At 39.9% G+C, this 414,020-nt stretch overlaps 2 protein-coding genes and 1 long non-coding RNA gene across 12 annotated transcripts in view; 2 read left to right on the forward strand and 1 right to left on the reverse strand.

The window, feature by feature from the left end:
• TFB2M (transcription factor B2, mitochondrial) overlaps positions 1-8,216 on the forward strand; it is an 11,583-nt gene extending 3,367 nt beyond the window's left edge. The window contains exons 4-9 of the mRNA XM_072141194.1: positions 386-539; positions 2,500-2,648; positions 3,072-3,161; positions 5,122-5,184; positions 6,914-7,065; positions 7,299-8,216. Of these exons, the coding sequence (XP_071997295.1) occupies positions 386-539; positions 2,500-2,648; positions 3,072-3,161; positions 5,122-5,184; positions 6,914-7,065; positions 7,299-7,485 (795 nt within the window). The 3' untranslated portion in view covers positions 7,486-8,216. The remainder of the gene's footprint in view (positions 1-385; positions 540-2,499; positions 2,649-3,071; positions 3,162-5,121; positions 5,185-6,913; positions 7,066-7,298) is intronic.
• A 4,483-nt stretch (positions 8,217-12,699) lies between these two features.
• SMYD3 (SET and MYND domain containing 3) lies at positions 12,700-412,818 on the forward strand. 9 transcript variants are annotated; one of them, XR_011854117.1, is made up of 13 exons: positions 12,700-13,196; positions 68,816-68,879; positions 86,618-86,725; positions 88,189-88,246; positions 89,723-89,859; positions 284,354-284,421; positions 285,938-286,040; positions 298,486-298,596; positions 348,145-348,232; positions 349,064-349,232; positions 351,168-351,318; positions 395,954-396,122; positions 397,788-397,891. XR_011854117.1 is itself a non-coding variant. In XM_072141191.1 (12 exons), exons 1-11 carry the CDS (start codon positions 13,030-13,032, stop codon positions 354,120-354,122), a joined length of 1,098 nt encoding a protein of 365 aa, XP_071997292.1. In that variant the 5' UTR covers positions 12,701-13,029; the 3' UTR covers positions 354,123-354,159; positions 404,029-404,086. The 9 variants fall into 9 exon arrangements, 5 of the variants coding, with proteins under 5 accessions (XP_071997292.1, XP_071997293.1, XP_071997291.1 ...); XR_011854116.1 differs by lacking the exons at positions 395,954-396,122; positions 397,788-397,891 and adding an exon at positions 404,029-404,121; XR_011854118.1 differs by lacking the exons at positions 395,954-396,122; positions 397,788-397,891 and adding an exon at positions 354,098-354,151.
• LOC140121511 (uncharacterized) lies at positions 126,487-159,412 on the reverse strand. 2 transcript variants are annotated; one of them, XR_011854120.1, is made up of 5 exons: positions 159,100-159,412; positions 152,459-152,728; positions 151,779-151,912; positions 151,650-151,693; positions 126,487-126,923 (listed from the first exon to the last, which is right to left on the reverse strand). It is a non-coding gene; the product is annotated as an uncharacterized lncRNA (long non-coding RNA). The 2 variants fall into 2 exon arrangements; XR_011854121.1 differs by lacking the exon at positions 152,459-152,728.
• Positions 412,819-414,020: the final 1,202 nt, after the last annotated feature.

Here is a 414,020-nt window from a genome sequence, read left to right on the forward strand (position 1 = left end):
TATAGTGTGAACATCAATGAGACTATCACTTATTTGCTTCAGATCAAAAATCTGCAATGGAAACGCCTTTTTTGACAATGTGTGTAATGTAGCAAATCTGCATGTAATACATCATATGCAGTTCCCATTTTGTGATGCACTCCTAATAGGAAGTCAGTTCCCAATCCTTGCCATTGGTTTTGCTTTTGTTGTGGGCCTTAATTAATATTTTTATTACAGTCCCAGATTCGGTGTACACAAGGTCTATCATACTCCTATGCCAATTCTATCATGTCTTTGTGATGCCAGAATATTTGTACATTACAACACTGATTGAAATGAAAATAAGCTACTAAACTTTAAAAAGAATGATATTTTTTCCCTTTTTTTTTTTTTTTTTTTTTAGACAATTGAAAGAAATGCAGATGGAAAACTTAAAGTGGTTCACTGTGACTTCTTCAGGATCGATCCTTGGTCTGAAGGACTTGTTCAGCCTCCTTCTATGTACTCCAGCACTCTTATGAAAACATTGGACATGAATGAGGTTTCATGGGCTTCAGGTTAGTTTTTATGTTTTAATGTTTTTTTCTGCATTTCTCCGACAATAACATCTTATTTAGGAACTGACATTGTAAATCACTTCAGAAGCCCCTATCTTTTTGGTTCTATAGCACCTAGAAGCATGCTTTTGGTGTCATATTAAAAATAATAATCTCAGCTTAGAACTGACATCAGGATTGTTGACTGTATCTCCAATTCTGTAGCTGACAGAACCACAAGGCTGATCCGATTTGATCTATGTCAGAGATTCTGGAGAAAAGGATATCCAGACAATGTTCTAAGGGGGGGTGTTTTAGCACACCTTACATAGCGATCAAAGTGAATTACTTATTAAACGAAAAGTACTGCTAAAAGAAGATAAAATAAGACTCATTACTACTTACAATAATGGCGCAGAGATTCTGGCCCACATTGTGATAGCTTAATTCCAGATTTAAGCAATGTGATTAGCAAGAAACCCACTGTTGCATACAGAAAGGGGCATTCATTATAAGATGGGCTAGTCCATAGCCAATTCAGGCTAGCCCCAAAGGATACAGTAGCAGAATCTCAGGCAGATACAGATATTGTGGTTGTGTGGTTTGCCCCTATATGCTAAGATGTAAATCATTCATTTCAAATGTTGCCGGCAAAACCTTTCCAATAAAACAGTTCATAAACTACAAATTGGAGGGAGTGATTTACAGGTTTGGAGTGTAAGATTGAATGTGTTGGCAAAAGCAGCATCGGAAGAGTTAATATGAGGGGTCAACCACAGGTATCAGTGGTGGGGGTTTGCTGTATTATGCAGCAAACCCCACTTCTGTATGAAGAGGACCCTGTAGTCTGCAGGAGTGTGGTGATTCCATTGATGGGGAGATCAATGGAGCTTCTAATTACTCCTTACATATTGTGATTCTGATACTTTTTTTGTATGTGGTGTATAGCATTTATTTATTTTTACCACATGTATATTTTATGAGGTAGAAATAATTGTTGCGTTTTAATTATTTCTTTACATCCTGCTATTTTGATCTGATTTGAAAAATGAGTTTGTTATATTTAATATGTTATAAAAACAAGTACTAGGTACTATAAAGCCCAAGATATGGCCAGCTCAAAAAATACTCCTCCTTCAGCCTCTCCGCATGATATATCGGAGACCCTCTCCAGATTTATTCCCATTCTTGCAGAACGCATAAAATGCTTTGAAATTGCAAGTATTTTAATTGTGATGGTCTATTACATAACCCTGTAGTCTGCAGGAGTGTGGCATACAACAAGTGATGGTCTCTTACCACATGTATAGCGCCTAACTCAAGGAGATCATCCTGGATATATATATAATTTTTTTTTTTTTTGCAGTGTTAGTGTAAACTTTTGAAGTATATGGCCATCCTAAGCCTTTAAGAGCAATAACTGGAGTTCATAGAGAAGTACTCCAAGCTGCAGACCTTATTTATAACATTGATCAGTTGTCATTATTAAACGTGCCCATTAAACCCAATTGCTTTTGTAAGGCCAATATATATGATGGACATATACAAAAAGAACTTGGGTATGGATTCCCGCTCTGTTACACCTGTAACAATGAAACGTTTGTTGACATGAAACCTGGATTATGCATTTCAGGAACGTACCATTACCATATACAGGGAAGCTCGCAGCTCACTCTGGCAGGGAAATTGCAGCATCACCACTTCTAGTCTTGGAGGAAGGAGGATCACTGTGTGTTAGTCCAGGTTTTATGTCAATAAACACTTTATTTTTACACCTTTTAACTTCACCTTGAGCATCGTGTCAATCCATATCTGAGCTTTTACTACCTGTCCATGGCACCTATCCATCCCAAATGGTTGGATACCAGTAGATGCTGCAGCTCTGCGACACCTTGGTGAACTAATCCTTTAACTATCACGTTGACTGTAATCTGTGGGGTGTTGTCATAGTAAACAGTTGGTTATAATTTTCTAATTTCAGATGTTCCTCTGAAAGTTTTTTTGATGCTTGACCATAAAAAAGAACGAATTTTACTTTGGCGGCAAATTTATTCTCTCTATGAGCGGCTTTCGGTTTATGTATACGGGAGAATAGAATTGAATGTATTCATGACAGAACAACAATATGAGGTATGTTGTATTTTTTAAGATTTTTACAGAATATTTCCTGAATCTTAGACAGGTGCTGCACATTCACCAAATGTTTCCTACATCAATAGTACAAGTGAATGTAATAAAGTTATTCTTCAGGCTTCTTTACCCTGTATCCTGCAAACTGCACCTATGGCAGATTCTGCATCTACAGTAGATTCTCTGCATGGACTTGCATGTTGTAAACCCGCTGCAGATTACTGTATCTTTTTGTAATGGAGATCACGAGTTGAGCTCTGATTGGTCCCCATCAGCAACTAGAATAGACACTCTTCATAAATCTACCCCAGTGACTTATCTGCGTATATGGATGCACATTGGATGAGGACTCTCCTGTTGCTTAGTACCATAGTTATTATTTTGTAGTACACTAAACTAATCTTCATATTATTTTTCTCTTAGAAACTGATTTCTAGACCTGGAGACTTTATAAAGTATCAGGCATTGAGTGTACTGTTTCAGGTTGCCTGTGATATAGAACTATTGCACAAGGTAAGTGATACTGCAATAACACAGCACTACTATGTTGGAAAAATATAACAATAATGTAAAATAAAAAGATGGATTTAACCATAAATAGGGCTGATGGTGTTTATGGTCCATGCAAAACATACATGTAATATACATTATTGACCCCTTGTGACAAACCAAAGTAATAGTAAGTCTGCACGTGGCAAGGGGTGTATGGAGAGGGATCACAGGCTGAGCCCACTCCATACAGATCAGGTATTTGCTGCATATTGCAGCAATTTTTTGATTTTTGAAAGATAAGTTAAAATAAAACCCAAAAGTTCAAATCACCAGCCCCCCTTTCCCTAGAACTGATATAAAAATAAACAATAAAGATCTTGGGTATCGCCGTGTCCTAAAAGTCCGGATCTATCAATATATCAAAACTGTTGTCTCCGGTGGTGAACCCTGTAATGGAAAATTGCACCCTGCAAGTCCGGAACACCACTTTGCTTGTCATTTTGCAATGCATAAAAATTTTAATAAACAGTGATCAAAAGGTTGTACAGTCCCACAAATGGTATTAATGTAAACGTCATCACGTCCTGCAAAAAAAATGACTCCTTACAGCTACATCGCCAAAGTATGAAAGTTATTAGTGTCCAAATATTGCAAAAAATGTTTTCGTACAAAAGCTTTTAATTTTTTTTAAAAAAAACTTACTGTATATACTCGAGTATATGTCTACCCGAGTAAAATCCAAGGCCCCTAATTTTGTCACAAGTAACTGGGGAAACGTATTGACTCGAGTATAAGCCAAGGATGGGAAATGCATCGGTCACAGCCTCCCCGAGTAATGAAATTCCCAGCAGCCTCCCCAGTAACTAAATGCCCTGCCGACATCCGTCCCCTATTGATATTGGGTGTAAAAAAAAAAAAAAACTACTATGCTCACCTTCCGGCGCTGCCCGATTCTCCCCGCCCCTCCTCATCCATTCAGCTCTTCATCTGTAACAAAGTGGGCAGAGGCGCGTCCATGTGCTCTGACCACTGGCGCACACTGTCGTCAGCAGTGGTGACACCGCCGTAGCATAGTGTGCCCGGTTTGTTACAGAAGAGGAGCCACCAAGGAGAGCATTGGGCAGCGCCGGAAGGTGAGAATGGGTTTTTTTTTTCCCCCCTCATACACTTGTGTGTAAGCCGAGGTGGAGTATTTCAGCACAGTTTTCGTGCTGAGAAACTCTGCTTATTCACGGGTATGAACGGTATGGCATCTCTGTAATCGCACCAACCCAAAAAATGATGGGGAGGTGTTCTTTGGAGCTTACAGCAAAAGCTGTAAAAACAGAGCCTACAAGTGTTTTTCCGTCAAGCTTACTGCATTGGGATTTTTTTTCCGCTTCTCCGCACACGGCATGGAAAATATAGAAAATACAATTTGTCACACAGAAAACAAGCCCTTATACAGCACCGTACACTGAAAAATAAAAATGCTATAGATTTTTAAAGGGAGTAAAAAATGGAAATGAAAAAGGGCATTGGACAGAATGAGTTAAAGAAATAGATTCTTCTGGGGGGTTTTTTTTCCCTTTTTGTCTTTCTTCTTTATTGAATCATTATCTGTAAATCGGAATTCTTTGTACACACTGAGATAGTGATTAGGAACTTGATAATGTTTCCAATTACTTAACTCTTAACAAAAAAGACCATGAGCAAAAGAAAAAACTCTCTAGTTATGGAAAGAGTTAATCATTAGGCTGCTTATGGCTTGAGGTGGAGGGAAAAATTGCTCACTACAGGAGAAAGGAGCAGAAAAAAGATGGAGAAGCTGTTTTCCATAATGAAGTACATTTATCAGAGAGCTAGACTATTGCAGTGTGCATAGTCTTCTCACTCAGGAGTATAGACTATGCTGTCCACAGGTGCCGTATGCTGCAGGAAGTGGCTAGTTTTTGTTTGTATTGAAAATACTAATTTCTTTTTTTATTCCTCTTATAACCAGGAACCTGTGTCCTCTTTTATGATACCTTCGAAATTTAGGAATTCTGCAGTAACCCAGACTGGGGTAAGTGATGCTTTAATGAGATTATGGCCAGCATAAAGTGTCACATGATGAAAGTAAGGTCTCATGCACACAAATGTATAATGTGGCCATATGCCAGCTAACACAAGGCTCTTTTACTTTCTGCATGCCCTGTGCTGTGGGAATGGCAAAAGCCTACACAACAACTGCAAGTCCTACACCTAGGTATTTTTGGCCAATTTTTAGTTCTCACTCGCCAATGTCAGACAAACCACAAACAAGGGAATTGTTTTCTCTTGTTTATGGCCAGCAAAATTAGGCCTTGGAAAACCCCTTCAACAAAGTTGGAGGCAGGTAGAGATGGCAAGCTCCCGCATTTGAAAAAAAGCAACAGAATATGGCTGAAGCACAAATAAATTTGCTCAATCTTTGCTTCATCCGAGTAACTCTGCTTGATTCACTAATTTCCCCATGCCTCATGCACATAACCGCATGTGCAATACGGGCTGCAACTGGAAAATGAGCATGACTTACATAATAATACATTACAACCTGTGCTGGCTGGGGGAACATACAGCTGGCCACGTCATATTTTCAGTCTTGTGCCTCTAGCATTAGGCCCCTTTCACACAAACACATTATTTTTTATTATTATTTTAAATTTTATTTTGTCATGTATTTCAGTTCCATTTTTAGCCATAATTCTGGGATGTATGACGCGTGTGAGTGAGCCATATCTGTATAAAATAGGGTGGGCTATGATGACACTAAGGATATGTGGGGCCCTGGGAATGCATGCGGTGGAGTTCAGCACTGTCTGTTAAGTTGACATTATAACATGTATACAATAATCTATTCCAAAATGTGATCTTTCTTGGACCAATCGGCTTAGTTGTCCAGCCTCTTGGCCCATAAAATGGGTTTCTCCTGCACAAGAGCTACTAGGCACCCCATCTGTATAAAAACCACATAACGCTCCTCACAGAACAAAGCACCAAAAAAATCTCTAGAGCTACTCTGCAGTACAAAACCTGTAAACATGTGGCACTGTATGCTGCACGTATTTTAGACGTTTTAACTTCTAGTTGGGAAACAGGGCGGAAATACAGGCAAAAATAGGACATACTCTATATTTTATGTCCTATATTTCCATCCATTTTGAAAACAGTGGACGGTATGGCCATTAAAATGGATGACGGCATTGCCTATTAAAGTGAATATGGCCGTATTTTAACTGTATAATTACGGTACTGCTTCAGAACAGCTAAAACAATAGATCTGTGTGTAAGGGGCCTGATCACGGCCATAATAGAGGGCTATGGCACTGGGTCAAGGTACAGTGATCACACATTGTCTCACCGCATCATGACCAAGCAGCTGCATCCCAAAGTATAGAGCATGTCCTATATTTTGCCTAAGTTTCTGGCCGCCCGTGCGGCTTCAAATTCTCACTCCCCTTCCCTTCTCCATCCGGTTGTGTGCTGCACCCAGGATCTGGTCCATGCGAGCACACAGCCATGTGAATGAGGCCTTTGAGGGTTAAAGTCAATCAAACTGTTTGATAGGAAGATGGAATCTGTCTCGCTGACTATTCTATATGCGCAGCTCTTCAGAACTCTTTACCATTTTAATGAGGGATCATCTCACTTCACAAGGGGTGAAAAAAAGTGTCTGTTTTCCTTCAATACCATTTATCCTAACTGTGCATGCTATGCCAGTAAAATTTGAGGATATCATTCTGTGAAGTCATCTTTCCTTCTTTTGTTTGAAGGTTTTACCCAATGAAGACTTGTGTTTAGTACGTATAACGCCAAGAAGAAACCTATTTTCAGAAAATTTTACACCTGCAGATGGGGCGATATTTGTTCACATGATAAAACAATTTCTGGCAAAACGCAAGTCAAAGCTGATTGAGAAGCTTGAGTAAGTTCAGATAAGTCTTTTATTTTTAACCTACAGATTTATGTTCATGATGAAATAATATGTTCCAGAATATAATATACCCCAGTCAAGAATTGACTGTAAACATGAAAGCCAAACAGTGGCCATCATAAATCTCTCTCCCAGAAAAGTGAACATTGCCTTTATGTGTTATTTTAGGTCATTTACGGTATTATGTTGTTATATTACATTAATTTCCTTTTTATTTCTCGTAGCAACCTGGCTCCTGGCAATGGAAAAAAATTGTTACAAAGTTTAGCATTGCCTATGGACATTGCAACTGGCTGCATCTATCCAGAGGAATATAAACTCCTTTTTGATCTCATGTCTCGCTCCGAGGAGTTCAATCGATGTTTTGTATTAGATGAAATCTGTGAGGATATAGCAGCTACAAGCTACTGATATGACCATTACAGCACCTCCAATATGAGCAAGTCATTCTCACATCTTTACTAGTATTTCATTGCAGAGATTCTATCAGTTTAATAGCCCATCGTCATACGGATTACTAGAAAACAATTCAACATCTCTTATTGTGGTCCTGGTGGTCAAATATCTAATAGCCAACCTAGTGGCTTTATCAGCGCTTGGGGTCAGCCTATAAGTCTATGCATATTCTCCAAGAGCAGCTTGCATATTGTCACATGTATTGGAGTATGTTATATCTACATTTATTTTCCCATAATGGAACCAGAAGCCACTTTACTTTGATGTATTGTGTACATTTCAAATCCAAATGATCTGGCTCACCATGGAGATGTGGTTCTGCTGGAGATCCACCACTTGGTGCTACAATGTAAGCATAACACGCCACATAACAGCCACAAGTGCAGCGTTATTTCTTTTTGACAGATATCGAATTCGATAAATAGGAGTTCTAAAATAATTCTCCTGTACAGTTCTCATTCTGTGATTTGTTGTGGCCAGCACTTGACGATTGCAGCCAGAGTTATCACATGCCGTACATAGGCAGTATGTAGCTTGGACTGTACACAGCGCATATACGGCCAAAAGTGTTTCTTCCGCTTAAGAGACTAGATGACAACTGCAATTTTCAGAGCCACCGTTTGTTTATGTATATTTGCAACTTGTAAAATAAATACATGACAATAAATTAAAAGATAAAGATGAAACCTACTTGCATCCTGTTATTTCTGACTTAATATTAAAGAGTAATGAAATCTTTGCTCTTTAAAGCAACAGAACCTGGAACTAGGGCTGGGAGAAAGCATTTTGGTAACCTAGTTTTGCAGCTTAACAATACTAAAAGACGGCCCTGTTTCGTCTTGGGCAGTTGGCTCATACATGGGGCTGTGGAATCCATGGGTGTGGAATGGGGATGTCTGCTGGCAAACACAATAAAACAAACACTTGCCCAGCTCCGAGTCCGATAAGGCCACTGGACTGGTTCACCTGTTGAAAATGCCATTAAAGTACATGCCCCACTTTAAGGCCCCTTCCACACTCGCGAGTGTGATGCGATGAACTTGCATCACATTCGCAACACGTGTTGCTCGGTTTGCACGGCCCTTCGGGCCATTCGATCCGAGCAGCACGCGTTGTGAGTGTGATGCGAGTTCATTGCATCACACTCGCGACTGTGGAAGGGGCCTAAGGGTTGGAGTGTCGCCCTGCACTCATCTTGGCTCTGCCCTATACAGGCGGTCCCCTACTTAAGAACACTCGACTTACATACGACCCCTAGCTACAAACGGACCTCTGGATATTGGTAATTTATTGTACTTTAGTCATAGGCTACAATAAACAGCTGTAACAGTTATCAAATGTGTCTGTAATGAAGCTTTAGTGTTAATATTGATTCTTATGACAACCCAACATTTTTAAAATCCAATTGTCACAGAGACCAAAAAAGTTCTGTCTGGGATTACAATGATAAAATATACAGTTTCGACTTACATACAAATTCAACTTAAGAACAAACCTACAGAACCTATCTTGTATGTAACCCGGAGACTGAATTTGAGCCTTGGTTGAATAGTGTCCAATAATTCTTTACAGGTTTTTATCCTTGGGTCTCTGAGCTAAGCTGGCGATGCAATGCAGAGAAATCTTGCACATGTTGTGGAGTTGTTCCAAACCGAGACAACTTTGAGGTGCCATCTCTTAACGACCAGACCCTTTTTTTTGTTTTTTTCACTTCCATTTTTTGCTTCCCGCTTTCAGAAATCTATAACTTGTTTATTTTTCTACTTAAAGAGCTCTGTGATGGTTTGTTTTCTGCGTAACAAATTGTACTTCATAGTGTTTTGTGTTTAATTTTCCATGTCGTGTACTGGGAAGCGGAAAAAATTCCAAATGCTGGGAAAATGGTGAAAAAAAACGCATTTGCGCCGTTTTCTTGTGCGTTTGCATTCTACAACTTCACAATGCGCCCCAAATGACATGTCTACTTTATTCTTTGGGTCGGCGTGATCACGGGGATACCAAATTTATGAGTTTTAGAATGTTTTCATACATTTACAAAAATTAAAACCTTTTTTATTTAGGGGGGGGGGGGGATTTTTGCCATCTTCTGGTGCTAATAACGTTTTCATACTTTGTACGGAGCAACAATTGATGATGTTTTCAATGCTGCCGTTTTTTGGACTGTAAGACCTTTCGATCACTTTATACAATTTTTTAAAAAATGGCAAAAAAGTGCCATTTTTACTTTTGCCGCTATTTTCCGTTACAGGGTTAAACACTGTGAAAACCCATTATTGTATTTTGATCGGGCTTTTTAGGACGCGGCAATACAGAATGTGTTTTTTTTACTGTTTATATTTATATCAGTTCTAGGGGGGTGATTTGAATATTTAGTGTTTTTTCTTTTTTTTTTTAATTTTTACTATTTTTCAGACTCCTTAAGGTACTTTTAACCCTAGGTTGTTTTATCGATCCTATCATATACTGCCATAATACAGTATGGCAGTATATGGGGATTTTTCTCCTCGTTCATTACAATGTGCTGATAGCGCATTGTAATGAAAGGGTTAAAACGAGACAGCCTCGGAAGAGCCGAGGTTGTCAGGGCGACGGATTGCCGCTCTCCGACGACATCACGGGGAGCGACTTTCCAGTTGCTAGCACGGATCGCGCTTTACTACTACACCGCACGTTGGTAAGGGGTTAAAATGTATGAGCAAGTCTTGGATGCTCGCTGCCGGAAAACCCTCAAGTCTCTGCTCTTCATACTACCTGCTCGTCTTAAAACTATCAATACAGATCTCTTAGAGCAGCCTAGACTCTAATACTGAGACAATGGAAGATTGCATATCCCCCTACATGACACTAGAGACAACTGCCAGAGTATTAAAGAAGTGACAAGTTTCAGACAGGGGTGTACCAGCCATGAGGCATGTTGAGCCTCTTGCCTCAGACAGCACTATCTGCAGCAAGATGGGGGGCAGCATGAGGTGAGCGGCCACCTGTTTAAAAATGTTTCTTTACACGTAAAGGGATGGGGAAAAACACACATAAAAACTGGCCGTATTGGATGTGGATTTTCCGCATGACAATCTGCAACATGTGCAAATAGCCTGAATGGGGTGCATCTAATTCGCAGTGCAGTTAAAATTTATATCATAACTACCTATGGAGTTTGGTGCTTTTTTCTTTTAATTGCGCAGTTAGAATCCCATGCATGCTGATGTTACACATAGCTCAAAACCCCATCCTAGTTTTTCAGCGCTGTCCCGCCTTCCTGGGTGGTTGGGTGAATGCCCTGCTGTATCCCGTTATGTCCTGCCTCTTGGTCCCAATCCCGACACACTAGAGCTGCAGAGCCAAGACCAGGAGGCTGGATCAGCTCCTGCTGCCTCCAAATGTCCAATTCTGCTCTTTAGTAGAGATGTGAAGTGGTAGCTCCACCCCTGACTGGCCCCAGCCCCTCCTCCAAGTCACCCCAAAGCCATGGGAGAAGAGAAGCAGGAATACGGGGGAACAAGGGAAAGATGAGCAACAAAGTGTTTTATTTTTGTTTAATACACAGGAACAGGAGATGACATGGGACCCCAACAAGAGAGGATGAAAGATTTCCCATGGTATATTCTCCCTCCCTGCAACAGCTGCATCCCATATGCAGATTAATTTAAAACGCTACCGGGGGCATGGAGTAGCCTTAAGCCCCTTCCACACTGGCGTTTTTCACGCGCGAGTTCTGCGCGTGCATTTGACGCGCAGAACTTGCATTGCACTTTGTCCCATTGTATTCAATGGGTCTTTCTTCATTAGCGTTGGTTTTCACGCGCGTCAAAATCGCAGCGTGCTCTACTTTTGCGTGTCACGCGCGTTTTTCACGCCCCATTCAAGTCTATGGAGATGCATCAAGAACGCATTGCACTCGCAATCATTGCGAGTGCAATGCGTTTTAAACGTAAGGGTTGCTAGGTGACCAGAATAACAGTATTTCCCCTGCTCGCGAACGATCATTTAATTAAAAAAACACAATGAAGAACAGTGAAGAATAGAATAAAACCAGTGAACACAGTGAAAACAGTGACCACAGGATCATTTAAGAGAAAAACACAGTGCAGAACACAGTGCAGAATAGATTACAGATGTTCGGCACATCTGCTTACTTGTCGGGAGATACGCGCGGAACGGTGCGGCCAAAATAGCATGTGAAGAACAATATATATGTGTGAAGAACACATTGCAGATGTATTTAAACATCTGCAATTTGTTCTTCACACACATATATATTGTTCTTCACATGCTATTTAGGGCGCACCGTTCCGCGCGTATCTCCCGACAAGTAAGCAGATGTGCCGAACATCTGTAATCTATTCTGCACTGTGTTCTGCACTGTGTTTTTCTCTTAAATGATCCTGTGTTCACTGTTTTTATTCTATTCTTCACATCTGCTAACTTGTCGGGAGATAATATACACGGGGAACAGTGAAGAATAGATCGCAGATGTTTGCAACTTATCAGAAGACATTATTTTTCAATTAAATAACACATTTTTATCCCAAACCATGGTCCCTTTGAAAAATGCTCGAGTCTCCCATTGACTCGCGCGTGAAAAATGTGCCAAAAACGCTAACAACACGCGCGTGAAAAACGCAAAAACGCTAATTACTCCAAGGAAAAATGGAACAAAAACGCAGCCAAAAACGTCAGTTTTTCACGCATTGCACTCTGACGTGAAATGCAACGCTAGTGTGGAAGGGGCCTCAGACAGCTCCGGGGGCGAAGGCTACTGCATACCTGCTGCATGATGCGTCCTCTTCACTGCATATCTCCGGCAGTAGGTGAGCTCTGCGCAAGTGCATTAGTACCTGTTCTGTTGCCCGCCTGCTGAAGGAAACAGAGCAGCGAAGAGGACGTGACACGCCCCGGAGCTGTCTCGGGCTACTTCATGATCCCAGTAGCCTCTCAATTTTAAGCTCTGGATATGCAAACAGATTTAAGAGGCTACTGGGGGCGCGTCACATCCTCTTGGCTGTGTGTCTCCAGCAGCAGGCAGATATCTGGCAGCGAGGCAGGTGCTAATGCGCAGAGCTCACCTGCTGGATATGCTCAGCAAAGAGGACGTGACACGCCCCCAGTAGCCTCTTAAATAATTTGCATATCCAAGGATTGAAGAATTTCTGCAGCAGCTACATCCCAGAATTAGGGAAAAACAGGACGCAGCTGCTGCATGGGAGAAGAGTATACCATGGGGAATCTTTCAGAAAGTAGATTTCCTTTAAGCACAGGTTTTCTTCTTCTATCTGACAGATGTGGTTAGTTGGATTCAAAAAGAAGCCTCTTATTACAGCAACATCGTGAACGGGATCTTACACCGCAGCTCTCGCATCCCTAGCTGGGTGTTACACGTGATTCGCAGTGGATCACGTGTGACATGTGCCTGGATCTGGCCACGCCCCTTCAAAAATGCTTCCGAATACGCAAGCGCGAAGACCAGCGCGCCCTCAAGAGCTTTGACAGCTACTGTGGACAATGGCGGGAAATGTTGAGAAATACCAAAGCCCCGGGAAGGGGAACGGTTTGCGAGCCGCTAGAGACTTTGCTATTGGCGAATTGGTGACAAGCGCCGAGCCCCTGGTGTACACCACGTGCAGAGGAAAGAACAGCGCAGCTTCAGTGTGTGACCACTGCGTGTGCAGGTACTGTCTGATGTCTACACAGCCGGCCAATCAGAGCTGGGGGCGGAGCTATGGGCAGGCGACACGCCCTGTCTTGTTATTGAATAGTGACAGATCCTCTTCGCGACCTGTAGTGAGGAAGTATACTAGAGATTCTATAGTCTACATAATTATATATACCCGGTATATGACTTCTCATCTGCAGGTAGAGGAATACGGCGAGGCATTGATTAACAAATTATATGTCTATGTTCATATCCCACAGCACCCCCCACTCAATACCACACTTCCCAAATTTCCCTCCCCCTTTTTCCTAAACCACGCCTATTGCACCACATGCAAGCATCGTAAAATGGTGATGTCACACGTGGCGTTTTTAGTCCGTTTTGAAGCATGCATTTTCAATCCGTTAAAAAACGCATGCTTAAAAACGCCACATGTGACATCACCCTTATATCAACCTTGATGGGATTTGCCCATAAAAGTTTATAAAATAAACTTCATTTTTAACCCCTTATTTTACAATTATACTATTTTATTGCTACTTGGGTCAGGGACCCAAAGAATAGACATGTAATTTGGGGAGCATAGTGAAAGCCGTAAAATCCAAGCCAACAAGAAAACTGCGCAAATGCGTTTTTTCACCATTTCTTTCCTGCTTCCCAGTACATGGCATGGAATATTAAATACCGACACTATAAGTGCAATCTGTTATTGAATAGTGACAGATCATGTTCGTGACCTGTAGTGAGGAAGTATACTGGAGATTCTATAGTTTACATAATTATATATACATATGACTTGTCATCTGCGTCATCAAAGAGCCTTTTACGTGTAAAAATAAAAAAGTTATAGTTTTTTGAAGGTGGGGAGTGAAAAATAGAAATCACAAAACAAAAAAGGGCCAGGTGGTTAAGGGGTTAATCAGTCCATTGATTTTTGCCCCTGTAGATTAGGACACAGGAGAAAGATGTTTACTGATCACATGTCCTACACATGCCTGGGTAGGTCATGTGACCATCACACTGTTTTGATGTAGTCGGTTTCTTGCAGTGGGTTTGCTGTCGCTGAGAGGACAAGGTTCATCGCGATTTGCAGAGAAGCCCCAGATATCTGTGCAGAGGGGGGAGAAAAGTGAACCTGGCTGAGGCAGGAATGGACAATAGTGTTTTGTCCAAAGCAAACCAAAGCATCATGACACTCATTCATAATCTCATCCCAAGAGGTTAAGCCCCCTCCCCCCATCCCAACCCAAACATGGTTCATCATAAGATATTAACTCATTTATGTGTTTTTTTTTTTTTTTTTTTAATGGAACAGATTTATTGAAAAGTGGCCAATTCCTTTAACATGAGGGGAAATGGCAATTACCTCATCCCTACTTCTGGCATCTGCGTTATGGTTTTGCTACCTAAACATGAAGCCGGAGCTAATGTTGCCAACAACTTAAAGGAAACCTACCAATCCCGATGGTAGGCAGGAGATGCAAACACCGGGCACCAGCCCAGGGCGAGCCGGCGCCGGAGCCCACCCCAGCGAGTGCCCCAAACCGCCACATCGCGGCCCAAACACACCTTGACCCACCTCTCCGAGGCAGCGATCGTTCCTGATCTCATTTTAGTTAAGTTCTATAGGGGCATCTCCCACATGCTGTCGCTCCTGGTACCATACTGTATTTACAAAGCAATTTCTAATATCTCGCCTCATCTCTGATGACGGCACACTGATAAAACTTTCCCAAATGGTGAAGAAAGATTGTACACACTTTTCTCTACACAAGGAGGCTTCTATCCAGTCCATACACATTATGTACATGAGCTTATCTAAAAACAATCGGAAAGGGGGCGCTGTGGGGCTGAGCCAGGTTTGGAGGATGCTTTTGCAGCTCGCTGCCTCCACTACTGTCAATAATCTCTGGCACCCTTTGGTGCAGCGATTGACCTCTCTATCTGTAAACCCAAAGATAGCCCATAACAGAACTCTAGTGACATTTGTAAGATATAATTGTAAAGGCCATAATTATGTGCCAGAAGGGCTGGATAACCAGACATGCCCACATGCAATGATAAAAGCCGTCTCCCTCATCGTGACATCTCCAACACACAGAGACTAAAAAAAAGTTGTGCTTTAGTACTGTATCACACTCACAACACAGTGGATAGGACCATAAACTGTAGTAGTCTTGATAGAGGGAGCTGCAGGCCGATGAGTGATGGTTAGAGATGGGCGAATCGATTCGAACGAAGTGGAATTCGACACGAATTTCTCGGAAAATTCAATTCGTCACGAATCTGAAGTTTATGCTGATTCGTGGGAACAAAGTTTTTTTTTTTTTTTTTTGCTGAATGGGCACAAGCACAGCGTGTTACATGGGGCAGAGAACTCTGGGAAGGAGAAAGGAACATCCTCGATGACATCTGCAGACCTGTAAGCCAATCTGCAACCGGCAGGCTTATGTGATGTCACACAGCCCTATAAAAACTGTCAGCCATTTGTAATCTTGGCATTTCACACTGCATGTGCTGTCTGCAGCGTCTAGCTGCTTTTACTGTACTGTAGTGATTTCTGCTCCTCTCTCAGGTTGTGTGTCAAGGGAGATCTATATATCCCAAATAGCAGTTCTTTTTTGTTACTGAAGCGACTAGGAAGAAATCTGTTTCATATCCACACAGCTGCTGTAGTGATTTCTGGACCTCTCCCAGGGTGTGCGTTATGGGGTATCTGTATTACGCAAATTCTAATACTTTTTTTGTTGCTAAAGTTGAGAGCAACAAATACATGTCATATCCACGTAGGCAGAGGTCGCAGCACAGTAAGGGGACGTTGCAGCAGGGGTGACTCCATGAGGCCAGAACTGCCATTGTCATCTAGCGGCAGTGTGTTGATCAACAACCCAAAGGTTGTTGATTGGTTGACTAGGTCATCCAATTCCTCAAATATAACATCTGACAACCCCAGCCAAGAGTCCGTGGGTTCGTCAGATACAACAATTAATTGGCATGGACCAGGAGCAGGTCAGCGGCCCTCACCTGTCCTCAATCAGACTCTGTCCTGTTCATTTTCCTCAGCCAGAGAGCTACTATGTGGTCTGGGCTCAGCGCCACTATACAGCGAGGACAAAGTGTTTGAGGACAGTCAGCAGCTGCTTGGCAGTGAGGGCAGACATCCGCTGCTTCGTGCAGTAAGCAGGCTATTCATACTGACACCTTTGAGGAGAATAGCAGTGACAGGGAAATGCAAATTGACGATGATGTAGCCGATTGCACTTGGGAGCCGGGTGTAGCAAGGGATTCATTATGGTCGGGCGAAGAGAGTGTCTGCTTGCGCGTCAGGCTGCGGAGCAGGCAGCAAGTCGGTACCGTGGCCGTGAGTCAGCAGGGTGGCAGCAATGTGATTATGGGAGCCAAACGGCTGCAGGGTACTAATCCGGATTCGCAGGTCCAAGTAAGCAGTGGCACAGGGGCTCAGTGAGGCAGTGGTGGTAGTAGTCACTCAATGCAGAGTGTTGGCGGTATACTCACCATCTCGGCGGTGTGGCAGTTGTTTGTTAAGACACCAGAGGAGCCAAACGTGTGTATATTTCGAATCTGCGGGCAGAAAGTGAATCATGGCCAGGGTGCTAACGTTGGCACCATGGCCCTGCGTCAACACATGCAGCATCACCATCCACTGGCCTGAGAGAAGCGGATCCCAGATGTGGTCCATCCTGCCGGCGCAGCAACAGCAGCAGCACCTAGTGGCACACATGCCATTTCAGCCAGTCAAGGCTCCAGCACCTCGGCTGAAGGGAGCTGTTTGTCGTTGACATTATCTTCCGGTCCAGATGCTCCTGCTTCTCGCTAAGCATGGTCCCTGCATGGCGCACGTGTTTAATCAGGTTGTCAACCGGTTCCCTGAAGTCTTCCACCCATCTGCAAGACATTCTAAAAATGGCCAGGCAGCTGTGCATGCACTTCAGCTATTCTTACAAAGCCAAGCACATCCTCCTTGAGTTGCAGCGGCAGAACGGCCTCTCCGAGCATAGGCTGATATCAGGTGTTTCCACCCGTTGGAATACCAGCCTCCATATGTTAGGCCCTCTGTATGAACAGAGAAAAACCATTAATGACTGGCACTCATGCGTGACACCATTTGCTCAGGCCCTTTGAAGAGGCCAAGTTATCGCCAGGAAGAATAACGTCATTCCACTGCTTCATGTCCTGGAACAGATGCTGCAAAATGTGTCTGGTCAGGGCACTGGAGAAGTGGTGACTACATCTCATGGCCACATGAGTCCGGTGGGGGCTGAGCTGGAGGAGGAGGAGGACACTGGATCACAAGCAGAGTCTGGTGAAATTTAGTGTTTTTTTCTACTTATGTGACAGGAGAGGAGGAGCAGGAGCATCCGGAGGAGGAGGTAGAAGATGAAGCAGATGACCCAGAAGCACCGTGGCAGTATACAGTGGAGATGGAGGCCAGGAGTCCCTCAGTCACTTGCACAGATGCCCCGCAGCATGCTGCTTTGCCTAACTAGTGACAGCCGAATAGTCAACATCCAGCATATGGACGAGTTTTGGCTCTCCACCCTCTAAGACCCTCGCTACCAGTCAAAAATGGGTGCCTTTTTTCCAGCTGCTGAGACGAATGAAAAACTGGCATACTATAGAGATGCGTGGATCAGCCAGGATTTCAACACACCAATGCCTAATGCATCATATTAGATCAGCCATGACACCTCCCCCAAACGTTGCAAAATGAGCCTGGATTGTAACTACCTGCCTCAGCCACTATTTTGATGCTGCCACCCGCCTGATGCCACACATCTGCTGCCAGTTGCTCCATCTGCTTCCCACCATCTTTGCCAGGGACTGGACTTGTCGCCCACCTCTACACTCATTGTACCACTTTCTGACCTCCTGCTGCTGCTGGCACCTCCACGCTCTAACATTATGCCACACTGTGGCCTACCATGTTGCTGCCACCTCCCGAATTTTTCATTGTGCCACTCTCTGACATCATGCTGCTGCCACTGCCGCCTCCACACTCTAACATTGTACCAACCTATGGCCTACCATGTTGCTGCCACCTAAAGAATTTGTTATCGTTCCACTCTCTGACCTCCTGCCGCTGCTGCCACTGCCACCTTTTGAAGTTCTTTTTTGGCAAAGACATAATATTTTCAGGGAAATTGTAACAGATGATGCACGTGGCGTCTCTAATCTTCAAATTTGAATTAAAAATGTAAACTTCAAATTCATTTCAAACTTCAAATTCATTGTGCTACTCTGTGGCCTATGATGTTGCTGCCACCTCCATAAATTGTCAGTGTACTATTTTTCGGCCTACTCGTGCTGCTGCCAACTGACCGCTGTCTCCCTGGAACACCCTGTGATTTTCATTAATGCTGTTTTACCCTCCACCACTCTGATGTTGCCACTATGTTTGGTTTTCCCCTTCATTTCATCTGTCAGAAGGAATAAAAAGCCTCAAGATTGATAGCCAAAAGCAGGAGTGGATACAGAACACAGAGGACATGCAAATAGCGCATTTACTGTCATCTCTATTCTGGATCCACTCCTGTTTGTTTTTGGCTTTAGCAATACTGATGGATTAATGACCGATTGAAAGCGGACACTGATGGATGAAAAGAAGGGCAAAATCTTCAATGACGTTGGTGCAAAATTACTGTCGACACCCTCTCCACTCTTTTGGTGGGTTTCTACATGTATCCGCGTTTAACTGAACAGGTTCTGTCGTAATTTATGGAATCATCTGATGTCCGTGTAAAAAGAGTGCACTCTTTGATGTTATAGTGGGATCTTGGCCCTATGCGGATGTATTTGTGTCTACCATGTGGCATTAGGGAATGTATCTAGGATGAAACAGTTGGAGTGTAAAGCCATAGGATATTGTTACAAATCAGATGGCTTGGGCAGGCAGTTTTCGGGTGTGCAAGCCTTTAAAAAGTCGGAATCCATGGAGCATGGCCGGAAATGGCACCTCCTCCTGCAGACACAGCAACTCCATTCCGAGTGGGTCGGGAACATTCCAGTCCTGTAAATATTGCTTGTTTAGGTTATAACTCAATTCAACACCAGGCTGGACGTTGCGATGTACCAGCTCTTGATAATTCCTCGGTCAGTTCTCTACAATATCTTAATGATAAATCGCATTGTGAAAGGAGGAAAAAGAGGGCAGTGTCTTATCATGTATGCCTCAAGGTGCATGACCACCTTCTCATTACATAAAGTCATATAAGATTGGTTATGTGCAAATTGTTGATCCTTTGCTTTTGAAGTCTAGTACAATGCAACAAAAATTCCACAAGGTTGCGGTAAAGTACTGTTATTAATCCACATACATGAAACCTAGTCATACACAAAAAAATTATGCTACCAATCTTCAAGAATGGTGGATGCGTAAATGTTCACATGTGCATCATATATAATAAAACCTATGACGTGGTGCCTGGGCATATCCATCCAAAGACCAACAGACTGACATCTTTTTGGGTTCCTCTAAGGTTTCCTTTGCTTTACTAGCAGTACATTATTTGATCACATTCCACTCTGCCTTTGTGTATGCCTCTAATGATACAGTATGGTTTCATAGATTTCTATGGCTAATATGTTACTAATCCATATTTTAGACTTGCATAATAGCTCCATATAAGACTTAGATCCAAGAAGATAACAACTAGTTTTTATAGGAAAGAAGCCTGTAAGATGATTATATCATTATTATAATATGTTTTCCCATGTTCACAGATGTGCAATCTGATATCATTACGTTCATCAGCAGAAATCCAAACATTGATTCTGGTCTAATTAAACATTCTGCCTGGAAGTGGGGCAGTGCTTCTCCTCATCCCGATACAATCATTATTCTGTTGTCACGTCTCATGTTTAATAGATTTACTGTTGTTTTAAACTGATAAGTACTGCTTGGTTTTTGGAATTTGCTAGATCTTTTAATTTTTTTTCATAAATATAAACTCTATAACACCGTTTTACATCTCTTTTGTACTATTTATTACTTAATGGTAACCTACCATTTGATTTGATGCATTATGAAGCAAACATACCTTGAGAATGCTGTAGCTACACTTATGCAGGATTATCTGTGGTTAATCCCTGTGCTGAGTGGTTTTGCTGATAAAACAGATATAACATTATGATAATGAAGCTCTACCCCTTCTATGGCTCCTTCAGCGCTTGCTTCCACGCTTCTCCTAGCCTGTGAGTTTTGCTCTGGAGGAGATGATGATGCAATCACTTTTCTCCCTGCCAGACAGAATATCAATTGCTGTACCATTCCCCAGCTGCTGTGTAAGAGTGATCCAGCTCAGGTTAATTAGTCATGCTTGACTAACCTCCATTTGTAATTCCAAGCTCCCAAGGCAGCTTCCAAGGCAGCCATGCTTACCCAGCTTTCCCAAGGTCCTGAATGTTATAATTTTGTTTTTCAGCAAAACCACTCAGCTCAGGGATTTTGCCAAGATATGATCCTGCATCAGTGTAGCTACAGCATGCTCAAGGTATGTTAGCTTCATAGTGCATCAAATCAAATGGTAGGTTTCCTTTAAGTCATAATACATTATGTGATTTTTCATCAGCTTAAGATATGATCCTTCACTCTTAGCCTATACTGGAAGCAGACAGGAGCTCAGGCTGGATTGCTGTTATCGCTTCGGACATTCAGACTATTTTTTTAAATCTGTTGTAAGACCAAGCATCTGGCAGATCCATTGTCTGTGCAGTAGGGTTTGTTGGAATCCCTCTATAGTTGCATGCCTTAAGGGTGGTGCCCTATGCATTATCTGCTTTTTATCCCCCTTCAACAATCTCAAGAATAATGGATATACAAAGGGAACCTTTACATTATGACAAGTTCTGGGGGAAGGGAAGGGCAGTTTAAACGAGAATTGCTTGCAGCAGGGAGATGGAGGGGGAGGTCAATGAGTGAGTATGAAGAAAGGAGGAATTGAGGAGAAGACAACTTGTGCTGCTAGTACTAATTCCCCCCAAGAACTCACCACACACTGCTGACAGGGAGCCAGATAATATTAAAGAGGAGTGGAATTATTCAGATGCACAACAAAGGCATTTTTGAAATCTGTCATCATGTAAAAATAACCCTCCTGGTGGCATATTCCCTTTTAAGCACTGTTCCCAAGCCACCAGTCCTAGAACCATGCATTTAATGCAGAAGAGAAGTGAAGGAAGAGAAGACTGCTGCAGGGGAAAGTTCGGCTGGGAAAGGGGAACCCAGGGACTGCCTGTATTTCTGAATTTGCAGATGCAGCAAGAAGAATAGAGGGTCCAGGGGATTGCTTCCTTGGATGCCGCTTAGGCATGCAACAGTGTTTATTGGCCTTTTCTCTGGGCCTTCATGTGCAAAATAACATTCTAACCCAAATAGCTAAAATGGGTACAGAAGTTTTGCCTTAGCCATAGAGTGGTTAGGGTGCTTGGTACGGTCCTCCACAGATATACAAGGCTTCAGGAATATTTGTCTCGAAGATTGTATTGCACTATAGCAGACGGTGGGGGACATGTATCACTCGTATTGCTTCCTTTTTTCTCTTTTTTGTGCAACTTTTATGAGACTTTTCACAAAGTTAGCTGCCTCAAGGATATAATGCAGTGTGCTGTATTTATCTTTGTAGCCCAGATGTTTGTTCAACTTGTGCAACTTTTGGGCTCTGAAATTGTCCATTATTTTGCCTAATATGTCCCAAAACAGAGCATGCTAAAGTAGAAAAACCAATTGCATTAAAGAAAAAAAGTTCTCTCGATGCAAAAGAAAAAAGTCACTGCTCACCAATCAGATGCATGTATTGATCTCCATGATCGCCGTGTAGTGTGAACGGTGCCCGGAACAACAAAAGATTCCTGTGCCGATACAGGTGGTAACCAACGTGGAAAAAGAAAAGGCGATGATCCGGCACTCGTTTAAAAGCGTAAGTAGAAAAAACTTCATTCCTTATTTAAAATGGTAGATAGAAACATAGAGGTGAAAAAATCTTGGGGCACAAATGCTCCTGGTCTAGAAAATGGAGTGCCGGATCATCGCCTTTTCTTTTTCCACAAAGCATGCTAGACCCGTACTTTCTTTTAGTACACCATTATGACCTCCAGTGAAGCTCTTTGGATGCTTTACTTTACTCCCAGGCTGTAATGATAAGCTGTAAGGTGTCTGTAATGAAGTTATATTGATAATCCTTGTTTCCATGACAAAATTTTGAAATCCAATTGTCACTTGGACAATAAAATGTTGCCTGGTGTAATAATCAAAGATACCTGTTCCGACTTACATACAAGTTCAACATCAGAACAAACCTAAGGAACCTATATTTTTCTAACCCGGGGACTGCCTGTACTCAGAGCTGACATCATAAATCTGTGCTGATGATATGCGCTCCATAGTGTAACAAATCCAGATAGTCCCTACATTTAAACATCTCGGTATTTGGAGATCACCTAGGGCAGTGGTGGCGAACCTATGGCACTGGTGCCAGAGGTGGCACTCGGAGCCCTTTCTGTGGGAACCCAGCAAAGAATTTATCAGATAGGATTCAGGGCTTCTTCCTGCGGTCCTAGACAGCCCAGGACGTGCCACGCTCAGTGCTATTTTAAAGTGACACCTACTTGGCTACCAGGACTACAAGAGGAGCCAGAAGGTGAGACAGAGATGGATTATCATTGGAGCTCCTGCTTCCTCTTCAGGGGACCATGGGGGGAGGGGGGGGGGGGAAGTTTTAATCCAAATGTCCCCTGCTTTCTATTGTATTGGTGTCCTCAATACGATAAAAACTTGTCATACATCAGAGATCAATAGGTTACTGCTCAAATTGGCATGTTGGCACATTGCGACATGAAAGTGAGTTTTGGTTGTAGTTTGGGCATTCTGTATCTAAAAGGATCGCCATCATTTACCTAGGCTATAACACTATGGGGGACATGTATCTTTATTTGTGCTAGGTAAATTGTCTAATTTTTGCAACTTTTCACTGCGACTTTTGCTGTTGTTTTGCAAGTACACCTTAGTCTTGTGCAGTGTGCCTTTATGTATCTTTATTTTCCGAATGTTCTGTGCGACTTTTTACTTATGTATCACTTTTTAGGCGCAAATCAGCACTTGGTCCAGGGTAGGTGCAAAAGAAGGATTTTTTTTCATGGACCCTGTTTGAACATGTAAATTGGAATTATTTCACATACTTTAAATGTTTAAAATCACAAGAAAAAATACATAATCATTCACAATAATACATAATCAGGCGCAAAAAAGAGCTGCCAAATGTCTCAAAAAATCACCAAAGAAAGAAAAAACTATGATACATGTCCCTCTGTGTCTCTCAATATCCAACTTCTGCTGGATTGGTCAGTGTCTTAAGTAGATGCTTCCTCTGCATATAATAAATAGAACAAATGTGACTAAAATTATGCTCATGACCGAATTTTTCTACATTCTTCACAACTTTCCGATATGGGTCCTGGTTGATGTCTTCTATATGATGCAAAAGTTGTTCTGGTCTCCGATATTAAGGAAAAAACATACTAGAATTAATTTAGAAACTCTACAGGAGGCAAAAGATCGTGCGGGGGCTGTGATGGTTGCCAGTACCCAACCCTAGGTTCTATTTTTTTACCGACTCAATTGCAGAATCTGAAGGGATTGGGATTTTATTTATTTCAGAAAGACTGTTTTAAACCACTAAGTAGGAATAAGATTTGAAGAGGATTCCCCATAATAACTTCTGGATATGTGATATATAGAGTCACACCAGAGGCTGACATCTGTTTGCATGTAGTAGTGCTAATTCATGCATGTCTATTGTGATTGGTGAAAGTCGATCCTCCTTGATCATATATTTATTCCCTTACTTGTCAAAAACCCCTTTAACTACAGTGAGATGATAAAATTGTAGTTACTCAGTTTTAAGGCAACATTTTATCGTCCATTTACACCATGCTTTCCAGTGAAGTGTCTGACTTATCAGGAGATATGTGTTGTATCTGCATTTCTAAAACTGTACACTAGAGGTCACTCTTGGACCACTTCTTTCATATTCTGTACATTTACCTTGGACCACATCATATTCTTTGTTGTCCAAATGTTTCCTTTCCACCTCATTTCAGGTTCAGATGTTCAAATGTGTAACTTGTTCCTAAATTTGAGAGATCATTTTCAAGCAACAAGCCTTTTTCAGGAGATTTATGAAGCATTTCAATTTTTCATTGATTAAATTGTGGCCATGTCACCAGCAGCAGTAAAATAGCATTTAATATTTGTATGACAGACCTGTTTAAAGGCTTATATATTTTACATGAGAACCAGAATATTGTCGCATTATGCCTATATCTGTCACTTTTCCTGCCTCTTAACTGGCCGGTCTATGCCTCACCTTCTGGCAGTCTATGCAAGCAGTGAACATTAGTGATTCCCTCCATATACGTTGACTTACCACTTATTCATGAACACGAGAACCAAACCTGTCGGGATTTATCTACCAAAAAATGTACATAATGTAATTTATTTCTGTTTTGACATCTGAACATATCATCAGCCAGTGTTGCTTCTTGACATCACAGTGGTAAAATTACATTAAGGCTACCCGTCAAACATTTAAAGCGAACTTCACTGAATAAAAATAATGGCTTAATAATGTAACTGTTCCAACAAATGTGTTGTATTTGTAGGTTTTTCTTCCCATTTTGTGCAGTATTCCATAAGTATTTTACAGAGCTTTTTTTTTAGTTTAGATCAGGACCCTGGGCCATTTCAATGTTTTAATGTTTTCTGTTTCAAGGAACTGCTTTACCCATTTTGCTGTGTGACAGGGGGCACATGTTGTTGTTGAACAACGTTCCGAAACACACTTGCATTCACTATGCCATGTATCTCTATGAGAGGCCAACTCTTGCTGCAGAAAACATTATTCAAACCAAAACATTTTCTACACCAACTTCCACTGACTTCTTTACACACATTAGGTTTAGGCTACATTCACACGATGTATGCCCGCCGTACCGTAGTACGGCGGGCATACATCGGCGCTGCGGAGAGGAGCAGGGGATGAGCGCTGCTCACCCCCACCCCTCTACATAGGCATATACAGCGCACGGGGCCGTAATACGGGAAAAGATAGGACATGTCCTATCTTTTCCAGTGGTACGGAGCGGTGTGCGGCACCGTACCGCTCCCATACAGGGCCGTGAGCCCATAGGAGTGTATGGTGGACGTATATCGGCCGTATATACGTCGGCCGTATATACGTCCCCCATACATGTGTGTGAATGTAGCCTAAGTCTTTCCCCAGTTTTTTGATCAACATTTACCATCAGATCCAAATAAATTACACTTGCTTTCATCACTAAAATGAATTGTGGACCACTTCTCTGTCCACACAACATGCTACAAGGGCTGTGGGGTAAGAGACCTTTTGGGCTGAGTCCAACTTCGAATAAAATGGACCAACTCCAAAATTATATAATAAATTGTTACAATTCGTTCACTGCAGTATGTGCTGAATATTTTTTTCAGTTGCATTTTGGCAAATTCTGGAATGTCCTTTAACTGTCTGTTCTATTTCTGAACTAAAGATGTAGGCTTTTAGTTTAGATGAACGTGGATGCACTTTTTGCTCATGCACAGTAGTGAAGCTCCTCCCCTACAGATCAGAGGGGAAGGAATATCTGTACTTATCGTAGAACTGCTAGAGTGATCTGAAAAACTGGATTAAGGCAGGACTGTCTAGTGTATGTTCTCTCTGCATACTGTTTTATGTTTTGTTTTTCTTTTTGTCTGAATTCATGTCTGTAGAGGATAGCTGATCTGATGGATTCTCTGCACTAAACATAGAATATGAAAACTGTTTTCTAACATCTCCAATTCAGAAATGCAGGAACACACACATTAAAAAGTACCATAGGTATAGAAGCCAAGCCGTTGTGTTATCTAGCACTGCTAGACTGTGCAGCATTATGATGTAAAACACTTGTGAGCTGTTTCCAGAGAAAAGCCTGATATTAAATGTTCAGCTGTTCATCAAAACTGACTCTCATGAGGCAATTCTCTCTATATCCAGAAATTGTTGCAAATATTGCCCGTGTGGTAACTGCATTGTAGAGAGGCTGTACTCCAGACTTAAAATAATTGGAGTTCCAAATATGGATGGCACCCAAACTGCTTCTTACCTCGTGCTCGTGGATATTAACATTGTATCCAAGTGAAAGAAATGGTCCCGGCACTTTCAGGTAGCTACCTCAAAGTGCCGGGACCATTTTTTTACTTGGATACACTAAAAATAATTAGGTTAGACTTGAGATCATCTATGACGAAGGATCTGATGGAGACAATACTGTTTCTAAGAACAAATTCATAGACTCAGTAAAAATAAGACTTTTTATCACTTAAATGTGCCCCATGTATGTGGGATTCAGAGTTAGCGAAATTTGCATGCTCCTCAGCTAAGCTGAGTGGAGCCTTTTGTTTCATTCATCTAATAAAAGATTCTGGTCACTGAAAGTGGGTTTTCGATCCAAATGTGCTTAAACGTTGTGACACTGTATGAAGTGACAAACCCTTACCTTGTTCAGTGCTTAACTGGTGAGCAATTCGAGCTGCTGTATTAAAACAATTACCCATGGAGATTTTCCACATTATTTTGTTCTCTCTTGCATTTGTCTTTCAAGGTCGACCAGTTTTCTTGGGGGAATTGAATGTGTTTTTCATGTTGTTAAGATACAATTTTCTAGCAATCACAGATGTTGAACCACCAACTTCTATTGCTGATAGGGTCAACCTTTTGGTCTTCATCTGGACAACCTGCTGCTGGAGATCTGTCAGCCTGACACAAGAGAGGCACCCCTATTTTGGCTTCTAGCTGCTGGTATGCCACCAAACCCTTCCCAGGAAACGTGCTAAAACTGGATGCCTCACGAATGACCGCCTTCTTACTGCGACCGTACTGATCAGTCTTAGACCTCCTGATCCACCACTCTATGACGCCTCTGCGACTCTCCACATCACCCTCTTACAATCCCCAACTAGGATCTTGGATGGTGCCACTAATTCCCCCACACACACTGTCCCATATAACACTAGGGAGAATGCTAGCCGGAATAAGGACGCCTCTTGCTGGTTAACACACTCCTCGACCACTGCTGTGCCCAAACCGATTAAAATAGCGAAGGTGACGTGCGGAGCCCGTCTAGGCCAAATTTTCCCCTCCTTATTGCCTGTTGAACCTGAAAAGCCTTGGTAACATCCATCAACCCTCGCAGCTTAAAACCAAATGTGATAAATTTGATTGCCCTGGGCCATAGACCACCACTTCTCTGCAGCATCCCCCCCAAAAAACACAACAATACCCCAATCCTGACCTCGGCACTCCGCAACCCCACAAATTTTGCGGACCATACTTCCCATTCTTGCCAACAGCTTCATAAGCCTTCCAGGTCCCTTCTGCCGATCCACGAATCAACTCACGGGCTGTGTTCATGCTAACTCCCATAATTACAAAGGGCAGGAGATCCCTGTGTAGTCTGCGCTGTGGACCAAGGGCCGAAACCTCTCCCAGTGGAAGAAAGAGAAAGAGAATCTGCAATTAAGTTCTGAACCCCAGGCATATGCACTCCAAACCCCCAAGCATTCAAACACAGACAACAAAGCAATCTCTTCAACTTCGCCACTGGCTCCGAGGATGTAGACATATAATTAATCGCCGCAACCACACTCATATTATCGCAGTTCAAGAAAAGCCAGAATCCTGACTAAACCAGACTTCACCCACCGGTTTTTGGCGCACCAACGGCTCTGATAAAAGGCTCCAAAACCCACCCCTCCAGTAGCATCGGTAAACAAAGCACAATCAAAACTATCAATTACGGGTGCCATGAACAGGGATCTTCCGTTGTAATTGGCCAAAAATTCAGCCCAAACTGCTTAATCCTCTCTGCTCTCTTCGCAGGTGCACATATTGATGATGGGGTGACCACTCCCTCTGTTGCGTAAGCCTCAAAAAAAAAATTTCCGAAACTACTTGCGTGTGCTTGTGCACTGACTTTTTAAATTATTTAAAGAAACATTTACTTGATGCCTGGGTGCAAGGAGTAATGAAACTGTCCCTAAATCCTTCAAACAAGACTGCGTGCGATTGGGGTAGCTGTTTTGGAAGGACAGCAATACAGTTAAAAGATAGAAGAGAAATTCAGATTATCATTGTAGCTTCATTCCAGGGGCCCCTGAAAAGGAAGAATTGCGGGGCCCGGAGTAGGAGCTCCAATAATATTGCAGCCTTGCCTGCACCTCCTGTAGTCCCAGGCAGCTAAGGATGTGTAGCTTTAAAATAGCACTGATCACAGCACATCCTTTGTGGCCAGGTACTGCAGTAGGTTTTGAGCCCTGTCTGGAAACTCTGTGCTGGGGTGATGGCTTGGGTGCCCACAGAGTGTGCTCCGAGTGCCACCTCTTGCACCCGTGCCATAGGTTCACCACCATAGATGAACGATCCAGGAGCTCTACCCTGATTTTTGATGAGGGGTGGCTAAGAGGGAAGCATTTGGTGGCCTGAGAGTTCCTACTGGTTCTGCCATCTTTGGAAATCTGTAAGACCGGTCTATTGGCTAATTAATTCTGTGGCCAATTTACCCATAAAGCAACACAAGTAATCGGATGCAACCTATTCTTACAGAGGACTTGGTAAAATAAGTGAAAAGTTTTTTGACATTTTCCTTGTGTGCTTTAAACCTTCCTCAATCGGATGACCATACAGTTAAAAGAGATGACAGACTCCACCATATGGAACAGAGCTGTGCATTTGGGGATGATGATCAATAAGAAAGGTTAAATGGAACTTGTCAGGGTGATTTGGGACACTAAACCACCCACAGGTCATTATGGGGGTTTAGTGTCCCAAATGGTCCTGTTGAGTTTCATGCATTGAGTAAAAAAAACCCAAACTTAACACGCTCAACTCATCGATCGTTTCCGCAGCGCTGGTGCGGTCTGGCGAGTGAATTACACCCTTGCTTCACTGCACAAGTGTCAGCTTAACTTCCTGCATTGCAAGAAGAGGCGCCAGAGCAGGATCTCCTTATGTGAGTCCGATGTGGCTCATCCGACTTGCATTCAGGTAAGCATTTAAGTTTATTATTTATTTGACATATAATGACCTCAAAAAGGTCAATTTGGGACCCTAAACCACATGTCGATAAGGCCTCACAGGTCTTCTTTGAAGGCTGAGGTATACTGCTTCGTGAATATTGTAATATTTATGGAAAATGACAAGTTTGGCACAAGTTAATCTTCAAAATCAGAACATTTTTCATAATCAACTTTTGTACATAGTCAAGTATAATGTTTCTGCACAGGGCTGTCTTCTTTTTGATGATCAAAGTGATCTGACTCCTTGATCTGTATTTAATTTTTCTTATCATCTAGTCACATAGCTGGGGATGTTATCTTGTTCATGCAAATAGAGCTGTAACCTGAAGTTATAAAGGGCGGTGTGTTCTTCACTGGGAATGGGTTGATGGTGTTTGGATTCTTGTCTGCAGAACAATGGTAATGTCAGGATCAGTGTGATGCAGGAAAGTGGTAGTGTGCAAACACACATACACTTCAGGAATATAGACAGGACAGTGAGTCCTAAACTAAACCCCCATATTGTGACCTGCCTAATTGCCTCTGTGCATCCTAGTGATAGAGGACAACCATGAGGAAAACCCCTTTGGTGGTCTCAGTGAAAACACATAACAAGACAAACAGAGCGAAATTTCGGGCAGCACTGCAATCTGAAGGAATAGTCAATAATACAAGCTAGAGATCAAGTACCAAGTGTTCTAGCAGAAAAAGCAGTCATGCTTGAAGTCATGCTTGATGTTAAGGGGGCCACATAGCCAGTCGAGTGAATTGCAGGGACATATACAATGGAGATTAAAATTGGGAACAATGTATGTTAACTTTTTGCAATATAATCTACATTGAACAACTTTTGATTTATTTTTTTTGTAAGGTATACACCATGTCACTAGAACAGTACTTTACAAAATTACCAAAATATAGCAACATAAAACCTTTCCTTTTTAAAAAAAAAAACCATGATGATCATAATTAGAGAACAGCAATCACAGGCCTTTGCTTTGAATGACTAACTCATCTGCGGCCACAGGAAATCAGTCTCTACATTTTTATTCTGTGCTTTTTATTTTTTCAGTGAGTTTTTGTTAGCTGAAATGAAGCCATTAGCAGCATTGATTGTGGCATAAGAAATGTTAATCATTTTAATCTTTTCAAGCTCCTACCATTTCCTTTACTAACAATTAATTATCCTTGGTAGCTCCCTGCAGCATGCGTACAGACATATGTTTCTTAGGATTGTTTTGCCAGTATGGCTGCCAACATGGCTGGTTACTCCCAGTAGCAGCGCCACATCTGACCATGGTTAGTGCTTGTATTGCAGCTCAGCTGTATTAGAGATGAATGGAGCGGAGTTGCAATACCACATCATGATCAGGAGAGGAGCTGTTTTTTGGAAGAAAATGGCCATGTATTTTCAAATGCTGCGCAACTCATTTAAACAAATCACAAGAAGTGAGCATCCTATGTGCTGCTGCGAGATTTCATCAGAGAGCGGGAGTGGGGGGAAGCTCCAAGGGTGCAAAAAGGAGGCTTTGGGGGAATGAAAGAGCCAGAGACCCTGGAATCTTCCCCTAAAGCACTCGTGCTTAATAGTAAATAAATATACAAATTGATTTTAAGTAAGCTACTGGAGATGTGATCCTAATAAAAATATGTCATGCTGCTAGGCCCAGCAGTATGAAGGGTAATAAAGTGAGATTGGTAGATTTCCTTTAAAAGTATGGATATACAAAAAAATGCCCAGTTTTTACAGACTGTTCAGGAATTGGTTGATGGCAAAATCCTGGAATGTGCTGATAGTCTGTCTAGTCTCAGATAAAGGACAGTATAGCAAGTACAGTGTTAGCTTATGTTGGCGATTGCTGTACTTTTCATGGCAAGAATTAAGCAGAATGCGGCACAAAACAGATTTCATCATAAGTTTTATATTTGGCAGTGAAGAAATGTAGTATTACGCATGGCCCTCTTGATTTGATTTTGCAACCAAAAATATTAAAAAGTTTTTTCATCATATGGTGTGTTTTCCTGAGTCCCCTACAAAGAAAGGAACCCTATTTTAAGGTCCCTTTCACACACAGGCCCAAGACAGAAGTATAGCATATGTTTGTCTGGAGATGTCTTTCTTTCTTTTGGTGATCACACATGTATGTGCTCACTGTACCGTACGGTGAACAGTGCACTTCTATGGTGGCATTATACCTGCTATTGTCCGTACAGCTAGCATACCGCCGCCGTATACAGTAGTGTGAAAGGGGCCTTTACTGTCCCATTACTACTGCCCTATCAAAAGTGATATCATAGTAGAAGGGAAGGATGATCAAAGTGGACAATGATGCATTTTGATCTGATTTATTTTGGTAATTTTTTTAATATTCACTTGTCCTATTGATTTATGTATCACTGAGTGACACATAAGCATGTGACTTTATAGCAACTGGAAAGACCCTCAAATGCAACACTACATCAAGGTCATTTGACTATAGGGGTTTATTCATATAAAACAGCTGGTCTGATCTATATAGCTACATGTTCCATTATCAGTCATGAAGATTCCTCTATTGCCAAATATGTTTGTCATATGGGGAACCATCAAGTATCAAATTCATGGGGGTTGAAACCCTATGCCCATTCATTAATTTCCTCCGCATGGAGAAGACACAGGACAGTAGATGGCCGCTGGGCACATGTCCACATCACATGTCCTGCAGCTGTCTGAGCAGGTCATGTGATCACCACTATGTTTGGCTGTAGTCGGTTGGTTGCAGTGCATCCAGTATGACCAGTGTTTTTGTGGTGGCAGTTACACATCATTACTATGGTAACAGAGCAAGAAAACCTGTTAGATCATCACTGGTAGCAGAGCATAAGAGGTAGGAGGAGTTACTGAGAACTAAAGGATCTTGGGACTTGTAGTTTCCAGTGGCGGTCATCTTGGTGATAACTCCTCATACTTTAGAGAGGCCATAAAATTTTGTGAATCATAAAATCAAGCTAATTTTGCTCCATATTGTGACTAATGACATTGAGTTTTGTTACATTGATTTATTCCAGATTACCCCTTTAATATTTTGTTTACTCATATGTACATTCAGTATATCATATATTCACCTATGAAAGGATAGGTACCTGATCATCTGTAGAACCTGACGTTCCATAACAAAACATACTGAGTGACATACATTGAGAAGGGGATGTCCATTCTGAATTTCTGTCACTGAGCACTTGAATCACTAATCTGTGATCCTGTGAGTCTGCATATATTTTAAAGAGGACCTTTCACCACCACAAACTTAATAAATCTAACATACCAGAGTATAGGGGCTTGCACACTGATTTAGGGGCAATTAATATTTTTCTCCTAGCCCCCTCCATTCCTGAGATATGAGCACCGGTGTCTGACTATTGTATCGTCAGAGGAGGAGCTGCAGCATGTGTGGGGGTGTATCAATATGCTAACCTTCTCTTTCACCATCCAATCACTGGCAGATGGTGCCAGAGAGCGATTATGCTGGGAGCGCGCAGCAGGCAGAGTGTTCTCTGACACCATCCACCGCCGATCAGCTCCTCCTCTCTGACCATACTGAAGATTGAATTGTCAGACACCACAGCTCATATCTCAGGAACGGTGTGGCTAGGAGAAAAATTCGAATTGCCCCTCAATCAGTGTACTAACCCCTACATTCTGGTATGTTGTATTTAATAAGTTTGGGTTGGTGAAAGGTTATCTTTAATGGTTGGGATGTTTATATCTATACCATGACATTTTTAACAAGACTCAATTGTTATATTATTCTTTACTTTGCATTTCAAGAAATTAGTGCGAAACTTTTATATTGGTAATTCACTATCCCGCTCCCTACTTTTACAAATAACATGAAGTAACCAACCCCTTTAACAGTTAAATTTTCCTTAATTTCTCCTGGGGCTTCTATGTTGCTCTAAGTATATAGATACTGTAGATACTAAATATCTTCTCCTTTGCTGAGTGTGAGGTTCTCATGTTTAACCTACATTTTAGCTATATATCATGCAAAAGGTTCGTTTTTTTAGTTTCACAGGGCATGGAAAGGGTCATCTGCTTCAAAAATATTTCAGCACAACATGATAAAAAATCCTTTGTAAAAACAAAGATAATGCTAGATCATTATCAGCATTTCTATCTGAATTTCCATATTGTTTGAAGATTGTGCTTGTCCCCTGAATTCCTATATAATCCTGTACCTTTCCTCTCCTCCCTTGAGTCTGCACCTTTTATCTATGCCCTAGTCAGATTGCCTCAGCTTTTTCTTCTTTTCTGAAGATGGAGATAAATTATTAATGCTGAAACTGAACTCCACAGCCTTTAAGCACCTTTTGTGTGAATTGTTGACTTTTTATATTAAAAACCCCAATTGTGACAGGCAAAGGTCGACATGCTAGAATGTGGAGTGAACGGCAATTACATACTATTGTTCCCAATCTCAGTTACTCAAGGATATCTCACGGAAAACATATGATCAATAAGAACGTAATATTTATTGCAACTGGACTGCATTTTATTGATTTGAAGCGTTTTACTTGATGTATTGTATTCTTTATTTACCATGTCTTTTATAACAGACAGTCTTTTATACCAGTAAGTGAATGGAACGCTGAGGTTTCTTGGATATATGTGCAAGTCAACCTAAGAACTTTCGCTTTATTCAATGGGGCCATCAATGCCATGCTGCCGCGTCCGGCCTTTCTGGCTTAGGACAGGTAGAGCTTGTAGAGCTTGTACTGTAGCCTACTACAGTACATCAGAAATTTCTCATATAGAGGTTTGATGCAGTAGCTCTTTGGAGGTTTAAGTGTAGTACAGCAGGGCAAGTAGCTGATGGCCCGTTATTTTACCATAGTTTTCAACTTCATCCATTTCATGATGATGCAGGCACAGTTTAAAAGCTTTCACCATATGGCATTGGTATAGTTGCCATTGATCTTTAACTTATTTTATCAGTTAAAATCCATTTCATATTAAAAAATGGAGTGCAGTATGGGCCTTCTGAATGATTCAGAGCTAGGATAGCTCTGCCTCAGGAGATTTTATGTATCACAGCCTTCATCTCCTGGACTTTTCTCGAGCTGTACCAATTTTCTATAATGCTCTATACTCTAGACTTGAACCCAATCTCCAAGGCTTGAAACGAGCTCTTAAAATTTTTAGACAGCCCTATTATATTTCCTAACTGAATGAAACTTCAATTCCCACTTTACTAACCCATCCTGCCTGTGTACTCCTTCTGTTATCCGGTAGAAACCAAATGCCAAGCTCCAGGTTTCTCTGCAGTCCCAATGACCTTTGACTCTGCATATAAGATGACAGCTGATGGCTTGTTCAAGCAACAGCATTTTTATTTATTAAATTCCGTATATAAGGGTATAAGTCGAGTTTTTCAGCACAAAAAATGTGCTGAAAAGCCTTAACTCGACGCCCTCAGCAGGTTCTCTTCTATACAGCGATGCATCGGCTCCGTGTCCCTGCGCTGTTCGTCACCGGCATCGTGACGTCAGCCACACGCTGACATTCTAATGTGTGCGCCGGCACACACCTATGATGTCAGCAAGCGGCTGGCGTCATGGTGCCTGCGAAAGACAGCGCAGGGAGCCGGAGCCGATGCATCGCTGTATAGAAGAGAACCTGTCAGAAGGTGAGTACACTTTGTGGTTTTTTTTTTTCCTACAGGAATTATATTGTGGGAAGGGGCTGGCAGGCTATATACTGAGGGACAGGCAGGCTATATACTGAGGGAAAGGCAGGCTATAAGGCTATATACTGGGGGACAGGCAGGCTATATACTGAGGGAAAGGCAGGCTATAAGGCTATATACTGGGGGACAGGCAGGCTATATACTGGGGGACAGGCAGGCTATATACATTGCATTTTCGACCCTCAGCTTATACTCGAGTCGATCAGTTTTCCCAGTTTTTTGTGTTAAAATGAGGGGTCTTGGCTTATACTCAGGTCGGCTTATACTTGAGTTTATATGGTAATTTTATTCTGTTCCATTGCAAAGAATTGGTGGACCATTATACAAGCTCTTACAGCACGTGTCTCTCCGTTCATCCTTATAGACTGTAAGCTCTTGCACCCAGGGCCCTTATTATTCCATATGACTATGTTTGCACTACAGAATGTGATGGCGCTATATTAATACATATTTTATTTTTACTTATCTGTATACAGGGTAGCAGAAAAACAAAAAAAAAAATCATTAGGGTAGGTGCTTAAAATTATATTGTTGGGGTCTAACACCTGGCAGCTGTTTGAAAAGACTGTAGCAAATGGACAAGCTCTATGGCCACTTACCTGCCTACACAGTTCCATACACTATATAAAGACTGCCTGTTTTTGCAGTTTAGAGCTATTCACTTGACTGTGGGAGCAAGCCATGTGAGGAATGGATGTGACGAAAATGCAACACTTACTGATTACACTGATATTGATATACTATCACAAGGAGAGGTGATCGAAAAATAAAGGAATACCCTTTTTAAGGCTTGAGGAAACCACCCATCTTGAGAATGGCTACATTAGTAGGGAGAAGGAAATGGTGGCCAGAATTCATTGCTTGAGCAAGGGCCATGGTGCAAGTATATGACATCATATTTGGAGCTCTGCATTACCTTCTCCATTCTGTATTTTCCAATTGCCTTTTCTAGAAAACTGATCAAAAATCCAACCGGGTATATTTTTAGAGAAGCAGGGATTTCATGAACGGGTGAAACGGGGAGTTGGATTTAGAACTCTTGTAGCTTCAATTGTAATCGGAATAGTCCTAACATTTTGACTGACTGCATAAACCAAAGGTCCTGTCTTTAGTCATGAGGAGTATCACTTTTTCTGGCCATTATGGTGCTTTTTTCGCCACCCCCAGACGAAGGCGTGAGCCGAAACGTATGTCGGGGACGCGGCCCTCTCTGGAAAGTGGAACTCCAAACACCTATATTGCCTGGTAAGAGTAAACATGATTTATATGCTAATTACCACAGAGTTTATTTACAAACATTATCGACCAATAGCCACCCCACATCTATTGGGTTTAGCTCATACCTAGGCTGTTCCCCATTTCAATACATATTACTCCATCCTGTCCAGATTGGATCGCTCCGCATTTTTCTGTATACCACCACTTTATGTTTTTTATTGTAATTTTTAACGTAAAATATCATTAATAAAGATTTCGTGTTTTACATGCATTCTCTCAGTTGGTCCTTGTTCTCCCCTCTTTTGAGGGGTAAAAGTTTTTTCGATATTGTTCATTTAGGACCAGTGTGTTATTAGTGAGGGGTGACCGTACAGAGTGCCTTACAATTGGCCCCGGTATATACATTTTGGGGATTCTCTCCCCAGAACCCCACTACCTGTATCCAACTCTTTACCTGAAAAGTTACATTGTAAGCATTTTATGTTCAATTTGTTTGATTATTTACTCTACTTTCATAGTTGCATTTAATTGGTCCACATTCATAAAATAATCATCCACTTTATTAAAAATTGACGTAGTGTGAAAGCTAGATTTAATTTGTATGTAATATTCTACAAATTAATACTTTATGACATTTGTGGAATACATTTATAAAACTTTTCTGATCACATTAATATTCAATATTCAGACTAACAGTACAGCAGTTTTTTTTTGTGTATGTAGTGAATTGTGGCATATTGCATATTAATCTCAGTTGAGCAGATGTAATATACTGGAATTAAATATTACAGTATGATCGTCAAAATATGAATTATTTATATAAAAGAAATGATATTTGAAGAGATTTCTTTTTATTCTCAAAAGTTTTATATGAGAAAAAGAGTGGATATATAGGGATGTTTTGTTTTCTATATAAAAGCAAAATGGCCCTTCTTGCAAATATTTTAAATTATGATATTAGATTTTAATATAGAAAATGTTTTTCTGAGAGTATAAAATGCAGAAAAGTACTGTTCTTTGTCTGATCACTCACCATACGATGCCACCATAAAGCCGAAGTAGTTATGTTTTATTTTTATTATCTTTCACAACTCTGAAAAGCATCTCTGTTTTGATGCTGCCAAGGTTTTCTATGACTAAAATTGACTAATTTAAAGGACTAAAGTTTCCATGATTCCTCTACCCTCTCACAGATATTGGCCTAGATATTTCCCCCCGCTTCACAGGAATCCTCAGCCTACTGAAGAGCAACAGCAGTGACCAGAGTAGTCTAAGCGGCGGCTGTTGTGAGCAGGCAGCCGCCCGCAGCATGTGCAGCAAGTGTTCCAGACACCAGAGGTTGGAACTAGTAATCCCGAGGGGCAAAGGGCTCCCCCTGAAGCCTAGTACTGTGGCAACCCACAACCCATGCCTGGCAACCAGCAAAGTTCACACTTTGCAGAAGACCCGGCTACCTCCCTTGATGAGATGACGATCCCGGCATGGCACCTAGTGGTTTGCCGAAGCTTCAATCACCTACACACCGGTATCTGGCGTCAAAGAGCCCCACAGCAGCATCCATAACCAGAAAGCCAGCTCATACTGAAGACCCGGCATCCCTCCCCCACTCCAGTCAGATGGTCAGTGAAAGGATCATGCAGCGGTTTCCAGCACCATCAAGACCCTGCACCCCAGCCCAAATAACAGCAGGGGGCAGCGATCACTGGAGGCTGTAAGTGCGGCCCTGGAGAGCCGAAGCGGCCCATCTGCTGCCCACGTAGAGCTGCTCGGGCCTTATCCCGAAACTGTACACTGCTGTATTAAAGTCTACAGACAGGCCCACTGCAGGGCTATGCAGCATGGAACAAAAAAAGATGTTAAAATTATGCAAATGAGCCTGAGAGACTGATTAATGAAGGTATTCATGGAAACTGGAGCCCCTTAGGCTTCTTTTATTCTTTAAAAGAAGGACATAAGAAGCTAAACGAAGAGCAGAACCTGCCAGCGGGGGCATACACCAGTGTACAATTCTTCATCCTGGTGGTAGATTTCCTTTAAAGCAGTCTTACCAGTGGCCATTACCTCTGCACATAGACTAGGGGAGTTCATGGAAAAGGAATTACCGGTAGGTACGAATTCACGTCTTATCCACTATTCACAGGAAGTTTGCAATAAAATCATCATAATCTATTATATTCTAATCTAATTTGTTTGTTTTTTTTAAAAATAACTTTAAAATAAACCAGTACAATAATTCTGAGACTACAGTCCATTATAGTATAACATTTTGATAGCAGTGAGATGCATAGGAACATAGAATTGGGCAGCATAATAAACCCACTGGAACGGCACTGGTCACCAATGGAACAGCTGAGATACCATAGTCCGACAACAACTGCTAACCACACCAACAGACACACACACACACACACACACACACACACACACACACACACACACACACACACACACACACACACACACACACACACACACGACAAGCAACCTCACCCTCTACAGTCCCACAAACCAAGGAAATTGAATAGATGTATGTCTATTACTCGTATGAGTAATGCCGTATGAGTATTCGTGCATTACTTCGACCAGATGAGATCACATTTCTGAGTTTATTTCCTATTGATACATACTGAGCAGTAATGAGGGATGGAGCTGTTAATCAGTACTATACATCGCTTTAAAGCTGGAAGGTTCTGATCCTTCCTCCACATTATCACCACCCTGCAAGCATAATAAAGAGCAAACCTGAAGAAAATCTTCTCATAATGGCTATGTATAGCATCATTTATAATTCCCAGGAGACGGACATTTGGGGATACCAGGCAGGAGGTTAACCAAATTTTTTAAAAAGCAAGCACCTTTGACCGAAAAGCCCCAATCCTTGGACAGGCCCAAATGCAGTGCAAATAAAAGCGGACAGCAGCCTGGCAGTGGAAGCAGAAGTGATTAAAAGGAAAAAGAAAAAAGTTTTTTCGGCTCACCCACAGTGTACAGCAAAGTGTTAATTGCCGGTGCACGGACAAACTGAGCCGGATGCAGACATAATTGTAGTGATAAAAAAAAACAAAGTTTATTTCATACTTTTTAAAAAATGATTAAAAAAGGTACTATGGTGGAATAACTGACGCGTTTCAAACTAAGTATAGTTCTTAATCATAGACTATGATTAGTTCGACTGAGTTTGCTCGAAACGTGTAATTTATTCCACCATGGTAACTTTTTTTATATCCGTTTTTAAAAAGTATGAAATAAACTTCAGTTTTTATCACTACCTTTTTGTCTTCATACCTGCCTGGCTGCTGGATTCATCGCTACCTTTGTCCAGTCATTAAAGGGGTATTCCAAGAATCAGCATAATTCATATACAAATGGGTCCTTAACGCCGAGGCCCTTTTTTCGTTTTCATTTTTCCCTCCTCACCTTCAAAAATCTAACTTTTTATATTTTCCTATGTACAGAGCTTTGTGAAGGATTGTTTTCTGCATAGCATATTGCACTTCATACTGACGGTTTCAATATTCTATGCCGTGTACTGCGAAGTAGGAAAAAAATTCTGAATGCAGTGAAATTGGTGAAAAAATGCATTTGTGCCATTTTCTTGGATTTTACAGTTTTTTTCACTGTGAGCCCCAAATGACATGTCTACTCTATTCTTTGGGTCGGTTCTGACAGCACCTTTGCCGGAACGCCCGCCGTCCCTGGAGAAGGCTGCCACCATGTGACCCTGAGACTCCTCGGGGCGATAACATTGTGCTAGGTCATAACGGTGCCCAAGGGTATCTTTAATGTTTGGATACTATATAATGGAGAAGCACAAATATGATACAATACCGGATTGGTTGTTTTTCTTACTAGATAGCGCTGCGTATGTGGCGCAATGGTCAGGGATTGCATACTTATTACCTCTGACCTCCGCCATGGTTTTACTTAAGCCACGATCTGCTGGCTGCATTACCATCCACAGGACGCCCGCTTACTGGCAGACTGCTCTGGTAGCTGCGGCTCCTTTCCGAATATCTCGGGGATCCCTTTGGCTGTCCTAGCAGGAGACCTGGAGGGTTGGCACTAGGTGCTAAAAACGCCGACATAACTAATAACTGACTAAGTAACAAGTTATCGTAATTAATCAAGAGTTTTAGTTTAATGTAGCACAACATGTAACTCACATGGAATGTAAGAGGTATGAGAGAGCCACGGAAACGCAATATTGTTTTTTCTCCGATATGTGTCTGTTACCTGCAATTGGTTTGTTTGTTAGAAAAACAGAGGACCCTCAGTTGTAGAGAACATGGGTCCAATGGTCTGCCGACCCTTTCCACACGTTCAAGAGGGGTGTCGTTACTGGTGCACAGGGCGGTAAGGTGGGAGTTGGATGTATGCCAGATAACAGATAATGAGGGAAGGTTCCTATATGTCCATGCCTGGATAAATGCAAATCTTACCTTTGTCTGGGTTGCCCATGCTATATGAGGTGGTGCTCTTTGCAGCCGGTCATCCAGCTGCCACAGTTATATGCATGGGGGACTGGAATACTGTATTAGATCCTAATATGGACAGAATGTCCCAGTTTGGCCCCTCTCTGGATGGGCAGCGACCCTCCTTAGTGGCACGGTTTCTGTCGGAGATGGGTTGGACTGACCTGTGGAGATCCAGGCACCCTCGCACTAGGGAATTCACCTGCCACCCCATGGGCAGGGATTCCTTATGTGGTAATTACAGAGCTTGCACAATGTTGGATTCTATATACCACCTACCCTGGGGACCGTCTGACAATTCCCCAATAATAGCTGTGTTGCATGTGGATGACATATCAGCTGGGAGCCCCATGCGTAAAAAAAAAAACCAATCCAGTTTAGGCTCTGCCTTATGAATAACCAAGATAGTATCCCCACACTGCTAGACTACTAGATCCTCTAAAATAACCCCAATGAGGACTATGCTTACTACTGGTATGCCCTTAAAGCATATTTGAGAGGTTGCTTACAGTCCTCCATCTCGTACATTAAAAATTCATCCGCTAGAGAGGAGGAAGCCCTAGCATCCAGTTGTGTCCCTGGAGGCAACTTTCAACATGTAGCTGACCCTACTGTTGAAAATAGGCAGGCATGGCTCCACCGGGGAAGGACATACCTCCACTGCCTATATGAGAAGAGTAAGAGTACATGATTCTCTGAAAATAATGTCTAAAGGGAAGGCCTTGGGACCCAACGGTCTCCCACCGGAGGCTGTAGACAAATACAAGGAGGCCATGCTTCCTGCAATCCTTCAGGTACTGAAGGACTCTTACTGCTGACCCCCTCCCCACCTCCTTCTACGAGGCAGTAATTATTATATTACTGAAGCTGGACAAAGATCCCCTGGAGTGTGGGTCATACCAACCCATTTCTCTGCTAAAAGCAGATTAGAAATTACTCATGAAGTTACTGGTGAACCGGATGAATATGGTGTCATCCATAGTCCATAGAGACCAGTCTGGCTTCGTGCCCGACCGTAATACAACAGACAACTTGAGTGGGGTACAAATGATATTACAGGTTGGGATGGAGGAGAAGATGAACTGGGCCTAAACCTTTGACTCAATGGAACGGGAATTTCTGTTGGTGGTTCTCCGTAGGATGGGCTTTGGCCCACATTTCCAGAAATGGATTTCAATAATCTACCAAACTCCTAGGGCATGCGTGTCTCAACTGGACTGGCTCAGCCCAGTTTAGTTTGGGCCAGTGGTGCCTGCTGTCGCTGCTCCTTTTCACGCTGGCAGTGGAGCCCCATGCTTTGCTCAGATGCAGTGTACAAGGGCGCTACATATGAGTCAGTGGAGGAGAGGCTCGGACTGTATACGGATTACCTTCTCGTATACTTCAAATATGGAGAGGATGTCAAACAGGGCAATAGATCTTTTTAATAGATTTGGTACCTTCTCAGGCCTGAGTATCAACTGTAGTAAATCCAGCATAATGTGCTAAATAGATAAGCAAGCTCCCGATCCTCCCCCTCTAGCACAACCTTAAAACGAGTCAATAGCTTCAAATACTTAGGCATACACATTGCTAGAACATCAACTGAGATGATAGAGTCCAATGTCCGGCTGCTCATCCCATACTACAACTAGCAAAACTGCAACAACCTGAAACATTGGCTGGGTATGGCTTTACCAGATATTTATACTATCTAGCTGGACAGACTAAACATCTGGGAACTTGGGTGGTCAATGAGGAACTCGCTCCCCCTGAAATACATTTAGCTACAAATCTTTGCTCCAAACGATTATGGCATCTACTCTACTCCCCCACTTGGAGCGGTACTAAGCTACTACCTATTCACAGGGAGGCTAGGGGTGCATGGAAGGAGGCTCTCCCATATATAAAATATACTGAATTTCCGCTAGAGACCCCCTTATGGGAAAACCCGTACCTTACACATTTTACAAGTGTACTAGACCCCCAATTCTGGAAGGCCAGACTAGGTTCAGGATGTGCTTGATGGTCAGACATTTCTGTCTTTTGCACAACTGGTTGACAAATTCCAAATCCTCAGGCTATATATATATATATTTATATTGTGAGACACTGAAGGGGTTAACTGTGGATGGGCGGTATGTTTCCCCTAGGTTTTGCTTCTATGCAAGGCCTTAGTGCTGAGGTGGGTTTGTCCAGCACCTTGGACACAGGTGATGGGTGCAGACTAATGAGCCTGCATAAAATCACTCAGCAGAGTTGAGTGGGTTGTCTCTCTGTGGAAGGAGGCTGAGAGGACACAGCCCTGACCTCTGTGCCTGGAGCAGCCACGTGATCTTTGTATAGTGTGAGTTAGTGGACTATTTGTATAGTTAGCACCCTGACGGGTAGGTTTTTGTTTGTTTATTCAAATACCTGAATGTAAAGGCTGGTTTATTTTTGCTGCAATAAACGCAGTCGAGACCTGTTTGGACTGTACCTTGGTGTCACTGTCTTGAACTGCATCACAGCACCCCGCTACCACGGTCTCTACCGGGCCAAATCTTCCACATATGGTGCTTCGGATTGCGGGCAGTTCAAAAAGACATACACCTGAAAGGCTTGCTACATCCTGCAACATTGCATGGCCTGGGTGAAAGCAGCAGGCAAAGTGCAGGATAAAGCCAAGATGGAGGACTTTATTAAATACCTGCAAGAGGAGGCCAGAGCTAATCGGCAGCAGCAGCAGGAAGAGTCCCTGGCTAATCGGCAGCTGCAGCAAGCCATGCTCCAGCAGCAGGAGGAGAGGTCCCGCCAGCAGCAAGCCATGCTCCAGCAACAGCAGGCAGAGTGGCCGACGTGCTGGACCTTGAGATTTCCCATGAAAATTTTGGGGCTGCACAGCTACAGGACCCTACCTTGGTTAAATCACGGGAGAATGTTAAGGTGATAAATGGGGTACTCCAAATACCAGGGGCTGATAAAATATACCCCCGAATGGTGATTATTGGGGAACTGTTGTACAGGGTCGACCAGATACGGGTTGAGGAGGTTGAGCAACTTGTAGTACCCCAATCTCACCGTAGGCTGGTGCTAGAGTTGGCACACAAACATGTGCTGGGAGGGCACTTAGGTGCTGAGAAGACCCGAGAGAGGATCCTGCAAAGATTTTTCTGGCCCGGGGTGTGGGAGGAGGTAAACCGGTATTGTAGCTCCTGCCCTGAGTGTCAACTTACTGCCCCGGTGTCCCACTTCAGGAGTCCTTTGGTCCCGCTACCAATCATAGAAGTGCCCTTTGAACGGATTGCAATGGATCTGGTTGGCCCCATAGTCAAATCCTCCAGGGGGCACCAATACATCCTAGTTATCCTGGACTACGCTACGCGGTATCCCGAGGCGATTCCATTAAGGAACACCTCCTCCAAAAAATATTGCTAGGGAGCTGTTCCAGGTGTTCTCACGCACAGGCCTCCCCAAGGAAATCTTGACTGACCAGGGTACCCCATTCATGTCTAGGGTAATGAAGGAGATGTGTAAGTTACTACAGGTAAAACAGCTCCGCACCTCTGTGTATCATCCTCAGACAGATGGCCTGGTCGAGAGGTTTAATAAGACCTTGAAGGGGATGCTTAAGAGGGTGGTCAGCAAAGATGGGAAGGACTGGGATTGTTTGTTGCCCGATTTGATGTTTGCCATACGGGAAGTTCCCCAGTCCTCCACGGGTTTCTCACCCTTTGAGCTGTTATATGGCCGTTCCCCACGTGGGCTTTTGGATGTAGCCAAGGAGACCTGGGAACAGGAGAGGACCCCCCACCGTAGTGTGATAGAACACGTCTCCCTTATGCAGGACCGCATAGCGGCGGTAATGCCCCTTGTAAAGGAGCACATGACAAGGGCACAAGAGGCCCAGTCTAGGGTCTACAATAGGTCAGCCCGACTCAGGACCTTTAACCCAGGCGACAGAGTGCTAGTTCTGGTGCCCACCGTGGAGAGCAAGTTCTTGGCAAAATGGCAAGGACCATATGAGGTCATGGAGAGAGTGGGGAAGGTAACCTACAGGGTGTCTCAGCCGGGGAGGAGGAAACCCGAACAGATATACCACGTGAACCTCCTAAAGCCATGGAGGGAAAGAGAGTCCCTGATGGCCATGGGAGTAGAGAAGGCGTCTGTCCCCAAGAAGGGGACACCGGAGGTTGGTGTACCCGATGCCAAGGTGCCTGAAGTACGGATCTCGGAGTCCCTCTCCAGGGCCCAGATTCAGGAAGCGAAGGAGTTTGTGCTCTGAAATATCGATGTGTTCTCTAAGTTACCGGGACGTACTTCAGTCATCAAGCATGACATCATAACCGAACCCCACATCCGGGTACACCAAAAACCCTACCGGGTCCCTGAAGCGCGCCGGCTTGCCATATCCGAAGAAGTCAGGCAGATGTTAGACCTGGGGGTTATCGAGGAATCTAAAAGTGACTGGTCGAGTCCTATTGTGTTGATTCCCAAACCTCATGGTTCCCTACGGTTCTGCAATGATTTTAGGAAGTTGAACGAGGTGTCCAAATTTGAGTCCTATCCCATGCCCAGGGTTGACGAGTTGATAGAACGACTTGGACAGGCTAGGTTCTTCTCCACCCTTGACCTGACGAAAGGGCATTGGCAGGTACCCCTGACTGACAGGGCTAAAGAGAAGACCGCTTTTGTTACCCCTGATGGGCTTTTTCAGTACGTGGTACTCCCCTTTGGGCTACATGGGGCTCCCGCCACCTTCCAGAGGTTAATGGATCTCGTGCTAAAACCTCACCGGAGTTATGCCTCGGCCTACTTGGATGACATCATAGTCTATAGTAACGACTGGGAGAGTCATCTAGCCAAAGTACAAGCAGTGGTAGACTCCCTGAGGGCGGCAGGGCTGACAGCGAACCCCCAAAAATGTGCACTGGGTCTGGAAGAGGCCCGTTACCTGGGGTACCGTATTGGGCGAGGGGTCATCAAACCCCAAGTAAATAAAGTAGAGGCGATCCAGCAGTGGCCACGACCTTTGAGCAAGAAGCAAGTGAGGGCTTTTCTGGGCATAGTGGGCTATTATCGCCGATTTATCCCCGATTTTGCGACAATAGCGGCACCCCTGACTGACCTGACCAAAGGTAGCAGGGCGGTGATGGTAAAGTGGAGTGAAGAGGCTGAGGGGGCGTTTCAGCGACTTAAGACGGTTTTGTGTGAGGGACCGATACTGATCACCCCTAACTTCACCAAGACCTTTATTGTGCAGACTGACGCTTCTGACGTGGGCTTGGGGGCTGTCCTGTCCCAAGTAGTGGAGGGTGAGGAACATCCTGTAACATTCCTGAGCCGCAAGCTCACACCTCCTGAAAAGAACTATAGTATAGTTGAGAGGGAGTGCTTGGCGATAAAATGGGCTCTGGAATCCCTGAGGTATTATTTGGTAGGGCGGCAGTTTACACTAGTGACTGATCACTCTCCCCTAACCTGGATGAGTCAGGCCAAAGAGAGGAACGCCAGGGTCACAAGGTGGTTCCTAATGCTCCAGAATTTTAAATTCACGGTGGAACATCGAGCAGGAAAGCTGCATGGGAATGCCGATGCCCTATCCCGTACCCACTGTCTGATGGCCAAAAGTGTTCGTCCCCACAGGGTCAAACAGAGGGGGAGGGTATGTGAGACACTGAAGGGGTTAACTGTGGATGGGCGGTATGTTTCCCCTAGGTTTTGCTTCTATGCAAGGCCTTAGTGCTGAGGTGGGTTTGTCCAGCACTTTGGACACAGGTGATGGGTGCAGACTAATGAGCCTGCATAAAATCACTCAGCAGAGTTGAGTGGGTTGTCTCTCTGTGGAAGGAGGCTGAGAGGACACAGCCCTGACCTCTGTGCCTGGAGCAGCCACGTGATCTTTGTATAGTGTGAGTTAGTGGACTATTTGTATAGTTAGCACCCTGACGGGTAGGTTTTTGTTTGTTTATTCAAATACCTGAATGTAAAGGCTGGTTTATTTTTGCTGCAATAAACGCAGGCGAGACCTGTTTGGACTGTACCTTTGTGTCACTGTCTTGAACTGCATCACAGCACCCCGCTACCACGGTCTCTACCGGGCCAAATCTTCCACAATATATATATATAATGTGTATGTGTGTGTGTGTGTGTGTGTGTGTGTGTGTGTATATATATATATATATATATATATATATATATATATATATATATATATATATAATATTATTATTATTATTTTTTCCAGCTACGACACTCTTTTCAGGCTTCGTTTCTCTCAGCACAGGCCCCCGTTTTCTCCTCTTGCCCTTTTATACGAGTGGTCTGTTCAAAGGGTCCTGGTGTTTATCATATACTCATACCTTATTCAGGCAAAAAAACAGCTCTAGCGAATTAAGGGCCTTGGAGGATTGGCAGGTTCTTATTCCAGCATTGGGCAAGGAGGAGTTCACTGAGATACTTGAGTCGCATTGTCACGTATCACCTTCAGCATGAGGTGTTGGACAACAATTGGCCAAGGAACTTGACCCCAGCAGCCCCCCACATTGTCCACCTGTGGAGAGAGAGGAAGTGAGAAAGCCATGGATTCAGCCACTGTGGACTGCTCCGAGAGTAAAGAGAAGAATCTCTGCTTGTTTACCAATAATTGAGACCTCCGCCAGCAGATCGCGACAGAGGTGCACAGAGGAATCGCTACAGAAGTAGGGGGTTTATTTCTGTAAAGAAGGTTAGTAAGGGCTTCATAGGATCCCATTAGCGCCCCTGCAAAAGCAGTTGATGTCTACAGGAAGGTCACCACACGAGTATTTGAAGAAATAAGCACCTGAAGCACAATAGGAGCAGTCCAGAGCCTGTAACAAGGCTACTTTATCCAGCACCCTGAGGGATAAACGCAGAGCAGGGCACAGCAAGATGGCACAGGACTTCACTGGAGCAGATAAGGTTACCAGAGCCACAGATAGATGAAAGCTCTTCTATAGATGATGCTCTCAAGTACAGGCAGTACGCTGTCCCACCTCCACCAGGGCAGCGAGGGTTAATCCCTTGTGGTGAGTGGAGCAGTAGAGGATGTGGGAGGCTGCGCAGGATAATGGCGCTGGCCGGAAGCGTCCTTTGCATGGCTGAAGAGAAGACCATAGCTAGGGTCCTCCATCAGTGTCGCCGGGAACACTGCTGCCACCTTGTCAGTTGCAGATCCAGGGACCTAAAAAAAAAAGTTGTTACAATGTAGGAATTGTCACAGAAGAATTGGAGTAAAAAACTATGATGTTTCTCACAGCTAATGGCTGTAGTAAACTGTTATGTCTAAGCTTAGAAATAACAACAACCCCAGAATTACCATATTTTTCGGACTATAAGGCGCACAAAATCAAAAAAATTGCACGTTATAGTCCAGTGTGCCTTATATACGAACCTTCCTTACAGACAACAGCTACCTTGAAGGGTGCACAGGTCTGCCACTTGCTGGTCATTCATTCTTATAATCAGGTGCGCCTTATATATGAACCTAGACGTTTTAGCAGGCATTTATTGATGGTGCGCCTTTATAGTCCAAAAAATATGGTATAACGATTTCTGTTACAATGCTTACATTTTTTTTGATTATCATGGCTTGTGGTATCAAGTGTGGTTTTGCAGGATCAACCAGAAAAAGGCAATAACAACACATTTTTTTTAACACTGTAAGACCATGCCAGGCGGGTTTTCTCCCGCCTCTTCAGTTATCTAGGGTGATTTTCCACTTTTGTTTCTGCGCAAATCAGTTAGATACTCCATTGTTCCCAGAGCATTTTCAGCTTATTTCCTCCTCTATACCGTCTCTCATATGCACACTCGTAACTTTAAATTTTTTCCACATAACTTGCCCATTCTTTAACCCTAGGAGGTTTGTCATCTTTCCAGTGTTTGATAATAATTAATCTAGCTATAAACATAAGTTTCACTACCAGATCTCCCTTCTTTCCAGTTCCTATACCTTCGTCTGTGTACCCCAGTAATCCAAGCATTGCTGTTCGCGGTATTTCTAACCCTAATTGCACCTTTATCTTCTCCAATACTTTGTTCCAATAGTTTCCTATCTCTATACACCCCCATAAAACATGGTATAAATCTGCGTTCTCCCTGCTACACCTAAAACAACGTGAATCATTTTTTAAGCCCATTTTAGACATTAGTGCTGGTGAATAATAGACCCTATACAAAATATTCAATTGTGTACACCTATGATTTAAGTTCACAGAACACCTACAAACATTCTTATATATTACTTTCCATTGTTCTTCGGTGATATCCCCCATCTCTTTAACCCATTTCTCCTGACTAACGTGTGTAAGATTCTGATCAACAATCTTTCTAATAAAGTGATGCATTTTTATTTTGAATACATCCCATTTGTCTTTATCTTTTACAGGACTGTAACAGCACACGTAGTGCAGACATATGTACTAACACAGGCATGTAGTGGAGAAGTAAGCTAATGGGGTGCTCTGTGAGCTCAATAAAATGTGTAAATTGTTAAATAGTAAGTCTGTGGCATGGTGGAAACTTGATGCAGACTTTTAGGATATTCTGTGCCCTGCTGTGATTTGGCTTAATAAAATATCAGACACCCTGTGCAATGGAATTAGATTTCCATCATTATGAGGTCTTTGTCAGGGTCCCAGCCGTGTCTTTGTAAAGGAATTCAGATGCCTTTATGCCTTTGAACATTGATGCAGAAGGAGACATTGGCGAATAATTCATGGGGAAGAGGGCAAATGAAAAACAATGTTGATTATTCTATCCTTAGGCACTCGGTCAAGTCCATATTTCAAAAATGTACTTCACTTTCAAAGAGCATTTTAATTTACCCCGAGTTTGAAACCTTTCAAGTTCCTAATAAAAAGAGAATGCAGAAAGGCAAAGGACTTGTCTGAATTACCTCTACAAGGAAAGATTATCTAAAAATGTTTTGCATAGTGTCCTTTTATTTCTAGGAAATTGGATACGCTAGGATGATTACATTAAATTCCATCAAAAAGACAGGAAAGCAGGCTGTACTTGCAATGAGTCAGAGGTCTGAGACAAAATAATTAAAGCTATTGCAGTGCCCACAAGTAGTAGTGGACATGTTGGGGAATGCTCTCGTGACTGGGGTTATAAAAGGCTTGTAGGTCAGATAATGGGTTTATCCATAAAAAGACATATTTGTACTTTTATATTGTACCTTTAAATAGTATCTTTTAGCCTTTGTTTCATGTTAAATGTATCCTGTAAGGGTCTCGCTACGCAGATATGGCCATTTGAAATGCCCTGTGCAGCTGATTGTGCAGGACGTCCAGTGCTCTAACACAGATGACATCAAGTGTCTGAGACCCATTCTACAAAAGTGGGAGTAAGCATTCTTTTCATTTGTCCTATCTTATGGCACAGACAAACTTAATAATTAGGTACTATTTAGGGTAAATATACTTATCTTGTAGTGAACAGTTATATGCTGCTATAAATTATAACCTTAATTGTAACATTAAATTATAACCTTAATTATATACATCACAAGCTTATAGCAAGACATCCAACTAGTATGATATTTAAATCTCAAATTTAATTTGTCACCTTTGTATTCTCAGCAGTACTATACTAGTTAACTATTCATTTCCCATATAGGACTGAAAGGCATCCATTTGTGTACATGCATGTTTACACTGTTCTAGTGGAAGCAGTATAAGATATGTCTTTCTTGCCAATATAGGTATCATTTCTACATCAAGGAGCTGATCTTTCTCAAGAGTCACTGTGCTACTATGTACTGTATTGATTGAATTATCAATGTTGGCCATTGATACCTCCTTGTGTTTTATTATTTTATTTGTGAGATTTTATCTCAATTTTAAAATCAGAAAAAAGTTTTAGGAAGGTTGTTAATCCTTTGAGATCTTCATAGTAATTAAAAAAAAGGTAAAATTTAGGTAAAATTTAGGTCCTATAATACATTCATTTAGTGCTAAAATGTACACATCCCATTAACCCTTACCCCAAAAGTAGTTCAGAGCACACCTGAAAACACAGATCAAGCAGGGACTCTCCCTGCAGGCATTTAAAGCGCTAACACCCGCTTCAGTGTAGAGCTGAACTGTCATCTGGTCCATGACGTACTATTACGGCATGAAGCGTGATGTGCCGCACTATATGGAGTAATTGTAAGTCATGGAGGGGGAACAGGTTAATGGAAGTTACTGGTCTTTAAAACAATGAAGGGACACTGAAGCAGGAAATTCTCCATGCTTTGCAGCATGTTGCCACATTCCCCTGAAGGACAAACCGTCTCAAACTAATATTCAGACACTGACTTGGCAAGTCCTTGAGGGCATGAGACTTCTGGAAATTGGTTAACAGGTCCCTCTTATAAAAAAGTTTTGCACCCCAGAATTGGGGTGTAGTGTCATCTGGAATATGTCCATTTGCTTTTTATCGCTCCCTTTCTTTTATTTGTAAGATTACTCTTTATTTCCATTATTTTACACACAGGTGTCCATACAACCCTCTTATCAATGTTTCCAGGTCAGTCTACTATTTTTTTTATTTATATTAAACCCAAAAGAGGAAGACTCATGGTTTGTATTTTTTATACCCGCTGTATTTCATGTAAAGATGGCCTAATACTAATACTAGGTCACTGTCACCCAACCAATGTTTATTCTAACAAATTTCTTTATAGATTAAATCCAACATTCTCAATCCACCTTTTCCTAGACATCTTCTGTCTGGGAACAGCTGGAACACTCCCATTAAACTTAAAGGGAACCTACCACCACGAATCTACCTATAAAGGTAGATCGGGTGGTAGGTGGATGTAAGGGACGTGAGGATAGCTCTTTTTAGAGCTAATCCTCATGTCCCCGCTAACTTTTGGTACACTTTATTGAGCTAATATGTAAATTTCGTTATGCGGCTACTGAGGCGTGGAGTAGCCGAGCACGATGCTACACAGCGCGGCTACTCCACGCCCCAGTAGCCACATTACTCCTCCTACCCTGAGCTGCGTGCCCTCGTCCGTCATGATGGCGTTCTGCGCATGCGCAGAACGCAGGCCGGTGGCTGAGCAGTCCCAGAACCGAGGCCGGAGCTACTGCGCATGCGCAGTAGCCGGCTTGGCGGACGAGGGCGCGCAGCTACGAGGAGCTGCGCGCCGCACGCAACAGGGTAGGAGGAGCAATGTGGCTACTGGGGCGTTGAGTAGCCGCACTGTGTAGCCTTGTGCTCGGCTACTCCACGCCCCAGTAGCCGCATAACAAAATTTACATATTAGCTCAATAAAGTGTACCAAAAGTTAGCGGGGACGTGAGGATTAGCTCTAAAAGGAGAGATCCTCACGTCCCTTACATCCACCTACCACCCGATCTACCTTTATAGGTAAATTCGTGGTGGTAGGTTCTCTTTAAAGCCGATCTGGGGGGTTTGTCCTGCTGGTGACTTCCTTGCTCTGGAACCTACAGCAAAACCCCAAGTGCACCAACTTTCTATTTAGAATATGCAGTAGAAATCCGTTTTCTGTAGACAAATATTAAATAAATGCATGTCATTTTATAATTCTCAGTCTTAAACACCCAGGGGGCAATTGCATAGTCCCTTTAATTGTATCCCACCTAAATCTGTTCATTTGGGTTTCTTTGTGTGGGCAACATTAGAGAATGATTTCTACATAATCACAGCTTGGAAATATGGTAGCTGTTTTATTATTATTTTATAAATCACCATTAATTACATGTTGCTTTACATTCAGTAAGGGGTTCACATACATTTTTATTTAAGACTACAAAAAAAATGCAAGTAATACAAAACTACAGAGATCTGGGGCAAGTGGATAAAGGACCCTGCCTGTGAAGACTCACAATCTATATGGGAGGGTAGATGGAGACACAGGGTGAGGGAACATAGCAGTGGGATTATTGCGTATTGTAGACTATGCTAAACAAATGGGTTCTTGGGTTATGTTTAAAGGAAGTTTACCACCAGGATGATGGATTGTCAACCAAGTACATTTTCATGCTGGTGTGTGACCCCTCTTGTAGGATCTGCTCTTCTTTTAGCTCCTTAAAGGGGTATTCTCATCTGGGCATTCACATTTAATTAAATTCATTTGCCATATGTAAACATTTCTTCAATTGGATGTTATTAAAAAAAATGTTCCTTTGTGAAGATAATTCCTCATAAATGTAATTATTCTGTCCCTTAGAAACGAGATGGCTTCCCCGGATACGACCACGTCACACTCTGGCAGCGGTGGCCAGACTTGCGCTATAGAGTCCTGCCTGACCACCTGACTGCAGCAATCATTACCACAGGACGGCTGTGTGACATGTAGCAACATCCGGACATTTCATACACAAAAACTTTTTGTTTCTTTGTGCAATCCCTCCAGAAGACGTGGCCATATCCGAGGAAGCTATCTCGTTTCTAAGGGACAAAATGACTACATTTTTAAGAAATTATCTTCACACAGGAACATTTTTTTTAATAACATCCAATTGAAGAAATGTTTGTATATGGCAGATTAATGAAACTGAAAGTGAATGCCCAGATGAGAATACCCCTTTAAGCTCTTGTTTTAAAAAAAAAAAAAAAAAACCTTTAAAATGTATGCAAATGAGCCTGAGAGACTCCTTTGCATAACTGTTAAACCATAGCTGTTGAGTCTGGAGCTCCTTGGATAATAATTGCATAACTTTTAGCATCTTTTTTTGTACAAACCAGGGCATAAGAAGCTAAAAGAAGAGCAGATCCTGTCAGAGGGGGAACACACTAGCATGTAAATGTGCTTGGTTTACAATTCTTGGTCCTGGTGGTAGAAACCCTTTAAAGGTTTGGGAGATGGCAGACAATCTGACAGATTTTGGTAGAGACTTTCAGAATATAGGGAATGCTCAGGAATTCCTGGAGACCATTGTGAGAAGAGGATGGTAATAGAGTGAAGCTCCACATTTGTCTATTTGGATTTATAGTGTTCTCCTAAGGCAGAAGAAAAACAATCCTGTAAGGCTGAACTAAGGCCTGTTTTGTATGCAATCTTTTATAATGTGTTGTATATTGTGTATATTCTGTTGTTGCATAATTAAAAAAATATATTTTTTTTCTTTAGAGTTTTGTATAAACTGCAGTAAAAGGTGGCTGCAACCACAATGTTACCAATGTTATACATGAAGAAAGTTATTCCAGAAATGTTTACCACTGCCTTATATTTGTAAAGTAACCCATAACACCAATTGTGTGTTTTTGGTGTATTCTTTCCTTTTGATAGTTGCCTTTAAGTTTTGGTGCAGGGAACTGCAGAGGAGTCTTTATGTAGAATGCATTCTAAGGAGAAGGTTGTATTATTTGTCATAGTAAAGTAACTTCAAGTAGATACTGGAAAAAAGTAGAATACTGCATTATTTATTCTGAAGCTTTATAGTGGCGTTACAAGCCTGTCGCCTGTTGGTTAGTACTGAGATAACTCTGTCCTTAATGTTCAGGTAAAACTGCCACAACTCTGTCGAGAGCGACAAACAGTCTCTACCATTTCATCACAGCCATTGTCATAATGTAGTATAAGATTGGAGTTTTATTCTGCAAGTTAGTTTCTAAAAGTAAGGCAGTGTAAAGTTAGGGTAACAAAGTATTACTACGTGGGGCCCTGGGAAAGTCAAGAGGTGGAAGTTTTGATACGTAGAAGAGTATGCACAGTCTTGGGAGGGTGCTGCAGCGTAACCTGTGTCCCTGTGTGGCTGGCGGAAAAGTAAATGAATGTGTGCAATATGATAAAGACAGATTTTGGTATACGTGCTGACTGAAGTGGAAGACCAAAAGGTTGATAAGAGATTTTTATTTAGATTTTATTTTCTTGTACGGACAAAGTGTTTCGAGAACGGATCATCCTCTTCGTCAGGTCCAATATAAAAATGTACACTAAAAAAAATATTTCGACAATACATACAAACAGCATGAATAAATATACATGATTTTTAAGCAAATAAATGCATAAGTAAAAGTATATCAAAGACTAAAATAAGTAGTTGTACAAATGAATATGACAACAAATGATACCCAGTACAAAATTTTCATAGTTTGAGGAATAAATATGTAAAACTGTATAAATATGTAAATACAGGCAGTCCCCGGGTTACATACAAGATAGGGTCTGTAGGTTTGTTCTTAAGTTGAATTTGTATGTAAGTCGGAACTGTATATTTTATCATTGTAATCCCAGCCAGAACTTTTTTGGTCTTTGTGACAATTGGATTTTAAAAATGTTGGGTTGTCATAAGAATCAACATTAACAAAAAATCTGCATTACAGACACCTGTGATAACTGTTACATCTGTTTATTGTAGCCTAGGAATAAAGTACAATAAATTACCAATATCCAGAGGTCCGTTTGTAACTAGGGGTCGTATGTAAGTCGAGTGTTCTTAAGTAGGGGACCGCCTGTATACAGAAAAGGCATATTAAAAATTCATTGTTTGTAAGGTATAGATATAAAACTAATAAAATCAATATGACCACTGGCAGTGTAGCATGTTGGCAACCGTTTGCAGTTTCTAGGTGATTTGGGGGAGTATATGATAACTGAAAGGGAGGAAGGGGGGGGGGGGGTTGGAGGCTTACCTGGGAGCAGTAGAGTTGAACAGGGGAACAGAGTGGTAAATTGGGTCAAAGGAACCGGACCTATTTTGGCTGATGGTGTTGTAGACCTGAGGGTGGGAGGAAATGAGGAAATAAATGAAACATGATAAACTGGTAAAGCTGGGGGGAGGATTAGTGGGGAAACCCAAAGGTGTTACTACCTGGTGGTTGAGGTATGACATGGGGATATGCAGTGGTATCTTTAGCAGAAATAATATATTGCAAATGGAATGATGTATGACAGGAAGTGAGGGATAATGAGAAAAATGCTGACCTGTAGGGAAGGCTAATGAGTAGGCCTAGGATGTACGCTGGGGGCAGCGTAGGAAGAGGATGGTAAGTGGGGCTTACCTCGGTTAAATGGAGGTGGTCCAATAACAAAGGCGGTGTTAGTGGGGGGAAAAACTGACCTATATGAAGAAGATATTGGTTGAGGACCACGGATGCACCTCCAGGGTGGAGGATAGAGAGGAGGGGAAAAAGGTACTGTTCTGAGGAGAAAAGAGGGTTCCTATTGCACGCTGTGGTGTATAGGCAGAACAGGGATTTTCACGGTTTTTAAGCCTGTAGTGAAGGTCTGGGAAGTGCGCATGCACATATGACCGGAGGCGCGCCCAACTGGTGTTATGGAAATAAGAAATGGAAAAGGGCAGTGTTTAACGCACAGAGGAGGGGAGATTATAATGGGGATGGATGGGATGTAAGGATCCCCGAACGAGGAGTATTTGTTACAGGTAGCAAGTATACGGGGTAACCTAAAAATATGGTATAACCAATATAACAATGGGCCCTAAGCGGACACTGATAACTGAGATAAATGAGATCATTGAAAGAATGGTCTGCAACCTAAGTATGAGGCTAAAATATCCCTATCGTGATGTGACACTGTGCAGAAGGAATCCAGGTTTAATTTTGCTCCTATGCGTGTTAATACTTTCTCTGAGTGTCTGTGATGAACGTCCAATGTACTACAAAGAGCAGGGGAACTCTAGAAGGTAGGCGACATAATTGCAGCTGCAGTTGATGAAAATGTTAATAGAGAAAGTCTCCTTGGTGGTATTGTCCTTTGGTGGTGGTCCTGTGGATTAGGATCTCGCATGTCTTACACATTTAACCCCACATTTAAAGGCCAGAAGAAAGCATATAGAAGGAACGTCAGCTCACCCTGATGATGTATTTCATAGCACCTGGAACCATCCGAGCAAGGATCACTCCGGCTTGGAGAGTACAAATGTAGCAGACAACAAACACGATGCAACAGGAATCGATGTAAAATTTTCAAGACTTTATTCCATTTTGTTAAAAATGACAAATTCGGCCATGGGATACAACAGCATAAATCGTCTATGCTTTTCGGGTATTAACCTTAACACGTGTTTCCAGTAATGTAAACCAGTTGCACTGTGTCACATGACCAGAAGCAATCAATTACAACTGTGTTAAAAATAACAAACACCAAGGTATACAGAAAAAAAATACGAACAAAAAACATGAATTTACCTGGAGTCAGAAAGGGTAATTAATAATGGCATATCATGTCTAATCTTTTATTCATTCCTTTTGGAACTTTTGTGTCCAGGGTGAAGATCCAATAAGTTTCGCGGTTCAGCAGTTTCCGCCTATGGTCTCCACCCCGGACCGGTTTCCAAACCCTTTCAATGCCAGTGAAAACAAAAGAACTGCAATTCCCTATTGTGCACCGCTTGGAAATGGCGAGATGTCATTGATACATTTACTGTATTTACATTTTTGGCATCAAGTAGATGTCTTCTGATGCGGACCTTTAAAGGACCTCCAGTGCAACCCACATACTGCACATTATATTTATTGCACGTAATAACATAAATAACGTTTGCTGTATTACAATTTATGAAGCTACCAATCAGGAGGTTATTTCGGCGCCAAATACTCACAAGTAGTAGGTGATAAACTTAGAGTTCCTTTATTGGGTAAGACGCGTTTCGAGCCCGAACCGGGCTCTTCATCAGTTACACAAGGTATACAGTGCATAGGTAAAGCGGGCTTATAACCATCACTTGGCGGGAAGATGACCCACAGCTGACGTCAGAGTGATGTCACTATGTAAACATATACATTGTAGTAATTGTATTCATTCATAAAATTGACTCGTCTTGAGTCATTGTTACTAAAAGTAATAATAATAATAATCATCCTAATATATAAATAAATAAGAGACATAATTAAAAATGAATATTAAAGATGACATAATTGAACAATCCATAATAAAATAAATTAAATAGAATAAATTAACATATATATTGTATAATTAGTAAGATGTATGTGTGTGTATATATATATATATATATACATATATATATATATATATCGGACCGTGTGCCTTTATTATATAGAGAGGGAATTATAACCTTGTTTATCCGGCGCAGAGACCTAATCGTGATCCTCCGAGTCAACCAGGCTACGGAAGCCGGGAAGGTCTAAAAAGCTAGTTGTCAGTCTCGAGAGGAGGATTTCATGAATCATGGTGAGCTGTGGATGTGTTGCGCTGGAGTGACGGAGTTGCGGTATGTATGGATACTAAGATTGATGGGGATAAGGGATAAAGGAGGGAGAAGATATATATTCTCAAACTGGGATGTATTACTTTTGGGGGAAGAACCAGCAGTATTTTTAGGTCAGTACGGTTTCTGTCATTTCATTGTGTCCCGACGGTTTCAAGGTGTTCAGTTTATAAATCCAATAGATTTCCTTTTTCTTTAAAGTGGCAAATCTATTGTTGATTCCAGGGTTAATGAAGTCAATTGGCATAATGGTAATTTTTCCTTCGCCTTTATGTTTAAGGGTACAGTGTTTGGACAGTCCATGATTTAAGACCTTATGTCTGATATTATATCTGTGTTGGTTTAATCTACAATGCAGTGCTTGTGTCGTTCTACCAACATATTGGAGACCGCACTGACATTCGATAAGGTAGATGACATAGCTGCTGCTGCAATTCAGTTCAAACTTTAATTCAAAGTTTTCCCCTGTGCTGTTAGATTTAAAATGGTCTGATCTTTTTATCATCCCACAGCATAGACACTGAGGTTTGCCACACTTAAAGCTTCCTTTAGAGGTGCTCGGTGGTACTCTGTTCCTATATTGTTTAGGGATACTGGGTGCCAGGATGTTCTTTACTGTAGGGGCTCTCCTGTATATACATGATATTTTGCCCGGTACAATTTTAGTAAGTACGGGGTCTGACCTGATGATCGTCCAATGTTTTTGTAGGATGTTAAGGATATCTTTGCTGTCGTTACTGTATGTAGTAATGAATTTTAGTTGGTGTGTTGTTTTCGTTCTTTTTATTTATTGTCTGTTTGGTTTGAAGACTTTCTTTCTGGCTACATTGGCTTGCTCTTTCGATGGCATCTTTGATAAGTGTGTTTGGATATTTCTTTTCCTTGAACCTTTTTTTCAGAATACGACACTGTTGCTCATATGTCTGGGTGTTCGAGCAGTTTCTTCTGAGACGTCTGAATTGGCTGTAGGGAATGTTCTGAAGCCATTTCCTATGGTGATTGCTGTAGTAGTCTAAGTAACTATTTACGTCCACTTTTTTAAAAAAAAGTGGCTGTGGTGAATTTTTTCGTTATGTCCTATTTCTAGGTCGAGGAATTCTACTTTGTCTGGACTCTGATATGGGGTGAACGTTAGTCCCCAATCATTATTGTTAATCTTATCAAAGAAGTTTTGTAGAGATGTGCCATTGCCCTGCCATGGGGGGCTATTTTGTTAGATTTTAATACAGAGGCAGCGGACGGACAGCTTACTTAGGGAGCAATACTATACAGCTAGCTAGCGGCATTAGTAATAAATCTGAGTCTTTGGTTAGTCTATGCTCAAAAAGGAACACATTGCATTGTGTGAGCGCAGCACTACTCACACTGGGGAGTCTGACCTGTGCATCATAGGGAAAATACGATGCCGAAGTGGCTATTTGATCGAACCCAATAAATCTACACGGGTCCCCCCGCAATACAAGATAGAATACGACCTGCGGTATATCTAACGCAGCGTTTGCACGTACCATCAGCATCCGAGATCTAACCACTGACCTACGTGCTTCAATTAGTAATTACTCACCACTCTGATATAGTAAGAACTGCCGCCCTCTGTACTCTGGCAATTTTAACATACAATATTGGATGACGCTAGTTCCATCTTTTAATGAATACCAATAAAAGTTATTTTTTAGTGACTAATGGGTTTATGTGTCCTAATGGACAATTTTTCTTTTTTGATTCATACCTCAATATTGCACATAATCCAGAGTAATATGGTCCAAATACAGGATTTGCAATTGCTATAAGCCCAAACTGCACAGTCTGCAGTGGTGTCAGCAGCGGATGAATAGCTGTAAACAATGCATCAAAAGTAAAGCAAATGCTTCAATCAAAAGTTCACCCAGTTCTGGGAAGTGCCACTAATAAAGTGCTAGGTAAAAAACTATAAAGTGCTAGTAGAAGGTTGTGGTTAAGATATTACCCACTGCATGTGTCCACGTGGAAATCTGAATCACATGCTGTAAAGGACTGGCATACAGGTAGAGGTAGGTAGGAAAGGAGGTGACCGGCTCCCCACGCGTATCGTCGTCAGAGGATGACTTCCTCAGGGGTAAGTAGCCTAATGAGTAAGAGCACCCACCTTAAATGCGTCCCTGAGGATGTGTGTAGCCAATCAGAAATGCCGCTATGTCGGCATGGCATCGCTAGACCGGAAGTAGTCATGTGCGCCTGACTGGAAGTGGTCATATGCGCGTGACCGGAAGTTGTCATATGCGCGTAACTGGAAGTGACCATTCATTGTCTATAGCGGCGAATTACTGCGCATGCGCTCCCCGGCTGGGGTGTTGATAATAGGTAACTAGGCAACAAGTTAACGCTGACTTAGCTACATAGTATGATCTTCCAGATACGAGTAATACAATAAGCGGCGACCTAGCAACCATGGATTATCAGTGGTGTCATATTACGTTAGTTCAAGGAGAAAGAAATAGCTGATCTGGATGTAAATAGTATTCAGAAACGGCGGTCTTGATCAAGCTCAAAGCGGCGATAAACATGCTATATAGAATAAAGATGTGCAATATAAGTATAGCAAGAAAGTATGAATAGAGGCAGGATTAATGATGATTATTAATAAACAAGTAAATAAGACACCCCACGATACATCTGCCATATTGAACAACTCCCAAAACCCCTTAATGCAGAAGGTCAGAGAGGGTATGGATGGATGGGGGACTGTCCAGTCACATCATCCTGTGACTTTGTACAAGTGCATGGTTCAACATGTCAGGGGAGAGATGTCATTCTACCTAAAAAAGAGAGACACCAATTTCTGCAGATCAGCAGAATCTGTCCTCAAGGGACACACCAATTGCCACCACTAGCAGCCTGATTGGAACACACATAGCCCATAGGGCATAACAACGGAGACGCAAAAGGTTGGGGTGTAAGTACATTATTATTCAAACAACATAAAGAGAAAAGTCACAGTATGTCTGTCATTTCTTGTAAATTGCGGGTCAGTGCCCATAATAATAACTCAAAAATCACAAAATTTGAAAATAGAAAAAACAACAAAATATACATATATGTATCATTGTAATGCGGGATGGAATGAAATCACAATATTTTCCAAACTGGAAACAGCCTGAATCAGAATCAGCATGAGAGAGAGGGCTCCAGTGCCATGAAAACTGAGATACTTCTGGGAGTGTCCTTGTCGGCTCGGGGACCAGTGGGTACTGGTCAAGGAGAAATTCTTTTCGTTCCCACCGTTTAAGTTAGGAGAAGGAAGTCGTCCTCTGACGACAATACGCGTGGGGAGCCGGTCACCTCCTTTCCTACCTACCTCTACCTGTATGCCAGTCCTTTACAGCATGTGATTCAGATTTCCACGTGGACACATGCAGTGGGTAATATCTTAACTTTAGCAGTGATAGCTCACAACCTTCTACTAGCACTTTATAGTTTTTTACCTAGCACTTTATTAGTGGCACTTCCCAGAACGGGGTGAGCTTTTGATTGAAGCATTTGCTTTACTTTTGATGCATTGTTTACAGCTATTCATCCGCTGCTGACACCACTGCGGACTGTGCAGTTTGGGCTTATTGCAATTGCAAATCCTGTATTTGGACCATATTACTGTGGATTATGTGCAATATTGAGGTAGACATATAGATATCAACCAGTGTCTGGATAGGGGTGTGTTGGGGGTTGACCCGCACCAGGGCCACCACTCATGAATTTCTTTGTACAATACATTTTTTTAAATGTTTTTAAATGTATGTCTCTTTTGTGTCTGTCTTTACACTCGAATAAACATTGATACTTGTTGTTTAAATTTTTCATACTTATCGTTTTATACACATTGGTCTATTTTTGGTGCAATCCTTTTTGCTTCTTGAAACATATCCATGATATATTGCACTGGACCTATCCCATATGTTGTGGCTGTGCAACTGCCTTTTTCATAATAGTTAAGAGAGAGGCATGTCGTATCCATTACTGCCAATTTTTATTATACACAATTACATGCATTTAGGGTCCAGTTTGGTTCCTCCAGCCTGACAGTGAAATTCTCAAAACTGGAAACTTTTATGAGAACCCCGGACCTACATAAATGACTCGCTCAGGTCTACACCCTCTTGCAAGAACAAAGGACTAGACCATTTGATAAAACCCTTGAACATTGGAGAGGTGACATCCCTGAACTGTCGGATGATGACTGGAGGGACGTTGAACTATCCTATTTTGCATCTATGGGTAGTGCAAGTGACTTCCTAATCCACTCTATATTTCTGCACCGCGTGTATTTCACCCCTGCAAAACTTTTTCACATGGGGGTAATGCCCAAGGATTTGTGTTTTCACGGTCAGGCTGAAGTAGGTTCCTTCTTCCACTGTGTTTGGGCCTGCCCTAAGATTCATGTTTTTTAGTCTGTAGTCCTGGAGTTTCTAAATTGACACTTTTAGTTCCCACGCTTAATGTCCCCTACAGGATGTCTCCTTGGTGTTATGAATGAAGTAATCAATGTCTACTAGGATAAAATATTTTTTAGGTTCACCCTTTTTTTTTTACGCCTTTTTTTTTTGGTTGTGATGTCATGGAAGAATCAGGACCCTCCCCACTTAAAACGATGGATACTTCTTATTAACAGTGTGATTCCTCAATGCCTCTTGTTATATGTCAACATAAAGTGGCCCCAAAAATTTGAGCGCATCTGGTACAGATGGTGTGTGAATCCCTATACCACTTTATCCCCTTAAGTCCCTCTGTTGTTTGTTTATCCCTGTAACAAAGGAGAATGAGTATGTTGGTATCTGTGTGTGTCTGCTAAGGTTAATTTATGGTACAACAAGTGGGTTGGCTACAATGCTCTGATTTCCCCTCTGATACATAAACTGCTACCACATGTATCCTTACTGAATATGTACTATACTGGCTGTTGCAAATATGATTACACTTGTTAATGCTGTAATGTGGTGAAGAATAAGATGTAGCTGACTGTCTTGTTTTAGTTTATTGTAATTGTACAAAAATGTAAAACTGTAAAACTTGAATAAATAAAAACTTAAAAAAAAAAATTGCTATGAATGTTGAGTGAGTGATTTTTAATACTTTAGAGCAGGCTGTTTAGCCAATGTCATAAGAGCATATGTCAAATTTAGGCCAACTTTCTCCAAGTCGTGTTTGCTGTTGTGTAATAAATGGTGAAGTATTTTGTTTGGAATGGATTAATACTATACCTCCAAAGGAAATGTTAGAAAAAAAGTTTCTTTATAACATGTCTAATTAGTTAAGTAAATTTGTGATTTCTCGTTGGCTATAAAATAATGCTGAATTTTCCATGGAATTGTTACACAGTTGAACACCTATTTCTATCTTTTTCTTTTTAAGTTTCTTTCGAAAAGGGTTGGTCCAGGGTAAGAGGAAGTGGGATGTAGGTCAAAGGACATCTACCTCCAGGATGAAAGACTGTATGCAAATGAGCCTGAGGGTCTCCAGACTCCATTAACACCTATGGCTCATTTGCATACATACAGTCCTTCATCCTGTTGGTAGATGCCCTTAAAGGGAATGTTGTTTTTTTTTGTATTTTGTTTGGCTCTGTCAGCCATTTTCAACTTTAGAAAACTCTTTAGACATTACAAAAAATAAATCATTAAATGATCTCATAATAGAAGTAAAATACAAGTGGAATATGTCTGCTGTATGCTTGTTTTACTTAAAGTATTAGCACTGCTGTTTTTCTTTTGTGTCTCTCTAGAATAATAAGGGGGGATATTCGGAGGGAAACTGTCTCCACAGAATTTTATTATACTGTTCTTTCTAGTCCGTTAATTGCTTCCTCATTAAAAATGTCTTATCTGGTGGCAGAAGATAATTTCTGTGACAAATTAAAGCTGATGCTGAAGTATATAGGAGAGAAGTCGCCACATCTGGATGAGATCAGTCTATTATAAGAAATGGTGTCAGCTGTATCATAACGGCAGGACTGCATTTGTATCTAAAACCTAAAGAAAATCTCCATACTTCAATGTTGTCCATTGTTTTTCTAAAATATGATTTGTAATATTCTAATATATTTTGTATATTAACTTTTTAGCACTGGTAGAAAGACTTTGGAGGGCCTATGTGCACCAGTGATGTGTGCCCTTGACCCAGACCTGTAGACATCTACCACCAGGATGAAGGATAGTAAACCAAGCACACTCACATACTGGCATGTGCCACCTTTCCCCTCATCCACTCTTCTTTAGCTTCTTGTGCCCTAGTTTTTTTTTAAAAGGACTTTTAATATTATGCAAATGAGCCGGAGGGGCTCTAGGCTCCATAGGTGTTAATGAAGCCTAGTGCCCCTCAGGCTCATTTGCATAAAGCTTTTTTTCTGATAAACAAGGGCAAAGAAAGCTTAAAGAAGAGCAGATCCTGTCTGAAGTGTCACACACCAGTATGTAAGTGCGCTTGGTTTACAATCTTTGATCCTGGTGGTAGCTTCCTTTTGAAGGGGCCGAATGTCATTTTATTACTGTATAAATGTATCTTCTCAAGTTGTTTAGTAGTTACATAGTAACTTAGTACTTAGTAATAGTATACAGCATTACTATTCCAATCATCAATTTTGAGGAACACCACAATGCTGAGCCCCCAGCTGCCACTAAGCCCCTCCCAGTCACCCAGGAGCCAAAGTCCCCCCCCCCCCTCATGGCACCAGTGTCCCCACACTGCCCCCCAGTAGTCACACTGTCCTCCTGTAAGTACAGTGTACTCACCTTTCCTTGCAGCGCCATCTGCCTTGGTCTTGCTTCAGTGCTCTACTCTCTGGATGTGTATCTGGCATGCATGAGATCATCACATGTGCTGGCTTCAGAATGACCGTGCACAGTTGAAAAGGCTGCTTCATGGGAGTGAGAAAATGGCTAGTATCGCATCCTGCCTCTATGCTGCGCTATCGACGGGTGCAGCATAGAGGCAGGGACACAAGCCGGGCCGGATAACTTGCAGCTTGCGGACCAGATTTGGCATGCAGGCTTTGTGTTTCACCTGTGATGTAGAGGTTAGTGTGATGAACAAGGGAGATCCACATGCCAGATATTGTCCTGTTCATCAAGCCACCCATATCCCTTACTTCTCACAGCCTCAGCTTAATTAGCCTAATGGAGGTAGCTAGAGTGTTATCTAACACTACAAAGGCTGCAGAGGAACTCTGGCTCTGCCGGGGGTAGATAGTAACTAACACCTTGAGCAGATTCCCCCCCCCCCATTTTCAAACAGAGGACAATAAGTCATAACACTTTTAGACCAATATGTTGGTGATGTATATCTCCGCTCAAGGGAAACTACATTTTTGGATTAGTTATCGTCAGAGGACCGCAGTGCCCCAACTCCCAAGGCTCTAGCACAGTGATGGAGAACCTTTTAGAGACTGAGGGGGATATTTATCAGGACCTTATTGCTAGCTTTTGCGATTATTTTTCACAATCCGCCACCTTCACGCCAGTGGGGCGTGAAGGGGGGGGCGCGGCCGGACTAGAGTGGGCCGGCGCGGGGCGTTACTGTCCCCGCGCCTGCGCACTCGCTGCTGCCGGCGACTTTTCATATGTGAAAAGTCGCCGGTTGCGTCTTTTTCTACGCCACGCCCTGCCTGGCGTAGGAAAACCGCTGCGCGACTGGCAGCCCGATACATCAAGAGGCAGAAGCCTCTTCATGTATCGGGCTGCGAATTTGCAGCGGCGGGGCTATCATACGCTGGCGCTCGTGCGCCAGCGTATGATAAATATCCCCCTGAGTGACATCTAGAGGGACAATGAGGGGATAGAGGCAATACTTTCTAATGGCAGTTTATGAAAATATATTTAGTTTAGGTGGTTAATTTGCCTGACGAGTCCTCTTTAAAGTAGGACTGGTGGTAGCTTAATTGGGTTGATAAGGTTCTGTTTCACTAAGGCTAGGGAAATGAGTCTTATAGCCATTCGTGGTTGTGATTTATTGTTGTGCCATATCCGGAAGTTGTGTGGACCACTTTAAATCACTTCCTGCGCCTCTCAGAACCAGTGCATTCTGGAAGTGTCTAAAAAGGATAATTAAGTGACCTTGCGTATCCTTTAGGGGTCCAAAACATCGGTTTCCTTCACAGTTAGTAATCATTGAAATGCAATGTTGCAATTTTAGTACTTTGGACCTGTTCATCATGTACCTAAATAATACTGTAAATGTATGGAATGCCTCTGCTGTACTGGAGTATTGATTCTGATATGTGAACATGCAGCTTTTTGTTGCTCCATACTTGTTTTAACCCCTTCATACAGAGGTGGGGGTTGTTGCATATTGCCCCACCGCAAGCACCGACCGCGGCTATTAACCCTTTCAATGCCGCCGGCTTTTAAAAGACGGCGCCGCCATCTTTATTACGATCGCCGCGCCCCCGAACGTCATCGGGGGGCAGCGATCGGTTGCCATGGTAGCCTCGGGTCTTCGTTTGACCCGAGACTATCTGGCATCTGCAGATTCGTTACAATGAGCCAGTGGCTCATTGTAATGAATGTGCTGCAAAAATGCCATATATTGCAATACAGAAGTATTGCAGTATATGGTAGGAGCGATCTGACTATCTAGGGTTAATGTACCCTAGATGGTCTAAAAAATAGTGAAAAAAAAAAATTTAAAAAAATTTAAAAAATAAAAAAAAATTATAAAATATTAAAAGTTCAAATCGCCCCCCTTTCCCTAGAACTGATATAAAACATAATAAACAGTAAAAATCACAAACATATTAGGTATCGCCGCGTCCCAAAATGCCCGATCTATCAAAATATTAAAACGGTTACGGGCGGCGGTGACCTCCGAGGCGGGAAATGGCGCCCAAATGTCCTAAATGCGACTTTTACACCTTTTTACATAACATAAAAAATGAAATAAAAAATGATCAAAATGTCGCACAGACCTCAAAATGGAAGCAATGAAAACGTCGCCTCATTTCGCAAAAGATGACCCCTCACACATCTCCGTGCGCCAAAGAATGAAATAGTTATTAGCATCAGAAGATGGCAAAAAAATTTTTTTCTTTTTTGTACACATTCGTTTAATTTTTGAAAATGTATTAAAACACAATAAAACCTATATAAATTTGGTATCACCGCGATCGCACCAAACCAAAGAATAAAGTAGGCGTGTTATTTGGAGCGAAGAGTGAAAGTCGTAAAAACAGCCCACAAGAACGTGACACGTTTTTTTTTTTTCAATTTTTCCACATTTGGAATTTTTTTTCAGCTTCGTAGTACACGGCATGTTAAAATAAATAACATTACGGGAAAGTAACATTTGTTACGCACAAAATAAGCCCTCACACAGGTCTGTACACGTAAAAATGAAAAAGTTATGGATTTTTGAAGTTGGAGAGCGAGAAATGACCCGAAAAACCCTGAGTCCTTAAGGGGTTAAAGGACACCTGTCACATGAAATAACAGCCCACAACAAAGCAACCTTCCTAAACCATCTCCTTAGCCTCTGTTTAAGCATGTGCATTATGTTTATGTGAGTGTTCTATAGCTTTTATAACTTTAGCTCCAAGCTGGAACTTGCAGTATGCAAATTAGCTACTTTGGGTCCCTCTCTTCCTGTGTCTCTTCTCCCCCACTCTCCTATTTGATCCCAGTTCTCGTGTTGCCGGCATTCAGCTAGCATCTTCCTCTATGGCTACACTTGTGCCACCCACTGTGGTTTGTGAGATGCGTCACAGGATACTCTGTAAACTAACCAGATGTCGACCTAGCCTTTGCGGCCATAGAAAGAGAAGCTAGCTGAATGCCAGCATTGTTGTCATGCATGAGAACTGGGGTCAAAGGGGAAGGTAGAGGAGGAGAGACAGGGGAGGAGAGGTGTATGCCCAGAGCGCCGCCTCATGTCTAGGCTGGACCACTGCAGCAAGAGTTCCATCAATCTGACCCATAGTAGCTAATTGCCATACTATGGGTCCCAGGTTGGAGCTAAAGTTGTAAAAGTTCTAGAACACACATGTAAACATAATGCATAAGCTTTGAAAGAGGCCGAGGGGATGGTTTAGGAAGACTGCTTTGCTGTGGATTGTTATTTCATGTGAGAGGTCTCCTTTAAAGGGAACCTACCACCACAAATCTACCTATAATGGTAGATCGGGTGGTAGGTGGATATAAGGGACGTGAGGATAGCTCTTTTTAGAGCTAATCCTCACGCCCCCGCTAACTTTTGGGAAACTTTATTGACCTAATATGTAAATTTAGTTATGCGGCTACTGGGGCGTGGAGTAGCCGGCACGAGGCTACACAGCGCGGCTACTCCACGGCCCAGTAGCCACATTACTCCTCCTACCCTGTTGCGTGCGGCGCGCAGCTCCTCGTAGCTGCACGCCCTCGTCCGTCATGATGGCGTTCTGCGCATGCGCAGAACGCCGGCTGAGCAGTCCCAGCTCCGAGGCCGGAGCTACTGCGCATGCGCAGTAGCCGGCCTGTCGGACGAGGGCGCGCAGCTACGAGGAGCTGCGCGCCGCACACAACATGGTAGGAGGAGTAATGTGGCTACTGGGGCGTGGAGTAGCCGCGCTGTGTAGCCTCGTGCCGGCTACTCCCCGCCCCAGTAGCCGCATAGCGAAATTTACATATTAGGTCAATAAAGTTTCCCAAAAGTTAGCGGGGACGTGAGGATTAGCTATCCTCACGTCCCTTACATCCACCTACCACCCGATCTACCTTTATAAGTAGATTTGTGGTGGTAGGTTCTCTTTAAGTATGATCCTGACAACTACAATGTTACAAGTTCTTGACCATGCTTCCTTGAATGAGAAATTACTAACAAGATTGTGGCTAGATTCTCCCCGGTTGACTCCTGGTGCTTCTCCCCAGTTTCTTCTAGCACTAGGATTACTCTGAGAGCTATCCCCTTGCAATTAATAAGGCATGATATTTCTGATGTATTAACTACATTTCTGTTTGTTTCAGGAGTGAAAAACTTCTGCGATGTTCCCAGTGCAAGTTTGCCAGATACTGCAATTCACTCTGCCAGGTAATTGACCACTTTCATAAAGTAGAATTGTCAAGTCCAATTTTGAGCTGAGCAGAATGATCCAGGGGGCATCAATCAGTCTTTGCTTTGTGTTGAATGTTAACTTCAGGGTAACACCCCACAGAACACTCCATGCTAATTAGCATAAATAAAAAATATACATTTTAGAAGGAAGGAGGCCATGGATAACAAATATAAGAAGATTCCCACAGTCACAGTGCCTGGATCTGTGAGTAAGTGTCCTGGTTTATCTTGATGGATTCTGAGGGTAGATTATCTTTAACAATCTACTTTTAGTAGCAGTTTAGAAAATACAGTGTTGTCTTATTCATGTTAATTGGACAAAACATGTTTTAAGTATCACAGACTAAATGCCTAACTAGTAGTAGTTTGGACAATGGATCATTGATTGTTGACAGAGTGTATTCACACATTGGAGTTCAAAGTGCACCTCAAATTCTTGGAATAGAAATGCATTTAGTTTTGATGTGTTTGAAGGTGCAGTTTCTTAATTTAACAAGTAAAAGAAATGAATTCAACAGGTGAATCACATTTACAGTATTGAATACTGTAGCTTTAACTTATACACTGCAACAAAATCTGCATCACAAATGAAGGCAGTTCTTTATTCATCAATATTACTACTTTAATTTACAAGGATTTTAATTTATTACTTATTCACCTTTTGATTTTCTTCTATAAATTCATTCCTTATTTGGATTATTTCAGCATGCAATGTCACCCATATGCTAATAACATTTAAAGGCCATCTACCAGCAGGATGAAGAATTGTAAACTAAGCACACTGACATACTGGTGTCTGCCCCCTCTTAGCTTCTTATGCAAATGGGCCTGAGGGGCTCAGGTTCGATAATGGGCCTGAGGGGCTCAGGTTGCATAATTTTTAAAACCTTAAAGAAGAGCCGATCCTGTCAGAGGGGGAAAATACCGGTATTTCAGTGTGCTTAGTTTACAGTCCTTGATCCTGGTGGTAGATCCACATGTCTAACATTACTCCTACTCCACCTAACATGATGACAGACAACGACTAGACTAATATATTACCCCCCTTCTTCCAGAAACGAGAGAAGGGGGGGGGAAACTTTTTTGTTTTTAGCATTTTGTAACCATTAATTAGACTCCCCCTAAACGTTTATCAGGTCCAAAATGTCTCCAGAAATCAGCGCTTGGTGAAAGCACCTACTGATCAACTTTTGAGGAACAAAAGTTGCCTGCCACTGTAATATAATTTTACTTATTTTTAGCCACACCCCTAGCAATAACTATTGATTTACCCACACAATGTAATGCATCATTAGTGTCCCTTCACAATACAATACCCCCCTTTTTGACCCCATGCAGTATAATGTCCCTCTTATTTAAAGAACAAATTATAATGGTATAATGCCCCATTCTGAACCCACAGTGTATAACGCTCCCTTTTTGTCTTCTACATTGTATAATAAAACCCTTTGTGGTCTCTAGATTTTATCCGGCTTCCACAGGTACAATACTATCCCTACATAGCGCTGTTCTTTTTGCTTCAAAACTTCTTCTTTGTTGTTTTGGTCAGGTGTGTCTAGAAATCTAACAAGAAAATATAAATATGTTTTCTTAACCTACCTTAAATTTATTTGACCCACCAGTATTTAACAGTCTTGTGGTTACACATTTGGCCTAAGCTACAAGATCACATGTCCACCAATTATTTGTATTTATGAACTATTATTACAAATTGAGTTTTGCTATATCACACAGTAATGTTTTCTGTATTAGTGCCCCTGGGGTGTAGTATGAACATATTGAAATTCCATTATGAAGCAATGTGAGAGTTAATAAATAACATAAGTAGAATTGAATGAAATGTTGGCAAATTCAAGAATTCTACAACAGCACTTTTAATGCACTTATAAATCCGCACAGGGTTACCGACGGATCACTTAAGCTCTATAATCTATTTGCCATTTTACTCCAGACTTCTACAGAATGCCATCTGCTTTCTGCAAAGACATGAATTATGGGGAGAAGTAAGACAATATTAAAGTGTACAAAAATGTCAAACACTGTAAAACAGGATAGAAAGTTTGGTGTTTATAGAATAAAAATGTAATAAAATGTATAGAAAAGAAATTTGTAACTACATCTACTTTTATTCCATAAAGCAAGCAATTGATGTGTTCTGTTAGCAGCTATACCAAGAAACTTCTAGTCAGGTTTACATTAGCTGCCCGCATCTCTGATTCAGGGAAACAATGTGCCCAACACTGGATAACATAAGGATTGTCTGACTGTTTTGGTGGGTCAATGGGGGACTTTGGCAGACATTCCTTTTCCGCCACTTTCCAATCTGGATGCCACCTTCTACAAACATGGGCACGGATGGGTGTGAATGCCATGGCCTGCCATGTTTACTATAGTTTCAGCCAGTGCAGACTACAGATGAATTCAGGTCAGACCCGGCAGAGATTTCATTCCTGCAGCCGAACGCACCTCTGGGCGGCTAGAGTCTCTTCGTCTCTTCGACTGGTACTAGTCAGGAAAGCATCAAAAACCGTCTAAGGCCCCATGCACACAGCCATATTGGTGGCCATGATCTGGCTGCACCAAGAAATGTGGCACAAAGTTTTATGTGTGACTATATTGGTCCTAATAACGTCTGTACATGTGATTCTTCTATTATTATACCTTGCTGTATCTTCTCTCCCTGCGTAGTGTATATTGCAACTCCAGCTGTTATGTACTTGTTTTATGTGAAGATGTATATGTCCTTGTGTGGGAAAGGGGTAAGAGGGTGGAAATTTAGTTTGTTTTTTTAAATTTTTTCTGTTTGTTTTAAATTTGAATAAAAGTGATCCGATTTTTTAAAAAAATGAGGCACAAGGCATTTTAGAGCTTTTTTTCTAGTCAGTGAGAGCAGAATTTTTCTGCAACTGGATTAATAAATTCTTCCCATTCTGTTTGACCTTCTTGGCAAATACATCCTCAAATACATGTACTATAGGTGTCAAGTGAACCTGGTCCTTGGATGCTTGACAAAGGATTTGAGCTTAAAACGCATCGCAAAGGTGCTTCTCCTTTCCCTCCTGATGTACCCCTGCTATTTTTAATGATTTTTGAATAAAAACTATTTTTTATCTAAGAAGAGGATGCAGGAAATTTTATTTTTTTATTGACATATACTGCCAGACAGGTAGGATGGAAAGATGCAGCAAGCTACTTCCTACTTTCCATTTTGCTAACTCCGGCTAAGTGATGTATGCATTCAAATCAGCAAGCATCCAGAAGGCATATGCGCGGTAGGATCATCGGACCAGTGCATATGTAGATACCAATTCAGAAAATCCTCCAGCACTCCCCTTCTTGCAAAATGTATATCTTTATTGGAGCATTAAAAACCACTTGCATGAAGAACAAGGCTGACACGTTTCGAGCTAACTGCTCTTAGTCATAATCATGAACTCTATGTGGGACTGATGCATGTGTATTGCATCTCCCCTGGGCTTCCGCTCAGCAGATACATCGCTCCGCAGTTGGGAGGTCCCCAGTGATGTCACTTTTCATTTTAGGACAGTGACCTCACTGGGGAAACACTCCAAACAGCAGCAGCAGCCAATCACTTTTGATGAACCCTCCATCTCCTAAGTGGCAGGAGGATGCACTGCGCACTGGGCATTCATTGGGATACGACTGTGCCCTCAATCACAAGGACACTTCGGGGATCCAACATAAAAATCAAAGATAAACGATCAAATTAAACTGTATTATGAGATTACAAAAATCTGTTCTAGATACAGGATAATTATTTTGTATTTTTAACAGGCATTAGATGTTGTGCCTACAATAGCATTCTTTCCCTAGATTTCTCAGACTTTTTTAATGTAAATTGTACAGCATTCTAAAAGTTCTTGGTGTACATGAATCAGTCAATACAATTCTTAAAATATGCAAGTTGTCTTATTTATTTACACTGTGAAACAGGGATGCTGATTTTGTTACTCATAGCATCCAATCACAGTGCAGTATTTAAACTTCTAATGCAGTTCAAGAAATTCAATTGGTTGTTAAGTGCAAAAAGATAACTTTTTAACATCTTGTTTTGAGAGATGGGCCTCATTTTCTTTACAAGGACAAATCAATATAATGGATTTTCCATCCATACAACTCTGCTTCACACTATCAATCTTATATTAGACTTTAGCAGGAGTAGCTACAGTAGTTCATTTATGTCTTTATCAATGGTGATATCCTGATATTCTTATTGTGTACTGCATAGGTTTTATCACTGGACTTAAGGAAATGGAATGATATAATCTTAAGTATTTGTATTTTTCAGCTTGGATAGTCGGCTCATACACAGGATGTGGAAAACACAGGGTGTGTGTGAATCCATAGAAATACATATAACTGTTTTTAATTCTAAAAACAATGGCTAACACACATTCATTTACTTCACCTGCCATATATATACAATTGGGTGTTATTAAAAAAAAATTTCTTGTGTGGTTTGTAAGAGCTAGCTCTGTCTGATATTTTCTCTAAATTTCTTTACTCCTCAGGAAATGTATAGTGTATTGCTTAATATTATAAGATCCGCTCTGATGGGATAACAGTTTGTTACATTTTTATACAATTGTAGCACATGCAGAATTGCAGCCTTAATTCTGTCTTCAATTTGGAAGACAAGAAAATCCCTCACAAAGCCGTCTACTTCAGTTTTGATTCACATTTTATCCCTCCATTTAGTCCCCGTGTGAATGAATTTGTCAATTATCTTAGATGTTCTTTGGCTTTGAAACCAAAAACCTTGTTTATCATTCTCATCCCTGGCTTGAACTAATTGACTTAAAGATAAACTAATTATCATCGCTGGATGACAACTATTCACACAATTTATATTTATTTCCACTCATGTACTTTGTAAATTCATCCACGTTTTCTACTCTTGATCACTATTATCAAAATTAAGAGACATTTTACAATTAAGGAATTAGTACAAAATACAGTAAAGTTGGTTTGGTTATGGAAAAAAATTGTGGACAACGTTATCACATATTACATTGCATATCTAATATGTATTTTTATATACAGGCAGTCCTTGACTGAAGGACACCCGACTTACAGACAACCCCTAGTTACAGACAGCCCTCTCTGCCCACTGTGACCTCTGGTGACCTCTCTAGATGCTATTACTTTAGCCCCAGGCCGCCATGAACAGCTGTAAGGTGTCTGTAATTAAGCTTTAATGATAATCCTTGTTCCCATGACAGTCACAGGGACAAATTTTTTTTACACCAGTTCCGGCTTACATACAAATTCAACTTAAGTACAAACCTAAAGAACATCATTTGTACTTGACTGCCTGAATACAAATATAGTGTCGGAAACAATCCAAGTATGCTCCTCAAAGTAGACTCTATTGAAGAAGTGCAGTTCACACAAAAGTTGTAATAATGAAAACTAAAGACAGGTATCTCTGAGCAAATCTTTGTTTTTTTATTGCTTCTAAACCATGTAGCCATGTTGTACAACACTGTCTAATACTAGAATCCAGAAACCTTCCCTGTTCCAAAGACAGCGTTTCTTATCTCCACCTTTTAGTGGAAAAGACAATACCAGAACATTTTAATCCCAAAGTCTCCCCATGATTAATAGTACAGAAATGGTATGTGGCAGTAGATACATTTTTCTTATTAGCATTTGTCATGTCATTTATGTGTTCAGCAATGTGTTATTTTAATTCTCGTGCTGTGCATCCAATATAGGATAAATTAGATTGTAGACTCAATTTTATATACTACATTGCATGAATCACAATTGATTAAAGGAAAAACTCCACCATCAATTGTAGATGTTATACTTTTGATTCATTTGCATAGTGACATACTGTGCATCGTGATTGGCCACATTTAAAAAACCCCATAAGATCTAACAAAGTATTCCTTCTTGGATATTGTTTGATAGCGCTAGGTCAGTGATGGCGAACCTTTCAGAGACCGAGTGCCCAAACTACAACCAAAATCCACTTATTTACCATGAAGTGCCAACATGGCATTTCTAGCAGTATCTTATTGCTACCTGTTCTTCCACATCATTCAATTGTATTGGCTCTCCTAAGGCCACCAATAGAGTTGAAAGAAGGTGGGCAAATAAGTTCAGACCACCATTGTAGCTTCTCTCCAGGAAGAATGGATGGTCCAGCAGAAGGACCTCCAAAGACAATGCAGTTCTGTCAACACCTTCTCACTTTTCCCGCAGTTTTAAACAGCCAATGAATTGTCGCTTTAAAATAGCGCTGAGAGCAGCATCCCTTAAAGGGGTATTCTCGTCTGGGCATTCACATCCAGATTAATTAATCTACCATATATAAACATTTCTTCAATTAGATGTTATTAAAAAAAATGTTCCTGTGTGAAGATAATTTCTCATAAGTGTAGTAATATGGTCCCTTAGAAACAAGACTGTGTCCCTAGATACGACCACGTCTGCTGGAGGGATTGAACAAATAAACAAAAAGTTTTTGTACATGAAATGTCCGGGAGCTACTGCGTGTTCCGCAGCCATCCTGTAGTAATGATTGCTGAAGCCAGGTGGTCAGGCAGTACTGAATAGCGCATGTCTGGCCACTGCTCCTGTAGTGTGACGTGGTCGTAACCGAGGAAGCTATCTCGTTTCTAAGGGACAACATAGCTACGTTAATGAGAAATTTTCTTCACACAGGAACATTTTTTTTAATAACATCCAATTGAAGAAATGTTTATATATGGCAGATTAATGAAACTGAATGTGAATGCCCAGATGAGAATACCCCTTTAAGTTGCTTAGGACTGCAGAAAGATTTGGTGGATTTTGTCCTGTTTGGTGAAATTGGGGGGATGGCCTGAGTGCCCACAGAAATGGCTATGAGTGCCACCTCTGGCACCCGTGCCATAGGTTCGCCATCACTGCGCTAGGTGAAAATAGTGAGCCTAATGTGGGTTTTTTTTTTTTTTTTTTTTGTGGAAAAGGTCCAACCCGACGCAAGCATACTTTTTAATTTTTCAGATTTGGAAGAGATTTCTGAATAATAACGATCTCTAGCGTCACTTATTTAGGAAATTTGCAGGCAGTCAAACAAGCAGAAATATTGTTTTTTTCTTGTTGGTATTTCTTGTTTTTTATGGTATGGTTTGGATGGCAGGTAATGCCATGGAGAATGGCATTCCCTGCTGTAGGTTTTCTATACGTTTTGGTGGACACATAATCATTGGTTAATGTTAGATCTAAAAAGTCAACCATGAGAGGATCCCATTTCTAGGTAAAGAATAAACCCTAGCGATATTGAATCGTTATATACATGCATCCCTTATAAATTGGCTTTGAAAGCAATATCATACCATCTAGACAGACACTCGTCCTATTCTGAAGACCTGAAATATTATTTACTGATGGTAGTCCAGTATCTTCTGCGCTCCAATTTCTTCACATCTAATGACAAGTTCTACATGCAACTAGGGGAGCAGCGATGGAGGCAAAATTTTCAACGTCACTAGCTAACCTCTACGTTGCATAGTGTGAGGAAAGTTATGTCTTCTGATCAGACAATCCGTTTTCAAAAGATATAGCACGGTATGGTCGATGTATGGACGACATACTGATTGTATGGTTGTCCGATAGCGAACAGATTGCTGATGTCAAAACATTCCCCGGATCACTTATCTACCTGGCTTGCAGCTTCTCTCTGCTCAGGATGTGGTGCTGGCAGGAAGTGAATCAGTGAGTGTCTGTGAGCTTCGTGCTGTACTACAGTTGGGCGGGGTACAGGCTCAGAGCAGAGTGAGACAGAAACTCAAGTCAGAATTTACAGGGTCGTGAGACAGAACCCTTAGTCAGAATTTACAGGGTCGTGAGACAGAACCCTTAGTCAGAATTTACAGGGTCGTGAGACAAAACCCTTAGTCAGAATTTACAGGGTCGTGAGACAGAACCCTTAGTCAGAATTTACAGGGTCGTGAGACAGAACCCTTAGTCAGAATTTACAGGGTCGTGAGACAGAACCCTTAGTCAGAATTTACAGGGTCGTGAGACAGAACCCTTAGTCAGAATTTACAGGGTCGCGAGACAGAACCCTTAGTCAGAATTTACAGGGTCGCGAGACAGAACCCTTAGTCAGAATTTACAGGGTCGCGAGACAGAACCCTTAGTCAGAATTTACAGGGTCGCGAGACAGAACCCTTAGTCAGAATTTACAGGGTCGCGAGACAGAACCCTTAGTCAGAATTTACAGGGTCGCGAGACAGAACCCTTAGTCAGAATTTACAGGGTCGCGAGACAGAACCCTTAGTCAGAATTTACAGGGTCGTGAGACAGAACCCTTAGTCAGAATTTACAGGGTCGTGAGACAGAACCCTTAGTCAGAATTTACAGGGTCGTGAGACAGAACCCTTAGTCAGAATTTACAGGGTCATGTCTAGGGGCAGCTGAAATTGTGCACACCAGGAGTGATAGAGACCGGTTGAACTTATATTTGTGAACTATTGTATTTTTGTTAATAACAGTGAATTAGAGTGTGTTATTTTGCTATCCTGAGTACATATAAAAAACTTGTCTTCTTGGGAATACCCCTTTAAGCTACCATCATAAGCAATTTAATAAAATTGATTATTCAGGAAACATATAAACTTTTTTGGCAATAACAGGCAGTTTTATTTATAAATCAAGGTGTCTCACCGAACACACTAGCGAAACTTAGAGTAACTGTCATTTCAGATGATTTTTGATATTGTGTGGGGGAGTGTTGTGAACACTTTTCTAATATACTTTATTAATAAATGTTGCTTAGATAGTAAAGAAAAAGGCTGCAATGTGTAGTTAAAATGTAACTTCTAAGTTGCTATGGCAAATCTGTCTACAGGATTGAAGACTGAATATTAAAGAGTAACTGTAAAGGTTTTTTTTCCACAAATCAATAGCTCTTGGTATGTAAAATAACTTTGCCTATTATCTTTGTTACCTATATGCAGTAGTTTCTTTGCTATAGACCTCAGATTACCTAATTGCTGCAATAGCTGCTTCCTCTCCAGCTCTGGAATCTGTATGTTGTTTACACTTTGTTTCTTGGTCGGTTCCATGAGAGATAGGATCTGCTGCTGTCCAAAAAAAGTAGAGTTTGATCGGCACTCGGAAATTGCTTAAAACTTGAGGCTTTATTTCATATCCATTAAAAATGCGTGTACATTTGCAGGTAGCAGACGACCTACGCGTTTCGAACGTAGATATTCAGTTCTTATTCATGGTCTAAAACATTGCTGTATGTGCTCAAACTTAAAAAGGCAGGTAACAGGTGTCTTGAGGCTGTGTAATTGGCGCAAGCGCAGAGTGTCCTAAGCTTCGACTACTGCAGCGCTTTAGACCAAGTATCGCAGCTGACATATTACATGGACAATATTGATTTATCTTAAGGCCAACAAAGAATTCTTATATACATACAATATACATCAGAACATGGGCTCTCTAATATAGATACATTGTATCCGATCTATGATTAAGTCCTTTGGGCATGCGTGTTTCCATCTGTAATATCCACAGCATCTCCCTGTTTCGTAGCTTTTGTGTTTTGTCCCCTCCCCTTTTAGGGGCGGTAACCCTTTCTATTCCGGTGACTTTTAGACTTGAAAAATCTCCCAAGTGTTTTTGTAGAAAATGCTTAGATAATGTGGATATGTTCTTGTCTGTCTGTTTAGTACCGTCAGAAATATGCTCCGCAATTCTTTTCTTCATTGATCGGATTGTGCTGCCCACGTATTGCACTCTGCATATTGTGCATTCTGCCAAATATATTACAAATTTTGTATTGCAATTGAGAAAGGATTTTATGGACCAGGATTTATTGGTGTGAAGACTGGAGAATGTATTAGTATTGTACATATATCGGCAAATGTTGCATCTATTGCCTCCGCATTTGTAGGAGCCTTTGGTACTAAGCCAAGTATTTTGAGCCCCACTACTGTGGGAGGTATACAGGGAAGGAGAGACTATATTACCAATAGTACGTGCTCTGCGTGACACGAAACGACATCCCTGACTCAACACCTGTCTCATGTGTGGATCTGTTGTTAACATGGGTATATATTTCTTAATAATTGTGACAATTTGATTGTATTGAGAACTATAAGAGGTGGAGAACACTGGTTGGGATGTATTGGTATTATTGCCACGGTTTTTATTAGCTATATTGGACAGCAGGGATTGTCGGGTTCTATTATTAGCTATATGTTTAGCCCTGTTTAGGGTAGAATCCCGATACCCTCGGTGTCTCAATCTATTGGTAATGACCTGACATTCTCTGTGAAAGGATGCATCCTCGCTACAGCTCCTTCTAGCCCGTATGTATTCACCTACTGGCAGATTTTTAATAATATGCTGTGGGTGACAACTGGATGCCTGTAGGACCGTGTTGCCACTGGTGGGTTTGCGGAACATTTCTGTATCAATGCAGTGTTTATTAAGGTTCCCCTTTAACATGATGTCCAAGTATGGTATTTTGTTTTTGTCCATTTCATATGTGAATGACAAATTACATTGGTTATTGTTGATATATTGAATAAAGTCAGTGACGCTCTGCTCTCCTCCACACCATATGAGCAGAGCGTCATCGATATATCTACCATACCAATATATAGATGTTCTGTATGGATTTGTCATGGTGTATAGATATTCACGTTCCCACCATGCCACATAAATATTTGCCAGAGATGGCGAAAAGCATGACCCCATAGGACAGCCTTGGGTTTGTACATAAAATGTATCATTGAATGAGAAAAAATTATTGCTGAGCAGAATATGCGTGACTGCCAGGATATATTGTTGGACATCATATGTATAATCAGTGTATAGTTTCATGTGTTGCTCTAAAGCTAATAAAGCTTTGTCATGAGGTATATTGGTATATAACGATACGATGTCACATGTAATCCAGATATACCCTTCTTTCCATTGTAAATTGCTCATGGTTTGGAGAACTTGTTTAGTATCTTGCAGGTATCCCGGTAACATTTTTACCATGGGTTGTAAATAAGTCAAGCCACATACTAAGGCGCTCTAAAAGGGATCCTATCCCCGATATTATGGGACGGAGGGGGATGTTGCTTAGATAGTAAAGAAAAAGGCTGCAATGTGTAGTTAAAATGTAACTTCTAAGTTGCTATGGCAAATCTGTCTACAGGATTGAAGACTGAATATTAAAGAGTAACTGTAAAGGTTTTTTTTCCACAAATCAATAGCTCTTGGTATGTAAAATAACTTTGCCTATTATCTTTGTTACCTATATGCAGTAGTTTCTTTGCTATAGACCTCAGATTACCTAATTGCTGCAATAGCTGCTTCCTCTCCAGCTCTGGAATCTGTATGTTGTTTACACTTTGTTTCTTGGTCGGTTCCATGAGAGATAGGATCTGCTGCTCCCTGCTCACAGAGGAGGAGGTCATAGATCAGTGAATGTACCAGAGCTTGTAGTATGCAGAACAGTGAATGCAGATGCCACCTGCACAGAATAGTGAGGTACAAGATCTTCCCTATTCCTGATCAGTCCCTCCATCCCAGTCTGTGATTCTATAGAAGTTTCTCTGTCTGTCTCTGTTCTTCTTGCTGCTCCCTTCCCCCACATTGTCATTGGCAATATCAGCTCTGTGCAGATAAGCTGTTAACCCTTACTGCTCACACAACACAGGCTATAGACTGCATGTAACTGGGTTACTCATTATTTATTTCACTTATTCCATGTGATGGAAATTGCCAGGCTGTCACAATATATATCCTGTATGTGTATTGTACACATTCCCTGCTCCTCCATGTGATGGAAGCTGCCAGGCTGGTCACCACATACATCCTGTATGTACTGTGCATGTCCCCTGCTCATCCATGTGATGGAAGCTGCCAGGCTGTCACCATATATATCCTGTATGTACTGTGCATGTCCCCTGCTCCTCCATGTGATGGGAGCTACAGGCTTGTCACCATATACATCCAGTATGTGTACTGTGCATGTCCCCTGCTCCTCCATGTGATGGAAGCTGCCAGGCTGTCACCATATACATCCAGTATGTGTACTGTGCAGTGCTCAGTTGATTTACTTGTGGGAACCTAAATGGATTTAATGCTAAATTACAAGGCATCATGGGATTTGTGGGCAAGCTAGCTGGCCTCAGCCTGAGGGCATAGACTGACAGATATTAGTCTCTGCCCACTTCACCTCTGGTAAGAAAGATTTTGTTCAAACACTTTCGGAACAGAAAATGCCATAACTTTGGAAAGAAAAGGACAAGTAGGACAAAGTAGACACCGTTCTGTTTGTTTTCAAATGGGGAATCACATATAATAATTTGGTAAAATCACTATAGCTTTACAGTTACGCCATAAGAAAAAATTTCAAATGGCAGTTGCACTTTAACCTAAGCATCCTATTACCTTGTAAATAAAAAAGTGGCAGATCAAAAGTCTTCATACATATTTATTTTGGTACTAATTGGCTCTCAGAATTGAGATCAGAATGTTTCTTTGATTTGCCGAACAGTTAGGATTCAAAGCTCTCATTAATAGTCTGCAAATATAGCGCCTGGGGAAAGACTACAGTGTAATGCATTGCTTGGAAGTCATTTAATATCACTAGCATTTACAATCATAATGTAAGCAAAACATAAAACACTACAATTAGTTTATCCACTTGTCGATTGCATATTACAGTAACTGTTAATTAATAAGCAACACAAACAGCGAGGCAGAACATCTATTAAGTTGTTTTAATTTTGGTTCAGAAATTAATGGATTTATTTAAACATTAGACATTGAAAAACTGCATATTGATCTTTTATGTAAGAAGTCACATATCAGGGCACACAAACTTTGTAATGCCCAAACCAAAGGCCAGTTCCATTTGTAGGGGATTTATCGAGATTTCTTTTTTTAAAAGATTTTTAAGGGTTCTTTTTTTGTTACTTTTGTTGTTCCTGAGCCTTTTTGGTGTAAAAGTCTCAAAGTAGTCACATGGAGGGTTTTTGAGACTTTTCAGTGCTAAAAAGTCTCACAGGAGTACATACACATTTTCATTCATCTGGCCTAAACATAGAACTACTGCAAGTGCAACACCGTGCAAAGCTAGATTCATCACTTGAGACTTTTGCAAATAGTCTCATAGTCCCTCTAGTCCCCTGCTGGTCTATGTGCTGAGACTATTTATATATTTTGAGACTTTTTTGGGGACTTTTTGAAAAAAAAAAATCCCTGACAAAAAATAAACCATAAGATCATTTTATTAAAGGGTCAAAGCCACTTTAATGACTGATGGTCAGTGGAGCTCCAAAAATAAACATACACCTGTCCCAAGGAGCTGGTCTAATAGTAAATAACACCCATAAACTATACGCTCTTGAGAGCAGAGCCCTCATTCCTATTGTTTCATATTACTTTTATTACTCTGTAATGTCTTATTTTATTTGTAGATGTTCCCCATGTTCTGTTAGGTGCTATTGAATTGATGGCGCTATATATATATAATATATGATTATTATCTATTATTACTAAGATGCTATTACAAAATACAAAATGATTATTATCTATTATTGCAAAGATGCTATTACAAAATACCAATACAAACACTTGTATGCTGGAGAGGAGGAGGAGGTGGCGCCTCCTCCCTCCATACAAAACAGCGGCGCAGCGGCTCTATCTTTTTGGGATGTGCGGCCCGGATCGGTGCCACACATGTGCCGCTATTGCCCTCTAAGGGGATGTACATGCGGCCGCAAATTTGGGCCGCATGTACATCCCCGCAGATGGATGTTCCACTTCTTGATAAAGGGAGATATGGTTTAAAAGTTGTGTCCTTTTGATAGCAGCAAACACCTGGGCTTTATGGAGAGGGTTCAGCCCGTGAGCCTTCTCCATACATCTTTTAATGGTCTGAAGTGACGTACAGGGCGGAAAACCCTAAAAAGAGGCTACAAAAAGAGTTGGATCATAAAAGGGCATCCACGGGTGTTCTTTGTCAAAAACAAACTTCCTTTATTTCATGAAAGACATCTTAAAACATGAGGAGTCTGGTTTACGTGTTTCAACACAATCGCGTCTTAATCATAACCAGAAAAAAAGTGGCTGGGATAGGGATTTTTAGATACCTTCTAAGTCTTAGTAAATCTCTTCATTGTGTTATGGAGATCTACACCTAACTAAAATTGATATAAACTGCTGTATAGGCACATGGCCAGCCATAGAATGGAAGGAGGTGCCATCCAGAGCAGATTTGCATTGTCAAATTTTACAGGATATAATTTTTTTTATGTGGACATGTAGGGGATTATTTTTTGCCGCATGTGATGCACTTTTCTGGCACATAACTTTGAACATCTATAGCTAATTGATAATATTTTTATGAACTCTTTTTTTTTTTGGTGGAGAAAATGAAAATCATCAATTTCTGTTAAAAATAGTTTTTTTTTTTTTTTTTGGCTGTTCACCATACCATAAAAGTAATATATTACTTTTATTCTGTGGGTCGCCAAGATTACGAAAATACCCCATCTATATAGATTTATTTTTTTGCCAATTTTACAAAATAAAAATTTGCAGAAAATGTTGTTAATTTTAGCATCACCGTCTTTTCAAATGCATAACTTTTTAATTTTTGACTACCAAATCTGGTTAAGGGCTTATTTTTTCCAAAAAGCATTGTTCTTTTTAGTGGTCTCATTTTGGAGTGAGCAAAATTTTTAAAGGGTATTGTTCGGAACATTTTTTTTTTTTTTAAACAGGGTTCACCATGTGGGTCCTGTAATGATTTTGTTTTATTGTACAGATTGTTATAGACACAGCAATTCCAAATGTGTGTGTGTGGGTGGGGGGGTTGTGTATTTGTGGTTTTTATACTTTATTAAGTGTTTGTATGGGAATGTGTTATATTAGTGGCTTATATTTTATTTATTTTAATGTTTTAAACTTATTGTTTTAACTTTTTTTACTTTATACAAACTTATACCTGCGTTGTTCTGATCGCTGGTTCAAATCCAATACACTGCTCTACAATGCAAATACTAAGGGGTCTGACTGCCGGAGACATCGGGCAGCCATGGGGCACTTGACAGACCTCAGGGCTGCCTAGAAGAGGAATGGATCCCACCAGTAAGTGGCATGGGGAATCTGATCCCTTCAGGGAAGACCCTTACATGCCATGGTCATGCTTGACCGCGGCCTGTAAAGGGTTAAAACTCACGATCAGAGCCGGCTCTGATTGTGGGTGTTAGTGCACGGTATCATTCATTCGTGAGCTGGTGAAAGAACCTAGATTTGATATAACGTGCTTATGGAATGCTACTGCACAGAGCACCTTAGCTCACAGATACAGTCTCGCACTTATTCCGTATGCTTATCACAACTGTCACCACCTGTTAATTATGGCTACGGGAAACCTACACCAGGGCCACAAGCATACACACAGATACACACTTCACTAGTTATCAGACACAGACAACTTATTTTTATACAGGAGGGTTTTTTTTTTTTTCTCAGTTTTGTGTGTTAGAGATTTTTGTCCAGGGCTTCAACAACCCTCTCTAAGTTGGAAGGTGATCGCCAAATTAATAGGTCTTTGTTCCCAGCACTAGGATATATAGCACAGAAAGACGTCCAAGTGCACAGTCGTGTATATAGAAAACACAAAGGGGCTTATTTACTAAGGGTCCGCGGATCGCATTTTCTTCAGACTTCCTTACGTTTTCGGGATTTGCGCCACTGGGACAGGTATTTAGCAGGGGATTGTGTCGCACATGATCGGATTTTGGCATAGCTGCGCCAGCTTCCATGTGACAGAAATCGGGGGCGGGCCGTCAGACGATTTGACTGATTTGGACTGAGCTTGGGATTTAACATTCAAATTGTATTGCAAGATCAAGCACTTACATGCAACGGGAAGAAGAAGGTGAACACCGGTGGACCTGAGCGGGGAAGCGACACATGCAGGATATTGGGCGCACAATCTTAGTGAATTGCGCCACAGTGCATCCTGGTCGGACAATGGACTTCGGGTGAACGCCGTTGGCCGGGTAAATAAATGTGCCCCAATATGATTTGAAGGGGGCGTGAAAAGGTAATAAAATACTCTCCTTAGGCTACTTTTAATGTTGATAAACTCTATGCATTGTTTCTCTAAGAAGTGCTGTTCTCAAGAGAACACAGGGGCACATTTACTTGCCCGGCCAACTGAGTTCATCCGAAGTGCATTGTCTGACCAGAATGCACTGTGCCACGATTCACTAAGATTGTGCACCCGATATCCTGTGTCGCTTCCCCGCTGAGGTCTGCTGGAGTTCACCTTCTTTATCCGATCGCGTGCAACACAATCCCCTGCTAAATGGCTATAACTGCCACGCAATCCCCGATGTCGGGAAGTCCGACGGAAATACGATACGCGGACCCTTCGTAAATAAGCCCCATAGTGTTTTACGCAAAATGTATACACATATTACACCTTGCTAAATTCTCCAAGGGGTGTCTTTCCAAAATGGTGTAACATGTTGGGGTTTTCCTCTGTTTTGGTACCACTAGGGCTCTTTAAATGCATCCTGACACATTCAAAGTATTTCAGCCATATTTGTCCTCCAAAAATTGAACAGCGCTGGCTGTATCCTTTCCAAGCGCCCCCTGTGCCTGTACAGTGACAAAATGGGTATTGGCATACTCAGGAGGAATTGCACCAAACATTTTGAGATGCAATTTCCTTTTTAACCCCTTGTGAAGGTGCAAATTTTAGTGGTTTTTTTTTAAAAAAAATTACATTTCCGTAATTTCACTGTTATTTATTTTTCAACCTCAGGAAATTCTGAAAGGGTTAACAAATTTCCATAGGTTGTTTTAAATATTTTGAGGGGTGCAGTTTCTAAACTGGTGCTATTTGTGGGGGGAGTTCTATAATATAGGCCTTAAAAAATCACTTGTCACTTTTAAGGATTTAAAAATCAGAAAAATCGCACCTAAAGTTATAAGCCTCCTAACATCCTAAAAAACAAAGTGATGTTTCAAAAATGATGCCAAGTTAAAGCAAACATATGGAAAATGTTAGTTATCAAGTTATTTTGGTGATATGACTAACTTGACATGACTTAAATAAATACTAAACATATTGCCCAAATTTCTCCGCTAACATGAAGTACAATGTGTCACAAAAAATCTCAAACTCACCCGGATATATTAAAGTGTTCTAAAGTTATAACCACATAAAGTGTCATGTCAGGAAGTTGCAAAATGGCCCAGTAGTTAAGTGGTTAAAATGTGGGGGAGATTTATCACAAGTGTCTGAGAGGAGAACTTTTCTAGTTGCTCATGGGGCCTATCCAGAGGATGGGGCCTAACTTGCTGATCGATAGGGGAGACCCCCATAGATCACGAGAACGAGGTGTCTGATAGGGTCCCAGGTACCTAAGCCAGACTCCTTGTTGCTCTTGGAGAGTAATGCAGCAGACAGCCGCGCATGACTGTTCTGCTCTATTCATCTCTATGGAGCTGACAGAGATCGACGAGCGGAACACTCTGCAATTTCCGTCGGTTCCATTGAAATGTATGGAGCAGAACTCAGAGCTCCTTCACAACTCAGAGCTTCTACAGAAATGATCAAGGCTTTGGTTAGTATCAGAATTCATTATAGAAGGTTTCACAGTAATGATAGATGGAAACTTGAAGATTTTTTGTTTAATGTTTTACTGTCTTTTTTTGGTTAGAAAAAAGCTTGGAAAGACCACAAAAGAGAGTGCTTGTGTCTGAAGAGCATCTTTCCAAACGTGCCTACTGACTCTGTCAGACTTGTCGCTAGAATCATCTTTAAACTGGTAAGGAACTTTCTATATATCTATTTTTGAATATGAACATATGTAATGTGTGTGAAAATATTGGAAGTTTTCAGCAGACAGTGAAGACGAGCAAGTCAAAGTGATTAATCTGCAGCTCAAACACATCTGCACTTACATAGACTTACATACTACTGCTTACAGTACTCTTCATCATCATCTCTAAAATCCTTGGGTCAGTTGGCTTGGTAGATTATTACACAATTTTTCATCACACAAGTGCCATATTTTCAATCAGACTCCAGAATGATGAAGGGGAAGTTATTTTCTGCAGTCAAATGCAGGACCATATATCTGTTCAAAACAATTCTATATTTCCTGGCACACATATTTTTTCCAGTCCAAATTCCTTGTAGTGAATTTATTTTCCAAAGTTTCCTCATTCACATTATAGCCATGTTTTTGAGTAAACATAGTGCAGTTAGCATGAAGTGCTCACTGCTCAAGTGCCAAGGAAGAGGGTAAGACGGTGTAACTTCTTGTAAAACCAGATCACAGAGGGGATCGCCTAGGATTGCCCCACAGGCTCCTTAGAATAATTTTAAAGGTTGATTTTAGAAGGCAGGAGGCCTTATAATATAAGAAGATTGCCACAGTCACATTTCCTGGATCTATGAGTCAGTTTTCATTTTTAAAGGTGGGGAGTAAAAAAATTGCTAAAGATATCCCTGGATACAAGGTAAAATTATTAAATTGAATATATTGAAATCTGAAGTGAACAATTTTTAGCTAAAAGAAGGTTGTCTTGGGGGCAGCAGTAGTACAGTTTATAAACAGCATCTTCCCTGCCATGTGCCCTACACCCCCACCCCCCCCTGTGCTGTCTCTAGCACTAATATCTCTGTCTTGTGCAACCTAGTCATAAAGAAAAGAGAGAAAAAACAAAAAAATGTAGAAAAATGCATCCCACATCAAAAACGATTACGATGCATGTGTGCCACATTTTACTTAAGTATTCTGCAACAAACCCACATGGCCCGTGCCTGTGCTGAGGCGGCCCTTACATGGTGCATTCGAATTTTGTTTTGTAGTGCATTGCAAATGCAATAGGCAGAATGCGTCATGTGAATACAGCCTAATGCTTCTTGCACACATGACACACAGTTAATTAGCAAATAACTATCCCGTGGACCTTTGTTTCTGTATTGTGTGCCATTAGTGTGTGAGCTTCGGTCTCGCACTGATGACAACTGGAAAAAAAAATGGCCCTGAAATACAAACAGGAATTGGACTAGTAATCTTCATTCTGTCCATTTTCATGTACAGTATTTATTTTTAGAGGGCCTTACTGTATATAGTTGGAAATTGATGCATTGTGACTTTCATCTTTTGGTTAAAGTTTTTGTTTTGCTGTATTCTTTTATATTTAAATACGGTAATTGAAGTAATATGTGAAGTTGTAAATGCACAACACGTGCGCTCATTTTTCTCATTTTACTTGTCAGCTTGAAGAACCAAACTGTACTTCAGGAGAACTATATTCAATAAATGATCTTCAGTCACGTGAGTTTTCCTGAATTTCTTACTTTTTAAATATTTAAAGTAAACCTGTCATAATAAAATTGTAGTATATTTCTACAGGAAGAATGTATAGAGAAGGTATGCAGATTGTATGTAGTGTTCTATGTGGATGTTGACTGTTATAGAGCAGGAGTTGCTGAGTTGATTTAACATATTGTCCTTTCTGCACAAATAGAAAATGATAAGCTAGGTAGGTTGTACACAGTGTCCTTTCTATGTCTAATATGATATTGAGAAGAAGTTGTTTGGCAAATTTTGCATGTTATAGGACAGGGAGCATCTTTGTAGCCCGCAAACAGCACAAGGGGCATGATCTCTTGTTTGTGGCCTGTCTGTCATATTCGCACGCTGATGGAAATGGGAAAATACTACCTGGGATGCCAGGAATTGGCACTGCTACTCTTTTGTGTCTTGCACAGTCGGTTCTTGAATGGGACTGTGGAATCCATTGCTGTGGGCATGAACCCATAGGTTGAAATCTGAATGTTCTCTAGCCACTGAAAAAAACAGCTGTATAGATATTTATGAATTTTGGGGCTGTATATAAATTAAATATATATAGGAGCTAAGCCTAGGAGAGTGCCCTATTCTAGAGACCAGTGGAGAGAGGCATCTGCTAATTTAATAATTTGGCAAAACTAGTGTGTGTATGTGTTGCCACGTGAATGGGACATGATTTAAAGGAAATCTACCATCAAAATGCGGCATGATAAACCAGGGACACATACTCATAGATCCAGACACCATGACTCTGGTTATCTTCTTATATTTATTATCCATATTCTAAAATCAACTTGTATAATTATGCTAATGAGTCAGAAGGGCTCCTTAGCCCAGAAGGTGTTACCACAGCCCCTCCTTGTTGCAGTTTCGCAGGTTGTTATAGTGTGCCTATACAGTGTTTCTATACTGCAGTGAGGTTACAGCACCCAGAAGGAGGGGGGAAGTACTGATGGAGCATGGAGTTGGGTGAACTGTGCAACAGCCTGTGACGCCAAAGCACAGAGGGTTTCTGATAATTCCCTCAGATCCCTTCTGGTTCATTAACTTAATTTTAAAAGTTGATTTCAGAAGTAATGAGGTCATGGATAATAAATATAAAAATATTACCACAGTCACTGTGTCTGGCTCTGAGTAATGTATCCTTAGTTTATCATGGTTGATTTTGATGCTAGATTTCCTTTGGTAGGGTCCATGATGCCAAAAAAAAAATAATTATTGCAAATAGTATGTTGTAAAATACCTAGTTACTTGACATGTGCCATTTTTGCTAATCTGTCACTACTGAAAACTCATGGGGGAAAGATTATATACAAGCTGTTGTGAAATATTCTTGTGGGGGCATTTATATGCCATAAATAAATGATTTATTCTACTAAAATTAACTTGACTTTATGTTCTATGTTCCTCCCACTCATTGGCCTACATATTACTTTCTTCCACCTTATCCATCCCCAGATTTCAAAGAACTCAATGAAGACATGAAAGAAGGCCTGGGGCACCTCGCTGCAACATTAGAACAATACCTGAAGAAAGAAATCCCAGACTCTTCCAAGCTCCCGCCTGGATTCCAGACACTTGAGTATTTTTGCAAAGTAAGTGCCAAGTTCATATTCACAAGAATGGCAAATTATATGTGATATTGTGTTGTTGAAAGTTGTTGAAGGTGTGTTTTCTCTGGTACAATACACATGTGCTTTCAACGCTAAAACAGTAGCTGAGTCTTCATCAACGTATTCAATGGTTGTGCCAGTGATTTGTTGTAGGAAATAGGCTTTTAAGAATGGTTAAATCACAATTTTTCTATGTGCGACTCTTCTAGTCAGATAAAAATAAAATTGTTGGCATTTTTTAATAGAAAATACCCCTCGAGTATCTTTTATAAATTCTGGGGGATTTGGCCCAGTAGAGACCGTGGCAGCGGAGATTTGTGCAGTTCAAGACAGTGACGCCAAAATATAGTCCAAAACAAGTCTTGCCTGCATTAATTCCAGCAGGAACAAAATAAAACAGCCTTCACATTCCGGTATTAAAACATAAACAAAATCCCACCCTTTCTGGGTGCCGGCTAAACAGAGTTCCTCTAACTTGCCACTAAAACACAAAAGATGTCGCTGCTCCAGGCACAGAAGTCAGGGCTGTAGTTCACTCTCCAGCCTCCTTTCAGAGCCAATGCTCTCAGCTCTGCTTAGCAGCTTTATGTAGCCTGATTAGGCTGCTCCCACCACCTGTGTCCAAGGTGCTGGACAACACAACCTCAGCACTAAGGCCTTGCATAGTAGGAAAACCTAGGGGAAACATACCGCCCATCCACAGTTAACCCCTTCAGTGTCTCACAATATTTAAAGACTTTCCCTGTAGAGCAATGGTGCAAAACGTGCATCCCGCAGAGATTCCAGTTTCGACCCATACCCTGTTTCCAGCAGTTCTCAGATCTCTCCAGAGCTGAGGCGGCACTGCACCCACACTTTCAGTACAACATCTGTGTGCTGGGACTGGCTGCAATGGGATAGAGGGGGAGAGAACAACAAGACCTGCTCTGGGGGTCTCCATTATAATACTTCCGCTATGGGATCTCCAGTATTATTAGTGCCTGCTCTAGAGGGGGGTCTCCATTATTATTATCTGCTTCAGTCCATTTCTATTATCGTTATTATTGTCTGGTTTGGGCACTGTATTTGTAGTATATTAGTTATTGTACCAATACAGTATTTTGTTTCTGTGGTGAAATGTTGTGCTTTACTTTGGTTGTTGGTGCATCAACAATGCTGGTTACTGGTGTGGCCCTTGGACTGATAAGGGTTGTGCTCCCCTGCTGTAAAGTGTCCCAGAAGGGGAACTACTACGTTTGCTGGGACTATTTAAAGCAAATAAATCCGTTTTATATACGTTGTCCTGCGTAAGAACAAATATTTACAGGTCTATATTACAACCATCCAAAATTGCACAAGAAAAGGGAGAATATATCACAGCTGATTCACCCCTTCCACTGGTTTACTATGCACCCAGTTTTATAAGAGGCTCTAGTTATCAGCATTTCTGGTGAAGAACATTATTTTGAACTGTAGCTGTTATATACAAAGATCAGCTTATTAAGCTTTTTTTCATCTTGCATGGCCATGTTACATGCATTTCTAGTGTAATGTCTAGACTCCTGTACTGTAGTTAAAGGGGTAGTAAAATTTCTGCAAATAAATATGGTTGTTTGTAAAATGAAAAGTTATACAGTTCTCCAATATACTTTCTTTATTAATTGCTGCCTGTTTTTAGATCTCTGCTTGCCCTCTTACTATAGAAACCTTATATGTTTACCTCTGGTTAGAAATCAGTCCCAATGCGAGGTCACACAGGTGCATGGCTCGTTAGTATCACAGAGTAATCAGAGCTGTGTGTTATAATGAGCAGTGCACCTGTGTGACATCACATGACCATGGACAGATTTCTATACACTGGAAGTAAACATACTAATTTCTTGAGATCCAATTTTTTATTGGTGTCATGGGTCTCAATCTAAGGGAAGCTGTAGGACTGAGTGGAGAAATGGCTCATGAGGTTGAATGTTAGGAATTTTATTATGTTCTAAACAATTACTCTCTAAAACTTGGCAGAAAAGGACTTGGGGGGTATTGGTGGAATGTAAACTTATTTTAGTGACCAGAGCCAGGCAGCTGCTATTAAAGCAAATACAATCATGGGATGTATCAAGAGAGGAATAGATTCTCATGATAATACAAATCACTGGTCAGACCACACCGGAACATTGTGTACAGTTTTGGGCACCAGTGTATAAAAAGGACATAGTAGAACTAGAACTAGAACGACTTCAGACGAGAGTAGTGTAAGCTACCTGATGAGTGTTCTAACTATGTGTCTTTGGGAATGGCAGTGTGTATGCATGAGAACTCGCCACCAGAAGAGAATCCTCATATGTGGGGATGAGAGGAAGTAGGGTTTCTTGACTTTATGCTGGAGCACCCCAGCCTCCTTGACTTTATCGAAGGGGTAAATAAAAGTAGAAGAATGGTGGCATCAAATTACTATATAAACATATTAGCAGGAAGTGCTCACTGCACAGGTGCTGAGAAAGTGGGGGGAAGGGGAGAAGAGACAGTGTAACAGTCTGTAAAGCCAGATAGCAAAGGGTACCCTGCTAAAGCTCATTAGAATCATTTTAAAAGTTGATTTTGAAGGAAGGAGGCCATGGATAATAAACATAAGAAGATTACCACAGTCAATGTGCCTGGTTTTATAAGTAAGTGTTTATCATGTTTGATTTTGATGGTAAATTATCTTTCAGGATATTCAATAATTGTTGAAAAGCTTTTTGTCAGATCTTATTTCAATATGTGAGTTTATGGACACACCTTCCATATATTGCTGCTACTCATCCCTCCTTTTTTATAGGGTTCATGTGGGGTAAATTTTTCCAGTGGGTGGTTTTGTCACATTTTTGATTTATTAGTGTATGTACAGAATCTGTGTTCAGCATTGACACTAAGCTTTACAAAATCCATTAGTAATTTGCTGGCACAATGGGGATAATTTATTTTAACATGTGACAGTTTTTTTGGCAGCTCTTCAACTATATCAGTAATGAGTGATCTTATGCCATTGTGTTGGGCTATATAGTTTCTCTCAACATTGCTTAAAGAAAATCAACATTATGTGTAGTTACACATTAATCTTTGCTTGCGGCCATTGCATATAACAAAGAATGTACTTTTGCCATTCTTATTTAGAGCTTGTATTACCATTTAACTAATTTACTTTAATTATTGGGATTGGGACTTGATAGAAAAGTTCAGCCACTACATGTTAAAATTCAGTGCTCTGCATATGGTCCTGGAAAAAAAAAGTGAAACACAGTAAAATTTTCCAAAAGACCACCATCCAGGTGGTCTTAGAAGACTTACCTTAGACTTGGAACCTTAAAGTGAACCTGTCACCAGGGACCTCATTGTCACTAAGGACAGGTTGCAATAGACCATTACAGCTTGATTGCAAAGATGTATTCCTACTTTTTCTGTGCATTTTCATTACAATATAATTGTGTGGAGTTGTACAGGAGCAAAAGTAAGAGCTGAGGAATGCGTGAACAGCACAGACAAGTGACGTGTTTTTTTTTTTAATGCATGGGGTTTTTTCCAAATGCATCCAAAGTGAAACAAACCTGGGACTCGGAATAGGATTCTGTCAGGGTGCAAGGTAAGTTAAATCACACAATTATATTGTAATGCAAATGTACTCAAGAGGCAAAAAGACATATTTGCAGTGCAGCTGTAATGGGCTTCTGACTTAAATATACATTTAAAGAAAAAACATGTTTACATACAATTTTGGGTTGCCGTATCAGTAAAAAATCGAATTTGTTTTTCCTGGATGAAAAGGAAAAACATTTTTTTTAGTCCGTATGGATTTGATAACATACACAATACATTGGGGGTCATTTACTAAGGGCCCGATTCGCGTTTTCCCGACGTGTTACCCGAATATTTCCGATTTGCGCCGCTTGTACATGAATTGCCCCGGGTTTTTGGCGCACGCGATCGGATTGTGGCGCATCGGGGCCGGCATGCGCGCGACAGAAATCGGGGGGGCGTGGCCGAACGAAAACCCGACGTATTCGGAAAAACCGCCGCATTTAAATGCCGAAAATGTGTCGCTTGGGGAGCGCTCACCTTCACCTTCTATGGGATGGTGCATTCCGGGGCGTTAAGATTATTTTCGGCGCTGCAGCGCCACCTGGTGGACGGCGGAGGAACTACCATCTTAAATCCCAGCCGGACCCGAATCCTGTGCAGAGAACGCGCCGCTGGATCGCGAATGGGCCGGGTAAGTAAATGTGCCCCATTATGTTTGAGCAGGGTTGTTATTATATGGCCCATTGAACCATTTACATATTAGGACTTTTATTAGTGGATTTGTCAATAAATAGAGAAGTGTGACATCTGTGGTACAGTTGGTGGCAGTATCACTATTTTACAATTTATACTTATCCGTTGAATAATATTAATACTATTTATATTGTGTATTCGATTTAACCAACTGCTGTACCTATTGTACTTATGGTGGATTGCTATTACATAGGTAAACTGTTCTGTAGATTACGCATGGCAATGTTTTATAGGTGATACAGCTTCAGGACATCTTAGAGGAGATGTTTGAAACCCATTTTCACAGGGGTCCAAATCAACCTCATGGTGGCCTTAAAAGGGTTGAATGTCATTTTATTTCTGTATAAATGTATCTACTCACGCTGTTAATTAAGTCCATTTAGGCAGCATTTCCATTTTAATCAGCCATTTGAAGGCAACCCCAAAGCTTAACCTATTGTTAAATAACAAAGAAAAAGGCATATTCAACATATTCCCATACAGTAGCAAATAGTCACAGTGTCAAATAGAACCCAATAGTCACAGTCCCCCCACAGTAGCCAATAATCACAGCTACAAAAAAGGGGGCTTGATAGTAACCCCTTTTCTGCAGCCCATTCATATATAATGGCACCATGTGTGTAGAATACCCTACCCCCTCCTCCAATGTATGTGCTGGTGTGTAAAAAAGAGAAATGTACTCGCCTTTCCCTGCTCCCCTGAAGGAGCAGCATTCTATTTCTTCTCTACTCAGTGCAGCGGCTGTACATGGTTTGAAAGCTGGCAGATGTGATGTGCAGACTTTACCATGTCTTACAGCATCAGAGCTATAGCTTCTTTTCTGCTCTCCTTAGTAGTGCGGCACAGGGGTAGGGAGAAGGGCTGGATAACACAAAGTAGCAGGCCGGATGTGGATCACGGGCCTTTTGTTTGACACCTGTGTCTTACAGGAAGGTGTCTTACAGGAAGGTGTCTTTATGTAGAACATAGAGCCTTTTTAGTGGACCCTAGACATTAACCAATGTTCTGTTACTGTACCTAACATACTTTGTTTTGGAAAGAAGCCAATGCTTTCATTATTATGGAGATGCTTGGGTTTGCATAGTAACAGTACATAAATGACATTTATTTTATTAATTTTTGTGACTTGCAATAGTTAAATATAAAAAGTTGCAAAAAGGTGTACTGGAGACCTTCTGCTAATGAAAATTAAGGTCAAGGTTCAGATGATAGGCCTTGTTATGTAACTTAATCCAGTCTTTTATATCTACATAATATATTTTAATTTTTTTCAGTTTTTATTTATGGCAACATAGACCAGCAATTGTGACTTTTTTAAGTTGTCCTCTTCATGGACATATTTAGCACATGTAATAGATTCCAAATATTGCATCTGTAGAAAACCAGCAGCCCATAATGTATCTCTCTTTGTTGACAATGCGCACATTCCATCCAAATCGGGAGAAAAAGTGGCGCCCTAAAATCCTTTTAAAATATCACATGTAAGATGTGTTATATAAAGCAATACTCATATTCCAAATGTTGCTTATTTTATATCTAGCTCTGAAGGAAAGTCATAGATGTCGTGACTACATTCAATCCAATGGAGATTGTACTGTTGAAATGAGAATTCTTCTGTATCTGGTGGCATGAAGATGAAGGAATGTACAGCATACTACCATCCAGAGCATCTGTTTGATATATAATCTTGGACCAGTCTGACAGTAATGACATATACAGTCATTGTGTTTTGTTCTGCTTGAATGCTGCTGTCTGGTGAGATTTTGTGAAGCAGTGATTATATGGATATGGATTGCATGCATAGAGGTCATCAAAAGTCAATTGTACACTAATTATTTCCTCTTATCAGTTAAACTGAGTCTTATGAACTTAATGCAAACAATAGCAGACATAATCTTTCTGTGTAATAACAGAAAGGGTGAAATGTTATAGCCTGAAGTACAATAAGTTTAAGGATGGTATCAGACATAAAAATAAGCATGCACGTTTATACAGCAGTATACTTCCTCTTAGATGTGAGTGGGATATACTAAATTCCAAGAAATATTGATTAAGTAGCTGACCACAAGTCTGAAATTTTCCACAAAATGTTTCATTATACAGTTCCCTGAAATGTTGCCAAATGGTCAGCAAATAGTTATCTGTAATAAAACAATTACATGCAAATAAATATACACATGAATGCAAACATGAATTGTATAGATAACTGTCTCCCTAGTAGCAGACTTAAAGATGACCTGTCAGCAAAATTTTAGCCCTCACACCAGTAATACCTGCTGGTAAAGGGTTAAACGTCCTCCACATCTCGCCTAAATTTATCTGCTACTGAAGCACTGCACCTTAATTGCAGCCATTTTTCTGCAAATGAGCTTATAAAAAGTCAACTTCTGTAAAGAAGAGTCACGCTGTCTCCAGGCGACTTGTGAACCCCGCCTTGTTCTTTTGATTGACAGCTCTGTGTATTTTCATTGCTCAGCCTGAGCAGACAGGAAGTCCTTTCCATGTCCACCTCTTATCCCTATCACTCCACGGTGTATTTAGCAGTGTGCACTGTGTAGGACACTTCTCATCATTTCACGCACCCCGCATTGGGCTGAGCCAAGTTGGACAAAGGCAGAAAAAGTTTGGGGAGCATTTTTACTCGTGGGAGGAGGCAGATTTAACACATGCACTGCATTTTCCAACAAAGGAACAGTGGGGGGTTGGGTTAAAAAAAAATTACCTGCAAACAAGAATTAAAAACACTTAAGGTTATGTTACATAATTTTTCCAAATCTTTTGATCTCTTGTGTTGTCCCCAGGATTGCAGGGTGCTTGTACAGCCATGGGTTGATACATGAAAGGACTTTGTTTAGATCTGAATTTGTGATTGGGTCTGGCTAGTGTTACAAGTGTTCAACATGGCTAAGGTTGCTCTCTCTGATTATGCTCACATCTGGCCAATATAGCAACATTTGGGCACCGTTGTATAAACAACTGGCTAGCTGACAGCTGGCTTTGTTGAAAGTAAATAGATTTATGTATGAGTTTTACAAACCGTTCTCCAGCTGGCATGTCTAGAAGCACTGAATGCTCAAGCCAAGGCAGGAGAACTACAACACAGTATTCTTTCTGCCTACTGCCTTCATATTTCTCAGTGTAAATATTATACTTGGTTCATTCCTTCATCTTCATATTCCCTTGTGCTTATGGAGCCAGGATACATAGTACAGCATAAAGCCTACTTTCTGTGAGTCTCTTTAGTCAATATCACTGACTGAAACCGCTCAATGCTATACTATTCATCATAAATTATGTAAAAAGTATATTTTAATACATTGACAACAAGCAGAGCTTTTGAAATAGTGGAAAAGCAAAGCACATTAGAAAGTTTCAGAATCCTTTAATTTTGCAAGGATTTAAACTTCTCTACAAAATACTTTAAAAACTAATGACATAGCTTCAGAGATCACAACAATCCCAGTGGTCACTAGGCTCATAAGCCCGGCCCATGAGTATGAGTACATGCCTTGAGAATGCTGTAGCTATACTGATGCAGGGACAAATCTTGTTTTAATGCCTTAGCTGAGTGGTTTTGCTGAAAAAACAATTATAACATTCATGACATGGGAAAGCTGGATTGCTTCAGCCTGCCGTTGATAAACAAATTACACTGAGTTTTCTGAACTGTCCAGACAGGACTAATCAACCTGAGCTGGATTACTCATACACAGCAGCTGGGGGATGGTGCAGTGATTGATTACTTCTGCCTGCCAGGCACAACACAGTGATTACATCATTCTCTTGAGCAGTACATACTTAATGTTAGAGGAGAAGCTCGGAGCCAGGCAAAGGAGCGCCAGAGCCGCCTCATCCTGAATCTTTTAATTGTTTTTTCAGCAAAACCACTCAGCACAGGGATTAAACAAGATATGTGCCTGCATCAGTATAGCTACAGCATTCTCAAGGTATGTTTAGTTCATAATGCATGAAATCAAATGGTAGATTTCCTTTAATCACATTCATTAAGGGTACTTTTTTAATAACATTTTATTGGGTGATTCGTGGATTGTACAGGAAAGAAAATAATACTTTCTTTTTTTTTATTAAACTGTTTTTATTCTTTTACAACGCAAAATTAAACAGGCATACAATTATGCCTTTGGCACGGTCAATGCAATAATATAGACAAATGACAAAGTAGTGATAGTTTTACATTATGCTGTTCGTATCAGACATCGTTATTGCTTATTACATCTCTGTACACTTGAAATGGGATTTCTATAATTCTAAAAGTAGAAATGAAATACCAGTCAGGCGCACTTTACAGATATCAGATTCCAATAATTTCAATTAACATTTTTATACTTAGAATATTATGTCTTGATGAAGGACCTCACCCATCTCCAACATTTTCTTTTTTCCCTTCTGTGTGGAAAACGGTGACGTTTTGGACCCCTGAAGGGCACGCAAGGTCACATAATTATATTTAGGCTCACATAAAGCACAGGTTCTGAGAGGCACAGGAAGTGATTTAAAGTTGTCCATACAACTTCCGGATATGGCACAGCAATAAATCACAACCCTGAATGGCCAAAAGACCCCTTTCACTAGCCTCAGTGAAACAGAACCTTATCAAACAAATAAGCTGCCACCAGTTCTCCTTTACTATAAGCCCGGTCCGTAACTGGATTATAAAGCGTGAGGAACCAACCTAGTAGCATGTATATAACCGAGACAAGGATGTTGGGATTCGTGGATCAAGATAAAAGAGCAACACAGGTAAAATTTTATATTTAATTGCTTTTAGAGCACATTAGACAATACAGTACACACACAAAAAAATAAAATAAAATATATATAGTTAAACAGAGTACAAAATGCAAAGATAGGACTACAAGTATCAGCAGTTCAGTAAGTTAGTAACCTTGTGTGTGGGCCTAATGGGGATGGATAGTTCTCGCTTGTGATGGTAAGTTGTCCCCCAGGTGAAAGACAAAAGCATCATTGGTGCTCTGATTATATTGGTTGCACCCACCCCTGCACATCGCATTGATACCAAACCTGACCCATTTGCTATAGTCCCATCCCAAGAAATTTATATCTCGATGTCCAAGAATGCTAAAACCTAGGGAATTGGGGCACTATGATCCCCTGACGAAACCAAATCCAAAAATGTATTTGCCTTTATCTGAGATGGACTATTACTACAGAACTGTACCTAATCAATGTTATTGTTCTGATATTTTTTATGACTCATTGGGGGTCATTTACTAAGGGCCCGATTCGCGTTTTCCCGACGTGTTACCCGAATATTTCCGATTTGCGCCGATTGTACCTGAATTGCCCCGGGTTTTTGGCGCACGCGATCAGAATTTGGCGCATCGGCGCCGGTATGCACGCGACGGAAATCGGGGGGCGTGGCCGAACGAAAACCCGACGTATTCGGAAAAACCGCCGCATTTAAAAAAAAAAATTGTGGCGCCAAAATTTCACTTACCTTCATCCTGGATAGGCCGGTGTATTTCGAGGCATTCCAGCGGACTTCAGCGCAGCAGCGCCACCTGGTGGACGGCGGAGGAACTGCTTTGATGAATCCCGGCCGGACCCGAATCCAGTGCAGAGAACGCGCCGCTGGATCGCGAACGGACCGGGTAAGTAAATCTGCCCCATTGTCTCTTGTTTAAAAATTGTAGGGAAGCCTCTGAGAGTTGCTGTGGCTGAGGAATTGCTTTGAAGCTCGGCTCCCTGTAGCGTTAGGTAACACTCTAGCAAGCTCCACTAGGCTAATTACGTTGAGGCTGTGGGGGTAGGGGGGGAGTGTAAGTGAAATAGATGACTTAATGAGCAGGACAAAATCTGGCATGTGAATCCCCCTTGTTTATCACACCTCCTTACAACTTTTGGTACACTTATCTGTATACAATATATAACATAATAGCCTAGCAAAATATGGTTAATTTTAGGACATAGAGGAGGTCATTCCGGTTTTCTGAAAGGTTTTGTGTGTTCTGTAGTTTGGTCATTAAGCTTCATATTTCTATATCCGTTAAGTGTGTTGTGATGAATTTCCTCCATTTCCGGAAGAATTATTTAACACGTTTGTCCCCCACTTTTTCCACCTCCAATTTTTCTACCCTCAAGTATGTCCACTGTCAGTAGTGTGTCCTCAAGCCAGAGGTTTAGCAAGCAATGTTTTGCTACCAGCAGGAGTATGCGATTGATGGCAGAGAGATGTGGATTTTCATCCGCCTCCCCCTCCTGAGGATCTGGTAAGTGGTAGAGTAGAAGAGCCAGGGGCTGAAGTTGAAGTATCGCCCCATATGTTACTCTGAGGAAGTCTTGGATGTTTCTCCAATACCGTTGTGTGGAGGGACACGTGCAAATGAAGTGGTATAATCCATCCGGGATATGTTGCATTTTGGGCTGTGATCCTGTCAGGGTGGTTCTCTGAGGAGGGAATATTGAAAGCATATAGTGCTCCATGCATAAGTTTAAAAAAGGATTCTTTGCATGTTTCACTGATGATGTGCATCGTAATATTTAAAATAAAAATCTAGACCACACCCCCAATTTGGGAAGTGTGCTCTGGTAATACCGTGTGTCCCTCGGTATATATAAAAAGTTGTATGAATACAAGTTTATACCGTCCACTACTTGCTGCTTTTTCTCAACATGTGTTTATTCCTTGAAATTGCACATTTAAATCCCATACAAATCTAACATAGAAAATTCTATAAAACATATAAAAACAATATGAATATGAATATATTTGATATACAGTATTATTGTGAAACCACCATTACCTCCACTTGGTAGGTAGCTATGTATTTCTATGACCCCCTGACATCGAACCTGGTTGCAACCTACACTACTGCTGGTTTTGTATAACAGTGTGTGAATACTATATATCTCCACATAAACCTAAATGATGCGGCATGTTAACCAAATGAATAAAAACTCTGCATGCACAAAAAAAATAAAAATGTAGATAAAAATAGTCACTGAATCGTATACATCCAGACCAGGATATGGGACACATTCATATTGTACATCTAATCGTTGGTGAATGATAAATTTAGCTAGTTATTAAATAGCTATTGAAAAAAGGGTTAGATACCCTGAAACGCGTCTAGAAACTAATAATACATACATCATATCGTTGTTTCATCTCCGAGAGCCAATGGATGCGGTTAACCAAACGAGCGACAATTATCGTAGAGGAAGCCGGCTTAACATACGTTAAGTTCAGCATGACACAGGAATAGGAGTGAGAGCACGAGTATACAGCGTCCTGGGTCCAGAGTGTTGATGTAACACAGTTAAGGTATCGTGGTATTGAAGAACCGATACAGGTAACACAAAGCCTATAAAGATATCACCTAAATGCAATAACTGCGAGTGACTTAAGAGACTAATATTAAGCTGGGTGTAACAACTCAATGGAGATAACAAATATATCATTCACCAATCATAAGATGTGCGATGAGAATATGTCCCATATCCTGGTCTGGATGTATACAATTATGTATAACTATTTTTATCTATATTTTTTTGTGCATTCAATTTTTATTCATTTGGTTTACAATGCTGTGTCATTTAGGTTTATGTGGAAATATATAGTATTCACACATTGTGTTATACAAAAACAGCAGTACTGTAGGTTGAAACCAGGTTCAATGTCAGGGGGTCATTTGACCTTGATACAATAGAAATACATAGCTACCTACAAAGTGGAGGCAATGCTGGTTTCACAATAATACTCTATATCAAATATATTCATGTTTTTATATGTTTTATCAAATTTTGTATGTTAGATTTGTATGGGATGTGCAATTTCATGGAATAAACACAAATTGAGTAAAAACAGTGAGTAGTGCATGGTATAAACTTTTATGCATCCTAATATTTGTCCACCCCTGTAAAATGTGCACTGATACTTCATTTGTTCTGAATCAATGGTTCTCTTTGACATGACTACTTTCCAGGCACTTCATCAAAAAAATATTACAGGACCTACCAATCTGCTTCTGCCAGGGCTATGCTGTGTTATCATCGGCAGCAATTTTGGGTTGCCGATGATGTTGCACAGTTGTGAAGGACCATAAGCTGTCTGGGCTATATATGCTCTCAAGCGGAGCCAACACCAGAAGCTGCGGGTGTCAACTGTAAATTACAACTAACACCCTCTTCTAAAACCCATGATCGGAGATAATTTACATCATGGATGTTAACCATTTAGACACTACGGTCAAGCGTGTAAGGTGAAACTGGATCTTCCCTGTGTGGATCAGACCCCACACCCGTGAGCTTACAGATCAGGAGCCCAGGTGTGTGATGTGTACCCCGAGATTGCCTGGTCCCCTGCTTCCTGGCTCTTTCAGGACCCCGATGTAACTAACTGCATTTGTTTTTAAAAAATAAAGATATAACATTTTTATAATAAGAATGAAAGAAAAAGTCCCTAATACATTTCCATTTTAAAATCTAATAAATTATAAAAACCCAGAAAAGATTATAAAAACTTGCATATATGTTATCATGGCATCCGTAGCAATCTGTACAATAATCATAAAGCAATATTGAATCCGCATGGTAAACATAATGAAACGTCCCCTGATATATGATTTTTTAACAGTTACCATCACAAAAAATGTTTTAACATGCAATAAAAAAGAAAAATTCTGAATTTTGCCCCTGAAAATACTTAAAGAAATGTGATTTTCCCCAATATTGTTTTTGTTCAGTAAAATAATTTATCTTTATTCTATGGGTCACCACATTTACTATGATACCCCATTTATATAGCTTCTTATGGTTGACTTTTTTTGCAGAATACAGAATTCATTTGGTGAGAAATGCTCTTGATTTTGCATTGCCATGTAAAAGAGGCATAACATTTTTATTTTTTAGTTTACAGAGCTTTATTTGGGATTCTTATTTTGCGGGACAAACCACACTTAATGACGTACAGTTACGTCACAGTGCAGGAATAAACATGTTTGTAAACATACAGGTTGGTGTTCTGTCCTATTTTTTTTCTGCCTGTTATGGTCAAGTTCATTTTACAGTCTGAATATATGGACACTATTTAGGTATTACTTACCTTTTAGTTCAGCATTGTTTTAGCAGGATTTTTTTTAAACTTGAAGCTTTGCTGTGCTTGAAAAAGATGTGTAAATTCACTGATCTGATGTAACTGTCAAGTTCACCGTCTAGAGTTACAGTGAGATATGATATCATAAAAGTTTAATAACATCTATGAATTTAATATATATACTTTTTCACTTACTGAATGGAGTTGGGTTTTATATTGCTTTCTTTGTCATGTATTGTCTCCCATGTCTTAGTGATTGAAGCTTAAGATTATATGATATTAAATGTTTGCAGCAGGGTAGAGGAATCAACAGGACATGAGTCTTCACTATGCAATTAAATGAAAGGGAAACTGCAGCAAAGCTGCTCATAACTGAAAATATAGCACATGAGCTACACACCAAAAACATTGTATGGCCCAAAAAGAAAATAAGGAAACTTCCATTTCTAGTGGTATCTTCAAATCATCTTGTGGCATGTCAATCTTTTGGCTTGCAGTATACAAGCTTTTTACCTAAATTATTTAAATAATTTAAACAGCAGAAGGGGTGGAAGTGGATTATACCTCCACAGGGAATAAAGCATAAAAAGAAAACTCCATCAAACTGCATCATATTTATTCGTGTATCTAATGTAGAGTTGTAAATCTGCAGCCAAAACCTACTGAAAGCATTTATAAATAGTAGCTAAATAAAAACCCATGTTAAAAATACACACACATTTTCTGTTGTGACATCATGACCTTGTGATGTGCCATTTCAATTGGGTGTAGGCCACATTCATGTTTACCACTGTGAAAGTTCTTCCATGAGGTTGTAAGATTCCAGATGGCTATGTGACATGACATCACTACAAGAAGATTTGTTTTTCTTTTGCAAAGGAATATAAATCCTATTACCCTTATTAAAAAAAAACCTCCAGAGTCGTGCTCCTCTCTGCAGGACCTGCACAAGGTATAATTCAATGAATGAGCTGGAGAGTTCCTTTAAATTCTGTCTTGCTATCATTTTTATTTTCTCATCTGTTGACTTGTAGCCGACTAATTACTTTCTTCCAGTCTTTCTTCTCATTTCTTGTCTACTCTCTTTTAAATTATTACAATTTGCTGCTCTAATTCATTTGCCTAGAGCGCCAATTGTTTGAAAGAACGTAACAGATTCATCTTGTGCCTTTTGCATAATGGCCATCATTAGATGTGCTGGTTAATGATTGAAATGGTGATGATATGGAGTTTCCATCTTCAATCTGATTCTAGCTTGAATATCTGGAAGTTATTTAAATTGGTAATACAATTTGCCCTTGACAAAGTAAGAAATGTTGGTTAAATCTCTTTTGTGAAGCTGTTAGAACTTTGCTTCTATATGAAGTTGTGTATATTTGATTCCCCTTGCTGTGGAGTTTTGAAGTTTCCCCTTAGTTTCTCTTTTTGGATTTAAGGAAGACTGGTCACCTAAATTTTACCCCTCAAACCAGTAATACCTGCTGGTAAAGGGTTAAAAGTCCTCTCGGTATACCTTCAAATTATCTGCCAGTGAGGCACTGCACCTTAATAACATGCAAATGAGTAGACATGAGTCAACATTTCTCTGAGCTGCCAGTGAACAACACCTCCTTCTCTTCAAATCTTGGCTTGAGCAGACAGGAAGTCCCTTCCTGTCCACACCAGAATGCTGCCCCGGTCACATGCAAGGTGAATTTAACAGTGAGCACTGTGAGGCAAACTGAAGATCTTTTTATCGTTTCATACACCCTGCAATGTCAGAAAAAAATGGTGGTGGGTGGAGCCACATGACAGTGGGCAGGGCCAACATAAACAAAAGGAAAATTTTAGGCGGGGAGCCAGTGCTGCAATTTTCAACAAAGTCACAGTGGGGGGTAAGTAAGGTTTATTATGCCCGTTCTTAATGTCAGGTTCCCTTTAAACTGAAACAAAACGTCAATGTTCATTATTGATGAAGCAATTTAGAAGTTATACCAACTAGTAATCTGTATTTAAAAAAATTCATATTGTATGCCTTGTAAGACAATAATGCTAAAATTCTGGAAGAAATTGATTGTATAAAGTGAGGGCGCTTACATTTGGATTCTTAGCCCCAATTATGGATTTCAGCTTCTATATATAATAAGAAGCCTCTATACATAGTTCACAACAAGATTTAAAGTAAATGATGACTATATAACTAAATAATTTTATACTTTCAGACACTTTGCTTCACATTTAATTACCTTGGCTATTCACCCCTGAGGAAATCGTCTAACACGATGATATGCATGGGGAGCTCGTTACCCCTGTGTTTTCCTACCGCCTGTTTGCCAGCCTAACAAAAGCACTTTAGTTGCTATTACTTGGGTATTATCTGCACATTCCATGCATCTGCACTTTTCAGGCTTATTTTTGTAATATCTGACATGCTTGACTTGCTTTTGGCAGTTTTCAGGACTCATGAGTTTTTAGGTACGTACCGTTATGATTCATTTGCGATATTTTACTTGATGACATTTGGTAATCCCTGATATATTTCTGTTGGGAGGAATTGTGTTCACCACAGGGTGACTCTGCAGGGGCTATTACTGGGTAGACATGCACATTGGTCACCAGTTGATATGTATGTATATTACATTTTTTTAGATGTTTTTAAATGTGTGTCATATATGTATCTTGTTTGGTATTGAATAAAGTTGACATTATCTTCTGCATATTGTTCTGATAGAGCTTTTCTTGGTGCATACTTTTTTCTTTTTCGTTGGTCACTTTGCACCTGCTCATTTATACACTCTTTGGTTGTGCTGGCCGTTCTAAATTACATTTACTTACCCGGCCGCGGAGTTCCCACAAAAGTGCATTGTCCGATGATCATTCATTGTGCCGCGATTCACTAAGATTGTGCAAGTGACGCTTCCCCGATCAGGTCAGCCAGAGTTCACCTTCTTCTTCCTGGTTGCACGTAAGTGCATTGTCTTGCGACACAAATTGAAAGTTATATCCCGCGCTCAGTCTGAATCAGTCTGATCGTCCGTTGGCCCGGCCCCAGTGAAAGCCAGCACAGCTGCACCACAATCTGACCATGTGCGACACTATCCCCAGTTAAATACCTGTCACAGCCGCGCAATCCCCGAAAATACGACGAAAGTCTGATCCACAGACCCTTATTGAATAAGCCCCTTTATCTCCTGACCAGCAATAAGTTTGCCATTTGTAGTGACCTGTGATCAGAATGTAATTGAACTTTCAGGAAGTCTGTTATTGTATGGACTGGACAGCTCAAGTCCTTACGCAGGTGCTCCCGTGACAGACACTCAAAATTATCAGGGATTTATTTTAATAATAATTAAGAGTCTGGGCAAAGGTAGATTGTCAGAAATGTAGAAAACAAATATGAAAGTCTTTAAATAGACAGTATAATATGGGATTGATTGGACAAGAATGGGAGAATAAATTTGCCAAAATTTAGGTTTTTAGAATTATGGAATTTAAATGGACTATATTTTTTGCTGTATCATTTTTCAAAAATGTGGTAAGAGATACACTAGACCCAAATTGCAAGGGGTTTTATATTCTTTGAAATTTCCAATGTACTGTATGCAGCTCACATCAGCTATTGGATATCAAACTTGACCAAATCATAAAAGATGGCAGCAGCATAGCCAAAGTATCACATTTAAATTGGTGCAGGCTTGGAAGAGGCCAGTCCTATATATTGCCACGTAGCACTCCAGTATAGCACAAATCAAAGCATTTTTCCAAAATGTTTTTGCCTAGTGTACAGCAACATTTCAATCCCTTGATTTTAAAAAGTAAAATTATTGTGTGGAGGTTTCTCTTTTGTGTTCCTGAAAAGCAGACACATACGACACACTACCTGTGTACCATATTTATCAATATCAATCTTTAAAGAGGACCTGTCACCTAAATTTTCTAAAGTAAGCAGCTCCTAGTGCTTGAACAAACGCCGCAGTGTTAGTGTGATAGCGTTACCGGAAACCTCTGGTAATGCTATCAAATACTGCAGCGGAGTACAATGTAATCATCGGACCGCTCGCAAATCGGTCCAATGTATTCATGAGGTGCTGCCTCTTCTCCGGACCGCCTTGCTCACTCCATAGGCAGGTTTCCAGTAACGCTATCACTATCGCTATCCAGTAACGACAAATTGGGTGACAGGTCCTCTTTAAGTGTTCCCCCAGTTCTTAATATTAACCCCTTATCACCTACACTAGTTTTCAGCTCAATGACCAGACTCAATTTTTCAAATCTGCCCTGTGTCACGATAATTGGTTACAACTTCGGAACACCTTAACGTATCTAGGTGATTTTGAGAATATTTTCTTGTGACGCATTACTTCATGTTAGTTGTAAAATTTAAGTTAAGTTTTGCGTTTCAGCCGGAAAAAAAGTAAAAAATTTGCCAGAAGTTTTGCTTTCCAGACAGGAAGTAAAACTACCCAAAAAGCATGATAATTAACATTTATGGAATGTCTGCTTTATGTTGAGATGATATTTTATGCATCCTTTCACTTTTCTAGGATGTTATGAGGCTTAGAACTTTAGGTGCGATTTTTCTCATTCTCATGAAAATCCCCAAAACTCACATTTTGAGGGACAACTCAGCTTCCAAGTGACTTTGAAAGGCCTAAATAATAGTTAAACCCCATAAATTACCCCACCATAGAAACTTCACCCCGGAACGTATATGTAAAACAACTTCTGCTAAGTCTATTAACCCTTCAAGTGTTTCACATGGGTTAAAACAGTATGGACCTGCGATTTAGAAACTTTAGAATTTTTTGGGAAAATAAATTCATTTAGGCCAAAACTGATGGTTTCATAATAATTTTTTTTTACTTTTCTACATTCACTAGTGTAGGTGATAAGGGGTTAATATTAAGAACTGGGGGAACACTTAAAGAGGACCTGTCACCCAATTTGTCAGCACTAGGAGCTGCTTAAATTAACTGCAACATTTGATGGCCAATCTCTCCCGAGTGTACTGATACCCCGTATGTGGTGGTAAACTGCTGTATGGGCACACGGACGGGCATAGAATGAATGGAGGAGCCATTCACAGCAGATTTGTATTGTCACATTGTACAGGCTATAAAATTACTTTTTTTTTGGTAATGCGAACATATGAGGGCTTATTATTTGTGGGATGAGATACAATGTATAGATAATTATTTTGTGGGGTCTTAAGCTTATTTGTGAGATTTTATTAACTATTTCAAGGGGGACACAAACAAAATCATCCATTTTTATTTTGGATTTTAAGCACTCTTTTTCCCCCGCTCACCATAACGTAAAAATAATATTTTATCTTTATTCTCTGGTTCACTACGATTACGGCGATACCGCATTTATATCGTTTTTCTTATCTTTGCTGAATTTTACTGAGCAAAACCAATATTGGAGAAAATCTAATTTTTTTTTTACTATTGACAACTTTTCAGGGCCATAACTTCTGTATTTTTTGTTGTCAGATCTGGTTGAGGGCTTATTTTTTGCGTAAAAAGTTGTTTTATTCAGTTGTATCATATTAGAGAACGTAACTTTTTTTGATCACTTTTTAGAACATTTTTTGTGATTACGGGAAGTTGTTCATGTGTTTTTTTACGTCGAGCGGGTTCAATATTGATTTATTAATTAATATTGATTAATACAGACGCTGTGATACCAAATATGTTTTTTTGTGTTTTATATACTTTATTTGCATTTTATGTGTAACTTGGGAGATTATGGGACTTTTATTTCAATTATTTATTTAACTATAATTATAAAATGACTTAATCTTTATTTATTTATTTTTTTTCTTTTCTACATTCATCCGATCGCTTGTTCAAGCCTTTACACTGCAGTACACTTGTATTGCAGTTTATAGTGTAAACTGTAAGTGGGGACACTTACATGCCGCGGTCATGCTTGATATCACAGCCCGGCACTATACTGACCTGATGTCCCAAAATCATCATCTCACGTGCCGCTGTAGAAAGGCGTCGCGTCAGAAGAAGTAACCTTAATGACCGACGTAGATTCCCGATAGGGCGGTCATTAAGGGGTTAATGGTGTATGCCTCTTAAACTCCTACCCACTCTTTCTAAATAAAAGTGGCATTTGGACATATTATACAAGTGCATCCTTACATAGGTTATATGTCAGGTTTAATGAGTGTTTCTGGTACTGTAATATTGAGTTGAGGTCAGACTTCTGCTACTTCCCATTGGTCAGCCTGGTAATGTATCTATTCCTGCTACTGAATTATTTTTCAAGTGAATATGACTAAAGGGCATCTACCACTGTGATGGAGGACTGTATGCCAATGAGCCTGGAGCCCTTCAGACTTATTTGCATACAGTCTTACTTCCTGGTGGCAGATGTCCTTTAAGCTATAATTACAGACCATTAGTATTAAGGCCTCGACCCTTTGATAGCACAGTTTCTATTGACATCTAGGTGGTTGAATAACCTCCTTTGAAGGAGCACAATACATATGTAACAGAACTCTACTGCAGACTCCCATATTCATGAGATGCAGACAGAATGTTATATATTTATGTTATTAAAGGGAGTCTGACAGCAGTTTTGACCATGTAGAAATGCTGACTGCACTAGGAAAGCTGTTTATACCTTATTGTATAGCATTGCTGAAAAATAAAAACATGAATCCAATGATGATGTAGCTTAGAAAGTGCTACTTGGATCTGTACTTTATCATGAAGAGCTAACTGCTCTCTACACTGTACAGCATCTATTGTGGGCTACTAGTTGGATACTACAACAGCAACCCCTCTTGTGTTAAGGGGCTATGGGTCTTCACAATGAAGCATCTCTCCAGGTTACACTTACAGAGCTGATGCCTTGAATTGAGAGTTTATTTTTCATCTTCCTGCTGCAGACCTCATTAACAAAAGTATAATGAAACCGCTCTCCCGGGCTGTTGTTACCCTCCCTAAATCCTTCAGTGACCAAAGCAATGCGTCTGATAGGTAACATGGCTGGTTTATCAGTAAAAAAACGGACCACAAGCTTCAGGTCCACAGGCTGTATGTTTCCAAAACTATATCAGAGCATTTGCAAACCATATGGTGTAATGCACTTGACAATATTATTGGCTCTCTTCAAACATCTATCCCTTACCAGTAAAAAAAAAATACCCAGGGATTCACAGATGGTATTTCAGAAACTAACAGTGGAAAAAATGCCAAATTTTAAGAAATATTTTTTCTTATTAGTAAAACAGCAGAAGAACACATAGGGAAACAAAACAACAGATGTAGGCACAGTAGGAACACTTTTGCAAACTGAACTCTTTTAGATGTTATCCGAATTTATATTAATATTAACATACATTAGATTTGTATACTAAGCTTTATATTTAAAGCATTTTATAGATATCTGTTGGAAAATACAGCACTTTATATGGAACACTTTTTGTTTTTGTATGATTTGATTGGTAGAGATAAAAATGTGGTAAATTTGGAGAAATTCTCATGTAACTTATGTAACCATTTCCTTCTGAACCATCTTTTAATGCATTTTCCCTTTTTACTTGCAGCCTTCTAAAAGTCATAACTACTTTAGTTTTCTGGTCACAGTTGTTTCAAGGATGATTTTTTTGGCAGGATGGTAACGGCAATACTACATTAATATAGTGGGGCACATATACTTACCCGTCCCATCGCGATCCCCGGCGTGCGTTGTGCGACAAGGATTTGGGTCTGCCATGATTCACTAAGATGGTGTGTCCAATTTCCTGCATTCCCTTCCCCTGCTGAGGTCCGCTGGAGTCCACCTTCTTCTTCCCGGTGCATGTTAGTGCTGATCTTGTGACACAATTTACTTTTAAATTTCTTTGGTTTGTCCGAATCACTCGGGTTGTCCGACGTCCGCGGCCCCTGATTTGTGTCGCATGCAAGCCTGCGCCGAAGCATCACAATCCGTTCGAATGAGCCAAAAACCCGAGTAGCAATTCAGTGCAAAATGGTTAAAAAGTCGGGGTATCCAATGAAAATGAGCTTAGTAAATGTGCCCCAGTGTCTTTTATGTTTTCTACAGAACCTGGCCCCTGTGTTGTTTTTAGGCATCTTAACTGCAGTGTAGGGAGAACAAGCATGGGGTAGGAGGTTTGGGTCTTAATTGTTCTCCCGCAGTGTGTTCTTGTGTGGGCAACTCCAATGTTCACGACTAATGGTGGCCTCTACAGTTGCCTCCTGTATTCACCTTCATCCTCTGGCTTCACTCTTCCCATAAAGTTTTAACATTTTTATGGTAAACAATTCTCAGGTTTGTGCCACAAACGCTTGGTTTATTAGTTTTAAATGTCAACCACAACATAATCATTATGGCATTGGCTGATGTCATGTCAGGGAAGAAGTGTGAGCCCTGCGCTTCCCACAACCTATGTCCCTCCCTACTTGTTGCTCCTGTGCTAAACCACAGGTGACACCTGGGCTGTGGTCCTTATCGCTGATAAGTGCACAGAACAGTATAATAATAATAATAATCTTTATTTATATAGCGCCATCAAATTCCGTAGCGCTTTACAAATCATAGGGGACATATACAACTATATTACATTACAAAGAACAAACAGTCATATGGAAGAATAGGAGGGAGGACCCTGCTCACAGTATGAGAGACAAATGAAAAGACATAAGAAAGACAACTAGGCAAAGTGAGACAAACTGGGTAAAAACCAAGATGGTGATGAGGTACAAAATCATAAAGCAGAAGAATAGTCAAAGTTGCGGCAAAAGGTGCTGATCGCCCCAAAATACATCATAGTAATGCAGAATATCATTAAGGAGCCAGAATGACAAGTTAATAGCAGGCATGTATAATAGCCAAACAGGAACATATGGAGTGTCTGAAGTTTCTCTCCTTGAAGTAAAGGTTTCTTCAGTATATTCTGGTTTTCTTACATACATCAAAACATAATGGAGGTTTATTTTTGTTATCTAACTGATGTAAGTGATGAGAAACTCTGTTGGAATATGTTGGAAACATTGATTAAATCAATTGCTATCTTTTGGATGGATTAGGTAAGGATTGGGTAAGAGAGGAGAAAACTCTCAGTTGTATTTATATGCCTGAGAGTTTTTTAAAGAGTAAAACTGCCCATAGAAACATCAGACTTGTATAGGCGTTAACGTGATCTCTGATAAGACTACTGTTGCACATCACACAATACATCATCATTGCTTTTAATAACACTTACTATACTTCTAGAAACATTGAGATTAAAGGGGTTATCCGGGTTTAAAATTTTTTTTATGGCCGGGCTGGGGAGGGCTAGTTAAACATAATAAACATGGACTTACCTCTTCCGGCACCGCTGATGTCCCGCGCCCAGGGAGCTTCCGAAGGGACCGCGCACAGGGAGCTTCCGGTCCGCGATGTGGACGGCTCCACCCATCCGTCCCTATCTCTCAGCGTTGTAAGCGCTGGGAGATGGTGCGCATGGGAGCTTCCGGCCGGCCGGAAGCTCCCTGTGCGCCCTTGTACTGAAACCGGCGCACGGAGAAGACGGGCCGCGGCGCGGGACATCGGCAGCACCGGGGGAGGTAAGTACATGTTTATTGTGTTTAAATAGCCCTCCCCAGCCCTCCATAAGAAATTTTTTAAACCCGGATAACCCCTTTAAGTTCGCTAAGCAAACTAAAATAGTACAGGGTTATTCTTGGGGAAAGGAAAGTTATTTATTCTAGCCATCTTGTAATATAAGTGTAAGTCAGAGAATATCTGAGTATTGATCCAAAGTATGAAATGTTCACTGATTACTTAAATAAACAGCCAAGCAGATGGGCCGATTTTTCACATAAGACACGCAGCTGGAACCAGAGCACATCTTGGCTTGGGCCAACCTAGCTCTGATCAAAGTAAGACATGCAGCAAATGCTTGAATTAGGCCAAACTTGGCAGGCACATCAGAAGACAAAATTAGAATCTTTTACAATCTTTGCTCCCTTTAAAAAAAATAAAGATAAAATAGAAAATAAAATTATATTGTACCAGTGTTCAGGCAGACTAGTAACCTTAAAGGGGTATTCCCACGAAGACAAGATTCTTAAAAATACTCAGGATAACAGAAAAACACATTCTCTAAATCACTGTTATTAACAAAAAATACAGCATTTCACAAATAGAATTCCAATCAGTCCTGGTGTTAACAATTTCATTGTCCCCGGAACCGACCATAAAACTTTTGACTATAGTTGGATTCTTCTCATGAATAGATTCTATTCTTTGCAGCTGCATTGTTCTCTGCCTCCTGCCTCTCCCTCTTCATTACAAGACCAGCTCAGACACAGTAACTTCCTGCTACCAAGCACTCTACAATCTACAGACAAGATAGTCTTTTCCTTGGGGAGGAGGGGCATAGCATTGCTGACTGTGTGTGTTATAGGTGAGATAGCAGTGCTGAGTGTTTCATTGTGTCTTATATCTTATAACTCTGATCTGCCTCATATTTCTCTTTCTATGTGTCAGATACTAGTAGAATGTTCAGAAGCTAAATTAAACTTTGTACCTTGATAATCTAAGCGCATTGTCAGCACAAATCATCTCACAGCTCTTGAAGTGTCTGCACAGAGAGTCCCCCCTCAAAAACAGCAATAAATAAATCTTTATTGTGTAAACATTACTAGGAAATTAAAATTTGAGAACTTTCTTTCATGGGCAAACCACAAATAGACAATATAAATACGGTAAAACTGAACAATACAATATATGATCATCTGAGAAAAAAACATCTAAATTACATGGTATAGTACTAAAATATTCACCCCAGGTTCTGGTTAGTACAGAGAAGTAATAGTTTTTCTATTTAACATGTATACATGTATATAATGGCACATTAACATTGGAATATAAAAAAAAAATCTCAGTGTAACAGCATGTGACACTGCAGCACTGTAGGGCTCTGAAAACACCCACCTGAGTCTCTTAGAATAATTAGCATAATGTAAAAAGTTTATTTTAGAAGGAAGCCATGGATAACAAATACTCATAGATCCAGGCACCGTGACTGTGGTAATCTTCTTGCAAGTGCCCTTGGTTTATCATGATGGAATTTGATGGTAGATTTCCTCTAAAGACTTTGCAAAGTCTCTTTTTCAGATACCACAGACCACCTTTGTGGGTCTTATGGAGTCTATGCCTTGAATGGCCATGGCGGTTTTAAGTAGAACTATCACTGTATACCTATGTAATATGCATGTGGTTTTAAGTTTGATTGGTAACATTGTATTATTGCTTCAGTTTTGCTTGGCTATATTTGACCACATTATATATATTTAGGGGAAGCATTCCAAAACTATGCTTTACACGTGTACAAGCCAAAAACACTGCATCCTAATTCCATGACAATTGAAGTAAGTCTGTGTATGTGTATGGTTTTGCTGCATAGTTTTATGGACTGTGCTTATACTGTATGTATTCTTATTTAGATTTCATCATGCACCTTGAAATGTCATTACAGTCTGTAACAGAGCACAAAGCAATTTGTTATGTGGAACAGCTAATTTTTCACAGTTTTTCCACTGGGGCCATGTACAATCTCATCCATTTATTCAGAAACAACATAGTGCTGGTATTTGGATCAGATATTCTAAAAAGGATATGAATTTAAGAGGTAACATTTAACCTACATATATATTTTCAGGTCTGTAATTCCATAAATTCCATCTTGTAGACCAATTAGCACTAGGCAGCAGGTACAATGTAGCTAACGATTATTACAAATAAGCAATTACATTATTAAATAATATAAATTGCTTTATTCATACACAAGAACAGTCCTTCCTCCATTAGGGAATCCAGATGGGGACTGTAAAAACCAAATGTTCCATCTTCAATACAGTGAATATAACCTTTCATCAAACTTTTAATAAATCAGTAGGTATGGTGTACACACATGTAGTGACATTGTTTCTGGCCAATATTAGAGTTTATAAATATATAGTTTATCTATGATTTTCATTTGTCTTAGATCTGGTGGGTGGAGACTCTGTGTCATGATGTTTACTATAATCTGCTCCTAAAAAGTAGGAAAGAATATTCTCCAATTTTTTCACTAAGAAGCATTCATGGGTCATTTAAAATATTTCACAGGAACATGGAGCAGTAATGGCTTATACTCAAGTATATACGGTACTTTATTCAAATCAAGTTTTTCAGTGCAAAAAAAGTGCTGCAAAACCCCCAAACTCAGCTCATATTCGAGTCTATAAAAAATACTCAATACTCACATTCCTAACTGACCCGCAGGTCCTATCCTTGGCAGGGTCGTGTGTGCTGGCTGCCAATGACATCATAGGTTGTGCGCGGCCAGTGCACACACTATGATGTCAGCAGCCAGCACGCACAGACCTGTCATTGCTGGAAGCAAGAAGAGGACCTGCAGCGGAGGAGTCAGAAAGAAGAGTATTCAGCTTTTTTTTTTTTTTGTGCTGGGCCTTTTAGGGCAGGCGCTGGCTATATACTGGGGGCTGGCTGGCTATTTACTGGGGGATGGCTATATACTAGGGGCAGGCTGGGTCGCTGTATACTAGGGGCTGTGGCTGGCTATATACTGGGGGCTGCCTGACTATATACTGCGGGCACGCTAGCTATATACTGGGGGGGGGCCTGGCTGGCTATATACAGATTGCTGTCTGGCTAAATACTGGGGGCATAGGCTGGCCATATAAAAGAGGAGGGGCTGGCTATATACTGGGGTAATTTTGTTAGGGAAGTTTAGGGTAGTGCTGAAATGTATAAAGTAATTGTTGTAGGGAAATATGGGGATATACAGTAGTGAATAAATTAATTGTGGTAGATAAGTATAGGATAGTACTAAAATGTATAAAGTACAGGTGATCCCCAACTTAAAAACAACGGACTTGCAGATGGCCCCCAGGTTATAGATGGACCTCTCTGCCCACCATGACCTTTGGTGACCTTTTGTCTACACTGCAAATCAGTTGTAAGATTTCTTGACACTTTATTGACCATCCTTTTTCCCATGACAGAAAACATTTTTGTTTTTCTGTAGCTACAATTCTATAATATACCATTTTCAACTTAAATGCGAATTCGAAATCTGAATTAGAAACCTAAAAAGCCCATCTGGTATGTAACTCCGGGACTGCCTGGTAATTGTGGTAGAGATGTTAAGAGCAGCATTGATGTGAATAAAGTAATTGGGGCAGATTTAGTTACCTGCCGGCGATTCACTAAGGCGGTTCCTCCGACGTCCACCAGGTGTCGCTGCTGCGCTGAAGTCCGCCGAGGTGTTCACGATCCTATTCCTGGTGAAGGTAAGCGCGTGTCCAGCGACCCGTGGCAATTCAGGAAAAATTGGCGCAAATCGGAAATATTCGGGTAACACATCGGAAAACGTGCATCGGGCACTAAGTAAATGACCCCCAATGTGTTAGGGATTTATAGTGCAGTAATGATGTAAATATAGTAATTGTTCTTGCTGCAAACATCTCTCTATGTCCCAGTCTCCTCACCGTCCCAGCAACTTCTTGTAATCGGACAACTCTTGCTGTAGTAGGATGGATTCATAAGAGGTTTAAGAATTCGTGTATAGAGAATTTATATATAGTTATTGTATTAGAGAAATAGCCATACAAAAGAATAAAGAAAAATAAAGAATTGTTATTCTGATAAAATACAAGTACGGTACAAGACTGTATATCTGATCACAGTAAACATAACAAATAATGGTATTAACAAAAAAACTAACCAGTTAGGTCACCATGCACCTGCATCTCACCGCCGCCTCGAGGTCTGGCTCCAACAATAACATTCAATAAAGTTAGCAGAGACTACTAATTATGAATTTGAGGGGCAGTGGTAAAAGGCGAATCAAGCCATTTGTCCCATATAGTATGGAAATTCTTTTACTTTTTCCTGTGGATAAGTATCCACTTCTTGAGGGGAAGAGAAGCATTGACTGACTTAATCCAGTCACGGAGGTGAGGGCAGGGGCGTAACTACAGCGGTAGCAGCCACCTATGGGGCCCGCAGTGACAGGGGGCCCCATCATCCGACCTGACACAATAAAGAATGGAGGATGTGCACCATTATATCTATATTGTACTGCACATTGTCTAGCATAATATGTATATAACAAATACTGTGATGTATATATGCAGTATCTGTGATGTGTATATGGTGTCTGTATACACTGTATGTGAGTATGTTGCATATGGCACTGTATGTATGTGTATATGCACATGAGTGTATTTATATGTGATTGTAACTCGCATGTGTGAGTATACTAATATGTATCTATTTTTAAGTGGGAAGGCAATTCGGGGTCCACTAGGAGCAGGCACAACTTAGGGTCCTCTGGAACCATCCTGTTGAACAGGAATTTACTGACATGCTCCCGCTTCTCCTTAACCATAGGGCATCACTAAAAGAAATGTTTTTGAAGAGGTCGCTGTAGATTAAGAAAGGCGGAAATGTTTGTCCTCTTCTCCAGTTGAATTCAGTATTTCAGCTTTGGTCTATCATTCTCATAGAATCTGCCTACACTAGAGAAGTAGCTTTATACATTTTCATAGTGTGTTATATACAGTGTAGTCATTGTGCCCCTAGCAAGAAGCAGCCTTTTTTGTTCAGTTATACACATTTTACATACATTATTTTGTGTATTCATGTAGCATGTCTTATCTTGCTTTATCATTAAATAGTCTGCAAATAGCTTATTGCTTGGCTGTTAATCAAAATATGTAGTAATTACTAAAAAACACAAGATAAGCATTGTCTATCACCCAGGCAAATGCAAACATATATCTTTTTGTTTCTTTGTCAAAAGAATTTTAATTAAAGTTTACTTTGATGGGGAAAGTAGAATGTGTGGTATCTACAATTGTAAATCATTTCATGAGTGTAGCCAATTGACAAGCTTGCATTCACATGAAGCTCACAAAGGATTAAGCTACTTTGGATAATTCATATACAACAGACAGATTTTGTGACATGACACACAGTGTGATAACATCTTACAAATTCAAGCCATAAAAACAAGACAGGAACCATGATGACTATTATTAACGCATTGTAAAAGCGGCTTAATTCAAAGCCCCATGCTAAATAATTGTTAGAAATTACATAATACTACAGAGAATTAAGAAGAGATTTCCATCATCATTTTACATTGGAATAATGTAGTCTGGACCTCACAAGTGAATGTAAAGTATTGTGATGTGCTTCATAATACTCCAAATGTTCAAGGCATCATAAAAGCATCTGCATATGAATTCCAAAGCCATTCATGATTGCTTCATGGGGTGCTAATGTTTCATAGCAAAAGCTGAGAATAACATCATCATCCAAGAAATTACCGTTATAATTCATCTGTATCTACATTTCTTGTTTATGAAATAATAAAAGTATAATTTATATGTAATGATATAACCACAACAATTCTCTTCTACTGCAGCCTATTATTGTCCTCAACTAAACACCACTGAGGCCAGTGATAGGCGGCAAAACCTGGACAACCTCTTTTAACCCCTTCTCGATATTAGATGTAGTATGTTACGGGCGACAGGGACCTGCCACATCGTAACCTACTAAGTCCTACCGAACTGAGTCTGTGCCAGAAGCTACGGAAGCGCTGTATATTACAGCCAAAACTCAGCTCTAACACCCGCGATCGGAGTGCATGCCTGCGGCATGTAAGGGGCATGTGACGTCATTTGGGCCCCTGCTGCGCTTACAGGGGGGTCCGCTGCTTGGATGGCAGCCCCCGCGGTCTTCTCCACGAGCCAGGTTCCTGAGTAATACATCTGTGTTACACTATGTTAACTGAATAAGAGCTTGAACAAGCCATCACAGCATCACCTGTTCAAGCCAAACTGTAAAAGAACACTTTTTAGACTTTTTAATAAAAATAATAAATTAAATAAAGTCCCCTAAACACCAACATTCCCCATAGACATTTAATAAAGTACAAAAATACAATCATGAAGAAAACACACATATTTGGTATTGCCGCGTCCATATCAATCTGAACAATAAATCATAAACATTATTGGACCCGCTTGGTGAACGCTGTAAAAAAAATAAATAAAAAAAATTTGCCAAAAATGTTGGATTTTCAGAAAATCCCTTTACAAAAATGTTCCAAAAAGGGATTACAAAAAGTTATGGGCGCCAAAATGGTACCATTGAAAAGGACAACTCAACACGCAAAACCAGCTCTGTCAACCAGGAAATATTAAAGTTATTTATTTTTGTATCGCCATACTGTATTTTCGTAGACATATGATTTTCTCTATATTAGTTTTTCTAAAATTGTAAAAATATATTAAAAAAAAAACTATATAAATGAGTTATCACCGTAATCGTAGTGATCTATAGAATTAAGATAGTATATTATTTTATGGTATCTTGTGTGGCCCAAAAAAAAAAGAAAGGAAACCAAAATTGACGATTTTTTTTTCCTCCATATATTCAAGAGTTAATAAAATCTCATCAATAAGCTAATGACCCTCTAAAATAAAGTACCGTATATTCCGGCGTATAAGACGACCTGGTGTATAAGACGACCCCCCTACTTTCCTGTTTAAAATATAGAGTTTAAGATATATTCGCCGTATAAGACTACCCCTTTTCCAACGCATACAAAACACCGGTAAAAAATAAAAAAAAAACAGATTTGAATTTAACATGGTCCTTTTTTTAATTTAAATTCTTCTGACATGCAGGTATATAGCAGGAAAACTGTCGCTCATAAACATAAGGCATACAACAACAACATTACCATCGTCCATTTTACTGTAAATGTTACCATACTGTACCTTAAATTTTTATTTTATTAAATATTCCATGCCATGTACTCAGAAGCGGGAAAAAAATTCCAAATGCAATGAAAATGGTGAAAAAAAGCATTTGCGCCATTTTCTTGTGGGCTTGGATATTACGTATTTTACTGAGCCCCCAAATGACATGTCTACTTTATTCTTTGGGTCGGTACAATTACGGGGATACCAAATTTGTATAGGTTTTATAAAGTTTTCATATATTTACAAAAATGAAAACCTCCTGTACAAAAATTATTTTTTTGGTGTAATTTTTTGCGAAATTTGATAATATTTTCAATGATATAATTTTTAGGACTGTACGACCTTTGGATCACTTTTTATAGATTTTTTTATATTTTTGAAAATGGCAAAAAAGTGCCATTTTCGACTGTGGGCACTATTTTCCGTTACGGGGTTAAACGCATTGAAAAACCGTTATCATATTTTGATAGATCGGGCATTTTCGGACGCGTTGATACCTGATGTGTTTATGATTTTTACTGTTTATTTATATTTATGTCAGTTCTAGGGAAAGGGGGGTGATTTGAAATTTTAGGGTTTTTTATTATAATTGTTTTTTTTAAACTTTTTTTTATTTTTATTTATACTATTTTTCAGACTCCCTAGGGTACTGATCGATCCTACCATATACTGCCATACTACAGTATGGCAGTATATGGGGATTTTCCTCATTCATTACAATGTGCTATCAGCACATTGTAATGAAGGCGTTAAAACGAAATAGCCTCGGGTCTTCGGAAGACCCGAGGCTACCATGGAGACGGATCGCTGCCCCCGATGAAGTCACGGGGAGCGGCGATCCCAGGTAAGATGGCAGCGCCCATGCGCCGCTATCTGTTTGAGGCTGCCGGCAGCTTTGCCGGCGGCCCACGCTGTGAAAACACCCGGTGCTAGCAATATGCAGCAAAGACTTACCGGCTATGGAGAGGGCTCAGCCCGTGAGCCCTCTCCATGCAGCGCGACCCGACCGCTGCCGTGAATACACGGCGTGCGGTTGGGATTACCGGCGTATAAGACGACCCCAGAGAAGACAGAAGATTTTTCTGTCATCAAAAGTCGTCTTATACGCCGGAATATACGGTATTTGTAAAGTGCATCTACTGTTGCAGAAAATAAGCCCTTATATGTCCAAAATAAAGATTGTATAGGCATTAAAAAGTGACAACGCATAATCTGCTCTGTGTGGTGGAGCTTCTCTTCAATGTCATGCCATGTGCCAATACGGCAGTTTAATAATAGTAATACTTTATTTATATAGCGCACACAGATTACATAGCGCTGCACAAAGCATAATAAATTGATCCCTGTCCCCATGGGGCTCACAATCTAAACAACCTACCAGTATGTTTTTGGGGTGTGGGAGGAAACCGGAGTACCCGTAGGAAACCCACGCAAACCGTATACCACCCCATATGGCGTATTGTTATCAAAACTTTGTGGCGAGTTTTGATATTTTATTCACTGAGAATGTGTACATTTTTTGAAAAACACATTAATTTAAGCCAAAAAACATTGAAATGTCAAAATTGCACTTTTGTTTTAACCTCTGTAAAACAATAAAAGGGTTAACAAATTTATGGGGTTTTACTATTATTTAGGCCTCTCAAAGTGACTTGAAAACTGAGCAGGACCCTTAAAAGCATGATTTTGCGTTTTTTAATGAAAATATGAAAAATCACACCTTCAAAGTCCCATAACATCCAACAACAATGAGAGGATGCATAAAAAACCATGTCAACATAAAGCAGACTTTTGATAAATGATGGTTATCAAGTTTTCTGCTGTTACGACCATGTCTTGAAAAAGTAGAAGATTATGCATTTCGAAAATCAAGAATTTTTCCAAATGTTCCCCAGAAGTTTTTTTTTCATAAATAACCACAAAACATACCACCAAATTTTTTCAACTAACATGAACTACAAAGTGTCCCCAGAAATAATTTCAAAATCACTTGGAAGTGTTAAAGGGTTCCAGAGTTAGCCCATATTTTAAAATCTGCCATGTGTCACTATAAGTGGTTATGTATCTGGAAGGTGAAAAATGGCTTCGGCAGTGGTTTAGGATCACACAACAGCAGTTTAATTAAGTTGTGGTCTGGACTTTGACTAGGCCATCGCGACCTTAGTTCTTTCCTTTTTCAGCCATTCTGCTGCTGGTCTTCGGATTATTATCCTGTTGTATAGGCAAATATTTAACAATTAAGTAACTGGCCTTAAATACAGAGGAATTCATGGTCGACTCCATCATTCCCCTCCAACATTGTGCTTGGCAGTTGGTTTTGACAGTGTTCCCAAACCTTTTGTATCCGCGGACCGGCGGCACTCAAATTATTTTTCCAGGAACCGGGTTGACCTTACTATGGTCGCTTGGAAAAAATTGGTCGTCCCAGAATCCATAGCCCCAACTCATATAATATGTTATTTGCAGCTGCTCTTCATTTCTGTAGCCCCCCTCTTGATAGTGCTCCTTTTTTCTTTCATCTGTCTATAGAGGACATTATAATACCTTTTTCTATAGCCCCCCCCCCCCACACACCTGTATATATAGTAACATATATATATATATATATATATAGGGAAAAAAACTTACATACTGTAAATACTCGCGTATAAGCTGAAGCACCTAATTTTATCACAAAAGAAAAACTGGGGAAAGTTGTAAACTCGAGTATAAGCCTAGGGAGAGAAATGCAGCGGCTAATAAAATAACCAGTAGCCTCCCATAACTAATGAAATGTCCAGCAGTAGTAGCCTCCTCTAACTAATGAAATATCCAGCAGCCGCACCTCATTAATCAAATGCCCACTGCAGAGCCACCGGGGGTCCTCCACTCAGCACACACTCCTTCCTGTCCACAAGTTTCCCAGAGGGCCCGTAGATTGAATCTATCTGAAGTATTTTGAAGGAGAGCTGTTAGATGTTCCATTGTGCAGACTTCTTGAATCCTAGTACAGAGCACAACCCAGGATGAAGGGGCTGGTTGTTTCCATTTGGCTAAGATTAGGCATCCAGTCAGGACAGGGATTTGATATCAAAACATTAATAATTTGTATTGATTCTCCTTGTATTGAACACACTGGGAAGATTTAACTGCCCTGTCTCAGATCACACACCAGGTCTCTAAAGGAAGCTCTCTAGCCAGGAAAGCATACCATTTACACATATAGTCATGCCTCGGCTGGATCACGGGGGTTGGTCAATATTTTATAGATGCCTGAAATGAGGCCTGATGTGGACAATTCCATTTTGCAAATCTTCTCAAACTCTGTGCGCCTGAATACCATAAGGGTACCATACAGAGACTAGAGGAAGGACTTAATCTTTAAATAACTAAAGATAGAAGAATGGAGTTTGAACCTAGATTGTAGGTCTGGGAAGTCCAAAATAGATTTAGAGCTGTAGTCTACAATGTCAGCAAAGCAAAAGATACCCTTAAAGGGGTATTCCCATCAGGGAATTCACATTTAATTTAATTTGCCATATGTAAACATTTCTTCAATTGCATGTTATTTAAAAAAATGTCCCTGTGTGAAGAAAATATCTAATAAATGTAGTCATGTTGTCCCTTACAAACAAGATAGCTTCCCCGGATACAACCACCCAGCACTCTGGCAGCAGTGACCAGACATGTGCTATTGATTCCTGTCTGACCACCTGGATTCAGCGTCCATTACCCCAGGACGGCTGTGGGACCTGCAGTAACTCCTGGACATTTCATAAACAAAAATGTTTAGTTTCATTGTGCAATCCCTCCAGCAGAGGTGGATGTATCGAAGGACATAGTCTTGTTTTTAAGGGACCATGTGACTACATTTATGACAAATTATCTTCCTCTAGTGATGTATATACAATAAAGATAATTTGTAACCCCTAACTTTACAATTTTGCTCAGTTATATTGCTGTTTTATCTCCTAAAACTCAGTGGTGGTCAGTGTAAAATCCCAGTATAAGCAGACACATTATGATCCCTGTAGTGCTGTGAGATGCAGTATGCTGACAATGTGGTTGAATTATCAGGGTACAGATTTATATACACTTTCATTTACCGTCTGAGCATTCTACTAGTACATGACACATGAGATGCATATTACACACCGATGACACAGTCAGCACTGCAACATCTCTGTTCTGCCAAACACACTATCAGATCTGATGTGCCTCCCTCCCCCTCCCCAGATAAAGATCGTATCTGTCTGTAGCTTGCAGCTCCCCTCACACTGCTGCTGTTTGCTGGCAGGAAGTCAGTGTGTATCAGTGTGAGCTCATTCTGGAACGCAAAGGTTGGGGCTGCTGCAGAGAGCAGTACAGCTCCACAGCGTCAGACAAGATGTCTGCTGACCCTAAAGTCAGAAGATCCAGGGTCCGAAACCAGGGGGAACTGAAATTGTGTACACCAGGACTGAGACAATTTGGAGTTATATCTGTGAAATGCTGTATTTTTGTTAATAACAGTGTCAGCACCTGTCCAGCAAACGCGCAAGCAGAGCCAGACTTGGCGCTAGCTGTCAGACTAGGTAAGTGGTGGCGAACTCACCCTCTGACATCCCTGTGGGCTAATGCCCTGCCTAAAGCAGATGAACCCCCCTGATAAGGGCAGCTGCTGGATGGTGGATCGGACAGGTAACCGGAATACAGGAATAGACCAGTGTTCAAACTGGTGCACAGAATACAAACACAGAACTGAGACAGGGAAAGTGGGATAACACTGGGAGGTAAACGATACTAAGGGACAAACAACAGTTACAGGAAGACAGGCGGGTTATATACAGGTCAGGTCAAGATCAAACGGGTTATATACAGGTCAGGTCAAGATCAAACGGGTTATATACAGGTCAGGTCCAGATCAAGCGGGTTATATACAGGTCAGGTTCAGATCAAGCGGGTATATACAGGTCAGGTTCAGATACAGGCAAACAAGCAAACCAGGTAAAAGTAAGATGGCTGAAAAGGTACAGAATCGGATACAAAACACAGAATACCAAACAAGATAGCAAGAGCACTAGATACACAGGTAAGACTTGAAGGATAACCAGCAAGGTCTGATGGGAATAGGCAGGTATATAAGGCTGTTCCCGGACACACCTCCAGCTACACACTGGGGGAACTGTCCATCAGGCTAGTAACCCTTGCTGGGCAGGGCTGAAATGCAAGGAGCAGGGTGTGGCTCAGTGAATCCAAACACAAGCAGTAAGCTACAGTTCACACACAAATAAACGCCATCTATTCCGCCAACTGCGGATATTGCGACATTTAGGCACGGACGTTACAAACCGTGAATAAGAGAATGTGTTATGTTGTTATTCTGAGTACACATAAGAAACTTGCCTTCGTGGGAATACCCCTTTAAATAGGTAAGACTTCATGAGTGAGTTTTGTGATTCCAATGGGAACTTTTTTGTTTACACTGGAGTCATGCCGATCTGGTATGTGCGATAGGACCTAACAATGGGGAGTCAGGTTTAGTCTTGGCAGTAGCCCAGAAGTAGGCATTGGGATGGGCAGGGGCACTTCCATCCACTTCAAGTAGGCAGGGAGAGTAGACCACGCTGGGATTTGGCACCAATAATAAATACCCGGCCAGGCCCCCACTATCTCTAGGCTGCGTCATGAGGTTATGGGGTAACCTGTGACATTAATGCGCCCAAATGAACTGGAAAAGAGAAACCTAGAGTGCACGGAGCACTTTGAAGGGGATTGGGACGGGCAGAGTCTCAAAGTAATCAGTTTTGGGAAAATAGTTATCTTGATGGGCAAAATTCTCCCAAAGAAAGAGAGTGGGAGTTTGTCCCACCAGCCCAACAACTATTTTGGGGGGAAGGAGGTAGTTGTAAGAGTAGAGTGATTTATAGGTGGAGGTAAGCTCATGCCCAAGTATTTCAGGGAGATCATCTGCCACTTGAGTTCTAGTTAGTTTTCAGGAGGGCAAGCTGGTCCTGGGGGAGGTTAATTGGGAGAGCTTTAGTTTTGATTACATTGACCTTTTAGCCTGACAATTTGATGTATTCATCCAACAGTCTGTGCCTATCAGTCTGGGCAGCAAAAGATGGGGTTTGCTGAGGGTCATCAAAATATCATCTGCAAAGAGACAATTTGTACTCCTTGGAGGTAAATATAAGGGCTTTTGCACCACACCAGTGGCATAGCCACCCCCTCCCCCCTGGCTCAGGGCGTTCCTGTGCACTTGCTGCAGTCGGCGCTGGATACTTAAACAGGCTGGAGCCTCTTGATGTATCCAGCTGTGCAGGAGCAGAGGTGCACGATCAGCAGTATGATAAATAAACCCCCCTTGTCTCTAACCAGTGTCCTCCTAACATCCGCAGAGTGTCAGATAGTCGCAGCCAAAGGTTCAATGCATAAAATGAAAAATAAAGGAGATCACAGAATCTGTTTACTCTAAAATGATGGACTTCAAATGGTTTGAAAATAGCCTGATAACACTTCCAAGGTTGATTTGCAGTAACATATTATTCTCTAAGATGGGTTCCTATTTGGGATGAGCCTATGCTCCATCCTCCTCTTACTATGATCCCCCTGTCCTCCATCCTCCTCTTACTATGTGACCCTGTCCTCCATCCTCCAGTGTGGCCTCTTTTCCACCATCCTTCAGTGAAGCCTCCTGTCCTCCTATATGGCCTCCACTCATCCATTCTTCAGTATAGCCTCCTGCTTTTCATCTTCCAATGTGGCTCCATGTCTCTTACCCTCCAGGGTAGCCTTTTGGCCTGCAGTGTAGCCTTCTGTCCTCCAATGTGGCTCCCTGCCCACCATCCTCCAGGGTAGCCTCTTGTCCTCCATCCTGCAGTGTAGCCTCCCGTCCTCCAATGTGGCTCCCTGTACTTAGTCCTCCTCATACTGTGGCCGCTCTTCCCATCCTGGGTAAAAAAAAAAAAAACTGTTAATGCAGTACATGTAGCAGTGTCACTTACTCCTCTCCCCTCTGCTGGGGCCCAGAATGTGACTCAGGGGAGGGGGCGTGGATGGCCGATAGGAGGTGGTGCCTCCTCACATGACACCTTCAGAGACGTGAGGAGGTAGCTGGAGCTGATCCTGCCTTCTCCTGGCCCCAATGCTTCGGCTGCTCTGCAGTTCTAATGTACGAGACCAGGAAGAGGCGGAACAAACCAGGGAAGAGAGGGGCAGCGAGGGACATTCTCCCAACCACCCGGGACAGTGGCTGAAAGCCCGGACTGTCTTGTCGCATCCTGGGAGCTATGGCGCTACAAAGTTGTTAGTTAATGCTGCTTTAGGTAAGAAATTAGGCCTCAAACATCCATACTGCTCTTTTATATTCCTGAACCCTATGGAATTTCCAGTTAAAAAATGATGCAACATGGCAGAAGCAGAGATGACTTTTCTTAGTGGCACAATCCGGGTGCAACTTATTTAACATCAAGGTACAAATGAGCTTGGTCACTGAGGGACTAAGTATATTTTGATTTGCCAGGAAATCCAATAATAATGCTTCTAAGTTTGTAAACCAGGTTGTTTGCTAATGGCCTGTTGCCCTCTGGGACTTCATTGTATTAGCCAGCCTGCAGACCCACTTCCTAGGTTGCTGTTATCTTAATGGGTAGTCTTGTAATGCTTCATTTCCTTTTGTAATTTTACACAAGTGTATTAATAAAGGAGCAACTTTGAATAAAGACAAATTTTCACTACTGAAATAAAATCTACATTTTCTAGTTAAAAATGTGCATTTTGTACATTTAATTTTTGTTTATTTTTCTGCACATTTTAATCGTCTTAGCCTAATTAATGATGGGTCTTACATAAATCTGTGAAATATCAATCCTTCTAAGCATCTGGCAGATCCCAAATGATACTAATGTCTGTGCTTAGCAGATTAGCATTTAATTTAAATTTGCACTCCTTGTAAATCCTATTGTAGCTAATGTTTTCACTTGTGGCACAACCTGCTACAGTCAGCAAGAACTATGGTGCTAGATCTGGTTTGCTCACTGCTGCCCCCATAGATCGCATCAATAATGGCAGCGCTTATTAGTACAGGAGGCCAGGTAGCGTGAGTACTTCTGACATCCCCCAATATTTCGGCTACGCTCTGTCTTCTGATGCTGACTGTATGTGCCGGTGTCAGGAACAAGGAGCAAGAGGGAACCTGAGCAGTGAGTACATGACAGTTCTGTACTCACCGCTTGGGTCCTCTCCTCACCCATGTTTTGCAGCTCCCTGGGTCCCAACACCTGCATATATTTGATTAAATAGCAGAAATGAGACTTATTAATTATTGTTTACCAAAATAGTCATAGCCTCACATAACAGAGTAGCCTCCAGCATTCAATAAATTTCAATAAATTACCAGCAGAATGCTAACAACAATTAATTTAAAACTTAACTTTTAATCTCAAAGCTTAAATAAAATTATTCGTGAACATACAAATATCTAAAATATGCCTAGTGTATTGAGCACAAAAAGTCAACAGGTAAACTAATGCACATTAATGATGTCTCTGCATATAAAGAGAATGGGTAAGGGAGATATAAAGGTTTGGTCTCACCAGTCTTCACACGATAGGGCTTGGATGCATCGGTACTTCTGTAGGGAAGAGTTCTGCCTTTCCCTGTTATTGCCCTTTCTGCAATCTTACACCCTTTGTTAATGACTCCCAGCCCTTACAAGGGCGGTCCCCAAGACTATCCCTTCATGCAGTCTAGTGCACCCTGGACTATGAAGTTGGTAATTGTTCTTTTCCCTACGCGTTTCGTGCACTGTCGTATGCACTCCTCAGGGGAAATAAAGTTCAGCAGGTTGCGGCGTATCGTAGTAGGAAAACCGCATTCTTCACAAGTAATACATGCAGGCTTTGGCCCTATAGCATCATTAAATCACTAAAGTCGGGTGTGAGCAGTGGCCCATCACTCACTGACAATATCTCACTATCCACTAGGTTACTGTCTGGCGTTGACGCCATATTTTGCAAGTAAGATTAGGCTTAACCACATAGGGTTATTATCAAAGAAGGACCCACACCTTGTAAAATTCAAGCAATGCCAAAAAAACAGTGGTGTGCAAAGAAACAAAGGTCCATACCATATTCACAAAAAATAAATCTTAAATTTATTCCAAAACACAGAAAGAAACACCAATAAAAACATTTAAAATTGCACGTTTGAAGATACGTGCTACAATGGGGGACTGGTTATGATGCAACCAGTCAAATTCCCCCCACACACAAAAACTCCTTATATAACCATATGCAAGCAAATCATGAATAAGAAACAACTTTAAGATCAAATAACTGGCTCAAAGAGCAAAAAGGTATCTCCATATCCAATGTATAAAGGCTGAAATAGCCTGGGTGAGAACGTATGCGGTAGCCAGTAGATCTGGTATTACCTGATCCCCGCTTGCAATGAGGAGTGATTGTGGGCTAGTCCCCACGCGTATCGCCACCACTGTGGCTTCCTCAGGGGTGATTTGGTGTTGGTAAGTCTACAATATATATACAAGTTCTGTGAGCCTGTGGGCCAATGGCGAATGGCATGTAATGTCTGCACCTGTTGCTGATGATGCGTCTGTCGCGAGCCTCCCGCAACGTCTCGCGGCACCCGCGCATGCGCAGCCGCCCCGGACCTCCACCTCCATACCGGGGAAGCCGCGCACGCGCGGGCCGCGCAGACATCGCGAGAGTTGTGCCGCGACCGGCGCATAGCAACAAAATGGTGCGGATACGTATCCAGGTAACAGTATGCAAAGGGTGCTTTAGGATTACCAAAAGGTGTTTAAATTAATGTGAGATATAAGGAGCAACTTTCTGATGGTAGGAGAATTCTTTAGTACCTAGGGTTCATTTGATATTAACAGTATTTTACGAGGACATATATATTCAAAATTGTTACCATGCACAATATATAAATGTTATTCTCATTTAGAAACAAAAATACAGTACAGATGATATACAATGGTGTATCCAAAGTGCTTTGTGCTTAGTTATAAGGTGCATATACTATTATTAATTAAATTTTCTTCAAAATTGTCAGTGTTGATAGTTGAGTTGGGGTCTAATATAAAGTGCCAAAGTGCAGAAAATCCCTGAGAGTGTGAAGATGCCTGAAAAAAAGAAGCAAAAGACATTCCTGTAAGAGGCAAAGGGAAAAAAAACAAAATAAATACAGAAGTGAAAAAACCAAACTATGTGTACCGCTTTTGGTAGTGTCTTTTATTACTTGGTGTGTTAAGTATCCATACTGTCATGCAGGTACATTAGTTGGATGCCACATTTGCATGGTGAGTATCATACTTTAAGATGTGGATACTACTGAGGATTCATATGTCTACTTTTTATAAAATCCTGTAAAAAGGAATTCCTCATTCAGTCCTCTTGGTGCCATGGACTGGGTTTGAAAAATCCATTTTGTTTCCTTTTGTAGTAACTGGGGGGTTGTACTTCCCCCTCTGATATTTAATGAGATTTTCTCCAGTCCCACTATCCGGATCCCCCCGCACTTACCTCCATGATGCCCATAGAAGTGTGAAGCTACGGAGGTGAGGCTTTTGTCTCTGCTGAAGTCTCGTCTTGCTGTGGAAATTGTTGATAGATGCTTTTGGATTCTTTTTCTTAGTTCCTGTGATGTCTGTCCTATGTAGATCTTGGGACAAGAGCATGTAATTGCATATATTACATCCTTCGTACGGCAGTTTATATAGTGCCTGAGTGGGTATGTCTTACCATTTACGGGATCCTCGAAATGATCGGTAGGAGTCATGTATTGACAGATGTTACATTTGCCGCAGGGATATGAACCCTTTAGCTTATGGCCTCCCGTTGTGGTTGTGGGACGTTTGAAGTGGCTGTTGACCAAGATATCTTTTAGATTACGTGCCCTTTTGGATGTTATTGTCGGATGGTTATCAATGTATGCTTCCAGCTTGGATTCGCTTAATAAGATGTTCCAGTTCTTTCCCAGAATTTTGTAAAGGTCTTGCCATTGATTGTTATATGTTGTAACAAATCTGACTTTTTCTTCTGGTGGTTTAAACTTGGGTTTCAAGATGTCCTCTCTGTTGGAGTTCTTCGCTCTCATATATGCCTTGGAAATAATTTTTTTGGGGTAACCCCTTGCTTGTAGTCTTGCGGTCAGTTCGAGAGCATTCTTTTTGAACTCGCTGTCATTGCTGCAGTTTCTGCGTACTCTCATGAACTGGCCGGTCGGGATGCCGTTTTTTTGGTGTTTCGGGTGGAAGCTTGTATAATGTAGTAAGTTGTTGGTAGCTGTTTTCTTCCTGAAGAGTGTAGTGGTAATGCTGCCATCCTGAATGGTTAACTTTAGGTCTAAAAAATCAACCTCACTCTCGGAGATCTGTGGGACCAAGTAAATATTATAGGGGTTAGCATTCAGTTCTGTCACGAATTCAACACATTCCTGTTGGGTTCCCTGCCAGAAGAGGACAATATCATCTATAAATCGGTACCAATGTAGCACCTTGGTCCTAAAGGACCGCAATGGGCGCACCCTGGTCTCCTCCCACCAACCTAAAAATAGGTTGGCATAGGAAGGAGCACAGCGCGCGCCCATTGCAGTTCCCGACACCTGGCGGTAAAATGCCCTGTCAAAGGTAAAATAGTTGTGTTTCAATACAAAATCCAATAGCTCCAGCAGGAAGGAGTCGTGCCCCCTATCTGAGTTTGTCTGTTTGTCAAGAAAATATGTAACTGCCCCCACACCAACATCATGAGCGATGTTGGTGTAGAGGGATTCCACATCCATTGTGACAATTAACGTACCTGGTGGTATGCGTATGGCGTTTAGACGTTCAATGAGGTGCATGGAGTCACGCAAGTAGGAATCCAGTTTTAATACAAAGGGCTGCAAGAAATGATCAAGGTAAGTACAGGCTTTTTCACTCAGGCTACCTATACCCGCCACTATAGGTCTTCCAGGTGGAGTGACAAGAGATTTGTGTACCTTCGGTACAAGGTAGAAAGTAGGTATTACTGGGTGGTCCACCATGAGGTATTTCATCTCTTGTTTGGTGATGATGTTTTGCATTAATGCTTGTTCAATCAATCGGTCCAATTTTCTTTTAAAGATGTCTGTTGGGTCTGTGGGTAAGATAGAATAGTAACTTTGGTTACCCAGTTGTCGTTTTGCTTCTGTCAGATACATATCTGTTGGCCATAGGACAATGTTACCCCCTTTGTCTGCCTCCTTTATAAGGAAGGCCTGATTTTCCCTTAGTGTGCATATCGCCCTTTGTTCTTCCCTACTAAGGTTGTTTTGTCGACATTTATCGATCGATAGTGCTTGAATATCCTTATAAGCACTCTGGAAAAAAATGTTAATGGCCGGGCAAAGGCTAAAGGGGGGCGTATATTGGGAAGGTACACGGATAGGAAATGTCGACAAAACAACCTTAGTAGGGAAGAACAAAGGGCGATATGCACACTAAGGGAAAATCAGGCCTTCCTTATAAAGGAGGCAGACAAAGGGGGTAACATTGTCCTATGGCCAACAGATATGTATCTGACAGAAGCAAAACGACAACTGGGTAACCAAAGTTACTATTCTATCTTACCCACAGACCCAACAGACATCTTTAAAAGAAAATTGGACCGATTGATTGAACAAGCATTAATGCAAAACATCATCACCAAACAAGAGATGAAATACCTCATGGTGGACCACCCAGTAATACCTACTTTCTACCTTGTACCGAAGGTACACAAATCTCTTGTCACTCCACCTGGAAGACCTATAGTGGCGGGTATAGGTAGCCTGAGTGAAAAAGCCTGTACTTACCTTGATCATTTCTTGCAGCCCTTTGTATTAAAACTGGATTCCTACTTGCGTGACTCCATGCACCTCATTGAACGTCTAAACGCCATACGCATACCACCAGGTACGTTAATTGTCACAATGGATGTGGAATCCCTCTACACCAACATCGCTCATGATGTTGGTGTGGGGGCAGTTACATATTTTCTTGACAAACAGACAAACTCAGATAGGGGGCACGACTCCTTCCTGCTGGAGCTATTGGATTTTGTATTGAAACACAACTATTTTACCTTTGACAGGGCATTTTACCGCCAGGTGTCGGGAACTGCAATGGGCGCGCGCTGTGCTCCTTCCTATGCCAACCTATTTTTAGGTTGGTGGGAGGAGACCAGGGTGCGCCCATTGCGGTCCTTTAGGACCAAGGTGCTACATTGGTACCGATTTATAGATGATATTGTCCTCTTCTGGCAGGGAACCCAACAGGAATGTGTTGAATTCGTGACAGAACTGAATGCTAACCCCTATAATATTTACTTGGTCCCACAGATCTCCGAGAGTGAGGTTGATTTTTTAGACCTAAAGTTAACCATTCAGGATGGCAGCATTACCACTACACTCTTCAGGAAGAAAACAGCTACCAACAACTTACTACATTATACAAGCTTCCACCCGAAACACCAAAAAAACGGCATCCCGACCGGCCAGTTCATGAGAGTACGCAGAAACTGCAGCAATGACAGCGAGTTCAAAAAGAATGCTCTCGAACTGACCGCAAGACTACAAGCAAGGGGTTACCCCAAAAAAATTATTTCCAAGGCATATATGAGAGCGAAGAACTCCAACAGAGAGGACATCTTGAAACCCAAGTTTAAACCACCAGAAGAAAAAGTCAGATTTGTTACAACATATAACAATCAATGGCAAGACCTTTACAAAATTCTGGGAAAGAACTGGAACATCTTATTAAGCGAATCCAAGCTGGAAGCATACATTGATAACCATCCGACAATAACATCCAAAAGGGCACGTAATCTAAAAGATATCTTGGTCAACAGCCACTTCAAACGTCCCACAACCACAACGGGAGGCCATAAGCTAAAGGGTTCATATCCCTGCGGCAAATGTAACATCTGTCAATACATGACTCCTACCGATCATTTCGAGGATCCCGTAAATGGTAAGACATACCCACTCAGGCACTATATAAACTGCCGTACGAAGGATGTAATATATGCAATTACATGCTCTTGTCCCAAGATCTACATAGGACAGACATCACAGGAACTAAGAAAAAGAATCCAAAAGCATCTATCAACAATTTCCACAGCAAGACGAGACTTCAGCAGAGACAAAAGCCTCACCTCCGTAGCTTCACACTTCTATGGGCATCATGGAGGTAAGTGCGGGGGGATCCGGATAGTGGGACTGGAGAAAATCTCATTAAATATCAGAGGGGGAAGTACAACACCCCAGTTACTACAAAAGGAAACAAAATGGATTTTTCAAACCCAGTCCATGGCACCAAGAGGACTGAATGAGGAATTCCTTTTTACAGGATTTTATAAAAAGTAGACATATGAATCCTCAGTAGTATCCACATCTTAAAGTATGATACTCACCATGCAAATGTGGCATCCAACTAATGTACCTGCATGACAGTATGGATACTTAACACACCAAGTAATAAAAGACACTACCAAAAGCGGTACACATAGTTTGGTTTTTTCACTTCTGTATTTATTTTGTTTTTTTTCCCTTTGCCTCTTACAGGAATGTCTTTTGCTTCTTTTTTTCAGGCATCTTCACACTCTCAGGGATTTTCTGCACTTTGGCACTTTATATTAGACCCCAACTCAACTATCAACACTGACAATTTTGAAGAAAATTTAATTAATAATAGTATATGCACCTTATAACTAAGCACAAAGCACTTTGGATACACCATTGTATGTCATCATCTGTACTGTATTTTTGTTTCTAAATGAGAATAACATTTATATATTGTGCATGGTAACAATTTTGAATATATATGTCCTCGTAAAATATTGTTAATATCAAATGAACCCTAGGTACTAAAGAATTCTCCTACCATCAGAAAGTTGCTCCTTATATCTCACATTAATTTAAACACCTTTTGGTAATCCTAAAGCACCCTTTGCATACTGTTACCTGGATACGTATCCGCACCATTTTGTTGCTATGCGCCGGTCGCGGCACAACTCTCGCGATGTCTGCGCGGCCCGCGCGTGCGCGGCTTCCCCGGTATGGAGGTGGAGGTCCGGGGCGGCTGCGCATGCGCGGGTGCCGCGAGACGTTGCGGGAGGCTCGCGACAGACGCATCATCAGCAACAGGTGCAGACATTACATGCCATTCGCCATTGGCCCACAGGCTCACAGAACTTGTATATATATTGTAGACTTACCAACACCAAATCACCCCTGAGGAAGCCACAGTGGTGGCGATACGCGTGGGGACTAGCCCACAATCACTCCTCATTGCAAGCGGGGATCAGGTAATACCAGATCTACTGGCTACCGCATACGTTCTCACCCAGGCTATTTCAGCCTTTATACATTGGATATGGAGATACCTTTTTGCTCTTTGAGCCAGTTATTTGATCTTAAAGTTGTTTCTTATTCATGATTTGCTTGCATATGGTTATATAAGGAGTTTTTGTGTGTGGGGGGAATTTGACTGGTTGCATCATAACCAGTCCCCCATTGTAGCACGTATCTTCAAACGTGCAATTTTAAATGTTTTTATTGGTGTTTCTTTCTGTGTTTTGGAATAAATTTAAGATTTATTTTTTGTGAATATGGTATGGACCTTTGTTTCTTTGCACACCACTCTGTTTTTTTGACGCCATATTTTGGGCGCACGCGCCTTAAATAGCCATGTCGGCCCGCCCACTAGACTTCTGCAGGCCGGTCATGTGACTCTGCAGTGGTCACGTGCAGTCGTGGGTGGAGTCAGTAACTATGGACTCGGCGAGCTACGCAACATACCGCTCTCCACATCACTGACAGGGGTCCCACCCGTCATCCAAGGTTCGACCAATCAGGTCTGTTGCTACTAATGGGTAGGCGGGAGTAGGGGACCTCTAATCTCCAGCAACCTTTGTCGCATACATGGACCGCAATTTAAACGCCGTGGGGGCTGATTATTTACTATGCTCCCTTGGCAAAGTTGCTGAAAGAACAGGGAAAGAGACTATTGTTTAAGATCATGGCTGTAATGTTTCAGCTTTCCATACTGGTATGACGGCAAGAAAAATGCTTTTGTAGACTACACAAAATTTGATTATAAATATCAATGACCCATCAGTGAACTGATATCATTCACTAGTGTAACGGCCCGATTATATTACAGAAAAGAAGTAAAATTCAACATCTCGTTAAGGCCTTTGGGGGCCACTGTGTCCAGAAGAAAATCCATTTGGTTTCTCGTTGTAGGATTAATCTGTCCCAATTGCCCCCCCTCACTGGTTTCTGCACTGCCTCAATGCCATGGAATTTGATTTTGCTCACATCACCATTGTGTACCTGATTTATATGGCGGGCCAGTGGTGTGTCTCTTTTATGTGCTATGTCCCCCAGATGTGCTCCCACTCTCCTTCTTAGTTCACAGATGGTCTTGCCTATATATTCAATCCTGCATTCACAAACTGCTCGATATATCACCCCTTGTGTTTTGCAGTTTATGAATTGTTTAATTTTGTAAGTGGTGCCTGTCACTGTAGATGTGAATGAATCGCATCTAAGTATCTGGGGGCAGGCGACACATCCACTGCATTTAAAACTACCCGTGATTTTATTTGATCTATCAAGCCACGTACCGTTATGACTCTGGGTGAAGTGACTATGGACCAGTCTGTCTTTAAGCGATCTCCCCTTTCTGTATGTCACTGTTGCATGGGGGCTCACTACTTTCTTGATATCAGGGTCCATTAACAAGATGTCCCAGTGCCTTTCAAGTACCCTTTTTGCATCAGTGGCTCCATTATCAAAAGTCGTGATCAATCTGATCATTTTCTCCTCCTTGATCTCAATTTGCTTCTTGAGGAGGTCATGTCGATCTTTATGGAGTGCATTCTGGTAGGCTTCCCTTAAAATCTTATCCGGGTACCCCTTTGCTTGGAACCTCTGACGTAGGTCCTCTGCTTGTTTAATGAACGTACCCACGTCTGAGCAATTCCTTCTCAGGCGTAAGTACTGTCCCTTTGGGATGCCTCGTTTTAGGGGTATCGGATGACTACTCTCCCACCTCAGCAAAGAATTTGTTGAGGTAGTCTTACGGAAAATTTCAGTCTTCAGCGTTTGGTCTTTATCAATAGTGATGCGTACATCTAAAAATGGTAGGCTATTGGCAGAGCTCTCATGCGTAAAGCGTAGGCCTATCGGATTTATATTCAAATCCTTCACAAATCGCTCAAAGTCCTGGGAGGGGCCTTGCCAGATCACAAAGACGTCGTCTATGAATCTGTGCCACGCCTCGATCTTCGAGGTGTCTGGCGTGTCCTCCTCCCCAAAGATCATGGTTTCCTCCCACCAGCCCAGGAGCAAGTTGGCATAGGTTGGCGCACATGGCCAACCCATCGCCGTGCCCCTGAGCTGGTGGTAGAACCTTCCATTAAACAGAAAAAAATTCCTAGTAAGGCAAAATTCCAAAGCCCTTAGAATAAAATTGTTGTGACCCTCTTGTTGTATTCCTCTTGATCTTAGAAAATGTGCAACCGCTTTTAGACCCATGCTATGGGGTATAGAGGAATATAATGCCTCTACATCCACGCTTCCCAATATGTGTTCATGACTCAGGGAAATACCATCTAGCTTAGTCAAAAGGTCTAATGTGTCCCTTGTATAAGAGGGGAGTGTTAAAACAAACTCTCTCAGGACTTTATCCAAGTAAATCCCCAAATTTTGGGTTATATTACCTACCCCTGAAACTATGGGGCGTCCCTTTAATGGGGACAGCCCCTTGTGTATTTTAGGCAGGCCGTAAAATGTCGCTACAACAGGATTTTTTGGCAGTAAGTAATTAAATTCTGATTCATCAATCAGGCCGTCATTTTTGGCTTGTCTCAGAAGGATGTTTAATTCCTTCAAGTATACACTAGTCGGATTCATGGAAAGGATTTCATAGGTATCTTTATCTTTAAGTAGATCCATACACATTTCCTTATATTGTGGGGTCATCATAAGTACTATGTTGCCCCCTTTGTCCGAACTCTTAATTGTAATAGATGTATCATTTTGTAGTACCCGTAGGGCCTCCATTTCTGCCCTTGTGCAATTATATTGACTGAAGGAGTTATCTAGCTGTCTTAGGTCAGTGGTGACTCTGCTGAGGAATACGTCTACAGGTGAAACGTCCATACTAGGGGGGAGGCGGGTGCTTTTAAGTTTACAGTCGGTATATGGACCCCTGCCCGTCTGTGCCGGAATATTATCAGTCGCTAGACTGGTAAGTAGTCTTATATCTGGGAGGATCTCGTCCGGGATCCCCAACTCGGAACTAATTTGTCTATCCCGTTTAGTAAAATATTTGTGCCACTTTAGCTTCCGCACGAACAAGTTGAGGTCCTTCACCATACAAAAGAGGTCAAAGTCTGAACTAGGCACAAACGATAGGCCCTTTTGGAGGATACTTTTTTGGGACTCAGTCAGTACTAGGGAAGTAAGATTTATAATCTGTGTATCACTATGCTGGTTTATCTGGTCCAAGTCCTTCGGAGCTAAATGCTCTATTTCGGGCCTCCCTTCTGTTGAGTCCCTGGTAACCCCCGTTCCCTCAATTGGTAGGGGTATTCTAAAAAATCCCTATTTGGGTTTCCGGAGCCCCTGCTGCCTCTAGGACCCCCCCTACCGCCTCTACCTCTCCCTCTGTTTCTGGGTCGCTGTTGTTTTACAGAGGAATCAGTATCGGAGTTCTCTGTCTCCGTAAATGAAACGTCAGTGTCACGGATCACCTGTCTCCTACCTGCAACTGCAGAGTAGATTTTATTTTCTTTGAAGTCCTGCAGGTCACGCAAGTATTGGCGATGTTTGCGCTCTTTAACGTGATATTGAAACTTCTCAATTGCTGCTTGGAGGGCGCTCTCCCTATTTTTAAAGTCTGGCTCTCCCTCAAATTTTTTTGTTAGTTCTATTTGTTCCTGCAGTCTTGTCTCTAAGTTTGCTAATATCTTTTTTTCTTCTTCAAGCAATATTTGCATGAGCCTCAGCGAACTATTAGTCGCTTCGCGTTCCCACTTTGATACTAAAGTTGGCGATCGACACCTTTGCGCTGGAGTCAGTGTGATCCTCAACCCTCTTGGGACTATTGAATCGGGCCGTTACACTAGTGAATGATATCAGTTCACTGATGGGTCATTGATATTTATAATCAAATTTTGTGTAGTCTACAAAAGCATTTTTCTTGCCGTCATACCAGTATGGAAAGCTGAAACATTACAGCCATGATCTTAAACAATAGTCTCTTTCCCTGTTCTTTCAGCAACTTTGCCAAGGGAGCATAGTAAATAATCAGCCCCCACGGCGTTTAAATTGCGGTCCATGTATGCGACAAAGGTTGCTGGAGATTAGAGGTCCCCTACTCCCGCCTACCCATTAGTAGCAACAGACCTGATTGGTCGAACCTTGGATGACGGGTGGGACCCCTGTCAGTGATGTGGAGAGCGGTATGTTGCGTAGCTCGCCGAGTCCATAGTTACTGACTCCACCCACGACTGCACGTGACCACTGCAGAGTCACATGACCGGCCTGCAGAAGTCTAGTGGGCGGGCCGACATGGCTATTTAAGGCGCGTGCGCCCAAAATATGGCGCCAACGCCAGACAGTAACCTAGTGGATAGTGAGATATTGTCAGTGAGTGATGGGCCACTGCTCACACCCGACTTTAGTGATTTAATGATGCTATAGGGCCAAAGCCTGCATGTATTACTTGTGAAGAATGCGGTTTTCCTACTACGATACGCCGCAACCTGCTGAACTTTATTTCCCCTGAGGAGTGCATACGACAGTGCACGAAACGCGTAGGGAAAAGAACAATTACCAACTTCATAGTCCATGGTGCACTAGACTGCATGAAGGGATAGTCTTGGGGACCGCCCTTGTCATTAACAAAGGGTGTAAGATTGCAGAAAGGGCAATAACAGGGAAAGGCAGAACTCTTCCCTACAGAAGTACCGATGCATCCAAGCCCTATCGTGTGAAGACTGGTGAGACCAAACCTTTATATCTCCCTTACCCATTCTCTTTATATGCAGAGACATCATTAATGTGCATTAGTTTACCTGTTGACTTTTTGTGCTCAATACACTAGGCATATTTTAGATATTTGTATGTTCACGAATAATTTTATTTAAGCTTTGAGATTAAAAGTTAAGTTTTAAATTAATTGTTGTTAGCATTCTGCTGGTAATTTATCAACACCTGCATATAAAACCGGTGACAGGGCCCTGAGGATTGTACCAGGAAGGAGGGGAGGATACTGAAGAGGTGAGTATTTGTTTTATTTATTATTTTGTTTAACTTTAAAGGAAACCTACCACTTACAAGTGGTAGGTTTAGACACATATACATGGCACCAGGGGAACAAAGCCCCTATCGCCGTTTTATAAGTTATATTAACTTATAACTCGGCGCACCGCACTTGGGCACGGCACACCATGCGCATGCCCGTGCGTGCGCCGGATTCTAACGTGCTGGAGAGCTGGTGACGTCACCGAGCTCTCCGGCACACGCGCGCCTGTGCAACTTAGCACGGAGAAACAGGCCGTGCTAAGTTGCGCAGGCGCGCGTGTGCCGGAGAGCTCGGTGACGTCACCGGCTCTCCAGCACTTTAGAATCCGGCGCACGCACATGGTGCGCCTTGCCCAAGTGCGGTGCGCCGAGTTATAAGTTAATATAACTTATAAAACGGCGATAGGGGCTTTGTTCCCCTAACAAAAATATGCTCTGGCACCAGCTCACCCTGAGCTGGTGCCATGTATATGTGTCTAAACCTACCACTTTTTAAGTGGTAGGTTTCCTTTAAAGGCAATTTCAACTATATTACACAGTAAATAGTCCTCTGTCTGTTATGATAGACAATAGACATACACAAAGCACGGCTACCTTGTTGTAATAGGGAGAGGAATACCATTCCTTACCGTGAACCTATGGTGTCCAATGGGAATCATTATATTAACCCCTTAGGGACCTGGCCCTTTTTTTCGTTTTTCTCCCGGGCGGCGCCTAGTATGACGTCAGCAGCGGCACGTCATACTAGGCGCCTGTCGCCCGGGAGAGAACAATGGCGGCGCCCAGCACGATGTGACAGAAGATGAGCCGGGAAGCCAGAAGATGAGCCCCGCGGACATCGGGGGAGCAGCGCTGCACATCGGGGCCACCGGAGGGTGAGTATATAAGTTTATTATTTTTTTAAATTCTGGGCAGGCTGTATACTACTGGGGGCAAGCTGTATACTACTGGGGACTGGCTGTCTACTACTGAAGACTGGCTGTATACTACTGGGGGCAAGCTGTATACTACTGGGGGCAAGCTGGGCTGGCTGTATTCTACTGGGGGCAGGCTGTATACTACTGGGGGCAAGCTGGGCTGGCTGTATACTGCAGGAGGCAGGCTGTATACTACAGGGGGCAGGCTGTATATTATAGGGGGCTGGCTGGCTATATACTGGGGGAGGTCTGTGACCAATGCATTTCCCACCCTCGGCTTATACTCGAGTCGATAGATTTTCCCAGTTTTTGGTGGTAAAATTAGGGGTCTCGGCTTATACTCGGGTCGGTTTATACTCGAGTATATACGGTAATAACTTTTTCATACATGCACGGAGCTGTGGGTGGTGTCATTTTTTTGCGACTTTTGATGATGTTTTTAATGTTATCTTTTTGAGGACTGTATGGCCTTTTGATTACTTTTTATAGAATTTTTTATATTTTTCAAAAGTGGCATTTTCGACTTTGGGCGCCATTTTCCGTTACGGGGTTAAACGGTGGGAAAAATGGCTAATATATTTTGATCGGACATTTTGGGACATAATGATACCAAAGAAGTTTCTGATTCTTACTGTTTATTTGCTTTTATATGTGATCTAGGGAAAGGCGTGATTTAAACTTTTACTTTTTTTTACTATTTTTTCATATTTATTAAAATTTTTTTTTTTTTTTAAATTTTACCATTATTTCAGACCCTTAATTTAACCTTGCAGGGTCCGATTGCTAATACTATATACTGCAAGTGCATAGCTATTTCACTATGATTTCTAATAGCCTGCCATCTGCTGGCTATTAGAGATCATTGCACATGGCAAGCCTACGATTCTCAATGAGACTGTAGGCTGCCATAGCAACCGATCGCCGCCTCCGATGACATCATAGGGGCCGGCGATCGGCCATCCAAGATAGTGGCGCCCATGTAACGGTAAGTTATGAGCTGCGGTCGGGTTCAACCGTAGCACTTAACAGATTAACTGCCGCAATCGGTACCAGCACCGACCTCGGCAGTAACAAGCGGACGTCAGCTGTGCTATACTGCCGTCACCCGCTGTGTATGGAAAGAGCTCAGCTCGTTATATATATATATCACATACACCCACCGGCCAATTTATTAGGTACACCATGCTAGTAACGGTTTGGACCCCTTTTTGCCTTCAGAACTGCCTCAATTCTTCGTGGCATAGATTCAACAAGGTGCTGGAAGCATTCCTCAGAGATTTTGGTCCATATTGACATGATGGCATCACACAGTTGCCGCAGATTTGTGGGCTGCACATCCATGATGCAAATCTCCCGTTCCGTTGGATTGAGATCTGGTGACTGTGGAGGCCATTTGAGTACAGTGAACTCATTGTAATGTTCAAGAAACCAGTCTGAGATGATTCCAGCTTTATGACATGGAGCATTATGCTGCTGAAAGTAGCCATCAGATGTTGGGTACATTGTGGTCATAAAGGGATGGACATGGTCAGCAACAATACTCAGGTAGGCTGTGGCGTTGCAGCGTTGCTCAATTGGTACCAAGGGGCCCAAAGAGTGCCAAGAAAATATTCCCCACACCATGACACCACCACCACCAGCCTGAACCGTTGATACAAGGCAGGATGGATCCATGCTTTCATGTTGTTGACGCCAAATTCTGACCCTACCATCCGAATGTCGCAGCAGAAATCAAGACTCATCAGACCAGGCAACGTTTTTCCAATCTTCTACTGTCTAATTTCGATGAGCTTGTGCAAATTGTAGCCTCAGTTCCCTGTTCTTAGCTGAAAGGAGTGGCATCCGGTGTGGTCTTCTGCTGCTGTAGCCCATCTGCCTCAAAGTTCGACGTACTGTGCGTTCAGAGATGCTCTTCTGCCTACCTTGGTTGTAACGGGTGGCGATTTGAGTCACTGTTGCCTTTCTATCAGCTCGAACCAGTCTGCCCATTCTCCTCTGGCATCAACAAGGCATTCAAATCCCAGTAGATCAGCAGTTTCTGAAATACTCAGACCAGCCCTTCTGGCACCAACAACCATGCCACGTTCAAAGGCACTCAAATCACCTTTCTTCCCCATTCTGATGCTCGGTTTGAACTGCAGGAGATTGTCTTGACCATGTCTACATGCCTAAATGCACTGAGTTGCCGCCATGTGATTGGCTGATTAGAAATTAAGTGTTAATGAGCAGTTGGACAGGTGTACCTAATAAAGTGGCCGGTGAGTGTACATATTATGATATAGTTCGTCCTTGGTCACGAAGATGTTAAACCAGCTTCTTTTATTATATATTTCCTTGACTGATATAAATTATAGATTAGATTAATTTATATAATGTATATCAGTAACTGAAATAAATTATATACAGGCTGTCTCCAGGTTACATGCAGGATAAGTTCTTTAGGTTTGTACTTAAGTTGAATTTGTATTTAAGTCAGAAGTGGTATATTATATAATTGTAACTTCAGACAAATTTTTTTTCTGTCCCTGTGACAATTGGATTTTCAAAATGTTGTGCTGTCATGGGAACAAGGATTAACAATAAAATAAGATTACAGCTGTTCATTTCAGTCTGGGACTAAAGTAAAGCATCCAGGGAGCTTCACCAAAGGTGATAGTGGGCAGACAGGTATGTCTGTAACTAGGGCACCCTTAAGTCAGGGTCCACCTGTCAGAGATTTTTTTAATTTAGTAGGGTCATTTTTACATTGCTGCAAAATTCAACTCCTCCCCAGAAATAATAAAATCGGATAATAAATAATTTCAGGTGCCATTAAGATTCAAGTCTTAAAAATTAGGATTTGCATATTCCAGTTCTTGCTGCCTTTTCGCAGATTTAGAAAGAGCAGTACATTTGGCTTAGAGTATATTAAATGTAGTCTTCCACTGTGTATTCAAGAACCTAATTCTGCCGAGCAGTCTCTCATTTGAATCTGTATTTATTTATTTGTATATCGTGAATGAAACACTAAATCTCGGAAGATGATTATTTTCTTTTTAGTGCTCCAGTGTTTAATGCAAGGATAACCTAGGCAATTACCAATGAGTTGTGTTGTACCGAAATTACATCCTTCCAGTCTGCATGTATTGTTTAAAGAAAGGAACCATCAGTCTTCACTTCATTGTTATTCAGTTCACATCCATCACCACTGGAAGAACTAATGAAAATGTGAGGACTGCGCAATCTTATTTTACCATTGAGTATTTTCAATGTTCAGTGTATTGTTGTACCAAATTCTCTTGCCGTGTTTTGTAACATTGGAATTTGTGAACCTGACAATTACAAGATTCCTCAACCTGTCCAAAGAAAATAAACATTCAAAGATAATAAAGACTATGTTCACTGAAGTCAGATTCCAAAAGAGGGATACTGAGTAAATCTATACTGATTTGCACTGTATAATTGTAGACGGAAGGCCCTTTTGTTTCCGCCCTCCACAATGTAGCGTCCTTTTATGCAATGTACAAAAGCCCTACCAAGCAGTGCCTAATTCCAAGTGCCATACAACTTGGTCTCCAAATAACTACCATATTGTCATTTCATATTGTTGCCTAGACCAGGACCATGTACTCAATTACATTAATATAACCCAGTATTAAATAGCTAAATGATTCCCTATTTACTTGTAAGCAGTGTAAAACGTTCACGGAACTATGTTGTGGCACTTCGTATGGTACATTTACTTATTTATGCATCACAGTAGCTGATGCTGAATAATAACTCTGGAGCATCTTTACACTGCAAAGTCTAACCTTAAACCATTTATTAGTTCACTTGCTTTGCTAAAAATTTTTGTATCAAATTGATTTATCTTAAAGGAAATCTACTATTTGCTTTAATGCATTACAAACCAAACAAACCTTGAGGATGCTGTAACTACACTGATGTAGAAACATATCTTGTTTAATTCCTGAACCGAGTAGTTTTGCTGAAAAAACAATGATAAAATTATGATAATGAGGCTCTCTCAGTTCTTTGCATGGCTAAGCGCTTCTCCTCATCCTAATTATGCACTGCTTCAGCCTTGTCCCGCCCAGCATAAACTGATAATATGTCATCACTGTCAATCACTGCACCTCCCTCCACTCCCCCAGCTGCTGTCTGAGTCTCAGGTTGATTAGTCCTGTATAGATAGTTCAGGAAGCTCCGTGTAATGTGTTTATCTACCCACCCAGCTTTCCCAAGGTCCTGAATTTTATCTTTTTTTTTTTTAGCAGAACCACTCCATTCAGGGATTAAACAAGATATGTTTCTGCATACCTCCATGTCTATACTAAATATTATGCTGTACTATTATATTAGACCATACCTATGGTGTACCCATTCTCTTCTTCACCTTCTTTTAGGAAATGTAACAAAATTATTGAACTAAATTATTAAATAAACTTTTTTAGGGTTTCGAACCAGCTGCAGTGAGTAGCAGAGAAAATCAAAGAAATACCAAGTGCTATTATTTGTGGAAAAAAATATTATCACAGTTACTCTTAAAGACTTTATCAGGACTAGAGATGAGCAAGCACTTAAATGCTCGAGTGCTCGTTACTCGAGTCGAACTTTTCCCGATGCTCGAGTGCTCATATCGAATAACGAACCCCATTGAAGTCAATGGGAGACTCGAGCATTTTTCACTGAAGGAACACATTGAAAGAACACTGAAGAACACATTGCAGATGTTTGCAGATGTTTTCATTGAAAGAACACTGAAGAACACATTGCAGATGTTTCCGTACATCTGCTAACTTATTCGAAGACAGGAGTGCCAAACGGTGTTCTTCACAATAGTATGTGAAGAACACATTGCAGATGCTTCCATACATCTGCAATGTGTTCTTCACACATATTGTTCTTCACATACTATTGTGAAGAACACCGTTCGGCACTAATGTCTTCGGATAAGTTAACAGATGTACGGAACATCTGCAATGTGTTCTTCACTGTGTTCTTCACTTAAATGATCCTGTGTTCACTGTTTCGTTTCGAGTGCACTAATACTCGAACGAGCATAAAGCTCTGACGAGTTTACTCGCTCATCTCTAGTCAGGACCCATCATCTTTCCAAGTCCCAGATCCTTTAACACTGCTATTGTGTCCAGGTTGCAAATTCTATAGACTGGCCATACTTGCAAATCTATTAACTTTAAAGTAAAGTTTCAACAATCAATGAAGGTCCACGGGTGAAGTGAAAATATTATTATACCTTACCTATGGATTTTAACCTAGAAGCATCTGGCCAACAAAAAAGTTAAAAACAAACAAAAAAATAATCTATTAGATGAGTTCAGTTCAGTCTTTAGCTCTTTCTTACACCGCTAACCACTGGTAGTATGAAGGCTCTGACACAACTTTTTCTGAAAAATGCATTATTTTTTTTTTGCTCAGTGGATTTTAGCTCTTTACACTGTTTTGAATCCTGTAGTGTTTTGTAAGTATGTTAACTATAAAAATAGGACCAAGTGTTAAAAATACAGATCTCTTTTTTTTTACATCTTTTGGTGCAGCTTATTGGCAGCTACTCTTAAGCCCAAACATCTCATGGGGATCTGTTACATATGCCTTAAAGGAAACCTACCATATTGATTCTGATTAGATCTGATTGTAGGGACCTCCCCCTGCCTAACCTAACTTGTTAAAGACTTTATTTCTAGTAATATGTAAACATTTGACATGTATACTGTTTAAATAAGCACTTTCTTGGTTAAATCCATAGGTAAGCTTTATGTATGTTTCAGTTCAAATTCACCTTTGGGCTTTCTTTTATAACAAAGAGCGGTATGTGCAGGTATACTTGGAGCCAACACATACATAGCTATACTAACATAAACCGCAATTATCCACCGTGCCAATGTTATTGACTGATGTGTTAGGAAAAAGGAGGTAAACTAAATTTACATAATAACAAATAAACATGCCATATATTGTCACCAGGTTAATTAACTGAAACACTTGGTTTGTAAGAGTGCAGACAGTTCCTGGTTCTGATGTAAAGTTTGGATTTGCATTTTATACATATTAGTATGCACAGGATGAGAACATTGGTAACTGATAACTTGACTCCCCGGTGATATATAGTATTTAGTATTTTTAGTGTTAAAGGTGTATTCCCACGAAGACAAGTTTCTTATATGTACTCAGGATAACAAAATAATACATTCTTTAATTCACTGTTTTTAACAAAAATGCAGCAAGTCCAGCCTGTCTCTATCAGTCCTGGTGTACATGATTTCAGTTTTCCCTAGACACAACTCAGTAACTACTGACTTAAGGTCGGGTGGCGGCCATTTTGGATTTTTGTGGGAGATCATGCAGATGAGATTTCTATCTGTCTATGCTGTGTGGCTGTAGCTCTGCCCCCTACTCTCACTGCTCACATCCTGTCAACACATGTTGAGCACAGAGAGAGGCTGCAAACTACAAGCTACAAGCAGATAAGTGATCCGGGGGAAGGGGGAGACAGGAACATATATCTGTGAGATGTAGCATTGCTCACAGTGTAACACTGTAATGGTCTGTCAGCCTGTGTCTATCAGCCTCTGGGTAATCATCAAAATGTTTGCATTTAAAGCGAACCTATCATCAAGACACACATTTTCACTGAATGAGAGGTTCACATAGCCTTTTTAATACTTATTTACAATCTGCTTTTCATAATTAACATTAATGGTTATACTTATTTTTTTTATTTTTTAAGTTTACCTGTATCCCTGATAGCAAACTGCACACTTAGGGGTTGTCTTTTACAAGACCTTAATCATCATTACTGTGTATTTTCTGCCCTTCTATCTTTCTCCCTACCTCCTTCCTCCCCCTCCCTCAAGAAGCCGTTAGTTGACCCTGTGTTCCAAGTAAATCTCTGTCAGCTCATGTCTGCAGGACGGAGGTGGGGGGAGGAAGATCTAGTGGAGCAGAGAGGAGATGAAGATGATGGCAGCATCATTAACCAATATTAATGATAAAATCAGATTGGGAATTAGTATTAAACTGGCCATGGGAACCTTTTATTAGGGGAATATGTTCAGCATCCATTTTATTCTGCCAACTAGGTTTCCATCTTTGTATCTATAAGGATTACTCATTATCTCATTGTAAGATGGAGACTTTTTGAATATACAGTATTACTGATGGTTCTTCACAATTTAAGCAAACCTCCCAACTGTTCCGGATTTTGGGTTCTGTCCTGGGAGATAAATCCTCCAGACGCAGACAGTTGAATACAGTGGTGAAGTAGGGAGCCGGCAGCTGGTTTGGTCACCATTTGAGCCAGGGATGTCTTGTGTGAGAGAAGTCAGTAGGTGCAATGTTATGAAGTCATCACGCCTGCCAACTGCAGTGCTGTGCATAACAATTGCGGAGAAGCCAGTAGGTGCAATGTTATGATGTCATCACACCTGCCAACTGCAGTGCTGTGCATAACAATTGCGGAGAAGCCAGTAGGTGCAATGTTATGATGTCATCACACCTGCCAACTGCAGTGCTGTGCATAACAATTGCGGAGAAGCCAGTGGGTGCAATGTTATGATGTCATCACGCCTGCCAACTGCAGTGCTGTACATAACAACTGCGGAGAAGCCAGTAGGAGAAGACTGCTGTGGGGGAACAGTGTATATATATTGAGGTGCTGTGGGTTCTAATATAAGGAGCAGGAGGGACCACAATGTTCGACGTCAGGGTACAAAAAGTTATGGCATTATAAGTCTGTGCGTGGGGGAGTAAATAAAAGGGCATTACTATGTTGGGGTCACTAGGGGCCCTGTAGAGTGGGTATCATACTCTGTGAGGGTATGGGGCAGGGCAAAGGTCTGAATCATTTTAGTACTTTATAAAAATTATTATTATTTTACATTACCTGTAGCGTGTGGTTGGTCCCTGGAATGAGGTCTCAGCCTGTCTCAGTCTACTCTTGCATTCTTCTTTTGCATTCTACTCAGTGTGGAGTGTGGAGAAGAGGATCCTGAGACACAGGTACACACATGCTTCTTGCAGGGAGCCAGGTAATGTGAATTAAACTACTAAAATTATTCAGGATGCTGACAAAGGAATTTTTTAAATCCGCATAGCATGGGCTATTGGATCATGTTACCAGCTTAAAGATGCTACCAGGAGCTGCGTGCTGAAGATCTCAGGATAGGAGGATCGAAAGAGGCTACTGGGGCGTGGAGTAGCCGTGCCGTGTAGCTTCAGCCCGGCTACTCCACCCCCCACCCCTGATAGCCTCTTTCAATAATTTGCATATTAGGGCAATAAAAGATTTACAAACTTATCGGGCACTGAAAGATTAGCCCTAAAATGGGCCGTAATTGCATTTATTAGAGGAACCTGCCACTGGATCTACTTTAATAGGTAGACCCGAGATGGTAGGTTTCTTTTACTTTTTTTTTTTTTTTTTTTACAAAACACAAAACGTTGAAGGTGATGTCATTTAACTACAAAAAGCCATCAAAATGCATTAACCATGAGGCTTTTCTTTTAAAAATTATCAACCACAGCTGTGGTTTGTGACCATGTTAGCAAAGATGGCAGATCTCCAGTGAGACACAAAGAATGATTCTTACATCTTTTTTTGTATTTTCAGTTTTTCATCCTTTTTACATCTCAGTGGCACTTGTGGCATTGAAGAAACATTGAGGTCACCGGTGATTTTCTTTCTATGTTTTGATCTACTGTGACATGTTTTCTTCTGCAATATGGTGACAGTCCCACTTTATATAAGAATGACTAGTTCAAGCATTATACTAGGCAGGGGCACACAGTGTGAAGCATTAAGGTGTGCACTATGATTACTGAGCTTCCTTGGCATGCGCAGACAATTCTCCTTTCTTCACCTTCAGGAAAGAGAATTGAGAAGCCGGTGGCTCATACTGCAGCATTGCTTTTACACAGATTTATTTGGTCTTTATACTTTCTATTTTCTGTTTGTTGTGGCCAGTTGAATTTAGAACAAAGGAATGTGGTGAATTTTTCACTAATTATTATTATTTAGAGTCTGTAATACACTGTTTGTTCAAATTAACTGTATTGTGGCTGTTGTATTAATACATAGATGTACTCTCTATAAATCTCCCAGTTCAGCTGGTTTTCTGGAACATTTAAAGAATGCCGATGTATAAGTCTTAATGATTGTGTAATAAGGCTATATAATAGTTAACCACAGATTAATTAATTTTATCTAATTTAAAAGTGCCTTGAATCAAAACTCTGGTTTAATGATCCATGCAAATGTAGTAATATTAATCTTGGGAAATTCAGTATGGAGTACAGCTTTTAGTCTCAGCTACTTGTAAACAGCATTCATATTAATAGACCATACATTTCGATGAGCGGGAACATTGGATCTTACAGTATGTAAGCCTAAATGGGTAGTCCAAACTGTAAAAAAATAACACCTACAATGTAAAAAAGCAAAATAAAAAATTCCTCTCTTCTTTAACCTGACAATCCATTACAATGATGCTCGTTTAGTCTTTCTTTAGATTTAACTACCACTATAGCCACTCACTATACCAACTATATGCTGTGCTACTAGTATCATAATGGGTTGCTGGGAAGAGGCATGAAACTGCATTGTTGCTACTATTTGGCTCTAGTGGTCACTTGTGTTTTCGTTACCATGGACAGTACCTACAGTGCTATCCAGTTCTTTTTTGCTCTGCCTTGGAATGCTTGTAATGTCATAATTCCTCTGTTGGTATCTTTAAATTCTAGGCCTTCAAGACTAGAGAACCCTCTTAGATCAACCAGTTTAATTTAGAAAAACATCACTAATTCTCCCAAGGCCAAAATTGGCTGCGTTTGAGGTTGAATTCATAGGGTCACTAAGATGATAGGATCACTGTGTGTATGATGATGGTATGATAACAAGTAACAGGTCAGACCTTATCCACATTGCTGCTACTGGACAATGCCAGGGATTTTTCATCTAATGAACCACCGTGGAATATCTGCTACGTGGAGGCCCCATGCAAGAAACCTTAGAAGAGTTTTTATTTCATAATCACTGCCCATGATAAGGAGTAAAAAGTCACAAGTGATCATGGTAATATGAAACAAAATCCAAAGGGTTAATAAAATAAAGAAAATACATACAAGTATGCTGGAGAATGTACATATAGTACATTTTGAACCTGTGGATATATATGGGATTTGGTGAGTGAAGCATATGCACCTTTTGGTTTTCCCAGATTTTATGAATGAGCTTCCACATGACTTCAATATCTCTGCATGTCTGGTTTAGTCAGCAGATAGGGGGAGTTATGGGGCACATTCAGGGTTTCATTTAATTGAAAGGTGGAAATCTGATATTACGGCAAGTCATGTCTTATAGTTCTGTTTATGCAACTTTCTTTCATTTTTGCTCCTAAATAAGAACTCATTTTTCAAACTGACCTCTAACCTCTTGGTTACAAAACACTAATTACTTCATCGAAGTTCTGAAAACAAAAGAATTGAGAGAGATAATTAGTCCCATTAATCATTACTTGCCACATTCAACCATGTAATAGAATGCATACATACTCATATTGTTTGCTTATAATGCCGGCTTCTTTATTAAATGTAACATCCAAATTCTTCTCCAGACAAGCTGGAATCTCTTCATATAATACACCTCGGCAATTCCCCTGGATAATTGTGAGAGGGGGATGCTGCCACTATAAAGACAACCTTGATCACATGACAGAACTTTATCATGTTTCATACAATAGGTATATGGTAAGAGCCAGTCTCTTTAATCTAATCTTGTTAATTACTTTAGTATATGGGTCAGCGATCCTCAGTCTTGATATGTTATACTTTTTGGTAGAACCACATAAAAGGACAATATTTTGAGATAATGTTCTCATAAATTACAGACTCTTACAAGTCATGATAAAAGGACACCATCGTAACCAAAGAATGCTTTGATGGCATGTACACAGCATAGGGTAATTATATTCATTAATTATTTTTAGGTCGATGCCTGTTTTTAATGTTAGATGGTTTATTAGACTTTGTACCGTAATTTTGAAAACCTTACCACATATTGGCATTCATGGTGATGGTACTTTGATGGTGAGGAAATAATTTGCTTCTTTATGGCTGGGCATTTTATTGAGCTGAAGCTGGCCTCTGTATGAGGTATTTAAAAAGACAATAGTCTAAACCACAAAAACAGCTGTAGAGGTTAGTAAAAAAAAAAAAAAAGAATGTGTACTGACCTAATGAAAGTTGTTGTGACACAATCTGAAATACGCAGTTTATTAGTATGTGCATCAATAATTTCAGTATTTTTTTTTATTAAACAACGTTGTATTAAACTTTGTTCAAGAAGATTCTTCTTTTCTCCTTGTTTTCCTCCTCTCTCATGCGGTGTGCATTGTTTCTAAAAGCTGGAGAGTGCTTGCAGACCATCCAATAGGTGTTGTGCAGTGATGGCAGTTACAGACATCATTACTATGGTAACAGCAGGTCAGTCTGTTACATCATCACTGGAAGTAGAGTATAAGAGGGAGGAGCTGTTATCCTGATTGCAGAAAAAAGGGAGTGGTGGTCATCTTTGAGTTACCTACGCCGACACTAAAAAGCTCATACAATTTTCTAGATTATAGAAGCAAACTATTTAAGCCTTGTTCTGTGATTAATGACACTGAGTTTTGTTGCGTTAATTTATTTATGGTATTATGGGTTTTTGTAACAGACAGTCATATTCCCACAATACCCCTATTATCAACTTTTGAAAAGTCGCTCATCATAAATCTGACGTGAACATCTGAATGATCTTGATACATTTTGCGTAAGTTAGATGCTGTGGGTGGGTGGTGTGGGTAGACAAAACTTGCAAACTGGCGTATCTAAAATGATACATTTCCAAAATGATGTTTCCAGCATTCCTTAGCGATTTATAGTATGCAGGGCTGTGGAGTTGGAGTCATGATAAAACAGAACGACTCCACATGTATGATGAATTATAAAAAAACATTCTAAATTTCCCTTAAATGTCTGTACTATTCCTGATCTAAGGATTTAAGTAAAGGGTAAACTACATTTATTGGTCATAGTGTCATACTTTTTAACTTTAAAGGGCCGCCCTCAATGCACCAACAACCTCAGTAATGCACAAAATGCCAACCCAGAATTTAAATACTGCATTCAGAACAGACAATATTAGTGCAGACCCCAAGCAGATTATAAAAGTACTGGAGACCACATGGAAGGCTTTAAATACTGGAGACCCCTACTGCAGACTATTGCTGGATACCCCATAGCAGATAAATACTGATACGGAAGACCCCATCAAAGATAAAACTAGAGAACCCCAGAACATGAAACTAATGATACTGGAGACCCCCAGTGCAGATAAATATTGGAGAGAGAGTGTCCATAGCGCTGCTTCTTCCCCGGACTGCCCCTCCCACTCCATAGGCCGGCATTGATTGCCTGGCTTCATGCCTCCCAGTTCTGCCCCCTCATGAATACGTCAGACCACTTTGAGTGCAGTCCGCGTTTCTATTGTACTGCGCGACAGTGTCTGCTGGCTTTATCGGAGGGTTCTGATAAAGCTAGCAGTTTATTACTGCCAAAAATGGGGTAGCGCTAGTAGCTGCTTGCTTCAGTAAGCATCTCCTAGTGCCTTTTTTATGAGGGACAGGTCCTCTTTAAGTACAGCTTATGTACATAACCCATGGACTGCCTGTACTCAGTTAACCCCTACGGTTACTTCAATATAATAGTACGTCCCTGCGGGAAGATACTAACTGCACCGGGGAATTTGATTACGACCAGCTTCTGCCTCTGGATCAGATCGCGAGTGTTAACCCCTTACATGCTGCGGTCAAGGTATATCCCTACCTGGCAGATTCGATCCTCTTCTGGGTCAAGTCTCCTGGGGCTGTCCAATTTTCCTAGCAGTGTAGAGCAGTGTATTTGACTTGAACCAGTGATCAGAGCATCGCTGGTTCAAGTTTGTATAGAGTAAAAAAATGTTTAAAAATAAGTTTAAAACAAAAATATTAAATAAATGTATTAAAATAAAATAAAAAAAATAAAATATAACCCCCTGAAATGTCACTTTTCCACACAAACACTTAACCTCTTAACGACCTGACCTTTTTTTGTTTTTTTTTTTCATTTCCATTTTTTACTCCCCACCTTCATAAATCTATAACTTTTTTTATTTTTCCATGTAAAAAGCTCCGTGATGGCTTGTTTTCTGCGTAACAAATTGCACTTCATAGCGGTATTTGGTATTTGCTATTCCATGCCGTGTACTGGGAAGCGGGAAAAAAATTCCAAATGCAGTGAAAATGGCTAAAAAAACCACTTTTGTTGCGTTTCCTTGGATTTTACGGCTTTCATTGTGCACCCAAAATTACGTGCCTACTTTATTCTTTGGGTCGGTACGATTACGGGGATACCAAATTTGTATAGGTTTTATAATGTTTTCATACATTTACAAAAATTAAAACCTCCTGTACAAAAAAATTGGGGGGATTTTTCCAATAACTTTTTCATATTTCGGTTTACAGAGCTATGGGTGGTGTCATTTTTTGTGACTTTTGATGACGTTTTCATTGCTATCATTTTTAGGACTGTACGACCTTTTGATCACTTTTTTATAATTTTCAAAATGGCAAAAAGTGCCATTTTTGAGTTTTAGCACTATTTTTCGTTACGGGGTTAAACTCAGTGAAAAACAATTATTATATTTTGACAGATTGGGCATTTTCGGACGCGGCGATATCTAATTTGTTTATTATCAGTTTTAGGGAAAGGTGTGTGATTTTGAATTTTTAGGTTTTTTCATTATAATTTTTTTCTCTACTTTTTTCGATTTTTACTATTTTTCAAACTCCCTAGGGTACTTTAACCCTAGGTTGTCTTATCCATCCTATCATATACTGCCATACTACTGAGGATTTTCCTATTCATTGCAATTTGCTGTCATAGAGCGGCTGTCATAGTGACGGATCACCGCTCTCCGATGACGTCACGGGGAGTGACGATCCTCGGCAAGATGGTGACACCCAGGCGGGGTGCTAGCACTGATTGCGGGTGTTACCGGTAAGTCTTTGCTGCAATATGCAGCAAAGACTTACCAGCTATCATGCACCCTCTTCATGCACAAGAACCCGACGCACGCCATACTTCTACGGCGCGCATCCGTAAGGGGTTAATAAAGTCTAAAAAACTACAAATGCACAAAAAAAACACATATTTGGCATGCTCTAATGCTTTTAAAAGTGATAAAAAAGTTAAGTACTCTAAAATAAGACAACTAAAAAGAACAACTCTTCTTGAAAAAAATAACCCCTTCAGCCGATTCGTCAGCCAAAAATTAAAAAAGTTATGCATTTGAAAAGATGGGGATGCGTGAATGAACAATATTTTCTCCAAACTAGTTTTTATTCAGTAAAACTTAATAAAATACACCCCCCCACACACACACACATATTTGGTATCGTTGCTTCCGTAACAATCTGTTGAATAAAACAGATTAATTACTGGACTCGCACAGCGAACTCGCACAGGAACAAAAAAGTTCTGGAAAAGGGAAAATTTTTATTGAATACCGTTTAAAAATGCTCTAAAAAGTGATTTAAAAAATGTTATGCACTCCAAAATAAGACCACTAAAAATAACAACTTTTCTAAAAAAATTGAGCCCTTAATCAGATTATTCAGCTGAAAAATAAAATTTAAATTTTCTTCAAATTATTTTTTATTCAGTAAAAGTGGGAAAAAATAAAAAAAATCTATATAAGTGAGGTATTTTCATAATCAGGGCAACCCATGGAATAAAAATAATATACTATTTTCATGCTATGATGAATGGCCAAAAGAAAAAATAAAAACATCTTACCAAAAATTGATATTTTTCATTTCCTCCACCAACAAAGAATCAATAGCATCTTATCAATTAGCTATAGATTACCCAAAATTATGTACCAGAAAAGTGCATCTCATGTGGCCCCTTTATGTCCACATTAGAAAAAGGAAATTAAAGCCTGTACAATTTGGTAATGCAAATCTGCTCTGGATCGCTCTCATTCTATTTTATGCCCGGCCATGCGCCCGTACAGCAGGTTACCACATATATGGGGTATGCGTACAGTTGGCAGAAATTAGGTATCAGACTTTGTGGAGCCTTTTTTTCATTTAATCCATTGCAAGTGTTTGTTTAATTTTCTGCCCAAAATGAATGTATTGTCCAAAAATATTATAATTTGCAGACCATACCTCCATTTTGTTTTAACCCCTGTAAAACACCTAAAGGGTTAACAAATTTCTTAAAATTTGTTTTTTCATACCTTGAGGGGTGTAGTTTCCATAATGGGGTAATTTAATAGTCTATTATTCTATTATTTAGGCCTCTCACAGTCAATTAAAAGCTGAGCAGGTCCTTATAAATATAGGTTTTGCTGATTTTTACCAAAAAATTTTAAAAATGGCCCTCAAATTCTAAGCCCCTTTACAATCGAGTAAAATATGTGGAATCTTTAAAAATCATGACAACATAAAGCAGACATTTGGGAAATGTGAGATATGAATTAATTTGGGTGCTATGACTATCTGCATCAAAAGTAGAGAATTTAAAACTATGATATTTGCCAAATATCCGTTCTTTTCATAACTAAACACAAAAGATATCATAAAAATTTTTAAACTTTTTTGAAGTACAATTTGTCACGAGAAAACAATCTCAAAATTTCCTGGATATTCTAAAGCATTCCAAAGCAGATTTGCAAAAAAAAAAAAAAAAGTCCTGATGGGGTTAAATAACAGTGGACATGCTTTTTATGTACTTTGATCTGACTGTGATCTAAATCCAGCAGACCATAGTCTTTAAAGGGGTATTCCCATTTCGGCAAATTTAATGTTATTGTTTGTATAATAAAAAGTTATACAATTTTACAATATACTTTCTGTATCAATTCTTCACTGCTTTCTAGATCTCTGCTTGCTGTCATTCTATAGGAAGCTTCTATGTTTACTTCCAGTGGACAGAAATCTGTCCATGGTCACACAGGTGCACGGCTCGTTATATCATAGAGAGTAATCAGAGCTGTGTAATATAACGAGCCGTGCACCTGTGTGACCATGGTCAGATTTCTGTCCACTGGAAGTAAACATAGAACCTTTCTACAGAATGACAGGAAGCAGAGATCTAGAAAGCCGTGAAGAATTGATACAGAAAGTATATTAAAAAATTGTATAACTTTTTATTATACAAACAATAACATTAATTTGCCGAAATGGGAATACCCTTTTAAGGACTGGAAAAGGAGATTTGCAGCATGAATGTCCTGTGAAATCTATCATATCAAGCACACTAAATGTGGGCTGGTATCAGATGTTGCTTCTTATTGTGCTGTTTTAGCAAAGTATGAATACGAAACTGCTTAAACTGCTCAATAGCCTAAATCAGACTTTAAAATCTAGTTCAGTATATCATCATGAAATTTGTAGACTAATCATATGGTCCCTTCAGAATAAACCCATTATTTTGATATCAATGTAAAGCAAATATCCATAACTAAACCATTCAGGTATAACCAGGACTTTAAAGACTATGTACACCTTTTGTGGCATTTTTGTTACTATTGCATTATATCTGTTATGGGCTAAAAAAAATTTTTTATTACAGTTTTCCTTAAAAAGAATGCCCAAAAGAGGGTCACCTATTTTCTACATGCTCCCATAAACTTTACCTTTTACTTGAAGAAGCCTTGGGTCTGATTACCCACTGGCAGCCACTTTTGGGACTTCCTGTGATATCCTGTGTACTACCAATGGGTTACAATATGCACGCCCCTCCAACCAGTGTCATGGGAGTTGTGTTAATAGAGGGACTTGAAATAAGTGCACATCCCCGACCTGTGCTAGCTTACAGGACTTTGGTGGATTGCTGACGCATAGATTGGGTTAGTTAGCTGGTTTTAATATAGATTTAAAAAATGGGGACTTTTATTATATACAGGGGGTCAGAGTATGGATTATGGAAGGAATAGCTTCCAAGGGAGGAGAAGGAAGAACATGTGAATTTACTAATTGTTAAAGAGGACCTGTCAACCCCGAAAAATTGTCACACCAAATATGTTCCCCCCAATCTTGTCCCCAGCCCCTTTATATTTATTCCAGTTTTATAAAAATTTGTGTGTGCAAACTTAGTTTGAATCAACCTGATCTCTTACCAAATAAGAGATCGGATCGTCGTACGTCCCCGGGCAGTCGGTCTTATTCATGAGGGGGCCAGCCGACACACCCCCTCCACGCCCCTATCAGTCAGGGACATGTAAGAATCGCTGCCGGCTCTTTGTGGCCGCAGAGGGGCTTATTCACAGTGCCAACAGGTCCTCTTTAAGGATGTGAAAATCCAGGTGGAAGGGGGGGGGCTCTTTTTACTCCTTTTTATCTTCATAGTGAATATTGCCACAGAACAGTCATTGTCTTTTATTTCACTACCTTCTTACTGATATTTAATATTTTATTCATTTTAACGTAACATTAACATTTTTACACTTTTTTAACATAGTGTTTAAATAACCATTCCATGAATTTATGTACTTTACATATGATATAAATCACATTGGTTGAAAGATGTAAAGAAATTCTCTATTACTAACATTTTATAAAATAAACTTTCTTCCTAAATAATTTTCATTGAGCGCAATCTCCTTGTTGTATCACATATGAAGCATGGACATTAGGTTGAGATAAGAAAGAGGATGAAACATCCAGGTTAATTGTTCTGATGTCCTTCTTATGTGCTTCAAACAATATGACCTAAATCAACAGAAAATAAATGATGTTTGTTGTCATGGAAAATGTCTCCATCCAAGGAGGCTCGGCGTCGTCTTTACCTGACCTTCAGCATTACAGCTTTCTTCAGATGTGTGGCAATAGAGAACCTTAAATAAAGGGCAGAGGTAAGAGCAGGAACGCCATCAATATAACAAACAATTGTGAATATGTGGGAGGATTCCTAGCGGCATCTACCAGGCACTTCTCTGCTGTTGCTAGGAGACCCCTTTCCATGGAATACCTGAAGCTTTGATGTCCCTGTTGTTTAGCTGCAGCATTGATGAAAACACATATTCCAAGTAACCAAAGGAGACATGTACAATATAGTTCTCACTTTCTAGGGGTGATGTCCTATATTCTTATAGTGAAGGTGATCACAGCCGACAGGAAAAATTTGGAGGTAAAGTAAACCTGTAAAGTAAAAATTACATTTGATGCTCTTTGCTTCACTTGTGTTGTGTTTACGGGTGAAGGCCAGTGTGTTGGAATTGTACCAGAAATGTGAATTGAGGAAAGCAGCAATATAGAATGATATTGTAGAGGCATGTGCAGCCGACAGTGGCAAAAAGTGGATTAGAATTGAAGTGACTTTTTCCTATTGAGTCAGCCGGATGTTCCTGAGCTGCGCTGCCCCCTCCGTCTTGTAAACGCACCCCCTTCACATACCCTGCACCCACCTCCTTCTAAGCTGCAGCACATAAAGGGGTATGAATGACACATCCTGGAGGAAGGGGGAGCAGCAGCCTGACTCAGATCAGTTCAGAAACGTCCATCTGACTCACATGATTACAATACAGAGTGGGTGTACAGTTTATAGTTCACAGGAGCCGCTGACTCATTTTAATACCATTGTGCAGAGCAACTTAGTACAGTAAAGAGGTAGGACCTTTTGTTTGGAGAGCAAGATGTGCCTGAAAGGTTCCCTTTAAAGGACATCTACCACCAGGATGAAAGACTGTATGCAAATGAGCCTGAGGGGTTCCAGGCTCCATTAACACCTATAGAGCCTGGAGCCCTTCAGGTTCATTTGCATACAGTCCTTCATCCTGGTGATAGATGCCCTTTAAATTAGTGAATCTGTCCACTGTGTTTTAGACATTTCTATAGCACTTCTATAGAATCTGATCTTAGAACTCATATCTTGCATTTTATTTGTTATTCCTCCTTAAAATCTATAAATTAAATACCCTTCAGCCTTAAACGGTTGTTCCCCCTACATGCTTCCAAAATGCTAGTTATATTAATAGGAAGGGTTAACAGTAACAGAAACATCATTTATAATTCCTGCATCTAATCTAAAAAAATCTTAAAAAGGACCATTCATTTGCATTGATGATGTTTTATCAATACATACTGAACCTATAGTTAGCCCAAGTTGTGCCTTTTATTATAAACTGAAGTGTCTTAGCTGTCACACCTTTTCCAGTCTAAACAATGGAATCTCTATCTTATTTGAACTTAATTTAATATAGAAAGTTAATGATTTTTGACTTTGGGCGAATCGGGAATGGTTATCCAACTCCTATACAGAGATTTAGACTTCGCTGTAACGAGGATACAAGTCCACTCCCTCTGAGTAGTCCCAGTTTAGACAGTGGGCTGGTCACCAGAGTTCGAGCAATGCATGGGCAGAGATTTAGGGAAAGTTGCAACCCAACAGAAACCAAATAACAAGTTGTAGTTTAGAGGATAGGCAGCAAACAGGTAGAATCCAAGGTACCGATGAAAGGTCAGTTAACCTCTTTACGACATGTGACATAACTGTACATAACATGTTGGTTAATGATGAATGGAGCAGGCTCATGGGCTTAGCCCGCTCCTTACCCTCAGCTGACACCCTTTGAGTTAACCCACCCTTATCCTGGAATCCGGCCGGCGCCCCCACTGACATCATCGGAGAGCAACAGCCAGTTGCTATGACAGCTACAATTCTTCTGTGGCTGTCATAGCAGCATCAGGCTATTTTACAGTTTAAGACAATTTACAATATACTGTTATACTGCAATGTTGAAGTATATTGTACAAGTGATCAGACCCCCTAGGGTTGAGGTAAAAAAAGGGGGTTAAAAAAAGAAAATTAAATTATCCATTTACCCTAGACTTGATATAATATTAAATAAACAATAAAAATCAAATCATAAACATGTTAGGTATTGCCGTGTCTTAAAATGCCCGATATCTCGCTCTCTCTCTCTCTCTCTCTCTCTCTCTCGCTCTCGCTCTCGCTCGCTCGCTCTCTCGCTCGCTCGCTCTCTCGCTCTCTCTCTCTCGCTCTCTCTCTCTCTCGCTCTCTCTCGCTCTCGCTCTCACTCGCTCGCTCTCTCGCTCTCTCGCTCTCTCTCGCTCTCTCTCTCTCTCGCTCTCTCTCGCTCGCTCTCTCTCGCTCTCTCTCGTGCTCTCTCTCTCTCTCTCTCTCATATATATATATATACTGCTATTCGTGGCATTGAACCCCGTAATGGAAAATAGCACCCCAATGGTCAAAACATCACTTTTTGTTCATTTTGCAACACATAAAAAATGTAATGAAAGGTGATCAACAGTCCCCAAAATAGTAGCAATGAAAACGTCACCATGCCCCGCCAAAAATTATACTTCACACAGCTCAATTTTCCAAAGTATGAAGAAGTTCTTAGTGTCAAAATATGGAAAAATGAAGACATTTTTTTTTATTTTTTAAAACCAAATAAAACCTAAATAAATTTGGTGTCCCCAAAAATGTCCCAGAAGTTAAACATAATTTTAGATAATTGGTCTCGAATGGCAGCTAGAAGAGGTAAATCCTTAGGAAATTCCTTGTCCTACCTCTGTAGAGGAAGTTTCGGCCAATAAAAAAAAAAAGATATGTTGTTCTCAGAAAGGCCATTAACACTATCACTATCGTTAAAAAGAACCTATGCCATTAAAACTACCACTCTTTCATCTACGTTTTTGAATAAATATTACATGATACAATATGCTATTAGATGCGCTGCAAATCTATATGGATGCAAGAAGGTCAAGAGAAGAATTGCAGAACATGTTGGCTATATTATTAACAGACCACAAGCCTCAGCAGCTACCAAACATTTTGTAGAATGTCACCAAAATATTCCTGTATTAATTTATTTCAAGTTCTTCAGCCATAGTAGAAATATGGCTGTATAAAAATAGAATGTAAGTATTTATTATGGCTGAAGAAGTTGAAATAAATGAATGCGAGAAATATTGGTAAAAACATAGGGCCTTTTTCACTTACGGACGGATAATTGTTGAGTTTATGAAAAGAGGGAAAACCATGACAAAAATGAACTTGTAAAATAGAAAACTTTATTGATAACAAATTAATTCTTTAAAATGTACTAAAAATGTACTTGGGTCTGATATTTTTTCAAATAACTGCATGTTTATTTGTAGTATTTATCTGCGTAACTTCTGTGTCTGGGCATGAGTTTTTGTTATGTGGTGCAGTACATATTACTGCCATTAGGAGCAGCGCTCCCTTTGCACTACTCTATATACAGCTGTGTACCCTTACCTGGGTTGTTCACGCATTGTTTCTCCTGGAATTTTTTAGTACATTTAAAAGGATTAATTTGTTATCAATAAAGTTTTTCTATTTTACAAGTTCATTTTTGGCATGGATTTCCCTCTTTTCGTCTAGTTTTTGGTATTTATTCAATAATTGTGAGGGCCACCTCTGACCACTCTGGCATAGTGGAGTTACCTTCATGATTAGGTCTTAAGTGACCTCTGTTATTGTTGTTAATCGTTGTTGTGTTTTGTTATGTTGAGGTTATGAGTTTACCTTTTTTTTTTTTTACCCTGATTGATTATTCCCCACGTATGTCGAAACACGATCCGTGTATTATATTGAACCAAAAAAATTAACTTTTTTTTTTTTGTAATCGAAACAGTCAGCGACCCAAAAAGAAAAGGAAACTGGGTCTTAAACTCCTGCTGAGGGATGCCTTTTGGATACTGAATATAGATACAAAGTTTCCAAGGGGCCTAAATTGGAAATAAGATTAACTTACATTTATTAAATTTGCATTGGATCCTTCTCTCCCCAGTAAGGTTTATGACTACCGTTCCTGACGTCTGTACAGTTTGTGTATCATCAATGTTAGTGGCTACATTTTCACACGTCTGCACAGCCTGTGCTTTATCCATTCCAGGGTAGCCATCAGATTGATGTGTTACTGCTCCAGCTTTCCATTGAGTCACATGCTCTAAGTATATGCGCGTATAGTATAGATCAATCACAACGTTTAGGAATGAATTTGCATTTCTAAGCTTTTATTTGTACTCTAAAGGTTTTTGTAATCTGTTCTCTTGAGCAAGCGGAAAGGAAGTGGGTGTGTCCTTTAGACTACCAGCCTTGGTTTTTTAAATATATTTAATTTTTGTTATAAGGCTGACATGCTTGACAAAGGCCATTTTTTTACATTTAGATGCACTTTTATGCCCTGTATTACCACCATGTCTGTATACTCACAGATTGGATTATATGAATTTCTAATTCGAATGTTTTGAAATAACTAAAGAATATGAATTTTAAAGGCCGACAGATTTCTCCATATATTTTTTGCATCTATTTATATTAGAATTGAATATGACTGATGCCAATTATCAGTTCACAGTAACCCACTACAATTACTGGCCGGAGTAATGACAACAGTGGATCAGGAATTTGACAGTGAGCACCAGACAACTTTGGTATTTGTGTGAGGTGAGGATGGCTTTTCTTTAAAGGGGTTGTCCACTTTCAGCAAATAATTGTTATTGTTTGTGTAATGAAAAGTTATACAATTTTCCAATATACTTTCTATTTCAATTCCTCACAGTTTTCTAGATCTCTGCTTGCTGTTCTGTTATAGAAAGCTTCTAGGATTACTTCCAATGGATAGAAATCTGTCCATGGTCTTGTGATGGACACACAGGTGCACGAGCCGTAAGTATCTCACGGCTCTGAATACTCTCTGTGATAATAACAGAGCTTACACCTATGTGTCCATCAGAGTCCTATCCACCGCAAGTAAACATACAACCTTTCTATAGAAGGACAACAAGCAGAGAAAGCCATAATGAATCAATACAGAAAGCATTTTGCTAAATTTTGTAACTGTTCCTTACATAAACCATATCAATTATTTGCTGAAAGTGGACAAACCCTTTAATGCAAATAATGTATATTTATGGTGAGGGGGTTTTAAATTTATTTTTTATTTCAGGGGACTGCCCTTTTAATATATTCACTATTTTCTCAAAACTGTATCACCACCACACAAGTTTTTTATTTTTTTAATATATTGTTCTTTATCATTATATAGTATAATAATTATTATTGAATGATACAGCTGTTGGAGTAACTATTTTTGAAATGTATTACTCATGAATCTTTAGAGATTTAGGGAATTCTTTTTATTTTCACTTGGCACCTTGTAGTTCTATACTGTGTACTATAGTTTAGCTGTTTTGTGCATATTCTTGAACTTGATAAAGATGGTAGTTTGTAGATACATGTCAAAATGCACTGTATGGATTAAATAAAAGAACATACATTATGTGTGGATGCCACTACTATCCTTTCAATTATGTCAGCAATTCTTAAAGTCTTGATCCCTTTTGTGCTGACAGTGAGAACCTCTAATGGTAGAATCCCCTGTATCGGGCTACAGCTATTACTTGACATGGTTTACAAACAATAATTCTACCTCAACTTTTTATCTAATATTGAACAATCAGTAAAAATGAGTATAATACCACCACAACTGTAATTACTTCATACTCCCCAAAAGTATTGAACCACCATGTGTCATTTACCTGCCAGTCCACCATAATGCCCCAGCAATGCAACAAGAGATGTTTTGCAAAGGCAAAATGGTATAGAAAATTGACAACTAAATCACCACTGATGAATAAACCTCCAGCTGATTAAAGGTTAAAACACTGTCAATGTGTGGCTCCTTTTCAATAAATCTCCTACATATTTTTGCATGTAAATATATCGGTAGGTTTGCTTCCTTTTTAGAGTTTCAGCCTTTCCTTGTTATCCACATCATGCTCTCTGCATGTACAGGCAGTCCACTGTAAGTCGCAACTGTATACAGGCGGTCCCCTACTTAAGAACACCTGACTTACAGACACCCCCTAGTTACAAACGGACCTCTGGATATTGGTAATTTGCTGTACTTTAGTCCTAGGCTACAATAAACAGATGTAACAGTTATCACAGGTGTCTGTAATTAAGATTTATTGTTAATCCAGGTTCTTATGATAATCCAACACCTTTAAAATACAATTGTCACAGAGACCAAAAAAAATTTTGACTGGGGTTACAATAATAAAGTATACGGTTCCGACTTGCATACAAACTCAACTTAAGAACAAACCTACAGACCCTATATTGTATGTAACCCGGGGACTGCCTGTACTTTATAATTGTAACCCCAGCTAAAATTATTTTGGTCTCTGTAACAATTGGATTTTAAAAATGTTGGGTTGTCTTAAGAACCAGGATTAACAATAAAGCTTCATTGTAGATACCTTTTGATAACTGTTACGGCTGTTTTTTGTATCCTGGGACTAAAGTACCATGGATTGCCGACATTCAGAGGCCCGATTGTAACTAGGGGTCATCTGTAAGTCGGATGTTCATAAGTAGGGGACCGCCTGTATAAACACAACTTCTTGTTTCTCACACCTTCAGTCCATCCAAGCTCCACTGCGTCTTTTGTTTCTCACAGTCCATCTCACTGACATGGGAAGATAGGAGGGATGCAGGATAAGTCATAATCTCCTGATGGTGGTTCCGCCTATTTATCAGTGCACAGACATGTGAAAAAAGATCCACAGAGAGTTTACAGACAGCACTAAAGTAAGCATCATGCATGATGAATCAATTGATGAATATCCAGGAATCATTATTAAGGCAGTAAAGGCACACTGGTATTTTATGTAAAAGAGTGGCCAATTCCTTTAAGAAATTCTGAAACATGACTTTGATTATCAGCATAACCAGAGCCACACCAGCATAGAGTTATGGATAGCTGTATGACATGCTATTGTTTTACCTCTCAAAAAGTACTTGCACAGTAGACATATTTTCCCCAGGATGCAGTTTTCTCAAGACTCTCAACTGCCTTGATACTCTTTTCCACCACCAGTTAGAAATAGAATATCAGGCAATACCACCCATGTGGTGAAACAAATAAACCTTAGTAAGAGAGGAACCTGGAGAGAGTCACTTTCGTATTTGGCTCTCATGTTCCATTGCAGCTTTTCGTCATTTCTTAGTGTTTAACTAGCAACAATTCTCTTTCTAAAGTTCAATATAAAACTTTTCTGCTTCATGCCTCTAATACATTGGATTATGTCCCCAGTCCTGTAGTGGAATTATTTTTGATACTGGATCATCTCAAGAGCTTTAATAAATGGATTTTGCTGTAGTTTTGAGAGCGATTTATTGTACTATAACTGTATTGCTACTTTACTGCAAAGATTCAAGTATAACATTTTCTGTGTGCAGTTTCTCAGATGGTATCTATTAAATTTCTATCAAACTTTTTTAAGTATTATTTCGTGGCTACTCACTGCTTAACTTTCTAATTCAATTTTTTAGTAAACTAAGCGCAACTTTGAAATCTATGAAATATAGAAATCTGCACTGTTGGATAAATTTTTGATTTTTAACGGCAAATATTCTCCTGCTGTTTAGCCTCTCAGGTCAGAGGTGAGGATTTACATGAGGGATGCCACCAACCAGCTAGCTAGATATCATGATTCACACCCTGAAGTGTACCAAAACAGTTTTTTGTCTCCTATTCTCTACTCTCTTCCATCTTTAGTTGCCGTGGAAGCCACCACTGCCTATGGACACAACCCAGGGCTTGTATTGATTGTTCCTTGTCCTAAACACTTGCTATGCCCTCACTCATACCCCCGCTTCATCTTTTGCTTATGTATTGGATCTTTCATGATCCTACTTTTAACTGCCCTTACTGTCGGAACCTTGGCAATCATGTCTTATTCACTGGTTAATTTCTTTTATGTGTTGACATTATGCTGCTTATTTGGTGAAGCTACCTGCTCATCACTCCCCTCCGGAATGGTGTCTCGTGTTTTTACAATTATATTTGCAGATCACATGTCACATGTTTTCCCCTGAACGGGCTTTACTGTGCACAAAAGTTCTATTTTATTTTTTTAAATGCCTCTCTTTATCATTTCACTGTCTAACAACCTACATTTTCATTATGGTGTTTATTGTCAAAGTGAAGCTCTATATAACATTTGCTTTATATGTCTATCGTTAAATGACAAAAATAATAACCATTTCTGGATTAAATATATAATTTCTTGATTTGTAATATTCTAAAAAATTTACATAAAGCAACACGGTATTATATAGTTATGTTCCAGTAAAAATAGTACAACATCTCACAATGAAAGACTTTGCAAGAATATGTCTGTGAAGGCTGAACACTTGTCATACTTCTTTGAGCTACGTACCATCCATGCATCATTATCTTCAAGGTCGCTTCTGCAATGCCTTAGCAGAGTAGAAAAATGTCATGTGCCTTGGGACTGAGTCATATTTTTTTCTTTGCTATTTTTACCAGTAAGCTTCTTACTGTTTCCAGCTCCAATTAGATCTTACATGAAAACATTCAACTATTTGAATGTTATCTCAATAGGCAGTCTTCTAGACACCAGGCAGATCACTTTACAAGAGCATGAAAGCAGTATTTTTTGTAATGATTAATGTATATATAGTGTAATACATATATAAATGAACATATGTTTAGACTGCATTGTTTTAAAAATGCACACCTTTTTGGTTCTATGCTTTTAGCTTCCTGTTCAAAAACAACACAACAGATTTCAATATAAAGGCATTTTTTTTGTAAAAATGTAACCAACATTTAATTTTCTTTGTTTTGGAAAATGATGTCCTAGTCTTAACTACATTCTCTCAGTTCACTGAATTTTGATGACAGTCTATTGTAAACAGCCCCTTTAGTAACCTTCCACAATCTTAAAGGAAATCTACCATTTGTTTTTATGCATTATGAACCAAACATACTCTGAAAATGCTACCTTTGCCCCTGAACAGGCTTTACTGTCTATCCTTCTGGGTTCTATTTCTATAAAAGGCTTATTTTGCCTTTACAGCAGGTGATACCCAAATTGTAAGTATACTCCATTTCCCCCTAGAGCTGATTTGGTTACCACTATAATACTGCTTTATGCTAATGAGTAACTGAAAATAGAAGACAAATGGAGTCTGGCTGTGTCCTCTACTTGGGACCCTTGAGGCTCTGGCAATCTCATTAGCTGGGTCTCCTCACCAAACCTGAAGCAACTGGTTGTCCGGAGTGCCCCGAGACCGCCATCAGAAAATGGTACCTCATCCTGCCTGCAAAGCAGGTGTAAAACATGCCAGTACATTTGCACAGATGACCAGGTACCTGTACCTCAATCACAGCAGATACATAAGATCAAGGGGACCTTTTCCTGCAGGTCCTCCAATGTGGTCTACCTTATTATGTGTCAACAGTGTCCAAACAGGCCTTTATGTTGGGGAAACATGCCAGAGACTTCATCAGCGCATGAGCTCGCACCGATCTGATATTAAAAATGAAAGGAAAGATCTGCCAGTGGCCGCATATTTCTCCAGAGAGGACCACACTATGGAAGATTTGCAGATTACTATTTTTGGGACATTTTAAGACACAGAGGGAAAGGAAAGAATGGGAGTATAAATTAATGAGGAGATTCAACACCTTTGACCTGGAGGCCACAATCAGATAAGAGCCAGGGCTCTTGTGTCGTGCCTCACAGGTTTTAACTGATTTTATTGCCATAGTGTCGTAAATAAGATGTCCCTGTATTTATCAATCTGTTGATTTAAAGTTTTTTTAAAATATCCTTTGATGATCATTGCCTAGTGGGTATAAAATGCTGTGAATTTTACACATTACAAAAAACACAAGTTAAAGTGGCCCACCCCTTTAAGGGTCCTTCTTCTCAGGCAACGCCTTTCTATGGCACTGCATCAGAAGAAGATTGCGGGACATTCAGTCCTGCTGTGGCTGTGCCATGATAAATTTAGGATTAAAATAAAAAAGTTATGGCTAGTGGAAGGCGTGGACGAAAAAAACTGAAAAAATTAGGGTTAATGTTTTAAGTAGCTGCTTTATTTTTGGTATTAATGGAAATGACAAGAAAATAGTTTTAGTTAATAGCAATGTGGATGAGGTGGTTGTGGTAATAATACACCAACTATATAATTTTTTTTATTCTTTAGCGAACCTTCCTCTTACAATATTAATTAGCATTTTAAAACCGACCATAAAACCTCTTCTAGACGCCCCTGTTGACAACAGGGGTTTAATAGCTATGCATGGAGTTCAAAAGACTCACTGTAGATGGATCCTTCTACACCTGCAAGACAAGCATGTCCTGCATATAGGAAGAATGTATGCAAGGGGAGAATGTCAAAAGTTATAAGGTTTTATAACAAACACTTGCAGAAATATTAGCATACAAACATCCCCAGTGACATCACAAGTCAGGGGGTAGGAGCAAAAACCCATCGGGCTTAAATTAACCAGCCAAAGATGCCCCCTCTGTGAGTACTTGGGGATTCCATGTCATCATCTGGAAACGGTTCCCGGATCATTTTCTGCTGTACTCCATGGCTCGATAAACCTCTACTATTCAATGCTATTTTTTAACCATTTTTATTGTAATAACTGTTATATCTATAATATGTGCACAGGCGGTCCCCTACTTAAGGACACCCGACTTACAGACAACCCCTAGTTAAAGATGGATCCCACTGGCCACTGTTACCTCTGGTGCAGCTCTCTGAATGCTTTACTTTAGTCCCAGGGTGCAATGTCCAGCTATAAGGTGTCTGTTATGAAGCTTTATTGATGATCCCTGGTCAAACTCCAATTGTCACTGGGGCAAGAAATGTTTTTGTCTGGATCTACAATTATAAAATATACAGTTTCGACTTACATACAAATTCAATTTAAGAACAAACCCACAGAACATATCTTGTATGTAACCCAGGGACTGCCTATATATTCATTGTAATTATTTTTTATTTTTTTTGTAACACATTTTTATTTGGTTTTGAATACATATTCATCACATCAATATGGTATAAATGGATATACATATTCTCAAATGCAAGAAAATAACAAGGAAAAGAAACAAAATCCAACATTCCAGCTGCTATGAATCACTGTGTTAGTATTCACATGTAAATAGACATCTAGTCTTTAGAAGATGGGAGACTACCCAGTCTCTTAAGTCTCTACTTAACCCTTTAAGGACGCAGCCATTTTGTAGCTTAAGGCTCAGCCCGATTTTTTGGATTCTGACTTGCTTCGCTTTATATGGTTATAACTTTTGAACACTGTTACTTATCAAAATGATTCTGAGATTGTTTGTTTTTTCCCCACATATTGTACTTCATTTTAGTGGTAAATTTTGGCAGATAAGTTTTGCGTTTATTTACAAAAAAAAAGAAAATATGATAAATTTTTTGAAAAATTTGCCATTTTCGAAATTCTAAATCATTGCGTTTTCAGGCAGATAGATTTACCACCTAAATAAGTTGCTGAATAACATTTCCCATTTGTCTACTTTACATTTTCATAATTTCTGAAATGTCTGGATAATTTATTTTGATGTCACGCGGCTTACAAATAGAATATCGCTTTTCCGGATTTTCAGAATTGACTATTTTGGGGATAAATACAGTTTTGAATGAAATTTTACATATTTAGCATCAAAACCCCCTATATAATCTACCCATTTTCAAATCTGCACCCCTCAAGCTATCAGAAACAGCTTTTACGAAGATTGTTAACCCCTTGAGATCTTCATAGTAATTGAATCAAAATGGAGGTGAAATTTAGAATGGTCATATTGTTCCCTTATACGTTCATTTAGCACTAAAATTTACACATTTCCAAAATATAAAAAGAGAAAACCCACCATACAATTTGTTCTGCAATTTCTCCTGAGTACAAAGACCCCCCACATGTGGCTGTGACTTGTTTTATGAGCGCACAGCGTGGTGCAGAAGGGAAGCAGGGCGCTGCAGCTGCCAGGATTTTAGTTTCCTCATTGGCCCCTTTTGAAGGCTATAAAATTTTCGCTTTTTCGTTATTGGGGCCATGTGACGGCATTTTTTTTGCGGGATGAGATGCTTTTTCCATTGTTACCATTTTGAGGTTGGTATCACCTATTGTTGAAAATTTAGGAACTTTTTTTGAGGGCAGGAGTAGAAAATCAATTCTGTACTGGATTTTTTACTTTTTTTTTTTTTTTGGTGTTCACCGTATAGACTAATAATCATGTTAGCTTTATTCTATGGGTTGATACGATTATGGGGATACCAGACATGAATATTTTTTCTTACGTTTTACTAAATTTGTCAAACAAAACCCTAATGTGGGGAAAAATCTATCATTTATGTATTGCCGTCTTCCAAGTGGCATAACATTGTTACTTTTTTGGCTACGGAGCTGGTTGATGGCTTGTTTTTTGCGGGACATGTTGTACTTTGCACCAGTATCATGTCTGAGTACATATGGTTTTTTGATCGCATTTTATAGCATTTTTTGTTGGATTGAAAAGGTAAAAATCATAATTTTTGGAGGGTTTATAACAGTTTTTTTTACGGCGTTTATCGTGGGGGTTCAATAATGATTTACTTTTATTCTACGGGTTGTTACGGACGCGGTGATAATATATATGTGGGGTTTGTGTTATGATTTAGACTTTTTTTGAGTTATATGTCTCTTTATATGTTTTGGGGGTTTGGGGCATTTTTAGTGATTTATGACTTTATTTTTTTATTGAATAACTTTTTTATTTTACTTTTTCACTTTTATACCATGGGAAATGACCAAGCAATCATCTGATTGCTTGTTCATGATAATATTCTGCAATACTGATGTATTGCAGAGTATTATCAGTGTCAGCCTATACACTTGCATAGGCTGGCACTGTGCCAGTAAGATGACGTCACAGACGCCATCTTACCGGCAATTCTTGCAAGTAACTCTGGGGTCCAGAACGGACCCCAGAGTTGCTATAGCAACGATCGGCGCCCCCCGAAAACGGTTCGGGGGGGGCGATTGTGGGGGAAAGACCCCCCAGATGCATGTTAGATGCCGCGGTCGCGCTGACCGCGGCATTTAACGGGTTAAGCACCCGCGATCGGAGACAACTCCGATCGCGGGTGTTACACTGGGGTGCCGGCTATTAGTTACAGCCGGCACCCCGTGTTTCCCGATGCCGGTTTGGCTCTGATCCAGAGCCGAGCCGGCATAAGCGCCGTGGCGGATATATCCGCCACTGAGCGCTAAGTCACTGCGCTCCGTGGCGGATATATCCGCCACGGAGCGTGAAGGGGTTAAAGTGCTTAAGTTTCCAAAGGGATAACACTATTAATATTATTTAAAGGAATCTTATAGCTGATTAGTTTGCAAGTATTTGAGTTATCAGATTGTGTAGCAATTTATGTAGATAGGCCCCTATTGCCTTTTTAGTAAATAAGTTCAGAATAGGTGGTGGCAGCTCTATTTTTATGAAGGTTTGAGCTGTTGCCAGGCACTAAGAGAGTAGAATTTAGTGTACATACACCGTCTTGGATAGGTGGGCGTGATTTTATATGATAAATTGAGTCATGACGTGAGAGTGTTTTTATGTTCTTTTCATTAATTTTCATAGTGTGTGAATTTTTATCATTTTTGATAAGTGCCAGACCATTGACTGTCTATTAAGACAAGATTAGTGCTACTGGTACAAGAAAATCTTTTTTTTAAATTTTTTAAAAATTTATATGTGCAAAGATTTTTAACATACCGTATTTTTCGTCCTATAAGGCGCACCGGAGTATAAGGCGCACCTCTAATAAATGCCTGCTAAGACATCTAGGTTCATATATAAGGCGCACTGGAGTATAAGGCGCAGGATCAAATGCAGTCCCTAAAAATGACCAGCAGGTGGCAGACCTGTGCACAGTTCTAGCCAGCTACACTTCCCGGGAAACTTGTCTTCAGCGTGTCAGGGAGCTCCGATCTCAGAGGTATGGCTGCTGGGGGTTAATGCAGGGTGATGCAGCAGGGGTTAAGCGATCTCCCTCTGCCCCTTCTCCTTCCCTCCTCAGCCAGGGTGTTATTCCTGTGGGCTTCCCTGTGGCTCCTCTTTCTCCTGTTACAGGGCTGTCAGGTATGGGGGATTGTTTACTGATGATGATGATTGCCTCCTGGTCGGCACTATGGCAGCTCCGGTCTCTCCGTGCGAGGGGAGGGCAGGATGGCCACAATGTTAGTTGTGGTGCCAGGGCACTTCAGGAGCCTGGGACCCTGTGTACAGTGTGGGAAGGTGCAGGAAATTTCTGGGGATGGAGCTATTACACACTGGTAAATGTACAGTACATCTTGTCTGTAGCACATTTCTGTATAAGTTCATATATAAGGCGCACTGGCCTATAAGGCGCACCTTTGATTTCTGAGAAAATTAAAGGATTTTTGGTGCGCCTTATAGGCCGAAAAATACGGTAATAGGGGATTATTTACTAAGGGTCCGCGGTTTTGCACGGCTGGGACAGGTATTTTAAAGGGGATTGTGATGCATGCGATTGGATTTTGGTGCAATCGCGCCTGCTTTTATGCGACAGAAATCGGAGACGGGACGTCGGACGATCCAACGGAATCCAGTCTGAGCGCAAGATTTACCTTTAAAATTGTGTCCCAAGACATGCACTTACATACACCAGGAAGCAGAAGGTGAACTCAGGCGGACCTGAGCGGGGAAGCGACACATGCAGGAAATCGGGTGCACAATCTAAATGAGTCGCTGCAGATTTCATTATCGCCGGACATTCCAGATCGGGGATTGCGCCAGGAACGGGTAAGCAAAGGTGTGTGAGTTTGTTAAAAAATGTTATGGAGTCAAATAGTATTTTTTAAGTCTGTGCCCATATTTGATTAGTAAATAACTATTTGTAAGGAGTATTGCAATGAATTAGCTTTTCTTGTAAATACACACTGAATATAGACAATGCCTGTGTTTATGCCTTATCACAAACACTTAGAGCTCAGTCAGTGGCTCAGAGTGGTTTCACACTGTGTCTTTTCATAAAAGTGTTATGAGAGGTACTGGCTTTCAGATATTGCTTCCTCATTGTCTATTCCAAATTTGCACATGTGACATTTCCATTACTTACCTCGCCAGCTACATAGCTTTGTAGCTATACCTAGAGAGTTCTCTGAGAGGACTTATGTGATGCATTAAAGAATAAGTGTGTCCCTTTTATATTGCATTCAGGCATAAGTACAGATAAAGCAGCTCCCTAGAGTGAACTCTTCCTTTGCAGGGTTCCTACCTGGCACGGTCAGCAGTTTGGCATGGTCAAAACCTATTGTCAGACTCCCTCTAAGTCTGCAGACAAATGTATAGCATTGCCAGGCCACAAACAACGAACCATATGTCATCAATGTGTAACAAGTATCTGAGATGTATGTCTGTAAAACAGTCTGTCATCCATTCTTGCTGATCCTCAAAAAATAAGCGCAGCCAAGCAATTGATGTCACTAGGTAGTCCCAACCCCTTGATTGTGTTACTTAGCAAGTGATCCTCAAATACTGACAACATATGGATGACTCTTTTATAGGACTATAGGAAGGCCTGAGTCACAAAAACAAAGGCAGGAGTAGGACCTGAGTTTTCTGCAGCCTCTACCACGGAAAACATGTTCATGTGCATGAGTCCATTGAAATGAATGTGTCAATGTGCTATCAGTTAAAAATGCTGATTATACTGATGAAAAGAACATTTTGTGCATGAAACCTTATTAATGGCCAGAAACATGGAATTCAGTGGGGGGTATTCATCTTTTTTGTACCATTTCTTGGCAGTGTTTTGCCACAGTTATGGCACAATCCACATTTTTTGCTCTATTTTGCGCCAAATTGACATTTCTAAAGCCAATTACACATAGATCCTCATTGCAACCAATACATGATTGCCTTTCCGTTTGCTTTGTGCCAGATTTATGATTTGGGGCTTTTTGTTTAACCGTAGAGGCAGAAAGATAAACAATTCCAAATTTAAGAAAGCAAACAGACTATTGTATGATTTAAGATAAGATTACAATGTAGATCACACGCATTCAAAACTGGTGTACGTTCAACGATAACAAGAACGAGGAAGAAAACCTATGATAAATCCCAGTCATCATTAGGATGTTCATCCATAAGTTGGTCCTGCAATCGTAAATTTGCATGAATGACACTAATGGAACCCTCTGCGCAAGATGGGACATTAGTGTCTGGTGGGTATAAATGTGATGGCTGAAACAGTCTTGATGGGCATTCTCAAGATGTGGCAATGGCCCAAAACTAACCTGAATGGAACACTAGTATTAATGCCTTGCCTTTAATACATTCACTTCCATGGAACTTCTACCACAATCCAGTACAAGTAAGTGAAGCACTAACCAAGCACTCCCTTCATATGAAGCACTAAAGGGACCCCAAATGGTTGAACCTGCAGCATTTATACACTTATATATCCCATGAATAAGGAAAAGTGTGGACATTATAACACTTTTAATAAGGAAACTTAGCAGGTAGCATCATTTGCATATGTTTCAGCATGGTAGAGTATGTATTGTTTTATATAAAGTTCCATCAAGAAGAAACATGAGCTATAAGTTTATCGATAGAACCAGCGGTACCTCTTGGTTTCCATAGCAACCAGTCAGCTTATGCAGGAAAAACAGAAAAGCTGCTAGCAGGAGGCAAATATGAAATTCAAATTCTGTACCGTTAACCTATATGATGCTATCAGTTCTATAAGGAAGATCCAGCTCTTAAGCTTCCTACCCGGGAGGGGAAAAGCTTTTTAAGAAGAATTATTCAGTAACTAGGAACATCTGAAACTTTCATCCATCTAAGACCTAACCTAGCAAAGGTTTAGCTCTGTGTATGAAATAACAGCTGCTTCAGATATTGCTAAAGATACCACCTTCATTCTGATATTTTCTTGTTTTCCCATATTTAATGAAACTTCAACATTAGAGATTGTCCATTCATGTCCATAGGTCGTACCTTGAGTGGCAGCTACAAAGCTATTGTAGCTTGGGTGCTCTTTTAAAGATAGTATCCCAACCAGTTTTGTAAGCACTAATGAAAATGCAAAGTATGAAATAATGCATATATTTATTGAAATTTAACCCTGAAGATTTCCTGATGTAACCGTAAATAATATTATCAGGGGTGGAATAGTTAAGACTTTTTTTTTACCAGGTGTCCAAAAAAAAAAGTACCAATAATATAATGAGTCATTTTTACCTATACCTATACTCATTTTTACCTATACCTTTGACTTCTATGGTGTCTTTGGAAACATAAAGAAACTAGGATAGGGATGTACGACCTTCAATTTCACGAGGCCGTATTTGAAACCACCACCATTGAAGCACCAACTACTCCTGACAGTACACATACAACAGTAAAGCACTAAATATAACTCCATAAATGCTACCAATACTGCAGCTAGACAATAAATAATAAAGAAACCAAAGCAGGTTGCCTAAAACTAGAGATTTATTAATAATGCAGACCCCAGATATGAGAATTAATTAAATGCAGACTTTCAAATCAGAAACTAAATAATAATTGAGAATCCAGACCAGACAATGTATATTTATGCAGACACTACATCATAAAATATTTATGCAGACCCCATATCAGACAATAATAATGCAGGTGAAAGACCAATTAATAATGCAGACCACAGGGCCAACAATAATAATGCAGACCCCAGTCCAAACAATAATAATGGCATTACCAAATAAAGCAGATTACAAACTAATCAACATTAACGCAGACTGCATAGCAGGCAATAATAATGCAGCCCAGTACAGTAAAATAAATAATACCAGCACATACCTCAGACAAATAAGAGACAATAAAAATCATGCAGACAAACAAGCAATATTGCTGGAGACTCCAGACCAGATTATAATAATAATGCAGGAACCATGCCTCAAAATTAATAATGTAGACCCCAGATCAGAGAAATAAATAATTACAGTGGAAGCAACTCAATGAATATCCTATAGAGCAGTGATCTGCCACAAGCAGTGATTGAAGTGGCCACTCCTACAATTTCCAAGTGCATGGAGAGACACCCAGGAAGTGGAGTGTAGCAGGAGCTAGAAGCATTCTAATCGAGTCGGGGAAGTAGTAAGCACATTCTCGCTCAAATTTTTTTTAGTTTTTTGAAGAAATAATGTTAAGGAACTCTACCTGGCTTACACATTTCACGTGGCTACCATAGTAGTTTGTTTTTTTTTAAAGTTTTGTTCACCTTTTTTGCACGATGTATTTTACATATTGTTGCAGATATGGACAATTATAGCTACCGTAAATAAGGACAGTTTAGCAATGGAAGGATATGGTCAATACAACATGCTGCTATACCACCTGCTATCCTAAAGAAGATTCATTAAGTACTATGTGCAGAACATATGCAGCACACAAAGACAAAAAAAAGTTTCAGATCTGCCTTATCTAAGATGTAACTGGTTCTTTTTTATACTGTGCCCTTTTCCCTAAAACATCATTAACTAAAGTATTTGATTCACAAAGCAGTTACTGTACTGTTACTGCATATTCTTTTCATATACAGTATAAATTTCTATTCAGCTTCTTTTATGCTTAGTACCATAATAAATCATGTACTGATTTATTGCAAGATGTAAATGGAGCCAGCTGGACTTTCATTGCATGGAAATGTCAGTGTTTGTATTACCCTTTACAAGTAACTACCACTTTTTCAGAACCATTTCTCAAAATCAATTCAGTATAAGGTGATGGAAAGTACAGTGCAAGGAAAAAGCGCAACTTTGACCACTCGCCAACCCGGCCCACAATGAAAAACTATTTCAAAAAGGGCCTTTTTTAAATTTATAAATTTACTTTCTCTTAGATCTTAGTCCAACAACTGCAGATCTTTAGGAATCTCTAATAAGATACTGTCTAATCAATTTTTGGGACTAATTTTTGTGTGGTCCAAGCGTGTACAAAAAGAGAATGACCAGCAGTGTTTAGTGAATCCCCATAAATTGATGAAACTTTTTTTGTTCAATTTAACCCCTTAACGACCCATGTTGTTTACACCTTAAAACAAACCTGTCGCCAAGAATGTCATTTTAGATGGTGACAGAATCCAATAGACTATTCTATGTTGATTTTAAAAATGCATTTTTCAGCATTCTGAATAATTTCAGTACTTCATGTAGTTTAATTCACACAACCTGGCACTACAGCATGTAGTGAGTGCCGTGGAGGGGCAGCATGCAGAATGAAGAATGCATGAGATGGCACAGACACACACAGGATACAGCTGACCTTTTTTTGAGAAAGCTAAAGGAAAACTCCAAGATCAATGTGGCTGAGCTCCAGAGATGCAGTAGAAAGATGGAAGAATGTTTCACAATGTCTACTATCACTCAGAGGCATAACTACAGTGGTAGCAGCCATAGCAGCTGCTATGGGGCCCGCAGTGTAAGGGGGCCCTGGTATCTGACCTGACACATTAAAGAATGGAGGATGTGCACTATTATATACATATTATGCTGCACATTGAGCAGCATATTTTTCAGTGCATAAATGTGTGCATGTATGTAAGAGTGTATAAATGTGTGAGCATACAAATATGTATATTTCTGAGGGTGTAGTGGGCCCTGCCTCTCCAAGCAATGCCCCTGCTATCAATGTAGCCCTACACCAGTAGTGGCTTTATGAGTCAACAGACCAGGGGCGTAACTTGAGGGGGTGCAGAGGTTGCGATCGCACCCGGGCCCAAGAGGTTTAGGGGGCCCTTATGGTGTCACTTTCCCATATAAGAAGACTATTACTATAAAACATACATTATAGTCGGGGGCCTGGCACAGACTTTGCACTGGGGCCTGGCACAGACTTTGCACTGGGGCCCATGAGCTTCTAGTTACGCCACTGCAACAGACACATCTCCTCCCTATAAGAGATATGTATGCCTGTGTACATTTTGCAAATAAAACACATGAAGGAATAGGATTTTAGGAGCTGTACTAGCTCTAAAGGTTCTTCCACTCAATACTGAGCAAGGGTTTTTTGTCAAGATAGGGTGCAGAGTGTACATTAATGAGCAAAGCAAAAAACTTTTTTGATCTTGCTGTTTGGCTGTGAAACAGAGTGAAAAATTTAAAGGGGTCTGAATACTTTCCGTATTCACTGCAGCACTTTTCCATTTTTGCAAATTGTTTTTTTTTTTTATTTCTGCAATTCAAATACTAAAATGTTTTATTTTTTGATTCTTAGAGTTGAACAGTGGCTTATTTTTTGCTAGATCAGTTCTATTTTCTAATGGCGCCTTTTGATATGCCATGCAATGTATAATAGATAAAATCTACTTTCCATTTTCTTATGTGTTTTTGTTTCTCCCACTTTATGGTGAAACTTGCATGTTTCCTTTGGGAGGCACAACGGCAAAGAAAAAAGGCTGTTTTCAACATTTTAATGGCTAAATGTTTTAGAAATTGATTGATGATAGGCTCCTGTCTTAGGAGCATAACAGCTTTGATAGTCAGATCCTTAGCTGCCACCCTACACTCATCCAAACCTTACATAATAAGAGTACTTCATACTTCAGGAAAGTTTAAAATGGTTTTCCAATTTCAAAATGACCTATCTACACATAAAACATATTCTGGCTCCTTTCTTTATTGCTGCTTCTTGCATCAGAACCAGCTGACCACTCTTATGTCACCTTTCAGTATCACAAGGCTGGAAAATCCTTTATATGGCACTTTGTGAAAAGTGGGCCATTGTTAGTTACATTAGATACATTCAAATAGCAAAAGTTATTCCCACAAAGACCAGATTTTTTAACCCCTACTGGCCTATTTTGGCCTTAAGGACACCTTTTTCAAATCTGCCCTGTGTCAGTATAAGTGGTTACAGCTTTGGAACGCTACGAGATATCCAGGGGATTTTGAGATTTGTTTTCTCGTGACACATTATACTTCAAATTAATTAAAAAATTTGGATGAAAACTTTTGCGTTTAGTTATGAAAAAAACTAAATTTGGCAAAAATTTGGTAAAATTCTTTATTTTCAACGTTCTAAATTCTCTACTTTTGATGCAGATAGTCAAAGCACCCAAATAAATTCATAACTTACATTTCCCAAATGTCTGCTTTCTGTTGGCATGGTTTTTTAAGATTCCACATATTTTACTAGAATGTTATGAGGCTCAGAATTTAGGTATCATTTTTCACATTTTTTGTAAAATCGCCAAAACCCGTATTTAGATGGACCCGCTCAACTTCTAATTGACACTGAGAGGCCTAAATAATAGCGAGACTCATAAATTACCCCATTATGGAAACTACACCCTCAACATATGAAAAACCACTTTTAAGAAATTTGTTAACCCTTTAGGTGTTTTATAGGGGTTAAAACAAAATGGAGGTGCAGTCTGCAAATTGTAATATTTTTTCACAATACAATCATTTTGGATGGAAAATTAAACATTTACAATGGATCAAATGAAAAAAGGCTCCACAAAGTTTGATACCCAATTTCTCCCAAGTACACCGATACACCATATGTGGTGGTAACCTGCTGTATGGGCATAAAACAGAAGGAGGCGCCATCCAGAGCAGATTTGCTTAACCATACCATAAAAATAGTATATTATTTTTATTCTATGGGTCGCCACGATTACGAAAAGACCTCATTTATATAGATTTTTAATTTTTTCCCAGTTTTACTGAATAAAAAGTAATTTGGCAAAAATGTTGTTAATTTTAGCATCACCGTCTTTCATATGCATAACTTTTTTATTTTTCGCCTCACAAATCTGTTTAAGGGCTTATTTTTTGCAAGAAGGATTGTTATTTTTAGTGATCTTATTTTAGAGTGCATAACATTTTTTAAATCACTTTTTAGAGCATTTTTTTATAGGGTATTAATTGAAAATTATCTTTTTTTGGGAGTTTTTTTTTTTTTTTTTACGGGGTTCACTTTGCGGTTTTAATAATGATTCTGTTTTATTATGCAGATTGTTACGGACGCAGGGATACCAAATATGTTGGGGTTTTGTGTATTTTATTCAATTGTACTGAATAAAAACTAATTTGGAGAAAATCTTGTTCATTTGTTTGCTTAAGTGCTTATTTTTTGCGAGAAGAGTTGTTCTTTTGAATGGGCTTATTTTAGAGTGCAGAACATTTTTTAAATCACTTTTTAGAGCATTTTTTATAGGGTATTAATTAAGAATGATCTTTTTTCGGAATGTTTTTGCGTTTTTTTTTCTCCAGCGTTTACCGTGCAGGTCCAGTAACGATTCTGTTTTATTATACAGATTGTTACGGATGTGGCAATACCCAATATGCAGGTTTTTTTTGTGTTTTTTAGACTTCATTAATTGTTTTTATGGGAAAGTGACATTTTAGGGGCTTATATTTTAATGTATTTATTTTTTATTTATTCTAATGTGTAGTGTTCAGTGTTTTTCACTTTTTTTTATTTTTCCATACTTGAACTTGAACCAGTGATGCTCTGATCGCTGGTTCAAGTTAAATACACTGCTCTACAATACTATTTTATTGTAGAGCAGTGTAATCTGTCTGGCATGCTTGCGCATGGGGTCTGACTGCCAGGGAGACCGGGCAGCTGCAGGGCACATGCCAGTCCTCAGAGCTGCCCAGAAGTGGATCGGATCCCCCGGTAAGCGGCACAGGGGATCCGATCCATAGCGCAAACACCCTTACACGCCACGGTCATGCTAAACCCATTTAAATTACTATAAAGTTTTTAATATATATATGAATACATACATTTTTTGCTTAATGACTATCTGTATCCTCAGCATTTACATGACAAGCTCCCATTTCAATGTGTTTTTGCTTGTTGTGTTGCTTTTTCTGTATTCTGTGCTGGCCTCATTACTCTTAACATATTCTCATTAGTATGACATATGGAGACACTGAAGACAGTGACTCTGAGATCTGACCAGGTTTCCTGAAAAGGTCTTCTTTCCTGTTACTATTTTTTTTATCTCATCAAGGTAACAGAGGACAGATATGCTGTATTCTTGCTAAAATCTCAGAGGAGCTGCAGGCCCTTTTCCATTTTGACAGGTTACCAGTATGAACAGTGATGGAGCTAGGGATCACATGGGATACCATATCTAAATTTTTTATTCCATTTTACTTTTTCTGCAGCAGCCAATTAAGCTGCATAAGTAATGTCTCTGACAAAGCAGAGAGGATTCATGGCTACCTACAACACAACTTTACATTAATTGGCTTCCATAACAGGCAAAAGTCACCCTTGTGAAAATGCTTCAGGGAATTTACATAAAAGTGTTGGAAGGCAACACCTTCCCTGGAAGCAACTTAAATTAATGAAAATGATTGAATTTTTCAGTGAAAGATTTCTGTCATTGGAAAAGTCTACTGTGGAAGCTCTCGGTGTTGATGCTTACCTTGTAGGCTTTCACTTTTAATTCACCATAATTACACAATCCCTTTAGAGTCTTTTTTTGTAAAAGGATTTTTCTTTTCATAAGGGGTAACATATATTATACCAAAAGTATAGAAGTTATCTAGTATTAAAGGTAATCAACCACTTCTAAGGATACTAAGGTTATTCACCTGCACTCCTCTTCATCTTGATCCCGGCGCTTGTCTTCACTAAGATTGACACGCCGGGATCACCTAGAAAAGAAACTTATAATTAGAGGAACGAAGCGGAGGGACAAGATGCTGGGAGAAGGATGTGACCTATGATCACTTTTTATTAAAATTTTAATGTGTTGTAATATGTGAAAAAAGTGATGATTTAGGTGTTAAGGCTCCATTTTCCATTAGAGGTTCACCGTCATGAATAACCGTTACCGGCAGGTAATACAGCTGACACAGGCTGCGTGTGGAGAGGGCTCAGCCTGTGAGCTCTCTCCATACTCCCTTTACTGTTGTATGGTGTACATAGTCTGACAGCACTAAGGAACTGGTTAGTGGCAGAGAGTAGTACCTCCAGCAGCAAAGAGTTTCATAGTCTCACTGTTTTTACAGTGAAGAATCCCTGTCTATGGCAATGGTAGAACCGCATCTCCTCTTGGCAAAGAGAATGCTCATTCAAGTATTTGTACATTGTAATGAGGTCTCCTCTTAGATGTCTAAGCTGAAAAACCTAATTATAGTAATCTGTCATTGTATTATAGTTGTATTATATTATAGCTCTCCCCTGCACCCATTCCAGTTCTACTATGTCCTTCTTTTACACTGGTACCCAAAATTGTACACAATATTCCATGTGTGGTCTGACCAGTGATTTGTATAAGGGCAAAACTATGTCCTTATCATGAGAATCTAAGCCTTTGTGATATATCCCATAATTTTACTTGCATTATTAGCATCTGCCTGGATCTGGTTACTTAAATTGTGTTTACCATCCACCAATACTTCAGCTGACTTCTGCTGAAGTGCCTGGGACTTCTGACCCCACATGGGTGACACCAAGGTACCTATGGCCCTTAGGTCCCTGATTTTACTGGCAGTCCTGGGATACGCAGAGACACTGCAGGGCTCAGACCAGTAGACTTTAAGTTATTTTTTAGTGAGGACCTAATTGGTCTGATTTTATCCTAGTCCAATCTCTATGCTGCATAACCCCAAAGGTGGACCCCTGTTAATGCAGCAGAGATAGAGAAATATGGGGGCATAGTTCTTCTTATGGCATTGATAAAAAAGCCCACTATCTGGGACTATTGGAGCACAGATATAATGTAGCATAACCTGATGTTCCACATTGCGGTAAACAGGATGCGCTTTGAAGCCATCTATAAGTTTATTCATTTTGCTGACATTGCACAGTGCCAGTGGGATGAGTTGGGCAAAATACTTTTGACACTAAAATGGCATATTTGAGAAATTGCAGTGCAATTTGTACTCTACACCATTCAATTTGTATTACATTTTGGCCAGCATCTTTTGGGGGTTAAAATGCTCATAATAACCCTAGATTAATACTTTCCTGAAATGGGGTTACTTCTCGGGGACCCCAATACCAGTCTAGTAAAAATGGTGCAATTTGCTTATTCCCTACTGAGCACTGCTATGGGGTATTGCCATAACCGGGATAACCCGCATAATGATTTTTCATGTGTTTATCCCCAGTGGCATGATTTTGTCAAAATACATTAGCCCAAACATGGCATATCTGTGGGAAAAAATGTAATTTTTTTCTCTGCTCTTTTCACTTTGTTCTACATTTGAGCCAGGATCTTAGAGGTTAAAATGCTCATACAACCATAGAGAAATTCTTTGACCTGTGCCCTTTCCTAAAATGGGGCCACTGGGGTTTCTATTGTACTGGTACAACAGGGGCACCACAACACTAGTCTATTGAAAACGGAGCTCCAAAAGCAAAATTTCTCTGCTTCCCTTCTCAGCCCTGCCATGTCCCCAGCCTGTCTATAATTGACACATATGGGGTATTGCCGTACTCGGGACAACCAACAGAATTATTTTTGGTGTGTTTGTCTAAAGTGGCATGCGTTGGGCACAATATATTTGGCACTAAAATGACTTTTTGTTTAGATAAAAATGCAATTTTTACTCTGCACTATTTACTTTGCATTAGATTTTAGCCAGCATGTCGGGGATTAAAATGTTCACCGCATCCCCAGATAAATTCTTTGAGGGGTGTAATTTTCACTTTGTGTCACTTCTCGCGTGTGTTTGTGTCACTTCTTGGGTGTTTGTATTGTGCTGGTACCTCAGGGGCTCTATAAAATGACATGGCACTCCAAACTCGTGAAAATGGAGGTCCAAAAGATAAATTTTGCTCCTTCCCTTCTCAGCCCTGCGTTGTGCACAGCCTGGGGTGTTTGTCTGAAGTGTCTTGAGTTGGGCACAATATATTTGGCACTAAAATGGCATATTTGAGAATATTTGAGTGCAATTTTTACTCTGCACCATTTACTTGTCGGGGGTTAAAATGCTCGCCACAACCCTAGATAAATTCCTTCAGGGGTGACGTTTCGAAAATGTTGAAAAAGTGTCATGTTTAGGGGTTTTCTATTGTACTGGTTTTCAAGCTTTACAGGCTTTTCAAGCTTTCACAAAACATTTGTAGCCAAATCAGCCTCCCAAAAACCTAACAGCACAAACTCCGTTTTGGACATCGCTGTGTAGCAAAACAGCAGTTGACATCCACATGTCTGGTATTGCTGTACTTGGAAGAAACAGGCCAAATATTTTGGGATGTATATTTACCTTTAATAGTTTATGAATGTATACATTTTAATAGTTTGAGATGTTAGGTTCATAAAATGGTGAGGGTAAATAGTAAATAAACCTTTATAGGACACTTCCAAACTAAATTGGTCACCAAAAATTTAGCGTTTTTTCAAATCTCTTGAAAATCTAACTTGCTACTAAAACTATATACCTTCTAACAACCTTTAAAAAAAAAGGAAACGTAAAACAAATTATGGAAATGTAAAGAAGAGCAAAATGTGTCTACAAAAGAAATTGAGGTATGACTTTTTGTTTTAAAAATTTACATTTTTTTTCCCCCTAAATTATTGAATTTTTACCCCCAAAAAAGTACTGATCAGTGAAATTATACTACTAACATAAACTACAATGTCTCACGAGAAAATAATCTCTAATGTTAAAGTATTCAAAAATTATTACCACAGGAAGAGACACTGTTCACATTTTAAAATTAATGGCTGAGCCTTGATGTACAAATAGACATTGTCATGAAATTCTCATCAGATGACCATAGTGGCCCATCCAGTTTTTACTGGGAAAGAACCAAAACCATAGATGTGTATAAAGTTATGTAAATGATAAGAAATTACATAAAGAAAGAGTTTTGAACAGGTTTACTGAAATGTGTTTAATACTTAGTATAAAAAAACTTTGTTTGGTGATGACAACTTCAAGATGCCTCCTGTATGGAGAAACTAGGCGCATGTATTGCTCAGCTGTGACTTTGGTCCATTCTTTCACATTAACACTCTTCAAATACTAAATCCTAAAGATATCATAGGCCATCTCTATGTATTCTGAGCTTTGTTTCTTTCCATAGATTTTGGAATCGGGGGATGTGATTGGCTGGATTAATTTTATTTTTTTTTATCTAAAACGAGTTGAGAGATTTCTTGTTTGTGTGTTTGGGGTCATTGGGTCAATTTCACATGATTTTATCAAGAATTTGTCAATTCATTCTTCCTTGAATTTTGGGCAATTTGCCAGTTTCATATGCTGAAAAACAGCCCCACTCATGAAGTTGCCCCCTCCAAACATCACTGTCTGTGATATGCAGTTCATTACAGCCTCAACATGGTGTGAAATATGTCATCCAAAAATTTTAATTTTGGTCTTACCTGGTCGGACTATATTCTCCAATTATCTTATATATATATATATCTATATAAAGGTATGTTTACTTTTGAAAACATTTTCAATTTCAAAATCAAAATATTGTAGAAAAATTAAAAAGCTGTTCTCATCTAAAGTATTTATGAAAAATCCATAGGATATATCATAAATGCAGGTCCTTACTCTGTGACCCACATCCACCTCAAGAAGAGCTACTCAAAGCATATGCTCCGCTATTTTACTTCACTTCTGGTCAAAAGTAAAACCACTGAGTGATGCTGGCTGACCCTGAATCTGGGTAACAGTCTCTACAGCATGGTATGTTAATCACCACATGTGTGAGGTGTTGAAAGGACCTCTTTAAACTACAAATACTCGTTTATGATAAGGCTGTTCGTTCTGTAGTATATATGTTACATTTACTTGCACAGGGCAAATATTCCTTTCCCATTTAAAGGTTTTCCTTAATACTATTATTTTGGAGCTTACTATTATCAGTAGTGGACACTACTGATGCACTGCCATATATGCAGATATTCTATTTCCAGAAGGTGATCTGGCTATACAGGCTGACATCACCATTATAATATTGATTGTCTTTTAGTTATCTGTAAGTGCATCTGATTTATACTGTTGTCTTTGAGTATAGTCTCTTGTATTCGCTATTGAGTATGTGGTACTTATGCATTTGGGCTTGGCCTCAAATCAGATCTAAAGAAAGTTCATGTTCTCGTTCCCATCTTATTTTCCAGTGATACAACTCATTGTATAATAATAAGTACCCCTGACATTTCACAGTTGTGGAATGCTTTGTTCTATGTCGATGCGCTAAATGATTTGACATTTGGAGATTAGTTCAGTCTAAGCATCAGCATCCTTGTGCTGGTCATATGCTATAAGAAAGAGCTGAAATGTCCCTAATATCACTAATTATTCAGTATGGCCCATTATGTTCTCTCTGCAGGTGAGGGAGGGAGATGGTGACTATGGCTCAGGTCTAAATTATGGATCGATTGGAAATATTTTATATCATTAATTAATTCATAGCGAAAGGTACTGTTAAGCCCAGGGGCGTTGCTAGGGTGGAAAAAGATCCGGGGCACGGGCCCCAATGCATGTGTATCCCACTTTCAGTAATGCCCCCACCTGTACATAACCCCCTCACATTTGGTTGTGCCAATAACAACTTTACTGAGGGTATATACAACTACAGAAACACAGGAGAAATCCCTACATGTTACATCCAGGGACTGCTGGTGACATGTCCACTTCACTATTAGGGTGGTGGCACACGTGCCGTTTTGAACCCGCTGTTAGTCCGGTTTTAGTCATGCGTTTTCAGTCCATTACGTGAAAACGGGCCAAAAACGTGTTTAAAACGCCACGTGTAACATCACCCTAAGGCTATATTCACACTGCCGTTGCCCGCCCGTACCGTACCGTAGCGGGCAACGGCAGTGTACGGGGAGAGGAGGAGGTGAGCGCAGCTCACCCCCGCCCCTCTCCATAGCAACCTATGGCGCACGGCGCCGTATTACGGGGAAAGATAGGACAGGTCCTATCTTTCTCCCGGGTACGGAACGGTACGGTGCCGCACGTGTGATACACTGTACCGCTCCCGTAGGGTGCCGTGCGCCCATAGGAGTGTATGGGGGACGTATATCGGCCGTATATACGTCGGCCGTATATACGTCCCCCATACGTTCGTGTGAATGTAGCCTAAGGTTGCGCTCACACGATTGCATTTAAACAAATACAAGACACCAGGCGCTCGTTATCCATCACATGCATTTCACTGGAGACTCATGTGAGATCAAACCTAGGCCCTTCGTACTGCCACGTGTGAACACACCCCAAGGAATGTCCCCACACATCCATCCAGTAACATCACACACAGCCCCCTTGTAATCTCCCTCAGTAATGTGCCCACACCCCCCCCCCTGTAATGTCCCCCAGTAATGTGCCCCCCACAGATCCCCCTGTAATGTGCCCCATACACAGATCCCCCTGTAATGTGCCCCACACAGATCCTCCTGTAATGTGCCCCACACAGATCCCCCTGTAATGTGCCCCACACACACAGATCCCCCTGTAATGTGCCCCACACAGATCCTCCTGTAATGTGCCCCACACAGATCCCCCTGTAATGTGCCCCACACAGATCCCCCTGTAATGTGCCCAATACACAGATCCCCCTGTAATGTGCCCCACACAGATCCCCCTGTAATGTGCCCCACACAGATCCCCCTGTAATGTGCCCCACACAGATCCCCCTGTAATGTGCCCCACACAGATCCCCCTGTAATGTGCCCCATACAGATCCCCCTGTAATGTGCCCCACACAGATCCCCCTGTAATGTGCCCCACACAGATCCCCCTGTAATGTGCCCCATACAGATCCCCCTGTAATGTGCCCCACACAGATCCCCCTGTAATGTGCCCCACACAGATCCCCCTGTAATGTGCATCATACATATCCCCCTGTAATGTGCCCCACACAGATCCCCCTGTAATGTGCCCCACACAGATCCCCCTGTAATGTGCCCCACACAGATCTCCCTGTAATGTGCCCCACACAGATCCCCCTGTAATGTGCCCCACACAGATCACCCTGTAATGTGCCCCACACAGATCCCCCTGTAATGTGCCCCACACAGATCCCCCTGTAATGTGCCCCACACAGATCCCCCTGTAATGTGCCCCACACAGATCCCCCTGTAATGTGCATCATACAGATCCCCCTGTAATGTGCCCATACAGATCCCCCTGTAATGTGCCCCACACAGATCCCCCTGTAATGTGCCCCACACACACAGATCCCCCTGTAATGTGCCCCACACAGATCCCCCTGTAATGTGCCCCACACAGATCCCCCTGTAATGTGCCCCACACAGATCCCCCTGTAATGTGCCCCACACAGATCCCCCTGTAATGTGCCCCACACAGATCCCCCTGTAATGTGCCCCACACAGATCCCCCTGTAATGTGCCCCACACAGATCCCCCTGTAATGTGCCCCATACAGATCCCCCTGTAATGTGCCCCACACAGATCCCCCTGTAATGTGCCCCACACAGATCCCCCTGTAATGTGCCCCACACAGATCCCCCTGTAATGTGCCCCACACAGATCCCCCTGTAATGTGCCCCACACAGATCCCCCTGTAATGTGCCCCACACACAGATCCCCCTGTAATGTGCCCCACGCACAGATCCCTCCTGTAATGTGCCCCACACACACAGATCCCCCTGTAATGTGCCCCACACAGATCCCCCTGTAATGTGCCCCACACAGATCCCCCTGTAATGTGCCCCACACAGATCCCCCTGTAATGTGCCCCACACAGATCCCCCTGTAATGTGCCCCACACAGATCCCCCTGTAATGTGCCCCATACAGATCCCCCTGTAATGTGCCCCACACAGATCCCCCTGTAATGTGCCCCACACAGATCCCCCTGTAATGTGCCCCACACAGATCCCCCTGTAATGTGCCCCACACAGATCCCCCTGTAATGTGCCCCACACAGATCCCCCTGTAATGTGCCCCACACACAGATCCCCCTGTAATGTGCCCCACGCACAGATCCCTCCTGTAATGTGCCCCACGCACAGATCCCTCCTGTAATGTGCCCCACACACACAGATCCCCCTGTAATGTGCCCCACACAGATCCCCCTGTAATGTGCCCCATACAGATCCCCCTGTAATATGCCCCCCACAGACCCCCCTCTAATGTGCCCCACACAGATCCCCCTGTAATGTGCCCCATATATATCCCCCTGCTATGTGCCTCATATATATCCCCCTGCTATGTGCCCCATATACATCTCCCATGTTCTCCCTCTCACCTCACTCACTCCTGCAGATCCGTGCACTGCCGCCCCCTGCAGGTCATGTGATCGTGACATCATCACAGGTCCTGCAGGCAAAGCAGTGAACACTGTGCCTGTCTCATCACGATCTATGTCCAGAGGACTTGGATCGTGAAGAGAGAGAGAGGAGATCCGGGGCACCGGCCAAAAGATCCGGGGCACGGGCCCCGGATCTTTTGACCTAGCAACGCCCCTGGTTAAGCCTCATGCATACAATTATTGTTCCCTCAGTTAATACGGCTGAGTGTTTTTTGCTGCTGTCTCATGGCTCCATACATTTCTGTGGACTCAGGATTTCTCAGCCACGTGTCTCAGCCTATTGCCCAAAAGAAAAAATTTCAGAGTACTTCCCATTTTTGGCCATGTTTGCAGCCCTGCACTTCCTGAGGCTGTGAAAATTATGGCTGACACACAGTGTGTCATCCCTGTCTCGTTAACTAGGTAACATTACCCTGTTTTTTTATGTGGTTGCCAAAAACGGATGACACAAAGAATACACACCGGCCTGCTTTGTGGCTACGTGGCGGAGACTAGGGGTAAGAACTGTTGACACACAATCTTTAAAAATGGCTAATAGAGCTTTTTTTTGGCGGGGGGGGGGGTGTAGGAAATCATTACCAACCTTTCAGTAACCCTTATGCAAAACTAAAGTGCTAGCAAATATATTGCGCTTTCAATAAGTATTTATGTATGAAACATAGGCAAAAGAAAATGCAGCAGCTAACAAGAAGTCTTCTATTTTACCCCAAGTGCATTACTCACATCAATACTGTTAAGTATGTCTATAAAATGATTCTATATAGTGCAGAGCCTCTTATTACATTTAAAAGACAAAACTGGTGAATGTGGGTCAATATTACCTGCTGCCGTAGTACACACTCTTCATTAATGTTCACCTGCCTGGGATTTTCTGTAAATAACCATGAAAATGTCCATATTTTTAGGGTCATAACTTCAGCGGTAGCAGCTGCTATGGGGACCGCAGTGTCAGGGGGCCTTGCATACAACATGACACACTGAAGACTGGAGGATGTGCAGCATTATATACATAATATGCTGCACATTGTACAACACAGTGCACATCATCCACAGTACACTGCATGCATCGTCAGAAAGGGGACAGCAGAAGAGGACTAGGAATCTCTCATCTCTAATTCCTACTGTATGCTTCGCCAATGGGGTCATCACCAGTTACTGGAACAGATCTGTGCAAGTGTATAAATGTATATATCAGTGCTTAAATGTGTTTGCAAATGAGTGTATAAATGGGTGTGTGTGTGTGTAAGAGTTTATAATTGTGTTAGTATACAAATATGTATTTTTTGGAGAGGTGGGGGGCTCATTCACAAGCATGCTACGAGGCCCTGCCTCTTCTAGTTACACCACTGCATATTTTATAATCATATTTTATCATCTAGCGCCATTCAAACAAAATTTGTTTTGTGGCTTGTTACATTGGTGAATCTACAACTGCATAGGAACTGTAAACACAATTCTTTTTTTTTGGACACAGTTAAGCAGTCATTTTAGAATGTGTATTTCTTTGTGATAAGCTGATTCTCTGTACGGCATGCATGATACATGTACGGCACAGAGGTGTGGAGGCTTTATGACAGTGATGGTGAACCTATGGCACCGGTGAAAAATAGTAAAGAGTAAAAATAGTAAAAAAAAAAAGGGTTAAAAAATAAAAATCTAATGATTCTAATCACCCCCTTTCCCTAGAACTGATATAAAACATCATAAACAGTAAAAATCACGAACACGTTAGGTATCGGCGCATCTCATAATGGATAATCTATCAAAATATAAAACTGGTTATTGCCGGTGGTGTACCCTATAACGTACCAAACCAAAGAATAAAGCAGAGGTGTTATTTGGAGCGCACAGTGAAAGTCGTAAAAAATGATGCCACAAGACTGTGATGCAGATACGTTTTTTTGCCATTTTCACCACATTTGGAATTTATTTTCCAGCTTTCCAGTACACGGCATGGAATAATTTATAACGTCCCTGAGAGGTAAAATTTGCAGAAAATAAGCCCTCACACAGCTCTGTACACGGAAAAATGAAAATATTATGGATTTTTGAAGGTGTAGAGCAAAAAATTAACGGAAAAAACCCTGTGTCCTTAAGGGGTTAAAATTGCTCTACTACATTTCCACTAATCAACCCGTCAATATATAACTACAGTTGGTCTCTAGGCAGACCTGTGGTTTGTAACTATATCTCATAGGAATTTTCATCTTTTCTATTCAAGTAACACTGTCAAGTTTCAGTACAATGCCTCGATTCCCATGCCGGTGGGTGAATGATTAGTCTGATGCAGTACATTGCACAGTCACACTCACTTCATTAAACCACATTTTAAACTAAGACACACAGTCAGCACTTTATTGTAACCCTTTATTGAATAGGTGAAGCGAATACAGCTCATAAAATATAAGGTTTGATTTACTTACAATTTTATAAGTATAAATTCCTTAATGGGGTTGAAGTCTGTCCTTGACAATAGTTAAAAAAGTCTCCACAAACCAAAAGCATAACAAAGCTAATTTTTTATCATAATATTTTTCATTAAGATTCCATTTATTTCCGTTTTCTGTTTGTTAGGTTTTTGCTCTGTGTAGCTTATGAGTTTTAAGTAACCTATCATTATCACTATTATTGTAAGCGCTTAATGGGTGTTTGCCACATTCCAGAAAACATTTCTATATAATTATGATGACTTTATTGAAATGCAGTTTTCATAATTATTATGAAGCATTTGTAACACTAAACAGTTTTGTCTTTTCCTCGTAATAGCTCAATGCAGGCGACAAATTCAGTTGAGTGAACATAATGAGGTTATACTCAACAATAACTAAAGACAAGGGATAAGCAGTTAAAAAATGTCTCCTAGAACAAACCAAGCCACGACATTAAAATCAATATATGGTATATTCAGTATAAGTATATTAAATAAAATATTATAATCTCCCCTTTAATGTTTAAGGGATGAGAAACCGGGAGACAAGTTTGCTCTAAGTGACTGTCAATGCAGATAAACACAGTTATTCACATCCATTTGCAGCACTGGGTACGGATTGCATTTCTCCATCTCAGGCTGCAGGAATAAAGTACCATGAGAGACAGATCGTTCCACAGGACGGTAAACAGAGTTTACAAAGAAATATTAAAGATAATAAAGTAATAACACCGCATTAGCATACACCGGTAATACCAGAAGGAATGTAATTCTTTTTGTGGGCCGTGGAAACTGGATGCAATTTATATTAAATGGGAAAACGCTAGACAAACCTGCATATTAAATCGACTTGGGAACTCTAATAGAGAGTAAACATACCTTTCAATGTCCTGTCATAGGACACTGCTGCAATGGCAAATTCTTAAGAACATACGGTTTTCCTGTAGTCAAACCACACATAGGGGCACATTTACTAAGGGTCCGTCGGACGCATTTCTGTCGCGTTCCCCGAATATTTCCAACACAAATCGGGGGTGTGGCTGTTAGACAATCCAACTGATTCGGACAAACCGCGGAATTTTACTTTTAAAATTGTGACACAAGACACGCACTTACATGCATCGTTAAGCAGATGGTGAACTCCGGCGGACCTGAGCGGGGAAGCGACACATGCAGGAAATTGGACGCACAATCTTAGTGAATCACGGCAGCTTCGAATCCTCGTCGGACATTCCGGATCGGTGGCGTCAACGGGACAGGTAAGTAAATGTGCCCCATAGAGTATTATGTACTATTTTGGTCACTGATGTATAAGAAGGAAACTGCTGAACTAGAGGGGGTCAATTGAGTGATACCAAGGTGCTTAGGAGAATGGGTGGATTAGAGTACAAAGACATTATCAAACTTGGTTTATTCATGTTAGCAAATAAGTTGGGAATGGAGTGACCTAATTGCAATATACAGATACTTGAATGGACAAAACAGAGAAGTATTTTTACACTTTCTAAATATTTTTACCTGTAACCATCACTAGAGGACATCCTCTACACCTAGAGAATAGGAGGTTCCAACATCATCATACACAGGGATTTTTTACTGTAAGAGCAGTGCGACTGAAATTTGTTGCCACAGGATGTTGGCTAAAACACTTGTTCAAGAAGACCCTGAATGTTTTCCTGTAAAGTATCACATTATGGAACATTATGATCCAGGGTTTATTTTGACTGCCATATAAGAGTCAGAAAAGATTATATTTTCCTACTATGGCCCAATTGGCATCAGTAGGTGCAGAGGGAAAAGCTTCCACTGCAAGCGATATAATGCCACTGTAAAGTAATTTTTCTGTATATCAGAAATGGAAAATGGAAGGAGTCCAGATGAAATTTGCACTTTATGAAAGTATTATTTTGGCAGGATATGATGGCATTATTTGAACACTGGTGCTATTATTAGGCTCATGTTATTCCAGGCTTCCCCATAGGAAAGGAACTTTGTATCATAAATTTTTAACAGATAGAACCGATAGCTAGTATTAAGCATAGTATGAATGTTCATGTTGTAGCTGTAATTAAAGCTGGATAAGATGATACTGTGTGTAACATGGGTCCCAAAAACATATATTGGTCATGTATAATTTACTTTGCAGGATATAACTTAGTTTAAGCAGTAATCCACAAATTTCATTGCATTTTTTAAATGGCTTTCCATAACCTTTGTGACAGCAGAAACATGCTGGGAGATCCCAGCGGTACCAAAGTCAGCTGTGCAGAACTGAACAGTGGGACAGCAGATAAGTGGTCATGAGCTGATATCTAATGATCCTATTTGATGAAGCATGAAGTGCACATGCTTTTGCTTCCGTCCTATTGTTGACTGCATTGTGAATGTATAGACTGTGAGAAAAAAATCAGCTTTTTAGAAGTTTACTTGGCTGCATGTTATAAATTATTTTGTTTAAAGGAAACCTACCACTGCTGATGGTAGGTATTAGATGTAAACACCGGGCACCAGCTCAGGGTGAGGGCTCATTCACATTTGCGGCCGCATGTACGTCCCCATAGAAGGCAATAGCAGCGCGGCACAGATATGGTGCCACACACGTGTGGCACCGATCCGGGCCTCACACCGCAAAAAGATAGAGCATGTTCTATCTTTTGGCGTGTGTGCGGCCGTGCACCGCTATTCTCTATGGAGGGAGGAGGGGTCACCTCCTCCTCCTCACCAGCACACGGCGGTATGCCCGCACGGCGGGCATACTGTGTGTGAATCGACCCTGAGCTGGTGCCGGAGCTTACCTTTGCTAGTGTTTTAAACTGCTATATCGCGGTTTAAACACATTTTGATGAACAGCCCCGAGGTAGCCGTGCGCGCGCGCGCCTCCATAGGAAATGCCGAAGCTACCTCGGGGCTGTTCATCAAAATGTGTTTAAACCGCGATATAGCGGTTTAAAACACTAGCAAAGGTAAGCTCCGGCACCAGCTCACCCTGAGCTGGTGCCTGGTGTTTACATCGAATACCTACCATCAGCATTTACTCCCAAATAATCACAGTAGAAGATGGGATTCTTGCTGTAAGAATCCCTCCCATTGAAGTCACTCTGGAAGTAACATGCCCTATATTCTGAGAGGTGTCCAGGTTGCCACCCAGAACACAGAACAAATTGGTCAAAGTCAGCACTAGATAGCCCGAGAGCAGATTTTGAGTCACTATTTGACACTCATCATCCAGTATAAAATCCATGTCAAATACCCCAGTGTGAACAGCATTTATTGGATATTAGATTCTAGGAGCTAATATATGGTAATGCAGGGCATTAGGTGTATATTAGATTTTGAGCTCCTAGGAGCAAGGAGTTTATTTCACATAATGTGGATACCTCTAGGAGCTGGGAAGGGATTATATATTGGAATAGGGGGTAGGGTAGAGTGGTTGGGGTAACTCAGTTATGGTATTATGTAATGGTGACAGTCCTGTTTTTAATAAGCTTAATCATCTGGATAGAGCAATGCAAGATGTACTAGGATAGATCCTGTCCAAATGACTATTTGGTAGAACGCTATCTAAGGTGCCAGTGTAAATTGGAATTTATTGTGTAAGCTTCTAGGGGAAATTTATTTATATATTAGGTCCTAAAGGGGCCTTTTATGGTACACCCTAAGGAGGCCAGGGGCCTGCTCTGGTACTTCCAGTTTTCAGGCTTGTATCTGGCTAGAAATTCCAGGGGATCACAAAACCAACCTCAGCTTAATCAGATGAGGAGACAACATGATGTGAAGTCCCAGGAAAATGTAACGTTCGAGAAGGCCTTTTATTGGCCTAAGCGGGTCCCGTGAACCCCTTGAACTTCTGGCCTGGTGCATCCCCGTAAAATGGATGTACCAGACTGGCATGGGAATCTAAAGCCGAGGCAGAGTAAGTGTGTGTTGTTTTTCTTTTCCAATTGAGCAGTCAATTTACTTTATATTTAATTATGTGCTCTCAGCGGCAAGGTCATTAGATGGGACGTAAGTGTGAACTTATCTTTGTGTGCATGTAGCCTTATATATAGCAAATTCTCTGTTCCTACAAACTAGAGAATTTGTCCACATGCTAGTTTTAGTGCATATCACGTGTACAAATACTTTTCTATGGACTCATATACACAAATGTGGTTTCCATGTCACTGAGAGTAGGCCGACTGCATGGCCACAGATTAAAGAGCAACTGCTAGTCTTGTCCTTGTTTGCGGTCCAGTTAGTCTTTCATACTGTAATTTTGCGTTATCAAACTCACATGTTGATAATCTATTGAAATTGCACCTGTGTACATAGCCCGGCTCGGTCATGGTTCAGTGAGACTCGGCTGTAAGACTGTAAGATCAGGACATTTATTGTCTATTGAATTGTAGGCTATTAAGATTAGGCTTTTGATTATATATTAGAAGTTTTTAGGGACAGGGCACTTACTGTATATTCCTTCCATGTAGGGCATATACAGTAAACTTATTTACTTTATATATATAGCTTTGTTCCTAGGAGCAGGGGATTTACAGTATATTGGATTGTGAGCTCCTTGGAGCAACTTGTGTGCTTCTTTGCACAGGACAGATGTGATCCACAGAGATATATACGATCACCATAACTAGGGTCAGGGAGGAATTTCTTTTTCCCTTGATGTTTATAAAACTCAGGGGAGGGGGGTTCTTCACCTTCCTCTGGATCTTTGGGTCAAGTGACGCTTATGCCAGGATAGGGGTGAACGCGGCTAGTTCTGTGGTCTCTACCACACCTGACCTGAGACTCTCTGTGACAATGTATTATTTATTAAAGGGTCATTAATATTTTTATTACAATGTTGCTAATTGCTCCAATAAAAGATTTTAATTGAATATGCATACAGAATGAATTAATTGAAAAGGGGAACAAACGCGGTGGTGCTGGTCTGAACTGAGGCATAGTTTCATCAGAAGGATCTGTCATTGCTAATGCTGGATTTCATTGAATGGATATCTAACACTATAGGAGAAGGATTAGAGGAACTCTGGAGCTCCGGCTAGAAGGAAAATTGATTATTTTCTCTCAAAAAAATTCTTAATTATACAATCAGAGGTCGCATTAACGCCTCACCACGCGTCATAGACGCGTGATGAGGCGCCATTACCCCTCAAAATAATTGCCATGCATAAAGTTACGCTTGGCAATTATTCCCTGTAGCGCGAAGGCTGAGCGGGACACGTGACACAGTGATCGGTGTCAGGGGTGCGCCGGAGAGACCCGGAGTGAGAGCGTCGGCCCCGGGGGAGACATGTTTGCTGCGAAGCTGCTGCTCCCCGTCCTGCTCCATCTCTGCCTGCCCGCAGCTGCCTGTGTTTGTGATCGACAGGACCTAAGAGCAGTACTGGGCGAGTGTGTGCAGTGTTCTGTGAGTGTAGTGTGTGCAGTGTTCTGTGAGTGTAGTGTGTGCAGTGTGAGTGTAGTGTGTGCAGTGTTCTGTGAGTGTAGTGTGTGCAGTGTTCTGTGAGTGTAGTGTGTGCAGTGTACTGTGAGTGTAGTGTGTGCAGTGTACTGTGAGTGTAGTGTGTGCAGTGTACTGTGAGTGTAGTGTGTGCAGTGTACTGTGAGTGTAGTGTGTGCAGTGTTCTGTGAGTGTAGTGTGTGCAGTGTGAGTGTAGTGTGTGCAATGTTCTGTGAGTGTAGTGTGTGCAGTGTGAGTGTAGTGTGTGCAGTGTTCTGTGAGTGTAGTGTGTGCAGTGTACTGTGAGTGTAGTGTGTGCAGTGTGAGTGTAGTGTGTGCAGTGTGAGTGTAGTGTGTGCAGTGTTCTGTGAGTGTAGTGTGTGCAGTGTGAGTGTAGTGTGTGCAATGTTCTGTGAGTGTAGTGTGTGCAGTGTGAGTGTAGTGTGTGCAGTGTACTGTGAGTGTAGTGTGTGCAGTGTACTGTGAGTGTAGTGTGTGCAGTGTTCTGTGAGTGTAGTGTGTGCAGTGTGAGTGTAGTGTGTGCAGTGTTCTGTGAGTGTAGTGTGTGCAGTGTGAGTGTAGTGTGTGCACTACAGTCCTTGCTAGAACCTCTTGTCATAACTTGCTAATTGCTCTGAATGGGATCAGATTTTAGGATTCTGTGTTTGAAATCCACACCCAGAGCTGCCTTTGATTGACAACTCCAGTTGAGGATCTTTCCATAGGGAAAGCGGAGTGTGGGTTTGAGCTTGTTCTGTGTGCAGCTGTGGCTTTGGTTATGGACGGCTGAACCAGTCAGTGTTTGGGGCAGTGTTCTTGCTCCCTTTTTATTCTGCTCAGTTTCTTCAGAGCTGCTTTTTGCTGTTTAGTCATGCTCTTTGCCTTTGCTTGTGCTATTGCTATCTTTGCTATCCTTTATATCCGACTTCAGCTATGTTTAATAAACCATTCTATCGCTTTTTGATTCTCTACCTTTGTTGCCATCTTGGTTTTGACCCAATTCTGTTCGATTATGCTTCTCTGTCTGTATCTTTTGTTTGCCCCTCATTATCGTGTACGTCACAGTGTGATCCCACTTTCACTGTCTCAGACTTATTGGCTGGACACTTTTCTGTGTACTAGTTTGATCGTTACCTGTCTGCACCACCATTCAGTTTCTGCCAGATGAAGTAAGTCTTCCCAGATAGCAGGTTCCCCCTAAACATGGCGGTCATTTCTGCTGTAGGCTGAGCCGTAGCATGCAGGGTTGTTGCATGATTAGGTCACCACCACTTACCCTGGCTGCAAGCTAGCACCAAGGCTGGTTGTGGTTGCGCATACAATACATTTTTAATACAAAAATAACAATTCTAAATATAATTTATTTCTTTCACTTTTTATTTTCACATTTTCAAGAAACTACAATAATAGATATCATTGTAGTTTCAATCAGTCATATGAATAATCATAATCCCCCAAATATCAAATAACTTCGGTGTGTCCCTTTCCGTTTATTACAACAAAGAGGAAGATTTGTGTTAATTAGGCATAACCATTGTGATAATAGCGGTACCTTTGAGGGTTTCCAAATTAAAAACAGTGTTTAGCAGTGTTAGTATCATCTAAAGTTGGAATATACAATTGCCACACTTTTAAAGATCTTTTCCAGGGGTGTTGGGTGTATCAAACATTTATAGAATGCCAACTTGAACCGTATATTGCCCTCTGATCTTAAAATATCGAACTATCTGATGTAACTTTAATATGCTCAAATTGTTTGCCAAGAGCATGGTGTAATTGAAGCACGGCATAATTGAAGATAACAATAGAAAGAATTGGATGGTAACTTCAAGGAGATTCACACGTTCAAATATTTAACACCCTTACAAGCTTAAACTCATATTTTGGCAAGAACAATTAATCACTTAGAGTGGGATTGCACCATAACTGTGCTACCAGATACCAGCCACTTTCATTCCCTTCTTCTCCTTTCAACCTGACTGTAGTTTTGGAAACTGCTATATTTGGATCCTATGAGACTTTGGCAAAGTTCATCACAAAGCTGATTCTTCTCACAGTGGTCCCGGTGAAGATAGTAGCTGGCCCAGCAGGTACAGAGTGTGGCACAGATATCAGGCAAGCGAATGGCCGTTTTCAATCTGAAGTCAAGGCAGGCAGCATACTAGAAATGTCCAGTAACAGGAAAAGAGTTGTGGGCAGCAGCTTAGGGTCAGAAACAAGCCAGAGATGTACACAGAGGAACACATATCAAGAATATAATCGAATAACAAGGCAAGAGTCAAACACTTGTAGTCACTAGAAACTGAATCACCATACAGCAGGACTAAACAAGCTAGGAACCTTTGCTCATGTACTTGGGAATAGAGCATGCTGGGCTATATAGCCCCACTTGAATGTAGATAGACAGGATCGTACATGCTGGAACACACTAGCACTTTAAGAGGGAGTCTGTTCCAACACCCTATGGGGGCTAGAGGTGGAGGAACCAGGAGCCTGACTGTTGGCACAGAAATGTATATGAGTAAGGCGTAGTGGCTTAAAAGTAACCTTTCGGAGTGGAATCTACAGCCAGCATTACACTGATATTAATATTTTCTAAAGTTTCAATAATTGTTGCTCATAGTTTGTGTAATACCAGTTTATCTGTGTCTTCTTGGTGGCTATGACAATGCATCATTACTATGTTTGATGCCCTCTGAAGTGCACACGATGTCCTCAAGCAAATTCTTTATTAAAGTGCTGCCCTTTAGTTAAGTGTTCTCCATTAAATCCGCTTCATTTTTCCTCTGTGATTGCAGGCAAGATCTATTCTAGAGTTTCAGTAATACAATGTATGTATAAAAGTTTAATTAGCAGCCTGTGAAAGCACCACTTCCACTGAAGTATGGAGATGCATTAAGTAATAATATTCAAGAATTGAAAGATCATAATCATTACAATACATGTAATTATGGCTTTTTTGGGGATTCCTGGGGTTTTCTTTTATCAGATAAAACTTCAAAAACTACATTATACTGTAGCAAAGGTACATATGAAACATCACCTTAATACAATGTTATTACAGTAGCAAAAAACAATGGACTGTGTAAATCTTCTTACAGTAGTAAGTAAGTAGTAAGTCAACCTTATACAAATAAATTTGCCATTATTTGTTATTCCTAAAGATAGATTATGGAAACAAGAAAAAAAGAGAACACAAGAGCAGGAGGTGCTCAATGTGTAGATGATCCCAGGTGTAAGTTTGCGCTATAATGTGCAAGTGCTCACTCACTTTGTCGTGTTGTGCGAGCGGCACAACACACTTCAAAGCCTTAGTGTAGTTTTTGTTCAAACAAGACACACCAGCCCCATGACACTCCTCCTGAGACAACCAGGTCAATCTTTGAGTAAGCCTCATTATATACTTTTTATAAAATTTTTCTAGATATTTTTAATTCAGAGCACAATACCTTAGTTTAACCACGTGCATAAACTAATTAAAGAGTGATTTTAGCATATAATATGGCCATTCTGAACCATTATTAGGCAGATCTACTGCTTGGCAATCCCAAAACCTATCTTTCAACCCTCAGAGAGGAGGGGTGAAAAGACCAACATAGACAGCAAAACACGTAATCGGTAGTAAAAAATGTATAAATTTTATTGGGTCAAATAACAAGGGGTTATTAACAACAGGTTATTATCTGATGGTTAGGACCTATTCTTTGGGAGTATAATTGATAATTTTTATCTCAGAAAACAGTGGTCTTCTAGCTAACCATTCCTACACAGACTGTTTTCTATTAGCTGGTCTTCTGAATCCACTTTAACAAGATTTCTTGAAACAGGTGAAAAGATTAGGAAGGACTTGTGCATTGTACAATGGCCTTCATCCTTCTACAGGTTTAGGAAACAAATCATTCAGCTGAGACACGTGCGTACTAGTTTCACACCAATCTAAAATTTATGACCATCTTAACCCCTTCCCGACGCGCCCGCAACATTACTATTGGCTGCGGGTACTTTGAGAGGGCTCATGGGCTAAGCCATCTCCATAGCCAGTAAGTCTTTGCTGCATATTGCAGCAAACACACGCCAGTAATCGGTACTAGCACATGGATGCTGCCATCTTAGTGAAGATTGTCGCTCCCCGTGACATCATTGGGAAGCGTCGCTCAGTTGCCATGACAGCCTCGGGTCCCGTTTTAACCTATTCATTACAATGTGTGTTTTGCACATTGTAATGAATGAGGAGAAAAATCCCCATATACTGCCATACAGTATCCCCATATACTGCATACAGAATCCCCATATACTGCAATATATGGTCGAATCCATCCGACAACCTATGGTTAAAGTCCCCTAGGGGGTCTGAAAAATAATAAAAAATAAAATAAAAAAGTAAAAAAAATATATATTAAAAAATAAAAATTCAAATCACTACCCTTTAACCTAGAAGTCATATAAATATAAATACAGGCAGTACAAGATAGGGTCCGGAGGTTTGTTCTTAAGTTGAATTTGTATGTAAGTCGAAACTGTATATTTTATAATTGCAGATCCAGACAAAAAAAATTTTGGCCCCAGTGACAATTGGAGTTTAAACATTTTTTGCTGTAATGGGACCAAGGATTATCAATAAAGCTTCATTACAGACACCTTACAGCTGATTATTGCAGCCTGGGACTACAGTAAAGCATTCAGAAAGCTTCACCAGAGGTCAGAGGGGTCTGTCTGTAACTATGGATTGTCTGTAAGTCGGGTGTCCTTAAGTAGGGGACCGCCTGTATATATATGTATAATATATATATTATATATATATTTTAAAACAACAATAACAAGGATCGTGCATGTCAAGTAATTGTCTAGTATGCCCCATCCTTTCCCTCAGATGTACACAGGGCCAAAAAGCTTAGAAGGGTAGAGAAGGCTGTTTAAGGCCCTGAACAACTTGCCTCCATTGATGGTGACACAACCATATGTTCATAGAGAGGCACTATAAGGCATCTTACATCTGGAAGCCAGTGTCTTCTCAATCCCAGACCTGCAAAAGGTTACACAATTTCGCTTAAGGGTGAACAGATCACTAGTGCTATATGGCTTTGATATTGCACTGCTTTCATTCTCATTTTGATTTAGACATGAAAGCAGAAACACCCAGGAGAATATTTGGAGTATTTCTTAACTACTGTCACCAGTAAACCGTCTTCTTCCGTGCAGGAATCGTCCTACAGATGTGGAGAAAATAGCAATTAGGAATATTTTAGGACACTGTTTTTTAATGAGGCAATTATTCCTGGCCAGACTGTTCTTAGGCAGCAACATGCCCATGAAGATTAAAAGAGAAATGTGATGCATGTTAGTCAGGCATATGAATAACCATCTGTCTGGCTATTGTCATTGGTATGCAGTGGTAGCAGATACCATGTAGACCTACCGTATGTATAGCAATGGGAACTGCTGTTCAACTTCTTTTCACTTTCAAGTTACCATCGCACATGCAGTACCAGAAGCAAGGAGATTCATATTCATATGGTTAGTACATCTGAAATCGGCACACATGCAGACACTGAAGGAGAGTTTCTACGATTGTTTTAGTTAAAGGGGTTTCCCAATATAAGCACATTACAGAAAATAATTAATATTATTTGTGTAATAAAAAGTTATTACATTTTCCAATATATGTATCAACTCCTCACGGAGATCTCTACTTGCTTGCTTTCTATATTCTCAATCTTCTATATTTACTTAATGTAGATAAACATCGGTCCGTGGTCATGCAATGTCACATAGGTGTATGGCTTGTTAGTATCGCACAGTTTTGATTACACTGTGTATTATAACGCGCCAAGTGTGAGATCATAAGACCATAGACTGGTGTTTATCTACAGGAAGTAAATATAGAAGCTTCCTGTTGCATGAAAACGAGCAGAGATCTAGGAATCTGTGAAGAATTGATACAGAAAGAGTATTTGAAAAATATATAACTTTTTCATTACACAAACAAATCAATTATTTGCTAGAATGTGTGTTCACACTTAGGAACGTTTCTTTCCATATTGTGATACTATTTTTGTCAGAAGAATAGTGATGGATGAGTGCACTTCTGGCTTTAAGCTAATGAAAAAAACTACCAAAAGCTGACCCTTATTCTGCCCTTTTAAAAGGACTTTTAGTTTTCTGTATTTTTTTCCATGTTTATCAGTATTCTTACAGACTGGTAGATCTGTGACGAGGCATTTCACTGCCCTTGGCAAACAAGCAAAATTGTGCCCCACCATCACAACACGCACACTGTAAAATCACAGGTTAAAACCAGCATAATCATAGCTGATTCTGAGAAAAAAATTAAAATGGTGTCCCCTCCCAATTAAAAAACATAGGAAAGAAATAGGCCAACTGCTATGGGCTCATTTACAATTATAGCGTACCAGCAGTAAGTATAGCACACATAAAAATATGAACCTCCAGCAGAAATATTGTGCATATAAATATAAACCTGAAATTAACCACTTTCCGACAATTGACATAGTTGGACGTCACAGTCAGCCGTGACTTGCCGACGTGAGACAAACTACTATGCCTAGCTTCTGGCACCAGATCTGGAACGGAGGCGGTGCCAGAAGCTGCAGGTGTCAGCTGTACATTACAGCTGACACCTGCCTCTAACACCCACGATCCAAAATTCCTCCATTCGCGGGTGTAAGGGGCTTCTGATGTGAATTTGCCCCTGCCTATCCTCTGATGGCAGCCCTGGGATCTGGCCAGTGCCCCGGGGCTGCGAGATGTCGCTCAGGAGCTGAGCCCTGCGCAGTATGCTTGGTATGTTCAAGCCAACCCGTAAAAAATAAAAATTAAGGTTTTTGATAAAAAATAATAAATTAAAGTAAAAGTCCCCTAAACACCAACATTCCCTATACACATCTAATAAAGTGCAAAAAACAAAATCACAAAAAAACATATTTAGTATCACTGTGTCTGGGTGATACAATAAATAGGAAACAGTATTGTAACCGCTTGGTGAAGGCTGTGAAAAAACACAAAAACCTTTTTATAAAATCATTTTACAAAACTGTTCCCAAAAAATGATCAAAAAAGTTAGGTGTGCCAAAATGATACCACTGAAAACAACAACTCAACTCAAATGATACCACTGAAAACAACAACTGCACTGCGTGTGCCTGTGTAGTGTGCAAAGGGCGCCAGATTCATGAATTGTGGCGTCCATTCTTCATGAATCTTGTGCTCCCTACACTGCCCCATCGGAGTGCACCAACCGTTTTTTGGTGCACCTTTAACATGGGGTGCGTGACACTTCTGTCAGACTTTGCATATTAAATGTGACGTGCTGTCCTACTGTGCATCGGAACGCCTATTCAATAGACATAATTTGTGTTGTGTAGAATAGTGCAGCCGTGACACAAAAGATTCACATGTGCCACATATGTGGCACAAACACTACTTAAAGGGAACCTACCACCACAAATCTACCTATAAAGGTAGATTGGGTGGTAGGTGGATCATTGGGACGTGAGGATAGCCCTTTTAAGGGCTAATCCTCACGTCCCTGCACTTTTTTGAGAACTTTAATTTGATATTTATTCAAATTTACTTATGTGGCTACCGGGGCGTGGAGTAGCCGCTTATGAGATTACACGAGGCGGCTACTCCACGCCCCGGTAGCCACTTTACCCCTCCTACTCACCCATCTTCGGCGCGCAGCTCCGCGTAGCTGCGCGCCCTCGTCCGGCGAGCCTGCCGTCTGCGCATGCGCAGAAGAGCAGGCCCGCGCCTGTTTCGGAGTTGTGACCGCGCAGGCGCGGGCCTGCTCTTCTGCGCATGCGCAGACGGCAGGCTCGCCGGACGAGGGCGCGCAGCTACGCGGAGCTGCGCGCCGAAGATGGGTGAGTAGGAGGGGTAAAGTGGCTACCGGGGCGTGGAGTAGCCGCCTCGTGTAATCTCATAAGCGGCTACTCCACGCCCCGGTAGCCACATAAGTAAATTTGAATAAATATCAAATTAAAGTTCTCAAAAAAGTGCAGGGACGTGAGGATTAGCCCTTAAAAGGGCTATCCTCACGTCCCAATGATCCACCTACCACCCAATCTACCTTTATAGGTAGATTTGTGGTGGTAGGTGCCCTTTAAATACATGTGCAAGTAAAGGAATGTGCAAAGTCTGACAGAAAGCTGGCAAAAAGTCCTTGGTAAATGTGCCCCATTGAGTTTTAGAAAACGGAAAGAGAAGAAGAAGCATATGGTGATAGACTCTCGTAATTCCGGTTAGAGGAGAGGAGATATCTGGGACAGAAATATAGATCTATGTGTCATCTGAATATAAGTAGTATTTAAAGCTGTGGGACTTAATGAGCGGTCTTGGGCCAGAGGTGTAAATGGAGAATAGTAGGGGTCCCAGGACAGAGCCTTGAGGGACCGCAACAGAGATGGGATGAAATGAAGAGGTGGAATGAGAGTGATAGTCACTGAACATCCAATGGAAGAGGTATGAGGAGATCCATGAAAGGACCAGGTGAGTGATGTCAAGGGAACAAAGCTTTTGCAACTGGAGAGTATAGTCAACAGTGTCAAAGGCAGACTGTAGGAGATTGGAGATTTTGGTTAAGGCATACTCAGTAGAGTGGTTGGGTTTTAAAACCAGATTGTAATTTGTTGAAGAGCATGTTGGAGGAAAGGTTGGAGGATAGTTCCAAGTGGACATGATGTTCCAGGAGTTTTGATGCAAATTGAAGTAGAGACATAGGCCGGTAGCTCAGTAGAGTAGATGGGTCCAGAGAATGCTTCTTTAGCATGGGTATGACTGTTGCATGTTTAAAGGTGCAACTGTTGAGTGCACAAACTGAATAACAGAGTTGTCGTTGTCACTTTTTTTTCTTTTTTTTTTCTTTTCTTCTCAGGTATGTCTACTTAATTTTGGCACCATAAACCCAGCCTTCCCTACAATTGAAGATTGAAGATCTGAAGATTCTTTTTTACAGGTATGTCTACTTAATTTGGGCAACAGAATACAGAAATACAGATACAGAAAAACAGCCTTCACTGTAATAGTTTTCTATCTGCAACTTCTGGTGCCAAAATTAAGTAGACATGCCAGTACAAAGGAAGTTCCAGATAGAAAACTATTATAGTGACGGATGGGACTTCTGGTACCAAAATTAAGTAGATATACCAGTACAAAAGAAGTCCCAGCCTTCCTGCGATAGTTTTCTATCTTTAACTTTTTTTGTACATTTAGGTGTGTATGCATACCCAATTCCCTGCTGATTTCTGGAGACATGGGGGCAGATTTACTTACCCGGTCCATTCGCGATCCAGCGGCGCGTTCTCTGCGGTGGATTCGGGTCCGGCCGGGATTCACTAAGGCAGTTCCTCCGACGTCCACCAGGTGTCGCTGCTGCACTGAAGACCATCGGAAAGCACTGAAGTTCACCGTCCTATCGTGGGTGAAGGTAAGCGCGTGTCGAGCGACATTTTTTTAAAAAATGCAGCGTTTTTTCCGAATCCGTCGGGGTTTCGTACAGCCACGCCCCCCCATTTCCGTCACATACATGCCGGCGCCGATGCGCCACAATCCGATCACGTGCGCCAAAATCCAGGGGCAATTCAGAAAAAATCGGCGCAAATCGGAAATATTCGGGTAACACGTCAGGAAAACCCGAATCAGGCCCTTAGTAAATGACCCCCATTCTGTCCATTTCTTCACACCTGATGGTTGTTAGTAATTTGTCTTAGGTGTATAAATTGCTGACTAGTGGTCTTACTAGACCCTGGTCTCACACAGTGTATCCTCTTAAGTGCAACTGTTAAGTGCCCAAACTGAATTATGCCAGAAGCGAAGAAAAGAACGCTTTCTGTAACTACTTGTCTAACTAGCAAGCTAAACAGGTTGTTAGAGCAGCACTGTGACTAACTGGATTCAATCCAACATGGATGCAAGCTTGAGAAGAACTGACTCAAAGATCTTCCAAATGCAAACTATGTTTCGGCTAGCTCTATGTAGCCATTCTCAAGCACTTGTCTAACTAAAAATACTAATCACTCCTCTTATGCTTTCAAAATGCTATTTCAAAAGCAAATTCATTGCCTCTGCTGCTGACCTAGCTACTCTAAATCTTTTAATTACACCAATCTACAATCTATATCTCACTCCCTTACCACCTCCTCCCTCTCTCTACGGAGCACTATGAAATTCACATTCCATATGCAACAAATACCCCGAGTTCACAACCTTTTCATCACTAGAATATTGTATTTTCTGTGCCTAAAGGAAACGTGGCTAACCCTGTTTTGGTGGTCTCTGCTTAACCCCCCTCACTCCGCCCTGAAATTATCCTGGTGGAGGAGTTGGCATCCTCCTGTTACATGATAGATCCTTCAACCCATCCCACTTTTACCCTCTCTCACCTTTCCATTTTTTGAAATTCACTTCCTCCACATCTATTCTACCTTTAACCTACAACTTAACCTATAAACTTAATAGGTAGATCCGAGATGGTAGGTTTCCTTTAATTTTCACCTGCTTCTGTTTCCTATCCAACCTAATACTATTCTCTTCCAATCCGACAACAACTTACCACACCTTTTCCATCACTCTGGGCCAAACTACTCCTAAAGTTCATAAACCTGTACACCCACATAGGAAACATCTTGACATCTGCAAACTTTTAGAGACTCTCCTACATCATATATAATTGTATTTCAAAGTATTGCTGTTAACCCAGCAGATAAAGACATTACTTACTGCTCAAACTAGGTTGTAGCTATGTCCTCCCTTTATTTTGGCCTTGTCTGTCTTGGTCTTCGTCCTGGCAGACTTCAGGTACAAAACACAATTGAGACCTCTCCCTTCCATGACTTATCATTGTAGAATTTGATTCCGGCCTCTGTAGCACATCTCAGCCCTGCGTCTCTAAAAAGATCACAGTAGTATATGTTCTTTTCACAAATGCTATGCTCCTTATTGCTATTTATCCCTCAAACTGATGATTATGTGCCCCACTGATATACATGTAATACACTGTGACATCTCAAAATGTTATAAGTTAAAAAATATCTACAGTAGTGTTTTCCCCCTAATTAATTCATATGTACAATCTCCTCATTAATTTAGTTGGCACAGCAGACCAGATATCCCCCCAAAGTAATATATCCCAGCACAACATTCCCCCTTAGTGAAGTAGCACAACCTCCTCCCCCATAATAATGCAGCACAGCCCCCCACCTTACCGTTGCAGCAGTGTAACACATGACCTCCTTGGTAATGTAGCACCAGATCCCCCCCCCCCCCTTGGTGATATAGCATTGCCCCCCCCCTCACTTTAGAGAAGGACAGGGTCCTCATTTAGCAGTATTAAGTTAGGGACTAACCCTTAGTAATATAGCAGTCTCCTGTAAGTAATAAAGCACACTGGACTCCTGCCCCAAGTAATATAACACATGGCCTCTTTTAGTGATACAGCAAAGGGTCCCCCTTTTGTTATATTCCACAAGGTCCCTTTCTTGTATAGTACAGGTCCCCTTGTAAGATTGCCTGCCTCCAGTAATCAGCTGTATTAAATGAAATGTTTGATTTTATTTACTAGGATATTATTGTCATTTGTACATTTGTGGCAGTTGTTTTCACATCAATAGGCTCTAGTTGCCATAGATGCGGTAGGTGGAAACTAGCTCACTCATCAGCAGGATCGTATAAGAAATGAGCTTGGATGTGAATATATACTGTATATATTCGAGTGAAAGCCGATTTTTTTTTTTCATCACAACTGAACTGTGCTGGGTATTATTCAATTTCTAGTTTCATTCAAATGCTATTAAATGGATCATGTGAAAATAAAGCAAGACAGACTAAATGATCAATATGCAAACACAATGAAAAAACTTAAAATGGATAAAAGAACAGAGGTTCAGACCAACACTGGGATTTTTTGTTACCGATTTATTTCTTTCCATTTGTTTCATAACCTGCTGTGACCCACATATTTAGTATATAATAGTATAATAGTATAGTATATAATAGTTAGAATAGCAAAGATGAGACAGTATAGACATATTGGTGAAATATTGTTTATTAGGTTTCATTTAATTTATTCTTCCTTGTTTGATTTTGTTTTTTTTTATGTTGTTGTTTTACCTAAACTATTTGAATAGATTTCTATTTGTCACTCTGTTTTAGTACTATGTAGTTAAATACCTCCATCTAGATCTCCATGTCTGAATATCTGTTAGTATACACATGCTGAAAGACCATCTGCAAAAGGGACTTAGGTTATTATAATCTCTGACATTTTATTAAAATGTTTCCCCATTGTACACTCTGTGGCAGAAGGTGAGAATGTGGCCTAGTTTATTTGCTCAATGGCTTTTCATTTACACATTACTTTTTACTTGGCATATATTTGTATGCAGCTGGCCATGAACTTAGCTCTGCCAATGTAAAACTGTGTCTTGCAATGAGCCTTTGAATGTCTTTGCTAAGTGGCCATGATTTACTCTCTGGTAAAGTGCCCTGGTGTTTTATTGGCATATCAAAAGACTAACCGGGGGAAAACACATAAATTGTATACAGCAGTAAATCATTTTGTGTTGTCGTTAAGGGGGTTGGCCACTTTCAGATTATTTGTGTAATGAGAAGTTATACAATTTTCCAATATACTTTCTGGGTCAATTACTCACTGTTTTCTAGATCTTTGCTTGCTTTGTTGCTACAGAAAGTTTTTGTTTACTTTCAGTGGATATAATCTGTCCATGGTGATGTGATAGACGTGCAGGTGCACGAGCTATCATTATCACACATCTCCTATTACTCTCAGTGATACTAAGATGCCTAGTAGGCTTTTCAATGGACATTCAATGGCTTTGCTTGATGAAAATAATCCAAAGGAGTTTATTTTGAAAAGTCCATATATAACATTACAGATTCAATAGACACCAGGGTCTTGTAGTTCCACAGACTAGCAAAAGGCATAACACAAATCTCCACAATCATAATCCCCCAGATTGCTGGTCGGTAACACATTTTATAAAATTGGAAATTCCCACATTTCTCTGTAGCTTGCCCTATAAAACACCAGGGCTGCTTGTAGTCTGCCTCTTATAAGGTCAGAGCAGACCCACCATGCTGCAGGTAAGTAGAACATAACATATATTACATAGTATATTACATAATTTTTACATTGTAACAGCACATTCCCTGGTTTTGGTACACAGCTCCCAGACGGTAATACTAGACAGAAGAGAATAGAGCATTAGGTGGCCGGCCTAATGAGAGAAGTAGAATAAGAAGTCATTCACACTCATTCACACAGAATTTTACCAAACCAGGAAACTAATGTATCACAACCAGAGTTACAAAAAACAAGTTTTCAGTGCTACAAAGAAAACATGCATCTTCTTCACCAAACCTTCTCATTCAAGGAGTTTTCAGGACTATAAAAATTGGGGCATCAAAACTATGAATTAATGTGGAATTGTATAGTTAACAAAAAAGTGTGAAATAACTAAAATATATGTTTATATTGTAGGTTCTTCAAAGTAGCCACCTTTTGCTTTGATTACTGCTTTGCAAACTCTTGGCTTTCTCTTTTATTTTTCAACAGGACAATTACCCCAAACACACCTCCAGGCTCTGTAAGGGCTATTTGACCAAGAAGGAGAGTGTTGATGTGCTATGCCAGATGACCTGGCCTCCACAGTCACCATACTTTAACTTAATCAAGATGGTTTAGGGTGAGGTGGACTGCAGAGTGAAGGCAAAAGGGTCAACAAGGGATAAGCATCTCTGGGAGCTCATTGAAGACGGTTTGTCTGCCTCTTGGAGCTCTTATAGATTTTTATCTGGGGCTCAAACCCCTAACATTGTAAGGTGACTTTCAAATTATAGAGTCTTTGTATTCCAGCTTGGAATGGAGTAAACCAGGAAAGACACATTGTCCTTTCTGAAGATTACCTGAAGACTGTTACTTTACTGTGGGACTGACACATTTATAGAAAACCATAAGGCACTTTACATAAGGCGTGTAATTAAGAAAGCACACAAAGGAATGTAAAACCATTGGCTGTCTTCACATAAACCAAATGTCCAGATGTTCACCTGGATACCTTCCACTAGGTGGTGCTAGCGAGCGCTAAGTCTTTGTGTGCTGAGGGGCACACCCAAACTTTAGTTATCACTACACAAAGTTATATGAAATGAATGCTGAGTCTTTAAAATGTCCGACAATATGTAAAATGGCGTCTGAGTCCAGTGTAATATCTTTAACAGAGCTTATCAAAAGAATGCCAAGAGTGTGCAAAGCAATCAAAGAAAAAGGTGGCTACCTCGAAGATCCTAGAATACAAGGCACATTCAGTTGTTTCACACTTTTTGTTAAGTATATAATTCCACAGGTTAATTCATAGTTTTGATGAATTGGCAAGTCAAAAAAATATAGAAAACTCTTTGAATGTGGTGTGTCTAAAATTTCAGTCTGCATTGTATATGTAATATGTAGATATGAACATATATGCATGATTGCAATATAAATTTGTTTTAACTTGTAACCCTTTGTATTCTTTAAAGCTTACATAGTGAAATGCAAAGTCACCTTAGAACATATTTTATAACTAAAGCTGTCTTTCTCATTTCAGACAGTCTAGTATCTCTTACTCAGTAGTTTAAGCTTGTACTTGAAATTTATAAAAAAGTGCACTTTGTGGTAATTCTGTGCAGTGCTTAGGTATCTGTCAAGCTTAATAGACCCCCATCTTTGAGTTATTGAATATATTCCCTTTGGCAGTATACCGTATATACTCGAGTATTAGCCGAGTTTTTCAGCACAAAAAATGTGCTGAAAAACCCTAACTCGGCTTATACTTAAGTCAGGGGGCTGCTGGCTATATATGGGGGGGGGGGTAAGCACTGGCTATATACAAGGGGTGCAGGCGCTGGTTATGGCTATATATCACAGGGAGGCTGCTGGCTATATACTAGTGGGCTTCTGGCTATATACTGGGGGCTACTGGCTATATACTGGGGGCACGCAGTGGCTATATACTAGGGAGCAGTGGCTGGCTATAAAACAAGGGACATAAGCCTCTGGCTATATACTTGGGGCAGGGGGCTGCTGGCTTTATACTAAATGCCAGGCTCTGTCTATATACTGGGGGTTGCTGGCTATATATATACGAGGGGGCATGTTACCAGTGCATTTCCCACCCTTGGCTTATACTTGAGTTCCAGTTTTTTGTGTTAAAATTAGGTGCCTCGGCTTACCCTGGGCTTATACTTGAGTAAATACGGTACTATAAATTATAAAATAATTTTCAGCTGTTATGACATCTATTTTTAACTAGGTGTGAAACAATTCCTGCACCTAATAGATTCATTGTCATTTACAAATTCTAGTTAAGCTTTTAATAAAGAAATGAAGGAAATTGCAGAGTGTGGTTAAAGTATAAAATATGGCCATCTATTGAGGGAAGCCCCCTGCAGTCTTTTATTTACATTTAGTACCTGGACCTAGACAAGATGCCTGTAATCCACTTTAGCCAGGAAGTCTGCCCAGCAGGGAAGATCCACGCATAAAGTGGTGGATCATAAGAATAGTGGGATAAGAGAATCAGTTCATACCTCAGAAATAGTATGCAGAAATGTAACAGTCTAGCAAGGATAATGGCACTAGACTACATGCCCCTCTACCCGCTCTGTGTTTCTTCCCCGCACGGACAACAAGTACACACAGTAGTGAGGACGAAGAGGATGGCTGCTGCTTTGAGGGAGCGGGAAAAGGTGAGTTCCGGAGTTACCCTGCCACTATGCTGCCCTCCCAACGATTGCAGTATAGGGGCAGAGAGCCATAGCCGGGCCGGATAACACAAGGCAGCGTCCCGGATTTGACCCGCAGGCCTTGTGTTTGACACCTGTGTCATAGACCATACAGGGACCAACATCCAAGTAAAAGCTTTAATAAAAAAAGGGTTCAGTGCTTACAAAAATATGCCAAATAAAATGAAAACACAATACATCAAAATAAAAGGGGGAAAAATACCGAAATCTTATAAATTGTAAATGCTGGTTTCTTTGGAGGAAGGGGAAACATGAAACACTTTCAGACCAAGTGGCCTCAACCATTTTAACAATGTCTACCTGTATATTACATTATTTTATACTTCTTCTATTTGGTTTGGGTTTCAGAACCACCTACACACAACCAGAAGTTCTGAGTGATGAGATGAGTGGCCTTCTCACACCACTCCTCTTTTCCAGGGGACTGCATGTCCTGGTCATGTTCCCTGGTCCAAGGAGGTCACTTATTGGATAAAGTGGGTCATGTGACACCCTGGAACCCCCAAGGCAAGCACAGGCCCAATATCCAGAGCAGATAAAGTACATATTCCTTTATCCCCCACTCCTGCCCTGGTTCCCCGGGTTTTATAAGAAATGTGAACTGTAACCTAGGATGTTTTATATGATGTTATATGATCAAACATGCTTTTATTAAATGCTGTCTGCAACTCTGTAAATATCTTTTCATAATGGACAAATTCTATTACATCATACCTGCTAAGGGGGTAAATAACCTTTTTATTACCATAATAACCACTTTTAACTTTGCCATTGGTATAACATATCATGTTGTTACGCACAAAGCCTTCATTTTATAGTTTAATCACCCAGATGCTTATAATGAAAAATTTTACAGGTAAAATGAAATCTGAAGGCTGGTTCTCTGAATATTTTCAATTATAATTTACTAGAGCTGAAACATAAAATCGTTGTAACCACTGAGCTCCTTTATGCTTGAGTACACAATATCCATTTAGTATTACTGAATGTTAATATGTAATGGGATTCGGCTTATTTCTCTATTGACAAACTTTCTCACGGTATGTGTGTGATATAATAAAGCTAGGTTCTGCTTGTTTTAAGCCACTGAGGTTTACTAATTTGGGGGTATACGGTTCTTCGTCAGCACATTGCCTAGCGAGTTGGATTAGCAAGTGTTTATAAATCTCAGAATTTTAGTCTGCTCAGGATCTTCTGTCAAGATGTTAAGGGAAATGATTGGGGAAAACAACTTTTTGAAGGTCGAAAATGTGTGCATTAATTTGCAATTTTATGAGGCTACAGTACAAGTTGTTTAAAGTTTATTGTAGAGTTTGAGAACAAAAGGAATGTGTATGATGGTTTAATCACCAGAGGTTTTATCTTTGAGATCTGTCATTTAGAAGTAGGGTATTTACATAGTTCTAAAGGAGGCCATTCGCAGCAAGATCACGGCCCCAATAAAGGTCTATGGCTTCTGGTCAAAGTGCAGTCAGCACACAGTGGAGCAGATTTATCAAGCTGTCTGAAAGTCAGAATATTTCTAGTTGCCCATGGCAACCAATCACAGCTCCCCTTTAAAAGATACTGCATATATACATCACAGTATATGTTTTATGCTGGTCATGTGCAGTACAATATAGATATAATGGTGCACATCCTTCATTCTTTATTGTGTCAGGTCGGATGACGGGGCCCCCTAACATTGTGGGCCCCATAGCAGCTGCTATGGCTGCTACTGCTGTAGTTACGCCCCTGCCAGCAGCATTAGTAGAAATATATGTTTACTAGGAACATTGCTCCTGTAGATTTCCTCTAAAGCAACTTTCATTTGTATGCAAATTAATCTTAGGTGCCCCAGGGCATGACACCAGAGCCCCTCTGGGCTGCAATGATCTCTGGCTATAACATGACTCCCAGAGCCCTTCTTCCCCCAGATTTGCTCCTGCATTCGCTCCCTCTCCCAATATCTGGTAGCAATCTCGTAAACACAGATATTATGTGCTGCGGTGTGTGCCGTAGTGTTTCCGTATATGTTAGGAGCAATAAGACGTCTAAGAGTCTAAGGCCTCATTCACACGACCGCATGATTTGCGACCAGATCACAGCCCCCCATAGACTTACATTACTTCTGGTAGTGATACGGTGAGCAAACGTTGTCTCACCGCATCATGACCAGACCAGATCATTGCGGCCATTCCAATAGAAGTGCATGGGACTGTAAAATATCGGGGCTGCTTACGGTGCCATAAGGGATCCACCGCATGCGGCCATTCACTATGCTGTGGGTTGCCGTGGAGACGCGATCCTGTGACCGTTGCAGAACGTGACCTCAGCACTGCTCTCAGCTGTCAGCTGAGCGTCTGAAGAGTGTGCAGAGCAGGAGCCTGTGAAAAGTAAGTTCAAAGGGTGTGCAAGTTTATGAAAGGGTGTGCAGGTATATGACAGGGTGTGAAAGGGTGTGCAAGGGGTGTGAAAAGGGTGTGCAAGGGGTGTGAAAAGGGTGTGCAAGGGGTGTGAAAAGGGTGTGAAAGAGTGTGGAAAGATGTGGAAAGAGTGTGCAGGCCATTTAGTATTCCATGCAATTTACAGAGTTTATAAAAATGCAGAGTAATTGAGGAAATGATGCATGCCCCACATTCTCTATTAGACTCTGTTTTTCAGATTTCACTATTCTCTCAAACTGACACCTCCCCTTTATTCTTTAGGTTGGTAAGTGCGCTGGGATCCAAAATTTATATAGGTTTTAGGAGATTTTAACCCCTTAATGACCTGGCCCTTTTTCATTTTTTATGTTTTCATTTTTTACTTCCCTCCTTCAAAAATCCATAACTTTTTTATTTTTCCATGTACACAGCTGTGTGAGGGCTTGTTTTCTGGGTAACAAACTGCACTTCATAGCGATGGTATTTAATATTCCATGCCCTGAACTGGGAAGCGGGAAAAAAATTCCAAATGCAGTGAAATTGGTGAAAAACCCATTTGCGCCATTTTCTTGTGGGTTTTACGGCTTTTACTGTGCGCCCCAAATTACATGTCACCTTTATTCTTTGGGTTGCTACAATCACAGGGATACTAAAGGTTTTATTTTGTTTTAATAGATGTGGAAAAATTTACAAAAAATAAAATTCTTCATTTTGCCATATTCAGGAGCTAATAACTTTTTGGCCATCCAGTGCAATTAGGTGCCGCAGTCGTAAATACCGCGATCTGTGCCAGCACAAACTGATGTGTGTATAATATATATATGAGACATGAAAATTCAGAGCAGCACCGCTATTCCAGTGGGTGCAAAGTCCAGATGCTCCCTGGCCCGAGAGCCCCAATAATACATTTTAAAAAACCGGCAGCACTCCAAGGTAGTGTCAGAAAGTGACGGGGTGTCTTTTATTCCATGTGCAACGTTTCAGCTCACAAGGAGCCTTTGTCAAGCTTTGACATGCTTGACAAAGGCTCCTCGTGAGCTGAAACATTGCACATGAAATAAAAGACACCCCGTCACTTTCTGACACTACCTTGGAGTGCTGTCGGTTTTTTGAAATTTATATATATATATATATATATATATATATATATATATATTTACACACACACATGTTTTTATGTATATACAGGCGGTCCCCTACTTAAGAACACCCAACTTACAGACGACCCCTAATTACACACGGACCTCTGGATGTTGGTAATTTCTTGTACTATACCCCCAGGCTACAATAATCAGCTATAACAGTTATCACAGGCATCTGTAATGAAGCTTTACTGTTACTCCTGGTTCTTATGACAACCCAACATTTTTAAAATTCTATTGTCACAGAGACTAAAAGAAATTTTGACTGGGGTTACAAGTCTACAGTTCCGACTTACATACACATTCAATTTAAGAACAAACCTACAGAACAATCTTGTATGTAACCCGGGCACTGCCTGTATTGGTCCCCCCTGGCAACAAGCATATCCCCCTTGGCAACGAGCATGTTCCCTACCACCGAGCATGTCCATCTCCCCCTAGACAACGAGCATGTCCCCCTCCTCCTTTCTTCGCGAGACTCTATAATTTGCCATAGTAGTGGTGCTGTCTAGTTGACGGTGCTCATTACTAAGGGCTGGTCTTAGTGTTTGCCATCTTTTTTTAGCAAATTTTCACTAATGCCGATACCATTACCCCAGTACCCACCGCCACCATGGGTGCTGGGAAGAGCCGGGTACAAACCAGTACCTGACAGTCTGTAAAGATATTAATACGATTGCTCACCTGTATGTGGAATCGCCAAGGTCTGGAAGCAGGTGGAAGTCCAGTGGCTGACAATCCAGCAGATAGAGTAGCTGAAGCAAGCGTGGACAAGCAGTCCAGGTTCGGTACACAGATAAGCAGAGCAGTTTAAAGGATAAGGCAGAAGCGTAGTCAATAGCAGTCCAGGTTTGGTACACAGATAAGCAGAGCAGTTTAAAGGATAAGGCAGAAGCGTAGTCAATAGCAGTCCAGGTTCGGTACACAGATAAGCATAGCAGTTGCAGGAGGCTCAGGAGAGTTGCTGGACTATGGCTGGATGCACAATAATCTGGCAAAGAGGGAGTGTCAAGGCTTCACTAAATAGGCAGTTCAAGGCTGTGGTCAATTAGGTAATCAAGGCATGGATCAAGGAACAAAACTGTGGAACTGATTCAGAACTGGAGCTGTCCAGAAGGCCAGTAGCTCAGTGAGAAGAGCTACTGCCTGGGATACAAGAGGTTCTGGGTTCGGATCCTGACAGTACTCCCCTTCTTCCAGGATGACCTCTGGGCATCCTAGGGTCTGGTTTGTCAGGGTGTCTTTGATGAAATTCTCTGGCAAGTCTAGGAGCATGAACATTTTCCACTGGTTCCCAAGAATTTTCCTCAGGGCCATATCCCTTCCACTTGATTAGGTACTGAAGCTTATTTCGATGAATTCTCGAGTCCAAGATCTTTTCAACAACATATTCTTCTTCACCCTGCACAGTTACTGGTGGTGGAGGAGGCAAAACGCGACCTGGAAAGGTATTTTCATTATAAACTTTAAAGAGTGAACAATGGAAGACAGGATGGACCTTCATAGATTCAGGTAGTTTTAATCGAAAGGTGACGTCATTAATTTGAGCGGATATTTGAAATGGCCCAATATATTTCTGGCCAAGTTTTGGAGAAGGAACTTGCAGCTTTAAATTTTTTGTAGAGAGCCACACTTTATCCCCCACATGAAAAATAGGGGTAGTTTTTCGATGTTTGTCAGCAGCCTGTTTAAATTGTTTTTGTGCATCATGCAAGTTCTCAACAATCTTTTCTTGAACCTTCTGCAATAGAGTTAGACGTTCGGTTACAGCTGGAAGTGTGGTTGAAATTGGTAAATCTGGAATGAAAACTGGATGAAGCCCTGTATTGGCATAAAAAGGACTTTGTAATGTTGAACTGTGCTCAGAATTGTTGTATGCAAATTCAGCTGTGGGTAGATAATCAGTCCAGTCATCCTGAAGATACGTTATGAAGCAACGAAGGTATTGCTCAAGACTTTGATTGGTTCTTTCCGTTTGTCCATTTGATTGAGGATGAAAGGCAGAGGACAAGTTTACTCCTATGCCTAGAGCAGAGCAAAAACTTTTCCAAAATTTAGAGGTAAATTGCACACCTCGATCAGAAACCACATTGTCAGGGATTCCATGCAGTCTGAATATTTCCCGAATCATAAGATCAGCAGTTTGTTCCGCAGTAGGTATTCCCTTAGCTGGTATGAAATGGGCCATCTTTGTAAGACGGTCGACAACAACAAGGATGGTGGTCATTCCCTTGGAAGGAGGTAGATCAACCACAAAATCCATAGAGATTGATCCCCAGGGACGAGAGGGTACAGGAAGTGGTTGCAGCAACCCTAACGGAGAAGAACGGGGAGTTTTATTTTGAGCACAAATTAAACATGATGAAACATACTTCCTGACATCTTTCCTAAAGGTTGGCCACCAAAAGGAACGAGATAGAAGTTCCCGAGTTTTCTTGATGCCTAAATGTCCAGCCAGCTTAGAATCATGAACTAATCTTAAAACAGCAAGTCGTGCACTCTCTGGTATGTATAACTGGTGGTCTTTTCTCCAGAATCCATTTGTGAAGCAGAGGTTAATATTCCTTGGAGGGTGACTTAGCACTGCGTCATTTGCATATCCATCCTTAAGTAAATTCAGGAACTCCTTTGAATGTGTAACCCCAACAAAGTTCTTCTCAGGTAAGATGGTGCTTTCACATTTATCTCCTTGTGTGGGCTCTGCGAACATCCTGGATAAAGCATCAGCTTTACCATTTTTTGATCCAGGTCTGTAAGTAATAATGAAGTTAAATCTAGAAAAGAATAAACTCCATCTAGCTTGTCTTGAGGACAGTCTTTTGGACCCACGGATAAACTCCAGATTTCTATGATCAGTAAATACAGTTACAGGATTAGGAGATCCCTCCAATAGATGTCTCCACTCAGAAAATGCACATTTGATTGCTAGAAGTTCTTTATTTCCAATGTCATAATTTCTTTCTGCTGAAGACATTTGACGAGAAAAATAAGCACAGGGGTGAAGCAACATCTTATCTCCAGATCTCTGAGACAGGATAGCTCCTACTGCTGAATCAGACGCATCAACTTCAACAGTAAATGGTAAGTCTGGATTTGGATGAATTAATATTGGTGCCGATATAAAGAGAGTCTTTAATTGTGTGAAAGCATCATCGGCCTTTTGAGTCCAAGAAAAGGGGACTGTTTTCTTTGTGAGTTCAGTAATTGGTGCAATGATCTTGGAAAAATTTCTGATGAATTTTCTGTAAAAGTTAGCAAAACCAATGAATCTCTGAACTTCTTTTTCATTCCTTGGAATTGGCCAATCAACAACAGCCTTGACTTTGCCAGGATCCATACTCAGACCTTCTGGTGAGATGATGTACCCCAGAAATTGAATGGTTGTCTGCTCAAATTCACATTTCTCAAGTTTGATATATAAGCAGTGTTCTCGAAGTCGTTGAAGTACAGCGCGGACATGTTTACGATGTTGCTCCAGATTTTCAGAGAATATTAAGATATCATCCAAGTAAGCAATAACAAATTGATCAAGTAGGTCTCTAAAAACATCGTTGATAAAGTGTTGGAAGGTGGCTGGGGCATTACAAAGTCCAAAGGACATTACAAGATATTCGAAGTGTCCATAACGTGTCCTGAAAGCAGTTTTCCATTCATCTCCTGGACGGATTCGAACAAGGTTATATGCCCCTCTTAGATCGAGCTTGGTAAATATTTTAGCTGCACGAAGCCTTTCAAGTAATTCTGGGATTAAAGGCAGAGGATATCGGTTTTTAACTGTGACATTGTTAAGTTCCCTATAATCAATGCAGGGTCTTAAGGTGGAATCTTTCTTCTCCACAAAGAACAATGGTGCCCCAGCTGGAGACGTGGATGGCCGAATAAATCCTTTTTCCAAATTTTCATCCAGGTATTCCTTTAATGCCTTCAGTTCTGGTTCAGAAAGGGAGTAGATACGACCAAAAGGTATTTTAGCACCAGGTAACAGTTCTATTGGGCAGTCGTATGGACGATGTGGAGGTAGCTTATCTGCATTTTTCTTATCACAAACATCTTGAAATTCTTTATATGATGGGGGTAGCAAATCTTTAGTGGAAAGTTCAGATATTGAGGAGTTTTCAGGCAATGAATAATTAGGTTTAGGCAAACAATTTAGTTGACAAAATTCTGAGTGGAACTGTATAGTGTGTGTTTTCCAATCTATGGTTGGATTATGAATAGAAAGCCAAGGGATACCCAAAATCACTGGAAACTTTGGAGAAGCAATTAGTGAAAATTGAATGCTTTCATGATGATCAGGTTTGAAGAAAACTTGAAGTTGCACAGTCTCATGAGTAACAGGTCCAGACGACAGTGGTGATCCATCAACCGTTTCCATGTCTACAGGTGCTGACTTTGTTAACAGTGAAATATTATTATCTTGAGCAAAGGTTACGTCCATAAAGTTTCCACCAGCCCCAGAGTCTATCAAAGCAGAACAAGAAATCTCTTGAGTTTCCGTACAGATATGAATTGGCACAATAAAATGAGACTGTGGTATTAATATTTTGTCCTCATTCAGTGCTAAAGGAGAAATAGAATTTATTCCTGAGTCTGATTGATTAGAGATTTCTGACTTGATTTGTTCTTGGATGTCAGTGACAGCAATCGTTCTGTTGAATTTGTTTGGACATTTCAATGCATAATGCCCTGATCCTCCACAATAAAGGCAAAGATTTTCTGAAAATCGTCTCTCCTTTTCCGCCATAGAAAGTGGTTTTCGAATAACATCAATTTGCATTGGTTCAGGTATTGATTCTGTATTTCGCTGGGTAGTTTGACTGAAGGAATAGGCAGGTCTATTCTCCAATGCCCACAATTTTTCCCTTCTTCTGTCAGTAAGTCTCTGATCAATATTGATACACAGCTGAATAAATTTCTCCAAATCTACTGGATTTTCCACTCTGGCAAGTTCATCTTTCACTTGTTCAGCAAGCCCTCGCCGAAACTGACTTTTCTGGGCTGCTGGATTCCATGTAGTATCAGCTACCCAGCGACGAAGTTCTGCCGTATATTCAGCAACTGAACGTTTTCCCTGCTTCAAATTATGCAGTTTGGCTTCAGCTGTGAAACATCGATTGGGGTCATCAAAAACTTGACTCATAGCAGTAATAAAGTCATCAAAATTGCTTAAATATCACTTTCCTTTTCTACATATGGAGAGGCCCATGCAAGAGCTTCATCTGTCAGCAGATTGATAATAAACAGCACTTTTTTCTTCTCAGTAGTAAATGGGGTAGGTTGCATTTCAAAATATATGTTGCACTGATTAAGAAAACCTCGGAAATGACGACGATCACCACCAAACTTTGATGGCAATGGCATACGAGGGTCTCCAGCTGAGTTGCGCACCTCCAACACTTGTCGTTTTAATTCAATAATCTCTCTTTGTTGGCTATGTACCACAGTTTGTAACTGAGAAAATTTTTCTTGATAGGTGGCACCAAAGTCCTGCAGTTCAGAAACCTGTTGCCTCAAAGTATTGACAGCGGACTCCATATTTTGGCCAGATTATTCTGTAAAGATATTAATACGATTGCTCACCTGTATGTGGAATCGCCAAGGTCTGGAAGCAGGTGGAAGTCCAGTGGCTGACAATCCAGCAGATAGAGTAGCTGAAGCAAGCGTGGACAAGCAGTCCAGGTTCGGTACACAGATAAGCAGAGCAGTTTAAAGGATAAGGCAGAAGCGTAGTCAATAGCAGTCCAGGTTTGGTACACAGATAAGCAGAGCAGTTTAAAGGATAAGGCAGAAGCGTAGTCAATAGCAGTCCAGGTTCGGTACACAGATAAGCATAGCAGTTGCAGGAGGCTCAGGAGAGTTGCTGGACTATGGCTGGATGCACAATAATCTGGCAAAGAGGGAGTGTCAAGGCTTCACTAAATAGGCAGTTCAAGGCTGTGGTCAATTAGGTAATCAAGGCATGGATCAAGGAACAAAACTGTGGAACTGATTCAGAACTGGAGCTGTCCAGAAGGCCAGTAGCTCAGTGGGAAGAGCTACTGCCTGGGATACAAGAGGTTCTGGGTTCGGATCCTGACACAGTCTTTAGATGGTCGGGTAGTGGGGCGGCTGCAGGCTGTCATTGTTGCGCTGGAATAGCCCCCTAACAGTGGCCTATCCCAGCTCAGTAATGGCAGGCTGCTGCTGTTTTTTTGTAGCTGGCTGATTTGGACAATAGGGGGGAACTCACGTCAATTTTTTTTTCATTTTTTGGCCAAAAATTGTATAAAAAAGAAGACGTGGAGTCCACTCTATTAATAGGGGGAACTCTACATTATTTTTTTTAGGTCAGAATTGTTTTTTTTTTTAATTATGTGGGGTCCACCCTATCATTTATTTTCATTTTTTTTGGCCAATAAATGAAAAAATAATTGAAGTGAGTTCCCCCCTATTGTCCAAATCAGCCAGATACAAAAAAGCAGCAGAAGCCTGCCATTAATGAGCTGGGATAGGCCACTGTTAGGGGGCTATTCCAGCGCAACAATAACAGCCTGCAGCCGCCCCACTGTACCCGGCTCTTCCCGGCACCCCTGGTGGTGGTGGGTACCGGGGTAATGGTATGGGCGTTAGTGTGAATTTGCCAAAAAAAAAAAAAAAAGGCAAACACCAAGGCCGGCCCTTAATAATGAACACCGTCAACTAGACAGCACCACTATTATGGCTGATTATAGAGTCTCGCGGAGAAATAAAAAACACTTTTAATTACAAAAAGAAAGTTTTATTGAAAGAAAATGGGCACACACCCTCGTTGACCAGTTTATTTGTAAAAAAAAATGGCAGTCATCGACGGAATCCTACAAATCCGAAGTAGTCCACAGCATGCACGGTCCTGGAAGACAAAAAATACAAACACACACGCACAAAAAAGGGCTTGTTGCCAAGGGGGAGGCGGGCACTCTCGTTGCCAAGGGGGGACATGCTCGTTGTCTAGGGGGGGGGCGTGCTCGTTGTCTAGGTGGGGACCATGCTCGTTGTCTAGGGGGGACATGCTCGTTGTCTAGGGGGGACATGCTCGTTGTCTAGGGGGGGCATGCTCGTTGTCTATGGGGGACATGCTCGTTGTCTATGGGGGGGCATGCTCGTTGCCAAGGGGAGGTATGCTCGTTGCCAAGGGGGGACATGCTCGTTGTCTAGGGGGGAATGGGGACATGCCCATTGCCAAGTGGGAGAGGGACACAGTACTACTACTCCTATCCTGTATATATGGGGACACAGTACTACCACTCCAATCCTGTATATATAGGCACAGCATAGTACTACTACTCCTATGCTGTATACCTGCAAATATACATGTATAGATGATACAAGCTTGTACATCTATATATCCAGTTATATATTCCACAATGGAATCTAACCTCACTCTCAGTAAAGAGAAAATGGAGTCTGGGCTTGTAAGGTGATCAAATTTGGGCTTGGCCAAGTAAGTGACATCATTTGCAAGCCCACTGTATTTTTTACAGAATACTGTTAAAATACGGGTTACATACAGGCTACATACAGATGTCATACAGCCTGTATTTGCGACCAGAATACAGCTGTAAATACAGGACAGAAAATGCATACGGCCGTGTGAATGTACCCTAAAAAGTAGTAAAAAAGCCATGTGCAAAAGAATCTAATGAAAAAAAAGATTTTGTTCTTCTAGGTGAAATACCTTGATAACAGAGCACTCATTGGGAAATTCTCCAAAGTGAAATCAGAGGCATGTAGAAATATCTTTGGCTATGATATTACAGATCAATAGAGCACAACTTGTAGAGTGACTTGGATGGCAAAAATATCTTCTATATGTGCACATAGCCTTACATGACAGCTCCTCACTATTCATAAACAATTCAGTGCAATTTTGTCTTAAAATGTGACTAATAAGCTATGATTTGGTAATATATCACTTTTATTAGTTTGCCCCCTTGGCATAGCTTGGTGTGACATTCCCTTAACCAATTATTTAGGTCACGCTCCACAGCATGTTATGGCGGCTCCAGTCTACAGAATACAGAGGACAAGTGGGAGGGAGGTAGTTAAACAGCAATTCTTGAACCTAGTTATTTCTTCACAGCTGAGAGAAAAGCAATCTTCTGCCTGGCATTAAATTGAAAACAGAAATTGACAGGCTAAAGCATTCTGATTGCTTTTATCTAGTTACTTCTATATCGGCTTAAAGTATGTAATAAAGAAACCCAACATTTTATGGAAAATGCAAAGTATACACAGTATAGTCCCTTGTGTTTTCTCTCCTTTGTGCATAGCAAAGGTAAATTGAATTATGCATTTTATGTTCCCTAAACCATGACTTTCTACATTAATAAATGAGACAGATGTGTGGCACCCATGTTCTTTCTTCCAGAATTTTTTTCCTTCTGTGCAGTATATAAAATATTATTCAGGAAATGTGCACAAGGTAAATTTAAGATAATGCATAAGCAACAAGTAACGTGGAAATTGCTTTTATTTTGCTAAAGCTTGATAGGATTGTGACTTTCAAAGCTTGAATGACCTTGTATATATTAGAGAAACAGAAGTTAGTAAAATTGTATTTTACTGCAAGGATTTTGAGGAGGAACTTAAATTTTTATATATGGGCTAAGATTGGCCCTCAATATCTGACTCATTTGGAACCAATATTTGGCACCAATCAGCTATTTGGCCTGGCATAAACATGTGCCAGGCAGAATAGTGGTTGGTTCACTGTGCGGACTAAATATCACCCAACCTCTTGGAACTAAGGTCTTTTCTAACCTGTGTATAGATAGATGTATAGAGCCATGTGGATACTTATTCATAGATCCCGACGTTGTAACTGTTGTGATATATTTATTATACATGGCCTCCTTACTTCTAAAATCAACTTTGATAATTAGGGTGCTGCCACACAGGGCGTTCTTGGACTGTTTTAAAATTGACTTTGAACCTGTATCTTCATTTCTAGAAGTGTAGGCAGTTGTGAAACTAATTAAAACCAGCCAAACACATGGTAAACAAACAAGAACATATGCATTTAAAAACGCATGTCCTAAAAACGGTCCAAAAACCGTCTAAGAACGCCCCATGTGGCAGCACCTTTAGCCTGAAGGGTTCTGGGGGAGCATTATCAGAGCCCCTCCCAGCTACAGATTCAAGGAGCACTTCCCCCTCAAATGTCAGCTGAAACCTCACCTGTTGCAGTGAGATTACATTAGGTAAAGGGAGGAGGAAGTGCTGAGGAGCAGAGGGGTAGGGGGATCTATGAGTAATTGTCCCTGGTTTATCATGATTGATTTTGATCGTAGCTTTCCTTTAAATATTATGAAATAACTTTCTTATCCCTTGAAAGAACTCACAATTATTCTGATTTTGTCAGCATTAGATAGCCAAAACTGTTGATACCACGGTATCTTATTATATGTAAAGTCTTTTTCCATGATCTATCATTACATTTTATTAATTGGATTTGTGACTTGGATTCTTTAATAGTATTATAAGAATATGACACATATTTGTAGAGGTTAATACCGAAGGAAAGGAGCAATTAAAAATATATCACATTTAGATGGTAATGTCTCATTGCTTATTGCAGAAACACGCTAGATGGTGTTTGAAGAGAGCTTTGCGTTTAATCGCCTATTTTATCATTCCAGGGTTTGGTCACGTTCTCAGTAATTCCCTAACGCGTTTCTATGTATGTTTTGCATGTTAATTGACATTTTTATTCTTAATGATTCTGTGGTAAGCTTATCAAGTTGTATTATAATGAGGAAACATCTCTTTGGTGTGACTTCTATATTCACTTCTGCATTATGCTTTTTAGTTACAAAACAGACAGAATATATATCGCTGGTTATCTCTTCCTATTTCACACAGGGCCGGATTATGGAGAGGGTTTCCACTTTCCTGTTAAAGGGGCCCCCAATAAGCGCGGCTGATTCAGGCGGTCACTATCTGTCAGACTCCCTGACATTTCTGAACAGCAACCAGGTCAGAGAGCCGGTAGACTTGAGTCTATGGCTGAGCAAGGTATCCCTATGTTCCCTGCTCCACCATAGTCTGCGGAGCACATGGGACATCAGTGTCCTGGCAAAGGCAGGGTTGTGAACACACTATACTGCAGTATCTGCACCAGACGAATGCCAGATGGGGGAGCTGGAGAAGGTGAGTACAGTTTTATTTTTATGTGATTTTACAAGAGATGTATCTATTACTGAGGAGGGGATGTATATATGTACTACTTGGGGGCTGTATATATGTGTTACTGGGGGGCTGTTTATGTATTACTGGGGTAACTGTATATGTGTATTACTCTGGCTCCTTATAAATGTATTGCTGGGGGCTATGTATATTTTTTACTGGGGGCTGCATATATGTATTACTAAGGGGCTGTATACATCTATTACTGGGGGAACTGTATGTATGTATTATTGGGAGGCTGTATGTATGTATTACTGGGGAGCTGTATATATGTATTACTGGGGGCTGTATATATGTATTATTGGGTGGCTGTATATATGTATAACCGGGGGCTATATATATGTATTACTGGGGGGCTGTATATTTGTATTACTGGTGAGCTCTATTTATGTATATAGATTCATCTACATTAATTGAGTTGGGGTGGTGGTACTGACTATAAAGGTAAACCCACATCTGAAATGTATATTGAAACACGCGTATCGCCCGGCGCCCTGACGAAGCCCGTGAGCCGGGCAATACGCGTGGGGCATCCTTGTTCTCCCCAGCTATACATCTTCTACACGGTAACATCAACTATTTTTCTGTTCACATCTATGCACCATGTTGGGCACCTCTGTGATTATATATTGTTAGTAGGGTATGACCATCATATTATTTTGTATCCTGACTGGTGGCTCTATGCTTCACAGTGTTTTCCGTGTGTTCATGTATATGCAGTTATTCTGACATCTTTGCTTGTGCATTTCATATCATATATTCAAATGCTGGGGGGTTTATGTGTCATTCTACCCTCTTTTATAGGGTTTTTAATTGTTTTTAGGAGTTATGTTTTTCTCAAATAAAATTCGTATATAGATTCATTCATTCATTCAAAAAATGTAGACTTATTATACCAATAATGAAATATTATTTATTGAAAATTATGTAAAAATATTTGAAAATAATAGCAAATTAGGCAGGCGGCTGCACCAGCATCTGAAACTACTGCAGCTGCCAGCTGGTGTATTTTTGTGCTCGAACCATGCAAACAATCAAGGTGGATGTTCTCATGATGTAGGTAGTGAGCAGGTACGGAGCAGGAATGCCGCTGGTGACACCCCCTCCATGGCCACTTGGTGTGGTGATGGTATAAAGGGGGATATATTCTCAATTTCACATGTAACTGCGATTATTTCAGGGCTGGTATGCCACTGTTCTGGTGTATAAACCCTGATAAATTTTCCCAAAATAGTGGTGGTTCATTTGAATGGTTATTACCCAAGACAGATACATAGTAAAAGCTCTCACATGTAATACATGCTTAACCCCTTAAGGACCAGGCCCTTTTTCGTTTTTGCGCTTTTATTTTTCACTCCCCACCTTCAAAAATCTATAACTTTTTTATTTTTCCGTGTACAGAGCTATGTGATGGCTTATTTTCTGCGTAACAAATTGCACTTTGTAGTGATGGTATTAAATATTCCATGCCGTGTACTGGGAAGAGGGAAAAAAATTCTAAATGCACTGAAAATGATGAAAAAACACATTTGCGCCATTTCTTGTGGGCTTGGTTTTTACAGCTTTCACTGTGCGCCCCAAATGACAGGTCTATTTCATTCATTGGGTCAATACGATCACGGGGATACCAAATTTGTATAGGTTTTATAATGTTTTCATACATTTACAAAAATTAAAACCTCCTGTACAGAAAAAAAATTCTTCATTTTGCCGTGTTCTTGCGCTAATAACTTTTTCATACTTTGGTGTATGGAGCTGTGAGTGGTGTCATTTTTTGCGACTTCTGATGACGTTTTCAATGCTTCTATTTTTAGGACTGTGCGACCTTTTGATCACTTTTTATAGAATTTTTTCTATTTTTCAAAATGGCAAAAAAATGCCATTTGCGACTTCGGGCGCTATTTTCCGCTACGGGGTTAAACGGAGTGAAAAACGGTTATTATATTTTGATAGATCGGGCATTTTCGGACGCGGCGATACCTAAAGTGTTTATGATTTTTACGGTTTATTTATATTTATATCAGTTCTAGGGAAAGGGGGGTGATTTGAATTTTTATGTTTTTTTAATATAATTTTTTTTTTTTTACTTTTTTTTATTTATTTATTTTACTATTTTTTAGACTCCCTAGGGTACTTTAACCCTAGGTTGTCTGATTGATCCTACCATATACTGCCATACTACAGTATGGCAGTATATGGGGATTTTGCATACCATCTATTACAATGTGCAGATCGCACATTGTAATAGATAGCCTCGATCATGACAGCCTCGGATCTTTGTGTGATCCCAGGCTGTCATGGCAACGGATCGCCGCTCCCCGGTGACGTCACGGGGAGTGACGATCGGAGCCAAGATGGCGGCGCCCACGCGCCGCCGGCTCTTTAATGCCGCCGGCAGCTTTGCCGGCGGCAATCAAAGGGTTAACACCCGCGATCGGTGCAAGCACCGATCGCGGGTGTTAGCGACGGGCGTTTGCTTCATTATGAAGCAAATGCCCGGTGAGTATGAAGAGGGCTCAGCCCGTGAGCCCTCTTCATACTCCCCCATGCGCAGTAAGACGTAAGGGTACGTCTTATTGCGCTATGGGGTTAATAGCTAAATGCGTAGAAGGTGGGGGTCTCATGACTTCTCATCACATTTGGTTGTCAAAAACAAGTAGAGTAATGGTATGTGAGTTGATGGCGAGTAGAGAGACTTTCTCACTAGGAAAAGTAACCAAAAAATGCTTAAATCTCCTTGAAATATGTAATGTGATCTTTGAGTCACTTCCTATTCCAAACAGGGTTTGAAGAATTGATGTGTGACAGACTTATTTTGATAAGCTAAAAGGGATTTCTTCACAGGCTAGAGGCCATTGTAGGCCATATGTCTGAATTTTGAACTTAAATGTAATGTTTTTATATGGTTTGCTGTGTGTCTTGAGGCAAGTATTTATGTTGCTGAACAAATGAGACTATAGCTGACACCAGGGACTGATCTAGGGAGCTTCCACCCTCCCTTGAACTTGGAGTGATCACGACACATCCATGATTCATGTGACTGCTTCAGTGGTTACATGTACATGAATGGTGCATTGCAACTAAGGAGAAGCAGTCATGTGAACATTGGAACTGGAAATTCCTGATAGCCGACCCTACAGAACTAGAATTTGATTATATATAGCATTCTATCTGCTGCATTATTTTTAAAATCCCCAGAATAGAATTTTCTGTTTACTTAAAATAAAAAAACCCACAAGAATTGCGGATTCTGATTCCTACATACAAGGACATTATACACGTGCCCGTATGTTGGGTGGTACATACTGCATGACTTAACTTACTCCCTGATGATAAAGAAAGAAAGAAAAAAAACACACTTTAGTATTCAGCCAGTAATGATTTTTAAGCTTTTATCCTGATACATTTTATCCTGACACATATTCTAATTGCCAGAAATAAATGCAGTTTATAAACCATCTTTATAACATATGTATTTATCTGGTTGTGCTAATTAATGGTTGTATGTTTGATTGAGTGATTAAAATGTGACTCAGATGGGGCAGTTAGTGTGTATCTGTCCAGCAACTATAAAAAGTATTTCAAAAGTTCAAGCAAGCAGCAGGTTTGTGATTTTGAGCACCACACTAAGACAATGAGATGTGTCTGAACCACTTTCTGTGATGCGTAAGTTATGATTAGTGGCTGTAATGATTTTCTATGCTTAAGGCCTCATGCACAAGAACGTGTGCACTTTTTGAGCCACAAAAAAGTTGGCATCGGCTAGTGAGCACCGCTGCCAATACCGTTGTCAATAGAAAATGACTGCCCTGTTACTTTGTTTTGTTTTGTTTGCTGTCTTTCATCACTAATTATATAATATAATAATACAATATTTTAGTATACCTCTGCATTCTTATTCCAACTACAAGATCATCTACATAAAAATCTCATACCTCTCACTGTCACTCTTAGGCTGCATTCATATGAATGTATGAAAACGGCCATATATATATGGGTAGCATACGGCCCCATTCATTTCAGTGGGAAATATGGCCTTGTAATTTACATGGCTATATTGCCCACCCTACTGTACCATAAAACTATAGAGCATGTCCTATTTTCTTATGTATTTCTGTTAGGTATGCCCCATGCAAGTCTATGGGAATGTATAAAATATTGGCTGCATACATTGTGTACCGTATGCTGATGTATATACATGCAGTATCAGCCAACCAATAGTTAGCTTTCCATCATTTGCCAACCCACCATATTTTTTATGGATATGGTATGGATACAGTGACGTACATGCACATATGGATTAATATCGACACTTTTATGCAGATTTGTATGGATTCATACAGTACGGAAATACAAGACTACAGAATGCAACCATAACCCCTTAACGCTGTGCGCCGTAGCTCTACGGCGCAGAGGTACAGGGTATGTGTGAAGAGGGCTCACCGGCTGAGTCCTCTTCATACAAAGGTGGGGGTTGTTGCATTTTGCAGCAAAACCCCACCGCTATCAACCTTTTGATTGCCGCCGGCAAAGGCGCCGGCGGCATTTAAAAGACGGCGGCGCGCGGGCCCCGCCATCTTTACTCCGATTGCCGCGCCCCCAAACGTCATCGTTTGACCCGAGGCTTAATGGCTTCTGCAGATTCGTTACAATGAGCCAGTGGCTCATTGTAATGAATCATGTGCAAAAATGCCATATATTGCAATACATATATTGCCATATAATGCCATATATTGCAATACATATATTGCAATACAGAACTATCTAGGGTTAATGTACCCTAGATGGTATAAGAATTAGTGAAAAAAAAAGTTTAAAAAATAACAAAATTAATAAAATATTAAAAATTAAAATCACCCCCCTTTTGCTAGAACTGATATAAAACATAATAAACAGAAAAAATCACAGACACATTAGGTATCGCCGCGTCCCAAAATGCCCGATCTAGCAAAATCTAAAAACGGTTAGGGCCGGCGGTGACCTCCGAGACGGGAAATGGCGCCCAAATGTCCGAAATGCGACTTTTACACCTTTTTACATCACATAAAAAATGGAATAAAAAATGATCAAAATGTTGCACAGACCTCAAAATGGTAGCAATGCAAACGTCGGCTCATTTTGCAAAAAATGACACCTCACACAGCTCCATGCGCCAAAGTATGAAAAAGTTATTAGCTTCAGAAGATGGCAAATTTTTTTTTTCTTTTTTGTACACATTCGTTTAATTTTTGAAAATGTATTAAAACACAATAAAACCTATATAAATTTGGTATCACCGCGATCGCACCGAACCAAAGAATAAAACTGCGGTGTTATTTGGAGCACATAGTCAAAGTTGTAAAAACTGAGCCCACAATTTGGAATTTTTTTTCAGCTTCGTAGTACACGACATGTTAAAATAAATAACATTATGGGAAAGTAAAATTTGTTACGCACAAAATAAGCCCTCACAAAGGTCTGTACACGTAAAAATGAAAAAGTTATGGATTTTTGAAGGTGGAGAGCGAGAAATGAGGGGAAAAACCCTGCGTCCTTAAGGGGTTAATCCTTTTCAGCCAAATTATTTGGCTAATGAAGATATTGTAGGCTTTCAACTCTTTCCTAACAAAAGAGCCACATTGCCACCCATGAAGTCACATCCTTTCAATCTTGTCAGCATTACTTATGTGGCTTTGAGGTACATTTATGTTTGAAATGGAAGATCATTAAGCAGTAGTGCAGCATTTTTAATGATAGAGAATTGGGTATAGGATTTGACAGCCCCTTTTATTGTGTGTTATGATCCATTTGGTTCAGACATCATCGATGTCCGTGTTGCCGAAGGAGGGAAAGACTCATATATTGTTTTTAGATTTTGCATAAAATTTATAAACATTGCACATTCTGTTTCAGCAATTTTAGTTATTTTTTGAAACTAAAATAAAAGATGCAAAACTAGACTTCACATGGTAGTTTGGTAAATATTTGTCATTTAAAAGACTACATCCAAACTTATTATTTTTCTCAGTGTAGATTTCACAGCAAGCTTTGTTTACAGATCCTGAATGACATTATCACATCTAATCATAGACACTACATGCAAACAGAGCTCTAGATATTCAGAGGTACCATTACTTCACATGGCAAAAACGTAACAGAAAGTTTAACTCAATATTTCAAAACAATTTTTCTTTGTAAATGAATAGTGCAGAAATAAATGAAGTATACTTTGTAATACATGAAATTAAAAAATGGTTTTAAAAAATAAGGTACTTTTTTTAGGTGAGACGGTCAATTCTGTAGGAGGGAGAAGTTGCGCAGATGGATACATACGGGGGATGTTTCCCCTAAAATAAGACATCCCCCGAAAATAAGACCAACAGCTACCAGGATAAGAAGGTTCATTTATGGAAAGTGGTTTTACTAAACATTAGAGATTGGTGCCAATGATTCGAATAGAAATGGAGTCACAAGAAATACAGAGTTTGGAGAGTCACAAGGATGTTAGAGAAGTAGATTTTTTGTTCAACAATAAATGTAAATTCTTGTTCATGGAAAAATAAGACATCCCCTCCACCTAGAGCCTCTTTTAGTGCAAAAAGAATAAGACACTGTCTGATTTTTGTGGAAACAGGGTAGCTTTGACAGCTATATTTTTAAGTCATAAATGGGAGACTGCCTATTAAAAATGGGACCTATGCTTTTACCTTTAAACATAGTAAGATATAGCAGAGCTATAAATAAATCTTGTACAGAATCTTTTGTCTCCCATTTATCTAATTATAACCTGCGCTATAACATGCTGTCTACAGATTATGCTGTATTTACACGGTGACCACTTTGCTCATAGGAACAAATATAGGTACCAGGAACAAAAGCTACAACTTCCTTTATTGAGGATCTTCATGCATAGTTACTTCAATTATTTAATTAGATGCAGTTTTTGTAGTTATTCAATAGAAGAATGAGGTAATACCCCCCATAATAAACAAAGCTCCATAACATGATCTTTATCATAATTGCTGAGCAATGGAAATAATTTGATTGTCTAATGTATTAAAAGAAGAGGGGTTTGAACTTTTTCCCAATTCACATCTGCTTTTCATAGTGGCAGGAAAACTTTTTACCAGTGATTGAGTTACTCCAGTCCTTTCTCATTTGTAATGACTGTTGTTACCTAAACCCTTATAAAACAGTACAAAATACAATTTAATCCACCATCAATTAAGCCCATACTTAAGCGTCCTCCTCAACAAGACCTAAATTGTACTTCATCCACATGCTTTTCCTTATGTACTATTAATATATTATTCATGGATAATGTAATGGATAGCTTTCTGTGACTGAACTGTATAGCCACATGTTCCATTAAAGCAATGCTCAGGCATATCTAAATAAGACCGACATGATTCATGCATCCTCAAGACATCTAATGAAATGTCATGTATGCTTCATTTACATAATTAGTGTTTGATCATTTCCTCCAAGGCATGTGTCCAACATCTGAACCTTGTGTTTTATTGTACACAGTCTTTTATTGTAAGATTTATTCTTGGTAGCACTGACCCTCCTGTGCAGCACATTGCATCCAAAATAGACTTCCTCAGGATCTGGGTTTCTTCTCTGTTGCTTCAGGCATAACATGTGTATTCTTTCTTTTTTTTTTCTTTTTATTAATTTATTGTGGGCAGTTTCATAAAAACACAATTTTATAATTGAGATAAAAATAAACTGTGATTGAACACTCAAAACAAAGAGCTTTAAGAAAAATGGTTGTACTTTATTAACATACCAAAATAATACACATAAGCGACTTCCAGTGAAGGTTCCTAGAAGTGTAAACATAAGGGGAAACCAAGCTGTCCCAGATGGAAAGTGGGACTGACACAGAGTACCTATGACCCCCCCCCCCTCCTCCATATGCCCCAAAATCAAAATGTGCCCGAAAAAAGTATTTATTCAACTAAATGCTCCGTCCAAAATATGACCGGTAGAGGGAAGATAGACCCAATTGCACATGAGTCACTGGGGTGTATCTTCTGGCCTCCCCTCTGACCGCCTCTTTGCCTACCTTCACAATGCCTTTGGGTAAGTGTGACCTGCACTCTTGACAGTTGTGACTCATGTGCAATTGGGTCTATCTTCCCTCTACCGGTCCTATTTTGGACGGAGTATTTATTTGAATAAATAATTTTTTCTGGCACATTTTGATTTTGGGGCATATGGAGGAGGGGGGGTCATAGTCCCACTTTCCATCTGGGACACCTTGGTTCCCCTTATGTTTACACTTCTAGGAACCTTCACTGGAAGTTGCTTATGTGTATTATTTTGGTATGTTAATAAAGTACAATCATTTTTCTTAAAGCTCTTTGTTTTGGTGTTGTTCTTAATTTTTGAGGGCGGATGAGACTGCATATGTGGGCTTTTTTGTTTTTTTATGAACACACAGAATAGACTATTGTTAAAGAAAAAGGCTATTGGTAAAACTGTCAGCACACTTGCATAATGATGGGCCATACAGCTTTTAAATAGTCAAAAGCTTAGAAGTCCAACATCATGAAACCGATGTATCATTGTTTTTGGTCGAGGTTACATTTCTACATAGTAAGTAATGTACTTCCAGCTACATGAATGATGTCAGAAAATAGTTCAGTTGGTGAAGTCATACATTCTGAGCAGCTGTTAATTTTGACCTTAATGTAACCACTTCCCGCACCCTGACGTAATCATAGGATGCCCCCTAATGCCCCATCCCATATACAAATCTAATACAACATAAAAGAGGAAATAACCAAAAAACACAACATTTTGGGTGTCACTGTCCGTAATAACCATACAATAAAATAAAATTGTCACTGAACCCGTAAGATGAACGGTGTGCAAAATAACTTACAAAAATTACGAAATTTTCACATTTGAACTCATAAAAACAGGATAAAAAGTGATCAAAAACTAACATTTACCCTGACTTGATACCAAGAAAAAGTACAGCTTGTCCTGCAAAAACAAGCCCTAAAACAGCTCTGTAAACAAAAAAAATAAAAATGTTCTGCCCATTAATACATGGTTCTGCAAAACAAGTTTACCATAAAAAAGCTATATAAATGCGGTGTCGCCGTAATCGTGGTGATTCATAAAATAAAAATAACACATTTTTATGGTATGGTGAATGGCCGCAAAAAAGGTGCTAAAAACCATAAACAAGAATTTATGATTTTTTTTTAACCGCCACCAAGACAGAGTTAATAAAATCTCATTATTCGCTATTGAACACCCTCTAAATGATATACCTGAAAAGTAAACATTTTATAGCCTGTAAAATACATAAGGAATAAATGTAATGGTCTGTCAAACTAAAGTGATGAAGTGGAAATATGGAATGAATCAGGAAACTACTATAAGAATAGATACAAAAATGGCAAATGCTCAGCCAGTGACCACCACCAGAAAGATCAAAGGAGATGCTTATTTCTGTTTAAATGGAAGCATTTCCTTTGACATCTACAATCTGCTTTTACCAGATAAGTAATCCGTATAATATTACCATGTGTGGGTTATAATATACTTAAAGTCCAAGATGTTCACTCTTTCCCTGACATCCAGCCGGCGGTGGGGCAACATGCTTATACAATGAGATATGGCTCTGCAATGTGTTGTAAGGACACGTGAGGAATCCGCCTGACATGTACTTACAACATAGGGAAAAAGCGTGATGTGAACCCAGCCTGATACTTAGTTACTTACCATTTGGCATTGATGACAACCTCCAGATGTTTTCTGTAGCACTTATAAGCTTTTGGCACTTTTCGGGTAGTATTTTCTCCCATTCTACCTTTGCAGTTGGTTGAAGTTCTTGAATGTTTGCAGGGTTCTTTTCCAAATGGCAGATTTCAGCTCACCCCAAAGATTTTTAGTGAGATTGAGGTCAGGAATCATTTCTGGCTATTTTAAAACAGTCTTTTTTTCTTTTTCAAGCTTTCCTGTTGTGCTTTTGGATGTGTGCTTTGGGTCAGTGTCTTGTTAGAGGATCCATGATCTTCTTTAAAAACAAGTTTTCTTACATACATACATACATTAAAAAGATTGCAGAGCACGGAAGGGTTTGGATGACGCCCCCAGAATCCCTCAAGCTTATTTTCATATTTTCCTAAAATGCTTTTTTCTACATATTGCAGGCATTTCAGCACAGGACTACACTTCATCGAATGAACATGTGTTCATTATTAGTGTTAGGGGTCTACCATCAGTGATTCTGATGGTATATTTCCTTTAACTGATTCTTTTCCTTATAAGCCAGTGATGGCGAACCTATGGCACGGGTGCCAGAGGTGGCACTCGGAGCCCTTTCTGCGGGCACTCAGGAAATTGTCCAAGGACAGAGTTCTCCAAACAGTGATTCTTCAACTTAAGAGATGCTGCTCTCAGTGCCATTTTAAAGTGACACTTTATTGGGTGTTTGGAACTGCGGGGAAAGTAAGAAGGTGTTGACAGAATTGCATTATCTTTGGAGGTCATCTTGCTGGACCCACTATTTTTTCTTGTACAGAGGGACCCTGGAAAGAAGCTACAATGATAGTTTGAATTTGCCTTCCTTCTGTCAACTATATTGGTGGCCTCAGGCGGTCGATACAATTGAAAGATGTGGAAGAACAGGTAGCAGTAAGGTAATGTATAAAATTCCATGCTGGCACTTCACGGTAAATAAGTGGATTTTGGATGTAGTTTGGGCACTCTGTCTGTAAAAGGTTCGCCATCACTGTTATAAGCTTCATGGCTCAATCTGTAAACAAACTGTTGCTTTTCATTGCCAAAAAGCTCTATTTCTGTTTCATCTTTCCACAGAACATTTTTCAGAAGGATTGTGGTTTATCAAGGTTCTTTTTGGCAAAGATTACTCATTCCCTTTTATATCTTTTCTTCAGCTATGGTTTCTTCCTTGGCCTTCGACCATAAAGCTCTGTTTGGTTTAGTGTGTGGTGTATGGTACTTGTTAAAACCATTACTACATACAGTTCCTGATTGACTTCCATGTCTTTGGATATTTAAAATGGTGTTTTTTCCACCAGTTGCACCAACCTTCAAAGACAACTCTTGTCAGTTTCTCTCTTTCCTTCATGTCCAATGAGGTTCTTGACGATTCCATGCTTGACAAACTTTTTAATAGCATTACACACTATTGAAACTGGGACCATTGGAGATGGTCTTATACCCTTTGGGAGTCTTGTATTTGCTAATAATAGCAGTTCTTTTATCCTCAGACCCTTCCTTTGCCTTCACCATTGTGACAATGGAACAGGGTCTACCTTGTGACTTTTTAAACACCAAAGTAATCATTCATTGGCTAATTAATGTCATATGGGCAGTCAAAATGAATATCCATACTAATTTAATGTAAATGTAATTCCTTCCCATTGTTTTTTTTTGTTGTTAAATTATTATTTAGCATTTGATCTTTTCGATTTAACAATATAATTTGTCTGTAGTGAGAGGATCTTTTTCTCAATCACATTGATGTTATCCTGCCAAGGCCATCTGCATTTCTAGTTGTCACCTGTGAAACATTCAATAAAGATGAAGCTGTCTATCCTCTCTACAAGCAGCAAGAATTTTATGACAGCGGCTTCAACCAATAAAATATCCATCTGGATTTTAAGTTCTGCAGAGTACTATATAATATATGGACCTCCATTAAGAACAACAGATAGTGAGTTACTGTAAATGTCACCCAAGACTTGTGCTAATATGGTTATCTGGCTATGTTTAGATTAAAACTTTTTTCTATTCTACATGTACATTAGATGTCAAAAATAATCACTAATTTCCAAAATCTATTGATAACAGCCTATACTTAAGGCACTTTTATCATAAAGGATGAGGAATAAGTGTCTGAACTTTCAGGCCCCACATCCACATGGGTTCCTTAATTAATGCGAATGGAGCAGTGATCATTTTATTTTAATAGATCTTTAAGGAAACAAATTATTTAGAAATATTTTACACCTTATAAATCATCACGAAAAAACAATAGAAACAAATCACATTCTCCCCATTTTATAGTTATCACTCCCATGCTGGCAGAGAAAAGGAGGCTAATGATCTTTGCTCTTGTTTCTTTCTCTCATTCTACCCCTAGATGAATCTCAAATTATCCTTTGAGGAGGGGCATTAGTGACTTCCATCTCAGATATGATCCCATATGCTATTCTACCTTTTAAACTTCCCCAGATTTTTATAATACAGTTGCTCGAGATATTTCATCTTTTTTATCAGTGCAGGAGACTTTGGTGCACCCAGTTTATTTCCACCAAAGTCTAGCTACTCTGCTCATTAAAGTGGTACTCAAGGAATCAGCACAATTCATATACAAATTGGTCCTTAAAATATAAACTGAACAGAGAGAGGAGATAAAACAGATTATGACTCCTTTCCGTTTCATCACTTGGTACCTGAAAAGAGATATAAGTGGGAGACAAGTGAACATTTACTCTAAGAGATTCTATCTGCCCCCAGCATGCCAAGTGCTACCAAGGGAAACAGGTTGTGCCACTGCAATATTTAAAGATACGCAACACTGTTTTTCTATCCCTTCCCTACTTTTCCTTGTGTGTGTACCTTGAAGTGCGACTTGTTTAGTGAGATATGTTACTTGTATAGACCATTTGTAAACAAGAAATTTTGTAAACTGTGTTTGTTACTGTGTTTCCCCTCGAAAATAATGCAAATCAATAAAAATGTTTTGAAAAAAAAATTAAAAACTAATATGTAATTAGTTGTTATTTAAAATTTTTCTACCCTTAGCAGAAGAAAGCTGTTAACATACACTGTAGTGGAAAATAAAAATTCTACTGGCCCTTTCATCAGTCTGTTTATTTTCTCAGCGCAGAGGAGACACAGGACAGAAGATGGCCGCTGGTCACATGTCCGCATCACATGCCCTGCACCTGCGTGGGCATTTTATATGATCACCACTAAGTTTGGGCGTAGACGGTTGGTTGCATGGGTCATGTAGTTTCCAGTGGCGGACATCTTGATGATAACTCTACATACTTTAGAAATCCCATAACATTTTCTGAACCATAAAATCAAATTATTTAAGCTCCATTTGTGACTAATGACATTGAGCTGTGTTATATTCATTTATTTATAGCATTATGTGTTTTTGTATCATACGTTCATATTGCCGTAATACCACTTTAAATATTTCTTTCCCTGTGTTATTCTTCTTGGGTCTATAGGACTGAATAATTCTTTTCCTACCCACTCCAGGTGAATCCAACCCTATCGAATATTCTACTTGAATTATTACTAGTCCACAAGTCCTGTAATTCTGAACACGACCACATGGTGTGGAGTAGTCTGCTTTATAAGCCCCCATTTGATATCCATTATTTCCATTCTTGCTGTTCTTTAGGGGTATAATATAGTCTCTGTACAATACTCAACAGCACAAATCTATAATTTTGGCTTAATGATGAATATTGAATCCCCCTATAAAACCTGTACCATCTTTCATACGGCATCACTCCAAATTCGTTCTCCGATTTTCTGGCAGGACTGCTAACACCCTTTACCTTCTCTTTAACTATATGTTGATACAAACGTGATACCACCTTATTGTGCATCTTACCTAATAATCAACTCTATTCAAGCATGTGACTCAATTCTTAGTCTACTCTTATCAATTGAATGAAGTGTGCAATATAATTCCGGTCTGTTGCACACCTTTTTTTTTAATTATGGTCAGGTGGTTTGCGGGTTGCAACCTTACAGACTCATCCCCTGCTAGTTATGCTTTTCAGATTTTTAATAGTTTTATCTGTCAGTCTGTATGCTCTTGTGTTCTGTATTATTATTATTGGTGTTATTTTCGAGGAGTGCCTTCTCTATGATTACATGCTTTCCTTTCTTTTTGCTATGTATAGGTTGTCCTGTCGGTTGCAGGTGTTGTCATAAACTTCTTGCCACTTGTAGAGGAGAGTCAGCTTACTCTTTATTGCATCTTTTACACTTGACATCTAGAAATACAGATGGTCTTTACTTGTCCTCACATTCAAGAGGGGTAACAGTAATGATTCATTTGGGGGCATGCTTCAGAGTTCACAACTCACGATTAGACACTTGGGACAATATATGTCTTTCTGTATGAACTCGTGAGGGAAATTGCATTTGGGTTTTCATGTGCACACTACCCCCATTTGCGTTCTGGGTTTTAAATCATATGTTTAGATTTATCAGAGCTAGGAAGTATTGCCTAGTGGGTTATTTTAATGCTACAATGGGTAATCAGAAGAACCAACATTTTGGTTAGGGCGCTACTCTGAGCTTAGCTAATGTCTGTGTAGAATGTGGACTCTAGGATATATGGCAGGGCATTGAATGTATCAGGATAAAAAAGTATTTTCTAGTGATAGAAGAACGCAGAGAAGCTTTTCTAGAATAGATCTGTCTAGCGAAAGATTTGGTATCTATTGCATCTTAGATCAAGCTCCAGTAACTATTATGTTAGGACTGGGGAAATTAGAGGGGAAGACGGTAGACAGAGAATATAAATCTAATCTGTATTGGTTGTCCATACTTGATAAAGTTAAGATCTCTGAAGTTATTAGTGCTTTTTGGGAGACTAATTGCGGCTCCACAGACAGTAACATTGTCTAAAATCTTCAGGGATTCTGTAATGTGTATTTCTTTGATTATCTGTCATTATGAACTTTTTTGTCTAATAAACTTGGATTTGCATTTTGTACTACATATGAGCCCTTGAATGCACTCTTCTTTTCTTGTGTTGCTTTCATGTTGATATTTGTGTATTGGCTCAAAAAATTATCATTCTTGGCTGTGCTACACCCACTTTTGTCATTTTATGGATTGAAAACTGGATGAAGGATCGTATCCAGAGAGCTGTGGTCAATGATTCCTACTGGGAATGGTCACCAGTTATGAGTGATGTACCTCAGGGTTCTGTGCTTGGCCCACTACTATTTAATTTATTTATTAATGATATAGAGGTAGGAATTAATAGCACTGTGTCTATTTTTGCTGATGACACCAAACTGTGTAGTGTAATAACGTCTATGGAGGATGTTCATAGGCTGCAGGGGGACTTGGACAAACTAAGTGTTTGGTCATCCACTTGGCAAATGAGGTTCAATGTGGATAAATGTGGGGGTTATGCACCTGGGGGCAAATAATCCAAAGGCAAAATATTTCCTTGGGGGAGTAAATCTGGGAGAGTGCCTTGTTGAGAAGGACCTGAGGGTACTAGTAGATCATAAATTGAATAACAGCATGCAATGTCTGAAGCCAGTAGGATCTTGTCATGTATCAAAAGTGGTATGGACTCTTGGGATATGGATGTAATATTACCACTGTACAAGGCATTGGTTCGGCCAAACCTGGAATATGCTGTCCAGTTCTGGGTACCGGTCCATAAAATTACTAATTTATATAAATATATGAATGGTCCATACAAAAAATATAGTGGTAAGTTATTTCAGATGACATCAAATCAAAAAGACTAGAGGGCACTGTCTCCATCTGGATAAATCAAGGATTAATCACCAGAGGCGACAGGGCATACTATGAGAACTGTCAATCTGTGGAATAGCCTGCCTCAGGAGCTGGTCACAGCAGGGACAGCGGAGAGCTTCAAGAAGGGTCTAGATGCCTTTTTACACCTAAATAACATTGATGACTATGTTATATAGAATTGTTTCCTCTAAATCCTTTCCTCATCCAATCCCTTCCTTGTTGAAGGCATTTCTTTATAGAGTATTATTTAAGCAAATACATTGTAAAAGAGCAGGCTTTGCAAGACAAAAAAGTGGCTAAATGAATGGGTAACCCAGAAACAAAAAATATTTGTAGACTATCCCTCAGAAAGCAATCGTAAAGGGTTAGTGTTTTTCCAGAACTTCAGACCCAGAGTCCAGAAGAACCCTTGACAATGGAGGAACTAAAGGAGGTTGTGAATTCATTCACTGATTCAGATGACTCTCCTTTACACTGTATAAAGACTATGCAGAGGTTTTGATTCTCCTTTTTTCAGGGTGCTGATTGAGGTTATGGTTGTATCACTAAGTCAGAGGCAGTGTGATAGTATAAATATAAAAAAGACAAGGCAGAATGTCTTATTGAGCCTAGAATTCTGGTAAACATATTAAGTATATGTAGTGGCATCGCTTGTGCATCCTGATCAGAATGGGTTCATACCAAATTATAATTTATATCAGCTCTTTAGTGATATGGGTCGAGCTGCTTCATCCTGTCTCTTGATGCTGTTAAGGCATTTGACATGGTGAAGTGGCAGTTTCTCCAATGCCAGAATTAGTTTTGACAGTGATATATACTTTTCATTCCGGGGCACATGGCAGGGTGTCCTCTCTCCTCACTACTTTCGCTGTCTTCATTGAAACCCTTGCTATGTTAGTGAGGGGGACAGGAGGATTCATGTTTGTGGAAGTGGTAGAGAGAGTAATAAGATATATCCATATACCGCTAAAACTTTACTCTTCAAGATATCAAGAATATAAGGCGGAGGTGTTTGGGAGATCTTCAGGATTGTCAATAAACTAGGAGAAATAGATTTTACTTCCATTACATTGAATGGCCCACATTTATTGAAGCCTATGTGCCAGTTTTCTGTCTGACACATGTGTCTTTGCAAATCCTTTTCAGTGCAAACTACTTGTACATGCATTTAAGAAGTGTCTGCGGCTCAAAATTATGTCAATTCCGCCACCTTTTTTTCAGCTATCTAGTGCATAGCACAGAATATTTAATGGTGCCACTTGCATATAACAAGCCAACACATAGCTTTGTAAATGACCAAAAAATGTAAAAGTTATGGCTTGTGGAAGAAGAGGAGTAAAATAAAAACGTAAAAAAAAAATTAAAAACTTGGTTTTAAAGGGGTTAATGTGTCATATTTTTTGTTATTAATTTTCACATTTTGATTACATGTTGACTTATTTATAATGGGACTTTGTAACATTTTTAGAGATGTTATTTATTTAATCCTCTTGCAGGACTTGAACAAGATCTAGGTCCCAGACCGATAACCACCAGCAGCAGACTTCTACTCCAGTCCTGCTGCAGGCATAGTACAAGCAGTGGGTAGGGGGCAGCTGGGCAGGATAAGATTCACCCTAGGCAGTTAACCACTTAAAGCTGTGTTGTATATCTTGGAATATATTAAGCCAAACGAAAGGCCTAAGTCTTAAGGAAACACTAATGTGCATGGCTTCCTTTCTTTTGTGAACTTTAAAATTCCATTAATTGGTGCTGACCATACCCAGAATCCTTTATAATCCAGCCTATCCCTGCACACCCTGTCGGATCTTGGTGCCTAGTGCCATTGAAAAACCTTGTTCCCTGATGCCCTGCGTTCTTAGTGTGATTTCCAGTTGTGACCCCGGCTCCGGATTTGACTTTGGTCCTGTTGCTTCCTCTCCGACTCTGAATTCGTGCTGCCTGTCCTGACCTCCTGCCTGTGCCTGACTACAATTCTGCTCAACATCTGTGTACCTTGCCTTGGCTACCATTGGGGACAAAGTCGCACCTTTGAAACGAGGTGGTGGTACCATGCCGCAGCAAGTCCAACCCGCTTTGCGGCAGCTCCAGAGAAAACCGGGTACCACTAAGATTCCGGTCCCAGGTGTCGGCTTACGCCATTGTCCGCGGTGGTCCAGTGGGTCTACTACCCCTGGAGCCTGACAACCATTCTGCTCCATACATTTTTATGGAGCTGACAGACAATGGCCGAGTGCTGCGCTCCATAAAATCTTTAACAAATGTTTTGCCATATTGGGATACCTTTTGGGCAGCAAATTACATTTTTGTTCATTTACTGTTCCTGCATTCAAGGTATGGGCAAATTATTTTCATATTATTATATTGTGAGCATTTTCCGATGCTAGGATTGCTAATGGGGCTTACTTACTAAAGGTCGCAGATCCCACTTTCGTCGGACTGTTCGCCGTTTTTGGGACAATGCACTTTCTGTGAACTCAGTCAGAAGGGTAAGTAAATGTCCCCCAATGTGTTGTTAATGCTTCTTTGTTTATATTTTTTTTGTATGTTACCTATGGAAAGGGAGAGTGATAGGAATTTATATATATATATAATAAATATATATATATATATATATAATATATACTTTTTTTCTTTACATGCTTTGTTTTGGAATCCCTAGGTGACGTGTTATCAGAAGATTGCTTATACAATAGTCTGCAATACTTTTAGGCCTATCTGTTCATTGTGTTTTAAATTTTTTTACTCTCAACCTCCAACAGCCACTACTTTTTAGGCCTTGTTTTTTGCAGGTTGAATTTCTTTTTAAGGCACCATTTAGATATCAAGCATACGAGCACACTCTGTATCGTTGAATTATTTATTTACAAGTGGAAATGTAATGTTTCAGCTAGCTCAATGTAGCCATTCTCAAGCGGCGGCGATACATAACATGTTTATCATTTTTACTGTTTATATAGAAATTTATATTTATATCAGTTCTGGGGAAAGGGGGTGATTTGAATTTTTAGGGTTTTTTTAATTTATTTTTTTTTACTATTTTTCAGACCCCTGGGGTACTATAACCCTAGGTTGTCTGATTGATCCTTTAGTATGGCAGTATATTGGATTTTGCATGTCATCTAGGCTGTCATAGCAACGTATTCCTGCTCCCCAGTGAAGTCACGATGCGAGCCAAGATGGCGGCGCCCAAGCGCCACCAGGTCGTTAATGCCATTGGCAGTTTTGCCGTCCGTGTTCAAAGGGTTAATACCTTAATACCGGGTGTTAGTGACAGGTGTTTGCTTCATTGTAGAGAAAACACCCGCTGAGTATGAAGAGGGCTCAGTAACGTCCAAATGTGGTAAGGGGTTAATGATAATTATAATCCCTGAATGTTCATCAAGTGTCAGTGAGTTGGCTTTGAGAGAAACACACAGTTGGTGATGGCTGTAGGGTGGAATGAGAAACAGGAAGTTCTATATGTAAGCAGAGGGCAACATGGTGAGAACAATACAATACAATATGATACAACTGTATTGATTCCCAGGGGAGAAATTGATTTGTACCAATGGTCCAGGCAAGAAAATTACAATAGATATGAATAACAGAAAAAGCAGTATCCTAGGAGACATTTCATCACAGGAGAAAAAAAATAAAAATTTCAAAAAATTCAGACATTAGATATAATCTATAGGGGAGTGGAAGTAGAGGTGTGTCAAGTTTGGGTGCTGTAGTTTTCTGAGTTATGGAATCTGGCAGCTCTGCATTGTAACTGCCTCTAGTGGCCGCTGCTGTTGCTCTGTTGCAGCATTATGCTTTTCAACAATGGGTGATACTTTTACCTAGCGATGCCATACATCGGGTGTGTTGTCAACCAGTATGCCCAGGTACTTGTAGGAGCTGACGTCAATTGCCAGGTCTTTGATGTGGTTAGGTGCGCAAAGAGTTTTGTTGCGCCGCAGGTCAATGACCATTTCTTTTATTTTCTCAATTTTTATAAGATTATTTCTTTCACTCCATTTCACAGAGTTGTCTTACCACCTCTTTGTAGTGGCTGTCCTTTCCATCTCTGATGGTGGCAAAGATCTGACTGGTGTCTGAAGTTCAAGGTATATAGGGTGAAAAGAAATAGGAAAGTACAGTACTTTGTGGTGTACCTCAATTGCTGACTACTACATGTGATTGTGCCGCACCCATTTGGACATATTGCGACCTGTTCCTCAAATAGTTAAAGGGGTATTCCGGGAATATGAACGTCTGACACAAAAACCCATCATGATATAAATAAATGAATACAACAAAACTCAATGTCATTATTCACAAAATGGAGCTTAAATAGTTTGAGTTTATGATTTGCAAAATGTATGGCCTCTCTAAAGTTGGTGGAGTTATCACTAAGATGGCTGCCACTGGAAACTACAAGTTCCATGATCCTTTATTTCTCAGTAACTCCTACTTCTCATGCTCTGCTCCCAGTGATGATGAAACAGACTCTCCTGCTCTGTTACCATAGTAATGATGGGCAACTGCCATCCCTGCACACCACCACAACACCGGCCATACTGGATGCACTTCAACCAACCGACTACAGCCAAACATAGTGGTGATCACATGACCTGCCCAGACAGGTGCAGGACATGTGATGTGGACATGTGACCAGTGGCCATCTTCTGTCCTGTGTCTTCTCCGGAACGGACCGCGCGGAGGAAATTAACGGACTGATTAAAGGGCCAGTAGCATTTTAATTCTTCATTACAGTCTATGTCAGCAGCATGTTTTTGCTAAGGGAAAATTTTTGATTACAACTAATTACATATTAGCTTATATAAGCACTAACTATGGTGCCCTTCTGTTCCAGGCATATAAGGGCTGAAGCTCTCAAAGGTACAGGAACATAGACACATGTCTAAAAAAAACGATTTATTATATATGAAATGTCCTTGTTATGCACTCCTTATTATCGGTTGATAACGCTGGAAGGGGTCCTACCCCACAGACTTATTATAAAGTGGCCAACCGCTTTAACCTGCACTCCATTTTCACATCCTTATCTGACAAGTAAATAAGGGTGTGAAAAGCTGTGCTTAGCCTTTTGGTTACAACCTACCATGTGTACCATAGCCAGTATGCATTGCGAACTGATGCTAGCACTCCCTTTATACTCCCAGACAATTGTCCACCTATGTATCAATTGTGCACATCTACAATTCTTTTGCTATAGAGATCTTGCATATGAAAGATGTTTAAACTGCAGTTCTCAAAGACAGATAGGGATAGCCTACGATTGTTCTCCCACTTTTAATGAGTTCCAATACTGCCAACAGTTTTATTTTTATAAAACTTATGCATTAACTAGTTTTCCAATGAAACCTGGGAGCAGAGCCTGAGAAGAAGGAGCTGTTACTGAGACTGAAGGATCATGGGAGTTGTAGTTGTAGATGATGACTGTTTTTGAGATAACCCCTCCTACTTTAAAAAGCCCATAACATTTTGTGAATCATAAAAGCAAACTAATTAAGCTCCGTTGTGTGATTGATGCCAATGAGTATTGTTGTATTCATTTATCGCATTATGGGTTTTTGTATCAGACGTTCATGGGTTCACGGAATACCCCTTTAACTAGCAGTAAACTGTTTTCAGTAAACTGCATCCGTAATGTGGTGTGACTAATGAATTGTTAACGGTTTGATTTTACTGCCATCCACATGTAAACAGCAGTGTTTGGATCTCTTTCATGTCATGGTAGATCCGGAAAAGGCGAGTAAAGGACAAAGCATGGATTTAATATGAAACACATTTCCTTCTTCACTTAGGGTTTTGTTATATCAGAATAGTGGTAGCCCAGGGAAAAGGCACTGGAAAACTACCCTGCAATTTTTAACACCTGCCTTATTGTGACCATTCAAAGGAGATTTCATTCCTAACAGTTTTTTTTATTTGTAAAAAAAAGTAAAAAATAGAGGAAAATTGTAGAAAAAAAAAATCTTTGCAGACAATGGCAGCATACAGATGACTAGTAATGGTGTATACATGTGTATATGAACACATTGCAGAGAAGAAATGAGAATCCTTCCAGGGAATCATTAGGATCTCCTGATGCTGACTAATTTCATGTCATGTTAGTGATCTGTGTAGTGAACTGATAGTCTAATTATGTTGGTAAGTGTAACCTTTGATGGGCGATGAACATACAGAGCTCTCTTCTCAATGTTTTCCATCCCACCTTTGAAATAAGGGAAATGTGTTGTGTCAAAACCTTCCTATGTTCAGAGAATAAAAATCAGCTATTTACAGATCAATGCCACGCAGTCAGCGGGGGTTCTGGGAAAGAGCTCTGTTTATCCTGTGCTTTCTTGACCCCAAAAAAGAAAGAATTTAATGAACATAAGAGAGTTCTGGTTGTCACTGGTAGTGTGTTTAAGTAATATATTTTACAACTTTCATTTTGTCATGTACATATTTAGATTTAAGAATTTAAGGGGTTGTCTTACTATTTCATTTTGAGTAAATAATTTAGTTAAAGCAGAGGGCAGTTTCTGTCCCAGTAGGTGTTTGTGTATAAATAGTGGATTATTCTAGGGTGCTTAAAGGGGTTTTCCTACTAATATACCCCTATACTATATTTTGACTGTGATCAGCAACAAGAAACTGGATCTGCATGCTCCCCCGAGGGACTCCCAGTTGATGATTCGCTTCAGTGTGAAACACTTGTGGACCATTGTTTTTGTAATTGCAGGGGGACCCAGCCTTTGGATACTTATAGCCTATCCTGTCAATAGGGTAAACGTGTACATAATGGGAAATCCCTGCAATCTGATTTATCAGCAACCCCAATGATTGATGGATATCCTTATTTTTATATCCTTTAATGGGAAACTGTGTACCTCAAATAAACAGCCCCTTTAAGATATAAAGAGCTAAATACATTGAGGATTCAGGTATTTTATATAAAGGGCACATTTCCCAGTTAGAACTTTTCAGATTCTAACTAAATACATTCTAGAAAAATTTTGAGAAAATATCTATCATTTAAACTTGTCTTTGTTATCCTTTTTGTATCCTAATACTTCTTATTAGAAGCATTAGCTACCCAACAATCCCCCAGTTTGGATACACATGGGCCTAAGGCTTGGTGCACATCACAATTCTTGCACAAGTTTTGTATGTATGACAGGAGAGCTTCTAGCATATATACGCTAAATAGACTGTACTAGCAGACAGAGGCAGCCTTTGAATACGTATCATCCATCTTCAAATTCTGGATGTAAATTGACAGACGTCTGCCTTTTTCTATCCTGCTTCCTGCTGGAGTGAGCAGTATATGCTCAGTGGAGGCCATAATAGCCTATGAGGGATGGATGCAACTGTATGGCATCTATTCCCAGACTTCGCTGAGCCTAAGCTTGGGTGTTTCCCTGATGATGTAACTATGCATATAAAGTCAGCCAGGAGACACCCTGAAGATAGGGAGCAGCTATTTACTTTATGCTACCGATGTTCCTTTCTCCTCCTCAGGTTGGAGATTCTGAATCGTAGGACGCAGCTCTCTGTTTTAAGGACATGTCAGGAATCCTCCTGATGTATACTTACAATTTCTAAAATTGTATTAGCAAGTGTGCTAAACTGGGGCCATAGAACCTAATAATAGGTCAATACACAATCAAGAATCATAAGAGTGGTGTGGTAAAAAAGAAAGGAGAAATGTATGTGAATTGGAGGGGAGGAAGGGGTGAGAGGATCCCATATGGTTGGCCCATGTAAAGTAACAGGACCTAGAGAGAGTAAAGAGGCTGCACTGTTTGCCTTACCCTTTAAATATTAATTCTCACTCTATCCCTCTTTGTTTTTGGCAAAGCAAATGCTATTGTACCGTATACCACTCCTGTGCTTCTATGTAAAGCCCGACACAGGTGTACAGATGGTAGTTAACTTCACAGAGGAACATCTGTGCTTTGCTTCTGCACCGTGTGCTTCAAGATGACTGTCACTGTGATATTTTTCTGCTTATTATACACCTGCTGTGCCAGCCTTAGCCTGGTGGAATAGATCCAAACCTCAAAATCATGCCACAGCAATAGAAAAATCTGACTTTTTCAGGTCACATATTACATAGATGTGTCACCTATAGGTGTCACCTGGGTTTAGTTTAACAATTTATTGCCTACTTAACATTTGTTTTTATTGGGTGATTTTAGCAATTAATATATTCAGTGCACATTTATCATTTGCTGGTGCTATGTGTGCAAGTGTATGACGGTGCCACCGCCCGGTTTCCTGATAAATCTAGGTGGGCGGCTGCAATGAGCTGTGCCAGAAAGGCACTCCAACACCAGGTCTGTCTTAGAGCAGAATTGTGCCCTAATCTGTGGCTGAATGGGCGCAGGCTATATGCAGTACACTGGTCAGGAACGCCCTACGTTGGCCCACTCCACCACTGACCACGCTCCCTAACACACACCTCCACCTCCACCTGGAATGGAGGTGGCCTAATGGGGTAAATAGGCGCAATTTCTGTATGTGCACCTATTTCAGGGCTTGTTTGTCAGATTTCAGGTATACAAACCCCGATAAAAGTGGTCCTTTAGCCTAAAGTCATAGTTTTTGTATGTATTTACTCATTCATTCTTTCATTCATTCCTTCATTTATCGTAATGATAAATGCTTAATAGAAAAAACAAAATAACGTTTTTGTAATAAGCAAACCTACCAGTTTTTCCAAAAAAAGAGTACAATTAAAAAGGCAGTGAATACATTGTGTGATCCATTGTTTTAAATGCAAATACTGTATATTGATGTTGATCAATAGAATATAGTAGTAATAAATTATGGAACAAAGGTATTCATCAGTTCACAGTCCATCAGTGTGTCTGGTGTGAGCAGAAAATTCCAGGATATGTGCTTATTTGGTGAAAATATAAAGATGCATCATGGCCCCTGCTGAGCTCTGTTTCATCTTCTGTGCTGCCTGCAAAACCTCAAATCTCTGCTGGCTGCATAGTAGGGATGCAAACTGCCTATAAACTGGCAGATGACGGCACACTGGGGATCCTCCAGCATCCGGCTATATTTATTCAGTATTACATTAAATAGGAAGATGAAAAAAGTACTTGCACTATGACTTTGACTTTCTGTGACCTGCGCTGTAACCAGTACATAATAGCATCCATGTTTTGTTTGAAGTTTATATAAATGGTTTTAGGAAGATTTCACAATTTCTGTATATACATATATGTCAAATTCTATTATACTTTTTTGGACTCATCAATTCCTTATTCTGTCATTCTTTACTTTGTGTGTATAAACACTAGTCCATGCTCATCTTATGTCACACAGGTGCTGTGCACCTGTGTGACCTGACAGGACTGGGGACCGGTTTTTATGCACAGGAAGTAAAGAATGCTGCTTCCTGTTGAATGACAGAAAGCAGAGATCTGGGATTTGGGATACTAAACCTCCCACCGTCCCAAATCGCTGTGTTAGAGCTTTCTCTTTGGCTGCTATTAAAAAAAAAAAACCCTTTATATTTACTTAGAGATAAGTTTGCAATGGCACATCGGACACATCTGTGGTTCTCTCTGCTCCTGTGCACTGATTCAGTGAAGCTGGTGTTATATAAATATATAATGTACTATTTTCTTTTTGGGCATGGAGGTAAAATCAAATGGCTATTTTAAAATACAAAACCACCGGTGCATAAGGACCTATAGGTGATTTAGTGTTCCAAGTTGCTCAGATTCCCTTTAAAATCGGGGACTGATGAAAAGGGTTACTACAGAAGTAGGCTACAGAAAGGGAAGGATTAAAAGTGGAGACGACTACTGTAACTGTACATGGTGGGCTGTACATTTACACGCCACAATGGAAAGTTGCATCTCTACTTTCTTACAGTAAAGAAAAGAATAAATATTCACCAAGGTTGAGCGAGTGGTGGTAGCATTCATAACAAACAAAAAGGATGGTCAGAATAATTGGATATTTTAATAAAATTGTAGATCCAGTAATGTCAGGTTTTCAAGTTACTGAAAGAAATATAGTACCTAAAATAAGCAACACCACTGTGCATACACAAAATTGTTACTGTATTGAATGTTTAAGTAGTTTTCTCTAATTACCTTGGTGACCAAGGTTTGACATTAAATCTAGGGCATAAAGTAATTATATCAAAAAAGTACCTTGCTGTTAAATTCAAGAAAAGGTCACATAACCTTTAAAAAATCTAAAAAGAGGCAAAATAGAAACAAACAAAATGTTGCTGAGAACTTCATCTACACATAAGCCAGTCTGTGAAGGCGGATTTGCTACACAACTGAAAGGGTTACACAAATTTACTCCTTATTTGAATACGGCTTTCATTTTAGATCAAACAGAATAACTGATTGGAAAGGAAATAAATGGGGCTGTAAACAAACATCAGATTAAAAAGATCTTACATGCCATTCAGGAGAACCCAAGAATAGTTTTGTCTTGTTTCTGGAAATGCTTTATCTTGTGTGTAAAAGGAAAGCAGTATTTAGATTAATTAATTTGGTGCTGGCAGAAATATTTGTAGTAAAACACAATCTAATGTTTCTGCTTTTGTGCTTTGGAGCAACATATATATATATATATTTTTCCATATTACATTTTAGTGCAGCTCTCCTACTATTTTGTCTTTATAGTGTAGATTTCTTAATAGATATTGAGGCAAAATATGATCTGTGTATAGGATCCAGCACTTGGAATCTTGAAACTCTAATTTTAAAACTTAATTCTTTATTCATAACAATTTTATAAATAAATGTTGCTGTATCTCCTATACATGACTGCCATGTTTCAGAAATCACTTTTATCCGGAACACTCTGAGCCCATGAGTAAGGACATTAAGCAATGTCTGAAACATGTTGGTTATGTAAAGGAGATACAGCAACATGTATTTATAAGTGTTATGAATAAAGAATGAAGTTTTAAAATTGGAGTTCGAAGATTCCAAGTTCTGGATCCACTTGTCCTATAATTTCAGCATTTATGCCCGTGCCCCATGGATTCCTCCAGAAAATGACTTTGTGGGGTTGAAATAACATTGAGAGGAAAAGGTAGTGAGCATTTAGCCAGATTTTACTTCTTTTTTTTTATACTTTTTCTTTTCCTTTCCCCCGGTACAGTATCTGTGTAGACCTGTTTCAGTTGATATTTATGCTTTCTCTTCTTTGATATAGTTTCCTAATAAAAACTAAACTTCCAGTGCTTAGATTATAATATGTATTTTTTTGGGTGACTGCCCAGGGCCTAAGACTCTGGGGCCGATCATTGACATATGAACAGATGTAGCACTAGATATGATGATACGGGGAAAGGAAATCTACCATCTAAATCAGAGATCATAAAAGGGTAAGTCATAAAGGGGTTTTCCAACAAAAGAAAATTCTCACATTTCAATCCCCTGGTGATGTTAACACAATAAAGATCATTTTAACTTCATATTTTACAATTTTACTCAGTTGTATTGCTGTTTTAGCTCCTATCACTCTCTAGGCTGCTAAGTGTAAAATCCCAGGGTGTGGGTTGGGCCTCTCTTAGCAGATACATTATTATCCATCTAGTTCTGTGGGGTAACAATGTGGTTACATTATTATAGTTTGCAGCTTGTCTCTCCTCACTATGTGTTTGCTGGCGGGAAGTGATCAGTGTGAGCTCTGTGCAAGGGGCATGGCTACAAGCACACAGCAGAGAGAGACAGAGAAATCTCAGCAGCACTGAGTCATACAGGAATCCAAGATGGTGGACACCCAACCTAAGTCTGAAGTTACAGGGTCGTGTCTAGGGACAACTGAAATTGTGTACCCCAGGACTGATAGAGACAGGTTGGACTTATATCTGTAAAATGCTGGATATCTGTTAATAACAGTGAATTAGAGAATGTGTTATTTTGTTATCCTGAGTACATATAAGAAAATTATTTTCATGGGAATACCCCTTTAATAAAGCAGAATCACTGACTGAATCCTCTTTGTACCTTCATGCAGGATCTGACCTTGTAATCTTTTTTTATGTTTTCCTAAAAAAATAAATAAATAAAATACTGTATTCAAATATTTAAGGATGGAAAAGTTGTTACAAAGTGGTGATTCGGACATTTGGGTGCTATTTTCCATTCTTTGTTTATATTTTGATAGATCAGACATTTTGGGACGTGGCGATACCTAGCATGTTTATGATTTTTACTGTTTATTTTTATGTTCTAAGGAAAGGGGGCCGATTAAACCCCTTACCGACGCGTCGGTTGCCGGTGCATGGGGAGGGCTCATGGGCTGAGCCCTCTCTATAGCCAATAAGTCTTTGCTGCATATTGCAGCAAAGACTTTTTCCGGTAACACCCGCGATCGGTGCTAGCACCGATCGCGGGTGTTATCTCGTTGAAGATCTTGCTCTCTGTGACTTTAACAGGGAGCGGCAATCTGTTGCTATGACAGCCTCGGACTGCCTCCAGGCTGTCATGTTTAACCCATTCATTACAATGTGATAATTGCACATTTTAATGTATGAGGATGAAAATCCCCATATACTGCCTTACATATGGTAGGATTGATCAGACAACCTAGCGTTAAAGTACCCTGGGGGGGTGTCTGAAAAATAGTAAAAATTAAAAAAAGTTTTAAAAAATTATAATAAAAAACCCATAAAAATTCTAATCACCCTCCTTTCCCTAGAAGTCATATAAATATTAATAAACAGTAAAAATCATAAACAAGTTAGGCATAGCGGCATCTGAAAATTCCTGATCTATCAAAATATAATAACGGGTTTTCACTGCCTTTAACCCCGAAGCGGAAAATAGCACCCAAAGTCAGAAATGACACTTTTTTGCCATTTTGAAAAACATATAAAATTCAATAAAAAGGGATCAAAAGGTTGTACAGTCCTAAAAATGGTAGCATTGAAAACATCCTCAAAAGTTGCAAAAAATAACATCACCCACAGCTCCGTACACCAAAGTATAAAAAAGTTATTAGCGCCAGAAGATGGCAAAATTTTTTTTTAAAATTTGTACAGGAGGTTTTAATTTATTGTAAATGTATGAAAACATTATAAAACCTATACAAATTAGTTATCCCCATGATCGCACCGACCCAAAGAATAAAGTAGACGTGTCATTTGTGGCGCATAGTGAAAGCCATAAAATCCAAGCCCATAAGAAAATGGCACAAATGCGTTTTCTTCACTATTTTCACTGCATCTGGATTTTTTTTCCTGCTTCCCAGTATAGGACATGGAAAATTAAATACCATCACTATGAAGTGCAATTTGTTATGCAGAAAACAAGCCGTCACAGATCTCTTTTTAATGTGCAAAAATAAAAAAGCCCTCTCCCGTCTAGCAGCATCCTATTTATTGGATTCTGCTTCCTGGTTTTGGGAGGAGGGGCTGCAGCAGTGCCCTGTACGCTCTGGTTGTTCGGCACTGGTGCACCCTCTCCTCATGCTTGCGGACATGCTAGAATAATGTGAAAATCAAAAATCCCAGTACTTCGAGGTAGGTGACAGCAAACTTCTCTTTTTATTCACGGAGCATTATGACAAGCATCTATTTATCTAATAAATAGAACAGCATTTTCTTAGTTAAAGGAGTCAGCAATTTCTCCAGTGGAGAAAGTAAGGAATCCATAGAAGACAATATTGGTCTCACTGGTGGGTTTTCCAAAGTTTTTTGTATCTTTGGCAATACATAAAAGACTGGAATTATTGGTGACTCCTTATGTAAAAATGTGTCAAGTTTTTCATCAATAACATTGTCACGTACATTTTAAGAATTAAAGCATCAACTTTTTTCTTAACATCTAAAGTAGGGTTTCTTGACAATTTCTCATAAGTGTCCCCATCAGAGAGTTGGAGCATAATTTCACTTTTATCGGCGGTTTTACCCATTACTATGATGAAACCGCCTTTGTTGGCTGGCTTTAATATTATATTATCTTTATGCAAAAGTGCCATTCTCTCTGGTGGAGGCAAATTTTGGTTGACATGGTATGTACCTTTTTTAATCTCAATTAATTATTTTTCTATGTCCCTGTTCACAAACTGTATAAAAGTCTCTACTGGATGATATGATTTTGGTGGATTATAATAGCTTTTTGTAGTTAGACCCAGTTCAGACATGGAAACCATTGTTTGTACTTCTGCAGGTCTCTGTTGGTCAGACAAATGGCTCGGCTGAAAAATGTGCTTTCAATCTTATATTGCAAAAAAATCTTTGGTCAATGTCCAGATTAAAGGTGTCTAAAGTCTCTATTGGGCTAAAGGACAGTCCTTTTTATAATAAGTTTATTTCATCTGGTGAAAGTTTTTGTGAAGAAATATTTATAACTAGGGAGGGGGGTTGTGGTCGCATGCCTGTGACCTCGTCAATACTGGATTTTCTCGATCTTTGGTGGTGTCGCCCGCTCTCCTCGTCCTCTTGTACACCAGAGTGGTCATCTCTGCCTGAAAAAAGGTCAGCCATCCTTCCTTAAGTGTTGACGATCGCTGCCGGAGCTGGAGGAATCATATACGCTCCTTGTAGACCTCCATGTTGTATAAAAGGAATGGACGTTAGCTGATGACAGCTAGGGAAGAGCCGCAAAAACGTGTTTTCATATACTTGTCATTTTGTTATTTTCTTGTTATAATGCTCCGTGAATAAAAGGAGACTTTTTTTGGCACCTACCTTGAAGTGCCGGGATTTTTCATTTTCACTCAATGCTGCCCTATCTGGAGCCGTGCAGAGCAGCTTTTCATAGGGGCAGCAGCTTGCATCGGACCGTCTGCTCACAACCCTAGGACATTGCACGGGCTGCCTGTAGTGTAGGTGAGGCTGTTCTGTGAGCTAATAGCACAGTGCAGGCTGACATTTTATGTCAGATTCTCCTGCACCAACCGGCCCTAGATCCCTCAGCCAGGTCAGCCCACCAGGATTTCCCCCCGGTGGGGTTAATGGCAAGTCCGCCCCTGGGAATACCTCAGATGTGAACTGAACACTCCATGCACGCCCCCTGCATGGAGCTCACATTAATCACAGGAGATCCTCTGCAGTGTGCCTCGAGGGCTGTATTCCCTCCATGAGCGGGGCTTGTATGTCAGAACATATATGTCAACATGCTCTGGTCTCTTCATATATCCATTGACTTGACAATTCAATGCCAGTTCCTTACTGGCATAAAATTGCACTTATAAACTGTGTCAGCAATGGGCACAGGCTATAACTATTGCAGTAACACCAAGCATGAAGGCTCCCCAACTGGCGCACTTAGCAGTCAGCAAACCCCACTCAACGCCCACTTGGTGTGGTGGTGGCGGCATAATGGAGGTCACAATTTTGACTTTATCAAAATTAAAATTAAATTAATAACTGAAAAGATAAAAAAGAACAGTACTGATAACTATAAATATAAAAATGACTGAAATAATTTATGAAAATTATTATTTTTATGAATTTTTCTTTATCTCTTTTTTCTCTTTTTATCTCTTTTTTACAAAAATGAATAATAATAAAAATAAAGCACTGTATTACTAAAAATAAATAGTAATTTGTATAAGCAAAGGGAATTTTAAAAACTGCATGCTGTGAAATATAAATGAATAAAAATGTCTTCTTATGGCCCAATCCTGAATTGGTTAAGGAATATTTCCTTTTTTACTTCAAATCTGCAAATGTATCACAACCATTCTCAGCACCATGAAGACCTTAAGAAAGTGGAAAATGTTTTCACAATTTCATGAAAACAAACAATAACTTTGGATGTTCTACATTTTTGATGTTGTGTCTGCTAATAAATGGCCTATTTTGTTATTAGGTCTGGGTCTTAAGGTTCATTGCTTCATGGGATTTGAGATCTTGGCAGAAACATCAATGGATGTGATGTTCTTGAGACTAAAGACACTGTTAGTATTCTCAGAAGATCAGAGCAGGTCAAGAAGTATAACCGTGTACAAGCAGATACTTGTGTTATGTTTTAATTATATAAAGTTTTACTATTCTTTTTTGCCTCCAATTATATCTGTAATCCAGGCCTTTGACCTATTGTTCCTTGTGTTTTGTTAACAATTGTAATGTTTAATTATGTTCTTGGTTCCAACCTGTTAAAATATTGATAAAATGATATATGAGCCATAAGGAATGTAAGAAAACTGTTATCATTTTCTACATTAATTTTACATGACTGGAAAAACATGTTATTTGGAATAACTTGTAACTAGTGTTGAGTGTACTCGAACCACAAGAAGTGCTCACTGTTTAAGTGCTGAGTAAGCAGGGGAAGGGAGAGACGATGTAACAGCCTGTAAAGTCAGATCACAGATGGGCTAGGTTAGCCCCTTTGGCCTTTTAGCATAATTTTACCACAGTAAGGGTGCCTGGATCTATGAGTATGTGTCCCTAGTTTATAATGCTTGATTTTGATGGTAGTTTCCCTTTAATATTGTTGTCAACATTTTGTCAGCTTCTTCCGTGTAGGCGAAACCCAGGGTCGAGTGGACATGTGTCACTGGCGTCCTGCTTATGTCTAGATATGTGCATTTTTACAAATATTTTGTGAGTATATTTTTAAATAAAATTTTAAACTATAAAGAATATACTACACTATCCATACGTGTATTTGTTCTAGTGAAATTGTCTTAAAGAGAGATGGCAATGAAGGGGGATTAGGAAACGTGATGGAGTTGGTCTGAATGGTGACCTATTCTTGTCAGAAACCTGTGGAGACGTGTAATACTCATTGAAAAGGATCGAGGTGTCAAGCAATATACTTTAGTGGATTTCTAAAGAATTTATAAAGGATTGTCGGAGCTCCGGTCAGAGTAATTTCTCTCTTTCTTTTGTTTTAATTGTGGAACTGTTTGTGGACCGGTTCTGAGCCGTTGTTAGCTCCTAGGAGCCAAGTGTGCAACTCATTAAGATTGTTGTCTGACATAATTGTTCTGCACTCTCTATGTTAAAGGTGCATCAAAAAAAGTTGGTTCACTCTGTCGGAGCAGTGCATAGGGTGCTAGATTCATGAAGAATACACGCCACAAATCATGAATCTGGCGCAGCGTGGCCCTCACTCGTATTGTTCCATATGACTGTTCTCTGTAATGTGATATTATATTTGTATACGTCCCCTATAATTTGTAAAGTGCGGCAGAATTTGATGGTGCTATATAAATAAAGATTATTATTATTACTCTGAACACTTCACAGGGTAATATTGTACTGTTTTTGATAAATGTGGGCCCAAGTTTATACCATACAGTGTACTGCTGTAAAACAACGATATCAGGGGCTACGTAAAAGATAAATCACCTGATTGAAGGTTAAACAAGCATGCACTCTTTTTTTGACTGATAGCTTGGACCTATGTGTAGCCATTATAGGAGATGACTGTATCAAGGATTTTTGTACTGTGTGAAGGGACCTAAAAAGACAGCTGTATATGAGCAGTGGGGATACCTGCGACAACTGAATTTGATATTGAAATGAAAGATATTTCATTTATAAAGTCAGAATGTAAATTAAGATTTCACCAAGGATATACTAAAGAAATATAGGAAATTCATGTTGTAATATAAGTTTATGGATTAGGTGACGGAAACAATATTGCGATTAATTAGATGAGGATTACATAATAATAAAGTTGAAGCAAATGTAACAGATTCCCCTGTAGGATTAAAGTGATGGGATATAAATCTGACCCGCTGTGAACATTAATCTAAAATATATCTGTTTGTCTTGTAACAATAACATTTATTTACATTGTCATTCTCCATAACTGACTGTTGCTTCATCCTCTGGGAAAAATATTAATGTATTTTTTTGTTTTGTTACTTCTGATTGTTGAATACACTAATTGCCTTCTGGAGGTTAAAGCAACTGATTATCTGTCTTCCCTATTGATCAGGCTACCATATACCGTATTTTTCGGCCTATAAGGCGCACCAAAAATCCTTTCATTTTCTCAGAAATCAAAGGTGCGCCTTATAGGCCAGTGCGCAAGCATGACCGTGACGTGTAAGGGTCTTCCCCCTATGGATCGGATCCCCCGCGCCGCCTACCGGGGGATCTGATCCTCTTCTGGGCAGCTCAGACTGGCATGTGCCCCGGAGCTGCCCGCTCTCCCTGCCAGTCAGATCCCTTCCGGGTCTGACAGCAAACTGTCTGAGCATGCGCAAGCATGCCAGACAGATTACACTGCTCTACAATAAAACAGTATTGTAGAGCAGTGTATTGAACTTAAACCAGCGATCAGAGCATCGCTGGTTTAAATTCGACTATGTATAAGTAAAAACATGCCAAAACACTAAACACTATACATTATAATAATTAAAAAATAATTGCATAAAAATATAAGCCCCTAAAATGTCACTTTCCCATAAAAACACTTGATAAAGTATAAAAAACATAAAAACACAAAAACCCCCCGCATATTTGGTATTGCCGCGTCCGTAACAATCTGCATAATAAAAGAGAATCGTTACTGAACCCACAGGATAAACGCCGGAGGAAAAAAACGCAAAAAATGTTCCGAAAAAAGATAATTTTTAATTAATACCCTATAAAAAATGCTCTAAAAAGTGATTTAAAAAATTGTATGCACTCCAAAATAAGCCCACTAAAAAGAACAACTGTTCTCGCAAAAAATAAGCCCCTAACCAGATTTGTCAGCCAAAAAATAAAAAAGTTATGCATATGACAAGATGGTGATGCTAAAATGAATAAGATTTTCTCCAAATTAGATTTTATTCAGTACAATTGAATAAAATACACAAAACCCCCACATATTTGGTATCCCTGCGTCCGTAACAATCTGCATAATAAAACAAAACCATTATTAGATCCGCAAAGTGAACCCCGTAAGAAAACAACCTAAAAAAACTCTCTCTGAAAAAAAAGATGATTTTTTATTAATGCCCTTTAAAAATGCTCTAAAAAGTGATTTTAAAAAGTTACGCAATCTAAAATAAGACCCAAAAAAGAACAATCATTCTTGGTGATGCTAAAATTAACAACAATTTTGCCAAATTACTTTTTATTCAGTAAAAGTGGGAAAAAATAAAAAATATATATAAATGAAGTATTTTCGTAATCGTGGCGACCCATAGAATAAAAATATACTATTTTTATGGTATGGTTAAAAAAAAACACATAAAAATTTCCCTAAAAATTGATGATTTTCATTTCCTCCACCAACAAAGAGTTAATAAAATCTCACCAATTAGCTATAGATGCCCCAAAATTACCTACTACAAAAGTGCATCTCATGTGGCAAAAGAAATAAGCCCCTATAGGTCCACAATAAAAAAAAGAAAAAAATTATAACCTGTACAATGTGACATAGCAAATCTGATCTGGGTGGCGCCTCCTTCCCTTCTATTGCCGGTCGTGCGCCCATACAGCAGGTTACCACTACATATGGGGTATCGGTGTACTCGGGAGGAATTGGGTATCAAACTTTGTGGAGCCTTTATTCATTAAATCCATTGTAAATGTTTAATTTTCCAACCAAAATGAGTGTATTGTGAAAAAACATTACAATCTGTAGACTGCACCTCCATTTTGTTTTAACCCCTATAAAACACCTAAAGGGTTAACAAACTTCTTAGAAGTGGTTTTTTATACGTTGAGGGTTGTAGTTTCCACAATGGGGTAATTTATGAGTCTCGCTATTATTTAGGCCTCTCACGGTCAATTAGAAGTTGAGCAGGTCCATCTAAATACGGGTTTTGGTGATTTTACAAAAAATTTTAAAAAATGATACCTAAATTCTGAGCCTCATAACATTCTAGTAAAATATGTGGAATCTTAAAGAACCATCCACCATAAAGCAGACATTTGGGAAATGTAAGTTATTAATTTATTTGGGCGCTTTGACTATCTGCATCAAAAGTAGAGAATTTAGAATGTTGAAAATAAAGAATTTTTCCAAATTTTGTTTTTTTTTCATAACTAAACGCAAAAAAAATTTCATCCAAATTTTTAAACTAATTTGATGTACAATCTCAAAATCCCCTGGATATCTCATAGCGTTCCCACGCTATAACCAATTATAGTGACACAGGGCAGATTTGAAAAATGGGGCTGCGTCCTTTAGGCCAAAAGAGGCTGAGTCCCGTAGGGGTTAATGCATGTGTTAATGTTTTGTTAACACATTTGTTAATACTTGTTTAGCATATGTGTTAATATCCCATTAACACTTGCGTTTTGTAAACGCAATGTTGACAACAATGTAATTAGGCAAATCTCCTCTTCTCCGCTGTTGTGATGCAATAAAAGTTCAAAGTAATGCAGCACCTTATCTGTAGGTAGAGCTCAAACAACAGTCCCGAATGAGTCCAAGACATCCGAAGGTTTGAAGAGAATGTAAAATGTAATGTGACCGGAGCTCTATATAATCTTCAAGTCACTTGGTTTTGATCCAAATTCATACGTATTGTATGTAAACCTTTCAATAAATCGCTTGACCATTAACCCCTTCACGCTCCGTGACGGATATATCCGCCATGGAGCTGTGAAGGTTGTGTGAAGAAGGCTCACGGGCTGAGCCTTCTTCATACAGAGATGGGCTTTGCTGCATATCGCAGCAAAGACCCATCGCTATCACCCGCGGTCGGTGCTTGCACCGATCGCGGGTGTTAACCTTTTCTTTGCCGCCGGCGGCACTTTAAATTTGGCGGCGCTTGGGCACCGCTATCTTACCTCCGATCGCCGCTCCCCCGAATGTCATCGGGGGGGCGGCGATCGGTTGCCATGGTAGCCACGGGTCTTCGTTTGACCCGAGGATACATGGCTTCTGCATATCCATTACAATGAGCCTGTGGCTCATTGTAATGTATAGTGAGCAGAAATGCCATATACTGCGATACAGTAGTATTGCAGTATATGGCAGGAGCGATCAGACCATCTAGGGTTAATGTACCCTAGAGGATCTAAGAAATAGTGGGAAAAAAAAGAAAAAAAAAAGTTTAAAAAATGTAAAAAAATAATACAATATTAAAAGTTCAAATCACCCCCCTTTCCCAAGAACTGATATAAAATATAATAAATAGTAAAAATCACAGACACATTAGGTATCACCGCGTCCCAAAATGCCCGATCTATCAAAATATAAAAACGGTTATTGACGGCAGTGACCTTCGGAACGGCAAATGGCGCCCAAATGTCCAAAACGCGACTTTTACACCTTTTTAGATGACATAAAAAATTATCAAAATGTCGCACAGTCCTCAAAACGGTAGCAATGAGAACGGTAGCAAAAAATGACACCTCACACAGCTCCATGCGCCAAAGTATGAAAAAGTTATTCGCGTCAGAAGATGGCAAAAAAATTTTTTTCTTTTTTTGTACACATTCGTTTAATTTTTGAAAATGTATTAAAACACAATAAAACCTGTATAAATTTGCTATCACCGCGATCGTACCGAACCAAAGAATAAAGTAGATGTGTTATTTGGAGCACAGAGTGAAAGTCGTAAAAACTGAGCCCACAAGAACATGACGCACATGCAGTTTTTTTCCGTTTTTCCACATTTGGAATTTTTTTGCGGCTTCCCACTACATGGCATGCATGGAATAATAAATAACATCATGGGAAAGTAAAATTTGTTACGCACAAAATAAGCCCTCACACAGCTCTATACATGGAAAAATGAAAAAGTTATGGATTTTTGAAGATGGAGAGCGAGAAATTAGCGAAAATACCCTGCGTCCTTAAGGGGTTAATATCCCATACGAAAATAAGGCACCATCCAGACACGGAACCACTCAAGTGTGTAGTCCTTAAAGTTCTCCTAGTAGCATATCCCACTATACATAGAAAATAATGCGGACATAGTGTAGACAGTTATCAATCAGATAAAATTGCGCAATGTAAAATCCACAAGGACGCCAAGTCACAGGAGATTGACTTGGCGTCCTCATGGATTTTACATTGCGCAATTTTATCTGTAATGAGTTGACTGGACTGGGCGGGGGGTTGGTGTGCATAATTGGTCATAGGCGGAGCTATGAGGTGTTCAGGTGATAGCAGCCTCAGGCTCATTTAAGTATTTTCACAAAGTTCTTTTCTCAGGAATTTGGAAGCCTTATAACTGATAACCAAAACCCTATGCATCCCCTATAGGTAACAAGCAAGCGAGTTAGGACAGTCTAACTAGTAATCTGGTGGTAGATGTCTTTTAAAAGTGTTAATTCTGTTTTAATTCTCATTTGTTTATTTTATTTTAAGTCCATTTTCAATACTGAATATAGGAACAGTGTCAACTGTCAACAAAGATTCCATTAAAGAGGGTGGCAGCTATGATACCACGTGGCTGGATATCCCATAAGTATCATACAGTGGGCTTTGCTTTTAACTCTATACATTTTTAAAGCATAGTTTCAGTCACTAGAGATTTAAAAGCAAAGAAATAGAGCACAGACCTGCATTTCAAAAAGGTAAGGCTCTAGGCAAGAGACATCATAATGTAATATATATTCAGGTATTAAAATCAGGCTTTTGGTTAAATATAGAACACAAAAATCTGACACATTTCTTGCTCAAAGTGTATATTATCTTAATACTTCCTACTTCAACTTGATCATAAGGGTGTCCCTAGATGTAAATTATTTCTTCATCTACCACTAGTTTAGTTCTCTGTTATTCCAATACAGGATGGGATTCTCTTAATCTCTGCATTGGATAGATAGATAAAGTTAGTTTCCATTACTCATTGCCCTTTTGACACACCTCTTTTTTTCTTGTATTGTTGGCCCACATTATTTGTAGTGATGCTCCCAGTAAAAACATTCTTACCTTTGTTCCTCTTCTTGTGTCTTGATCTCGAAGCTTCGGGGCAGAGGGTGCATGATGACATCACACGTCTGCCTTGCCGGTTTGAAGGTGACTTGGCACAGGCAATGTGTGATGTCATCATGCATTCTTATTCGCAATCAGTCGTTGGATGCGCTGGATCAACCATCACTTACTTCCATGCTTCGCTGCAGTAAGGAAGGGTGGGAGCCAAGGTGCCGACCTGCTTTAACCCGGTGTGGCGAACTGGTCATGTTTTTAACAACTGGATTGCCAAGCTGGGGTGAAGCGGTTGGATCCCACCCCTACCTATAAGGCTGTATTCACATGGACATTGTTTTGTGTTAAATCAGGTAAATGTGTTTTTATTAACAATAAAAGTGGAGTAGGCAACATTATTTTTTATTTCAATTTTTGAATTTTTATTATAAATAAATGGAATTGGTCAGAGAGTTGATTTCTGACAGTCACCATCTACTAGATCAGTCATAGTTCCATTTTTATCTCCCTGGGGGAATCTTCCTGTGTTGGGATACATGGTGCATTATATTACAATTTTGCTGAATATTGTTTAATTTAGAGACCGCATGCAATACAATTCTGCCACTGCAAGTGCTATACTTGTACTGCCAAGTTTTATCAAATCATCCTGGGGCTGAACATTAAGGTCCTATCTGGTTCTAGCAATGCACATGTGTTTTAGTGGTTCTCTTTGACCAGTTAGGGTGCGTCCACACGTTCATTTTTTCAGATGCAGTTTTTGAAGCCAAAAGACGGTGTGGTTGATAATGGGTAAGAACATATTATTGAGAGAGGCTGCTTCTCCTGTCTTTTTTCACTCCACCTCTGGTTTAGACATTGAAAACTGCATCTGAAAAACGTATATGCGTTCCTACTTGCTAGACTACTATTCTACAATTTCTATCCCACTCCCATGTGTCATGTCAGAAATCGCTAACGTAGACTACATGGGCGGTATGGAACTGTAGATTCCCTGCAGGTTAGTCTAAACACCTAAATAGGTTAATGGGTTAATACACATGGAAGTTCTAGCTTGGGACATAATTGCTAGTCATATCCTTTTAGACGGCATGGTTCAAAATTTACATAAAACGGTAGCTCTAAAGACATGTTTTTATTACAAAAAATATCAATAATGAGACCAAAACTTCTTTGAACTTCTTAAATAAGCATACTGTAATGTATTTTCCAAAGAAATGTTATCTTATCATTACAGCCCATGTCTCTTAATCTAATTAAGCAATGATTCCTTTAGAAATCTGTCATTAGTAGTTGTTAACAACTAGTTTGCTTCCCTTAGGAGATTATTGCTCAAGCTACCGAAACTATTGGTTTCATGGGGATTTATAGCTTTTAAGCAACAAGCTAACATCCCTGAAAATAACTTAACAAGCATAATTTATTAGAGTGGCTGCTACTTTCTCCCCTGTTCCATACAAACCTAAATCGCATAAGTAGTTGCACACGTGGCTACAATGATATGTCAGAATGATATCATAAAGGGTCCTGTGTACAGGTTACATAGTCTCTATTGATCTGCACTACTGGCAGACAAAATGGTGCTGCCTGAGTCCAGTGGGGATTTATCAGTGCCTGTACATCAGGTTTAGCGTACAGGCCCTGAAATAATTACTTTACCCAAATTGTCAATTGGGGCGAGGTCTGGTGCAAACTGCACCCGAAATCTGGCACCAGAGCAGTTAATAAATGTGGGCTATGGAACATGTTACCTTTTTAATCCTTTCTTTCCCGGGTCGTTTTCCATATTTCCATATCTTTTTTATTTTTCTATTTACATAGACATATAAGGGCTTATTATTTGCCAGACAAATTGTACTTCCTAGTGTCACTATACTATATTTTGTTAAATGTACAAGGAAGCTGGAAAAAAATTCCAAATGTGGTAGAATTCCCAAAAAACACAGTTGCAACATATTCCTATGCATTTTGTTTTTATGTGTTTTCCTGAGTGCCATCCCTTTATTCACTGAGTTGATACGATGATGATAATAATAATTATATTAATAATAATCTTTATTTATATTGCGCCATTATATTCCTCAGCGTTTACCTAGTATAAACAGTCATGTGGAACAATAGGAGTAAGGGCCCTGCTCGCAAGAGCACAGAGTCTTTAAGGATAAGGGGGGTGACACAAGAGATATAAGAGCTTGTATAATGGTACAACCATTCTTTTTAAGGGAACAGAATAAAATGAAATATTTTAACAAAAATGCTGCTGCTTGAACCAGTCATTAGCCTTCACCTTTCACTCTCCAAAATATACTTATTAACCACCATATATAGGAGCCATTGTCTCCTGCTACTTCTGTGACATTTTCAGGATTCAAGAAGAGTCTATTAATGAAAATACAAGATGAATCACATGCATCATGAATAGTTAAAATGAAACATGCATACTTGGATATCATACATGAGCAAATACTTGAACACCACATTGCAAAGTGTGAAAAAGATACCAAATGTTCATTATACAAAATTATTTCCTTATGATTAAAAAGAACAAATAGGTGAATGTACCAAGCGTATATATAAGAAAGCAGAGAAAAGGGAGACAGACTCAGGAAAGAGTTTAAAGGGAACATGCGGTTGGAGGCGGGGGACTAACTATGTGTATGCTATGTAACCGCGAGATTTTGGGCGGCTTAGAGCTCTTCCACAGCCTAGGGATAACTGTTCGTGGTGCGACTAAAAGGTGGCTGAGTAGGCAGCGGGAGGGTTTGTGAATAGGATACAGAAGCAGGGATTGAGAATTTATGGCACATTCAAAAGGTCTGCTCCAAGTTGCATAAAAGAATTTTGCCAAATTTGTGTTCCCAACTCTGGACAAAGGGCTGGAGGGACAAGGAAGGGTGGAGATAATCAGACCATAAACTATGGACACTGTTTCCTTCAGCAAGGGTGGAGATATACATTGGTCTTCAATTGGGGAGAGGTCCCTATGCAAGTGCCAACTCTCCTTTTGAATGTTGTAAAAGTGTGTTGGAGTAATTGAGTGTCGCTAGTCAGGCAGCAGGACATCCACAGGTTTGATCCCATTAGTGGACAAAACATCTCTAAATGAGCATAACAAAGCGAGTGTGTGGGATATAATGAAGGACAATATCGGCATTTGAATGGCCGGTACAGGGGACCAGAGAAGAGTCGATAGAGGCAATGGAGAAAGGTCAGATTCAAGCCGTACCAACAGTCTAGCTTTCATGGAGTGAAAACAGTCCAAGATTTGAACTACAGCGGTGGCCACATAGTATGCCCTACAGTCCGCGAGCGCCAATCCTCCATTGGCTTTCCAACATATCAACACTACCCTTGCAACTCAAGCTGTAGAGAAAGCAAATATAAATTTCCCTATAAGGGTTATAAAGGTTATAAGACTTGGCCGAAGAAAGAAGCAGGTAAATTGACAGGGAAGGTCTGGAACAAGTATAAAAGCCGAGATAGAACATTCATCTTAATGCTATTTATGTGTCCCAGGCAAGAAACCTGCAGCCTGCTCCAAGCGGCTAAATCCTTCTTTGTCAGTAGAAAGCGGGTGTAGTTTACTGAGAAGGTGTCCTTCAAATACCCATATTATTTCATCAGTTTCTACTTTCAAGATCATCCAGTTTACTCAAAAGGCAACCAAACAAGTGGAAGCCTCCTGCAGTTTCAGAAACTGAAACACAGAAAGACTCTAAGTCAGCCATTTGTCTCTGGAGATCTGATACTTCATTATTAACCCTTTTGAGGTCCTGTCACCATGCTCGATTCAGATTGGTAGCCAAGGTGTCCATATCATGCTTAGAAGGGAGTAAAGCCAATAGTGCAACTCAGGATGGTCAAACAGCGTCTGTGCTGCCACCACTCGTGGCTGCAGCCCTTCAGATATTGTGCAATGTCCCCTTAAGGAAATCAGGGTGTTGTCTGAACTCTGGGAGAGGCTGTTGTTGCTGGTATGGGGTTCCTCATTCAAAGAATAGCCCTGCTCTTCATTGGGGTGCAATGGGGTGATCTACCATATGTGTCAGAGAGCAGTGACCTCTTATTGGGGGGACTCCCAGCCCATGTTTGGGGTTTGTGGCTCTTCTGGCTCAGGAGTCTGCCTGGGGTGAAGGCTGTTAGATGTGGTTGTCTCCGCAATTATAAGTGGCTGTGGCACAGTTACAGAGGAGGAATCCAGTTCCCGGATCTGGTGTAGGGAAGGAGCTTTGCTCTGCACCAGCTGTGGTGCATCTACAGTCGAGCCTGGGGACCCGAGCACTGTCGGGGTTAAGTCCCATTCAATCTCTGTGCACTATGGGGACTGTATCTGTATTTTTATTCTGCCGGGCAGGCTGACCTGTGGTGCGCTGGCTCATTAGTGAGACCGTACACTGCCACAAGGCTGCGGAAGATGGTATGCAATACAGGTGATGTGGACCCTCGCTTCTGTCCTCCGATTGAGCAAAGTAGTATGAAATTGGTACTTCCGTGGGTATGTGTCTCTTGGAGCTTCTTGTCAGCTTTCTGGTGCTCGACTTCCCCATCAATTGGCAGGGATCCCCTCTTTGGAGCACAAAACTGAACCGAGCTCTCACTCCATGGGACCAGTCCGCAGCCCAGCCAGACCATTTTAGTGTACCTGTTAAAGTGAAAAACAGACCCCTCCATTCTTTGGATTGTATACTTATTGCTTATTTTCCCCAGTGTACCTACACATTAGCTTCCAAATCATAAGTTATGAGGGTAGGTGGGGAAAATCCTCCTGAATACACTTGGCTCATAAACTTTGTGTCTGCTGTATGTTTTCGGTGCTCATAAAGCCCAAGCAGAAAACTATTTATTGTGCCATTTCCATTGTAAATATAATCAGATTTATTGCATCATATTTATCGTAAGTATTTAAATAAATTAATAAGATTCTTTATAATCATTTTTAATGAGCACATCTATACATTTTCAGTAAAAAGCCCCCAGGGACAGAGCACCATATTTTCTATGTAACTGTACACATAAATATTCTGGAGGAACAACCAGAGACAAACATTGCTGTTGCATGACAGGAGAGAATGCTTCTCCAGAGAATATGTGTACACATGGCCTTAAAAGCTGCTGGGAGAATTTCATTGAATCAGATGGCAGATCCAATGCATTGGCGGCTGAAGTTGACTTTAAATAAAACAGCACACAGGTTTGTTGTGTTTGTCAAGGGCCCGGAACACAGCATTGAAAAATGAAACAGTCTGTTGAAGGATTTGTCTCAAGATAAACAATCTGCTCTCAAATAAACATTCTGCCATTGCTTACAGTCATTTAATGGGCACACTCCATAGCGATGTTCATTAAACAAACATGGATATTGTAAATGTATTGACTTGGAGTTTTGTGAATGTGTATGAGTAACATTATTGATATCTTATTGCTCCTATTTAGTGCACAGTACTTATCAGACATGGGCAGAGGTGGTATCTAGAAATTGATAGGTGACATTGGGGCAGATTTATCAAGTGTCTGAAAGTCAGAATAGTTCTAGTTGCCCATGGCAACCAATCACAGCTCCCCTTTAAAATATTCATGAGCACTGGTAAAATGAAAGCTGAGCTTTGATTGGTTGCCAGGGGCAACTAGAAATATTCTGATTTTCAGACACTTGATAAATCTGCCCCATTATGTCTTCTCTCAGCCATGACTTCAGGTTGCAGAATTTATTACTAAATGTCTTCAGCACCTTACAGCAAATATACTCACTGTCTCCCTAAAAACACCACAATGTCTTACAGTATAGTGTCCCAGTATAACAATTATGAACTGAACTACCTGTATATAAGAAATGCCTCTTAGAACACAACTAATCATGTTTCCCCCACATGGATCACAAAATGTGATGTGCCCTTTGCATATAAATGATACTCTCTCTCCATGCCTCCCAACCACGCCCATTATCTCGACCCTTGTCCCACCCCCAACCATAGTATAATATCAAACTTAATAACCCCCACATAGTCTAATGCCCCTTCCTGTCACCCCTGAGGACCCTTATAATAACTCTTAAGGCAACTCAGCAACCTATAATACCCCTCTTTAGTTTTATCCTCTATTTTCTTTTGTGGCCTCCTGTCCTCCTCCATCTCCCCTCTTACAGAGCACAGCAGAGAGATAGCTGATCCTGCCTCCTGGTCCCTGTTCTGCACCTTTAGTAAGTCGGGGCGGGTACCAGGAGGTGGGATATGGACAAGCATTCTCCCAACAACCAGGGGCAGTGGGACAGCACCCCACAAAACGGAACTTTCCCACCGAATCTGGGGTGGTTGGGAGCTATGCTGTCCCTAATGCCTAATTATAACATATGTTATGCCTACCTAAATAACTTGTACAGTAAACATTCTGTATAAGCTAAATCAAAAATATACAAAGTCCCTTTGACTTAAATATAAATACACAAACTTTTGAAAATTTATTTTTATATTGTGTGCCTTCAACCCTGAATTAATTGTTTTATATACAGCAATTCTATTTTATCCAAAATACCCTATGAATTTATGATAATTTCATCCCTAAATTTTGCAAATCTATTATTAATTATACAATTTATAGTGCCGCTCTAGAAGTTTAGCAAGAAAACATTGCAATAATTTCCAATTTCTACTGCAGATGAGATGAAACAATAGTCTCCATATCGCCAATAAGTAAATAAATAACTGATAGCCGAGCTTTAATTGAGCTTTAGTTAGGGATAGGACTGGACTTCCCTGTGAAGTGTCTTTAGATGTAATTATCTACCTGTTTTTATAGCTTTAGCAGTTTCCAGCTATACATTATACAGGTTGTATCATTTGAGGGGTAATTTACCTGACTTCAGTGGTGAGAGCCGTCCTGTTCATTGAATCTCAGCAGACATCTGCTTCATTTATTCAGTGATACATCTTAGTATTTGAAAATACAAAACAGTTTTACAAATATGTGATGTTAACTTCATGATTTGCATAGTCCATTAGAATATTATTTCAATATAAGCAGCAGTTTATGGTTTACATTATTAGAATATATCAATATACTAATGTCCCAGCAGACCAGTACTAGCTCTGGTCTAACTCATGCTAGCCATGAATATTTTTAGGTAATTTCTTTACAAACATGAGATCCTTTCCCCCTGATAATTGATAATGACTTGTTTGTCAGTTTCCCTTTCATGAAATGCAAAAAAGTTTCTTTCCCTACATAACAAGGTCAAAAATGTAATTAACAGGATAGTGTTATTAAATGTGGATTCTGCTTTCATGCTGATGCCAGCATACTGCAATGGATGTTCTTAGTATGAATTTTAAACAAATTTTCTTTTTAACATCAGATAAATATAACTTACACTGGAGACCAAAATTAGAGAGCAACACACAGTTTCCTAAATGTCAAGGTCACTGTGTAGTCCTATGTGAATATATCCTTACATAAGTAAAATAGCAGGATTTTAAGCTTATTTCATACATTGTTTATATTTTAAAAAACAGAATAAAATTGTAAATGGGATTATTGTAAAAAAAAAAAAACACTGATCAAAATTAGATAACATTTTCAGATACCTGCAAGTTACTGATGTTCAACTGGTGCTAATTTCCTTAACCCCTCCATGTTTTTTTTTTTTTTTTTTTACTATTACCCATGTAATAGTAATGCATGGGCGGAGGGGACTTGCCACCAGTACTATTATGGCACGCTCACAAATCAAGCCCTGCCTCCGGACAGGACCCAAATTTATTCACAAAATGTCCTAAAAAGTGATTAAAAAGTTATGCGCCCCAAAATGGTACCACTAAAACGAACAACTCTTCATACAAAAATTAAGACTTCAGCCAGCCCTGAAAACAGACAAATAATAAAGTTATGCCTCTGTAAAGATGGCACTGCTAAAGCAAATGACATTTTGGTAAAATGGACAAATATAAATAGAGATATCACTGTTATCGTAGTGATCCGTAAAATAAAGAGAACATATTTTTTTATGGTACGGTGAACGTCCCAAAAGGAATGCTAAAAATCCAAAACAAAAATTCATGATTTTCTTGTCCTACACAAATTAGAAAGTTAATAAAATCTCATCAATAAGATAAAGATGCCATACAATCTGTAACAGTACATATTGCAAAAAATAAGCTGTCTTATGTCCAAATCGCCAATAGTATTTATTACTAAATTACTATGCCTTATACTAGGATGTCTTGCGTTGAAACTGGTGAAAACTGCATTTGCACCATTTTCTTGGTTTTTTTTTTATGACTTTCACATTGCGCTAAACTTATACAGGTTTTATTGTGTTTTAATACATTTTAAAAAATGAAAACCTTGTTTTGTCATCTTCTGACACTAATAACGTTTTCATACTTTGGTGACCTGTCTAAGGTGTCATTTTTTGCAAGATGAGCTGATGTTTTGTGATAGCTGTGGGTGGTTGCTGCAAAATGCAGCAAACCCCATGTCTGTCTGAAGAGGGCTCACTCCATGAGCTCCCTTCAATATTTTTTAGCACTCCATGACATGACAGTATGTCATAGAGTGTATAGCGGTTAAAGGTGACAGTGTAAATATGATCTGAATGATCCTTTCATTGCCATGGCATGTCCCCATATACCAGTTTACCAGCAAGTATGGGATATGGGCATACTCGGGAGGAAATGGGTATCATCCATTGTGAAGTTTGTAAAAAAAAAAAAGTACATTTATTTAGCCAAAAAGAAAATACATTTTCTAATTTACACCCCCATTTTGTTTTAACCCCTTAGAGACGTGGCCCTTTTTCGTTTTTGCATTTTCATTTTTCACTCCCCACCTTCAAAAATCTTTTTTTCCATGTAAAGAGCTCTGTTTGGGCTTGTTTTCTGCGTAACAAATTGAATTTCATAGTGATGGTATTTATTATTCCAAGCCGCAAACTGGGAAGCGGGAAAAAAATTCAGAATGCAGTGAAAATTATAAAAAAAAAGCATTTGCGCCGTTTTCTTGTGGGCTTGGATTTTACAGCTTTCACTGAGCAACCCAAATCACATGTCTATTTTATTCTTTGGTTCGGTACAATCACGAGGATACCAAATTTGTACAGGTTTTATAATGTTTTCATACATTTAAAAAAATTAAAACCTTCTGTACAAAAAAAAAAATTCTTCATTTTTCCATGTTCTGGCACTAATAACTTTTTCATACTTCAGTGCACGGAGCTGTGGGTGGTGTCATTTTTTGCACCTTTTGATGACGTTTTTAATGCTTTCATTTTTAGGACTGTATGGGCTTTTGATCACTTTTTATAGAATTTTTTATATTTTTCAAAATGGCAAAAAAGTTTCGACTTTGGGCGCCAATTTCCATTACGGGTTAAACGCTGTGAAAAATTGCTAATATATTTTGATAGATCGGACATTTTGGGACGTAATAATTTTTATGATTATGATGGTGTTTATGATTTTTACTGTTTATTTATATTTATATCAGTTCTAGGGAAAGGGGGTGATTTAAACTTTTACTTTGTTTTACTATTTTTTCATATTTAAAAAAAAAAATTACATTTTTTTTTACCATTATTTTAGATCCTGGGTAATTTAACCCTATAGGGTCCAATTGCTAACACTATATACTGCAATACTACTGAATTGCAGTATATAGCTATTTTACAATGATTTTTAATAGCCTGCCCGCTGGTGGCTATTAAAAATCATTGCACCTGGCAAGCCTACGAGTCTCAATGAGACTCTAGGCTGCCATAGCAACCAACCGCCGCCCTCCGATGACGTTCCAGGGGGCGGCGATCGGGCATCCAAGATGGCGGCGCCCATGTAAAGGTAAGTTAGGTTAACTGGCGCGATCGGTGCCAGCACCGACCGCGGCAGTGACAGGCGGGTGTTAGCTGTTTTATACAGCCATTACCCACTGTGTATGGAGAGAGCTGAGCTCGTGAGCTCTCTCCATACACCCCTTGCCGCGCGAGGACGATATAGTTCGTCCTCGGTCGGCAAGGTGTTAAACCCTGTTAAACACTTAATATAGTGTTATTAAGTTTTTATTAAGATTCAAAAACTTCATAAAAGTTGTTTCACGTACGTTGGGGGGTGTTGTTTCTATAATGGAGTTTTGCTATTATTTAGGCCTCTCAAAGTAACTTGAAAGCTGAGTAGGTCCCTCAAAAGTATGACTTTGCATTTTTAACGAAAATGTGAAAAATGGCACCTAGAGTTCTAAGCCTCATAACATACTACAAAAATTAGATGACGCAGAAAAAAACATTTCAACAAAGCAGACAAGGTTTCAGAAGAAGAATATTTGAATTTTGAAAATCATGTGTCAAAGGGGGTCACTATGGGGATCAGCCATAGCAAGAGAAGTTGGTTTTTCCAAGACTGTGAGTTCTAGAATATTACATCTTAACAACATTACAAACTCATTATTCAAGTCTCCCAAGAAGGCTAGTCACCCTTCAAAATGCCAATGCAAGAAAGAAAATGTCTGTGTTTACATATTTCTTGGCTATTTCTAGTTGTGTTACAACTACTGTCAGAGTTAGGCATTCAGAACCCTAGCAAGATAGTTCTCTTTCTTGTGAGAGAGTATTCCATATTTTTATCTCACATTAGCCTCCATACCAACAGATCTCCATAAGGAGAGCCAGTACCACCACACAACTATGACACATACAGGCAGTCCCAGGGTTAAGTACAAGATAGGGTCCGGAGGTTTGTTCTTAAGTTGAATTTGTATGTAAGTCAAAACTGTATATTTTATAATTGTAGATCCAGACAAAAATTTTTTTTCCCCAGTGACAATTGGAGTTTAAACATTTTTTGCTGTAATGGGACCAAGGATTATCAATAAGGCTTCATTACAGACCCCTTACAGCTGATTATTGCAATCTAGGACTATAGTAAAGCATTCAGAAAGCTTCACCAGAGGTTAGAGGGGTCTGTCTGTAACTATGGATTGTCTGTAAGTCGGGTGTCCTTAAGTAGGGGACCACCTGTATAAGGTACCTTGATATTATACTAAACATAAACTTTCATTGTTGAATTTATAAAGACCCTAAATAAAAATGACTAGATCACCCTGGGATGTACTTTTATATGAAGAGTGGAAATAGGGTAAAAGGTAAAATCCTAAAACAGCTGAAACTACAATTGACAGCAATAACGTTTCCCTCAAAGAAGACAACATCAATAATGATAGGATGGTGAATCAGAAAATCTATAGAGATTTTATTAGCCTTTATGTTCCTTTTGGATTATGTAAATGTCACCTGAATAAATTATGTGGAAAGCTATGAAAAATAGGACTTGTCATTTTACAGTATATTTCATCTATTTCAGAAGATTTCATTAATAATGAAAGACACCAAGAGATATAAAATGTGGCCTACAGTTTGGTTTGCATTAAGTTTTCTCATGAACAAAAGTTAATGAAATAATACAGTATAAACGGACTGTGTGACCATTGAAATTTCAACACAGAGAAGTAAACAGAATTATAGAATTGAATTATGGAAATCATTGGATCCATTAACATATTAATCATATGGAAATTTAAAAATAAAATGGAAACAAATTATTTAAAATATCTCAAAATATTCAATATCGGTATGATGCCCAGAAAAATATGCATGTAAATGACTTGGCATGTTGTCATTTAGGCTCTTCACCCCTTACCGATGTGTGACGTATTAGTATGTCACAAGTTGGCTGCAGGTGCATGTCAGGGATCACCACATCCCAAAATATCAGATCTAACAAAATATATTATCAGTTATTCTCAGCTTTTAACCCTGTAGTGGAAAATAGTGCCCAAAAGTCCAAAATGTCACTTTTTCCCAATTTGTGAAAAAGTGATCAATAGGCCATTCAGTTCTCAAAATAGTAGCAATGAAAATATCATCTCATCTCCCAAAAAAATAACACGTCACACAGCTCCATATGCATGAAGTATTAGCACCAGAAGATGGCAAAACAAAGAAATCATTTTTTTTGTGCAGTAAGTTTGAATTTTTTAACCCCTTCCTGCCGCGGCCCTTTTTCGATTTTGCGTTTTCATTTTTCACTCCCCACATTCAAAAATCTGTAACTTTTTTATTTTTCCATGTACAGAGCTGTGTGATGGCTTATTTTCTGCGTAACAAATTACACTTCAAAATGGTGGTATTTAATATTCCATGCCGTGTACCGGGAAGCGGGAAAAAAAATTCCAAATGAAGTGAAATTGGTAAAAAAAACCTCATTTGTGCCGTATTCTTGTGGGCTTGGATTTTACGGATTTCACTGTGCACCCCAAATGACATGTTTACTCTATTCTTTGGGTCGGTACGATTACGGGGATACCAAATTTGTATAGGTTTTATAATGTTTTCATACATTTAAAAAAATTAAAACCTCCTGTACAACATTTTTTGGGGGGATTTTGCCATCTTCTGGCGCTAATAACTTTTTCATACTTTGGTGTACGGAGCTGAGGGTGGTGTCGTTTTTTGCCGATTTTGATTACGTTTACAATGTTATCATTTTTAGGACTGTACGACCTTTTGATCACTTTTTATAGAATTTTAAAAATTTTTTTAAATGGCAAAAAATTGCCATTTTTGACTTTGGGCGCGATTTTCCGTTACGGGGTTAAACGCAGTGAAAAAACGTTATCATATTTTGATAGATCGGGCATTTTCGGACGCGGCAATACCTAATGTGTTTATGATTTTTACTGTTTATTTATATTCATATCAATTCTAGGGAAATTTTTAGTTTTTTTTTTATTATAATAGGTTTCGGTTTTTTTATTTTAACTTTTTTATTTTTTTATTTTTACTATTTTTCAGACTCCCTAGGGTACTTTAACCCTAGGGTGTCTGTACGATCCTATCATATACTGCCATACTACAGTATGGCAGTATATGGGGATTTTACTACTCATACATTACAATGTGCTGACAGCACATTGTAATGAATGGGTTAACCCGAAGTAGCTTCGGGTCTTCGTGAGACCCGAAGCTACCATGGTGACGGATCGCCGCTCCCCGATGACGTCACGGGGAGCGACGATCCACGGAAAGATGGCGGCGCCCGAGTGCCGCCGTATTTTTGAAGCCGCCGGCACCTTTGCCGGCGGCGATCAGCGGTAAAGCACCCGCGATCGGTGCCGGCACGCCTTTGCTGCAATATGCAGCAAAGACCGGGACCCGACATGTGACGTTCTATTACGTCACATGTCGGTAAGGGGTTAAAATAGATTCAAACACAATAAAACCTATATAAATTCAGTATCCCCTTGATCATTTTGACCCAAAGAATAAAGGAGGGCACATAATGAAAGCCGTAAACCAAAGCCCACCAGAAAATGTTGTAAAAACATTTTTTTTCACCAATTTCACTGTATTTGGAATTTCTTCCCACTTCCTAGTACAAGGCATGGAATATTAAATACCATCACTCTGAAGTGCAATTTGTTATGCAGAAAACAAGCACTTATACAGCTCTTTACAAGTTATAAAAAGTTATAGATTTTTGAAGGTAGGGAGTGAAAACAAAAAAGGGTCTGGTTGTTAAGGGGTTAATGGTTCTCTGAGGATTGTTATGCCATAGTGAAAATGCTTGGGCACTCAAAGTATCAAGATCCTTTACAATTTGCAAGCAGTGTGCATGATGTGAGACAAGTCTAGAGACACTGCTTACCATGGTGGGATGTTGAGCCCTCACAGTGTGCTTACAGTAGCATAAGTAACATGTGACCTGGCATTTTTATGATAAAAAATGTCTGTATTATTGGTTATCTGAATTCCATTTTCATGTGAAGTAAAAATGCATTCTTCTAATCTGCTGATTTGTCCATGGAAAGTTCACCTGCGTGCCCCTCTTGCTATCATTCCGGTTTGTTATTCTCCCAATTACCCAGACACGCAGCATTGAACAGAGTTGACATCTCAGCCTACGAAATTTTGTCCCTCTCAGTTTGTGACAAGTGGAGATAACAGGCAAGTTGACAAATAGGAGGTATAGCACTATCATACCACAATGCCTGTTCCAGTGTTTGAGTGACTGAAAACATTAGCTTTGTACCTGGTTGTTATGTCCATGCTATAAATTTCATTTTAGGAACTTGGGAATCTTTGTTTCTTATCCGTGGCTTATAACAAATATGGCCGCCTTTTAGAACTACCAGAAAACTATCATTCAATGGATAATAAATTGGTCCCAATGTGACTTTAAGCTCAAATTATTTTACCACTAAATTAGTTTATTGGTGGCAGCTTCATTGGGCCCTTATATGATTAAATTTTATGTTTAAGCCATTTTTATTAGGTAGGTAAAAATACACACCCCTTTTAAATTTAAATCTGGCTGTACTCTACCTACCAGGTCTAGCTTTCTGAATACCTTAGGTTATAACATAATGCAGAGGTAGCAATGACACCTTATGGGGGTCATACAAGGTTCTCTAACTACAGGCTGATGGACTCTTTGCATATCAGTACATGAAGGCCTGTTCTACTGACTCAAACTGTCGTTGACCAAATTTCCTTTGCACCTCTGCCTTACATCTTGTAAGTGACTTTGGGACTGCCTGTAGTATGTATTATGTAGCCCTATTTACAAATGAATAAACAATCTATTTCAATGAAGATCTAATATTAGGATATGAAAAGATTCACACATTTAAAGGACCCTTACCACCACAAAAAAGGATCTAATCTTCTTATAGCTTCTTATGGGGTGGTTTTTACAAAAACAGTCTTTTAAATTTATGCAAATGAGGCTGAGGGCTTCGGGTTCCATAGGTGTTAACAGAGCCCAGAACCCCTCGGGCTCATTTGCATAATTTTTAAAGCCGTTTTTTTCTTAAACACAAGGGCATAAGAAGCTTGAAGATGAGTGGATCCTGCCAGAGAGAGCATATCAGTGTGATTGGTTTACTGCCCTTCATCTTGGTGGTCAGGGCCGGATTAAGGTTGGTGGGGGCCCCTGGGCGCAAAATCTGGTGAAGGCCCCCACTGAGTGCAGCGTGCATACACGTCCTCCTGCTCACTATCCACGCAGTAACACCGCTACATACAGCCGCCTCATCCCTAGTAACACAGCTACATACAGCCGCCTCACCCCCAGTAACACCGCTACATACAGCCGCGTCGCCCCCAGGAACACCGCTACATACAGCCGCCTCGCCCCTAGTAACACCGCTACATACAGCCGCCTGCCCCCAGGAACACAGCTACACACAGCCGCCTGCCCCCAGGAACACAGCTACATACAGCCGCCTCGCCCCCAGTAACACAGCTACATACAGCCGCCTCGCCCCCAGTAACACAGCTACATACAGCCGCCTCATCCCCAGTAACACAGCTACATACAGCCGCCTCGCCCCCAGTAACACAGCTACATACAGCCGCCTCATCCCCAGTAACACAGCTACATACAGCCGCCTCATCCCTAGTAACACAGCTACATACAGCCGCCTCACCCCCAGTAACACCGCTACATACAGCCGCCTCGCCCCCAGGAACACCGCTACATACAGCCGCCTCGCCCCTAGTAACACCGCTACATACAGCCGCCTGCCCCCAGGAACACAGCTACATACAGCCGCCTCGCCCCCAGTAACACAGCTACATACAGCCGCCTCATCCCCAGTAACACAGCTACATACAGCCGCCTCATCCCCAGTAACACAGCTACATACAGCCGCCTCATCCCCAGTAACACAGCTACATACAGCCGCCTCGCCCCCAGTAACACCGCTACATACAGCCGCCTCGCCCCCAGTAACACCGCTACACACAGCCGCCTCGCCCCCAGTAACACCGCTACACACAGCCGCCTCGCCCCCAGTAACACCGCTACACACAGCCGCCTCGCCCCCAGTAACACCGCTACACACAGCCGCCTCGCCCCCAGTAACACCGCTACACACAGCCGCCTCATCCCCAGTAACACAGCTACAAACAGCCGCCTCATCCCCAGTAACACAGCTACACACAGCCGCCTCACCCCCAGTAACAGCTACACACAGCCGCCTCATCCCCAGTAACAGCTACACACAGCCGCCTCGCCCCCAATATACACACATACAGCAAATACACACACATTCAGTATATACAGCATTTTCACAGACATACGGGAAATACACACACACACATTCAGTATACAGAGCATATACATACATACCATATACACAGCATATAAACAATCATATATGCATATATTTAAATGTGCACATATTTATGGTTATACAAATATATGCGTGTATAAAAACAGTAAATGCATATATACATATATAGACAGTAGATGCATATATACACAGTATATACATATATAGACAGTAGATGCATATATACACATATACACAGTATATACACATATACACAGTAGATGCATATATATACACAGTATATACACATATACACAGTAGATGCATATATATACACAGTATATATACATATACAGTAGATGCATATATACACAGTATATACATATATAGACAGTAGATGCATATATACACAGTATATACATATATAGACAGTAGATGCATATATACACAATATATACATATATAGACAGTAGATGCATATATACACAGTAGATGCATATATACACAGTATATGCATATATAGACAGTAGATACATATACACATATACACAGTAGATGCATATATACACAGTAGATGCATATAAACACAGTATATACACTGTACATACACAGAATATACATCATTTATACATGTAGTGTATACTTACCCTTTTAGGATGACCGGCCGTCGCGTCAGGTGGGTGTTCGGGGTTGTTTGGCGTGGGGGGGGGGGGTCGGTCGGTTATCGGTTTGGAGGGGGGGTTGAGTGCAGGGGAGGAGGAGCGGAGGATGGGTGCTTCTTCCAGCGGGGGGGGGGAACAGCGGAGGACGTCTGCCTGTTCCGGGGGGGGGGGGGGTCGGTCGGTTATCGGTTTGGAGGGGGGGGTTGGGTGCAGGGGAGCGGAGGATGGGTGCTTCTTCCAGCGGGGGGGTGGGGTGGTGACAGCGGAGGACGTCTGCCTGTTCCGGGAGTGGGGGGGCGGCGGTAGGATCGGAGGCCAGCCACTTCTTTCGCCAGGGGAAGAGCGGAGGACGGCCGCTTCTTGTTCTGCCGGGGGGGGGGGGGAGTAGCGGGGGCCCTCTGGGGGGGCAAGATGGTGGGGGCCCCGGGGCTCCCCGGGGCTGCAGTACAGCGGGCATACATCATGTGAATGTAGCCTTATACACATATTTATGCACTGATTTATACACTTGCACAGATCTGTCTCAGTAGCAGTTGACCACATGAGGGAAATAGATGGCAGGAATTACAGATGAGATTCCTAGAGCTGCCATCATGCTGTCCCTTCCCTCTTCCGTGACATTTGTTATCTCAGCTGCCAATTTATGCTATGTACTGTGCACTCCCCCATTGTGCTAGCTGTCCCGTACAGAGCAGGTTATGGGCGGGACCGCTAGCGCTAAGGGGGGAGTGCATGAATTAAAATATAAGGCCCCCTGAAGCACTCAGGTGATGTAGCCTGTGCGCCCCATGGTTAGCATAACTTTTAGAACTCTATATTTCCACAATCACAGGATATAGAGTTGTAATAAAACTTCTTATTAGCACACATCTACCATCAGTAAACTGATGGTAGTTGTCCTTTAAGTGTTGTGGAATACAGTGTAAAGATGTTGTCAGAAGGTAGTGGGAGCATGCTGCAGGAAGTAAGAACAAAGTTTCATTTCCAGCTGTGTATGAGCCATATAAAACCTTCACAGAAGCATTTATTTTGTGCAAATATATTTTCTTTCTAAGCCTTAAATATCATTAGCTGTTGTTAATAGAGCTAGTCACTAAATGTGGCAATTAATAAACCTATTGCTCCCAGCTTGCCCAAGCCGCACAATTTTACTGCATCTTCTTAACAAGCTCCAGTCTGTAAAATAAGAAGAGCTAGCTTCCCTATTGAACAGCGCCCCTTTCTCTCCACTAATTGAGAACACCTTCGCTTACTCCATGTGGAAGCTTGCTGAATGGAGCCAGTATACCCGCTGAGAAATGCTTGGAAAATTGCAGGAGACTGGGAGCCACGTGTGATACCTGGCTCTTTTTCCGGTGCCGGCACTGGGTGTTTTATGATCTTCTACAGCAATTTGCTGAACGCCTATAGACTTTATTTATTGAATGTTTCTTTTCCTTCAGGTCAAAACCCACTAATCCCAGATTTGCTTTGCTTGTTTTTACAGCTGACCTGTAACAGCTTCACCATCAGTGATGGAGAGATGCAGGACGTTGGTGTTGGCCTGTATCCCAGGTAATGCATAGACTGCTTTATTCACAGTGACTAAATTATTATTTTAAGTTTTTTTTAGCTCCTAGGTAGCCAGCAGGGTTTATCTGAAGAAAACTACTTCCACTTTTAAATTACAAGGAAGCGAGAAAAAAAATTATTTAAAATTTGTTTTTAAAATGCATCATTACCAGCTGCAGAAATTATTTATAAAGTCTTAGACTGATGGCTTTTTGTTTAAGTTTAGCATGTGGCTTTCACTAAGGATAGAAGCAAGTTGAAAGGTAAGACTGGGGGCCCTAGTTTATATTTCCTTCAGCATAGACTTACAGTAATATAAGCAGTGCAACGGACAGATAATTCTCACAGCAGGAATTATGTTTCAGTTGTTACCAAATTTAGTTAAATTATCTTAAGCCAAAGTATCAAACCTCTCTAAATTGAGTTTTCTAAAAAGAATGTTGTCTGGCATAATAAATTTATTAAAGAAGATTTTATATGAAAAATTAATTAGAATGCTTTTTTTTTTTGCTTAATTGGAACATCATCAGAAAAAAAAGCTCAGCTAAAGGCCCAAGGGCCATGGTGAAAGGGCTAAACTTGGGTTGACCAACCCATGACCCCCTCCCCACTGTATAATGCCCTCAAAAATAGCACCCATACCCAATCAGAATATGCAGATTGCAGATTATATTAACCCTAAGCATAGCGTTACTGCATTGGGTATATATATAGAATGCAGCAATACCAAAAAATATTTTTCACAAATATATATATGTTTGTGAAAAATATTTTTGGTATTGCTACATTCTAAGGACCATATCTTATTATTCTTTGGTCAATGTAAGCTTTTGTGGAACACAATAATGTTTTTGTTGTATGGTTTTTGAACACATGATGCTTACTATCTTTTATTCATTTTTTAAAGATGTGATTAAGATGTGATTTTCCACCATACCTTTTAATTTACATTTTATGTTTATTGTTACTATTGCAATAGTACCTTGCATATTTATAATATATTAAAATATTATGCAAATTTAAGAATACGTATTGAATATTAAAAATAAGCATAAAAATGGCATCCACTGTTTTTGTTCTCAGTGTGAGGGGGCTTCACATTGGGATCTGTTGGTTGCATTGATGACTGTCAGTGTAATAATGAATCCATGGCAGCCCTGGGGGCTTCCATGAGGGCCCTCACTACCATGAGCACCATCAGCACCCAACAGGTCACAGTGCTGGGATGCTGATGGTAAAGGAGGCATCCTTCTCATTTAACACTGCAGCAGGAACTGGGCCATCTGTCTGTGCTGGGCTCTTAATGTTATCAGGTAGATAGCCCCTGGGATTGACTGTGCATAAAGTACCTGCTCATATGGATGTTCTGTTACACCCAGGTGTGTGGGTAGACACATGAGGTAAAATTGCTTGTACAATGGCCCAGCACTACTATGTAAGGTTTCAGAATAAATAAATAATTCTGTATGCCAGCCATCAGCCAGAGTATGTTCAAGTTTTTAAATATTTTCTATTTTAGCTTGTCCCTTTTAAATCACAGTTGTGACCCAAACTGTGTGATTGTCTTTGAAGGAACGCGGCTGCACCTCCGCTCCGCCAAGAAAATACCAAAGGGGGAAGAGGTACGATAATTAACATGTCCTCCCTTCTGTCATGGACACCTGGAAAGGCTGACTTCCATCCATTTACATTCCTATGTGCTGTCTCATCCCGCAGGCTGCAGAGACCATCAGTCACTGCTCATATCTTTCATAGGAAAGTCAATGCATTAAACTGTCTTTACCTGCTGTTAGAATATCTGTGTCATTCCAAGCCCTAAATCACCCAAATTCATGATAAATGTGTGTATATCTGTTTTTTGGAATCTAGACACATCCATATTTCATTTGATTTTTACCATTCGTAAAAGCACTTATAAAACAGACAGCAGTGTCCACGAATCATTCACCAATCATCTGTGTAATGCAGATGCTTCTTCTGCAGTAAATCTTACAAACTATGGGAAGGGAGAAGCCTAATATTGACTTATGAATTCTCATAGTCTGGTTTTCTCTTTTTTTTGTGTTGTGCTATTTTTCTCCGTGGTTAAATAGCTGCAACATAGAAAAGCAACTAGAAAGATTTTGTAACAGATAATAGTGGGGGATTTTACATTTTTTTAAATTCAAATAAGTAATATTTTTGACATGATCAATACCCAGTGTTCCAAACTGCAAACAAAGATGGAAGTCAGAAAAGACACAAAGATTTTTCAATCTATGTACTTAAATTACCACTCACTGGATTTAAGGCGCAGTTCTTAACCGACAATATGCACACCCTCCAGGATATGCCACAGCTCTAGGTGTTAGGCTAGGTTTAGATTACGCTTTGTGCCATACATTGTAAGGACACATCGGGGGGATTCTGATGTGTCTTTACAACATATGGTACAGACGTATCCCACTGTATCCCACTGCCAAGGGAACCCTCCTCCACCTTGAATGCGGGATGAGTATACATTGGCAGCAGCCAACGATTGGGAATCATTCCTCAAAGTATTTTGCCACTCAATTGCCACTAAGTATCATAGTTTCCAGCACTGAAAAGAACTACAATCAGTAAGATGGAGAGGTGGGACCTGCCTCCTGTGACATCATCGCAAGCATGTGCTACTGACCAATGAAACCATAGCTTATGCATCTTAGCCACACCCACACAGGTGAGTGTGGAGCTTGTAACGAAGAGGCAGAATAATTTACATAGGTGAAAATGTGAAGGTTTATTCAATAACAAAAAAAAATTCAGTATTATTACTTTTGTAACTAGAGAAGAGTGAACAATGATACAAATAATAGGGGGCACGGGCACAATGTACCCCCACTAGATTAAATAGATTGTTCCCAATATCAAATAACACCACAAAGAAAGGAAAATAATTGATCTAATAAAATAACCCTTTATTAGATTAATTAAAACAAATCCATTAAAAAAGACAACATACACATCCACAAGTATATACATCCCCTTGCTTCATCAGGGGTATGTGTGTATATAGACCTGTGTATGTGTCCCTTGTCCTCTGTTATTCCTCTGGGTAATGTGCAAAACTTGTTTTTAAGAAAATACCTTGACTTGTTCTGAGGACTAGACCCTCTATACCTCAATACAGGTTACTGGGATCTATTTATCATGTATATTTAGTTATTTGACTATTGGTGGGCTTTTTCTGTGTATGTGTCTTTTTAAATTGATTTGTTTTAATCTATCTATCCATCTCATATCTATCTTTGTATATGTCTATCTAACTCTATCTAATAAAACTGCAGCACAGCACATGGGACAGATTGAAGACTTGCACAGGCACAGTACCACTGCTCTCTCTTCTGTCAGCCCTTTCCTGCTGCCGATGTGAAGGGAAGGGGAGACTGTGTATTTGTTTATATACAAGTGTAAGGAAAGATGAGGGAGTACAGGAAGAGATATTTACTACATTAGTCAGGGAGAGGCAAGGAGTGTACATGGAGATTGGTACTACATTAGTTAGGGAGAGACAGGGAGTGTTCATGGAGATTAGTACTACATTAGTTGGGGAGAGACAGGGAGTGTACATGGAGATCGGTACTACATTGGTTAGGGAGAGACGGGGAGTGTACATGGATATTGGTACTACATTAGTTGGGGAGAGGCGGGAAGTGTACATGGAGATTGTTACTACATTAGTTAGAGAGAGACGGGGAGTGTACATGGAGATTGGTACTAGATTAGTTGGGGAGAGACAGGGAGTGTATATGGAGATTGGTACTACATTAGTTGGGGAGAGGCGGGAAGTGTACATGGAGATTGTTACTACATTAGTTAGAGAGAGACGGGGAGTGTACATGGAGATTGGTACTAGATTAGTTGGGGAGAGACAGGGAGTGTACATGGATATTGGTACTACATTAGTTGGGGAGAGGCGGGAAGTGTACATGGAGATTGTTACTACATTAGTTAGAGAGAGACGGGGAGTGTACATGGAGATTGGTACTAGATTAGTTGGGGAGAGACGGAGTGTATATGGAGATTGGTACTACATTAGTTAGGGAGAGACAGGGAGTGTTCATGGAGATTGGTACTACATTAGTTAGGGAGAGACGGGGAGTGTACATGGAGATTGTTACTACATTAGTTAGGGAGAGATAGGGAGTGTTCATAGAGATTAGTACTACATTAGTTAGGGAGAGACAGGGAGTGTTCATGGAGATTGGTACTACATTAGTTAGGGAGAGACAGGGAGTGTTCAGAGAGATTGGTACTACATTAGTTGGGGAGAGGCTGGGGGTGTCCAAGGAGATTGTTACTACATTAGTTAGGGAGATATGGAGATTGGTACTACATTAGTTAGGGAGAGATGGAGATTGGTACTACATTAGTTAGGGCTCCTGTCAGCACATGAGTAATGGAGTACTGAACCATGAGGAGAATCAGCTGAGAGCAGGGAGAGGGGGTGTCTCACATGTACAGGCGGTCCCCTACTTAAGGACACCTGACTTACAGACGACCCCTAGTTAAAGACGGACCCCTTTGCGCACTGTGACCTCTGGTGAAGCTCTCTGGATGTTACTATAGTCCCAGGCTACAGTGATCAGCTGTAAGGTTTACTGATAATCCTTGGTCCCATTACAGCAAAAAAAAAAATTAACTCCAATTGTCATTGGGGGAAAATAATATTTTTGTCTGGATCTACAGTGAGGACAGGAAGGGCCTAGAAACTGCCCTCTGAGAAGTCACTGATAACAGGGAAGTCTGCAGAATAGAACAGAAAGGAGCAAGATTTGGGTAACTAATCCAATTCCAAAAGAACTTTTTTTTATAAATGACAGACTCTTTAAAGCCTTTAAAAATGTATTCTATAAACTATGCTTTTGTTAGGCTTTTTTTTTATTATAGTTGGAATTTTCTGGAAAAAACCTGATGGGTCAGGACTTGTTTAAAAATAGAACCTTTCCCTTGGTATGTGACACATTATTCCCTATGAAATATCGGATCCAGTGTAAGGAAAAACTGTATCTTCAATGCCATTTTTTAGAAGATGGCTCAAAAGTTAGTGCTTGACCTTGAAGAAGCCTTGTGACATAACTGGAGGTAAAGCCAAACTAGCATATTTCTTCATGGAGGAAAAAGAGGCCCAATCTGTAGAGTACTAGAACCATGTGGTACTCTACAGTATGGCATTATCTAGTTTCACGAGTATTCAATGACCCAATGGCAATACCAATATCATGTACAGAAGGTTCTCTGCTTCTTCATTATAAAGTACATGCTTTAAACAGTTAAAAGTTAAACACGATAAACTTTGTGGTAAAATAATAGGATTATCCAAATAAAAATATATAAAACTGTGTGTGCCATCAAATTGTTTGTACATGGCTAGGCTTTTCAGGATCCCAACAGCTTACTTGATTTGAGGAGACACCATTCATTCATTGGGGAATTTTGGCGATTTTCATGAAATTTTTCATAAAATAGCGTTCCAAAATAAAGCAGACATTCCGGAAATGTGAGTTATCAAGCTTTTTTGGTAGTTTAACTATCTGCCTGGAAAGGAGAACATTTCAAACTTTGAAAATGAAGAATTTTTCCGAACCTTCTAGAAAACAGTCTCAAAATATGAGATGTTAAAGCCTTCCAAAGTTATAATCAATTATCGTGACACATGTCAGATTCAAGTCTGGTCATTAAGCTGAATACAAGAAAATTCTCCAATTTCAATCCCCTAGAGATGCTAACACAATAAAGATCATTTGTAACCCCTTACTTTACAATATTATTCAGTTTATTGCTGTTTTAGCTACTATCACTCAGTGATGGTCAGTGTAAAATTCCATGGTGTGGGCAGGGACTCTCTAAGCAGACACATTATGGTCCCTCTTGTTCTGTGAGCTGATAATGTGCTTAAATTATCAGAGTACAGGTTTATATACACTTAAATTTACCTTTACTTTACCTTTTCCTGAACATTCACTAGTATCTGACACATAGAAAGAGAGATGAGAGAGTTTAGAGATGATGAAATCCATAAGATGCCTATTACTTGCAATGACAGTCTCAAGCTCTTGCTACATGTCAGCCACACACACCCTGATCTGCTGTGCCTCCCTCCACCTCCCCGTACTACAGCTGATCTTTAGGGCCTAGTCTGAACCACCATCATGTGTTGCTATTGTGTAGGCTGCTTCTTTTGCAGGCTGAATCGGTGATGAGACAGCATGCGTTTCTCAGACTACTCCATGACCTGTTATTTGAGGAGCAACTTAGTAACCACGTCGTACAACTGTGCATGTGGATCTTCATTACATATTTTTGGTCACATTCCTTAAATTTAGTTTTAGAAAGGGATGAAAACAAAGTCTTCAAGATGTCCAAGATGCCGTACCAATCTGCACAGCAAGATAGAACATAAGATAAAGATGCTCATTCATCATGGCCAACCTGTAACCCTACATTGTTGATCTATAGGCTCCATTTATGAAAATCAGAATAAATACCTGGACCAAAAATCTTGTTCCCAGACCTGGCAATATTTGTGCACTCAACAAAGGCATTTAACTGCTCTTATAGACAAGAATCCCATTTTATGACTACAGATGAACTTTCATACTCTAAGCATAGATGACCTTCCCCCAGACTTAGGTATTACATCTTTAGATCTTTAGTCATATATTTTAAAATTAGATTATCCTTAAACTTTCTTTTTACCAAAAAATGTTTAATTGTATGTGTGCAGAACTATGTGTATAAGTGTATAAAAGTATATATGAGTACATAACTCTTAGTTACGCCCTTGAACCCAGTTACACATATTTATCACTATGCTCAGCTGTCTCATTTTATGTCACAACTTTTTATGTTGTACATTATCAAATGACCTAAAGTGCCCCAACAACTACTGATGAGATGAACAAAGCAACTTGATTTAATCATTAAAATGTTTTGAAAATAATTTTTATCCATGCTCCATATTTTCATCATTTTAAGTAGATATTTTTATTGTTAGATGTGTTGGATTTGCTGTAAACACCAACATAGTTTAAGGAATGTCACCACATGAAAAAGCTGAACATGAAATTACAATAAAGCAATCTGGTCCAGTAGGGAGTATGTGAAACCTAGTTTTACTTACAATTCGGCCTTTGTTGTTTTGTATTTTATTGTTAATGTGTGTGTGCTTTCAATTAGCTTCCATACTTCTTAACCACCAAACCAAGAGTAACAGATTATTATAAAATTCTTTAATAAAAACAAGACAAAAAATGGTTGAACATTAAAAAAGGAGTCTGCCAAATAAAATCACCCAACAATACATGTTCTCTTATTTTCTTTTTCTACTTTATTTGGGCTAAAAGACTCGGGTTGGTCTTTGTATAAAAATAAATAAAACTTTTATCAGTAGCAAAGTAAAAGAGATTTAAACTAATCTCCCACACTTGATAAAAAAAAAACTACAGTGACTATTTTAATGCTATGGGAAGTTAATATAAAAATACATTTTTTAGGGTGAGAAATAAAAGCAATGCTTCATTGCTACCATAAATAAGGCAGTTCTCTCTACATCTAAGTCTGACTTCAAAGAAGCCTAATAACATGGTGTGGGATAAAAGCCAAAGATGAAGTTTTTCCAAATCAAATAGACTCCCAAATATAGACAGTACTGTTTTGATGTCATTGCAACTTGTCAGTACAATGTAGGGGACTGCGTTGGCTAGGTGAAACGCTCTCAATGTGGGTCACAGAACAAACAAAAGTACTTATGCTCGAAGTTATGGAAATGAACCTTAAATTAGGTTGTGTTCTGACATAGCTTTTAAAAATCCACCCAACAATGAAAACAGTAAATTATTAACAAAAAAGTATTGGTCATTAAAATAAACTTACACCTGCATTGCAAATGCGAGCCAGAATATTTTTTAGTTGTATCATGGCCACAGCATGAGAGCACCGCATCACAGTTACTAATGCAATTAAAATGGAGGTACTAAATTAGTGGCAATGGTTTTCCATTAATATTATTTGTAATATTGCGTAATAATTGTGACTTATTCCTAAAACAGGACAGTATTGGCTGCTTCAGCAACCAGGTGGGGGCACCACACGGGGCTCTATCCATGTGGAACCCCTCTGCCCTCCATGGTCCAGCATCTACAAAAATCAATAGTATCTATGTCTTTAATATAATATATACTATGTTGGGATACTATAATGATTTAGAGGCACTATATTATAATTTGGAGACTGTAAATATTTTAATAAAAGTGTAGTCACTGTATATACTAGCTCATAGTTGATCATAGTTTATACATTTAACACATGTCCATCAAGTTCAACCAAGGAAGGGAAGGGATTGGATGAAGGGATATAGGGGAAACAATTCTATATAACATAACCATCAATGTTATTTAGGTGTAAAAAGGCATCTTGACCCTTCTTGAAGCTCTCTACTGTCCCTGCTGTGACCAGCACCTGAGGCAGGCTATTCCACAGATTGACAGTTCTCATAATAAAAAAGCCCTGTCGCCTCTGGTGATTAAACCTTGATTTCTCCAAACGGAGACCGTGCCCCCTTGTCTTTTGATTTGATTTAATCTGAAACAACTTACCACCATATTTTTTGTATGAACCATCCATAGAGGTGTTGGTGCAGCATTTACATTCCAAGTGGCCATACCCTACAGCAGTGATTTTCAACCTGTGTGCCACGACACATGGTTGAGTGTGCCGCGGGGAAAGTTCCCCGAACTATGGTGCCCCTGTGTAGCTGTGCCGCCGCGCCCCCGTGTTTCTGCCCCCATACTTACCTACAAGCCCACCCATCTTCTGTAGCTCCTGCACCGCGCGTCCCATGTCACGTGACTGACGCGACCTGACGTCAGGTCACATAAGTCACGTGACCAGAGGCGCGCGGTGCAGGAGCTACAGAAGGTGGGCGGATCGCCATTAGGAGTGAAGGTATGCGGTAGAAGACATCAAGGGTAAGTATATAGGGTTATTATTTGTATAGGGAAGAAAGCTAGGGTCTTTTTTTATTAGTAAAGGGAGGCTGGGGCTTTTTATTACTTAAGGGAGGCCTCTAGGGCCTTTTAATTAGTAAAGGGGGGCCTCTAGGGCCTTTTAATTAGTAAAGGGAGGCCTCTCGGGCCTTTTAATTAGTAAAGGGAGGCCTCTAGGGCCTTTTAATTAGTAAAGGGAGGCCGCTAGGGGCTCTTAATTAGTAAAGGGAGACCTCTGGGGCCTTTTAATTAGTAAAGGGAGGCTGCTAGGGGCTGTTAATTAGTAAAGGGAGGCCCCTAGGGTATTTTAATTAGTAAAGGGAGGCCGCTAGGGGCTCTTAATTAGTAAAGGGAGGCCGCTAGGGGCTCTTAATTAGTAAAGGGAGGCCGCTAGGGGCTCTTAATTAGTAAAGGGAGGCCGCTAGGGTCTTTTATTTAGTAAAGGGAGGCCGCTAGGGTCTTTTATTTAGTAAAGGGAGGCCGCTAGGGTCTTTTAATTAGTAAAGGGAGGCCGCTAGGGGCTCTTAATTAGTAAAGGGAGGCTGCTAGGGGCTCTTAATTAGTAAAGGGAGGCCACTAGAGGTTTTTATTAGTAAAGGGAGGCCGCTAGGGGTTTTTTATTAGTAAAGGGAGGCCGCTAGGGGTTTTTTTATTAGTAAAGGGAGGCCGCTAGGGGTTTTTTTATTAGTAAAGGGAGGCCGCTAGGGGTTTTTTATTAGCAAAGGGAGGCCTTTTATGACTGTTTTAGTGTCATTTTGTGCTATTTTGGTTGTTGGTGTGCCCCAGGATTTTCTAAGTATAAAAAGTGTGCCGCGGCTCAAAAAAGGTTGAAAATCAGTGCCTTACAGGATGCTCCCCCCCCCCATCTCTCTCCCCACTAAATGGGATCCCTGCTACAAGTCACCCTGTCTTGACTACACTTCACTTATTCCTCCACATTCTTTTCTACTTGTACTGAACACTCTTGTCTAAAATTAAAAAAAAAATAAAATAAAATCTTGTGGTGCCTGGGACCACTGGGGGAGGGTTTGGAAACAGGGGTGGAGGGAGTAGGGGTTTGGCTGGGAGGGCTGTACAAAAAAAGTAAACCTGTACTTATCTTTTCCGGTGCTCCCAGTGTCCATACCTCAGTGTCATCCAACCTTAGTACCTCCGTTGTGACAACTGTCACTTGCCTGCCATTGCTACCTGTCCACTGTCCCAGTGCCTGGGAAAGCAAGTACAGGTTTATTTTTTTTTTTTGTAGAACTCAACCCCCCATCCGGGCCACCTCAGGACTTTTCTTTTATGTCTGACAGCCACTTTAATAAATGATTGCATGGCACTGCTAGGCCACATTAATGCTGGGCTTCAAGAGTAACTTCAAGAGTGTCTAGGACATTTTTTTCTCCAGTCTGTTATAATGTGGCTTATAGCTGATTAGAAAATTAAGAAAAGGTAATATGTTTCACCATATGGTTCTCATTAGCAAAAACATGTGAGTGATTTTCTTAGTGGTAGATCTTATACCATAAAGTTGTTTTGCTTTCTTTTAACTAGACATTATTGAACACTATGAACACTCATCATTAATCTGCTAGATAACTGGAATAGAATTTAAAGAATGGATATGTTAATCAATCATAACACTTGACAGAATAGCTGTAGCACATAAATTAATGGCCCTTGCACCTAACTAAGATGACTTTAATTAAGTATGATCAGATATGTTTTCAATTACATTGAGACTTGTGATGATAGATACTACTCTTCAGTGTAGTAAAAAAGCTCTCTAGCTTTCTTCATCTAGCATAAAGGTTTCAAATGCCTAGTAATGTGAGAAGACCAATCTGTTTTACTTTAACTACTGTACAAACCTAGGCCTCCTGCACATGAATATGTTCTGTTTGTGGGCTGAAAACAATGGGCTGTGATCCCTCACTTGTTTGTGGTTTGTCTTTCATCGGCGAATGAGCACTTAATAGAAAAACACTGCCCAACACAGGCAGGAATATGTCCTGCTCTTTCTTTTGCAGCTCTGGAAGTTGACCCATGCAAGGGCCTTTAGATCCATGCCCATGGCCATGAGCCCATAGAAAGAAATGGGGGCATATGCTAGTTAATGAATTACTTTAGCATGCACACTGTTTAAGTCAACTGTTGATGCACATTACACTTTAACAGAATATTACTTTACATTATATTGCATTTTGCAGATTGTTACCGGATGCTTGAAGGCGTTAAACATGGAACTAAATTTTCTCTTTAGTAAAATAAAAATGTTCTCATATAAATTAATTGAATATGTTGACATTAGTTTTCCAGCTTTTTCTTTTTTGACAAGACACTTCCCACTGACACAGCAGGAAATGCTTCTCTTCTTTTCTGATATTCAGTGCATTCTTCTTTTTAGAGATTAATAATACAGGCATTTTCTTCATCTGTCTCATATGGGATTTGAACTAAGGGCCTTTGGTATTAGAGGCTGCAAGCCACAAGGCTTCTATTGAAGTCATAATTGTTTTAGCCTAATTGGAATCTCCTCTGCTATAGACACACAGCATGGGTATATGGAGATACATATCCTCTTGCAGCAAGGAAAATCATCATTCTAATAACAGGAGAGTTTGTTGCTCAACACACAATGTCCCAGCCTCCCATATAAAAAGTCATGCTCAAATCCTGTTAAAGACAAACCATAGAAATTCTAGGCACTGAAGAGCAGGATTTATAAAAGTATAATCAGACCAGAAAAGACTAGCTTAACAAAGGTGAAGGGGATGTCCAAACGTATTTTGTGCATGTGTATTTACAAATTGTGCAAATGTTTTTTTTTATGTTCTACCCCAAATATTAAGTATGCAAAATATAGTTTGTTCTGTTTAAATTTAACTTTAGACACATTCTTTGAACTGACATAACAGTGTTTAGCAGCTTGCATGAAGACATCAAAAGAAAAGCAAATGTGCATGTTAGCAGGCTAACAGCGGGAGGTTATACAGCTGAATATTGAGAAAACACAAACGCTGCTATTCGTGATAGAACTGTTCTTGAAATAAAAACCTCAAAATGAAGATGTGTGAAGAGGAAATAACCTTGGAACTTTTAATTGTCTGTGGCCTGCTGTTTTCCAACAGATAGATGTTAGCTGCAAAACAAAAAAAAAAGTGCAGATGCAGATAACTTGACTCTTCATCAAAGCTTGGCCACTACATGGAGATCTTTTTTTGGCCTATACGATTTCCTCTGGGTAGCCTAGTTCCATCCACACGGAAACAGTTACCCTGATTCACCTAAACCAAAAAGAAGTTAGTGCTCTACTCCAATATGCAAAGCAATTTGTATTTGATCCACAGAACAGTCTCACCAGCTTTTGAAATGGTTAAAATAGAGGAGTTCCTCGCTAATTCCTCCTGGCTTTCTGTGAATTTCCTGCAGTAGTCTCGACAGTGGACCTCGTTCCATGAAGATCCCGTGCTGTTTGGAAGAAGCCAGAGTGGGCGAAACCTAGGTCGGGCAAGCTGCTTGGCATCCGTATGGACTTTTATGCGATGCACGCTTTTATTAACATACTTTTGTGAGTATAAGATAATAAAACATTTTTATTTGTTTACCCCGGTAATCCGCACTATCTGTACCAAATTTCCAGCACAGGATCTTCGTGGAACGAGGTCCACTGTCGAAACTACTGCAGGAAATTCACAGAAAGCCAATAGGAGGAATTACCGAGGAACTCCTCTATTTTCAACCACTTCAAAAGCTGTAGAGACTGTTCTGTGGATCAAATTCGGATTGATTTTCATATTGGAGTAGAGCATTAACTTCTTTGTGGTTTTGTTTGCATTTTTTGGCCGATTGGGAGTGGGCCTTGTTAGTTGCTCCTCTGTGTTTATTTCCCTTAGTCTGAACATCAAGCTACTAAATTTGACCCTGATTCACCTGTCTGATGAAGGGCAATAATCAGTAGTAAGTAGGTAGCACTACAGGAGGAGCTTTATTTCTTCTGGAAGTGAACTAATCTAATCAGAATATCAAAATTCAGGAAAAACATAGCCAAATGTATGGGTATGGGGGTAAAGACTGGCCATGGGGGAATAGGTGGTGGGAGGGTGGTGATATGAAGATTATGTTGCTCACAGAGGATGGATTTTTTGGGACAGAACAGAGGAAGGGGGGTGGGGTTCTAGGGAAGGTGTTTGTTATGTATATTTGAGTGATATATATGCTTCTGTAGTAGATTATTTTCTTGCTACACTTTAATAATAATCTTATTTATATAGCGCCATCACATTCTGTAGCACTTTATGTAGAATTAAAATGCTACAGGTCCTTTAATCAGTCCATTGATTTTGTCCCCCTGGGCAGAAAATGGTTACTGTTCACATGTCCACTTGTGGTTGAATTTGTATTTAAGTCTTGTTAAGTCACACATGTAACTCTAAATCATATTGGGTTTTTTTCCTATGAGAAATGGATTTTTTAAACTATCACCTCTATCTATCACCAGGATGAAGCATTATAAACCAAGCACACTGACATACTGGTGTGTGCCCCCTCTGGCAGGATCTGCTCTTCTTTTAGCATCTTATGACCTTGTTTGTACAAAAAAGGCTTTTCAAATATGCAAATGAGCCTGTGAGCCATAGATATTAATAGAACTTGGAGCCCTTTAGGCTAATTTGCATAATTTTGAAAGTCTTTTTTTTGTAAAAACAAAGTCATAAGAAGCTGAAAGAAGAGCAGTTCCTGCCAGAGGGATCGCACACCAGTACGTTAGATTGCTTGATTTACAATAATTTATTCTGATGGTGCTGGTTGAAGTTGAGTAAATTGGCAGCAGCCCGAGGTCTGTCTGTAAGTCAGGTGTCTTTAAGTCAGAGACTGCCTGACTATATGCCCTGACTGTATGATAACATTTAATATAAATTTGTCTGATTAAAGAAAAAAACTTGGGAAAATACATAGATCTCATTACACAGAACTCTGCATGATATTTGTTTTACAACCTATCGGGCATACTCATCGGTGTACATCTTCTCTTTAAGTAAATGTTGACAAATGTGTTTTATGTTATCCTCAGCTCTTTATAAGTTACATTGATGTGAAGATGCCATCACACATGCGTCAGATGCAGTGTCAGCGCCAATACTGCTTTACCTGTGATTGCAGTCGATGTGTGTCAAAGGATAAGGTATAGTACAACTAATTTGGTTTAACATTTAAACTGTGTTATTAATGGAATATTTTTGGAATATGCCATCACAAAATGGTTGGCTTCTGATCTACCAGGAGAGACTTGTTCCATAGACTGAAGTCCTGACAACCCAGTGTTCATTAAACCACAACACTGCCCTATTACTTATGGCAGCCACTTAGAATTCAGTTTTTATTTAGCTTATAAGGTAAAACACTGATCTAAATGGTTGCCTTAGGAGACACCACCCACTGTCTCTGCATAATTCGTCATATTTGATCCATAAAATCATATATGATAGGGCCTAACTTGCTGATCCGTTGGGGTCTCACTGATGAGGGGTCCCACTGGGGTCCCACGTACCTCCGTCAGACCACTCATCGCTCCGTCAGACTAATGGAGCAGACGGCGGCACATTACCGTTCTGCTCCATTAATCTCTATTAAGCTGACGGAGCACCACCCTCACGATCTCCATCATCTCCATAGAGATTAATGGAGCAGAACGGTCGTCCCATCGGACCCCTCATTTTCGTGATCTGTGGGGGTCTCATCACTGAGACCCCCACTGATCAGCAAGTTAGGCCCTATCACGTGGCCTATCCCCAAGCCAGATATACTTTAACATTGATAGATTAAAAATGGAAAGAAAGGGAGATAAGCGAGTGGAACCCTAATTTCGTATACAGTGGAAATTTAGCACTAACCACTTAGCCGTGGGTGGGATTAGTGACTTTATGAGTAAGCTGAAGAACTCAACCTTGTATCTGGTTGAGGACCTCTGGGCACGTGGGGCAGGCTCAAAGTATGATTGATCCCAGGGTGCTTTCCAACACAAGCTTATTACCATTCAGATCCCCATTAACTGACTCAATGCAATGACTAGCGATACTCCCCCTGGCCTATATTTCTATTTTTTCTTTTACTTTGTTTTGTTATTCTTTTAATCATGATTGGTTTATAGAAAACCTTGCTTATGGGAAAGAGACCATATGGATGTACCTAAAGGTTTACATGTGCCAGGATTGTGTGCAGACCGGACAACAGGAGAGGGAAAAGGGCAAAGAATTCCTGACCCTGATATTAATTTTTTTAAACAGCCCCCTCCTGGTCACCAATAGGTTTTTTTATGCTGTCTGACTACGCCTTTAACTAGAATTGCTATCCTTAGGCATGTATGAATGTGGATGCAGTGTGCCAGTCTTAGTGAATGTAAGCCATTGGGGCAGATTTACTTACCCGGTCCATTCGCGATCCAGCGGCGCGTTTTCTGCGGTGGATTCGGGTCCGGTCGGGATTCAGTAAGGTAGTTCCTCCGACGTCCACCAGGTGGCGCTGCTGCGGTGAAGTTCCCCGAGGCCCGCCGGAATGCCCTGAAGTTCACCGGCCTATTCCTGGTGAAGGTAAGCGCAAGTCCCGCGACACTTTTTTTTTTTTAAATGCGGCGTTTTTTCCGAATCCGTCGGGTTTTTGTTCGGCCACGCCCCCTGATTTCCATCACGTGCATGCCAGCGCCGATGCGACACAATCCGATCGCGTGCGCAATACAGGGAAAATCGGCGCAAATCGGAAATATATTCGGTTAACACGTCGGGAAAACGCGAATCAGGCCCTTAGTAAATGACCCCCATTGTGTCAGTTAAGAAAGTAATGGAACATTGGAAAAATCATATTTTTGGTAATTAATTCTAATATTGATTCCAGACAAACATTGTGTTTTGTTATAAAACAAATTGACATTTCCCTTCTCCTGGGGATAGAAAACTGAGAGTATACAGCAAGTAATTACACATGTCACATTGGAGGCAATGATATAATAATCATAGATGTAGTTTTTCCAAGATGAAAATCCATTAATTATATAGTTGCTGCTTCCTCCCTGTTAGGCAGATTTCTTCCTCGCCTCAAAAACCTGATGCATTAAATATTAAGATTTCTATATTATGGAGAATATTAAAATTGGCACAATACAGTTTTTATTATAAAACTACAAATTACTAATATGCCTTATTTTTAAAAAAAAATGTGATCATGGCTCTTACTAAGCTTCAGTGTTAAGAGATTGCTGTGCAAAAATATATATTTTTTTTTACATAGAAAAGCTAGGCATTTGGTGACTTGAATCATTAGGAATTGTGTTTTATTTTGCAATGAATATTTGCAATGTGGGAGCAAGGTCTTCATTTGTCTATTTTTTTTTGCTTGATGATATAATGTCAGTAGGCAGGAGCCTCTAGATATATCCAGGACAGCATGGGGTGGGGTTTACATGATAAATCCCTCCCATTGTGTCCAAAACTTTGCAATGTAAAATTTTTATCTGATGAATAAAACCCAGTCCATTGGATTGTATGTGGGTGGATTGCTGGGTTGAGCTACTATGACTGTTTTACTAAGAGGGCACTGTCAAGGTCATTTGCATAGCATAGGGAATCATAGAGTTATTTTGTGGTCACATAAATACCCAGAAGCTTGTATTTTTTTTTACTTCATAACCACTCATACTAGTGCCACAGCAAGAACTGTCCATTAGGATACAAAGAGGGATTTTGACATTGGGGTTGATATTGGGGTTGCATATGTGTTGCATGCATGCATGCATGCTTCTGTGTCATCCACTTGCCAAGAGAAGAGCAGAAGACGTGGGATGATCTGCTCGTAGCGCTGGAGGTGAATTTCTTTTTATGCGGCCTAATTGCTGGGGCTATAAATTTATTAAGGGAGATGGATTAGTATAGATGGGTTACAGGGGGGCCCTGTCTAATGGATTACTGAGGGTGAGGACTGTACATTACATGGATTACTAACAGGAGGTGCTTTATTATAATTCTTTATTTATATAGCGCACACAGATTACGCAGCGCTGCACAAAGCATGACAAATTGGTCCTTGTCCCCATGGGGCTCACAATCTAAACAAACTACCAGTATGTTTTTTTTGGAAACCGGAGTACCTGGAGGAAACCCACGCAAATATGGAGATAACATACAAACTCTTTGCAGATGTTGACCTGGGTGCGACTAGAACCCAGGACTCCAGCGCTGCAAGGCAGAAGTGCTACCCACTCAGCCACTGTGCTTTATACTACATTGATGGTGAATCTGTTTTCCAATTTTTATTATTCTGTAAAAATACATGTCCAAAAAAGGGCTCAAAGACATAAAAGCTCTGACTTTGAATTGCTAATTTTTCTGAAAAATTTCAGTGCCCGTCAAGATGATTTAATACAAAATGTGTCCTAGGCTAATACCTCTCTTCAGCTTTGAAATACTCTCAGGGCACTCTGCTCACTTTTTCTTAGGTTTGCATCGAAGCAATGTGCATCTGTATCGATTTTTTATATTGGAGGTATACATGGAAAGTTGTCTCTTGTGCCTTACTCAATGATTTATAATGAAAATCATAATCTCAAAATCAACCATGATGAACCAGAGATACTTTATCATAGAGCCAGACAAAGATCCTTCAAACTGAAGGAAGCTGCAAATAGGGGCTCTTGTAACTACCCCTAGAACTCATTAAAATAATTTTAAAAGTTCATGGATATCATGGAGGTCATGGATAACAAATATAAGAAGATTACCACAGTCACAGTGTCTGGATCTATGAGTAAGTGTCCCTGGTTTATCATACATGACTTTGATGCTAGATTTCCTTTAAAGATGTTATCCCCTTTCAACTAATATTTGACCTTGTTTGTGTAAGGAAAATTTCTACAATTTTCCCAAATATTTTCTCTATTAATTCCTCACCGTTTACTAGATTTTTGCTTGCTGTCCTGACATACAAAGCTTCTGTTTACTTCAACTGGATAGAAATCCCTGACTGAAATCACATGACCATAGACAAGCGTCAATAGAAGGACAGCACAGATCTAGATAACTGTGAGGGATAGATACAGGAAAATTGTATAACTTTTTCTTACATAATCCATGTCAATTACTTGCTGGAAGTGTACAACTCCTTTAGTTCTTCCATGTATGTTATATTGTGATATTGTGCATTATTTATTGTTTGCTGCAAACACATCCTGACAGCGTAACGTATGCTTCAGCATCTAACAAAAGCAATTTCATGTTAAAGCAAATAAAATGAAACCCTTAGCAGAATCAGATACCATGGTTGTATAATACCATTGCTTACCAATAGGCAGCTGTCATCATTAATATGTATAGCATCCTTACCTCTTGTCAGCTTCCATTTTGTAAAGGGAGTCACCAGCTAGGTCGCATGTAGCATACACAATTAGACAGCCCGAAAAGCTGATCAGATTTGTATGTGCCCCTTAACCTCAGCAATCTACTTTGTTCTGCCCAAGTGACACAAGCTATCTCCGTGCTGACATATATGCTCTCAACTACTGCATTAGCCAAACATAATAAAATACTAAATTGATTGAAAAATACGGCTTCAAGTAAAGCACATGGAAAGGACAATCTAAGCGAGTCACTTTTAGAGCAGAACTAACAATAATGCGAAACTGGGTTTATTTATTCCAAACATTTGAGACCTAAAATGCAGTTCATGCAGCTTGACATGTTTGCAAATAAAAATACAGATTTCATCTGGCGTGTATTAACCCCATAGCAATTAGCAAACTGCAGTATAATTATCAGAATATCTAATAGCCAGGGAGAAGCTAAGAGCACATTTACATTTTGCTCCCTGCGTTGTAATTACAGACAGAAGCTAAAATCTACAAATAGTTAAAGGAAACCTACCACTTCGGACAGGGCTTATAAGCAAGACATGCCGTGCACCAGCTCAGGGTGAGCTGGTGCCGGCGCTTATCTTCGTTATGTTCTTAAACGGTTTTAAAGCATTTAAACACATTATTACTCTCTATATCCGAAGTAGCTTCCCCGTACCGTGGTCCGCGCTTGGCGCACCATGCGCGCAACCACTTCCTATTCAGCGCAGACCATGGTGCGGGAAAGCTACTTCGGATATAAAGATTAATAAAGCGTTTAAATGCTTTAAAACAGTTTAAGAACATAACGAAGATAAGCGCCGGCACCAGCTCACCCTGAGCTGGTGCACGGCATTTGCTGCCTAGGAGCCCTATCTGAAGTGGTAGGTTTCCTTTAAAATCAAGAACAGGGCCTGTGTTGGAAGTTTTTTTTAAACATCATAATATAACAGCACATAACAATAATCAATGCCCCCCCCCCCCCAACTCCAATCTCAAAACCAAAACACCCTCCCTCCCTGTTGGATAACAAGAAAAGAAAAAAAACACATATACGTACAGATATAAGTTACGGTAGTATGCTTCAACTGGGCTTTTAATTGATGCTTCAAGTTAGAACATAACTGACAGTGTTAGAAGCTTTTAATATAAATAATCTCCAAATAGTCAGGAATTATGGTTTTTAAAATAAATAAATAAATATAGATGTAGTCCTCAAGTTATGTACACGATAGTGGCTGTAGGTTTGTTCTTAAGATGAATTTGTACAAGTTGTCTGTATATTTGCTGTCCTTAAGTTGGGAACTGTCTGTATAAATAAATTTAATAAGTATGTATAGCTATATACATAGATGTATACAGATAGATATGTTTATAGAGAGACAGATAGAGAAGAGAAAAGCAAAGGTATTGCCAGGAGGACAAAGAATATTTTATTGATTTCTCTCACCACTCTGTTCGGTTGAGTAATGTATCGTGATGCTTTGCTTGTTGTTGCCTTGATTGAATGATTTTGTAGACTATGGCATAGATATTGATAGATAGATTAACAATGCCAAAGGAATCATGGTGGAGGTCCCTGGGCATATAAAGAGGTGGGACCTCCAAAAATATTTTTTAGTGTCAGTAAATGCTGCCCTTCCAAATTATAGTGCTTCTCTGGAAATCTTGGAAATATAAGTGCTCAATGTCTGAAGACTACTCAGCTACTGCAGAGCCTCATAATACAGACTCCAGTAGCTGCAGAACCTCATAACATACACTCCAGCTACTGTAGAACCTTATAATACAAACCTCAGCTGCTGCAGAACATCATAATACACATCTCAGCAGGTGCATAACCTCATAGTACACACCTCTGCTGTTACAGACCTTCATTATACACATCTCAGCTGGTGCAGGACCTTATAATGCAATCCCCAGCTGCAGACCCCCAAATATACACCTCAGCTGCTGGGAAACCTCATAATATAATCCTCAGCTGCAAAAGAACCTCATAATACACACCTCTGCTTTGTCTGCAATACTCATAATACACACTCCAGCTGCTTCAGAACCTCATAATAGAGACTTCAGCTGCTGCAGATCATCATAATACCAAGTTCAGCTGCTGCAAAACATCACCATGCACACTTTGGCTACTGCAAAATAACATTATGTCAGCACATTTTTCTAATGTCCTGAATGTGTTTAGGTCAAAATGCATCTGCATTTAGGAAGAACTCCACCCCCCCCCCCTTTATGATCTTGAATTTCATTTCAAACTTCATGCACAGTTTCCAAATTGCATTATGGATGCAATTCAGAGATTGCGAGGAGGGGCTTGGCCTGATCCTAGATGCGTTTCCACCAAAATGCAGTAAGAAGCACCACATAGTTTACATTGTTTTCATGCAAAACACTTGCTGCATATTACAGATCACAAGTGAAAATGCCCAAGTGCATTCAGCATATTTCTGCATATAAATCATTAACATGTCAATTGTTGCTGTGATTTTAATAATTTCTGATTTTTTTCTTGTTGCTGTTGCAACATACAGTGCAGACTAACCGGCTAGCCCTTGAGCCTTCTCCATGTACCCGCACCCAACGTGCCGTACTATTACGGCGCACGTCATTAAGGGGTTAAACAAAACCAAGTAGGATAAACCAGGGACACTTACTCATAGAGGCAAACTTAAAACAGTGTAAACAGCACTATGAATCTGGCGCCCTCTGCACAGCTCCGACCGAGTGCACCAACTTTTTTATGATGCACTTTTAACATGGGGCGTGCAATACACTTCTGTTGGACTCTGCATGATAAATGTGGCACACAGTACGACTCCGCACCAGAACGCCCCCTTTAGTGATGAAATTTATGTCGTGCAACAAATAGTTCAGCCACAACGCAAAAGGGTCGTGTGTGACACATATATGGCATGGGCACTTCTTAAATACATGTGCAAGCAATTTGAACATAAGTGAATTTGCTATGTCCAACAGAAAATTGGCGTAAGGACCTTAGTAAATGTGCCCCATAAAGTCAGGCACTGCGGTAATCTTCTTATTTTTGTTTTCTATGGCCTCCTTCCTTCTAAAATCAACTTTGTAAATTGTGCTAATTAGGGCAGCAGATTCACAGACTGTTACAATGAGCAGCACTCACCCAAACCCCTGGTATATCATGCTTAATTTTGATGGTAGATTTCCTTTAACACTGAGAGCACTATGTGTGCTGTTGCTTTCTCTTTTGCTTGAAGATGTTCTGACTTATTATTTGTGGCTATATGGTGCTGTGAGCTAGCCACACAAACTGGGGTATATATATGGACACAGTGCTAAAAAGCATAGGGAGACACAAAGCACAAGAGACTCAAGTGTAGAAAAATTATAACAATGTTGTTTATAGAAAGTATAGCACTCACCTTTTGATTTAGTTTATATAACATATAGTAAATTCCTTTCTTTGAACAGCAGCTTACAGTGGATAAAAAGTCACGTGGAATAAATGTCCATAAGTTTATCCCGTTCCCGTTTGTGGAAGCTAATCAGTATTTTGCAACCGAGAGAGATCCCCCCCAAGCATCTTCTAAAGTTTCATGTTTTTATTTAGATAGCAAATGGGTATAAAACATTGCTTTTCTGCATTGGACCAATGCCTTAATCAGGTTAAAACACATATATATAAACATATATATATATATATATATATATATATATATATATATATAACATTGAATAGCGAGCTTTGTAGCTAGTCTAGGAAATACGTCTGAGCCTCGATGGTGCGGATCACCTCCATCGAGGCTATGACTTATTTCCGAGAGTGAAAAAGAGGTTTTGTTTGTATGTATAATATGTATATAATATGTATAAAGCCCACTATTCATTGTTTTTTATATATATATCATTTTAACATGATGAAGGCATTGCTCCAATACCGAACCACATCGTTTTATACCTATTTGCTATATTAATAAAAACAAAACACTGGAGTGGATCTCTCTTGCTTGCAAGATACTGAACACAAACTGGGGGTAATTCACATTCCATTAGGGATTCGTATCGTACTTCGCAATGTGAACGTGCTGACCGGCCACACAACGTTTAACAGAACAGGTCCTATGTCTGACTGGATATCTGGTGCTGCTGGTCATTTCCTATGGACATTGGTGGAGTGAATGTCGCTCACTCGCAAATTTCCTATGGGTTACAAACAATGGCACATGGTCCATTTGTACCCCCCAAATTGCATATGGTCGTGTGAATGAGGCCTACTACATATTTCCCAGTTGTACACAACAATATACACTAATGTGTATTGATGCTTTTAACAATCAACATTTGCTGGAGTATACACCAAGTTTGCCATGGAGATATATACCAACATGTGTTTGCACAAACTGTTAGAAACCAACTCCATGAGGAGGGTATGAGGGCCTGACGTTCATAGATTGGGGTTGTGCTCACAGCCCAACACTGTGCAGGATACACCAGGATTGGTAAATGCACCACTGGCGCCCCGTGCTTTCACAGATGAAAACAGGTTCATACTGAGCATATGTGGCAGACGTTTGTAAATGCCTTGGAGAGCGATCTGCTGCCTGCAACATCCTTCAGCATGACTGGTTTGATAGTGGAACAGTAATGGTGTGGGGTGGTATTTCTTTGAGGGGCCTTTAAGTGCTCAGCAGAGGTAGCCTGACTGCTATTAGGTACCGAGATGATATCCTCAGATCCCTTGTGAGACCATATGCTGGTGCCATGGGTTCCTCCTAACGCAGGACAATACTCACGTGGCTGGAGTGCGTCAGTAGTTCCTGCAAGATGAAGGCTTTGAAGCTATGGACTGGCCCATTCATTCCCCAGACCTGAATCCAATTGAGCACATCTGGGAAATCAGGTCTCATTCCATCCACCAATGCCACATTGCACCACAGACTGTCCAGGGAGTTGGCGAATGCTTTAGTCCAGGTCTGGGAGGAGATTTCTCAGGAGACCATCCGCAACCTCATCAGCAGCATGCCAAGGCATTGTAGGGAGGTCATACAGGCACTTTGAGGTTACACACAATACTGAGCCTCATTTTGTCTTGTTTTAAAGGAAATCTACCATTTGATTTCATGCATTATGAACCTAACATACCTTGAGAATGCTGTAGCTACTCTGAAGCAGAAGCATATCTTGTTTAATCCCTGAACTGAGTGCTTTTGCAGAAATAACAATTATAAAATTATGATAATAAAGCTCTGTCGCTTCTGTGTCTGGCTCTGGCACTTCTCCTCTCACATTAAGTATGTACTGCTCAGAGAATGATGTAATCACTGTGTTGTGCCTGACAGGCAGAAGCAATCAACCACTGCACCATCTTCCAGCTGCTGTATTAGTGATTCAGTTTAGGTTGACTAGTCCTGTCTGTGCCTTTCAGAAAACTCTGTGTAGTGTGTTTATCAACAGCAGGCTGAAGAAATCCAGCTTTCCCAAGGTCCTGAATGTAATAATTATTTTTTCAGCAAAACCACTCATCTCAGGGATTAAACAAGATATGTGCCTGCATCAGTGTAGCTACAGCATTCTCAAGGTATGTTTGGTTCATAATGCATGAAATCAAATGGTTGTTTTCCTTTAAGGACATTTCATAAAAGGTGGATCAGCCTGTAGTGTGTTTTTCCACTTTAGTTTTGTTTGTGACTTCAAATTGAGGCCTCTATTGGTTAATAAATTTGATTTCAATTGCTGATTTTTTTTGTGATTTTGTTGTCAGCACGTTCAACTTTGTACAAAGCAAAGTATTCAATGAGAATACTTCATTCATTCAGATCTAGATTTTGAACAGTATAGTTGAGGGCCTGGCACAAACTTTGCACTTGGGCCCATCAGCTTCAAGTTACACCACTGACTAAACATTGACGTTAATACATTAAATATGGTAGTGTATACCTTGAAATAGAGCAATACTGTAATATAAAGGTATCTTAACCTCTTAACGCTCAGCGTCCGATATATCGGACGCTGAGCGCAGTGACTTAGCGCTCAGCGTCCGATATATCGGACGCTGAGCTGATGCCGGTTCAGCTCAAGATCTGAGCCGAACCGGCATCGGGAAAGACGGGGTGCCGGCTGTGACTGATAGCCGGCACCCCAGTGTAACACCCGCGATCGGAGTTGTCTCCGATCGCGGGTGCTTAACCCGTTAAATGCCGCGGTCAGCGCGACCGCGGCATCTAACATGTATCTGGGGGATCTTTCCCCCACGATCGGCCCCCCCGAACCGTTTTCGGGGTGCGCCGATCGTTGCTATAGTAACTCTGGGGTCCGATCTGGACCCCAGAGTTACCTGCAAGAATTGCCAGTAAGATGGCGTCTGTGACGTCATCTTACTGGCACAGTGCCAGCCTATGCAAGTGTATAGGCTGACACTGATAATACTCTGCAATACATGAGTATTGCAGAATATTATCATGAAGAAGCAATCAGATGATTGCTTCTTCATGTCCCATGGTATAAAAGTGAAAAAGTAAAAAAAAAAGTTATTCAATAAAAAAATAAAGTCATAAATCACTAAAAATGCCCCAAACCCCCAAAACATATAAAGAGACATATAACTCAAAAAAAAGTCTAAATCATAACACAAACCCCACATATATAGTATCACCGCGTCCGTAACAACCCGTAGAATAAAAGTAAATCATTATTGAACCCGCACGATAAACGCCGTAAAAAAAAACTGTTATAAACCCTCCAAAAATTATGATTTTTACCTTTTCAATCCCACAAAAAATGCTATAAAATGTGATCAAAAAACCATATGTACTGCGACATGATACTGGTGCAAAGTACAACATGTCCCGCAAAAAACAAGCCATCAACTAGCTCCGTAGCCAAAAAAGTAACAATGTTATGCCACTTGGAAGACGGCAATACATAAATGATAGATTTTTTCCCACATTAGGGTTTTGTTTGACAAATTTAGTAAAACGTAAGAAAATATATTCATGTTTGGTATCCCCGTAATCGTATCGACCCATAGAATAAAGATAACATGATTATTAGTCTATACGGTGAACACCAAAAAAAAAAGAAGTAAAAAATCCAGTACAGAATTGATGCTTTTCTACTCCTGTCCTCAAAAAACGTTCCTAAATTTTCAACAATAGGTGATACAAACCCCAAAATGGTAACATTGGAAAAAGCATCTCATCCCGCAAAAAAAATGGCATCACATGGCCCCAATAACGAAAAAGCGAAAATTTTATAGCCTTCAAAAGGGGCCAATGAGGAAACTAAAATCCTGGCAGCTGCAGCGCCCTCCTTCCCTTCTGCGCCTCGTTGTGCCCCCATAACACAAGTCACAGCCACATGTGGGGGGTCTTTGTACTCAGGAGAAATTGCAGAACAAATTGTATGGTGGGTTTTCTCTTTTTATCTTTTGGAAATGTGTAAATTTTAGGGCTAAATGAACGTATAAGGGAACAATATGACCATTCTAAATTTCACCTCCATTTTGATTCAATTACTATGAAGATCTCAAGGGGTTAACAATCTTCGTAAAAGCTGTTTCTGATAGCTTGAGGGGTGCAGATTTGAAAATGGGTTGGTTATATAGGGGGTTTTGATGCTAAATATGTAAAATTTCATTCCAAACTGTATTTATCCCCAAAATAGTCAATTCTGAAAATCCGGAAAAGCGATATTCTATTTGCAAGCCGCGTGACATCAAAATAAATTATCCAGACATTTCAGAAATTATGAAAATGTAAAGTAGACAAATGGGAAATGTTATTCAGCAACTTATTTAGGTGGTAAATCGATCTGCCTGAAAACGCAATGATTTTGAATTTTGAAAATGGCAAATTTTTCCAAAAATTTATCATATTTTCTTTTTTTTTGTAAATAAATGCAAAACTTATCAGCCAAAATTTACCACTAAAATGAAGTACAACATGTGGGGAAAAAACAATCTCAGAATCGCTTTGATAAGTAACAGTGTTCAAAAGTTATAACCGTATAAAGAGACGCAAGTCAGAATCCAAAAAATCGGGCTGAGCCTTAAGCTACAAAATGGCTGCGTCCTTAAGGGGTTAATAACTATGTTAATATTAAATGTTTATGATCAAAAAACAAATCTTTTAAAAAAGAGCATATGTGATACTTTATCTTTTTACTAGATAGTTGTAATGTTTTTGTAAAAATTCATCAGCTAGGAAAGAGATAATGTGACTTTGAAGGTATCATTTTAGTTCACATATTTAGTTTTAATTATAGTTCTCTCTCAGGGTTGAAACAATCTGTTTAAACTATTTTTCAAACAAAATATGAAGCAAAGTTTGTAGCATTCTTTCTTTCTATCAAGTGAACTATTTTTGAACTTTCTATGATTAAATGCCTGTTTCTGGAAACTAGGTGAGCTTTGGAATATCAGATAAAAACCAAAAAGCGGGCATTGTAATTCTCTATATATTGCTATAAAAAGAGTATTTGATGTGCCTTCAAATATATCAGTTTGCTAGAGCTGTATAGAAATGTAATGGAAGCTAGGCCAAAGAAAACGTTGCTGTTTAAAAGAGAATGCATTTGACAGATTAGACTTTACACTCAGGCAATAAAGATTTCGTTGGACTTTGGAAGTAAAGGAACTGAAACTGCCCCCTAACCATGTATCTAGTGATGGTTTTAATTTTGACATATTTGAAGCGTTTCGAGCAGAGCCCTTTCTCAAAGTGTCCTCACTTTTGTCCTACACTTTGAGAAAGGGCTCTGCCCGAAACGCGTCAGTAAGCACTTCAATCTATTCATTTATGTTTAAACTATTTGGTCTACCGTGTATATAAATAAAATTGTTATCATTACTATCATCCTTGTTTTTGAGAGTTGGTAAATATCCCGAACAATTAGCGCCACAATTTCTGCCATTATTTTTTCTACTTTTCTGTGGCATCACATTCACACAACAGTAAAACAGAAATGACATGCCCCTTACTCTTTAATGTTAACAAATAATGTACTGGATATTACATACACACAGGTTTTCATTTTTGAAGGTTTTTTTGTTTTGTGTATATTGAATGTAAAAAATTTTAAGCAAACATTTGTGAAGAGAGAGCTTCAACTCCAAGAATAAGGTGAAAAAGCAATCAACAGTTCAGAAAAACTGGGGAGGCCAACTTGAAAGACTATTACCACATGTTGTTTACTTGTAATATCTATTGTTTTCCATATTAACCTGCTATAAAGTGAAAGCTATGGAAATTTGTTATAACATGAAGTCAGATAATATGTAATTCTTCATCTAATATAATATCATCTGCCTGGTATTAGAACTAAGCCATGGGATCAGCAGACATTGTTCCAGTTCTAATTTGCAATTAGGGAGATGCTCTTAGTGGATGTTGTTTTACTGTACTATGCCATAATAACACATCTGAGAATATTTTTCATTACACAGGTGATATTTGACATTTTAACACATCCCCTTAGGAACGATGTAGACCTATAAAGTGTAATTGCCTTGAATAGAAATACAGCACAAAGTAAATTTTTTCTTCTTTCCTAAAACATGTTCATTATCTGAGATATAGAGAGCTAGTTGTAACTTCATACAATATAGACATGGTTGTCAAACAATTTGTTAACCTGTAAATACATATTCCCGCAATACTTTGTCTTTCTCCTCTGGGCTGTGGGCACATACCAGTTACCGGGTTCTCCATGTAAAATCAAAGCCCAGGTGCTTCAAGGATTAAGTAGCAATTCATCTACTAAAGATTCTATAATTACTCCATAAAAAAGAGACATGAGTTATTGTAATTATTTTAAAATTGACAATTGATATTTTTTTTTTAATTTTTTTTATATATATACAGTGTAATATCTGGTCCTTTCTCATCTTCTGGAAGCAAGAATCAGATACATTACAGATGTGTTCTACATAAATTCAGCCAGGTTTTAGGCATCATCTGTATGGTCATTCTCCACCTTCCCTCATGAGTGTGCATATGGAACTATATATGCCCACCCACATGACTCTAAATCTAGAGTAAGGAATAAGTTGCTAGTTCTACTTGATAGAGTAGTCCAAGTAGTACTTAGTAGAGTACTTTCTGAGTAGTGCAAACTCTAGATGTTTACGCAGTGCTTTTCACCAGTACTGTACAATATTTTTAGATATAAATTAAATTGTACCAAAATTATATCTTCAGTATTTTTTAATTAGTTATCTAAAAGTAATCCCACGATAAAATATTGTTTTTGAACTTACATCTTTCAATTTCAAAAAAGAAACTGAATAAAACCCTCAAATGTTTTTGTGGCCACCTATAAGTTTGTGGCACTTTTTAACTCTTGCTGCTCTTGAATGTTTGCATGGTTCTTTTCCCAAAGATTTTCAATGTGATTGAGGTCAGGATTGTTGAGATGTAGGATCTTCTGAAAGTTAAAAAAAAAAGGTTTACTCAGGCTTCAGGTCCAAAGAAAAGGCTTGCAATTATTTGCACAAAAATAACATAAACAGAACATAGCTAGAACATAAATGCATATAATTCAGGGGAATGTTGCAGCTACTTTGGAACAAGCAGTGTACACACAGGTGTCATTAACCCCTTAACGCTGAAGCCACTTTTCACCTTTCTGGCACAACCCATAATCTGCCCTGTGTCACTATAAATGGCTATAACTTCGAAACAGCAAAAAAACGTAATAACTAACATTAACCGAATGTCTACTTTATGTGGACATGGTTTTTTATGCATACTCTTATTTTTGTAGGATGTTATGGGGCTTTGAATGTCAGGTGCAATTTTTCACATTTTCATAAAAAAAAGCAAAATCCTGCTATTGAGGGACCTGCTCAGGTTTCAAGTCACTTGAAAGGCCTAAATAAAAGTAAAACCCCATAAATTACTCCATTATAGAAATTACACTCCTCAACATATGTAAAACAACTTTTATGAAGTTTGTTAACCCTCTAATTGTTTTACAGGGGTTAAAACAAAATCGGATACAATTTTGAAAGTAAATTTTTTTGGGTGTTTTTCAAAAAATTTACAAATTCTCAGTGGATAAAATACCAAAACGCTCCCCAAAATTTGATACCCAATCCCTCCCGTGTATAACAATCCCCCATATGTGGTGGTAACCTGCTGTATGGGCACACGCCCGAAGGGAAGCTGCGCCATTCAGAGCAGATTATGCATTGTCACTTTTTATTGGCTATACAATCTTTATTTTTTTGGCAATTTGGACATATAAGGGCTTATTTTTTGCGACATGAGATGCACTTTACAAATACTTCATTTTAGTGGGTCATTAGCTTATTGATGAGATTTTATAAATCTCTTGAATGTATGGGTGAAAAGAAAATTGTCATTTTTGGTTTCCTTTCTTTTTGTATTTTTTGGGGGTTATACACTAAAAATACTATAATATCTTTATTCTACAGATCACTACGATTACGGTGATACCTCATTTATATAGTTTTTCATTTTATTTTTACAATTTTACTGGAAAAAAACTAATATAGAGGAAATCTCATTTGTTTTTGCATCGCCATCTTTACGGAGATATAACGCTAATATTTTTCGGTTGACAGAGCTGGTTTAGGGCTTATTTTTTGCGTGTTGAGTTGTTCTTTTCAGTGATACCATTTTGGCATACATAACTTTTTTTTATCACTTTTTAGAACATTTTTGTGAAGAGATTTTATGAAAAATGGACATTTTGGCGAGTTTTTCGTGTTTTGTTTTTACGGCATTCACCGAGCGGGTCCAGTAATGTTACTGAGTTATTGTACAGATTGTTACGGACGCGGCGATACCAAATATGTGGGTTTTTTTCTGGTGACTTTGTGTTTTATTACTTTATTAGATATGTATGGGAAATGCGCATGCTCAGTGTGTCACAGCCGGGGATGGCAGCCGGCACTGGCAGACCCCGGGGATGACAGCGGAGGATCGGACCCCCCCGGTAAGCGCCGCGGGGGGGGGGGGGGCCGATTTGGCGCATGGGACCCTTGCACGCCGCGATCACATGAGACCGCGGCGTGAAAGGGGTTAATGCCCACGATCAGTTATCAGAGACGGGTGCTAGCTATAACATGCAAACATAGAAGCATGACGTAATAATACTGCAAATTGCGGGAACGCACCTATTTCCCTAGAGTCTTAAAGGGATACACCTCTGTGTTGTACCTTAAACAACAAACGTCACAAGATACATTTTTTACATTAATAATATTAAAAAAATAACAAAACACAATATAAAAATAAAGGGGAGTTTACAATATACACAAGTAAGCAAAGTAAAAAATACAAACACACATCTCATGGCTGCAGCTCTGCATCACCTGGCAGTAATCAGGTGCAGCTATAACCCCAGCTCACCCTCTGCTCAGGTTCTGCACACACACAGGTAAGAGCAGGTAATGCTGAGTGGTGACTGCTGAACTAGTTTGTCAGTTGAAACAATAGTGGACAGAGACGAAAGGTTTGCTGGCCAGCAGGAGGAGAAAAAGAAGAAACTTGGATGTGTGCTTTGGATACATACAGTGCATACTGCATATAGTCATGTATACAGTAAATCCACACATATATACAGTTCATACAGCATATATATACACACATGCAGTTGATATATACACACACACAGATACATATAAAGGATACATACACATTTATTTATACTTATTTACACATATTTATATACATTTATAAGATAGCAGAAAACCGTATAAAGAGAGCAGCATGAACTAGGGAAACAGGGAAGAGAAAACTGTCCCTTACTCTAAAGCTAAGCTATTCCCTGCCTGTGAGTGATGGTCAGCTAACCCTGGCTATGTCCGTACCTGACAACTTCTCTCTCTCTAAGCACAATGGGGCAGATTTACTTACCCGGTCCATTCGAGATCCAGCGGCGCGTTCTCTGCGGTGGATTCGGGTCTTCCGGCGATTCACTAAGGCAGTTCCTCCGACGTCCACCAGGTGTCGCTGCTGCGCTGAAGTCCGCCGAGGTCTGCCAGAGTTCACAATCCTGTTCCTGGTGAAGGCAAGAGCGTGTCCAGCGACACATTTTTTTATTTTTATTTTTAAATGCGGCGGTTTCTCCCAAATCCGTCAAGTTTTCGTTTGGCCATGCTCCCGATTTCCATCGCGTGCACTCCGGCGCTGATGCGCCACAATCCGATCGCGCGCGCCAAAAACCCGGGGCAATTCAGGGAAAATCGGCGCAAATCGGAAATATTCGCGTAACACGCCGGGAAAACGCGAATCGGGCCCTTAGTAAATGAATCCCAATGACTTTTCCAGATAATAGGGAAAAGGACTAAAGAATACTGGGGTCTGTTGTACTAAATTTGGGCCTCCTAACGAAATGATTGCTGTAAGAAAAACTTGGTGAACTAGGAATCCCAGCATGCACACAAACACACAACTGAGGCTGAATACAGGAAGGAGGGCAATAAGGCACGGCATAAATAAATAATGACTCACCCGTACCTTCAGGCCCATTAACATGGGAGTCCTCTACAGTGGCGTAACAACTGCCGGCTACTACTGCTACTACCATGAATGCTCTTTACAAAAAACTGTTTCACTTAAAACATTTTTTTAGGAGTTTCTTAACTACATTAATGTACATTAATGTTTAAGTACATTATGTGCTTAAACTTCATGGATTCCAGTGTCAATGAGCAGGACTGTAAGTGTATATCTCAAAGTATCGAAACCAATAAAATTGTATTATGCATAAATACCAAAAAAATAGACGAAAAAAGGGAAATCCATGCCAATAATAATCTTATAAAATAGAGAAACTTTATTGATAACAAATTAATTCTTTAAAATGTACTAATGTACCCCTTGAGAAAGACCAGCGGGTTGAAACGCGCATTGGGGGCTGAACACCAGGTACTATGGTCCACGGGATTTCCCTTTCACAGATTTTTATCCTTGTTTGGGTCTGATGCTTTATTCAAATAACTGCATGTTTATTTGTAGTATTCATTTGCTTAACTTCTGTGTCTGGGTATGAGTTTTTGTTATGTGGTGCAGTACACATTATTGGCATTAGGAGCTGCGCTCCCTATTTACTACTCCATGTACAGCTGTGTACCCTTACCTGGGTTGTTCATGCATTGTCTCTCCTGGAACTTTTTAGTACATTTTAAAGAATTAATTTGTTATCAATAAAGTTTCTCTATTTTATAAGATTATTATTGGTCATACCTTTTTTCCCTTCCCTTTTTTTGTCTATTTTTTGGTATTTATTCAATAATTGTGAGGGCCACCTCCGACCACTCTGGCATAGTGGAGTTACCTTTATGATTAGGTCTTAAGTGACCTCTGTTATTGTTAGTACTGTTAATCGTTGTTGTGTTGTTCTGTTATTTTGAGTTTGTATTATGCATAGTTTGTCATGTTTCCTGTTTGTAGTACTGATATGAGAAACTGACCAGGGTTAAAACTTTGAATGTTTCTCTCATCTGCCAAATTAAAAGATTCTTTAGGGCTTCTTTGCCATTTATTTGTTTTTCTTTCGTTTGTATTTATTGTGCCTCACCTGTCTTTGAGTTGTCCACCCTCTGCATTGTTTTCTGACTACCCCTTCTATCCTGATTCTGTATGCATTGCCGTCTGACTGTGTCTCAATTTTGTCTCTGAGGTACTCTCTTGGCTCTAGGGTATGTTGCTCAGTTTGCAATTATCATCTAGAGCAGATGCCAAGTAGGTATGGACAGTGGAGATTTTCGTATAAGGGCTCACTCTGTATCTACCACCTCCTGACCTGGCACAGATGGTCTTAAACTAGAATCCAAAGGATTTATAAGCTTCATCAAAAAAGCTATGCAAAACACATTGGGACACATTTACCTCCCCGAGGTGCGTTGTCTGACGAGGATTCGGAGCCGCCGCGATTCAATAAGATAGTGCGTCCAATTTCCTGCATGTGTCGCTTCCCCGCTCATGTCCGCCAGAGTTCACCTTCTTCTTCTTGGTTCATGTAAGTGCATGGCTTGCGCTATAGAACATGGAACCCCTGGATGTACAAACATGGACATTAAAAACGTTTACATGTAATAAATGTACTGTAATGCAAAATACAATACAAAAATTCCATCATTCTAATATTTTATAATGGTTACTAATTTTATTGAAACAATTGTACATCAGTACGGTTTGTGCTAGTTAAAGGATCATGTGAGGAAACATTGCTTCTAGTACATTTTAATTATGTATATCACATTCTATTCATATAAAGTATTCCCTTGATGTACGCGGCTGTTCTATATTTTCCTGTCTTTTTTCCTATATGCTGCAATTAATCATAACTCCTAAATGATGCACAGAACAGATGTTTTAAGGAAACTGCCATGTATACTAATTAAGGACCGTTACAGTACAAAAGTACCGTAATATTAAAACACTTTGGCCTGCAAGCCTGCTGTGTGTCTTTTTCTTTAGAAGGGTTGGCATTCATTTTAGGAGATCTTCTTTCTTAATTTTTTCATATAATAATTGTAAATATTATTATTGTCTGGCAGCATGGTGTCGCAGTGGTTACCACTACAGTCTTGCAGTCTGTGGTCCTGGCTTCAAGTCCCATCCAGAGTTTGTATGTTCTCTCCGTGTTTGCGTGGGTTTCCTCCGGTTTCCTCCCACACTCCAAAACATACTGATAGATTGATTAGATTGTGAGACTGTGCAGCGCTGCATAATCTGTGTGAACTATATAAATAGTTATTATTCTTATAGGACACTCTGCATTTAAGGCAAACCACGTTGGTGTAGGGCATTTTGGTTTATGAACTATTTTGTAGATATATGTCAATCATGTGATACACTCTTAGGTAACTGGCATCATGTGTATGGCATCTTGCAGGGTTGCCTAGGACACAGCATTTTGGTGCCTTAGGCAGACAAGCAAAATAATTATTATGGAATCAGGAAAGATGGGGTTGTGGTCCTTCTATTGACTAAGCATGCCCCATACTGTTATTGCACCCTTTGGTCTAAGGCTAAATAACAAAATATATACCCAATTGTACCTCTAGGGATACCCCCAGGGGAAAATGCCAGACTCTAAGAACATGTAAATTAAAAAAAAAAAAATAGAAAAAAACTTTATTGTTGACAATACATATAAAAACATACAAGTGGTGACGGCAAGATAAGAAGGGGTCATCACCGGACACAAGATGGAGAATCATATATCAATGTAAAGGGAAAAGACAAACATATTACACTGGTGGGACACTATAAAGTTAAGCATCTATATAACCACATACTACAGATATTGTATTGCAGAGTGATTCAGTATAAATGTGTCTCACCACAAGATTGAGGGTCTTACCTAGATGTAAAGGTTAAAGCTCCACCGTCCGGGATGACACAAACGGTATCTCTAGAGGTACAATTGGATGTATAGAAAAGCAAAATAACAAAGTCTCAGCAAAAAAAGGTGACAGTAGACGCATATATATTGACGCATGTATTGACCTCCCGTTGTGACCCCGGATATGTTCCCGATTATGCTTCTCCGTTGCCAGCCCTGGCCTCCTGCTCTATCTTTGACCCTGAACCTTTGCCGCCTGTCTTGACCTCCAGCCTGTTCCCGACCACAAGCTTGCCTGCTGACTTTGTACCTCGACCTTGGCTGCCAACATGGACAAGTCGCACCTGTGGAACGACCTGGTGGTACCAGGTGCAGCAGGTAGTGGATTCCTTGGAAGTGACAATCCTTTTCCATCAGCGACTTCTTCTTGCCATGACTTATCAATGCAGACTATGCGACCTGGTGACCAGCCTCTGGATCACATCTCCACACTTCTTCCCTAAAAAAAAAACCATACAATTAGTAAAATGTCCCCTAAATAATAGGTATATCCCACCATGTTCCTTATTAATATTTGCCCCTCAAAATTAACCACAATGTACCCTCACATATACAGATAATACACAGTGACCCCCTGAATAAATACTAATTGTCATGGAAATATTAATCTTAAGTGTGTAGAATTGTTGAACTGCAGGGCAAGTAGCATCTTTTGAAGTGTCCAGGCAGATTTTACAACATCCTGTAGTTTTTACAGCTTGATAAACTCTGACTTGAAGACTGTTCTGTGAAGACTTTAAAAGACACATGGACATCCCCCCCTTCCCCAAAGAAACTGTTTGAATAGTCCTGGACTCTTTCCCTCATTAACACTTTTTCCAATCCTGAAAGACCCCCTGGACTAATTAATGAAATGGGAGGTGCTGAAACATGAACCAAACAGAGAAAATATAAAACGGTATCATATAGTAGAATATTTTATCACATGGTGGAGGCAGTCCGAGTCTTAATGTGACAAAGATTTCTCCTACTTCAAGGGAATCAGGAATTACTTTCATTTGTAAATTTCTTTTATTTTTCTCCCTTTTTATTTTGCCTTGTTGTGTCATTTTATTTTGTAATTCTATCTTTTAACACCGATGTCACTGAATGTCAGTGTGCGGCTGAGGTCAATGGACCACGCAGGGACACGGAGCATCGATGGATAGAAGATGCCCTTTTAGGGGGGCGTTGGAAGGGGAGTACACTTTTATTTTTTCTTGATTCCAGTACAAGCCCAGTTAGCTTTTTTCGGCTTACACTCGAATATATATGGTATGTCTATATCTGTATGTGACAATGACCACAAAACCCAGCATGTCATCTCACTTCTGTAGTTTCAAACCATAAAAAAAGATCTACACGGTTGCAAAAGTATTTAGACCCTTTGAACTTTCTTTATTTTTTAATTTGTAAGAGCCACAATCTTTTATGTAATTTATTGATATTTTATCAAGCAAGGTATCAATCATTTTTAAGTGAAAATAGAATGATACATGCATATGTATTCAACCCACTGTGCTATGATAGCCCTTAATAAAATGCAGTGTGGTAAGTTTTCTTTAGAACTCACCTAAATAGTAAATAAAGCACATGTATGTAATTTATTCTCAGCATATGACAGCCATGGAGGTTTGTGAGCAAACACTAGGTTCCGGTTCCTGAAACCGTTTGTAGTAAGAGCAGGAACTGCATCATTTACAGGAAAAGGAACTTTAAAAACATGTAAATTAGTCATAGACGCCCAGGTGACATCATCTGAGCATCTCTCTGCATCAGTTTTTAATTTAATTATTCACGCCCCGCACTGCTAGTCCTGCCTGCTCCCACCACACACTCTCCAACCCCTGGCTCTCTGTTGGCACCTGGTGAGCCTGTAAGTGCTACCATATACCAACAGTCAATCTGCTGGTAGATGTCCTTTAAGTTACAGCACTGTCTGCAGCCATTAATATAATAGACAGGAGGCTTTACCTCCATAAGCCCCTATCTAATACTGCTCTATAAGAATCAGCAGGACTTTATAGAGGAGGTAGACTGGCCTGTGCCTCTCCTGCTCACTCTGCCTCTCCTTAGATTTCTAGGTTATCTGGCACCTCTTTGAGCTGCAATTCATTTTTATCTGTCTCTATATTCAGATGATAATAATCAATGTTCTATCATTTATTTAGCAAAAGTTTGTAGAAAGTTATTGATCATTAAATATCCTATAGTGTCACAGGGCTCAGATCACATACAGCTGTCCTCTAACATACATTTTAAAACAATTTTTGGTGCATCATAGGAAAATAATAGGTTCTTGTGTGGCTAATTTTTCCAATGCCTATAACAATAGCTGGGAGACAATATCCTTATATAATAAAAGTGCTTGCCTTTGCTTTACACTAAGAAAGTGACAATAGTTCCCTTTGTGTTCCAAAAGAATTGCAAGTATTCATGGCTTTTTTTTAATGAAGGATATGACGGTTTCCCTACTGCCATAAATGATTAATTAGAGGTTCTGTATAACAGACTATCATTAATTATTATGTATTTTTCTTCTTGATGCCACATGTCTGGATTATTTATTTCTCTCAAGTAATGGTACATATTGATTCATATATTGGGTGCCAGACATAAGTTCTCCATTGAAATTAGTGGTCACATAGCAGCACTACCAGATTTAATAGCATCTAGAATTGATCATTTTCTGCATTATGAATACATTAATTATGTTATATAATTGTTGATACTAGACCAGTGCTTGAATTTTTGAAGAATAACCCTGGGTTTACCCTGCAGGGGCTCTATTCAGCCCCATCATCAGTATCCCATGGGGCTCACAATCTAAACAACCTACCAGTATGTTTTGGAGTGTGGGTGGAAACCGGAGGATCTGGAGGAAACCCACGCGAACAGAGAGAACATAGAAACTCTTTGCAGATGCTGACCCTGCCCTAACTCCACCACACTCGTGATATGGAAATTGCTTAGTAACCAGGTGTTTCCCTATGAAGCACTAGTGTACAAACATAGAACATTTCTATAAAAATGTATGGTATCTGGAGGTTACTAACTATGCATATTAAAGATTCCATTTCTCACTATGCCTGAGAGGATGGTGGACTTGACCATTTATCCATGGTAAATCCTATGGGGGCCTGTCTTTATTGAGACATCAGGGCACTATGTTTAGTCTCACTTTTGTGACATTTTGTATCGGTGTGTGGCTTTTTAGTCCCAAATAGTAGCTGTGAAAGTAAGTCTGGGTCTAGCATGGCCTGTTTTGCAACTTATTAGGTGCAAGAATGGGACAATTTCGGAGCCCATAAGTCGCACAAGTTGAACAAACATCTGGGCTACAAAGATAAATACGGCACACTGCATTATATCCTTGAGGCAGCTAACTTTAGTACACTGCTTGATTTTGCACCTAAAAGTTGCTAAGTCACGCACAAAAATAAAAAAGAACACAATAGGAGTTATACATGATGTTCCCTATTGACACTTTTTCAAGTTTGCTTAATATTTTCCAGTTAAAATCCCTTTTTGATTATTTGACTTTGATTATGGCCATTTGTCATACCTTGCTGTAACACATTCTCACCTGATGTTTGTAATATGATGCTTGTGACACATCTGTATTTGTAGATTACGTTTATTAAAGATTAACATTCATCCAACAGAGTTAAAAAAAAAATGTGGCAAAAAATAGAGACACCACTGCATATACCAACTCTAGGACACAGATGATGCAGTTATGTTAATGTTCTGTCTGTGACCTCAAGCAGAGGTCCAATAAAAGGCTCTGGTTTTGCCATATCATGATTGATTTTATGGCTTGAGAGCAGAGGGGATCCCGACCATGGATAAAGAACAAATGATTTACAAAGTCTATAGGTGCAACACTAGGTGTGCCTGTGGGGAGACATTACTGTGGGGCTGTGGAAACATTACTTGTGACTGCATTACTTTGGGGGGGGGGGCAGTAATTGTCAGGTTCATTATAAAGTTTGGGGACCGTTTACTGTGTGCAAACCAGAATGTGTGTGTACATATATTTTGTGTTATTTTTGCCACTAGTATGTTCAGGAGGACTTCTTATGTAGCTCTATAATGCTGCGTTCATACGTGACCCATGTGAGCGATGCTATGCCTAAATGCATTTCCATAGAAATGCATGGGATCGGTAACAAGTGTCCGCTGTTTTGCATTGTTTAACCCCTTAGCGACATGTGAAGTAATAGTACGTCACATGCCGAGTGTGGGTGCATGGAGAGGGCTTAAGGGCTGAGCCTCTCCATAGCCAGTAAGTCTTGGCTGCATATTGCTGCAAAGGCTTACCAGTAACACCCACGGTAAGCCATCTTGCCAAGGATTGTCTCTCCCAGTGACATCATCAGGGAGCGGCGATCTGTTGTCAGAAGACCCGAGGCTGCCTCGCTTTAACCTTTTCATTACAATGTGCGATCACATTGTAATGAATGAGGAGAGAAATCCCCATATACTACCATACTGTATTATGGCAGTATATGATAGGATCGATCAGACAACCTAGGGTTAAAGTACCCTAGGGAGTCTGAAAAATAGTAAAAATTATAATAATAAAAAAAAAATTCAAATCAAACCTAGAACTGGTATAAAAATAAATAAAAAGTAAAAATCACACATTAGGTATCGCCGCATCCGAAAATGCCCGATCTATCAAAATATAATACATTTTTTTCACTGTGTTTAACCCCATAACCGAAAATAGCGACCAAAGTTGAAAATAGCACTTTTTTGCCATTTTGAAGAATATAAAAAATTCAATAAAAAGTGATCAAAAGGTCGTACAGACTTTAAAATGGTAGCAATGAAAACGTCATCAAAAGTCGCAAAAAAAGGCAACACCCACAGCTCCGTACACCAAAGTATGAAAAAGTTATTAGCGCCAGAAGATGGCAAAATATTTTTTTTTTTTTTGTACAGGAGGTTTTAATTTTTGTAAATGTATGAAAACATTATAAAACCTATACAAATTTATATCCCTGTGATCATACCGACCCAAACAATAAAGTAGACATGTGATTTGGGGCGCTCAGTGAAAGCATTAAAATCCAAGAAAACGATGCTAATAAGTCTTTTCACCATTTTCACTGCATTTGGAATTTTTTTCCCGCTTCCCAGTACATGGCATGGGATATTACATACCACCATTTTGAAGTGCAAGTTGTTACGCAGAAAACAAGCCCTCACACAGCTCTGTACATGGAAAATTTAAAAAGTTATAGATTTTGAAGGTGGGGAGTGAAAAATGAAAGCGCAAAAACAAAAAAAAGGCGGGAAGGGGTTAAACGCCACATGTCAACGCAGTCTTACAGTATTTTGGGGAGAGTCATAGGAATAGCAGCTGGATGACATTGTCAAGGGATCAGGATGTAGGGACATAAGATGTCTGTGTGGTGAACTCCGCAGGGAGGAAACGTGGCTGAAGAGGTGACATGGTGATGCAGGACCTAATGGAGAAGATAGAGGACTTGTGACCTGTAGTCACTGGATGTAACAAGTAGGGATTTTTCGTGTGTTCTTGCCACAACCAAATGTGCGGGGGTTATGTACAGGAGTGGGCATTATTGAAAGTGTAATACACATGCATTAGGGCCTGTGCCCCAGGTCATTTACCACCCTAGCAATGGCCCTAGGTCAGTGATGGTGAACCTTTTGGAGAAAAAGCGCCCAAACTACAACCAAAACCCACTTGTATGTCGCAAAGTGCCAACATGACAATTTAAACAGTAACTTATTAATCTCTGCTGTATCACATTTTTTAACCATATTGGGGTCCTGAGTTCACCAATACAATAGAAAGAAGGAGAAATTTAGATTGTAGCCTCCCTCCAGGGAGCTCAAATGGCAATCCATCTCTATCCACACCTTCTCACTACTCCTGTATCCCTGGCAGCCAAGGATGTTGCTTTAAAATAGCGCTGAGCATGGCACATACTGGGCTGCCATGGACCGCAGGAGGAAGCCTTAAGTTGTATCTGGCAAACTCTGTGTTGGTGTGAAGGCCTGGGTGCCCACAGAAAGAGCTCTGAGTGCCACCTCTGGCATCCATGCCATAGGTTCCCCACCACTGCCCTAGGTGCTAGTTTGAAAGGTTATTTACACAGCCTAGTGCTGACTGTATGCGGAAAATTGTTGGTATCATTGTCCTGCCTTATGACAGTTTGCTTATTGATGACAACAAATCTATTGTTTGCAGTGAAAGAAGTGTTTTATAAAAAGTTAACTCATAAGTATTTGTTAGCTGATTGCATAGGCTTTTAGATGGGACAAGTAATGATCCAGTGACTTGAGAATTATTTTTCAGCAGCCCAGTCCTTGCATGGAATATTTAATGGCTCCACTTTGTCCCATAGAAAGTAGTCAGCTCTGTACATGGAAAAATAAAAAGTTATGCCCCTTGGAAGAAGGGGAGCAAAAATGGAACTTCAAAAGGGCTGTGATATCAAGGGGTTAAAGTGCTGCTCCAGTTTCTTAAGAAAACTGATTAGATTGCTGAACTTGTTACTATAGTTTTTCTAAATCCCTTAATTATCTGACATTAGATGAAGTCTGTGCTGCCATCTGTATTGAACTAGCAAGTTTACTACTGTGGTTGCTAGGTTACCATTTTTAGGGTAGATGCGAGCACCATGGAGATTCTTTAGGACTGTCTTTCACGGCTGAGGATGGTAACCAGAAGTGAAGAGCAGGAGGCTTTCTAGATTAGTGGACCGGGAAGTTTAGTGGTGGAATTGGCAAACAGGGTGATTAAAAAAAATGGAATTAATATTTTCTTATTGAACTACAGCTGTGCTTTAAGGCTTTGTATGTTTTTTAACTTTAGGTCACATGCACACAACTATGTGCATTTTGTGCGCCATATGCAAAATAGCATACTTTTATTCTGGATATGACTTTCTTTTCTCCTGGGCTGCCAGTGAACCATGCCCCCTTATTTTGACTGACAGCTCTATGTCTCTTCAAATTTGAGGCATTTCTCTGCCTCCTTGTTTCTGATTGACAGATCTCACTGCTACAACATGCTGCTGTATGGAATTAATGTGTAGGGACTGTCTGACAATATTCAACTACAGACTACAGCTCTGTTTATTTGTAGGAAATATTGTGCAAATTTTTTTACACAGTGCCTTGTGTTACATTAATGTCATGTGACCAGGATGATGTCATCCAAGGTCCCTTTTCCTCCTGTCTTATCTACCTCATGTATGTATATGATCACATGAAATCAAAGCATACCTCCATTGAGAATGGGGAGGAGTAGAAGTCCATGTAAGCATGCTGTGAATTCAACAGATACATGGGGTAGAAAAGGCAAATTTTAGGGGGGAAAGGACCTTAGAGGACATCACCCTGGTCACATGCTGTGACAATAGTGAGGAGACATAAGGCATAGGGGAAGAGTAGAAGGGAGGGGCCGGCTATGCAGCAAGTAATATATTTACTTAAATTTTTATTTATGGGAATGTGAGAGAAACAATTTTAGCTAAAAAAAGGGTGTCAGTTAGTTAATAGGACTCTATGGGAATTTGTCATTAGCTGTATTGGAAAATGTGGTGACAAGTTCCCTTTAACACTAAAGAGGACATTTATCAAGAATAGCATTTTGCACCTAGTGTTTACAACATTTAAGAAAAAAAGAGAAAAAAAACATGTCCCTCAATGTCTGTATGCCTCTCTGATTTAAAATTACTGACATTCTTGGAGCTGACCGCCATGGCAGTTTCCTTACTTAGAATTCCTCTCTTTCCTTTGGTATACAATATTATACAGTTCAAGGGCAGGTCATGCCACGGGAAATGGAGCAAAATGTAATATTTTTTCCAATAATGTATTCATAGCATTTCCAGTGTGGTTTGATCTTGAGATCTCTGACCTATGCCGTATGGTAATAGATCTGCGCTAATTACCAAAATACCAAAGCTGTGTCTCATAAGTAAAAATGCTTATCGGATTAGCATAACTATTTTCTATGCTCTCTTCCGGTAATAAAGGCAATAAATCAAGATGCCGCTGTTTCACTTCAAGGCCATTGACAAGTTCAAGATGAATAGATACTGCTGTAAGGCAGGGTGAATACACAGCTACGCCTCCATTACAGGCAGTGCTAGAAACAAGTGGAGTGTGTAACACTTCAAATGGAAGCAAATTATGCAACATGTTAATATTTGCTAGGCCACCGTGGAGGTATTTGTGTATTGTTGTGAGATGTCATTAGGCATTTAATGATATAATCTCACTACCCCATGTAAGGACACTTTAAATGGTAGAAAGAACACACTTGTAGAAAGAAACATTTGCTGTAAACCCCAGTCCCAAAATGCCAGCTAATGAAAGGCTGTAATAGAAAGACTGGAAAAAATCAAAATGCAATTAAATTGTTCTATGGGATTGCAGAGGCAATAATTCATCAGTCATGTAGTTCAGGCTTTAATTGCATATTATTATGCAAGGGGGAACATTACATTTACAACTTCCGAGCTGGAGGCTTTTGCTGTTCATTTCAAAGCAACATACAGTGTGGTTAATATCCCCTCTGGAAGTGAGTTGATTCTTTAAAACGTCTACAATGGTGTGTAGAACTTGCAGTTAGCATGACCTTCCTTAGATAACCTTGCAACAAAACATTATGATGGGGCTTTGATGGATGGCAATAAAAAGCTTCATTGTTATCCCCTATGCACACAATATTGGATAACAATTTTATTGGTGGAGGTACAACAACCATGACCCTCAACCATCACAAAAAGGAGGGTCCCATTTCTACAAATGAAACAGCAGGTCAAGCATTCAATTTATATTTTTGTGCCAGAATTAGCTGAGCAAAGGGTTTGTCCATCTTTGGCACTAGTATAGAGAATGAATTTGAGTGCTCAAGATAGCTGTGTGCTGTGGTTGACTATTTCTGGCACTAGTAAAGACATTGAATTGAGTGGCAGGACAAATGCTCCTCCTGCCACTTCATCAACCTGGAGTAATGGAAGCACCGTTCTTGTGATCAGTGTGGGTCCCAGCTATTGGACCCCCCCAATCACAATGTTAACCCTCATCCTGTGGTGCACAGGCCATTGACATATCACATAAAGTTGTCTCTAACTTAGCTCCAACAACAGCTACCAATTTGTGGCAGAAAGTCTCAAGCCCCACCCAGTACAGCAAGGTGCCACAAGCCTCCTTGTCCCCTTAAAGTTAGGTTACAATCAGGGTGATCCATAAAGGAAAACACATACTGCTGACTCTCTCCAGGACCTGAACATACTATGCCATCCCATACTACACCCTACTTTCCACTGGTTGTGTCAGTTAAAACAGTACATAACAGTACAGTAATAATTGATGGTCATGTTACAAAACTTGGGGATCAGACAATGCAAGCAGAAGAGAAATGGAGGTAAAAGTAGTGTTTTATTATACAGGGATAAATTAGAAAGTAAATGAGGCAGATGTGGGAACTGGAGTGGAGCTCTATAGTAATATGCAAGTGCAACAACCCTGCCGATGCATAGGGTAGGTAGTTGTTGTGTATAACATCCTCTCCATGTTAGGAGCTGCCTAGGGAAACTGATCACTTCGATAGGAGGTCTCCAAAAGTGGGGAACTTTTGTAATTGCATTTGGAACCACTGCCTGGGAGGGAAACAGTTAATGCATTAATTGTCCTTCCTTATCCAATGATATGCTGTGTGGATACTGTGAAGCAAGCTGGAGGCTGATTGGAGAGTGCTGCCACCTCATTAGGGGAGTACGTAGTCAGTCCTAGGTCAGAGTCAGTCAGACTCAGCGAGTCTTGAGTCTAAGCAGAAGCAGAGGAGAGTTCAGTACATGCCTATGCTGCACATGCCGGTATCGCACTACTAGGAAGCAGAGGTGTCTCAGGCCAGCTGACACTTTGGGCAAGTCAGGAGACTAAGCCCCAGGGCAGAGATCCACTGTCCAGACTCATCTCCATTTACCATCCCAACCTGAAGCTACTAACTACCAGGCTGTTAGCAGCCCTTCCTGTGGACCTGCTATCTGCTACCAGCTTTCCAGCCTGCTTTACCTGCTTTTGATGTTAGGCCATTGTCTGCTGTTCAAGTCCCAATAAAGTACCATGAGTTTATTTACAAAATGTGCCTCCATGTGATCCCTGGATCAGGCTGTTTCACCATCATGGGCTCCCCATCCTCCATCACCCAGGGATTCCCATATACACCTCAGGGGTTGCCCCAGGGAGAAACCCACTTCATCAGCCTCTCCCTCTACCTTTCTTGCATACACCAGCTGATGGAGACCTGCCAGGCTATAGGCCTGACCTCCGGTCTCAATACCAAGCACCGTGACCATAGCGTGCCAAAGGCTGCATAAGCCAGCCACGCCGGTATTCTGGGCCACGGCTGTCTATTGCCACCGAAGAAAGGCTAGGCCACAGTGGGGGATGTTGCACAAGGGAGTGGATGGAGAAGTGGTATCTCAGAACAGGAGTGGATTCTCTAGGGATACATTGCTGACAGGGAAGGTAAAATAGAGGGAAAACCACTAAAGAGATGAATGTGATGAGGAGATAAAAGTGCTGTATTATATACTCCTGCTGAATGTGTTGGAGAGCAGGTGAAAGAAATTTGCAGACATGGACGAACCATGAGAAGTGACGGCTTAGGATTTGATTTTTAAATGTTTTTCTTTTCAAGTAACTTGCAAAACCCCTTTAATAAGTGTAATTGGTGGTTTCCAATGAAATTGCTCGGCTTCACATTGCTTGTAACTTATTTACAGAAGGCTTTAAATATACAAATTCTAAATGTAAGATGACGGATTGTAGAGAGGACATAATCTGTCCAGGAGCAATTATATCTACACAACTGTCTGAGTGTAAGTGGCTGATCAGTGTGATGCTTGCATACATAGACTGATGAAGCATACGAGCAATTAACAGTACATTGTATAAATATGGATACATTTGTTTTCCCTAATTGTGTTTTACTAAGGACAAAATAAATTAGCAGCCTCAAAATTATAATCTGTTTCTGTTCTCTCTTTAGAATACAGAGTGGCGTAAGTGGCTAGATCACTGAAAAGGCGAATAAGCAGTGTGACTCTCCTAATGCATAGGACTCGCAGTGTAATCTATCATCTTAGACAGAACCAGGGCTAGCTCTTTATTAGACAGCTTCCTCGGATCTTAGAAACTAGATGTATCGTATCTGGAAGATGGGCATTGTAGGGGTTCAGCTCAAATGTGGGGGTCGGCAATGACAAAGCTCTCATGGACAGCAGGACTCAAGTCCAAACGGTGCATTTATTCCAGAAAACACCAGTATCAAACAAAACATCAAACAAAATCCTTGCCTGTCCGTCTCTAACTATACACTTGGCGGCCCTCACTAGCCACTGGAGGGCTTCTCCCTGCCAGCATGAAAAATACGTTCAGTAACCCTGTGTCACTCATGTGTGGCTCTCACACAGTCCAGCTTCTGTGTCTCCAGGTAGAGAGCCCCTTCTGACTGCTCCACACCCTTCTGTAAGGGATTGCACAACTGGTGCATTGTTAGACCCATTAGAATCTGCAAGCTTTGGTCTAGAGCGGTGATCAAACTTCTGTATCCACTCCAGCAATTAGAGTCCTGACCAGGTCTTCCAAGAGACCAACACATGGAAAACAGCTTCCAGTTTGACCTAATTCACATTGCAGTCGCTGTAGTACACATAAACACCGATTTTCACTCCAGTTCAATAGTGACTTTGTCACAGCATTTATATGTATAGTATTCACATACATATGAATACTTTCACAAATAAATAAGGGCTTATAGTTCTGTTCTGACTTTCAATCAACATTTGTGTAGCTAATGGTGTATAGCTGTAGTGTTACCCTTTGAAATTAGCAAAATATAATGGCTATATATTTCTGAACATACAAAACAAGCTAGCAGTCTATGATAATAAAGAATAACTACCAATACTAGTATACAGGATCACAGTATTCTAGTCAAAACCATGATGACCAATATAATAAGAACTAACAATCTTAATTTGAACAAAAGACATAAACGTTAAAAACATCACATAAAAACCAAAAAAAACAAACACACAAGAGTGGTGGTGGTCAGTTCATAATACATATATCCACCACAATGGGCATAGAAACAAGTCAAGGGAAGGAAATATACTTAGAGACAAAACGGTAACCTGGCCCATAAGGGCGTTGTATATATAAAATGCCTACCACCAACACAAAAACTCCCGGACCACCACCACAGATCCCCGACGCTTCCTCAAGGGGGTGTGTGTTTGTTTTGGGGGTTTTTATGTGATGTTTTTAACATTTATATCTTTTGAGTGCCACGTTCAAATAAAGATTGTTAGTTCTTATTCTATTGGTCATCATGGTTTTGACTAAAATACTGTGATCCTATTTACTGGTATTGGTACTTATCTTCTAGATAGTATAAGGATTTATTACATTTGTAGTGGATATCCTTATTGGTATTGATATGATAATAAAGCAGTCTATGATTATGACTATGTTTGCTACTGTGATAAAATAACACTATACATGTATAGTGGAAGTCACAGGTCTAACAAAAGCTTTAACTTTGCAATTGAAAGGTTTTACCACTCATTTCATTTATCTTTAGTCTGGACGTTTGTGCCTCTTTTTTTAAAAAAGTTTTGGGCTTCTTGATTTATCTTACCAGTGATATATCTGACAGCTGAGTCTGTTGTTTTTTTCCCGGTTTTATTTTTTAAAAGTCTCACAAAAGTCTTTTTAAGACGTTCATACCTGGATTCTAAGGAAATATTAGGAGCAACACTGTAAAAACACTGGGCGAGTGGGAAAGTCTAAAATTTTTGTGCAAATCTGCAAATGCATCCAAAGGGTTGCAAATATATGAGAAAAAAATCTTAAGATAAATTACTCCCATTTAGTATTTGCCAACCCTATTGTCATGATTATTGGATCAGATACCAGAAAATCAGTCACTTAAGGGGTTATTTATTATTGGTTTTCCTGGGCTTTTTTGGCGTAAAAAAGTCTCAATGTAGTCACATTGAGGGTTTTGACACTTCACTGCTAAAAAGTCTCACTGGACTACATACACCTCTTCATTAATCTGTCCTAATCATAGAACTACTGCTAGTGCAACACCGTGCAAAGCCAGATTTATCACTTTTGCAAAAAGTCTCATAAAAAGTCTAACAGTCATTCCAGCTCCCTGCTGGTATTGAGATTTTTTATGCATTTTGACATTTTTTTGGAACTTTTTGAAAAAAAATGCCAGACAGAAAATAGAACATAAGATCATTTCTTAAAGGGTCAAAGCCACTTTAATGAATCTGATAGGCAGAGCTCATAGAACTGTCCCAAGGAGCTGGTCTAATGATAAATAACCCCCTTAGACCTTATTGTGTGGATAGGGGAAAAGTCTATGGGGAATCCATTTTATGCATTTAATACACTGGGGTCATTAGTCTTTAGTCTTGAAATATGTACTTTTATTTTTTCTTTGGGGATTAGGCTAGTTGGAGTTATATGAAAGGGTGGTTGTCAAATTTTTTTGCAATCTATCCTATACTATTTCCTATGCCTGCAGAGGAGTGGAGTTTTTCCGCATTTTTCATGCTGTACAAGAATTTAAAGTCTTCACCATCTGGGTCCAGATATAAATCAGCTACAACACTGGTAAACTCAGGTTCTGCAAGCTTTGTAGGGAGTATATCTTATTCACAGAGAAGCCTGCAAAACCAGAGATATGCCAGGAAAAGTCACAAAAAGTTATTACAGAGGAGCTGTCACCCTTTAAAATGGCACTAGGAGCGGCTTACAAAAGAAAACCTACACTACACTAGAAATGCCAGACTGCTTTGAAAGGGTGCGATCCAAGGCGCTGCCTCTTTCCCGCCCCCCACTCCATAGGCCAGCGATCACTTACATGCTTCATGCGGCAGTCTCTGCCCCTAATCCCGCCCACTCATGAATTTCTAGTGTACATTGCGGCAGTGTCTGCTAGTGTTATCGGAGGTTTCCCATAACGCTAGCAGTGTAACACTGATGGGACTGTTGTAGCACTAGGAGCTGCTTACTTTTTAACGGTGACAGGTCCTCTTTAAGTACTACACTGATGTGTGCTGTCTCTGCACAAAGTCACTTGAGGATAAAAGTTTTTTATGGTAATTTTCAAGGCCAAAAGAATGTTAATATATGTAACTCCAGAAAGCACTTTCACACACACCTGCTTCCCTCTAAATGGCTGTGCGTTTAAGCAGGGTGTACAGTACATAGTGTGCTAGTAGATTGCTCACATATTGCTTGCTGGTATTCTCCAATGCTGGGTATTCTCATGCAGCATTTGTCTCATCTATAATTAAGAGTATTTAGTTATCTGATCATTCCCCAATTCCCCTCTAGTACCTGCAATTAGAGAACCTGCTTCTTCTAAGATGACAAATACAAAGGAACATTGGTGAATGTAAGCTGCAAATTAGAAAATATGTTTTACTAAAATCTAAACAGAAAATTTCAAATTTAAGGGTGGCAACTAGAAGACCTAGTAATTTACTAATGAGTATTTGTAACATCTCTTAGAGGTGTATCTTTGCTAGTTAGCAAACATGGCTGTAGCTATATTAGAGACATTTTACTGTAATAATCTACTTATGTATAAATGGAAAGAGGGATCTTGGGGATCTGCAAGCTCCAGGTCTATAACTTGATGTACCTTTAAATTGGAAGATAAATTATGTTTCAAATTGTACTCTGATGCCAGTGATGGTATGGTTCATGTTGTTACATTTGTAATTTTACTGAAATATATTTTGTCAATGTAAGAATAACGCTAAAGGGGGATTTATCATAGATTAATGCTGCCAACTACGGTGATATACTGGATGAAAACCTCTTCCAGAGTGCTCTGGAACTCAGACTGGGCTGAAGGTTCAACTTACAACAAGATAATGAACAAGACAAGCACACAGCTAAAATAACATAGAGGTGGCTTCAGAACAACTCTGAAGTTCTGCAATTTTGGTGTAAAATTTTATAAAAAAATTTAAAAATAAATTTTGATGTCAAAACATGTGCCCCAAACAGAAAATAATTAGCTTCACACCTCTTTAATGTTAAAGATGAACATATGAAGAGTTCATGGATACCACACGGTAATATCTTCACATGAATAAAACTCGCATTCTGGTTTATGCACAAAGAGCTGTAAAAATGTCAAAATGAGCAGATTTATATATACCACAACACACATCAAAAAGAATTTACACTCCCAAAAACACCAAAACAAATTCAATATTTGGTTACAATCTAAAAATGTGTCTACAAATATATAATCCACAAAGTAACTTTTTCTAATTAATACACACAACCACCTTCATGAAATTTTACCAAAAACTTAAAATACAAAAATTAAATGACAAATAATAATTTCCACTAAAATATGTACAAATTCAGACTACTTATATAAAGAAAATGTAATTTCCGAAAAACACTAAGATGCAAGGAGTTTATACATACCCCACATGAGGATTTTCACAAAAATATCAAGCAAAGGGAATGTTAAAATTGCGGAGTGCACTAAAAATGTTTGCAGAAAATTCCACTGAGCTTCACATAGATATATTATTGTTCAGTCCCATACACAATGGTAACCGAAATAATAAACTATATATTCATAAACCAAACTAATAAGAGAACAAAGGTCACTTTTAGATGACTGTATTATGTGTGCCATTGTATTGGCAGTGCAATAACTGAACTTTCCGGGGTTTATAGAAATTTAAGGAACAACGCCATAACATAGGTTAAGATAATGGAGGAATGGTGTGAAATGCAAACTTTATTCAGCAATGTATTTTTTTCATGTTACATTACAAGTTATTAACAGTGTTAACATATAGCCACATTAGGTGAAGTGTATTAAATGTTTATCCTTCCCCTCCATTGCGCCAAGAAAAGATTGCTCAATATATAACAGTTAGAGAGCAAGTGTGCTCTCTGATCATGTGAGGTAGGAGAGAGTTAATAACATGAACTTAAGTTGAGTTTATTGCTTTTCAAAATTTATCAACAGATAAAGTCCATATTTACTTTATCTATGAGCTTCTCCTCTTTGCACCCTCCTCCAGCTTTTCCTTGCACCCTGCTTGGAAAGAAGCTGGGGGGAAGCACACTACAGAGGGTTATAACTTTGGATCCCTGGCAACTAGAATGTCATGGTATTTCTTTTTCTGAAAGAGAAGAGTCTAGGTTCCAGAGATCCAGAGAAATGTTACTTAATAGTGATAGGAGTAGTTTATATTTATTTATATTGCACTACAAATTGTCACTTCAACCCCTTTAGGATGCAGCCATTTTCTACCTTTAGGCTCAGCCCCATCAAAATAGGATAATACCTAATGTAGGGTAAAATCTACAATTTTTGCATTGTCATTTTTCAAGTGGCATGACACTTTTATGTTTTGGTCTGGTTGAGAGATTGTCTTTTGTGGGACAATGTACTTTACCTACGATGTCGGAAAAGAGTTTTGACTATTTTTTTCTTGACTCGAGTATAAGCCGAGTTAGGGTTTTTGAGAACAAATTTTGTGCTAAAAAACTAGGCTTATACTCGAGTATATATGGTATTTTATTATATTTTTTTTACCATTTTAAAGGATGACATTGCTCCATGCAGTAACAATAAGTCAAGGAGCGCTAAGGGCTTAAACCTGAATATCTTTGGGTCTTTTAGATTGATATGAAAGAGGAGATTTTCCTCTTTCAGAGGAAATAAAGATAAGATTCTAGGTGTCAGGGATCCAATGTCTTGACTCCTAGGAATAGTTCAAGCTCAATGATTTGATTTTGATAGCCTAATGAGAAGCTGTGGATATTAACCCTTTCCCTGTCATAGATCGTTGGCCTTAGAGGGTCCATCCTGTGAGGACGTATAGGATACGTCCTTGACAGGCAAGGTTAATATCCATGGCTTTTCCTTAGGCTATCAGTATCAAATCATTGAGATTGGAATCCTATTACTCCCCTCGATCATCTGTTAGATGTGGCAGTGGTATTTGCCATTAGATGTAGCAGTTATGCTTGCCCTTATTTACAGGTTATTGGCTGTACCTCATAATGCCACCATTGTTCCTTTCTTTAGCTGCTATGGATACGATGCCTACCATCAATATGAAATTGCATGAATCACTTGATTTTAGAGGATTTTTTTTAAATTTTATTTAAATTTAATAAAAGTGGCTTTTGTGAATTTATGTAATCCCATGGTGGCTGATATTCCCTCTGCCACACAATAAGTACTATATAGTACATGGATGTTTGAAGTTATAGTAATAGTTATGGGCCCAATGTGCAAAATGTAAAAACTGAACAAAATTATTTTGCTTATAGCAATTGTTATTCCTTCTCTTGTCAAGTCATTCAGTGTTTTTTATAAGAATCCTTTGGTGCTTGTATGCATAATAAAGTCTGAATTGCGATAATGAAGGAGCCTTATCATGGGAACTTCTTTATTGGGTTTCTGCTATATTTTTTTTCTATTCAGTACGTCCAGAAATAGAGAACTTTGTTTTCATTAGGATTTATCGACTTTTCCAATCCTGTTTGCTGTGTTACATACTTACAAAAGACTCCTGTACAGCAAGTTCACTTAAAGGCTAATGTCTTGTAATGATAAACTTCTCTTTCAGTTCTACTTACATAGTCTGGGGTATGATGAACAATTGTCCCTATAGTGACCTTTATTTGTTGGCAGGGCAATTATATACAGTACCTACATTTCGAAATAATCTCCATATGGTTCTGATTTTTGCTCTTGTGATTTCTGTGAAGAGATTATATTCGCAGTCACATAATGCTGTACCATGTTCAGTTTTCTATGGAGGATCTGTGATAAGTAGAGAAGGTCACATGCAGCTTCTATATATGTGACCCTAATGAGGAAATTAGCAAGAAGTATTACATTAAATTATTAAGATCTATTTTCTAGTCAAAGATGCGAAGTAAAGGCCTATAAAAGATATTGCTATGTAATGAAATAATGCGTTAAACTTAATAAATTGGTCTCTTCTTTCCACAGAAGCAGTGCCAAACTTCTTCATAACCTCTTCTAGTATTATAGTTTAGGCCAGGGGTCAGGAACCTTTTTGGCTGAGAGAGCCATGAACACCACATATTTTAAAATGTAATTCTGCAAGAGTCATACAATATGCACATGCCTCCAAGACAGTAGATAGGTAGCCACGACACATGGCTTCCAGTAGATAGGTAGCCACAGAACATGCTCCTTAGTCGATAGGTTGCCCCAGCACATGCACCCCAGTAGATAGGTAGCCACAGCACATGCCCCTTAGTAGAAAGGTAGCCACAGCACATGCCCCCCAGTAAATAGGTAGCCCCACACATGCCCCCCAGTAGATAGGTAGCCCCACACATGCCCCCCAGTAGATAGGTAGCACCAGCACTTGCACCCAAGTAGATAGGTAGCACCAGCACTTGCACCCAAGTAGATAGGTAGCACAGCACATGCCCCCCAGTAGATAGGTAGTCCTAACACATGCCCCCAGTAGATAGGTAGTGCCATAACATAATTGCCCCCAGTAGATAGGTAGCTCTGGCACATGACCCCAGTAGATAGGTAGTCACAGCAAGGGAATACTCACCTACCTGCTCTCCCTTCAGCGTCTTCCCATAACTCCCGCACTCTTCTTTATGACTCAGACGCCACTGCCATCGTTGCTTGGGTCATAGAGAAGAGTGGATGCGGCTCTACTCTATGACACAGGTACTGTCACCTAAGCAATGGTGCGACGATGGCACCTTGGTCACACAAAGTACGCAGGCAGTTGTAGCATCCCTGCCTGCATCCAGTGATCATTGCTGTGTGTCTTAGATGTACACACTGCTGATCGCTATTAATCAATGGTTTGTCTGAGAGCCACATACAGCCATCAAAAGAGCCACATCTGGCTCTCAAGCCATAGGTTCACTACCCCTGGTTTAGGCCAATATGCATCCATGTGAATGAGCTGTTTCTGGCAAAACAGAACTGGTCTCATACAAGGCCTTTACCAATATTTACCTACCCAACAGTAAACAGTCTATATGTTAGGTTTTCCATTTTTGTTCTAATCTTGAGATAAAAAAAGTTAGGTGCAGCGGGAAGAAAAACATGGCCTGTTTTAATGTTAAAGTGGTACAAAGGCTTCAATCATATTTTTGAAGTTTCATTGGAATGAAAAATGTGACATCTTTATTATCAGCTCTAATTATGGGTGGTGTTTAATATGGATACTGTATATCACTCTCCTTTCTTAGCCACTCCTTTACTCAGGAATCTTGTAAACCGCTAATGGGCCTTCTGATTTTAGCATTGCCTCTGGCAATTTCCCAGCTTTATTTCCCATCTGAGCCCTGGCCCCTTGAAGTGAAATCCTGATCATTTTTGCAGCTTCATAAGAAATTCCTGATAAACGTGGCAGGTTGGGCTAACCATAGCCTGAAGTTATCCAGTTAAAATGATTTTGAATTTTTGGAGTCTTTAACTGTTCTTAACTAAATGTATTAAATAGTTATAACCATCTTAACTTGAAATAGGTATACACAGAGCCAGAATGGCCGTTGTCGAGGTAGGCGATTTAGGTTGTCACTCTCCTACCGGAATAGGGAGGGTGGTGTCTTGGGCCCCAAATCTAAAAAGTAATGAATGGTGTGTGTCTTTAATAGTACGTATGGGTATGTAGAGTCTGTATAACACAGGTCAGCGATGGCGACCACCAAATGATGTCATTGGTGCTATCTGTGTGAAAGAGAGATTGCAGACAGCACTATCATCAAGCTGCCTGCGTCCCACGAGCAGAGGAGGAAGCAGCTGCAGGGCCGGGAGGTGAGTATTCATTTTATTATTTTTTTATTCAATATTTACTTGCCACATTGCTTGGTGGGTGCTTCATTAATGGGTGGGGTTGCTGTGCTTTATTAAGGGATGGAATGTTACACTAAGGGCAGAATGCTGTCCTTTAGTGAAGAGGTGTTCTGTGCAACATTAAAGAGAGAGTGATGTGCTACTAGGGACAGGACAAGTCTATATTAAGTGTGGTCTGTTATATATCAGGAGGGGAATGAGTGAAGGGTGGGGGGTGTTTCATAAAGATGGTGTTTCATTAAGGGGGAGGTTCTGTGCTAGATTAAGGGGGGAGTGCTGTTTTACAATTTAGTGGCTCTGTGCTATATTAAGGGAGGTGCTGTGATACATTAATAATTAACATAGTGCTGGGTGCTGTGGTATATTAATCATTAACTATGATTGTGTTAAATGTGGAGTAGTGGGAAATATATATATACTATAGTATATAGTATAGTATACTATAGTATATAATATAATGCATAGAGGGGTCACTGTATTATTTGAATATGCGGTGGAGCACATAGTTTTGAGGGGGGCAATATTACTAAGGAGCACAGTGTAGGATATGGTTGTTGTCCAGGGGACACTATACGTATTGTAAGTAACTATAGTAATTTTAGGGATGCAGTGTGGAAATGTGCTCCAAAGGCTGCCAAGCTGGCAAATTCTTCAGGGAGAAGTCATCATCACATTCTGTATCTGATGGAGAAGAATTGCCGCCTGTGAGGAGTCCACAAGAAAAAAGGAAAGGCCAATCCAGGTGTAACGTCCATGCCTAAACGTCGCACTATTCCCAGTTGAGGAATAGATGGCGTTTATTTGTGTGTGAACTGGGGCTTAGCGCTTGTGTTTGGATTAACTAAGCCACACCCTGCTCCTTGCATTTCAGCCCTGCCCAGCAAGGATTATTAGCCTGATGGACAGTTCCCCCTGTGTGCTGGAGGCGTGTCCGGGAACGGCCTTATATACTGGCCTATTCCCATCATACCTTGCTAGTTATTTCTAGTCTTACCTGTGTATCTAGGTCAGTCTTACCTGTGTATCTAGTGCTCTTGCTATCTTGTTTGGCATTCAGTGTTTTGTAATCGATTTGTATCCATTTTGACCTGGTTTGTTTGTCTCTGCTTGTCTGCCTGTATCTGGACCTGATCTGTATATATCCCGCTTGATCTTGACCTGACCTGTTTTTACCCGCCTGTCTTCCTGTATCTGTTGTTTGTCCTTCAGTATTGTTTACCTCCTTGTGTTATACCGTTTTCCCTGTCTCAGACCTCTGTTGGTATTATGTGCACCAGTGTCAACACTGGTCTATTCCTGTATCCGGTTACCTGTCCGCTCCACCATCCAGCAGCTGCCAGAAGAAAGTAAGTTTTCCTTGTCATCTTGTAGGGTCGCTCAGGGACTGATAGTGGGTTCGCCATTATCAGGGCAGTTTATCCGCTTTAGGCAGGGCCTTAGCCCGCAGGGACATCGCAGAGGGAGTTTGCCACCACTTACCTAGTCTGACAGCTAACGCCAAACCTGGTTGTGGTTGCTGACACCAGGCTAGTACAGTGGGAGAAGGGAACAGCTGCATCCTATCTTGAACAGTAATTAAGGCTTGTGCCTAGTGGATTGTAGCCCAGCTGTGAAATATGTTTATTTCTGCTATTTATGTGAGGTTATTCACCGGTGATGTATATTTACGTGTTTGGTACATTTATTGCAGGTACATATTTACAGTATATGTGAGCCATATTCATTTCAGCTATAGACTTATATGGGCAATATATTTGTTGCAGGTATATAGTTTTAGGTGTGCTATATTTACTGCTAAGTGTAAATTATTTTTAATGGGTGGACGGCACTATTTTGTTTTTTTCCGCATATAGCTGGAAGGCTTTAATAGGCTTTCCTTACACTTCCTTTTTTGTTGTGATTTCACATTGGGGCAGAATTCTGCAAGTCTACCTTTGGCACCAAAATGCCTCGTCTCGTCCCAGCCCTGGTAATACAAGGCTGCCCCTGCCTCCAGGCTGGATTGCCCTGTTTACACACATAGAAGCGAGCGTGTTATATGGAAATAGTATAACCCAGAGGGTTATTTAGTATATTATTAAATATATATAGAATTAGTGTTGCTTTTTCCTTTTTTTGGACAATGTTATGTTCAGAAGAAAGAATGTAATCTTGAAGCATGGAATGCCCTGTGGAAAACAGGATTTAGTTCCTTGACATGAAAATTAGATATAAAGTACTTCATATTTGTAGAACTTTAAAGTGTGTCTAAGACATAATTTCAAGTAAAAATGCAGTCTTGTCATTTGAGCAAATTAAACTGAAGTATGAAACATACTTCTCATACTTTTAAATTACAATCATTTCAGGCACTTGGGTCCAAGATGTAATTTTTTTTCTTTGTTCCTTTTACTCACATTTCACTTAATTTAACAGATGTACCAACAGAACAATAAGAATGCACACACAGTTGTCAGATTTTTTACTGTGTTTTACTGATGTAAAATATCCACTGCTATAACTCTGCTGTGATCAGGACAGTTTTAACACCAACCATAATAGTTTAACCCCTCAGATGCCATAATTATTAGTAAATGAACCATCTAAGGCATTTTTCAGGGTCACTGCACCCATTTCATTGCCACACCTTCAGTAATACATACATATACTGAATGCATATCCTGGATCCAGTACAATATTCCAGATGTGTTATCCACTATGTATGCTTGATGTGAAAGCATATCTCACCAATATGTATTTCATCATACATCTGAACTCTGATACAGTGCTGATAAAATTCCCCCAGTAAATTCTCCACTATGAGTCAGTACCATTTAGTAACATTTGTATTTGATATACTGTATATGTCATTTATTAGTAGTATGAGTTTAGTATGAGTTTCTTTGAATCCACAAAGTTTTAATTCTGAACAATTAATCAGCAGAAAAGACACAGGGCTGGACTAGTACAGGCGGTCCCCTACTTAAGGACACTCGACTTACAGACAACCCATAGTTACAGACAGACCCCTCTGACCTCTGGTGAAGCTCTCTGAATGCTTTACTATAGTCCCAGGCTGCAATAATCAGCTGTAAGGTGTCTGTAATAAAGCTTTATTGATAATCCTTGGTCCCATTACAGCAAAAAATGTTTAAACTCCAAATGTCACTGGGGCCAAAATTTTTTTTTGTCTGGGTCTACAATTATAAAATATACAGTTTCGACTTGCATACAAATTCAACTTAAGAACAAACCTCCAGACCCTATCTTGTACGTAACCCGGGGACTGCCTGTACTAGACTTAATGGTTAATAAAGCTCAACCTGATTATAGTTTTGCTTTAATTCTGCCTCGAGATCTCAGAGGATGCGGTCACACGTTCAGTTTTTAAGAAGTAATTTTTGATGTCCAAACCAGGAGTGGAGTGAAAAAAGAGGAGGAACAGTTTCTCTGAATGATATTTGCTCACCCATTATGATCCATCCCTGCTTTTGGCTTCAATAGCTGCATCTGAAAAAAGTGGACGTGTGAACAAACCCAGAATTGTGATAACAGTAGTAGTAGAATGTTTATTAGGAGCGTTGCTCCTGTACCTTACATATAAAATGAAGTTTAATTTATTTTTTAAATGAACCACAAGTTCTTTGGGGGGCATCACCAGAGCCCCTCTGTGCTCCGGGATTTGTGGCTAACACATGCCCCCAAAAGCACCCCCCATAATAAGGTTGCTACCAAAAGCACCCTTCTTCCTGCTCCCTCGGTGCTCCCCCTCCCTTAATCTCATGGCCAGAGCATACTCTTTGCTGTCACTCCTATCAATTGTTCTTATGTCGGGCTTGTGAGATGGGACTTAATTAAATCATCAGAGAGAAAAGGATGCAGGAAGTGAAGCTAAGCTGAGGTATTTGAGAAAAAAAACAGGAACATGGGGGAGATTATCAACAATTCTATGTCAGTTTTTGTTGTAGAAGCGTTGATATAATTGCAAATTCTAGCGACTACACCACCTCCACGCCAAGTGGGCATGGGGGGCATAGAGGGGCACGGTGGCCAGCAGTGTGGGCGGGCACAGGGTGTTCTTGCCCCTTGTGTGTACTTTTTATAAACTTGCAAATGAAACCAGGTGGGACCTGGCATAGTTTCATCCGATGGCTGCGACAACAGATACATCTGATACATTAAGAGGCTTAAGCGGGGCATGAGCAATTTCTCCCATAATGTAGATGAGATAAAAGTAAGACAAGATAGAAGTTAAGGGAACTATGAAGAAATCAGGATATTCGGACCTGAACCACAATGTTGGGGTCCCCAAAACCAGACTTCAGTCAATATCTAAACAGGTCCACTGGGAACGTATAAACACTGGCAGCTCGCGCCCCAGTGCCTGTGCGCCACCAGTATATAAAGGTATCTAACTGACAACAGCGTGCAGGCACACATGTCGGTTTATGGTAAGTTCAAACCCGCTATCAGTGTCAGCACCAATCTACTGGCAGGTATTATTGGCAGGTGTTAGGGTACTTGAACCCTACCTTTGTTCGTTGTTTGTCCGAACTCTGCAGACAAAATCCTGAACGGGTCCGCTCATCGCTATCATGGAGGAGCAGGAACAAATGCGATCAGCAAACATCCCTAGAAATAAGATAATAAGATAATTTCCTAGCCTGCTGACAGGATTCTTAAAACCAAGTATGTGTGAGATACAGATATGTGTGCCAGTGAAATAAAAGTCTGATATACCTACATTGTTTGACTACTTACAGACAAAAATATTCATTAACCACAAGTTAAATTATGTGTCAGTTGACCTTTGTTATTGGAACTATTTACAGTGATCTAGCCAGCTGAATAAAAACAAATACCTCGAACATACTGTGATGTAAAAGGAGGTTTATAAAGTGCACAAGATACATTATTTGACTATTAAATGAAGATATTGAGTAATTACTGTACATATTGTTTGTTTCCCTTATGGATATTATAGAATATCATGATCTTTTTATGTTAGATATTGAAGGCTAATGTACTATGATTATTGTAATTATATTACAACTATAGCTATAAGCAGAGGTCTAGCTGGAGAGTTACAACTTATGACTCCCCAGTCCTTCTTCCTGTCTCTCCAGTGAGGATGGACTGTGAGAAGACCAACATAGTGGTATACACTGATGGCCTAATATTATTGCAATATATTGTATAAATGATAAGACCCCCTAGGCTTCAAGCACCCTAGGGGAACTAGGAATACAGTTAAACAAAAAGCCAACACAAGCTTACAGCTGTCCAGGGTATTCATGAGGGGGGGGGGGGGGTTCGAGGAGTTAGGTCCTGCCACATTAAGTGGAAGGACGGTCCAGGGAGAAGCAGAAGCTTAGACCACTCCCTCATGAATATGCTGGACCGCTGTGAGCTTGGTTCGACGTTCCGAGGGTATGGATCTGCAGTGTTTTCTTGCTTTATTGGAGGATTCCAATAAAGCTAGCAGTTTAAAACTGCTACATCTGGGGTGACAGGTCCTCTTTATCTCTACATAATCAGGCTCGGACTGGCCCATGTGTGAACAGGTGTATCTGCCAGTGGGCCCCCAAGCTAGATCGCTCCATGCCCTGCATTGCCTAACTGTACTTCACCCATATTCAGCATTCATCATTTAAAACATCTCATAAATTCATATAGCAAGTTAAAGGCACCAGCCAGTGACAGGTTAGTGACATTGCAGGACCAAAACAGTCCAGGGCAAATTCTAGGAAGCAAACGGATGTCAGGTAATATATGCATGAAGCTGTGCACTGGTGGGTCCAAGAACAGATTGTACTGTGGGCCCCAGGCATCTTAGTCTGACACTGGATATAATCCTTTGGACCAATTTACAAAAGCATGACTCCCATCACCAAATTCTTGTAGGGTTCTTCACCAATGAGATTGTACATGTATAGTTTCAGGAGATTGTTTTCACTAAGTAAACTTTCTTCTACATCTACTTAGAGTGATGCCATTGAACAGTATGTTAATGTATTACTAGCATTAAGCCTCTTTTAACAAAGATAATCTCTATTTCTTCTCCACTGTCCAAATATGTGATCACTTTTGACAGATGTTGCTAGATGGATAAAAACATAAAATTATTTAATCAGTGTGATATATGAGATGATCACCAGACAGCATAATCTAGTTTAAATAATTCCTTTGGGAATAATTCTTTTAAATTGCCTGGAAAATACCAGTGCTACAGAATGTCATAGTATCTAATCCATGCTCATTTTTACCAGAAACAAAAAGTAGGACCTTCTATTTTAATGTAATTGCAACAATTTATAAAGTTCACAATACACAATAAAATTGTAATAATAATACTAATATGATGTCGTATAACAGTTACATACCAACAACTGATATTAAAAGATATCTATGTAAAATAAAAGGTATAGCAGTAGTGAGACTCAAGGTTATGCCACAAAAGTATTTACATTGGAATATAATCCATGGCACCCCAAAGCTCTAACTGCAGTTTTCTGTGAGTTATAACTTGTCTTCACATAAACAGACCTTGCATGTATAGGTGAAAGAGAAATTATAAAACTAGTTCACTGAATACTTCCAATGTTAGCACAAGCTGGCATCTCCGAATGCCTGTCCTGTATCTCACGCTTGGTAAAATTGGTCTCTCTAGTCCATCCCAACAAGATCCAACACCTAAAATGTTCATATCGGTTAACAGTATAATACTAGTCCATTACTTAATTTTAGCAAACAATATTCATAATCCTCAATTTAAACACACTGCTCATTAACTCTTTCAGGAACACTTAAATTTCAGTTTTTGCATAGCTGTTTCTCACATTCCGATCTGGACCCCAGAGTTGGCTGCAGGCACTGCCAGTAAGATGGCGTCAGTGACATCATCTTACAGGCAGATTGCCCAAATAACGTAAAGGCGAAAATTTTATAGCCTACAAAAGGGGCCAATGAGGAAACTAAAATCCTGGCAGGGTCGCTTCCATTCTGTGCCTCGCTGTGCGCCTATAAAACAAGTAACGGACACATGTGGGGGGTCTCTGTACTCTGAAGAAATTGTAGAACAAATTGTATGGTGGGTTTTATCTTTTGAAAATGTGTAAATTTTAGGGCTAAATTTCACCTCCATTTGATTCAATTACTATGAAGATCTCAAGGGGTTAACAATCTCCCTAAAAGCTGTTTCTGATAGTTTGAGGGTTGCAGATTTGAAATGGGGTGATTATATAGGGGGTTTTGATGCTAAATATGTAAAATTTCATTCAAAACTGTATTTATCACCAAAATAGTCAATTCTGAAAATCCAGAAAAGTGATATTCGATTTGTAAGCCGCGTGACGTCAACATTATCCAGACATTTCAAAAATTTTGAAAATGTAAAGTAGACATATGGAAAATGTTATTTAGCAATTTATTTAGGTGGCAAATTGATTTGCCTGAAAACGCAATGATTTAGAATTTCGAAAATGTAAAATTTTTCCAAAAATTAATCATTTTTTCTTATGTTTTGCGTTTATTTACAAAAAAAAAAAAAAATCAGCCAAAATTTACCACTAAAATGAAGTACAACATGTGGGGGAAAAACAATCTCAGAATCACTTCGATAAGTAACAGTGTTCAAAAGTTATAACCATATAAAGTGGCGCAAGACAGAATCCAAAAAATGGGGCTGAGTCTTAAGCTACAAAATGGCTGCATCCTTAAGGGGTTAAATAATATATTTGTAACTGCTTTTCATATAACACTTTTTATTTTTTCTCGACTTGTGAGACTTTATCTCTAAAGAATAATTTTATATTTATAGAATTAGCAGACATATAACTAAAAATTTGAAAAAATAGGGTTTTTTTGTTATTCTTTCCCTTTAACATTTTTTAGCAGTAAAAATGTATAAACCTTTAACAAAATATGTTACAAATATGTACAGTGTCAATCCATCCCCATTTTCCCAATTCTGAGACGGAGGCAGCGGGTGTTTGTAGTTTTGTAAAGCATCTTCTGTAGCTCCATCTGCTTTCTTCCTTCAGCTGACAGACTGGAGGGTGGCTCACTTTAATAGAATCTCCCCTTCAATAGAGTATCGGGATTGGTTTTCTACGTAAAATAGAACCACAGATATCCACTCTTAAAGTTAAATACAGATCTCAGTTCTCAACTTTAACAGTGTATAATCACCAGTTATGTTTCACTTAGAAACACAATCCAGACATTTTTTTTAAATGAGAGATTCTCCTCTTAAATAGGAATTGAGGTGTCCTATTAGGGTGGCACTATTTAAAATTTGACACTGTCTTGGTGTATATATATGTACAGGGCTAAATTAAGGGTGGGGGAGGTCCCTTTTTTTCAATACAGTAAATGTTGCTCCCAGGAAATAAGAATTCTTCTCCTGAGATCTCTGATAGCAGAATTGCCCTTAAACTGATATTAATAAAAATCACAACCTATCAACTACAGGACGTCATCATACACACATCAGCTGCTGCAGAATCTCCAACTAAACATCTCATCTGCTGCACATCAACATCAGTTTACAGGCAACTAGACTTCTTCCAAGCAGTTTATCGACACGAGTGTAGTTAAAACAGTAAAACAAAATGATGGACATCCCTAAACATATACACAAGAGGTAGTAACTATGGGCTAGGAAACAACATCAGAAGACAGCACAAAACATGCATAAACATATGAACCTACAGTGCTAGATGCTACTGTAGGCCTGGATGAGGTTCTTAGGAAATGGCTATTGGTGGCTCTCATGAAACATACAGGGTATTGTATGGTAACTTATTGTTATAACAAATAGCCATATAATAAATCTTTTGCAGTCATTGCCACAAGGCATTCCTCATTTTTACATTTTTCCGGATTTTAAGAAAGGATAATTATTCAAATTCCTTAAAGCTTGGAAATTGCAGTATGAGATTATCCAGTATGTTGTCATTGTAAAGTCTTTCATGTCATAAGTAAGATAACATTTATTGTCTTCACATTCCCAAACAAGTAATGCAAGGAAATGTTTTGACATTTTTTCAGCCATTGCCAATAACTGTTCTACTTTTCTCCCCTTTTTTGCGCTGGCGCAGGATGAGGACATGCTATCAGGGAATGAAGAGGCTTCAAGAGAAATGGAACATTCACTTACAAAACTGGAAGAGCTGCGTTCCCAGAACAGTATCCTTTGCAAGCAAACTTTCAGGACCATGATGTAGGAATCTTAGAACTTGTGTGACTTAGTGTCAGTCCATCCTGCTAGACAGAAGAATAAAAACTTTCACAAACTAAAGCAGCAAACATAGTTTACCAAATTAAAAAGTTTTTTTAAAATGACCGAATGAAAACGTTTTTTTTTTAATGTGAGATTATATACCGAGCGACCTGCTAACTGGCTCTCAGTGGCTGAATAGTTCAGTGCACTGTTATGCATATAAAAGTTTCCATCTTCAACCTCTCCCCACCAATGACATTTTTGAGTTTTGCGTTTCCAATTTTTTGCTCCCCTTCTTTGAAAACCAAACATTTTTTTTATCTTTCATTCAATCATTCACATCATTCAAATTTATCTCAGTTGTCATTTAACATCTAAAGGGAAAGTTAACTGACAGCAACTTAACACCTGCTACACTGTCCCCATCAGTAAATGTACTCAATGATATAGCTGCCAGGGATCTGATAATCCGCTAGCCACAGGGAGGTAGTTGTAATATCAATATACAATGAGACTAATTTTATAGAACCAGAAATCTCACAAATACACTTTTTCCTGTATCTAACAGCTAACACTACAAATATTGCATAAAAAGTTTGCTGATATTTGCAACGGATACAAAAAAAATACTATATAAATATTCCGTGAGTATATAATACCATTTAACTATAACCTTCACCATGTGGTGCAGTGTTATTGGGAGCACTTAAGTATAAAACTTATTCTAAAAATATCCCATTGTAAAATAATATATGATTAAGTGCAGGAATGCATTTTCTTTAATGGAAAAACAAAAGATTTAAAAGAAGCCTTAGCCTTATGTAAGGAGCTAATAAAGACCAGTAAGCTGCCAAATAAGAATATCCATCATCTCAAGGCTCTTGACTTTGCTATGGATCTCTGCATTCATCTGGAAATATGGGAAGAGGCCTTGCAGTTCTCCTTACAAACTTTAGGGCCCTACAGGTAAGTGAATCCAATTATAACATGATTTAGACAATTGGCTTCTGGTCTATGTTTTGTCTGCATTTCACAAGTTCCCTATCACAAATGTATATATATAATTTTTTCCTAGCTCATTCCATCATACTTATGGGATGCGGTATGGGTGTGTTAATTAACGGTGAAAGAAATACTTGACGACCACTCTAAAACAGTGTCCCCAATTGAGTTTCAATGCATTGACTAAGTCAAAGTCAGCAGGCTGTGTCAAAACAAGAGAATAAGTCCGAGACATCCATGTCAGGCAGAATAAACATAGTTAGTTAACCCAACTAACCCAGTCAGAAATAAGCTATAAAGCTTGATAGTGAAAACATTAAACAACTTAAGTATTCCCTTGCCTACCTCTCATATCAGTACTGAAAACAAGAAACTTCACACTTAGAACAAAAAGTTACCATGTATGCTCAAGTATAAGCCAAGGCCCCTACTTTCACCACAAAAAACTGTGAAAACTAATTGACTCGAGTTTAAGCCTAGGGGGAGAAATGTAGCCGCTACAATTTAATAAAATGGCCACCATGGCCTCCACTGAGTAATAAAATTCCCAGGAGAGCCCACATTCAGTAATAAAATGCCCAATAGGACCCCCACTCACTAATAAAATGCCTAAAAGGGCCTCCACTCACTAATAAAATACACGGCAGAGCAGCACTGAGTAATAAAGTGCCCAGCAGGGCCCCCTTTCAGTAATAAAGTGCCCAGCAGGTCCCCCACTCAGCCCCCTTAAAAATAATAAACTTTATACTTACCTCCAGTTCTCATTCCCAGCATCCTCTACTCCTTGCATATTCCTGGTGGCTCCTGGCGTCTTTCTGGCAGCGCAGATAGATGCGCCAGGACCGGGAAGCGGATATAACAATATATGAGGATATCAAAAAATTTGTGCAAAGAGTACAGCCCAACATTTAGTCTCAAGGGAGATTTAGTCTCAAGCGAGATTTGTGATGTATTTGAAGACAGTGACACCAAAGTTCAGGCTAAACAGGTCTCGTCTGCGTTTATTCCAGCAGCAGATACAAAATAAAACATCCTTCACATACAGGTAACAAAACATAAACAAAATCCTACCTGTCTGGGTGCTGGCTAAACAGAGTTCCCCTAACTCACCACTAAAACATAAAGGATGTCGCTGCTCCAGGCACAGAAGTCAGGGCTGTAGTTCACTCTCCAGCCTCCTTTCAGAGCCAACACTCTCAGCTCTGCTCAGCAGCTTTATGCAGCCTGATTAGGCTGCTCCCACCACCTGTGTCCAAGGTGCTGAGCAACACAAAACCTGCTCTAGCCTAACAGGGAGGTGGAGTGGATCTAATCTATTAAATAGCAAACAGAAAAGCTAGTGTGCATTGATCCTAAGTGTGCGTAGTGTCCAAAGTGGGATTTAGGATTAAGGGAAGGAGTTCTTTTTATTTTGGATCCAGCAACAAATAGATGCAAATAGTGAATTTAATTATTTACATATTGATATTCTTTTGTTTTTGTTTTATTGCATGAGATAGTAACTAAGTAGATCTGAAGGTACTTTACTTGCATAATCTGTATATTGTGTGAGGGGGGTATATTGTTGGTTAAGTCTAAGACATTCACCTTTACTTATCTAGATATGATTAGTTAGCAGCCTTTATTTTAATTCTGTGGTTTTGCAGCCAGATCTATGTTGCAGTGAAAACAGTGACTTATCTTACCATCTAACCTATTTAATATCAAATCAAAAAGCGAGTGTGCAAGCTTTTTGCTAGTGTGCATTGATCCTAAGTGTGTGCAGTGTCCAAAGTGGTATTTAGGCTTAAGGGACTTAAGCTTGAGGGACATTAGAAGGTAAATGCTTTCATATTTTCTTCTGTAATCCCCATTAGTACAATGGACTTCATATGTGCCAATTATTTTTATTATTTAAAGATTCCTTGAGGACTGGTTCTGTTCCACAGGACTGGTGCGTAGCAAATAAGGTGCCAATATACAAAAAAGGATCAAAAAGCGATCCTGGAAATAACAGACCTGTGATGTTGTATATCTGGACTTTTCCAAGTGCTCCAATGCCACATAAAAGGTTGGTACATAAAATGAAACTGCTGGGACCAAGGGAAAATCTGTGTATTTGGGTAAGGGATTGGCTTAGTGTTAGAAAACAGATGGTTGTCATTAATGGCACATTCTCAGATTGGTTGACGTTACCAGTGGGGTGCCACAGGGGTCAGTATTGGGGCCACTTCTTTTTAATATTTTTATTAATGACCTTGTAGTGTAGTGGCAAGTTTCAATATTTGCAGATGATACTAAGCTGTGTAAATTAATTAAGAAATGTAGATAAATGTAAAGTTATGCAAATTGGGACATGGAAAGAAAAAGCACAATTATGTTCTAAACAGTCAATTAGTTGGTAACATTGCAGCTGAAAAAGTCTTGGTGGATATTGGTGGATGGTAAACTTAATTTTAGTGCCAGAGCCAGGTGTCTGCTGCTAAAGCAAATAATAAGGACATAGTTTTGCCTTTATACAAATCACTGGTCAGACCACACATGGAATATGTTGTACAGTTTTGGGCACCAGTGTATAAAAAGGACATAGTAGAACTGGAACTTGTGCAGGGCAGAGCAAACAAGATTATTGGGGGTCTAGAATACCATGACAGATGACAAAATTTGGAGTTATTCAGTTTATAAAAAAAGATGTCTGTAATGAAGGGGAGACTTCATTACAATGTAGAAATACCTCAATGGCCAGTAAAAAGATCTCTCCAAAGATCTTTTTATACCTAGGCCTGTGACCAGAACAAGGGGGCATCCTCTACACCTAGAGGAGAGGCGGTTCTACAATCGCCATGAACAGGGGGAATCCTCTATCCCTAGAGGAGAGGTGGTTTTACCATCGCCATGGACAGGGGGAATCCTCTATCCCTAGAGGAGAGGTGGTTCTACCATCACCATAGATGGGGATTCTTTACTATAAGAGTAGCAAGACTCTCTGGAACTCTCTGCGACAGGAGGTTGTTATGGCAGAATCTATGTACATGTTCAAAAGAGCCCTGAATACCTTTCTGGAGAGCAAAATATCACGGGTTATGGGGAAAAAATATTTGTTTAGTTCTTAAGGTTGGACTTGATGGACTTCCGTCTTTTTCCACCCTTAGATACTATGATTGTAAACCACACAGCTTCCTACTTCGTTTGTGTGTCTACATATTGTAAAAAATACTTGTGCCAAATGTGACCAAAATTCCTCCACACTTTTCTAACTTAATTTCCACCTTGCTGGTTAAAAATTTTGTTTATGCCCAACCTAATTATCACCCTGCTGCCCCCTTCACAGTAAATTATCTAGCAATATAGATTGGTAACAACCTAACTACAATTAAATAGCTTACCATAAACCCTGCAATGTAGAAAATACCATATTTTTCGGCCTATATAGGCCGGTGCGCCTTATATATGAACTTATACAGAAATGTACTACAGACAAGATGTACTGTACATTTACCAGTGTTTAATAGCTCCATCCCCAGAAATTTCCTGCACCTTCCCACACAGTATACAGGGTCCCTAGCTCCTGAAGTGCCCTGGCATCACAACTAACATTGTGCCCATCCTGCCCTCCCCTAGCACGGAGAGACCGGAGCTGCCATAGTGCCAACCACGAGGCAATCATCATCATCCGTAAACAATCCCCCCATACCTGACAGCCCTGTAACAGGGGAAAGAGAAGGAGCCACAGGGAACCCCACAGGAATAACACCCTGGCTGAGGAGGGAAGGAGAAGGGGCAGAGGGAGACAGCTTAACCCCTGCTTCATCACCCTGCATTAACCCCCAGCAGCCATACCTCTGAGATCGGAGCTCTCTGACAGCTGAAGACAAGTTTCCAGGGAAGTGTAGCTGGCTTGAACTGTGCACAGTTCTGCCACCTGCTGGTCATTTTTAGGTACTGCATTTGATCCTGCGCCTTATACTCCAGTGCGCCTTATATATGAACCTAGATGTCTTAGCAGGCATTTATTAGAGGTGCACCTTATAGTCCGGTGCGTCTTATAGGCCGAAAGATACGGTAAGTGAAAGTCATTGTAAAGGAGAAGACATAAGAAATAATAATTACAGCTTATTTATGCTGTTCAGATTCTGCTTTGGTGAACAGTGAATGAATAAAAAAAAAACCCTAGTGATGTTTACACAATACACATCATTTTTACCCCTCATACTTAACAATATTGCTCAGTTTTATTACTGTTTTAGCTCCTATCACTCAGTGATGATCAGCATTAAATACCAAGGTGTGGACGGGGCCTCTCTAAGCAGACACCTCAGGATTCCTCTGTTTTATGAGATGCTGTGTGCTGCCAATGTGCTTATATTGTCAGGGTCCAGGTTTATCTACACTTTCATTTACCTTCTGAAGATTCTACTAGCATCAGACATATAGAAAAAGAGAGATGAGGCAGATCAGGGATGAGAGATGATGAGATCCATGCTGGCAAGGAGCGCCTATATCTTTGCTGGTCTTGTAATGTAGGAGGAGGCAGAGAGCACTGCAGTGTGCAGCTAACAGAAGCTATTAATGAGAAAAATCTGACCACTGTCAGAAGATTTGCGGTCGTATCCAGGGACATTTAAAATTGTATGCACCAGGACTGATAGAGACAAGTTTGAATTATATCTGTGAAATGCTGTATTTTTAGTAATAATAGTGAATTAAAGAATGTGTTATTTTGTTATGCTGAGTATATTTAAGAATCTGGTCTTCGTGGGAATACCCCTTTAACTTCTAGCAGCTTTTTCTAACACTGAGAAGGTATGCTAATGGTAGTAATTGATTTTTCTTCATGTTCTTGCATGCAGCCAGGGCCACATGACCATATTATAATACCATGTCATTGTCCGCAGCCAGCTGTTTCTATAAGGTACTCAATAATTTTTCAGAATTTCATTGTAAAATCTTTTAGTAAATATTTAGACTTTACTGATACTTTGAAAACATAAAACAATAACACAATTAAAATGTGAATGGCCTGTTATGACATCAGCACATAAGCTATCTCCATTTTCTTATGTCCTGGGGAGAAGTGCAATCAGTTTTACATTATTCAGTATATTCCACATATTGTTGTGGTATTAAAAAATACATTTCTTAAAGGGGTTGTCTAGAAACAAAATAAATAAATCCATTATTCATTCTTTAAATGGCATACATTTTATTTTATGCATCTTATGTTTTTGAAAATGGAAGACCCATAGTTTTGAAGATGCTGTGACCTAGTCATAATAATTAAGCCAATGTCAAAGTTGCTTAAATTCTTACGTTTGCTTATTTCTCCTAATTCTAGCATTAATCTAAATTACTGACCATTCGTATCAAGCCTTAGATATCCCAGGGCATAGCATATGTTCGGCTGGAGAGGTGAAAGGGTGAGCACTCCTTACCCCTCCCCTCTCCATAGGCAGACAGATAAAGCACACTCTTTAATAAATGTGGCGGCGGCACAGTACTGGGACACATGTGCCATTCACAATGCAATCCTATGGCAGCCATATGCTAGGTGCCGTTTGTACAGCTTTCATACGACCGCCATATATGGTTGTCTGAAAGAGGCCTTAGGCTGGTTCCATTATCACAAAGTAATCTATGTTTTTTGCTGTCACCTGTGAGTGGTTTTAATGTTTAATGTTCCTGGTTGGTGTATCTGGTAACTCTATACTACTAAAGTCACATGAATATTGCTAAACCTTTTGGACTTGAAATATATTGACCTTACTCTAAAACAATTATAGATAATACTGCATCTTGAAATGTGGTTATTTTGAGCTATTATTCCGTTCTTTTCTATGAGTATATTTGATTACTATAATATAATATTTATTGGCTTTAATATACATGTGGTAAAGGACACTGGAATAGGTTAATATGGTATCCATTTACATTGCTGTTCAATCCTTTATTAATCAAAAGCAATACAAGGTCATTATCGCAACTTTGGCGCTGAGCATTAGGAGTGCAAACATGAAGGATTACTGAAGAAAAAGATCAATAAAAGTAAAGGTCTCATTTAGAGTAAAATATGTGATGACTAAAAGTAAAATATAAATGCAGCCCGGAGCTATAAAGGAGGATTAATTATTATTGGTGTCTGCGTTTCCTTACACAGTTTAAATTACAGACGTCTATCTGAGGGAATATCACCAAAGCCTTTATTTAAGTCTGGGACTACAAAGTCTTTGTTCTTGAGGGATCTGTGTATGATTATATTGTACAGGTAGCTAGCTAAATATAGAATCCAGTCTTCGGGTTTGACCTCAGTAATGTTTGTGTCATGTCTAATTAGTATTAAAGGGATAAATCATAAAGTAGAAACAATAAAAAAAACATTAAGCTTTATCCATTTTTTAGATCAGCCTCCTACCTCGAATGTCATGCCCGGTTGAACAAGGTTGTGTGCAGGTCAAATAATGTCAGATGTAAACTATGTATCAGATGACTTCTGATATGTGGACTGTTCAGTGCATATTGCGCAACCTATAAATAGCTTTTGTGCACTAGGACGGCTCCACAGTCGCTTTGTAATCTGTATTGGTTAAGATGAAATCATGAAAAATAAAATCATATAAAGATTGTTTTGCAATATATTAATTGCACCACCCAGGATTATAATGCACCTGCAAAATGGGATACTACAGTATCCATCTACCCAATATTATCTCCTATACCGGTGTGATTTTAAATGTATTCCCATATATATCCCATATATTTTTTTGAATTCATTTATTTATAATGGCTTTTATTCTGTCTGATATTTTCTAGTGTATGTTGTTTTTGGACCTGAGGAAGGGGACAATTTGTCCTTGAAACGCTTCGTCCACAAAAATAAAGCCTGCATTATACTACTTGGAGTTTACTGTTCCATTCTAGCCTTAGGGCCAGCGTGCACCAACACACCTGTGTTTTCACACTATTCCTTCCATTGATCTGTACACGGCTAGTGTCTCACTGCGGGTCACAGGGGTCGCTGCAGCCCACCTAGATTTCCACCAACTAATTCCACACACACAGCCCCCCCAGTAAGTAATGTGCCCACACACACAGCCCCCCCAGTAAGTAATGTGCCCACACACACAGCCCCCCCAGTAAGTAATTTGCCCACACACAGTCCCCCATGTTCTTCCCTGGCCCCTGTCATGTCTCCCCCTCACCTCACTCAGGCAGCTCTCTGTGTGTGTACTGCTTTCCCCGGCAGGTCATGTGACCATTGCATCATCAAAGGTCCTTCAGCCTTCAGCCTCCGGGAGTCTTCTACTCCCGGAGGGTGAAGCAACTGCTGGGGAAAGCAGTCCCTGTACATGGTCTCATAACGATCTGTGTCCTGAGGACACAGATCGTTATGAGAGAGGGAAGGAAGATCTAGCCATCCCCCTACTGCACTCACCATTCCGTGCTCCCACGCAGCTCCCTCATCTCCTCCAGCCAGCAGCCCTCTGTGAAGGGACACAGGTCGGCACGGGCACGTGGTGACGTCATCACGCCGACCTGTGTCCTGCAGAGCGGTGCACACAGGCGCGATGTGCTGCACCGCTCTGCCTATAAATTACATCACCGCCTTGAAGGCGGCAATGTAATTTATTTTACAGGTGGCACGGACCTGCCAGCCATTGGCAAGTCCGTGCTACCAGCGGCAAAATGCCGCTTTTAAATGGGGTCCGCTATCTGCCGCCTGAGGCGGGGACTTCACCTCGCCTCATGGCAGAAGCGGCCCTGGTCACCCTCAAAAAACAAACACAAGAGAGGGCAGCATAATGCGAAACACTGCAGCTGGAATTGCTCACCAGTTCAGTTAATAGGTTCTTTCATAAGCAAACATTTTGGTCACAATACCTCTCTCATGGTCAGTTAACGAGATTTGGGGGATGCTACACGTGCCATGGCATGCCATCTCCTAAGGAAATAAGACAACCCAGAAAATGTCTATAAAGTTAACTCTTTAGAAACATTATCAGGTCCCTTTATCGCTCAGCTGTCGCTAAAGTACAAAAACTGCTAAATCAGGAAGAAAGACAGGGGAAAAAGAGGGACACCTTTCTTTAATGAAGTATATTGCAACGTTAACTATGATTACTATCATCATCTGTGCATTTGATTTATGTAATTTTGTTTAGTTACGCTTTAAAGGGTTGCTAGATTGCTGTAATCTGACTTAAGAGAACCCAGTAATCTGACTCCTGGGGACCCCAGCATTCCCAAAATAAAATAAGTGTGGTGTTGATTTAGCAGTGTGTCTCATGCTAACATCTCCTTACACAGCAGTGCTCACATCTACCCATCTGTGCAGGACTTTGCATCCAGCTTTAGTTAGTTGAATGTGGTTATATGTTTCCTGCACAGCTGGTGCCACTGGGGAAGGAAAATCAATAAAAGAGACAATGCTGAAACCCCTTCATTCTTTCTTCAGTTGACTGTTATTGAAGAAAGAATGTATCCGTGTGCCGCACTACTCAAAAACTGAGAATGAAGGTGCATACATGTCCCTAATCTCAAATGATCTATAATAAGCCATGTGGGGAGTGGCTGCGTGGAAGCACCCGGCCAATCCTCACTATTTATAAAGGCTGAGGTACAAATTTCTTCAGCATTTATATATTTTACATATACATATTAAAATTATATATACACTATTTTATGAGACACACCGGAAATTAGACACTTGACCCCCCCCCCCCCCCCAGGGAGCAGCATAAATCAAAAATTGATAAGCTGATCTGGCTCATTATTTGTAATGTTGTATATACAGCCTTTATAACATAATACTGTAAACAGTAATATGTAGTGCATTTACGAGTAATGACATTATATAACATCACAATATCCTTTTGCGGCACTACTCGTTTTTCCTGATTGAAAAATGACGGCATTTTATAGATACTGTAATCCAGCCATTTTCCCAACTCAGAAAGGATGTGTCATAGTATCTCATTCAAACAGTGCATGTCACATAGCAGATGGCTTACAGGAGCTTTTAAGTGAGTTTAATATGAACTGAAGCCAGAGGAAATGCTGCTGTCCTTTGGCTGGTTGATGATTTATGTCCTGTTCAAAGTGAGAAAGCTGTAAAAATGTACTCGTCTCCAAGAATTATTCCTATGTGTAAAGCTGGTGCCAAAACATTTTTTAAAGTGATGGAGAGAATGAGTCTGAGTCCTACATTTTACATGATATTCCCTGCAATAAAGTTGAACTTTACTTTAATTAAGAAGAGGACTGTCATGTGGAGATGACCATGACCTAGGATACAGATCAAAAGAACATCTCTGGCTGCAATATAAACCCTTATATATTCATGGCTAACATTCATAGAGTCATTCAGACATCTGTTATATTACAGATACCTTAAAGGAAACCTACCACCAGGAATTTACTTATTAAAGTAGATGTGATGGTAGGTTCCCAGTAATAACCTAAACACTGAACTATCCTTCCCTAACCCTATAACACTTTCTAACCTAATCTTTAGGGTATTTAACTAATCTGCTAATTTTCCAGAGAGGCTACTGGAAAATACCCTCTCCGTGGCTACTCCACCCCCTGGAATCCTCTGCGAACCTTACCTACATGAGTGTAGTGAAGTCAAAATCTTTAGTGCCAGGCGCACATATACTGCCAGCAGAATCAGCTGCGCCGTGCACAGGTAGGGAGGCTACAGGGGTGTGGAGTAGCCTTTGCATCCACTCCCTGAGAAGCTACTCCACGCCCTAGTAGCCTTTCTGGAAAATTAGCATATTAGTTAGATAAACTGTAGATTAGGTTGAAAAGTGTTATAGGGTTAGGGGAGTGGTAGCCAAGGCGTACAGAATCGTAAGGCAAACTCGTGGTCCGGGACAGACAGGTGGTCGAGACAGGAACAGGATCAGAGTATAGCAGTAAGTCAGGACAGGCAGCATGGTATCAGAGTCAGGAACGGAATTGAGGTCACAATGGGTAATCAGAATAATGGCAAAGGGCATTGAACAAAGCTTTCTCTTAGGCATGGAAGCACAAAGATCCGGCAGTGGTCCAGGATTTTTTCCAGTAGCTCACATCAAAATTACTTGATTAAATAGGACGTCAAAATAAAAAGGCAAGAAAACCCCTTCAATGAGCCACTGGACCAAAATATGATCAGAAATGTTGCATGCAACTGTTTTCTGCAGCTAAAAAAATGTTTTAATAGAAAAATTATATAGTTTAAATCAGTCATGTTTAAATACATTGGTTTCTTTTTAATTTTAGTATTTTTAATCCAGAAGAAAATATGTCCTGCCTTATCCTATTGGGGTTTTAGTGCTGATGGTCCTGAAGTTCACTTAAATACTGGTGGGTGGTCACTCTAACCCCATACCCACACAAATCAGGTTTTTTACATAAAAATCATAGGAAAAAATACAAAGCTAATTTCCCTAACATGTTTTTTTTGTTGTGTGACCCTACCATAAGAATAAAAAATTTTGAGGGTTTGGTTACAAATTTTACCTTTTATGTTAAAGTTTCAAAAGAATATTTGTAACCGAGTTCTCATCTTTCCTGATAACTGTGAGTCATGACTGTTTTCATTTCTTTTTTGGCTGCATGATATCTGTTGTTTATTCTTCCCCTAACAAAACCTTTCCCAGCCACCAAGGTGCAATATCTTGCTGACTTGTTCAGATAAACATGAGTGAGACGGAGAGGACCTTTGTGCCAAAAGGCATAATCCTTTCATGAAAAGAAGAGTAAGATAATACAGAGATCTCTGAGACTATTTCTTAAATCACCTAGCTTTTGTAGATACCTTGTGGTTTCAATTTGACTGTCCTTTGTTAAGCCAAGATAGTTGTTTTCCACTGCTTCTGGCACTGCTGCTGACAGGTATGGTTTATGCAAGTGATAGCAAAGTGATTTTCCTGAAACTGAATTAGCACTTTGTACTATACACAATAACATTACCCACAGGTTGTGATTAAGAGCTTATTGAGTCCCATTTCCTTATAAGAACATGTGTGAGAACACAAGAATGTGTGGCACAAGTGAACAAAGCATTAATCTATCAGCACTTTAAGTGTGTTTGTGGGTCTTGTAATAGAAAATAGAATGGTCACCAGATACTGAGACAGTGTCTGACTGTTTAATTTCTACAAAATTTTATTGAATGAAAACAGAATGGTGCTTTACAATAGGTCACATCAAAAAATGTACCCCTCGCAGGGGGATTTCACAAAAATTTGTTTTGTATGGTACATAGCCAGCTACTCCATATAAGAACTCCAGCACTTCCACAGAAAATGAGTAAAACGTTGTCTTTATTTTGTCCATTGTTAAAAACAAACACTAAAGTAGCTTATTGCACGTGGACCCAGTGCATCTAACCAATGTGTTTCATCTGATTAAGACTTAATCATGGTTATAAATGTGCAAACTCGCCATTTAAATCCCACTTACTCTGTCCTCAGTGGTGAATCAAGGTCACATCATATATGACACGCTATTACAAATTTTCATTGATACAAAGCCAAAAAAATGCATAATAAACGGACAGCCTTCTCAGACCCTGATCATAGTTTAATTGACAAGGAATTGAAATACCGTATATACTCGAGTATAAGCCGACCCGAGTATAAGCCAAGGCCCCTAATTTTACCACAAAAAACTGTGAAAACCTATTGACTCGAGTATAAGCCGAGGGTGGGAAATGCATTGGTCACAGCCTCGGCAGTATGTAGCCAGCCAGCCCCTGTCCCAGTGTAAATAGCTTGCCAGCCCCTGCCCCAGTGTATTATTTTTTTGACTCGAGTATAAGCCAAGTTTGGGTTTTTCAGCACATTTTTTGTGCTGAAAAACTAGGCTTATACTCGAGTATATAAGATATTTGAATTTTGCTGGCTTTGAAATGTAGTTTTGCCATAATCTTAAGCAGCCATTTTAAGGGACATGGCAAATCACACATGTGAAGGAGCCACAGCATCTACATTCATTAACATTTCCTATTCATGGGCAGGGAAAGCACTGGACACCAGGATAAGCATTTGATAAGTAGGTAGATGTTAATTTTTCCGATTACAAGACCCTTCTGTTTTTTTGATTCATTCCCAGCAGTGGGAAGACCCACACCAGACATTTAATCCCTGTTTAAGTCCTAAATGTAATTTTCTGATTTAGCAGAGGATATGGACAACAATCAATAAAAAGATAAAAATGTAGAACTTGTGTAATATTAACAAAGTCACCATCTTATCTTTTCTATTTCCCTTTTTCTATGTTTTTTTTAATTTGTTTATTAGTCCCATGATGTTTCAGCACAGCATCACATAGGTATTAAATTTTACGTTAGATTCAAACTGTGCATAAATAGTATGTGGTATACAGAAACATATTGGGGTTTTTTTGCACTTAAATTGTCTCTATTTTGCACCATATTTATCCAATGACAAAATTTGGTTAGATAGATGTGTTGATTCTCGGCAGCTTGTTTTTGAGACTTTTTCATATTTTTGCGACTTTTTGTAAAAAAAAAATCTTATCAGTCAACTTCACCTGACATCATTCTGCTTACAACATACAATCATTTAACATTTAGGAATATTCTTCAGACTTATAATATTTTTTGGGGGTGGAAATATATAAATAAAAAAATATGATTTTATGTTTAAATTGTAATAATACTGTTTCAACTTTATATGTATAAATGTCATATTACTGTATGTCATGTATATAGTGCGGCTGCTTTCACCTCTTCTTAATAATTTAATAATAATTCTTTATTTATATAGCACACACAGATTATGCAGCACTGCACAAAGCATGTCAAATTGGTCCCTGTCCCCATAGGGCTCACAATCTAAACAACCTAACAGTATGTTTTTGGAGTGTGGGAGAAAACCGGAGTACCTGGAGGAAACCCACGCAAACACGTAGAGAACATACAAACTCTTTGCAGATGTTGACCTGGGTGGGATTTGAACCCAGGACTCCAGCGCTGCAAGGCAGAAGTGCTACCCACTCAGCCACCATGCTGCCCATTATAAGGAGAACTTGTGCGTCTCAGCAATGTGTCCTTATAATATATGTCCCTGATGCATCACTGCTTGTTTATAGAGCGCTATAGTGGGGTCAGTGCCCTTATATGGAGACCAAAATCCCTTCTGCTGAGTTACACATGTGTTCAGACAAAGGGGGAGGGGTTCAATATGAAACTACAACAATTTTTGAAATTTTGAAAATAAATAAAAAAATATCAAGAACAGCTGTATGCTTTTGACAAAATGATTATATGAAAAGTAAACATGAAGCTAAAAAATTAAACATTTTTAAAAATTCCCCCAGCCAAAAGGGATGGGAAAAAAAATGAAGAAAAAAAATTCAAAAAAATTCATGCAGAATATCTGCATGCAAAACGCACATAAAGACTGCACATATTGGATGTGGATTTTGCGCATGACAGTCCACACTTATATTTATATTTTATACTTATATTTTAAAACCAAAAAAAGAAGAAAGTTGATTTTATCACGTGTCTGTTTTTTTTTTTCATCTACGCCTCCTCTGTAATGGAGTAATTTTTAAAAAGTTGCGTATTTTAAATCAGGGAAAACATCTGTATTCCTAAGTTAAATAATGTGTAGTTGGCTACATTTCATGCATGGCTTACATTTGAAAAGTCTCTAAAATGTCTCAAAAAAAAGCAGCAAATATGCACAAACACATATTAGAGATAAAAAAGTTGCAAAAACACAACAAAAAATAAAGATACATCTGCCCCTGTATCGACATCATTCTGGGGGGAATCACATATGACAAGTTGGTAAAAATCATTAGAGTTACACTTTATGTTCCTTATATATTAACCCCTTCCCGACATTTGACGTACTATTACTGCATGGTGGGAGGTGCGTTCAAATAGTAGGTTCAGGAGCTGGTGCCAGGAGCTGCGGGTGTCAACTATATATGTTATAGCCGACACCCGCCTCTAACACGCCGCGGTCGCGGCGAGCAGGTCCCAAAATGGCACACAAAAATGACAGTATGTATAAAAAACCACGGAGGTATAAAGGAGACATTCGGTGAATGTTAGTTATTAAGTTTTTTGGTGTTATGACTCGTGTGGAAAAAGTAGAACATTTTGAATTTCGAAAATTGAGAATTTTTTCCAAATTTTCACCAAATATCTGATTTTCTCATAAATAAATGCAAAACATACCACCAAAATTTTTTAACTAACATGAAGTACAATGTGTCACGAGAAAACAATTTCAAAATCACTTGGATATGTTCAAGCACTCCAAAGTTATCACTTATAGTGACACAGGACAGATTTGAAAAAAATGGGCCGTGACAGGAAGGTGAAAAGTGGCTTTGGCGTTAAGGGGTTAATCTCGGATAATAATTCCACCAAGCTGCCTTATATTTGCAGCACCCTATGCTGGTCTTCTGAGCCTGATAATGATCAGATACCTGACATGTTTTTGTACTGATGGATCAGCATCTGTTGTTACATCTGTTAGAGCTTTTCTTTGCCTGCAAAGGTCTCTGACAAGAAACAAGAATGTGAGAGAAAAATGTACTTACAGGAGAGGAGTTAAAATGAAAGCCCTTAATATGTCATAGCTTTAAATGGTTGACATCATGATAGTGGAAAGCTTTGGAGATTACTTCTCTTCATCAGTCATGGTGTAAATTAGCATCTAAAATTAATATGCAAAAAATATACATTTTGTGAGACACTGAAGGGGTTAACTGTGGATGGGCGGTATGTTTCCCCTAGGTTTTGCTATTATGCAAGGCCTTAGTGCTGAGGTTGGGTGTCCAGCACCTTGGACACAGGTGATGGGAGCAGCCCAATCAGTCTTTTTTTTAAACCGCTCAGCAGACTGGAAGTGTTGTCTCTCTCTGGAAGGAGGCTGGAGAGCAAACAGCCCTGACCTCTGTGCCTGGAGCAGCCAAGTGATTTTGTATAGTGGTGAGTTAGTGAACACCTGTATAGTTAGCACCCTGACGGGTAGGATTTTTGTTTATTTAATGCCTGAATGTAAAGGCTGTTTTATTTTGCTGCTACAATAAACGCAGGCGAGACCTGTTTTGGACTGTACTTTGGTGTCACTGTCTTGAACTGCATCACAGCACCCCGCTACCACGGTCTCTACTGGGCCAAATCTCCCACATATGGTGCTTCGGATTGCGGGCAGTTCAAAAGACACACACCTGAAAGGCTCGCTACATCCTGCAACATTGCATGGCCTGGGTGAAAGCAGCAGGCAAATTGCAGGATAAAGCCAAGATGGAGGACTTTATTAAAGCCATGCTCCAGCAGCAGGAGGAGAGGTCCCGCCAGCAGCAGGAAGAATCCCAGGCTAATCGACAGCTGCAGCAAGCCATGCTCCAGCAGCAGGAGGAGAGGTCCCGTCAGCAGCAGGAAGAGTCCCAGGCTAATCGACAGCTGCAGCAAGCCATGCTCCAGCAGCAGGAGGAGAGGTCCCGCCAGCAGCAAGCCATGCTCCAGCAGCAGGAGGAGAGGTCCCGACAGCAGCAAGCCATGCTCCAGCAACAGCAGGAAGAGTCCCGAGCCATGTTCCAGCTGATGATGGAAAAGTTTTCTGGCGTTATGGCAGTACCGCAAGCGACGACTACGGAGGGGTCCCATACGGGTTTGCAAGGGTACCCGGTTGTCCAGCATTCCGCACGGGCTGCAGTGCAGAAGGCTTTACAAAAGATGACGGCGACTGACGACGTGGAGGCTTATCTCACTGTGTTCGAGCGAGTAGCTGAGCGAGAGGAGTTATCAGCTGAGCAGTGGGCAGATGTCCTGGCGCCGTTCCTGACAGGCGAATCGCAGAAGGCCTACTACGACCTGAGTGAAACGGAGGCCCGTGAGTACCCCCAGATAAAGGCGGAGATTCTGGCTCGTCTTGGGGTCACCGTTCAAGTTCGTTCCAGCCGGGTCCACCAGTGGGCATACTCTGAAAAACTACCCCCGCGCTCCCAAATGCATGACCTGATCCATCTTGTCCGGAAGTGGCTACAACCCGATGACTGCACCCCAGCACAGATGGTCGAGAGAGTGGTTCTTGACAAGTTCAACCGTTCTCTGCCCTCTCGGCTCCAGCGGTGGGTTGGACAGGCCGGTCCCACAAATGCTGAGGAACTCGTGTCCCTAGTAGAGAGATATCGGGCTACGGAGGATCTTCTACTTATCCCTCCCACACGAAGCAGTGCCAGTGACAAGGCCATTAAACCATCTGGTAGGACTGCTACTGCAGAAAAAGGGAAACAGGTCAGGTTGGGAGGGGGTACACTGGGGGGCTTGGATATACAGAAACCCAGTGAGGCTCGTGACAGAGGTCATAGTCGTATCCAGTGCTGGCGATGCCATGAAATGGGCCATATTGCTGCCAACTGTCCCCTGTCAGTGGAGCCAATGGACTGCAACCAGACCCGGCGAATGTCACTGTTTGCCCGGCCAGTTCTGGCTGCCGAGTCAGTCACGGATGCAGAACCCCAAGTGTGTATGGTCACAATCGGTGGTCACACGGTGGAAGCCTTGCTAGACTCAGGGAGTCTGGTTACCCTGGTGCGGGGAACTTTGGTTGATCCTGGACTGTACAGTGGGCGTAAAGTGGGAGTGTTGTGTATACATGGGGACACTCGCGAATATCCCACTGCTGTCATCAACCTACATACACCTTGTGGTACTATTACCCATGAAGTGGGGGTGGTGGGGACCCTGTTTCATGAGGCTATTATCGGCAGAGACTTACCGGTGTTTTGGGACCTCTGGAGACGAAGACCCACCTCAGGTGCTGTTGCAGATAATGGACGTCAGGTATGTCCGGCCTTGGCCCCTGAACCCTTTGAGGCCGATGTACCCACACCAGCAGTAGGGGTGACCCCATGTGATGAATTCTCTCCCCTAGAGGTCCTAGCTGGTGAGGTCGAGGGCCACGAGGAGGTGGCCGACATGCCGGACCTTGAGTTTTCCCGTGAGAATTTTGGGGCTGCACAGCTACAGGACCCTACCTTGTTTAAAGCACGGGAGAATGTTAAGGTGATAAATGGGGTACTCCAAATACCAGGGGCTGACAAAATATACCCCCGAATGGTGATTGTTGGGGAGCTGTTGTACAGGGTCGACCAGATACGGGGTGTGGAGGTTGAGCAACTTGTAGTACCCCAATCTCACCGTAGGCTGGTGCTAGAGTTGGCACACAAACATGTGCTGGGAGGGCACTTAGGTGCTGAGAAGACCCGGGAGAGGATCCTGCAGAGATTTTTCTGGCCCGGGGTGTGGGAGGAGGTAAACCGGTATTGTAGCTCCTGCCCTGAGTGTCAACTTACTGCCCCGGTGTCCCACTTCAGGAGTCCTTTGGTCCCGCTACCAATCATAGAGGTGCCATTTGAACGGATTGCAATGGATCTGGTTGGCCCCATAGTCAAATCCTCAAGGGGGCACCAATACATCCTGGTTATCCTGGACTACGCTACGCGGTATCCCGAGGCGATTCCATTAAGGAACACCTCCTCCAAAAATATTGCTAGGGAGCTGTTCCAGGTATTCTCACGCACAGGCCTCCCCAAGGAAATCTTGACTGACCAGGGTACCCCATTCATGTCTAGGGTAATGAAGGAGATGTGTAAGTTACTGCAGGTTAAACAGCTCCGCACCTCTGTGTATCATCCTCAGACAGATGGCCTAGTCGAGAGGTTTAACAAGACCTTGAAGGGGATGCTAAAGAGGGTGGTCAGCAAGGATGGGAAGGACTGGGATTGTTTGTTGCCCTATTTGATGTTTGCCATACGTGAAGTTCCCCAGTCCTCCACGGGTTTCTCACCCTTTGAGCTGTTATATGGCCGTTCCCCACGTGGGCTTTTGGATATAGCCAAGGAGACCTGGGAACAGGAGAGGACCCCCCACCGTAGTGTGATAGAACACGTCTCCCTTATGCAGGACCGCATAGCGGCGGTAATGCCCCTTGTAAAGGAGCACATGACAAGGGCACAAGAGGCCCAGTCTAGGGTCTACAATAGGTCAGCCAGACTCAGGACCTTTAACCCAGGAGACAGAGTGCTAGTTCTGGTGCCCACCGTTGAGAGCAAGTTCTTGGCAAAATGGCAAGGACCATATGAGGTCATGGAGAAAGTAGGGGAGGTTACCTACAAGGTATCTCAGCCGGGGAGGAGGAAACCCGAACAGATATACCACGTGAACCTCCTAAAGCCATGGAGGGAAAGAGAGTCCCTGATGGCCGTGGGAGTAGAAAAAGCGTCTGTCCCCAAGAAGGGGACACCGGAGGTAGGTGTACCCGATGCCAAGGTGCCTGAAGTACGGATCTCGGAGTCCCTCTCCAGGGCCCAGATTCAGGAAGCAAAGGAGTTTGTGCTCCGAAATGTGGATGTGTTCTCTAAGTTACCGGGACGTACTTCAGTCATCAAGCATGATATCATAACCGAACCCCACATCCGGGTACACCAAAAACCCTACCGGGTCCCTGAAGCGCGCCGGCTTGCCATATCCGAAGAAGTCAGGCAGATGTTAGACCTGGGGGTTATCGAGGAGTCTAAAAGTGACTGGTCGAGTCCTATTGTGTTGATTCCCAAACCTGATGGTTCCCTACGGTTCTGCAATGACTTTAGGAAGTTGAACGAGGTGTCCAAATTTGATTCTTATCCCATGCCCAGGGTTGACGAGTTGATAGAACGACTTGGACAGGCTAGATTCTTCTCCACCCTTGACCTGACGAAAGGGTATTGGCAGGTACCCCTTACTGACAGGGCCAAAGAGAAGACCGCTTTTGTTACTCCTGATGGGCTTTTTCAGTACGTGGTACTCCCCTTTGGGCTACATGGGGCTCCCGCCACATTCCAGAGGTTAATGGATCTCGTCCTAAAACCTCACCGGAGATATGCCTCGGCCTACCTGGATGACATCATAGTTTATAGTACCAATTGGGAGAGTCACCTGGCCAAGGTGCAAGCAGTGGTAGACTCCCTGAGGGCAGCAGGGTTGACAGCGAACCCCCAAAAATGTGCACTGGGTCTGGAAGAGGCCCGTTACCTGGGGTACCGTATTGGGCGAGGTGTCATCAAACCCCAAGTAAATAAAGTGGAGGCGATCCAGCAGTGGCCACGACCTATGAGCAAGAAGCAAGTGAGGGCTTTTCTAGGCATAGTGGGCTATTATCGCCGATTTATCCCCGATTTTGCTACCATAGCGGCACCCCTGACTGACCTGACCAAGGGTAGCAGGGCGGTGATGGTAAAGTGGAGTGAAGAGGCTGAGGGGGCGTTTCAGCGACTTAAGACGGTTTTGTGTGAGGGACCGGTACTGATCACCCCTAACTTCACCAAGACCTTTATTGTGCAGACTGACGCTTCTGACGTGGGCTTAGGGGCTGTCCTGTCCCAAGTAGTGGAGGGTGAGGAACATCCTGTGACATTCCTGAGCCGCAAGCTCACACCTCCTGAGAAGAACTATAGCATAGTTGAGAGGGAGTGCTTGGCGATAAAATGGGCTCTGATATCCCTGAGGTATTACTTGATAGGGCGACAATTTACACTGGTGACCGATCACTCTCCCCTCACCTGGATGAGTCAGGCCAAAGAGAGGAACGCCAGGGTCACAAGGTGGTTCCTAATGTTGCAGAATTTCAAATTCACGGTAGAACATCGAGCAGGAAAGCTGCATGGGAATGCCGATGCCCTGTCTCGTACCCACTGTCTGATGGCCAAAAGTGTTCTCCCCCACAGGGTCAAACAGAGGGGGAGGGTATGTGAGACACTGAAGGGGTTAACTGTGGATGGGCGGTATGTTTCCCCTAGGTTTTGCTATTATGCAAGGCCTTAGTGCTGAGGTTGGGTGTCCAGCACCTTGGACACAGGTGATGGGAGCAGCCCAATCAGTCTTTTTTTTAAACCGCTCAGCAGAGCTGGAAGTGTTGTCTCTCTCTGGAAGGAGGCTGGAGAGCACACACAGCCCTGACCTCTGTGCCCGGAGCAGCCAAGTGATTTTGTATAGTGGTGAGTTAGTGAACACCTGTATAGTTAGCACCCTGACGGGTAGGATTTTTGTTTATTTAATGCCTGAATGTAAAGGCTGTTTTATTTTGCTGCTACAATAAACGCAGGCGAGACCTGTTTTGGACTGTACTTTGGTGTCACTATCTTGAACTGCATCACAGCACCCCGCTACCACGGTCTCTACTGGGCCAAATCTCCCACAATTTATACATTAATATATACATGTATGTATAAATTTACAGCTAAAAAGGGGGGATTCCAATATATAAATTGCACGGTAGTAATATAATTTATTCTTTCAATATCCAATGACTGTACAGAATAAGGTAGTAAATAATAGACTTAGCAAATAATCCTCTAATACTGTCTGCAAGCATTAAGTCAGCATGATATGCTGGGAAAGGAGCTCATGACAATGATCTAGACTACAACTCTAGAACAATGCAATGTAAGATCATATATTTTCAAGGGTAAAAGGAGCTCAAACAACAAGTAAACTTGGCGTTCAACAAACATATAGTTACAAATTCAGTTGATTTCAGCTACACATTTACTTTTATACTATCAAGATAACCAAACCTGTCAGACATCATTACAATGTCCACTTACTTCTGATATTCTTTGACAGCCAGCCAGTCCTTAAATGTTTAACAAACAGCATCATAAATTATTTAGACGTGTTGTAAAGTATGCTTGTTGGTAGGAAGCGTACAAGACAGCCAGACATTTCTCCTGTGGTCCTGCTGGGGGGAAGCCTGAAGATTATACCCATATATGCCAATGTCATTGTTACAGCCTGGTGTTCTCAGCCTTTTTATAAACAGTTACTGGCTAGTAGTTATGCTACGACAGTGGAGACATTTTCGCCCTGTTTTTATTTGTAAATTAACATATAGTCGAAAGACAATGAGCCGCTCTATCTTGTAACGAGACCAATTCTAATAGATCACTTGACTCCATTTATAGCAGTCTGTAATTTGTCTAGTGAGATGGATGAATGCTCTCACAGCTAATGAATTTACTAATAGCCTCCTGGTCTTATTACTAGTGATTACTTAATGACCACATTATGGAAGGTGTAAGGAGGTTGTGATGGACTATATTGCAATTAAATGTACATGTTACCTTTTGTCCAGTGGTGTGGGACCTGCACCCCCCATAGTGTTTGAGCTGGTTGACAATTACAGTGTGGTAGGTGAGTGATAGATCAGCCTCTGAGAAACCAGAATGAAGATTTGAAGCTGATAAAGTGCCTGTACCTAAGCTGCCTGGAGCACTGCCCCTCTGTGGTGACTTTGACCTAATAAGAATATATAACGTTTACGGTAATTGAAATTCAGCTTAGATTTGAATGTTCTATTTAGTCAGTATTGCAGAATAAAATTAAATTTTACCATACAATTATTAATAGCAGATAGCAGTATGTTAACGACAGATGCCTACATGACCTATCATGACCTGTGCTAATGGCAAGTACTTTAGTACTGAACAGAATAGTGCATGTGATGGTCCCCATGCTCCTGCACTACTATGAAGATTTCTTTGAACCTAATTTCAGATTTTTTTTTAACTGTGACCTAGTTCTACTTCTGTCTTCTCATACGTAGCTAAATCTTATATATTATATTGAGTGGAAATGCTTTTAATATTTTATCGGTATATACATTTTTGCATATTACAATATAATTTCCTTGTAATAATATGTGTTTTTTCTTTGCTCACTGGAGAGGCGCTGGACTGGGCTACTCCTCTAGGCATCTAGGCATTAGAAAAGCTTTCTCTAAGACGCTAGGCACGAAGATCCGGCAGGGGCTTGCAGGAAGAGGCAGGCTTAAATAGATTCTGCAAAATGGTCAGCGCCATATATTATATATACTGGCGGGGACAGTATATTATAGTATGGTATATAATAAGCCGGGTGGAATAATGTCTCCCGGTATACAATACGAGGGGGGTTATGACTCCTTGTATGTAATAAGGGGGTGGGGGGGTTAGGGCTATTGGTATACAATAAGGGGAGAGGGGAAATAATGGCTCCTGGTCAGTATACTATAAGGAGGGGGGGATGATAATGGGCTCCTGGAAAGTATATTATGAGAAGGGAGATGGGCTCCTGGCTATTATTGTAGGAAGTAGCCCAGTAAATTATATGTAACCAAATTATTATATGTGACTCCCCCTTTGAAAACAAAGGCATTTTCTGGCATTTTCTGTTCTGAAAGTGTTTGACAAAAAACTTAACCACCAGAGGTGAAGTGGGTGGAGACTAATATCTGTTAGTCTATGCCCTCAGGCTGAGGTCAGCTAGCTTGTCCACACATCCCATGATGCCTTGTGTTCCCTCTCAAAGTAATTTAAGGGTTAAATCCTAAGTAAATTTAAATTTACTGCATAGTACACATACAGGTTGTATATGGTGACTAGCCTGGCAGTTTCCATCACATGGAGGAGCAGGGAACATGTAAGAAGAGGAAGAAATCATTAGTACATTAAGTATATATGCCTGTGCTGTGTGAGCACTAAGCTTTAACAGCTTATCGCCACAGAGCTGATACTGCATATGACAATGTGGGGGAAGGGAGCAGCACAAAGAGAGGAGGGAGACAGAGAAAGTTCTGTAGAATCACAGACTGGGAGGGAGGGACTGATGGGGAACAGGGGAGAACCTTTACCTCACTATTCTGTGCAGGAGACTGTGCATTCACACATCCAGCTCTGCTTCTTACACTGTCACATGACCTCCTCCTCTGTGAGCAGGGAGCAGCAGCCCCTCCCCCCCCATGAATCTGTCTGATAAACATCAGATAAACAAATCTACGAACTCCAGGGCTTGTCAGCACATGGAGAGGAGACAGCCATTGCAGCACTGAGATAATCTAAGGGGTATAGCAAAGAAACTACTGTATATAGGTAATAAAGATAATAGGCAAAGTTGTTTTACATTTCAAGAGCTATTGATTTGTGAAAAATAAAAAACCTTTACAGTTACTCTTTAAAGAAAAGAGGCAAAAGTAAGGGATTCATTTAGGCCTATGGGGGACATACTGCCTAACCTCTAGATCCATTCTAATTTGGATAGTTTTCTGTTTAAATTCCCACCTCTGGTACACAGGAGTACCTTGTCAATTCCTTTGAACTTTAGGCCTTCAGGATTACAGGAATGGTATTTTTTAAAATGTTTTGGCATCGTTTGTAAGTCATCTTCATTTTCTATGTCTTTAATGATGCTTCACACATGTACTCCCACTCCGTTTTTCACCTGAGGTTAGACCTATATTGATTTTGCCACATGGACATTGCATGTTAAAAAACACTTGAGTACTACATGTTATATGTTGCGTTATTTTAAATACCTTTTCATTTTTGGCAATCAATTATTGAGTTATAACTATGTTCTTGCAAGCTTTACAAATTTTACATGGAAAGCAACCCCATTTGGGACCTTTTTTCCAAATACATTCTGAATCTCTGGTATATAGTGACTGTGTATAAGCAAGTCACCCAAATTTTTTGATCCTCTTGCAGTTATAAGTGAACTTGCGAAGATATCATTTTTTGAGTTGAGGGTCTGTTTTCAGGATTGGTCAGAATTGTTTGATGTCAGTCATTTGGTTCCACTTATTACGATGATAACCCAAGTTCGTTTTTTTGTATTTGCTTTACCTTATTTTTACATTATAAGGTTTCACGTTGTTGGAATTTGGCCCTTCTATATGCTCTTCTAATGGTTCTGTTTGAATACCCTCTCTCTTGAAATCGTTTTCACATGTCTTTGGCTTGCTCCTTAAAGATCTCATCACTGGAGCAAATTCTCTGCATTCTTAAAAACTGACCCACCAATATACCCTGTTTTGTCGAATGTGTGAGGATTGTGCATGTAATAAAGAATTTATTGCTGTTGATTTGTGGAAGACATCTGTTTCAATCTTGCCATCTTGTCTTATGGGCATTTTAATATCTAAGAACTCAATTTCTTGACCATTTTTTATATTGTGGTTGTTCAAGCCTTCCATGAAGTTGTTGACCCTGCAACAAAAATAATATATCATCAATATGTACCAGTTATGTACTTTTTCAATTCCAGAGATGGGTTCGTGTTATAAAATCTCATGCTCCTAAGAAAAGATTTGCATATGAGGGGGCACACATGGTCCCCATTGCAGTTCCCTGTATTTGCAAATAGTATCAGTCTCTAAATCCAAAAAAGTTGTGTGTGAGCACAAATTCTAATAGGGTCTTTAATAGATTTACTGTTTCTTTTGAGATGCTACTTGAACGTAAAAAGGAGTTAACGGATTATAAACCATCTTGGTGTTTTATGGAGGTATATAGTGAATCTACATTGGCTGTAACAAGAAGCATATCATTCTGTACCGTAAGACCATTTAGTAAGTTGTTGTGTCTTTTATGTAAGAGGGTAAATTTCTCCCCAATGGTTTTAAAAAATGGTCTATAAATATATAGATCTTTTTACACATTCCTTCGTTCCCAGATACAATCGGCCTACCTGGGGGATCTTCTTTGTTTTCATGAATCTTGAAAATAATATAAAAAGCTGCAGTTCTGGGTGGTGTGTTAAATAGATTCTGCATGGTTTCTTTTGATATTATATTTTTCTCCAAAGCATCTTGTAATATGTACATTAGACAGTTTTACATAACAATGTCATGTAGCAGTTTGTGCACCTGTTTTTCATATCTTTTTTTTTTGGACCAGATCACGAATTAACCTCCCTTATCAGCGTATTTTATCTCAACATCTTTCCATTGTTGGATTTCCCTTATTGCTTCTCTCTTTTTTTCTACTTAAGTTATTATCACTCAGCTATCACTGCTTTAGTAAAGCTTTCAATTGCAGGACATAAACTTAGCGAGAGAAAGTTTTTTGATTTAGAGGAAATGATATTATCTGTACTACTTACCTCAAAATCAGTTGATTCATTGAGCAGAGAGTTTAGGATTTCCTCATATTTTCTTTTTCTGCCATACATGCTTCTGGTCTCCCTTTTATTACTATAGTACAGGAAATCTGAATTGTCATCTTTAAGGAGCCATCAAGATGATGACTAGCATAAATCAAAGGAGAGCACATATTTAGTGTGTGTAGTGTATATATGATACTGTGTTTTATATGGGTGTAATGTATATATATTGTGTACAGTATGTGTATTCTGGATTATGTGTGGGAAAGGGGCAGGCAGCAATGGTTAAGGCATATGTGGGCCCCCATAAGTTTGAATCAGGGGCCCACGTAGTTACTCCACTGGTTAGCAGTAATAGGAATCAGTCAATGGCAGTATGTAATGGTGTTCCACAAGAAAAATATAAGACCCCTCGATTCTACATTAAATTCTACATTATACCAATCTTAATTAATTTTAATTTTATAGAGGCTCAGTCAAGGACATACTGTAATAGCAGTGACAATGGCAATGATGAAGCTAAAGACCTATAAACATTTTGTTATACCTAGCTACAAAGGTAAGTATAACACCCCAAAGATAATGTTACATTTGTAAGATAGACACATGTCAACCTATTTTATAGAAAAATCCCAGCAGGCCCTTAACTTCAGCCGGTCTCCGCAACACCTGGATTCCCTTATATATCTTTCTCTTAGCTTCTTATGGGGCTTTATACATCAGTTACTTTCCACCACTACTATGTAAATAATGTATTATTGATTTTAATGGATCTATTGTCAGGGTAGCAAGGTCTAAATTATATCATAATATCTCAGTATCAGGCTTCCAAGGTAACACAACTGGACATGCTCAACTCCAAGCAGGACCCCTACACGTTTCTCCATAGAAGCTCTTGCAGTACCCGGACCAGCGTGGATGCTATCTTGTAGATCCTATGTTTGACCTGTCCCCTAATAACCAACCCTATCATCAATCACTCCCTCAGGATTTCGAACTCTCAAATTTTCTGCATGCCTCATCTACAACTAAAGTAGTAGTCTTAGACCCCCCCCCCCCTCCTTTAAAAGACACCACCTTATCTGGAACTTTTTCTTCTTTTGAAATGTACTATCTGCAATTCCCTCTTGCCAGTGAAATCAACTCAGGCCAGGTTCACCCAACATATAGAGTGCAGTTACCCGAAATTACACATTTTAGGGAGTCATTTTTAAAAACTATGCCCGACCATGAATGCCTATGCTTCTTGATGTATCCGCTGTGACAGAGGGGGGTATGGCCTATCATATGCGGAAACACAAAAGCTGGCTTATAATACATTCTTCCCATTAATTTTTAGCTATCTGGTGACTGTGGTAGGACTATGCTCATTCCACTCCCAGTGTAGCCTCTCTACTGCCCTTGTTACCCCCCCCCCCCCCCCACTCTGCTCTTTACATATCTCTTTTAACTTTCTATCCTTTTATGATTTTGCTTTTGCTTTATCTGGGTATCATCAACCCATAAAGTCTCTTCAGCCTCAGTGAAGACACATGACACTGAAATTGTTGTTGCAACCTTTACCATGTTTTATACATCAACCCTTGTCACTCCACTTGGTGTTCGTATATACTCATTGTTTCAATAATTGTTACTCCTTTTTTATGATTATATCATGTGATAAATAAAACTTTATTGTAAACAAAAAACAGTAAACTCTAACACAGGGATAAAGACAAGTTTCTTGACTCCAAAATAAGGACCTTTGCGGTGTTCCTATGACTTTCCTATATATAGAACGGTCCACCTGCAAATAAACATAAGTTTATTATTTTTGCCCCCCAGCCCCATTTTATAATAAAAGAAATGTTACTTTTACCTCCTTGAGTGTTTGTAAGACCTTGGAGAGCAAAGCAGCTTTTTCCTTATGTCTTTAGTTTCTAGTCCACACATTTAACAGTTTCCAGAACTCTCCTGTAAACATCATGAGGGTAACTCAATATATTGATTAAAACAGGTCCCACATGTTCTGTGCTGATGCTAGTATACTAAAATATGTGACCTGTACTGGAGCTAAAAAGCATTACACAAAACACAGCTGCTCTATACCAATGTGATCACTCGTGAGTTCATATTGGAAAAATCAAGCCTTGTCGAAATACAATGACTTTCAATATAATAAAGAGCAGGATTACAGTCTAATAACTTATTTTTTTGCAAATTGCCACATTTTTTTCAAGCTGTTCCATGACTTCAACTTCATTCCTGTCATTGTTCTTTATATTGATTCTAAACACTCATTCAGCAGGATATTCTAAGGTTAATAGAGAATAAGATTGTTTATTTGCACTCAATTAGTTTGTTGTACAAAAGGAGGTACATTACGAGCTCGTGTTTTGTAGGGTGGCTTCTAACATGTATCACTTCTGACCCCTTCTTTATATTTATTTGTCTTATACACACTACGCACCCAGACCAAGTTCTTTATCAGGTTTCAACAACAAAATTATATCATACCAAATAAGTAGCTTATAGAGGACCTTTCACCATTCTGTAGGGGCTGCTACATAGATTCAGGGGCACTTTGAATCATTCTAGCCTCCACGGTTGCGGAGTATCCTAGTATCTGACCAATGTAATATCTGACCTGGAGGTGTGTGTAATGCATATTTTCGCTCATACTGTCTAATCAGTGGCAAACACAGGGGCAAATTTACTTAGAAAGTAGGAAAATGCACTAAAAGTGCTTTTTCCATGTATAATGCTGTGTGTAGCGATTCACTATGATTATGAAATCATAAATCTGTCGCTTCCCAGCTCTGGCCCGACAGAGTTCACCATCTTTTTTGTGGTTCATCTTTAACATACGGCGTGCGATACAAGTTAAGTTTGCAAGTTAAAGATGGCGCTGGGTCTGAATCAGTCATACTCATTTAGTTTAAAATATGCAGCACCCTCCTCAATTAATATATGCAGCCCCCTACTCATTTAGTTTCATATATTCACCCCTATCTCATTTAATTTTATATACACAGCCCCATTGAGTTACCGTAATTTCATATATGCAGCCACCATCTCTGTTAATTTTATATATACAGCCCTCCTTCCTCCATTTCATATATACAGTTACAGTTCTTTCATTTTATACATACAGACAAACCCCCCCTTCAGTCATTATAAATATATCCCCAGCACATTTAATTTATAGTGCCATGAACCATTGTGCCCTTCACCCTGGGCTGTAGAAAAATAAAAATACTTACCTGGCAGGACTTCTAGTGCCTGCTGCCTCTTCTCTCTGCAGTGGGAGCCGCGATGGACGAGAACAGGTTGCGCGGCTGTTGATGTCATCAGGCGCCGCATATCCGGGGTCAGAAAGTGACAAGCCGGAAAGTGTCCGGCCGCGACACGCTCGGTATCAAAAACATCAGTATCTAAAAGATGCCGATGTCATTAGAATTTGACTGATCTAGTGGCCGCATAGAGTGCCATTGTTATCTCTGCCAGGGGCCACCACTGGGACCCCTGCAATAGCATCAGGTGTCGGGGCCCACCAGTGAATCCCCCAGTCCGCCGGTGGGCCAGTCCAACCCAGGATATAATATATACAGCAGAAAACAGTGATGAGTGTGGTCACCTTGATAATTATGCAATCACCATTAAGATTTTCAGTAAAAAACAATAGTAAATTTTGAGCTACAACTTAAAACACTGCAATTGTTCATAACTTGGTATTCTATAATTTTAACTATATGGAGTATAGATGTTTGCTTGTAATGGTTAGGCTTAGATTTCAAAGTCCCGCTTTTCTAGATCTTGCTATTAAACATAGAAGCTTTCCATAGAATACTTTCAGAAGACAGAAATATGACCATGGTCACACAGGTGCATGACTCATTATCTCATAGAGAGTAATCAGAGCTGTGTGTTGTAACGAGCCAAGCACCTGTGTGACCATGGTCAGATTTCTGTCCACTTGAAAAAAATAATGTAGCCTTCTATAGAAGGACAGCAAGCAATAGATCTAGAAACCCTGAGGAATTGATACAGAAATACATTGGTAATTTTTATAACATTTCATTATACAAAAAATAACACCCCTTTAATGAAGCATTTATTTTGGGTGAGTTTTTTTTTTCAATGGCAGGTTCTCTTTAAATCTTTTTCACTTAAATTGGAGTGCGCAATTTTCCTTTTTAGTATTTTTTATTAACTTGTGTTTCAGTTCTGGGTTTGCACCCAACAGAATTTAGCATTAAGTGCTGCTTCTTTCCATTTTTGCAGATAGATAATATTATTTATATAAGTTGCTGCTTTTAACTGTGGAGTTAGGTTTTACTCATATATTGATGTACTCATATGCCAAACTTGGTTCTGTGTTGTATTTATATGCTGAGCTTGGTTCTGATGCTGTGGTTATGTGTTGACCTTGGTTCGGGTGCTGTATTTATGTAAACTTACATAAATACTTATGGAGCCTGGATCCCCTTAGGCTTATTTGCATAATTTTAAAAGCTCTTTAAAAAAACAGGGCATAAGAAGATAAAAGAGGAGTGTATCCTGCCAGAGGGGCACACACCAGTATGTCAGTGTGCTTGTTTTACAATCCTTCATCCTGGTGGTAGATGTCCTTTAATTGATGTAATTTATTATTGCACTCTGTATTTTATAATGGAGTTGGCAGGATGGGCAAGGTCTATATCATAATGAATTGAGGTCAGGAAATAAATCTATATATTTTTTAATTTAATTATTGAGGGATGAACTATTTTATTAATTTTTTAGGAGATGGCACAACATTACAATTGGGGGGGGGCAATGTACATATTTGAATATAAGAGTTTAACTGCACATAACCCAATTGATTTGGATGAGAATTATTAAAAAAATTATTTCTTATTTGACTGTACAAATATTTGCAGATTGTCATTGTACATATCCAGAATGAAATGATTCTGATTTATAGTCATTCTGTGACATTTTGTATGTGTCACTCAGCTACACAAATCTTCCAGCACAATGCTCTGCGCACATATCTAGGCAGGAACGAGCTTGTTTGGTGCTAGATGTTTACCTGTTATGTCAGACAATTCAATGATGATGTGGGGTAAGGGTCTTGTAAAAATGACTTTATTGGTATGTGAAAAGGTGAATGCAAAAGACATAAACAGCTGCTTGGCAATAAAACGCTGTGTTTTCTATGAACTGTAATTCTTTCCCTGTGCTGCTAATTATAGAGAGCATTAATTAGTTGCAGGTGTGGAAATACAACTGGCTAAGGGCAAGAGGGGCAATCAAGAAATACACTGTTATTTTATTGTCCTGCACTGCTTGTACATGGTTTATGGGCATCCGCAGCATCTATATAGCATGCAGTTTTACTGGTGTGCTACATTAACTGAAGTAGCCTGTAGGGCAAGTAGTGGATACAGTCACCTGCTTTACAGCTACTATGTCCTGTCCTTTTCCATATGTCCATACATGTGTAAAACTGGTTAAAATGTTTGTCCCCATTATCTTTTAAAGTGTTTAAATGTAGTTTTCTCATAATTTCTTTTGTTTGGTTGTAAATCTCCATTGAGATTACTTGTTTACTCACCCTCTGGTATAACCAGTAGATGAAAGGAAGAAGACTGACATTCATGGTACATTAGAAAGAAGGCAGTGGGACATGTTTATACCCAATGGGTTTGGTCTTTAATCTCACACAGTGAAAAGGCAAAAAACATCTCTTTGTTCTCACCTCTAAAGAGTGATATTTCAATATTCCTTACTCATTTAACCATAGTTGCAGGTTTCCTGTTTGTCATTCTATGTCATCTTTGAATAAACTGGAATTAAAACCAAAAATATTGGATAAGCATGAGAAATGATTTCATTTTAGATTTCAAAATTCAAAATAGAAGAAAGAAGTAGTTTAAATGTTTTATATTCCTTGATTAACCCTTTGCAATACTATATATACAGAGTGAGTGTCCAACTGCTCGTTAACACTTAATTTCTAATCAGCCAATCACATGGCGGCAACTCAGTGCATTTAGGCATGTAGACATGGTCAAGACAATCTCCTGCAGTTCAAACCGAGCATCAGTATGGGGAAGAAAGGTGATTTGAGTGCCTTTGAACGTGGCATGGTTGTTGGTGCCAGAAGGGCTGGTCTGAGTATTTCCGAAACTGCTGATCTACTGGAATTTTCGCGCACAACCATCTCTAGGGTTTACAGAGAATGGTCCGAAAAAGAAAAAACATCCAGTGAGCAGCAGTTCTGTGGGTGGAAATGCCTTGTTGATGCCAGAGGTCAGAGGAGAATGGGCAGACTGGTTCGAGCTGATAGAAAGGCAACAGTGACCCAAATCGCCACCCGTTACAACCAAGGTAGGCAGAAGAGCATCTCTGAACGCACAGTATGTTGAACTTTGAGGCAGATGGGCTACAGCAGCAGAAGACCACACCGGGTGCCACTCCTTTCAGCTAAGAACAGGAAACTGAGGCTACAATTTGCACAAGCTCATTGAAATTGGACAGTAGAAGATTGGAAAAACGTTGCCTGGTCTGATGAGTCTCGATTTCTGCTGCGACATTCGGATGGTAGGGTCAGAATTTGGCGTCAGCAACATGAAAGCATGGATCCATCCTGCTTTGTATCAACGGTTCAGGCTGGTGGTGGTGGTGCCATGGTGTGGGGAATATTTTCTTGGCACTCTTTGGGCCCCTTGGTACCAATTGAGCATCGTTGCAACGCCACAGCCTACCTGAGTATTGTTGCTGACCATGTCCATCCCTTTATGACCACAATGTACCCAACATCTGATGGCTACTTTCAGCAGGATAATGCGCCATGTCATAAAGCTGGAATCATCTCTGACTGGTTTCTTGAACATGACAATGAGGTCACTGTACTCAAATGGCCTCTACAGTCACCAGATCTCAATCCAATAGAGCATCTTTGGGATGTGGTGGAACGGGAGATTCGCATCATGGATGTGCAGCCGACAAATCTGCGGCAACTGTGTGATGCCATCATGTCGATATGGACCAAAATCTCTGAGGAATGCTTCCAGCACCTTGTTGAATCTATGCGACGAAGAATTGAGGCAGTTCTGAAGGCAAAAGGGGGTCCAACCCGTTACTAGCATGGTGTACCTAATAAAGTGGCCAGTGAGTGTATATGTATACATATATATAATATATGTAATAAGTATTTGATCCCATAGAAAAACAGAACATAATATTTGGCACAGAAACAGATTATAGAGGTCACATGTTTCCTGTATTACTTGACCTAGTTTGCACACAATGTAACAGGGACCTCCATACAGATCTTCTCCACATCCTTTGGATTTCAAGGCTGTTGCTGGATAACATTGAGTTCCAGCTCCCGCAAAGATGTCCGTTTGGGTTCAGGTCTGAAGACTGCCTAGACCACTCCAGGAACTTGAAATGCTTCCTCCGGAGCCACTCCGTATTTGCCCTGGTGTGTGTTTTGAGTCATTGTCATACTGGCACAACCCATCTTCATTGCTCTTTGCAGAAAACCACCCCCAAAGTATGAGGTTTACACCTTCATCCTTCACGTTTAGGATGTTTTTCTTAGGGTTGTACTTATCATTCTTCCTCCAAACCTAGCAAGTGAAGTGGATATTAAAATGTTCTATTTTGGTCGCATCTGACTTTCTCCTATGCCTTCTCGAATCATCCAGATGGTCAGTAGTTAACTTCAAATGGCCCTGGACATGTGCTGGCATGAGCATGGTTACCTTGCAAGCCCTGCTTGATTTTAATCCATGGCTGTGTAGTGTGTTACTAATGGTAATCTTTGAGACTGTGTTCCCAGCTGACTTCAGGTGATTGATTGACCAGGTCAGAATCATCCTTAACCCACAAGAAGATGTACAATAAATGCAAGTGCAGAGTAGGAGGAGCTTCTTAAACAAAAACTAGCAGCACCGAGAGAGCCAAATACTTATTTAATGCAATAAAATGCTAAGTAGTTATTTAAGATTCATACAATGAGATTTTTTTGGATTTTTTAAAATACTGTCTCTCAGTTGAAGTGTACAATAAAATTTACAGACCTCTCCATTCTTTGTAGGTAGGAAAACTTTGGCCAAAATCGGCGTGGGATTAAATATTTTCCCCTATTGTATTAGGCTGTGCTTCGTTTCACACCACATGTGCAGTGATTTGTAACATAAATATAAAATATGGAAAGACAAGTATCCTTTGAGAATTTTCAATTTTGTTCTAAAATTACATTTGAAAAATATGTTAGCATTCTATAAAAATCCTTTACTCCTGAAAAATCTAAAATGTACTGTACTAAAATGAATATTACTATAGTTTTAAGGTCTAATGAGCAAGATGACTTTGGGTGTATGGAAATGGTTCAGGAATTGCAGCTACACATTCTATAGATATTATTAAACATGGGTATTAGCAAGATACATTTCATCTAATGCTGCCTTTATGAGTTCAGCTGTAGAAACATCTTTTTATTATTATATAAAGAACTTCACTTTTTCTACATAAAGTGGAATTTGCAATGTATTCAATTAAACTTCAGTCACCCAAGTTTATTGTATTTTTTATTGAGAGCCCCTTCACAGCCAATTCATTCCATTTTCACCTGATACATTCACAGTCTGATTCTTTCGAAGAGGGGCTGTGTCATTACCCATTAATGTATGTGCAGTAAACATTAATGGTTTAAAGGTTTTCAAGCTTCTAGAAACTACTGCTTAATTGGAAATCACAAGGGTTTAGCAAGTTTAGTTTCAGGTTACATAATTCAATCAAAGTTATGATATATTCTCTGTTTATTAACCCTTTTTATTGTACATAGTGACATACAGTTATGTAAAAGTGATGCAATAAGTTATTATTTCAGCAAAAGATTGACGTTGAAAAATAGAACCTATCCCACAGAAAACAGCCATACAACTGGGACAGAGACGGTTATGATTTTTGAAACATAATAATAAAAAATAAATAAAAAAATATCACCACATAATTAGCTTTGGGCTTTTGTTTAAAAGTGAAATCACTAAATGCAAACTTTGTATAACTTACCAAGAAATATTGTGATCAATAAACCGTATTTTTCAGAGTATAAGGCGCACCATCAATAAATGCCTGCTTAAATGTCTAGGTTCATATATAAGGCGCACCGGATTATAAGGCACACCTGATTATAAGGATGAATGACCAGCAGGTGGCAGACCTGTGCGCAGTTCAAGGCAGCTGTTGTCTGTAAGTACGGTTCATATATAAGGTGCACTGGACTATAAGGCGCACCTTTGACTTCTGAGAAAACCAAAGGATTTTTTGTGCGCCTTATAGTCCAAAAAATATGGTATAGTAGCTACAGGTCTATTCTGATAATAAGAAATTTGGCATAGATTGTGCACTGTTTGGCTGCTAGAAGTGCTCGAGATATACATTAGCCCCACTTTTCCCAAATGATAATGATTGATAGGCTACTGTGTGTGCCAGTAATGACACGACAGTCCATTCACTATTTTTAACATAAAGCATGCAGTTTTGTCATACTGATCACACAGGCATTGAAGCTGAGCGAGTGTGATCAGAGCAGATGCCCAGCGGTTATGAAAAATTTGACATTACATTTTACATTAATGGATGTGTCTGTTTAACCATTGTGGGAAGTACTGATTAAGGCATCCAACATGTTCCTGAAAGTTGGGTTTGCCTTATCATCCAGCCCACAGCACAACTAATGCAATGACATGTCAGTTGGAGATAACCTTTGTTATTAACCCCTTAATAACATGTGACGTAGTAGTACATCACACGTCGGCTGCGGGTGAATGGAGAGGGCTCAGCCCATAGCCGCCCATTGGCGGAGATCGTTGCTCCCCGTGACTCCTTCAGGTGCGGATATCAGTTGCCATTAGAACCTGATGACACGAGGCTGTCTCGCTTTTAACCTATTCATTATAATGTGCGATTCGCAGATTGTAATGAATGAGGAGGAAAATCCTTATATACTGCTATACTGTAGTATGGCAGTATATGGTAGGATCATTCACACAACCTAGGGTTGTCTGAAAAATTGTAAAAAAATAAAAATTTTTTTTTTTTTAAATCACTGCTTCGCCCTAGAACTAGTATAAATATAAATAAACAGTAAAAATCATAAACACATTAGGTATCGCCGTGTCTGAAAATGGGCGATTTATCAAAATATAATAATGGTTTTTCATTGCATTTAACCCTGTAACAGAAAATAACACCCAAATTCGAAAATGGCACTTTTTTGCCATTTTGAAAAATATAAAAAATTCTATAGGAAATGATCAAAAGGCCGTACCGTCCTAAAAATAGAAGCATTGAAGCCGTCATAAAATGTCACAAAAAATTACACCAGCCACCACTACCATACTCAAAGTATGAAAATGTTATAAGCGCCAGAAAATGGCAAAATATATATTTTTTTTGTACAGGAGGTTTTAATTTTTGTAAATGTATAAAAACATTATAAAACCTATACAAATGTGTTATCCCCGTGATCGCCCGTGATAAAATAGTCATTTGGAGTGCACAGTGAAAGTCCACAAGAAAACGTTGCGAATGCATTTCTTTGCCAATTTCACTGCATTCGGAATTTTTTTTCGACTTCCCAATACATACCATGGAATACTAAATACTGTCCCGATGAAGAGCAATTTGTTACACAGAAAACAAGCAACCATACAGCTTTCTTTACATCGAAAAATTAAAGAAAATTAAGTTATAGTTTTTTGAAGGTGGAGAGTGAAAAGTGTAAATGCAAAAACAAAAATGTTCTGTTCAAAAGGGGTTAAAGGAAATCTTCCATTTGATTTCACGCATTATGAACCTAACATAAATTGAGAATGCCGTAGCTACACTGATGCAGAAGCATATCTTATTTACTCCCGGTGCTAAGCGGTGCTAATGATAAAATTATGATAATCAAACTCTGTCGCTTCTGTGCTGGGGCTCGGCACTTCTAATCTCACATTAAATATGCACTGCTCCTGAGAATAATGTAATCACTGTGTTGTGCCTGACAGGCAGAAGTAATCAATCGCTGCACCAATCCCCCAGCTGCTGTGTATGAGTGATCCAGCTCAAGTTGATTTGTGTTTTCTGGACAGTTCAGAAACTGTGTGTAATGTTTTTATCAAGGGCAGGCTGAAGCAATCCAGCTTTCCCAAGGTCCTGAACGTTATAATAGTTTTTTCAGCAAAATCACTCAACTCAGGGATTAAACAAGACATGTGCATGCATCAGTGTAGCTACAGCATTCTCAGGGTATGTTTGGTTCATAATGCATGAAAACAAGTGGTAGATTTCCTTTAGCAATCTAATTTGTTGGTCCACATTTATTAAAGTGTTTGCACCAGTTTTCTGTCTAACTTTGGACTAGAAAGTTTTGTATCGCAGTGCACCACATTTGCTTCCGCAACTTGACAGAATTGTGTAACATGCTTGTCGTATAGAAATGGGTAGCAGAGGTTTTACATCCTTTCCAACTTTTTGTTGGTAATTTGGGTATATTTTGTTTTATTTATGCGGGGTTAGAAACCTTAGGGAATGTACTTTATATACAGATTCCATATGGTTTTTGCATTATAAAGTTTTGGAAGGGTTGCATGTCTCCAGATTAGGAGTTGAAATCAAGAGTTCAAGTCTGATTCCCACCTGAGCATATACTGTATTTTGTTGTGATAGTATGTCACTTATATACAGATATGCAGCTAAAATACCTGCTTTTCTAGTTTCAGATCTTAAAAATTTTCAGATTATCATCTGATTTTTGTTGATTATTGGTTTCCCCGTAATTTTTTTCTTTTATATGTAAGAAGGATATCTTTTTCATATACTTAAATCAATCATTTAAAGGGTAAATTGTATCTTACAGTTAATTCCCTAAATGGTATTATAGTATTGTTTTCATATAATTTTTTTTTCCTGCCTAAATATTTAATTCCTGCCTCAGATCGACTCCTAAGACCCAGGTCCTGAGTGACGGCAGAGAGAATAGTAATTTCCATATCATCCAAACAAAGGACAATGGGGTACATTTACTAAGAACAGTGAAAACTGCACATAGTGTATAGTGCAGAGCGCGCCAGATTAAGGCTATCTGGTGCCTGTTCTTCATGAATCTGGCGCCATCTGCACTGCCCCGACAGAGTGCACCACTTTTTTTTGGGTGTGTGATACATTTCTGTTGAAGCTTGCATGATAAATCTGGCGCATGGTTTGACTGAGCATCGGAACGCCCCCTTCAGTGCAGAAATTTGTGTCGCATGAAGAATAGTGCAGCCGCACCACAAAAGGGTTGCGTGTGACACATATGTGGTGCGGATCCTTCTTACATATCTGTACAAGCACTTTGCACTAGAAACATGCAAAGTCTGACAGAAAACTGGCGCACTGAGCTTAGTAAATATGCCCCAATATCTTTATTATGAAAAGAACGATATTTACTGCAAGCAACCAGGGAGGACTTAGTAGCTGGAAACAAATTATCTTTCTTGTTTTATAGCCTCCTAATTTGTTTTTTAATTTAAGGCCAAAAGAAGCTTTTTCAGGGGTCTCTCAAGTACCTCTAGTTCCATTTTCATTTATTTTGACTTGTTTTTCTTGACTTCAAGATATAGCATGAAACTTTGTTCATTTATGTCACAGATGTTCATAGAAATGGATATATATATATTGGATATATACATTATACATTTATACATTTACAAATTCCAAGCAACATACAGTACAAACCCTTTGGTATTCACAAATTGTCATTCCCACAATGCATTGCAGACCTTGAGGATCTCCAGGTATCTCACAGAATGGCAATGTAACTTATTTGTGTATCTCACATCTGTAGCTTTCTCCTTGGGGACCAGACTGTGTCAGAAGCTCTCAGATAATAAAAACCATAAGCAACTTGCCCATTGTCTAATATTCCTGTAGGATTTTCATTCCCTGCCCAAGGGTAAGTTAGTATTGACAGTGCATGTTAGCAAAACCAACTCTAGCTGCTGATAGCAACACACACATTTACTAGACTGCTGGTATCTGAATCCACAGTGCACATTTTATACGTTATTAATATTCAAACTCTACATTTTCAATGTCAGAAGTAATGAGCAGAACAGCAAACTGCATCTTAAAGATTCAGGCTCATCATTTCAATTATAGTATGCATTTGGACTTTTCAGAACTTTACATATCACATTTAGACTTAAGATAACATTAAAGGATTAAAGTTAAAGTTTGTGTAAAGTTGAGTGTGAATTTTAGAGTTACAAATCTTACTTAAGTCTATATGGCCTTTATTGTAAATGACCTTGCTAATAAGGGATTAGAGAAATATTATGGTAGTCCTTATACCATATTAATATAAATCCCATCCATACTTAAACCTTAGAAAACTTAGTGATGATAGTAGAACAAAAGGTAGAGGTGACTTTCATTAAAATTACTGTGCTTGTCCAGGTTAATTGACATGATTGTATAGTGTTACCTAATTAGAAGATGCACCTTCTATCAAAAACAATATACTGTATATACTCGTGTATAAGCCGAGTTTTTCAGCACAAAAAATGTGCTGAAAAAACGTCCCCTCGGCTTATACACGAGTCTATTACAAAAAAAAATGACCCAATTAAAAAAAATAAATTTAAATACTCACCCTGCAATGTCAGCGCGGCTCCCCAATGTCGGCGCAGCTTACCCATGTCCCCGATGTCAGCGCGTTCCGTCTTCTTTCTTCTCCGTGGCTCTTCTTCTTTCTTCCGGCATGGACCCGGCCATGTTTTCTACGTGGCCGCGCATACTATGACATCAGCAGCGGCCGCGTCATAGTATGCACCTGCTAGAAGAAAAGATGGCCGCGTCCATGCCGGAAGAAATAAGAGAGAAGAGGAGCTATGGAGAAGAAAGAAGTCGGGACGCGCTGACATCGGGGAGCCGCGCTGACATTGGAGGGTGAGTATTTAAGTTTATTTTTTTAAGGGCCGTGGGGGCAGGCTGCTGTATACTACTAGGGGCTTGCTGTATACTACTAGGGGCTTGCTGTATACTACTAGGGGCTTGCTGTATTCCCACCCTCGGCTTATACTCGAGTCAGTAGTTTTTCCCAGTTTTTGGTGGTAAAATTAGGGGTCTCGGCTTATACTCGGGTCGGCTTATACTTGAGTATATACGGTACATATTCTTTATATACAGTTTTTCATCTTGCTACTTACTTTAGTACTGTGTACAGACCCTCCGTGCTTCTTTCCTTTAATCTCTGGGTTCTGCTGATTAGGTGGATCTGCTGCAGCACAGTTTGACTCATCCTGCTTACTCTCCCTCTCCCAGTCTCTGTCAGTATGGACAGACTGTGACAACTGAGAGAGGGGGATGTCACATGGGCATCCTGGAGCAGAGACAGAGACTAAAGCTTTATATATGCATGGTGCAGCATGCTTAAAACAGGGAAAGGCTGCATTTACATTGAAAGACTTGTCTAATAGAAGATATTTACTGAAAATATGCCAAGCCTTTAAATATTTTTCATTAATCAATTCTACAAACTCCTAATCTTCATCAGAAAAAGTGTCTTTCCTCCCCCACACTCTCTTCCCAAACTAAAATTCTCTATGACATCACTCACCAGCTTTGATACAACTGAGAAATGAGCCCATTATGGCTCAGAATGGGGGTCATTTATCTTTAGTCAGGACACATGAGCCTGTCTTCTTTTGCTTGTCTTTTTTATGGATACATAAACATAGAGAAAGATGACGGCACTCACCGGTTCCAAAAGCAGGAAAAGTGTCCTTTATTGGTGCTTTTCCTGCTTTTGGAACCGGTGAGTGCCGCCATCTTTCTCTATGTTTATGTATGGATATCTTCTTATATACATTGATTGAGCACCGCTGGAAAGTCCTGCCGTGATCACCCCTGCCCCTGGAGAGTCGGGCCACGCGTTGGGCTGTCGGCGGTATCGTTGGGGCTGTGCCTGCCAGAGAATTTACTCCATTTAATCTTTTTTATGGATCTTGTACTTGTTTGATTTAATGAAAAAGTCACACAAAAGTTGCATATTCTTCTGCCACCCCTTTTTAAGTTTTTCCTATGCCTGATTGGGACTGGAGTGTATTTGCCACCTTTTAACCTTGATTTGCACCAAAACTGCGTTTTTTTTATGTGCCCACATTTGGATTTTAAGGATAGATGAGGCAGAACCCTGAAAAATTCTTGCACACCTAACTTTGCTAGGTTAGTGGAAAAGTTGCAAATTTAGGTACAAATATACAATTGTGCCAAAACAGTCACAAATAAAAGAGAAAAAAAGAGAAAAACCTAAAATAAATGAGCCCAAATGGCTCATTATGCACAAATTCCAAAGTATTGATTAATGCAAAGTTTGTACTTGCATTTAGGGACTATCCAAATATTATTACCAAATTGCCTATAGACCTTATTGACCAAAAGTGTCAATTTAACATTTGTTTGGCTACAATTTCAAATAAACGTAAAAAGAAACAAACAATGTATTAGTGCATTTTATCTGAGATCAGAGAACTTCATCAGCATTTTTAAAATCAAAGAAGATTATTTGAGGGCCATACTATTGTATATAATTGAAATGCATAATATGGTTATTAAGGCTGCATGAAAAAGGAAATCTATAGTCAATAATCATATTTTTTATTAATATTTGTCTGAAATGAAAGATTGTGTTGCACACGATCAGATTTTGGTGCAATCATGCTGGATTTGGATTAAGCGCGGGGATTAACTTTAAAATTGTGTTGCAAGACATGCACTTACATACACAGGAAAGATGAACTCTGGCGGACCTGATCGGGAAGCGACACATGCAGGAAATCGGGCGCACAATCTAAGTGAATCGCGACACAATCTAAGTGAATCGCATTTCAGTCGGACATTCCAGACCCGATAACGCGCCAGGGAATGGTAAATAAATGTGCCCCATTCTCTTCCTCACATGTATTGTATTCCTATTTTATAAAATTGTATTTTGTGCTGTTATAGTGTAACCTTTAGGTATTACCAGGTTCATCTGCGCAAAGAATTTATGTTTCCAAGAGTAAAGGAACTTGCTGCAGACAATGGCTTTTTTTTCCATTCTAAAATGTTTTCAATTCTGTAAGTGATAAAAAATGCATTATCCCATTGCTTTGTAGTATGTAGCAGACCTTCTCCGACAAGAAATGTTAGTATATAATTGCATTTTATAGGCTAGGTTTTATAACCGTTATTTGCACAGACATCCTACCAGTGTGTTGTAGTGCCAATTATTCATTCATATTTATTATTAATAATGTATGGCTTTTTTCCTTAATCAAAAGCAGATTTGGTATGTAATTTTTTTCTACCTCTGCTCAAAGGAAGCCATTATAAGAAACTGGCAACAGTACTTTTGTAGAGTCCAAAGCTGTTCTGCAATCTGTGTAGCCACCTGTCTGCAATTGTATTTATGGCATTGAGTAAGTGAAATGGCATAGGGGCGTCACATCTCTAATGACGTTCAAGCCCTTGGTGAGCTAAATGGCTCCCATCCATCCCTGCATTATTAAACAATAGCTGAAACTTGTGGCATTATGTCACTGATATTTCCATTGGCACACATACCATATACAGATTTCAGGTTAGGAGTCAAATTATGCTATAACTATAATCTAACCCTGGCAAGTGTTCTGGCTTTTCAGAAGAACAGATACCACATATTTTTGTACCTTCAGAATATTCAGTTAAATGCAGAAGAGACTGATTCCCCAACCTCATATGATTTAAGGTCTTAGAGTGCACAGTATACGCCAAACATATGAATTGGTAAAAATCTTGTTGCCTCCATTAAAATGATTTGAAGACCCTTTAAACAACTGAGAAACTAAAATTGCTATTTTATATTGTATAATATATGTAAACAATGCTGGATTTTCAAATTGTTCTGCCAAAGTGACCACTGGTTTTATTAGAAAGATGGTGGCAAATACAAATAATTTCAAAGATAAAAAGATGTTACTTAGGACTTTGTTGGAGGTGCCATATTAGAGATTTAACATCACAGAGAAGGAGATTGTTCGGCTGCTTTGTTTACAAAATAATGTACAAAAACTCCAGCATTGGATGAGCAGGTTAAAAATGTTTTATTCAGGACCCTCTTAAAAACCATGACATGATGCAAACAACCGTTTTTTTTTACCATGTGGTAGTTTTTTGTGGCTCACACCAGGCCTCATTATATTGTATAATCCTGATGGCCACCGTCACAAAAGATAGAGAAAGTCTACGGGCTTCAAACAAAAGTCCACAAGACCGTTGTTTGTGGCCCAAGGAACTATAAAATGGCAAATGTGCTTTTCCAATGCACTTCTGTTTTCTTACGCTCTACATTATGTCACTTTGACACATACATTAAAGATGGATGTCTGAGTAAGTTGTAAATTTACATTGTGATTTTGTAGGCAAAAAATTAAAATCTGTGTACATATATAACAAAACCTGCACATTGCTTTCATGTGTAAAGTAATATTTCATAGACCCATGTAGTTATAGATCTCTCCATCTTGCATTTTTTCACATGAAGTAATCTTTAATTTTAATTTTCAAATGAGCTGATTCATATTTATCACAATCTGCTTATTCTTACTTCCACTTCATTGTTTCATAACAACTTATCATTTTGCCATTTCAACATTTCTAAGGTTCACTATGCATGAGCATCAGCACAAAAATTGCATACAAAGAGAAGCACCGAAGCTTGATATTTTCATTAAGAGTGTATTAGGTTGTATATTCATGTATATGCAGAGGAATATGAGATAGATATGGTAGACAGATAAATGTGGAAAGATAAATGAGTTCGATGCAGTTGGGAAAAAAAGGATTTAGTCAGCCACCAATTGTGCAAGTTAAAAGATAGAAGAGGCCTGTAACTGACATCATAGGTAGACCTCAACTATTAGAGACAAAATGTTTTCTGGATATAGAGACAAATCCAGAAAATCACATTGTCAGATTGTTAAAGAATTTTTCTGTAAATTATGGTGGAAAATAAGTATTTGGTCACCTACAAACAAGCAAGATTTCAGGCTCTCACAGACCTGTAACTCCTTCTTTAAGAGACCCCTCTGTCCTGCGCTCATTGCCTGTAGTAATAGTACCTGTTTGAACTTGTAATCATTTTTTAAAGACACCTGTCGAAGGACATCAGAAACAAAATTGTAAACCTGCACCAGGCTGGGAAGACTAAATATGCAATAGGCAAGCAGCTTGGTGTGCATAAATCAACAGTATTGCACTTGGTCAATCAACGCTACTCACGGTAGCGCAAAGAGATGCCCATATCCGGACAGAAAATTGTAAAACGTCACTTTTATTAGTAATAGAGGGTAAAAAGTGGTAGTCCAATAGATTTAACTACTTCACTTGAGAAACTGTACATTAAAAGTACAGGTGCCTGTGGCTCTTAAGAAGTCTATAGTAGGCTGTGGCGAACACATGTAGGAGGGGAAATGCGCTTGTAGTTAGGAGAATATGTGCTCTCCACAATGTGTAAGGGAAACTGAGGGTACCTCAAGTGGCTAGAGAGACTAGTACAGTACATTCCTTGTGTAGAGGGTTATTATATTTAAACCCAATACAGCAGGTTCGGTAGTGGGGGGATCAGTTGAGATCCCTTCACCTACCGACCAAAGCAATATCCCTCGAGTTGAGGTGTAACTGTGCTCACATGAGGCTAAGTACCAAGCCACTATTATTATAGCTAGTTCTCACGGAGGTGCAAGTCTAGTCTCTAGCTGGACCCTGTATTAGAACCCATCCTACATAATCGCTAAGTAGCAGAAAAGGTCATAGGAAGAGCCAAGGTAATCCTGATATTAAAAACAACAAAGAATTAGCCCCCCGACATGTTTCACCGGAGCACCGGCTTCATCAGGGGTCGGGCTAATAGTGTGTGTCGGCTCGATGCAGCCGAGTTTATAAGGAGAGAGACCCTCCCCCTTGTGGGTTGTGATCCAATTAGCTGTGCGGAATGGTGACAAGCCTCCGAGTGTTGATAGGTCCATATTGTATGCTGTGTGTCAGCCAGGTCCAATCAGCTGTTTGAAGCTATCCTGAGGGGATCGCCGAGTCAAATCAACAGTAGGAACAATAATTAGTAAATGGAAAACATACAAGACGACTGATAATCTCCCTCAATCAGGCGTTCCATGTAAGATATTTCCCCATGGGGTTACAAATCACAAGAGTGGTGAGAAAATATCCTAGGACCACCAGGGACCTAATGATTGAACTGTAGAAAGCTGGGACCAAAGTTACAAAAGGTACCATCAGTAACAAACTACTATGACGCCAGGGACTCAGAACCTGCAGTGCTTAAGCCAGTACATATCCGGGCCCATCTGAAGTTTGCTGGAGAGCATTTGGATGTTCAAGAAGAGTATTGGGAGAATCTCATATGGTCAGATGAAACCAAAGCAGAACTTTTTGGTAGAAAGACAATTGAAGTGAATGCTGAGATGCATCCAAAGAACACAGTACCTACGTGTGAAGCATGGGTATGGCCACATAATGTTTTGGGGATGTTTCTCTGCAAAGGGACCAGGATGACTGATCCGTGTTGATGGAATAATAAATGGGGTTCATGTATCGTGAGATTGTAGGTACAAACCTCTTTCCTTCAGCAAGGGCATTGAAGATGAAACGTGGCTGGGTCCTTCAGCATGACAATGATCTCAAGCACGTTGCCAGGGCAATGAAGGAGTGGCTTCGTAAATAGCATTTCAAGGTCCTGGAGTGGCCTAGACAGTCTCCAGATTTTAACCCCATAGAAAACCTTCATAAAGTCCATGTTATCCAGCCCCAAAACATTACTGCTCTAGAGATCTGCATGGAGGAATGGGCCAAAATACCAGAAAGTGTGTGCCAACTTTTCGAAGACAGAAAATGTTTGAACTCTTGTATTGCTAACCAAGGATATATAACAAAGTATTGAGATGAACTTTTGTTATTAACCAAATACTTATTTTAAACCATAATTTTCAAATAAATTCTTTAAAAATCAGACAATGTGATTTTCTGGATTTGTTTTCACATTTTGTCTCTCTTTTCTCAGAGGTCTCCCTATGATGTCAGTTACAGGTCTCTTTGATCTTTTTGCACAATTGGTGGTTGACTAAATACTCTTTTTCTCCACTGTAGATATGGTGGATAGATTAAAATAAAACTATTATTATTATGAGGACCTTTTTATCGTCTTGTCAGTTACTTCCCAACCCCAAATCTCAACTTCAGCCACTTTGATATTTAATTTATCACTTTTACACTTTGCATTTGTCAACCATTTGATATTAGTATGATTTGTAAAGCACCATAGAATATGATGGTGCTATATAAATAAAGATTATTGTAATTATTTTTATTATAGAAGACCCATTCCATTCTTGTATTTCATAATTAAACTTCATATTGATGGTACTATTCCATCTTGTGTACTGGGAAGTGGGAAAACAATTCCAAATGAAGTGAAAATGGTGAAAAAACGCATTTGCTACCTTTTCTTGTGGGCTTGGATTTTACGGCTTTAACTGTGCGCCCCAAAAGACATGTCCACTTTATTCTTTGGGTTGGTACAATCACAGGGATAACACATTTGTATAGGTTTTATAATGTTTTCATACATTTACAAAAATTAAAACCTCCTGTACATTTTTTTTTAATTTTGCCATCATCTAAAAATTTTTAAATTTTTTAAATTTTTAAATTTTGCCATCATCTTTGCCATCGCTAATTACTTTTTTATACTTTATCGGTTAGCGGTGTCATTTTTTGTGACTTTTCAATGTTCAATGTTTCAATGTTTGTTTTGGCAAAAAAGTGCCATTTTCTACTTTGGCGCTAATTACTTTTTTATACTTTATCGGTTAGCGGTGTCATTTTTTGTGACTTTTCAATGTTCAATGTTTCAATGTTTGTTTTGGCAAAAAAGTGCCATTTTCTACTTTGGGCACTATTTTCCATTACAGGGTTAAACACAGTGAAAAATCATTATTATATTTTGATAGATCGGGCATTTTAGGATGCCGCGCTACCTAATGTGTTTATGATTTTTGCTGTTTATTTATATGGACTGTATGGCAGTATATGGGGATTTTCCTCTTCATTTATTATGATGTGCAAATCTCACATTGTGATGAATAGGTTAAATCGAGACAGCCTTGGGTCTTTGGAAAACCCGTGGCTGTCATGGCAACTGATCGCCGCCCCCCGATTAAGTCATGGGTGGCGACAGTCTTCATCAAGATGGCCCTGCCATCATTTTGAAGCAACTGGCAATGATGGACGGGTTAGCATCCGCGATCAGGGCTAGCACCGATTGCGGGTCTTACCGGTAAGTGTTTGCTGCAATATGCAGCAAAGACTTACTGGCTATGGAGAGCACTCTCCCGTGAGCCCTCTCCTCTCCATTATTTAGCATTTCATGAAACTAATGGCTTAGAGGCAAAGTGCTAGAGTAGAGGTGAAAGGACCAGTCACATCTGCAAACATCTGTTTTACCAAATACTTTGGCAATTACTTTTTCATAACTTTGTGTTAAAACACTTTTGTTAATTCTACTGAATATTTATGAATAAACGACAGACTAGTTGTTAACATTGTCCTTTTGAAGGTGACTTATCTCATAGTTTGATACCATCGGCATGGAATTAGACTACATAGGGAGACACCCTTTGGCACACATAATGCTAAAATCTATTTTTCTATTTATTCATAAATTTCATAGGAAAAATAAGAATGACACAACAAAATGTCAGAAAATGATCCATAATTATCATTTCATTGGACAGTTTTTACTTAAATGACCATGTCAGGAGAGGCAAAAGGCTCATGTTTAATTTCTGAGATTTTAACCAAAGGGGAAATATCTATAGCCATCAGAATTGGTTGAGCAGGTAAGCAAAATGAGTGAATTTTCATAGGAAATAAATAGACAGATGGATTGTAAATGCCATACTAAAATGTCTATATTCAGAAACATATGTGTATTTATATAAGGCAATAAGGCAACATTGTAAAACACATTTTGAAGACTGCCTACAGCTGCAGATGCGAGTGTCTACTGTACATTTTCCACCTGCTCGTATTTACAGAAATCTGCTCATAGGTAGAAGTCTAAGCATAGCTGTACAGATTGGGGCTCTAGCGTTGCCAAGGTTTTTGTTTATTTGCTTGGAAAACCAAAGTTACGAATACATAGCATATAGGGTAGCACACTTTGAATTAGTAAATCTGTATGTGTGGACCTACTGTGTCACTGAATGGATTTGATGTAGGGTTTCCCCCAAGAGTGTCTCCTGAGTGGTCCCTTGGTTTTCAGCCTTTAACCCCCTTATGGGGATTTGCTCTTTGCTGCAAAACCACCAGGTCTGTACTTTAGGAGTTGTCTTAGACCAGAATGGTCTAAAGACAACAATGTATGTGCAGAACCAGTAGCCTATTTACTTTCCCATGTGTCCTTCAGGTTTGACGGTTAATTGTAGGGTTTGTACATTGGTCCTTTTAGACCTAGTCTCGACAGGTGTGTGTATATGTGAGTGTGTGCACTTCAGGAGAAGCTGTAGAGAATTTACATATACTGCTGATAGATATATCGGAAGAATGTATAAGGGGTACCACAGTTAGTAGGGAAACACTAAGCTGTGCTCTAGATACTAGCATGGGTATAGCAGGAAAAAATCTAATAATAAATGCAAGTTCGCAAGGAAAAGTTGATCATGGGGAGTGTAGCTGTAATTTTTTTTTTTATGATGCATACAAAAAATATACCCAAGTAAAATGAATAAAATAAAAAGTTATTTAAAGTTATTCAAAACAAATCCCATACACAAGGTCAACAGGTTAATAATGTTCAATAAGTTGTTGCATAAGTGCATAATAGTCAGATTATAATTGGTGTTACTTAGAATCAAGGTTTTAGTGTTACCCCTAAATACTAATGATGCAATCACCGTTTCTGTTAGGAGCACTGTAGTTCATGTCAATGACAAGATGTTATAGTCTTATTGCCCTTTTATATAGTTGGTAAAGTGCATTTAGTTTGCTGTAGATAGTCACTGGGGGAGATTTATGAAAATTGTCTGAGAGCAGAACTGTTGTAGTAACCCATTGCAACCAATCATGGATCAGCATAAATTTTATAAGCAGGCTTGGGAAAATGAAAGCTAAGCTCGGATTTGTTGCCATATGCAACAGTTCTGCTCTCAGACTTCAGAGACTTCAGACTTATGATAAATCTCCACCACTGTGTCCATTTAGGGTAGGGTCCACAATATCCCATTGTCCTCCTGCATCCCGAATGTAGTGTGAGTGATATTATGTAGTGCCATCAGTGAAGACAATCCCAGTGCATGAGTATACCGGAGGTGCATCACAGGTGTCAGATCTATCTTATTCCGTCCATGGAAAGAAATCCCAGTGCATGTTTGTTAAGCGCAGTAGGCACACCATAGGTATAAGATGTGCCACGGTTATAAACTAGACTTGTTTCTACTGGAATGAGCTGATTTTGATTAAACAATATAGTAATGTTGCTCCTTATTGTTGCTCCTTGTTAAAAGGCAGTAGTATGATGATGGCGGGTTCCAATTGTTTGTTGGTCTTGAAGAGTGGATCTACCGATGGATCTAAATGCATTTCAAGGGCTCTGTCTCCACAGTAGCATAAAGACATCTAAGGCAAGGAATTTGTTTTATATCTGTTTATCGGATATTGGTATTCGTAAAAACCTAGAGTGGTCTTGTATAACATGGAGAAATTGGCATGGATTGTGTTGAATTCAACATTAATATTATTCCCTTCCTAATGCAGTGCTTCTCAATAGGTTTAATCAAAGGACATCTACCACTAGGATTGTAAACCAGGTACACTTACATGCTGGTGTGTGCCCCCTCTGTCAAAATCTTCTCTTCTTTTAGCATCTTTTTTTAAAAAAAAAAACATATTTTATTAGTTTTCTTAGTTTACCATTTGCAACAAATAGAATTAATAATTATAACTGGTGAATCTTTATCAATACAAAGTGAGTACGTCACAGTAAGGCATTGCAGATACATAACAGAAATCCCACACATACCCCCCTCCCTTCCCACCCCGTCACAGGTTCCATATATTACTTGTCAATATACTCATAAAGAAAGCTAGCAACCACGGAGCTCCAGGTAGATCGTAAAAGAGTCATGGGTGAGAGGACGATCCCAGCTCATTGGGTAATCTTGAGTTTGCCCAATTTTCCTGCTAAATCATTTTGAAGATACCACTTTGTGGTAATATAAGGAGAAACTATTTCCCTGATAATGTCATCGAAAAAAATTTCTGCAATAAATACCCCCCCATTTGTCAAATAATTTTTCCATCAGGGTATCTTTACAATACTCAACCTTGATGCTTTCCAAGTGAATGTAACTCCTGATGAGAAGCAATACATCCTCAACCTGTGGGCCAACTGATTGTAACCATCTGGCAAATATAAAACATTTAGCTGGTAAGATATAAACATGAAACACTAGGGGTAGGGAAAAAGTCAGCACATCACAGTGAAGGAGTAACAAGCTGGGATCAGTTTGTCATTCACGCTTAAAGTAACCTGTCGCCAGAACTCCTGGGAAGCCGGACATGCCCATAGCCCATGAAATAAGTCTTTAAAGGGTTTTTGGCACTATGGACACCTCTTCAATCTGTGTGGTGCATCAGGATGCGGTGGTATATTGAAACCATAAATAGCCTTATGTATGAGTCTGAAATATCCCTCCCTCCATTTTTCACTTATCATCACTTTCCTAAGTGTCTCCCAACCCTTAAGTACCATCGGTGTAAGATCAGTTTTCCCCATATCCACTTTACAGAGTTGGGGATACAAAAAATTAGATAGAATGCACATTTGGGGTAGAACAAGAAGGTACATTTTTGATCTTTTGACGAGTCTCTAAGTGTATCCTGTAAAAATCCCTTAATTTGACAAAATGCCAGGTAATGTCCTGAGCCCAGCTGGTGAGTAGTAGCTAGTTCTTGAAAAGTTAAGGTCTAGGTACTGTAGGGTGAAGCCGTCTTAATGCCATTTTCCTGCCATATCTTAAAGGCAGGATTGTCCCTACCCTGTGTGAATTCTGGATGATCTTTAAGCGTCTTTTTACAAAAAAAGCTTTAAACATTATGCTAATGAACCTTAGGGGCTCAATTAACAGTTATGAAGCTCACAGCCACTTAGACTCATTTGCATAATTCTTAAAGCCTTTTTGTTTTAAAAAAAGAAGAGCAGATCCTGACAGAGGGGACACTCACTTGCACGTAAGTGTGCTTGGTTTACAATCCATGATGGTAGATTTCCTTTGAGTAAACAAATAACATGTTTCTCAGTAAGATGTTTTTCAATAATTTCAAAATATCATAATAATGCTGGTGATGTTACTCTTTACAAGATAATAAACATCAATTATCACATACGTTAGAAGAAATAAACAGAATTACCGTATTTTCCGGACTATAAGGCGCACTTAAAAGCCTTGGATTTCCTTGGAAATCCAAAGTGCGCCTTATAGTCCGGTGCGCCCTATGTATGGCACAGGGCAGCGGACCATACTTACATAGGTCCCCGCTACCGGAGACCGGAGACAGCAGATCTCCAGCGGGAACTGCAGACCACGCGGCACGAACAACTTCTGCCGCGTGGTCTGCAGTTCCCGCTGGAGATCTGCTGTCTCCGGTAGCGGGGACCTATGTAAGTATGGTCCGCTGCCCTCCTCCCCCTCACCTTCCCCACTCACCTTCCCCGCGTCGCCGCGTCTCTTCTCCGCGTCGCGTCCCGTCGGGTCTCCGCTCCGCCCCCGGACCTCCGCCACGCCCCCGACCCTGCGCCTTATAGTCCGATGCGCCTTATATATGGAATTATTAAATATATAAGGCGCATCGGACTGATGCGCCTTATATTCCGGTGCGCCCAATGTCCCGGAAAATACGGTAAACCTGCAGTGATGGCAACAGGGGGTTTGCATTAGCTTCAGTCTGTGTGCTGGGTAATCAGCGTAACCCAGACTGGCATTGGGGCAAACCTCAACATTTTCTTAACATAATATATGGGGTAGAATTTCTATAATTTAAGGTTATTTTTCTGCCTACATATCTGTATGAGGGTTTGTTTTTTTTGTAACAAATTGTCCTTCCTTGTGACAGCAATTACTATTCCATGCCTTATATTGGGAAGTTGGAAACATTTTTTCAAATGGGTAGATTTATGGGAAAAACGCATTTGCACAATTTTCTTGTGTACAGTGTTTTTACTGATTTCACTGTGATCTCCAAATGACACCTCTCATGTATACTTTGGGTTGGTACAATCACACGGATATCAAATTTGGATAGGTTTTCTTAATTTCTTAATGTTTTAATACATTTTAAAAAATTAAAACAAATTAAAACTAAAAACAAATTTTCTTCATTTTGCCCTATTCTGACACTAATAACCTTTTCATACTTCGGTGTATGGAGCAGTGTAAGGTATCATCCTTCGTGGGACATTTTCCCTGCTACCATTTTGCAGACTTGTTGGTTAAATTTTATTTTTATTTAGTTGTAAAATGTTGAAAAAGGGGTGATTTGGATATTTAGACACTGTTTTCCATTACGTATAACCATTTTAATATTTTGGTAGATATGGATTTTTGGGATGCTGCGATACCTGACATGTTTATGATTCTATTTGTTTATTTCATACGCGTTCTAGGAAAGGGGGAGTGATTTAGAATAAAAAAAAAACATTTTAATATTTTTTAAAGTTTTTTCAGTTTTTATTTACTACTTTTTTTAGGTCCCTATGGGTGTTTGAATGCTACGAGTCTTATTGCTCATGCAATATGCTTCAATGCAACTGAATTGCAATATAATGTGAATGTACAGATCTTTTATTACAACCTGCCTCCACAAGATGTTAAGTAACAGTCATAGGATCTTCCCAGAGGCTCCCAGCTGTCCTGGCAACCAATCAACTGATAAAGTTGTGGAGTTTGCTGATTGGCAGTAATATGTTTGCTCCCGTGTGAAGTTGCGGTTCATGTGAAATGGTTAGTTTTCACCACGGTAAGTAAGAGGTTAACTGCTACAACCAGCACCGTCCACAGCAGTTAGCTGCAGGTGTCTGCTGTATAATACAGGAGGTACTTGACCTGTACAGAGAGGGAACAGCCTATGAGCCTTCTTCATTTACCCCTAGCCATTTAATGACATATATTTATGTTAGGCAGTTCTTAAGAAGTTAAAGTGACATGACGAGGAGTGTGTTTTAACATTGGAGTTATGTTCTTTTATTCTCTGTATATGTATTGTTACTGTCAGGTACACTCTGCTAAGCAGGGCCAGCGCTATGGGTAGGCAAAGTGGGCATTTTTTCATTCAATCTTCTGTTTCTCTTCTACTATATTTATCTCTCATATCTACTGTATATAACCTACTTTATAGTTCTGCATCTATAAATCTCTATCATCTTTCAGATTTATCTTCTATCATAATAATAATTCCTTTATATAGCGCAGACAGATTACGCAGCACTACACAGACCTTGTCACATCAGTCCCTGTCCCCATGGCGCTTACAATCTATTCCACCTACCAGTAAGTTTTTGGATTAGGGGAGGAAACCAGAGGACCCGAAGGAAACCCATGCAAACCTGGAGAGAACATACAAACTCTTTGCAGATGTTGACCAGCGCTACAAGGCTGTAGTGCTAATCACTAAACCACTGTGCTGCCCATCAATCTCCCTTTTATCTATCTATCTCCTATAAAATTCTACCATATTAAAGTTTGTTTTACCATACTAAAGGGAGCCTCTTACTGACTGTGACTGGTCATGCAATTTTATTTTATTTTGGGGCCCCACTTTTAGTTTTGCCCAGGGCCCCACTTTGTCTAGAACCGGCCCTGCTGCTAAGTATATAATGCCCTCTGTGGAACAAGTAATGCATTTTTCTATATTGTACTCAAAGTTGTTGACAGTAGATTTTAATTGAGTAGTTTTTCTTTGAGGCGATGTTATTTTGCAGTTGCATGTCCCACATCGGGAAAAAGCTTTTGTGTAAATAATGGAAGTTTTTTTTGGCAACGTGGGTCCTAGTGTTTTGTTCTTTTGGAGTAGGTGCCAGTGTTTTGTGATAATTGTTTCCACTTTTTTATGCTTTTTATGCTTTTATGTGGTAATTTTGTATTTTGGTGGTCTAACTAAATTCCTGTTTCTTTCACATATTTCTAAGTGTTATAGATAAATTAGACTGGATCTCAAGCTGGGAAGAAGCCAGCAGCATGATATAGGTATCTTTGGAATTGCTGTCAAAGGCGTTCTCCAAATGTGCCAGTTAACTTTAGAATTATGCTTTTAGTATCAGCATCAGAATCTGGACTATAGTACAGTCTCCCATCTACATCAGGGACTCCTATCACTTATATTATATGATTTTGATGGGGAATGTGTATAATAGAGCCTCTTCAACATATATGAGAGCCCTTCGTAAGAGGGTATATTATGGGCTTTACTGTGGGTAGTCCCTTGCATGTTTACAGAAAGATATTGGAAGATATAACTAACCTTAATGTAAAAACTATTTGGACAGTTTATTTTACTATGCACTTACCTTACCTTCCTCGAAAATTAAATGAAAAAGGATATTTGAGACAAACCAAATCCAAACATCATATGAGTAAATTAAAATACAATCTGTCTCATGACAAATAACTTATTTACACTTGTTACCATTTTATTTTTATTCTGCATATACACATATTCCGTCTAACGTTTGCATATTTCCTATTTTGTTTGTAATCATGCCCATAGCAACAGATTTAACAAAAACCTTTTCTATTATTAATATTTATTATCTGGCCACATGTCTACTGCGACCACCACCAACAATCCAATGGACCTTCGTTCAGAGGTGTAAATTCAAGAAACTGAGTCCCAATGCAAAATGTGTAACAGGCTTCCTAAATATAATGTATCGTTCATGGTAATAGTTTCCTCATATGGGAAAAAGATATATATACTCTCACACCAATCGGAGCTGAAAGATCCAGACTATGGTGGGGGGGCAGAACCCTACGATCAGGGGAATGTTAAGGAGCAGTTCTTATGAATCGTTGAGCACGTCTATTAAATGGATCTTCCAGAGATGATCAAACATGGTGTGAAGGACCTAACACACAGTGGTCAATTAATGAATGCATTTCTTGGAGAAATTGTACCAAACAAAGCTCCAGCATGGGGATACTGAAATAGACATGTTTGAAGTGAATACATTTAGGCCAGGGAGAAACTTGGCGGGTTGTGTGCGATTTGTACTGATCGTATATTAGGTGAGATTTATACAGATCTCATCTAATGGTGCAACATATCCACAGCAGGTTAATTATTAAAAATTAAATTATTAATTATTGATTTGCATCTAAATTTATTTATTTTTGCAATGCAAATTTGTATTCTGTCTCCTGCCACAACAAAATCAAATAATGAAATAATGAAAAATGAAATAATGGTAGAAACCAACACATGGGCCCAGTCTGTCACTGGCCTTAAATGGGGTTGCAACAAGTATTATTGTTATCCTCTATTCACAGAATAGGGAATAACAAGCTGATGAAACACGGCGCTTGGCTATCTAGGTCATTCACATTCACTGTGTATAAGAGTGGATTAACCGAGCGCTGTGCTTGGCAATTATCGACACACAAACTCTATTTTCTATTCAGCGTGGAATGTTACTCATTCTATATAACTAAATGACATTTCAAAGGACAAATGAATTCATTGTATTTTTTTCAGCTTGTACTATTCAAATTACCATCCCGTAAGAGCCGTCCAGATAATGAAAGTGGGAAAGCTACAGCTTCACCTGGGCAAGTTTCCTGAAGCAATGATAACACTTAAGCAGGTCAGTAAACTGTGTTACTTCTCTTCTACTATTCTTTTCTTTCAATTGCCATCATGCTGTATTTTCAGGTTCAAGATTGTATCGATAATAATGTTGCCTTTTGTCTACTGTTTTATTTTTAACTATTTCCTGTCTCGGATAACCTGTATTATCAACAGTCTATATAACTGGCAAGTGAGGGGTTTTGAATTGCCACCCAAGTTCATATATCTATGGTGACATTCCTATCAAAGATGGAACATTCTGTGTATTACCATCTAATGACATCAGAACCGCACTATTAGTCCTCTAATTTACAGCGATCCTATGAGAAGAGTGTGTTATACACTCATTTGTGCAATATTACATGTTTCAAACTCCATTACCTTAACGTAAGCAAATTTCATATTTCTGAGGTCAGTCACTGACATGATATGTTTGCAGCAGTCACCTGGTTTGGTTGTGTCCAACTTCAATCAATTTAGATTTAACTCAAAGGAATGGGCGCTGACCAGGAACTTGGTGTAGCCACTACACAGGGAACATTGCTGCCTGCTTCATATTCCAATGTCTCTCAAAGACATACTGATTTTAGAAAGTATAGATAAATAATTGTAAAAAAGTAACTTAAAATGTCAACATAATTTTAATGAATACAACAAGAAATACACATTTTCGACTAGACTAGAATACCAAACAATGGTTTTTCATTAGACAGAGCTAATATGCTGTCGGCATTGTACTCTGCATACAGAAGAAACTTACCTCTCAGCACTTTTGAGAATTCAGACTTTGCAGGATCAGCATCCATTAAATGTCCCATATGCTATTACTAGGGCATTGTTGTTAACGTTAATATCTTGTAACATCTGTAGTATTGAGAAGAGCTAGAACCTGTTTATTCAGAATACACCAATGTCCATCTAATTAGAGAGAGAAGTAGAGGGAACCATGTCTCACATTGTGTCAGCCCAGTATATTGCAACACAATACCTCTATAATGTAGTGGTGCATTCTGGGTAATTACACAAAGTAATTCTACCAGTTCTGTTAGCAATGTAATAAGCAGATAAAACTAATTCCATTATTTTTAGGTGTTTTAATAGCAGTGAGAAGATGACAGTAATTGTAATGACCACTTGACTGGCTTTAGCAATTACCACAAGACATTTGTATGAATTATTCTAGAAGGCGACTTATATGGCTCCCCTGAAACAGTCTACATATACAAAACAGAAAATAAATATTTGCTTACTATTATTTTCCTCTTTAAAGGCAGAGTCTTTAGAGTCTAATTTAATGAAGTTCCTCCTTATGCCATCATAATAGCCCTGCTCCATTGAGGCATTGACTTCAGAAGATATCTGCAGGTTTATTGGGATATCTGCCACAAAAACGTTAGCAGCAGATGCTTAATAGTGAAGGTGTAACCCAAAAATGATTTTCTTTTTAGCCAAGTTATTATATTGAATACATTTTTATGATCTTTATTATCTTTTTTATATATATTTATGTCACTATCTATATTTCATAAAAAAGTACTTTATCCTGCAATTCTTACTGTGAAAATTAGGCTTATAGGACATCTACCACCAGTATTGTAAACCAAGCACGCAAACATGCTGGTGTGTTCCCCCCTGTGGCAGGATCCGCTCTTATTTTAGCTCCTTATGCCCTTGGTTTTACAAAACAAAAGGCGTTACAAATTATACAAATGATGTTATTTGAGCTTGGAGCCGCTTGGGCATATTTGCATAATGTTTAAATCCTTTAAAAAAAAAACCAAGGGCATAAAAAGCTAAAAGAATACCGGATCCTGCCATTGGGTAAATTTCCTTTGATGCTACACTGATACTTGATTTTGTCGGGTAGAGCCAAGTCCATGCACTCTGCCCGACAGAATCAAGTGTCAGTGTACTACTGCTGAAAATGAGATGCTTCAGCTTACATTCAGGTTGGCTTACGGTTAGTGATTTTATAGTATCTAATAGAGTGGGGCTCAGGAAATATCCAATAAAGGGAGTGTAGTATTTAATATAGGGGGCACAGTATATATCCTATAGAGGGGAAGCATCGTATATATCTAGTAAAGGGAGCATAATGTAAGGGCTGTGGAGTCAGTAAGCCTGTATATGAGCTGGTTTTGTAATGCAGAAGGGAGGGGCAGGATGCAGAGAGCACTGCATTGTGCAGAAAAGAGAAGCTATTCATGAGAAGAATTCGACCATAGTCAGAAGATTTACGGTCGGATCCAGGGGCAACCAAAAGAGACAGGTTGTAAATGCTGTAATTTGCTGTAAATGTGTTATTTTGTTATACTGAGTATATTTAAGAATCATGGGTATATCCCTTTAAAGTTCAGCACGCATTTATCTCAACTAAAAGGGAGATCAGGTGTGCACAGGCCGCACCAACAGGCCACATGCAGTCTGTCAATTCATGAGTTCCAGTCCACAAACTGTTGACTGTCAGAGTCCAGTGAGCACTTCCATAACTAATGGAAATGTTCATTGGTGCAGGAGGCCGGGTACCAGTGAATGCAGCTCTTTTTGTCTTCTCTGAGGTCTCCAGTATTATTAGTTTTATGCTGTAGGGGTCAGTATTAGTATTTGTCTGCTATGGAGTCTTCAGTATTATCAACTGTTATGGGTCTCCAGTATTTTCCTGCTCTGGGGGTCTCTAGTATTAGTAGATTTATGCTCTGGAGGTCTCAATCATTTTAAGACAGCCATGTGGTTTACATTACAGAAGGTCCTCTACTTAAGGACACCCGACTTACAGACGACCCCTAGTTAAAGATGGACCCCACTGCCCACTATGACCTCTGGTGAAGCTCTCTTGATGCTTTACTTTAGTCCCAGGCTGCAATGATCAGCTGTAACGTGTCAGTGATGAAGCTGACCCGATTACAGCAAAAAATTTTAAACTCCAATTGTCACTGTAGCAAAAAAAAATTTTTGACTGGATCTACAATTATAAAATATTTTAACTTGCATTCAAATTCAACTTAAGAACAAACATATGGAACCTATTTTGTACGTAACCCTGGGGCTGCCTGTACTTTTATTATCTGCTCTAGGGTCTGCACTATTAATGTCTGCTCTGAATGCAGTATTTGATTACTGAACTTTCTTTGGCATTAATAATTCTAGGGTTGGCAATTTGTGCTGTACTGTGGTTGTTGGTGCATCTAGGGTGCTGGTTACTGTTGCAGCCCCTTAAAAATCCGCAATATAAAAACTTGGCAATTTGGACCAATTTATGTTGCTCACCCCTGGCCTAAATCCTTAGGATTTATCAAGTATCAGGAATAGAACAGGCATTTAAAGGGATTTTTTAAATAATTTATTATATGTTTGTGGAGTCAGAGATTTTATCACGACTCCAAATACACCAAAATTGTCACCAGCTCTGACTCCATGTCGCAGACTTCATGACCCCAACTCCACAGCCATGTATTAAATAGGGAACAAAGTATATAGCTAATAGAGGGGGGCACAGAGTATATATATATATATATAAAGAGGGAGCAAATCTGTTCTTCTTTTAGTGAATAGTAATTAAATATTATGTATCTTGTATATGTTAGAATAAATTTGGGAGTGGGGAAGTCTAAGAGCAATGTCTAAGCTGACTTAAAGGGGTATTCCCATGAAGACAAGTTTCTTTAATAGTGCTGCATACACTATAATCCATACATAAATGCATGTCTCTAATATTTTTTAATTTGGTTGACTGTTTATGCTAAAATGGGGGTGGATTGTATATATTTTGAAGACCTTGTAATTTCTGGTAATTTCGGGTGATTCGTCCTATACAAGAAAGTACCTAGAAACTGCCCTGCCCGTAACCCTGTTGCTGTCTTTCCTTGAACCTCTTTTAGTAGGTATTAACCACTACATACCAGTAATCTCCCACAATACTGATAGAGGTAGTGATAGAGCTTGTCAAACTTACTAAGATCTAATCCTAACCCATTCCCTTCTTCTGACACATTAATTAAATAGCTGCCTAAAATGTACTGCCATTGTACATGCCATTGTCACATAATAAACACATTCAGCTCTCTATTGCAGATTTAATGTTATGTCTGAACACATTATGAAACTTATTCAGTAATATCATCAGCCAGAATCATCCCGTGTTTCATTGTTACATAAAAGACCACATTCTTGGAAGGGGGTTAAAGAATATATAATCCCTCCAATACTGGTAACTGGCCTGTCCCAAGCCAGCTGGACTAGATAGTGGTCCATTACTGTGCTATTATTGGGTTATTAATGCTAAAAACAAATACAAATAATTGATGGCTTGATGTTAGCAGAATGTAATGCATGTGTGAAAATTTGCATTCATTTCATTGGACTCCTAATGGCTTCCCTTAGTGTACTTTTGTATTACTTCCGTTAGGTTTCGGTTTTTGGAGCAGAAAAATAGCACTGCTGTTTCCATCCAATTTTCTGTTCAAATAATGGAAGTGGTGCAAATGGACCCTAATGACAGCCGTTACATCCGTGGACTTTTTAACTGATTTGAGACTGAACTGAATAGAGTTCGGATTTATTGTTTGAGTACAGGAAGCTAATAGCGAAGATCTAAGCACAGATGTGAACTTGGCCTAAGATTTCTATGTAAAGCAGAATAGTTTTAGCACAGCTGGAGAGAACCTTTCCCAACAATACTTATATCCTGCTGCTGGCTTCTTCCTAGCCTGAGATACAGCCTGGTATATCTATTAGCCCTTCTGTGACATTAGCTAAGGGCACTGAGGCCAGAACAGCTTCCCTCACTTCACATAAGGCTGAGCTTTCCTCTATACAAGATTACACACACATATACACCTTTGCACTGTTTCACAGTTAGACCTATAAGCTTATGGCTACTTTACACACTAACGGCTAGGATGGATGTGTCAGTCAGGCTTTTCAGCAGATGCTGTCACTCCCCCCTCACCCCAGGACACAGATGAGCTGTGCTCATCCTACCCCCTTCTTTTTACTGACCCGACTTTAGCCTTGCCAAAGCCTAGACAGAAGTTGGTGGTGTGCAAGGGGGCACATGGATAATAATAGATTATTTATTAAACTGAGCAGCTGCAGGAGGTGGAGTGTGTGAGAAAACATGTGAACTAAGTGTAGAAAGAACAGAAATGACCGACCTGCCAATGCTTCCTGTAACTACCCAGCAGAGACCAGAACTAGCTCAGTGTATACCCCCAACCCCTCACCCTTCTGTGACCCATGAATTTGTGGTCTGCATCGCTTGTTTCCTCCATTTTCACTCTTCACAACCTTATAGCAACCAAAATGCCAAGATGACAGGATGCAAGCAAAGGATTAGCAGAGAAATAGCTGCAATAAAGTAACTAATGTACATTGGAAAAATGTTAACTTTACAGTATCACTTTAAATGACGTCAACGAGTATTCAGTAATTAAACCTACACATGCAGGAACGCTGGCGTATGATACATCTCCCCCACAGTGTACATGCGTGAATACCACAAGATACCACCAACAGATGGAGGTATACAGGGCAATACATTGTTTTTTGATTGGTGGTTAGTAGGCACACTGTCACTCTACCGAATCACCCCCCCATGAAAATGCTGTGCAGAACAGTGAAAAATGCAAGGGCGCAGGCAATAGCCATGTGTTTTTCATCTATATGATTGTCAACAAGTATATATGGTATTCTAATAGATTGTAAGGTCGTTTTATACAACTATGTTATTACATATGATGGTGTTATAAAATAAAACTTCGTTATGAATATTGTTACGAGGCTTGTGACCTTGTAGAAGTAACAGCTTTCACTGCAATACAGAGCTAGGAGCTTCCTTGGTTACCATACTGCCCATTATTTTAATTGGCTACCAGGGACTCCTGTGCCTCAGGGCTACAGTTTACCTTAGTGCCCACACGCTGCTTTAGCTCCTGCCCATCATTACCTGTCAGCAACTCACATGATATATTCAGTCTACACAGTAAACAGATTACTAGAAACTATCATATTAGATATCTATGTTTCTAACAATCTGATTTGGAAAAATATTTGTCAAGTCTTCTACTTGTGGACAAAGAAGAATGCACCTATTGGATGTTCTCCCTGGATTTTATTAGAAAAACCTAGAGCTATAGCTAAACTAAGTGCTCATTAATATAGTATAAGAGCACTGGTGTCTCATTTAGTTCTCTTTTCCATTTCGTTGTAACAGACCTTGTGCCCATTCCACTGCATGTACTCATTATGCAGAAAACTGCGCAAAGTCATTTGCTGTGTGAGTCACATCAGAACTCATTCATTTTAATCAGTCTGGGATGAAATACAAAGTACCAAAAGAGCTGTCGTCTGATTTTTGCCATATGTGTATAGTGCAGTTATGGCTAATCGCTTTGCGTTATCACTATCCGACATTGTGGTAATCAATCTGCATACTTTTATGTGCTTTTGTGATTTGAGGCCGCCAGATTCCCATTTTTGTATGGATTGCAGAAAAGGTGTTTTTTTGCTTTTATTTTTTTCTCACAAAGGATCCTTTCTTTTCGATCTTTTTTCATTTTCTCTAATCTGGGGGCATTAAAGATATGTGGAAGACATCAGAGCACTATCATAATATGAATGCATCTAGGTTATGAATATTTCACTTATTTAGGCCATTGAGAACTTCATAGATTTGTGTGGCTTCACTGTGAATTCATGTAATTAGAAAATACCAAAGAATTTATTCCATATATTAAAAGGTGCAGTTTTAACAGTGACATCTGTATGATGCTCCAAAAGAGTTAACTGCAATGGAAGTGTTCTGCTGTTCCTGCTGTGACCAGCTCCTGAGGCAGGCTATTCTACAGATTCACAGTTCTTATGGTAAATAAATGTTGCTGCCTCTTTCGCAAAATTTTTATGAACACACTGTTTATTTAATGACATAATTGTATTCTCTTTCACATGTCTGCTCTTGAATCTATCTTTATGTAGTTCAAAACCAATTAATCTTGCCTTTATCTCCTTTCTAATGTCAGGACATCATTATTTACCAGAATTGAACTGCATTCTCTAGCTGAGGCAACATCAATTCTTTGTGAAGTGGTCATCATATTAGGCTATACCACGAGTCCAAGCTCTGTATATTATACACTGTTGTGCAGTGTATAACTGCACAACGCCAACAGTTATACACTGGCATTGTGTGATGTTATCTAGTGTTTGATCTAGAAGCAATTTACTGTTAAAATGCATGTAACTTATGATGATTATTATTATGTATGCATGTGGAAAAATACAATGATGAAGACTATAGTGAATTAGAGCAACATTTGGGTGTTTCCATGATAAGAAGATGGCAGATCCTGGAGATGTTTTTGAAGTGCATATCACAAGAGTGTGCAAGTTTTTTAATAGAATCAGTAAAGAAAAGGTCAAATAACGCCAAAATAAATGAGAGAGCAGAGTCTGATGAGTGATTCAGAAGGATAAGTAGAAAATAGTTGAGGTTGTTTTCTGACAAAACCACTGAAATTGGAACGGAAAAGAGCTAGAAAAAGATGAACACAGGAACTACCATAGCTCCTAACCTTCAGGAATACAATTGTAACCTGGAATTATTCTAAGGAGGAATAAGTGACCACAACTCTTTGGATAGTATCTTTTTTTCTCAATTTCCAATCACTCATTAGATTTTCCAAATCATTTCTATTTAGGTCAATGTCAAATACCTTTTTAATGTCCAAAATCTCTCTACCCACAGCATCTCATCCCTCCATCCTTCTGCTAACCTCTTTATAAAGCCATGAAGTCAATTCTGGATGAAGTGAAATCAGACATTAAAGGGGCTAAGAGTCAAGGACTCCACTATTGTTGTCTTTGTGTAGAATGTGCAGTTGAGTACACAATGCTGACTATGCTGACTATCTTCCACTTAACAGAACAATGACCGATAAAATGCAAAACAATAAAGACCTTTTATATGATTAGACATAAAGAAGAAATAATCTAGGATTTAATAAGAGAAAAATGAGAATCATAACTATATGGCAGTGGTGGCAATACATTGGAAGACTGTTGGTGTTGTAAAGTGGCACCAGCTTCACACAGGGAAATAATTGTACCAAAGTGAACGGGTCAAAAAAGGTTGTAATTTGCTGTGCATGGCAGCATGGTGTGCCAGCGGCCGTCCTGATCATGAGAAGCGCACACTACTCTAATAGCTGTACTGTATCAGATCCTGCACCTGGATGCTGATCACATGACCAGGTCAGATTTTTATGTAGTAGACATAAATATCATAGGTTTCTACTGAATGAAAGCAGAGATCTTACAAAACCATATGAAATGGTATATTTTATACACAAATAACCTTAGTTGTTGAATTGGGAATAGCTCTTTAAGAATATTAAATGATCAAATATCTCCCCTTCTTTAATTTTTTTTTACAGGCCTTTGAGATCATGAAGGTTACACATGGAAGAGACCATGGTCTGACACAGAATTTGCTGAAGCTATTAGGAGAATGTGAGATGGAGATGAAAACTACATAGAAAAAAATCCTTCATATTTCATCTTGTTACAAGTATTCTCTGTTGTCATCTTTCTTACATTATATTTCATGTGTACAGTAGATCTACTTTTTGCACCAAGCAAGTATACAAAAAATGATCAATGTCCATCAATATGAAACTAATAAAACTTATATACATTACAGTATATACAATTGTTTCTTCTTACCTGGAAAAAGTCAGGGTTTGTTCACGTGACATTATTATGGATCCATTTTGTGCACTGCAGTGCCAATTCCTGAACAGTGATGTCTCTAAGCCACACACAATAGGGCACATTTACTTACAGGGTGATCACAATCTATATACACATGACATTGGACAGAAGAATACACATGATGCCATATATGTCCTTTACATAAAGCTGATGATAAAACTAGAATGTACAACTAATTATAAAAATAATCTGCAGGGGGAAGTGTCCTGCAGAGTCCAGCTACAGCTGTCATTCAAAGAGCTCATTCTTGGCAGAGGTCATTTCAGACAGATTGCAATAACTGCGTTCAAATACACTCATTACAATTATGAATTAATTTGCATTCATAAGTGTCATCGGAGTTCACTGAAAGTGCATTGTCCGTCTTGTGTGTCTAAGATCCGTCTAAGATCGTGCGTCTGAAATCATGAATGTGTCGCTTCCCTGCTCAGGTCCGACAGAGTTTACCATCTTTTTTGTGGTTAATTTAAAAAATAGGGCTTGCGACACAATTTGAAAGTTAAATACCGTGCTCAGTCCGAATCAGTCGGAAACAGTGTTGCATGGAAGCCAGCACAGCTGCACCACAACCCCAGCGCACACACTTCGTAAATACCTGTGCAAGCCGTTTTAGCCCCGAAAAGTTGCAGTGTCAGACAAAGGTGCACAGTGCAACCCTTACTAAATGAGCCCCAATATCTTTCCATTTTCTTAAAGGGGTTGTCCCAAAAAAAACCTTGTACTTTTATTTTTGTGTAAACATGATCTATATCAGTGATTTTCAACCTGTGTGCCGCGGCACACTAGTGTGCCGCAACACATGGTTGAGTGTGCCGCGGGGAAAGTTCCCCGAACTATGGTGCCCCGGTGTAGGAGCTACAGAAGGTGGGCGGATCGCCATTAGGAGTGAAGGTACGCGGAAGAAGACATCAAGGGTAAGTATATAAGGTTATTATTTGTATAGGGAAGGCAGCTAGGGTCTTTTTTTATTAGTAAAGGGAGGCTGGGGCTTTTTATTAGTTAAAGGGGTATTCTCATCTGGGCATTCACATTCAGTTTGATAAATCTGCCATATATAAACATTTCTTCAATTAGATGTTATTAAAAAAAATGTTCCTGTGTGAAGATAATTTCTCATAAATGTAGTCATGTTG

This window comes from Engystomops pustulosus, chromosome 3, assembly GCF_040894005.1.
Source record: "Engystomops pustulosus chromosome 3, aEngPut4.maternal, whole genome shotgun sequence".
Lineage (NCBI taxonomy): Eukaryota > Metazoa > Chordata > Amphibia > Anura > Leptodactylidae > Engystomops > Engystomops pustulosus.

Coding starts and splice junctions, on each gene's coding strand:
- SMYD3 (XM_072141189.1), top strand. CDS start 13,030: ATGGCGGGAAATGTTGAGAAATACCAAAGCCCCGGGAAGGGGAACGGT. Junction 13,197..68,815: donor TGTGACCACTGCGTGTGCAG/GTACTGTCTGAT, acceptor TGTTTGTTTCAG/GAGTGAAAAACTTCTGCGAT. Junction 68,880..86,617: donor ACTGCAATTCACTCTGCCAG/GTAATTGACCAC, acceptor TTTTTTGGTTAG/AAAAAAGCTTGGAAAGACCA.